The 533,056-nt window shown below is 34.5% G+C and overlaps 6 protein-coding genes and 3 long non-coding RNA genes across 18 annotated transcripts; 5 read left to right on the top strand and 4 right to left on the bottom strand.

Moving 5' to 3' along the window:
• The first annotated feature begins 19,884 nt into the window (after positions 1–19,884).
• Positions 19,885–24,621, top strand: LOC147816057 (uncharacterized). The gene is made up of 3 exons (XR_015431012.1): positions 19,885–19,994; positions 22,864–22,948; positions 24,501–24,621. It is a non-coding gene; the product is annotated as an uncharacterized LOC147816057 (long non-coding RNA).
• Positions 24,622–29,082: 4,461 nt separating this feature from the next.
• LOC147816056 (uncharacterized) lies at positions 29,083–30,687 on the top strand. The gene has a single exon (XM_087156699.1). It carries the CDS (start codon positions 29,083–29,085, stop codon positions 30,685–30,687), a length of 1,605 nt encoding a protein of 534 aa, XP_087012825.1.
• An 8,541-nt stretch (positions 30,688–39,228) lies between these two features.
• Positions 39,229–41,717, top strand: LOC147816055 (uncharacterized). The gene is made up of 2 exons (XR_015431626.1): positions 39,229–39,467; positions 40,975–41,717. It is a non-coding gene; the product is annotated as an uncharacterized LOC147816055 (long non-coding RNA).
• An 18,981-nt stretch (positions 41,718–60,698) lies between these two features.
• Positions 60,699–239,532, bottom strand: Ufl1 (UFM1 specific ligase 1). 4 transcript variants are annotated; one of them, XM_087158057.1, is made up of 18 exons: positions 239,145–239,532; positions 122,507–122,601; positions 95,048–95,193; positions 91,677–91,803; positions 89,611–89,725; positions 87,499–87,629; positions 87,361–87,419; positions 85,183–85,329; positions 83,114–83,283; positions 80,673–80,855; positions 75,389–75,515; positions 71,769–72,021; positions 69,018–69,175; positions 68,121–68,254; positions 66,512–66,592; positions 64,111–64,202; positions 61,762–61,973; positions 60,699–60,945 (listed from the first exon to the last, which is right to left on the bottom strand). In XM_087158057.1, exons 4-18 carry the CDS (start codon positions 91,700–91,702, stop codon positions 60,794–60,796), a joined length of 2,040 nt encoding a protein of 679 aa, XP_087014183.1. In that variant the 5' UTR covers positions 91,703–91,803; positions 95,048–95,193; positions 122,507–122,601; positions 239,145–239,532; the 3' UTR covers positions 60,699–60,793. The 4 variants fall into 4 exon arrangements, with proteins under 4 accessions (XP_087014183.1, XP_087014181.1, XP_087014182.1 ...); XM_087158055.1 differs by lacking the exon at positions 239,145–239,532 and adding an exon at positions 208,418–208,608; XM_087158056.1 differs by lacking the exon at positions 239,145–239,532 and adding an exon at positions 195,668–195,884.
• Positions 135,954–177,298, top strand: LOC107449752 (guanylate kinase). Of its 5 annotated transcripts, none has more exons than XM_016065392.5 (8): positions 135,954–136,120; positions 169,233–169,376; positions 170,135–170,176; positions 171,002–171,098; positions 172,110–172,248; positions 173,100–173,184; positions 174,218–174,303; positions 175,862–177,298. In XM_016065392.5, the coding sequence occupies exons 1-8, from the start codon at positions 136,033–136,035 to the stop codon at positions 175,892–175,894; spliced, it is 714 nt and encodes a 237-aa protein (XP_015920878.1). In that variant the 5' UTR covers positions 135,954–136,032; the 3' UTR covers positions 175,895–177,298. The 5 variants fall into 5 exon arrangements, with proteins under 5 accessions (XP_015920878.1, XP_015920877.2, XP_015920875.1 ...); XM_016065391.5 differs by lacking the exon at positions 135,954–136,120 and adding an exon at positions 155,773–155,907; XM_016065389.5 differs by lacking the exon at positions 135,954–136,120 and adding an exon at positions 165,984–166,369.
• On the top strand, positions 226,629–261,905 carry LOC107449755 (uncharacterized). 3 transcript variants are annotated; one of them, XM_043051738.3, is made up of 6 exons: positions 226,629–226,841; positions 239,016–239,064; positions 240,686–240,810; positions 252,812–253,045; positions 253,995–254,177; positions 260,162–261,905. In XM_043051738.3, the coding sequence occupies exons 2-6, from the start codon at positions 239,022–239,024 to the stop codon at positions 260,786–260,788; spliced, it is 1,212 nt and encodes a 403-aa protein (XP_042907672.2). In that variant the 5' UTR covers positions 226,629–226,841; positions 239,016–239,021; the 3' UTR covers positions 260,789–261,905. The 3 variants fall into 3 exon arrangements, with proteins under 3 accessions (XP_042907672.2, XP_087014184.1, XP_015920885.2); XM_087158058.1 differs by lacking the exons at positions 226,629–226,841; positions 239,016–239,064 and adding an exon at positions 239,915–240,000; XM_016065399.4 differs by lacking the exons at positions 226,629–226,841; positions 239,016–239,064 and adding an exon at positions 240,136–240,268 and having other exon boundaries at positions 260,162–261,209.
• Positions 261,906–263,308: 1,403 nt separating this feature from the next.
• Positions 263,309–314,960, bottom strand: LOC107449754 (mutS protein homolog 4). Its single transcript, XM_071178069.2, has 19 exons — positions 314,236–314,960; positions 313,243–313,333; positions 312,245–312,414; positions 310,310–310,458; positions 309,900–310,090; positions 306,919–307,040; positions 303,842–304,059; positions 299,954–300,148; positions 298,446–298,565; positions 294,725–294,791; positions 290,257–290,435; positions 278,246–278,293; positions 274,703–274,870; positions 273,555–273,627; positions 273,417–273,481; positions 270,933–271,003; positions 267,782–267,882; positions 267,609–267,700; positions 263,309–264,535 (listed from the first exon to the last, which is right to left on the bottom strand). Exons 1-19 carry the CDS (start codon positions 314,267–314,269, stop codon positions 264,356–264,358), a joined length of 2,334 nt encoding a protein of 777 aa, XP_071034170.2. The 5' UTR covers positions 314,270–314,960; the 3' UTR covers positions 263,309–264,355.
• Positions 314,961–319,292: 4,332 nt separating this feature from the next.
• On the bottom strand, positions 319,293–324,332 carry LOC139425057 (uncharacterized). The gene has a single exon (XM_087158053.1). It carries the CDS (start codon positions 323,817–323,819, stop codon positions 323,091–323,093), a length of 729 nt encoding a protein of 242 aa, XP_087014179.1. The 5' UTR covers positions 323,820–324,332; the 3' UTR covers positions 319,293–323,090.
• A 122,680-nt stretch (positions 324,333–447,012) lies between these two features.
• Positions 447,013–452,765, bottom strand: LOC147816054 (uncharacterized). The gene is made up of 2 exons (XR_015431625.1): positions 452,542–452,765; positions 447,013–450,085 (listed from the first exon to the last, which is right to left on the bottom strand). It is a non-coding gene; the product is annotated as an uncharacterized LOC147816054 (long non-coding RNA).
• Between the last annotated feature and the right edge of the window lie 80,291 nt (positions 452,766–533,056).

The following is a 533,056-nucleotide window of genomic DNA, read 5'->3' as shown; positions in this document are numbered from 1 at the left end:
TCCATCTGCATAATTATTTCAAGCATGCATAATATTCGCATTATAATTACTAATATAATTATTATTCATATTATACATCATGTATTAAAAATGCATCTGAAATTATTTTTACTGCTTTCTTAAAACTGACTAATGTACTATTGTGCTATTTATATTTTAAGGCAATTATGTTTGATAGATTATAACTATTAAGTTTACATTACAGATAATTACTATTGTTCTAATTGTTGAGTTGGTTGTTGTTATTCGTCTGAATATTGATGGTACAATTTAGACCGATTTCTTAGCTTAATTAAAACTAAAGTTGTCACTGATAATTGTCTAATCTCAACCTGTGAATTTTTTCTTAATTCACAATATTTGTTGTTCATACTTATAGTGTTTAGTGTGAAAAAAATAAACAGGCCACACAGGTAGATTATTTATCTAATGATCGGATCTTCACATTCTCTGACTCAGTCCTAATGGCTCGAAAGGGTAACCTCAAATATGGCAATCAATTAATGCAGATGACATTTTAAGGTACAAAATCAGACGGATTAAGATATGACTCCCAAACTATTCTGAAGAATTAAAATTTCTGACCCACCAATCAGGGAAAATGGTCCGAATAGTTTGATCTGAATAGTAGTCCAAAATTTGTATCCCTTGATGTTAAGTTTATATTTTGAATATTTCGCCATATCTGAAGAACTTCTTTAGTCTGATTGAAAAAATTTTTGCTTGCAATGATAATTCTATGCAAAAAAAAATAATAACTTGCAGATTTTCTTTTATTTTGTTTAATAATTTTTTCAAAAATTTTGAACTGTAAGGTACACAATTTTATGTATTTTAAAGAATAATTTTGCCATGTAATCATTACATGATTAGTTTGTTTAAATCGATTTGATTTTTTTCAACCAATCAGTTAAAATGCTTTATCAAGTTGCTTGCAATATTTAGTACAGTTATTAAAATAAATTTCCCAATACACCAGTGATTTCACTAGATTTGATGGAATTCCAGATCTTCAGGACTCAGTTATTCTTAATTTCTGTGACCTTTTTTTGTTAAAATAGGTCACTTTTTGAAATTATTTAAACATCTCTACTTTAAAGATATGCATAGAATGTAAAAATTTTGAAAACTATGTGATTTGCAACTAATTCCGTGATAGCTCAACTAAGAATTTTAGCAAGAAGCACTTTGCTAAGCATGATATAAAACTGAATCTGTCCATTGCTTGTATGCAAAATAATTTAAAAATGAGTGTATAATATTTGGTAGCTTCAGCATAACTTAATATGAAAATATTGTATTCACGCAAATTTAATCAAATAGATTATTTTCAATAAAATTTGGTTATCATTTAGATATTTCAAATTAAATATACTACTAATAAACTGCAATAGATTTGAAGTGAAAATTAGAAATTTGACTGTAGCCACTTTACATCTGTTAAACTCTTGAGTTATTTTATTAGATCTGCAGGGAGGGAAAAAAAATTACTTCTATTTTTTTATTTCGTAACTTCATTTATTAGACTTTCTATTTTTCAGTCACTGTACTTTGTGCTAAAAAAAAAAGAAATCATAATTGTTCTCAATTTCTATATTTTTTTCTAGTAGTGAATTGGATAAATTGCAATTTTACAAATTCTGAGTCATAACTATTTATTATTGATAATCATCCTCTTCACATAAACTTATGATTTTCGACAGTGATTGTCAAAACTAAAAGGGGGTTAATGTCAGAACAATTGAGCATCATAGTTGATCACTTGTTATTTTCTATGTATATTTATTTATAATTACTTCACATTCATATTAGCTAATAATTATTTCTTTATATAACATAAAATCATAGAGGTCTGACTCCGTTTTCCATTGTTGTCGGCGCATTTTTATTGGCCGGAAAATCACGTGGTAGGATCCAGTTTTCTCTCATTCATTCCCATATTGTTTTGGTTGTCATCAGCACAAATTTAACAATAGTCGTAAAGGTATTGTTTTCCTTTGAATATTTTTGTATCCCTAATTTAAACTTATTTTCCAGACTGCTACTATTAGCGAGAGTATTAAATTATGGTTATGAACTCATCAAATTTGTTTGAACAATACAATGCTATAAGAATATAAATGTTATTTTAAAAAATGATTACTTCGAAAAATCACTTCTGTTCACCAAGTGTTTATAATACTAATAGATGTCCCGCAGTGGACTGATTGTTAAGACACGGTTCCCAGCAGATCACCGAAGTCAAGCATCACTGGCTGCGGTCAGTGTGCGGGTGGGTGACCACTTGGATCAGTCTGCGTAGGGACCGAGGGTGTGCGGTATTGGTCCCCGTTAAACTGTGCTACCGTAAAGTGCTCGACTTCGCGCAGGTCATCGGGCTACCGAAGCGGGGGTGTCATCCCCTCCGCAGAGGATCAAAATTGCGATGGCATGTCTTCGGATCATCCTCCGGGATGTTTCCCAGACCGTCGCCAATAGCCCATTGTGCAGCTCTAGTGCGACGTAAATTAACAACAACAACAACAATACTAATAGATAGTAATATTTGGACGTGGGAAGTAGAGGCACAAGAGTAAGTAAACAGAATTCCTCTTAGTACATCTACGTTAAGTGAATAATTTTAACTTTAATAGAAAAATTGTTTTCTGTCAAGAAAAGACAATTATTGCGAAGCAATATTGCAAAGAAATAATCGGGGTTGGTGAGCGGCAGCCCAGTTCTTACCTAAAATTTTAGGTTTCTGATATGAGTGTTAAAACTGTAATTAAATCTGGATAAAACAGTCAATTGTCGAATACGTGGCAACTTTAACTTTAGCGTTTTGTCAGTTTTCTCCTCTGTGAATAAACCTTGTCCTCTTTGCTTCAATTTTGATTTTTTTTCTCAGGCATGAAAATTTACTTCATTTCAATGAAGTAAGTTGTCATGCATTTACTCGAAAACATTGTTAAATGCTCTTCTATGGATGTTTAGTTGAAATTTTATAACATTTTTCTATTCCCTTTCAGAGCATATTCTCAGTTAAATAGTTTGAAATGACTTATTTCAAAGTATGCAGGATGATGAACAGAGGTTCTGGATCTATTCATCCTTGTGGTATTCGTGGACAAGAGGGTACGAAAACAAGGTATTTTTCAGTTAGCTTGGCACAATAAATTTAATTATTTTATTTAATTTTTATGTGTTTTTATAAGTTGGAGATCTACATTTTTCAGCAAAAATATTTGTTTATGCAGGTGTAAGTATTTCTTCTTTTTTTGCTGTTTACTTTTATTTTGTGGCTTTTTTTTAAACATGATATTTACTTTGTAAGAGGAAGATATAATAATTTATATTTGTTAAACATTTCTATGTTTAAAATTTTTGTTTTTCTTTTAAATTGTCGTTTTTGACTAAGTATGGTAAAATAATAAACATTTTATTCAAATTATTTGTTGATGAAATTATTTTATTTAAGTCTGTTTATTTTTATAGATTAGTTTTTAGTTTTCGCATACAATTTATTTAATGTTTCTTTTGCTTTTGTTACATTGCTTCAGCCAAAAAGTTTTAAATCTTTTCAAAAATTAATTATCAATTTAATAATTTATGCTAACCATTTTAAAATTTTTATAATATTTTTCTCAGTGTTTTCTGCTTATTAAGTAAATCTATTGTGTATAAAGTGCAAAAGTTTACATGAAATACAAAATATTTTCAAGTCAAAATCTACCATCCTTTTCTTAAAACTCTTAATTTTTGAAGATTGTTGCTAATTGAAGATTATTATGGTCTTTGGTGTGATGTATTCATAACATTTCAATTTTATAGCTGATTTCTTTTAAAGCCAGACAAGAGATTCATCTGACTTTGGACAAAATTTCAAACTTTTTAAACTTTAGAAAAAAATTCCGGAATAAAATAAAAAATCTCTAGTGTCTATTTTTCTAATATTTCTACATTATTTTGTTTTACTTTACTATGTTATCCTATTTAATCATGATAATCTTTAGTTTGTTAGACTGTTAATGTGCACAAATTAAAGATAACTTTAAACCAGCGGGTGACCGAGCTCCGCTCGGAGAAAACTGGTATCGAAGCTAACTCGAAGATTTAAATTTTCAATTGTGATTTATCAAAACAATGCATGCCATAAGAAAATTTGTGAAACCATTGGTGAAAAGATAACCGGTTAAAGTGCACCATTGTAAACTATCTAAACAAAGTTTGGAAAGGGAACTATTCTATACAAAGGTAAAGTTTGAAAAGTCATAGGAAATAAAATGTAATTGATAACAAAAAATTATACAATTAAAGACACTGTTCACAACGAATTCGTAAATTTGCTTCCGTTCATCCGCTTCTTGAAAATTCTTGTCCAGGAAAAGGCGTCGATGAGAGAGGTATTGTCGAGCATAAAAGACGATGTAACCTCCGCAGGAAGACGCGTCATCTTGGTGGTTGTAAGCGTTGCGAGGTTTCACGATGCATCCTTTCAGCTTTTCATTCGTAACAACGGTATTCAAAACGTGTCGCAGTATTTTTCACAAAACAGCATCGATGGGCAGAGGGTTGTCGACTGGATCGCAGACTAATAGTTGACGTTCTCCATAGCTTGCTTCGTAAATTCCTAACATCCAGTACTCGCCTCTATCCATTTGAGCTCTCTTGTGAATGGGAATGAGTAGCACGTCGAATCCTTGTTGAACGCCGTATAGATAGTTGGAAGCCTTGTTCTGGTCGCTGATATCGTTGAGAAGAGCCATTCCTTCATAAGCGCCATCCGCTGTTGTAACGTAGAAGCGTGCGACAAATTCAGGGTGAAGTACGGCAACTTTGACGGTCGGGTAAGCTTGTTCGGCGTAATGGAGAAGCATTCTGACAATGACGGTATCTTCTAGTTGTCCATTTGCGGGTAGAATTGAGTTGATCGCTTGTTGTTCCAAAATTCCGGCTCCTTGAAGAATTTCATGTAGAGGTGCGTTCTGCATGTTGAAAATGTAGCTTGAAATCTGACGAATGTTGAAATGTCGGACTTTGTTGACGGTGATTTTAACTCAAAAGTTAAACTTTTCTCCACTTTGATAAATGTAAACTAATGCGAACCTTGCAATTAAATTATTAATTCCTTCGTATATTATTGGTTTAAGTTGTCGAAAATTAATATTTCAATTGTAAGGTTCGCATTAGCATACATTTATAAGAGTGAAGAAAAGTATCTATAGCCATTATGGCGAACTAATAAAGTTTGAAAATATCCTATCTGTAACTCCGAACTGCTCGACCGTAGCGCTTCAAAACCGGCGCCAATCGATTCCTCGTGGCCAAAAACCCCAGACCCCCAAGTTTACCGGAGTTTATTAATTCTGGGGCGATTTTCGACTTGGCAACCATTCCTCGTATTATAGTATAAGATAAGTATGTAAATAATAAAAATTAGTTTTACATACTTTTTTTTAATTATTTTTGCAGGTGTTGATACTATGTGTATTTTAGCTTTTTTATTCTTTTCCCACTCTTACAACAAGCCTAGTTAGTCACTATAATAAGCTATCTGAGGAAATAGTCACTCCTGGGTCGGGGAAGCCTGTTTCAGATGCCTCAGACTTTTCCGTTGTCTTGCAGAATTTGGTCAGGCATAAATTATAGTATTGTAAGTTTTTAGTGTCACACCAAACGAGAAAACTTTAGTAGACCAATGGGACTACTATTCTTTTAGTGGTCCAAAAACTTAATGTGGTAGATAAACTTGAGGGGAAAAAATAGAACTTTGCATTTGCATAATTTATGTTATGGTACACATGCTATGAAATAAGAGACAGCTGCGTAAAATAAAAAACAGAAATCAGGACACATATAATAATGAAACTTCACTAGAATTCATTTCCATTAATAAATATTATTAAAAAAATTAAAGTTCTCTGTTTTTAGATAAATGCAGTTTTCATTGACTTCTATCGACATTAAAAAATTAAAACCATGCACATCAATAGCATTACACTGCAATGCATCTTATACATAAAACGGAACTTCAGTTTTTTTTTTTTTTTTTTGTTAACAAATACATTGTCCAAAATAGTAAATATCATGTAAAGTAATTTTTATCAACAAACTTAAGAATAATTATTATAAACATTAAATATGCTTTTACCATTGTTATAATATAAGATGTAGTCCCGCAGTGGACTGATCGCTAAGACACGGTTCCCGGCAGATCACCTAAGTCAAGCATCACTGGCTGTGGTCAGTGTGCGGGTGGGTGACCACTTGGATCAGTCTGCTTAGGGACCGAGGGTGTGCGGTATTGGTCCTCGTTAAACTGTGCTACCGTAAAGTGCTCGACTTCGCGCACAGGTCGTCCGGCTACCGAAGCGGGGGTGCCATCCCCTCTGCAGAGGATCAAAATTGTGATGGCATGTCTTCGGATCATCCTCCGGGATGTTTCCCAGACCGTCGCCAATAGCCCATTGTGCAGCTCTAGTGCGACGTAAATTAACAACAACAACAACAATATAAGATGTAAAATCTTTTTTCTTCACTATCCTGTTCCTCGCTATCCCAAACATTTAAAAACTATTACCCCGTAATGATTTAGGAGTACTATTTATTAAAATTCTGTTTTAAAAAAAAGCTATAACATTTATAAATAAATTCAACATACTGAGTAAAATAATAAATTTAACATACTAATGAAAAAGAGGAATGGGTGGAGAGACCTCTCCACAGTAGCCACTTTCCAGAAAAATTTAAAAGCTGGTAGCGGTTGTCATCGAAAAATATTTCTAAATTTATGTGTTACAGCTGACAAATTGTATTCCTAAAACTTCCCTAGAATTAAAGCCTTTAAAATGTACAAGAACATCATGAAGTAGTTGACACCACTTTTAAAATTTTTCTAGATTGTGGCCACCCTGAAACACGCGGGGGAACTTCTATACTTATTTACTTCTATTATATTCGCTGCCGAAGCCTTCAGCTTAGAATAATAAATTTAGAAAAAAAAATTTCAAATGCATGGAATTCAGTACAAAAAAATTTTTTTTCGTTGCCATTTTGTTAATTCTAAACATATTTCATTTCAACAAATTTGTCACCCATGCATATTATTTCAGTGACTTTTGTAGAACGTTTCACGAAGATTGTCGCCATATTGGCGTAAAGCTTATAAATTTTAATCAAACTCGTTGCAGTATCTAGTTCTTGTGATACCGACCCATTTATTCCAGGGTTGGCAAGTTTTTGACACATGACGGTTTTTACCGGTTTATACCATGGTTTTTACCGTCATGTCAAAAAACCCTCTGTAAAAAACATCAAAAACCCATAGTTTTGATAAAACTGTATTTTAATTTGAGTTTAACTGCTTATGATTTAAAATTAATTCATTTTTGGGCAATAAAATTAGAAAAAAAAGTTGTTAAAAAATATTTAAGAACAGATTTTTGCATTTTCCCAGCATGATTATATCAAAACATACTATTTGAAGTAAAATATTAGAATACTAAACAAAATGTTCAACATTTCCAAGCATCATTTTGTTTGGCATATTACATTACTGAAGAATGTCAAGTCATTCCTGACTCAGAGTTTGTTAGTAGTTACAAGTTTTGAAAGTTTTGTTTAGCTTATTTCTAATATATAAGAAATGCCAAATTTTAAATTCTTCTTTTTAGTTCTTGAATTTATTAATAGTTCCAAGTTTTTTTGTTTGTTTGTTTATTTCTAACAATTAAGAAGTGCAAAATTTTGAATCCTTTGCAAATCAAGCTATAATGATAAAAGTTAAGTATCACTATTTTCAATAAGTATGTTACAATATTTCTGTATGAATGTATATCCTTCTATAAGAATACGTGTATATAGTTGCAAAATCAATAGCAATCATTTACAACATTCATTTATAAAGGCAATTAAGTGAAAATATTGTATTGTCCAGTCCACTATATGCCATAAATTAAAGAAAACAGTAGGTTTTTGACGGTTTTCACCACTGTCATGTCAAAAACCAGCTTTTGACTGCAAAAACCCAACCCTGATTTATTCAATTCAAAAAGTTAGCAATTTCAAACAGTTGATAGTTCTCTACATCATGCATCTCAAATTTATTTTAATGCTAATACAATTTTTTATATTTTTAGGATGAAATGGGCATGGTCTTAATAGACTTCATCCTAATGGCTGTGATAACAAATCTCATTTCTTTTTAAAAGTTATGCTGCTGATCCAAAAGTACAATTTTCGTTACTAATATTTCGGGTAAATAAATTTTTTTTTGGGGGGGGGGGATTTTCTTGTTTCTCAAAATCTATTGTATTTATATAACTTTACGTACTGTTTTTTTTATTCATTTTATCATGTTAATAGAAATGTATCTTTTGGATTGCTGATAAATCATTTTTGTGCAATTTTTTTTTCTATTGCAATAGTTATATGAAAAATAGCATTTTACTAATTTATTTAAGGAAATGCTTGCAAAAAACTTAGATCTTGACTAAAAACTGGGTAGCTTTGTAATTAAATAACTATTCAACAGAAGCATATTGTTTAAATGTAATTTTAAAACTGTGTTTATGACAAAAATGCAATAATTTTAGGAGGAAGTTTGGGCTTCATAGCTACTGGTTTGCTTATCTGCAAATGTTCTGAGATTCAAGAGTCATGCAGCGGACTGATCGTCATGATTCGATTCCTAATGGAACACCGAAGTCGAGCATCACTGGCTGATGTCAGTGTGTGGGTGGGTGACCTCTTTCATCAGCCTGCAAAGGGACCGACGGTGCATGGTATCTGTCCCCTCCAAAAACAAAAGTTTTGTTTTATGGCTACCGGGGCCGGTACCCCCTGAAGATGTCGGCTTCGGTGGTCATATTTTTATTTCCTTCGTTTCCCTTATTGCTACTTTTATCCTTTTTGTGAAATTTCTGCTGCTTTTAAGCGCGTTTTTTTTCATAGAAGTTTTAATAATTTAGATTTTTTTAAAAAAATTTCTTTTAGTAATGATGTTAGATCATTTAATTTTGCGGAATAAGTTCATTAAATTTAAAGTTTTGCAAATTATTCATAATTTATAAATAATAACGGTGTGGGAGAGATGTGTAAAATTAAGTGTTTGTGATTAAAAATTTTTTAGTCTATTTTGAAAACTATTGCATGTAGAGAAAGCATCAAAGTAGTAATTTTTTTTTATTTACGGAGAAATGTTTTATCATAAAATTAAACAAAATTATGTAAGCAATTCAAGATTGTTTATTCATGATCATAATAGATTTATTTATTGTATTACAAATTTATAATTGCAGTAACTTTTTTTAATAATGATTGACTATAAAGCATTAGTAATAGATTGTAAATCTGTATCTGTTTAACGATTGACTTTGTGAGTTTGGTAACAGAAATTTTTTTTTCAGATAAATCTGTTACAGCGAATTCTGTTATATAAAATTGTATCTTCAACAAGATAAAATACACTTTAATTGAATAATATTTATAGTAACTTAGCACTAATAATTTAAATAGAAGTACAGACTGAATAAGAATTTCTGTACAAGTGCAACAAAGTAATTAAGGTCTATAATTTTTAAACTAGATGAGAGAAGTCAATGACAATACTTTTTCAATCTAGAAAGTGCTTAATTTTAATCTAAGTACTTTAAAATTATCTGAATCCATTTTTTTTACTTTGCTTTGGCAATTTTGTAAATGAACAAATTTCAATTACATTTCCATTCTTAATAATTATTAGGTAATCATTTGTAATAAATCTTTTTTAAAATAATGAATATAAAAATTTTGTAACAAATATAAGTGCCTAGTACCATTATCCTTAGAACTAAAAAAAATTTATATCCACTTATTATGCTGTATAAATTTAAATTAACAACTACTTTCTAAATTCACCGTTAAAAAAAAGAGAATTTTTTTAACAAACTTTTATTTAAGTTTTATATCAAGTTCACTTACTTAATACTTGGATTCTAAAATTCATTTAAATGGACTATGAAAATCATAATGTGTTTTAACCACCAATATAATGATATAAGTGTTTTTTTTTAATTTAGACTATTACAATTGTTGCAATTGTGTCCAATTTAAGATGCTTAATTTTAACTTACCTGTTTCATAAATCTGAAAGAAAGAAAAAAACTAAAATAAAATATCCTTATCTTTTTCATGGGTGGAGCATAATACAAAATATTATTGATGCCAGGGATACTTTTTTAATGGTGGTATTATTAGTTTGCTACGGGTTTTGTGTTAATAGGCACTGTTATAAAAGGTACCCAAGTTACTCTTATAGAGACCTGATGTAGCTAATGTTTTAATATACTTCTTGTATTATGTGTAAAAGCATAAAAGATCAAAAATGCTTTTAAAAAAGAATTGACCCAATAAATATTTTGCGTTTAAATTTTTTTTATCCATACTTTATATATTGCTGTAGTAATAGGCTGCAAATTAATTATATAATTAGCAATTTTTTTTACATATTATATAAATCACAATCTTGTAAACAGAGCAAGATTAGTTCTGTTGATATTATATTTAATGTTTCTTTGTTCTAATTGTTTTTATATTTCGAATGTTTTAATGTTTCTAAATTTTTTTAAAAATTTGTTGTTGTTCCTTATGGGCCTGTGTGAAGTGTTTTTATACTCCAGTAAATGATGTACACATCAAATGCTGCTGCTAAAAATAATTTAAAAAAATGTTTAAAATTTCGGGTTAGTTTTACTATACAGTTATATAATTAGTTTTACTTTACAATTATATAATTAGTTTTACTTTACAATTATATAGTTAGTTTTACTTAACAGTAGTATGAAATAAATAAAAACCAAAATGTTTACAATTTTTTTAATATTTTATTTTGCCACATTGTCTTTTGCCACAGGATTGTCATTTGACACTGTCATTGATAAGTTAAAACAAACTTAATGTTTCTAAATTTAAAAGGAAATATCATTTTTCAATTAAGTCATTTATAGTGTACCCATTTTTTTTGTAGTATCCCTTAGTCATTATTCGCTACAAAATATGAAATTTTAAATATGTTTTTGGTTTTCATATAACCCATAGTTTTTCTACTTAAAATTTGAATAAATATTCAAATTTTTGCAGCTGAAAGATGGATCCTACTTGCCGTGGTTTAGACTGCCCAAAGTATGAGCGATTTGCTTAAAATAAAGAAAACTAAATTTTCTGTTAGGGAACATTTCAGTCAACTAGCCATTGAAAAAGGCCAGTTAGTGTGAACCGACATTGCTATTTGTATTACGTGCAAGGCTACAGTTTCTTTAAAAGGTGGAAGTACAACAAATTTAACCGTACTCCTTAAGGTTAACCATCCAATGATTTTTTTCACAAACTTCTCTTGATAATCAATGCATGCAGATTGCAGCAATTGCTGAAGAGGAATGTGATGGTCTAGTACCCGTTATTTCTGACTGAAAATGACCTCAAAATCTGGTCATATTGGTGATTTGCCTCTCAAAAAGAAGCATAAAACGATACTTGATTTTCAACCACTTGATAGAAATTCTGTTAAACAGTGCACCGAGTCTGTTGCACAATGCATTGTTGGCAGCTTGCAACCATATAACATTGTTCAATCTCAGTCATTCATAAATTTGATTAAAACCTTAAATCCATGGTATAATATTCCTAACCGAATTATTTTTTTGCAAACAGCAATCCCAAAACTATGCAATGAAACAGTTGATGAGGTAAAAAAAGAATTATCACTCATAGAAGTAAAAGATGTAGCCATAATAACTGATGTTTGGACATCAGTTGCCTATGCCCCTTATATTGCTATCGCTGCACATATCATTGATCTTCAATTGAATTTAAAATCTTTTTGCCTCTCCTGCATTGTTTTTCAAGATGACCTTACTTCTGTAAGTATTGCAGAGACCTTAACAGGGATATTATCTGAATGGAAAATTTTAAGTGCCATAACTTAGCTGTTGTACTACAGATAATGGGGCCAACATACCTAAAGCTATAAAAATTTTAAATGTGCGTCATAGGTCATGTTTTACTCATACAATAAATATAGGATTCAATGAAGCCTTGAAAATACCAGTGCTAAATAAGCTGTGGCAAATCTAAGAAAGCTCAATAGCACATAGCTGGAGCTAAGGATTTTAAAGAAGCATAAGAGTTTCTTCAAATGAAAGTTGCTTCCTTGCCCAGCGCATGCGTAACTAGGTGGTGGAGAATTATGAAGCTTTGTAGATTTTTGGATAACCAATTGCCACTACGCTAGCTCTTTCAAACTCATTCAGATAAAAAGCATCTAATGCTTGATAATAAGGAAGTTAAAGCTGTAGAAGAGTTGTCAACAGTAAATCTACCACAGGAGTTACAACCTTTCTAGCGAACACTGCCCTACTGTGTCATAGATTCTTCCTCTATACTATGCTTAAAGGTCGAGAAATATGATAGCAGTTTGCGGAGACAAATAAAAGTAGAAATTTTGTCATTTCAGATGTATGACGATAATGAGTTAGTGATTTTATTGAGACTTAGCACATTCTTCTATCCACGATTTCGTCTCGGCTATGTGAAAGATGCAGAGGAAGCTTTGGAAAAGATGAGTAGTCTGTATACCTAACTTCCCAGTACCTTCGAGCTGTGAAAGAATAATTTCACTGCCCGAAAAAAGAGTAGAAAAACTCTTAGAAGAAGACGAAGAGACTGAAAGCACAGGTAATTTTCTTCCCTGTAATAAAGTAAAAAAGAACTGAAAAATTATTTATCTATGCCTAAAGTAGGCCTTAATAAAAACCTACTCATCTGGGGAAAGTTCTTGCAGAAAATTATCTGACTATTCATGGGTCAAGTGTTCCTTCCGAACGAATTTTCAGCACTGGAGGGAATGTAAGTTCTTAACACAGAGCATCTTTATAACAAAAAATGCTAGCATTTTTATTCCAATGTTCTATATTATACTATATTTGAATATTCTATATTACATAACAATTAAAATTTCTTTCTTTGAAATTATTTTTTTGTAATATTTGCAATTTAACCTCTCTTTTTTATTTGATGCTTTTAAGAATTTTTTTCTAACTACATTTAGCAACTTTGTTGGTGATTTTCTTATAATGTTTTATAATAATTTGTTATTTTGTACTGTTATTGTGTACAACATAATTTTGTTTACGATACATACAATGTAAATTAAAATTTTATGCCAAATAAAAGAAATATAACCGTACTTAGTTTTTTTCTGTTTCGAAAGTGATCATAAACGGTGATTTTTGTACAGTTTATTTACAAAAAAGTATTTTTAATTATCATTATTTGATAATAAGGTATGTAAAATAACAAGGTACATAGGTAATCATTATAAAATAATGGTTATTTAATAAAATTAACTTTCAATATCTGGTTACAATTATATATTGCTTTTAACATATCCATAGGCATGCACTCTATATTCTTATATAGTATACACTTTCATCTGTCTTTTTCCTTTATTTCAGTCGAAAAAATTACTTGACAATTGATAATTACTATAAAGATTACATTTTGTAGAAAAAAGTGGATATGAGAAGGCCCAGTTTAAATGCATGCTACTAATATGATTTATTTTTAGTAATTAGACAAATTTATAAAGAACCACAAACGCTTTTCATTTTCACATAAGTGTGGCTTTTCACCATATTGGCGTTTGCTACCATTTTTCAGAATAAGCATAGACAGCGCTGGCTTTAGATAGGCTAAATCTGACCTAACAGTTAATGAGAGTAATTGCTACGAACTCACAACAGTTATATAAATAGCATGTTATTCGCAAAAAAAAAACCCAGATTGCATATTTCAACGGAGAATTCGAAAAACAGCCTTAAATGTCCTAATTATAATTACCGGAGAAAAAGATTATTTTTACATGGTGCGTAGCGTCTTCAAAAAGTGCTTTAAGGTGCTTATTTTCGTTTTTTACAAACCCTAAAAGATGCTTTTTTCATGAGGTGTTTTTTTAAAAGTGCTTAATTTTCCCTTTTCGAAAATGATATTTTTTATCTTTACCATGTCCATTTTGTCACAGATTATGCAAAAGCGTGCTTTTCTGATTGTTCACACATCAACGTTTTCACAGTTCATTCAACCACAATCCATTTCCGTAGCGTATGAAAGTGCCAAACATTTTGCATTTTTCATGAAATACTTGAGTCCGCATGTATACGTCTACTGAGCTGGATGTGGTGAGATTATTGCACTCTCATGTGCAACTCTGCTGCATTTTGCAAGATATTTTCAATTTCAGGCTTCATTTTCCACCCTCTGATATTGAGCCGAAAAATCTCTTGATAATTTTATAATGGCTAATATAATAAAAAAAGAGTTTTTTTGTCAGAAACTAGTCATTTTATCATGATCACGTAAAGTTTTTGAAAATTAAAATTAGCATTTTGTTAACATACCTATATAGAGCTTAAAAATATTTTTGAGTGCTTGAAAAGTAATTAAAATGTGCTTATTTTTCGTTGAAAGATTTGGTTACGCACCCTATTTTAGATCTTTCTTGTTTTTAACATTAAACAGTTAAAATTGATAATATTTCAAACTTTCTTTATTTGTCTGAAATATTGAGGGGTATCATTTAAAGATTTCTAATTATTTAGGACGAGCTTTCCAAGGACGTCCATGTCAAAATGCATGATGCAGATTAAATTAATTTTAAACGAATTTCTTCATACATTAGTTTTTATTTCACAATGCAGTTGTTTTAACTGCTTTTGGGCAATATAGGTATTTCATTCTTTCTAGTGTTAAATAAAAACAAAGTTAACAAAAATAAAATTTTGCTGGGATTGCATTTACGGATTTTATAATTTTGTGCAAAAATCTGACAATTCATTAAGAAAATACCCAATGTGACCAAAGTTATAACGAAATACAGTAAAAGTAAAATGAACAGTAAGGGGTTCATACTTTTGACCGTTTTCCTGAGCATATTATTTTCATTCCGAAAGTCATGTACCGTATGGCGCGTATTAGCAAAAAACTAACTTCGGTAATTTAGTATACCGAAGTGAGAACTTTCCGGATCGGTAGAGTTTCCGAAGACTGCAGGGCCCTACCATGAGCTACCGAGAATGGAATGAAGATTCCCGTCTCGAAAGTAAAACTGGGGCAAGTTTGGTGTTCAATACCGTAATAAGACTACTCACTTTGGAATTAGACATTCCGCGATAATTGGTTCTAAGGACGTGGCTAAAATTTAACCTATCATGCAATTTACTTAACATTCTCTTATTAAGTGGAGCTACATTAGCATGAATAAAATTGCTTATGCTATTTAGATAATATTTTTGACTATTTATTTTTTTTTTCGCACTTAAAATAATGTTTTCTTGCTTTCATTAGACTAAAAAAATATTCAATGTGAATACTTTAGACTAAAATTTAATCTATTATATAGATGTATATTTATATACACATACTTTTTTTTATTAAAAATTGTCATATATATATGAATTTATAGAATAAAACCCTTTTTTCAATAATAAATATTTCTGAAACATTCTTTCTATTATTGTAATTATTTTTTTAAAAGTTCATATTTTAAAAACTGCATATATTTTAATGAAGTCAAATGCAAAATTCTGTACCTGTACTGCATATGACTTTAGTAACTACTTCATTTATAACTTAGTTTTATTTGTTACATTATTAAAGTGACTGTTTTTACTGATAGTTTAAATAAATATGTTCGCATGAAATAACATTAATTTACAGATCTATGTAAAAAAAAAAAAAAAAATTCTTGTGATTTGTAAAATCATTATACGCATAAAATACTTATAAAAGTATAGTTCAATGAGCTACTTTCTCAGCTTTTATATTATACATCTTAATGGAAGAAGGAGAATAAAAAATTTTAAAATTAGGAAAGGAAGAAATAAATATTTATTTCCTAAATAGTTTTCGAAACCACTTTATTTTTATTATTTTTCTTGTCATTGTTACTCGCATCTTTTATTGTAAGAAAATGTTTTCTTCTCTGCACCAAATTCTTTTAAATGTGCTGCCATCTGTGAACCGCATTAAGAAGCATCGTTCGGAGTAAAGTGAAATAAAAGACTGTTGAATTAAAAGTTCATTATTAGAGAATTAAAAAAAAATTATATGGGCATTAAAAAGACGATTTGGTCAGGGAATATATCCTGTAACCAGTGGTGTATCTAGCCTATTGAGCCCTTAAAAAAAAATAATACCGCCCTTTATATATTATTAATATTATCCTCACATAGGTTGTCAATATTTAGAATCTATGTATTTATAGTTTCATTTTAATATTTACAAGATTCGCTGCATTATATTTTTCGAACGGTTCGCTTTTATTGACCGTAAAAAAATATGGGTAAATCTATGATCTGTGAAATATAGTCCTAAAAAATTAATCTGTGGCTTGGTTGATCCAATTTTCAAGACTATAATCGGGTAATTGTACTTAAAGAAGAAGATCACAGCTGCCCACATTTGACCTATATCGTCAGTGCCATCTGATCGCTTATAGGCAAAATGGCGGATTAAAGTCGAGTTAAGTTTCTCCTCAAAAGTTAGAATTTTAATTAAAGTGTTGTAAATTACGTGCTATAAACATTAGTACGTGTAAACGAAAAAAATACTTTTAGAGTTAGCTGAGAAATATAAATTATACTTATTCAGGGATCTGTTTAGAAGAAATTTGGGTACGTTAACGGACCCTTCACACAATATCTTTCCATAAAAACGGACCCTTCACAAAATAATTTGTCTTTTAATCGGACCCTTCACAAATTTGTTTATCTTCATTATTGTTTTGTTAATCGAATAAACCCTTCCCGGGGGGGGGGGAGAAACGAACTAAGTTTTGTCTTCCGCAGCCGCTTCTTCCTATATTCGGCCGAAATGAATATTCTGCGTTCAGCAGTATAGGCTAAATACCAAATATTCGTATGTTGCATCTTTAACTTAGTAGCAGTAATTGCTTCTTATTTTTGAAAATTTAATTTTTTTTAATTATAATTTTACTGTGTATAATCTTAAATCTATTTACAATTTAAAAACTCATTGAAAAGGTTTTTACAATAACAGGACCCTGTTTGAAAGAATGTGACGTTTATTTTATGTTCACAAATTACGAGTCATTTTTTCACAATTTTACAAAAACAGGACCTTTCACAAAATGTCTGGACAGACCCCTGTTATTATATGATAATTGTTATTATTTCTATGTTACGGGATATATTTCCTGGTCAATGCGTATTTTTAAAATCCCATTCACATCTTTATTTATTTATTTTTAATCTCTATCGATGAACTTTTAATTCAACAGTTTTTTCACTTAATTCCGAATGATGAATAAATGGCAGCACATTTGAAAGTATTTGTTACAGGGATGTATTCTAAAGAAAGCAATTTATTTACAATAAAAGATGCGAATAAGAATAACGAGAAAAGTAATTAGAACAAAATGGTTTCGAAAAATATATGTGAAATAAATATTTATTTTCTAATCTTATTTATCCATCATTATATATAATATGATTTCACAATCAAGCATAGAACTGCGTAGCGTTGGATTTGAGTAGGTGAATGACCATGTGAAATCGTAGGAAGTGGTCAGTTGTGTAAGCGGACCAATTTGTCGCTGCAAGCGTTAAGGACCCTTTCCGATTGCTTTTTACGATTAAGATTTTTTTTAATTAAGGTAAATGGCCTTTACTCGATATTCCTGCAATTAATGGAGAGCACCAGCCACAGTGTTGATCATCTTCCATATTAGACTGATGATGGATCAGAGTCCCCTTCCCATCAGGCTAACCATAAGATGTTTTCGTAGCTTTCCTCACCATGTAACGCAGATTAGAGTTAGTTCTATCGAAAACTATCTCCAAAGCGCGAATTTAATTTCTCCAATAGTTGATTCGGGAAGTTCGTTGTTTTCTGGATTGGGTTCAAAATTACGGAGACTAACGGAGTTGAACAATGGTAGTCGAAGATTTGGGTCGGCTGTTCAGCGATGGTTATAAAATCTATTCATGAATTCTTAACCACCACTAAGCGGAAAAAAAAATGTTCAAAATTCTCAAATGGAAAATAAATTATGTGTGTTGTGACGGACAGATATGCATTCCTTAGCTTATTTAAAAAAGAAGAAGAAAAAACAAGAACAACAAAGAAACAGATCAATAAAACGCCTTATTACGATCTCTGGTTACCCATTGGTCAAATGCTTTTTCTTTCTGGATTAACTCCGTTAAACATTTCAAATCATGGGTTTCAAAAACTGTCTCCATTGATGTTTGTCGTCGGATTTGATTTTCATATCCTGCCTATATGTACGTGTTTCAAGACGTCACAAAATACTTTTACTTCTTCAGCATTTAAATTGAAATCACCGTCAATCCACACAGTAATTATAAGTTAATAATAAAAAGGATATACAATTACTTTTAATTATAATTATGTAAATACATTAAAAATGGCGGTGAAAATATATTTGAGGGTGCCTCCTTGGCGATTTTTTTTGTTTTGCGCCATTCCTGTTCACGAGAATCACCGTTCAAACAGAAATGACGGCTAAAACATACTGAAATTTTAATAAAACATTGGAAAATTTCAACGAAGCATCGGGAGACCGGGATAGCATGATTGGTAGGTCATTGGGCTCATGTCCAAGAGATCGTGGCTTCGATCCCCTCTGACCGAAGATAATGTAATGGTGATAATGGTGACTGATGCACGTTAAATCTGTCGAGACACAAAGTCCTCCACGTTCCCATAACAAATCATACCTCTGGGGGTACTGATCCAGGAGTTTCCTTGTCTTCTGGATTGTGTTCGAATTGACCAGGCTCCGGAGTTGAACATTAGGAGTCGTAAACCCAAAATTGGGTCAGCTGTTCAACGACGGATATAAGAAATAAAACATCGGGAGCCGCGATGGCTCAGGGGATAGAGCGTCCGCCTTCCAACGAGTGCTGACGTGAAATATCCTCAGTGGTAGACGACAGATCATGGGTTAGAGTCCCCTTGCCGGCAGGATAACAGTGTGAGGTTCTCGTGGTCTTTCTCTCCATGTAACGGAAATGCGGGTTAGCTCCAGCAAAAGTCCCTCACGAAGGCAACTTTCTCTCAATACTTGATCCAGGATATCCCTTGCCTTCTGTATTGGGTTTAAAATTAGAAGACTACGGAGTTGAACATTAGTAGTCGTAAACCCATAAAATTGGGTCGGCTGGTGATAAAAATAAAATAAAAACTCTGATATTGTCATTTTAATATTCAGAGTGTTCTGTAACGTCAATGGGTAAAAAAAAGCAATAATAAAAAGAGAAGATTGTAAAAAAACACAAATTTATAGTGGAAGCTTAGAATCGACGGGCTTGGCTAAATTTCAATTCCTTGGCGTGATAACGTGACTCTCGATGTGAGAACTTTGATACGACCAATTAGTCCTCTTCGTCCTTTTGTAAAGCTGGATGATGGTAGATCATATGTAATCAGAAGTTTTATTTTAAACTAAAATAGTTTCAACTATTGGTTTGCTATTAGCAACCACTAATTGAAAGATTAATAAAAGTTTGTTTAGCTTCAGGATTGGGCATTTCTATAAGCTGTAAATATTTGATAAGAGCCAATTTGGATAACTACAAAACAATATTTGATTCTAACCGTTAACGGAAATGACATCAGTTCTTTATCGAGTTCATCCTTGAAAATTTTTTTAGAAATTCTCCCACTCAAAATGCATTGGTTTAACAAGCAAGAAATCAATTTTAAAACGAATTTTTATTTTCTATCAGCTGAGTTGAATTTAATATATTTGCTATTTAATTCTTAGTTTTCGATCTTTGAAATGTCTGATCCCTTTGATGAAAATCCAGATCCTGGTCAAAATCCAAAGAAACCTGAAAAATCTTCTGATTGAAAAGATCCTCCTATTCCTAGTCAAGATCCTAATAAACCTGATAAGCCTAAAGGAAAACCTGATGAGAAACCACTGTAAATAAAAAGTAAGAATTTCAATATCGATTTTAAGTAAAATGTAGAAAATTGCTTTCCTTTATTCAAATAATAATTCAAAAGATGTAGAATATTTATGAAGACTAGATACTGACATAGAAGCATTTGGCTAAAACCATATCTATCTATTCGAAATAATTCATAATGCATTGGAATTCAAAATCTTTATTTGACTTTAATTGTGTAATGTAGGTAGGACTGGGCGATATAAGAAATTTTATATCGTGATGCATCGTCAGTTTTGCATCGCGATAAAGCGATGTATCGCGATATAGTATTTTTGAAATTCATTTACTTGTAAGGCGCAGAAAGTCGGATTTCTATTCAAACTTAATACTCAGAATTGATTTAAATCAGTTTATGAATTTGATGTATATGTTTTGCTTAAGAAAGATATTAATGTTATATTTTCTAAAAATGATCGCGCAAATAACGAAAGATTTCTTAGTTTAAAAATAATGAAAATATAAATAAAATTTAAATTTATCAATATATTTACCTAACAATATAGAAAGAAAATTTAAAAAATAAGTTTTAAGCATACAAATAATTTTGAACGAAGTGCTAAATAAATAAAACAAAAAAAAACACTTTTAAAACACTATTTTTATCACTATTATTTCACATAAATAATAAAGTTAAATCTAATAATTACCGAATTCTGAACGAAAAAACAAAGTAAGGTTTAATTTCTTAAAAATAAAAACAAAAGAATTATGATATTCGATAATATATTTAACTGACAATATTGAAAGAAGACTAAAAACACGATTATACTCTTTAATAAAACGAAGTGCTAAATGATTTTAAAAAAAGAAGTCGCAATCGCAAACATTGCTAATTTTTTTGAATAAACAATAAGTTGATTGAGTTATGTCCAAATCCAAAAGAGGAAAAATAATTGGTTATAATTTTATTTATGAATATGAAAACAACTAAAGATTTATAAATTTAAAATCAGTAATAAAAACCCATTAAATTATTATTTTATCCAATAAGTTTAATAAATTAAAATAAAGTAAAAAATAGCCTAACAAATTTAATCACTTTTTAATTTCTTTACAGGCACCTTAAATAAGATTTCCGTTTGTAATAAATTCAATAATGTAAAATACTTAAACATATAATATCAAAATTAATTCTCACATTCAAAAATAAAAAAGAAAGTTTGATTTCAAAAAAAAAAATTACCTAATTAAGAAACACTTCTTTATATATTCTTTTCAATAATAGATTACGTTCAGAACAAGGTAACGACGGCGATCACTAAGTCAGTCCCACTGAAAATAATCTACAAGAAACGATATCAAGTTGGGACAAAGAAGTAAAAAAACTAAGAGGTGCGGAAACGAACATGCGAGATCACGATATATGTTCTCAAAACTGATTCTGATTCTACCGCTCATCAATCAAGGCCGTTTCAATATAACGATACGTACATCGTCTTCCCCAGCGCGAGTTGGCATCGAAACGTAAGAGATCCTTGCGTGGGTTGTATCGCTATATCGTTAGTCTTCTTTACTCGACGGCTTAAATCAGATTTCTGATGCATCGCCTGGAACGAAAGTCGCTGTATCGGCCTGCCGATACAGGCGTTAAATCGATGTGTCGCGATAGATCGATTTATAACCCAGTCCTAAATGTAGGTGAAGTCAAAAATGATCTAATAAATATAAAACGTAACATTTTAAATTATTATTTTAAAAAAATATGTATAATTCGTCAACGTTATTTTAATGGTCATTTGCATTCTTAGATATTTCATTTGGCGAAAATACTGAACACTGTATATTTAACGAAAAACAGAACACTAATACTAATCAGAAAGATAAGTCATGAAACATTAGAATCACCGTTATAATCAGGTATATGGCAATGAATTTTAAATTGCTCAGGTGGATAGAGCGCTCGCTTTCCAATGAGGTGAACTGGATTCGAATCCCAACGATGGCCAGTCAATGCGAATTCCACACCCGGCTCGAACCGACCACAGTGCTCACGTGCAATATTCTCAGTGGTAGACTGATTATGGTTTGGAGTCTCCATGCCACCAGGCTAGCCGTGAAAGGTTTTCCTCTCCATGAAACGCAAATGTGGGTTAGTTCCATCAAAAAATCCTCCACGAAGGCTAGTTTTGTCCCAATGCCTGTTCCAGGAGTTCCCTTGTCTTCAAGATTGGGTTTCAAAATTACAAGGCTGCTGTGTTGAGCATTGGTAGTCGTAAACCTAAAACGAAGGTTATAAAATGAAAGGAATTTCAAAGCATGATACAGATTTGGCATACGCTGAAGTTCAGGCAATATTTAAATTTTCAGACTATATCGTAAATAGTAAAACATGCATGAATAAATAAATAAATTTCCGGTGGATGCAAAATGGAATAACGCTATAATAATGGTACTTTTTGATCAGTCAGACGCACGTGAGTTTAACTATTTATTATTATTTTATTTTTATAACGCGAAAGAAAATGGCGATCACCACCGGTTATTATTTTCTTTTTTAAAAATGTATTTCATGAACATTATTGGATTTACGCGGCCATGGATATTTAATTTTGCGAAATGATTTGTGTTTTGTTGAAAATCAAACAAGGTAATTACTGATGTAATAAGTAGAATTGTAGGGATAATTACCTTCATATAATTAACATCTCTGTAGTAAATATTTGCTAGTACTGAATTTTCTCGTAGCATTTAAATTTGTCAAAAATCACAATATGAAAGAAATTTGAAATATGAAAGAAATTTCTAATGAATACATATTACAATAAAGGTCTAAACAATAATTAAAGAAGTATTTTTTAATCTTAAATTCGCCAATTATGACATCAGTAGTAAAATGGGAACGAAATTCCAGGGACAACAAGGTTCTAAATTAGTGGTTCCCAAAAGGTGTTCCGCAAAATTCCAGAGTTCCGTTGAAGGATCACAGTGGTTCCGTGGTAAGTAAGTTTCTTTAAAATCAGTAACAAATTTGAAGTCTGTAATTATATTTATATCAAATTATTTATTATTTTTCATTTAATATCTCGGTTAATCCTATTCAAGTAAAATGGCAGTTAAAAAGATTTCAGTTTTCAAAAAATAACAATAATTGCTCTCGAATTTTCCATCAAACTTTTTTATTACAAAGTAAATAATCATATTCAATCGAAAAGAAGTGTATTTCTCTGATAGCCATTTTAAATGTTGGTAACAGTTCAGTTTCATTTCAATAAAAACCATAGTTTAACTTATTTTATTCATTTTAGTATAGTTTATGCCTACAGTAAATATAAATTCGTAACTAGACAAGAAACGTGGGAATTCAACTATTTGAGATACTTTTACCGTTAACCTTTTACAGTGCAGTGTTGCCAGTCTGGCAACACTTGTTCAAAAAAAAAAAATTTTAATAAATAAATGAATAAAATAACAAAACAAAAATACGATAAACCACTAAAAATTAAAAACTATTTTCTTCTAAACGTCCACCGTTTTTTAGCAACCAATTTTCTTTAAACAGGATAGAACTTAAATATGTTTCTTTACTTAAAAATCACAGTTGCTACCTATTTAAGATTTTCACTCAAAATCTGCTGTGCTGAAAAAGTTAAAACGATGAAAAAATTTATTTAATTCCTCACCTCAAATAGTTTCAAAATTATTGGTTGTCTTTCTTCGGCAAATACATTTACAATTGGGTACTTGCACTTCGAGAAGAAGAAGAAGATCAAATATACCCACACATATGACCTATGACGTCAGCTCCAGCTGATCGTCAATAAACAAAATGGCCTGTCAAAGTTGAGCTAAATTTTTTCACGTAAGTTAGAATGTTAATTAACGATAAGTTAATTACATACAGAACCGTATCGCACATCGAATTAGTTGAAATATAATTCTTTTTCGTTTACTTCTTTGCAACTGTGGTATATTTTTCGCAACTGTGATATATTTTTGTTTTGTGTACCTGGCAACTTCGATGCATATTTTGTCTATGTTCCACATGTCTTTGTGTTAAGTCTCTGTATAAATATATAGTGAAAGAATTGAAATCTTTGAGAAAGAATGTTTGCAAAAAAATTTAGACTGTGTCACTTAAGAGAATTGATACTTGTCGGGCTTGGGTTTGCTTGAAATAGAATGGAAACAACAGTTGCTAACGTAAACAAATGTCACATTTCCACAACCAATCAGGATCGAGGTACCCACGCTACGTCACTTGCAGGTACCCCATTGCATAAAGAACTTTGAAAAAGTAGGTCAATCATTTTGTTCCGTAGACGGAAAAAATGGAGAACCGCTGCTCTCAATAATAATTAAATTATTTATTTATTTATTTTTAAATATTACGTTAACGTTATTTTAATGAATGTGGCGCTTTTTAAAAAAAAAAGAGATGCAAGATAGTGTTTCTGAATTGCAATTTTCAAAAGTTTAACAAAATAGTTGTGTTGTTTTAAACAATCTAATTTTGAAAATATTTTATTAGAATTTTTTTTTACTTAATAGGTATGTGAATAAAATACCTTTCATACTCAAAAAAGAAGAAAGTAGAAGAAAAACAAAGTTAAGAAGTTGTTGGTTGTGAAGAAGACATCATTCTGTTCATTTTAGTTGTCTACATAGTTTAATAAAAATTTATTAAATTTGTTAGTCAACTTTTTCTTATTTGCCAAACATTATCCAAGTTTTAAATTTTTGTTACATTTGCCGAAGATTTTAATTTTATCGTTAAAATGGATACTAAGCATGTGGTTTTAAGTTTTCGTGTCATTATAAGGACATGACATTTTATTAAAGGTTCCACTTGCCAATTCCAGAAACTGCTGTCCACTTCTCAGAGGTACGGATTAATTGAGCTGCAAATGTTTGTTGATATATACTGATATTCGTTAGAAAAAGCACAAATTTATAATTTAAATACATCAAAGCTGAACAGAAATGTAGACAAAGACGGAAGGCCGGGATAGCCTGGTTTGGTAGGGCACTGGACCCATGTCTAAGAGGTCGTGGTTTCGATCTCCACTGGCCGTCTCGCCGTGTTGTAAATGGTGACTGGTGCACGTTAAATATGTCTAGTCACAAAGCCCTCCATGTTCCCATAACAAATCATACCTCTGGGGGTACTGATCCAGGAGTTTAACTGTCTTCTGGATTGTGTTCGAATCGACCAGACTCATTACATTACGAGTCTGAACATTACTGAACATTAGGAGTCGTAAACCCAAAATTGGGTCGGCTGTTTGACGAAGGTTATAAAGTATGAAACAAACACGTAGTTTATTCGCATGCATAAGAATACAAAGGATCAGAATTTCATTAGAAAATGCATCAGACCTAATACTTTTCACTAAACTAATTATGCGACGCAAACAATATTGCACTTTGACTTAAAATAACTCATTTTATGTTATATACGTTAGCTACGTTTAATGCTCGTTGTCGATAGCTAACACTCAGAAAGGCTTTTCAGATAGTTTTGCTATCTGAGTTTGCTCATTTAACCTATCCAGAAATTAAAATAGAATTCTACTTGCCTAAAAATTCAAACTTTAGTATTTAGAAACCAAAGTTCATATTGATAATTCTTTTATTTTCAATTTTTTCCCATTATTCCTCTTTCTCTTTCTTTTTTTTTGAAATTGCCCTTAATTGCATGAATTTTTATTTTTTATAAATAATAGTTGAAATAAACCAGGAAATGGGTATAGTTAATGGCAAAAATGAATAAATAAAAAACATTGATGTACCTTTTCATGAACATTTACTCCATTAATTTCAATAGTCTATTGTACTTATGTTACAATTAAAGTAATAAATCAGGTAATTATTAATACTAAAAGGTCAATTTTAATAATTGTCATGCCTCCATGTTGCGATGGCGCTGTCAGCAAATGTAGATGTTGTAAATAAAGATCGAGAGTTCGCACGTAGCGGCTGGAAAGAAAAGACGTTCTTTTGTTGGTCTAATTATTTACTTGGACAGTAAGATATCAGTGTTGCCAGATTGGGCTACAAGTAGCGGATTGGGCTACTTTTAAAAGTCCCCGCTACTGAAAATTGAATTTTCGCTACTTGCTACTTTTTGGGCTACTTATTATTTTTCGAACGCTACAAATCTTAAATATGCGCTACTTTTTTTCCTTACTGAAATATATATATATATATTTTAATTTTTTCCCTTCCCATTATAAAATGATTCTGAAAGTTTCTTCAGCTTCTTTACCATTTTTAAAAAGGACATTTTTGTTGTTGTTGTTGAAAACGTTCTCGCTTCAGTTTTGGATTCTTCATATGTTTTACTGATGGAGTCTATAATCTTTCTATGTTTATGTTTCAAATCGTAGACTCGGGAAATCGCAAAGAAAGTAGAAATGAACGGAGAGTATGATGGGGAAAATGTTTTTTAACCCCAACTATTATTAATCGTTTATCTTCTGGAGAAAAAAAAATCACGTTACTCGCTTTGAAACTCAGAAAAATTAAATCCAAAGTCATTTTACCTGATGAATGAAAATAGTTGTTGTGAATGACAATGAGTTTCCATAAAATATCGTACTGTTAAATGCTTTTTAGTGAATTCATTTCAGTTTTGTAAATCACGATCTATTCACAGTTGCACGAAAAATAGGAAAATTTTTATATCTCTCTAGAGCAGGGATGGGCAAACTACGGCCCGCGGGCCAACTGTGGCCCTCCGGAAGGTTTTATCCGGCTCGCGGATATAATTTTAATTTGCCGATCAGTGGCAATATACATAAACAATATACATCCATTTTCTTGTCAACTATTTAAAATTATTTCTGTTTTTCCTTTTTTAACAAAGTACTGATGACCTTTTTAGTTTCTCTATTTTTGTTCTACAAAACATAAATTGATGGAAATAGTTAGCACAGACAGCTTCAATTGGTAAAATGTTGAAAGCATAAGTTCTTCATGGAATAGTCTTAGATTGGCTCTAACTAGCGTTTGTCTTTCTCGAGGAATCTAATATAGGTAAATTGTACTTCACACTTGGCAGACTACGCATTTTAAGATCCAACGAGCGGACAATCTAACAATCATCTGAAGCAGTTGTTTCTAAATATGCCAAAGTTTTACAAATCATTACCAAAAGCTAGTTTCCAAAATTTAATATTTCATGCCCAGAAAATCAGCTCTATGTTTGCTTGATCTTATATATGTGAACAAGAGTTTTCAACTTTGAACCTTTCTTAGAAAGAATCATTTCAGAAGTGGACTAACAGAAAAGCATTTAGCCTTGTTCCGTAAAATAGGCACATCTCGCTTCGAACCTTAATATAAGGAACTTTTAAAAACGAAATCGCAATTTCATTCATCTCACTAAATATTTAAATTAAAACTTGTATATCGCTTTTTTTTAAATTTTGAAAGTTTTATTTGTCCCACCAAACATTTTTTTTCTCGATGTTTGGCCCTCGACCAAAAAAGTTTGCACATCCCTGCTCTAGAGCTTAGATTTGCCCGTTGTAAATGATGAAATTATTTTTTTAAAGGAAGCTATAATATGTATTGCTATGGTTACAGTTATTATTTTTCACCTCATTTTGCCAAATATGCAATAAATAAATGAAACAAATAAAAATTAAGTTTTGGATAGTTACCATATTAAAATAAAATTCGTATTACCAAACGCAAATGATAATCAGAATTGGCATCAAGGAGAACGACATGAAGAAATATTTCATAGAAGGCCAAGGCCCACCCAATGATGACGATGAAACGCAAAAGATGGATTTTGTTTTTAAAACAAAAATATATACTATGAAATTTCAAATAATAATTAACTATAACAATGAAATTATGAATAAAAATGACTAAGTTAATTGAAACATAATGCACTTAGGGATCAGGAAAACTGAATAACGACAATTTTTTTAATTCGAAAATGTCAACATTTTAAACCTTTCGAAACATTTATAGTAATTGCAAAATAACTAGGAAAGATAATTACTTTAATTGATAAACACGGTAATGTATATGCTGCGTGTTATAAAAGGAGTTTAGAAAATTATTAAAGCTACTACAGTGAAACTATCGTAAACTGATCAGAAGTGGAACTACAATTTGATGGTTTTATAAGAGAAGTCATCTTATAAAAATGATAATAAATTGTTTTTACCAGTTTTGCACTTGATCATCAAAATCTTAGATAGGTGATTAACTTATAGAGATGGTCAACTTAACAGGTTTCACTGTGCAAGTAAAGTAAGCACAGCAACTAAGGCGAGCTGCGAGAAAAGAAAATATTTACGAGCATTTAGTGCAAATCTATCTTTTTATCATTGTTTTTTTTAACTTTACAACAGATGTTACGGCTACTATAAATGAAAAAAAAATTAGTTAAAAATATTTGTTGCTTCGTAGACGCTTTAAAATACTGTTTCATACGTGGTCCAAATCAAAATATTCATTTGTTCACTAAATTACTATCAAAACTATTCTCAATCGAGTTTGAAACAATTATTGATGCTGTTACAAAGAAAAGCTAAGTCATATTTCTCATCTGCGAGCTGAATGTTTGTACTTTGTATTGTTTCGAACTTCAGAGCAGAAATGATTAAATAAATTATTTTGCTTATCAAAAAAAGATTTTTTGCCTTTTATTTTTAAATACACACAGATGTAGGCCCATGAAGTTGAACTTTTCTGAATTTCTTGTTGGAGATTGGGTCCTAGTTAGGTCTTATTTTTAATTTCCTCGAAACGCGAGATAATTTTTATTAAAAAAAATTAGCTAGTGAGAACATTTTTATGTGCGAGTAATTAAGGTTCTTGAGGTTGGGGAAAGAAGCGAGCTGAGGTCGAAACCTCTTAGTATTCTTATGCAGCTCAAAGACCGCACCAACATTAAAATATCGAAGACAGTTCCGACTGATTTTTACACATAAAAAAGCTGGGGAATCTTCGATTAATTGTAATTTGTGATGCTTTTAGTTTACTATGTGTATTGCTTTAGAGGAGTTAGTTTACTTTGTTAATTAGTGTTTAGTGAAGAGAATTGCTTTCGATGAAAGCGTAGTGATTAGTTGATATTAAAGTGTAGTTCTTTTAATAACTAAATATAAAAATGACACTTAAGTTGAACCTTAAAAAGGATGAGTTAATTACGATTGCAGAAGAATTGGGTTTAATAATTCCCGAAAATGCTAAAATAGTGGATTTAAAGCGCTTAATTGAATCTAGCGATGAATTTAAAAATGATATTGAGTTTTTACATGATCTAATTGAGAATGTTTTGGAAGAAAAAAGGGAAAGGTTAGAAAAAGCAAAACGTGAATCAGAACAGGAAGTAGAGCTAGAAAAGTTAAAATTAGCTCAATTAGAAAAGCAGTTAGAAATTGCGAATATTAGAGGTAACCTAGTTGACACGTCTAAGACTACAGTGACCAGTGAAACGGATTGCGATAATTTAGAAAATTTAATAAAAAGTGTGAGAACATTAACAATTCGAGTGCCGAGTAAGTCGGAAGGGTGGGGCTTTTTTTTTACTTCCTTAGAAAGGGCCTTTAACACAAAAAATATATCCGAGAAATATAAAGCAGAGATTTTACTAAATTTGTTAGAGGAAAAGGCGTCTAATATTTTAACTTATATAACAGAGAAAGATCTAAACAATTATGAGGTGATTAAATCAATTGTTTTGAGAGAATTTGAACCCACCGCGCAGGCAGTATTAGAGAATTTTAGAAGGGCATCAAGAGAAAACGAAACACATATACAATTTGCTTCGCGCTTAACTACGAGTTTCGATTACTATTTAAATTTGAGAGGAGTAAAGGATTTTGAAACTTTAAAGCAATTGATAGTGTCAGACAAACTGTTTCGAACACTAGATCGAGATACAGCCTCACATATTAACGTTAGGCAGGGCGAAAAATGGTTTAAGCCACTTGAGTTAGCTAAAGAATGTGACTTATATTTTACATCTCGAGGAAAAATTATAACTGAAAAGAGAACCGAATTAAGGGCTTATAACAACAATCACAATTCGAATGGAAACACTAAGTATGTTCCGCCACCTTTCAGAAACTCCCCATTTACTAGAGAAAACAAATATTTTCCCTACACACGCGAATGTTATATATGTTCTAGTAACTCACATATGGCTAAGAGTTGCCCAAATAGAAGAAATAAATACTATGAGCAATCAAATAAAGCCGGTAATGATATTCAAAACAAAACACGAAGTAACACACAAACGTCTATAAATAAATCCAGTGATAACACTGCAGTGGTTACAAATGTAAATTCGAAACATTTGCAGAGTTCTAAAACTTTAAATGAAATTAATTTGTACCCTTTACAAAAAGTCTCTATTTCTATTGCAAGTAGACAAATAGACGCAATCATCGATAGCGAGGCTGAGATCTCTATTTTGAATACGACCCTACTTCCGTCTTTAGAAATAGAAGCTAAGGGAAAAATAATTTTACAATCCGCATTTAAAGAACAAGTCGAGGCGAAATTAGCAGTATTGCCAGTTTATTATAAAAACCCTGACGATTGTCTATTTTATAGTTCAAATATTTTGTTTGCTTTAACAGATAAATTAAACATCCCTTGCTTAATTACACCGGACGCTTATAATTCTTTGATTTGTCAAAATGATGATTCAGCTGAAATCGAAAACACTTTAATTTTAGAATTCGTGGGGGCGTGGGGGAAGAAATGAATAAAAGTTCACCAAGGTCAGAGGATTCATTTTCTCAATGGAAAGAAAGTGAAACAGGGTGCGTTGTTTACTTAATGTCGGATACTAATAAATTATGCAGTTCTAGTGATGAATATTCGGAGGCTAATAAATTTCGAGAAATGCAGAAAGATTGTTTAACTTTAAAGAATTCTTTCCAAGATGCTAGTTTGAAAAAGAATAATTTCTTTTTGCGGGATGATTTATTATTTCATAAAGATAAAATTTGTGGCGATACAATATATCAGTTAGTATTACCTAAAATTTATAGGGATAAAGTTCTTCAATTAGCTCATAATGAGAATCATTTAGGAATACGAAAAACTAAAGAACGCATAAAATTATCTTTTTATTGGCCTAATGTTTCAAAAGATGTTGAAAATTATTGTAAAACCTGCAAAAATTGTCAATTAAAGAGCCCGGAGCGAAAATCTGATAAAATTCCTATAACCCCTGTTGTTAGAGCTCCATATCCTTTTCACACGGTAAATATAGATTTAATTGGAGAAATTGTTCCACCCTCGGGTAGAAAACATAAGTATTGTTTATGTTTAATTGATCAAAATTCTAGATGGCCTGAAGTCGTCCCACTAAAAAATTTGTCTGCTAAGACAACATGCGACGCCCTTTTAGAGATATTCATGCGTACCGGAATTCCAGAAGTAATTTGCAGTGACCAGGGTACTAATTTTACGTCGCAATTGACGAAAGAATTTGAAAATAGGTTAGGAGCAAGTCCTCGATTTTCCACTCCATCTTACCCAGCTTCCAATGGTTTAGTAGAAAAATGGAATAGGGTATTTAAACAGATGTTGCACCATGTTATTCGTTCAGATCCTACCGATTGGGATAAACATATTCCATATTTACTTTTTGCGTACCGCGAAGTACCAAATTGTACGACGGGCATATCTCCTTTTAAACTTATGTATGGACGCGAAGCTAGAGGTCCCTTGTCAGTTTTAAAATCTTCTTGGTCGGGTGAGATTCCACTACCCCTAAATCTTAGCAATTCGGCCGTAGATTATTTACAGGAATTAAAAATAAATTTGGAAAAGGCCGCAGATCTCGCTTCTTTGACTACAACTAAGAAACAAAATTCTTATGCCCATTATTTCAATCGAAGTACAAGAATGAAAGAGTTTAAGAAAGGTGAATTAGTCTATTTACTCATTCCGGATTCTTCGAATAAACTATACGCAAGATGGACGGGACCAGGCGAAATAATAGAACGAGTTAATCCTAATTCATATAAGGTTAAATTACCAGATGGCAATGTGCGACATATTCATGCTAACAAAATAAGACATTTTCATGCTAGAGCACAAACTGTGGGTGTTATATTTGAAGACGATGTTGAATTTGGTGAAATTCATCCTACACCGATTATAACACCTTCGTTAAGAAAAGGTGACATTGAGGTAGATGTTAGTCATTTAGAAGAAAGTAAACAAACTGAGTTGCTTGAACTTTTGCACAAGCATGCATCATTATTCTCTGGTAAAGTACAAGTAGCTAATGTAGGTGAACATAAAATTCGATTAATACCAGGTGCTGAGAGGAAGAAACCCTACATTTACAAAATCCCCGAATCTTTAAAGACTGAAGTCGACAAACAAATTTCGGAATTAGAGAATCTAGGTCTTATCGAACACAGCGAAGCAGACATTGCTTACCCAGTTGTCTGCGTGGCCAAGAAGGATGGTAGTATGCGATTATGCATCGATTTCAGACAGTTAAATGCTGTAACAAAACCCTTTGATTACCCAATGGAAAATTCAGCGGACCTCATCAACCAAATTGGGCATGCTAAAATTATATCTTGCCTAGATGTCTTAAAAGGGTACTGGGAAATTCCTTTAGAAGAGGAAAGCCGTGATCTTACTTCATTTAAAACTCATCGAGCCCAATATAAATGGAAGGTAATGCCATTTGGTCTCCGCAACGCAGCAGCTTCTTTTCAGAAAGTGATGAACAGTGCTTTAAGTGAATATCGTGAATTCTGCAAAGCATATCTCGATGATATAGCTATATTTTCTTGTGACTGGGATACGCATCTTAAACAGTTAGATATGGTACTGACCAAATTAACTGATCTAAAATTCACCGTTAATGTCAAGAAATTCATCAATCTTCTACAATCAATTTCTTGCAAGAATCGTTTTCGCAAAAACACAAATCAAGTATCTAGGTCATATTATAGGAGATGGTAGACATGAACCAGATCCTGAAAGCTTCGTGCTATTGAAATTATCGAAACACCTAAAACCAAGTCAGCTTTAAAAAGTGCGTTAGGTCTCTTCAATTATTACAGAAATTATATAAAAAAACTATGCTGAGTAAGCAAAACCATTGACGGATTTAACCAAAAAGAAAGTTCCAGAGCTTATTCCTTGGACTGACGGAGAGGAATTATCATTCCAAAAACTAAAGAAAAAGTTGAGTGAAGCTCCTTCCCTTTATACTCCAGATCCAAAAAAACCTTATGTTATACAGTGTGATGCAAGTTCCTATGGTGTTGGTGCTTGTTTATCCCAAAGAGATGATTACGGTCAACTTTGCCCAATCAGTTTTGCTAGCCAAAAACTGAACAAAGTGCAGCAAAACTGGGCTACTATTGAACGTGAAGCGTATGCTGTAGTATGGTCGATCAAAAAGTTTGAAAATTACGTGTTTGGTGCGAATATTGACATTATAACTGATCATAATCCTCTAATATTTTTACAGAAGTCAGCACCCCAATCTGCTAAGTTGCAACGGTGGGCTTTAGCTCTCCAAAGGTACAATATTCATATCACACACTGCCCAGGTGCTCGATTAAAAAATGCTGATGGTCTATCAAGACTAGTAAGTGATTGAATGTTTGTGTCTTTATTAAAAAAACAAACTAACATATATAATAATCTGTTTTATAACAAGGCTTCTTTTCATCTGTAAATATACATGAGTCAATTGAAATTTAATTTCCATGGTAATATCGAATCTATTGTATTAAGGTTTCTTTTCATCTGTAGTTATATAGAAATATATACCAGTTTTATATAAATTTGATTTGTACATAGTAATTGTATATATGATGTGTTATAACCAAGCAACTATACATCTGTCATATTTCTACTATTTTCATCTGCGTTTTGCATATTTTATGTGTAAGTAATTGTAACAAGTATTCTATTCATCTGTTTTATTTATAATTAAGTGTTAAATATATTTTTATATGTATTATCCTATTGTGTGGATCAGATTTCGCTATACCAGGTGTAGCGCAATCTTGTCGGGGGGGTGTCATGCCTCCATGTTGCGATGGCGCTGTCAGCAAATGTAGATGTTGTAAATAAAGATCGAGAGTTCGCACGTAGCGGCTGGAAAGAAAAGACGTTCTTTTGTTGGTCTAATTATTTACTTGGACAGTATGATATCACAATAATAACAGCTTTTTTTGTCAAAGTGAGAAAAATTATTAATAACCGGTCAAAGTGAGAAAAATCGCAAATTATTCACTTCAACCGGTTATTAATAATAATAATAACCAGTGAAGTTTTTACAATGTTATTAAACGGTTTATATTGCATTGTGACAGGGGTGTGCCTCTTTGTATATTATATGTGTTACGGCTAAAGTGGTAGATACGGTTATTATTAATACTAACCGTACTATTAATAATAACCGCTTCTTTTGGTCAAAGGGAAAAATAGAACGGAGAGATTTCCGTATCGTGATCTGCGGTTGAATAATCGCCTCGTCTTGCCATCTTCTGGGCAGCAGCCAGCGAGAAACTGAAAATAAAATCACAGAAAGGGACCAACTTGACGGGAGTGACTCACGGCCACCCCCGGGCAAACATCTACAAACTTGTTTTTTCTTTTTTGTTTTAAAAGAAATTCTACTTTAAAATCAATTTAGAGATTGTAGTTGGCCTGGCAGATCACAACACGGAAATATCCCCAATAAAAACGCGAAAGAATGACATTGACCTAACTTCATTAGTTATTATTAATAATAGTCCCGCAGTGGACTGATCGTTAAGACACGGTTCCCGGCAGATCACCGAAGTCAAGCATCACTGGCTGCGGTCAGTGTGCGGGTGGGTGACCACTTGGATCAGTCTGCGTAGGGACCGAGGGTGTGCGGTATTGGTCCTCGTTAAACTGTGCTACCGTAAAGTGCTCGACTTCGCGCGCAGGTCTTCGGGCTACCAAAGCGGGGGTGCCATCCCCTCCGCAGGGGATCAAAATTGTGATGGCATGTCTTCGGATCATCCTCCGGGATGTTTCCCAGACCGTCGCCAATAGCCCATTGTGCAGCTCTAGTGCGACGTAAATTAAAAACAACAACAACATTATTAATAATAACCAGTTAATGGGATGAATTCACTTAAATTATTAACTTTAACCAGTTTGTTTGGTTGTTATTAATATTGACCGGTTAGTTATAATAATAACCGACTATTCACATTAATCGTAACACATACACTACCGGTCAAAAGTTTGCGAAAATTTTGAAATCTACGAAAAAATGGTCTAAATTCAAATGTTTATAGAACTGCGAAAAATCAGTCAAATTGCATGCAAATTTGATATGTTCTAAAGTGAATCCTCTACATTTAGTTACATATGATCAAATTGCAATACTTTATTTTTTGCGATCTGAATCCAGCTTTTCATCATGGGTTGTTTCTATGGTGAAAAAAGTTGCTAAGCTTGAACACTTGCCAAACATGCAAAAAAAAAATTTTTGTACTTTCTGTTAATGGAAAATAGTTATTTGAACCGTTCTGTGTAAGCCCTCAAAATTTCAAATCGTTTCGATTTGTTTTGACAAAGTTATAGAATTTTGAAAAACATGTGTACTTTTCTCAATTTTTGAGCATCCCACATATGCAGTCTTTTAGTCTATACTTCTTCTACCAAAGAGCTTTTTAATTTTAATGTTTTCGATATTTTCAAGTAATTAATATTGATTATAAAACAAATACTCTTATTCATTATTGTAACTATTATTGTTTATATTTATTGTTTATATTTATTGCTTATATGTATTAGTTTTGTTGTGATATTTTTACTTTACATTAAATTAAAATAAAAAGTTATAACAATAATTACATAAATAATTCTAAAAAAATAATATCAATAGTATAAAAAATTTGCATTTTTACTAAACTATTTTATTTACAACAAATATTCAACATCAAATATTTAACATATTCTTATTCGTATTTTGTAATTAAATAAATTAACATTTAAATCTTAGATTCCTCGAACCATCCACCTTTTGCTTTTATTATAGCCTTACATATGCGTGGCATTCGATCGAACAAACCATTAATCACTTCAAGTGATATAGAGTTCCATTCCTGTTGTAAAATGTCCCATAACTGATTTCGATTCGAAATATCAGAGTATCGTTTGCAAGAACAAACAAATTTTCAATGAAATGTGACATTTATGAGATATTGTTTTAATTATATTCATAATAAATGCTTTGTAATTGCAATAATGAATAAGAATATTTGTTTTATAATCAATATTAATTAGTTGAAAATATAGAAAACATTAAAATTAAAAAGTTCTTTGGTAGAAGATGTATAGACCAAAAGACTGCATATGTGGAATGCTCAAAAATCGAGAAAAGTACACATGTTTTTCAAAAATCTATAACTTCGTCAAAACAAATCGAAACGATTTGAAATTTTGAGGGCTTACACAGAACGGTTCAAATAACTATTTTCCATTAACAGAAAGTACAAAAAAAATTTTTTGCAAGTTTGGCAGGTGTTCAAACTTAACAACTTTTTTCACCATAGAAACAACCCATGATGAAAAGCTGGATTCAGTTCGCAAAAAATAAAGTATTGCAATTTGATCATATGTAACTAAATGTAGAGGATTCACTTTAGAACATATCAAATTTGCATGCAATTTGACTGATTTTTCGCAATTCTATAAACATTTGAATTTAGACCATTTTTTCGTAGATTTCAAAATTTTCGCAAACTTTTGACAGGTAGTGTATGCTACATATACTAACACGTGTGCTTATTGCAAAGCAGGGCTTGCGGTAACAGATGTGTGGTTCGTTTCGTTTACCTTAATAGACGCTTCCAACTGACTACTTGTTCAGATCCCAAGAACTGACGGACTAAGAAAAATACTTGTAATGCTTCTCTAAAGATCAACAAGCAAACACTTAAATTGAAGCAACCCCTCCTTCATCCCCTCAACAAAACATAAAAACTAGTCTACTATAGATATGATCTCTGACAATTAGTGAGAGACACTGTTCCCAGCAAGTCACCGAAGTCAAGCATCACTGGCTGCGGTCAGTGTGCGGGTGGGTGACCACTTTGATCAGTATTCGTAGTGATCGAGGATGTGCGGTATCGGTCCTCGTTAAACTATTCTACCGTAAAGTGCTCAACTTTGCATACGGGTCGTTGGGCTACCGAAGCGGGGGAGCCATCCCCTCTGCATAGGATCAAAATCGTGATGGCATGTCTTCGGATCATCCTCAGGGATGTTTCCCAGACCATCGCCAATAGTCCATTGTGCAGCTCTAGTGTGACGTAAATGAACTACAACGACAGTTAGTGAGAAGACAGTACATTTCCAGCATAAAACTAATTCAAATTTTATTCTTTCCTAGTGATTTCTTACCTATAATTTGTTCTATATTTAATATAATGTATTTTAATATAATTTAATTCAGTAAATGCTTATAGTAGCATTTTGTTTTTGTTGACATTGAATTTGAAGTGGAATTTACCTCTATGAATCCCTTAGCATGCTGTTCAATTGTAAGCGCTAAACACAATGAGTGAGAGAGGCTTTGAAGGCGGAACCGGTAACTTTCGGGGCCTCCCTAGCCCAGCGGTATCGCGCACCGAACACAGTGTAAAGCGTGGAGGTGACGGGTCCGAATCCCGCCGTAACCCTGCATGCATTCTTTGTGATGTCATCATCTAAATTGTTCTATCTGTCCTTCTACTTGACGTTGGTTTATAAGCCTAAATTGAGAAAACAAGCCTGCATATATATGTATTTTCAATAAAGCAATAAAACCGGTGACTTTCTTTGTCATTTATATCTCCAAGTACTTTTTTTGGTACTTTATTTACGTCGCTGTACAATGGGGTACGGTCTGGGAAACATCCCTGAGGATAATTCAAACGCATGCAATGGCAATTTTTCATCCTCTGCAGAGGTGATCGCTCCTCTTCTTTGGAAGTGCGAGACCTACGCGTGAAGTTGAGTACTTTACTGTAGCACAGTTTAACGAAGACCGATACCGTGCTCCATGGTCCCTACGCAGGCTGATCAAAGTGGTCACTCACTCGCTTACAGACCACAGCCAGTAATGCTAGACTTCAGTGATCTGCTGGGAATCGTATCTTAACGATCAGTCGACTGCGGGACCCAAGTTGCGACAGAGAATGCTGTTGGTTTAAATTGCTCACCACAAAGAACCTTAGTAGTTACAAACTAATATCCTACAAGTTACGTAAAAAATAAAGTTATCTGTAAATTTTGCAGTGCTTGTGAAAGTTCGTCTTCTACAAAACACTTTTAAGCGTGGAGTTTGCGGGTTCTATTCCAATCGTAACCATGCTGTATCTCACATTAGTTTTTCATGTCTACCTGCATTTTGGATAACTTTACTTTCGAAATTAGAGGCACATGGCCTGTTGTTGTTGTAGTTAATTTACGTCGCACTAGAGCTGCACAATGGGCTATTGGCGACGATCTGGGATACATCCCTGAGGATGATCCGAAGACATGCCATCACAATTTTGATCCTGTGCTGAGGCGATGGCACCTCCCGCTTCGGTAGCCCGACGACCTGCAAGCGAAGTCAGACACTTTACGGTAGAATAGTTTAACGAGGACCAATACCGCACACCCGCAGTCCTTACGCAGACTAATCCAAGTGGTCACCCATCAGCACACTGACCGCAGCCAGTGATGCATGACTTCGGTGATCTGCTGGGAACCGAGTCTTAACGATCAGTCCACTGCGGGACTCACATTGCCTGTAATTGCACAAGCCTGTTATTATATCTATGATTGATTTTTCTTCAGTTATACTTTATTGCGTATTCAAATATTTGAGTCCCGCTGTGGATTGTTCGTAAAAATACGGTTCCCAGTATAACGCCGAAGTCAAGCAGCATTGACTGCTGTCAGTAAGAGGGTGGGTGACCACTTTGATCAGTATACGTAGGGATCGAAGATGTGCGGTATCGGTCCTCGTTAAATTGTTCTGCCGTACAGTGAGTCCTCGACTTCGTGCGAGGTTATCGTGCCACCAAAGTGAGAGTGCCATTCTCTGTGCAGAGGATCAAAATTGTGATGGCATGACTTCGGATCATCCTCAGAAATGTTTCAAAGACCATTGTTTATAACGCATGGTAGAGCTCTAGTGTGACGTAAATAATGTACTTACCATATCATCAACTCAACTCAACTGTGGCTGAAATTAATCGTTATCGATATTAAGGGATATAAAATAAGAGGCACGGGTGGTATCGAATGAGCTCTTTCTGTCTCCGAACTGCATTATATGTAAGTGTAGTCTTGTGTGCTTATTGGCAATTTAAATACTGAGCTGGATACCGTACGTGATTTTGTGTCGGATTTTTTCTCGGAAGTTTTGGCCCAAAGAAGCATTTTTGTCCTAAAGATTTTCAAGAAATAAATTTGTTACCGATGATTACTACTTTTCAGAAGGTTGTTTATGGAAGACTTTTCTCTTGATGTTTTTTTAAAGTAAGTTTTCCTAATTTTTATACTTTCTGCATTTAAGTTTTTCGTGATTATTAGTGGCACGGTTGTAATTGTGTGTGCCTATAATTTGTGATTGCTTTTTCAGAAAGATTAGTAATTCTGTATAAATAATTGACCCTCTTGGGTAATTTTTAAAATATTTTGATTCGTATTTTTGATGGGATACTAACTTGCCTAAAATAAAATGAACACATACTAAAAGTAATTTTTAAAGTTTTGTTTTCTCCAATATTGTATTTTCAAAGTTCCGTGATTGTTTAAAACTGAAGATATCCCCTCAATAGTAAGAAATATCTTATATTTATACATTTGTATAAGCATGTATGTATATTTTATACAACTGTAATAACGCTCTATTTTAAACTGAGTTGCATTATTTTTTATACTCTAAATATTTTTAATCCCACTCATTTGAAATTTTTAAGATTAATAGTTTAATAACGGTTGGTGTATACCAGCATTTCCTAAACTAATTTAACTTGCATAAGCTTGAGTTTGGTTAAAGAAGAACAAAATGTCTTCTGTATTCAAAGCACTTTTTGCAATCATGCTAGGTTTTTAGGCCTCTCAGATTTTATGTTTCTCAAACCCCATGCATCTTTGTATCTTTTGTCCCCTTCTTTGACCAGGTAACAGTTTAATTTCGTTATTCAGTTAAGTAGTTTGCTTGCTACGGTTGAGCAAATGGTTTCAACTTTTAGCCGGAAGTGTTTTGCGTCAAACTGTTGTCCAGTACACCAGCTAAAATGTAAAGATGTAATATTGAAACAGATTTTTTTTAGAGGGCCAGTTTAAAATTTGAATTAAAAATTAAATTCCGGGAATTAAACTAAAATGCTTGGCGTTTGATTCTCAGACAAACCATATTTAGATTAATAGAACTTAATTAGTAAAATACCAAAATAAAATCTGATATTAAGTGTTCGTTAAATATTCACCAAAATAATTTTCAGATGCGTGATTGTTATAGCAATATTTGAGAATCTGTTGAAGTAAAAGTACAATTACAAAAGTAAATATTGTGCCTTACGTTTTAAACTTATTTCACCTTTTTAGTTTCTAGTGGTTGAGGGGTAGTTTTTAACGTCTGCTGATTAAATCTGTTCATAACTATCGGGAGGCTAATGAATTCGGCACAATGTCTTTTGGCAAATAGTTCTAACTCAAGTGAACTCTATCGAATATTTGACTGCAATGTTTCCCTGTATACTTGAAAGCCATTTCACTTTCGTAGAGACTTTAAAATTTTTAATAATTGAAATTTCGACTGCGCCATTACTCAGGATTTTCATTTTAACTTTGTCTGCGTTTGTTAGTAAATTTTTGTTTTACTCCAGTGCTTTGGAAAGTAAGCACATAGTGCAGAGGACTTGCGAGTAGGTATGATTATAAAACTTGATTTGATGCACCGATATTGAACACTGCCTCTAACTAATTATTATGTTCATTTTGCCGTGACAGTAAAGACATTTTATATTTTTAACACTAGGCTTTGTACTGGATACTTCAACGTCGTATAGTAACCGTGAGGACCGTATTTGCCAAGAGCTCCAATTCTGACCTATTTTCCATGAGAAACATTTGTGCCAAGATTTCCTCAATTACTAACAGTTGCCAAGATAACCATGTGTGCAAGGATTACTGACCTAGTTGCCAAGATGATCCCAATAAATGACCTAGTTGCCATGAGGACCATGTGTGCCAAGATGACTTACTTAAGTTTCCTAGTTGTCATGACCTAGCTGTAGAGTTAAACCAACTTTATTTCTTCAACTCAAAAGGTTATTTTTATGTTCTCTTCTAATATGAAGATTCCACACTTGTATTTTATGAATATTGTAATTTAGTTTTTCTCCTAAAAATTAAGCTACATACTTTTTAATGGAACTTAAGAAATCTAAATCCATATTTTGAAATACCTTGCATGCAATTTAAGAGTACTCAGTATTAAAGTAAATTTATTTCTAATATTTTCTTAAATACGAAAAATAATTAATCTTATTAATCTAAAGTTTATTCTATTAAAAATTTTATTCATGGATTATTTTAATAGTCAATTATTTATTCATTAAATATCATAAATTAAATTTCAAGTCTTAGAGAACGTGCATCTAATTTGCGTACACTAAGTACTTCATTGATCCTTCTTAGTGTATGTACGTACAATTGCGTGTCAAAACGTTTTATGACAAGCTTATTGTTAGCTATTGCTCGTTATAAATTATGACTTAATGTCTTAAAAATAAACCTAGAATATTTATGAGAATTAACTTTCAACGAATAAAAACTAATTTCGAGTTATTGGTGTTTTGTCTTCAAACTCTTGTCCTGTACAAAAGCTAAAATGTGAAGTTGTAATATTAAAAATTGCTTCTTTGAGAGTGCTAGTTTAAATTTGAAATGAAAATTAAATTACGGGAATTAAACTAAAGTACTTGGCGTTCGATTTTCAAACAAAACATATTTAAATTAAAAAAAACTTAATATAAAATTTTATTATGGTATAATACTAATTAAATATTCTTTTTCAATAAATCTCCGCCAAATTTTCAGATGCGTGATTGTTATCGCAATATTTGAGAATCAGTTTAAGTAAATGTGCTAGTTTCAAAATGATATCTACGATTTAAAATACACGTAATATAAGAGTTTAGGCCAAACTTTAAAACAAATGATTTAATAAGATTTATATCGAATCTAGGAGTGATCGCTCAACTTTGTCGGCTATTAAAATATACTAAATAAACTCTTAAACTTATTTCAATGTAAAATTCAAGAGTACAAGGAAAAACCAGAATAGTTTGTGTATTTAATAATCTTTAAAATTAGAAAGCTGAAAAGTATTTGAGATATCTAGATGCTTGGAAACCAAAGAACTAGAACATTCAATATCGCATATTTAGGGTTACCTAAATAAAACGCATTGTATTAATAAAATACTTTTCAATAAATCCCGCCCCGTCAATAATGTACTGTTATTCAGTACAAATTATAATACTTGAGGTAACACATTCAGTTCCAAATAATAAAAAAAAAATTTATCCGACAATTCAGAATCTATTTGTATAGTTACCGCTTACATTATTTAAAACCCTTAAAGCTTAAGGCTAGCTATCACGTGTCATAGCACTACATTTTAAAATTTCTTTTCGCCTTATTGTGAACCTTAATAAAAACAATAAATGCTGTATATTTGACATGTTAATACTTCACACTAGTCTGTCGTCTTATTTTTATGTACGTATTTATAAATATAAATTCCTCTAAACAAAGAAATTAATAATTTGTCAAGCATTTATGTAGTTTATATGGGCAATAACAATTATACGTATTCTATTAAATTTAAAAAATTAATGTACTCTATATCAAAAGTCTAAGAATGAAACTGTTAAAAAAAATTTTAAAATTAAAACTGAACAATGAAGTTATTGTTCAGAAGTTTAGGCAAAAATTTTCGTATTTTGTCACTCTGAGGAAAAACTGGTAGATTTTGGTAGAGCGAAAATTTTTGAATAATCATCTACAGTTAAAACTGATGTTTTCTCACCTAATATGAATTTAAGAATTTTGGTAGGAACAAATATTTCAACTTAGTCGGGTAATTCCTTAAGATAAACTGGAATTATATTTCTAATTAAATAAGTTCGATGTATTTTTATAAATAGACTTGTAGGTTTATACAAAACTAGTTTCGTTTTTAATCTTATTTCTCAGCAGAGTCTATTTTGTGTAACGAAATTCTTTAAATAGATATGCCTAGATTTGCTTTTCCTCTAAAAAAGTAAACAAATTTGGAAGGTTAAAATTGAAATTTAGTTCCCTTTTTTAAATGTAATTATGCCTGGATGAGCAATTTTAAAGTAGTTCATGTTTAAGGAATTTCGTTATGCATTCATATTATTCACGTTCACGTCATTCATATTCACGTTCACGTCATTCATATTCACGTTCACGTCATTCATATTCACGTTCACGTTCACGTCATTCATATTATTCATTCATCACGTTATTTCATTATTTCACCTAATTCTAGCTAATTACTAACATACGACTAACTATAACATATATTTCAACCATAAAACATTAATTCATGGACTCTGCTGCTAAATAAGTTTAAATAACGGGGCATAATTACGCAGTATAAGTTATTGAAGTTTTTCTTAATTACGAGATAGCATTTCGTATAACTGAAATTGTGCAATAGTAAAATGACGCAGAACATATGTAGAGATTTTTTAAAAGAAAGTGTAAATTTTACTAAAATCCTGTCTTGTTTCAATGCATAAAATTTTTGAAATTTGTGTAAATTAAACAAATTATTTGTAAACGGGATATTATTAGAGAAATCGACAGAGGAGTTTTAAAAACTTGTATCTATTTTAAATTGAGTGAAAATAGTACTTTTTAAACTAAAAACAAATTAAATCTGTAGACATTCTACAATAACTAGTGAATTTTACTAAGACTGAAATGCCTGTACGAGTTATTCTAAAGGAAACTGAAATTAAGAAAATACAAAAACTTATAAAAATTAGACTTGCCAACTTTATTTTTGTAGGTCTCTTCTATTAAACAATAATCTTAAACACCCTGAAACAGTCTCGTATGTTAGTTCGGGCATTTTTTAAATGTTCGCTATTTTAATACCAATAAGAGTGCAGAATATTGTCGACTTGTAATTATCCATCTTCTTTCACTCGACGCTTCTGAATTGTTGAGGTTTCGCGAGATTTTTGGAGAATAAAACAAATCTTAACGTTCACGTTACCGTTTACTTGACACAAATTTTATAATATTCAACGAATCTTTTTAAACTTTTATAGCTATTAAAGGATAATGCTTGTTAGCTGCTAGGCATTAAGCATTGAGGAACTTCATATAAATAGTACATATCCGATAGAAAATTAACTTTCCTAATTTTAGAGTAGCTTAAGTAAAGTGGGTATTGGGGGGAAAAAATAGTTTTCGAAGTAAGCATGGTGGAACTTAGTTAAAAAAATAAATTTAACAAGCATTACAGAACAGATACCCCATAATCTGATTAAAAAAAATCGTTTTCATGATTTCGAAAATAGGTACATAATTCATAACGTCCTTCAAGATCCAAATCAGATTTTAGAATTTACTTTATGACAAAGTTTAAATAAAAGTTTGACAACAAAATTTGAACATTTTAATGTTACATCGAAAGTCTAAATCTGTTCGAAAACGTGAAAGAATGTGCAAAGAGATTTATCCAACCTATCCGAATTTAAAATTTAATAATTATGTTAAAATAAATCTTAAGAAATAAAATAAAATCTTTCAACTTGTATATGTTTCTAGTAAAATGCAAAAGATATTTTTTTGTATATGTGTATTTACCTGCGTGTCTTCAACATTATTATATCCAACGTATTTAGTAGAATTTTTAAATGTTAACTTAAGATTTCAAAAATCTGATTTTGATGCTGTGTAAAGTGAATATATAATGAATCAAATGATTATTTCAATATCTCTCGAACACATATTTTTTAAACTAAGCTAGTTATTGCAAATAAATCGATTTGATAAAAAAAAAACTAGTTACTGTGCGGTGCTAAAAATATAGGTTCTTCGTCAGAGGAGGAAAGTTTCCGTTATAAACATGAATCGACAATTTGAAGAAAAGCCGAAAAAACCCACGAGGTAAAGTATAAACTAATTTTCTAAATCGATTCATTTTTAAATCCTTTTTTTACAGTAAAATTTCCTTATTCTCATGGTATGTTGATTATGCGTTTAATACTTCTATAAGAATAAATGACATAGATAACAATAAGCTTGATTAAAACGAGTGTATAATATGAAATGCAGATTTGCAAATTCCTAAAAATTTCATCTCAAAAGTTTTATTCATTTACTTTTCAACCTAAGCTAAACATTGCTATAAGGCTAGAAATTTTTACACCAATTTAAAATTCAATAATGTTAGAACACCAGGGTTATATTATACAAAATCTTAAAACAGTTCAGATTCCGAAAGTTAATTTAAGTCTAACTTTCTAAGAATTAAAATTTATATGAAATTCTCATCTACTTTTAGGTATTAAACTTTAAAAATAGTACCGCTTAACTCAAAGCAAACAAACATGGTAACGCCATTATTAGAAGAGTGCCATAAAAATTTGATACACCAAAGTAAATCTTGAGATACTATATCGAAATTGCAACTGTATCATTTTATAATTGCAGAGAACCAAATTTAAACGTGATAGCACGTAAATATTAAGACATCGATTATAAGACAGCTGAATGGAGTGCAGCCTAGTAAACGCGGTTATAGTTGATATAGTAGGTCTACGCAATTTGGGGACATCGATCTGCAGCATAAGTGTGAATCTGAAGTTTCGGTATGTTCTAGACTAGAACCCCCTGAATTAAACAGGCCGACTTATCATTCATTTTTGGAGCAAAGAGCTAACATAAGCACATAACATAACTAATACTAACATAACGCTAACTTGCTAACTTGTTTGCTCCAATATTGCTTGATAGGTCAGCTCTGATAGTATAGGAGCCTTATTCTAGACTAGTGTGGAATTTGACGTGGAAGTGGTAGACGGCCGTTCTGCTTTCTCGTCATGCTTCACACTCGTCTAGCCGTTTCAGAACTTCTCGATTCACACATGCACTCTTTTGTAGTGGATCAGTATCCTCTTGCTGTGAAGAGACCTTAAATCTTTAACGGAAGTATCTGTTGATTAAAGAACATGAAACTAGTCATTAATTTTTTAATATGTACTCAGTTTTTACTCTTAATATGATACTGCAATGACTTTTGAGAAAGCGAGTGTTCCCAGTTTTCTTCAATCGCTATATTGATCGTATGTTCGACAAAACTTATCTAATTTTTATTATAAAACCTGTATAAGTAGCACTAAGCCCTCGGGGAAAAATTCCGTTCTTAAAATTCTTGGAATTTTTTTCTTCTAACTATGCCATTTTTTGAAATTGATAAATTAAAAGCTGGGAAAAATTTAAACTAATAACTTGGAACCTCAAGCGAAAATAGCGTCTGTTTTATCTAAAAATGCAGTCCAGAAATTAAACTAAATGCGCAAATCTGCCTTTCATATATAAAAGTTTAAACATTTTTAAATTTATCAAAAACTAATGGAATAGTTTTAGTTGTAGAAGAAAATTTTGAAGTAAAATCTTTAGTGTTAACTTTCCGATTTCTTTTGTGTAATATACTATTTAGAAAGAGATAAAATTAATGTAAATTTAAATGTATATAGGTTAATTTTTTTGATGAATGATACATATTTTTGCAATGAGAATTTTCAATAGAGGATCATAAATATTTCTGACTCTGTATTGTGCAACTGAATAGCAAAGTTGCTGTTTTCATATCTCACTGTTCATTTCATACTTTAAATCCATGTGAATATAAATATTTTGATGTAAATTATGTAAGATATTTCTATTTATGTAAGATGTTCTGTAAATAGGGCAGAAGCTTAATGTTGTTCATGTAAGTTTTTAATGAGACTTTATTGTAAATGTGATTAGAGCTCCATGTAAATTAAGATGTTGTTACTCTCATTTACAAATTAGTTTTAAACATGTAAAGATGCGGTTTTAAATATATGTATTATAAAATGCTCTTTTTAATAAAATTATTTGACAGACATAGTGGCTTTAATTTCTTGATATGCAGAAATTTTTATTTCCCACTGAAATGAGTTATTCAGTTTTAAATTACCCCTTTACAGATAATGAGGATATTGACGCATTTATCCTGATTTTATACAAAATGTGGAATTAGGATGTTAGTTGGACTTTTCTGTAAATACTTATACTTTACGGATAGTTGTTAAAGCAAACGTAAATGTCGTCAGGACTAAATTCAGTTTAACATTAAGACACTGTTTTAAAAGAATTTAATTTTTATACCAGTCAAAATCTGCTCTTTTTTTTATTAAAGGAATATTTTCCTAGCCTAGTTGGGAGATCGAATTCGAGCAAGTCTGTAGACATCGAAAGTAAAATTATCCTTTCTGGCAGGAATGAAAGAGCTTTCTTATCAGATATGAAAACTATTTCTGCAATATCGTTTTCTGAATCGCTCAGGAAAATTAAGTGTGGAGAATTATCCTAAATTTCTTAATATGGTTTACTTCTTCCGAAAGCCGTGTAACTTTGAAAGTGTTAACTCTTTGACGCAGTATTTTTATTAAACATTTCGTACTTTTGTATAAAAGTTGAAACAAATGAAAATATTATATTTAGCATTTTTATTAGTTGTGCCATATTCTATTTTATACTAGTTTTTCCTGGTGTAAAGTTAAAATTCCAACGCAGCTCAGTTCTAAACAATTAAACTTATTTGCAGTTAATTAGGTCTATGAAATATTTATCATTGAAATTTCATTAATTTACAAAATCGATGAATGAATTTTTGATTAAATGAGGAAAAAAATTAAAACTTTTGATATATTTCAGTATATATTTTGGATAATTTTGCAAATTAACTATTAGACTGGTTTTATGATTAAAAATACCAAACTATAATTTTTACTTGTGATTAAAGCGTCAGAAATATATAAAAAGAGAAACTAGTGTCTAATCTGCGTCAAAGGTTAGAGAATTTTTCTCGTTGTGTATTAGTAGGTTAAACTAATTCCGTTATTTTTTCTAACTCTTTCTATTCATTGAAAGCTCCTTTGCACCTAGTTTCCAAATTTAAATATTTTTTTTTTTGCATTTCAAGGTTATTCCAAGTTTCTTAAATTTTAAAGCATTTTTAAAACTTTAAAAAACTTCAAAAAAAAGTTTTGTAACATTCTGTGACTAGGTTCATTAGAACAAAATTTAATGAATTAAATTAAACTGTACAAATCGATGAATGATCGATGAATGAATCGATGATGAAATAGCTTCTTCAGAATTTTCTAAATGCTGAGGTGGAGGTAGACCTTTTCAAAACCATTAAATCTCGATCTTAATTTTCCATTATTACACGAACGTAATATTCCAGCTACATGAATTTGATAAGCAATGCTGGCCATTTTGATAAGCAGTCATTACCAATATATTTTTTCTACTAACAAAAGTGTACACACTTCCAATGAAATGAAATGAATGAAGTTTTCATCCTCGTATAAAAGATAATTCTATTAGACGCAATGGAAGCTATTTGCTGTAGTAAGTTTTTATTAGCTTTCAAAGATTTTGATTATTCTAAAAAACCAGATCCATATAAATGTACTAATTCCTTTCAAATTCTCATTTCCTTAAAGCTAGCAAAAAATTTAACTGAAAATATCCTAGCAATTTATACGAAGATCTTATGACTCTACACTTCTGCGACCAGAGCTTTAAATAACAAAAATTTCGATTTTTACCTAGAAATATGTAGCGATGAAAATCTAATAAATTTGAGTTTAATTTATATTGTTCATATTTAAAGAATATATTTTAGCGAGTCTGAGAAAGCAGGATAAAAAACGATGACTCCAAGATTTTTTTTTAGAACTTAGCTGCTCCGTCCCTTTAAATTGGAGCATTGAATAGTACCTGTTAAACCATCCACTAAAGTTCAAAGTTTCCTCAGTTCTAACCGGATTTTTTTTTAATTACTTCAAAAATAGGGTAATTAAGATATCAGTTTTTAAATGTCAACGAATCATATAATGTGTTTTCCTGACAATGCCTTTATTTCCAGCCAACCCAATGTAAGGGGGTGGTCCATCCCTTTACATATTCCAAGCATATCCTGTTTTTTTTTCCTAGTTGGAGAGGGGCTTCTCCAACTTGGGCTATCTGTTCCTTAAATTAACAAAGGGTTAAGCTATACTTTGAGCTCACAAAGCCTGCATATGCAAAATAAAGATACTTAGCAGCTTTAGTCGAGTAAATTTGAGCTCAGTCAGACGATGTGACTATTCCTGAGTTGATACTCCCCTTTCTATACCATACTAACGAGAGGACTTTTATCCATGACAGATTTAACGTGCATCATGTTGGGCGACTGTAAAGATGAACACCAGTATCGAACCCAAGCTCTCGACTAGCGATGTTCGAACCGACTGCGCCACCGGGGAGTCTGCATCTAAAGGTTTGTGGTTTCTAAATCCTTGTCAAAGTTAAGGTAGGCACTTTATCAGCGTCGCCAATAGCACAATGAGCTAATGGCGACAGTCTCGGGAACATCCCTGAGGATGATCCGAAGACATGCTATCGCAATTTTAATCCTCTGCAGAGGAGATGACCCCACTGCTTTGGTAGCCCGACGACCTGCACCCGAAGTCTAGCACTTTACGGTAGAACAGTTTGATGAAGACCCATACCGCGCACCCTCGGTTCCTACGCAAGCTGATACAAGTGGTTACCCACCCGCTTACTGACTGCAGCCAGTGATGTTTGACTTCGGTGTTCTACTGGGAACCGTGTCTTTGCGATCCACTGCTGGACTTGTCAAAGTTAAAGAACAAGTATTACGAGCTACAAACGTGATTTTATATTTTTTAAAAATGGGAAAAAAATTATAGTTTCCAAAGAGCAAGACCGTTAATTTTTCTTATAGTTTATATTGAATCAGTAGGCATGATCTATAGCACGAATGTATCTGACATTGTGGAAGGGGTCTCCTGTTTCGAATTTAAGTTTTTTCGAGCTTTTTTTAAAATTATTTTTATATACTGTGGAAAAAATTATTTTAGACCTCCCTCCCTTTTTAGATGATTTTTAAGATGCTTTCATGACAGTTCGCATGTAAATAACAGCCTGTATTAGGAAATTATATTTAGAGTTTAAAATATCTCAATATGGGAAAAATTCATTTTTCCCATCAGAATTTTTTTTTTTAAATTATAACAAAGACTAACTATATCAGAAAGGTGAATTTTGTGTTTGAATTTATTTTTACTTAATATTTTTCAAGAAAATTATTTAAGAGAGCTGTTTATTTTCATATAAATTGCATGAAAAACTAATTTTTTTCTTCAAAGTAGCCTCAAATTTTGACCTATATTCGTATGATGTGAGGTTATTTTGTGAGGGGGGTGGATTAACGTTTTTTTATTTTAGAAATTAGTTTATTTCAAACTTTGATGGTATATCATACATTATATGACGTATATATATATTTATTAAGAGAAGTAAATGCAATATAATCTATAATTTAACCATGCAATTCTTAGATGGGATGATTTATGAGATGACCTTAAAATCTAAAATTTTAAATTTTTATTATGTGTAACAGTATGACACTTTTTGATTTTTTGTACATTTAGGACGATGTGGTCTTCCAATTTAGGTGCCAAATTTTTCAAAGTTATTTGATAATCAAGTATAATTTCGAACATATTCTGTGGAAACATACTGAAGTATTTTATGTTACATTTAAAATCAGTTCAGTAAAAAAAAAAAAGATTTTCTGTAAGAAAAGGAATTTATTGGTTACTAATCACAAGATAATTATATAAAGCTAGCTTAGGAATTTTTTTATCCAAAACATTCATGTTTTAAGCAAATCAGAATATAACTCTTGAGTTGTAAGTTTCAACACGCTGTTAAGTTTCTTTGCTGCTATGAAACAAAACAAAAAAATTAAAAACGATTCTAGAAAATTTTTAACAGCCAGGAAAAGTATCGTTTAAGATTATTACACTTACATATTGAAAATAATAAAAATTATACTGTGCGTAAATTAAACTAAAACTACTAACTACGATTTTAAACTTGCAATAACAATAATTTTGTTTCATTGAAATCGTTGATTTCGAATTTAAATAAATTTATTAAAAATTAAATGGTTATGAAAATATAACTTACGTTATGGAAAGAAATTTTTTTGTTGCATTATATTTCATTTTATAACCGTCTTTGAATTGCCGAACCGATTTTGGGTTTACGACTACTAATGTTCAACTCCGTAGCCTTGTCATTTTGAACCAAATCCAGAAGACAAGGGAACTTCTGGATCAAGTGTTGAGAGAAATGCGCCTTCGTGGATGACTTTTTGATACAAGTAGCCCGCAATTGCGTTACATGGAGAGGAAGACCACGAGAACCTCCCACGGTTAGCCTGACGGCAAGGGGACACGAACTTATGATCCGTCCACCAAGGAGGATATTTCACGTTAGCACTGTGGTCGGTGCAAGTCGGATGCGGAATTCGTGTCAACCATCCATCGCCGAGATTCGAACCCGGTTCACCTCATTGGAAGGCGAACACTCTATCCGCTGAGTCATTGCGGCTCTTGTTACATTATGGAAAAAATTTAATATTTAAATTTTCATTTTCATAACAAATAAAAATAGCTTTGAAGAGGTTCAAAAAAAATAAGCAGCTTAAATCTTTTGAACTTTTTTAATAGGATTGGAGGGGGCACGTGCCCCCTATGATTATGCATGTGCACCTATGAGTGCTAAAAATAAAGTTAGACTTCACCTATTCAGGAAGCCCCTTTTAGTTAAAAGTAAAATAAAAAATAAAATGCTAGCACATGTATTTGAAGTTTAATTAAAAATGATCATGTTCTGATACTTACACTACACTTTGTATTCTTTTGTTTCATTAAAATATTTAATAATTTAGGCTTTACTATTTAGAATACTTTTTATATAAAAACCTTTAATTAAACCCTTTTATATAAATACCCGTTTATTTGGCGTTTTCTATAGAAAATAACACAAATATACCAGTATACATTTTGCATTCTATGCCGCCAATGCTTCTGACATTCTTTAGATTTTCGCCAATTATCATTTATTCTCAATCTGTCAGGTAAGGGGCATTTATTCTTTCTCCCGATATCTTTATCGGGAAGTGCCCTATCGACTTCATACATGTACGGGAGAAAGTCACGTGCCGATAAACAAGCGCGATGAATGAAAAGTATTTTATTAACGATTGGAAATTTTAACAAGATAGAGGGAGAGTGTCAATTTACAGTAGGAATTGAAAAAAGAAAAGAAAAAGAAAAAAAATTGAAAAGAGGAGGGGGGGGACGCAGATACAGCGCCTAAAAATATTTAAAAAATAATCGTGTTTTCACATACTAGGGCTCAATCTAAGTTATTCAAGAGAATGATTGTCAGTGTGCGGGTGGGTGACCACTTGGATCAGTCTGCGTAGGGACCGAGGGTGTGCGGTATGGGTCCTCGTTAAACTGTGCTACCGTAAAGTGCTCGACTTCGCGCGCAGGTCGTCGGGCTACCGAAGCGGGGGTGCCATCCCCTCCGCAGAGGATCAAAATTGTGATGGCATGTCTTCGGATCATCCTCCGGGATGTTTCCCAGACCGTCGCCAATAGCCCATTGTGCAGCTCTAGTGCGACGTAAATTAACAACAACACCAACAACAATATCAAGAGAATGATTAATTTGCTTATTAATTTGTCCCGACGATATTTCAAATTACGGAAACCGAAATAATTGATTTCGTAATCTCTACCCTTACCCTGAAGTAGTATTTGTACCCATGATTAATATCAATATTACAATAGAATTTTTATTACTGTGTATAATTGTTAGAAAAAGTCAAATGTGCAAAAACCGATGAGCGTATGATGAGCGTATTTTCGATGCAAAAGTTGTTAAACGGACATTTGACCGGTTATGTTTAGTGTTAAACTGAAGTCTGCCTGCTTAACGAGGACGCTATACCACCCGAGAAAACTTACTTCTTTTAACTACGTTAGTAATTTAAAATACAGAGAAAAAGTAAGTTTAGATAAACCAAAATTAAACTAAGATTTTTCAAATGTTGAAACTTGTAGATTACTCTAATGTAATTGGTATATCTGATCTCGCATTTTTCTATATTTTAAATTACTAATGTAGTTGAAAGAGAATTTATCTTGAACGGTTTCGCACCCGGTATAGCGTCCTCTCACGCACTCTACAATTATGTTAAGTAAAAATCTTCATGAACAAATCAATTTCTATAAAAAAAGATTAAGAATCAAATTTACGCTTTTAGTTTTTTTAGCCCATTTCCATAAAAGCACCAATGAATGCTAATAAAATGAATTTTAAATCGAATATAGCTTTATTTATTTAATACCGAAACTTTTCTTATTTCATCATAAAGCAGGCGTGATGATGCATGGAAAACAACATAACAATTTAACTAATTTATATATATATATATATATATATATATATATATATATATATATATATATATATATATATATATATATATATATATATATATATATATATATATATATATATATAAATTATATAAGACAGACAGATATAATATAAATATAAGACAGACAGACAGACGGACGGACGGACAGATACAGATAGACAGACGGACAGACACAGACAGACAGACGGACAGATACAGACACACAGACGGACAGATACAGACACACAGACGGACAGATACAGAGATAGATATATATAAATTTAAGCCGAATTCTTATTTTTTTCTTAAAGGAGAATGCTTTATTTTTTTCCACGTTGATTTCAACTTCTTTCAATTTTTTTTATTTGCTGGGCGATCAAACAGATTTTGATGTTTTTGTCCCACTTCTCCAGTCATTTCAGATTTTAAAAACGCTTATGTTTTCCGTTAGTTAATTTTATTTCGTGTTCCCTTATGTGTACGCTTTTTTTTACTTCTATTTTCGTTAAGGTTTCTAAAAAGATTTATTTAAGTTCATCGTTATATAATATCTATAATATCTATCGTAAAAAGCTTTCAAAAATTGAAATTTTTCAAGATTGATATTGCTTATCCTTTAATGTTGCTTAGTTAAAATTCCATCATTTACAAAATGCTCAAACTTGAAAAGTGATGCAATACTCGATAAAATCACATCGTTCATATCCCTATAAGTATTCGAAGAATTGTGAAAAGTTTTTAAAAGAAAACAAACAAAAAAATATCGGTTTGGTGGATTTCAATTTAAATATTGAATTTAAAACTAATCCAGCTTAAAAAGATAAAAGGCGTATTTTTTGGAAAGTGTATCATGATGTTTGTAAAGAAATTGTTCCTTTTCCTTTATGTTTAATTTTTTAATAAAACATTTAGTTTTTATTAAAAAACAACTTTAACATTTAATTTAACATGCGATTTTATTAAGTGAAATGAAATTTCAAATCTAAGTGGATGATTGGAAAGAAATGATAGTTAAATACAAATTTTTAAGAATAATGAACTAGGGAATCCATTTATCTGTTCGAAAGTTTGTAGTAACGTTGTCTATGATTAAATATTTTTTTTCAAATCTGGTCAACAAATGCTATTTAATATCCCATAAACAAAGCTGTATTCAATATTTTTTATTTAATTAATACAAATCTGCATGTAAATAAAATCCAAATTTTTTAAAATTTTTTCTGTTATAACATTTTTATTCCACCCTATTCTTAAAAATTTCATGAAAATCATCCTAAGAAGATGTCACAACTCGCTTAAAAGTTTTATTCATTTATTTTTAATTTTATAACCGTCGTTGAACAGCCGATAAAAATTTGGGTTCACGACTATTAATGTACAACTCCTTAGCCTTGTAATCTTGAACCCAATCCAGAAGACAAGAGAACTCCCGGATCGAGTATTCGGAGAAATTTTGCCTTCATGAAGGACATTTTGATGGAACAAATCCACATTTGCGTTACATGGAGAGGAAAATCACGTAAACCACCCACGGTAAGAGCGACCACAAGGGGACTCTAACCCATGATCCGTATACCACTGAGGATATTTTACATCAGCAATGTGGTCGGTGGCAGCCGGGTGTGGAATCCGAATCGACCAGCTATCGGTGAAATTCGAACCCGGTTCACCTCATTGGAAGGCGAACGCTCTATCAACGATGTCAAAGTGTTTTTTTTTTTTTTAAAGAATTACACAAATGTTCAATGGAGATGAGATAGTATGGAGGGCCGGTCACAGTAAAACCTCAAACAAATTCCTAGCAATCCCAGAAGTACAGCAGGACCCGGTATCTTTTTGAAAATACCCCTCGGCATTGTGATACGATCATCAGTATAACAAAATTAGACAACTATGCATTCAAAATAATAGCTTCAAAGTAAAGCGAGAAATTATTTCCTTTTTTTTTTTTTTTTCAATTCTACATTAGTTTACCAGTGGCTGGGATAACCTGGTTGGCAGAGCGCTGGTCTACCATTCGTAAGAACAGGAGTTCGAAACCAACTGTCCGAAGATCTCCCGTGTAGTTAAGTGTGACTGGTGCGCGTTAAATCTGTCAGGTCACAAAGTCCTCTATGTTCCTATAACAAATAATACCTCTGGGGGTGCAGGATTGGAGATTGATCGGTCTCTGGTTCAGGTCAAAATGACTACCATGTAAATGAATGGATGTATGAATGGGTACACCCTATAATGCATGGCTATGGCAGAAGTAGAATTCTTGGCCACAGATGACGTAACTTTAAAACAAGAACAATTGCAATCATTGCCTTAATGGCCTGCGCAATAACATTAGTTCTCCAGTGGCAACGCTGTGACGCAATAGCTTATTTTCGTGAAACTTTAAAGATGATTAGCCACTCAGTGTTTATTCAAAAATAGAAAAGAGTAAAATTTAGTTTAAATATTTGAATTTGTTAAAAACATTTCTGCAGTTACAATCTAGCAAGGTCTTTGGGCGATCCATAATTCAAATATGTCACATTCTTTTTTTTTTCTCAATATTTTTAGCATCCCCCTTTTGTCACAAAGAGTCATACTTCACTGTACTTCTTTTATCACATGCCACTCTATAGGACATTAGCATTCTTCTGAATATATAAAATAAAAAATATATAGTAATGTATGGAGCTTGCAGTTCAGAAAAAAAGTACTACGTTACAGATCGTATTTCAAATTTTATTTTAAAATGCTTTTTTTTTTAATAACATTTCGTGATCGTAGCATTGAAGAATGTAAACGATATCAAATATTTTTTTCTTTTTGCTTGACTCTTCCCCCTCACATGTCACATTTTCAGAAACCCCCTATCCCCTTGTCATATGTCACTTTATATTATGTAAACAAAAATATTGTCTGATGCTCAAAATATTGTCTGAAGTTTTAAAATGATTGAAATTTTAACAGAATTACTTTTAAATTTGAAATTACACCGCCGGACGAGTGGCCATTATTTCTTTATTACAATATTTAAAAATGACTGAAATTTTTACAGAATTACTTTTAAATTTAAAAATACACCGCCGGACGAGTGGCTATAATTTCTTTATTACAATGTTTTAAAATCACTGAAATTTTAACAGAATTACTTTTAAATTTAAAACAACACCGCCGGACGAGTGGCAATAATTTCTTTATTGCAACGTTTTAAAATGACTGATATTTTAACAGAATTACTTTTAGCTTTAAAACTACACCGCTGGGCGAGTGGCCATAATTTCTTTGTTACATTGTCTAAAAATGACTGAAATCTTAACAGAATTACTTTTAAATTTAAAAATACTCCGTTTGACGGGTGGCAACCATTTCTTAATAAAACTATATTAAAATTTTAATAGAACTACTTTCAAATGTTTCTTTGTAATCGTGGTCTTATTGATTTCAGTGCTAAATATTTCCGAAAGTATTTTAGCAATTCCAGTAGTTTGCAAAGTCTCAAAATAGGTATCAGTAGATCATGTAGGCAATCTACACATTATGATTCGTTTAAATTATATGCATCGAGGAATGGTTGACGTTATAAAGAAGAAAAATTTCTTTAAAATAAAACATGATACCAGCCGTATTTGAAAAGATTTTTTTTTACTTTGCACTTTTAGGAAGAGATTTTCCATTAAAATTTGCATAATTTTCTATTTTTAAGAATAAGTGCATACTTAAAGTGTTTATTTTGTGGAAGTCACAGGTATATAAATTTTCTCTATCATACAAAACTTTATACTTTTAATTAAAAAAAAAAAGCAATATGTCTTAAAATTTTGGACCGCTGTTAGAAAGCTACTAGAAAGTTTAATATTTAATAAGTTGTCTTCTTTTACTCATCTAAAATAAATATTCGGACTCCAATTTCATTGAAAAACAAAATTTTTTTGCATAAATAATTACTTTAAATAATTCTATTGTCATAGCAACCTTAATCCAACTGCTTTAATTAGTGAAACGAGACAAATCGTAGCCTATAGCTCACACGCAATTAAATAAATGGAATTTACCTACTTTTATTATAACACCAATCCTTGCTTACATTTAAAAAATCGATAAAAGATATCATTTTTTAAAAATAAAAATAGTAATAAAAATAAAATTAAAATTTTAACTGTGCTGGGACTTAATATTATTAAAAGAACTTTTGCATAATGCTTAAATTATTTATATGAAGCGGTGTTCAAAATCATTATGAATCATCTTTGTTAAGTAAAAATCAAAAGACTACAAAAGGTAAATATAAAGAAAACAAATAAATAAGCAGAACATTGTTTTTATTACGTCTGCAAGGACGCCAATGCTACTAGTATTTGAGGAAAGTCTGCTTTCAGCTCTGCAGAGAAAAAAAGACATAGGTCGACAAACAGCAATTATATCTGGCAAATTTTTTAAATTGTAAGTTAATATTCGCTCGTCGGAAAAAATTTAAACTTAAAAAAAATTGTAGCTATATTGTTTGAATTTTATATTTCAAGCCGATGGACGCACTTTTTTTGTCAAATTGAGAAATTAGCATTTTGCCGAACATAGTTCTTCACTTAAAAAAAAAAAAAGAATCATATAGAGAAATTTTAGAAGTCTATATTTATTTACAATACATATCAACATCCGAGTCCCCTGATTAAAATAATCCTTTTTTTGGTCGTAAAATTAAACTATATAACAATTTTAAAAAAAATAAAATTTTACAATTTAATGGGCGTAACCATTTCGAAGTTTGTATAAAACGGGGTATGATATCTTTAGAAAGAATACGCGGTTGCCAAAAATATGATTTTATTTACAAAACTGAACTATCACGAGGCACAGAAGAGAATATTGAATTTAATATTTAAATTATTCTAAAGTCATCAATCGATGCATACAAAAGTAAAATTCAAAGTAAAATTCACTCTTTTCTAAAATCAAAATGTTCTTTAAACGTTTCGTTATATGCAAGCGAAATTTAAAATCTTTTTATTATCGAATCATTTTTGCGTTATGAGAACGAGACGTGAGGAAAATTCCTGAAAGAGCGGTGAATGCGTAATTTTTTATTACAGAACTAATTTTTAAGCTTGCAATGTATGGTAAATTGCACCACAGAGTACTAAATACATCGATCACAGAAAAAAATGCGATCTTAAATTTACATTAAAAAGTTGTTGTAGTTAATTAACGTCACACTAGAGCTGCACAATGGGCTATTGGCGACGGTCTGGGAAACATCCCTGAGGATGATCCGAAGACATGCCATCACAATTTTGATCCTCTGCAGAGGGGATGGCACTCCCGTTTCGGTAGCGCGGCGACCTGCACGCGAAGTCGAGCACTTTACGGTAGAACAGTTTAACAAGGACCAATACCGAGGCACCCTCGGTCCCTACGCTGACTAATCCGAGTGGTCACCCACCCGCACACTGCCTGCAACCAGTGATGCTTGACTTCGGTGATCTACCTGGAACCTACATTAAAAATAATTTGCATATTATGGTATAATAATCTGTGATTATAACATCTCAAAAACATACTTCAAAAAATGACGCGAGAAAAAAATGATAAAGTATAAAATACGTTTTAATATAAATGTTTTGAATTCATTTGTTTGAGCCCCCAGTCGGAGAAGACTTGACTTCCTGCCAGGCAAAGTCTGGCGTCATTCTTGAATATGTTAACTAAGAAGTGCGAGCCGTGGTGGCTCTCACTTTTTAGGCATTTATATACTACTAGCGTTTAAAGGACAATGAGAGCAGTCACACAAAACATAAACCCAGCCATTGATTCAGTCTGATTTTTTACAGTCTTGATCTACAAGAGCCGCTGTGACTCAAGGAATAGAGCGCTCGCCTCCCAATGAAGTGACCTAGGTTCGATTCCAGCGTCGGCTGGTTGATTCGAATTCTGCTCGCGGCTTGCACCCACCACAATACGGAAGCAAAAGATCACCAATGGCAGACGGATCATGGATTAGAGTTCCCTTGCCTCCAGGCTAACCGAGGGAGGTTTTCGTGGTTTTCCACTGCACGTAACGCAGATGCGGGTTAGTTCCATTAATATTATTTTAAGATCTCTGATTTTTAAGAAAATATTATGCAGATATATATTTGCTTCTTGTTTGTTTAAAATCGAAATATAGTTTGCACGCGAAAGGATTTGTACACTAAAAATTGTTTGATTATTATTCATGATAATTCAATTACCTTACTTGATCTTTTTTTTACATTCACAATGTGATTCTTCATTGTCATCACCCTGATCGTCACAATAGCTGTTACGGATAGCGGCGTAGTTTTGGGGGACGACACCCTCCTCGAAATGAACATTACTTGACTAATGATTTATTGTGTGGTGAGTAGGATGTAGATAAGTTTTCATTATTAATTTAAACATCTATATATATACATTAGAAGGAGGTAACCAATAACCCCCCTTGAACATACATTAAACCTACGTCACTGGTTGCGCTAGTGCTTAACTTTTTAGAGTTAAATGTGAACAATCCATAAACTAGACTTTCTGTTTTTACATATAGCACCTTTTAATTACTTTTCAGGCACTAAAAAATATTTTTAAGCACTAAGCACATAAACAAAATATTTTTTAAAGACTTTACATGATCATGATAATATAACTAGTTTCTGACAAAGAGCTCTTTTTTTTTATTACATTAGCCATCATAAAAGGAAAGAGATTTTTCAGTTCAATATCAGAGGGAGAAAATGAAGTCAGAAATTGCGAATCTCTTGCAAAATGCAGCGGAGTTGCACACAATTCCCACTGAATCCAGGTCAGTATATGCCGATGCGGGATACGCTACGAAACGACAGTAAGCCGAAATGCATTGTGCTTGAATGATTTGTGAAAAATTTGAATAGAACAATGTGAAAGCCACGCTTTTGCATAATACGTGGCGTCATTGTAGAGAAAAAAATCTCATTTCCGAAAAGGGAAAATTAAGCGCTTTTTAAACGAAAATAAGCACCTTTAAGCACTTTTCAAAAACGATACGCACCCTGATAAATTAAAGAAAAGGAATCATCCTTACTTTTTAAAGGTAGTGTTAGTGTCAGATAAATAAATGAAATAATGAACAAATAAAAAGATTGAATATAAATAGATAGCTTTATTAAACAATAAAATAAATAGCTCTATCAAATGAAAACGCCTGGCTATAAAAAATGTATTTATTTTATGTTATTCAATGTACAGAAGGGTCAGTCTCGGATATGGAAGACTTTTTATACGTAACGGCTACCTCTTTGATTTTCGACATTTGCTCAACTAAAGTAGTTTCGATCGTTTTCTTCTCTTCTTCATCGTCACTGGGTGTCAATTTCTTTATGACGAGTTCTGAAATAAGGAAGAAAAAAAAAGATATATAACTAGAGAGAACACTTTCATACACTTTTCTATAATCATAAGTTTTGCTAGAATCATTAGTCATTTACATACCCACAGAGTAATTACTGTATGACAACAAGATTTTTTAAACCAGTAAGTATATTTATTATGTAACAGGGTGCGTAGCCCAATCTTTCAACAAAAAAAAATGAACCTTTTAAGTACTTTTTAAGCACTCAAAAAATATTTTTAAGGACTATACAACACTAACAAAATGCAAAATAATTTTCAAAGACTTCACATGATCACGATCAAATAACTAATTTTTAATTCAAATAATTGTTTTCTTGATTATATTAGCCATTAGAAAATGACCGAGAGATTTTTCGGTTCGATATCTGAAAATGAAGCCTGAAATTGAGAATATCGAGCAAAATGCAGCAGAATTGAAACATATGAGCGCGACAATCTCACGAAACACAGCTCAGTGGACGCACATGCGGACATGCAAGTATTTCATCAAACATGCAAAACGGCCCTTTCATACGCTATGGACCGACGGCACGTTGAAATAGATTGTGGTTGAAGGGATTGGATAAATTTTGAAAAGAACAATTTAAAAAGCACCCTGTTGCAAATCACGCGGCGAAAATCGATAGGGTAAAGAAAAAAAAATCTAGTCTTCAAAAAGGGTAATGTAAGCACTTTTTAAAAACACCGTATGAAAAAAAGCACTTTTTAGCATTTTTTATAAACGCTATGCACCATGTATAAAACAGCAAAGAAATAAGTAGCATTAAATAGTGAAAGGCGGCAGTGTATTACCTTGATAGGTAGCCAGGAGCTCGTAGACTTCGAAAGGCACTTGCCTCTGTAGGTAGACAATGATGTGTGGGACAAACTTCCCAGATGCGTGCAGCATGTTGTGCGTGTGGGTCTGGAAGATGAGAAGGACGGCCACGTGCAGGCACAGGGCCGGTTCACTTGCTTCTGACAATTGGGTGAGGAGAGACTGCCTGTGATTGGCCAACACTAATCTGAAAAATAATTACTTTCTTCATTCCTTATAGTAGAAGATGTTAAGATAAACATTTTACAAAGGATTGGAACCACAATGGCTAACCATCGAGGCGTGATGGCTCGGGGGGATAGAGCGTTCACCTTCCAATGAGGTGAACCGGTTTCAAATTCAAGCGATGGCTGGTCAATACAACGACCACAATGCTGACGTAAAATCAGGGCCGTTTTATCCATTAGGCACTGTAAGCAACTGCCAAGGGGCCCCGTGCTACAGAGAAAAAAATTGACAATGTTTCTTAAACAGTAAAAATTTAATTCGAAATTTCAATGACGATTGTCTTGCTCTGTACGCTATTTTATCGCTATTTGCATCGCCGCTATTTTAGTACATTTCTGAACGCATTCCAAATTAGATATTAATAGTATGGTAGTTAGTTCATATATAACGCAGTAATATAATCGCAAGCAATTTTATCGCGATAATTTTAACGCCGACTAATCAGATGACTATACAGCAAGAGCAGCTTTTTTAACACAACACGCTTGAAAAACGAGCAAAATTCTACGTTGTGAATGCACACTTACTGTTCTGATACCTACCATAGGTACATATATTCTATGGCCAAGCTACCAAAGAGTATGTAAAAATAAGGTTGGCAGTACTGGTTCGTTCGTCGCATGACTGGGGAATTCCCCGATCCGCTAAATACATACATTGTATTGTGTCATAGACAACATTTTTTAAACATTTTTAATGTAATCGTTGAATTTTCACTTCGTGCAATTGAATTTTCACTTCGGCTGAACGTTTCCTTAAATTTCTTCTCACACAGAACCACAAAGGGGAAGAACTAGCCACCGAGAATTGAAATTAATTAAAAACTGTCTTCGTTCAACTATGTCTCACAACCGTTTAAATTCACTGGCCATAATGGCAATTGAAAATGATGTATTGGAAAAGGTTAACTTTCAGGATGTCTTGAACGATTTTGTAACAAAAAAAGTTAGAAGAGTTAATATTTAAGCTTATTGTATGATTTTTTTTAAATGCATATATTAATTACTTATATTCTTTTCGTTTGGTTCAATATTTTTATTGAATAATGTGATAATATACTATATATAATATACTGTGATATATAATAATTAGGAAGTTAGAAGACGGTAGGGGAGGGGGCCCGAGACGAGCATTGCCTAGGGGCCGCGACATACATAAGCCGGCCCTGCGTAAAATATCCTCAGTGGAAGACGGATCGTGGGTTAAAGCCCTCTAGCCACAAGGCTAATGTGGGAGGTTTTTCTCTGCATGTAACGCAAATGTGGGTTAGTACCATCAAAATTTCCACCATGAAGGCAAATTTCTCCCAATACGTGATCCAGGAGTTCCAAATCAGGTTCAAAATTACGAGGCTACAGAGTTGAACATTAGTAGTCATAAACCCAAATATTGGGTTGGCTATTCGACGATGTTTAAAATAAAATAAAATGGCTTACAGTCATTTATTTTATATGGTATATGAAGTGAAAGCATTTCCGACGTTACTAATAATATTCGGTGGAAAGGTTGTAACATAAGTGATGAGCAAAAGGTTAAAATAATAATCGTTTTGTTTCATTGGCAGTTTTTCGTAAAATTATTTAAACTCGTCATAATGTAATCAGTAAAAAATAAGTATATAAATAAAAGGTAAAAATAGTAGGTATGGTTAAATTATGATCATTAATATTATACTAGATGGAAGATAGATATTTATAGATTTCAGATTATTTGAACTAATTTTGAGAATGAATATCTTTTGAAATAGTCTAATAGTTATGAATCTAACACACGTTCTAAATTATCAGAAAGTATAATAAGACACGTAATAAAATTATTTCATAGAAAAATACTGAATTTAAAAAGAAAAAAAAGAAAAAAAAAACCCGAAATCTGTTTGCAATCAAATTATGAAATAGAAAAACAGGTTAAACAAAAATATTAACACAAAACGATAATAGTATTTTTATGAGAAAATAAAAGAAATTGGTTAAAAAGAAAGCAATGTGTTACAAGATCAATGTAAATCATATCAATACTGATAAAAACAATAAAAAGCGGTTGGTTGTCTTCATTTTATTATTCTTGCATACAATAAAAATAACTTCAAAAATTACCTTTCCTTCTTTTTGTCTGGTTTTCTGACAATCATATCACAAATTCCAGCACCTAAAACAGTTTCTACTGCAGGATGAAAGTCCTCCAAATTCTAGAAATGACAACAAACAAGAAATAAAGAAAATTTATTAAGTTAACTTATAAAATGAAGAGAGGAAGTGGTGGGGAAAAAAAACTTAAAATTTATATTTTATCTGCCTACAAAATATTGATTGTAACAGTTTATTTATATGGGCCTCAAAAATTATTTTTAACTTCAAAAAGATTCCACAAACTTGTTTATAAAAATATTTAAATGCAAGCTGTCGATTATAAGCTGGTTAAGATTAAGGCATTTCAGAATGGCTTTGAGTTTCAGTTTCTTCATAAAATTTTCGAAATACATTTCAACTTGCATTTAGACACCATTCTGAACAAGAAACAATTCCAAAATAATTAAGATGACTGAAAATTCAAGAATTTATTTATAGCAAAAACAGAAGATCTGCATTAATTATTTTTTTTTAAAACCAGGGTAGTGTTTTATTGGGTGAGTCGGTTCTTCTACTGGAGTAGTCGGTTTGAAGGTTGGATTATTCCAACACCCAGGTAAGAGCGTTGGTCATACTCCAAAAGGAAAGATAAATTGATCAAGGTATCCTTTATTTTTCACTTTGGCAAAATAAATGCTACGAAAATACATGAACTGGCAGAAGGGTATATCTCCCACGTGGGTCCAGGTTCTCCCTGTTTGCTTCAAGGAGAAGATATTACAATAAGCATTAGAGAGTTATTTAAATTTAATATAAATTTATATTCAAAAGATAATTGCAAATTAATAAAAAGAAAGATGAATACGAGATCCACAATCTGTGAGCGCACAGGGGGAGAGAGGAAAAAAAGGCAGAGCCTTGGTAAGAGCTCTACGGGGTAAACTGGTCTATCTCCAAAAGATAGTGTATAGCGGTTGTGAGAACCTCTACAGTCAACACACTAGGGGGTAAGCCCTTGAGATTTCGCAAACGCCAAAGACAACAAAGAAGTCGCTTCAGTTGGAGACAGCCCAGTAGGCAATTGGCACAACAAACATTATGATGATCACCTCACAGGTAGGAGGAATATATTATATTCTGAACACATGTTTAACTGATAAGTATCTATGAATTTCAACGATAAAATGTCCAACATTTAAACAGTTTAAGAATTACTCAGTTTAAAAGATCAGTGTTGGAAAAAAACATTTCAAGAACCTTGCTTTGTAAGTTACATGATTGTCTTTTTTGTTTCTAGATGTTTAATTATCAACAGGAACTGGCACATATTGATATTAATAAGTTTTTTAAATTAGTTTGACTCAAAGAAATGAAGAGGTAAATTAGGATAGATATGAGAAGTGATTGCCAGAATAAGAAATTGTTTGTTAATTTTTCGAAACTTAATTAGAGATTCGGACATTGAAATAAATATATTGAAAATATTAGGTTTTAAAAAAGAAGAAGCCAATAGCAATAATGACTGGAAAAAAAGATAGAATCATTATGTTACAATATTATCGTATAAAAAAATACTGAAAATCGATAGCAATATTAGCACAAAAAAAATTAAAACATTAAAATGCAGCATGAAGTGATTATTTAAAGGCACACTTCTTATTTTGCGTGTAATAATAATATTGTATTAACATAAAGGAATTTTAAAAACCATATGCAATTAAGATAGAGGTGAATTAGGAAAGATATATCAGGTGATTGTTGGAGTAAGAAATTAGCTACTAATTTTCAGAAACTAAAACTAAATTAGAAATTCGGGCACTGTAATAAATAATATATTAAAAATATTAGGCTTTTAAAATGAAGTGAATAGCAATAATGACTGAAAAAATGATAATATCATTGTATCAAAAATAGAATACTTAAATGATGGGATATAATATGAGGGGATATTGACATGTTACTTTATTGCATGAAAAACAAATTGTTTAACGCCATCAAAAATTAGCTTCATAATATCATATTTTAATAAAATATAAGTTGAATAAAAAAAAACAATTTTCCAAACGCTTGCAATTTCAGAATTACTTTTTACATAATAAATTTTACATTCGTTTTTGTCATGGCAATGGAATAAATTCTGGCCAAAGCCATTCATTTCAGAATTTTTCTTTAATGCTTTGATTTGAAGTTAAGGTGAAATTGCACTATTACAACTCTAGTAGGAAAAAAAAGGTGTTTAAGAGAGGCATAAATACCTTGTTAAAAACATTTAACAAACTTCAAAATAAAATTTTATAAAAAATTTGAATTATAAAAAATTTGTCGGAATATAATTTTTGTTTCGCAGAATTCCAAAAAATTAGCAGAGAAAACACATGTCTGAAATAACTCTAAGACGTTGAACAAATTAAATCAATAACTTACATACCTTTGCATTTAAAGAGTTGTGAAGCTTTATTAGTGGCTGTCGTATGTCTTCAGAAAATTTATTTATAATCTTTAGACGTTGCTAAAAAAAAAAATAATGACATTGTAACAATATAAAAATAATAAATAGTCAGGCAAAATTTTGATAGAAGTAAATGTAAGTTAAGATATTGAAATAAAGGCAATGACATAATTAAAAAATAATTTAAAAGCGTGATATGTACCGAGTTGAAAAATTTATGCAAAATCATGAAATATGATCATTCCTTACCTGCAAGTTGACAAATGTGTCTATATTGAAAAACTTTATTTTTTATTTTATTTTATAACCGTAGTTGAACAGCTCATGCAATTTCGGGTTTACGGTTATTAATGTTCAACTCCGTAGCCTTATAATATTTGAACCAATACAGAAGACAAGGAAACTCCTGGATCAGCACCCACTCAGGCATGGTTTGTTATGGGAACATGCATCAGTCACCATTTGCTACAAGGGGAGTCTTCGGCTGACGGGATAAAACTCACGGCCTTCGGACATGGACCAAGTGCCTTACCAATTAGGCTAACATGGCCCATAAAGCTTAACATAAATATTTAATAAAATAAAAATTTTATGAAAAAGTATTCTGAATTTATTTTTTTTAAGTGTTTAGTTATGCCAAATTAGAATAATTTCAATTAAACAGTGTACATGATTTAAAATTTAGAGAAGTGATTGTAATATTAAAATAAAATTTGGTTTTGAAGATGGTGCACAAAAATTAGAAATTGGCAGAATCCCCGTGGCAGAATTGCAGTGATTGTTGCAACATTGTTGCAGAACGTTAGAGTTCTTGCAAAAAGATTTTCCTCTTGAAAAATAAAAAAATTTAATTTTTTTTCTATAGAAATTGACATGTAATATTTGAATCCTGCATTTAGATAATTAGTTTTTGGTTACTGATATTGATTTTCACATGGTTTTTAAATATCCTGATATATTTCAAACAATATGGAAAATTTAAATCTTGCATTTGAGTACTTATTTTTTAAGGCGTTTTTTTTTTGAGGTTTTGGAAGTTAGCGGTATTAATTTCTCCACAGTTTTTACATCTGATATTATTCATTACAAAACCTAATCACGAATTGAAACATGCATTTGAGGAATCTGATTCCTGTGATTTCGTCATTGATCTTTTTTTCGGCAATTACTACTAAGGAAAATGCAAAGAAGGAAATAATTTGCACATATCTCCCCTCAACAAAATGCAAGAATATCACCCATAATATTAGAACAAAAAATTATTACACATTCAGTAAAAAAAATATATGTATAGTTTTTTTTTTTTTTTTTTTTTTTTGTAAGCACAACACTTTTGTTATTTTAAATCAGCAATATATATATTTGTTATTATTAAAAGTATCTTGCAGAAAGATATTAGTGATAGTTTTGTCACAGATAGCTCGAAAAAATTCTGCCACAGGGGATTTTATTTGGAAATATGTTTTCAAAGTTAAAGCTCAATATGGTTTATAAGATGGTGTTTAAAAACTTAGAATTGATGACTTGGCCGTTAAATGGGTTGAGGAAAATGACTAATAATCTGGATAATAGAGAGTGAATGGAGTACCTCAATAGTGAAAGATGTTTCTGATTGCACAGCTGCCACACCATGTTCCTGGGCAAGGTAATTGACAATCATGTTCACCAGGTCAGAGCAGAGAGTTTTCAAAAGATGTTTTAGGAGCTGTGCACAAACATCTTCTGTGGAAACAATAAAATAATATTTAGCTGCATAAGGGTGTTTTAAAATCAAAGTGTGATTAAAATTAATTTACAGGGTGTGTAGCCAGATTTTTCAACAAAAATTCACACCTTTTAGGTACTTTTTAAATACTCAAAAAATATTTTTAATCACTCCTTCTCCCCCCCCCCTCAAAAAAATCATAATTAGAATCTGCACAGTAATGAAAAAAAAAATTCGATTGTTTAAAGTAACATTTATCAGCATAAAATAAATAAAATTCAAAAAATATTTTCAGTAACTTGACATAATCATGATAAGATAACTAGTTTCTCAAAAACATTGCAAAGAATGTAATTTAGAACAACAATAGACACGGCAAAGAAAAATCTCTTTTTAAAAGATAGAAAATTAAACATTTTTTACTAACCCCGAATAAAAAAAGCACCTTCAAGTACTTTTTAAAAATGTTACGTACCCAGATTTAAACATTTTTTACATCTTCTAACTAAATTATTTTTTGCTAGATGCTTATCTATAAAGAGATGAATTTAACATACACATCAAAATAGTGAGTTGTTAAATTTTACAATTTTAAAAAAAATTTCAAAACTTTTTTTCAAATGTTTTCTTCTACCTTCTCCTACGAAAAAAAGAAAAAAAAATTCCCTTTTTAGCCTTTATTGCAAACCACTGTTGATTAAAATCAAACCACTTTGCAATCATTATTGAGACAGTTATAATGTTTTTGACAAAGACAACTTAAAAAATATTTAGAAATACCTGAAAATAGCTCTGTTGCTTTTTCAAACATTAAAATGTGGCTTAAGAGAGTTGTAAAATTGTTTTGATAGTCAGCATGTTGCTTACGACGGCTGGATCCTGCAGATGTAGATTCAAATAAAGCTTTTGCAACCTCTTGGTACTTCTTTTTAAGAGGTCTGAAATCAATATTAAACTATGTTAAAGATATTTAAAATATATTTGAAAAAAACTAACAATTAAAAAACTGTTAGCATTTATATCTATATTTTGAATGAAAAAAAAGGTTTATTCTCAATCACTGATATATTCTTTATAATGGATATCGGGTAATATAAATGAAACGAATACATTAAAGATAAATAATTTTTTACACATCTATTTTGGCCATACATTTCTTGATAATTTTTTTAGTAATGATTTAAACTATAGATTAAAGAAAAAAAAATTTAAATTTAAAGAAAAAATAAATAAAACCTTTAGTTTCTATAAATTTTATATTTATACTATTTATATTTATATTATTTTTAGGGGGGAAAAAATCTAAAAATCAGGAACAAAGTAACAAATTAAAATACACAAATAATTACCTGAAAAAAAAACATATTAAAATTGATGTATTGTTGTTTTCAATTCAAATCAAAAGTTTTTTTTTAAATGATTAAAAATAAAATAATAAAAGTAGCCAAAGAAAAAAACAAAGAAAATAAAAAAAAGTATTAAACAAAACATAAAAAAGTGACATAAAAAAAAGTATTATACAACATATTGTAAGTATTAAAAAAAGTATTGTACAAAGTATTATACCAATTAAAAAAAATTAATGGCATGCTTATTACCAAAATTAAAAAAAAAACAGTGCACATAAATATATTTTTTTTTATCAAATCTTCTTTTGTTTCATAAAATTCAAATATCCTTATAAGCTAATGAGTTTATTTGGTTTTATCGCCACATTAGAGCTATAATAAATAGTAAGTAGAACTTGAAAAAAATTTAAAAGAGTGTGTAGCAAAATTTTTCATCAAAAAAAGCATCCTTTTGGTACTTGTTTAAGACCTCAAAAAATATTTTTAAACACTTTTTTAAAAATGTATATAACTAAGATATGCACACTAATGATTTTTTTTCTCCACATTTGAAAGTTCTCCACATATATATAAACACATACAAAGATTTCACAACATAACATGATAAAATAACTAGTTTCAACAAAGAACTCAACTCTTACATATATTAGCAACTATAAAATGTAGAATTTCTGCACAATTTTAAGAATGTTCAATAGAGCCACTAATAGCATTTTTAAAATTTATATATTCTATTAATTATATAAAAAAATTAATTTAAAGCTACTGTTAGTTAAAATTTTCAATTTCAAATAAAAATTTTTTATAAATGCATACTCAACAAAGACATTCACAAGATTAATATTACTGATCATACTGAACTGTTAAAGATAAGTAGAAAATTAAATAAATTTATAACACAAAAATGTATGAATGGTTTTGTTTCAAAGTTCTTTACTTGGTACAAAATTTCTTTAATGAAATGATTGAAATTTTTTTCAATAAATTTGAAATGTAAATAGAATGAGGATTGAAGATAGAGAATTTTGTAGGAAGTAAATTATTATATTCACATTATTTAACAAGTAAAACTGAAAAAAAAAATTGAATTTTTATCTTATATTGTTTTTAAATCAAATAATAAAGAGTTTTTTGAATTGATAAATCTGAATAACATAAATTTTTTTCACTGAATTTGCTTTAAGTTTAGGTAAAGAAAAGCGCTTCACATTATACAAATGTCTTAAATCTAAAAATTATTGAGTTTTTTTTTCTTAATAAAATAACTCAAAAACCCTAAAATTTTAATAAAAAATCGAGTAAAATAAGATAACAATAAAAGATTTATGTATTTAAAGCAATAAGTGGTCAGTCCCTCAGGTAAAAATTCACTGCTTTAGACTCAAAAAAATTAGTGAATTATGTCACTAATTTATGTGGCATAATTCCCAACCCCCAAGTCAAGTTCAATTGTGGTACTGATCTATAAATAGAATGATGCGAGAATGTCATCAATTTGCCAGTGAGGAGGACTATGGTGCTTCACCAGCAAAGAAATTTTTAAAAAAATTTTAAAAAATAGAACAATTTTTTTTCATTGTTTGTGATCTATGTCATGATCATCATTGTCTATGATCAGATAAAATTCGTGAGATTTTCGGTTTAATTTCAGGGGGCAAGAGATAAAACCTGAAATCTCTAAAAAAATGTAGAAGTATTGCATGAGAGTGTGCGTGAAACTTTTTCAAGGAATCTAGCTCAGAGTTTGTGCTTGAGGAGCTATGCGTGATACAGCCAACAGGTAAAATGATTGATGTTTTCACATGCCGAAATGTATTGTGGTTAAAATTATTATTAAAATGTTGAATAGAACAGTGAGAAAATTGCACTTTTCACAAAATTGAAGGCAACTATTGGCGTGGTAAAAAAAAATCTCATTTTGAAAAAAGAGAAAATTAAGCACTTTTCATAAACAGCCAATAAAAAAGCACTCTTGAGAGCTTTGATAAAACAAAAAAAAGTACCTTTAAAATTTTTTAAAAACGGTATGTTACCTCTTTTATCCTAAGAGTAAACCATAAGTTTAACTATCACATAAAATGGTAAATTATCTCGTAATTTTGAAGAAATAATGCACTAAAAACTAAGGGTATTATAAAATCAACATTTTTCTGTATGTTAGTCGCATTAGGGTTAGCTTTACCTATGTATTTCAACTGCTATATCTGTGATTAACTCATCCGGGCAGTCACGAAATTGTTCCAAACTCTTGATGTGTTTCTCTACTTCACTCACAGATAAAAATTCCAAGTCCAACTTCTGAGGTTTAGATTGGGACTCAGTTTCTTCATCGCTTCCATAATCATCAGTTTTTTTCTCAGTGAAGTATTTCCGCTTCACGTTCTTAGTTTTCGTCTCCCTTCCTTGACTTCCAGTTCCACTACCTGATTTACCACCTGCTCAAAAAGAAAAAAAAAATCCTTTATCAAAAAAGACGACAAAAAAAACCCACTTAAATCATTATTTAAAATAATAAAGTTAAATAATTTTGGAGAGAGGAGTTATCGACAATGTCAACATTCATCTATGAGAAGCAACCCTGCCAAAGAATCCAGTTAACATATCTAATATACTAGTGAATTGGGATTATATATTTGTAGTGTAGTAAATAGGAATTATATTTTTGTAGTGGTAGAAACACTACAGTACTCCTCCACCAGAATTATACCTGCGATAGAATTCGATGAAGGGATACCACTAGTTGATTCATTGCTGTTTTGTGAGAAGCCTGGAGAGCTGTATTAAGATCACCATACTTTTTGAGTGCTAATCGTGAGAGCTGTATTAAGTTCACGATAGTGGTCACTGCCGAGTTGCTTTTAGCAGTCGAGTGCATATGCTTTACATCGTGTGTTATCGAGACTGAAAAGCAACAGTGTGAGAAGGACAATGTCACAGTCAGAATTCAACTGTTCAATGTGGACCATCCATTGAAGTAGGCACATTCAAATCAAAGTGGGAGTTTCTATTAAGGTAGGCGTGTCTACATCAGGTCCGAAAGTCACCAGTGTGGAACATTTGTTATCGACAATGTCAACCTTAATCTATGAAAAGGTACCCCCCATAGAATCGAGTTAACATGTCTTATATACTAGTGAATTAGGATTATATTTTTGTAGGGGTAGAAACACAACAAGTACAAGTAAATGTTTTTTCCTTTTTTGCAGACAATGCTTGTCAAAACTTAATGGAATACTTCTCACGAGTTATGTTTCGAGACAACTTAACAACTAACTTTAGTTACTGGACAATCACAAATAAGCTGAGCTAAAAAGCGAATAGAAGGGCTAGGTCACTACTTTGAAGAGACTTGTCCCGCTCTGAGCACCTGATATTAGTCATTGAGGTCACGGTGACGCAGTATCAACTTTTTGTTTTAAAAATAAATTGTTTTGCATGTTCATGTAACTACCATTCTTTTTTTTAAACTGATTTCAATACCAAAATATATAGATATCAGAAAATATAAAGATGCCATCAAATGAATTATAAAATGTACTAGAAGAATGCATTTTATAATTCATACGTTCATGGTACAGACGTTCAAACTCAGAACTCTATTGGGCCATTAGAGAGCCTGATGTTGTCAAGTATGTAAAAATCCAAAGAATTAAATGGGCTGGTCACATCATTCGAATGAACAGAGAGCGTTCGACAAACATAATTTTTTCGGCTCAGCCCATCGGATCAAGGCCCAGAGGTCGACCAAAGCTGAGATGGGCCGACTGCGTGGAAAGAGACTTTTCAGTCTTAAAAGTCTCAAACTGGAAGACAAATGCCAGGCGGAGGCAGGCCTGGAGAAAGTTGATTGAGAAGGCCAGGGCCCACCCGGGGCTGTCGTGCCATTGAGGAAGGAAGGAAGGGACTAGAAGAATGCTGTGAATAAAAAAAGGATTATGTTATCTGTCACAGAACTTTTATTAGAAATTCACCATTGAAATCGATACCCTCTGGCAAATTTAAACAGATAAGAAGAAAAAAAATGTACAAGGTCAAGAAAATAAAACCACGAAAATCAAAAGTATTTATGTGCTTTAATTACAACGCCTTTATTTTAAATATTTAGGAGCAAGTGTAATACTTTCATTATTATATGCCCAAAGATTATATTTTTAGTTATTAGCATTTAAGATTGTTGTTTCCTAGTGATAATGTATAAAATATTTGCTATTATGTATCAAAAAATATATTAAAATTAGTCATCTCAATTAATAAACTATTGTCATCGGACAATACGTAACCACAAAACTGTTCATACATGCTTTCTTTCATCTAACAGTAAAAGTTTAAAACCAAAATTAGAAAACAATAATGCTGATGACTATCACTGAGATATTTGACCAACTTTAAAATGTTATTTTTTAATACCATCAGGAATACCAAGAAAATGTATGAATACTATATTTTTGTACAGAAATTATTTGTTAGCAGTGTAAAGTTTGACAGCTATTATCAGAGAAAAGTGTTGAACATTTAACTCAATTCTAACTGAAAGTATAAACAGCAAAGTTTTCATATCCTTTAGTTATGATTTTCGAGATATGTGTGAGGTGTGACGTCATGAGGTGGGGAATTATAGTTTCAGCTTTGAGTAAGGAATGAACCAGCCATTCTCTTCACCCGTGACAAATAAGTGTATCTGCAAAACCAGCCATCACTATTTACAGTTAGGCCATCATACGGAGGAGTATTTTGCAAATTTAGAAGAATATGATATTAAAATATATTTTTTTCTAACAACAAAGTACAATAATTGAAAATTATGTTACTTTTCAATTATAGCACTTTAAAGATTAATACGTCAAGAGAGATATTTACATACTATCTTTTTATGGTTTATTATTTTAACAGAAATGGAATTTAAGGATAAATCCCAACTGCAAATAAATGGGGAAGTAAAAGCAGTCTGGGCACAATTCTTATCACTTTGCCACAATCAAGTTGTCGACCCTTATGCTCCATATCACCCCTGGCCCACAATTGAGCTCTTCATATACAAGTTAAAAATGTAGAGAAAACAAAGAAATAGATAAATATAAGGAGAGAAAAAATTTTCACAAATCTAAAAATTAAAAAAAAAAAAAAAGTAGGAAAATGAAATAAGAAAAAGATATAATCTCGTCATCAGCTCACACGCTTATAACCAAATAAAATAGTGCTTTCGAATATTGTATTAATATAGACGAACTAAAATACATCAATACCATAGAACAGTGTTTCCCAAAGTGTGATACACATACCCCCAGGGGTATGGGAACAGTTTAGCGGAGGTACACATTCTTATGCAAAATATCTTGCAACAAACAAAATTTTCAAACAATTATATTTAAAAACAAAGCTGGCCATGAAAATTTACTATTGGTATTTTTCTATTGGCTATTTTTTGAAGAGTCAACAAATTTAGTTAACTTTTAAATTTTTTGAATATTTTTTTCCATGTTTCCTCTATATTTTTATATTTTAAACTTATTTTATGAGTTCTATGTATGTGCAGCTTATGCGAAGTAAATAAAACACTATTTCTCTCTCTCTCTCTCTCTCTCTCTCTATATATATATATATATATATATATATATATATATATATATATATATATATATATATATACACAACTTTTAACATATATATATATATGTAAATAGATAATAACATATTAAAATTTTTATAGGTTGGTAAAATAGTGCTAAAATAAAATTGCCTGTATTTTATTTCAAAATAAACAAGAAAATGTGAACACAAATAGGAAATGAGAGAATTACTTACCAGATGATCCCTTTTTTTTCTTATCTTCTTTAAATTCTTGCCTTCCTTTTGAAGGTGTTCCTTTTTTTGCTTGAGCACTTTGGACATTTTGAGGAGTAGTAAAAAGATGTGGTTTATTTGCAATGTCCTACAAAACATTTAACATACAGAATAAAAATATAAAAAGGGAAATTACACTTGTGCATCAAAGCAAATTATAAATGAGACAAAAAATAAACTTTCGTAAAACATAAAAATTTTATGAAACATAAGAGCGAGAAATGAATTAAAATTTGATTTTAAAGCAAATAAACTTGTTTAATAATTTAAAAATGAAAATGTTTTGAAATAGTTTGAAGAAAAAAAAGGCTTATTCTCTTATTATGTTTAAATAAAAATAAATAAATATCATAAATGTTAAACAGAATACTATTCATTTATAATTAGAACTTTTTGAAAACATGATAAAAATCTCATTAAAAAACATAAACATAACATATTTAATAAGAATGTTTTGAAAAAAATAATATCGTTAATAAGAGCAAAAAACATATAATAAACACATTTAATATACAGATGAATTTTTCTACTTTTTATTAATTACACCATTTAGTTAATAATATATTTTATAAAAAATAGAAAAATGCATAAGAAAGTTATGAAAAAGAAATCATATAATTTGGCAGGAACAAAACATATTAGAAATTTTCAAAAACATCAAAATTAAAGTGAAAGCATAAAAAATAAAATTTTAAACCACTAAATATAGCAAATTAAAAAAATACCCAAACTGCCTTATGTTTTTAAATCATCAAAATAAAAAATAAAAATAGCAGAAATAAGTTGTTACGATAAAGGCCAAAGTTCTTCATAGACTGTAGAGCCAAGGAGTAAGTAAGTAAGTTGTTTACTGATAAATACAATAAAATATGTGTGTAAATATTTTTTCAATTTGAAAGTGGGAAGAAAAAAAACATTTTTAACAAATTCAGGGGCCTGTCTAGGTTTTTCTGAGAGGTACCTATTTTGTGAAAATTTAGACAACATTTGTGAAAATTAAAAATTATATAAAATCAGCACAGAAATAAGGTACAAATATAAATTTATCGATTCTTATGGCATACAAAAATAAAATTTTAAGAAAAAGTATTTTGTGAAGGTACTACCACTAAACGGTCGTAAATTTGGCCTGGACAGACCCCAGAAATTATATATAAAATTAAAAGCTACTTCTGTTTCAGAGCTTGGTAATATTTTAACTTTAAGAAATATTTAAATAAAAAAGAAAAAAAATCAAAATTACATAGAAATACAACTTGTGAAGTTCTCCAACTGAGCTCGTGCTTTACAAAGCTGTGATTTCTCTATCGAAACTAGAATTTCTATTTTATTAGTTGTTTTTTTACCCATTTACAAACCTCAAAAAAAGGTTGGGATGGTTTAAAACATCATGAAGTGCCTAATAAAACACATATTTATGTGTTTTTTATTTCACATACGATATTTGGCGATGCTCTTTTTTCTGTAATGACTACTGCTATTTTCATAATTCCACAAAATTTTGATTCATTTTCCTAAATCGGGGTGCCCAGCCAAATCTTTCAACAAAAAATAAGCACCGTTTAAGTACTTTTTCAGCACTGAAAAAAATATTTTTAAGCACTATATACATTAACAAAATACAAAATAATTTTCAAAGTCTTTACCATACCCGGTAACAACCCCGGAATTTCCGGAGCATCTCCGGAAATTCCAGTGTACTCCGGGCACTCCGCAAAGATATACATTTTACCTGGAAAATAAACCCAGTAGCTAATTTTCACATTTTTCTTAAGATGACGTCACGTAATCCTATTCCCCGCCCCTTTCACGTCAGCTCCTTCTCCTCCCAATTGAGAACGGTGTTTCTTTTCCCCGCGCTCTTGTGGTATAGTGCTGACGTCACCGAACCTGCAGAGCTAGAACTGGTCGAATGACGTCACCATTACATTAAAACTGTGATGCGAACCTGTCGTGTTTACTTTTTTCTGCTGCCGACGCTAGGCTTAGTTGAAGTTAGTTGCTGTTTGAAGATAAGATCATGGCTTCCAAAAAACATTCACAGATGTATAGAAAAGAATATTCTGTCGAATGGCCAGTTTTTTCTCGCTCAACTAAATCTATGAATCATGTATACTGTAATATTTGCAAATGCGATTTTTCTATCGCTCATGGAGGTCGGAATGACTGTTTACGGCATGTGGAGGGATCGCGCCATCGAGCGAATGGTGCCGCTTCTTCCTCCAGTAAAAGTATTAGAGATATGTTCTCTAGTTCCTCAAAAGAGAGCCAAAGTGTCATTAAAGCAGAAACTCTCTTCACCAATTTCATAGTTCAGCATAATTTACCTCTATCTGTTGCGGACCACGTAGGCCAGTTATTTAAAAGAATGTTCCCGGACTCTAACATAGCGGCCAAATTCAAATGCGCTAGGAAAAAAACGACAGAAATCTGCAAAAGTCTTGCAGAAACTACTCAAAATAATTTGTGCTCCATAATGAGGAATGGAAAGTTTTCTCTAGCGACAGACGGGAGCAATTCGTCTGGCGATAAGCTTTTTCCTCTGGTGGTAACATTCTTTGATGATACCAACGGTAGAATTAAGACTACCCTTTTCTCTCTTCCAAAATTGGATAAGGATGGTACCGGGGAAAACATTTTCATGCTTTCCCCGGTGCAAAAAATACGGATTCAAAAAATAGTGTTCCCTGGGAACACTGCATCGCCTTTTGTGCAGACAATGCTTCAGTTATGCTTGGACAACATAAAGGAGTGGGGTCATTTATAAAGAAAAAGAATCCTAATGTCATCATTCATGGTTGTGCTTGCCACTTAATCCATTTAGCTGCTAAACATGCTACAAAAAAAATCAGTTTTGATGTAGAAAGTTTTTTGATAGATGTGTTCTACTATTTGAAGAAGAGTTCAAAGAGAATCCAGCTTTTAAAATTCTGTGAAGAACTATGTAATCTTGAAAACAGCAAAGTATGGGGCTACAAGGTGGCTATCAATGGGCAAAACCATTGATCGATTTTTAGAGAAATGGGATGCCTTAAAAATCTTTTTTTGTGAGGAAGAGAAGGGCTCTTCGGAAACTTTTAAAAAATTGACGACTATTTTTGAGGATAAATCGACTCGACTCTACCTTTTCTTTTTACAGTCAGTCATCCCATTGTTTGAATCGTGCAATACGATGATGCAGCAGCAAGCTCCATTGATTCATAGATTTCAGAGAGAACTTATGAATTTATTTAGCAATATTTTGTCTCGATTCATAAAACCAGCATGCATAGCAAATGCAAGTTCTGTTTTTGAAGTCAATTTTAATAAATCAAAGAACCAAAAAGATGATTCTGAACTTGTGATAGGTGGCAAGACAAGACAATACATAAAAGATTCAGACCTTTCTTCAGAGGAAATGAGGCAGTTTTATTCGTCAATCAGAAAATTTTATACCGAAGCACTCTTATATTTTAAAAAAATTTCCCCTGACCACTGAAGTTTACAAGCACTGTGAAGTGGCTGATATAACCATTCGACAGGAAGCTAAATTTGCTTCTTTGGACTATTTTTTGTCTCTGTTTTTTGTTTCAGAGGAAAAACGGAGTCAAATTGAGCAAGAGTTTGCTTTATACCAAATGGACTAACTAAATGAAGAGATTTTATCAGCCGAACGATGTGACACAGCTTGGACTCTTATATCGGGTTTAGTGGATATGAATGGTGCAAGGAAATATGAAGCATTGCCATCAATAATGCTGACCATACTCATTTTACCTCACAGCAATGCTGCTTGTGAACGGGTGTTTTCTATAGTTAAAAAAAATTTAACTGATAGTAGGTCCAGCTTGGCTTTGCCAACCTTGGAGGCACTGCTAATAGAGAAGTGCAAAAGTTCCGAAACATGCTGCTATGATGCAGTGTTAACTGAACAAGACTTAATAAAAGCTAAAAAAGCTACTTATGTTTCTTTAACTGGCGAAAAAGTTTAAGACTTTGATATAATTATGTATAATGATAACAATATAACGAGGAAAGTGTTCGTTTTATTAAAATTTATTTTTCATTTGCTTTATAATTATTTTGTCTACAATTCTTTCATAGTAATCTCATTGCATAATGTAAGTTTAAAAAATAATTATACTTTTTTTAAAATCATTAAAAAAGTGAATAATATAGTTAATTTTAATCATGATTTAATAATCTAAGATGGTCTATATATTGTTCAGTAACTAGTATTAATTTTCCATTTTCAATATTTTTCTATTAATTATACCCTTCTAAAGTAATGTATCTTTAAATTTATGCACAAAAATATGAATAAATTTGTTCCGAGTTACACTCCTGAAAAGACTCCCAAAACTCCTGATGTTTTTAATAATATCTCCTGAAATCCTTTTTACAAAGTTACCAGGTCAGCTTTACATGATCATGATATATTAAATAGTAAAAAAAAAAAATTCTATTTCAGTCCTGAAAATTAAACTGTTTTGAAAAACACTCTCATTAGAAACTATTACAAAAGCATCATTGGGCAAACTAAGATTCAGGAAAGCCACTATCAATGAACACTCTTTAGCTACTTTTCATTAAATAATTAAATTTTTTTCTCTCATACAAAACTATAATTAATTAAATTTAATGAATGAGTTAATATTTTGTATTTGAACTGGAATGGATGAATAAAAAGCATGTTATTAACAAAAGAAAATTTGAACAAGACATAGAGAGAGAGTGTCAACTAACAGCAGGAATTGAAAAATAGCTCATAAATTTTTCTTTGAGCACATTATGGTTTGCTCATTACTGAAAGACTTAAGCGCGATTTTCGGAAAGGGATCAGTAATATTTTAAAATAACATTTCTTTCAGTTATTGCATAAAAAATAAGTCATGCTGGTTAATGTAACAAAACTCTACAACTTTGTTATTTTTGGGTGCCATTTACCAACATCGCACTGCAGATTTTAAGAGCTTTTTGGTGTAAATAAGTCGTCATTTACACTCAACTCCAATTTTTAATACCTTCTATAAATTTAAAAAATAACGCGCATAACACAATGTTACCTCCGTAACAGCTAATTCTTGATAATTTCAATTCTTTATTGTTTTTAAAAAAAAATTAATTTCTAAAAGTTTTTAAAAAAGTAAAAATGACACCAAGATTTATTTTCACTAAAATTATTAGAGCAGTTTGAAAATACAACACTTGTAGACGGTGCACTATTACAGATCACGCATGAGATTAAAATGAAGTTGGAACTCACTTCTTTTGCTTTATTTGTCATGAGTGGTTCAAATGACTGTTGACAAGACTTGATGAACTCATCACTCACGACGATTGTATCACAGTAGACATGAACAACGCTCCCCTGCTTTGCAATGGTTTTAGTCACAGTCGCAATTATTCCCTGGATATCCTCTTGAGTGAACACTGATGGTAACAAAGACTGAAACAGGGACTCTTTTTATTTACAGAGTATTTCTTTATGTTTCTAGCACAAACTATTTCTTTTTACTACAGGTACATTATTTCTTTAAATTCAAAAATTTGTTATGTCTGAATTGCTTGAGAGGACACCAATAATATGGAAGAAATATTTCCTCTTAAATTCTCTTTCTTTACTAATTTAAAATTTAAAGGTTAGAAAAAGACAGCTCAGACAAACCTAGAGTATGACGTGAAGTTTGAAACACTGAAAAGAAAATTTGAAAATATACAAATGAAAATAAATAAGATAACTTAGGATTATGCAACGGAGAAGCTCTCATCTAATAATCTGTTTGTTTGCTGAACTTACTCTTTTTTTTTCCTTCTTTTAAAAAAAAAATTAGTAATGATGGAGAAAGAGAGTTTGCAACGAAAATTTTCTTCCCCGGTATGGTGTTTTCTCAAGTAAAAATTAATAGCAATTTTGAAGATTACACAATGCTCTTAAATATTTTTTTCCCTAACAAGTAGGTCGAATACTAAAGGATCTAAAGCAATGATTTTTTTAGATTCAGTAATGATTTGAACCCATAATTATGTTTACACTAAGATTGGCAAGTTTTTGACAATTGATGGTTTGAACCATCATGTCAAAAACCCATTTTTTACACAATTTTTGACAATTGCAAAAATTTAAACTTATAGTGCAAAGATAATTTTTAGCTAATATGAATATGAAGTTTTTATAAATAAACATGCATATAGAATTACAAGTGATCAATTATGTTCTTGAATTATTTTGATATTAAATAATTTTTTGTTTTAAGTATTACTGTCAAAAACCTAAATTTAGGTGTAGAAAAAAATTAAACAATTGTAAATAAAAATGTGTAAAATTTCAAATTTATATGATCCACAAATAAGTTTATTTATTGAAAATAATAATATAATCTTATAAACACTTAACAATTATCCTAATCATTATATGTAATATTGATTTTCATTCACTCCTATTTTCACTCCACCTTTCTCCGAAGAGATTGATTGAAAAAATTGCCCTCATTTATACAAACATTTATATTTTTAGATTGTATTTATATCTTTTATATTGTTTAATGGAATATAAAGTCATGATTTATACAAAATATTCATGTACATGTAAGCAGAGGCACAGAAAATTCTCAAAGCCTAAAATTTTTGGAAAGTAAAGTTATAAAAACAAAGAAAAGAATTAGTTTGATTTTACACAATTCTTGTATAAACGAGGATGTGTGTTAAAAATAATAGAAATAAAAATATCCTTAAACATAATGATTTATTAAATTAAATTTGAATACAATAAATACTTATAAATACACAAGTTGACATATAATACTTTTTTAGGAAGAAAAATTTTGCAAAGTGACACCTTTTTTAATAATAAAATTTTTTGTAGGAAATTGTTTCCCACAAAGCCTCATTTACGCCATCAGATATATTCTTTCCCCCAACGTATAAGTAATAAGAATAATTAAGAATAAAAAAAAATTATAAGTTGTGATCAGATAATTATTACTTATCGAGTTAGGATTCCCACAAAAGGAGGTCAATTATTTAAGGTTCCATAGTCAAAAATAACTTGAGAATATTCGATCTAGACTAGAAAATACAAGTAGACCTTGAAAATTATTGTAAAACAATCTTATGTCATAATTAAGCCCCAAAACTATTTTTTTTCTTTCAAAAAACGAAATGTCTTTCGAATAATTATTAGTCTACAACATTCTTGAATTTAAGTTATCTTTCAAAAATGTAACTATGGAAAAATTTACCGAAATAGGAATATTTAGCCTATCTAGGCTATGCATGAAATAAACTTAATATTTTAAAAGCAATGTTTAGAATGCAAGTAATATTTTGAATCTAAAATTAAATTTTAACAATTATTTGAAAGAAAATCTAATCAGTATTGATAAAAAAAAACTAATATTTAAGATAATTCAGAAATTAAATTGTTTATTTTTATTTATCACAATTGTTTACTTCAAAAATTATTGAAAGACAGTTTAGTTTAATATTTTCAAAAATTTTAGGTAAATTAATTTTTATAAGAAAATTTCCAAACAAAGAGGTTTTAAAAAAAAATTAAATTATGTTACCATAAAGTGAGTTTAAGGGAGAAAACTTTCATTAGAAAAAAGAAAGCAATCATCAAAGCAATGCAATGTATAATTTTGTGAGGAAGTTTAACAGATGAAGAGAGTTTCTATAGTATCGAAGAATAAGTGTAAAACTTACTAGTATATCCACCCATGTTTTTGTGTTGAGGGCTTCATCTATTGCTGCTTCAATTTGAGACAGAATATTCTGGCCAACACAACAAGAATTGAAATATGTCAACTCTTTAAACTTCTTTTTAAGATAGGTTTTAGGATCCATAATTCCAAGCCTGGCAACAGCATCATACTCTGTAAGAACAGAAATGAATCAGATATTTCAAAAAGATACCATCTCTAAACATATTCAAATTGCAGATAACACTTTAAGGACCTGGTGCTCCAAAGTGATTTAGTCTGTTCAACACTGTTTACTCTGGAAAACTGTAGTAGATACTACTGATGACAAAATGTGTCCTGAATTAAAAATCCGACTCTTGCAAATAGGGCTGTCTACGGGTTGAGAAAATTTATTAAATCTAGGTTTCTTTCTAGAAAGTTCTTAATTTATAAAACTCTTGATATATGCTTCTGAAGATTGGATAGTGACAAAACTGGAGGAAAATTGTATCGCACTATTTGAGAGAAAGATTTTGTGGAGCATACTCGGTGCGATAAATGAGAACAATAACTGGAGAAGGAGATATAACTTTGAGCTGCACAAGATTAGCAAACAATCCGATATTATTAAATACATAAAAATAAATGAATTGGATGGCTCACGTGATTCGAATGAGTGATGACAATACAATAAAAAAGATACTGCTCTTTAGACCCACTGGAACAAGAAAGCGGGGAAGGCCGTGGTTGAGATGGGCTGATTCGGTGGAGACTGATTTTTTTGCAATTAATGAAAAGAATTGAAGATCAAAGATAAATCGGAAGTCGGAATCTGAATCCTCAGAGGAAGACATTAGCCCACATTGGGCTGTCTGGGCAACTATGATGATGGTGGTGATTACTAGAGGAGTAGTTGCATGACGACGAAACTCATTAAAAGCCAAAAAGAGATCATGCTTATATTAAGAACATCTGGTTTCAGAAAACCACAAAATCCTGTTTATTATGTTACATAAAAATTTTGTACTTAGAGCTCTTTTTTTCTTCTTTGATTAAATATACTAATAATTATTTATAATAGTAATATTGCACAAATTTGCAACAGCCTCAAAAAATTATAAAGTATTAAATCCATAATTTATCCATCTTATTCCAACTACTCTAATTTTATTAACTAATTAAAAATGTAAGGCCTGAAAGTTTTTGTAGAAATACTTTTGATATTCCTTGAATCGAATTTCTTAATACGAAAAAAGAAATTCAATTCTTGCTAAATAGTTTCTTTTCATTATAGTAGTCCAAATTCAAGAAAAGTGTCAGGGCGTTCTGTTGTTGTATAATTTTTTTAATTATTTAATACACTACTATTTCTATAAGATTAATTTATCATTAATTCATATCGAATCATTAAGAGAATCTTAATATGTTTCTATAAAAATTGATTTTATTCTAGCATGCATCTTTAAGGTCATAATTATAATATTATGTATTTCATACAGTGATTCTGTGGGGCAAAAAACTTATTACAAACAAAACGAAAATCAGTGAACAATGCTTTCCATAGATGCATCACATTTTTTAATGCAGACCAAAACCTAACTTTTAGGGTACAAATTTAAAATATTAATATCTTTTTTTTAAAGATTTACAATGAAAACTAAATATTATATGATTATAAATTTTTTTTATGAAAAAAAGAAAATAAATAAATAAAAATGCAATTAGCAATAATTTGGCAAAGAGATAAAATCAAAATTTTCATATAAATTCAAAATCTGTTGATATTTTCCTAACCTGATACATTCTTCTTTTTCACATGCACACACAGACATACATAATGCCATAATTTAAAATAACAATTGATCCAAAATAACAAAATGATTCAGAATAAATCTCCCATGAAGAGTCAGTTCACTTTGTACAACTAAAGAACATCAAAGATCTATCAATAGATTTGGGCCTCAAATTTTTTATTCATTTTTGTCATTTAAATACAGCATTTTCATACACTGACAAGCAAAAAAAATCATATTTGCTGATTTTTTTAACAATAAAATACCGAAACAAATTGTAAGAAGTTAAGATACTTACCCAAATAACCATTCTGCTTGAAAAAAGAATCAATATACTCGTTTTGGGACTTAGCATAGATGTCTGGCACATAAATAGCCCTTTCTGATCTTCCGCCAGATATGCTGCCAGCTAACCTTCCCTCGTTAATCAAATCTTCAACAACACCTGCAAAGCAAGTATATTTATGCAACTAAATTATGATCAATATCGGTTAATTACAGAAAATTAATAAAAAATATTTATCAAATGATTAAAAAAGCTTTCATTTATGAAATTCTATACAGAATTTGGATGTATTGAACAAAAATATAAGTATTGAGCACAAAAAAGGATAGATGAAACATTTTTCAAGAATATTAGTTTTTAAAGACATGTTGTAAATTGCTGCAAACAGAAAAAAAACTAAGAAAAAAAACGAAAATTAATAAATGTTGCCTCCTTTGGTTGAACCATATTTTTTAGTTATTAATTTGAGTCTAGTTCTTATTTGAACCCCCGTTGCGGAATTGTGGTGACAGAACGTTATCAAGTTCATGCAGAAAGATTTTATCTTTTATTCAGAATTACATCCAAGTGGGGAAAAAAATTCCTAGTGACTTTTCTTATCTCGTTTGAGAATAATGAAAAATAAATGAAGTAAAAAATTTTGTTTTCTGTAGAAATTTTCGTTTTATTTTTTCATGCAGTTATTACTACTGATTTCCTCATAGCTTTTAAAATCCGATATTTTTAATACGATATTATTTATTACAACAACTGAATCTTGAAATGAAAACACGCCCCTTTTTGAAGAGTTCGATTAGCGTGATTGTGGCGTCAACCCTTTTTTTCTTCTTTTTTCGGTAGTTACTACTACGGATTTCACGACTATTTTAATGTGATGATGAATTACAAAAAGCCAGAAAAGGAAATAAGTGTGTTAGCTTCCTACAAAATGCGAGATTATCACCCATAATATTAGAATAAAAAATATATTACGTATTCAATTAAAAAAAATATTTTATTTGATCTGATTTTATTTATTTACTTTTTGAACTTAACGTTTCGGTCACTTTAAATTAGTAACATGTATATTTGTTATTTTTAAGTATCTTGCAGAAAGATATTAGCATTAGAGAGGTATGTTGCAAAGAGGCCAACGATTGACCAAAGATTTTGAAAACAAATTTAACTAGTACTTTAGCCTTAATTGCATACACAGGGTGCATAGCCAAATCTTTCAACAAAAAATACGCACCCTTTTAAGTACTTTTTAGTAACTTAAAAAATATATTTAAGCAGTATACACACTAACAAAATGCAAAATAATTTTCAAAGATTTAACATGATCATGATAAAATAACTAGTTTCAGACAAAGAACTCTTTCTTTTTTTACATTAGCAGGGTCTAGGTTTTTCTAAAAAGTACCTATTTTGTGAAATTTTAGACATAATTTGTGAAAAATTAAAAATTATATTAAAAAATTAAAAATTAAATTAAAAAATTAAAAATTATATTAAAAAATTAAAAATTATACTAAAAAATTAAAAATTATATTAAAAAATCAACACAAAAATATGGATTTATCGTTTCTTAAGGGATACAGAAATAAAATTTTAAGAAAAAGTATTTCCTAAAGTTGAATTTGTGAAACTGCCGTTTTTCCTAAAGTTGAATTTGTGAAGGTACCGCTAAACGGTAGTAAATTCGGCCTTCACACGCCCCTGATTAGCCGCCATAAAAATATAGAAAGATTTTTCGTTTCGGTTTCAGAGGGAGGAAAATGAAGCCGGAAATTTTGAATATCTTGCCAAATGCAGACGAGTTGCACATAACTCCCACTGAATCCAGCTCAGTATATGCACATGCAGATCCACAAGCATTTCATCAAACATGTAAAATGATTGGCGCTTTCATATGCTACAGAACAACAGTACACTGAAATGCATTGTGTGTGAATGATTGGTGAAAACATTGAATTAAAAAAATGTGAAAACCAAGCTTTTGCATAATACGTGGCGAAAATCGACAGGGAAAAGAACAAAATTATCATTTTCGAAAAGGGAAAATTAAGCACTTTTAAAAGCAAGTAATAAAAAAACACCTTTAAGGGGATTTTAAAAAAAGAAAATCGAAGATAAGCAACTTTAAGCACTCTTTAAAAACACTATGCATCCTGATACAAAATAAAATATAAATATGGAGCAAGTACTTACAATAGAATAACTTCTCGGGAAACTTGAAGTGATTGATTATACTAGACAAAGGCATCGGCCTGACAACAAAATATTAAAAAATAATTTCAGCACAAAGTTTTAAAATAGGAAAACAAAACATGATTCAAAAAAAGATACCTGGTGATGGCTGATAAAGCACCTCTTATCCTGGCTGTATGCTGAGAAACATACGAATCTGTGAAAAATGTTCTTGAATCATTGGTGTCAGCCTGACCATGGACTATGGTACCAAGTCTATTATGAATGACCTAAAATAATTACAGAGTTATATTTAAAGATTTATGTCATCAACAAAGTTACTTTTAAAGACAATAAAGTTTCCTTACTGAGATTATTACCCGCAACAATGAATTAGCAAAACTGATAACCTACATATACAAGGTCGCTACTCAAATCTGGAAAAAAAAATTCTTCATGTTTTCCTTGTACGTATTATACACAATGTATTAAAAGGAAAGGTTGCTCTTGTATGAGCTTTATTGGGCTAATTATACTGCTTTTAAAAACTTAAGAGTAAAAAAGGAACATACTTAAATTATATATAGTTAATAGTGTAGTATAGCTGGCATATCTTTCTTAAATATACTTTTGAGTGGTTACCATTTTTTAAAAGACGAAAATAAAAATAACAAAATTTCCTGTATTTCAGCAGTTTGTAAAGAAAAACTCAAAGTTCCTGAGATTTTCCTGTTAATTTTAGTGAACTTTTAAATTTCGGTGAAATTTGGTGATTTTTCTACTTCTTTAAAAGGGACATTGAGACATCTTTGAGACATTTTCTTTTTATTGTGAGAGTTATTTTGAATCTCTTACGCTGGAGAATATAAAGCTTCATTTAAATAAAATTTCTTATCTTTTCTTCATTTAAACTTAACTTCACATTTCTTTAAATAAGTCTGAAAAATTTTTGATTTCTGTTAAAAAATATTATTATAATTTTCTGCTAAAAAAAATTACACTTTATAAAAACACCCTATGAAATAAGCACTTTTAAGGGCTTCTTAAAAACGAAAAAAAAGCACCTTGAAGCACTTTTTAATAACACTATGCTAAATATTAATCAAATTTCGAATTTGAGTTATTACTTCAGGAGGTGCTTGAAAAAGAAAAAATTTTGAGACTTTGTTTCAAAACTTCTTGACTCTTTAAGCACTTTCATTATGCTTTTTCAAATTCGTGACTTTCGTGAAGGCTGGGCACCCTGTTTCACATATTTCTTTAAAATTGGAACTTGGCAGTAAAATGAATAGTGCATATCGTCTAGTTAACCCTGATTGTTAATCGACTGGTCTTTTCCACCTTCAAAAACGAAAGTTTCCTTTTCAACGTAATTGCTGGTTTATCAGTATCTTACCATGTAAACTATGAATATTGCTATTTAGTGTATGGCAAAGTTAATGATTGCCAATAAATATAACAAAGGGTGATAAAAAAAAAACTGTCTGCCAATCACCAGTTTCTCTGTCTAAATTACACCTCTAGCATATTCAATTACTATTATTATTATTTTGGATAAATATTGAATTTCATAAGGAGAGGATATACTTTGTTTTACACAGTAAAGAGACTAAAGTAAAAATCGTGAATGAAGCACAAATAAATGGACATACTGTAGTTTCGGTTCCATGAACAAGATCCTTCTTCAGTGTCTAAACCACCCCCAAAATAAATAATAATTATTATTTGGGGGTGGTTTAATTTAAAAACTAAAGTATTTTTTGAAACTGTAACACGTCTTTTTCTGTCTTGTTATTTGTGCTTTATTCGCATTGTTTTGCACTTTAAAATACAAAATTATTATTAATATTTTTTAATCTGTAATTTACCTTATTTTGCACTTGTTCTTAAAATTTCTCTTCATTTTCTAGAAACGAACCCTGTAATGTTTACTACATTTTGAAAAAAACTTCGAAAGAAATGCCTTAAATTATTAATATCAGCAGTTTTGAATCATTTTAAATTTTTGAAAAAAGGCCAGTGGTTTTTAAAAAATGGCTACAGTTAAAATGCTGCGAAAGGGCCAATGGCAAGAAGCAAAATTTCTTGATTTTATCTTATAAATTTAGTACACAAAAATCTGATCATAAAGAGGAAAGTTATTTAAACTGTAAATACTTTTTTTAAAATTTTGAACACTGTACAATTGTGATGTTTTTTCAATGCCAAATACATTAATTCTAACGAAACTATTAATTGCATTTTCTAGATACATTTAAAAAAGAAATATACCTCTGTCAAGAAGTCTCCAGGCAAATCGTACAATTTAGTAATTTCAGCTATTGTGATCTCCCCCACTTGATGTAGTTTCTCATTTACTTCTTCTGCTAAGTGATCCAGATAGTGACTAAAAAGTTTTGCAAATGTTAGGATTTTGTTGCTCTCTAATAATATTTGTTTCAGCAATCAATAAGTTCAAAAACCATTCATCTCCAACAAAACTAATTTTACAGGAGAGACAAAAGATTGAATAGTTAAGTATAAGCTTGATAAACAGATTTTTTCAAATTTATTTCTTGATTTTAAAATATGGTTAGTTACAGAAAATGCTATTAAAATTCTGAGATAACATCACTAAAATTTTTAATTTAAAAAGTGATTAGAACTTGTTGAAAATATATCCTAAACATTTTTATCAAGCAAAAATATTAATAATTTGTTATTTAGAAATGAAATTAAAAATACTTCATTTAAATCTTAAGACTACATATTCATGGTATTTATATAGATTAAGAAATCTCTTTGATCATGAGTATCTAAATATTTTGGAAATACTCTCTGTGCTGGGCCACTTACAAATTTTTTCATAGAAAAACAAAAATACATTTGCTTTACTTTGTAAAAACGTTTATAATGTCTCCAATTTTTCATGTGGTTTATGGTATTTTTTCTAAAATATGCTTCTTTAGCCTGAAAGTAACCTTTATGAAGATACTTTTTTTTGTACAGGAGTAGATGTTAATTTGCATAAACCACAAATGAAAGGAGAGACTTCACATTTAGGAGTAGTGTTTTTATAAGTAAAATTGCTATAAGGTGACACCTGAAACTGTTGTTTCTTCTGTCTTACTTTACCATAAAGCATATTGATATCACATTTTTTTTGTAACATTCTGGCCAGCAGTTTTTTAAACCAAATAATAATAAAGAAAAAGAGCAAAACATTGCAGAAATATCAAGAAAAAATAGACTTTTATTTTATTATTCCCCGTCTTGAAAATTTCACTGCAATTTTTCATGATTGTGTACACATATTTTGATCAACAATTTATAAATCACTAATTTGACAAAATATTTCCCATTAAATTAAAAAAGCTAATAATAAATTATTAATTTGCATTTTTTTAAAGACTATGCTGTAGTGGTATAATTTCTAAAAAAATTAGAACAAATATTTTTCATTTCGATGAAACTTTATTTTTTTATGTTGAAAAAAAAAATTAAAGAGAGGAAAACTAAGTTGATTGCATATTCTGGAACACATCAACAATTGTGAAATTATTTTTTTAAAAACAGTTGTTTGAATTTTTGGGGCATTTCAAAAATTCTACCTAAAGTGGGAAGAATCTAATGGCTGTTTAAGTAAAAATTAAGATCTAAAGCTTTTTCTTTCAAAAACTATTTATGATTTACATTTCAATGACAGTTGCGGGGAAAGGATCGTTTGACTATGTTAACCTTCATCTACACCAAGAATAAATCGAGTTAGCATGTCATATATACTAGTGAATTGACGTTTAATAATTGTAGTGGTAATTACCCCACAATACTCCCCCCCCCACCAGAATTTTATGAAGGATAGAATTCGATGAACGGATACCACTGGTTACCGTATTTTCAAAAGACCGGGATGGCAGTATTAGTTTCACCGGATTTTGAGCGCTCTTAATGAGAGCAAGCTGCATTGAGTTCACAATTGTGTGTGTGGCCTCTCTCATGTTGCTATCAGCAGTCAAGTGTATGCAGAATCCCATTGTTGAGAAGGAAAAGCCCGAGGAGGAGGGGGACGTAATCACAAGAAGTAAAGTCAACTGTTCGATATGGACCATCCATGGAAGTAGAATCCTTATTCCACCAACGTGAGGAAGATGCTATCGACAATGTCGACCTTCATCTATCAAAAAGTACCCCAAGATTGAATCGAGTTAGCGTGTCATATATTAGTGAATTGATGTTTAATAATCAAAGTGATAGTTGCCCAAGAACAGTAATGCTCTCAACAAACTTAGAGCAATTTTGGTGCATCTAAATCATTAACCCTTAAAAAAATGAATACACACAATATCTAAATAAAATACCTAGTGATGAGTTGTCCCAGCACCATCCATGTATTAGATTCACTGTTGAGGAACTCGTTTGCTTTTGTTTCCACATGGCTGTAATCAACACCAATGATCTGAGCAAGGTCAACCAAGTTGATACGTCCTTAAAACACAAGCATTACTGATTAACACTGATTGTCTCACAACACATGATGAAACAGACAAGTGTTTGTATATTTCAGCTCTGACACAAGCAATTAACTTTCAGACTAAAAAATTTAAATTATAGTTGTTTTTAACAGAGTTGGCAAGGTTTAAGTATATTAATCCATGGTTTAAACCGGCCTGTCCAAAACTGTCTTAAACTGCTCAGAACCATTTTATTCAAACTATGCCAAAATTTAAAAAAAAAAAAAATATTGTGAATATAGAAGGTTCATTTTTGAACAAGAAACAGAATGAAGACAAGTTTTTGTTTCATTAAAAAATATTATTATTGTTAATATTGCATTATTTATCCTTATGCTAAAAAACAAATTTATCAGTATTAAAAGCATATTTATTCATAATTAAAGGATAAGGTGTTCACTTTTGCTGTTCATTGAATTGTGGAGTTTCAAAATTTATAACTCTTTTCCTATTATATTATGCTATTCTCCTCTAATAAGTTAAATCAAATTGTATAAAAGTATCAAATATTTGTTATTAAATGTAATTATGTATACAATGGTTCCACATATAGAATTATTAACTTTTACCAATGTTCAAGGTTTTGGACACTTTAAGGCAGTTTTTGTCAGTTTAGGACAGTAAAACCCATGTGCACTGTCCAAAACCAATTTAGGATGTCCAAAACACCAACCCTGTTAAACATAACACATAGTGGACATATTAAAAAAAAAAAAAAAAAAACTTTTACCCTCATACAAATAAAAGCTGAACCATGCCATAATTCTTTTGACACAATTTTTAGTTCATAAAAGTTTACAATGTTATGAATCATCCGTTTCAAACTGTCTTATATAGTATGAATTTACCCCCCCCCCCAAAATGTAAAGAAATGCACCTAACTCTAAGATCATTAACTTCATCAATATCTCCAAAAGTACAGGTAATAATGTTGTTTGATTTATCAGTTAAAGAAATTATTCAAAATACCCAAGGCTGGTGAACAAATATGCACTTCTAATTTCACAGAGGTAAGCCTATACGCCCCTGTTTAGAAACCAGCCACTTTGTCCCCAATCTAAAAAAGTTCAATTACCCAAAAAAAAGTTGACATATTTTTTTTTCCTAAGTAATTTTAAAGGATCTACGCCAACATCAAAATTTCAGATTTTCTTTAAAAACTAATAAATTCAGCATTTTTTAACACTCAGTTATTTATATATTTCACTAAAAATTATTTTATAATGTTCTAGCAATAATTATGAGCATCAATGAATTATATTGTTTTCGAGTTTCTCTAACAGTATTTACATTCACAGAGTTCTAACTAGGATTAAAAAAGAGGGCACTTTTAGTTTTGAAAGAGCACTCACTTAACACTGTAAAAATTTATATAAATGTGTAACATTATGTAATGACTGAATTTGATCTTCAAGTTTTAAAATTACCCACCTCTACGATATTATATGTATATTTCAAAAAGTAATTTTCACTCATTATCAAAATAAGAGAAAATTTGTAGCTAATAATTAAATAAAATAAAGGCATGTCATCCCACTAAATCACATTCCAAAATAAATTAACACCCCATCTTTACAAATGACTTTTTTATAGCAACAATTACACTGGTATCAGAGATATAGATCAGTATTCCTAAAAGTTTGGTACAATGAAATAATATTTCGTAGTTGTTCACTAAGTTTCATAAAAATCCGCTGACCATAGGTTACAAACTGCACTTTGGTTGGATTGTTTGACTCAAAATGGCCTAGAATAGATGATATGGCTGCCTTCTTGGAGTAGCAAAGTTCCACCGGAGGATTAGGAAGCTTTAAAATCAGTTTAACCAATATTCCCGTTAAACTGTAAAGTAGATATAAAAACCAAACTTAAAATAAATAAAGCAAAGATATTCTAACTTAAATTTCATTTCTTCCTTTATCTGAAAGACATTCTTGGTTTTTATTTTATACACTAGAACTTGATTCAAAACTTTTACTAAATATTTTAGAATGGAGTAATTCTTAAGTCACATCATTTATAAAGCTTCAAACTTTAACTAACTAACTAAACTAATTTAAACTAACCTGTCTATGCATTTGTAAATTTAAATTGCAATATTGTATACAATACAGAATATTCTAACAACTTCAATTTTCTTTTCAGGGAGGCTGTTAAAAAAAGGCGAAACCATAGGCTAATAAAAAAATATTAAATATAATTATATCCTATTTTTAATTCGAACACTAAATGTTAAGATATATTAAGAGGACGCCATACCATGGAAGAAGATTTTAGGTGCAAATTCTCTATCTCATTCATTACTAATTTAAAAGAAAGAAAAAATAAGTTCAAGCAAATCTAGAGAAAGTCATGAAGCTTCAATTGTTGAAAAAAATACTTCAAAATATTAAAATTCAAACAAATTATTAGAAAAGAACTTCTGTGTTGTGTTATCATCTCATAATTTATTTTCATTTGTAAATTTTCTTTCCAGTATTTCAGACTTCGTGGCTTTCTTTAAGTTTGTCTGAACTCACTTTTTTTACACTTTAAATTAATAATGAAAGAAAAAATTTTTCTTTTGTGTTATGGTGTCTTCTTATAACTAGTTCAAAATAACTTTTTGATACAACCGATAGATTCATATATCAGAAGATTTCCATTGGTATCTACACCAAAATAATTGATATGAATTGCCAAAATAAGGACTAACTTGAAAAGTATAGCCAATTCCGGGCAGCATTTCCTTTTTCAACTCTTTGGGAGATATTTCTGTATTGTGATCTGCTACACCAACAACAATTGCTAAATAAACTTTAAATTTGCAAACATATTTTTTTTTAAAAATGTAGAGGCTAGCCTGAGAGCGGTTATAAGTTACTTCCTTTCCGTGATACTTTTTTTCAGTTTCTCATGGCTAGTGCCCAGAAGTCGCCAAGACTTGGTGATTATTTTGTCATAGATAGCAACAAGGAAATATCCCATATTCACCAAATCATATTATCATGCTTTACCAGGAGAGCATTTGCCATTTTACAATGCCTATGCAAAGTATATAACAATTTTCATATTTCTTACTTAGTTTAAAAATGCCTGGCATTGTATACAATGCCTAGATATGTCTTGCTTTGATGTTAAATATTTTTTTTTCTTCTGTACTTAATCCTGAGAAGAGAAATGGTTTTATTGTGTCACAACAGAGAGAAGGAAATAATAATACCATAAATGAACTATACCTCCGTGAACAATGAGTTCATCTTTGATTTCTTTTAGCAATCGAGAAGGAGTCAAATATTCTTTACCATCGGTTGTAAATATAACTTCTATCAACTTCAGTTCAATTAACTTTTTCACAATTTCAATACAGTTTCGTTCTGAGAGTCTGTAAAAGAAATTAAGGATTAATCTTGGTAGTCAGTTAAAAGTTATTTCAACTAAGATGAAAAAACTTTCTAACTCGAGAAGAACTAAGTCGATAAAAAAAGTTATTCCAACTTAATTCTAATTTACATTACAGAATTCATTTGGCAACATTGGCAATATTTGGGAGGGTTGTTAAGTTTGCAATCTATAAATGAGATTTGGAGCTATAAAAAATAAAACTTGGCATAGGCTGTTATATAAGTAGTGCATAGGTGCTCATATAGAAATATTGTGTTTGTGTTTTTCACTTTCTACATTTTATTTTGTTATGTTAAATTTGTTGTTACTAAAAGAGTAACTTCGATGATCTGTTTTAAGCATAAACAGAAAATAAAAGTCTTACTTTATAGTTGAAAATTCCGCGAGATTCAGTGGGTTTTGCTACTTAGCCATTTGCTTTTTTAAATTTAAGACCAGATTTCATGATTGAGCTTGAGATTTGTAAATTTGTGAGTGTGTTATGTTTGTAGTTCATGGGCATTTTTATTAATTCATTTATGATTTATGTCTTTTTTTTCATGATATGTTTATAATTTTCTATGCTTTTGCCTATGCCATTTTATGGTGAGGTATTTTATGTTAAAAATATGTAACTTTCACCATTTTTCATTTTATTTATTCTTTTAAATAAAAGCAATGAAAAGAAAAAGTTTCATTTTTTTGCACCCAGCTAACTGATAAGCACCCTTAGTGACAATTGTAAAAACACCCTTTTAGCACTGGCAACATTTCTAAAAGGACGTTTTGTGTCATTTCAACATTGACAACATTTTTCAAAGTCGTGGATAGCATCTAATGCATTATAAGACTTAATCTAGATTAAAAACCCATTTTTAAGAGAATAGTTAAAGGGTGTTATGATCTGAGACAAAATAACTGCTAAATCTAGGCAACTTCCAGACAGCGGCCAAAGAGAAATTTAAAAAAAATATTGAAACACGCATTTTTAAAAAAAGGATTTGCGAGTATTGATTTGCACTGTTTTGGAGCAGTTGTGGTTGGCAGGATATAGATTCAGGATACATAAAAATCCCCTTTAACCCACTGACGGTTCTGCACGTAATAAGTCGTATTTTAACCTGCAGTCTTCTCCTCATAGCAAAACCGGTTTTTCCATGTTAATAGATAGGGGGATTGTGTACGGGGGAGAAACATTTTCCCAATTTTGCTAAACCGCGAGTGGGTTAAACTCAACAAAGCAAAGAACAGGGATATTTCAGAGCTGCAGTAATTTTAATCAACAGGGCACGAATTGAATCTTAAACTTTCAATCAAAACAAAATAATAGCATGTAGAGGATATGAGACTACCTCTTGAGTGTGTCTGGTTGATTGATTTATTTTAGTTTCTCAACAGACAAAAAGTCTGCTGCAGATCACAATGGAAATCTTCCCTTACATAACATTAATATACTTCAAAGGTTCTGAAAATTACCAGCTAACATATGCATTAATAACAAAACAACACAAGACAAAAAAAATACAGAGGTAAACAATTTTGAAACCTCTAGGAGACATTTTTTGTTGAGATTGGTTTCAATTTATTTTAAGCTGCATACCAGCCTGTTATGGAAACTAGATATCATATAAGTCTTTTTTATGTTTTGTTGGTATTTTAAATAAATCTTTTCTTTTTACAAATATTGTCTCTTCAGTACAGCTTAAATATATTTCAATGGTGGAAGCAATGAGATTCATTTTAGAAATGTTTTATTAAGATTTCAGGTACAGGGTTGCCACAGAAAAAAATAAACAAAATAGTAGCTTTTAGTAGCCTAAAGCATGAAAATCGTAGACAAAAACTAGGAAAATACTTGCCTAAATAAGAACAAAAATTCATCAAAAATATGACTAAACTTTTTGTTAATGACTTAATTGTCATAAACCATGAACCATTCAAGTTGGTGGCAAATTTATATATATAATTACTTTCGACCCCAACGGAATTTATATATATATGAAAAGTGATTACTCAAATTCGAAATTCACGCATCGTAATATCGTCTGAAAGTTTTTTTATTCTAATTTTAATTCATGCGGAATATCAGAGCAATAATCATTGAAAAGGCGATTGAGAAATGAAATAGACTTACAATGGAATCTGTGCAGATTGATCGAATTAAAAAGTGAAAACTCAAATTTGATATTCAAAATTTTCAACATTTAAAAAAAAAAAAAAGTTCAGTGTGTGCAGAAACTATTTTGTGGGTGCAGATTCTCCACTCAATTTATGCTTTTTTTTTAAAAAAAAAAAATTGCTTGGAGTACAAAAAAGTCTCCCAATATTCTCTTCTTTAAAATAGTTGCTTTTTTAGCCTTTTCAGGCAAAAAAAGTTGCCATAGTCACCTCACGCCAAATATAGTTGCATTTTAGTCACCTGTGGCAACCCTGGGTAAGAGTTGGCAATAAATATTATTATAGCTTTCATTGCTCGAGCACACAAGTACGATTTAAGAGAGTTAACAACAAAGTTGAAAGAGTTTGCTACAGAAAATTTAGTTACTGTTGATTTGATAAATTTAATTAGGAAATCTAAGAATTATGATAAAGTGAGGATAAAGGCAAGATGTATCAAATTAAGGAAAAACGAGTTAAAGAGTTACAACCACAAGAGGAAAACAACCAAGACAAGAAGAATTTGAAAAGTGAAAAAGTCAAGACCACTTGGCATTAGAAAAAAAAAAGAGAAAGCACAGCGGCTTAAAGAAAAAAAATGTGAAATAGAAAGTATAAAATTTGAAGAAAATGTGAAATGGAAAGAACCAACTTGAAGTAGAAAGAAAATATCAAATTGAAGAATATGAACAGAAACAAAAATGAAATAATGTGAATAAATTTGCAGGACATATGTACAGAAATAACAATTATGATTTTACAGTATTTATTATTCTATTGAAGATTAAAGTTAAAAATTGGGCATTCTGTTTACATTTTATAATCAATGCAGAAGATTTATGCGAATTGAAGTTTAAGACGAATTAGCATTATCTACCTAAGGAAAGAAGAAATGAAGTGTTCGAATTATTTATTAGAGTATAAGGACATACAGAGAAAATCCTCTTAATTTTTACTTAAATAACATTTCTTTTTTAATTTTCTTTATTATATTAGCTGTTTTAAAGATTGTCTAGTTAATTGTAAACAGTTCTTTTGCCCAATTTCAATCTTATTTTTATTTCCTTAAGTTAAAATTCATTCTTAGAAAAACTCTGCCAATTTATTGTTCAAATTTTAAGTAGAGAAGTTTGAAATGTAAACATTAAAAAAAAAATTTGCCAATTATTGCTTTGTTAAGTTTCATTTAAATGTATTTCTATACAGAAAATTTTAATAATAAAGAATTTTAAAACATTAATGTGTATTTCAGACATTCCTTGCAATATTTTTATAGGAAATTTCTTTTAGATGCATAAAAGTGGTGCTAACTTTTTGTTCTTTGGGTGAAACATAATGCTTACGTAGTATAGATTGAGATGTCTAAAAAGATTTATTCTTTTCTTAAGAATTTGAAATAAATAAAAAATTTCCTCTCGTACGACTTAAAGAAAATTCTTCAAGATTCAAAAAATTACCAGCTAGCATAAGCATTAATGGAAAAACAGTACAATGAGATAAACTAGATAAAAATAAATTACTAAAAAAGAGGCAGACAATTTTGAAACACTTGAAAGTTAGATTTTTTGTTGTTGTTGAGATTGCTTTATTTATATTTTAAGCTGTGTACTTATCTGCTACGAGAATTCAAATTATACAAGTCATCTTATGTTCTAAATAAGTTATTCCTTATACATATTCAGTAATTAGGTAAAGGGCACACACATACTTTAGGTTATTAAATATAAATAATACTTTTGAATAGTAGAACTTAGCTGTGCACGCTGAAAATCAGCTGCTAATCGCTTAACTTCATCCCAATCAGCAGACATGTTTTGTTTTCGTAAACGTCAGCAAGAGATAAATTGTTTCTTAACTGCAGTTTTCAGATATTTTTTTACGATTGAAATATGAAGTTGAAGTATTTGATTGGATTTTAAGGTACCGTTCCCACTGCATTCAATCTATTTGCCTGCTCTACTTCCGTTTAGAAAGCTTACAACTGCTTATTACAGCCTATTTTACGAAACGATATTTTCGAATACTAGATAATTTTGTTTTTAATAAAAGAAGATAAATTATATAATTTCTGAGTTCATATTTGCTGTATTTCATAAGATAGGGATATTGAGTACTTTTGAGGAGTTTTAAGTGAAAATTTGTTTCAGTTATAGTATTGTTAAAAAAAGTGAACAGGTTGCTCTATTTGGAAGGAACTCGCTTTTTCGGCAGTCCCGATTTGGCCTCTTTTTACTTGTTTATTACAGTTTTCTTTTAAATCAGGGGTGGCGAGCCTTTATACATCAACGTGGCATTTTTTCTAAAAAATTGTTTAATGAGGTCATAAACGTGCAGCCAAATAATTTTGACTTCGTGATTATTGTGAAAATAATAATACTAAAAATACTATCAACTCAAAACTCTTTATTTATATTGAAGAAGAAAAGAAACATTTTGCAATGTCTCAGTTATACGCGTAATTCAACGTAAAGTAACATCAGTGTGACTTCTGTTGTTGCAGATTAATAATTATAAATAACTTATATTAGGTTGTAAGATGTTAGTTTAAGCAGGACTGTTAATTTTTGTTTTGCTAGGTATTTATTGTTAGCTTGTTTTTTATGGTTATTAATTGTTCTTGTAGCATTAATTTTCAATTTTTTTATTAATAATGGTTTATTATTTTGTTTGTTTTTTGAGAATTTTAATTTAATTGGGTATAATATAAAAAAATCACAACTTCCACTTCGAAAATTTTAGTAGGAATAACATATACTATCGTGCAATGCTAAATGAATGGAAGATAGTGGTTGTTGTTTAATATTTTACGTGCGCTAATTTAATTTGATTTGAAAACATTGATTTTTTTTTAAAATATGGATTCTATAGAATGATGTCCGTTAAGTTTAATTGGTTTGATGTCTCACGTTGTCAGAAGAGAAAAAAAACTTTTTATTTGATTAATAAACTGTAAATATGTTTACTAAAAACATTAAGTTACTTAGATGAAACAACAAAATCAATTATTACAAAACGAACTTTTCTATTTAATACAATATAATCTGGTGAGCAGCTATTTAAAAGATCGAACATTCCGTTTGTTTATTTGTGGCTTGATGTCAGGCTCGCAGAAAATGCCGTTCACTGGTTAAATTTAGTGGGAATAACACAACCTGTGACGTAGGTGATAGTATACCCAATTGTTACATATGCTTCATAGTGCAATGACTGTGTAATAACAATTCATAGTGCAATAACAATTGTGATCGGTACCGTGCCCAAAATATTTTGTCACCTGCCATTGGTTCGCCATCCCTGTTTTAAATGTATTAAAGGGGTGCTGACTTTTTGTTCTTTGGTTGCAACATAATATTTACGTAGTATTGATTGAGATGTCTAAAAAGATTTGTTCTATTCTCGAGAATAAAAGGATTTGAAATAAAATAAAAATTTCCCCTCGTACCACTTAAGAAAATTCTTCAAGGTTCGAAAAATTACCAGTTAGCATAAGCATTAATAGAAAAACAGTACAATGAGATAAAAATAAATTATTAAAAAATAAATTATTACCATCAATATTATCTTGGTCCATCAATAGAAAACGCTTAAAAGTTTTGACTTAGGTACTTCTGTTTTTGAAATTTTTAAGCTTAACAGAAGCTGAAAAACGGATCTCGATTCTAGCGTACAAATCTACAGAACTTTGTCTTAAGTATGAAATTTAAGTCGATCCGCAGTTCTGCAGTCTAATTTGCAGTTGAATGTCACTCGCTTTTGTGGATTGTCGGGAGAATCGAAAAGTATAATCTTTTATGGTTCAAACACAAGCGTTTATAAGCGTAAGGTAAAAATAAGCTTTGATAAGTATGATTGAAAATTTGATAACTTTTTTTTTTAAAAAAAATAATTCATTCTCACACATGCTTACGCTGGCTTGCGTACTCATTAGGAAGGACGGTTATTCGATATAAAAGCATTGAATGCTGATTTTTGTGTCGTCGAAGATTTTCAGAGATTTCGGGGAACGAATCTGTGTTAATTTCTCTATGAGTAAATTTTGTTTCTTTGCTACCCTGTTAGATTCTCTTGCAAAACTTCATCAAGTTGAATGATACTGGAGGAGTGATTTGATTTAATTAATTTATTATCATGCATCAAATGAAAAGCTATACCTTCCTACATATAGATTACCATATCTTCACTTTATTCGATTTGAACCTTGTCAAATCGAAGAACAGATAGCACAAATTCGATAAAGTTACAATCAGGTCTAGAACGGAATTCGAACCCGTTATCTCGGCGCTTCAAGGTATTTGGCAGGACCATGTATCTTGACTAAAACGATTAGAGAAAAAGCATAGACTTAATGGGAAGGTAATTGAGTATCTGATGTGTAATGAGAAGCTGAAAGCCTAATGTCTCAGTCGGCAAAAGAGAAGGTTTCAAGTTCGTGTCTGAAGTCACTGGGGGACCTCAGCTCTTTAATGGAGTAGAACCAACAGCAACTGCATGAATATAATAATTTCAAGTCGGATAAACAGCAGAAATCAAAATCATCACCTTCTTCGCACCATAAGCATTGAATGAAAGGTAAACCGAAGTAAACCAACAGCAACAGTATATTTTATTTTATATTCGTTGTAGAACACCCGACCCAATTTTGGGTTTACAACTACTAATGTTCAACTCCGTAGTTTTGTAATTTTGAACTAATCAAGAAGTCAAGCAAACTCCTGGATCAGTAAGTACCCTATAGGTATTGATTTGTTATGAGAACATCGAGGACTTTGCGACTCGACAGATTTAACGTGCATCAGTCACCATTTACTACACGGGGAGTCTTCGGTCTGCGGGGATCGAACCCACGAACTCTTGGACATGGGTCTAGTGCCCTACCAACCAGGCTAGCCCGGCAATATATTTTATTTATCATCTTACAATTTCATGCAACACATAATTTCCAAATCTTAACTTGAATATAATGTCCCTGTGGCTTAACATCTGGAAGAGTACACACATGATTAAGCGGGTGGGGAAAGTGGTGCAAAGATCGGGTGATTACTTCCATGTGTCCGATTTAAATTATGGTAATGCAATGCGCGAGAATTCGAATAATCATTGAAGATTAATCGCAGACCGTCACCATTACCACATTCGTGAAGCTCTAGTATGATTTTAACTACCAAACTGCCGTTCTGCTTTCTCGTCATGTTTCACACTCGTCCAGCCGTTTCGAAACTTCTCGATTCACATGTGCGCTTTTGTAGTGGATCAGTATCCTTGTGCTGTGTAGAAACCCTAAATCTTTGTAACGGTAGTATCTTGTTTAAAGCACTTGAAACTAGTTATTCTTTGTTGATATGTACTCGTTCAGCTTTGACTCTTAACAGAATAAATAGATACAACAATAACTTTTCGAACGCAAGATTTGATATCTTCAGACGCTATACTGATCGTGTTGTTAAAAATCAAACTTTATCTATTTTTTGCTCAAAACACTAAGTAGTAGTAAATCTTCAGGATTTTAATATACACCAGCCTAAAGGTGAAAAAAATCCGCTCTTAGAAAAATGTAGCTAATTTTTCATAAATTTACTTTTTTAACTGTGCCCTCTTTTGAAAATTATAAATTAATAGTTTAAATTTTTTACAAGCTTGAACTGAAAGTAAAAGGTAGTGTCAATTTTATGTAAAATTGCAGTCGAAAATTTAATGTAGTGAAAAACTCAATGCGCAAATCTGCCTTTCATAGAAAATTGTTTTAAGCTATATTTTGTAAAATTAAAATCTTAAAATTTTTCAAAAATTAAGTTTCAGGTGCAAATAGAGACTTCTTAATTTTAAAATAAAATCATTTTACAAAAATAAATTTTTTGAAAATTTTTTAAGATACTATTTAAAATGAAAAAATTTAATTTTAATGCATTCAGGTTCAGTTTTTTTGTTCCGATACATATTTTTATAAGGAGAATTTTCAATAGATTATAAATATTTAAGACTCTTGCATATTAAATATCAAAGATATATGATGGCTTATTGTACACTTTAAGAAATCCGTGTTAATATTTCGTTTGATGTGTAAATAAAGCGCAAGTTTAATGTGAAATGTTGTTAAAAACTCCATTGTAAATGTCATTAGAGCTCCATGTAAAATAAGGAAAATATTGTATAAAACTAATTTGTAAATGAGAGTGACATGTAATGCCTAGTTGCAGTTTGAAATATGTGTAATTATAAAATGCCTTAATAAAAATATTTGATCGACAAATTGGTTAGTTTCATTTTTCGTATGCATAAGAATTTTTTTTTCCGAACTAATAAGTTCCGTTTTAAATGTACCACTTTGAAGATATGATCGATATTTATCTTGAGATTTTATTTGAAATTTGTATTAGGGAAATGCTGTGTGTGTTGAACTCATCTCTAAATACTTTACGGATAATTATCAAAGCAAATGTAGATTTCATCAGTACCGAATTTAGTTAAATGTTGAGACACTAGACAAATATTTAGAAACATTTTCATGCCTACACTAGTTTTCTGAGTCTTTGTGAAAAATCGAATTCAAACAAGTAGACATCGACTGTGAAATTCTCCCTACTAACAAGTGCTTTTATCTGATATACATTTGTTTTCCTTCATTAGCCTTGAGAATTGAGACCCAGAATGTGTTCTTAGACGCTCAATTTATATTAAACTGCTGATCCCCCCTTTTGCTGCAGCTCACCGACGCCGATGATTGCCTCGCAATAATTATTTCTTAAAAGAAAAATTTTTCTATTCTAAAGTTAAAATTATTCATTTACTAAAAGTAATTCCGTTTGCTTACGCTTCACTGTGGACCAGAAAACTATGATCTATGGCCAAAAGTAAAAAATTAATTTTTCAACTAAAATATGTGTAGGCAGTTTTAATATTGCCCAAAATAAGTATTCATAATGATTCCAAACATTATAATTTACCTTTTGGACCGACGAGAGTACAATTTAATGAAAAATAGGTAAAAAAAACTGTTTTAACTGCAACTTTTAAATTTTTATTTCAGAAATATATATAGGAATTTCACCTTACTGTTACATTTTTATCAGAGTAATTAATCTGAAATTATAATACAATTTTTCCATTTGTTGGATTAGTTAATACATTTGGACTAAGTGGTCTCGCGACTATTTGAACAATTTACAACAAAGAACAAAATGGAAAGTAGAGAAAACCAACATAAATTTAAATGCGATGGTTTTAATAAAGGAGGATAATCTTCCTGTAAATCAGTGGGTCTTGGGACGAATTTTAAAACTATTTCCTGGAACGGATGGAAAGGTCAGAGTAGCGGAGATTGTTGTTGTTGTTAATTTACGTCGCACTAGAGCTGCACAATGGGCTATTGGCGACGGTCTGGGAAACATCCTGGAGGATGATCCGAAGACATGCCATCACAATTTTGATCCTCTGCGGAGGGGATGGCACCCCCGCTTCGGTAGCCCGACGACCTGCACGCGAAGTCGAGCACTTTACGGTAGCACAGTTTAACGAGGACCAATACCGCACACCCTCGGTCCCTACGCAGACTGATCCAAGTGGTCACCCACCCGCACACTGACCGCAGTCAGTGATGCTTGACTTCGGTGATCTGCTGGGAAGAGTAGCGGAGATAAAAAGAAGCAAGGGAATCATTAAACGTAGTATTAGTAAATTGTGTATTTTGCTATTGGACAATTAAAAAAGATGTATGTTAATTTACTCATTATGTGTACCTATAGCTTTTATTCAATCTTTGGAAATTTTATATTGGAATATGTTTATATACCATTGTTATGCTAATTTGTATGTTTATTGAATATAATTCAGCGGCGGGTGGATGTTCAATATCTCAGAAATATAGCACCAACTTGGCATCTTTGTCTTGGCATCCTCGCCACCGTTTCTTGTAACCCCAAAACAATTGAAAATTAGTTGTTGATCTTATAGCAATAGCGTGCTCGTAGCACCAATCATAATAAAATCTTAGTTTCTTATATCTATTTTAATCATTTGTTATCAGCGAACCAGCATAGAATTCAAATCAATTGGTATCGAGCACAGGTAATTTATAAAATCAAATTTTTGAAATACGACTGAAAATTTTGTATTTGGATTTTATATTTTAGTATAAAGTACCGATTCTTTAGTAACTATTGAATTGTTTTTAGAATTCAAAATATATTTTTCGTTATAATTAGAGAGCTTGAAAATATATATAAGGAATACCAGTGTCCGATCTGCGTCGGTTAAAGTTTTTTTTCTCATTGTGTACTAGTATGTTAACAAACTAAATTCCGCTGTTTTATGTAATTCTTTTTATTTATTGAGAGCTCTTTATCTACCTGGTTACCAAATTTAAAAAATTTCTGTATTGAAAAATAAGACTAATAAAGTTTCTTAAATTTTAGAGCATTTTTAAAACTTTCAAAATGAAAAACATCAACAACAAAAAATGTTTAGTAACATTTTGAGAGTAGGTTCAATAGAACAAAATTTACTGAATAAAATTAACTGTTCAAATGGTTTACCTATAGTTTCTTCAGAATTCTAGTTTTCCAAATGCTGACAAGGTGATTGCATTGACAAGACTGGGGAAAGACCTTGTCAAAACCATTATTAAATCTTAATTTCCCATTATTACACGAACGTAATATTCTAGCTATATAAATTCTCCATTATGCTAAGCAATCTCAATCAAGATAATTTTCTACTGACAAAAGTGAACACATTAACAATGAAGTTTTCTGAACTGTTTTACATCCTCGAAATACAACTCTATTAAAACAGCAAATAGTTCCCATTGCGCTTAAGATTTTATAGCTTTCAAAGCTTTTAATTGTTCTACAAACGCAGATCCTTATCAAAGTACTAATTCCATAATTGAAATTCTTATTTCCTGGCATTTCTGAGGCCAATGGAAAACACACCTCAGTGACCGGCATTAAAAAAAAGAACGATTTATTTTCTGGAATTTTTAATCTAAAAACATTTTCAAAAGGGAACAAAAATTAATGTTTTTGGCTGTATTAAAAAAAAATCCGGCACGTAATTGAAATATTTATTTTCAGAGCGACACATAAACGAATGATAAAGGATCTTTGAAATCCGTGGTATAAATGAAAAGGACGCATAAAAAGAAAAGTGGCGCATAAGCGAGAGGTCACTGTATCAAAGTTTTATCCCACCTATAACAGCATTTTTTAAAAAAATAGTACGTTTTCTTCATTGCTTTTGCACCATGGCCGTCGTTAGAGAGTCCCACTCTATATTTAGACATCTCTAAAAATCAGGGATGGATTACACATTAGGCCAGACTAGGCCATGGCCTGGGGCCCCCAATGATTAGGGGCCCACTTAAAAAAAATTTTTTTGAAAATAAATTTATAAAAATTAAGAAAAACAATGATTTTTTTTAGAAAAAATCAATTTCAAATATTCTAAGTTCTAATTTAACAAAATTTAGTTCTAATTTAACAAAATAGAGTAAAATTTAATTTATTATTATTTATTTTTATTTTAAATTTGCTTTATAAGATACATAAATACTTTTATATTTGAATAAATAAAAAATATACGAGAAAAAAAATTAATCTAATTGTCCCAAAAATTTGTATGGCCTAGGGTCCCGAGTGCGCTTAATCCGCCCTTGCTAAAAATATTCGTCAATATTTCAGACCAATGTAGAATATTTTCGGAAATTATCATCGATTTAAAGTCTTTACTGTTGAACAAATTAAAGACTTTAAAAATTATCATATATATATATATTTCTGAGGGTATTTATCGCATTTAAGATTTTTATTCTCTTATAAGTAAAATTTACAGAACTATCATGATTATTTCGTCCCTCTCGAAAATTCGGCCCCTGTGACGCTCATGTTGTTGCAGATAATGCATAAGGAATGGCCCCTGTAAAGACCAAGCATAGACTTTTCACGAAAAGGCACTTTTTTCCAAACAACATACTTCTGTGCAGTAGCAGATTTTTCCTGAAAAAGACACTTTCACCATATACGATTTTTATCAAATACATTTTTCTCGGGACTTTTCAATGAAGACTTTTTCTCTGAACAAGACACTTTTCAAAAACCTGAGACTTTTCTCTGTCGAGAGGCGTTTTTTCGTTTTAACATGAAAAATGTATTTCTGTAATGAAATATTGCATTATTGTACTTTGTTATGTACAGTGAAACATCCGACCTTGTTGTTATATATTCCTTGTTTTATCGACATTTTAATGGTAAATTCGCTTTGCCAATGATACGTAAAATACACAGAAACATTTTTACCAAATCTAAATAGAAGACTGACTTCGTCAATATTACGTAAAAAATATGCTAAAACATTTTTTCCGAGACAAAATGGTAAATTTATTTTGTCAATATTATGTACACTAAACGAAATCCTTTTGCTAAAATCTAAAATGGTAAAAGGCACATCTACATTGAAATATACGAAAACTTTCGAATCAAAATTTAAATGGTAAATTTGTTTCGTCAATAATACATGAAATACAAAATCTAAATAGTAAAATTTTTTTCGTACATCTTCTGTAAAACATATGAAAATAATCTTACCGAAGGGCAGTTGGTAAAATCTATTCCGTTAATATTACGAAAAATATACCAAATCTTTTTTATCAAATGTCGCAATGTAATAATCATTCACTGTAAAATCATTCGGCCAATGGTGAGCAAAATGTACGTAAACGTATTGACTGTACCAATTTACTAAAAATTAACGCTAATTTACGTATCATGCTACATGAGTAGAATCTTCTAGAACAAGCTCTAGTATTTCAACAACTTGGAATACATCGGATCTAGAATTCTAGAACAAATATTTCACCAGTTTGAAGGTACAAGATGCTACATTCGAAAATTATTATTTAAAACTGAATGTAATAAGATTCACAGGTCAAGGAAATAGTAGTTAATATATATTTTTATAAATTTCTTGTTTCATTGAATTGTGAATCTAAAAATATTATATATTGTATTTTATTATAATATTAGTTTCAATTGTTTTGTAAAATGATTTCTCAAGTTTTAGTGGGAATACTTTAGTACAATATTTACAATTTCTAATAATATGTGTTTTTAAAAAGGTTAATTATGTATTCTGTGTTTTAAAATTTATAAGCAATGGAAATATAAATCATTCAATGTATGAAGTTTGTATTTTATTCTATTATATATCTCGAGCTGATTTCTTAATAATAAAATACACTTACGAAAAAAAACCTTTACGGTTTCTTTAGGTAAGTTTCTTTCGAAAAATCGCCCCCGGGTTTTTTTCGGGTTGGGATTAAAATTCGATAAAATCACTGCAGCAGGTCGAATTCGATAAAATCACTGCAGCAGGTCGAGTGGTGTGATTTAAGATAAATAAACTGCGTGATTGACAAGAAAGCAAAATCTAGTGTTTCTCCATTGGTAAGCAACCAGGTTGAGACAATAAAAGAGAAAAAAAAAAGAATGATTCGTTTGATGACAGCTAGGAAAAGCTGATTTATTAATAGAAAATTATCTCGAAGTTTCTAGATATTTTTTTGCCTGATTTCTGAATCTCTTTTGAAAAGAAAATTTTAATCAATTAATAAATTATTTATGATCTTCCAAGATTTTGAAATTTAAATACATGAGCCTTTTTCGCTACTTTATTTATGTTTCTACGTTGTACTTTCTTTAAATAAATAAATATTTCATTTTAAAACCAATTTCAAACTAATTAATAGAGAATTATTGGGGTAAACATTTTTACACGTTTTATTCAGTGTTCTTCTAGGCTAACTAGTTTAAAGAGACAAGAAAAAAGTCCCAGAAAAAAAATGTAGATTATAATTAAAGAGTGATTATACATAACACATTATAAGCGATCATAATTATAATACACATTCCCAAAAATTTATATGTTTTAAGATATTTCTTTTATCTATAACTGAAGAAATTAGTTAATTCTAAGAGGCATTTTAAAAACATTGAAATATGTGTGCCTAAAAATATTGTAATGATTAAAAAATCGCTTCATTTTGCCAAATATTTTAGCTACGTGGTTTTCTTTAAACAAAAAGGATTTTCACAAATAGTAATCTCCTGATGTTTCGCTAAATTTTGAAACTGATTTTCGCGCATTCGCCTCAAAACGTCGGTGTTCTTTCATTATAATAAGCTGCATTTATCATTAAATACCATTACTATAATTTCCTACATTGCTCATTATATATTTCTTTATTGTCTATTGCACATTATTTATTGCCTATTCCTTTATTCCAATTCCCTTCTGTACCGCCAAACGGTTCATTAAAAAATCTATTCGAGAGAACTTTTGGTACAAGATAAGAGAAGCAAATAAAGACAAGAAATGGATAGAGGAAATCACAAATGTTCCGCAAGGGACAAATATGTTGCTACTTTTCCCCTCGCTACTGGCCACGATTGCCTCTTCAAGTATTTATATCGTATAAAAATTCTTTTAAGTCCCTTTTTTAAACCATCGTTGAATAGCCGACTACTAATGTTCAACTCCATAGCCTTATAATTTAAAACCCAATCCAGAAGACAAGGGAACTCCTGAACCAAGTATTTAGAGAAATTTGCCTTCGTGGAGGACTTCTTGATGGAATTAACCTGCATTTGCCTCACATTGAGAGGGAAACCACGAAAACCTTCCACGGTTAGCCTGACAGCAAGGGGACTCTAACCCATGATCCGTCTACCACTGAGGATATTTTAGGTCATCACTGTGGTCTGTGCGAGCCGGGTGAGTAGTTTGAATCAACCAGCTATCGCTGGGATCGAACCCGGGTCACCTCATTGGGAGGCGTGCTCTCTATCCCCTGAACCACCACGGCTCTCAAGTCCTTTCTTGCAACATTCGGGAAGAAATGGACGCGAGCCATTTGAGTAATTGTCCTGCACTGAACTCGGGACAGAGAAAAATACTGGAGAGCTTTTGAGAACAAGAAAAACGTTATCTCAGTTTCTTGTTCCAATTTTTATGTTTGTTTTGCTGTCAACAGTTGTCTTTTAATCTGCTATTAGAAATTTTAAAAAATCATTTATTTGTTTATTTCCTACAAACTGTTTTATGATTCTCACCATCACAACGAATCTGATACGATAGTCTCTGTTACGAGACTCTATCAGAATGTGCAATATTCTGTCGTTCTTTATTAATAACAAATGTTTAACTAAAATAAAATCATTCTAAGTTCATTTTTACAAAAGAACAAGAAGCAGAACACTTCATTTTAACACAAAAATTTGTTCTAAATTATCACCATAGCAACCTATGATACAAACTCTAACTTACAGCTTACATATACTAAAATAACAAGTAAATCAAAATCTAGCTTACATATACTTAAATAGCAACTAAATAAAATCTAGTACTTTTCACAGACTCCTTTAAAACAGAGTTTGGAAAGTTCGTGAGAAATTTACATGGTGGCTGTGATAAAATGTATTTTATTATATTTATATTCACTACGATATTCAAATTCAAAATATCTTTTAGCAAAATCATAAGTAACGGAATTTTAAGGTTAAAGATAACTTTATAAATATAATAGGGGATTTCGTACTTTTACGTCAGCTTCCACAAGCTCTCGTACACAAAATTTGAAATAACTGCATGCTCACTTTAATTTCAGATGCTGCGTATCTTTACGTTATGTTGGCGCAATTAACGCTACAACGACAAAACTAAAAGCACCTGTTTGTAGCAGTTAAATGTTGTTTTCTCTTTAAGCCTACATTCGAACTAAATACATGAACGTGGAATGTAAAATGTATTGATGGAATTTAGAAATAAATCGTGTTAACTTAGTCCATTTGTAGATGTCCAATGTAGCTTAAAGTCAACTACTTTAAGGTATGGTTATTTGTTCTTCATTCTTCTTCCACAAATTTATCTAATAAGCTTCATTCTTTACCGCTGAATTCATCATAATATCTTCCAAATTTTTCTGCCCAAAGAACCACAGTTTAACGCTTTCGCTTTTCAACTTTAAATTAATTCTAATGGGTTAAATACACCGAAGATTTATTATTATTTTTAGTGAATATATCCTTTTTCTCGTTTTCTTGATGGCACAGGAAAAATACTCAATAATTACCAAGGGGTTAGTAACAAAAATATATTTAAATCGTTAACATGATCAATACCGTTCAATGGTAGACATTACTACTACTACATTACAATGTAGATGTTCTTGCTTTTTACAAAATCTTTTTCTTGCAGTTACGGTTACAATCTAATGATAAACTCCGCCATCTATCGGTGGTTCAACAACAAGTATTTCTACATACGCAGAGCAAAGCATCTTGAGTAATCTGCCACAGTTTTGTAGATGTCCATTGTAAATGTTTGTTTTGATTTTGTGGTCAAAGTTAAATGATATTTCACTATGTTAGCGTTTTTAACTTACGGATTTTCGCAAGATCTCTTATTTCCTCTTTCGTAAGATTGATGTTTTTTCACGGGCACATGGACATTTCACCAGAACTGACGCATGCGCACTGGAATGGTGGGTGTGCAATTACTTAAAACCTCACGTACGAGAGTATACGCAAGCTAACGTAAATTGGTGAAATCTCCCAATTATTCATGTCTTTTACGGACCGAAGTGAACGTGAAGCCTGTCAAAATATTAATCTACCCAGGTGTCTACTGCCACGCAAAATAGTGACCCAAACCCAGAAAGCATGTAACCTTGTGTCGGAATTTTATTTTTATTGTCACGTAAACGTTTGTACTAAAAACCTTTTTTCAAATAAAGTAAAAATATTGCACTTTCAAACCTTTTATCCTAAAATAATTAAAAATTATTTTTGTAACGTTTTTTTTAAGTATTGTCAGTTAAGTAAAATGGACACTTAGATCCATAATGACACTAGAGATAAGATCAAATTGCATTGTCCATTAAAATTTCATGACAAGGTGGATGCATGGTGAGCATACAAGACGTTGCAAAAAGAAACCTTATAATTACCTAGATTTAACATTATTTTCACCTCGAGACTATCTTGATTAAAGGATTTTTTTCACGCTTAAGTCAACCTCGATTTAAGGTTTTTATATAGAGGTTGTTTTGGATAAGGGTAATGTGCGTAGAATAGAGGTCACACATCTCGTTTTAAGGCTAGAAGGCTTACACATAAATCGCATAACAAACCTTTTTAGGTTTACATTAAAAGGTTTTTGTTGGGTGAAAATAATAAACCTTATTTTGCTATCTGGGAAATGGATCCTCGGAATTTCGAAACAAAATAGATACGTAATGCTTATTGATGTATTTTCAGTACTTAATTACATGAGAAGAGGTCAATCAAACGTTGCTTAAAATAAAATAAGCATATTCAATACTTTTATACTTGATATTCCTTCATTTAAAACAAGTACACAAATATTCATTATTATTGTTATGTTCACAAATGACACTCGTAGTTTATGTTAAAAATTTGAAATATTATAACGTAGTGCTGTTGCTATGTTGCATATGTTTATGCAATATTACTTTACACGTGAAGTGCTTAGTGGAGTCAGGTATGTGACTCCACTAAGTAAGTGACATTTTTAGGGGCATGTACCAGAGAAAATAACTTGCATAAATATGGCTATGTTTAAAGTAACAGAATTGTTTTTGCTTTCATCTTAACATAACTAATCCACATTAGTTTGAGTGATTTTCATTTCAACTTAGGCAGTGGCTAATAATAAAAGAGCTTATTATAAATCGGTCGTAAAGTAGTTCGGATGACACTTTTCTTTTTCATATAGTCTCTCTTAAAATTTCTCTTACCCGATTCTTCCACTAAGTTCTTCATGTGGTAGTGAAGTAGGGCACTGGGTGTCAAAATGTTTTAAAATGGACCTCCCATTAAAATGTGTTTCGACAAACTAAGCCTAAAACAGCGAAACGATCCTCAATCATTCTCTAGTTCTTGACCCCTTTTGGGACTTAGGTCATCATCTCCTACATCAGAAACCCACCACACGTTTTTTTAATGAGTAGTCTGCGCAGACTACTTAAAAAGTGAACCAGCTGTGCTCATATTAGTGTGTCTACCACTACAAAAATAAAACTCTAATTCACTACTATATAATACATGTTAACTGGATTCTATCTTGGGGTATCTTTACATAGATGATGGGTTCACATTGTTGATATCTACTCTCCCTACATGGATGAGCTTCGGACGTGATGTGAACAGTGATCTCGACAGTAACTCTCACTTCGATCTGAACGATGGATGGTCCACATTGAACAGTTGACTCGCTACTTGTGACAGCGACATGATCCGCCTCCTCGCATTGTTGCTACTCAGTCTCGATCACACACAACGTCAGCCTGCATACACTCGACTGCTGATGGCAACACAGGAGCGACCACGACCGTGAACCTAATACAACTCTCACGATCAGCAAAAAGTACGGTGATCTTAATACAGCTCTCCCGGCTTCTCACAAAACTACAATGAATAAACTAGTGGTATTCGTTCATCGAATTCTACCACAGCTATAATTCTGGTGGGGGAGTACTGTAGTGTGTCTACCACTACGAAAATAAAAACCCCTATTCACGAGTGTATAAGACATGTTAACTCGATTCTATGATGGGGTACCCTTTCATAGATGAACATTGTCGATATCTACGACATGAACCTAAATTCTTTTTTATAAGTAATTGGGAGAATATTATCTTATATGTTCGAGATTTGTGGTGGTTGACAAGTAAATAAGACCAATCTATCATAAACATAAATTTTAACAAATTTTATTAGGTTTTTTTTTGATACTACGCTCTTAATTTTACTATATTTTCTATTAAATGGCTCTTTTTATAAACTGGTTTATCTTCATAGTGGTCTGATCGGACTACATTTAAGAAACCGTGTGGAGGCTTTCTGTTATAGCAGACTTTGCTTAGCTTAGGCCCACAATTTTTGACACCCCCAAAAGATCTTTTGTTTGATTTCTTTACTTCCAATTTTTTTTTAATCAATCTGCTTGTCCTTGACACTTTAAAAGAATATCAGTTTTTAACCATACGATAACCTCCAGTATCAACATTTAACCTCATGTTTTGTATTGAAGTTAAGACGCACTTTTCTTTTTTTGCACACAAAAGCGAATATATTTTCTGATTGGGGGGTTTCGTATTTTGCGAACTATTCTTACACGTGAACAGGTTGTGATTTTTACTACCACTGATCTTCGCCCTTAAGCAAGGTCAGCAAAGAGAAGCGATTGCGACGTTGGAAGAAAATATTGACTTCGAACAAAAATATAGATTATATAAAAGGGGGCAGCAGCTGTCCCGCCTCCCCTCTAAGTAAACCAGTGTACTAGATTTAATTATTAAATAAAGAAATAGAAAATTAATTTTTATTAAAAAAAAATTAGCTCCCTGAGTTATAGACGTGAGTACCTTTTTATTTTAACAAATTGTTTTATAGAATCGTGAACGGAAAAAAAGCACCATTAAAAAAAATCGAAAAAAAAACCTATTTGTTAGTAATTATATGAATTTAACAACCGGTTCAGTTTGGGTCATATGAATTTATTCAGAATTGAGTTTAATTAAATATTTATTCGAATGAAATTAGACTTTGTTTTAAAAAAATAGATTAATTTAGATATGAAGTTTACGGAAAGTGTAGTGTATCTACCGCTTCAAAAATACAATTCCAATTCACTAGTATATAAGACATGTTCACTCGATTCTGTGTGGCGAGGTACTTTTTCATAGATGAAGATTGACATTGTCTGTAACTACTCCTCGCCCGAAATTGGTGACCCGGATGTGAAGTGAACACGCCTTCTTTGTCAGAAACGCCGTCGTCGATTTGAACACGCCTCACGCTGTTGCTACTCAGTCTCGATCGCACACACCGCCTGCCTGTATACACTCAACTGCTAATGACAACATGAGAGCAACCACAAAAGTGAACTTAATACAGTTCTCACGGTCAACACTCAAAAGTACGGTGATCTAAATACAGCTCCCCCGGCTTCTCACAAAACAATAACTCAACTAGGGGTACTTCATGCATCGAATTCTATCACAGATAAGGTGGGGAAATACTGTAGTGTATCTACCACTACATAAATACAATTCCAATTCCCTAGTATATAAGACATGTTAACTCGATTCTATGATGGGGTACCTTTTCATAGATGAAGGTTGTCAATAGCTACTCTTCGCCCCCACAGAGTGAAACTTCAAATTATTTAACTTCATTTTATTCTCCACTTCATATTAATTTACAAAATGATTACAACTAAGAAGTTTCAATAATTGCACTTATTTTATTGTGATGAATAATATACAAATAATACTTTTTAATGTTTTTTGTTAATATTTCAAAACATAAAATCTCTGAGAGACTATTGATATTTGGTATATTTTCTACAGCATTGTTGCGGTATAGTATATGTAATTGCATTAAAAATGCATAAAGTAATAAAAGTTCCCTTCTGTTAAGGATGGTTGTATTCTTTCTGAACTATCTCCGTGTAAAAGGTTCCAAACAAATCAATTACTTTTGGAAAGAGGCTCTTCATTCCAGAGAACTATATTTAAGAAGCACAGCATATTCTGAACTACAATGGTAGTCGTAAACCAATTTTTGGGACTACCAATGTTCAACTTCGTAGCTTTGTCATTTTGAACTCAATCCAGAAGACAAGGAAACTCCTGGAGAAAGTATTGGATGAACTTTGCCTTCGTGGAGGACTTTTGATTGAACTAATCAGCATTTGCGTTACATGGAGATGAAAACCTCCCACGTTCTGTCGAACGGCAAGCGGACTCTAATCCATGATCCGTCTATCACTGAGGATAGTTTACAGCAACACTGTGGTCGGAGTGAGCGGGATGCGGAATTCGAATCAGCCATCGCTGGGATTCGAACCCGGTTCATCTCATTGGAAGGCGAGTACTCTATCCCCTGAGCCACCACGGCTCAAAGTGAATGTTTGTATATATATATCTGTCTCACTTTAAACTTTGAAATGCAACTATAATGTTAATGTATGAGTCTTAGTGACGCAAGAGACAGAGAGTTCGTTCTCCAATGAGATGAGCCGGGTTCGAATCCCAGCGATGGCTGGTTGATTCGAATTCCGCATCCGGCTCCTCGCACCAACCACAGTGCTGCCGTAAAATATCCTCAGTGGTATACGGATCATAGGTTAGAGTCCCTCAGTCTTCCGGTTAAACGTGGGAAGTTTTCATGGTTTTCCTCACCATACAACGCGAATGCGGGTTAGTTCCATCAAGAACTCCTCCACGAAGGCAAACTTTCTCTCAATTCTTGATCCAGGAGTTCCCTTGTCTTCTGGACCGGGTTCAAAATTACAAGGCTCGTAATTAAACATAAGTTGTCGTCAACCCAAAAATTGGGTCGGCCGTTCAACGATGGTTATAAATAAAATAGCCCCTTGTGGCAGCTATACTGCGACGTACCTACCTTATGTTGAATTTATTTATTATGCATTTTTTAGAAATCTGTATCTTTTTCATTTTTATACAATATTTTATCGACAGATTTTTTTTAAAAATTTTATACTTTCTTTTTTCGCAGGCATTTAACTGAATTATGAAATGTTTATCGGACAGAAATAAAATTAGATGTTTCGAACATCGTCAAAACCCTAAAACGATTTCTAACTCATAACCTCTGTGACCTCTCCACGGAACGCACCGGAATCCTGAAATGTTAGTGAAAGAAGAAAAAGAAGAGCGAGCCTTCTTCGATAATCTTTTTATCATAAGTTGATGGATGTGTGTCAAAAAAACTGTGCGTATTTTTCTTTTTAATTCATCCTCGTGCCTTATCTCTCTTCATAGTCGCATTACCAAAAGGAGAAAGTCAAAAGGCCGCCCTAAAAGCACACGATCTCCTCACGACATAGCTCCATGTATAGTGAGGTATTTGACGGATAATGAGCTAAGGTGGCTCAGGGGATAGAGCGTTCGCCTTCCAATGAGGTGAACCCAGGTTCGAATCCCATCAGCGGCTGGTCGAATCGAATTCCGCATCTGGCTCACACCGACCACTGTGTTGACGTAAAATATCCTCAGTGGTAGACGTCCCATGGGTTAGAGTCCCTTGCAGCCTGGCTAACCGTGGGAGGTTTTTCTCTTCATACAACTCAAATGCGGATTAGTTCAATCAAAAAATCCTCCACGAAGGAAAATTTCTCTCAATACTGGGCCCCGGTGTTCCTTTGTTTTCTGGATTGGGTTCAAAATGACAAGACTACGGAGTTGAACATTGGTAGTCGTAAACTCAAAATTTGGGTCAGCTGTTTAACGACGGTTATATAAATGTCTTCTGGGTTGGGTACCAACTTAATAGGCAACGAAGTTGAATAAAGATAAACTCAGAATTGGGCCAGTTGTTTAACGCCGGTTATAAAATAAAATAAAATTCAAAACTAATAATTGGATGGGTAATATAATTGAGGATCTTTGTGCTACGTATGAATGCAAAACAACGTAAAATAAAGCACAAGTAAAAGTACAGAAATGTACATACCATAGCTTCGGCTCTATTAACAAGAACCACCATCAGTGTCTAAACATAAAATGACAGTAGAAAAGTAACGAGACCAGCACAAGCGTATACTGGACAACCTAAACGGGCCCTTAAATTTTTGTAGAAAAAACATTCCGAAGCCAGGATACAAAACGATTTTCTATCGCCCTATATGGAATAAATTCTAATTAAGTTCGAGTTTTCTTCTGCTAAAACCATTCAACACTGCGACTTTTACATTTGGAAATAATTTCGTATTTTGAAATATTCTAATAATTTAATGTATGATCTTTCTAATCTTTTACTACTGCTTGGAAATCAATGACAACATGAAACATATGTCCAAAGCCAGGATATAAAGCAAGTAACATGAAATATATTTGAAGCTGTATATTAATTATTTCACTCAGTGTACCGAAGAACGTTTCGAAATTTAGATCACCATAACGTTAATTTAACTTATTTCACCCTATCTCTAAAATTATTTAACGAATCTTAAAACTTTTTTGCACGCAATTACATTCTGTTTCGTTATATTCTGTTGTTTGCTGTTCATTTAAAGTGAGGGGAGTGATAACATGAGAGGCCTTTATAGAGGAAATGTCAAATATTATAATAATATAAAACCAATAGAGTCATCGAATCCCTTTTTAGCGAATTACGAGTGACCAAAATAATCATTACGCAATAACGAAAATTAGTTATTAAGATACTACGAATTTTAGCGCTAAGCAAAATTATTTTGCTACATTTGAATTTTTCGTATAAAAAAAATTAATAAACACTTCACAGTTTTGATATATTTGTAGTCTACATTTGGGAAAATATCAATGCAATATTTGAAAAGCTCACAAAAACTATTAAATTAAAACAGACGATGAATTCATTAACACTACTTATCAGACAAATATGTATTCCGTAATTTTTTTTCTGTGCAAATGACTTAGAACCATTAAGTGTTACTAAACTTCTCCAAATTTTGTACATGTTTATACAAAGTATTGGAAAAGTTTTTTTGTGCCGATAAATATATCTTTTCATAACTTCCAAATTGGAAAAAGGAAACTATAAAAGGCACAGAAGCGTTTTATTCAATGCATTGTTTACTTTTGAAGAAAGGTAAAAATCAGGAGAGAATGGTTGCTTATTTTCGTTCAATCGGATTATCCATTTTGTCATATCGCTATTTCAAATACTTTGTCTCAATTAAAATTTGGGGATTCGAAAAAATCTTCGTTACTTTGAAATTTCGCTCGTATGGAATTTTTCTCTAATTGGAAAATTATGTTTCACGTGAGGGAAATTATTTCTCTTCTTGTTCCATCTGAAACGGAAAACATTCTTAGTTTTTAATGGCGAGAAATTTCAGCGATATACGTCGATTGCGAAAGTAATACGTCCCAAAGTTGTGCGTTGAATGACTATTGCTGGATACGGAGCGGTGCTATTGTAGGCCAGGGAAGACCAATCATAAGATTTGGCCCTCCCACGCACAAGAGGTTATAAAAACAGAAACATAGCTCAGACATACACTGGTATGAGGAATTAAGAGAAGTTGCAGACTGGGTCGCTTATCTCTCGAACTTCAGGACCGATATTAATGAAATTTGATGTGTATACATATGTGACATACATATGATACAATACAAAACAAATAACCATTCAACAATTGTAATGCACGCTCATGATCGTGCGTGACACTCGTTTGAGTAGGAAGGTATGAAATTGCCACAGAACAATTCAGACCTACTGCCACAGGAAATGATAAAATAACTTATTTCAAGCATGAAATCAGGTTGCAAGACCTGCATGCCTGTAAGAGGGGACCATACCCCCCATTAACCCTTTTTTTTTTGTTTGTTTATTCTGCAACCGCTGCTTCATACCTCCCGACTCCAAAGAGTCTTACGCACGATCTTGCGTGTGTATTACAATTGTTGAATGGTTATTTGTTTTGTATTGTATCATACGTATGTTACATATCAAATTTCGCTAAAATCGGTTACAGTAGTTCTAGAGATAATAGACCCAGTATGCAAATTCTCTTAATTTCTTACGCCAGTGTACTTTCCTCGCATAATCTGTCACCCGAATTGATATTTCCCAAACCATAAACTTCCATTTGTTTACAAAATACAAGTATTTTCAAGAAAAGATTTTCTTGTAAATTCTGTGAACACTAAATTTAATAACGGAATCTATATTTGTCGTACATTTCGAGATAAAATATTCCAGGAAGGAAGCATATACATTTTTTACAAGTTTGTATGCAATAGCTTTTTTAGTCGGCATCTTCAGAAATAACTCGATCAAAGCGTGGCTAATCTAATTTAAATGCAACCTTCAGTTTAGAGCAAAAATAGCGGAGGGTGATGATGTAATGCATCAACAACTAACACTGTGGCGTCCATCATCAAAATCAGTGTATTTTTTTTCAACTGATAATCAATACTCTTTTCCCCTTTTCTTTTGATGCACTATTTTTATTCAGTTAACTGACCTTAGATCTTTGGATGGGGAAAAGTATTCGTGGACTTTCAACGCTGACCAAAAAGAAATAAATGCAAATTCTAATTTTATATGATAATGAGACGGACGAAAGAACTTTGCTTTCACTGATTTAGTGTTTATAAATTGATCTCTACTCTAAAAAACACTTTATCTCTCTGTAATAATAAGATGAATAAGTATCTCTTATATAACTCCAGGAATTTTCAAAAATTTCACTTCGTCTGTTCAGGAAAAAAGTTAATTTTTGTTGTTGCTTAAATTGTTCCCTCGTGTGCAGTCCTAGTTTTAGGAGCAAAGTACCTAGGTAGCAAAGTAAAGCTTATTTTCACTCAGCAAAAACCTTTTAATATAAACTTAAAAAGGTTTTTTATGCGGTTTGTGTGTAAACCTTCTTATCGAGATCCATGACAATCTGCTCTATTCTGCGCACACTACTCTAATCCAAAACCTTGGAAAACAACCTTCTATATAAAAACCTTAAATTGAGATTGTCTTAGGGTTTTCAAGCGTGAAAAGTCCTTGAATAAAGCTAGTCTTAAGGTGAAAATAATTTTAAATCTAGGTCATTATAAGGCTTCTTTTCGCAAAAGCTTGCATGCTCAGCTAAAATCCACCTTGTCTTGAAATTTCAATGGACAATGCAATTTGATTCGATAGCTAGTGTGACGTCACCTAAAACGTCACGATGGACCTAAGTGACCCTTTTCCCTAAGATACAAAACTTTTTTAAAAAAGCTTTAAAACATAATTTTTTAATCCTTTTAGGATGAAAGGTTTGAAAGTTCAATATTTTTGCTTTATTGAAAAAAGGGTTTTTAGTACAAACATTTTAGTGACAATAATAAGAAAATTCCGACATCAGGTTACCGTAAGGTTACATGCTTTCTGGGTATCAACTACCGAACTAAGCAGTTCGAATTTTAATCCATTGAAACTGTACTCCACCCAATTTATTAAGAAAGTGGATTCGAACTATCTCTATATTCCATACAAATAAAACTGCAACTGAGAACTCAGTTTAAAAAAATTCAACTAATCTGGTGCGTCATTAAAGTGAAGTTTTGACAGCAGAAAACCTCCATTTATTACGTTTACGTGTAATCAATCGGAAAGTAACGAAACTATTTAGGTAAATTTAACGTCCTTTTGGTAAGAATATTTTCAGTAAGAAAAAAAGTGATGAGCCAACAATGAGTCAAATAGTGATCTAGTAAGTTATGGGTCAGTAACGGGTTTTAATAAATGATTAGTACGTTTATTAGTACGCTATTACAGTAATAAGGCTTCAATCGAACTCTTCTCGACCACGAAGGCTTCAATCGAACCATTTATAAAACATGAGAAGAAGAAAGTTGGTCATAGATCCCGAAAAAAGATGTCATCTTAAAGAGCAGCTCATGTAAAAGTCATGTTTAAACTTTGTAGCACGTAACATGCATGTTACGTAACATGCATGCAACTACAAAACACTAAGCTGTAATTTTATTTAAATTTAAAAGAAAATATGTGGCCACTAGATGGCAGTAGTGATTATGTGCATACAGAGATAATTTGGTAACAGCCAAGTAAACCCGATAGGTAAAATGATGCTACAACTGTAAATGAAAGTTCTTGTAAATAAATTATAATATACGTATGATGTAATTATTATCAAACTCTTACTCCCCCCCCCCCCATTCTAGCTACTGGACACCTGACAAAACGGTATAGCGGACAATCATTACATTTCATAGGCTTATAATACTGTTTATATACTTGTATCAGTACATTGATTTTATATTTCATTCCATATTTTAGCTATTCAACAACTGTTTTTGGACTATGCATGGTCTATTTCTGCTAATTGTTAAGGCTCAATATTTTTGAGCTTGTTACGATTTAAGGATCTGGTGAAAATTAGGTGAATCGTACCACTTGCTAATCGTACCACTTGTAGACCTTGCGGAAACAAAAAATTTCCTCTTACTTACTTACAGAAAATAAAAAAATAAAAAGCTGAATAACTGTATTGTCTTATTAAATTATTTCAAACGTAATTGTCAGTGATTTGTAACTAATAAAAAGAGTTGAAAAAATGGTTTGATTTGGGCAACTTACTTCTAATATTGAGTCCTTCAAATTATCTGTACTGTGAGGTATTTATGAACACAGCGAAATTGTGATCAGCGCCATTTTCCAGTTCAAAATGAAAACTATAAAATAAAATATGTTTTATTGAACTTAATGTCTATATTTTTTTTCAACGAATTAAATAGTTGTTAAATAAAAATATTTATACAATTTTGAAATGGTTCTAAACGACTATACAAATTTAAAAAAAAAAAAAGACAGTTTCAGCACAAGTTGATTCAACCCTCAAAGAAAAATTTTGTTATAAGGGAGAAACTGTTTATAACTAAGCCCCTGGTGTGTTTTTTAATGTTTTTGATAATTATTCTCTGTCTGTAATAAATATTACTATTCAAAAGTATATGGCCATAATTACCGCATCTTCTTAAAATTTAAATTCGCATTATTATTTGAGTTTACCGCATTATATAATTTGAGTTCAAAATTCATTTTTGAATTTTTCCATAAAATTAAAAATATAGAAATAATCATTACGAAAGGAATTTTATGCATTTAATCAATGCGATAGAACAGATACCTGAGTAAATATAGTCGTACCGGGCAGTGACACTTTACCTTAAAAAAATCAATGTAGGGTATGCCAGACAAATGTGCACCTGGCAGTGGCACTTGACCTTAAACAAAAAACATTAGTGTAGCTATGCGGAAGAGAAAATGTATACCGGCGATTGGCAATTTACCTCCAAAAACATCAGTGTAGGGTATACCGTTTAAATGTATACCGAGCTTTAAAAAAATATCAGTGTAGGGTATACTGGGCAGTGTAACTTATTAGCATTTAAAAAAACATGAGTGTATCTGCAGGGTATACCTGGGAAATGTATACCAGGCAGGAGCAGTAACTTTTTAAAAACCATCAGTGTCTTAGGCATATACCGGGCAAGCGTAAACCGTCCATATATCGTTCAAGTTCATCAGCATTATTTTATATAATCATCGTTGAAACGCAGACTCAATTTTGGGTTTATGATTGCTAATGTTCAACTCCGCAGCCTTGTCATTTTGAACCCACTCCAGAAGACAAGTAAACTCCTGAATCCAGTATTGGGAGAACTTTTGCCTCCGTGGAGGACTTTTTGATGGAACTAACCAGTATTTGCGTTACATAGTGCGGAAAACCACAAAAACCTTCCACGGTTAGCCTGACGGTTAGGAGATTCTAACTCATGATCCGTCTACCACTGGGAATATCTTACGTCAGCACTGTGATCGGGGCAAACCGGATGCGGAATTCGTATCGACCAGGCTTTCTGGGATTCGACCGCGGTTCCACCTCATTGGATCTGCATTGTTTTGAGAAATTATAGGTATCTGAAAGAGAAAAAAAAGCATTATGCAAATTCCATTTCATGTTGCCAGCAGCATCAATGGAAATTCGCCCAGTAAAGTAACGCTTTTTTTTTAAATAAAAATCGGCGGAAATAATAGCAAAATAATAAAAGCAAGACGAGCAAGTAAAAAATGGAAATCAAAATAACATTAGAAAAATCCTTTTCTCAGTAAGGAGACTACGTTTCCCCAAGTAGTTAGTTAGAAAGCAGGCCCTAGACTTTTTGAAGAGATTTCTCATATTAATTGGTCCTGGAGCTATTGGCGAAACAACATCGAAACTAATATTGAAGCGGTCAATGTTAAAAGGATAATGTGACAAATCTGCATTTTGCAGAAAAACCTACATCAATTCTGGTTTTAATTGCTTCTAAAGGGTTGGATTCTCTTATGAAACATTGCGTTTATCTGTACAAATTCCAACAAAAAAGTTACTTTCGCAAAAAATGTTACACAGCCCCTTTTTAACATTGACCGCTTCAATAAGTTTCCGGATAACGACGAGTCATTCAACCGACGCGTGGAAGTTTATTTTACGATTATTATCAAAAATTGAATCGAATAATAGCTGTTTTTTGGTGACGTCATTCACTTGACCTTGACAGTTTATTTGAGATCTTCTTGTCAAGAATTAAAAAAAAAATATCGTTGTTGTGTTGGGTCTGTGATCGGTGGATGTTTCTGATTCATCCTAAAGATAAACTCTTTTTTTTCTTACGAAGTGTTACGCTGTTAAGTGGTGTTTATCCGGCCGCATTTCGATGTCTTCTCAGTTTAATGCGTTATTTCCGTTCCCGAAACCCTCCACTAAAACTAAAATAAATAAAGTATTATTTAGAACGATGGAATATTTTCTACTGAATGACTTAATGTGTGGAATCAAATTATGAAAGACAATTGTAATACCGATGGGCCTGAAATGTTTTGGGTAATATAAAACTTTTTGTTGTACGTTAAAAGAGATTTTACTTTCTTCTACCTTTGTCATTGTTTCTAAGCGTTTATATGTATGTTTTAAATTATATGATTTTGGAATATAAATAAATATATTTTTGACGTTTGTACTTTGTTTTTATTATATATATATATATATATATATATATATATATATATATATATATATATATATATATATATATATATATATATATATATATATATATATATATATATATTGCACACACACTGGTGTCCAAAAGTTATGTACAATTGGTGTTTATGGAAATATTTTGGCCAGATGTCTGGAAAGTATCCCTGACTGCAGAGGGAATGACTCCCCAGCTTTGGTAGCCAGACGAACTGCACACGAAGTCGAGCCCTTAACGGTAGAACAGTTTAACGAGGTCCAATACCGCAGACTCTCGGTCCTTACGCAGACTGATCCAAGAGATCACCCACCCGCACACTGACCACAGCCAGTGATGCTTGACTTCGGGTTCTACTGAGAACCGCGTCCTTACAATCAGCCCACAGCGGGCTTGAAAAGTACGTACTAAACTTTTTCAATCGTGGTGTTTGACAATGATCGCTGTTCCATTCCTGCAAATACACCTTGTTTGGTTAATTCTTCTTCTTCAGTCAGAATGGTCTATCCTAAAAATAGGAATCAATCAATTTCTTTACAGTACAATTTCTGTAAGGTAAATCGGTGGGGTTTTCCAAACCAGGTATGGGTCTTATATGTAATGGAAAATGGCCCGATTTCTTTAACAGTATTTTGAACAAATACTGTCCATGGCTCTTGGTTTTGAATCCAATGTAACGCACATGATGAATCTATCCGGAAAAATTCTTTTACATTTGTAAGATTCAGAGCGTTTTTAACGGTGAGAGATAATCTAACACCAGTGCTGCAAGCCATACATTCTAATCGTGAAGAGGAGCAATCCTTTACTTTGCAAGAACTAATTCAATTTTCACTCTTGCTCCTAATGTGTACACAACTGATGCATAAGATAAACTAAAGGCATTACAAAATGCATGCAGACTTAATAATGAGAAGTCACCATAAATCTTGGAACTTTGTGAAGTTCAGTTCATAAACGTCTTTACCAGTTCTTTTGGCATTTGAGGTAGTTTTGGAAAAAGAGTTAGGAAACTTCAGAACCGTGGTGGCTCAGGAGATAGAGGGCTAGCCTCCCAATGAGATAAATCCCAGCGATTCGTACCCAGCGTCGGTACGAATTCGTATCCGGCTTGCACTAACCACGGTGATGACGTAAAACGTCCTCAGTGGTAGACGGATCATGGGTTAGAGTCCCCTTGCCGTCAGGCTAACTGTAGAAGGTTTTCGTCTTCATATAACTCAAATGCGGGTTAGTTCCATCAAAAAGTCCTCTACGAAGGCAAATTTCTCCCAACATTTGATCCAGTAGTTCCCTTGTCTTCTGGATTGGGTTCAAAATTACAAAGCTACGGAGTTGAACACTATTAGTCCTAAACCCCAAAAACTTGGGTTAGCTGATCAAGACGGTTATAAAATAAAAATATTTTTTTTTCCTGCATCATACAATTGCGAGATAGAAATGTTGAAAGTATTAGGTACTTAGATATAGATTAGCTAAATGTACGGTAAAAAGATAAATTCTATTCTCAACACAAACGAAAGTGCCTTTTTGTACAAAATGGAAGATGATATTTATCGCAATAATTTATTTTTCTCGTGTCTTGGAACAATTACGATTTATAGGGAAGATGATTTTTTTTAAACTTTTATTCGCGTGCTTATATTCATTAGTAAGTATATAATAAGTGTTTTTTTAATACCCTTTTTGAATTTAATAAATTGGAAAGATTATATTCAGATAACATCCCGCACTTTTACAACTCCTACCCATAAACCACAAAAATGCGATGCTTTTTAAACAGTTTTACACCATTTTACATGTGGTTCCATGATCATTGAAAATTAGTTATCGATATAAGAAAATAACTAAAAAAAAGATTTTTTTCTAATTAAAAACAGAAAATTTTTAGGAACTATAAAAAAATATCAATTTTCCACAGCTTCTAATTTTTGCGTAAAATTCCTCATTTTTTTTTATGAGTTTCATTATCATTTTAGGCAATAAAATATTAAATCATTTTTCGGTTTCACGAGGTTAGGTAATAAATCAGATCTTATATCCAAGAATTCAATTTCAATATCAGTTTTTTTTAGACTATTGAATTCCTCCATTTATTCGAGAACATTTTTAGCACATTTAATAACCAAAATATTTTACTACGCAAAAATAGACAAAATTGAAAAAGAGAGAAATGAAAAAAAATTAAAAGAGCAGTTAAAAATTATATAAAATTATTTAAATTACAATCTAAAATTACGAAAAATAGTTAAATAAAGAGGATATGGGAATACAATAATCATTGGTTGAATTTCTTTAGCCTCTAAGTAATCAAATGAAAACTTCTAAAACAACGTTTGCAGGGTACAAACAATGATTTACAGTCCCTGACGAAATTATAGACGTGCTATAAGATTCTATGTAAAATATTATTTATAAGGTGATACTATACAGTTTCATTGCTTTTACGCGACTGAAACCGGTTTATCCTTGTTTACGTTAGTCTATCGATTTGTTAACATTGTAATGCAATACGTTAAAAATAAATACAAATAGGAAGTATATAAAAAATCTCCCGAATAACAACCATTACACGTATGTTTAATTATGAAAGTATTGACTATGAACTCGTGCAAAACATGTCATTATTAAAACACTACAGTGCGTCTAATAATTTGGTCAAATTATTATAATATACTAATATAATACCTGATATAATAAATATTTTATATTTGTATAATATATCGTCTCATTTATCGAATCGTCAAATTTATATTATATATCGTTTAATTTAACTAATTTATACACGAACGCAAACAAGGTTTTACTCTCGTGAAAACAATAAAGCTGTATAGTATAGGCTGATAATTAATGTTTCACACAGAATCGTATAGTGCGTCTTATAATTTGGCCAGTGTATGTTTAGTCATGAATGATTTTTCTTCAAACCCTTTACCTCAAATAAAGAATCAGTGAGAGGGTACTGAAAATGCAAGAAGTCGTATGTTTTTAAAAATAGACATAGATATATGCGTAGATAAAACTCTACTCAAAGTATTAGAATTCCTTTCAATAATAAAAGTGATTAAAAGAAGTTATTGACAGGGTAAAAAAAAAGGAATAAAGAGAAAAAAAAGAAATCTAAAAATAAAAATCATGCAACAAGAGGAATTGATCTATAAAAGATTGATCATGCTGAGTATGTGATGAAAAGATACTTTTTTTAGATATTCACAAGCAAATAAAAAAAAAATTTAAAAGTCCTACTTAGGCCAATAAAGAAAAAAATTATTTTAGTTACTTTTTATTAAATAATTGCAATTAATTACATTTAATGAATGAATTAAATTTAATGAATGAATTAATATTTGAAAAAACGGTATTCACATCAAGTGTCATCCACTACAAGTTTAAAAAAATATATTAGAACTTAAGTGGGTGAATAAAAAGTATTTTATCAACGATCGAAAATTTGAACAAGATATATATATATATATATATATATATATATATATATATATATATATATATATATATATATATATATATATATATATATATATATATATATATATATATATATATATATATATATATATATATATATATATATATATATATAGGGAGAGTATGAAACTAATAGTAGGAGCTGAAAAAAAAATGCGCGTGGTATCAGAAAACTGTAAAAGCCCCTGAATTAGACAGGCCGACCTATCATTTATTTTTGGAGCAAAGAGCTAACATAAGCACATAACATAACTAACATAACGTTAACTTGCGAACTTGTTTGCTCCAATATTCGCGATCGCAACGAACTATAGGGGGCGTTATCGTATGAGACGAATACCTGCGATTTCGATATGAACAGTCATTCATTTACTCTGGAGACGTCTTTAATGTAGCACGTAGCATTGTAACGTTCCTTCTTTGTTGCGGCTTATTAAATTTAAAAAAGAAAAATGTTTGATATTCATGCAAACGAAAACAAAATGGTATCTCTTTTTTTTTAGAGAAAGGAACACCCAAAACACATAGGAAAAATATTTGTAAATAAACAGAAAAAAATATGTAAATTCTTATAAGAGTTAAAACCTAATGCTTAAGAAATAGTTTTACTAAATTTAATGATATAACATGAAAGGCTTATTTAAACTTTACGTTCCATAGTTCTAAGAATTATATCACTTCAAAAATTAAAATGAACAAAAAGTATACATAAGCCTCATAATTTTATAAAATTTAATTTCGTAAAAAAAGTTTTTTTACAATAATTTTTATCAAAAAATTTTAAGTTTCAATAAAAATCATTATTCAGAAACTAAAACACGTAAAATAAAGAATGCTTACGAAACAAAACAAAAAAAAACAATTCTTCTTTGACGCCATTTTTTAGTGCTACGAAAATTCGTTTTTCGGATTTGTCAAAAACAAAACAAGATGCAATTTTATTTTTTCAGGAGCGAAATATTTTACCAAGAAAACGAAAATGTACCAATTCCTATGATATGAAATTTTATCTTGGTAAACGTACGTTTTGGAAATGTTATTTCATTTGGAATCTTATTTATTAGAGTTAATATGTCGACAGAAATAGAGATTGTTTTGAATCTATGTTAAACTCTATATCGACCCCTTTCCCACCGAAATCCGATTGACTACTTTGATTTTAAATATAGTGTTTCATTTTATGATTTGTTGCAAACATTTTAGGTGTTCATTGGCGGCACTTAAAAACCGCCAAATCTGTAGCTGCTGCGGCGTTAATACATAAGTACCGAATTTTTATTCCATACTTTTCTGAATCATATTGCTTCAAACATTGGAATATGCAAGATGTATACATAAACACATAATGTTATACCATTTAATTTTTCATAAAAAGTATGTTGACAACAATTTTTATCTGAAAATCATAAACTATAAAACGTGAAACAAAGAATTCATAGGATAAAAAAAAAAGATTTTAAAAATTCCTCATATTGAAATAAAAAATCTGGCATATTGTTTCTTTTTTTATTCTTATAGTTCTTAATCAGACGTAAAAAACTATTCTGCAGAGAACTACCATCAAATAAAAAAAAAATTATTTACAAGCAAATTTCTTATTATAAAAAACACTCACCTTCTTTATAAATCCGGAGAATTCCAAATGAAATGTTTCGCATGCAGGCCGTTGGGCTACCGAAGCGGGGGTGCCATCCCCTCTGCAGAGGATCAAAATTGTGATGGCATGTCTTCGGATTATCCTCAGGGATGTTTCCCAGACCGTCGCCAATAGCCCATTGTGCAGCTCTAGTGCGACGTAAATGAACTACAACTACAACAACTAAATGAAATGTTCTTCGTTTGAAGCTTTTATTTTCAAATAATATATACAAAGATTATCGCTTCATTACTTTTAGATAACATACCACACAGCAAAACTTTATAATTGTAAGATCTCGATATGAATTTTAATATGTAGTTCAAAAACAGAATAGCTGAATTCTAGTTGAAATTATTCTTTCAAAACTAAAAAATAGTTACCAAGAAAACGATAAAAAAAATTTATAATCATCACAAATGGCACTATTTCAAGTAATTTGGAGGATTTTTTATTGTTGTTTTCCGAATTATATAGATACAGAAATATATACTATTCTATAACGAAGAAGAATATTCTATTACTACTACAGTTCTGAATTCGCATTTATTCATTGGAATGAAGAAAGCAATGTTGACTTCATTTTGATTTGTGAAGAATTGAAGACAGAAAAAATGTCTTTTACCTTAATACACACATCTGTAACAGTATCCGAAATCGGAAGTCATCGGTTGCAAGTTTGTTGATAATAGAAATTAAAAATTATTGAGGAATTTTTCTTCAAATGTTTGGCGTGTTCTGTTCCTGAAAGATTTACTAATATTCTGGAGATTTTTTTCAAGTTCTTCGGTCTTTTCCTTAGGGAAATTTTGTTTCTTATTCGCTGCGAAAAAATGGCGTCTGATTTTGTCAATGATTTTGATGGAACTAAATGAAATGTTATTAAATTAATGCTTAATGTTTTCAGGCTCCCGCTTGAGGGCGTATTTGAGCGTTGCGATCGCGAACTTTTTTGTTGTTGTTCAAATAGAGGTATAAGTTAGAAATGATCAGTGATGTTTTTGTTTTAAATGAGTGAAAACCAGCATGAAATTTGAAACAATGACTAACGCCATCAGAAAATTCGTTTTTTGCTCATCCTTATTTAATGAATGAATTAATATTTGAGGAAAAAAATGTATTAACATCGAGTGTCATCCACCACAAGTTCAAAAAATGTATTTGAATAAAAAGTATTTTATTAGTATAATTGAACATTTGAACAAGATAAAGCGAGGGTTTTAACTAATAATAGGAATTGAAAAAATAGATAGTCAATGAATCAAAGAAGAATTTAAAAAATGTATAAAAACTGCATACAAACTATTTTCTTTTTAAATATCGGATTTGATCAACCCTTGTAGGAATTAGTTATTTCAGTTTATGCGAAAGAAATTTTATTTAGAAAAAAAAATTATTAACAGAAAAAGTTATAATTATATTAGCATTGCATTATCAGTCGCTGTTTTTTTCATCCGGGTTATCAACATTCGTACTTATCAACTTTGAGTTTAGGAGCTGACAGATCAGAGGAAAAACGGATATAGATTTGCTTACAAAAAGGTATTGAATTTATTTAAAGCAAACGCATTAACGGAAGAAGGAATTAATTAAAGGAAGTCTGAATTTATTCAGAGTTAAAAATATTTTCCAATACGTTGAAAATACTCAATTGAATAGTTATAAATTTATTTCTATATAAATGAAAGAAAAATTTTTAATAATTAATAATTCACCCATTGAAATGTGTCATACTCGGACACAATTTTAAAAGTCTAGGAGCTCCATTACTAAAGGGTAAAAGAAGATTAAATCCAGATTTAATGGATAAAGAATGTCCAAAGCTATTAATAAAGTAGATGCATACGTACCCGATGTTTGTTGTTTAATATTATTTTTTAATAAAATAAAGAATTTAGGAATGATGATTGCTATAAAAAGATGGTCGAAGTATTAGATGCCATTTCTAAATTTTATCATTCTTGACAGAATAGAAAGATGAATAGTTAAACCTATTCTGCAGTGCAATTGAAAAAAACAACTTAAAGTTCATTTTATTGAAAAATGGCACGAAAACCTTTCTAGTTCTATTGCTAATACTATAGTAGTGTGTCTACCACTAAAAAAATACACTTCCAATTCACTAGTATATAAGACATGTTTACTATGTTGGGGTACCTTTTCATAGATGAAGGTTGACATTGTCGATAACTTCAATTCCCACACTATGAACTCTAAAACAGAATTTCAAAAAACTGATAAAACAAAATGAATTTTTTAATTTTTTTTACTGCTATGTGTAGCTTACCATATAAAGATGCTATATATATAAAAATCTCAATTTTGAAATTCTTGTCGCTTACGATGATTTCTCAATTGCACGACAGTATTATCAAAGCTAAGCGGATATTTGCTGTGTGTTTATATGAAACATATTTTCTAAATTGTAAAAATTTCACAAATACTAAAGATGCTCACGAAGCAATTTCTGAAATTGGAAGATCTATAACGAAAGGTATATCTCAAATTTGCGGGTCCAAAATTTTTTTTTTCAGGCAAAAATAAACGGAAAGAATATGATCCTGAAAAAAGTTGTAGTATCATCAATATGTTTCACATATTGATGATCAATGGCGATCAGATTTATAATTCATAAAATCTTTAAGTAGATATAATAATGGAGTTAATTACATTTAAATAGTCATAGATATTTTAAGTTTGTATGTTTGGTGTATTAAAATAAAACAAGTGAGGAAGTAAAAAAATTTTTTAAACAATTCATTTTTAAAAAACGAGTTCCTGAAGAACTACAAATCGACGATTAAGGTTCAGAATTAATTAATAAAGAAACTCAAGCAACATCGAATGGTTTACAACCAAAAATGTTGATATAAATTTCGTTGAAAGATTTAAAGGAACTATCAATACTAAAATAGGGCTGCAAATAATACAAATAAATATTTAGATGCACAAGATAAATTGGTTTATAGCCCTATCATATATTTATAGTCTTATCATACATTTTGGTTTATAATCCTATAATATATTTCTTAAAATGACTTCTTGTGAAACTAGTCATTTAGAGAATGAAAACGTAGTCTATAAAAAATCAATTGTTAAAAGGGAAATGAATACTCAAAATCAAAATTGTGATAGAGTGGTAATTTAAAAAATACAAATGAATTTTCACGAGAAGGTTTCATCCTACGTTTTGCCGAAGAATATTTTATAATATCTGAAGTTTCGAAAACAAATGAAAGAAATTATAGAATTAAAGATTCTGTTATATCATTTAAATACTTTAATATTTTACATAGAATGTTATAGTGTCTCTAATAATTTGGCAAATAACTGCATATATACATATTTATAATATGGTAGCAACTCCGCTTAATATAATTTTACATTATATATCTATAATTTTCGATAGAAATGTTAGGACTTTAGTATATAATTTTGAGAGAAATTTTTGTCGAATTTTATATTTTTCTTCGCAAATTTAAGCAAGATGGGCGACATTCTGCATGAAATGGCCACATTTATCATCTGCGTGCATAATTTGTTTTTCTTCGAGTGTGCGCGTGACTCAATGACGCTTCAATCATCGAAGAGAACTAAAAGCGATGAAAAAGAGGAGAATGGATGATCTTCCAAAGTGCATCATCAGTTAAGCGCTCTCGTTCCATCCAGCTCTTCTTCCTCGTATCCCCACATCTTCTAAACAAAGAGGTTACTTTAAGGACTTTTGTCTTATAGTGTGTGAAAAATCTGGCTATGATGAGATTAAAGAAAAGAACTTTTCAGCACCTTTCAATGCACATTTATCTCGAGTAATATGTTGTGTTCGTAATTTTAGATTTGAATATCTTCATTGCAGATAAAATAGCTCAATTTTGATTTTTAATGGAACGATGAATCAGCAGTTCTATTTCTTTCTTTTTTTTTTAGGGGGAAAAAAGCTTCACTACTATTAAAACTTTTTCTATTCCATAAAATCATTTTAAAAATATCCTAAAAGAAACTTGATTAATTTCAATTGTAATAGAACGATAATTTACGTTAATTTCAAGTGTAATAAAACGATAATTTACGTTAATTTCAATTGTAATAGAACGATAATTTACGTTAATTTCAAGTGTAATAAAACGGTAATTTACGTTAATTTCAATTGTAATAGAACGATAATTTACGTTAATTTCAAGTGTAATAAAACGATAATTAACGTATCAGAAAAAAAGAGAAACTTAAGAAATTTAACTGTTCTGCTGTGTAATTCTGCGCGAAAGATTTGCGATTACGCTGTTTTTCAATTGCGCGGGGGCGTATTAAAAAGACAAAACATAAAATCTCGACATAAGAATTACTACATAAATAATTACTACATAAATAATTACTAGATATTATCAATATAGACTCAGAATTGTGCGACATATTTTCGGGCTAAAGTGATAACCGAAATCTCGAAAGGCTATCTCAATTTCAAACGGCTAGGCGAAGCACTCTCATAGTTTTTTTCCGTGGTGTAAAAATGCTTAATTTTTTGAATTACAAGGACAAAGAAGAATTACATATTTATGATGATATCTTATAAAGAGCCGTGATGGCTCAGGGGATAAAGCGTTCACCTCCCGATGAGCTGAACCAGGTTCGAATACCAGCGATGGCAGTTCGATACGAATTCCTCACCGACCACAGTGCTGACGTAAAATATCCTCAGTGATAGACGGATCATGGGTTAGAGTCCCCTTGCTTTCAGGCTAACCGTGGAAGATTTTCGTAGTTTTCCTCACTATGTAACGCAAATGCGAGTTAGCTCCATCAAAAAGTCCTTCAGGAAAGGCAAATTTTTCCCAATGTTCCAATCCAGTATAGTTCTGGATTGGGTTCAAAATGACGAGGCTACGGTGTTGAACATTAGCAGTCGCAAACTCAAAAAATTGTATCGCCTGTTCAACGACTGCTATAAAATATCTTATAAAGTAAATTAAAATCGGAAAAATCCACATTTTTTTCTAACTGTTGCGTACAGACTTCAACTCACCATCTTAATTACTTTCTTCCCAAAGTCAAATTTCTAAGTTAAAATTTGAGGAACTCATATCGTTAATAAAGGCATTCATATGAATGAAAAAGAGCATCAAATTGAGCTGATATGACAGGATTTTGGCTTAATGCAAATTGGGTTTATGGCCAAGATTCCTACCATGTGCAGCAAGACATTATTTATAGCATTCTTGATATCCGTGTTTCTTTAATCTAAATTTTAAACCTCGTTTGGTTTGATCAATGTAAGTCAAGGTCGCACTGTGATAAATAGCACAGTGATTGTTTATTCTCACATGATCTTTAAATTACATTTTTTCAGCACACTTTTTGTTTTCTGCTTCAAGTCACTTTTGTTTTCCTCATTCACGTCTGGCGAATCTGCAGAATGGGCGCCTATTTTTGAGCTCTCGAAACAAGTCTAATTCAATAATTTCGAAAGCAAATGAATTTATTTATTTTTCAATAACTAAAGAATCAAGTCCAACAAACTTAATTAATAGAAAAGCAATCATTAGCGATGCGCACATTACCTAGGTTAATTGCGCTCGATTTCGCACTTTGTAGGGATATCACCTAGCTAGGTAACGGCTTTCGAACTTTTTATTCATAAATAAACAAACGATATTAACTATCACAAAAGAATATCGAGCACTGACGCACGTATTGAAACTCTTCATTTCTCAACCGATATTTTTTTCTAGATAATCTAATCTTTCTAGAAAATTTCAGTAACGGTAAAATTCTTAATTCTATAGGCACAATCGATTGTGTGAAGAATTCTGGGGAGTGCAAAGGTTTGAATTGCCGTCACGCTTCTTTTTTGAGGTGTGCAACAAGGAACAGGTGTACCTTCCTTTAATCAGTTGCACAGCCTAGGTAAAGGTGTACTCTCTACCCTTCTTTTTTCGAAGATAATCCGAATTGTTTTCGTCATGGCACTTCGGACTATTATCGATAATTTCATTATCCAAGTGAAAAAACTGTTGGAATTACTGAACTATTCTAAGCTTAAATGTCGAAGTAAGTTCTCATTTATCTTTGAATCTGGCCTATGGTGCGTTGAGGGGGGGGGGGACAACAGGTCGACAATTACTGTCCCTGGCCATATTATTAGAAGCACTATAAGATTCTATGCAAAATTAAAACTATCAGGTGATACTATACAGTTGCATTGTTTCTACTGGGATGAAACCTGTTTGCATTTGTTTACATTCGTGTATCCATTGGTTAACATTGTACTGCAATACGTTAAAAATAAATACAAATAGGAAGTATATAAAAATTCCTCTGCATAAAAACCCATTAGGTTTATATTTATATATAAAAGTATTGCCTATAAACTCCTGCATTATTAAGAAACAACAGTGCGCTTAATAATTTGCTCTAATTATTGCAATATAATACCTGATGTAATAAATATTCTATATTTATATAATATATAGTCTAATTTGACCAATCGTCAAATCTATATTATATATCGCCTAATTTAACCCATTGGTACCCAAAAGTGAGCAAGTGCAAACCGGTTTCAGTCACATTAAAAACAATAAAGCTGTATAGTATGACCTGATAAGATTTTACGTATAATCTTTCAGTGCGTCCAATAATTTGGTCAGGAACTGTAGTACACTAATTTTCCCTACTTTACTACTTTAAAGAGGCGTATTTTGCTGAAAAACTGAATTTACTCTTATGCTCAAAATTGTTTTGAAAAAAAATAAGCTTCCATTAAATATAAGGGAATAATTAAAAAATATTTATTCACGTTTACATGTACCAGTTTTGTTATTCACAAACTTTATTTTTTTCGAATTTGTTCATTTAACTTTCAACTTTTTATTCCTTTTTTGACAGCGAATATTTAATTTAAGAATTCCGATATTATCAAATACTTGCAATTTTTGTAATTGTTCATTGCTTTTTTTTTATTTCCTCTAAGAAATTAAGTTCATACATCGAAAATACATTCCTTTACTTTTAAAGAACATCAATGTTTCACACGAGTGTGCATTCGCATGTAAAAGTGAAATCCAAATGATTCATTATCTATTTTTTCATAGCGGCTAATTTAAAAACTAGTTATACATGATTTAAAATATGTAATTTATGCTAACACTCAGCTGCAGCTACAGTGTCATTTTCATTGACGAACCCTCGAAGATTTGTATCTATTAAATTTCGAAAAATGAGTTGCGTTAGAGCATCGTGTCTTTTCTAAATTAACGATAAAAGTAATTGCCAGGAATCGATACAAACTACTCTTTTTCCATATCGTACTCCTCACTATACTACTTTTTAAAAAAAATTAGAACACTGCAAAGTATGAAAAAAAGTAACGACTACAATAGTTTCACTACTTGAAGTAAGCTACTTCCGACCACTGGGTAATATAAAGCTTTTATAACATTATTCATCCAATGGATGAAGAATGACTATTTATATGCTTTTACGAAAATGATTAGTGTTAATGATATGGATCATAAATAGTTCAAGAAATTGCATACAAATTCCTATTAAGTTTTTTAATTGATCTTCTTACAGAAAGTATTCATTATTTTTAAATCAAAAATATCTAAAATTTCATTAAAGGTAACCAAATATCTATAATCAAATAATTTTCTCACACAATTATTAAACTCGATTCTCCAAATCTTAAATAAGAAGATATTTTTATAGTTATTTTTTATTACTATTTTAATAATAGCATTTAAAAAAAATTTAATTTAGTATGATACAAAATTCACCCGACCGGCCTGTGTAGGGGTTAGGGAACTGCCCTTGCATCAGAAAGGTTCTGGGTTCGAATCCCGGATGTTTTTTCCTTCTCTCTGTACTACATGTCCCTACTGTGGGAGCAACGTTGGCCCACCTAATAGGGTGCCCCTGAAAGAGTGGTCAACAAATCTGCCCTTCAGGTGCCTGTGTGATCTAGGTCATTATCCTGGTGGGCATTGGAGGAAAAAAAATTATACAAAATTTTACACCAGTTATAGAATTTTAAATGACGGAAATGTCTAAAACTTGAGCAAAATAATTAAAGAAATTCGAAATGCTACTTTTTAGGTGCTATTAAGTGAGAAAAAAAGTGAAATTAACATTAGGGAGGAGGGGGGACTAAAAGTTTCTCTACTCCCCTGGCTAAACTGTTAGGGAACAATTTATTGGAATTAGCCATAAAGCAGATAACCTCCCTTACATTTTGGGAGTCAAAAAACGTCTAAATATTTTGAGAGTCAAAAATTGGATACACGAATGTAAACAAGTACAAATCGGGTAACAACACTAAAGCTGTATACTATTACCTGATAGTTAAGATTTTACATGGAATCTTACAGTACGTCTAATAATTCAGCCAGAGACTATAATTAATGTGTATGTATAGTGATTGTAATTTTTAATTTCTTTCGGCATATTTTTGATTTTTAACAATTAAGAGTGTTAAAGAAGGGACACGTTTTAAAAGAAGAAAAAAACAGACAGGTCAAAATCTAAGGGAATAAAGTATAATCTGCTTGACATTAAATGAGTCATTGAAGGAGTGAATTAAAATCTCGAATGTTTAATCAGAGAGTATTGACAAATACGCATTTTTGTTGAATCGCCAAAATTTGATTTGATAATAATTCCTTTTTCTTTAAATAAGTGATCTTAAAATGATATAGTGCGTTGAAAACACTTGGGTATTTTTAAACCATTTATTAGCTGAACATGCTAAATATAAATCACTTTTTTTTCTTCTTAAAGTCAGACATAGACTGAACTCGAAGACGAGTACAATGTTTATCATTCAATTTTTGCTATCAGTCTTTAAATAAAAAGATTTTTTAAAAAAAGAGCAACAAAAAACAAGCGTTATTTTCAGTAATCAATCCAATTTAAATTAACTATTTCAGAAAAGTATGGATTAATAAATTTTGTTATTAATTTGTTTTTTCAAAACTTATAGTTTGTGGCAAGATCGTAAACATTTTCTGGCTTTGTATATCGATTTGAACAGTTAAATCGATTTGATTTGTTGCAATACTCAGTGAAACAAGCGTAAAAACAAATAAGTAATCTAAGTCCCCTTGCCGTATGGCTAACCAAGGCAGGTTTTCGCTAGTTTTTCCTCTCCAATTCAGTGCAAAATGTGGGTTAGTTCCATCAAAAAGTCCTCCACAAAGACTAGTTTGCCCTAATACACGGTCCAGGAGCCGTAATGGCTCAGGGTATAGAGCGTTTGCCTTTCAATGAGGTGAATCCCAGCAATGGCTGGTCCATACGAATTCCGCATCCTGCTTGCTCCCACCACAGTGCTGACTTAAAATATCCTTAATGATAGACGGATCAAGGGTTGGAGTCCCCTTGCCTTCAGGCTAACCATGGGAGGTTTTAGCCGTTTTCCTTTCCATGCAACGCAAATGCGAGTTAGTTCCATCAAAAAGTCCTCCACGAAGGCAAATTTCCCCCAATACTTGAACTAAGGAGTTCCCTTGTCTTCTGGATTGTGTTGAAAATGACAAGGAAACAGAATTTAACATTAGTAGTCGTAAACGCAAAAATTGGGTCTGCTGCTTAACAACGGTTATAAAATAAAATTAAAAAATACTTGATCCAGAAGTTCGTTTGTCTTATGGATTGGGTTCAAAAGGACAAGGCTAAGGAGTAAAACATTGGTAATCGTAAATTCAGTGTTGGGTCGGCTGTTGAGCGCCGGTCATAAAATAAATTATTTTATCTAAAATCGAAATTATATAACCTATCAGTAAAAATGTTTGTGATAAAATGAAAAAGTTGAAAGAACATCCACTTATAAAACGCTCTCTTCCAGAAGAAGCGGTACACATCGCAAAGAGATGTCATTTGAAACGAAAGGAGTACTGTTGATTCGAGTACAAGAGCAGTATAATGAGCAAGTTAATTGCTACGAGCATAAAACATTGCTATTTTGATTGACATCTTTATTTGCTTCAAACATTTCCAGCTGTTTCTCGGAATTACTCCTTTAAAAAAAAATTTTTTTTCCTAAAGCAAGTTTTCTGAATTTTCATAGTTTTTTATTTTCTTAATTTCCTATCGAATGAAGGTAATATGGAATATTTTAAAATTATACGATTTCTCATAAGTTGGACTAGGATGTAGATGGTCGAAAAATAATGCAAGAAATCAGAAAAGATCTCTAAGAAGCCTCAAAAAATTTAAGAATAATGCCTTTCAAAATTTTCGAAACCAGATTTTATAAGAGTTTTTTGAAGAAGAAAAAAAGAATTATGAATCGCTAATTGTATTTATAAATTTAATAAAAAACGGATAATAATTAAAATAAATATTTAATGTATGAGTAAAATAATATTCCAAAAATACCTGATAAAAATAATTATTATATTATATGAAATAATATGAAAATTAAAAAAGAATCTAAGCAATGGAAAAATGAATACTGTCATTGGATAAGGGGAAGAATCGAAACAAAAATGCTGTGATATTTATAATTATCATCCTAAACGGCTAAAATGTCGCGATATCACTTCTATCCAATGGGATACCTATACCTGCAAGTGACGTATGCGGGTTATCTCGATCTTGATTGGTTGTTGAAACGTTGAATTTGTTTACGTTAGCAACGATTCTTTCTATTCTATTTCGAGTGAGCTAAACCCGGCAAGGATCAATTCTCTTATATGATACATTCCACATTCTTACAAAAAGATTCTTTCACAATAACAACATACTTTCACATAAACAAACTAATTATGCATTGAAGTTGTCAGGTACTCAAAACAAAAATATATCACGGTTACAAAAAAATACATAAACAAATAATAAATCTGAGTTAAGTAAAAGAGGAGAAAGAATTATCTTTCAACAATATTTGATACGTGATACGGTGCTGCATTTAAATCACTTCACGTTAGTTGACGTTCTAACTTATGTGAAGAAACTTAGCACAACTTTAAGACGCCATTTTGCTTATAAGCGATCTGCTGGCGCTGACGTCATAGGTCACATGACGTCATTGTGGGTATATCAGATCTTCTTGAAGTGCAAGCAGTGTTGCCAGATTGGGCTACAAGTAGCGGATTGGGCTACTTTTAAAAGTCCCCGCTACTGAAAATTGAATTTTCGCTACTTGCTACTTTTTGGGCTACTTATTATTTTTCGAATGCTACAAATCTTAAATATGCGCTACTTCTTTTCCTTACTGAAATATATATATATTTTTTAATTTTTTCCCTTCCCATTATAAAATAATTCTGAAAGTTTGCAGCTTCTTTACCATTTTTAAAAAGGACATTTTTGTTGTTGTTGTTGAAAACGTTCTCGCTTCAGTTTTGGATTCTTGATATGTTTTACTGATGGAGTCTATAATCTTTTCATGTTTATGTTTCAAATCGTAGACTCGGGAAATCGCAAAGATATATATGGAAAAATGCACGGAGAGTATGATGGGGAAAATGTTTTTTAACTCCAGCTATTATTAATCGTTTATCTTCTGGAGAAAAAAAATCACGTTACTCGCTTTGAAGCTCAGAAAAATTAAATCCAAAGTCATTTTACCTGATGAATGAAAATAGTTGTTGTGAATGACAATGAGTTTCCAAAAAATATCGTACTGTTAAATGCTTTTTAGTGAATTCATTTCACTTTTGTAAATCACGTTCTAAATATGTTCTAATGACGTTCTAAAAATGTTCATGTTTCTAAATATGCCAAAGTTTTACAAATCTCTGAGCAATTCTGAATTTCTCTATTTTTGTTCTACAAAACATAAATTGATGGAAATAGTTAGCACAGACAGCTTCAATTGGTAAAATGTTGAAAGCAGAAGTTCTTCATAGAATAGTCTTTGATTGGCTCTAACTAGCGTTTGTCTTTCTCGAGGAATCTAATATAGGTAAAAAGGTAAATTGTACTTCACATTTGGCAGACTACGCATTTTAAGATCCAACGAGCGGACAATCTAACAATCATCTGAAGCAGTTGTTTCTAAATATGCCAAAGTTTTACAAATCTCTGAGCAATTCTGAATTTCTCTATTTTTGTTCTACAAAACATAAATTGATGGAAATAGTTAGCACAGACAGCTTCAATTGGTAAAATGTTGAAAGCAGAAGTTCTTCATAGAATAGTCTTAGATTGGCTCTAACTAGCGTTTGTCTTTCTCGAGGAATCTAATATAGGTAAAAAGGTAAATTGTACTTCACATTTGGCAGACTACGCATTTTAAGATCCAACGAGCGGACAATCTAACAATCATCTGAAGCAGTTGTTTCTAAATATGCCAAAGTTTTACAAATCTCTGAGCAATTCTGAATTTCTCTATTTTTGTTCTACAAAACATAAATTGATGGAAATAGTTAGCACAGACAGCTTCAATTGGTAAAATGTTGAAAGCAGAAGTTCTTCATAGAATAGTCTTTGATTGGCTCTAACTAGCGTTTGTCTTTCTCGAGGAATCTAATATAGGTAAAAAGGTAAATTGTACTTCACATTTGGCAGACTACGCATTTTAAGATCCAACGAGCGGACAATCTAACAATCATCTGAAGCAGTTGTTTCTAAATATGCCAAAGTTTTACAAATCTCTGAGCAATTCTGAATTTCTCTATTTTTGTTCTACAAAACATAAATTGATGGAAATAGTTAGCACAGACAGCTTCAATTGGTAAAATGTTGAAAGCAGAAGTTCTTCATAGAATAGTCTTTGATTGGCTCTAACTAGCGTTTGTCTTTCTCGAGGAATCTAATATAGGTAAAAAGGTAAATTGTACTTCACATTTGGCAGACTACGCATTTTAAAATCCAACGAGCGGACAATCTAACAATCATCTGAAGCAGTTGTTTCTAAATATGCCAAAGTTTTACAAATCTCTGAGCAATTCTGAATTTCTCTATTTTTGTTCTACAAAACATAAATTGATGGAAATAGTTAGCACAGACAGCTTCAATTGGTAAAATGTTGAAAGCAGAAGTTCTTCATAGAATAGTCTTTGATTGGCTCTAACTAGCGTTTGTCTTTCTCGAGGAATCTAATATAGGTAAAAAGGTAAATTGTACATCACATTTGGCAGACTACGCATTTTAAGATCCAACGAGCGGACAATCTAACAATCATCTGAAGCAGTTGTTTCTAAATATGCCAAAGTTTTACAAATCTCTGAGCAATTCTGAATTTCTCTATTTTTGTTCTACAAAACATAAATTGATGGAAATAGTTAGCACAGACAGCTTCAATTGGAAAAATGTTGAAAGCAGAAGTTCTTCATAGAATAGTCTTTGATTGGCTCTAACTAGCGTTTGTCTTTCTCGAGGAATCTAATATAGGTAAAAAGGTAAATTGTACTTCACATTTGGCAGACTACGCATTTTAAGATCCAACGAGCGGACAATCTAACAATCATCTGAAGCAGTTGTTTCTAAATATGCCAAAGTTTTACAAATCTCTGAGCAATTCTGAATTTCTCTATTTTTGTTCTACAAAACATAAATTGATGGAAATAGTTAGCACAGACAGCTTCAATTGGTAAAATGTTGAAAGCAGAAGTTCTTCATAGAATAGTCTTTGATTGGCTCTAACTAGCGTTTGTCTTTCTCGAGGAATCTAATATAGGTAAAAAGGTAAATTGTACTTCACATTTGGCAGACTACGCATTTTAAGATCCAACGAGCGGACAATCTAACAATCATCTGAAGCAGTTGTTTCTAAATATGCCAAAGTTTTACAAATCTCTGAGCAATTCTGAATTTCTCTATTTTTGTTCTACAAAACATAAATTGATGGAAATAGTTAGCACACACAGCTTCAATTGGTAAAATGTTGAAAGCAGAAGTTCTTCATAGAATAGTCTTTGATTGGCTCTAACTAGCGTTTGTCTTTCTCGAGGAATCTAATATAGGTAAAAAGGTAAATTGTACTTCACATTTGGCAGACTACGCATTTTAAGATCCAACGAGCGGACAATCTAACAATCATCTGAAGCAGTTGTTTTTAAATATGCCAAAGTTTTACAAATCTCTGAGCAATTCTGAATTTCTCTATTTTTGTTCTACAAAACATAAATTGATGGAAATAGTTAGCACAGACAGCTTCAATTGGTAAAATGTTGAAAGCAGAAGTTCTTCATAGAATAGTCTTTGATTGGCTCTAACTAGCGTTTGTCTTTCTCGAGGAATCTAATATAGGTAAAAAGGTAAATTGTACTTCACATTTGGCAGACTACGCATTTTAAAATCCAACGAGCGGACAATCTAACAATCATCTGAAGCAGTTGTTTCTAAATATGCCAAAGTTTTACAAATCTCTGAGCAATTCTGAATTTCTCTATTTTTGTTCTACAAAACATAAATTGATGGAAATAGTTAGCACAGACAGCTTCAATTGGTAAAATGTTGAAAGCAGAAGTTCTTCATAGAATAGTCTTTGATTGGCTCTAACTAGCGTTTGTCTTTCTCGAGGAATCTAATATAGGTAAAAAGGTAAATTGTACTTCACATTTGGCAGACTACGCATTTTAAGATCCAACGAGCGGACAATCTAACAATCATCTGAAGCAGTTGTTTCTAAATATGCCAAAGTTTTACAAATCTCTGAGCAATTCTGAATTTCTCTATTTTTGTTCTACAAAACATAAATTGATGGAAATAGTTAGCACAGACAGCTTCAATTGGTAAAATGTTGAAAGCAGAAGTTCTTCATAGAATAGTCTTAGATTGGCTCTAACTAGCGTTTGTCTTTCTCGAGGAATCTAATATAGGTAAATTGTACTTCACATTTGGCAGACTACGCATTTTAAGATCCAACGAGAGGACAATCTAACAATCATCTGAAGCAGTTGTTTCTAAATATGCCAAAGTTTTACAAATCATTACCAAAAGCTAGTTTCCAAAATTTAATATTTCATGCCCAGAAAATCAGCTCTATGTTTGCTTAATCTTATATATGTGAACAAGAGTTTTCAACTTTGAACCTTAGAAACTACAGGACTTTGGACTAACTAATTTGGACTAACAGAAAAGCATTTAGCCTTGTTCCGTAAAATAGACACATCTCGCTTCGAACCTTAATATAAGGAACTTTTAAAAACGAAATCGCAATTTCATTCATCTCACTAAATATTTAAATTAAAACTTGTATATCGCCTTTTTTTTTAAATTTTGAAAGTTTTATTTGTCCCACCAAAAAAATTTTTTTCTCGATTTTTGGCCCTCGACCAAAAAAGTTTGCCCATCCCTGCTCTAGAGCTTAGATTTGCCCGTTTTAAATGATGAAATTATTTTTTTTAAAGGAAGCTATAATATGTATTGCTATGGTTACAGTTATTATTTTTCACCTCATTTTGCCAAATATGCAATAAATAAATGAAACAAATAAAAATTAAGTTTTGGATAGTTATCATATTAAAATAAAATTCGTATTACCAAACGCAAATGATAATCAGAATTGGCATCAAGGAGAACGACATGAAGAAATATTTCATAGAAGGCCAAGGCCCACCCAATGATGACGATGAAACGCAAAAGATGGATTTTGTTTTTAAAACAAAAATATATACTATGAAATTTCAAATAATAATTAACTATAACAATGAAATTATGAATAAAAATGACTAAGTTAATTGAAACATAATGCACTTAGGGATCAGGAAAACTGAATAGCGACAATTTTTTTTAATTCGAAAATGTCAACATTTTGAACCTTTCGAAACATTTATAGTAATTGCAAAATAACTAGGGAAGATAATTACTTTAAATGATAAACACGGTAATGTGTATGCTGCGTGTTATAAAAGGACTTTAGAAAATTATTAAAGCTACTACAGTGAAACTATCGTAAACTGATCAGAAGTGGAACTACAATTTGATGGTTTTATAAGAGAAGTCATCTTATAAAAATGATAATAAATTGTTTTTACCAGTTTTGCACTTGATCATCAAAATCTTAGATAGGTGATAACTTAGAGATGGTCAGCTTAACAGGTTTCACTGTGCAAGTAAAGTAAGCACAGCAACTAAGGCGAGCTGCGAGAAAAGAAAATATTTACGAGCATTTAGTGCAAATCTATCTTTTTATCATCGTTTTTTTTTTTTTAAACTTTACAACAGATGTTACGGCTACTATAAATGAAAAAAAAATTAGTTATTAATAAATTAGTAAAATTAGTTAAAAATATTTATTGCTTCGTAGACGCTTTAAAATACTGTTTCATACGTGGTCCAAATCAAAATATTCATTTGTTCACTAAATTACTATCAAAACTATTCTCAATCGAGTTTGAAACAATTATTGATGCTGTTACAAAGAAAAGCAAAGTCATATTTCTCATCTGCGAGCTGAATGTTTGTACTTTGTATTGTTTCGAACTTCAGAGCAGAAATGATTAAATAAATTATTTTGCTTATCAAAAAAAGATTTTTTGCTTTTTATTTTTAAATACACACAGATGTAGGCCCATGAAGTTGAACTTTTCCGAATTTCTTGTTGGAGATTGGGTCCTAGTTAGGTCTTATTTTTAATTTCCTCGAAACGCGAGATAATTTTTATTAAAAAAAAATTAGCTAGTGAGAACATTTTTATGTGCGAGTAATTAAGGTTTTTGAGGTTGGGGAACGAAGCGAGCTGAGGTCGAAACCTCTTAGTATTCTTATGCAGCTCAAAGACCGCACCAACATTAAAATATCGAAGACAGTTCCGACTGATTTTTACACATAAAAAAGCTGAAAAAAAAACGAGCTAGCCAATGTTATTATAATTTTAGTGTTTTCTGGCAAACGGCGCTGTTTTACAGAAATATTCCAAATAAATTAGTGCAGTAAATATATATATATATATATATATATATATATATATATATATATATATATATATATATATATATATATATATATATATATATATATATATATATATATATATATATATATGATTTATTTTTGGGCTACAAAATGTTCGAATCCGCTACTTTTGGAGCTCCCATTCGCTACTTTTTAATCTTAAGTTCTGGCAACACTGAGTGCAAGTACCCAATTGGAAGAATATGAACGTTAGGAGAAATGGACCACATTATTGCTCTTATTCTAATAGAAATGGGGTATCATCACAATGCAGTGTTCAAAGCAGCTGAAAAATGACAGATAACTTTTAAAACGTCTGTTTATGCAAAAATTAATTTTCTCAATCTTTTTTAGTACTGTAGCGTGTCAACCACTACAAAAATACAATTCCAATTCACTAGTATATAAGATAGATGAAGGTTGACCTTGTTTCGCTCGCCAATCTACCCATCTTTCCATTGTCAACACTACCGGCGCCCATGGGCTCAAGCTCATATGAAAGAGTCAATTGTCCGATTCGCGGACAGGCACTCTGTAAGAAACACCAGTTCAAGTTCAAAATTGACCTTCAGATAGGTCGATAACTTCTCATCCAGACGTGACGCCTATCTTGACAGTAACGCCCACTTAGATCTGACAGCTTCTACTTCAATGGATGGTCCACATTGAACAGTTGACTCGCTACTTGTGACAGCGACGTTACCCACCCCCTCGCACTGTTGCTACTCAGTCTCGATCACGCACAACGTACACACAACGTACAGCTCTCCCTCCTTTTCACATCAACTAGTGGTATCCGTTCATCTAATTCTATCACGGTTATAATTCTGGTGAGGTAGTACTGTTGTGCGTCTAGTACTGCAAAAATACAAGTCCAATTCCCTAGTATATAAGACATGTTAACTCTATTCTATGTTGGGGAAGCTTTTTATAGATGAAGGCTGACAGTGTCGATGATTTCTCACCTTACAGATACAATTAAAATGTTTTTCTGGTATTTTAATAACTAAGTCGAAATATTCCTTTTTAATATTATGACATTTGTTCACAGAAGCAATTTCACTTAAGTGCAATTACAATCTATTAATACCCTTAGAGCAATCTTGGTATCCATTTCACAGCTGTTGTTTAAAATTACAGAAATGACAACAACAAAGAATACGGCATTAAAAATGTGTAATCAACATTATTAATTAGTTAGTTTATCATCAATATTTACAATCTTTTTAATTCATTTTGTCGAATTATGCGCAATACCTTACCTTTAGAATTATTTCCAGAAAGGTATCAGATAGTTATCTAAACAAAAAAAATCTTCCTATCTATAGAATTTAATTAGAGTAAGCATACATAGATTGAAAATTTAAAAATAAATAAACAAAAAACCTAGCATCTTGCAGATGGAAAAAATTCTTCACAAAACATTATTTTTACTTCATCTACAGTGATATATTTTTTCTGCTTCGAATAGCTATTTCAATTTCACCTCTACACTTTTTTTACAGTGCTGACTGAGTTATCTTTGACATTTAAATGCAAAAATAAAAAAGTACAATGAAAAATTTTTAATAAAATCGCTGATTTATAGCCGCTAAAAATGGAATAAGCAAGGGAATAGAAGTATTACACTGTCAAAACATGTTGCATGAGTGAATCATTGTGAAAGTGAAAGGTTACAAAAGATTGCACATGAATGAAGGAAAGTTACAGAATATCAAATGATCATCACTTACCGGTTAACCCATTTAACAAAGAATGAAGCACCAAGGCAGGTATTATGTTCACATGAGATAGTGTACCCTACCGAAGGAATTTATTATAGGTCCCATAGGGGGTACACAGCGTGACCCTAAAGTTTACTATGTATGTATATCTAAAACAGCGTTCTTAGAAGCTTTATTTTGAGGAAATAGGTGTTCTAAAATGCTTTGAAACGGGGACGTTTTAAGTCATTTTTCAATACTAAATCAAGACGCGATATGGAACCTTAATATTGATCCATAATATTTTAATTGCACTACGTATTATATTCACATGGAATAGTATACCCTACCAACTTTACACCAAGGCAGTCATACCAAGGTAAAAAAAGAAATTCAAATTCAGTAAATAATATAATTAGTGCTCTACTTATTTTTATGAGATAAACCATAGATATTCTGTCAACCAAAAAAACAAGGTGGAGCCAGAATAAATACGAACAACTTTTAGACCTGTTCGTGGATTATAAATGAATGTTAGATTTGCATCCATTACGAGTTCAATTTGAACAGAAAAGATTTGAGTGTTCATTACAAATTCGAAATGCATTCAAATTTATCTTTGACACTCGATGGAATTCGCAAACACCTCCAACGATGCTGAATTTTCAATTTAAAATGATGCTCATCAAACTGCAATATGTTTATATTTTGGGTTATTTCGATAAAATCAAAAAAATGTAGCTCATGTTTAATCAAAATGCAAATGTAAGTTAATTTTTATTATATTTGCAATATTTCACTTTCAAGCCCCTTTTTTTAAAGTATAAATATACCGCTTTATAAAATCAGCCGCTATATAAAATCAAGTGCCCTCAAAACAAATGTGATTATATGAGGTACTGTATATGACGTGATACAGGTATCTCAAACCTCAAATTAAGAAATTGATTCCGTTATTATGATACAGATTTAGCAAATTACATATGCAAATAATGGATTCCGCATCCGGCTTGCACGAACTATAGTGCTAAAGTGAAATATCCTCAGCGGTAGACGTATCATAGGTTTGAGTCCCTTGCCCTGAGGCTAACCGTGGAAGGTTCTCGTGGATTTCCTCTCCCTGTAACACAAATGCGAATTAGTTTCATCGAAAAGTCCTAAATGAAGGTAAATTTCTCCCACTACTTGATCTACGAGTTCCCTTGTCCTCTGGATTGGTTTCAAAATAACAAGGTTACACAGTTGAACGTTAGTAGTCATGAACCTAAAAAAATAGGTCGGCTGTTCAACGACAGTTATAAAATAAAACATATAAAATACAAATAATGGAAATATAGTTGCGTGTAATTTATTGAATCGGTAAAGTAAAATCTTTGGCAAATGGCGCCAAAATCAATTCGTAAAGCAAGACAAAAAATAATTTGTCTTTTTTTTTCATATTGTGAAACAGTCTATTGTTTGCTCGATCAAGATGTTGGGCAGATGTTAAATTTAAGCTTTCACTGATAAAAATCGAGATAAAAAAAATTTACTTTTGAAACGGAAATAGATTAAAATATCATTTCCCCACCCACACATTTTTCTTTTTTATCTTAACGCCTCTATCGCGAACCCTATCACCATAAGTTACTTTTATCATCCATAAACGTAAATTTGATTTCGTCAAGTTGAAAAGGAATGTTTGTCCTCAACGAAATTCGCTCGTCAAACGAAATCTTAGTATAATCCTTTAAAGCATATTAATTATACTTTTTTTTTAGTTGGAAGCCAAAACATATTTTTGAGGTCAACTCAAGAAATGAGTCTCCAGATTATGTCACACTTTATAAGAATATGTTACCGTGAATGACCGATATCAAGAGAATGTCGACATTCACCGGTGAATGTCAACAATCACATAGTCGCTTTGGTGAATGTCCGAAATATTTGTTATATCCGATTTGATATTAATTTATTCGTTGATACATTTATATCAGCTGAAGATAGATTAGGAGAAACATCATGGGTCGATGTACCTGTTAAATGCATACTGGGCTGTGGCACTTGACTCTAAAAAAACGTTGATGTATGGCATACCTGAAGTAGTAACTATACTAGTGGCTACTATCCCAGTATACTAGTGGCAGTTAACTAGACGTAGTATATATATTTCGGACTTTTACCAAAGCGACTACGTGATTGTCAACATTCAACAACTACCCATTTCAATCATTCACAGTAACAAAAGCACATCAAACCATGACAAAACATTATTGGAACACTTTTAAGAGGCACTATCGATCCCCAATTCATTTTTATTTGTTTTTTACAACCGTCGTTGAACAGCCGACCCAATTTCTGGGTTTGCGACTACCAATGTTCAACTCCGTAGTCTTGTAGTTTTGAACCCTATCCTATCCAGAAGACAAGGAAACTCCTGAATCAAATATTGGGAGAAATTTGCCGTCCTGGCGGTCTTTATGATGGCACTAAACCGCATTTGCGTTACAATGAGAGGAAGACCACGAGAAACTTCCATGGTTAGCCTCACCGCAAGGCGACTCTAACCCATGATCCATCTACCACTGAGGATATTTTACGTCAGCACTGTGGTCGGTGCAGGCCGGGTGCGGAATTCGAATCGACCAGCTATTGCTGGGATCGAACCTGGGTCACCTTATTGGGAGGTGAGCGCTCTATCCCCTGAGCCGCACGGCTCAATTCATTTTTATTGAAATAATTACCCGATCACACATAGGACTGGGATATTTTAAAGCCGAAGATATTCTGAGCATGGGCTGGGCCGTCAGATTCCCGGCAAACATTTACAATTCTCTACTCCCTCGCTCACTACTTCAGACTCTCAAGTCTAAAAATGAAGTGGTTGTCAAAAAACATAATAAATAATCTGTCCATAAAATGGCCTGAATAAGACTTGTTTGGTCGTCAAGAATAATTATACAGTGGAACCCCGATTTTACGTTGTCCGTTTCGTACGTTATCCCGCTTCTTGCGTCATTTTCTGCTGATCCGAGAAAATTGCCTATACCGATAATGTTAAAAAATCCCGGATTTTGCGTCACCCCTTTTATGAAAATCCCGCTTGATGCGTTTTTCTACCAACAGATCAAATTAATTTTTTTTTTATTCTACAACTCTCACACAAACTTTTTTCTAGTTCTTTGAACAAGAAAAACTTGCTTTTCAGCTGCAAGGAGCAATTCTTGCATTCTTTCTGTTCCATTTGTCAATAGGGGGGTGGGTAACAACAATAAAAACTACAAACCATAAAAACTCTAAAACAATTTTTACTTGCAAATGTAAATCAAGAAGTAAATTTGCAAAAAATTGTTGGTATTGAACGAGTTGTAGATGAAATTATAGTTAAAAACAAAGAAAAAGTGAAGATTACTAATCTTTTCCATTAATTTACCTGGTAGGTGTCAATTTTTAAAAATATACATAGATTTTTCGTAATCCCGATTTTACGTTATTCCGCTTCGACCGTTTTTTATCGCTAGTCCGACCGAAAACGTAAAATCGGGGTTTCACTGTACTTCCTAATAAGCCCTGCACAAAAGGCCACCATTTATAGATTATTTTGCTTTTCTGGGATTCGCGCCATTAACCTTTTGTCACCACTGTTTCTGTTGGCTCTGTTTGGTGAGTATTCATGAAAAATTTCGCTTGAATTGGTTCACTATTTCTGGAGTTATCCTCAATAGTGTGTCTGGTCCTTAGCAATGGTCCACCAGTATGCTTTTTTCTTTTAAATTTAATTATCACCCCCTTGTACATTGTTAAAAATTCCGATCCACGCTGCACCAAAAATTGGTATTCATTTGCTGGCTACATAAAATGGAGCTCAATTTCATCATATTTTCACTAGCTCCAAATATCAGTAGACGGTTGAACCAAAAGTAGGTGTTTTGTAAAGCAGCTATTTTCATTCTTTTCTTTTATAAAAGCAGAGGAAGGTTGCACCATTATTCGATATTTTTAAAGCGCTCAAAGTAGGTTATTTTATGACACTACTGTAAGTAGGTTATTTTATGACATACCTCTAACCATTTTATACCACCCACCAAATTTAAAAAGGAAACATAAAAGAAATGAACTTTACTGGATGCAAATATCTAACTAAGTTGATACTTTAAACAACATGCATCAGTCGTCCAGACTGAGTCGTCAAGAAAACATGGCGTCGCAAACAAAAATCGTTCAGTTTATAGTCAAAGTTTAGTGTCTTTTACTAAATTTCAGTGCAGTCAGTTGCACCATGAAAGTATTTATCGGTCACACCTCACAATGTATGGTGAAACTAAAATAAAATGATGTTTTATTTAACTAAACTCTGAGATAATGAGAAACTTTGCACCAAATACTGGTTAAAGATTTACAGATTTTTTTTACAGTGTAATGTATAATGCATTTTTCTTGAAACCTATTTTTTTAATCGGTTTGACAAGCTTTTACTTAAAGTTTTGAATATTTTTTAATAGGTGCGAATAATTAAATTTGTTTCCTTTTTATTTCTAATGGTAACTCTGAGCATCCAATAAAATACAAAGCAGAAGAGTTGACATCACTATGTATCAGAGCGTTTCTAGACACCCACATCAAAGGAAGAGCAGGGCCATTTGCATTGCCATTTGAACCCAACCCAGAAAACAAGGGAACTCCCGGATTGGAACAAACTGGAAGCTTTTGCAGAGATCTATATTAACAGAAAAACTATAAATTTTCCATAAAAAAAACTAGAGCATATTGCCTTGTGAATAAATTGTGTTAGGAGAAGAAAGGAAAAAGATCAATTCTGTCTAAGAGAAGTGTGAAAAGTTTTAGTTATTACAGAATTATGAGTTTTTGAGAAAATCTTGAGGAAAAAAAAAAAGAATGTTTACAGATTTATCTGTTCAAGAGCAAAATCTGTTTCTGATTCCGGCCAGCCTAATGAGAGAAATTTCCGAAGGTTCTATATTCTAGAGCAGGGGTTTCCAACTGGCGGCCCGGGGACCGCATCCGGCTCGCGAAGGCTTTTTTTGTGGCCCGCGAACTAAAATATATTACTTGTCATTTTTTTATGGACAATTTTCGAATAATATCTATATGGGTTTGAAATACTTTTCTCGTTAATAAAAACCTAATTTCGTTGTTTCTGTAAAAATTAACATACCAACTGTGCAAAAAAATTTATTTCTCAGGTTTTGCATCCAAGAAAATATTTATTCAAATACAAAAATAATTGTGTATGTTGCTCTTTTTTTATTTCATTTTTTTTTTGTATTTTGTGAATATAATTTAGCATGTGTGTATCAGAAATTTTCTCGAAGAAATTCTCCGATTTAACTTTTTGAGACCACTCATTTAGGACGAAAATATTTACACACACATTTGTAAATTTTAAATGTAAATAACTATTCTCTGGTGGTTGCAGCAGATTAACCTCAATTTTCTCATTGAACATTTTGTATGCTACTATGTAAGATTTAACTAACCTTTTAAACTAACCTTTTAACTATTTTACTAACCTTTTTAAAGTTTTATATCTTAACAATTAGATATCTGTTGCACATAAATTATTTAATACATAGGTGCACATTAAAGTTATTGTCGCCCAAATTTTTATTATTTATTTAATATTTTTATTATTTATATTTTAAAAATATTATTAATAACAATTAAATATTTTTAAAAATCTACTTCTTATTTTAATTTGTAATTCAATACTTTTGCTTTGTACAACTTGGTAAAAATCTGACAGTAATATTTAATGTTCCTTCAAACATAAAAGAGTCCTACATAAAATTTTGACAAAGTTGCGGCCCGCCATTTGATTTGTGTTTTTAATTGTGGCCCCCAGCCTCATGTAAGTTGGAAACCCCTGTTCTAGAGTTTTATACCGGTTGACTTAAAACTTAGAAAAAAAATATTCTTAACATAATGTTCTGTTTAATAATTTTTTAAAAAAGAATTCCAAAACTACAAATGGTAAAAACAACCTCCCAACGTTTTTCGTTCATGCTTCAATCTGATTGATCTTACATAAATATGATTTATTCAGTATTTAGATGTACGAGTGTTTTAAATATAAAACTAAATATTTAATGGTTTAAAAAAATCGAACATAGAATTTATAAAATAATTCAAACATTACAATTCTACTCAACTGTTCAAAAAATGGTTATTAATAATAAAAAAGGTACGTAAATTGAACATTTATTTTAAAATAATTTATATAAAATGAAACTCACGAAGTAAAAAAAAATTGAAATCGCATGATTAGAAAAGATTAATTTTCCAGAACCACTATTTTGTAGGAACTTTTTCAGAAATCGGTCGAACTCCATGGGGATTTATATTACGACCTTCATCTATCAAAAGGTACCACACTATACAATAGAATCAAGTTAACATGTCTTATATACTAGAGAATTGGTATTTAATATTTATATAGTGCTAGTAACGCCACATTACTTCCCTTCTAGAATTTTACCTATGATAGAATTCGATGAACGAATACCATTAGTTGATTAATGCTATTTATTTATCTTTTTCGCTCATTATTTTTTATTTATTGGCTGGATAAATACCATTTATTTACTACTGATTTATTTTTTTTGTTCATTATTTTTTTCTTCCTTTATTTATTGGCAGGATTAATGCTATTCATTTATTATTTATATATTTTTTCGCTTATTACCTTTTTTTCTTTATTTATTTTTTGGCGGGAGAATTTTATTTACCTCACTGGATTTTTGAGAGCTATTTTGTGAACAAATCTACTGTTTAACGTGGACTAATTGGGCGAGTCATATCACGTCCGGGTCACCAATATAGGGATTAAATTAAAGACCCTGCTAATCCATCAAAAGGTTACTCAAGTTGGAATCAAGTTAACATGTCTTATATACTAGTGAATTGGCATTTAATATTTATAGTGGTGGTTACACCACAGCACTAATATTCGGGCTTTGCTTAATGATTATCATTGCCCTTGAAACTGTAGAAATAAAAAAAGGAGTTTCAGTGAAATAATATGTGGAATTACTTGAAAAGAAAACTTTTTTTTTTTATCTAAAAAAGCAAATATGTGTCACGCCAAATGTCCTTTTCTGCGAAGTTGTTCTTAAAAAAGAATGAAATATCCGGAAAGAAAGTTATCCTAAAATGTCGTCATAAGTGAATCATAGCTTTAATGATGCTCACTAAAAAGAATATATATGGCCACCTGCACAACACTTTTGACAACCTCACGCGATTTCCATTCGATGTTCTGGAACAGAAGAAAAAGGCAAATAATGTCGATAACGTGTAAGTTTTTACAATTCTTCTCCTATCTTAATTTACACCAAACTATAATTCTTTTTTTTTTTCTCTCTTTTGAAAGAAAATATAAATTTGTCCCTTGGCGGATGTGTTCAAGAAATAACTTTTTTTTGGAAAATACTTATTTTGTATAAGGCAAAATTCACAGTCGCCATTGACTATAAGGCGAACAAAATTTTTTTCTCAAAGATATACTCCATTTACATTTTATAATTACTTTTATACAAATATGGAACACTATTAACATTTTGCAATATTCTGAAAATTACTTTATTTCTTTGTTCCGTCTGTTTTTTCATTTTCTAATTGAACTGCGAAAGCAGTTCCGGGGGTTGGCGAGCGCCAGCGAGCAGGGGGCGAAGCCTCCTAGTTGTTTTAATTTTTACTATATGCAATTCAGTTTGCCGCATATTTTAAAAATGACATCAGTGATAATTTCTAACTTGTAGCTCTATTTGAATAAGTTCATCGCTCATGTTTAAATATTTTATATTCAGATAAATACAATAAAGAACATTTGATAAAAATAGATTTTACAGGTGAGGCTCCCAATTCTAAATCCGTAATTTGATCCAGAATTTCTTACAGTGTAATGCGTGAAAATCCGATCGCTAGATCAAAAGATTTTTAAAGTGGTTTTTATTTTGCGCATTGTTCAACAAAGGAAAAAAATGTAAAGAAAAATATCAAAGGCAAATTTATGAATAATATTATTAAATGCAATTCGTTTTAAATTTTTTAAAAATCATTTCAGGATACTTGAAAAACCTAATTTTTTATTATTATAATATTTCATTAAAAAATCTAGTACATTGAATAAATAACTACAAACTGCAGTTTGAAACTGGCAAAAATACTTAAATTTTGTTTCATTGAAATCGTTGTGTTCGTTGATTTATACACTATGTTGACACTGAAAATAACTATCATTACAATATACATTATATTGCATAAATAACTACAAATTGCATTTTGAAACTAACAAAAATACTTAAATTTTGTTTCATTAAAATTACCAACGTCAAAAAAAAATCATTAAATGATTTTTGAGACATAAAAATGATATTTAAAAAAATTATTTCTTAAATGCATACAGATAAACAATCTAAAGTTCTTTAAGTTCTTAACTATAAAAAAAAACTTTTTAAAGGGTTTAAAAAAATAACTGAAAACTTCTGCGTTTTGGTAAACTAATAAGAGAACGCGCCCTTTTACAATCATGTCATGATTATTAGTAATAATCATGTTTTTGATTATGAGTGGTACACGTTCAAGCTAATCATCCTCATTTAAACGTAAGCAAGCAATCCAAAAATATTTCCAAGATTAGAACCAGTCTTAAGAATCTTTTTAGTTGAGATTAAGTTTAATAGTTTATATTAGTTAGAGATAAAATTATCTTATTCAAAAACTGTTATTTTATTTCGAGTTTCTGGTAAAATATAAAAAATGACCTTGAAATGAATTCCCAAACAACAACTGTTAATCTTTTTCCGATGACGCAGGCATTTTTTAATATTTTATTTTGTATTTCCTTTAGGCAACTCTTTTTAAGAAAGTTTTTGTGAAACTGTTTATTCTCTGGTAACTTCCTAATTTATTTATTTTTTACCTCATTTAAGATTTACGAATTATAAATTTCAATTCGCACTATCTCCTCTCTAATAGTCGTTACATTTTTACACAATCTGTGACATTTTCTTCAATGGTGAGAAAATTTCGTGAGACAAAATGACGCATATCGCAAGAAAAGAACATTCTTTGTTTGTTCTCTTATTATAAAGATTTAGGAGGAAATGAATGATGTAAATATTTCATCATCGAGAATAACATTGAAAGCTTCAGTAGCAATAATTAATCATCGAATAAAAAATGTGAATTGATTCCCATTTGGCTAAATAAAATAAAATAAAAAATCTAGTAAAAATATTTTTAATTTAAGAAACCTTTTAGCAAATCATAATAGTAGAGAAGATAGTGTGAAAAACGGATTGCGGGTTAGAATCTCTTTGCTGTCAGGCTAACCCTGGTGGGTTCTCGTAGTCTGCTTCCTCTCCATGTAACGCAAATGCGGGTTAGCTCCATCAAGAAGTCTTCCACAGATTTCTCCCAATACTTGATCCAGGAGTTTCGTTGTCTTCTGGATCGGGTTCTAAATGACAAGGCTACGGAGTTGAACATTAGTAGTCGTAAACCCATAAAATTGAGTCGGCTGTTCAACGGCGGTTATAAAATGAAAAAAGTATAAAATAATAAAGAAACTTAAGGGCCGGGATAGCCCGGTTGGTAGGGCACTGGGCCAAGGTTGGTAGGTCTGATCTGATCCCGGTCGGTGGAAAACTCTCCGTGTAGTAAATAGTGACTAGTGCGCGTTAAATCTGTCTAGTCACAAAGTCCTCCTTGTTCCCATAATAAATCATACTTTTGTGATCCAATAGGTTCCTTGTCTTCTAAATTGGTTCAAAGAGACTACGGAGTTGAACGTTAGTAGTCGTAAACCGAAAATATAGTCGCCTGCTGTTGTATGCTGTATATATATATATATATATATATATATAAATAATGCCGGACCTCTATTTAACGAAGTCACTAAATCCCGATAATAAATTTTCGTTATTTGGAAAATTCGTTAAAAAGAAAATCAATTTCTGGAAATAATTCAGCAACATAAAACAGGTTTCAAATTCCTAAACACTAGACATAATTAAAATAGCAATTGATACACCTTTATCTTGTAAACTATTATCTACTATCTATTTTATAAATCTTAACGATAAAAGAAATCTGCATGGAAAACAAGAATAGAATAAAACATCATTCAGTGTGACACTATCATGCTGCTTGCATTTTCAGCTAAAAAAAAAAAGCTTAATTTATGTATTAAATTATAGTTGCATTTATTATAAAAGTAATTTTAAACATACATTACCACATGCGTTCTTCAGTTTAATTGCTACAAATAAAATCAGTTAATTAGAAATGAGTTTTTCGTTTGAAATGCAAACAAAAGGGAAAGGGATTTTACTGCTTTCTCTAAAAGTTAAAGGGCTACGAAAAACAAGTCAAAGCCATTTCCCCCATACAATGCGTTAAAAAGTTTGAAATGTTCTGAAATATTTTGGGAAATAAAGAAAGTGGATCTCAATGAAAAATCAGTTAAATAGAAAATTCTCTTCACTATTTGGAAGTTATTTTACGAAGAAATTTCAACAATGTTCTTGGCTCCTCTAAAAAAAAATTAGCAAAATAGAGAAATTCACAAAATGGAAGTACATTAAATAGAAGTGCGACTATATATATCACACTACAGGACACCCTGTTGAAAGTTGCTTCCACCCTCTAGTGCAGTGTTTCCCAAAGTGTGGTACGCGTACCCCCAGGGGTACGGGATCAGTTTAGCGGGGGTACGCGCTCTTATACGAAATATTTTATAACCAACGAAAATTTCAAAAACTTATATTTAAAAACAAAGCTAACCATGCAAATTTATGATTCCATATTTTTTTATTGGCTATTTTTTTGCAGAGTTAACAGTTAGTAATTAGTGGTGTCAACAGCCGGTGGTGATTTTCAACTTTTGTGCAATTTTTTTTTACAGTAAAAAATGCATTCATTTTTTTATTAGTGGTACACAGCGTTACGAAAAATTTATAAAGGGTACACAAAAGTAATAAGTTTGGGAAACACTGCTCTAGTGTATTGAACTCTTTTGAATCAATTCATATGCAGATCTTCTTATCAGTCTAAAAATTAAACCCGGTTTGAATAAGTGCAAAAGTTATTATTAAATTATGAAAAGAAGCAACGCAACTCACTGAATTCAAATCACAACTATAGTTTGAATCAGTTCATATACAGTACCACAACTTCAACTAATCAATTGGAACAATGTAACGAAACAATTTATTTTATTGCTCATTGAAATAACTGACATGAATCAGTGCTAAAATTATGATACGAGTCAACAACTTGCTTTAGTAGTTATCATGATTTATAAATGGAAATGTTTAGCTGAATAAACAATTCTACTCTGCACTAATATGCGTCTCATTTTTAAATTTATTTACGACATGAATTTTTTTTTAAATTAAATTCTTTATCGCTGACTTTGATATTTGTAGTATTTTAAGTATGTGCGAAACTTGGAACAATAGTATTTATCCAAGATAAGATATAATGTTTAAGTGTCTTCCATTTGCAAGTAAAAGAAAAAGCGCCGACCATTATTTACTCTGTTATGTCAACCATAATGTTCTAAAAGTGCCTATTGCTTCAAAGTGTAACAATTATCGGAACTGAAAAATGCCGACAGACAATCAACCAGACTTTTATCGAAAGTGTTGTTCAATGTTCTTTATCTCATCATTCGCGCGGAATCAATTCAAAATTACGCGAGAGCAAGTCCTTCAAAAAAAAGCCGGAACCGTTTTGATAATTTTCAGGGACGTAACCATTACTTTTTTAACACCAAATCATGAGGAAAAGAAATGGCTGAAATCGATTAGAAGAGAAAGCAGAAGACACAACCTTCGAATTTACATAAATAAACAATAATTATTGTTAACAAAAAAATTTTTTTAAAAAAAGGGAATATTTCAGGAATCTTTGGGGGAAAAAAGCAATAATGGTGTTTGTCAAAAATTTTTATGCAAATTATAGCCACTCAAGAAATTTTTAATAATTTGACTAATTTTGACCCCGCGTCTTAAACTGCATTTCGCTTTTATAAGAAAAAATTAGTGGTTTAAAAAGTATATCACTCAATACATTTTGAATAATTTCACTACAAAAGATCTATTTCTACCAATTATTTAACTTTGATACTTTTGCTTGTTTTGAAGCATCTTGACATGCATTCAAATCTTCACTTCAATGTCATCTTTAACATTAGCGTGATAAAGTCGTAACGTAAATTGATAGATCTTTTAAATCATTCAGTCATTTTAGGGACACTTGAAATAAAACATGGAAATGGTCAAATAGATATATATGAGCCGCGATGACTCAGGGGATCTATCCCCTGAGCGTTCGTCTTCCAATGAAGCGAACCGGGTTCGAATCCCAATCGATACGAATTCCGCATCCGGCTTCCACCGATCACAGTGCTGAAGTGAACTATCCTCAGTGGTAGACGGATCATGGGTTAAAGTCCCCTTGCCGTCAGGCTAACCGAGGGAGGTCTTCGTGGTTTTCCTCTCCTTGTAACTCAAATGCGGGTTAGTTTCGTCAAAAAATCCTCCACGAAGGCAAATTTCTCCCAATACTTGATCCAGGAGTTTCCTTGTCTTCGGGATTGAATTCAAAACGACAAGGCTACGGAGTTGAACATTAATAGTCGTAAACCCCCCAAAAATATTGGGTCAGCTGTTCAACGACTGTTATAAAAAAATAGATATATATGCGTTTAGTTTCTTGACCTGATGCATATATAAATATATGTATAGGGTCAAGAAACTAAAAGTACATGTAGTAAACAATTTCGAAAGGTGCATTCAATGACGCCAAATTCGACCTATTGGCAGATATAGATTATTATATTGTATATTGCAAATATGGTTTCTCCGGAGAGAAAAAATACCCCATTTTGACTTGTACCTCTTAACATTTTGATTTACAGTGAGTGCTGTAATCAATGCAATAAGCAATTTCGTTTCAAATATTTTTTTTTTCCTTTTCAAAAGGAAAAAGAGACCAATGTCTTTTTTTCCCCTAAAAAATTATTACCACTTATTACCTTTTGTTTTATTTTATAACCGTCGTTGAACAGCTGACCCAATCTTGGGTTTACGACTACTAATGTTCAACAACGAAGCCTTGTAATTTTAAACCCAATTCAGAAGACAAGGAAACTCCTGGATCAGTACCTCCAGAGGTATGATTTGCTGGGGGGAACATAGAGGACTTTGTGACTCTACAGACTTAACGTGCACCAGTCACCATTAACTACACGGGGGGAGTCTTCGGCCTGTGGGGATCGAACCCAGAACCTCTTTAAAAATATATCTACTAATTTAAATGATAATTCACAAAATAAACTTTGTTTCGCTACTCTAACTATTTTTTTAAATAACACAACCATGTCTCCTGTTTTAACAATGCAACTCTAAATGACAAAAACAAATTTTCACTTTAAACTCATCAGAATTACTTAATATTGTTTATATCTTATGAGATGCAGAAAATTTGAGACTGAAAACTATATTATTTATTTATTTTTATTGAAAAAAAAGTAATCCGTTTGAAAATATCGCCTCACACAATAAGCTGTCGTAAGCAGCTGTAAACTGTCTAACCGGAAGTCGTGAATCTCGGATCTTGTTTTTGTTTAATGTATTGAAAACGCCATCCATACGCAGCACGATAAATCTGTCATGGCTGAAAGTTCTTTCGTCGGTTGTGGAAGTTAGGAGATAGGAGTAACCAGCTCAGGTGATTTTCACGTCGTCTTACCGTGATCAAATTTCGTGGCTTACGTATGGATAGAGCCCTGAGAATTGGATATGTTGCTTCGCCATGGTTGGATAACTTAAGTCCATCAAAAGAGTTTCCAAATAAAATAAAAAATCTTAAGAATAATTTAATTTTAACCAAACTTTTGAAAATACTTTAAATCAAAACTTTAAAAATAAGAGTTCAGTAAAGTTATTTTTAATCTCTCTTAAATGAGAACGATAAAATGAAAGTACATCAAGGATGAGTGTTGCGCCATCTTGCGAGAGGCAGGTGATGCAATCGTTATCGTTCTAAATCTAAAGTGATCACAAAATACACGTAATGAAAATTTTGAAATATGTAATTGATAAGAAAGGAAAACCTGGCAACCATCAGAGGGCATATCTGTCATTCTCTCCCCCCTTGCGAAATTCCCAGAGAGTATATTTCATTGAGTTGTAGTAGTCATTACCAAATACAGGCTACGATATCGGGTGCAGTTGAAAAACGTGAAAGAAAATAGTACGATGTGGAAACAATTACCCATGAAGATAAAAATAAATAAATAAGAGTAACAACTTATATTAGATATTGGTTTATTTTTAAAAAAAATCTCCCTTGACAAATCATTGTTTTGCTTTCGAATTTTTCCTCAAAAAAAGAAAACTCCATAAAATTACGTTTTTTTTTTCCCTTAGTTCTGCTTCCCTTTTCCTTAATGAACTGAAACAAAACTTAATTATATAAATTAAAAGTGATTTTAAAAGCGAGTACGCAGACTGGTATATGCCAAAATTAACTCTCACCGCCTCAGGGCGATTAAGTAATAATAATTTGTTCCTGAATCGCTACTTGAAATTCAGTTTTTTTCCCCGAAAATGCAGACTCAATGCTCAAAAACGCGCAAATTCTCATTATGTTCACTACACCCGGGAACGCAGTTACCATCCCCAAGACGTTCTGGTTATTTTAAGCTACTTTTAAATTTCAGAGAGACTGTTTGCTTAGCAAAAGTGCATTTCGAATTAATTTCATATTACTTTTTCCTTAAATCTATGACCGATAATATTTCAAAGTTATCAGCATTATGATTACAATTATTTCAGATTTATTTTGCCTCCAGAAATGTTACGTTTCTTAACAACTATAAATTTTATGTAGCGTTATTGGTCCAAAAACTCAATCACTAAGTTTCATTTGGGAAAAATGTCATATAAAATACCTAAATTTTACATTAAACTTGTGTTCAGAGGTCGGGAAAATTTTTTATCTTAGAAATGAACGCAGTATTGCTCATGACATTTTGTGAAATGCTTCACAAGTAATGCTTGACTTAATATCTATAATGTTTTAAATAATTCAGAATTTTTAATTTTTGAATAAAAAATGGCCTCATGTTTTGTAAAGTGACCACTCAGAAAAATGCTAAATTTTTCGAATAATAATGAATTTCAGTATATACGAGCCCGAGATAACACGGCCTCATCATAGGAACACTATGGATCACGATCAAAACTTAGGTAGTAAAAGTTTTTCCAAATGGGTCGCCAAAGACGTGAACAAAAATTGTAATTAAAATAAAGCTAATAAATAAACAAGTGTTTCTAAGCAAAGATTAACATTGGAAGGCTCAGGGGATACTGTACTGCATCAAGTTCAATGCATGCCAAAAATATCCAGATCATGGGTCTCCGTACCATCGAAGAAACTGTGGAAGATTCCAGCTGTTTTCTGCTCAGTGTAACGCAGATGTAAGTTAGTTACATTTAAATAGTTCCCCAAAGAAAGTGAGTTTGTCCCCTTTTTTTCAAGGGTGCCTTGAACGTTGCGTTCAAAATTACACAGTAGAGGAAAATAATATAGTTACCAATCTTCTATGTTTAGGCTATTCAGTGATGAAATAAAATAAAATGTATATGGTTGACTAAATGTAAACAATAACAAGCTTCTTAAAACTGGGAAAAAAATTAGAAAACTTCCGGTGTATTCTTCCGCTTATGTTATTTTATTATTTATTATAAAGCCAATTAATCAAAGGCCATCATCTGAATCAAAAAATGATTTTGTACAGAGCACATAAAAAATATTAAATAATTTTAAAAGTTCCTGTTTTTCTTTTTTAATCTATTTATTTTTATTGCATGCAATTATTTTTGGAAAAACGATTCTTATAATTGTAGTTAGTTGCATTTGTGTTCCAATTTGCACAACCTATTAAAAAATGTTGATTCAAAGCAAATCAATATGTATTTCATTTGTGTGGGGCAATTTCAATTTTGGAAGATATAGATATTATCAGATATCTTTATAATATCTCAAAGTTACACTCCTATAGGGAAATATTGATAAAACTGATAAAAAAATATCCATTAATTAGAAGACACTAAACATCAGTCATAGTTTAAGAAACTTTTTGCAATAAGTTACGATTTTCAGTTACGATTAGTGGCGAAATGGATTCTAAAACGGCACTTGTAAGAAGGGTTAAGCAATAAAGTGGCTCAGTTTATGATTTTTTCTGAATCATCTCTAATAGAAGTTCATAAATCTAAAACTGGCAACTAGGCAAATTTGCCTCTACTTACATACATGATTGTTTTTATTATTATTTTTTTTTATGTATATAAAATGAATTTTTTAAAAAATGCAGTTTTTTAGACGAAGTTTTAGATTTGCATAATTTAAAGACAGTTTTAAAAAAGTATTGAATAATTCCTATGAAATCATATTAAGGTTATTTTTCTAATATTGCGTCAAAACATTTTATTAAAAGAGAAAGTTGAGCTGATGCTAGACAATGTGTGTAGCAAAAAGATTTGTTGAAATATTTAAAACTCAAAAATGCGAGCTCCGTAAAGACGAAGACTCGATAGGCCGCTCCAAATATTTTTAACTTTCAAGTTATAAACAATCTATTGACTGAGAACTTTTTTAATAATCCAGTTCAAAGACTTGATTTTAACTCATTGATCTTTATGGGGTAAAAGTTTTGTTTTTAAATATTTTAAGTAATAAAAAAATATAATAGTATTTTTTTAAAAAATAATTAACTGAATTTATGAGAAAATGTAATTTAATTTTTTTTTTCCTTTGTAATTACTAACATTCGATATTGTCAGTTTGCAACGTACATTGATGTGTGTCTGACTACAGGAAAAGCAACATACGTATAAAATTATTTACTTTCAGCCAGTCACAACATATATTATCAATATATTGATAATATTTCTCAGAATGATACCAAACAATATATTGACATTTGAACTTGAAATTCAAGAAAATAAAAAAAGAGCAAAAATAGGGGCGCAAAATTTTAAATGATCATATGCGCACCCCATTCCGTTTTTGTCCCCACTTGGTGATCCCCACTTGATACCGATTTGAACCCAACCAGTCAACACCAGTGATTAAATAAAAGATACAAAATGGGTCAAATGTGTAATTAAATCGTTTGTGTTTATTTTTCATCCATAAATAGTTTTTGATCCCAAATCAGACTAAACCTTATCTTGGCGGGACTTAGACCTTCACTGCCTCTCGCTGGATGCGATTGACAAGTCCCGTGACAAGTAAATGAAAAAAAGGAGGATCTGATACTGTTTGTTTACTTACTTTTTTTTATCTGACTCGCAATCAGATAAAAAACTGTAAGTGTAATGTTGGTGAGAAATTATATCCTTCTGAAGGATGCCCAACCGTGAGAGAACTTTTGGAATCCCCGCCCCCAAAAGAATCATAAATTTAAAAATCGTTTGTCCACGTGAAGCCGGCGTGCTTAGGTCTTTGTGGTCAAGCGTAATCAGTGCTGCCTGCGAGAATAAATATCGGGGGAGAATGACGTTCGGAATAGAGCGTACTTACAAACGAGTTTGCTTACGAAACGATCATTTGGTTCAACGTGGTACATCCGAAAAGATGGCGTCTACTATGCAAGCGATCCCAGTTCACAATAGCGCTAATCTTCACGATTTTCCATGGAATTGTCGTTATCCAAGGAATAGTGATTGGTTCTTTGGTAAGTAAAATAATTTCCCTTGTTTTTAACATTTTTATAGAGATTCTATACATTAATTGCGTTAAAAACAAAGAATAACCGTAAGTTTTTGCCTCGATTTCGTGAGTATACAACAGAGATTTTTTTTCATTTATTTTTCTTACAGTTTTACTGTTTTGAACGTTTTATTTAATAACTTTTCCAACTGTTACCCGTTATTTCAGGTAGAAGTTAAAGTTATGATTCCTTGTATTATCTATTTAACTAAATTGACTTTAATGATCATTTTTAAGCTTATAGCTTACAAAAACGGATAAATATAAGTATTTAATAATCGAATGATTTTAAAACTTAAAGTAAGACAAAAGAGAGCAAAAATTAAAGTGGAGAGCGTTTCAAAAAAATTAATTAAAAAATATTTATTGTCTCAGTCATTGAATAAAAACTTAACTCCTACTATCATAACTAAAAATCTAGAACGTCAACAACCGGACGTATAACTACACTTTTTTTATTTGTGCATGCTTTTGTATAATTTTAATTGCGTCGAAGAAATAAATCGAGTTTTTATTAAATTTACTTTATAAAATATATGATTGTAAACACTTTAACGAAATTAGTTTCTTCCCGTAAATCCTTCATTTCCCTTTTATCAAACTGCGAAAAAAATATTACAAATTCCTTAAAACTTCTCTCTACAAAATATCCCATGGATACAGGAAACTCCTTCATTACAAATCCCTACGAAAATGGAATTGTTGATTTTAAAAAAGGTAGTAAATGGAACAATTGTTGTTTTCAAATCGATATTTGCTGCACTAAATATTTGAAGTCAAAGTAATGCAGTAATTCTTGTAAAAAAAATCACCTAATTCTTCTATAAACACATCATTCATCAAACTATTTTAATATATTTTAAATTTAGTCTTATTTTACTCATGGTGCTATTTTATGCATATATTTTTTATGGTAAGGAATAATCTGAAACTATAATTTGTTAACGTAACAAAAACTTATATGAATACTAATTATAAATTTCACATTGCATATAAAATTAGTATGATAAGAATTCTGAAATTTAATGGTATTTGAAGTGCCAAAAGTAAATGTGTTTCATCTTGAAATCTTTAAACTGAAATTTCAAATTATAAATGGACATTCATTTTATGAGAAATTTAAGTCTGTTATTTTTGGTGAAGAAAGTAAATTTTTTTTTTGGTTGTTCCTTTTCCCAAAAACAGTCTTATTTTCACTTATTTATAAAATTATGAAAAGATTTTTCACAATTCCTTTCATTAAAAAGTTAGAACCAACCCCTGACATTTTAGTTGAAAATATTAAGTTTTTCTATTTGTCTGTAAATTGTACTAAAACACTTATATTTCACAATGAAATAGTTGTAGTTTAATCAAATATCATATCAAAAATTCTGGCAATAAGTGACAGAGGTGTGCAGGATACTAAAATAGTCGTCAACTCAGATATAACTTATAGCCAACCCAGGAGGCATCACTTTATATAAATACTTAAAAATATATATATATTTCTCGTAATGAAAACTTTTTGGTGCTATAATGATTCAAGTTGGAGTGAAAGTACTGGTATGGAAATACAAATGTAAATCAGTGTTCTCCCTAAGCGTTTTCAGTAGGTCGACTTCTCCTTTGTTCCCAAAAAATTTGCCATTTTTATGTAAACAAATTGTCATCCCCTTAAAAACAGGGCCTTTTATTCATATTCCAATTTGAAAAGGATTAATTCACTGTTTAAAAAATAATTACTTACACCTAAGTAAAATTATCTGTGTTTATAAGGCTGATTGCTAATTGCAAATATTTACTTTGGTAAGACTATTCTCCACTGATTAAATATTTACAGGCATCTCTTTTTTTGGGTGGGTGGGTGGGGAGGATATTAATAGATTTTGATTTTTAAAAAAAATGCATTTGTAAATAATTATGATGTAATAAAATTATCATTTTCTCATTATTTTTAGTTTTAAATTATAGAAAGAAGCTTTCAAGTTTTATAAACTTACAAATTTTTCTTTTTGATAATGAGAGAGAATTTTAAATATACAAATGAAATAGAATGATAGGGTAATTTAAAAATTGTTGGGGATTAAGTTCAGTTCTTAGGATGTAGTATTATATATTTACAGGGTTGCCATCCATAGGGAAAACCAGGAAAAAACAGGGAATTTAAAAATCACCTAAAATAACGGAATTTTGTTTCGTTTTAAAAAATGGCGACCACTCAAACCGCAATCTATGAGATATATTTAAAGATGATATTTCAGCTATACTAAACACTAAACTATTTCATTTACTATAGCATTATTTTAGTATGTTCAGCTGTTCCTTTTTTTTTCTTGTAAGTTTTTCCAGCAATCATAACTAATAAATATAGTTAGCCCAATATAGCTCACACAAGAGCACAGTAATTGTGTTTCCTTTTAATATATTGTGTATAATATGTACAGGGAATTGTTAAGTGAGATGTGCCCTTTCAAAACTCAAAGTGCCTTTTTCTGAGAGGAAGCGCCCTTTCACTCTTTTATTCCTAAGGAGAACTCTGTATAAATATTGGTTCTTTTTTATTTAACTAGGTACTAAGCAAAAATATTAATGGTTTCTTTAAAAAGTACTGAGAAAAATTATGTTTTATTATGCGTTTCAACAGATTTTAATTCTGTGAAATAAATGGGTTTTAAGTGTACCAGGTGCAAATAAACAAATGGTTGATACATTGATGACAAAGCTTGGCAATCCAGCTATGAGGCAAGTGAGAAGTAATTTTTAATAACGAATCGCTGTTCAATTTCAGATTTTCAATCTTGCATTTTGTGTCAATAATTATTCTAAAATTGCACTTATTATTTCAGGTAATCTGAAATGGTACACAAAGGAAACAGATTCCTCCCTTCCTCGACCAGTGGTCATCTGCGGACCTTCTGGCAGTGGAAAGTCTACTCTTTTGGGAATGTTGATGGCTGAATACAAAGACTGCATTGAATTTAGCATTTCACGTGAGTGACTTGCTTGCACGTAATTGCAAGAGAAATGTATGTTTGTTATCCTGCATTCTAATGATAAGAGACATCAAAATTTAATAATCAATGATCATACTAAAATGAATCCTCATATCGTTGTTTTTTGTTATTACTAATTCTTCAATATGTGTGGTGTAAATAACCAATAAATAATAACTTAATCACAAATAAATAATTTCGAAAGTTAAGTCATTATTTTTTAATGTGTGGTATAAATTTTGCTCATTTATGAAGGATAGCTTAAATCTAAATTATAATTTTATCATCACGTGATTCATTTAACCATGAATGATCAGTACCATTAATTATCTAACTAATTTACAAATTCAGAAAAAGACAAAATAAGTGAGTAACATTTAAAATAATAAATCAAAATAGATAATCATTAAAATGAAACATTTATCAATTAATAGATTATATTACTAAGTAAATAACTAGAATAGATAATGTTTGCTTTGTATAAACTGCAATAGTACAGCATTTTCAGTAATAGCTTAACTGTAAATAAATAATATCTTAAAAGATACTGTAGCAATTTGAGTTATATAAATAATTAAATAAGAAATAAATCATTATACAATATTAGCTGACCATATAGATAATCTTCCATTATTTGAGAATGCTATAAAATTTAATTTAATCAAAATACTTTACTAATAAATATTCTTTTTAATTAATGAGTTTTGCAAACTCTAGGTTTATAATAGATGAATAATCTAATTTATCTTTTACAGATACTACAAGATCACCAAGACCTGGAGAGAAGCATGGCCAACGTGAGTTTATTAATTTTTAATTTTATTACTTTTGAGTTTATTAATTTAAATTTATTAATTTTAAATTTGGATACTTCTCTAATTAATTGTTGTAAAGTTACATATAGTGTCAATTATACCAGTTTCTATGGTCAGTTTTTCTATCTAAGTCATCTTTTCTATTTAAATGTTTATATTAATAGTTTCATTTTCTTATTGTTATTAAATCTTATTTCATAAAATTTTTGTTTCTAATTTTCAATTATCCCAAAATCCTGAGCATGACGGCTCCTCGTAAAATTGGTTTGTCAATCTCTTTCTTGGCAGTTATTCTTATATTGCCTCAAATTTCACAGTATTTAAGATATCACCTTTTTTTAAAATGCAAAAAAAAAAAAAAAAATATTACCCATATTAGAATATTCTTACACATGATTACATAATTCTTAAAGAAACATTCCGTTATATGTTGGCACCAATTTCGCTTATGTGCTTCAAATTTGTAAAAAATTGGAGAGTACAATTCACTACTAAAAATTTTTTTTTCTATGTTTATAGAAAAAGAAATGAAAGAAAAAATTAATAATTTTGAGTAGAATTGATTTATAAATTTAGTTTTAATTTTTGAGTTACTACTGAATAAATTTTTTTTTCCTAATTTGTAAATATTCATTGTTTATGTATATCGTTTTTGGTAGAGATTTGTATTTTAAATAAGGACATTTTTTTTTTTTTACTATCTAATGTAAGTTATTTAGATTTTTAAATTAAACGTTATCTCATTGCTTAATGTTTATATTAAACACCTATTGCAATGTTGCTGATAAATATTTTTTTTCTTCACAGATTATTATTTTGTTGATAAATCCGAAATTGAAGATGCCATAGCCAGAGGTGGTTTTCTGGAATATACAGAATTTTCGGGCAATTATTATGGAACTTCGTAAGTTACATTTGAAATTTGCCTATATGTATATGTGTGTGTATATAAAAGTTCAAAATGTGGAGAAAACATAGAAAAATTACAGAATAATGAAGGAAAAAAATTATTTCAAAAATCCTCCATCAGCTCACACAATTATATCAGCAAAAAAGGAGTGCTTTCTAATATTGTATCAATATAGCCAAAGCAAAATATATCAATACAATAGTGTGAGGAGCACTCAAAATAGTTTTTTAAGCCAAAATAGAATGGAACACTTTAAGTAATAAATTTAACGTGAAAAAAAAACAAAATAAAATGTAAAGAAAACACAGAACAAAACATAAAACTAAATGTATTAAGCTAGTAGCGAATTCAAATGAACTTACATGGAATGGAAATTTTCAAGAATGATTTAAAATATTTTCGTAATAAGATTGCCAGATTACAAAATATGAAGACAGAAGTGCAAATTTAGGTTATTATATATATATATATATATATATATATATATATATATATATATATATATATATATATATATATATATATATATATATATATATATATATATATATAATTTTTTAAATAACTAATACCTTGATTTAAATTTCATACATTTCATTTTATTGAATATTATGTGCAGTAATTTAAATACACACTTATGATGATTTTTTTTTCTTTTCATATTTATATCTATTTTAATAAACTCGAGAAATTCTAGGGCAATTAATGATGTAACCTAATATGGGGAAATGTAGTTCATTGTTTAATTTTAGATTGAAAAAGTTTTAATTTGCTATGAAAATAGTACATTGGATTAATTGTTTCATTTTTTTATTTTATTGAGTGTTTAATATTAACCAGTTAACTTACTTGCACACTCTTATACTTTTGACTATGTATAGATAATGTTGCTAACAACAATTCAGAATGTCAAAAGACATTTAATGATTTTCCAATTGTTTTCAAATTATTAATAAATGAATGTTTATGTAATGATTTGCTATAAATAAATTTCAACTTTTTTAGAAAAAGTGAGATCAACAGAATTCAGAATAAAGGGAAGTTGTGCTTTTTGGATCTTGAAATTAATGGTGTAAAAAACATAAGGAAGACCAGCCTGAAACCCAGATTCATTTTCATCAAGCCTCCTAGCCTTGAAGTCCTCGTAAGTTTAAACTTATTTTACATTCATAATAATATTTTTAGAAAAATTTCATATAAAATCACCTAAAATAACAGGGGAAATACCGGTAATTTTGTTTCTTATTTTCGTCTTTTAAAAAAAAAAGTGATTACTCAAAGCGTGATATTTCAGCTATACTAAACTATTTCATTTAGTTGAATACTTTTGAGAGTCTATTCATTGTTACTTCAAGCGTTATTCAAATTTAATCGGAAAATGTTAAAAGCACAATTTTTATAATACCTTTTTCTTTCTTCATAATTTTAAAGACAGATTTTCTTAAGTTTAAACAAATTTTGAATTCAAATCATTTTATTATGTGAGAGTTAAAGAAAAGAAGAAAAAAAATTCACTATCTCCTTAATTGAATTTTCAAAGATCTAAATCGTCTAATGATATTTTATTGTTCTGCTATCTTTGATTTCAAAATGGTAGTTACTATCTTGTTCATGTTCTTTAAAATTAGTATTAAATTTTAGAGATGAAAACTCTTAAGATCTTTTTTAGAATGTAAATAAAAAACTGAATTTCTAACATACTAAAAGTTCATACACTTGTTAATGTAAAGGATTAATTAGCAATTTGTGATGGGTTCAAAGAAAACTAGAGAAAAAAAATATTTAAAAATCAAATAAGGACTTTGCTTAGTTTTTTAATGTGTTCATTTTTATGTCACTTTGAAATAAAGTTTTTAATTTTAAATGCCCATTGAAAATGTTAATGAATGATCTGAAAAGCCTCTATATTAAATATAGACCCACATTTAGTTACAAGTTCTAGGAACCTGTAATTTCCAATCACTGGTGTTATTTAAAATGATTGTTTTATTATAGGAAGAGAGATTGAGAGGTAGAAATACAGAAACTGAGGAAAGTCTCCGAAAGCGATTAAACAGGGCTAAAGAAGAGCTTGTTTATGGTAAGTGTACTATCAGATGAAATTCAAAATGTTATATTTAAAAATATCTATGAAATAAACTTGCATTGGGTATTTTAAAAAAATAATAACAAGATTAGTATGGGAATAGGGGTCTGTCCAGGGAAAATGTACTACCGTTTAGCGGCACTTTCTCAAATTCATCTTAAGATAAAACGGTAGTTTCGTAAAATACTTTTCAGAAAGCAAGTTGTGAGATTCTCTGCCTATTAAAATTTTGTATTTGTAACCCTTTAAAAAACTATAAATACGAGAGTTTTTTAAAATGAGACAACAAGGTTCTCTCTTTATTAACTCTACAGGAAGTCAAAATTCGAACATTATCTTTAACATTACTGTAAATTTATTCAAACAAACTTTTTTTTTATGAAAATTTTTTTCCCTTTGAAACCTTTTTCTGTATGACCCAGTCGAAAATGCTCTCATATTGAAAATAACTTTTAGTTCTAGTACTGTTAAATGCAAGTTGAAATTTAACTGGACAATTTTTAAATTTGGATGCAATTTTAAGCTCGAAATTTTACAGTAGCAAAATTATTCTTTAATGTATGGGGGAAAATATATAAAAATTTACCAGTCATGAATGATTTTTATTTGTAGTGACAATATTTGAATTTCTTATTTTACCATATTTTGGTGTTGATTTTTAATGTAACTTTTAATTTTCACAAATTATGTCTACATTTTCACAAAATAGGTACTTCTGAAAAAAACCTAGGCCTCTGGGGAAAATCTTTTTTAAATATTTTAACAAAAATATTTTTACTATTATAATTGTTAGTATTTTAACCTTTTTGGTTTGTATTCATATTCCTAATGCTCTTAAAGAAATTTTCTCCTTTATTTTCAAATTATTTAAATTTGTGAACGGTAGCCTTTTTTCACTTGTTTTCCATCTATCAATTACTATAAAAAAAAAAATTAAAAAAGGAACATTTGACTTTTTTAACTAGCAAATGAATTTTTAATTTTGATGTTGATTATTTGAAATTGAATGTTTTTTGTTTATTTTCAGGAGAGGCACCTGGAAATTTTGATTTTGTGATAGTCAATGATGATGCTGAAAAAGCTTGTGAAGAGCTGAAAAATTATTTGCGTTCAGTAAGTATAGCATACTTGCCAGCTCTCCTGTTTTTTAACAAAAAATCCTGTATTTTACGACCTGTTTACCCGTATATTTTCAAATTTCTCCGTGTTTGTTGAAGAAATTTTAAATAAAAAATTTGGTGATAAAATATCCACTTATGGCAAAAATACTTCTCCTATTCCTCAACAGATAGTGCTATTGCCAATACTGCAGTATGTTGAGAGTTAATAGTTTAAGTCGAGCTGTGGTGGCTCTGGGGATAGAGTGTTCGCCTTCCAATGAGGTAAACCGGGGTCGAATCCCAGCGATGACTGGTCAATACAAATTACATTTTCCTCTTCATGTAACTCAAATGTGGGATAGTTCCATCAAAAAAGTCCTCTACGGAGGCAAATTTCTCCCACTATTTGATCCAGGAGTTCCCTTGTCTTCTGAATTGGGTTCAAAATGACAAGGCTACCGAGTTGAACATTAGTTGTCGTAAATTCGAAATTGTGTCGGCTGTTCGACAACAGTTATGAATGTCAAACATTGGTTTCTCAAATGCAAAATTTACACGTCTTAAAAATTCTAAATATAAAAAACTGGAAATAACCACACAAAAAAACATTTTACAAATAGATAAATAACTGCCAAAAGCAATGGTAATCAAATGATTTACAGTGAAATTGTCATAAATCAAAGAGTAAAAACTTAATTTGAAATTCGGGTATCTTAAGAACATTGTATTAAATATATCTGATTTTAAAAAAGTTTGTGGTAATGGCCAAAAAGCAATATAAAACTAAAAAAAAGCAATCAGAAAATTATGTGGATTTGAGAGAAAATTAGCTTGAATTGAATTGTTCTTTTAAATAAAGTGTAATCTGTATCAAAAAGTATGTGGAGTGGAAATTTTTTATCCAAAGAGCAAATGAGGCAACATTTTCTTCACACACAGTTCAAATTAATCCTACATTGATTTATAAAGTTTTATTTAAATTAGGAGTTTTATTTATTTTTTAATATTGACATATTTCTTTCATCCCGTTATTTAATTTGCGTATTTCTTATATAAAAATGACTTATAACAATTTTACATTTTTTATTTCTGCGGGAAACTCATCAAGTAAATTTTTTTCGCTTACATAATTATTTAAGTCATTTTTTGTTGCATTTTTTCACACCCTTTTTATTTAATAATTCGTTCTATTAAATGTAAACTTATATGCTCAAACATTTTTTTTATTTTCCAAGCACTGTGCTGTTCCAAATATAAAAAATATTTGCTTCAATCTGCTCCAAAAACCAAATTTATTTACTCCAAAATAAATTTTTTTCTGATCCAAAATGCTACCGTACCATCTCTGAAAGTATGTCGTTGAATCAAGCGGCATTTGCGTGTTTCATTAAATTTTTTAAAAAATTAAAAATTGTTAGGTATTTAAATTGCATGTGGAAATAATTTACTTTCTCATACAAAAGAGGCTTGCCTTCTTAAATTTTAATTCAATGAATAGATTTATTATTTAAGTAGTTTATATTTTTCTTTCTGCAATACCATACTGATTTTGTTTTTCAATTTGTTTTCAGGATCTTGAAATGCTGAAGAATCAGAATCAGTAGCTGCATCCAGCATGTTTTTGTATATAGCTGTTAGCATCACCTGTAAATCTCAAAACTACATTGTATCACACTCACGCAGGGCAAATTAGCTTTTAGAGGAATTGTGTTCTCTTTTCATCCTTTATTTATTGTCTTCATTAATTTATTGTTAATTTACCCTCATCTAGTATTTTTCATGATTTGTACTGTGCATTTTACCCCCTTTTCTTTCCCCCCCCTTTACTGCTGTGATGACCATTTGGGAGTAACCAACATTTCTTTGATCATTAAAGATAAATGACATTTTCATTGTTATTCAGTAGCTGTATTTGTTATGTGCTGGCTCACATGCCTTTTTTTTATTTGCTAAGATAGTTTTTTTTTAAAACCATTTTTGTACTATTTGTTTTTTTTTAATTGATTAATTAACTCAATCATTTAATGACACCCAGTTTTTGTGTATATCAAGAAAAGCTTTAATTTTTTTTTATATAAACATTTTGAAATAAAAATATTAAGTGGATGCATCCTCTTTTGGTTAGGAAATAAAGGGATGCTATTTCAATTATTATTTTGTAAGTTTCAAGTTAAGCAAATTATTTAAATTAGAATTTAATTTATCTTAGATACAGAGATAAAATAATCCTTAAATATGCATTTTCTTTTGTATCTAAGAGTTTCATTTAAAAACTGAAAGATCCTGACTTTTCTGTTTATCAGTTTTTTTTCTAAGTTTAAAATAATAATTTTAACAATAAGAAGTGTATAGTAAAAATATTTTTTAAAAAATTACATTACAATTTTGGAATAAAAAATTCTACCGTATTAATTAATGTTTTAAATCTGAAACTTTTTCAAGTTAAATAATATCCTGAATAATCTAGTTCAATAATACCTTTTCAAAATTTATTGATAATCTGAGATAGATTTATTTTAAACCTTTAAATTATCTTATTTCATTTTCCTAGAAAAAGATCTTAACAGTTTAAATGATGCATTTTTAGTTGCCTAATGTTTCAATTTAAATTAATTTGGTTTATTAATTTTTAGTTATTGTTTATATCAGTGATTCTCACTGATGAGACATCAACGTATAACACTTGCGTATGATGTACGCATATTTGTTTGAACTTTTCTTAGATATAAATATTTCATAATATTTTTTTTTTTAATGCAGACAGAGAGCATTTTGTATTGTCAAGTAGAGATGTGTTAAAGAATACATTCTTGAACTCTCTATTTTTTGTTTTGTATGTGTTACTACTTTTAACAAATTAAAAGAAAAGAAAATGACATGCTGTGATGGTATTATTATTGTAACATTGTTGAATGGATTACAGTTTTGCAAGAGCAGAATAACCAGAACTGCAATTATAGTGTAATTGTATACTCATTCGTTAAATAAAGTTACAATTTAAAAACTTAGTTATGTTTTTTCTTGATTTTTAATCATCATTAAATAGAGTTGCCCCACCACAGACAAAACCTGGAAAATACAGGGAGTTTAAAAATCACCTAAAATAACAGGGAATTTTGATTTTTTCTTTACAAATTAGGAAAATACAGGAAATTTTGTTTCTTAATTTCATCTTTTAAAATTTGTGACCACTCAGGCTATGAGATATTTAAGGATGATATTTCAGCTGTACTAAACTATATCATTAACTTATAGCGATATTTAAGCAGGGTTTGTTGATTTAAATCAAATGATTTTTTTGAAAAATATCATTGATTTAAATCAACTGATTTTTTAATATATATATATTGATTTAAAAAGTTAAAAAACAGTGTTTTAAATTATTGATACTTTTATTATTTATTTTCTTAGTTTTAAAATTTATCATTGCTGCATTAATTAATTTTAGCTAATGAAATTGCTTTCTTTCTTGGCAAGTGTTGAATTTCAACACATTTGAAATTACATTTTTAAAAATCTTTTGATTCTTGAGATTGAAAGTACAGATTAAAGTAAACATTTAAGTATTTTTTTCTCATAATATGTTTACAGTATCAGATTTCCTATAAAGAAATTTTGTGAAAAAAAATTTCAATGAGTATATAGATTTAAAAAAAAAATTTTTTTTTAGCTTAACTTATCTATTTTGATATAGGATTAAAAATGAATAATTTGATATAAAAATAAAAAGATTAAATATTGATTTATTTTTTGATGAATGACTACATTTATAAACACAATCTGTTACATTTATTTTGTCATTTTAAAAATCAAGAAGGAAAAAAAAGAAATCAGAATTTTAAATTAATATTATGGTTTAGTAATTCAAACTTTGTTTTAATAGTTAAAGAATTCTTTAAATTCTCTATTTCATTTAGTCTTTAAATTTCAATCATGCATTTGTTTCAAAATGGTTGCTATGTATTATAAAGAAAAATTGTTTTAGGTAGTTAGAGCTTCTAAAATATTCTTATAATATAGTTTTAATATAAATTTAATTTTCATTAAACATTATAAAGTGTTTTTAGTCATCAATCAAAGTTCTTACTGTGTATTTGAATTTAAAAAAAATCACAAACCCTGTATTTAAGTAATATGTTCAGCTGTTCCTTTTTTTCTCTTAAGTTTTCCAATGATTAAAACTAGTATAATAATACAGTCGGACTTCTATCTAACGTACTTCTATATATTGCGATTTTTTTTTCTAAGGAACCAATAACATTTTGGAAATTTCTTCGTAAAATAACTTCCTAATAACGAAGTGAATTTTCTATTTAACAAACTTTTCTTTGAGATCGACTTTCCCCATTTTCCAAAATATTTCAGAATTTTTCAAACTTTAACGCATTTTATGGGGGAAATGAGCTTGAATTGATTTTCGCAGCCACTTAACTTTTAGAGAAAGCAGTAAAATATCTTTCCCTTTTTGTTTGCATTTCAAAGGAAAAAACTCAGACAAAGAGGATTTTCTTATTAACAATTAAGCTTAAGAACGCATGTGGTAATGTACAGTCCGCAAAAAAAAAGATATCACCCTGAATAACTTTCGTTCTAATGATCGGATTTTCACGAACTAAGTGTCAATCTTAATGGTTCCTGGGGGTGACCTCAAATATGCTAATTAATTAGTGCTAACTATTAATTAAGTTACGAAATCAGACACAAAAACGTACTTTCTCCGAATAAACATATATATTTTTTTTACATATTTGGATTTTTAACCTTCAAAACATAGGGGGTAGCCGCAATCTGGGAAATATGGTCCCCATAGTTTGGTCAGGAGAGCGATCCAAAGTTCGTACCCCTTAATGTTAATTTCACTTTTTACGTTTTTAGTCATATTTTTAAAACTAATAAAGCAATTCAAAGAAAATTTCACCCAGTCATAAAACTCATTTACCCAAATATAATTTCATGAAAAAAATAATTTTTAATAATTGTTAATTATCTTTTATTATTTAATTAAATTGAGGATCAAAAATTTTTGAATTATAAGGTATGAATTTTTTTATACCATATTAATCTACATATTTTTCAATTGTAAAATCCAAAGTTTCAACTGTTTTTATTTATTAGAAGCTGAGAAAAATTAAAATTAATTACTTAACAAAAAATAATTTGGCGACAATGAAGAAATGATTAAATGGGGCGATTAATATTAAAATGTGATAAACGTGCGAGGAACTTGACTTCGCGCGCGTAGCATAAAATTTCATTCATATTTTTTTCGCTAATAATCGTTTGCTAATCTTTTCATTTTTATTTTTTTAAGCTATAAAATACGATGTTTCCTTTTTAGTCGTCTAAAAATCTATTTGCAATTTAGTAAAGAAATTTGAATAAAACATTTTATTGAATAAAAAAACATTTTATTCAGCGAATGTGGAGTTTTATAAAAGCATGCTTCTTATAGAATATGATTATACAACAGATTGTGCTTCTTTAATGTGATAATTTTTTATTTTTTTTCCTCAATAACTGATACAATTTCAATAATATACATACGTATGAATAAATTTGGAATAAAATATTCATCAATTTCTTGAATATATATTTTATAAATATTAATAAAAATAACATTTTTAAGCATCTCTCACAACATCGCAAATTTCTCAACATCTTATAGGGTAAACTAACTAGTGAAGGAATACTTAAGCTTAGCTTGCCTTTAAAAAAAATCATGAAAATTTCAAAATTTGTAATTTCAGCTAAATGATGGTGTCGACATATTTGATGCAAATTATGTAAAAAAAATTAGATAACTTACATAATATTGTTTCAAGCTTTTGGTGATTTAAATAATAAGTAGTAAGATAACCAAGTGAAGGAACAGTTCTTACATTGAATAAACACTAAATTGTCCAGTGAATGAACACTTAATTTTGAGAATGTTTGATGCTCGTTAGGAATCCTTAGGTCACACAGATGTCTTTCGCCCTGTAGATACCTGAATTGACGGATGTTAACACAGGCGGGCATTAGGAAAAAAAAATCTTTTAAGTTTTTGTGCCCCCATTTCAGTATCTTAAGGGCCTTACGAGCTCTGTTTAAAAAGAGAGTATCATATCAGATATGTATATATAAGAAAACAAAAAAAAAACAGAGTAGCTGTATTTGATGGTAAATGTAGCTTATCGTAATTGAAGAATATGCTGTGCGACATTTTATTATGAATTTGCGAAAGTAAGATTCAGAATGTATCGAAACATGAGGATGCTATCCAAAGAAAACCATGTCACCTAAATATCTAGCATAATGAAGCGATTTTTTAAACAAGGAATCATACAATATGCAACATATTATTTCAATATCTTATTCTTAAACATAATATATTTCAATGTTTTTAAAATGCCACTAAACATTCAGCAATTCCTTGAGTTACAGAAAAAAGAAATATCGTAAATTATAGAAAACCTTGTGAATGTGCATTAGAATTACTATACAATCTACATTTTATTTTTCAAGCATTTTTTTTTTCTTCAAACTTTAATGCCTTATGTTAATTTGATTTTAGTATGAAATCCTAGAATAAACATAGCAAAAATAACATAATCTAAATAATATCAGATAAAAAGTTCATGTATTTAAATTTTATAAACTTAGAAAATCATAAATAATTTATAAATCGATTCAAATTTTCTTTTCAAAGCAGATTAAAATAATTTTTTTTTTTGCTTTTTGAACATGAATCAACTTAAAAATTGTCTACTGCCTAGAAACTTCGAAATGTTTTCTAGTAACTATTAATTAAATCTTGCTGAGCAATCACAAAACATTATTTCAATCTTCTTACAATCAGAGATTGGTTGCCTAGCAACCTAGTAAAATTAAGCGTTCCTCTTTTGAATATTCAATGGGTTATCTTAAAATATTCATTTGCGCAGGTGACTTTTTTTGGCGGTTTTCTGGACTATCGCCAAAATATAAACCTTTATTGCAACAAAATTTACGGCCCAATTTTTTTTAAATTTTTTTTTAATTACCTAATTCAAGTGTCTAGATTCCAAACATGTAAAAAAATATATATGTTTATTCGGAGAAATTACATTTTTTTGTCTGATTTCGTAACTTAATTAATAGTTAGCACTAATTAATTAGCTTATTTGAGGTCACCCCCAGGAACCATCAAGATTGACACTTAGTTCGTGAAAATCCGATCATTAGAACGAAAGTTATTCAGGGTGATATCTTTTTTTTTTTTGCGGACTGTACGTCTAAAATTACTTTTATAATGAACGCGACTATAATTTTATACATACATTTAGCTTTAGTATTTAGTTGAAAATGTATGTAGCGTGATAGTGTAACAACAGATAATGTTTTGCCCTATTTTCACTTTCGATGCAGATTTCTTTTATGGCTAAGATTTATGAAATAAACAGTAGATTCTAGTTTACAAGATAAAGGCGTATCAATTGCTATTTAAGAATTTCAAAAGGTGATTTTCTATTTAATGAATCTTCCGTATAACAAATTTATCAGGATTCAGCGACTTCGCTAAATAGAGGTCTGACTGTATGTATATAGCTTAAACAAGAGCACAGTAATTGTTGTCTTTCCTCTTAATATATTGTATATAATATGTACAGGGAAATTTTTTTCCCCGATTTGACTGGCAACCCTATTAAGACTGCTTTTTTTCTTCTTTGAAATGTTGTCCTATTGATGAAGATGATTTTAATATTATGAACGCCACAATTTTTTTTTTGTTATAATTTTAATTGTTATAAATCAAAAATTTTTTAATTGTTATAAATCAGGTAGTTAAATTACTTAGATGAAATATTTATTTGGTTTTAATTAAAAAACTAATAATTTAGTTTAAAAAAGCATTTTCCTCACTAGCTAACATACCTAACTTTTCTTCTTAATTTGCAGCGATCGATATTGGATAAAGTTCTTTTTGCCAGAAGTTGAAATTCTGCTCTTTTTTTTTTTATCATTTTTATTATCAGTATTCTTTTATAAAAATTATAGGCAAAAGTATTTTGTTATTAATAGTTAACTCTTGTTAGATTTTTTAATTGTGTAGTTGTAATGTTTTAATCCAAAAGTAACTAATAGGAAAAATAATCTATTTCTTCAAAGTGGGAATTTTTGTTTAGAATAATATAAAATGTCTCTTTGTTGAGAAGGTCTGTGTAATGGACAGTTCTTATGCAAAAAAATTTTGAATTGATAACATGAATTACTTTTCATGTGAAAAAAAATTTTTTTGTCCCCCTTCCAGTTTACATTAACGAGGTTCGATTGTTCTTAGTTTAGATGTGAAAGTATAACAAAAATATAGGTAACAAAAGTGGGGATTTTTTAAATTTAGAGTAGGTAATGACATATTTTTTAGACATGTCTTAACACTAAGCATACCATAACCGGTAAAATGACCGTTTAAGAACTTTTGCATCGAAAATGCGCTTATCGTTTTTGCACATTTGAGTTCACGACTTTTTCCAACAATTATATACAGTTAATATTTTATTATTATTATTTTGTTTGTTTCGAATAATACGCGTCGTATACCTATTTCTACCACAATCGGTCATTTGCCCGGGAGAACAATTTATTGCTTTATAAAGTTATCAGATCAGAAATGACGATGCAATGCGTGTTCAACGTATTGCATTCGATGAGTTGCACATTACTGCAAAGACTGTTGAGTCGTGAGTTCAATCAGAATAAATGTGAATTCAAATTTTATGAAAGTACCTAAAATTTTAGATTGACATTTTTGTGTCAGAAAAAGTGACAAAAACTAAATGATTTGGTAAGTAGCTTATATTTTACTTTGATAGCTTTACTTCATTTCTAACTAACTATTCAATTTTACCCAGAAAAATGTCGAAACAATCAAGACAGTAAACGTTCTTAGACGAAATTAATTTTAATTATAAGAATTATAGAAATGATAATAATTAGTAGAAATATGTTTGCGGAAAATGTACAATAGAAGCACCCTGTATAAGTAGAAAATGCATTGAGTAATGAATTTAAAATTCTTATTCTTCGTGTTTATAATACATAAAAATTGGCAGTATACAATTTTGTTTAATTATAATAAAGTGTTTTTTTAGTTTATTTCCTTCCTAGCATCCATATTTCTTACATTCGATCAGGAAACATAAAGTCCGGTTATTTGACCGACTATGGTAGAAATATGTACATATTAAGTGTTGGTATGTTTAGTGTTAATCACCTTTAATGCAAATTCGCAGACTAACGTTAAAAATTTAAGAGTTTTATTTAATTAATTGCATAACAATAATGTGAAAATACAAAGAATGAAATCAAGAGAATGAAGATCGTATTCTGCGATTATAATCGTCCACTTTACCGAAAAATGGAAAAAGAGTTGAAACAAAATAGTTTCTCGTTTAGAAAATCGTGCAAAAAATTTTATAAAATAATTTCAAAAGTTTAACTTTTGATCTAATGGTTGGATCTTCACGTTTCACTGTGGGTCAAAAAACCATGATCTTTGACCCACAAAATTGAATTTTCAACTAAAATATGTGTAGGCAGTTTTAATATAGCCCAAATTAAGTATTCTTAATCATTCCAAACATTATAATTTACTTTTTAGACCGTCGAGAGTACAATGTAATGAAAAATAAGTTTAAATTTTTTTTTTTAAATGTAACTTTTAAATTTTTATTTCAAATATATATATATAGGAATTTCAACTTACTGTTACATTTTTATCCGAGTAATTAGACTGAAATTATAGTACAATTTTTCAATTTGTTGGATTAGTTAATACTCTTGACAAACTTATAGTTTATATCGTATCATTTGACATTTTACAATGTTTGAATAACATTCGAAACTTAGTTCCAATAAGTTCCACGAGATTATTAGTTAAATTTTTTTTTTGTTATCTTCTTTGATGTTTCTTCTTTCGAAAAAACCTGCCCCATTTTGCCCGTATTGAAAGATGAACTAAATATACTCATGTTTTCGCGTTATTTTGTAATATTACTTCGGAAATATAATTTGCTTTTTATTTTTAATATAAAAGTACGAAAATTATTATATTTTCATTGCTATATTTAATTATATAAACGTACTATATTATTTTTTTTATTTTTGCTCGCCATCCATATTTCAGTCACCATTTTGTTTTTTTCGGTATTTTTAGCGTATTTCAACTATGAATTCAATTTACCTGCACATAAAAGCTCCCAAATTTTGAAACAAATTTGATCGAAATACTAATTTTGGTCACGAAACCTTGGATACTGGCCACACTGTGTGCTCTAAGATTCAATCTTAATGACTCAACGTACTCAAACACGCTAATTAGTAAGTGCAGACGGTATTTTAAGTAAGTTCTATACTTCACTGGAGAGATTGTAATACATTCAGGGGTGATTGTGACACTAAGTGAAAAACCCTGAATATTTTCTGGCAAAAACTCGATATCAATTTATATACCATTCGCATTAAACATATTTTTTTAAACTAACATTTATAATTAAATTAATTACCAATGAACAGTGACTATTTTTAGAAAAAACGTAGCTTTTAAGAATAGTGATATTGGATTTTAATACCGCGTGAACTTGAATTGCGATATTGGATTTTAAAATCGCATGGATAGGAATCGCGATATTGGATTTTAAAAGCGCAACAATACAAAGCACCAAGACCGTAGCCAGGATATTTTTTCTGGGGGGGGGGGATATGGTAAGAAGCAAGGACAGTTTCAGACATGCAAAGTAGGGGGAAAACATTGTAACAAATATTGTTTATTCTGTTGTTTGCAAAAGTTAAACTAGTAATTAAAAAATATTACATAATAATTATTTTTCAATTAATATTACATAATAATTATAATCAATTTGTAAACAAAGTTTACAGAGACATGCAACGGGGAGTTGAAGAAAATTTTTTGATTACTTTCTTAGGACAAACCAGAATATCCCGAAATATGCTTAATAAAGTTAGTTAATAAAAGGTTTGATTCGACAGATTTTGTTTTTCTTTTTACATAGAGGCTCAAAGAAAGACTAAAAAGTTTGAATCCAGAATCTCGGGGGGGGGGATTTGTCCTGACGCCCACCCCCTGGCTACGGGTCTGCAAAGCACGATATTGAATTCTTAGATGGCGTGAATACGAATTGTAATATTAGAACGTGTGAATACGAATCACGATATTGGTTTTAAAAACACGTACATACAAATCGTGATATTTGATTTTTAAATCGCGTGAATACGAATCGCGATGTACGATTTCAAAATCATGTAACTTTTAAATCAGGTAAATACGAAAATCGTTGTTTGATATTAAAATTTTCTTGGATCATTTAATTTTTCTAATTAATATGACAAAGTCTCTTAACTTTTTGATCCTAGAATCTCCAAGCATTTCGTTTAGAAAGCGATAATCAACAGCTATTCAACCATTTATGCTTTATTTTCGTTGAAGTTTAAATTTGAATAACTTGAGTGTTACTCTTAAAATTGTAAAGCCCGCCAGTTTTAGAAACCCTTATTGTTTTCTCATGCAGATGGCTGGAAAATATGACTTAAATTATTGTTCGATTTTTTTTTTTCAATTTTAAAAATATGTCATCTAAAATTTTTTTTTCGAATTTTAGTCTAATATTTAAAGAACACTAACACTTTCTGGTAAAATATCATTTTTATAACACTAAATTATATAGCTCTGTTATAGCAATAAATTAAGATTTTATCCCATTTTGAGTGCGCGAAGGGAGTGGTGGAGTGCTTTAAAAATAATTCACGAACTTTGCCTTTCTAAATAATAATAAAAGTAAAGCGAAACAGCCTGATTTGTTTAGGGAGTCACGGAGATCTATGGTGGTTCAGAATATAGAGCGTTAGCTTTACAATAAGGTGAGCCGGGTTCAATTCCTGGCTTGTCGATACGAATTCCGCACCGGACTATAAGCAATCTCAGCGCTGACGTAAAATATCCTCAGTGGTAGATGGATCATGAGTTAGAGTCCCCTTGCCTAGGGATATTTTCGTGGTTTTTTTCTCTCCATCTAACGCAAATGCTGGTAAGTTCCATCGAAAAGTCCCCCACGAAGGCAAACTTCTCCCGATACTTGATTAAAGAGTTCCTTTGTCTTCTGGATTGGGTTCAAAATGACAAAACTACGGAGTTGAGCATTAGTAGTTGTAAACCCAAAATTGAGTCGGTTGTTCAACAACGGTTACTAGGGGGGCATGGATATGAATGCTCCACAACCCCGCGAGCTAATGTCATGATTGCGCTAGACGTTATAACGTATCTTTACTTCCGAGAAAGGATAGTTCATAATAGTTCTGAGGGTTGGTGACTTTAAGCCCCCACTAAGGATCGAACCCAGTCCTGCACAATATCAGTAATGAAAATCTTTCCATTAAATATTAATATTTAAAGTCCTTAAGCAGATACTGAAAATTTCATCAGGGTATATTCGCGTAAAAAAAAATGCATCAGTGCAGAAAATCATCCTGCAAACGAAAAGTTCGCGTCTGAAAAATTTTCATTATGATTATTCTTTTTAGCATATTTCCCCTGGTCATTTTGGTAATATTTTTTATTTTTATTATCAAAAGTATTTTTTATTTTAAACCTATCTAATCAACAACATCCATAAGACTTTTCATAATTCACTAAAAAAGTTAAATTATATTCTCTACTAAACATTGAAACTTAATGCTATATAGGTTTTTTTCCCTATTTAAAATCGTTTTTAATTAAAGCATTCAGTTTGATTTCATATAATTTAATAAAATATTTCTTCTGTTAGAATTTATTTTAGAATGAACATTGAGAATATTAGATTTTGTGAGTACAAAAAAGAAAAAAAAAATTTTAATACAATTTTACTTGTAAACATATGTAAAACAAATTAGTTTTGTTGTTAAAAAAATTTATTTAACCTATTAATAAAAAAAATTACAACAAGACTTCAGTTAAATGAAACAATTGAGAAGTAAGTCAATAAAAATAAAAAATTTAATTAAACATTATTTTAACAACTGGGGAAAAAAATCGTTATCGTTAAATACAGATTTACACTCATTCTCAGTGGCGTATGGCAAGTGGGGCATTTTGCCATCATTATTCGAAAAAGGGTGCCAAATCGACTCATTGTTTCTATTCATTTTATTATTCTTTTACTTTATCGCTATTTATTTTATTATTATCTAAAATAAAGATTAAAAAATTTTGCTTCTATTCGGTTTTGGCAGTTGGGTAAATTAATTTTAATGTTTCTTAACCGCTTCCTTTCCGAAACATTAAAAAAAAAATACAAAAAATCAACATATTTTTTTATTTCTTTAATAAATGCAAAGAACTAAAACAAATCATAATACGCAAGTTCTAAGTTGATATTTTAATTTTTTAATACGTAAAAAAACATTTAATTTAGCATCTGTTTAATATCCCAAATGATCTCGGGCAAATGAAAAAAGTTAAATATCAATCTTTGTATAGGTTCACATTTTCATAATCTGAAAAATCATCTGCATTACTTTTACTTTCGTTCGCGAACTCCATTTTTTTACTCTTTTTTCTGTATAAATTCATCAGCCATCGTATATAACAATTGCACAAAACACGTCTGCATTCCCACAAACAGCAAAAATTGGTAAACTTCCAATCACAGCAGATTATCATATTTTTTATTTTGCTTTCGGCCGAGTAAAAACGTGATAAAATGAAACGTATTGGCAAATTCTGCTATGCCCGAGTTTATTAGGGATAATAAATAGTTGCAATGCATACATACCCGAGTTAACTCGGCATAATCAAGGAAGCGGTAAACAATAAATAAATAAAAATTTGACCATAAAGCAAACTTTTAAATGTTTTCCTTTAGACTAATCTCTATTTTCTCTTCCAACACCCTATGCTAAAAGCAAACATTTTCCTCCTTGTATGGACTACATATTTTGTGGCAAGAGGAGCCTTTTATAAAAATAACTAGGGGAACGTTAATTGGTTGGAATAGTCTTTGGTGAGGAACAAACACGTGAGTGTTAAGGTCAAAATATTTAAAATTTCAATACAATTTTTACTACGACCATTTATTGATTTAGAGCAATGAGTTATCTTTAAACTTCTTTACCGAAATTATGATTTAACATTTGATAAAAACATAATGAAAGTTTGTTACTGTCAATACCATTTTCTAATTTAATTTACAAAAAAAATGCAGTGAGCATAACTTTAATAAATAGTTTCATTTTCAATAATTTCAAATGAATCAACGGAGCTTATATTTAAATATGAATTTGCGGCGTATAGCAGACATAAGTCATGTACTCATCAAAATTTACAATAAACGTAATGTATGAAAAATTTATAGATTATTTTGAACAGCAAAAGCATGCAACAAAATTCGGGAGTATCGATTTTGTTTAAAAGAAAATAGACGCCGAAAGTCAAGATCAATGCAATAATTTACGAGAACGTTGTTATGTTTGAGATATGTTTTGCCATCATTTCAAGAAAATTGGATTTTTTGTTTTTAAAAAAAAAAAAAAAAAAAACAGATTTGCTGATATTAGCAAATATGTTTTGAAATATGCGCTGCCTATTAGTTGCTGTTTTTAAATACTCCTTTGTATTTAATAGCTACTCAATATTAATACCTTTGTTCTCAATATTACTCAGTTTCAGGCTTCACGATACAATACAAAAGTTTAAACCGTTGTTTTCTTATTTAAAAAGAGAAGGGGAAAAAAAGAACATTTTTCACTCAAAAACGACCTTTTAATATTCGTCTGCAAATCAAAGTACATTGGCCCCCCGGTTAACAGGGAATGAACAAAAAAATAATAGAGGTGGCTGAATTTTAAAAAAAAAAAAAAAATCAACTGAAAAATGCTTATACAGAGATTACATTAAATTAAAGCTCTTTTAAAATCCGTTCTCCTCAAGTTATTTAGATAATTTCATAGATACAATTCGTCGATGAGCAACAAAGAAAATAATATTCGGTTTGGGATCAGCTTATGAGATAATATTCATTAAAAAAAGGGACAGGTTGAGAGTATTTTTTTTTAATTCAAGCTATTTAAAAAAAATTAATTGCTAGTTCATCGAACTTCCCGTAATAAGAATAAGTTGCGAATACGAAATCCGTGTGAAATATATCGTCCACAAAGAAAAATCGTCTGCCTTAAACAAACTCTCGCTCGCAGATGATTAAATGATAAGAAAAATATAAAAAAAACTTCTATTTATCTAATGAACTTATCGTTTTTATTGAAGGCAGATTTCGTGAGACAAACAACTCGATAATAAGAAAAATCGAGAGCAATTAAGTACAAGATAAAAAGCGCCTTTTCAAGTAAGGCGGGGAGGGATCAATGTGGAAACAAAGGTAAAAGCGGAAGTAGCATTGTTTTATTTCTTGTCTCGGAATTTACTATTCGAAAGCTACTTCATTGCAGTGTGTTGTTCTATTCGAAGAACCGAATGACACTTTGCTTATGAATGACATTCAAAAACAATCCTTTCATTTTCAGTAAACCAATGATTGAAAATTGAAGCACCAAGGATGTTCTTTGTGACGAAATGGGCGATCTCTCTGGGTCGCTTTCCGAATTCACGAGTTCATTGAGGTTTTTTAGTTTTAAAATTGGAATAGTTTGTAAATCTTTGTTATTACTAAGTAATTTATTAATAGTTTTTCAATGTCTCGTGATAGGAATTTATTTTATTACCGGTGTTGAATAGCCGACTCACTTTTGAGTTGACTACTATCAGAGTACAACTCCGTAGCCTTGTCATTTTGAACCCAACCCAGAAGACAAGGAAACTACTGCAAACGATTCTTCGTTAAGGACTTTTTGATGCAATAAACTCGCATTTGAGTTAACCACATAAACTTCCCACTGTTAGTCTGACAGTAAGGGGATTCCTTTTATGCAGGGTAACAATTTTACAAAGATTACAACGGAAATTTTTTTAAACCTTTAGCCGTTTGAAGCAGATGGGTGCCCCTTTAATGTGTACTTTTTCTGACCCTAATTACAAGCAAAAATATATTTTGGTACTTTTTAATTATGAAAAACAGTTTAATGGTTACTAAAATTTGTTTGATTATCATAGTTATATCTGTACTAAAATATAAAATCCAAAAAAATAAAAGTAGCTTAAAAATATTTTTTTCATTTATATCCAAAAATTTACCAATAATTAATTTTGTAAATAAGAAAAATAAAATCATAACTGTTTTCTTAGATCTAAATAATTGCAAGTAAGTGCAAATTTGAAAAATTATTGTTTGGAAATTAACCGCATTTGGAAGATTTTACCTCTAATGAAGAAAAATGCCAGTTTCATGCCGTATTTCATAATTATAAATTATTAAAATGCTAAATATAATATTTATAACTTATTTCTTACCATATATAAAATTCTAATGATGGTGTAGCAGTTTTTCATTGTTGTCAATTTATTTTTATTGGCTAGAGATTCACATGGTAGGATCTAGTTTTCCCACATCTTCTTATTGGTTTGGTTGTCATCAGCATAAAATTGATATAAGTCATAAAGTTATTGTTTTCCTATAAATATTATTCGCGATCGCAACGAACTATAGGGGGCGTTGTTGTATGAGACGCTTACCTGCGATTTCCATATGAACCGTCATTCAGTTACTCTGGAGACGTCGTTAATGTAGCGTGTAGCATTGCAACGTTCCTTCTTTAATGTGGCTTATTAAATTTAAAAAAGAAAAATGCTTGATCTTCTTTCTTGTACAACCGAAAACAAAATGGTATTTCTTTTTATTAGAGAAGGAATATCCAAAACACATCGGAAAAATATTTGTACATTAACAGAAAAAAATATGCATATTCTTATAAGAGTTAAAACCTAATGCCCGAGAAATAGTATTACTAAATTTAATGATATAACATGAAAGGCCCATTTAAACTTTACATTCTATAGTTTTAAGAATCATATCAGTTCAAAAATTAAAATGAACAAAAAGTATACATAAACCTCATAATTTTATGAAATTTAATTTTGTAAACAACGTTTTTTGACAACAATTTTTATCAAAAAATTTCAAGTTTCAATAAAAATCATTATTTAGAAACTAAGAAACGTAAAATAAAGAATGCTGACGAAACAAAAAAACAATTCTTTTTTGTCGCCATTTTTAGTGCTACGAATATTCGTCTTTGGGATTTGCCAAAAACAAAACAAGATGCAATTTTATTTTTTCAGGAGGGAAATATTTTACCGAAAAAACGAAAATGTACCAATTCCCACAACATAAAACTTTATCTTGGCAAACGTACGTTTTGGAAATGTTATTTCATTTGGAATCTTATTCATCAGAGTTCATATGGCGATATGATTGTTTTGAATCTATGCTAAACTCTATATCGGCTCATTTTCCACCGAAATCCAATTAACTATTTTGATTTTAAATAAAGTGTTTTATTTTATGAACTGTCGCAAAAATTTTAAGTGTAGATTGGCGGCACTTAAAAACCGCCAAATCTGTAGCGGCGGTGGCGTTAATACGTCGTAAGTACCGAATTTTTATTCCATACTTTTCTGAATCATATTATTTCAAACATTGGAATATACAAGAAGTATACATAAACACATAATGTTATACCATTTAATTTTTCAAAAGTATTTTGGGAACAATTTTTATCAAAAAATTATAAACTAAAAAACGGAAAATAAAGAATTCTTAGGATAAAAAAAACGATTTTAAGAATTATTAACATTGAAATAAAAACTTTCATATTGTTTCTTTTTTTATTATTTTTATAGTTCTTAATCAGACGTAAAAAACCATTCTGTAGAGAACCATCATCAAATGAAAAAAAAATATTTACAAGCAAATTTTTTATTGTAAAAATCATTGCCCTAATTTAAAGGCTAAAATTACCTGTACTGTTATCATAACATTTTTGATTTTGTTTGATTAAACTAAGAGTTTAGGAGGATTTTTTAAAATTATTATTAGAATAATGTAATTCTACGAAACGTATTTTAATTAAAGCCCATACATTAGAGGAGGCTATAATTTATACTGTATACCTATAGTATAAATTACTACAGAGGAGCCTTTATTTAAATCTGTGTCTGATCTTATTAACAGTTTTAGAATTATGATTTTTTTTTTGTTTCCGCTTGGTAAGCAAAAATATTAAATTACAATTGTGAACTCACCGAACTTTTTATAACAATATACTTTTAATTTTAAATGTTATTTAAAAAAAAGATTATAGAGAAATGATTTATGTTCACTAATGGCATCATAATGGAAATATTTGGAAGTGAGAAATGGAGGCAAAGTGTTCTTTTTAGTTAAATAATTTCAGCTTTTTTATGCCAAGAAACAGCAATTATATTGCAAGGCAATCATGGGGGTCGGTGAGTGTCAGCGAACAAGAAATTAGCCCCTTAGTAAAGTATATTTTTAAAATGAAATGATTTTTTATAATGATACTATGTAATATTCAATCAAGTAATTAAACTGACAACTATAACAAATTAAATTACAAAATAACTAACTTGTTACTCCAAAATATGTATATATTTTTTAAATTTGAAGTTTTCTTTTTCTTTTTTTTTTTAATTAAAACACTAACGTATGAGAATTTTTCTGGTTAGAAGTATCGTTTACTGCAACATGAGTTTCGAATTAATTAATCAAAAAATATTTAAAATTGATGAATTTATTAATTTTCCAGTGTGGCTTTGGAGGTTTTTTTTATTTTTTTTTTCCAGTCATGATTACAAAGTCTTTAAATTCTCTGCGACAAAAAGCAAGAACTAATGGTATTTCGTAAGAAGATGCTTTATTTATTTAATTTAAAAAAAAAATAAAAAAAAACTAGGTGACGGGGTGGTTAGCCGGCCTGATTGCGGGTTCGAATCCTGCTAAAGGCATGGATGTTTCTCTCTGTGTGTTGTCCTCCGTTCTGCGTAAATGTTCGAATGTAGGCCACACCCCACGTGTAAAAATATTACTATTCTATTTAAATATCTTTGCAAGCAATATGAACAACAAAAAAGTGACTGAAATTGATTTTTTTTTAAAGTTATAGTAAAAATTATAATTAAAACATTTTTGTTAAAGAGACGTATATGCCTTTGTTTGTCAAATAGGGAGTAGATGCCTTTATTTGATTATATAACTGCATTATATGATTACGAGTTTCACTTCCGAACCCAGAAGACAAGGATGAAGCTTTATGAGAAGCTAGCCTGCACGGAGGACTTTTTTATAAAACTAACCTGCCTTTGCGTTGCATAGAGGAAAATCTGCAAAAACTTCCCACAGTTAGCTCAACGGAAGTATTCTAATCCATGATCCATCAACCATCGAGCTTATTTCACGTTAGCGCTGTGGTTAATTCGGGGCTTTGAAGACCAGTGATCATTGGGATTCGAACTTCAATCCCAAGAGTCCTCAATCCTATGAGCTCGTATTTGTTCACGAATCATAGATCTATTTTAACAAACTTAGAATGGAATTATGGACTGGTCGCCAAGTCCCTGGAGACGGCTCCTGTAAATTATTTTTACTCACAAAATTACAGGTTGATTAAATAGCTTATCTTGAAATCATAGTTTCGTCAAACAAGGGTTTAGTGAAATGTGTTTAAATAAAGCATACAAATAAGTATTTTATGTTTTTGATAGCTACAAAATATTTTATACCTTACTTTCCAGATCTTAAAAAATTATTTCATAAAAAAAAACTGTTTACACTTATTTGTAGTCATTATAAATAATTTCACATCGGTTTACCATATTATTCAATTTATTATATTTAATGGGTGCGTTTCTAAATTGGATATGCTCTCTAACTATTTTAAGACAAGAGTTCACATAGTCATCTTAGTTCGCCAAAATATTAAATTGATCTTTTTAAACTTTTGTCGAAGTGATACTAACACCCCCACATCACAAATAAAAGGTTATTGTAATTTCTTCATAAAAATTCGAAATTATAAAAAAAAAACTTTATGAGAATCCAATGTTTTCTTTTTAAGCCCACTTTTCTTTTCCCTCCTTCTGTATTAGCAGGACACCATACCGGGAAGAGAAGTTTGATCCAAAATTTCTCCAATTGCTAATTTAAAAGAAAGAAAAAGTAACTTCAGGCAAACTTAGAGTAAGTTATGAAGTTTCAATTGCTGAAAAAAAAATACTTCCAAATACTAAAATGCAAACAAATTATTAGAAGAGAACTTCTCCGTGGCGTCATCCTAAGTTATCATTTCATCATTTATTTTCATTTGTATATTTCAAAAATTTTCCTTTCAGTATTTGAAACTTCGTGGCTTTCTCTAGATTTGTCTGAACTATTTTTTTGTATGCTTTACTTTACTTTACTTTGCTTTGCTTTCTTTGCTTCCGGAATGAAAAAGAGAATTTGAGAGAAAAATATTCTTTCGCGGTATAGCGTCCTTTAAAGTTACATGGTGAAGAGAGACACAGATAAAGGCCCGTTCATGCTTCAAGCTATTACAAATGCGATGATACTAATATATAATGGGCTACAAGTAACGAATTGGGTTTCTTTAAAGTACCCGCTACTGAAAAATCGAATTTGGGTTACCTGCTAATTTTTGGGCTACTCATTATTTTTCGAACACTACAAATCTTAAAAATGTGCTACTTTTTTTTCTTATAGAAATATTTTTTTTTAAATTTTTTTCCTTCCCATTATGAAGTCTGCAGTTTCTTTATCTTTTCTAAAAAGGATTTTTTTTTCTTTCGTTGAAAACGCAACCGCTTTAGTTCCGAATTCTTGATTTGTTTTGCTGCGCGGAGTCTATAATCGTTCCATATCTATGTTTCAAATCGTAGTCTCTTGAAATCGCAAAGATATGTAAGGAAAAATGGACGGCGAGTATGATGGGGAAAAAATCTTTAGCTTCAACCATTATTAACCGTTTATCTTCAGGAAAAATAAACCACGTGATCTTTAATCGGAGTTAAAACGAAATATTGAATTTGACGAAATTTTTAACGCAATGTAGTGAAATTTTGCTCATTTTCGCTTTAATTTAGTAGATATATCTACTAAATAAAAAAAATGAGTAAAAAAAAAGTATATATATATATATATATTTTTGGGCGGGGGGGGGGGGAGGGGCTGCAAAATGTTCGAATCCGCTACTTTTGGCGTGCTCCTATTCGCTACTTTTTAATCTAAGTTTCTTTCAATTTTAAGTTCTGGCAACAATGTAACGACTACGAAATGACAAAGAAAGTTATTGCTTAGCGTTCGTGGACGAAAACCTGTAATAAATGTTAATAAAAAAAAATTAAACTTTAGTTGAAAATGCGTGTTTAATATAATTTTAAAAGTATAATCTTGTTTTACCTTTTTTTCTTTCTACAGAGTAATCCAAATTATTTAATCCGTATAATCCATGTGATATGCGATATATTTCATCCAAATCCACACATTCGAATAATTTTCTCTCCTACGCAAAGAAGGGAGAGTGTATAAGCCACAGAAATAAAAGTGAGAAAATATGTTCTACGATAGGAATGAGAGAGAAAAAAGAAAAGACGTAATCAGTCGGTCAGTTTCAAGTGGTCGCCCGATCACATATCTGTCAAAGGTTAAAACACAGTTGGCTGATGCAACAAATGCTTTGCATTGCTCACGTTCTAGAAGCAATATCATTCGAACAGAAATGGAATTTTCGAATTTGTTCTTTTTTTTTTGCGACACACATGATTTATTTGAATTGGATGCATTTCAAAATTCCTTAACTGTATTGATAATTTGATCGATATTTAGAAATCCGTAATTAATTATTTTTTGTATAAAAGATTGTTTCTGAAATTTAATTTCCTCTAAAAGGCAGACCTGTTCAAATGGTATAGAAAGAGCAAGAGAGAAAAACAGCCAGAAAAAAAAAAAAAACAATAGGAAAATCTTTTGGGCGGTGAAGTGCAAGGTAAAAGTCAATTTAACTGAGCCTGACTCAATTTATTTTATTTTATAACCGTAGTTGAACAGCCGACCCAATTTTGGGTTTACGATTACTAAAGTTCAACTTCGTTGCCTTGTCATTTTGAACCCAATCCAGAAGACAAGGGAACTCCTGGATTAAGTATTGGGTGAAATTTTCCTTCATGCAGGACTTTTTGCTGAAATTAACCCGCACTTGTGTTATATGGAGATGCAAACCGCGAGAACTTACCACGGTTAGCCTGGCGGCAAGGGGACTCTAACCCATGATTCGTCTGCAACTGAAGATATTTTACGTCAGCACTGTAGTCTTTGCAAGGCTGATGAAGAATTCTTATTGACCAGACATCGCTGGGATTCAAACCCGGTTCACCTCATTGGAAGGCGAATACGCTTTATGCTCTGAGGTATCACGACTCAGCCTGACTTTATTATTGTAGTAAAATATTTATTAAAATGCTCAGAAACATCATTTAAGAAACTAGCTATCGCTCAATGTTTAACACAAGATACAAATTCCAACCTGTTATTTAATTAGTATATAATTTTTATTTAATAAGTGAGCTTCACAACACTGCTTTATGTGTCAGTTTAGCACTGCTAAATTAGACGGTCTCATTTAAAGAATTTTTTCGTAGAACATTTTTTTTTCGAGGACTTTTTTACGGAGCCTTTTTTAAATAACTTGTCCATCTTTATACCTTGAAGCTGTTCTATGCATGTTTTTGATGAAATATGAATTGCTTTTTTTTTTTAAGTTTTCCTATAAGTATTTCTAGTGTGTTCAATTCAATAATTAGTTGGTTTCAATAATTAACATAGAGGGTTTTTCATAGTTCACATATCAACACATTGACAACATCATATTAGCAAAGTAAAAAATTATTTAAAAAAGAATGAAAAAATTCCTGCAAGCTATCTCCCTTTCTTGCGCTCACAGCGCCCTTTCAGTTAGGGTTTTTAACCAATATGTATGGGTACTTCCGGAAATATGACACCCACATTTGGATATGAAACAAGTTTCCAATAAATCACGCGCAATTATAAAATTTCACAAATTTTTCATATTTACTTTAAAGCTATATGTTCTGTTCTTTGAGTGTTTTGACATAAGAATTTTTCTATAAGTATATTTCCGAATACTTTAATTGAAAGGAAAATATTTGGTTTTTGTTCTGCGTTGAAGATGGAAAAATACATATTTTCCTTGTTAGTCTTTCAAGTTATGCGGGAAAAGAGTAAAAAATCAAAGTTTTAAATTTGATAACTCCGAAATAATTCAAAAGTTTTTTTTTAAGCTTTAGTTATGAGAGTATGTAATTAAAATTGAGATGCTGTTAGTTTTTCTAAATATGCGGAAATAAATTATTTAATGACTACAGAACTAATTAGAAAATTTAATTGAATCTCAGAATTTGTATTTACGAAAATGGACCATGCACAAAATGAACTTTTTCAGTTTTCAGCCTAAATTTAATCAATTAAACGAGGAATTATGAGCCAACTTTTCCTGAAGTATTTAAATTCTAAGCATAATCATTAAGAAACAAATGTCACTTGAATTCGTGGTCGGCGAGGTAGGTATATTATATCTATTTAAGTACAAATACACAAATTAAGTACATATTTATTCATCTATTTAAGTACAAATACATTTTTTAAATTTGTAGTGGGTGACACTTGATGTTTCTTTATTGACCTAAGTAGGAATTGACTTTAAACATTTTTTTTTATTTTTATATTGCTTGATTTCTAAAAAAGAACAATACTCATAAAAAAAAGTTTGAAAAACAAAATCAAATACTATGTCCATTTTCTTAAACACTCATTCTCGTTATTCGAGAATCTGAATGTCCTTTACTCATTCCTCTAGGAATATGATCCATCTCATAAAATTTAATGGTAAAATACTATTAATTTAAAGTTTCTTCCTTTTATAATTAAAGTATTGACTTCATGCAATACTCGTTAATAATACTAACCAAACTGCATTTATCTACTCACTGTTGCACTACTTGAATTTTTTCATAAAAGAAGGGTGAGGACGTTTTTTGAAGATGTGCTAATTGGTATTTCTTAATTTCTGTTAAAAACTGGCTAACTTGTATTCGGAAATAGGAGCTCGATGTGACGAAGTAATTAAACAAATGATCTAAAGGTCTTTTTAATGGCAGGAAGAGATTTCTTGAAGAAAATATAAGAATTGAGAAATGGATGATAAATTTCCAAAACATGTACTGGATCTAGTGAAGTGCCACTACCCGGTATGCCCTACATCAAGGTCTTTTTAACATCCAGTGCCATTTCCCGGTATGCATTTAACCGGCATCTATCCTCAGCAGATATTAAAATATAGAAAACATATAATAATATCAACGACTAAATTAATATCCAATCGGATGCAACCAATATTTCGAACATTCACCAAAGCGACTATGTGATTGTTGACATTCACTGGTGAAAGTCGACATTCTCATGATTTCTGTCATTCACGGTACCAGGTATCTGAAACCCTCAAACACGGAAACGGGTGCTTTAGATTATTACAGCATGTCTAAACTTCTTTTTAATAAAAAATTCGCGAAAACACGACAAAGAATAAAAAGTAAAGGTTTTTTCTCTGTTGCTTGATTACAGGGTAAACTGATAATAATATTTTTTTTCTTCAAAAATCAAAACTTTTTTTTATTCACTAAGTTGGTGGTCCGCACTTTTAGGAACCATTCATTGGCTTAAGTGAATCAAGGTGTCGATCTCTAAGTCTTTCTAACTTTCATAATTAATTTAAGAGAACAATAGAACATTTTTGATAACCTGAAAGCTATGAAAGTTTTAATAAAATTCAGTTTATGAAATGCGTTTAACTTATAATGTAATTAAACAACAATAAAATTAGACACAAAAAAACAAAGAAAAAAAGTCAACAAAGTTTTATTGACATTGCAAAATTATATTCCAATAAATGATTGTGCAGTGTTCTTATACATTGTTATTGTTTCGGCAAGCAAACGATTCTTCATACTGTTTCAGGAGAGACATTAAATTGGAGGAGGGGTTATGAACTTCAACTTTCATTTTTCTTTTTTGAATCTGGACTGAAAAATTCGAAAGTGACGGAGAGAATCGAAATTAGAACCTTTCGTCATGGAACGTGATCGGTTTCTACGATTATGTTGATTCTTTCTCCCTTTCTTTGTTTACTTTCTTTCTCGCATGATGCGGTCATCGGGGTGGTTGAGCAATGGGAGAGAGAACCTCTTTAAGTAATATCCCATTTTATTGTTCTTAATGGTGATCCCGTTATAGTTTTTGATTTTAAGTTACAGTTATGAGGGCAAAATGATGTAAATCGCGTGCATTTCTATTTATCTCTTTTTCATTGCATTTTCGTGAGCTAAGACAAAACATTTTGTTGGCTTCGTCGGAAAAGCCTGCACTAATGAGCTATGGTTTCTTAACTCGTGTTCATTTACTTTTTATATATTTAAATTTCTCCTATTAATTAATTACTACTGTTACAGTTTTCATTTTAAACATAAAAAGTAATGACGCTGTAATACTATGAATATTACATACATTTGAACACACCCTAGGAACAATTTTATCTTGGCCCAAGTTGGGCTCAATTTGGGTCCTACGTGAGCATCAAACTAGGAATCAATATTGGGATGTCTAGATTTTTTAATATTTTTCCCATATTGGGCTAATATCGGCTTATATACGACCAATATAGGGTCTATATTTACTGAATAATGAATCTAAAATATTGGGTGAATCGGACAGTTCTATAGTTTTATTATATCAAGCATTATATTATTACATAGTAATAATGAGATCAAATGATTAGAAGCACTGTAGTGTTTTAATAATGACATAATTTGCACGAGTTCATAGACAATACTTTTATATTTAAACATACATGTGATGGGTTTTTATTCAGGAGATTTTTCACACACTTTCTATTTGTATTTATTTTAAGCATATTGCATTACAATGTCAACCAATTGGATACACTAACGTAAACACGTGCAAATCACGTAAAAACAAGAAAGCTGTATAGTGTCACCTCATAATTAAAATTTTGCAAAGAATCTTACACTGCGCCAAATAATTTCGCCAAAGACTGTATAGAGGGACAATATCCGAAAATAAAGGCTCCGTGAACACTTTCCAGCTCCTTGAACAACTTTGAGCCAAGATTCGTGAATATTATTCCGATGTTGGGCCCAAGTTATATTGCTGTTAGGGTAAATACATAAAACAAAAATAACTAAATTCTCCTATAAGAAAAGCATTCCAGTAAGGGTCAGTTAGGGCAAGAGGTTATAGTTCCACCACTGGTGGCAATGATGATGGAAGTGCGGTCAGCATTGCGTGTTAGCCACCTTTACATCCCAGACAGGCTGTTACTACCGATCTGAAGCTTGGTGAGTTTAAACCCGCCATCGGAAATAAAACCTGCATTTAAATTAAATGAATTTATTTTGTTGTCAAAATTAATTAATTACAGAAATATTTTTTAAAAATCTTAATGTGTTCAGAATTACTCAAAACTCCCGGAAAATATTTTATTACTTTTCTAAGAGTGCTAATTAGTAAGTTATTTTTAATCAAAAACCGCTTATTTTCGTTTCCATTTGAAAGGGGGAGTCACGTGATTTTTCACGAACTGACGTCACCTTTCCCCATCTGCCGTTTATTATCACTGTGCATTGATAGCCATTGCTGTCTAGCTTTCGCTTGAATTTTCGTTGTTAAATCCAATTGTTTTAGTTTGTAAATTTATAAGTCAGAACAGTTTAATAAAAAAAGCTGTAAGAATGATCTACGTACAACTGATATTACTTATTCATATGATGCTTTATAAATACAAAATTATTTTATTCTTTCATTTTTCTTAACTAATTTAATTTTAAAGAATATTTTAGATTTTTTTTTCGAAGATTTTTTTAAAATATGTTATAAGATCCCGTTCTAAGTGAAATATTCATTTCTTAACTTTATTTTAATCGCATTAATCGATATTATTATAGAATTCAATCCTATGCATTTATTTAGTTCTACGATACAAAAACAGGAATTAAAATTTTAAATACATATATAAACAATTTTTATCCATAGCAAAACTCCCTTTCACTCAAAGAATAAAAATGTTTCAAAGATTTAGAATAATAAATATAAAAAGATAGCAACATTACTGTCTATTTAATAAAGAATAATAAAAAGGAGCGATAGAAATAATGTTCATTTTGCAGGAGTTTTCTTTTTTTTTTGTTGTTGTTGTAATTTTTAGTTTTAATATAACAAAAACGTCTAGTTTAGTAATTCACTGAAATTATATACCTAAATTAAACTATACCAAGTGAAATTTCGAGCATAAGTACATAGATTTATGGTGATGATAGACAAATATTTTTCAATGGACTATAGATTCTTGAAAGCGCTCAATTGTTTTTCGGCGATACCATAAGCTGAGCCTGCAACATTTTTCAATTATCTTAATTAAACAAAAATTTCATTAAAAATATTTAATTAGTTTATTTCTCTTTTCAAGTATTTCTCTTTGCGAACACTAACAAATAATTTGCAGTAATAGGTGATAAATTAACAATAATCATACTTTGTAAACGCTATATTACAGAAAGAGAAATTAAACTTTATAAACAAAAATAATCTTGAGCCAAGGTAAAATTCATATTTACTCAAAAATATTTTTAAGAATAGATCTAAACAATACTGAGTATTTAAATACTTAATACTTAGTTTTTTTTTAAAAAAAAAAGACTGTCTTAGTATTTTCATTAAAATAAATCCTTTAGCCCTAGTAAAAGAAAAAACCTTTTGCTCTATGATTCGTTGAAATTATGAGGCAAAAGTAAATTACATCACCTGAATTTTAAACAGGGTGAGTAGCCAAATCTTTCAACAACAAAAAATACCTTTTAAGTGCTTTTTAAGCACTCAAAAAATATTTTTAACCACTATATACATTAACAAAATGCAAAATAATTTTCAAAGACTTTACATGATCATGATAAAATAACTAGTTTCTGACAAAGAACTCTTCTCTTGATTATATTAGCCATTATAAAATGATCAAGAGATTTTTCGGTTCCATATCAGATGTTTTGGAAAATGAAACCTGAAATTGAGAATATCTTGCAAATTGCAGCAGAGTTGCACATGACAGAGCAATAATCTCACCAAACCCAGCTCAGTCGACGCACATGCAGACTCTTGAGTATTTCATCAAAGATGTGATATTGTTGGCGCTATCATACGTTAAGGTACGCCGAAATAGATTGTGGTTGAATGAATTGTGAAATTTTTGAATAGAACAATGTGAAAAGCAATCTTTTACATAATACGCGGTGAAGGGAAAAAAATCTCGTTTTCGAAAAGGGAAAATTTAGCACTTTTTAAAAACACCCCATGAAAAAAGCACTTTTAAGGGCTTTTAAAAAACGAATATCGAAAATAAGCACGGAAAGAAATGATTCATTGTGAAGAGAGAGCGATGATAGAGCTTTCGACTTTCTTTGAGGTGAACCGGGTTCGAATCCCAACGATGGCTGGTCGATACGAATTCCGCATCCGGCTTGCACCGACCACAGTGCTAACGTTAAATATCCTCAAGGGTAGACGGATCAGGGGTTAGAGTCCCCTTGCCGTCAGGTTAATCGTGGGGAGGTTTTCATGATTTTCCTCTCCATGTAACGCAAATGTGGGTATGTGATTCCTCATTTGAGCTTTTAATCACTATGTTCCTAGAGTATGTCTTTTTTTTTGTCATCAGGAGAGACTGATGGCCTTTGCACCATGCGTCATAAATTATTCACCTGGCTTTCAATGTACATACTCACTGTTATGCTTGTACATTTTTACGTTCTTTTGATTATACATTTACTGTTTAAAAAAAAATCTTTTCCTGGAATTTGATACCTTAAGTACTGTTTTGTCAGTTGTGATTATATTCTGAGTTACAAACATCTTACATTTAAACGTGTGTAATTGTTTCTTTTTATTAACTTTTCACCCCCACTGAAGATGCGACATCTGTTCTGATTGATACTGTTTATTTTCTTTGTAATATTTGTTTGTATTTAGTTCATTTCTAAGTAACGCTGTTTTCTGGATTTCATATTTAATATTCTCTCTATTTGTTAAAACTCTAATTTGAAAATTTTGAATATGTTTGCTTATGTGATTGAACTGTTGCGCGCACTTCGAACTATCGGAATGTGTCAGCCGGATGCCCCTTTGAGTGAGGGGGCGGGGTTACTGGGTCGGCTGTTCTAGACGGTTACAAAAAAAAATAGAATTATAAAACTGGGATGAGCTGCATAATCATTTCTTCTGCTATTTTAGTGAAAAATAAACGATCTGTTTTAAAAACATAAAAAAGTAAATATTTTAAAAACATTATGCACACACTCTCAAATGCTTAAATGCAATTCACATATTTTTTTAACTATCCGAAGGACGATCATACCATCGAAATGAAATAAATCAAAGAACATTGAAATAGCGTACTATGGAGGAAGTGTGTTTTCAATCGGCAGGTGTAATCAATCAGGAATCGAGTTTGACCACTGACCAAAGCTTTTTAGGGCAATTTAAATGTTAAATAATTAAATAACCATTTGTGAAAAAAAAATTTCGAATTTTCTATTTTCCCCGTATTTTGCAATTAAAATTACACAGTATACTCTAGATCAGTGTTCCCCAACAGTCTTAGGATCAAATGGTACCGGGCCGCCCATTTCATTGAAACTGAATTTATATTCATAGGTTTATATCCCTAATTAAAAATATCTGCGCTTCACTAAAATTTCATTAATTTTTTTTAAAAAAGAGGCCCCCCGAAGGTAGTGACATAAATTTTTTAATGTTTGTACTGTAGCATTGTCTCCGATAACCCCCAGATGGAACCGTCTCATTGCAAAGAAACAAGCTCAGGGTTCTCATTGATTTAACGTTCTAGTAAGTTAAAATGTTAAATCACTTTATGTTTATTTTCTTGTTGTAACTGTATTTTATTTTGAAGCCATGTTTAAATACAATCAAATTAAAATTAATAAATCAAAACAATCCAAAATATGAACAATCAACGCCCCCCCCCCCCAGAGGGGAGCGGTAAAATTATCAAACGTTGACAGGTTCGTGGTGATAAAAAGGTTGGGGAACACTGCTCTAGATATTTCAAAGTTGAAAGAACGCTAAAAAAGTGTCGAGATAAAGAGTTTTTTAGATCGCAAGTTCAGAACTAAATATGTTCTAAAAATTAGAAAAATATATTCTAAAATATTACTCTAAAAAGTAGAGTCATGAAACTACTGATAAATATGTATGTAATGATAGTTGACTATAAGTCTACACACAAAAATTATAATTATATTTTTAGAAGACAAAAGTAATTATGCATTATATAAAAAAGAATTGGTTTACAATAAACGTACATTGAGATTTTTCTGAAAAAAATGCATTTTCTATTAAGAAAAAATTCCGACATAACAAGGCTTTGAGAAGAAATCCTTCGTCTTAGGAATTCAAAGTAATATTATGGTGGATATATAATGCCAAGGGAAGAAAAATAAATTCTTTTTTTGACGCAACAAGGTTTTCGAGATATCGAGAATATACTGTATAAGTAGATATCTCTTTTCATTCATCTAAATTAAAACGAAAGAACAATTTTACCTTCAAAATGAAAAACGTAAAAAGAATTTTTGCTCATGAGCAAGAATGAATTCAACCTCCCTTTCGACTCTTCCAGTTTTAAGAAGACGCCATACAGCGGGAGAAAATTTTCGGCGCAAATTCTCTTTCTCCTTATTTCTAAATTTAAATTTAAAAGAAGGAGAAAGCAAGTTCAGGCAAACTTTGAGCAAGTCATGGAGTTTGAATTGCCGAAAAAAAATACTTCAAAATACTAAAATACAACTAAATTATTAGAAGAGGACTTCTCAGTTGCGCAATCCTAAGTTATCATCTCATCATTTATTTTCATTTGTATATTTCAAAAATTTTCTTTTCAGTATTTGAAACTTCCATGGCTTTCTCTAGGTTTGACTGAATTCACTTTTTCTTTGCTTTGCTTTCTTTGCTTCAAGAAGGAGAATTTGCGAGGAAAAATTTCTCCAGTTGTATGGCGTCCTCTTAAGTGCCCTGTCAAACTTTTTCAGTACTTAATACATTTCTTGAAGTTGAGAATCTTAACGTAAAAAGGAATGAGAAAATGGCTACAGTTGACAAAATAAATAAATAAATTGCAAAGTTGTTTAAAATCCAAAAAGTTCTCATTTAGAATATTCTCTTCAGAGCATACCGATTAAGTTACCTAGTTTTTAATGAGGATGGAGAAAAAAAATGAGTCAAAGTATTGCACACAGAAATTGAACAATGGATAGAAAATAATGATTTTCACCATCTGAGAAGATTAAAATCGCCCCACGTACTTCAAGTCATTCCTCCACCAATTCGTGCTCAGTGAAAACAATACAGAGAAAGTAAAGAAGTTATGAAAATTCCTCATTATTTTTGTATAGATTAATTAAAGAGCAATAAATTAGTAAATCTATTGTACTAGCTGTTCGACTGGAATTTATTCCTGTTGAACAACACATAGATAAAATCATTTTGATGCACTTAATTATTGAATTCAGAGTCATTGATAAATCTGATTATCAGCATTTGATAGGTTTCTCCCTATGAAGGAAAGTATAAATAAAAAGATGGAATTGCTTATCTATCGTATTATATTTATAAAAAGTTTTAAGATTTATATTAATTGATACTGTTGTTAATATTTTTTATTGAAGCATACTAAGAATTTTTTTAATGAGATTTTTTTTAACAGATCATAGCTACTTTCGTATCTATGATTTCGTAAAAAATAGAGTTCAGTAAGTGAAATTTCTGCTAGCATTTAGACAGAATTGCAGAATAGTGTATGATAACAGCATTTTGTCAAATAAATGTTTTATTCATTTACAACTTCTGTTTTTATTTTCCATTTTTTTCAGTAAGGGATCACTTACTGACTTATTTATCTTCCTCGTGCCTATTTTATTCACCTACGTGCATTCCCGGTAGTCGGGGACCTCCGTGAAGCAGACTCTGGTATTATTTCTTTGTGGTGGCTTCATCATCCCCCATAACCGATAAGTACAAAAGAAATGTAAACTTTTAAAAATTCTCTTTAACAAATAGTTCTCAATTGTAGCATTCTTTTTTTTTTTTACGAATCCAAACAATGCTTCATTGAAATAACTTTTCAAATATTAAAAAACATTATGTACCTAAAACGCTTTTCGAATTTCAAATTGTGGTTTTATCCTTGCGCCATTTTTCTAATTAGAATAGCTGGTTTACGACTTAACAAACACTTTAACCTGACAATCATGAGTAAACCTGACAGCAGTTACAAAAATAGCTTATTATTCTGTTAAAAAAAAAGCGTTATTTCGAATGACGACAGAAGGAATCAACCATAATCATTAAATGAATGCCATTCACGAGATAAAATCACTCCCCCCCTACCCTGGAAAGAGACGTGACATATGTGATGCAATTGGCTCTAGAAACAAAGAGAGCGATTTATTCCATGTCTTAAGTGCATGCAACAGAACATTTTATGCAATGTGGGCCTTCATTATGTGTCGTTCGACATCGCGTAATGAAGTGCTGGGCAAGACAATAGACGGGGTGGGGCACACATTATTCCAATCATTACTGGCCTCTGTCCAGAGAACTTAAGCTTCACATTCGAAGTTTTGTGTATAATCAGTTTTTATATTTTTTTTCTTCAATGCTTCGGATAAATTTTACTTTTATATATATGTGGGAAATAGTGCAGCATAGGAGTAAATGATGACGATAATTTAACAAACATAACAATTTAATAGAAATAAAAAGATACGTAGAAGGATATAGCAGTTAGCATTATTGACATGTCTCGTGAGAGCTGCCTTCTCGCAGTGGTCTCCGGAATGCATGTGTCTAAGAATTAGAGTGTTCTATGGTATAAAGTAAGAGTTAATTATAAATTCGGGAGTTTCCCTTCGGGACTTCCCCTTCTGGTCTGGCTGGCGCCTCTCAATGTCAAGAGGATGATGCAACTTCCTTTAATATTACAAGATGGTGGATGACGCAATGTTCGCAGTTGTTACACTATGGTATTGAAACCTACATATATTTTTCTCTCTATATCATCTTTAAAATACGTTGGTGTTAGAAATTAAGAGAATTTGTAGACTGGGTCGATTATCTCTAAAACTAATCAACCGATTTTAATGAAATTTGATGTGTGCATACGTTGATAGTACAAAATACGTTGATACAATACAAAACAAAGAACCATTCAACAATTGTAATACACAAGCATGATAGTGCGTAACACTTGTTGGTTTCAGTTGCAGTCAAATGGAATTCAAAATGGCTCTTTTTTTTGCCATATATATTTTTGATGAAATATTTTAGTAATACTTTGGATTACAGCTTTTTAAATATAATTCCAACTTGGAGCTTTTTTTTATAAAATAAATTTTGCTTCATTAAAAATGAATTTGATATCTTTAGAATTTCATAATAATGATGCATTATGGTCATTTATTATCGATGAAAAGATTTTCATTTTAATATTTATTTTATTTTAATATTTATTTCATACATTATGCATTATCATTGTGGTTTCACCTCTTTATTGTTATCCTTCTTTTTTCCTCTTCAACTGGTGAGAAATTAATATGTAGGATTGACGATTGTATACAATTAGAAAACATCCTGACTGCAATAAAAATGTGTATAATGTAATTTAAAATTAGGCTTTATCGATTAGATTCTTAGATTCTTTTGTGATAGTTATCACGGTAAAAAGGTTTATCAACAAAGCAATTCACATCTTGTAATCAATGCTCAAACATTAAAGATTTGAATTAAAATGTGTCTTATCACTTGATTCTGCACGTTTCATTCTTAAAATTCAGATCCACGGTTAACAGTTAATCTACCATCTAATTTAAAAAACGCACGCCAATAAGTTTCTTTTCAGAACAGAATTATCGTCTGCCACTTGTAACGCTCAGAAATGATAATGTCGGCCATAAAAGAAAACTATAATCGGAAAACATACAAATGATCTGAGCCTACCTTGATCTGTTATCTGTCGAACAGTCCTCCACAGGGAAATAAAATCTTGTCAATTGAAGAACAAACGAAAGTTTCGATTCAAACAAATAAATTGTTTCAATTTCAAATGAAAGAATGGCAACAGGAAAGACGCATTCAGGAGCTTAAGAAAAGATGATTCAGTCATTGTTTGGCTACAGCAGATTTATTCTAAAGCAATTTTCTGTCCCTTTCTAGAGAAAACCAGCAGTATGACTTCTTTAGTCACAAGATAATCCAATCGCCTGATAAGAAGATAAAAGTTGTTTATTGCAAAACATTATCGATATGTTTTTAGAAACAATATTCAAATCGAAACGTTCACAGAAAATAAACGCGTGGATTTGAAAGCTGTATAAATATTTCACTTTTTTTTAATCATTATTACTACTTTTTTGTATCATTATTACAAATTAATAGACGGTTTATAAGATTCTATGTAAAATCTTAATTATCAGGTGATACTATACAGCATTATTGTTTTTAAGCGGCTGTAACCGGTTAGCACTTATTTACATTCGTGTATCAATTGATTAACATTGTAATGCAATCCGTTAAAAACAAATACAAATAGGAAGTATATAAAAATCTCCTGAATAAAAACCCATTACATGTATGTTTAATTATAAAAGTATTGCACATAAACTCGTACAAAATATGTCATTATTAAAAAACTACAGTGTGTCTAATAATTTGATCTAATTATGACAATATAATAATATAAAACCTGATATAATAAATATTCTATATTTATATAACATACCGTATAATGTATGCAATCGTCGAATTTATATTGAATATCGTCTAATTTGACCAATTGATACACGAAGGTAAACAATTGCAGACCGATTTCAGCCATGTAAAAACAATAAATGGAATCACGTGATAATTAAGATTTTACATTGAATCTTATAGTGCAGGGATGGCGAACCAATGGCACGCGTGCCATTTATGACACCCGACACAATATTTTGGGCACGCCACAGATCACATTTGTTATTACACTATGAATTGTTATTACTCAAATGCTATTACACTATGAAGCATCTGTAACAATTAAATTAGAATTCACAAAAAACACGCAAAATAATAAACAATTATTAATGAAAAAAATTAACAATTAATGCTAAAAAAGCAATTAATAACCATAAAAAACCAGCTAACAATAAATAACTAACAAAATAAATAAACAGTCCTGCTTGAACTAACATCTTACAACCTAATATAAGTTATTGGTCATCTAATCTGCAACAACAAAAGTTACACTGATGTTACTTTAAGTTGAATTACGCGTATAACTGAGACATTACAAAATGTATTTTTTTCAATGTAATTAAAGAGTTTTGAGTTGATAGTATTTAGTATTATTATTTTCCCAATAATCACGAAGGCAAAATTATTTGACGGCACGTCTATGACCTCATTAAACAATTTTTTGAAAAAAATGGCACGTTGGTGTATAAAGGTTCGCCACCCCTGTTATAGTGCGTCTAATAATTTGGCCACTGACTGTATATTAACTTGCTTTTGTGACTATAAGTTTTGGAATCTTGCGATGAAAATTTCGATCACGTCCCGACTAGCTCGGGAAACTAAATCTCTACTAGAGCCAGCCTTTCTTGATGATTATACAATTGCCAATAGGTTCCTAATCAAAATTAGCAAAATTCGCCGTTTTTTTTTTCGCCGCAGGGAATTTATCATCAATCAAAATTCCGATCACTTTCCGATTAACTATAGTTCTCAAATCTCCACTGGAGCTCTGCATCTAAAGACAATACGAATTTTAATTATTTCTTTATTGCTACAAACAAAATTTCGCCTCATTATCACCAAAGGGAATTTATAGCCAATCGTAATTTCGTCATCCTTCTGACTGACTAACTAGAGAGCTCAAATTTTAACAGGTTGCTTCGTGCCGGATGACCCTAGAAGTTTCAATTGTTTCTTGACGAGCAGAATTTAACGCCAATCGAAAATTTGACTATTTTCGAAAACCCACAAACTAACAGACACAAAGCTAAAAATAAGAAAATAATAAAAAGAAATTTAAAAAAAAACTTTCAACTTTTTTTTTTCAGATCTGAGTAAAATGAAATATTTTTTAGTCTGCCTGAAAAATTAAAATTTTATTTAACTATCAGGCTGTGCGTTAAAAATAACATTATGCAAAGAGTATTCTTCCAAATGAAAATAATGCTGAATTAATAATGTACTTCTTGGAGTATTCAGGTGTTTAATGATGTTAATGATTTGTATGTAATGATGTTCAGTAACATTAAAGTTAAATTGAAATCATAACATAATTATATCATTTAACATAGGAATAAATACTATTTAATAACATAGCTTATATGTAATTATAAATGCCTCGTACAAGATAAATTGAATTAAAAACAGAACTTAAGCGTAATTATGTTACGCGTAATTACATGTAAATTTATTTTAATTAATAGCATAATTTTCCACCCTAAAATGTGGAGGGATTGCCTCTCTCTCAGAAAAACATATTTGATTTGATTTTAATGCAAACCTTGTTAGATTTAAGAAGTCACAGATTTCGACGAAAATTAATCATATTAAACTAATTTTTTATGAGAAATAAAGCATGCTCCTTTTTGTTATGTATATATAAATCTACCCTCAGTAAAACATTTAAAAAAGGTTCAACCATGTGAAATTGCTGCAAACAATAAATATGCAGTTAAGTTGAGCCATGTTTCCATTCAATGTATCTGTAATCAAGTTTAAGATAAATTTCATTTGCAAGATAATGTTATTATTTATAATACGAGGATATATGTAGGTATATATATATATATATATATATATATATATATATATATATATATATATATATATATATATATATATATATATATATATATATATATATATATATATATATATATATATATATATATATATATATATATATATAACATAAAAAGCTTCAATTAATCTTTTTATGTCATTTCTTTTAAGACCCTTTGCTTTTTGTGGAAATTGCGCGACCTATTTGATAAGCCAATTACAATTACTAAGTTTTCCCTTGCTCCCTAAACTGAAACATTGTACGGATTTACTTTGCAAGATTTTCCCTAACTTTTATTGAGGAGCACAACGATTTTGTGTCACTCTCTCTCATTTCCATTATAGTATAATGAATGAATAAAATTAATTTGGTCTTTTGAAAATCATGTGTCTGTTTGTTCTGCTCACACCGACTGCTAATGTTATATATATATATATATATATATATATATATATATATATATATATATATATATATATATATATATATATATATATATATATATATATATATATATATATATATATATATATATATATATATATATATATATATATATATATATATATATATATATATATATATATATATATATATATATATATATATATATATATATATATATATATATATATATATATATATATATATATATATATATATATATATATATATATATATATATATATATATATATATATATATATATATATATATATATATATATATGACGCCCGGTGGCTGAGTGGTAGCGCTTCGCGCTGCCGTGCCACAGGTCCTTGGTTCGATCCTTGGGCCGGGCAAGGCCGACTCAGCCTTTCATCCCTTCAGTGGGTCGATAAAATGAGTACCAAGCATGCTTGGGAACTAACACTGGGGGTTCCGCGTTCGGCTGACCACCTGACCGGAACATATGCTCTTGCACCCCAGAGCCCAAGGTCAAGAAAACTGAGATGGGCACAGTCGGCCTTGGCCCTCTTAATGGGCTGTCGCGCCACTGAGTTAGTTTTTTAGTTATATATATATATATATATATATTATGGGAAATCACTGTCAAGATATTCTAAATACTGCATGTTTATTACGAGTTAAATAATATTAAACACCCGCTATTGTAACTAATATAGATATTTTTTTCAGTTAAATACAGTTTTTGCTCTTTAAAGGAGAAAATACTAAAGGAAGAAATTTAAAATTAAAACGTTTTTGGTAACAGTAGAGAAAGGAGAAAAAAGTACATCATTTCATGTGGCTAGAGGTAGTCTACCTCCTTCCAAAAGATAAATCTTTCAGCTATTTTTAAGAAATTATGTCGTTTACTTCAGCACTTTTTGTTGATCTACAATGCTATTACTATTTAAATATATATTCTGACGTCTGAAAAACTTTCTCATTTCATTTTTTCTTGTAAAAACTCAATTTAAAATTCTCAGACAAAAGCAAGTCTATTTCAAATATTAATTAAACTTAAAATCAGCGTTGGGGGTTTTGGACGTCCTAAACTTGTTTTGGATAGGACACATTGGTTTTACTGTCTTAAAGTGTCCAAATCCTTGAACATTGGTAAAAGTTCAAAATTCTACATGCGTCATCATCGCACACATAATAATTGCATTTATTAATAAATATTTGATACTTTTTATACTATTCGTTTTGACTTGTTAAAGGAAAATAATATAATTCAATGGAAGAAGTTTTATAACTTTTGAAGCTCCACAATTCAGGGAACAACAAAAGTGAATACCTTGTCCTTTAAATACGAATATATATGCTTTAAATACTGATAAATTATGTTTTTGCATGAGGATAAATAATGCAATATTAAAAATAATAATAAACTTTCTTAATAAAACAAAAACTTGTCTTCATTTTTCCTGTTCAAAAATTAACCTATTATTTTTCACAATATCTTTTAAATTGTGACATAATTTGAATAAAAGAGTTTCGGACAGTTTTGGACGAACGGGTCTTGGACAGGACGGTTTAAACCCTTGTGGATTAATCCATTCTGTTCTAAACCTTGCCAACTCTGCTTACAATATTTGTTCAAATGAAAGGCAAACGAGATTCACGAAAAGCTCATTATAACAATACCGCCAGCTATCTTAAATCCAGAAACTTTGTCGTTAGAACATACTCTTAATTCAAAGTAAGAGTCGAAGATGTTCAACATAACTTATCACCTCTTTTACAACAATAAAAGGTGACAGATACATTCCTTTACATTCTATTAATCTCGACAACGACTCTCGCTATCGCCATTTTAATTCGATTAAACCATTCCTTTCCGAGAGCATGTTGTCTGACACGCATCCAGCACAATGTCCAAACCGTTCTCTACGCCCCCGATTGTCGGGGACACAGATTATTGTCACCTCGTGGTCACATTGTTTTTTCCGTATAAGAGAAGACTCTTTTTTGTTTCAGACGACGTGACACATTATTAGTTGGCGATTGTTTAAAAGATTTTCTTTTTTTATTATTTATTGGCAGCAACTAGTCTGTGACGCCGTAACGATTCAAATAGGATTATGGAATCCGATCTTTGATGGATGGGGCGAGGCTGCCTAGTTTGACAAAAGGGCTTCACTTTTTTGATTTGATAGATGTCTGTTTTGGTGACAGATTTCCGGACTGTTTATCCCTGTAATTTAAACCTCAGTTCGACCAGTTACATGAGTTTATCTTAAATGTGGAATGAAAAAGGTGTCTTAGGTAGTCTTCTGTTCGTTTCTTAGAGTCATTTAGAATGTTCGCTTTTGTGTTTTGTTGCCCGTGTTCATTTCCATACCTCAAAAATATTCGATGACTTCTGATTCCTTTTCATGCAATCAGTGGTGGTCAAGTATGTGTAAAATGGAAGGGGGGAAAAAACCGCGATATTCACGATATTATGACGCGATTTTCCTAGAACGGGAGTAGACTTTAAATATGGTAACTAATTTGTTCAGGGAATAATTTAAGATACAAAAACAGACATAAAAGTGAACATACTTTGAATAAACCTCCTTTTTTCAATTCCTACTATTAATTCACACCTTCCCTATATATTTGTTCAAATTTTCAATCGTTAATAAAATATTTCTTATTCATCCACTCATGTTCAAATACATTTTTTTTTAAAAACTTTTACTGGATGACACTTAATGTTAATATATTTTTTTTTCTCAAATATTAATTCATTTATTAAATAGGGATGAGCGAAAAATAAAACGGAATTTTCTGATGGGTTAAGCAAGCGTTCGTTATTGTTTTAAATTTTACTCTAAGCGATTCAGTTTTTCACATAATTTAAAGATAATGTCAGTGATAATTTCTAACTCATAGTGATATTTGATAAAAAAAAATTGTTTATCGCTCACATTTAAATGTTTCATTATTTTATATTCGCTGTGTCAGTTAAATTCAATTAAGAGCATGACGTGGTATCACGTGTGGTTTACGTCACCCAATTTATACTTTTATAGTTGTCTGATACCACGCTTCCTTTTTTTTTTTTTTTTTTTTGAAGTTATACTTCTTATGCGACTTCCAACAAGGTTGCGTTAAACGTTTAACGCTAAATTTTTATTGGCCGGTAAATCACGTGGTAGGATCCAGTTTTCCTTCATTCATTTACATATTGTTTTGGTTCTCACTGGCATAAAAATAATAAAAGTCTTAAAAGTATTGTTTTTCTATAAATATTTTTTTAGTTTGTTTTGATACACATATAATTTAATAGGGTAGTATTTTTTATTTTCAAATTTAGTGGATAACAATTGTAAAAAATGAGTGAAAACAATCCTACGGACGGATTTAAGGTTATGTCAAAGTACGTCTTTTGTGAATATCAATTGATTGTTACGTTTTCTCTTTTCTAATAGCCATTTATATTTCACCGAATGCAGCCATGAGGGATATTAAATTATTTATTGCAAAATCTTTATTGCCACTATCCACTGTAGGTTCAGTGAAGAAATTGATTATTGTGAGCGGCCTGTGATCCTTGCTGGAGATCTTAATGTGAATTTCTCGTTACCTGAAGCTGAAACATTATAAACCTTCCTTAAAGACAAATTTGGATTGGAAATGATAAATGGTAGGAATGATCCAACAACCAAAGGAGTAACTACCATTGATACAGTTTTTGCAAGAAATATTGAAAAAATAGAACTCAAACATTTCGTATCTTACTTTAGTTATCATAATCCCATTGTAAATGTTATAGATTTGGATATTTCTCCACTCGAAAATGATAATTAAAAGATGCGATCAATTGTGAATTGTAAGCAATGTTAATAAATTTTGTCTTAAAGAAACAATGTGATTTCACTAAAAATTAATTTCTACCACTTCCTATTTTCATTTCCACATTACGAAGTTTCACTTCTTCCGCGCGGAAAAACTCCACGCACAATTTTTTTTTTTAATACATTATTAAGATTCTTTTTATAAATAAGATTTTTTATTGTAGCATATTTTTTTATATTATAATACTTTTTCACATTTATGTTGCGTATTCCTCTATATCTCTGGAACTATTTCAGAAAATTCTTATTAATATTAGTTTGAAAACAATTGTGAAACTTGCTTAATTCTGAAATAATTTCACGGTGATAATTTAATAGTGATAATTTTTTTATTTTTTATTGTTTTTTTACATCGGACATAATTCACAGCAAAGAATTACATTTTTTTTTATATTAGACTTAGAATTGTTATTCTAAGTTAGCATTTAAATTTCATGGAAATTTATTTATCTATCTTTAATTACTTTATTTACTTATTTTTGAGCTAGAACCAGACTTAATTTATATGACTCCGTTTACTCAGCATATTCATGTTGCGTCATAACGTTCATATTAAAGCTCAATGTTTCGAATGCCAGGAAAAGGTGCTGGCTCAAAACTGAGCTGGGAATTCCCCAATCCTTTTACCGATTTTCAAAAATTATGGAAAGAATAATTTTAGACTACACTTCACAGGAAATAAGTATTTTTTTTTTCTGATTTCCCTCAAACTAAACCTTTTACAAAGATTTTTTTTATAGCTTTTTTTTGTTTCCTTTCTTAAGGGGGGAGAGAGGGAGTGAAATGAACGTGCCTGACTTTTTTTTTCTTATAGATCCATTCAAAATAAATTTTTAATAAAATTTTTTTTTTCTTCTAGAAAATGTAAAGTTTTTTCTCCATTTTTTTTAAAACCTAAAACTTGCACTTACTGAAGCACGTAACTCTATTAAAAGACGATTAAAGGGTTAAACAATGCGTAATTTCAAAACATTTTTAAAAAATATATACGTCAAATTTTCGGTTTTATTAAAATTTTACACGTTCTTTGACGTCATCCTCGAGTATTATTTTTGTTAGAAACAATTTATGTTTCTAACAAAGTTAAATTATCAAAAATGTATTTTATAAATATTTTATATAAATATTTGAATATTATATAAATATTTGAAAGAAGGTTTTATGGCATCAAAAGAGAGTTTTTAGAAAATATGACGTCAGTTCAATCATATCACATCAATTCCAAATGATTCTTGCAATGCAAAAAATTATAAAAGATTCATAAAAAGTTTTCAACGAATAACAACGTCATTCTATAATATTATATATATATTTTTTTTAATATTTTTCATTTTATAACCATTGCTGAACAGCCGACCCAATTTTTCGGTTTACGACTATCAATGTTCAACGCCGCAGCCTTGTCATTTTGAACCCAATCCAGAAGACAAGAAAACTCCTGTATCAAGTAGTGGAAGAAATTTTGCCTTCGTGGATAACTTTTTGATGGAACTAACCCGCATTTACGTTACATGGAGAGGAGCACCACGAAACCCTCCCACGGGTAGCCTGATGGAAAGGGGACTCTAACCCATGATCCGTCCACCACTGAGGATATTTTACGTCAGCATTGTGGTCGGTGCAAGCCGGATGCGGAATTTATATCGATCAGATTCGAACCTGGGTCACCTCATTAAAAGGGGACGCTCTCTCCCCTGAGCAATCATGGCTCATAATATATGATATGCATGACTTATTTTAACACACGTTGATGCTCACTTTTTGGTTCGCGACCAAAAATTCACCGATACATTACTTTTCGTTAGTACAAATCTTCTATGGAAATCTATGGAAAGAATTAATTTTTAATAATAAATTAATGTGATTCATAAGAATCATAGGTTTCCAACCCTTTTCAGCTCACAATTTCCCTTTGCAAATTGAAAATTTTTCAACCTTCCCCTGTATATAAAAGTTCTTTAACAAAAGGTTATCTAACAATTAAAAAAAAATGTGTAGAAAACCGACATTCTGCAAACTATTATTCTTAAAGTTGCATTTTCATTTTCTTCTAAATAGTTTTTTAATTGATCCATAACAAATAATTATTTGTCTTTAAGGAAATTGATTAGACTTAGTTTTATGAACATCGAGAAAAATTTTTTTTTTTTAATTGTAAAATGTGAAGGAACCCGAGATACAATAAATTGCTGTTTTAAAGTTCCATTTTTAATGCGTTTCAAAAATTTTATTAATTGATCCATAAAAAATTATTATTATTATTTGTATTTAAAGTAATTGTCCAAAATATTTCTATTAATATTTTGCTTCATCCTGAAATGACCTTATCAATTAAATAGTTTATGAAGTGATAGGGAGTTAATTCTTCAATTTAAGAACCAATTTATGACGCGTCTATAACACGTAACTTTTTTTATCAGAACTTGTCATTATTTACTGACTTCAATTACTTACAAATTTACAATGAAAAGCAAACGTGACTAATATTTATGTAAATTTTTTCTGAAACCTCTAGCATTAGTTGATAATTGTTTGAATTGTTTACGGTTTTTAAACCAAAAACATTTTTATTGCATTTTAATAATTTTCTACGCAAATTAGTAATCACAATTTCTTCTTTATTTTTTTGAAAAGTAATCTAACGCTATCGCTTAATTGGTGTCTATGAATAAAGGAACCATCAATATTTAATAAAAAATATCTCATAAACCTTCTCTTGTTTATTTTCCTTACAATTTTTCGCCATTTTTCCTTCAGGCATTTAATGACCTTTAGCGCTTAGAAACTGGGAAAGGTGGGGAAAGAATTTTCTCAACATTCAATTAAAACTTCCTCCAATTGTTAAAACAAAATGTCTAACTGTTATGAGAAAAAACACCCAAAGGAATAAAATAGAAACCTTTTCAACTGCGTGCTTTAAAACAGTTCAAATGAGACAATTAAAAGACACGAAAGTTTCAAAATACAAGATTCCGAACGTATTTTAATTCGATATTTTTAAATTATTTCCCGCCTTTAAAAAGAAAACTATTCAAAAGCCCCAGTAGGCCAAGGTCCACCCCTAAAACTTTACGATTATGCTTTAGAAAAAAATAAAAATTAATAAAGAGGTTTGTTTGAAATGATAAAATGTTGTTTTGTAGATAAATATGACAAATGGGTTTTTATTGTGTGGTGCGCCATTAGCATTGTAAACTCACATATCCGGATGGATAATTGAGTATGTGAGATGACCATCATAATTCTATGATATCGTATCTGCGGACAGCTTTGTACAACAGCAACAATAAAGAAAGGTCTTTCACAAAGGGTGAAAGGAGTCTGTAAAATAATTTTTCAATTCATGGTTAAAGTCATGTTGAGATTCTAACTCACTCTGAACCGAAGTAGTTTTTTTAATTCAATTCCTACAGTTAGTTAACACTCTCCCTATTATCTTGTTCAAATTTTCAGTCGTTCATAAAATACTTTTTATTCATCCACTCAACTTCAAACTTGTAGTGGACGACACTTGATGTTAATACATTTTTTTCTTCCAAATATTAATTCATTCCTTAAATTGGGATGAGCGAAAAACGAAATGGAATTTTCTGATGTAACCCATCAGAAAATTCCATTTCGTTTTCGCTTGTCATTGTTTTAAATTTCACTATAAGCGATTCAGTTTTTCACATATTTTAAAAATAACATCCGTGATAATTTCTAACTTTATTTGAACAAAAAAAAAATAGTTTTTGCGCACATTTAAATGCTTAATTATTTTATATTCCCTGCGTGAATGAAAAACATTGCGTGGTATCACGTGGGGTCCACGTCACGCAATTTATATTTTTATAGTTGTCTGATACCACGCGTCTTTTTTTTTTCCAATTCCTACAATTAGTTCACACTCTCCCTATATATATATATATATATATATATATATATATATATATATATATATATATATATATATATATATATATATATATATATATATATATATATATATATATATATATATATATATATATATATATATATATATATATATATATATATATATATATATATATATATATATAACTTGTTCAAATTTTTAATCGTTGATAAAATACAGGGTGTTTATAAAGTCCCGGACCCATTTTGATGTTTAATAACTCATAAAATAATAAAGATAGATTAAAACTAATAACATAAATGGTTAGATAGACTCAAAAAGTTTCAATGAACTTCCACGTGTGCCCCCTTCGTCGCACGGAGAATATCAAGTCGATAGTCAATTTCACGTCAGGTAGCGGCAAGCATGTCGGCATCCACAGAGGCTATTGCGGTTGTAATCCTGACTTTTAGGTCATCAATGTTCGACACGATTCTCCTGTAAACATTGTCCTTTATAAAAAGAAAAAAGTCCAGCGACGTTATATCAAATGATCTGGGTGGCCAAAGAATTGGACCTCCTCGCCCAATTTATCTTCCTGGATAATGGTCATTCAAAGAACTACGAACGATGATACCCCAATGAGGTGGTGCATTATCTTGTTGCAAAAAGACATGTGGCTGAACCTCTTCTAGTTGTGGAAATACGAAGTTTTCCAACATGTCTAAAGTATACGACTGATGAGACCGTCTTTTCTGTAGGCGAGGAGGTCCAATTCCTTGGCCACCTAGATCACCTGATATAACACCGCTGGACCTTTTTCTTTGGGGATTTATAAAGGACAATGTTTACAGGAGGATCGTGTCGAACATTGATGACCTAAAAGCCAGAATTACAACCGCAATAGCCTCTGTGGATGCCGACATGCTTGCCGTCGACTTGATATTCTCCGTGCGACGAAGGGGGCACACGTGGAAGTTCATTGACAAGGAACTTTTGAAACTTTTTGAGTCTATCTAACCATTTATGTTATTAATTTTAATCTATCTTTATTATTATATGAGTTATTAAACATCAAAATGGGTCCGGGACTTTATAAACACCCTGTATTTTTTATTATTCCACTCAAGTTCAAATACATTTTTTGAAACTTGTGATGACACTTCATGTTAATACAGTTATTTTTAATTATTAATTCATTCAATAAATTTAATGAATTAATTTCAGTTTTTTATGGGAGAAAATCTTATTATTATTTTATAAAAAGTAACTAAAATAAAAATTTTCTTTTTTGACCTAGGTAGAAATTCACTTTTAATTTTTTTTTTTTTTTTTTGCATTACTTGTTTTTTTTATAACCGTTATTGAACAGCAAACCAAATTTTGAGTTTACGACTTCCAATGTTCAACTCCACAGACATCCATCCAGAAGACAAAGGAACTCCGGAATCAAGTATTGGAAGATATTTTGCCTAATGGAGCACTTTTTGATGAAACTAATCCGCATTTGCGTTTTATGGAGAGGAAAACCTCTCCATAAAGGCAAGGGGACTCCATGATCCGTCTACCACTGAGGATATTTTACGTAAGCACTGTGGTCGGTTCGGAATTCGAATAGATCAGCCATCGCTGGGATTCGAACCTGGATCACCTCATTGGGAGGCAAGCACTCTATACCCTGAGCCACCACGGTTCATCAAGTATTATCACTTAGTAAATGTTAATTTCAAATTATATTATACGCATTCCAATAACGATATTAGATTTGAAATTACGATTGAAGATATTATTCTCAAATAAAATTAAAAACAGAGATATGTTTAAAATTGCATTTTATATTACAATTTAACAGTTGGAGAAATATATTTTAATAAGTTATTTTCAGAAAATATTAAAATTGGGTAATAAAAAAAAATAATTGCTTTTCTCATACACATACAAATTTATATTTTATCATTAGAGAGATTATTATTATTTTTTTTTTAATATTCATGAACTAAGAAAACTATCACGCATTAAATTAATTAGCATCATTATTTTAATTAACATTGTACGCTAACTAAATAAATTTTTAGCTGTGCTCTTTCTCAATAGGTCAATTAAGCATTAACTCCATTTTCATTTCCTCCATTATAATTAGGCAAATATAGTTGCTATGCAAAATACTCTTATGATTAAGAAGATGTCAATTATGACTTACTCAAACTGTAATAAACTAAATTCAACTTCTTTAGGAGGTATAGGCACTTTGTTTGAACCATCACTTTTATCTATTGCCTACATAATTGCACAAATTGGCCCACTATAAAATTTTAAGCTTTTCATTAATAATCAGACAATCACAGATATAAATTATTTTATCGTTAATGAGATTAATATTTTTGTTAGAGTAAAATCGTTGTCCGTGAGTGTCAATTATATCTCTAACAACCTATTTTTTGTTATTGCTCGATTTGCCTCCTTCTTCCATATCCCCGGTTGAATTCACTGCAGAAATCTGCTCGGAAAATGTTTACTTGAGAAATTCTTCTTTTTTTTCGCTTGTGATAACTCAGCATCAAAAAGTAAATAAATAAATTAAATAAAAAAAAACTACTTTGAATCACTTTTAATCTAATCTTTGAGTAGGTAGCCTCAAATATACAAATTAATTGGTGCTCACGATATTTTAAGTAAAGAAATTAAGCATAAAATTGCGTTTTATTTGAATTTTTATTTCATTTTGTAAATTCTTTAAACCCCGAAAAATAGCAACCATCTGGAAAATAAGTCCCAAATATTTCGTTGAAAGTTCGCTCAATAGTTTTATATTTTACCATATCTCTTAAAAATTTTTCAACATAATTATAAAACTCTTTTAGCCATCAACAATATGAAATAATTATTCTATTTAATAAATAACTGGAGAAGTATCAAAAATTTTACATCCTTTTAAAGAATGTAATTCTACATGGCAAAATACAAAATTTGAATGAAATCGGTCGAATAGTTTTAATTAATCGAATTTTGGATAATTAAAATTCGATTTTATTAACGTATTTCCCAATTCAATACTATCCTCCATACTTCGAGAGTCAAGACTCCAAATTTGTTAGAAAAAAAAGGTATGTTCGTTTTAAGAAAGTACTTTTTTCGTAACTAAAAATATCGTCTGCACTAACTAACAATCATATTTGAGATCACCCCCTCGACTCTGCTAACTAGTTAGTCCAGACGATATTTCAAATTATGAAATCAGACACAAAAACGTACTTTCTTTGAGTAAAACATATTTGGTAAAATATATTATCCAACATATTTGGATTTCCGAAATATGGTTTGGACTCCTTATGTTAATTTTATTTTTTACGCATTTCACCATATGTCGAGAACTTTTTCAGAAAATTGATTTGCTCAACATTATTTTACAATAAACGAATTTTATAACTTCGAGCAAAATATTTTTCCTTGATTATTTACATAGAGTCCTAGTACTTGAAAATCCGATCATTAGATCAAAATTTATCCAGGGTGTACCGTTTTTCTTTCAGCTCCTTTGTTATTTTTTAGAAATTTATTCAGTATTAAATCATAATAAATAAAAATAATATAAGTAAATTATCTCAGTTCTAAGTCAATGGGATCTTATAAAGTTATAAAACTACATTAAAATGATGCAACGAGCATTGAAGTGTGAATATACTCTAGCCATATTAAAGTAGTCGGAATTTTGACTAAAGATTGATTCAATTTGACGCATGTATCAATAAAAAATTATTGAAACAAGTATTGTCATTAGGTATGAAACTTCCGGTTGAACTTTCAGGCTTAAAAAAAAAGAAAAGAAAAGTGATGGAACACGAGGTAATATAATACATACGAATTAAAACATTGTATAGAATCTTTTGTTACTTGCTTCGTATTCAACGAATAAAATATTTCTGCGATAAAAAAGTCCAGAAAATAAAAGTTTTCGAACCAGCTGTTTGATATTTTCAATTGACACGAAATAACAAACTGGTTTTATGCCAAAATCTGAAATTTTAGCTCATTGAGAGTCTTTTAATCCACAATTTTAAAGTTATAAGCATATTAACAATAATTTTTACTAGGTTTATCTCTGTAAATTTGGAACCATGCAATGGACATTTCGGCTACTTTCCGATTAACTAGAGCCCTCAATTCACCATGACAGGCCCAATTTCAAATCGATTCCAGATCACTTCAATGATTGTTATTTGGGTCGGGATAACGTAATTGGTAGAGCGTTGGACCCGCGTTCGTGAGAACGGGAGTTCGAATCCAGCCGGCACAAGGATCCTCGAATAAATGATGACTGGTGCATGTTAAATATATGGGGGTCGCAATGTCCCCCAAGTTTCCATAGCAAATATATACCTCTGGGGGAGTCGCGATGGCTCAAGATATAGAGCATTCGCCTTACAACGAGGTGAACCGGGTTCAAATCCCAGGGCAGGCCTGTCGATACGAATCCGCATCCGACTTGCATCGACCACAGTGCTGTCGTAAAATATCCTCAGTGGTAGACGGATCATGGTTTAGAGTCCTCTTGTCGTCAGGCTAACAGTGGGAGGTTCTCGTGGTCTTCCTCTCTATGTAACGCAAATGCGGGTTAGTTAAATCGAAAAGTCTTCCACGAAGGCAACTATCTCCCACTACTTGAATAGTCGTAAACCCAAAAATTGGATCAGCTGTTCAACAGTGGGTATGAAATAAAATAAAAATACCGCTGGGAGTACTGAGGAGTTCCCTTGTCTTCTGGATAGGATACAAAATGACAAGGAGTCGAACATTGGTAGTTGTAAACTCAAATTTAGGTCCGTTGTTCAACGACGGATATAAAATACAAAATGATCGTTATTTTAACGAGATATAAATTTACATCTATCCGAGTCATTCGACAGAAGAACAATACAAAGAGAATTTTCGGCAAACAAGCATGGTGCAACCTTAATGAAATTGTTCTTACATTTTAGCTATGTTGGATGCAAACTACAATCGTGTCTTATAAGGTGCAAAAAAATTTACTTAATCTTCAATCATCAAACTAAAAAGAACTGCTTTTTTTCAGGTTCAGGATCTGTTTTCGAGCCCTCGAGGACATTTTAGCCACAGACCAACTGACCCCAGTCATGAACCAACAATAGAACATGTCATCTCGATTTTATACTCTTTAACTTTTTGCCTCTTTTATCTACATGTGGTTTTAGACTTTACATCGACTTTTATCCAAACTTTTACTTTTAGCCATTTACACTCAGGACTTTTATCTAAGTGTTTTTGGTTTAGTGATTTTATTTCCATCTTTAATTTCCTTAGTATTATCGTAATTTTAATTTTTGACATTTATACTGGCGCCTATAGCTTCCATTGGTTTTAAATCCTGCTTTTCATTACCATAATTCTCAGCTAATTCACTCGTAACTGATCACCACTGTATTTTTAGTTCACATATTTATTACGAGGGTTGCTATTTATATTTCTGGCCTTGGCAACAGTAAGTGTTGCTAGGCGACCGCAGACGATTTTAATCGAAAGTTTGATATTTTTAAACATAAATTCAGCAGACGATTTACCATTATAGCTTCATTTGTGTTGTTGACAGTAAATTGAAAAGTTCTTCTCTTTTAAAAAATGGAATTGAATCGTGTACATTTTCGTGCCATTATTTTTCATAACTTTCGACGTGGATTGTCAAGACAAGAGTGCTTCGATGAACTTAATTCTTTATTCAGCGATAAAGCGCCATCCTACCGCACTGTAAAAAATTGGTATAACGAATTTAATCGTGGTTGATGTTCGATCCAGGACGAATCCCGTGCAGGTCGTCCAAAATCCGTTGCTGTGCCAGAAAAGATCGATGCTGTGCGTGAACTGATAGAGCAAGATCGTCATGTGACATACCGTGAGATAGAGGCGTCTTTGGACATTAGTATGACTAGCATCAATAAAATATTGCATGAACATTTGAGCGTGGATCCCGCATAATCTGACAAACGCTCAAAAAAACACTCGTGTCGATTGGTGCAAGGAAATGTTGGAAAAATATGTTCAAGGCACATCAAAGGCTGTGTATAACATCTACACAGGTGACGAATCATGGATCTATGCATATGAGCCGGAAACAAAACAGCAATCAACTGTATGAGTCTTCCAAGACGAGGCAAAACCAACAAAAGTTGTTCGAGGAAGAAGCACATCGAAACAAATGATTGCCTGTTTCTTCGGCATTAACGGTCATGTGGCAACAGTGGCGTTAGAGCAACGCAGGACGGTCAATTCTGAATGGTACACGACCATTTGCTTGCCAGAAGTCATCGAAGAAATTCGAAAAAAGCAGAAGAACAGGCGAATCATTCTTCATCATGACAATGCGAGCTCTCACACATCGACTCATACAAAGGCATTTCTGACGGAGCGAAAGATCGAACTGATGGGTCATCCACCGTACAGCCCTGATTTGGCACCCAATGACTTCTTCTTATTCCCACACATCAAAAATAAATTACGTGGACAACGATTTTCGATCCCCGAAGAAGCGGTTGATGCATTCAAAACGCATGTTTTGGAGTTACCTCAATCGGACTGGAAAAAGTGCTTTGAAAATTGGTTCAAACGCATGCAAAAGTGTATTGATCATCATGGAGAATATTTTGAAAAACAATAAAACCAATTTCGATCCAACATGTTTGTTTTTTCATTATTAGGCCAGAAATATAAATAGAAACCCTCGTACATATTGTATTTTTAGTTTACATATTTAATGCAACAATTTAACTTTTAATCTCCGTATACCGCCCTACCTATCTTTCCTGTTGTCAGCCTATAAAGTTGAAAGTTAATTTATAAAAACTTACTAAAATGTCAGTTAGATCTATTCTACTCTGAAATTATTCATCGCAAGTTAAGAACCTAATCGAAGTGACATATTCAATTACATCAAAACCTCCATCGACTTCTTTGCATGAAATTGAGATCATTATTCAATAAACATTCTAGCTCATTGTTACATCTAAATTATTTCATTAAGGGGAGTTGAAAGGATTGCTTTATTTATTTATTGTCCCTCCTCAGTATCTTCTTATCCCATCAATTGATCACTATGAAATAATAATTCCTTCGAAAATATTTGAAAGGGATCAGACGCACAAGAATTCGAACACCGGTGTTTAGAGAGAGAATCGAATTGTCTCTCCCCTTTTTCTTGGTAACCCACTTTCTCTCAGCACCCAAACACCCAATTACAAGAGAGAGAGAAAGGAGTCGTTTGCTCCACCCGCTCCAAGAGTTTTTAAACTGAAAATCGGCTGACCGATTCCTCATTTGGACCGTAAGGATCGAACATAATCCGTGTGTCGTGAATCTCTTTAGTGTCTCTCCCAAAAGAGGATTTTCACTGGATATTTATTTTGTATTATACGCGGCTGTAATCATCCACAGGTGAGGACTGCACTTTCTTTTCATTCATTTAAAATAATGCTTTTTTTAAGGTGTTCATTTTATTATCAGTTAATTCATTTAAAAATAAATTTTGCATAAATAGTTCTTTTTATTCAATTTATAATTCTCAGTTCAAATTATGATTCCTTATTGAATATTTCTTTGGTGATTACTCTGCAGATTATCTATCCAATGGACAGATTTAGAAAGAAATTTTTTTTTTTCGTTTCCTAATCTGTAAATTCTAATATAATAATAAGATTCTTTGTAATAATAAGATTCTTTGTAATAATAAGCTTCTTTGAAAATAAGATTCTTTGTTGGAACAACGGCAATGGTTGCGCACATTTTAAATGTTATTTATTTACTTCTCGTTATCTAAAAAATCAGATTTCTGGAATCAAACATGAGCTGATAGAATCAATCAATTTAAATGAAAGGAATTAAATAGTTTAAAATATTAAAATAATTAAGAAAATATCATTTATTGATTTTTTGATGTCTAAAAATCAAGTTAAAACAATCAAAAATTTAATTAACAGAATGAGAGAAGCAAATTTTTGAATTTTAACGAAAACAAATAATGTGCACATTACCTTAGTAAAATGCGGAAAACTCTTGATTCCGCACTTTAATGGAACGCATCCAATAGCTAGGTAATGTGCACATTAAGGCCTTTAAAGCTTCATCAGTAACATATGTTACGCAAAATAATTTCTAACGTAACCTTGCAAAAAGAGTTGAATTTGTTTCTTTGCCGATGGCAACAGGAGATATACCTTAATTAGATTAAAAAATGGCTGACATTCTTCAATTGAAAGAAAATGGTAATAATAATAAAATGCTTGCGTTGTTAAAATGTTGGAATAATCCATGACATGATTTATGTAAATTGCACGCGAATGACCCTACTTACAGAAGTATATAAAAGCGGAGAAGTAATTCTCTATTTTTATGACGTTTTTAAATTATTCTAACGTTAAATTGATAGTGTTGATTAATACAGATTAGACGTTATATGAACTCATTTTCTCATTTTAAGTACAAATGAAAAAAAAACAACAACATAAAAACATGTTAAGGAAGCATTTCGAAGCAGAAAAATCGTCTTAATCATATTTATTTAATTTCTTAAAAAAGAACTTATATTTTGAAATCATGACGCTAACCTTTTTTTACGAATATCATGCTAATACTAAATTTGTCATCTACAAATCCACAATAGATGGATGTTAAGCATCAGCGTAGAAATTTGTCACTGTCATAGTATGTGTTAGTGTGATTTGTGTTCTTAATTCATTCCGAAAAATGTCTGAAAATGTATGGATAAAGCTTAACTCAGTCGAATTTTAAGTACTCACACCTTTGCACAATTTCGTAAATCAATACTCAATATCATGAAGTTAATTATAAAATCACTTTATAAAGTCCTGACTAGAAGCAGTTATATATTTAAAGAAAAAAACAACCTTAAAATGTTGGATGTAACGAAAGAAAAAATTTAAAAAGATCTGAGATATAAAAATGTATTCTAACAATTGTATTGATGTGGTATTTTAAATTTACATAGTCGTCATTTTGTACAACATTCGTCATTCTCAAAACTGAATTATTCACAAGCAAAACAGAGGTTTTTTTAAAAATAATTTAATAAATAAATTTAAGGAGAATCAGAGTTGCAAGCATCTCATCGGGAAGTTTTTAACTATTATTTAATTATGGACAAAATAAAAGCGTTTATTTAATTTATTTTATATATTTACTATGCGTCAAGAATCAGCATGTTAATACAGTAGGGAACCGATTATCCGGAACGATCGGGACCATCGCTTTTCCGGATAACTGATTTTTCCGGTTTTCTGAATCACTACAAAAAGTTATTGTTAAACCCAACTAAAAAAAAAAAAAAAATATGGAAATAATCTTAAAAAGAAGAAAAAACGATGAAGTAACACACTAATGATTATTTCCAAAGTGATGGTAAGGTAAACATCTTTCAAAAAAGAAAGAAAAATCCTAAAATCTTATGAGGAAAAAAAATTTTTTATATAAAAATGGCGGGAAAATTTCTCGAATTTCGTTCCGGTTTTTTGGCTTTCCGATTTCCGGATGACGGGTTCTGTACTGTATTTGTAAATGAGATATATTTTCTTGATATAAGTTCCTTTTTTAAAAGAAGACAATATGGTATTACAACCAGCATTATTTTATACATATTTACTTTAATTATTGTGCTTTCAGTAACTTAGGATGTATAAGTTTACTTTTACAGTTGTTTCAAAATGCCTGACACTTAGGGTTTAAGCACTGTTACAATTTTCATTCTAAAATTACGGTAAAATAACCGGCATCAATTTGTCCACCCAATTAACCTTAAAATGTATAGGGAAAAACATTTTCTAACCTTTATGGTTTTGAATCCGTTTACTGGTTAAAAGACCATGAATGCAAATCTATGCGGCTAGCATGAAAATACTACTAGACTTTTTTGAGTTCAGCTGCTTAATGTTGCCGCCATGAGTGAGAGTATCGTATTCTTATAGACCAGGGTTGCTGGACACTGGAAATTCTTCATGTGTTGATATATATCATTACCTTCAACACATGAAGAATTTAAAATAATCGTAAATTATCGTGGTTTCAACGCTGGTACTTGAACCACCGTTCGGTAGATCATGAAATTAGCCTTCTCTGCTATAATATGTACACAGCTGCTTCATTAGGAGGGTCTAGTTGTTGGTGCGATTAAATGTTGGTCGTTTAACCGTATTAGGTGAAAGAAGTTAATAAACGGTTTTACTCACAATTAACAGCCATCTTATGTTTGGTTATTTGACCGTTTTATTTGAGTATGGTAAAATATCAATTAAATAATTTGTTAACCATTTTTTTTCCGAAAAATTTCTAAGAGTGTGTCTGAGTATATTGCTTAAACAAGTATACTACTGCTATTGATGAGAGGACGAAACAAGCTCGGGTCTCGAATCGATCCGAAAAGAACTTAGAAATCTGTTGCTTTGAGAGCAATAATAAACACGTTACCACAAAAGCATTCACAAGATGTTGAACTGCTTCTCATTAATTATATTGTCTCTAAAAAATTATACAGTAATGGACGCTTTCAATTAAGCTCAATGCGTGCCTTGAAAGAATATTTGGACCCTTAGACAGTTTTTTATCAGATTATTAATTCTAATTTTTATTAATTTTAAAGTTCAAACTACATAATTAATTAGATTGCCAAAACAAAATGTTCTAAACTGATATAATTTTTGATACAGTTCAGTCCCTGTGCAGCAAATTATGATTTTTCATGGATCTTAGATGCATCATTCCAATCTCTCAAAAAGCGGAACGCCCCTTTTTTTCATTCATTTCAAATATTTTTATTTTCAGTCTTTTCGAAGTGTGAATCATGTAACTTGTTGCATTCGCAACAAAATATTTTTTAAACAAATTTTTTTTTTTTAAAATTCAGTTTAAACCGTTAGTTTTAAATCATGATTCACTTTTATAAAATCAAATCATTGGATAGACTCATTCACACGTAGCCGTAATCTTTTCTTTATTTAAAATAATTCTGCATTATTTAAATAGTTAATCGCATTATTAACCACTGCACACAAAAAAAGGGTTTTTTTTAAAAACATGTTTCACGAATCCTTATTGAATATGTTATTCAAAAAAACATTAAGTAATGTTATTGTTACATTAGATATCGCTTTGAAATGTTAATAATTTTATTACAAGATGAAAAACATAATGATCGAAGAAGATATCAAAGAAAAGTTTTTTAGAAGATTTTTAAGAAAATCAATTTTGATTAGGAACTGAAACTAATACGCGGCATTGTAATCGTAAAGCAGCAAAACTTCGTAAGGTAAAAAAAATGCTGTAACTAAGGTCGATAACTAGACACAGAAAGTGTTTATTATTTGATTGATTTTTAACTTATATCTAAACTTTCGGGTTCAATTATTTTTATACAAAAATAAGAGATAATTCATTTAAGAAATCTGCTAAAAAAGATCATATGTATACTAAAACAACTTAAAAAAATTTACAGAATGTATAAATTTTTTTTAAAGCATGCAATGAATGGCTGTAAACTTCAATTTAATGTATGTATAGAGAGCAAAATAAAAACGGAACAATTTAATGATTTTACATTAAATGATCATATTATTCAAGACCTGATAAATGATACAATGATCATGTTATTCACAGCTTAAGATTCCATGATCATATAATTCACGTGTTAAGATAGAATCTTAATAACTTTAAAATATTTTAACTAATGAGTGGCATATGATATTTTCAATGACGAAATCTGACACAAAAACGAACAATTTCTGAATAAACATACCCTTTTTTGACAGAGTTGGATTTTTTTTATCTGAAAAATATGAATTAGCGGGGAAAGTGCTGTAATGACACAGCAGAGTGGTCAAAAGTTCGTTTCCTGTTCAATTTTAATAATATTGCATTTCCATATTTTTGACATCATTTAAAAGAATCTAAACATTTTTCAACATAACTGCAAAATACGTACGTTTAAATATAATGCAGAAAAAAAAATTCTTTTTTTTATGTATTTATATTTTTTTTTGTTGAATTCAATAATGATCTAAAATATTTGAACTATAAGCTTCATAACTGGAAATATTTGTATAATTTTTTAAGCGCGTTTTTTTAAGAGATGGGATCCAAAATTTGAACCCAATCTGCAAAATAGTTCGTCAGAATAGAAATTTAAAAAAGATTTTAACGTTTTATTCGTTAGAAACTATTCCGCAGATTTCGATCCAATTTTGTATTTTGTCATTTAAAATTACTATAAAATTTACATTTTAGAAACTTTTCTACCATTATCAAAATGAATGCCAAAAACAGCAAATAATTTTTAAAAAGTACAATACTCTAACCTACGCTACGATATAATTCCAGAGATACAGTTCAGTAGATATTTTTAAATTTTGACCTTCTTTTGCTTGAAATATTGGACTTTTATTTTCTAAATTTCCGTCTTTAAAAAAGGTGAATATATTTGGAAAAAACGCATTTTGGTGTATTTGATTTAGTTAGATGGATCGCAAAAATCTGAACATTTAATCATAAGCCATTCAAGGGTTCGGTTATTTACTTTGTGCTCTGAATATTTAATGTTTAAGACTCACCCCCATACTTAGGGAACACAAATTTGTAGAAATTTCTTTTTTAGTTTATTCTGTGTTAGTTACATCGCAGAAAATTATCGGGAACCCATATTTAATAATGATCAGAATGCAAAATAGATTAAAGAACAATAAAAGAGAGACTAGAGAAAAGTAGTCTGATATCGATTTCAAAGTGTTTCTTATTATATAACCATGACAAATATGTTAAAAGACGTAAAAATTCTTAAAAAATACCCCTAAAAATGCAAAAAAAAAAGCCATTAAAACCGGTCAAAAAGTAAAGTTAAATTAAAAAAAATAATGCCCTTAAAACATGTTTTATAATAGTTTTTTCTATGAAAAAAATGAATCAGATATTTTACCTAAAAAATTTATTTATTAGTTTTTAGTTATATAGTTTATAAAGAGGAATTTATTAATTATTAGGTACAGTCATCAAGAACATAAGAGTTGAAATGTATTTTTTTTAATATTCTTCAAATTGAAAGAATGCGTAAATGTCCAAAAGCAAATTCTACTTATAACTTGCAAAACAGCAACACTAGGAAAACAACAGAATTCAATGCAAATTTTTACACTTATTTATAAAGGAATTCACAAGCAAAAGGTGTATAAAGTAATAACAAATATCATTCAAAATTCTTAAAAAATAAACTAAAAAGGTAAAAAATCTTAAAAGTGAAAAAATGACTAAAAGAAAACCTTGAATAATGTCCGATTAAAAAAAAAATAAAAACAAACATGTAGAAAAAAAAAGAATGCATCTATCATCACCATTTTAGTACTGTTTATAATCTATAAACACTATAAAAATATTTACACTTAAAGTAAACGGCATTTAATTTATTCCAAAAATGTGATACATACTGTAGGAGTTTAAATAGCTTAGTAAGAAATTTAAAAATGTCGTTTTTTCAATTATTTTCATTTTCAATTATTTTCATTATGCTCCGCCCCCTGCTCGCTAACGCTCGCCAACCCCCGAGAATTGCTACGCAATCCTATGTGGTTCACGCCGTGAACCATGGCTCGCTGAGCTCGCTCGCCAATGAACACAATGTTCTAGCACAAAGACATAATATATTATCATCAAAGACATAGTATTTTATCATCAAAGACATAGTATTGTACTTATGTAGAAGAATTCTACCAATGTTCTTATTGGCTTTTAAAAAAGTATATTAGCTATTTAGCAAAATAAATTATCAAATATTGCTTCACTAATATTCTGCATTTTAAAGCGTGAAAATTCAATGCATAAATAAACGCGAATATAAAAAAATTCAATGCATTCAATGCAAACACTTAAACGTTTTTTAGACGTTTAGGTAGCTCCCAGTAGAAAAATATCAATTCAAAAGCGGCCTTTTAAAGCATTCTCAATTGAATTAATTAATTAATTCCTAATTGAGTTTAAATTAAATATTGTCATGTTTTTAGTGCATGAATCTGAATTGAACAACCTGATAATGCTCACTCTGGTTATTGTTATCTGGTTGCTCACTACGTGCTCTTGCGCGCCGAATCCAATCAATTTAAATGAAAACTGTTGCCAGCGCGAGAAAAGAAATATCATCGGTTTTATTGATACATACGTACGTATTAGCGTTTTATATAATAAGATAGATAGATAGATGAATGCAAATTATTAGAAGAGAACTTCTCCGTTGCGGAATCCTAAGTTATCATCTCATATAATTTATTCAAAAATTTTCTTTTCAGTATTGAAAACTTCCATGGCTTACTCTAGGTTTGTCTGAACTCATTTTTCCTACTCTTTAAATTAGTATTGAAGGTGAAAGAGAATTTGCGACGAATTTTTTTTTTCCTTCAGTAGTAAGGCGTAAGGAAGCAGGCGCTACAATTCAATCAATCCCATTCTAAAGCCCCAGAGAGCCCCTTATATCTACTATAGAGGAGCCATTCTTTCGAGTGGCCTATTCGCAATGGGATGTGGTATAACTAGTACAACGAATATTAAACAACAATTCACCACGGGGCATCACTTCTTGATCATTTTGCAACAATTATGAAAAATAACAAGCTTTTGTTAAATTTTAATATTTTTAGCTCAAAATATTAGATGCATTTTTAAGGAAAGCTAAGAAACGCATTTCTAAATTTATTTCTAGGACAATCATTAATATCTGAAATAAAATAAAAACTAACTAGTCAAGAATAATTCGGCAACTGGCAAAAAAAAAAACGATAACTCATATTGAAGAATTCTAAAATAGAATTACTTCAAATGAGAAGAAAGTAAAAAGAGAATAAGACAATGTTATGTATTTAATGAGAGGAGCTACTTTAGTATAACTATTGAATTTATTTTTACAAGTGAGAGTTACGGGGAAAAAGGTGTCTTTCACACATTGACCTTTTAAGACAATGACTCTTCCTCACAATTGATTGTTATATTTTATTTTGATTGTTTTTATGCGATTGGCTATCTTTTAAAATATCCAATGAAAGTGTTTTATGCTTTCATGAAATCATCATTACTAGGAAAATGTCCAACTATTTTAAAATTGAATAAAAATGTGATATAATAACCAGGGCTAGATTGTGGATTATAAATGAATTTTTAACGCTTTTTTATGCAGTCTTGGTAGTTTTATTTTCCTTCATCATTATTGCCCATTGGCAAAATGAGTCTTGGTTTGAATTTGATGGCGGTCACAGTTTTCAACTGTAATAGTAAACAGAGCGCATGTGTTGCTATGGCGACCGCTGCTGTTTTTCTTTTTACTTTCACTAGCAGGCATTTTTAATGTATTTACCTGATAATAATTTAAAGTATTTTGATTTTCTTTTTTAGTATTAACGTATAATGACTGGCTTGACGGTGATTTCAATATAAATATATGAATACTAGTATTTTGTGACGTCTTGAAACGCGTACACAGGCAGGATATGAAAACCAATCCGACGACAAACATCAAATGGAGACATTTAAATGCTTCGTGAATGGATAACATAATTTATTTTTTTCTTATTGAGTCGCATAATTAGCATTCCTTAAGTCAAATCTTTTTTTTTCCTCAAGTACTAATGATCATTTTTCAACTCCTTGTAATCGCTCATTTTGTTACGATTAATATATTAACTAAATTTTCTTATTTAAACTACAATAATTGCGTTTTTTTTTTCAAATTGTTCTTTGCTCTTCTGGAAAATATCGATTTTTAAGGAAGGGAGGAAAAAAGTGGAGCCTCCAGGTGCCCAGGGATTATTAATATGAATAAAATTTTATTCTCAAACTAAAATGTTTTCTATTAATGGGCAATAAGGAGACTTCGCACTCTTACACTAGCTTCAGTACGCTCCCATACAGAAGCAACTACGCATGCTCGAGTTTATTTTAGATGTTACGTACCTTTAACGTTATGTTGGCGTGATTTAAGCTACAGGAGGGCTGTTAAATATTATTTTCTGTTTAAGCCTACCTTCGAACTAAAAACATGGGAATTAGAAGAATAAAATACGAATTACAAGAAATTTAGGAATGAATTATTGATAAAATTTAGAAATGAATCGTGTGATCTGACAATCATTGATTCATTCAATAAAAAAATAATTTTATTGGTTTTTGTTTAATATTATGGTTGTCTAACTGCACTTATTCCATAAAAACAAAAACTATTATTTTTGCGCCATTTCAAAATTATAAATCATATATATTTTAACTGTACAATTTAGTTAAACGAAGTTAAATAATTAATAAAATTCTTTTTTAAATATTAATAGTAATAAACTGCAGTCTTTATTGTTGAATGAATCAAAATCTATTAAATTTTTCTGCTCACAGATCCGTAGAGCAAATCACATCGAGTCGTATGCCACATCCATTGTAAATATTTTTCTTGATTTTGTGGTCAAAGTTAAAATGATATTCCACTACGTTAGCGTTTTCTACTTACGGATTTTTTGCAAAATCTCTTATTTTCACTAACGTTAGGTTTAATATTTTTTCATAGGCGCATGCGCAATTACAAATCTTACGCACGGATGCTAACGTAAATTTACGAAATCTCCCTATTAAATTGAAATAGTTTTCGTGCGCGTTATTCTATCCTAGTTTGAATATTGCAATAATTCATCTCTTCAGAATTATGTTATGGAAAAAGTAGTTTCTGAACCATATAAATAATAAATATTTATATCATTCATTTTGTTTCCTTTAATCCAATAAAGTGTTCGCAATAGTTTTGTAGTCAATTAAATTTATGATATAAAATACCTCTTACGTGAGGAGCATGAAACAAGCGGTGCGTGTTCCGTTGACAAACAAAATAAAAAAAAATTTATGTACGCACCGGAAACAATGAGTTTAATTGCTTCATTAATAAACAATTACAATACAATTTAGAAACAATGATTGTATTTATGCGCAATCGAATTTGATCGGTCAACTTTTCATTATCTTTAATCAGTAAATTGTCGATAACTGTGTATGAAATTCATGTAAACGTTTTGGAAGGCAGCTCCTTTAGTTTTCAAAATGTTAATGGCGGTTTTCTTTCTCTTGTTTTATTTAATTGTTTAACAGTTGTTTTTATTTAATTGTTAACAGCGGATTTGGCGAAGGTTTTCTGTATGGAAATTACGTATAGCGTGCTAAATTAAAAACACTGCGCAACAGCTTTTGATCAAAGGAACGGAATTTTAAGCACAAATAACTAATATTCCAATATTTCATCGCATACGTTTCATACATTCTAAGTTGTGAGAAGAGATAAATTTAAATACTTACATTAATTTATGTGATATGAATAATTTGAACGATATTTTAGAAATGAGATCAGAAAAAAAAACTAACTTTCACTTAAGAAACACTCTTTTCCCCCCCCGATAGATTTAGACACTTGACCCTCAAAATATATTTTATTTTATAACCGGCGTTCGACAGCCGAAACATTTTTTGAGTTTATGACTATCATTGTTCAACTCTGCAGCTTTTTAATTTTTGAGCTCAACCCAGAAGACAAGGGAACTCCTGGATCGGGGCAAACTAGCTTTGCGAGGGACTTTTTAATGATACTAACTTCCATTTGCGATACGTAGAGAGGAAAATCATAGAACCCTCCTACGGTTAGCCCGACGAAAAAGTGAGTCTAACTCATTTCATTGAGGATGCCTGTTCTGCGGTCATTGCGAACCGGTAAAAAGAGTTCGCATGGACCACTAATCGCTGGGATTCAAACATGGCTCTATCCCCTGAGTTCAGGTGGTAAATCAGTTATTATTTTGAAAGAATAAATGTAGATTTCAAGATTCTTCCAATCGCTAACAGTTTATTTATAAATGCATAGCCTGAACTATGGACTCTCCAGCACGGGGTGCTGAGGATGTTTACAGCATCTGCAGATTATTTTCGCCTGTTTTCTTTTAATTTTTAAAAAAAGCATTGAGAAAAATTGCTTCCTTATTAAAACATCTCTAAATTTGTTCTTAAAGCTTAAGAAAAACTCTGCAAAGAACAAAAAGTTAAGAATTTGTTTTTCTTCTGTTAACTTGATTGCAGGCTTAATTGTATAGAGATTTATTTAATTTATTTTTCGAATTAATTGCATAAAATTCAACTTAAATTTAGATTTCAGGAAACTCAATTCCCACTCAATTTTCAGGTAAAAAAATTCCCTGGCTTTCCTAGATGTATCAGATAAATTTCAATGAAAATCCAGACCATATTTTATCTGTACCATGCAACCTTTCATCAGAAAACTTAAGAGTTTTATTTTATTTGTAATGCGCAATATTAGATTTTGTGAATAAAAAAAAAATATCATTGAATGAGGATGAGAACATGTCAGTTGGATTATTTAACCCGATTCTCAATTACCCATACTGACAACTCTAAGACCGGTTATTTCCAGGTATAACGTAAGAATTTTCCAGCTTCTTGTAAAAAAAATTACAACTTTCTTTGACTATTACCTGATTTTTGGAGTTAAAATAAAATTCTCTGACAATCATAAGTTCTCCCTGAGCTGTGAGAACCTTGTTTTATATAAATTTTTTCAGAATCATATATTTGCGAATTCTGCAGCTAGTAGGTTAGATAACTTTTTACACTAATAATCTCGAATTATGTTCGCAGAGAATTTCGGATTTATAAATATAGTGCTGCAGATAAATTCTGCAAATCTGTTAACAACTTTAGCAGAAAAAAACATCGTCATGGTCTTTCTTTATATTAAAACTGAAAACATCTTTTAGTCGGGTGTAAAAATGTTTTACTCCGGTAATTTCCTGAAAGCACCCTCCGTCACCGACTTTCACAATTGAAGAAATAAATTTATAGAAAATATTGAAATTGTGCAAAACCATTGTAACAAAAGAGCTCACTCTTAGATGTAAACAACTCATTACAAAATTGTTAAGTAAATATTCATTAACTAGGAAAAGATTTCATCTTTACAGTTAACTGTTCCCCTTGGCTAAGCAAACTTGGTTTTGGAACTCTTAAATCAAAATATAATAACTCAATCATATCAAAAACATTTAAATGTGATAAATTAAGTTTATGATAAATTATAGTTTAGGTAATCGTTATAATATTCACTTTTTAATATTTTTATCATTAGAATTATAAATAATTCTCATAAAATTGTCATTTCTTCTTCTGATCTTAGAACATTGACAATGAAACTTTTAACTAAATGGAGTCGGAGTCGAGAAAATTTTTTTTGCGATAATGATTCCTGCAAAATTTTATTCGATTCCTCAGCCCTGATTTCAGAATCTCTTCTAGAATATTCACAAAATCACAACGCGCGAGAAAAAATATAACTTTCTAAATACTATATCGTTTGCAATCTAACAAATGATTTCTAATGTTGCCATCAGCATACTTTATAAATCGTTTGCGACTTTCAAGGATTTTATCAACCAATGATTTAACTGCTTAGGAACATAATCATTGAATAGAGTTGTTTTTAAATGTGTGCTTATAGTGTACCCTTATTTCATCTCAATTTTTTATTTTTATTTACAGATTGAAATGCGACTATTGTCTTTCACCTTACTGTTACTAGCATCATTAGGTAAGAACTGTTATATTAACTTAATTTTTAAGTAGAACTATTACATTATATTAAAATAAATGCTATCTTTGTTTTCTTACCTTGTTTGTGTGGGTATCTCGATCCGGAATGGTTGTTGAAGCGTGGCATTCGTTTACGTTAGCAACTGTTCTCTCCATTCTGTTTCGAGTACGCCAAGCCCGTCAAGTATCGATTCTCTTAAGTGACACATTCTAAATTCTGTCACAAAGATTTCAATTTATTCACTATCACAAAAACTGAACACAAAGACAGGCACGAAGCTATGTGGAACATGAACAAGCTAATTATGAATCTCAAGTTGCCAGGTACACAAAACAAAAATATATCACGGTTACAATAAAATAAATAAACACATAATAAATATAAGTTTAGTAAAAGAAGTAGATGAGAAAGAATTATATTTCAACAAATTCGATGTGCGATGCGGCTCTATATACTCGTATAATTGGGTATAATATGAAAAAAACACAACTACTTCGATTTAGTAGGAACAACATATGACGCAATGCTAAACGAATGGAATTTAGTTGTTGTTTATTTAGTTATTGTTATTAGTAGTTGTTGTTACTTGTTTTAGTTGTTGTTGTTTATTTAGTTGTATTTAGTTTCAATAACTTTTCTTTATAATGCAATAAAATCTGGCAAGCAGCTATTTAAACGATCGAACACTTCGTTTGTTTATTTGTGGCTTGAAGTTAGGCTCGCAGAAAATGCCGTTCATGGGTTAAATTTAGTAGGAACAACACAACCTGTGACGTAGGCTATATTATACCCAATTAACTTATCGTTAATTAAGATTCTAACTTATGTAAGTAAACTTAACTCAACTGTAATACGTCATCTTGCTGATATAGATTAGCTGGCACTGACGTCATAGGTCACATGTGGCATGTGAGGTCTTTTTCTTCTTAAAATGTAAGTACCCAGTTGTGGACAGTGGGTATTAAAATATTTAAATCTGAAAATAAATTTTGTTTAGACAAATTTGTTTATGATTAGTTACAGTTTTATTAAATTAGCTACGATGTCTGTGTTCTACGTACGTGTCTACGATGTTAGCTCCTATAGTAAAGTTACATCAGATGAGAGAAGATGATATTCTATCAGGAAGTTTGATAAATATGCTGACTTTGCCTTTGGATATAACTTTATCCTCAAGGATGTTGAGAATTTTTAAGCTAAGGTTGGTTTGAATATTAGGGTACGTGTAAATAGCGTCACGTCGATTCAGTATCTTGCTTTTTCTAAAATTCTGAATTCGAAATAGCTATTTAAAAAACATCGCACTCAAATCAAGATCGTTATAAGATAGCCTACAAAATAATGTAGTTTTTCCGACTACTGAATATATATAACTTACTTTATTAAAATAAGCCTATTTTAATTAACTTATTATCATTTCAATAAACCTATCTATGCAATGATTGTAAGGGCAAGAGAAACAGATCTATATGTTCAGATATGGGCCGACATTTAGTCGAAAATTGATCTAAATAAAAGTTAGCTAGAAAATTAAAAAAAAAAAAAAAAATGACGGTGTAACTTGAATGAAATTGAAAAGAAACTGATCTAATGTGATATCCATTTTCTTCCCTATCAGTTTTCTTGGAAGCCTTTGCACAAAATGTTACAAAGCCGGCAACAAAAAGGAAAACTCTCAGGATGGTCAAGAAACTAAAAAAGTCATCAAAAACTACGAAAAAGCCGTCCGAGCAAGAAAAGTCGGTGAGTTTTTTTTTTTTGATCTTTCAGTATTCTATCGAGATGGACGTTCCATTTAAAAAGTTGCACAAACAACACTTTAATTTGAAATGTAAATAGATTATGTAGTTACCTTACGTAGAAACTTATGGTTTATTTTGTTTAACGGCGCCCACTTTTGTCCTTTCTATAAATTCATTTAAAGGAATTCTATTGAATGAACGACTCTTATCAATGTAGTTCAACGAATCCCTGACAATTACCATGCATTGAATTTAAAAAAAAAAATAAAAATAATATAAATAAGTCCGTTAAATCACAATAGCACAGGGAAATGTCGTTTTAACATGCTTGTCATTAAACAATATTAAAATGGCGAAGAATGGAGTGAAATAGCTTTTGACGTCATTCATAAAACTGAATATTTTCAATACTGTAACTTAAAATCATAATGAATATCAAAAAGAAAAAAAAAAGGGGGGGGGAGGGAGTGCTACTGCCTTTTTTTTTCTCTTTGACCTTATAAGTATCAGAGAGTTTGGTCACTGCATGTGGCCAGTCCACCTGCGGAACGAGTTTATGACTCTGAGCAGGCTCCACGCAAAGGTCAGTTTTTTTTTATAATTAATAACTCTTGTTAAAAATCCAACATATTTTTGATATTAAGACTACTAATAACTAGCTTAACCCCTCCCCCGCAGTGGGTCATCCGGGGTCTGCATGCTGATAGCTCGAAGTGCGCGCTGGTCCTCGACAAAGTAATTGACACAAAAGAGGGATAGATAGGCGACGAACAGATGGCAACACAGCAATGTCACAGGAGAATGGAGATCAACATACAGGATTTTGGGCGCTGGGACCCGATTAAGACTAATAATGTTCAACTCCGTAGTCTTATCGTTTTGAACCCAATCCAGGAGACAAAGGAACTCCTGGATCACGTATTGGGAGAAATTTGCCCTCGTGGTGGACGTTTTGATAAAACTAACCAGCATCTGAGTTACATCGAGAGGAAGACCTTGAAAGCCACCCACGGTTAGCCCGACGTTGAACTCGTATCCACTGGGATTCGACTCCGGTTCACCTCATTTGAAGGTGAACGATTTATCCCCATAGACATCACGGATTCGAAATAAGCGGGTGTTAGCCGATTTTCTACCTAAACCCGTCGATCATGAAGTGATTTCGCTAAATTTTAATAACAAAATCGTTCATTTTCAGGGTCTGGTTTGAATAGAAAATATTTAATGCATCATTAATTTTTTATCTTAAGGCTAATTAAATTGTAAAATATGAAAGATTGGTTATGACTTTCTCTTTGTTACGAAAAAATAAATGCGATTTTTATGGCATTTTATATTAATCTTGCGAAATATAACTTCTCACTTTTCGTCAAATTTATTATCTTATAAATTTTTTTGCTCACGAACCAAAATTAATTCAGATAGACGGTTCTTGAAGCTATTCATGTTAGTTTGAAGCACAGAAAAGAATTAAAAATCTAAACATAAGCAAAGTAAAAATACTCGTTTTTAAATGGAACTTATACTGCATTTATCTCAAACACTTTTTAGGACATTTTTGTTTTAAGAGGTCTTCAGTTTCAATCCAATTTAGTTAAAAGTTTAACACTGGTTTTATTTTACAGTATTGGTCAAACTATTGCAACAACCAAAATTAACAGGGGTCTGTCCAGACAATTTGTGAAAGGTCCGTTTTAGTAAAATTGTGAAAAAATTTCTCGTAATTTGTGAATATAAAATAAACGTTAAATCACATTCTTTCAACCAGGGTTCGCTTTTGTGAATTTGTGTAAATAGGGTCCGTTTTTCCAAAAAAAACTTTTTCAAGGAGTTTTTAAATTGTAAATAGATACAAGATTATGCTCAACACTGTAAAATTATAATTAAAAAAATTAAATTTTAAAAAGTAAACAGCAATTGCAGCTAATAAATTAGCGATGCAACATACTAATATTTGGTATTTAGCCTATACTGCTGAACGCAGAATAGTCATTTCGGACGAATAAAGGAAGAAGCGTCTGCCTAAGACAAAATTTAGTTTGTTTACATTTGCCTTTCTCCCCTCCCCCTTCCTGGGAAGGGTTTATTCCATTAACAAAACAATAATCAAGATAAACAAAATTGTGAAGGGTCCGATTAAAAGATAAATTATTTTGTGAAGGGTCCGTTTTAAAGTTAAAATATTTTGTGAAGGGTCAGTTTTTATAAAAAGATATTTTCTGAAGGGTCCGTTAACGGACCTAAATTTCTTCTAAACAGACCCCTGATTAAACATAATTTTTCAGCAAATTGGTTTAAAAAGTTGATTGATTGTTTCAATGTAGTGCAAGGGGGAAATTAATTTTCTACTTATCGTCAAGCAAGTTGAACAAATAGTTAAAATGCCTCGTTTTACGTCATGAAAATGTGTAACAGGGCAGCATCCCTTCCCTATTTTAATGTTTGCCTCGTGCACTCACTTCCGCACAAAACAATGGTCAGGTGATGGAAGGAGTGGACAACAATAGAGATTTGTCTTCAATTTAGCTGTCACGCTTCCGTGATTCCGAAACTTTCGCAAAACGCACGCGACTTCCAATATGACCACATTGTTATAAATTATCTCAAAGATTGTTCCCGGTGAACATGCAAATGATCGGTGATCCAACGATTTTATTTTATTTTATAACCCTCGTTGTACAGCCGACCCAATTTTTATGGGTTTACGACAACCAATGTTCAACTCTGCAGCCTTGTCATTTTGAACCCAATGCAGAAGACAAGGGAACTCCTGGATCGAGTATTGGGTGAAATTTTGCCTTCGCGGAGAACTTTTTGAGATGGAGCTAACCCGCATTTGCGTTACATGGAGAGGAAGACCACGAGAATGACGGCAAGGGGACTCTAACCCATGATCCGTCTACCACTAAGGATATTTCACGTCAGCACTGTGGTGGGTGCAAGCCGGATGCGGAATTCGTATCGACTGGAATTCAAACCCGGTTCGCCTCATTGGAAGGCGAACGCTCTATCCCCTGAGCCATCGCGGCTCGTGATCCTACGATTGTGGGTATAGCTCGTTCACCAGGAGTTGGCACTTGGCTCCGCCTTCATCACGTGGTATGCGACGATACTATTTCGCTATTTTTGGGAGAAGGTTGTGAGCAAACTTGAACAATGTTGCTATTTGGCGATCGTTTGGCAAAAATATTTATTTCGCAAACTTTATGTGCATTTTTTTAACAATAAATATTTCATAAATTTGATTATATTTTGCACCATTTCTTATGATATTTCTTTCTTTTGAGTGAATAGTTTGTCCTTTATGAGCCATTTCGCTGGGAGAACAACAGTTTTTAAATTTAAACTATATTTAATTAGCTAGTGTAACAAAAGGTATAATAGCAGATGATAAAGCAAAGTAATGACTGAAAAATAATTCACTTTTTGTGTTTGGCGCAAATTAAGGGTTGTCTCAATTTCAACAACGGAGATGTTTCTCTTCTAACTCCCGCGCTGAAATGAACTCTGCGTCCCAGGAGGTGGAGCCAAGTCTCAACTTCTGGTGAACGAACTATACTTTATTTACGCCGCACTAGAGCTGCATTATGGGCATTGTTAGGGAAACATCCCTGGGGATAATCCACGGACATGCCAGCACCATGCAGAGAGGATGGCTTCCCTGCTTTGGTTGCCCGACGACCTGCTCACGAAGTCGAGCACTTTACCGTAGAACAATTTAACGACCAATACCGTACACCCTCAGTGCCTACGAAGGCTAATCAAAGGTCCGTCATTTTTTTAATATTTTACTTTATAACCTTCGTCGAACAGCCGACCTAATTTTGGGTTTACGACTACTAATGTTCAACTCTGTAGCCCTGTAATTTTGAACCCAATCCAGAAGACAAGGAAACTTTTAGATCAAGTATTGGGCGAAATTTGACTTCTTGGAGAACTTTTTGATTTAATTCACCCGCATTTACATTACAAGGAGAGGAAGACCACGAGAACCTCCCATGATTAGCATGATGGTAAGGGAACTCTCACCCATGATCCGTCTACCGCTGAGTATATTTCACGTCAGCACTGTGGTCGGGGCAAGCCAAATGCGGAATTCGTATCGACTAGCCATTGCCAAGATTCGAACCCAGTTCTCATCATTGGAAGGCGAACGCTGTATCCCCTGAGCGACTCACTTAATGCATTTTATAAAATTTTTAGCAATCTCAAAACTGTTAAGCTGTAAAACTCCATGAAAAAATTTCTTTCCAATTTTTTTATTTCCCTAAATTCAGCTTTTATATCAGATTTGATATTTTTATTTTAATTTTTAAAGATAATTTTAAAATAGGAAGATCTAGATCAATACCCCTAGAGGTATGATTTGTTATGGGAACATGGAGGACTTAGTCACTAGACAGATTTAATGTGCATCAGACATCATTTGCTACACGGGGAATCTTCGACCGGCGGGGATCAAACCCACTACCTCTTGTACATGGGGTCAGTGCCCTACCGACCTGACCTAAAGGGCAGTCATTGTATGAGTCTTTTATCAGTTTCATTAAATGATACACATAAGGGATTTCTCCAAAATGCGGTGGAGAAATATCATTTAATGTGCATAAATGAAGTTTGATAATATGATTTATTGGTTGATGATAAGCAGACAACCATAGCATAGCAATTGCATGCCACATGTTAATAATTACGTACCGTAGTAATTTAAACTAATTTTCAAGATCCACTAATCATGGATGTTAGAAACAAAACAGATTTTTAAAAAAAATGAAAAATTGACAATGAAAAAATGGTAAAGTAAGTTAGGGTGTACAAGCAAAACAAGAAAAAACAGCGGTAGCCAAAGGAAACGGCGGCTCTGCTATTTTCCCGAGAAAGAGACAAATCAGGACAGATCAAGTTTCCAAGTAGAATAAAGGTTTTGCGTGGAATCGGCGTCACTGACTTTTTAAAAAACCAACATTCATATGAATGTTGAACAAGATTCTAAAGTACTGTAGATAACATAATGTGAAAGAGATATTAAAGAATATTATGACAAGATCGAATTGAGCGTAGAATAAAATGGTAAAAACAATCTTGCAAATATCAAACAAAAATTATAATACTGAAATTTCAGTTTGATCTTCTCAGCGTTATTGAATTTATTTATATAAAAATATAAATTTTTGTTTAGCAATAAACCACGTACTTATTGAGAAAAGTTAATAAATACGAGCAGTCTGAATGTTTCTTTTACCAATTAATCCGCTTTTATGGTTTTCTTCTTTAAAAAATATAAATAATAATATATTTATTTTTTTACCAAAAAAAATTGTCATTTTTTTTTTAAGTGATTAAGTAAGGTTAAGCCGAATGATCATAATATAAGAAGACTGCGTTTGCAATGATGAAATGACACTCGCTTTGAAACCAAACACCTATCTGAATTATCTTCTCAGCAAATAACAGAAAAGGAGGAATGGTTAGCAATGCTGGTTACTTATCTCTATATTTGGCTATAAAGGTAGTTGGAAGAAAATTTTTTTTTCTTAATGTCATAAAATGCTTTTTGAGATGGTATCGAGAATTTTGCGTTTACCTTCGTTTGTTTTAAATTTCGCATTTTCTTGCGGCAAAATTTAAGACAAATTGTCTACACTTAATGACGAAATCCTGTTATTTTAAAAATTAAAAATGGAATAAATATTTCTGACATAGATCATTCAGCTTTCTTTTCTCTATTTTATCACTAGCATTTAACAAGTTGGGAAAAAGTTTAGAATATTTTGAGATAAGTATAATAACTTCTAATAAACAATTCATAACTAAATATTAATAATTTTGAAGTAAAAGCTATTCGTGTAAATAAATATATTTATAATTTTAATTCGCATCTTTTAATTCAGCCACAATTTTCTCATTAAGAAATTCTTCTGCTTTTGAAATTTCATGAAATTTGTTACTTACACACAAAATGCGTTAAATACTATATATTCAGATAGTGATTTTTCTAAACAGTTCATAAATTACAAGTTTAATTAAGTTTAAACCATAAATTATTTGAAATTTCAGTAAATAAATGCATTTCTGTTGCATTACATATTTGTATTTCTTAATTGAGCATTATTTTTTTTAGCACACATTTATTTATTTTGCTTATAAGTGCAGCTAATGAAATTAATCATTTCAATCTGTTACAACATAAACAAAATATGATAAATAATTTTGAGTTATATGTTTAAATAAACTTTTACTACCACTGCATTTCCCTTAGCATTATATATCCACCTAATGTTAATTTGAATTCCTATATCAAAGAATTTCTTCTCAAAACCTTGCTACGTCGAAATTTTTTTAGAAATATAAAATAAATTTTTTCAGAAAAACCACTATGTAAGTTTATTGTAAACCAATTCTTTTTTGTTTAATGTATAATTTTTTTGTTGTCTTACTTTAAAAATAAAATTATCATTGGTGTATTTAGATTTATAGTTAACTGTCATTATACATATTTATTAGTAGTTCTTATGTTTCGTGACTTTACTTTTTAGAGTAATATTTTAGAATATATTTTTCTAATTTTTAGAACACACTTAGTTCTGAACTTAATATATCGAAATTTTTTAAGCCCCCCCCCCTCAACTTTGAGATATAGTATACTGTCCTTGCATAATTCATAGGTTACAAACAACCGTTATATTTGGATTGTATCATTTGTACTGATTTTAGAGATAAAAACTTAGTTTTGTGTTTCATTGTCTGATTATAAATTAAGGAAATTATGGAAAGCTTTTTGGTAGAAATAACATTGTGTGGTTCCGCGAACGGAGTGAAATGTTCAATGAATCACGTGATGGGGTTGCTGGTTTCCGCGTGTAAGAATGCGATATGATCACCCAAAATCAAAAGATTAAACAAGATACGAAAAAAAAACAAGATCCATTTTCAAAGTGTGCTGGCAAATACTTCTAAACGTGGTTCATTAAGGATAAAAACGCAAACATTTTAAAATACGTTTATAAGATTATCCGTCTAAAATAAAGTATATTTATTTAGAAAAAGAACATCTTTTGAGTTTGGATCAGGAATTTCAAGTATCGTTTGCTTTAATAATTTAAAATTGCTCCCCTTAAACCATTACGAATACAGAATATGTCGTTAAAATCTGATCAACCAAACCATTTTTTTTCCTAACCAAGTACCATTTTAATACTTACTACAGAATTATTTTTAAGGGACAGAAAGTTGCTTTTAACATGGATATCCCAAATTGAGCTACTACTGCTTTTGTGTAAGTTTCACCGGTGATCAATGAAACAGTAGTACTGTCAGGTTAAATGTAGAAGATTTTTGTTTCGTTCAAACGATCTTTCACCAACACCGATCTGCTGAGTTATATTGTGATGCGCAGTATTTGTTGAGAGCTTTTGTCAAAGACTATTGCACTCACTTCGTTAATTTTTGTCTTCCTTATGACATTCGGGGCAATAATGGAAGATTAAAAAAGTTTTAAAGCTTCTGCATCGTCTGATCAGCTCAGCATGCTTCCTCACAACTGATCCTCGTTATTATTTGAATGAAACAACAAAAGCTCATCTTTTCTTTCGTCCCGATGTTCCTCGAAAGCAGACGATTCTTTATTATTAAAACGCTCTAATCTGTTGCCAGGAATAGAAGAATCTTTTCATCTAATAGAAATCACGTAACCAAGGATTCAGTTGTATAACCTCAACCATTAGGCATAAACAATTACTGTCCTTTTACGATTCCCCCTGCTCCATCTACAAGATCTGAGCACAATGCAACAAAAGTCTTCGTATCACAAACACGAGTTCTGAGCAAACGATAATCTCGGCGATTATACTTAATTGTTGGCAGTCCCGAACAATGATATACGCGGTCGAGATTAACAAGGCTAAATCCTTCCTCTGTTTTGTTCCGCCATAATGGCCGGAAGGAAGGTATTTTGGTTCTCAAAAAGGAGACGCAATAGTGTCGTGTGTCACTTAAAAGGAAAAGAACTTAGATTTTATTTATTCTTGTCGATAAATATGGAATATTAATACATGATTTACATTAGTATAGTAAAAATGGCATATTTTAGTGATCAGACGATGCAGACGCTCTATACCATTTTTTAATCTTTTAAAAGAAAAAAAAAAACTCTGCCCATGTATATCGATATCGTTAGAAAATATTATTGGAATGGTAAAGAATATAATATAATCGATATTTCTAGATTTACAGCTCTGTAAAATAATTACCCAAAAATGACTAAGAATTTTGCTAAGCTAAAACGATGTCAGAATAGAGGAGGGGGGGGGGGTGGATACTAACTAATTAACTGACTACGATAGTCTTTTTTTTTTTTTTTAAAATCTTTTAATTTTACTATGTTAGTGAACCATAATATTTAAGCGATTTACGCTACTATAATATCTAACAAATAAAATTTAATAAGAAAAACTTAATCACATTTTTTTTTAAAAATTTACAATACTTAAAAACGTTTAAAAATGAATTGTGAATACGTAATGGCATAAATTTGTTCGTTTATTATAATTATCTAAGACTGTTGATTAATATTTATTCCGCATTTTTGATAAATTTTTAAGGACCAAAAACAGTGCTGAAGTGTCATTTGGTATTTTAATTTAAAATAAATATTTAAGTATTCATTTTAATAAATAATTGAAATATTTATAATTATAAACAATTCAAAGTTTTATAAAAAAAAATATTTTCCTCACCAGTGTATTTTTATACTTCATTGGTTAACAAAGAATCGTTGTACATTCTATTATGGGGGATAGGGGCACGTGCAGCGCCGGATTAACCTATAGGCACGTGCCTATGGCCTACGAAAAACTTGGGAGAAAAAAATTTGTTGACAAAAATAATTCAGCTTTAAAAACAAAAAGTGTATTTTGCACAAAATTATGAAGATACAAATAAAAATATAATTTTTTCGGTAATAAATTATTTTACAGAATCTTATGATATAATATATTACTTTTTTGGATTCAACGAAATCTTGTATTATGCTGTCGAATTCCAAACTACGCAAAATGTCGTATTCAATAGACATGAGTGCGAGCGATGCCAAACGATCTTGATTCATTGTTGAATGCAAATAATTTTTTATCAATTTTAATCTGGAGAAAGATCTTTCTCCTTCTGCATTTGCATTCATAATTCCTTCTGCATTCATAATTTCAAAAGATTTACTTTTGACAATGTTAATTTCCTTCACTTAGTTATCATAGTAGTATCATGAAAACTATGAAGCTATTTGTAGTATAAATATTTCTTGTAATTAATCTCACTATCAATTTCAATGTTCTCTTTGCTGATTTGTTGTTGTATTGTTGACGCGAAGTGTTTACATAGTTATCGATCGAACTAATCATAATGGTATTATCGATATCAACTGCAATATCGGCAGTATGTCGGTATTGCAGATAGAGTTTGATAAACAAATTTGTAAATTAAAATCCATATTAATAAAAATGTAAAAAAAATATGCAAGAAAATTTTAGCATATATTTTGAAAAGAGGGGAGGAGTGGGGGAAGGGCCCAAAAACGGCTGTGCCTAGGGCCTACGAAAGGTATAATCCGGCTCTGGGCACGTGTGAACAATTTTTTTTCTAGATTTGTCGAAAAACCCTATTTAACATAAATTTTTACTCGTGAAGTTCATTTTTTTAACAATAATTTAAACGATTATCTGCATTCTGGTTCAAATTTAGAATTGCATTGTTGTGTAGTTTTTCAGTAATAATTCTTTTTCAAAAAATAAAATCTGCTTCATACTCGCCTCCACTAGACGGAGCTGAATTAGACAAGATATGGGGATAGTTAGAACAAACTTGAGAATTTATTACGTCGTCATTTAAATAGGAAGACATTTGTCTTATAAATAAAAAAGTTATTCTAGGTGTCCACTTTAACTCCCTTCCCTCTCCTCTACAATGTCGCTTTTTTCTTTTTTTTCAATTTTCACTTAAATTGACACTTTTATTCAATTCTTACTATCAGATCACACTCTCCCTCTTCTATCTTGTTCAAATTTTCAATCCTTCATAAAATACTTTTCATCGATCTACTCAAATTCTAATAAATTTGATGTTAATACTGTTTTTTTTAAATATGAATCCATTCATTAAATTTAATTAATTAGTTTTAATTTCATATGTGAGAAAAAATTGTAATTATTTAATAATTGTTGTTGTTAATTTACGTCGCACTAGAGCTGCACAATGGGCTATTGGCGACGGTCTGGGAAACATCTCGGAGGATGATCCGAAGACATGCCATCACAATTTTGATCCTCTGCGGATGGGATGGCTCCCCCGCTTCTTCAGCCCGACGACGATATGCGTGCGAAGTCGAGCACTTTACGGTAGCACAATTTAACGAGGACCCATACCGCACACCCTCGGTCCCTACGCAGATTGATCCAAGTGGTCACCCACCCGCACACTGACCGTAGCCAGTGATGCTTGACTTCGGTGATCTGCTGGGAACCGTGTCTTAACGATCAGTCCACTGCGGGACAATTATTTAATAAAAAGTAAATAAAATAAAATTTTTCTTTGTTAACCTAAGTTAGAATTGACTTTAATTTTATATTACTTGTTTTTATACTTTTAATTTACGCATTGTTACATGACACATTTTTTTAAAATTAAACTTACAATTTGAATCGCTTACTGCTTAATTAAATCGAAAATCACATTATTGAAAAAAAGAGTTTTATTGCAAACTCATCAATTATCTTATGAACACTGGGCAAACATTATGCACTTAACGACGTCTCATATACACTAACTATACTACGCTGTTTCTGTCCTTAGCAAATGGTTTTAATCTGAAATATAATTTATTTGAAAAAAAAGTATTCTATTAAAAAAAATATTCTTAAAAAATAAAGCCAAAGTCTTTCCAGATAAAAAAAGCCAGAACTGGTTGAGAAGGAAATTAGATTAAATAATTACTTACTCTGAAGTACATATACCGCTATTTTATTTTATAAAATTAATTAAAGATTGCATGTCATTGTACTCTTTTCAAATAAGAAGAATGAATCATATTCTTTTTCCTTCCCTGATTTTCCTTATCATTCATGAAAAATAGCATTAAAAAAAAAAAGAAAGAGAAATTATGTTTTCTGAAAGGTATGATAACGTAAAAAAATTGTATTGTATTCATTTCAATTCTCTGGAACAGGTGTCACATCAGTGATATATATATATATATATTATTTTTTTAAAATTAATGTGCTCTATTTTAGTTTCAATTTTTTTGAGTGGTCTCTTCACACTACTGTATTGATATGTTTCGCTTTGGCTAAATTGATACAATATTCGGATATACTTTTCCAGCTTTTTAATTTTTTTTAAAATTAAAATTTTTCTCTTTTCATTAATCTACATTATTTTCCATGCCTTTTCAATATATATATATATATATATATATATAACGTCGTTGCCGAGTGGAAGAATTAAAACAGGTCTTAGGCAGGGAAGAAAGGTACAAAATTTATTTATTAGACAGAGATCAGATATAAAAGTGTTCACGAAATGTTGTGCTCCTCATTATTAGTTAGGGAAAATCTTGTAAAGTAAATCCCTTAAATGTTTCATTTCAGGGAATAAGGGAAATCTTAGTAATTGTAATTGGCTTATTAAATAGGTCGCGCGACTCCCACAAAGAGCAAAGGGAAAAATGTCTCGCTTTTAATTAATGCATACTTGAGCCAAAAATAGATTAAAGGACAGATTGTGAATTTAAAAGAGTGAGAAAGCATTTAGTTTTGAATGATAAATTAAGAAAAGAATATTCAGAAAAGGAATAACAGAAAAAAATTAATTGAAGCTTTTTATATCACACACACATACTATAGATATAAACATTCAATTTCACAATGGATTGTCATTAAAAACATATTAAATAGATCATACACATAATTAGTCCGCGAGAAATGAATAGTCGCCCTTTTAATTTTATATTGCAGGAATCGTACCGTGTACCGATCATCATATCTGCTCCACCTCACATCTCCCCCCACGACATTCCAGTAAGCATCGAGCTTCATGACGACGACAGGTACATCAAGTCATCCCCTGATCTTCATCCTATAGAACCCATTCACCTGCGGCCCCTACACCATCATCCCAGATCATCTAAGATGGAAGTCTACCATGGACCAGTTGCTGTACCAGCCGATTATCCCTACGGAAGTGCTGAGGTACTTATTTTACATTTTCTTGAAGAACTTATCCATGCAACTAATTAAGCTTTTTATTCTGGGCAGCGTGTTAAAGTCTTTTCAACCTAAATTTAAGAAATATATCGTATATTTTTTTTAAAAATACTAAGCATAGGCAAAGTTCCAGTTGGGTGTATTACAGATCTAAATTTAGAAAAATGGAACATTACGAATTTATTTGGATCCATTTGTTTACTCTTAAAAAAAAAAGGATTTTTTTAAAGAGTGAAAACTGGAATCAAAGGGTCCATTTTCTTGAGTTGTGTTCATTTTCTTAAACACGTTTTTTGAGTTGCGCCAATTTACTTAACCCCTTGTCTGTGAAATATATTTGAGGGAAATGCGACAAAAATGGAGGAATAATATTCCTATTAAATTTGATCGTTATTACAGTACGTGAGAAATAGATTATTTAAAAAAATAAATAAAATAGCCATTATATTCAATATTTTCACACAAATGAGAAATGTTAATGGATAACAGTAATTTTTGCCTAAATTATAGCAAAATAAATCAAATTACATAATTTTCAGGATAAATATAATAAACTAATACAATAATATAATTATTTATATCAACTGTCACGAATTCCATGTCCCTCCGATTCCTTTAAATTTCCGACACATTCCAAAAATCCGACAAATGGCGCGAATCTGCCGGTCTTTTCGCTGATAAATGACTGAGCTCGTGCTTCACGAAATGGGGTGCTTGCACTTCAAGAAGATCACAGATACCAACACATGGGACCTATGACATGAAAAGTACCTATTTAGGAACAGAACAGTTTAAGGTAGAAGTACCATCTTTGGAAAAAGTATGGTTTATCACTATATTGCCTAAATGTGCTCCAGAATCTTTCTCGCAAGAAACTACGGATATAAATGGGTGCTATTCAAAATTCTGTCATAGTAATGTACTTTATTTACAGCCTCATCACTATTATGAGCCAAAGAACGAATTGCCAGTAGAGGATCATGGAGATTTGTCGGCCATACCAGGAGCTCCCGGACTAGATTATCCCACTTACTCCCATCTTCCAGAGACAGGATTCAAGTGTTTACAGCATACATCCACTCCAGGATTTTATGCTGACGTAGAGACCAAATGTCAAGTAAAGTATACATTATGATAACGACTTTTTTTCTGCAAAACCTTAAGAGTAGTTATTTGGGTATTCTATTTTTCAAGCTCTGAAAGCTTGTTCAAAGAGGATTTACCTTTTGTCAAAAAAATTCTAGAAAAAAAAAAGAGTACCTGAAGATTTTCTTTTGAAAGTTTTCCTAATTTTATTAATGATTGCTGTTGTAGTTCATTTGCGTTGCACTAGAGCTGCACAATGGGCTGTTGGCGATGGGTCTAGGAAACATCCCTGAGGATGATCCGAAGACATGCCATCACAATTTTGATCCTCTGCAGAGGGGATGGCACTCCTGCTTCGGTAGCCCGACGACCTGCACGCGAAGTCGAGCACTTGACTGTAGAACAGTTTAACGCGGATTAATACAGCACACCCTCGGTCCCTACGCAGACTGAATATCCAAGTGGTCACTCACCCATACACTGACTGCAGCCAGAGATGCTTGACTTCGGTGATCTGCTGGGAGCCTTGTCTTAACGACTGTGGGACAATAAATGATTGTAAAAGATATATATTCGAATCAAAGTGCATTGTAATAAGAGCACTACTTTTTATTGCTTAATCATAAAAAATTCCCAATGATGTGAGTTGAATTTGATTTTGCTGGACAATAATAATAATGATTTTTTGAATCCATTTAAAAAATGGGAACAATACAAAGAAAAAAAATTTGCAAATGATAATTTTATTAATTATTTATGTCAAAACATTATACGAAACAAATAAATTTTACTTCATTAGAACAACAAGAAAACTATATTTTATTTTGAGTTTTTAAAATGCATTTTGGTTTAATAAACACTGGTTGGTTTTGTACATTATGGCTTGAGTTAAAACATCTTTTTTTTACTAGTCAATCACTTTTTATTCTATAAAATAAAAGAATTAAAAATGACAATTGTAAAGGTAGAATAAGACAAATTATTTCGGAAGTAAAGGCAGTCGGAGTGCAATGATGACCACATTGTAACCATCATGACTATGGGTAACGAAATTGTGGAAGCTTAACCACTATGGCCCCTCAATGGGCTGCTGTGGGAATATTTTAATTTAAGAATTGTTAATACCATACATATATCAGGGATGAGATTAGCCAAAAAGCAAAAAAGCTGAATTTCCACGATAGTAAATTTTACGCAAGCGTAACCCTTTAATAATAACAGTTTAAGGTAATAAATAATGTGTTGACATACAATTGTGTACTAATCTATCATTATATAAATGATTACATTGATACTTAACATTTTTTAATGAAAATAAAAATTACCACCTGAAAAAATAAATCTGGAAATTATATTTTTCCCCAGTTCACATAAGAGACAATTATTACTTGAAAAACTACCTGGTTTAGCAAATTAAAACTACTGAGAATATACATTAATATTTCATTTCTTTTAATAAATACTGTAATGTGATTTATAGCAAATATATCAGTAATAATCAGTAATCTTTTTCCCCAAAAACAAATTAAATTAAATCTCTTTTTAAGTGATTGCTTTTGTTCGCTATATCTTTTATGTTTTCTACATTTAGTCGTTAGTCCATCTTCAAACATCTTGTGACAAATCCTATTTTTTCTTCTTTGCAAGCACAGAATGTAAGTTTTGAATATATTCCCTTCCAGTTTCTCTGATGTTGTAACACTTACATATACTAATAATCGTCCTTAGAAAAACAGTCACCTTTATAGTAACTAATTTTAAAAAAAATGTACTTCTTACAAGAATCGTGATAGTTGATCTTAAAATTGCGTGAATATAAATAACAATTATGGATTTTGAAATCACGTGAATATGAAACTAGATATACGATTTTGAAAATGAGAAAATACAAACTGGGATATAGAATTTTTAAAACGCGTAAATACAAATCACGATTCATAATTTTTAGATTGCGTAAATACGAATCATGATGCGTAATTTTTAGATTGCATAAATAAGAATTATGATGCATAGCTTTTAGAATGCGTGAATGCGAATCTCAATGCCTTATTTTAAAATCACGTATAAATACGAAAATCAATGTTTGATATTATAAACCGCATGAGCAAATCAACACATTGAATTTTAAACTTGCGAGAATCGCTACACAGGTTTTTAAAAAGGTGTAAATACGAATCACAATATCGTATTCAAATATTAATTCAATTTTCAAATATTAATATATGTCATAATCAATGTCATCAGCATAATACTAAAATTATTAAATAAATTTAATAATTTTAGTTTTATATGATTGTAAATTGTAATTATTTAATCAAAAATAACATATTTACATCAGTGATAATTTCTAACTTATAGCTGTATATGAACAAAAAAATAGTCATCAGCATAATGATAAAAGTTTGGGTTGTCATCAGCATAATATTAGTAAGTTTGGGTTGTCATCAGCATAATATTAATAAGTTTGGGTTGTCGTCAGCATAAAATTAATAAGTTTGGGTTGTCGTCAGCATAAAATTAATAAGTTTGGGTTGTCATCAGCATAAAATTATTTTCGGGTTGTCATCAGCATAATACTAAAAGTTTGGGTTGTCATCAGCATAAAATTAAGTTTGGGTTGTCATCAGCATAATATTAATAAGTTTGGGCTGTCATCAGCATAAAATTAATAAGTTTGGGTTGTCATCAGCATAAAATTATTTTTGGGTTGTCATCAGCATAATACTAAAAGTTTGGGTTGTCATCAGCATAAAAATAAGTTTGGGCTGTCATCAGCATAAAAATTATTTTTGGGTTGTCATCAGCATAAAATTAATAAGTTTGGGTTGTCATCAGCATAATATTAATAAGTCTGGGTTGTCATCAGCATAAAATTTTTTTTGGGTTGTCATCAGCATAATATTAAAAGTTTGGGTTGTCATCAGCATAAAATTAATAAGTTTGGGTTGTCATCAGCATAAAATTAAGTTTGGGTTGTCATCAGCATAATATTAATAAGTTTGGGCTGTCATCAGCATAAAATTAATAAGTTTGGGTTGTCATCAGCATAAAATTATTTTTGGGTTGTCATCAGCATAATACTAAAAGTCTGGGTTGTCATCAGCATAAAATTAAGTCTGGGTTGTCATCAGCATAAATTTTTTTTTTGGGTTGTCATCAGCATAATATTAAAAGTTTGGGTTGTCATTAGCATAAAATTAATAAGTTTGGGTTGTCATCAGCATAAAATTATTTTTGGGTTGTCATCAGGAATTGTTTTTTTAAATTTTATTATGCAAAATTTTATTTAAGCAAAAAGATAAAGTAGTTATTTAAAGAGGTGTCTAATCTTAATTTTTACAATTATTATTGTGTACAATAATTATATTGTGTACTAATCTATTATTATAAAAACGATTACATTGATACTTAACATTTAGTGAAAAAAAAAAATTACCAATTGAAAAAATAAAGCTGGAAATTATATTTTTCCTCAGTTAAACAATAACTATAATGATAAGAAATTATAAAAATAGAGAAGTTAAGCTAAAGAAGTATGAAAATTGTGTTAAAACTCTCTATACTATTTGCATCAAATTTTATTTATTTTACTAGGAGGCTCCGGCCCCTGCTCGCTAACCCCCGAGAATTGCTACGCAATCCTATGTGGTTCACGCTGTGAACCATGGCTCTCTGCGCTCGCTTGCCAATGAACACAATGTTCTAGCACAAAGACATAGTATATTATCATCAAAGACATAGTATTGTACTTATGTAGAAGAATTCTATCAATGTTCTTATTTGCTTTTAAAAAAGTATATTAGCTATTTAGATTGTACATGGTGAAAAAATCAAAACATTAGCTAAATAAGAAACATATTAGCAAAATAAATTATCTGAGATAATAACCCTCAAAAAGTCTTTCATTTTCAAGAACACAAAAATTTGCTTTATCGCCAAATGAAACATTTTTTGGTGATCAGCATTATTGAAATCAATTTCTATATTAATTAACATTTGTGATAAAGTACATAGCATTTTAGAACAAAATAAGGATGTTTTACATACAATAAATTAAAATGCATGGCTGTTAGCATCACCCGAGAAATACCATGTGGAGGTCGCCATGCTGCATTTCTAATCGGGGTGTTTTGATTTTGTCAGTTCCCCTTGCCTACTGCCAATAGAACTTTCAATAAAAAATTTTTCCAAAAAACATTTTTTTCTGCAAAGCTCTAAGAAATTAACACTAAGCATTTAGAATTTCTTTGAAAACACAATTATAGATTTGGCATCTTGGAGCAATTACTGAAAGGCTGTCAAATGACTTAACTCTTGACAGGCCAACATAAAGTTGTCCATGACTAAAAACTTGACTACATCTTTAACAGTTATTATTGCACTTGATCTCTGCAATCTACGCCTTCCATAACATTCCTCAATACTTTCTTTCTATACAAAAATTGCTATTTTAGTTTGAAAAATTACATGACAATCAGCAACTGATAATTGTTTCGTATTTGATAAGAATTTTGCATTTTATAGCATAAATAACAGCAATTATAAATAAAATTTTGATGATGAGTTAATTAACTCTTTTTCCCCCAAATTTTTTTTTAATTAAATCCCTTTTTAAGTGATTGCTTTTGTTTGCTGTATCTTTTATGTTTGTTATATTTAGTCGTTAGTCCATCTTCAAACATCTTGTGACAAATCCTTTTTTCTTCTTCTTTGCAAGCACAGAATGTAAGTTTTGAATATATTCCCTTCCAGTTTCTCTGATGTTGTAACACTTACATATACGAATAATCGTCGAACGAATCGCTACATAGGTTTTTAAAAAGACGTAAATACGAATCACAATATCGGATTTTTAAATCTCGTAAATAAATCGCAACACGCAAATATGAAAAGATATGTTTGATATTAAAATCGTGTGAATAAGAATCGAGATATTAGCAGATTCCAGGCTTGGGACCTCTGAAAGGCTTGTCAGAAGCAGCGTCGTTTGAACTACGAAAATCGGATCCATCTGGAGGGCGGGTAAAAAATTCGGAAAATCTTATCTGCTGCGTGTAAAGGGGAGAAAATAGGTAAAATAAGTAAAAATGAGAAAGGATTGGTAGCTATGTAGTTTGAATTTTCTGTTCCTTTTTGAAAATCGGTGAATTTTCTGAAAAAGCAGAATACTAATTTAAAAAAATGAAATTTTTAGAAAATCTGAATTTTTGATAAAAAAGCTGAAATTTAAGAGATAAAAGTGAAAAAAGCGGAAATCCGCTAAAAAACGGAAAAATCTCATCCCTGATATATATATTTTTTCGATAATATTCACTTATTATTCCTAAAACATATTTTATTATTTATAAACGTGCCCTTCAATGGGGGCCTGTTTTATAACTTACGTAATTATAGTTCACTTTAACCAATGCATAAAATGTTATTACGATTACTTCTTTTTAACAAAAAATATAAATAAATTACAATTTAAGGCTCTAGTCAGACTGCCAGGTGATTATAATTAATTTTGACCAATGCATACAATTTATTAAAATTTGTGAGTTAATGTTATGATAAAAATACTAAAATAAAATTTTTTAGTGTTATTTGTCTCGTTATTCAAAGAAATATAATAAAATTTTATACTATGCACTTGTTTGACATATTATTAGTTTTTGGGTTAATTGACATTTTGTTCAAAAAAATGTATTGAAAATCAAAGAAAAAATTATTTTTATTTTCAAAGATCAAAATAAAATATGAACAATAATAATAAATAACTACACCTCTGACAAACAAATTTAAACTAAAACAGTGATGTTAATTTGTGTGTGTTATTTTCATATTCTGTAGAATTTTTCAAGACCCTTTATTCAAAATTGTACAGTTAATATAGATATAAAAGAAGTTTCAGCATTTTTCTTTAGAAAAAACAAACAATACATTCTTTGTAAGGAATTTAAACCAAGGCCTTAACATTCTTCTTCATTTCAGTATGGCCTTGTTCTTTAGTAAAATTTTTCTTTATTTTTGCAGATGTGGCATTACTGCCAACCAGATGGCCGACACGATCGATTCTTATGTCCGAATGGTACCGTTTTTGATCAACTCACACGAGTCTGCAACTGGTGGTTTAATGTCTACTGTGACAACTCGTTGTCTTACTACGATATTAATTTCGACCTTTACCGTGAATCGCCAAGAATAACACAACCTTCAGAAACTCCGGTTTACTACCACGAGGCCAGACCTTCGCATCCCGAGAACTCCGTGATGATCAGTCCCAATAGCTTTCTCAGGCATGTGGAAGAATTCGAAGCTAAAATAAGACCAGGCGACAGTTACAAAGAATACAGCCCATACGACAGCCACAACGCTCCACTACTGTCTGCGGCAACCCGGCAAGAAAAGCGTTACCCACTCAAGTTGGCACCTTCACCACAGGTCAGGCACGATCCGGACGTGTCTCCGGACTCCAGCAACGCTCGCACCGTGTCGACACCGGTCGAAAAGCCGTCCCGCAAGAGAGGTCAGAAGAAGAGAGTGCCAAAGCGGAAAAAGCAAGTTCATTCTACGCATGTTCCAACCTACAGGGAAGCCAAGGCTACTCCTGCTGCGAGGAGATATCGCTTGGTTCGAAGACGGAAGGTGAACAAAAACTAAGTAGATAGAAAAAATAAAATTGAAACGATCGACAGTCAGTCATTTGTATCTGATATGGGCCAATCCACATGACTTTGACCACCTGGTTACCTTTTTTTTGGAAGTTGTACTATTTTGAAAGAACTTCTTAAGAACATCAGCCATTTTAAAAGATGTGTTCCTGAAGTTTAGTAACTTCATAAGGACCGTTCTCACTGGATGCGATTTTTCTGAATAAGAACCTGATTGTGAGTTTTATGCAGGTAAAAATGAGTCTCCAATGAGGTTCGCATTTGCTCCCAATGAGAATGGCCCTTAAAACTATCTTTCCAGTACAGCAGTCACCATTGAGGTGCTTATTGATGCGATCCAAATGAAATTTAAAAAATTATGTAATTATTACTAGAGCCGGCTTGTATAATATTAGTGGCTAACTCTACAACTAATCAAGTAGCCGTATGATTCGCTAAAAATAATGAAAATTCAGTGGTCTTACTGGCTCTTGAACTTATGATGTAAAATAATTTATTTCTGGAATATATATGATTTCTTCTACATCACATACAAGGGAACTATAAGGCATAAATTGTTATGCAGTTGAATGTTTTTCACAAACAAGATCTATTTTTATACCATAGTTGTAATATATTTGTCATTATTATAGTATATTTATATATTAACTACAGCAATTACATATATTTCTATTTGCGAGTTGTGGTGTTCGAAAAACCATGCATATTCCGAATATACTTTAGAGCCATATTCTTAAAAAACTTACTCAACTTGCGTTTTAGTGATATAATTTATGATCCTATTTCGTTAAAAATTGACAATTGAAAATGACCGTAAATGAAAAGATGTGCTGTCACACACTTTTAAAAATTACCTATCAATGTTTATTAAAGAGATTTTTAATGAACAAAAATTGCTTCATTTTCGGGTTTCTTTTCAAAATGAAAGGCATGGGTTGAATACATATTTATTTAATAATAGTAACATGGTATGTTTATTTTATCAGCTGAAACTATTGTACATAAATAGCTAACATTGTTACTGAAAAAAGGAGCTTTTGTAAATACTTTTTTTTTTCAATTGATCTGTATTGCTTAATAAAGTATACTATTTTGCTATACTATAATAGTTGTTGTTTTATTCTAGTCAAAACTTTAATGTTAAATTTTCTTCCCCCTATCACCAATTAATAAAAACCTTCAACAGAAAACTTCATCAACATTTTCAATCCATTAAAAGCTGATGTTTGACTCCACATAAACTTTTAAGAGATTTAAAGTTTCTGCAAACTTTTCTGTTGGAAAAAGATATAATATGTAATTAATAAAATTTTAAAAAAAAAGATGTTTATTCAATTTTTTGCTATCTATGCAAGAAAAATCAAACAAAATTTAAACAATGACTGTTTGTTTTAATTTCGACTATATTTACTGCAAACTTAAGATGGTTGGTTCAAACTCTATTATAACTAATGATCAAAACGATTTATCATGAAAGTTAAATAAATACTTAAGTTAAGTTTAATAAATACAACAGTAAACTGCAAGTTGTTGAATTTTCCTCACTTAAATTGAAAACATTTTAAAAAATTCTTGTATTTTTTTAATTAAAAAAAAAAATCCAAATGCCAATGTATTGAGGATGCGTAAGTATTTTTATTTATATCAGCTTTATTTGTCAGCAGAGTTGAAAAAACATCAATAAATAAATAAAGTAATAAATGAGATTACAGAAAGCGTAAAAATTTCCCTGACTAAGATCTTTCACTAATTTATGGTGGTTCCTAATTATAATAGCTTTCCATTTACTTAGAATCATTATAAATATGCAATATACATTGTTAAAAAACTCTCTTTTTAGTAACCACATATGTAAAATATATTTATGAAAAACTTTTTCAATTTAAAAAAAAAATCTATTGAAAACAATGTATTACATTTTTTAAATGTAAACATTCAGAAAAATACTGCACAGGGCATGAAATGCTCATATAAGCAATTTATTCTAATCAATAAAATCTCCTGATTTCTCCCATTTTCGTTACCTTTCTGGAATTATGAAAATTTACAAATTAAACTCACGATAAAAATATGTTAAACCACAACTATCACTACATTAGAAAAATATACCAAGATTGTTTGTTTTCGATAAAGATATAACTAATAATAATATAGATAAAATAATAAAATAGAGTTAAATATCTTGGCAACATGAATGCCTAGCTATTATCTACTGAACATTTAATCAACTTAACATGTAACAATGTGTACCTAACATCAAATCTTCTTAAATAACTTTGTAAGAGAATCCAATGATTTGTTTCAATGAGCAAAAGAAAAAAATACTGAGAAAAAATCTTAAACTGAAACTCAGTTTTCAAATTCTAATAATGTAATCAAAATGTCTATAAATATATTCAGGCATTTGTTATTTTTATCATTTAAATTACATTTACTTCTAAGAAATATATTTAAAAACAAATATCTTTTCAAGAGTCAAAATCTGAAAAAAAAAAAAGTCAAAAGTCAATGAGTTCAAATATCTTTTAATCAGTTTTTACATAGTTTATTCATATAAATTCTATTATTTATATATTATATGAAAAATTTAGACATTTAACTGAACTTTTTGCACCTGGAAATAAAAACATGTTTCCCAACAAATATGATTTAATTTAATTTAAAAAAAAAACCAAATTAATTAAAGTGGAAATGATTTAATACTTATTTAATGAAAAGCCAAATAACATTTTTAGAACTACTTTTAATTTTGAACACAGATATTAAAAGCACAGAATTGAAACAATTCTGTAATAAATGCAGTTTAAAATCTAAGTTAACCCTTTGTGGGTAAATTTTGGCTTCCCCTGCATCAAAAAACCGGTTACCTCCATGTTACTCATTCAACGAGACAGTACACGATTGTTACTCAAATCTGGAGAAAAAAAATCACCGTGTTTTCCCTGTACATATTATGCGTGATATATTATGAGGAAACACAACAATTACTGCGCTCGTGTATGAGCAATATTGGGCTAACTATACTAGTTATAATTGCTGAAAAAACTTAAAGAACAGATGAACATACTTAATAATAATGCTATAGTAAATGAACCAGTTTAAAATAGCCGAAATACCCTATAGATCGAACTTTGAATGGTCACTATTTTTCAAAAGACGGAAATGTGAAACAAAATTCCCTGTATTTTCCCAGTTTGCAAGGAAAAACTCAAAATTCCTTGCATTATCCCCGCTATTTTAGACGATTTTTAAACTCCCTGTATTTTCCAGGTTTTCTCTGCAGAGTGGCAACCCTGCAGTAGCAGGGAAATTTCCCTACAATTTTATCCAGCGACTCGATTTATAAAGGGTTAATTAAAAAAAGTAGGTAACATTATTTTTTTTAAACCAGGTATAAAATATTAGAACTTTGAAATACCAAGTTAAGATAAATCTAAAATAAGAACATAAATGTACACAAAAAATAGTTCCTTTTTAAGTGTAGAAATAGTCATTAGGAATAGGAAAACGGACATTATATAGAAAAAAAAAGCTTGTCACAAAGTTATTTGGCATATTAAGGATTTACCACTGCGTCTGACTGTGAGGATGGTGACAAAAATTGAGATTGCAGCGCACGTAGGTGATCTTTCAGCTTGTCTTCTTCCAAATTGCACTCCTGTGCGAGATTGATGAGATGAATCGCTAACTTGATTTCCTCTCGATTTTCCTTACAGGGAAATACTTTTTCATTTTTCTATAAATGATATAATCAATATTATAAAATCTCAAGCAATTATGTTCAAATAAATATGCATAATTTAGCCAGTTTGAGGAAAGTTTTTCTCCTCAGCTGACAAAACTTTTTAGCATTACATATTTCAAAATATTGAAACACTACTGTTAACCGCTTCCCTGATTGTCCCGAGTAAACTTGAGTATTTATTGCACAGCAGAATTCGTCAATACGTTTCATTTTACCACGTTTTTACTCGGCCGAAAGCAAAATAAAAAATATGATAATCTGCTGTGATTGGAAGTTTACCAATTTTTGCTGTTTGTGGGAATGCAGACGTGTTTTGTGCAATTGTATATAAGATGGCTGATGAATTTACACAGAAAAAAGAGTAAAAAAATGGCGTTCGAGAACGAAAGTAAAAGTAATGCAGATGATTTTTCAGATTATGAAAATGTGAACATATACAAAGATTGATATTTAACTTTTTTCATTTGCCCGAGATAATTTGGGATAGTAAACGGATGCTAAATTAAATATTTTTTACACATAAAAAAATTAAAATTTCAACTTAGAACTTGTGTATTATTTTTGTTTTAGTTCTTTGCATTTATTAAAGAAATAAAAAAATAGGTTGAATTTTTGCATTTTTTTTTAAATGGCAAGGGAAGCTGTTAGGAAACATTAAAATTAATTTACCCAACGGTCAAAATCAAATAGAAGCAAAATTTTTTAATCTTTATTATAGATAATAATAAAATGAATAGAAACAATGAGTCGATTTGGCACCCTTTTTCGAATAATGATGGCAAAATGCCCCACTTGCCATACGCCACTGAGAATGAGTGAAAAATTGTATTAAACGATAACGATTTTTTTCCCAGAAAAATAAACACTTAATTGGGTATAATATGAAAAAAACACAACTACTTCCACTTCGAAAATTTTACTAGGAATAACATTTACTTTTTAGTTTAATTAATAAGCTGAGTTATAATATGTTTACTAAATTTATAAACTTAGATAAAACAACAAAATAAATTATTTCAAAAGGAACTAGATAAATACAATTCCAACCTGACGAGTAACGACTTATAACAACACACTTCCTTTAATGTTTACTTGCTGCTAGAAATCAGGTTCGCAGAAAGTGCTGTTTACTAGTTAAATTTAGTAGGAATAACACGACCTGTGACGTAGGCTATAGTATACCCAATTAAAATGATCGCTAATTAATATGATATTTAAATTTGATCTAATATGATTTTAAAAATTTGTTAAAATAATTACTGAGCGCATGTTTTGGATTTTTTGATACAGAAAGTTTGATGTTTCATTAAAACACTTTTAGTTAAGAGATGAAGTATTGATAGTTATTGCTCCATTGTAGAAAAGATTTTTTTTCCAGAAAGTCTTTTAAACTTTGAAAACAAAGATGTAACCAAGTTCTTTCTATTTCAACTATTACTTATATGCCAAAATTTGGTAATTCTCAAAAGACCTTTCTCTGACCAAATTGCAAAAATTTACAAATATGAATTTTTGATGCATTACATATTTCTCAAATTCGTAACTCAAATTCTTTATCGCCTGATCAGAGAACAAATCTGTTTTAGTGAGTGGTGAGAAATATAGTAACTATCAAATCAATATAAACTTATAACTATTTGATGTACTGTAAGGACTTCCCTAAACATGCATATTTAGAATTTAACAAAAATGAAAACAAAAAAGTAAACACATTGCGTGGTAAATTCAACATTTTAGAGAAGAAAAATGAAGGGATATCAATTTGACAAACAACAGTTTAGGAAGATAGATGTAATAAACAAAACATGCTTAATTGTAGGTTGAAAGTATTTCTAATAATCATCTTTCAACTTCTCTCAGAATCAAACCTCTCTTGTTTATTATATCTGGCTTAATGTACTGTGCTTTGCCAGTTTTGCTTAAATGTCAATATAATTATCTACCACCAAAGTGTAAATTTATATTAATTTTTGATAATTATTTTAAAAATGCATATTGAGGGCGTTCTTAACGGAACACTCTGTATACCAGCCTGCAGGTGAAGTAATATAAGCTAGCATAACATAATATTTGTTACGGGTCTGTATCAGTAACACTAATGGCTTATTGGTCAATAATTGTCCAAATATAAACTCCCATCACTTTTGTAATGGGTGGCTATGAGAAAAATTTGAGTGTGTTGGTAGAGCTGAAAGGGGCAGATATAATTGCGGCTCACATACAATAAATAGCATTGACATCAAAGAAATGTGTTCGATAACGACCCAATATCATCGGCTGTTTCTAGACGGACACTTTTTTGCCGCAGCAAGATTTGGCAAACACTATCAGACCGATAAGGAGTACTATCAGCAATTTGATATGGGCCCGCTATCAACCCTTAAATGTGTGTTTGTTGGGACTCTCTCATTATTCAGGGTGCATAGCCAGATTTTCAAACAAAAAATAAGCACCTTTTAGGTATTTTTTGAGCACTTAAAAAATATTTTCAATCACTTTCCAAAAAAAAAAAAAAAAATCATAATTACAATCTGAGCAGCAATAAGAATTATTTTTTTCTATTGTTTAAAGTTCTTAATTTATAATTATAAAATCATTAAAATTCAAAAACTTTACATAATAATGATAAAATAACTAGTTTCTGATAAGTATTGCAGAGAAAATTGCGAAAATCTAGATTTTTTTTTTTTTGCTATTTAGAACGACAAGAAGAGGCAAAGAAAAAATCTCTTTTTAAAAGATAGAAAATTAAGCACTTTTTTCAAACCCTTATTAAAGTAAGCACTTTTAAAAGCTTTTAAAAACGTAAATAAAAAATAAGCACATCTTTAAGCACTTTTTAAAAAAGCTACGCTTATAATTATTTACACCAACACAACTAAGACTATGACAGTAAACACACTAAACACATATAAAAATATAATGCCACAGACATAACAGAATTGTTTTTTTCTCAAGCAAAAGCTGTAGACCCTGTTGCAATTGATGCAGATTGTTTTCATTGTTTTGTTACTTTCTTGTCAGTTTTAAATTGTTTAAATAAACTAAAATAGGGAATACATACATTGGCTTCCACTTCTGGTGATGCTTGTACCAGTTCATGGGCCTCTTTTAAGACACATTCGGGCAATCCAGACAGTTCTGCTAATTTAATTCCTACGAATAAACTTATGTATTAAATCCCAACATATATTCATGTTTGCTCAGGTACAAAAGATAAACAGAAGTCTAATATACCGTAATATTTTTCCTTACAAGAACCAGCGATCAACTTGTAAGTAAAGTTGCAGACACACCCCTCTTCTTCATTTACTACTAAATCAACATTAAAATGGTAGCTAGGAAAAAACAAAAAGTACACAGAATTAAATAATTAAGAACAAAAACTGTTGATTGAAAATTATTTTTATAACAAAAAGGATTATTAGAAGTTTTGTTGGTAAGATTTATGTAAGAAATAAAAATGCCTATTTCTGTTAGTAGGGCAGGAAGTCCAAAATATAAAAACTAAGAACAATTTAAGTATGCTGATTCTCTAATGGGAGCAATTTGTAATATCAACGTGGATTTACAGATACACAATTAGTTATAATTTTAATAGCCACGAAGGCGATAATAATTTTAGTAGCTTGCCACTAAGGGGCAAAAAAACATTTTTTTAAAAAAAAAAAGAACTCAGATCTTTTATTAAATACAAAAAAAGGAGACAAAATAGTCTAAATATGGAAAATTGTTGAGTAGTAGCAAAATAGGGGGATTTTTTTTTTGTGAAAAACAATAGAGTATGATATAGTGATGAGGAGGGAGTAGAGAGAAAAAAACTTTTTATGCATTTCTCTCCCATCGAATGTTTTTATGACATCAAATTAAGGGTAATTGTCTCTATTGGAAGTTTCATTTTGTTACTTTGTTTCATGGTACATAAAATTTCTTCAATTCTTTTTTTTTTTTTTTTTAGATAAATAGTATTTTTTTCATTCTGTTAACTTCAACAAAAATTTGGAAAAATCAAAAACATTTCAGGACATTTATTGAAATGTTTCATATTTAAGGACATTTAAGCCTTTTTTTAAGGAATTTAAGGACAACTTTGATCCCTTGAGTTAGACACAAAAATAAATATTTCCCAAATTAATATCCACCTGTAGAAATGATAAACATATAATTTTACACTTGTAATATAATATATGTGTAATGTATTTTTAAAGACATGTGTATTTAATTAAAGTATATTTGACAGAATATGTTGGTAATTTCTATTGTACTGGGACCCACATGAATGCTTCTGTAACATATTTTGCAAACCTTGGTTTTTTCAAAGGTCCATTGGGTTCCTTCTGTAAGTATCATGCAGTTTAATATTACAAAATAAAATAATTTAACTTTTATAGCATTTAAAGATATAATTTGCTCGATACATCATTTTTTATACACTAATCTGACATTTGTTATATCATATTTTTTTATATATTTGGCAAAATAAAGAGAATTATAATCAATGAAAGAAAGCAAATATAGCCAATTTAATATTTTTTAAAAATAATGTTTTTTTAAAAAAATCTAATTCTATAATTCAAATTTGTTTTGATGTGAATGTAAGCGAAAATTAGTTTCCAGTAAAAAAAATAATTATTTTCAACAAATTATTCATACATGTTACGAGAACTTAAATTTTAATGACTTATAAGTTCATAATAAAATTTAGTTGAAAAATCATATTTTATTCTTCATAAAACATTTTGTTTGTGGCAAATATTTAATAGTTAAAACAGGGTTGTCCAACTGGCGGCCTGCCAACACATATTGTGCGGCCCGCCAACTTCTTATTCCGGCTGATCGGCCTCAATTTTCTCATTAAAATGTAAGTAAATTATTTTATAATCCTTCTGTTCGATTGTTTTATAATTAATAATTCAACTATTAATTGTTATTGTATACGAGGTAAGAGGGTATTGCTCAACTTTTTCAAACTGCGGCTCACCAGGTGATCAGTGACCGGAATTCTGGCACATGGGCTCTTTGCAGTTGGACAACCTTGAGTTAAAACATTTTTTTAACTTGATAATAAAAAAAAAATTGTTTCAGATTAAAAATTTTAGTGTCCCCCTTTATGCACATCATTTTCATGAAGTATTAACAGGAAGATAATTTAAATAAACAGGATTGCTTTAAGTTTTGAACTGCAAGAAGCTACATAAATATCAATGATAGAACTTAGATGGCTGTGGTGTTGTCATAGATGGTATTTTTAGTAGCTGGTCACAGAGAATCATTTACCCCCTTCGAAGCAACATAAATTAATATATTGGTTTGGAATGATAACTAGGGTTTTAGTTTCAAACTAATCATTCATTTATAACTGTCTAGACATTCAAGCATAAAGAATTACAGAAATAGAACCAATGATTATCTGATGAGGTCGATAGTTTTATCTCTCTTTTTTAGTGAAATTAACAGCCTACACATGTTACAAGCACCGAAAATCAGTTAAGGATGTCCCAGAATAAGTTTTTACGACCCTATATGCTCTAAGAATCTGAGGCGTAACTACCACTACAATTACTAAACATCAATTCACTAGTATATGAGGCACGCTAACTCGATTCAATCTTGGGGATACTTTTCAATAGGTGAAGGTTATCATTGTTGACAACACTATCCCCACATTGGTGATCTGGACATGATATGATGAATCTACTATGACGTCTACTTTGAATGGTACAAATTGAAAAGTTGACTCGCAATTTGTGACTGAATCTTCCTCCCACTGTTGCTTCCCAGTCTCATTTGCACAAAATAAGTTCCTGCACACGCTCGACTGCTAATAGCAACACAGGAGAGAGTCTCCACACACATCCGTGAACTTAATACAGCTGTCACCACAAGTACTCAAAACCCAGTCAACTTAACACAGCTCTCCCAGTTTTTTGCAAATGCGGCAACTATCTCCTTTCATCGAATTCCATCCCTGACAAAATTCTGGAGGGGAGTATTGTGGCGTAACTACCGCTACAATTATTAAACACCGATTCATTAGTATATAAAACAAGGTAACTTTATTCTATCTTGCGTTACCTTTTGACAGATGAAGGAGATTATACTATTCCCACAAATGTATAAAAACCGATCACAATTTAAAATTAAAAGAAGTTCATGCTTCCTGTAAAAACTATTTGTGAATTTTAGAGAACCATGTAGTATTAAACTCAACATGATGTTTCATAAAAATTAAACCTTTTGCATTAATATCAAACATCAATAGTTTTTTGTTATAATAACCAAAATATTAGTAATAAAGCACTTCAACAATAATTATGATTACTTATCTAGAAAGATATTGCAAATTAGTTTCAATTATTTTAAAATATAATTATGATATTGTTTTTACTTTTCAATGTTAGGGTACATGTCGGAAAGTTGAGTCAGCTGAGAGAAATGTGTAGAGCAGAACACAAATGCCTAAAATAAAAACTTAAATGAATTTAAATAAGATTAAAAAAAAAAAAAAACATTTGGATGAGGATTAATGAAAATTGCTGATTAAGAATAGAAGACAAGGATGTCATTTTGTACAATAGAAACCTTAATCTTCTAGAAAATAGCGAAAAACTGAAGAAAAAAACACAGAAGGGACTGGAGAAAATAAAAGTAAAAATATTTCCATTTTAATTTAGTTGTACATAGAATTTTTAAATCAATTTATAATTTTTTATTTAAGATTGCACTTAATCTTCCAGAAAACAGCAAAACACTGAAGAGAAAAACACAGAAGGAACTGGAGAAAATAAAAGTAAAAATATTTCGATTTTAATTTACTTGTACATAGAATTTTTAAATCAATATGTATATCATTTTTTATTTAAGATTTGTTTTGTACATTCATAATAAATATTATTTAATTATAAAAATTTGTTATTGTGAACTAAATATGGCTTTTTTAAAGTACATATGTAAAGCATGCAGGGGTGATTGTGAGCCCAAGTCAAAATTCCGGAAAAATTTCAAAAAAAAAAAAAAAAAAAAAACGTTTCAATTGAAAAATTAAAAAATAATTTAAACAAGTTTTTTTTCTTCCCTTTTCTCAGTATTTCTTAGTTTGATTAAAATATATTTAAAATTTTACGCATACCTATACTATTTACACATACCTATGATGACCTGGAGAAGTAATTTTTACAAATATGTCTTTCTTTCTTGAGTTTATGATTATAACAACTATTTACTGATAAAAAATTAATATTAATCATGAATATAAGCTTATTAAGTATCTCTCTGGCTCTCCCTTACAAACAAATAAAATAAACTGTGTTTTTAAGTTCTACCTTTGAAAATTTGATTTCCGGAAACTTCTGTGATCAAGGATTTTTTGAAACGTCTGAACCTTCGATCTCCGGAAACTTCCGGATCATTGTTAGCAAAAATTCCGGAAATCCGGACTTTTTCCGGAGCACAATCAGCCCTGAGCATGAGATTTTTCAATTTAATGTATAAATAAAATTTATTAATGTTATTTTAACAGTTATTTATACAATTATAAAATTAGGTTTCACAATACTAGTTTATACAAAATATTGACAAACTTCAATTATTTGAATGTTTTAAGAAATTCATTAAAAATTTTTTTTGTTGCAATTGTTGCTTTTTAGTTTTGAACTGTTTATAAATGATGAATTAAATAGCTTTGTATAAAAACTACATAAAATTACTTAAAACTAGTTTCAAAAAATCCTCTGAAAGTTCTTTCCGAAAAAGAGTTTCCTTCATATTTCCTACATGATGGGAGAAACCTATTTTTTTTTGGGGGGGGGAGGGGGATGGACTATGGAAGAAACTTGCCATCCCTGATTAGAGAGAATATGATCCAGCAACTGTGATTAATATTTTCAAGATGTTTTAATATATATATATATATAAAAGATTTTACATTTTTAAACATATTCCATGGGCAGATTTAATTTTAGTTAGACTACAAAAAGGAAAAAAAAAATAAATAAAAACAAAAAAAAATCATACATTATATATATTTCTTTACTGCCACATGTATCCTTCTTTAAAACCTTACTTATTCAATTCCTACTAATAGTTCACACCCCCCCTATATCTAGTAGTTATCACCCTCCCTATAATTTTCGATCATGAATAAAATACTTTTTATTCACCCACTCAAGTTCAAATACATTTCTTTTAAACTTGTAGAGGATGACACTTGATCTTAATACAGTTTTTTAATTCATTCATTAAATAGGGATGAGCAAAAAACGAAATGGAATTTTCCGATGGGTAAAGCGTTTTGCTTTAAATTTTACAACAAACAATTCAGTTTTTCACATATTTTAAAGATAACATCAGTGATCATTTCTAACTTATAGATCTATTTGAACAGAAAAATAGTTTACTGTGCACACATAAATATTTAATTATTTTATATTTGCTGTGTCTGATAAATTCTATAACGAACAATACGTGGTGGCATGTGTGGTCCACGTCACCAAATTAATAATTATCTGATACAACACATCTTTTTTTTTCCAATTACTACTATTAGTTCACCCTCTCCCAATATCTTGTTCAAATTTTCAATCGTTCATAAAATGCTTTTTATTCATAAGTTCAAATACATTCATAAGTTCAAATTCATAAGTTCAAATACAAATTTTTGAAACTTGTAGTGGATGATACTTGACGTTAATAAAGCTTTTCTCAAATATGAATTCATTCATTAAATTTAATTAATTAATTTTAGTTTCATGTGGTAGAAACTTTTTTAATTATTTAATAAAAAGTAACTAAAATAAAATTTTAATTTGTTGACTCAAGTAAATATTGACTAATGTATATATATTTTATATTACTTGTAATATTATATAAATACCTTTGTCTTCAGCAGTTCTTCACAAATAGCAAACGCTATAGCATAACCTTCCTCACGCTTAGTACCTAAAATTAATACATGAATTGAAATGATTCTTCACTTTAATGCAAACAAAATCTAGAAGTTTGAGTAACTTACCTTTCCCAGGTTCATCCAAAAGAACTAAGGATTTTTCAGTGGCATTCTTTAAAATGTGACTGGTCTCCTTCATCTTTAGAGAAAGAGACAAGATTAGAGGTTCATATTATTTAATTTTTTGTTATTTTATAACTGTAGTTGAATAGCAAACCCGATTTTTGGGTTTACGTCTACTAATGTTGTATTCCGTAGCCTTGTAATTCGGAGAACCCAATCCAGAAGACAAGGGAACTCCTGGATTGAATATTGAGAGAAATTTGCCCACGGGGAGGAATTTTTTATGGAACTAAATCGCATTTGTGTTACATGGAGAGGAAGCCCACAAAAACCTCCCATGGTTAGCCTGACAGACACAGGACTCTCACCCATGATCCGTTTATCACTGAGGATATTTCAAGCCAGCACCGTGGTCGGAGTGAGCCGGATGCGGAATTCGTATAAACCACCCGTGTCTGGGATTGGAACACGGTTCACCTCATTGGAGGGCAAGGCTCTATCCCCTGAGCCATCGGGACACAAATTAGAGGTTTATGAAGAAATAAAAAAGTGAATCCTAATCAAAAGCAAAACAATTGTGTGCAGTTTAAATTAACAGATTTTATAAATTAATTTTTAAACTGAGCATAATTCTCGAATTTCGAAAATGTTGCTTGTCACGTTAGTTATCGATTAAAAATATTAATATTTCAAAAATGTTAAAATTACTGAAAAAAAGATAACTGCCGAAAAAAGCAATTGAAAATTAACAAAAAGCAAATGTGTGCAGTTTAAATTAACAGATTTTATAAATTAATTTTTAAACTGAGTATAATTCTCGAATTTTGAAAATGTTGCTTGTCACGTTAGTAATCGATTAAAAATATTAATATTTCAAAAATGTTAAAATTACTGAAAAAAAGATAACTGCCGAAAAAAGCAATTGAAAATTAACGTGGATTTACTAGGGAATCACAGTGAATCGAGTGTGAAAAAAACAACATGGAATTAATTATATCAAAATTAGAAAAATTCTCATGGAAACATTCAGGAAAGGACAAGGCTGTCAAAAAAAAAAAAAAAAAAAAAATTATCCATAATCGATATGGATTTGGTACAAATTGAGCATATGAACAAGTACATCAAAAATTGAGTAATAGTATGTTTGTTACCTGGAGCATAAATGTAGAATAATTCTTCTCTATGTCACTGCCTTCACCAAATAGAGTCAAGATTTGATCGGCTATTCGAAAGTTGGCAAATTCAGCAGGAACATAAGAGCCCATTTGAGCCATTATTTGAAGAAGGCACACTTGCTTCAGAAAGGTACTTTTTCCGCTCTGTGCAAGAAAATAAAAATTTATTTAAAACTACTGCTGAAACAATAGATAAAAGGGTATCCTATAATTTTGAAATGAAATTCAAAGATTTTTTACAAAATTTTTGAAAAACTTGGCAAATTTAAGGAGTTTTGAAACAAAAAATGAAAAGAATCATTTAATTGAAGATGAAATAATTAGGTGTGAATTTAACCGACATAATGAATACAGCTTATACTTTCCTTTTTATTCCTTTTTTAAACAATTTTCTCACTAAATATCAAATAGCTTTAAAGTAACGGGAATAAATATAAGCTAAGTTCTCTAAAAATGTTCAAAAAATTTAAGAAACAAACATACTTAGACTTAATTAATTTTTATTAAAGAAAAACCTATTTAATTTGAATCCTATGATTTTTAATTATTTTATTGTCATACTTTATACAATCACTCATCCTAAATTTCAATTGTTAGCTATTTTAAGAAGTGCAACCCGTACATGACAATACATTTACTTTCGTTACTAGTAAAGTAAAAGTACATATTTTTATACTTTATAAAAGTACGTAGTTTTATAGTTTAAAATGTAGTTTGTTACATTTTAAATTAGTACTTTTATTTGCTTTTTCGTTGTTTTATTTTTGAAAAAAAGTAAAAGTACTTGTAACAAGAAAGTTGTAAGCAATCATTACTCTTTTCTGAAATATTTAATGTATTTATATGTTCTTTAGCAACTAACTTCTTTTTCCAAACACAGGGCTGCATAGCCAGATTTTTCAACAAAAAATCAGAACCTTTTAAGTGCTCAAAAATTTTTTCAATCACTTCCCGAAAAAAAAAATCATAATCAGGGTTATTGCAGAAGAAAAAATTATGTTTTTCCATCGCTTAGAGTTCTTAATTTATGATCATAAAATCAATAAACTTCACATAATGATGATAAAATAACTAGTTTCGAATAAACATTGCAGAGAAAATTGTGAAAATCATGAAATTTTTGTAATTTAGAGTGACAATCGGCACGGCAAAGAAAAAATATGTTTTTAAAAGATAGAAAATTAAGCACTTTTTACAAACCCCAAATAAAAAGAGCACCTTTAAAGGCTTTCAAAAAACGCAAATCAAAATGAGCACCTTTAAGCACTTTTTAAAATTGCTATGCACACTGCAACAACTTTTAGAATTGTAATTTCCTAGAAAGTAGAGGGTGGCTGGGGGGAGGGAATGTGAAACAGCTTCACTGACTGAAAAGGGTAGCAATTTCGATAAGGAACCCGGAATTGAAGGGGTTTGGGGTGCATTTCAGTCCAGTGTCCAACTGCCTGAAGACTAATCTTTAGATATGCTTGTTTAATTTCAATTTAATCACTTGTGAAAATCTCTTTGAAAAAATGAATTAGTATTCAGAATAGATTTGATCCCGATCTTAAATTGGCGAGAAAGAGGGCGAAAAACACACACAGGGTTTCAGATCAAATCCGTAAAAAAAATTCCCAGTGTTTTCCCTGTACATATTATACACAATATATTAAGAAGAAACACAAAAAATACTGTGATGATGAATGACCTATATTAGTCTAGCTATACTAGTTTTAATTGCTGGAAAAACAAAGAAATAAGAAACAGCTTAATATACTTAAAACAAATAATACTATAGTAAATGAAATAGTACTGTATACTATAGTAAATATATATAGTAAAATGAAATAAATAGCTGAAACATCATCGTTAAATATTCCACAAATTGCGCTTCGAGTAGTCACCACTCTTAAAAGAATTTTCCCAGTTTGCAAGGAAAACCTCAAAATTTGTTATTTTAGGTGATTTTTATATTCCCTGTATTTTCCAGGTTTTCTCTGTGGAATGGCAACTCTGACACATCCTCCCACAAAAAATGCCGACAACGGTGAGGATACCCAAGAACTGTAATAAATACATAAAAAAAAGAGACTCCTCTGCCTTGCTAGACAACTAATTTAAACCAATCAAACAATTTAAGATAGAAAACACTTCCTCTGTTCTGAAATATAAAAACAATTGCACATTTAAAGAGATGTATGTAGTTTTTGCATTTTAGAAATAAAACAAAAATTGGATTCATTATAAGCAACAAAGACTGTAAGTAATTGTTATCTAAATATTTAAATAAATGCATTGAGTCACACCCAATTTGTTTAAATCTGTAAGATTTGTTACTACCAATGGTATGGCAATCACTCGCTTTTCCTCCTAAACCTAATAAATAAAAAATTGTATTTTGTAATTTTAAAATGTTACTTTTTTAAAATTTTAATGGGTAAAATTATTTTTTAGCGAGAATTGTTTTTACTATTTATTTTGTGCCGAATTTTTATTTATTTATTTTCTTCTTAATTTAATGGCATAAACATCTTATAGATTTGTGTTTCGCAAAATATTAATACAACAGTTAAAATTTTTTTTTTCAATTGCTTATATTATATGCAGTTTAAAGTATTGTAATTTTTTAATTTTTACCAATAAGTTGAAATAATATAAAAAAAACTGAACATCATACTAAAGGCCTTTGCTCTAGTAGAATTGAACAAATTATTGAAATTGTATTTGAAAGTTTTTGATAACAAACATGAAAGTATTTTTTAAAAAGAAAATTACATGACTTTTCAAATATTTTTTTTCTATTTGCAATCTTCCCATAAAAAAAATTCTGAGATTATCCTTGGTTACTAGTACATCATTAGTGTTGCGATTTTAATCATTAAGTTAGCTTAAAAATTCTATCCCATCAAGCAATTATCTTTCTGACAAATCATTTTTAAATATTAGCATTGATAAATATTACAATTGTCGTTGTTCATTGTATTGCTATTGAAATCAAATGCGTAGCTTTGAAAACGACTAATGTTACAATTTCAGATGTTTCAATTTGATATTTCTTGAAAAAATATTTTAATGACATAATAGAAATAAAGTAATGAAGTTTCGTCCCTTAGTGTATAATACATAGCAGTTGTCCTGATAACAGTGCTAAAAAGAAGTTATTTTTGTTCTATTCATAAAAATTAACACAATCATAAACACTGTCACCCTTTTGGCTAAAAATAGACTATTGAGGGAGTGTTTTACTTTATATTTTAAATTTGGGTTTATGAGCTATCACTGATATAAGAATAATGGAAAAATTTATATTTGCTTAATTATCCTATTTCTTTTATAACACGTAATATCATCGATAATTAATCATAAACTTCGATTAAGATTAATGTTTCTACAATATTTTTAACTCAAAGCTTTAAATATAGTGGAGAAATTAATAACAGTAAGATATTAGCAATATTTTCCCAACAGAATACTGAATTTTTTTTTTAACTGAGTAATTACATTTTAACATATGTAGTAAAAAAAAGAGAAAAATACCATATTAGCTCCTGTAAGAATAATGAAGTTCATTTCTTCACACAAGAACTGAAATGAAAGTAAAAGAAATTATCTTATCATCATAATATAATGGGGTATAAAATGATAAGCTCAACTTATTCCAAAGAACTACTATAAACCATTGACTGTGAAAGCATATATATATATATATATACACTACCGGTAAAAAGTTTGCGAAAATTTTGAAATCTACAAAGAAAAGGTCTAAATTTAAATGTTCATTGAACTGCGAAAAATCATTCAAATTGCATGAAAATTTGATATGTTCTAAAGTGAACTCTCTACAGTTAGTTACTTATGATCAAATTGCAATACTTCGTTTTTTGCGAACTGAATCCAGCTTTTCATCATGGGTAGTTTTCATGGTGAAAAAATTTGTTAAGTTTGAACACTTGCCAAACTTGCAAAAAATTTTTTATTGTACTTTCTGTTAATGGAAAATAGTTATTTGAACCGTTCTATGAAAGCCCTCAAAATTTCAGATTGATTTGATTCGTTTTGACGAAGTTATAGAATTTTGAAAAAACATGTATACTTTTCTCGATTTTTGAGCATTCCACATATGCAGTCTTTTGGTCTATACATCTTCTAAAAAAGGACTTTTTAATTTTAATGTTTTCTATATTTTCAAATAATTAATATTTATTATAAAACAAATATTCTTATTCATTATTGTAATTATTAGTGTTTATACTTATTGTTTATATTTATTGCTTATATGTATTAGTTTTGTTGTGATATTTTCACTTTGCATTAAATTAAAATAAAAAGTTATAACAATAATTACATAAATAATTCTAAAAAAATAATAGCAATAGTATAAAAAATTTGCATTTTTACTAAATTATTTTATTTACAACAGGTCAAATATTTAACATATTCTTATTCGTATTTTGTAATTAAATAAATTAACATTTATATCTTTGATTCCTCGAACCATCCCCCTTTTGCTATTATTATAGCCTTACATATGCATGGCATTCGTTCTAACAGACCATTAATCGCTACAAGTGATGTAGAGTTCCATTCCTGTTGTAAAATGTCCCATAACTGCAAGTTATAACTAATCGTTGAAAGAATAAACAAATTTTAGATGAAATGTGACATCTATGAGTTATTGTTTTAATTACAATCATAATAAATTCTTTGTAATAACAATAATTACAATAATGAATAAGAATATTTGTTTTATAATAAATATTAATTACTTGAAAATATAGAAAACATTACATTTAGAAAGTTCTTTGGTAGAAGATGTATAGACCAAAAGACTGCATATGTGGAATGCTCGAAAATCGTGAAAAGTACACATGTTTTTCAAAATTTTATAACTTCGTCAAAACGAATAAAATCAATCTGAAATTTTGAGGACTTACATAGAACGGTTCAAATAACTATTTTCCATTAACAGAAAGTACAAAAATTTTTTTTTGCAAGTTTGGCAAGTGTTCAAACTTAACAAATTTTTTCACCATAAAAACAACCCATGATGAAAAGCTGGATTCAGTTCGCAAAAAACAAAATATTGCAATTGGATCATATGTAACTAGATGTAGAGGGTTCACTTTTGAGCATACCAAATTTTCATGCAATTTGAATGATTTTTCGCAGTTCCATGAACATTTGAATTAAGACCTTTTCTTTGTAGATTTCAAAATTTTCGCAAACTTTTGACCGGTAGTGTGTGTATATATATATATATATATATATATGGATGGATGGATGGTTTGCTGAATGTAAACAATAACAAGATTCCTCAATCTGCAAGAAATTTAGAAAACTTCTGGTGAATACTTTACGAGGTAAAGTGTGTGCAGGTTTGATATTAAAGGAAATTTTATAATTGTGATTTAAGTTTAAATTAACGCATAATTTTACCATTCAGAAGAATTTTTTGTAATTCATAAATTCTAACTGATCGTGAACCTAAAACAAATTTAATAAAATTAATATCACATAGTAAATAAAATGCAAGGTTGTGAGTGCTATCACTTATTTGGCTGCATTTGCGCCATTATTGTATATATTTACGACGTTATTGCTGCATATATATTTATAAAATAGTGCCGTTTGATATTATTTGGGTTGCATTATACCAAGCTTGTGAAATCTTATGAGTTCATTAACTGTCTGTTTTGTTGTAAGTTAAATTAAAAGAGAACATTAGATTGAAAGCACTAAAAGTATAATAATATTGGATGGTGTGATTTTTTAAGTTTAGGCGTAAAAACTAGTAGGAATCCGGAAGTTTTACAACGAATTTTTAACCCTAGCATCATCTGTGATTAGCTTTACACGGTCAACCATCCTTATATGTACATATATATAAATGTACACAATATATATATATATATATATATATATAAATATATAAATAAAACAAAAAATATCGTTTATTAGTATTCACCGGGTTCAAATTATCTGAGTTTCACAAAATGGAAATCAACAAATCGAACTTGCAATTTTAACTTCATGCCTGGAATAGTTTCTGTTATTGAATTTATGACTTTAAAAATAAAATAAATGTGAAGATAATGACTGACAGACACATTCTCATTGAACAGATACACTACGTGGTTATACAGATACAACATGCTAATACAGTATTAAGTAAGAAGTCTAATTTACTCTGCGCTTCATCAAAAGGAATAGATGAGTCAAGTGTTTGTGACAGCAGAGAATTAGATCTTCGTGCATATATTTATTTTTTGAATGGCAATTTTCTGTATCTGTACATTTTGTAGTTTAAAAAATCAAGACTTCTACAACATGCTTTGAAATTTCAATGATTCTATTTTTTAGTTATAAGTGTTCAATAAATAGCCTCCTTGAAAACAAGCACGTGATAAAATCTTGGAAAACGATGAAATGGAGTAGCATTTGCAAGATTTTAAAATTTATCACAAACAACAAAATAAGTTATTACTTTTGCAACCACTTCCAATTGAAATGCTTTATTTTTTACTTTACAAAGATTAATATATTTAAGTTAAAAATCCGCGGTCCCTGCTATAAACGGTTCCTTAGTACTGTTTGCAGATCGTTCTGAGCCTCCGAAATATCTACAACATGCTATAGCCCAGATGGAAACCAAAGACCCTCTCCTAAGCAATTTAAAAATGCGGTTTACTATTCTGTTGCCCCCTCAAATAATTAGTAATTAAATACAGAAAGAGTACTTACTACATCATTTGGAACAAAAGTGGTCCCTATTACTTTTTCAACTACAGGATGTCTTCCATTCTTGATTGCTAAGGTATTGGAGAAGTTAGGGCGAACTGCAAAAGAACATTTAAAAGTTTTTATTTAAACTTAGAATAGGTAATTGATTGGAACATATAAAACTCTTGGCCATTAAAACCTGCACCATAGAATAAAAATCATAGAACTACCATAGAATAAAAACAGCTACTTGTTATGGAAAGGACATGCATCCTTCATCAGGTAAAAAAAAAGTATGAAAACATTTGAAAGTTTTTATTCAAACTAACAATAGGTAATTGATTAGAACATATAAAAGTCTTAATAATTCAAACCAACTCTTCTATCATATTACAAAATGAAAACAGCTAACTGTTATGGAAAGGACATTCTTTATCATCCTTTGCGTCCTTGCAAAGGATGATAAAGAATGAGCAAGAAGAAATTTTAACCAATAAAAGGTAGGAGAAAGGGTAAAAACAAAGACAAAATAGGCAAAGGAAGAAATAGGGGAAAAGGAAATAATTTTATTGAGTCTTCATTTTTATAATTGAGGGAGAACTATTCCCCCCCCTTATTTCAGGCATGATTTTCTCCTTAATTTTTTTATCCTACTTTCTTCTTCTTTTTTGCATTGGTTGAAATTTTTCTTTGCACTTCCCTTATCATCCCCTTTTTTTTTTCTCATTTTAACTACCTAATTAGAGTAGGTCTTTCCAAAATATGCATTTGTCTTAGAACTAAAATGCAGTGCCTTAAAAGGAGGTATAAAATGTTTTAAGCAGGGTTTGTTGACTTAAATCAACTGATTTTTTTTAAATATATATATTAGTTTACACAGTTAAAAAACAGTGTTTTAAATTATTGATACTTTTATTATTTTCTTTTCTTAGTTTTAAAATTTATTTTAAATAATTGCTGTGTTAATTAATTTTAGTTAGCAGAAGTACTTTTTTTTTGGTGTGTGTTAAATTCCAATACATTTGAAATTACATTTTTAAAAATCTTTTGATTCTTGAGATTGAAAGTACAGATTAAAGTACACATTTAAGGCTGTCCTCATGTAGACTTGCATAGCTGTAGAAAGTAATGAATAAACATGAATTTTTTTCCAAAAAAAAAAAAATTCAAATAATGTTAATTAAAAATCTACCTTTTGATTGAAAAAGCATGGAATTAAAATCTACGTCATATTTCATTGGTGGAAAATGTATATTTCCAAAGTTTGAGGTTATATTAAAAAGAAATTACCCTTATAAGCCAAAAATAGGAAGAAAAAAAAAGGCTAATGAATTCAGATATTTTTTTCCTGATATAGTGTCATTCTTCCCTTTCAAACTCTATTTAAAGCAGTAGAGTTATTAATTGGTATTTTTTCTCATAATATGTTTACAGTATCTTTGACATTATCAGATTTTCTATAAAGAAATTTTGAGAAGAAAAAGAAATTCCAATGAGTACATAGATTTTTAAAAGTTTTTTTAAAGTTTACATATCTTATCTATTTTTATATAGGATTAAAAATGAATATTTTAATATAAAAATATATAGATTAAATATTTTTTTCTTTTTTTTTTTTGATGAATGACTACATTTATAAACACAATTTGTTACATTTATTTCGTCATATTAAAAATCAGGAGGAAAAAAAATCACAATTTTAAATTAAAACTATGGTTTGCTAATTGAAACTTTGTTTTAATATTTAAAGAGTCTGCCCAAGGCAAATTTGCTACCGCTTAGTAGCTAGCTTCACAAATTCAATTTCAGTGAAAACGGTAGTTTCACAAAATACTTTTTCTTAAAATTCTATTTTTGTGTCTCATAAGAAACTATAAATCCATATTTTTGTGTTGATTTTTTAGTATTATTTTTAATTTTCACAAATTGTGTCTAAATTTTCACAAAATAAACACCTCTCAGAAAACCTAGGCAGATCCCTGAAGTATTCATTAAATTCTCTATTTCATCTAGTTTTCAAATTTTAATTAGGCATTTGTTTCAAAATGGTTTCTATGCATTCAAAGCTATGTATTATAATGAAAAATTATTTTAGTAAGTTAGAGCTTCTAACATAATGTTTTAATATTAATTAAATTTTAATTAAACACTTATAAAGTTTTTTTAATTATAAATTAAAGTTCTTACAATGTATTTGAATAAAAAACAAAAAAAATCTGATTTAAATAAAATAAATCCGATTTAAACCAAAAAAATCTGATATTTTAAAAACATTTTTTTAAAAAATCATGAATTCTGGTTTTAAGACTATGACTGTTAAATTACACAATTAAATATGTTTCTTTGCTTATATCAAAGATTATATTCCTAGGAGAGTTTATCACTTCTAAAACAATGTATTGAAATTAATGAGTGCTAGCATATGGAATAACTTTTTTATTTTATTATATATATATTTTTTTATTTTAATATATATATCAATTATATAAATTTTTTTTCAATAGAATAAAAGATAAAGTAAAAATTATTTTAAAAGATTAAATTATTACCATGATCAGAAAGAGTGCAAACATGAGCAAGGGACAGAAGGAAATCAATGGATGATACAGCCTCAGTCAAGTTGTATAGACAACCAATGTGATCTCGAATTTCATTTAAAACTTCATTTATGATTCTAAAATAAAATAAATATTCAACTTCAAAAATTAAAATTAGCAAAAATTAAAATTAAAGCAAGAAAGAAATACAGATTCAAAAGCATAATGCCACTTTACTAATCAGTAGAAACAATTTTCAGAAATGAAGTTCATGTATTTGCAAATACTTATTCCTTAACATGAACTTCAAATACATTTGTATGTAGGCAACTATATATTTTTAAAGCAATTGTTAGACTAAGCATGAATTTTTTTATATTAAAGTGTGAAGTGTTTTATACAGAGTTTCCACTCAATTTTTTTTAAAAAAAATCAAGGACTATTCGGTATTACAAATATATGCTAAATTACATATCAATTAGATTTTACAACTACGTCGAGGCAGAAATTGTATATTTTTAAAGCACAATGCTTATTTGACAAAAAAAAAAAAAAAATTATTTATTAAATTTATCATCCAATAATACAAATGGTTGATAGTTACATTGCTGTTTTCAAATCACTTTGAAAAATTCCAATTGACTAAAAATAAAAAAAACTCCAATTGACTTAGGATACTAGCCAACATTTAAAAACTAGCATTAGTGAAACTTTTCTTGAAAAATTTAATGAAGTGAATTAGAATTAATGAAATTGAGTGAATGAATAATGCATATTACAAAGCATAGTAAATAAATGATAAAGTTTGTGTAATTGCACGGTTATTAAAATATAATTACTATTTATTTAATATGTTAGATTAAATTTTAGGTTACAGGAAATGTATATAATTAGATCAAATATCAATATCTATTTAACATATCTGTTTCAATTTTAATAACAAATTATCTATTTTTTTACTTCAGAAAATGAGTAATGTATTTTGAACATATTAAAATCTATTGTAAAACAATATTTTACAGAAAACTAACTAAGACTTACCAAGCTTTATTTTCTTTAAAATATATATATCCATAAAATGAGAAGCGTGATTTTTAAAATTAGGTGAATACGCATAATTTTCATTAAGCAAAATTTTTAAATCGCATTTATACGAATCTAGATATACTATATGTAAATCAAAATTATAAGAAAGGTGAAGTAAGTCTCAAAGATTACGTAAATTACGTATCACGATGTGTGATTTGTAAATTGAAATTGAATTGTGATTTATGTTTCGTAAATCAGATCAATATGAATAGCAAATGATACAAAACGCACGAACTAACAAATCATTATGATGTAAATTGCAATTTGTGAATCGAAAGGTGCTTAATATAGAGCAGCTATGAGTGATTCTTAAATCATTTTGATGAGAATTGCAAGTGATAATTTTCAAATCTCTATTTTGTGAATCACAATGCGTGATTTGTAAACTACTAGAATGAAAATTGCTAGGCATGATTCTAAAATTACTTGAATATGTATCACGTTATATGATTCAGAAATAACTTTAATTGGAATCATGGTGTGTGAATCCTGATGAGTAATTTGCAAATTACTTTAAAGTAATATTCAATATGCGACTCACAAATCACCTTCATTTAAATCGCAATTCATAGAACATTTTATATGAATTCCAAACCATAAATCAAGAATCAATTTAATGTGAATCACAATGTTTATTCATAAAAAATGAAACCTGTAGAACTATAATTTATTTATTAGCAGTAAAAACTAAATGTTAAACATTTGGTTACAAATGATAAAAAATTAATTACCTTTCATGCGTTAATTAAAAGAACAAATAGGATAACAATATTAACCTGGCATAATAACGAAGTTAACACATTGAACATATTTCTAAATCGATTAAACACTATATATCATTCAAAAACTATGACTACAAAACCCTTTTTCACTCAAGCATTAAAAATTGTATCTATCAGAATTTCTATAATTTTCCTTTAAATTTATTTATTATTTTATTACTGCTTTTTTGTAAGAAAGATTAGTATTATTTTTATTTTTAAAAAAATCAAGTACTTTTCAAGTGCCCTATGGCAGAATTCAAGGACTTTTCAGGGCCCTGATTTTATTCAACAAAATTCAAGGACTTTCAAGTACCATGGGAACCCTGTCATATGAAGTGTGAAGTTAACATGAAGTGTTCTACATCATACTCTTAGAAACATGATTTATCAAAAAAGAACACTGATTAAATTGAAGTCAATCACGAGTTTAAAACCAATTACCAAAAATACAATAATTAAATATATTCCTGTAACGGAAACATTTTAATGCTAAAATGAAGGAAAGATTGAAGAGACTTTGATATGTAGTTATATAACTTCATTCAACAATCAAATAAAAAATTAGCAGTTACATTGAGAAATTAATGGAACAGAAATATTTACATCAACTTTTTCTGAAAATAAATAAAAACCATTATACATTTATAAAATAAAGGAAGTTAAAAAGCTAAGGAATACATAATATAATAACTATAAATGGTAGGAAGATATTTTATAAAAATCTATACACTATCATACAAAAATTAAATTTTTTTTTTTTGCATTCTGTGCAGAAACTTTTTTTTTCTTTAAATTCATAAATTTACAAAAATGTGTATTGAAAATGTGTGTAATTATAATATATGTATATTATTTAGATAGTCCAACTTTTAAGTATTTGAAGTCTATAATTATCCTGACATCAGTGTTTCATCTACTTTAAGACTCTGTCCCATATGAATTTTTTCTGTGTGTATCAAATTTTCTTTGAAATTTTTGATTTCCTCAAAATATTTTGAGGAATTGTTACTTTTTTGTTCGTACTTGTACTTTTTACTAGTTACTTTTAAAAATCAAAACTTTTCATTTTTGTTTTAAAGTACTAGTCTTTTTTACTCATTTCTTTTTAAAAGTAACGTTTCCATGAATGTACACAACTAATGCATAAATTAATTTAAACTTACAAGTCACTCATGAGATAAATTTCATGCAAAGATTCCTGAATACGATCTAAAATGTTAAAAAGGTGAGTTAAAATATTATGACAAAATGAATTCGAAAAGAATAATCTTTTAAAAGTAAAAATACATCATCATAAAGGTGTTTGAATACCTCATTACATATTTTCACATTTTAATTAATCTATCCTAAATCTTTTCACAAGATCTTTTTTTAAGTGACACATTTTGTAAATAAAACAATATCATGGCAAAAGTGTTATTATCAGAATAAAATAATAATAAAATAAAAAAGTAAGATAACAAAAGAATGAAGAAATATTAAGAAAAAATCGGAACATAATATTTTGTTCATTTCACATATTTTCCCTGGAAAATTTTGTTTCAATTTTTAATATTTGTATACAAATATTCAGATCAACAATTGACAAATCATCAATCAGTTATGTAAAATTGTTTCACCTAGATGAAAAAGGTAAAGCTAATTAATTTAAATTTTTTACATTAAAAATTCTTTTAGTTACATTTTTTAGAAAGTGGAACATTTAATATAAATACGTTTTAAGCATTTCCATAATTTGTTTCATTATTGTTAATAAAATATGAAAAAGACTGTGTGTGTCTCCGAGTCGGCGGTTTCTTTGTGCAAATGAAGGTCCCTGCTGAATGTGTGGTTTTATCAAGCAACAGAGACTTGGTTTTTGAATACAAACTTTGGCCTTTATACACAGTGTTGATAAAAGGTGCAAACCGAGGATAAAATTAGATTTTGCTAAAAAGTTTTCTGGGACCATTTTAAGACCCCCTGAATCCGAAAATACCAATATCTAACTGAGGATATCCTCGGTTGGAACGAGATTCTCGATTAACGGATGAAATTGTCAGTGTGTGTCTTTGGTTGCCGGAGCTTGGCAACACACAAACACAACTTTTAAACAAATCACTTTCAAAACTTTTAGTTACAATTATTAATTAAAAAATTTTTTAAAAAATGGACAGAAATTTAAATTTATTATTAGAAAAAATGTTTCTTTTAAACAGTTTCATAAAAAATTACAAAATACTAGTAAATTAAAAGGAAATTAACGCAAGTTTTCAAGTGAATCTTGGAATGATAGTAACAGAAATAGGAATAATAATTAATTTGAATGAAACTAGGAAATTATAAATTTATCAATAAAATATCCAAATAATATAAGGATTTAAGAATAATTAAAAGTAAAACAAGAAAAAATTACTAATATCAGTACAATTAATGGGGAGGTAATGCTATTTTTTAAATGATACAAGTAAATACGAATAATTAGAATAAAACAAGGAAAAAGAATGATAAAAAAGGATAATTAAAAAAAAAAAAAAAAAAAAAAACAAGAAAAAAGACAAGGATAACTGAAGTGAAAATAAGGGAAAAAAATTACAAAAGTAAAAATAATGTAAGTTAACATAATGACAAGAATAATTAAAGAAGTAATAGTGAATATAATTAAAGAGAAAACTAAAAAAAGAATATTAAAAGTTTACTGAATAGCTTTGATATTGCTCACCATTCAATTTAATCTGAAAAAAATTAATATAATTTCAATATGTCATTAGCAATATTTCCATGTAAATTCAAAAAAACTTCTTAATAATTAAACGCATATTAATAATATTTATGTGAGTATACATAGTAATACATACATACGTACAACACATAGAAGATTAAATAAGAAATGAAATTACATTGTATCAAAACTATAATTTGTTATGAATAAGTCTACTGAGGAGGATTTAAGTAACAATCAGGAATTTTAAATAACTAGTATTTATTTGGAAAGCAAAAAAACGAGTTATAATGAGTAAAAAAATGAGTCTTATAAGTTTATAAATTTATGTTCACTCACAGAAAAAAGCATTAAATAATGTATGCCCTAAATTTTGTTGCTAAAAACACAGCATATAATACTATTAAACATATGCATAAAACAACATTTTAGTCATGTCTCGTAGTTTCTTCTGAAACTTTTTTAACTATACAATTGATTGATTTTTATTTATTAAGTAGGAAAAATTTGGAATTATATAGGATCTATTTATATTGACCATTTTTAATAACATATGTTAATTGAAAAAAAAAGTAGAGCTGACAAAATATAAAAGGATAAAAAAATAAATATAACTAATATGAGGCAGAATCTAAGCGAAGCCAAGCACAGGGTGCGTAGCCAAATTTTTCAACAAAAAATAAGCCCCTTTTAAGTACTTTCTAAGCACTTAGAAAATATTTCTAAGCCTTATATACATTAAACAAATGCAAAATAACTTTCAAAAACTTTACATGATCACAATAAAAGAACCCCTTTCTTGATCATATTAGTCATTAGAAAAAGATCAAGAGGTTTTTTAGTTTGATATCACAGGGTGGAAAATGAAGCCTGAAATTGAGAATATCTTGCAAAATGCACTTTTTAAAAACACTACACACCATGAAACACTGTGATATAGATTCTCATATTAACAAACTAACATTGAACAGACTTTTGCTTCATGAAATAACAAGGGGGAGAATTACAACGAGATAGAACATTATGAAAATAAAATCTGATGGGGCAGACTTGTAGCGGAATAGAATCTTATCCAGACAAAACAAAAAGTAGGAGAAAATCTTAAGAAAAAATATCAGGGGATAAACTGTAATTTGACACAATGACAAAGGATGGAACCACCACCTCACAAAGTATCATTCTCATGCAGACAAGATGCCATGGAACAGATTTTTTCCAAATAAAATAACAAGAAATAGAATATTAAGTAGACAAAGCATTAAGGGTTGGCAAAATATTTCGCTGGAGAGAAAAAAAAAATCATGTGTGGTAGAATTTAACAGAGAAAAAAAGTATGAAGAGATAGAACTTCAACAGCATCATGAGATGGGATAAAACCTCACACCGATAAATCTCTAAAAGGTTAAGTATTGGGAAACAAAATTTCTTCTGAACAAAATACTAATAGAGTTTTATACAATTAGGATAATGTCAAATAATGGACTGCAGATAATCGAATTTCTTGAGTATTTTAAGCGTTAAAATGATGTATGATACATAATTATTTTTTAAATTCAATTAAGAATCAGGATTGAGTTAGTAATTGATAACTATATTTATATAGTTATCTATAGTTTTAATCTTGAATCAATAATTTTAAAAACAAATCTATAATTTCAATTGTAAATCCATAGTAGTATGCACAAATTCATAATTCTAAAACTTGAAATGCACATAAAAGAAAAAAAAAAATCTTACCAAATCTTCAGTAGTGCATGTAATATAGTTTTTATATTTATTAACTTTCAGGAAAATTGTTGGCAATTCTTTTGAAGCAGGAAAGTTTTTCAGGGGTATTTGAATAAAAAACCCTCTTAGAGAATTGTATCCAACTTGTAAGGGTAGGCTATACTGGGCCTCTAGTTGCTGCACAATATCTGAAAGGAAAGAATTTTACTTCAGTGACAGAATATATCTATCTATCGATATATATATATATATATAGCATAATAAATAAATACATAAAAAACAAAACAAAGAAAATTAAGAAAAACAATTTTTATTTATTGCGCATAAGCTGCAAGTAAATAGAACTCATAAAATAAGTTCAAAATGTAGAGAAAACAAGGGAAAAATTACAGAACAACAAAATTTTTTTGAAAAATTTTTTGTTCTTTTTTTTGGAATCCCCCCCGTCGGTTTCTTGTTATTTTTATTATTATTTTTCTTTTTTTCATTGTTCCGTAATTTTTCCTTTCTTTTCTCCACATTTTGAACTTATATATATATATATGAACCAATGGTGGCTCAGGGGATAGAGTGTTCGCCTCCCAATGAGGTAAACCAGGTTTGAATCCCAGGCATGGCTGGACGATACAAATTCTGCACAGTGATAATGAAAAATATCCTTGGTTGTAGACCAATCATGGATTACAGTCCCCTTACTGTCAGGCTAACTGTGGGAAGTTTTCGTGGTTTTCCTCTCCATGTCATGCAAATGTGAGTTAAGTAAGTCCTCCACAAAGGCAAATTTCTCCCACTGCTTGATCCAGGAGCTCCCTTGTCCTCTATATTGGGTTCAAAATTATAAGGCCTTGGAGTTGAGCATTGTTAGCCCTTAACTCTAAATTGGGTCGGCTGTTCAACGACCGTTATAAATATATATATATATATATATATATATATATATATATATATATAAACGCATACAGGGCTCCAAGAGTTGGAAAAATGTTGGTAGGAAGCAAAAATTTCTGGTAGCCAGTAAAAATATTAGCACCCCCCCCCCATTACTAGTTTTTTTCTTCTTTCCAAATTCAAAATTTTATTAAATGCATTAATGGATAAAAATGAAATCTATATATATATTTCTCTTACATGGCACCAAAAAAAAAAGCCTCATTACAACTCCTTGAATGGCAACGTTAGAAAATCAACCAATGATTGCTGCTAAAAATGTCACATGGCAAATCTAGTTGAGGTGACTCAACATATAGCGCTTTTAAAAACGGAAACAATAACCAGAGTGAGCATTATCAGGTTGTTCAATTCAGATTCATGCACTAAAAACATGATAATATTTAATTTAAACTCAATTAGGAATTAATTAATTGAAGTGAGAATGCTTCAAAAGGCCGCTGTTGAAATGATATTTTTCTACTGGGAGCTACCTAAACGTCTAAGTGTTTGTATTGAATGCATTGAATTTTTTTATATTTCGCGTTTATTTATGCATTGAATTTTCACGCTTTAAAATGCAGAATATTAGTGAAGCTGCTAGGGCTTCTCGGGTAATGCTAACAGCCATGCATTTTAATTTATTGTATGTAAAACATCCTTATTTTGTTCTAAAATGTTATGTACTTTATCACAAATGTTAATTAATATAGAAATTGATTTCAATAATGCTGATCACCAAAAAATATTTCATTTGGCGATAAAATAAATTTTTGTGTTCTTGAAAATGAAAGACTTTTTAAGGGTTATTATCTCACAAGGAAAAGTTAGGGTTTAAAGTTTATATTTTTAAATAATAAAATTTTTTTCTAAAACTTTCAGAATTTCCAGCATTAACTAATTTATTATACACATTTAGTTGAATTTAGGTGAGTAACTGCAATATTTGATAATTTATTTTGCTAACATGTTTCTCATTTAGCTAATGTTTTGATTTTTTCACCATGTACAATCTAAATAGCTAATATACTTTTTTAAAAGCCAATAAGAACATTGATAGAATTCTTCTACATAAGTACAATACTATGTCTTTGATGATAAAATACTATATCTTTGAATAACGCAGAAAATAACGCTTTTAATTAATAATTTTTTTTTTACGTGTTAAATAGTTTTTGCACAAAATGTACCAAATAACAATGACCCAAAACAACCTTAGATAAGTACTGCTTAATATATTTTTATTAAGCAAAAGAAAATAATTCCAGGTGATTAGAAACTAATATATTTTTATATTTATTTTCATTTCAATATAGAGCCCTTTTATACTGTATTTTACACAAACAATGCTCTTTATAAAATTCATTGAAATAATTTTCTTCAAACCAATATCATAAGTCAAATGTTTAAATAATGTTGTTTGTTTCAAATTAGCACTATTATTTTAAAACATATCCAGTATTTGTAAAGGAAAAATTGTCAATTTCTTGTTGCATATTCTATAGAGAAAAAAAAAACTAGATGAAATTCTTTAACTTTTATTCTTTTTTTTTCCTTTCTTAATGGAAATTAAAATATATTAGGAATTCCAATCTAACATGGTTTCCTAGCTTAGATGATTTAATTGGTTTTTTTTTTACATCTGGGCAATTCCATGGCGTCGGAAAAAAATTAATATTAATTTCTTAGAAAAACTATCTTATAAAACAAAAGTTTATGATCATCAAATTTTTACATTAAATATTTAGTATATTACAACCTAACGAAAAACAATTTGTTTTATAAAAACTGATTATTATAAGTTCAAATTAAATGGATTAAATTGTTGCTGTCAGATTTGAATCGCAAGAAAGCAAAAAACGATTACTTATTTACAAATTGTCTAAACTCTGTGAATTTGTTTGTAATTTAAATGAAAACGTCACTGAATTTTGAGACTGACATTTAATTGAAAAATTCTATGGTTTTTTGTGAAATATGATGCATAATCAATTTGAAATTGTTTACTTCAGTGTCAGACGAACATTTCTCAAATTGGATAGAAATTTAAGTTAATGATAACCATTATAATGACTGAAAATTACTTTATGCTAATTTAATCCTAATGACTGAAAATTACTTATGCAATTTTAATCTTAGTGATATAAATATTATTTTTTAATTAAATAGCTTCTATAAATTTAAATTGTCTTCAATTTCCAGTTGGAATGATCAGATTAATATGTTTTATAACAATTTCCATCTCATGAAAGTTAGTTGAAAAATCACTTATTTTAACTATGCAACGTATATTAACAACAATGTAATATATTAACATCAATGTAATATATTAACAATATAAATAAAACTCATATTTAAGCAATATTTTCTTAAATTTAATCATTTTTAATATGGGAAAAAATGTTGAAAAAATTTACTATTTTTATATACAATAAAAAAAATTCTATTGAAAATAAAATTATCACTGTACATTAAAAGGGGGAAATTTTTTTTTTTACTGTATTATTAGCCTATAACAAATTTTTCTGGGCACAGGAAAAATGATAATAATAGCTTTATTTATTGCCTGCATAAAATTGAATAATCTTTTTGCAGCAGACAATATTTATCAATATGACTTTTACTTCTATTTAGCGGCATAGCTAGCATTGAACAAGAAAGAGCATATGTCCGGTTGTAGCATAAAAGATGGGCCAAATTTTCGGAAAAAAATTTAACATGAATTCTAGAATAAATTTGTATCTCTTTTTAAGTCTCTCCAGTTTCATTGACCAATTACAGGCCCAATAAATAACTAATAATTTTTATCCCTTTTACCTAAAAATTGTATAGGATGTGAGTTATTGTTGTAGTTTGCTATGCAAGTAGGTTTAATATTTTTTCACAAAATTGTTTCTTTTTTTTTTATTCAAAAAAATAAATAAATAAACAACTACAGAATGTTCTGAAATTATTTTTTCTCTAAATACATACATTTTTCAAGCTCTAAGCAAAAGGATTGATTTAAAATGTTCTAAATGAAATTAAATTGTTACTAAAAAAATTAAAACTGAGATGCTGACCTCAAATAAATAAATAAAATTAAATTAAAAAAATATATTAAAACTTCATTGATCAATTTTAAGTTATAATATAAATAAAGGTTTTCAAGGTTTTCCAGGTGGGTGGCCACCCTGAATGTACTTGCTACTAAAAATTTATGGCTCGCCAATTTTTACAGACATTTCACGATGGACATCTATATACACATAGTTTTTGTATAAATTAGAAATAATTTTAAAAATATTTAACTAATCTTAAAAATATTTAAAATATTTCATAATAAATAAGGTTATTAAAAAGTGAAGATAAGGGAATATCACTAATGCTCAGTCACTTTATAACAGGCATACACTATAAACTGTAAGCAATCTTTTTCTTTTTCATTTACTTAAAAAAAGTTTAATGATAAATTTCAAATTGTTAGGGATCATTTATCCTTGTAAAGCTGCCAACTGTGTTAAGAGAAATTAATTATAAGTACATAAACAAGTTGAGATTTTTTTTTTACCTGAAACATCATTCACTGATTCGCAATAAGCCCTTCGAGCCACATCAAGTAGGCCATTAATATTAGGCTGGAAAAAGAAGTATGTTTTCAAAATAAATATTTAAAACAAAAATAAATAAATAAGTATTTCAAAATTTGATAAACTTTAATGCAAGGCCGGGGTAGCCTGGTAGGTAGGGCACTGGGCCCATGTCCAAGAGTTCATGGGTTCGATCCCCGCCGGCCGAAGACGTGTAGTAAATGGTGACTGCTGCACGTTAAATCTGTCGAGTCACAAAATCCTCCATGTTCCCATAACAATAAATACCTCTGGGTGCACTGATCCAGAAGTTTCCTTGTCTTCTGGATAGGTTCAAAATTACAAGGCTACGGAGTTGAACATTCGAAGTCGTAAACCCAAAAATTGGATCGGCTGTTCAACGACAGATATAAAATAAAACTATAATGCAAGCCATGGTGGCTCAGAGGATAGAGCACTCACCTCCCAATGAGGTAAACCGAGTTGGAATTCCACACCCAGCTTGCACTGACCACAGTGCTGATATAAAATATCCTCAATGGTAGACATATTTGAGTCCCCTTGCAGTCAGACTAACCGCGGACGGTTTTTCACTCCATGTAGGTTAGTTCAATAAAAAAGTTCTCCACGCAGGCAAATTTCTCCGAATACTTGATCGAAAATTACAAGGATACTGAGTTGAACATTGGTAGTCGTAAACTGAAAATTCGGTCTACTGTTCGACGACGGTTATAAAATTAATATAAAAACTTTAATGCTAGATCTGCAGTAGCGCAGGGAATAGAGTTCTCGCCTCCTGATGAGATGACTTGTATGAGATCATGAAAGAAATTTGTTAAGTCCTTAAGAAACTGAAATGGTGGTAGCAAAATGTATTTGTCAAATGTATTTTTTAACGTTTTCACCACAATGTTTAATTTTATTAACTCCAAATATCTGGTTTCAAAATTTCAATTTTAAAGTTAAACATAACTTCATAATTAGATTATTAATGCAAAGCTTCCCTTACATTCTTAAAGACTACATGAACCCTGTTAAAATATTAAAATACAGATGTTTACTTCTATGAGCAGAAAATTCTTATCAAAATAATGATCAAGATCCAAATGCAACACAGTATAATTGATGATAAAAACTTCATTAGCTTCAAAAATATGATGATGAAAATAAAAGTCTACATACTTTGAATGTTAAAAAAGAGGCACCTATTCTCAAGACTCGATAAGAGTGAATGACTTGCAGCATTAATTTTTGAACTCTCAAAGCAAGTCTACTTTTATGGTTTCCATATTTTTTTAGTGCCGTGGTGGCCTAGGGGATAGAGCTTTCACCTTCTAATGAGGTGAACCAAGTGCAAATCACAGGGATGGCTGGTCAATACGAATTTTGCATCCAGCTTGCACCCACCTCAGTGCAGACATATCCTCATTGTTTGATGGATTATGGGTTAGAATCCTCTTCATGTTTAGTTAGGTTAGAATCTTCTTAGTTTTCCATGTGACACCAGGCTAACCTTGAGCAGTTTTCCTCTTCATGTGGGTTAGTTCTATCAAAAAGTCCTTCACAAAAGGCTGATTTGTCCCTATGCTTGATCTAAGACTACCCTTGTGTTTGAGTTGAACATTGTAGCCTTGTTATTTTGTTCAAAATTGCAAGGCTACGAAGTTGAACATTGATAGTCATAAACTCAAAAATTGGGTCTGCTGTTCAACATTGATAATAAAATAAAATAATAACACTAGTTCTATGATTTATTCAAGTATAGACTGTTTATCAAATACAGAAAAATATAGAATCAGTACGACCTGGTTTAAGATGAAATACATTCAGTTATAAATCATTAGTTCCTCTAATGATTTATTACTGAATGTACTTCTCCTAATTTAAAGAATATTATAACAATTATATAATAATTGTTATAATATTCTTTAAAACAAATTGAATAAATTTTGAATTAATTAACATAAAATTTCAATTTTTATCAATACAAAACCTTTTTTTTTTCTTCTTCATTTTGGTCTCTCTACCTCAGTTTTTTATTAACTTTCTGGAGAATTTGATTACTATAACGATTTAAAATAATGACGACAGAACTTTTATTATGATTTAAGCTAATCAAAAAGAAAATGTTTCTTTCGTTTTTTTTTGTTAAATTTTTCTCTGAAGCACAGATTGAACAAAGCAAAATTGATTTGAGTATTAATTCAAAAACTGATTTGAGTGTTATGTGACATTCCTATTATGTTCCTTTGGATAAGATATGAAGAATTTCTGTTCATATTTAGAATGGGAGAAATAATTTTGATATTTTTTCCTTGTTATGTACTTTTTTACATTTTTGTAGGACTGGGATTCGTTTAAACTGCCATACATTTCAAAATTAAGCCGAACAATGTATCAAGAAATTTCATAGCAGTTAAAGTAAAAATAATTCTCAGATTTTCACTCAAAAAGTCTAGTATCTCTTTAAGGGGTCGCAATACTGGAGGGGAAATTCTTCATTGTAAATTTTCTTTTGTCCCCATAACTAATTTAAAATGTAAAGTGAAGAAAAAGTGAATTTACACAAACTTAGAGTAAGTCATGAAGTTTTCCTAAATATCAAAATGCATACAAATTATTGGAAGAGAACTTCTCCATAGCATAACCCTAAATTATCTTCTAGTGCTTAATTTTTAATTTGATATTTTAAAAATGTCTTACCAGTATTAGAAACTTTATGGTTTACTCTAGGTTTGTCCTGAACTCACTTTTTCCTTACTTTAAATTAGTTATTGAGGAGAAAGAAAATTTGAGAAGTAAAGTTTCTCCCTACAGTATGGCATCCTCTTCACCAGAGTAAGCTCCCAACACCAAAGAAATATGCTGATCAAAAAGCAAACTATAAATTTTTTTACCAATAAAAGCTAAAAAACTTCTTAAGCATAATAGATGGTGGAACAATCAAGCAACTTTAATCATTTTTTAATTGTCCAGTAATTTGTCATAATAGTAAGATAGGAGAGTAAAAGATGATTATTGAAATAGACTGTCTAGTCTCTATCATAAATCCTATTTTATAAGCTAAACTTTCCTTAAATGTTCAAACAATTTATAATTTTCTACATTAAATGAAAAGCAAGAAAGTAGAATAAACAACAAAAACTCACACACTGTTACAGGATTGCACTCACAAAATTTCCCTGTGTTTTCTCTGTACATATTACACACAATATATTAAGAGAAAACACAACAATTTCTGTGTTCTTGTGTGAGCTGTATTGGGCTAAGTATATTTATTAGTTTTATTTGCTGGAAAAACAGCTGAACATACTTAAATAATGCTATAGTAAATGAAACAGTTTAGTATGGCTGAAATATCATCATGGTTAAATATCCCATAGATTACGCTTTGAGTGGTCACCATTTTTTGAAAGACAAAAATAAGAAACAAAATTCCCTGCATTTTCCCTGTTATTTTAAGTGATTTTGAAATTCCCTGTATTTTCCCAGTTTTCCCTGTGTAAGCTCATAAAAAAAGAAACTGTAAGATTTAAATTTTAATGGCCAGTTTCAATTAAGAGTCAATAAAAAAAAAGTAAAATCAGTTTTCTAAAATTGAATCTGTAGTTATAAAACTATTTTTTTTAAAAGTTCTATGTTAAATAAAAAGTTAGAAACATTTGTAAACCAAAAAAAAAAAAAAAAAGTTCAACTATTTACTTTAACAGCAAAACATTTTTGCATGTGCATATTGAGAACACCTTTCTCCCAACGAGCATCTTTGTGGATAACTAAACCAATCTTCAGTTGGAGGTCAGCAAATCTTTCATCAGATAAAGCCTGTAAATGCAGCAGACATTTCGTTAATAATGCATAACATGTTTGATGTATTTGAACTAAGTAAATGAAATGCATAAAATTCAAAATATTTATTAATTTTATAAAAAATTGTTTATACAACAATAATATAAATTGAAGGTTCCATTTCCATCTTAATCAAGAACAATAAAATAAAATAAAAATAACCTTTTATATGTCAAGTTATTTTGACGATTTGGGCACATAATTTGTCAATTTTTCTTATTGCATAAATCAAATATTTAGTACAAAATAAAATATACTTAGAGTTAAAAATTGATATTTTGAATGACATGCATAAAAATTTTACGGTTTTGTAGCCATTGCATATTTGCTTGAGGTGGCTGCCATTCAGCTTGGCAATGGTAAAGTTCACTTATGAGAACTGGAGTCTTATTTTGCAAAAATTTAAAAAAAAATATTAAATTCAATTTTATTTTTTTAAAAAATAAATAATCTATATAATGTTTCAAAGAACTGGGCGCCATTTTGCAACCAAAAAAATGCTCCACACTTTGAACATTAACCCCTGTCCTTTAAAACTTTCAGTAAAATGTTGTAATCTATTGTTCTAAATTACATTGAAATTATCTTTTACCGAGATAGATTCGGGTGTGACAAAGAGATGAAGCCAAAATAAACTTGGATATATATACAGGTATAACAATATGATGCACTAAAATAAAAAACCCCGAGTAATACTCAGACATGACATTTTGGAACACCAGTGCTGTACCCAAGATTATTTCGGACATGACAGTTAAAAGGTTAAATATACGATTTTACGCAATTATTCAAAATTCGACTTCAGAAAAGAAACAATTTTGTTTCTATCTATCTCTGATTTATTAGTAAAACACTAGAACTTATTTCTTGATTGTTTTCATCAAACCTTCAAATATAAAAATGAAATTTCTCTTTCGTTTGAGTTTATTATTATTTCATAAAATATAGTGTATTAATAGATTTTGGTCGTTTTCATTCTTTTGTTTAGAAAGGGGAATATTTTTTTAACTTTTTATTTTCACTTTTATTCAGATTTAACTTTAAGCTTATGACTTATTTACTGTACTAATAATTAAACATAAATTTCTAAAATTATCTTCTGAGAAACATAAAATGTCCAATAAAACAGAAGCAAATCCAGCAATTAGCAAGGAAAACAAGAATCAATTAATAGCAAACAGAATGATTTTCACTCACAAAAACATGCTGAACAGAGAGAACAGGTTGCTTAGTCAAAATTTAGTTACACAAATGCCAGAACTGGAAATTCTGCAACATTAGGTATGAAGTCCTCAGCTACAATAAGACAAATGAAATGATTTTTTTTTTAATGAAGGTAATACTTTCTGGATTAATAAACTTACTTCATAGTAGGTTTGGAATAGAGTATTCTTATAGGAAGAAAGACAATGTGACAAAGGCTTCACAAGTTCCAGAGAGTATTTTAAATTTATGACATTGGCAATTTTTTGTTCACAATTGCGAACATTATCTTCCTTGGAAATTTGTACACACAATGAAAGGAACTGCTCAGTGTCGACAAACTTGCTGATTACAGACTGTAAAAAATAAGGAAGGAAGTCAGAAAAAAATCACATGTAAAACATGGATTGAGGCATCTCTTTAATCAATCTTTTTGCCATGAGGGCAAAAAGGATATTAAAATGCATGCATTTGGAAACATTCTTCAATACAAGATCTCAAAACTTTCTCACTTCAGAGCTCAATCAGAACTTAGCAAGTAGTCCAAATCGGGGAAGACAAAAATTATTTTTAAAATTTGGAGCACCATACCACAAATACTTTTACAATCCCTAAAGCAAAACAAAATTGAGAAAACTTGTTCGTTTTTGGTTCTAATGCATATTTTTATGTTTTAAACTATTTTCATGTAAAGAAGTATTTATAAGATTAATATTGAGATGTTCCCTCTCTCTATATATAGAGCAATTTTTATTGAGTAAGCATAGCTAGTAAGATGGATACACAAAAAAAAAATCCAGTAGATTTTACAAAATAATTTCAAGATTTACTAAATATTTTATACATAGAGAATTTCATAATCATCAAAATAGAAAAACTGCAATATTTTCTAGTGTTATGATAGACATTAAATGAACCTGCAATGTTATGTATTATGTTTACTCATAATTTCGATCAGTAATGGGCATTTAATTCAAAGATAGTTAAAACATTTCTTATTTAATTTAAATAGGGTATTCGGAAAGAAAATAAACTGAACATTTTAGAACAAAAGAAAAGTTATAAACTGATTTTTATAAATGAGACTTGTTTCATTATTTACTAGTAATACAGTCAATCCCCGCTATAGTGAACACGGTTTATAGTGAACTCCCGGATATAGTGAACTCAATGTTTGGCCCCGTGCCTTGCTATACACGTACAATGTTATTTTTTGTGAATATAGTGAACCAAAAAAGTGAGGAAGTTGGATATAATGAACATTTTTTGTCTTCGGCTGATTTTTCTTCTTCATTTTTTTGCAATAATTTTGAAATTTCTACTTCAAAATAAAAACTTATATTGATTTTTCTATAGAGGGGAATGTAGCGATAAGCATTTTTTCTTGCTTGCTTTTTTTATCTCACTTTCCCATCCCTAAACAAACCAAGCAAATGTTTCCAACTCAGGCAGATGATGCACCTGTAAGGTGCCAGTGGGATCAATATGCATTTTCTGTCAGAGGGAATGAGTAATTATTCATTATTGGTCAAAGGATTGGACACTAATATGTGTTGAAAAGGCCCTCATTTCAACTTCTTTTTGCTCTCAGTTCAGTTTAAAAAAATCCTGCAAACAAGTGTCTCAAATTTAACTATGGCGAGCAGTAAACGTAAAACGTTCTCCGTTGATGACAAAATGGACATAATCAGAAAATTTTAAAATGGATGCAATCAAGCTGATATTTGCAGGGAATATAAACCATCCAAATCTGAAGTTTGTAACATATGGAAAACTAGGCAATTAATAATTTCTGCTGATAAAAAAAATGTAGATTAGTTGAGAAAAGCAGATCACAAGGATGTTGAAGAAGCATTACTGAAGTGGTTCACCAATCGAAGAAGCCGCAGTCTTTCAGTATCTAGACAAATGTCGATGAATTTTCTAAGCGATTTTTTGTTACTACTTTTATGTGCTCGAATGGAAGGTTAGACAGGTTTAAAAAGCGAGAAAACAGAAATTCAGAAAAAAATATTTGAGAGTCTGGAAGTGTTTCCATATCTGAAGTTGAGGATTGTCCATCAGCTAAAGATTACTAGTTTTTTTTTTGTCCGCAAGACGAAGAGTAATTAAAAATAACACATTTTTTGTTATTACATAATATTTTTCAGTCATTTATTTGAATACTGTGTAATAAAAGGGAGCAGTTTGGAAACCATTAACTATATTGCCTGCATAACGGATATAGTGAACTCCCGGTTATAGTGAACCAAAATTTCGGTCCCTTGAGGGTTCACTATAGCGGGGTTTGACTGTACTTATTTAAATAGTCAAGCAAACAATAATAATAAGTTCAAAAATTTATTAAGAATGGTTTTATTTGAGGAAATTTACTCAATTTTAGGAATTTGAGGGAACTATTAATTAAAATATAGATGCAAATCCTAAATATTTTGATTAAGGAAACCGATTATTTTAAGAGCTACATTAGTTTTTTTTTTCTTAGAAAATGAAAGGTTCTAAACATGCTCAAATCAGAAATATTAGGACAAAAAGCTAAAAATAAAAGGCAAAATAATTTTTATCAGAAAAATCAGAAATATGAGAAAAACTACAAACTCTGATATACATAAAGCTCTATTATGGTTAAATGAATGAAAAAAGTAGTTTATACTTTATTTATTATTAAACACACAGTGTTAAAACATAATTAAACTACTTTATATGCAACACAAGTTATTTTAGTACATAATGTACATTTTTCAGTTTTTATTAATATAAAATCTATACAATATAATGTCATAGTATTGCTTCAGATTGTAATATATAAAAAGATGAAAAACAAATGAATTAAAAAAAATAAAACAAGAAATAAATATTTCATAAGACTTAATTAATACTATTATTATAAATTGCACACAGCTAATTAATGATATTAATTAAATACTACTCACTTTTTAACATATATACTACTAAAATGAGTTTTAAATATTGAGTGTATATTTTGCCTGTCAAGTGGAGTTGTAATAAAGTATAAACGCATAGTTAAATTATTCGGTTCTTCTTTTTAGCATTATGTTAGCGTATTTAAGGAACAAAAGTGGATATCTTTTAATTTATTGAAAACATGAATTTATAGTTAAATATTGTTGTGAAATACTTTGGAATAGTTCAATTTACTTCAATTAAGGGCTTAAAAATACTATTCAACATACTGTTTTTTAAAAAAAAACTTTGTTTTTTTTTCCAAGTCTGGAAACTTTAACAAAGATTGTCTGGAACAAATATTCTCTTGAAACAGTTTTTTGAAAACAACTGAAAAAAATTGGCTGTAATGGGCATGATTTCTACCAAGACGGTTAGAACAATTTAGTTCTACCTGTTTTTTATTTTCCTTCCAAGCCTGGAAACCTCAGCAAAAATTGTCCAGAACAAATATTCCAGGGTTCCCATTCAATTTCAGAAAAAAAATTCTCTAACTTTTCCAGGTAAATTTCAACAAAAATTTATACCATATTTTCATCAGAAAACTTCCATTCTTTTATTTGAAATGTGAAATTAGATTTTCCATGTAAAAAAAATATTATTAAATGAGGAAGGGAACATTTCAATTTGAATGAAATGTGAAATTTTTACAACAAATAGTTGTAAAAGATGTTAGAATTATTTAACTTGAATATCAATAACTGATTACTGTGACTGACAATTTTAAGATTAGTTATTTTCCAGGGATGGTATAGGAATAATCCAGGTTTTTGTAAAAAAAATTGCAACTTTTCCTGACTATTCCCTGATTTTTGGAGTTAAAATAAAATTTCTCCGACAATTTCAAGTTTTTCCTGATCTCCCTATCCCGTGGAAACCCTGAGATTCTCTTGAAACAGTTTTTTTTTAAACAACTGAAAAAAATTGGCAGTAATGGGAATGATTTCTACTAAGATGGGTAGAACAAGTTGGTACTGCATTTCGTTGAATTCTCTGAATAGGTTTGATGAGAGAATTTATTGACAAATATGCCTCATTTTAGATCTATCCTTGCATTATCACAAAACATAAGACAGAAATCATACCTTTAAGCTGTAAAATAATTCTTCTTCTTGAATTAGTTCAGATATGCATTCCAGACGTGTATTTATGGTGTCAAAATCACAAGGAGGCTGTAAAATATTAGCTCTAAGCATGCGATCACCGCCTGGAGTGAGAGTGTGGTTTAAAACACTATAGAAACAATGTTCCTTTCTTCCCATTTCATTGGTCACCAATTCCAGGCAGCGGGCTGTTGTTGTACCTATTAGAATATCATTAGTTTAAAACAAAATACAACAAATATTTTTACAAATTTTTTAGTTCAAAAACAAATTTAATTTTCTAAGTAGAAAAATATGAGTTTTAATACAAAGAATAAAAAGATTTTGGTCCACTATATAATTATAATTTTAGTATAGACCTTTAACTTTTTAATCGTTTTGCTTTTTTAATTATAGATATTTTATGTTTATTATGCAAGTATATATTTTTTATAACTCAATGCGCATGTACAGGGCGTCCACTATAGTACTTTAATCGCAAGTTATGCATGAAATGAAAATTCCAGAGTCTAATAATTTATAACAAAAAATGTCAAGAATGCATAGAATATAGCAGGTCATAAAAAAAGGAGGATGGAAAGAAGTTACAGAATTCATTCATGGCATGATGAAAACGTATTTGTCTTTATTGATGAGAGTTTGTTTTTTCTTCTTTGTTCTAGAACAATCCCATAACCCTTAAAATGTTGGATTGTGGTCAGTATTGAATGAAGACATATCACATAATAAAAAATATGAGCATATATTTCAAAATGCAACTTATTATAGTATAGAGAGTTTTCTCATAAAGCAGAAACTTCCATCAGTTTACATTAACAAATTTTATGAAGTTAATGTAAAAGAAATCTTTTACATTAACTTCACAGACATTCATTCATTTCATTAGACAGTTCCTTTGCCTAATGACAACATTATACAGTGGAACCTTGGTTTAACAGTGTGCGTGACCTACCCCATTTTCTGCTGGCCCGTAAAAACTGCCTATACCGAAAATTTTACATTTTCCCGGATTTTACATTACCCTTTTTAAGAAAATACCACCTTATACCGTTTTCTAACAGATCAAAATTATTATTTCTTGAAAACTCACACAAAGTTTTTCTGGGTTTTCTATTTCTTTTTCATTATTTTTGAAGAGGTTTGTTTATTAGCTCTTTGACGTACCTTCTATTCTATTTTCTATATTTATTAGCTTTTCTGACATTCTTTCTATTCTATTTATTGTCCTTTTGTCTGTGAGAAAGGAATTCCTCCTTGCGTCAAGATCGGAAAAGTGCCGAAATAGGTAAAGGGCGGGAAGGATGGTTAAAGTAAGCTTAAATTGTAAAATTTGTGAGTAAATTTTTTCCCAGCGAACCTTTGAATCTCAGGATTATCTGAACATTTAAAGAACGTTACATTAAACAATTGGTTAGCATTTCTTTTCTTGATTTCGGTGACCTGAAAAATGCCTCTATAGCATATCATAAATGTTCTGAATTTAACCCTTACAGCACTCCACAGAGCAGTCTAAAATACATTACAAATGGGTATAATAAAACTTCTGGTTGGATAACCAGAACATTAGCCCTTGGAAATATAATTGCATGTGTTAAGATCTTCTAAAGTCGATGACATGTACATAGACTGTAAAGATTCCATTACATTTTAATATCTTCATTACCTGATTTAATGCTTGCTCGTAATGAAAATGAGCAAAAAATATTGGAGGATACACTCACAGCTGATCAATAATTTGAAAGCATAAAGACTCTGAAACATTGGCGAATGTTAACCATAACGCAGATTTGAAAATAATAAGTATTGAGAGGGATATCACTAAAATTGTATTTGAAAAAAAACAAAACAACATTTTTTCTTGTAGTTCATCTCATAAGCATGAATTTTTTAAAAATATACTCAGATCTTTTCTTACCCTAATTTTATGCTTTAGCGTTTCATGCGTTTTTTTTTTTAAACTAATCTGGCGGAAAGCATATAATTGAGGTAACACTGTATAAGGGGATAAACATTATTTCTATCAGCAGAATAGTGCTCTCTTGCAACATAGCAGAGATAATCTGCCGAATATTCTGCCCCCCCCCCCAAAGAAAAATGATTAACCCCCAAGCTCTACGAATTTTAATCCAATAAAGGAAATTATAAAAATTAAGTCACTAGTTGAAAGTACCAGTAACTAGGATATTATTAGTCAGGACAAATTTTCACTAGTGTGTTTACTTGTTTCTGCAAAATTTCATTTTTAAATAAGTGAATTTAAATAAGAAATTACAATACAACTATGCAATGTTGGTAATTGTGATGAATATTCTATTTTACATTAACACTAACAAAAAAAACAAAACTAAAAATAATAACAATAAAAAAACATATCACCCTTTTACGTCAATTGCTGGTTGGGGGATAATTGACAATTATTTCATAATGTCAAATTTTAACAGTGCCGGACCGACAAATATAATAAATATAAACAAAATATGAAAACAAATAAAATGAACAAATTTTAAAAAATGTTGCACTTTTATAAAAAGAGTATGAAATGAAATTTCTATAGATGCTGTGCTAATTCTAAGAATTTGTATGAATAACTTAAGGTTATATGGAATGATATTAATCCACTTTCAACAGTAATTTTATACATAGTTCTGTCGCAAATAAAATCATAATGCTTTTAACCACACCATGCATTTTTTATTTGAAGCTGACAGTCAATGAACATGTTATAAAATATGAAATGTTTACAGTTTTAATGCCTCAAACAATACATAAAACCCAGATTTCTAAAATCAATTCATTACATATAAGTAAATTTTTTAATATAAGTGTGGTCCCCAAGAAAATAATTTATTTTAATTTTTGCTGTTCAAAATTTTTGAACGTTTTAAAATTTTAAATCATTTCACAAAAGGAAAAAAAATGGCTACAGTAAGGTAGGTAAAAGCAGAAACCAATCATTGTAATAGCTTTGCAAAACTGTTGGTTAGAGCTCCAAAATTCTGTAGAACACTTTAAGATCTACAAAGACAATAGAACCAGGTTACAACAAGTAAAATACTTACTTATCATGGTAGTGTCTGCGCTAGTACAGTAAATAATTTTCAAAGAATTCAAAGCGTAAGTCATATTTTGTTTAAATTCAACATATTTTAACAAAGCAGCACTTGCAGCTAAACAATAATACCTATCAGATAAGCAAAAAATGTTTTAATATAAATGCTCATGTAAATTAATAAATGCAGATCTTCAAAAATCACAATATATCATAACTTCTGCTAAAATGAATGGATGGCAAAAACATAGCCACCATGGAATCGTCCATGATGAAATCATAACTGACAAAAATATTGTGAAATACACCAAAATTTTCAATTAGTAGCTAATTAAAATACAAGATGATGTTCTTATTTAGAGATATTTTTTGTTGAAAATACTTTTGCAGTACCCTTAGAAGTAATTATAATATTCTTTACGTCTCATTTTTGTCAGGGATAATTAAAAACAAATGCTGTTTATATTTTAAAGATTCTGCACAAGCTTGAAAAAATATAGTTTTAACCATTAATTTGAAAAATTTAAAATTTGTAAGAAAATGAAAATCAATTTATGTATTCCAATGAAATAAAATGGAATCTAAGTGTTAAATGCTTTCTTTTTCTAGTTAACAAAAGTACTTTTATACAAGAGGCACTTTTATTACAGCACTCATTAAAATTTTATAATACTTTTTTTCCTCCCCTTATTTGGATCTAATAAATATATCTTTGATTCGTATTATACTCAAGTTTATCTTTAATCCTCTGCATGTAGAAAACTGCATCTTGATGCTTTTCTGTATAAAATAATTTTTTTAATGAATAAAATCTAATTCCAGAGGTGATCGATAGTTCACTAGAATTAATTCCAAAGTCTTAAAAAATTTTGTGAATTAGATACAAAAACATTCCCATTTAAAGAAAGCTCGATTGAAATTATTTAAAAAGAAATAATAAAATTAAAGAGAGCAATGTCTTAATTATAGCGTTAAACCTTTCTTTACAAATACTTTAATTAACTGAAGTTGATTCCTGTTTTCTTTTATTCAGTTTTCAATAATAGGCTGTCAAAAATCAACTATGCATAAAGCCTTCAACATGAAACAAAATAAATTTTTAATACTGCATGACAGGGTTTGTTGATTAAAATTATTGATACTTTTATTATTTTCTTTTCTTAGTTTTAAAATTTATTTTAAATAAATTGCTGCATTAATTAATTTTAGTTAAGGAAATTACTTTCTTTCTTGGTGTGTGTTGAATTCCAACACATTTGAAAATACATTTTTTTAAATCTTTTGATTCTTGAGATTGAAAGCACAGATTAAAGTAAACATTTAATGCTGTCTTAATATAGACTTGCATAGCCGTAGAAAGTAATTAATAAACATGAATTTTCGTCACAAAAAAATTACAAATAATGTTAATTAAAATTCTACCTTTTGATTGAAAAAGAATGGAATTAAAATCTACATTGGTGAAAATGTATACTTCTAAAGCTTGAGGTTATCTTAAAAAGGAATTACCCCAATATGGCAAAAATAGGGTTTAAATTCTCTATTTCAATTAGTCTTTAAATTTCAATCCTGCATTTATTTCAAAATGGATGCTATACATTCAAAGCTATGTATTATAATGAAAAATTGTTTTAGGTAGTTAGAGCTTCTTAAATGTTGTTATAATATAGTTTTAATATTAATTTAATTTTGATTAAACATTCATAAATTTTTTTAAAATCATAAATCAAAGTTCTTATAGTGTATTTGAATAAAAAATCTAAAAGATCCGATTTAAAGCAAAAAAATCTGATTTTTTAAATTTTTTTTTAAAAAAATCGAAAAAAATCACAAACCCTGCTGCACGACTATGTAAAATTGATAAATTTGAATGAATAATAATTAAAATTTTTTATTTTAGTAATACTTATTTAAATATTAAAGCAAGCAAGAAATAATATTTACAAAAATCAGGAGAAACTGGCAAAACCATATAAAGTTGGAAAATATGTAACTGGTAGTTTTTAAAGAATGTAATTTTGAATTGAATGTAAGCAGTTGTAATTTTTTGTTTGTTTCATCAGTCTTTTCCTTATTATCAGTCTAGTTTGTTTTAACCATTATAGCAACAATTTCTGCTATACGAAAGCACAATATGTTATACCTGTAAGAAAAATATAATATCATACCGCAAATAAAGGGAAATGAATCGGTAAAAAGTTTCCAAAGGAGTATAAATTAGTGAACTAAATTAAATTGGCTAAAGACTAGGATAAACAAAATGTTAGGTAAGGCAATATTACTAGTATTTTTAAAAATAAACTGCCTTTTCATTTATTTAACAAAATTAAATTCTACATTCCGATTTAATAGAAAATAATTCTTTTTACATTAAAATTTTTATATTAAACTATAAAATTTTATGCATTATTGTAAAACATTAACAACATTTAAACATTGAAAAACAATATTTGTAAGATTGACTGTTTGGTGTAAGATTTGAAAGATAATAAAACAACATTTTCCATCATAAAATGATGGAAAATCTTGTCCTAAGAATTTTTTACATTACATGTTGGTTGACCATCATATCATAAAATATCATCTTCCAAAATGAAATGATGGAAGTTTGTTGGCCCAAGAAAATCCACCACCACATGATGGGAATTGTTAGATGTTGGTTACCATTAAATAGAGTTGAGCCAACAAGAAACCATCAAAATATCTTGATGGTCGAATCACAAATTTCGTCTTGGGTTAATTAAATTAAAATTTTTATTAAAATTAAATTTAAATGCAAGGTAGCACTATCATTCAAAATCTTCTAATTTCAGAATTTGTTGATAGAAACTGATTAAAAAACAAAATTACCTTCATAATCCAAATATTTCAAACAGCCTAAGTATATCCTATCTTTATTACTTCAGATATTGAGGTCAATTGTACTAATTAATAAGTATTATTTTCACAACTTGAAAAAAAATTCATGAAACCAAAAAACAAGTGACTTACTTAGGACTAACTTCAATTTCCACAGCTTTATATTCTGGTGCACAAAGCTCTTGAATGTACTGCAGGCCTCTTGTTTCATTGAAATATTTTCGCTGGACGGTAACGGTTGAGATTTCGGGAAACAGTTCTTGAATTCTACAAATAAGTTTACTTTTCGCCCCCGATTCTAGAATGGTACTTGACAAAATTACCTAAAAATATCAGAAAAGTCAACAAATCACACAAAACTCAAAGACATATTTTTAGCTAAAGAATTTTTACAGTTGAATAAAAAAAATTCTTAGAGAGGGATAAATAGTACTTGCTTTAAGTGATGAAAACTTTTAGTGTTAACTGGAAGAAATAAAAATGTTGATTTCTTAAAAAAAAAAAAATATGAAAGATTTTTTTAAAGAAAAGATCATACAAACCTCTAAAGGATTAAACACATTGAGTTGTACAGCAAGACGAATATAAGCTGGAGTATCAGCAAATTGAGAAAGAATTAAGACTGGATTTTTTACATCAATGCACGCCATTCCAATTTCACCTCTAGCTTTGCCTCTTCCTTCAACAATAGCTAAAAATATTTTCAGATGTATTAGTACAGTAAACAAAGTGATTCTTTAATAAAAATTCATCCCATTTACTTAATAATAATTATAATTGCCATAATAACTTTTATTGCCTGGCATATGTTTACCCAGTATTTAAATAAACTTTTTTTTTTCAAATGGAAAATTTTCTCACATGTGCACTGATTGCTGAATTTTCTTGAAATATGGCTTGGGCTAGGGGTTAGTCACAAGTGTGATTATTCAGTTATTTAAAAATAACTAACGATTGGAGGACTATTAATAATTTTGTAAGATTTATTTAACTTTTGACCCATTAATACAGATATACAGAGAGGGTTATTAATAAAAGGTAGGGTAAAATGAATAATTTATGAAAATGTATCACATTAACCAATAATAATACAACATTATTAATAATCATAAGATGTAATTGGAAATTTATAATATTTGCTGGTTAAAGAGCATTTACACATGAATAATCACCAGCAATTACTAGTGATTCCAATTATTATGTTAATCTTTAATTAAAAGTTATTTTTTTAAGTTCAGTAAAAGTTAACTAGGGGGTTACACCAAAGAAATTTTTTTTTGCTTTTACAGACCCTTCAATCATTGGGTATAAAAGATGAAACAACATTTAGGGATACAGCAGAAGACGCTCTTACAACTAGAGTTTAATAGGAGAAGAAAAGTTTTCTCATTTTATCTATGGTAGTTGCACTTTTATAAACAGTACTGATCTTTCTTTGTGTTGATTATATCTGATATCACATTTTAAGATAGACCGGTTCAGATGACATGCACGGATCACACTTTGCTAAAGCTGTTTTTCTGGTAAAGCACTGATCACTTCGGAGAGCTGGACTGTCTTCTATAGGCTTTTGGAATCACCTGCCTTCTCAAACATTAAAACTGCTTTCCTAATTTGTTTTGAAACTCACTTTACTCATTCATTGAATTTTATATATTTTGGTTTAGCTTTGTATGCTAGTACCATTTGAAAAATGAAGTTCTAAAAATATACAACATACACATTCAGTAAAGTGCCGATCACTGTTCTAGTGGTTACTGTACTGAACTACTGGCCAGTGGTTATGGGTTCAAATCCCACTGTAGGCATGGATGTAACTTTCTCTCTGTCTGTTATTTGTTCTGCGTGAACAAAACCCACCCTATAAACAGGTTTGTGGTTGGATGACACTTCTCCACTCTCGTGGCTTAGCCACAGGTACCAATTGAGTAGCAACTACAGCATTTCTGAGACCAATGGAATAATAACAGTGTATTATTATAATAATAGTGTATTATCATTTCTGAGACCAACAGTGCCCGCTATTTAAAAAAAACAGTTTGCAAAGCCTTTGATTTATATACATAGGTAACAATAAAATAACGGAGATTTTATTAGCGACATTTTTCAGACTATGAGCAAAGTTTTGATACATCATGCATAATCAAGTAAGTCTAAATTAGAAATAATATAAACACATACATTAAGCAAAGTAAAAAATATGTATATAAATCTTAATAAAACGAAGATTTTTTAAACCATAACTTAAAGACACTTAAACTATAAAAACTCAACATAATGCAATACTGGCAATAGCACCATCTGTTGAGGAATAAGAAAAGTATTTTTGCCATTAGCACATATTTTATCACCAATTTAGTAATTTTTTAAAAAATTTCTTCAACACCTACAGAGAAATTCGAGAATACACATGTAAACACAAGATAGTCGTAAAATATAGGAATCTTTGTTAAAAAACAGGAGACTTAGAAGGTTACCTAATATTCTTGTATTCAAACAAGATTGAGGTGTAGTTGATGACTTAGAGACTGAGGTCTCATTTCCTATTGTAATCCTGTTCGGTGGAGGAGTAGCACAGTGCATTTGAATTTGAGTAGAAATTGAGTTGGAGCTTGACGAAGACCACTGTTTAGGATGTGCTCTATAGCTTTTAAATAAATTGACAAAAATTAATTATCAGAGCAAAATTACTAATTATTTATAAGTGATTAATGAGAGAAATACTTTACAGAAATATGCTATAATAACAAGCACAGTCATTATAGCATATTGTAATTGTCTCATAAATGTAATTAATGAGAGAAATACTTTACAGAAATATGATATAATAAAAAGCACAGATGAAGACATTAAATTGCTGTTACAATAACAGGTATCATAATTAAATAAAACAGCTGCATTTATCATAAATAAAGTAACAAAATATTTTTTACAGAGAAAAATTTCTTCTAAAACCTAACTCAAGAAAGGTGAAACTTAAAAGTAAAACTTAACTTAACCAATTGAAACTTAAAGATGCTCTTAGCATCATACAATAGAAAATTCAATGTATAGATTAAAAATGTATACATTAGAACCCTGATTAATGCTAAATAATTTAATCAAGACCTACTTTGAATAATCAAAACATTCAGATTACAGAGGGGATATCATTTAATCTATTTTCCTCAATTAATTCTGAAAATAAAGTTACTTTTTACTAATAATGCTGAATGCATAATATTTGAATTTAATTTTAAAATGGTTATTGAATAAAATTCCTTCCATCAAACAGATATAAAAACATTTCATTTTAAAATTTACTAGCTAAACTAAACTAAATAATAACAAGCCAATTTGAAATGAAATTTGTGGGTTACACAAAAATACTTAAAACAAAAATAATGAGTAAATGCACAAATTCAAGCAACATTGTAAAATAAAATGCAAATATATATATATTCTACAATACAAATTAAACAAGGAAAAAGTTTACTTTCTTCTTGTCTCATCTATTACATTAGGATGCAAAAATTGAAACTCCTTTTCAAAAGGCTTTTCAGAAGATGATCCTGAAGCAGCATGAACTGAATGAAATATAAGAAAATTTTATACTTTTTAGAGAAGGGAGGGAAAAAAAACCTGAAAAGAAGTAGACTATTGCACTATGTAAAACAAATCATGCACTTCATATCACTGAATTCATACATAAACAAACAATATCAAATATTGCTAGAGATTAATAAGTCAGTCATAACATAATATTTACAAATTGGGAAGATTTCTGTATATCATGATCACCAAGCTTTGGCAACTTCCAGGGGCAGTCTGCGAGATATTAAAAAAAATAATAATTCGCTGAAGGGGACCAACTCAAAGAGTATATCTTGTAGCCATCCTCTGGCAAATCTGCAAATGCTTTTTATTTAAATAAAAAAAAAGAAAGATTTTTACACGTTTAAAATCTATAGTTTGCCTTGACTGTAGTTGGCATAACAGATCCCAATATGGATAAGCCCTCAACATATCCTTGTAGAGAAGATTTATATTCCTTCGTTACAGCAAAAACTAATAAAAATTAATGTTTAACAGGAGAATACTCAGCAACATTCCGAGAGGAGTGATTTGGCAAGGACAATGTGCTAAACAAATACTTCATCACAATAAAATTGCACAAGATGAAAAAAAAATCTAGGAATGCAACCTTTTCAGAGGATAAAAAATAATATTTTTAACCGCAATTTTTCCCGGAACAAATAATATACAATTTTCACTCATTCGGAATTGATTATTTCCACCACGATTTAAAGGGGGAGAGGAATCAATAAGTATTTACTCCTGTAGTTGGATATCTTGATATGGGCATAATAAGAGAATAACCCCTAATATTTCTTTAAGTATATTAAATTGAAATAATTAATATAACATACTAAGAACAACAAACAATGTACAAAATAAAAGAACTATTTTCTTAAAGAGAAAAACACACCTCTATCAGAAGAAGATTCAATAAGTTCCGCCATAATTTTTAATTACTTCAAATCTAAAAAACAAATTAAGATAATTTCGAATAGGAACTTCAAAAATTAGATTCAAAATTCGAAATCAACAGAATTTTGAAATTCGTCCATGAAACCAAATTAACAATAATTATAAATCTCTTGCAAATTTTGCTTACAGCTTTTGTAGTAGAGTAAGAAAATATATGCAACTTAAAGGGTCATTCCCACTTTATTTGATTCGTGTGTTAGATTACTTCGCCTGGGTCAAGAATTACTCTTATCGCTTGCGCGATCACAGTCTTTGTGCCAAGAGAATCAAAATCCACAATGTCCAGTAAATCCATTGATAACTTTTGTCAGGCATAGTTTGTAGCACCATCTAAAAAAACCCGACTTAATTTGCACGTAAAATGAAGAAAGGTTATTAATAATTAAACATAATAATTCGACAGACATAATAGTTTGACATACATAAGAGTTCGGCATGTATTTGCTTTTTAAGTAGTGTCCCGTAGTGTACTGATCATAGAAGTAGAACACAGAAGTCAGGCATGACTGGCTTCGGTTAGTACGAGGTTAGGTGAGTACTTTGATCAGCTTGCGTAGGGACCGAGGTTGCACGATATAGGTCCTCATTAAACTGTTAAAGTGCTCGACTCGTTACAATGTTGAAGTGCTACCGTAAAGTACTCGACTTCGTACGTAGGTCTTCAGGCTATCAAAGCTGGGGAGCCTTGCCCTCTACTAAGGATCGAAACTATAAGATGTCTTCGGATCATTGGTGACCGAAATGGGCTACGAAAGGCGTAGAGTAGAACTCTCGCCATTCTTTCAACACTTCGCATGCTTTCATTATGAGCGGGCGGAGAGTCATAGGAGAAGGAAGTACGTTACTTTCTGTCTTAATTTTCAAATAAATTAAAAACTCTTAAATTAGAAAACTATATGGAACTGAAAACTACATTGAACATAGTTCTAAAAAAATAGAAAACGTCGTGGACCCTTTAAAAATTATTTTTGACAAGTAAATATGAATAATGTTAAGAACGGAGGAAATATCGTAGTACATTCCTGGGTGGAGGAATGGTCAAGACATGGAACCGGTCCTCTCTCCAAATGACGTATTCAAGCGTAGCGATCGCGCATCCTCGGGGATGTTCCCCAGACCGTCGCCGATAGTCCATTGTGCAACTTTAGTGAGACTAACCTTTTTGAGTTCCAACCTAAGTGAGAGTACCCTAATATAGTACCTACCTTTTTTAGTAGTAGTAATATATTATTTGCATCACACTCAAGTTTCACAATGGGCTATTTTCAACGGTTTTGGGAACTTCGCTAAGGATGATTTGAAGATATGCTTTCATAATTTTGATTCTCGGCAGAAGGGTGGCCCCTTCGCTTTGGTAGCGTGCAAAGTTGAGATTTTATGATAAAACAGTGTAACGAGGATAAATACCGTACACACTCGGTATTTTTGCAGGCTGATCTCAGTGGTACCCACATGATGCTTGACTTCTACGGCAACGAGTTTTATTTACGATTAATCCACTGTGCGACAATAACTTTTCCATTGAGAAATTTACGATCGTGACTTGGTTCCTCGTCGGAATTTTTTTTAATCTTTAAAAGTAATAAATATTTTTAAGCTAATATTAAAAATATGATATTTCAATTTTTTAAATACATTTTTTAAAATATCCAATATTTTGATTTTTTTTAATAATTAATTTTGAACTAACATTTAAATTAAATTTTTTAAGATACGAGGGTTCGTTGGTCGTGTTAAGATCTTTTTTTCAAATTAAATTTTTTTTTTTAGAAAAAAGAAAGTATTCAGTAATGTAAGAAATTTCGTTAAGTAAATTATGATTACAAAAATTTGTTTGCGTACAGAAGTAGTGTCCCACAAACACATTTGATGGTCTGGTGCTGGTCACTAAGTATTTGTATAAAGTTTCAAAACAAGTATTTGAACTCTTAAGCAATATAATGCATAGTTTATAGAAATTTTTAGATAATAAAAAAAAAAAAAAAAAAAAAAAAAAAAAACGGTTAATTTTATATGTGGAAATAATATTTAGGAATTTAAAATAAAATTATCGTTAGTTTTCCAAAAAATAACAGATTGAGTTTTATATGTCTTAGAATAAATTTTAAAACGAACTTTAATAACTTGACTGTTATAATTTTTTATTGCATGCACAATGTATGTGTACATTGTAAATACATATATTTAAATGCACGCATATATTTATACATTAAATGTAATTACTTTTATGTATACGTTGTATGTACATACGTACATTGTGCATCCAACCATTTTTTGTGCATCCATAGATTACATGTGCGTATGTATTAACAAAGTACTATGTAGTTATATAAGTACGTATGTTGCGTGCTCAAACCATATATCTATGTACATGTAAATGTACATGCATACAGGCATACATTTAATTTACTCAACTGTGTACATATTGTGTACCCCTAAACAACATTCTTACACATTGTATGCAAATACGTACAGTGTATTTACATATGTACATTGTATATATGTGCTATTATCGCAAATTTATACTATGTACTTACGTACATAAATGCATGCATACGTATGGAAATTTTTTTCACGTATGTTCATATATATGTTGTCTATGTATGCAAACATACAAAACATTGCATTCGCATACACGCAAATATACATGCGTACATGTATCATAAATGCATATTTGTGTGTACTAAGCATATACGTATTGTATTATGTACATTTCAATATAATTATGTATATTGTACTTACAAACAACATTTGCGTATTCATTGTATATGCATATATACGAATCACAAATTATACGCACACGCGTGCGTACATTCTATGTACATAAAAATATGCATCCCCATACATACTTACATTATGTATTTGCATATAGTATGCAATTGTAATTACTTGTAATCATGTAATATGATTCCAAGTAATCACAATTACTTGCAATGGTCATACATGTAATTAATCATATATTTTGATTACTTGTAATCATGATTACCCTTAATCGTTTTTGTTGTGCTTCCTTGTAATCGCAAATTACTTGGATTCATGATTACAGTTGTAATCAAAATTTTGATTACAGCTGTAATCAAAAATACAAGTACTTGCGATTACTAGAATCAATATTGTAATCACGATTACAGCAGTAATCAAAATTTTTGAAAGTTGTAATCACGATTACAAGTAATAGATTACTGTAATCGACTATTGTAATCACGATTACAGCTATAATCAAAGTTGCTATCACAATTACAAATAATTGGTTACTGTAATTGTTTGTTGTAATCACGATTACAGTTGCAATCGAAATTAAGTTAACTTGTAATCATGATTACAAGTAATTGTTTACTGTAATCGAAAAATGCAATCGATTACATTTTTTTCCAACTCTGGTATCTGCATCATGGGTGTTAATCAATTTTGTCGATTCCACGTGAAAAATAGGTGACGTCGTCGATTGATGTGTTGAACAAGAATGGCTTACGGAAAGAGCTCGAAATGGTCTCTCTGCAGCGATCAATCTCCAATCCAGTACCCCCAGATGCATTATTTGTTATGGGAACATGGAGGACTTTGTGTCCTAAGAGATACAGCGGGCACCAGTCTCCTTTTACTACATGGATACTTTTGACTGGCTGGATTCGAACTTCCGTTCTTCCTTCCCAATAGGCTATCAACCAGGTAGGCTATCAACTATGTACCAACCAGGCTATCTTGACCCGAAAAATCTGGTGTTTTTTTTTCTCCATAGTCCCGCAGTGGACTGATCGTAAGGACACGACTACCAGTAGAATACCGAAGCCAAGCATCACTGTCTGCAGTCAGTAAGCGGATGGGTGACCACTTTGATCAGCTTGTGTTGGGACCGAGGGTGTGCAGAATCGGTCCTCGTTAAACTGTTCTACCGTAAAGTTCTTGACTTCGCTCGCAGATCGTGCAGGCTGCCAAAGCAGGGAAGCCATCCCCTCTGCAGAGGATCAAAATTGTGATGGCATGTCTTGGGATCATCCTCAGGGATGTCTCCCATACCGTCGCCAATAGCCCATTGTGCAGTTCTAGTGTGAAGTAAATGAAGTGCCTACCTTTTTTTCCTTTTTTTTTTAAATTTCAGATAAAAAATGCCTAATGACATATTTAAAAACTGGCGAAAATTTCCCACAAAATCTATGCCTACATTTTGCCTGTAAGGTAATAAATAAATCATAGAATATCGGAAAAAGTGACTATTTTACTGGACTGATGTCTCTTTCAGTACTTCACAAAATGTAAACCAATCATGAATCAGTTCTTAGTGATTACGTAAAGTAAAATGTAATAAAGTAAAGTCGTTTCACAGAAAATTAAAAAGCATCATCATATTTTTCTTAATAATAATAACATTCTTATTAAATTCTTTAATAATTTTAAATAAGTTAATTCTTATGTAAATTATATTTCAAATTTTAAATTTTATAAATTTTGTTCTTATATTTTTGTTTATATGCTTAAAATGTTATTGGTTACTCTTACGTTAAGTATAAAAAATTATTTTTAACATTAATAGTAGGTAAATACACATTTCCAATTATGGTAAAATATTAAATTAGTACAATCAATAATAAACACAAGTTTTGAGCATATATTTTAAGAGCATTTTTCTAGCATTTTAGTAATCAAAATATAGAGTTGTCTTAAAGCATGCATTGAATAATTTTTATTCAATTTTATCTGCATTATGCGATTTTGAGAGGTTTCTGATGCTCTTTAAATATTAAAATCTCTAATTCAAATTTACCTTTCATAATTGCTGAAACAAATAAATAAAAACTACTTAGGTTAGTTTTACTGCTTGAGATTTTAAAAAGCATACAAATATCACACTGTCATAGTATTTTTGGTAGTTCGAAATTTTTTTTTATGACGTCATCATGATAATCATCATATCATGAATATTTTATAATGCTAAAAAGTTTTATAATTAATATCATCAGTAAAAAGAATTTTTAGAGCACATTCAAAATTTCTAAAATTTATTTTATAGCGAAATGGCATCTAACATGTTTACAAGTTACAATAATTAATTGCACAAATATAATAAGTTACAAGAAAATAAAGGTTTGTATTAAATTAGGAAACATATTTTTAATAGATTTTTTACTTCCATTTCTCAACGAGTTTCTTCAGTTTAGAAATTAAATTCTGATTTTTTAATTTAATGAGAGATAATCTTAAAAGAAAAAAAAATGAAAGGATAATTTTAAGAGAATAAAGATTAGTTCTTCTATAACTTGGTTTTATAAGAATAGAGTCTTTTAAATGAATATGTACATTTAACTGACGTGACATTTGAGATAAGTTATAAATTCTAAAATTAAACTTTATGCATATTTTTTTTAAAATTTAATTTTAGAATAAAAGAGAGCGCAAATATGTTATAAATGAATATGTAAAGTGATTAAAAAAATAATTTCTTTACACCTTCAAGCTTTCCGTTAAGCGATGAAACTTGTTATTTTATTTCTATATTTAGGGGATTTAACTGCTAATAACAATTTCATAACAATACAAACAAAGATTTATCAAAGAAGCAAACAATTTAATAAGAAATAATAATTTATTACAAAAAAAAAACTTAACAACTTTTGAAGCAGATCATATTTTTTTAAATTTCTAAATTAAATTTACCATTCGTGGTAGCTGAGCAGAAACATCTCAATAAAAACTACACTGTATCCATTATGTGAGATTTTAAAATATAAATAACATTTATATACAATTGATATTTAACAATTTATGTACAATACTAATGCACTATTAATTGATTATAGCATTCATATACAATTTATATACAATATAAAAGAAATATATAAAAAAGCATTTTTAATTAAAATGACGAAGATATCATTTCTAGACAAATGTTTCATAAGATAATATTATTAACATTAAATATAATACATTTTATAATATAAAAAATGGTGTAACTAATACGAGGAAGCATTTGAAATAAGTTATAAGTACGTAGATTGAACTTTATACTGGTTTTTTGTTAGGTTTTTATTACGATAGAGAGCACCACGTGGTAAGTTATACAATTGAATTCAATTCAAGTAATCTAAGAGAAACAACAAAATAGTAATATATAAAATAGTAATAAATTTGATAAATATCAATTTCAAACTATTTTTTTTTAATTCCTTGGTAAATATAAGAATTGATCAAGGCAATTCAATTCTTATTTCAATGCTATTAGAGTGATATTAGCGTCATAAGAACTCTTGCATTTGATATGCAGTCGAATCCTTTTTTACCGAATTACTCCAGGCCGAAAAGATCACTACGCAATAACGAAAATTCGTTATTTTAATATTATGAATTTAAGCGCACTCTGCATTTAGGTAAATATCAGTGTAATATTTAAAAACCTCGCAAAAACTATTAAATTAAAACAGACGATGAATTTTTTAACACTACTTTCCTTGGTCAAATTATTAGACTTCCTTTAAGATTCTGTGTGAAATCTTAATAATCAGGTGATACTATACAGCTTTATTGTTTTTACGTCGCTGAAACCGGCTTACACTTGTATAGGTTCGTAAATCAGTTGGTTAACATTGAAATTCAATACGTTGAAAAATAAATACAAATAGGAAGTATATAAAAAATCTCTTGCATAAAAATCCATTATACCTATGTTTAAATATAAAAGTATTGTCTATAAACTCGTGCAAAACATGCAAATATTAAAATTCTACAGTGCTTCAAATAATTTGGTCTAATTACAGTACAGAACCCGTTATCCGGAAATCAGAAAACCGGAAAACCAAAAAACCGGAACGAAATTCGATAAATTTTCCCGCCATTTTTTAAACAAAATTTTTTTTTCCTCATAAGATTTTAAGATTTTTCTTTCTTTTTTGAAAGATGTTCACCTTACCATCATTTTGGAAATAATCATTAGTGTATTACTTCATCGTTTTTTCTTCTTTTTAAGATTATTTCCCCAAAAAAAATTTTTTTTTAGTTGGGTTTAACAATAAAAAAAACTCCTTTTTGTAGCGATTCAGAAAACCGGAAAAATCAGTTATCCGGAATAGCGATGGTCCCGATCGTTCCGGATAATCGGTTCCCTACTGTATTATAATATACTAATATAATTCCTGATATAATAAATATTCCATTTTTAAATACTATATCGTCTAATTTATCGGATGGTGGAATTTATATTACGTATCGTCTAACTTAACCCATTGATACACTCACGTAAACAAGTGCAAACCGGTTTCAGTCGCGTAAAAACAATAAAGCTGTGTAGTATCTCTGATAATTAATATTTTACATAGAATCTTAGAATGCGGCTAATAATTTGGCGTAATAAATTGAACGAGGAAACTATAGAAGCGTTTTATTCAACGCGTTGTTTACTTTTGAAGAAATGTTTCGATCAGAAGAAAATTGTTGCTTATTTTTGTCTTCTTTCCATTTCGTAATATTGCTATTTTAAATATATTGTTTCTAATAAAATTCATTTGTGGATTCGAAAAATATTCGCTACTTCGAAATTTTCGCTATTTCAGATTTCGCTCCTATAAGATTTGACTGCATAAAAGGCAAGATAATGCATTCTATGTATGCAAACTCAATTATAATTATAAATTTAACAAATAAAACATTTCCTATAAAAATTTTGCTTTAAATAACTGAAATAGATATTGACGAACCAACAAATCTCTGTCCGTGATATTTAGATTTTTTGAGTTTCCATTATTATATATAGTTATAAATGTATGCATAAAATCATCATCAAATTCATATTTGTTAGTTACCTATTTCCTTTTACTCATTTGTTGCCTTCTCCTAAATTTAGAGCACTGCTTAAGAGGGAAATAATGTTAGAAGTAACAATTACATTTATAAATAAAAATGGCAATTTTTTAAACGAAAGAACTGCCTTCTTCAAGTTTGAAATAACAGCTTTTGTACAAACTCTCTCTAGTAAAAATAACCAAATACAATGAAATGAATACGTCAAAGATGACGTTGGAGAAAAAATTCGAGTTCTCTTTTCAGTTAGAGTAAGGATTGTTTCAAAGTTCTGCATTGTTTATTTCTGACCGAAGAGCGAAAAAATAAACCATTTCATTCCTCGCTTGTTTCGCGGCAGGGAGGTATAATATATCCTTTCTCACGAAGACGATTTTAATTGTTATAACGTGTATGCAATGCAGGACTCTTTCCCATCAAGAAAATAAAGACGAAAAGTTTATAATTAAAATCAGTAAAAACTTTGTTCAAATTTTAAATACTTTTTTAAAAAGAATAGCCGTAGCTTAAAAATAAATAAATATCAGGGTATTTCGTAAAACTATATCCTAAACACATTTAGAATTCTTGATTCCTCAATGTACATGCTTTTTTGATCAAGTCAAATAATATGAGCTAGTAAAAATAAAACCGTATCAAAATCTTACGAATCATTAAGCCAGGTTTGAAAATATCAAAACATGTTTGGTTTTGATTACCGGTGGAAACAAAAAGAAGTAGAGAGGTAATTATCAGAAACACCTCCACGCTTTATCAGGTAATCAAACTGGTTTTGATATTTTCTCCACTTTTTATGATTTCGATTGGGTTTTTAGTTGCATACTTCAGTTTTGACAAACATTCTGTCAAGGGTGGTCATTACAGAACACCTTGCTTTTGTTATAATTGTCAATGGTGGTCAAGGATATTTTACACTTCCCGAAAAGAAGACTGACAGTCCATGATTTTACTACCTGTTTTTTTTTCCAAGCCTGTGCGTTATTTTGTTTGTAAATCAAAATGATGTTAGGCTGCTGACAGAGGACCGAGATCACTATCACTGCACGAACTTTTCAGACCACACTCTGACCTGGGGGTATTTTTGCCATCCCCCCTCGTGATGGGCTGCAGTTTTCGAGGCGCGTGTGGCTGCAGGGGATGCGATGGTCTTCTTCTCTGACCTATGGACAAACTGCTTCCCAGATCCTGCTGCCTACTTTTAAGTTTATTAAGAACACGCTCTGCCGTCGTCTGCAAGAGAATGGTGAACTCGTCATCTTTGTCTTGGACATTTTGAACACTCTTCCAATTGGTCTGTAGAGGGTACTGCACAGGCGAGGGATGCAAGCTGGAAGCAGGAGATAGGTTGCGACTGATGTACTTGTACTTTGGCATTTCGATGTCATGCAGAAAGACCGGAGGTTTGGTTGTGGGAGTCTCGTGAATTTGCGTGGGGTATTCCCCACTGGAATTTCTCCTGGGAGGCTCTGACGATATCTCGTCCACCTGGACGGTCAAATCATCCGCGGAATGGGAACGGGATAAAAGTCTCGTCTTTGTCCTGGTGGGTTCATCGCTCAACGAAGAGGATTTCAGATTTCTGTATTCCAATTTAACGCCGTCGGAGTTTTCGATTTCAACGTCCGTCTCGAATTCCGTCTCGCTGAGCAAGTCTTCCATATTCGCATCGCCATTTGAGTGCACTATCAAGCTTTCAGTCTCGCTATCTGGAGCTTGCTGACTGAGATTCATCATTAGAAGCCACCAAAACAAAAGCAAGTTCAACTCAGATATGACTTCAGAAATCGGACATCAAATCTTATTGAATAGTATTTTTGTCAAACAATATTTCAAAAGTCAATGTTCACAAACGGGGCAGAACTTTTCAGCGTGAGCAACTGCACAACTGTTTTGCGGGAACTCCAGACACCAAATGAAGTATTTCCAGAAATAAATCTATTTATACGACACTTGGGAGAGCGCGAGATGAAATGCCATTAGTTCAACGTATTCGGTTAGCTGTTCGCTCGAAATGATATAAACTTTTTCAAACAACCTGTTCGTAAAAGGGTGTGTGTGCGAGCGCAGTCTGGGAATGATGACTTCAACCTTGAACTGGCTTTAACGCATAATGGGGAGCATTTCCTGAAAAAGCTAGAAGTCGGGTTCAAGAACTCCCCTGGCAGTCCGTGATAGAAATAGAAAGTTCGTTTATTAGAGTCATTTTATTACCTTTCATTTTTCACTCCCCCCTTTTTTTTTATTGTTTTCGAACGTGAGCGTCTTTTCTGCCTTAGCAACGCGGTACGCCACGTTGCTACGTTGTTTATGATGGAACACAGAACCCTTCTGTCTCCTCACTTTCTTGCAATCGATAAATATTATAGAATTAGAGAGGAATTTGCTGTCTATTAATCGCCTTCATTATTGTGCTGCCATCTATATTTTTTACTACAAATATCGCCAAGAAACTCATTATTATTATTTTTTTCTGTATCCTTTCTTTTGTCAGCAAAAGGTTGATGTGTAGAACTTAAGTGACCAGTATTGATTAGACGATTGATGCTGTAAGGGGTTTCTTAATACCTCGTTTTAAATATTGACGGGCCATTTTGCGTGAGACTAAAATTCGCTTTGAAAACGCGGAATGAAAAAAAAAAATTGTTTAATCATATTTCTAACATAATGATTTTCTTTTCACGCAGATCAATTCAAGATGGGATTCAAGGTCATATGCACATGTCTGAATAAGATTTTCTTTAATGTCAAAATGTGGAATATATTGACAAGAAAAGAATTTGTTATTTAGGTTTCTAGTATACGAGAAGAGGGAAATAAAAAAGTAGATAAATTTACTTTAGGCTAATTATTTCTTAAATTGAACTAAAATAAAAATTAAAATGCACAAATAGCTCATAATATTAGATGACATCTGAAAATCTAACGTTTTTTTACGCAATTTTCGAATATTAGAACGATACAAAATGCCGCCATTCTCTCTACATTACATGACGTTGGATTCCATACTAACTAATATTATCTAGCGTTCGCCGTAACATAATTTTGAATTGGTTTTGATGCTATATATACAGTCCCTGGCCATATTACTAGACTCACTATCAGATTCTACGAAAAATTATAATTATCAGGTGATACTATACAGTTGCATTGCTTTTACTCGGATGAAACCGGTTTGCACTCCTGTATTAATGGGTTAACATTGCAATGCAATACGTTGAAAATAAATACAAATAGGAAGAATATGAAAAATCTCCTGAATAAAAACCCATTACATGTATGTTTAAATGTAAAGAGTATTGCATACAAACTCGTGCAAAACATGTCATTATTAAAAATAATATTCCAATATAATACCTGATATAATAAATATTCCATATTTATATAATATATCGTTTAATTTAAAATGTAGCCAACTTTATAGTATACATCAGGGATGGGCAAACTACGGCCCGCGGGCCAACTGTGACCCGCCGGAAGATTTTATCCGGCCCGCGGATAGAATTCTAACTTGCCGATCCGTGGCGAATATAAACAAGATTTATTATACATCCATTATTTTGTCTACTTTGTTTAAAGTTACTTTTTGATCTTTATTTTTTAACAAAGTACTGATGACCTTGTTACTTTCTCTATTGGTGGAATTGATTGAAATAGTCAATTGGTAAAATTTTCAACGCAGAAGTTCTTTATAGAATAGCCGCAGATAAGCTCCAACGAGCGCTTGTTTTCCTCGAGGATCAGACATATGAAATCTGACATAGGTGAATTGTGTTTCACAAATGGCAGACAGCGCATTTTAAGCTCCAACGAGCTGATTTTTCTGCCGGTGCGAGTTCTAACATTATTTATTGAGTATGTAAAGATTGCACACTATTGTAGCTTCTAAACATGCCGAAGTTTCAGTTTTGAAAAACATAAGCAAAAGTTAGTTTCCAAAATTTAATGTCTCTTGCCCAGAAAATCAGTGCTATGTTCGCTTCATTTTATATATGTGAACAAAATGTTTTCAACTATGAACCTTAGAAGAAATCATTTCAGAAGTAGACTAACATACAAGCATTTGACCTCGTTCTTTAAAATAAGCGCATCCCATTTCGAACCTCATTATAAGGAACTTTTAAAAATGAAATCGCAATTTCATTCATCTCATTAAATATTTAAATAAAATCTTGCATATCGCTTTTTTATTATTTTTATTTTAGAAGTTTTTACTAGGCCCACCAATCTTTTTTTTCTCTCCATTTTTGGCCTTCGACTAAAAAAGTTTGCCCATCCCTGGTATATATCGTCTAATTTAACTAATTGATACACGAACTGAAACAAGTGCAAACCGCGTAAAAACAATAAAGCTGTTTTTGGAATAATCAAGGGGAAGATTTAAATGATAGTTGATATAATTTCATATAATATAATATAAGTTGATATAACATCGACGATATAATTTCGCTTAATTAAAATAATTATGAACTTAATGTATGTATGAAGCAATGTATTTAATAGCGATATTACAAAATGGATAATCCGATGAAACGAAGACGAAAATTCGCAACAATTCTCTCCTAATAGTTCTAAGTCATTTGTACAGAAAAAAAAATCACGGAATATGTTGTTGTTGTAGTTCATTTACGTCGCACTAGAGCTGCACAATGGGCTATTAACGACGTTCTGGGAAACATCCCGGAGGATGATCCGGAGACATGCCATCACCAATTTGATCCTCTGCAGAGGGAATGGCACCCCCGCTTCGGTAGTCCGACGACCTGCTCGCGAAATCGAGCACTTTACGGTAGAACAGTTTAACGAGGACCCATACCGCACACCCTCGGTCCCTACGCAGACTGATCCAAGTGGTCACCCACCCGCACACCGACCGCAGCCAGTGATGCTTGACTTCGGTGATCTGCTGGGAACCGACGTGTCTTAACGATCAGTCCAATGCGCGACTTATATTTCTCTTAATATATATTTGTCTGATAAGTAGTGTTTATAAATTTATAGTCTGTTTTAATTCAACAGTTTTTGTGAGTTTTTTAAATATTGAATTGATAATTTCCGAAATGTGAAGAACAAATATATTAAAACTGTAAAGTATTTATTAATTTTTTTATAGGAAAAAATCCAATGTAACAAAATAATTTTGCTCAGCGCTAAAATTCGTAATATCGAATTTTCGTTATTTAATAGTGATTATTTCTATCCCTCGTAATTCGCTAAGTAGGGATTCGATTGTATTACGAATCTTACGAAACATGAAACAACGGTACATTGAAGAGAAATAATGTTTATGGATGTCGGATAAAAAACAAAGTAAATACGATAGACATTTGTAAAAGTTTAATTTGCAGCCCTTTTCAGTTGCAGCATGCATTCGAAAAATATACAGTCAGTTAATGCAACTTCAGTTGTCGTTAAAGTGAGCATTTTGCTGTAACCTTTATTAAATAGCAAATTAAAAAAAATAGGCAACTATTTTTTATTTAAAATGAAAGGACAGGAATGATGAAACCGAATCGTACTAAGTTTTTGTCCTGAGAAAATGAAATGATTGTTGGTTTTAATAGTCAATACTTAAGATTGATTTTGATAAGTTGTCAAGCGAGGAAATAAGGGAGGCATTTTATTCAGCAAAAAGCGCTTCTTTTTGAAATAGATTTGTGAACAATAGCTGAACATCTTTTCTTTTCTGTTAGTCTCAGCCCATTTATTTATAGAAAAAGGAAGAAGACAATATTTCATTTTTCTTTTTTCAGCCTCATGAATAAGTAAAAATGTTTTTCGTTTTATATTCGAAATTACAGCAGAAAAATATATATCAATAAAAAGAAGAATTTTTTTTATTTTCAATAGCGGAAGGATATTATTTTTTAATATACAGTATACTTTCGATATCTTTGCTAGGTCAAAAAAATATTTATCCTCTTGGTATTATAAATCCACCTAATGTTAATTTGAATTTCTATGTCGAAAAGTTTCTTTTTCGAAATAAATTTTTTTCGAAATAAAATATAAATTTTTTCAGGAAAATCATATTGTAAGCTTATTGCAAAGTGTTTTCTATTTAATGCATCATTACTTTTGACTTACTTTTAAAAATAAAATAAATACATTGTTGTATTTAGACTTATATTGAACTATCATTGCATGCATATTTATCAGTAGTTAGTCTTATGTTTCATGACTCAACTTTTTTAGAGTAAAATTTTAGAATACATTTTTCTACATTTTAGAACATATTTAGACCTGAACTAGCTATTCCGAATTTTTTTTAGCGTCTTTTCAACTTTGAGATATCGAGAGTATATTGTATAATTTTTTTAATCTCTAATATTAACATTTTGTAGGTGACTTGGAAATTTGCTGCATCAGTGGAATATATCAAGCTTTAATTGTATTCTAAAATCGAGTCTTACGAAATAACTCATAAAATTTATGTTTGGACATCTTTTTAAAAGCTTACTTTAAGCCCTTTCAAAAAGTTTCCGCATTTTTCAAAACTCATAAAATTCTTCACGTTGCAGTACTTAGCTCGAAAAATATTTTCATTCCAGAAGCTTAAAAATAAAACATTTCTTTTTTCTAATGGACTCTCTGACGTCACTCTATTACGTCATAAAGCTATCTGTAGGGGTCTTCAGAGGATTACCTAGTAGACGATGAAGCAATTAACAATGAATATTTCATGAAGAGCTCTTGCCAAAAATGGTCATTATATCTTCTCTATTTATAACATTCATTTACATTATGAGTTTCGATTGCTGAAAGTCAATCTTTTGTGCTCACAAATGCATTTTTAAATTACAACGTGTATTTTTATCCTGTTAATTTTCTGATTTTATTGAACACGCAAAAAAAGGAAACATTTTTAGCCTCCGACATTATATTATCAGTTTGGTATAATTCTTTTTTTCCTCTTTCTCTAAAATTTTATTCATACTTTCAAATGATGTACCCAAAATTTTATGAACTGGCAAAATATTTAAGTACACTGCGAATTTACGCGCATCTCATCAAGATCTTTAAAATTATTTTCGTTATACAAAATACTTAGATTACTGCTGACGAAATCAAAATAGATTTTTTTTATACATTTGGCATTTTTGTAAAATGAGCAACTTATTGCAACAACAACAAATTTTTTTTTTCTCATTTGTTTTATTTTTCGAATTTGTTTCACAAGTATTTAGAAATTCTATTTTAGTGTTCATAGCATTAGCAATAAAGAAAGAAGCCACAATACTCGTGAAGTGTTTTTATTCAATTGCAGAGCAATGTAGCTTAAAGCCCAAGATAGTCTAGAGCAGGGGTTTCCAACTTACATGAGGCCGGGGGCCACAATTAAAAACACAAATAAAATGGCGGGCCGTAACTTTATCGAAATTTTATGTAGGACTCTTTTATGTTTGAAGGAACATTAAATATTACTGTCAGATTTTTACCAAGTGGTTACAAAACAAAAGTATTGAATTACAAATTAGAAATAAGAAATAGATTTTTTAAAAATATTTAATTGTTATTAATAATATTTTTAAAAATATTAAATAAATAATAAAAATTCGGGCTACAATAACTTTAATGCTCACCTATGTATTAAATAATTAATGTGCAACAGATATCTAATTGTTAAGATATAAAACTTTAAAAAGGTTGGTATTAAAACTTACATAGTAGCACACAAAATGTTCCATGAGAAAATTGAGGTTTGTCTGCTGCAACCAAAAGATAATAGATATTTACACTTTAAATTTAAAATTTTCAAATGTGTGTGTAAATATCTTCGTCCAAAATAAGTGGTTTCAAAAAGTTAAATCGGATAATTTCTAAGAGAAAATTTCTGATACGCACATGCTAAATTATATTCACCAAATACAAAAAAATGAAATAAAAAAGAGATTTAGATTTGATTAAAAGAGATCACGATTAGTTTTGCATTTGAATAAATATTTTCTTGGATGCAAAACATGAGAAATAACTTTTTTTGCACCGTTGGGTATGTAAAATTTCACAGAAACGAAGAAGTTAGGTTTTTATTAACGAGAAAAGTATTTTAAGCCCATATAGATTTTCTACGAAAATTGTCCGCAAAGAAAGGGCAACTAATATATTCTAGTTCGCGGGCCACAAAAAAAGGCTTCGCGGGCCGGATGAGACCCCCGGGCAGCCAGTTGAAAACCCTTGGTCTAGAGGTAATCCAGGGCTTTAATTTAGCTAACCATGTTGCAATAACGTGATAGACTCGTTTTTAAAATTACGAATAAAAAGTTATAATTATTATTATTTTATCCAATGTGGTGGGTATTAAATCATAAGGAATGAGCTAAATAGTACCACAGTGTTATCTCAAAAAATAAGAATATGGGATAGTACAAAGAAACAACCATACCTATAGATTAGTAAGCTCTATCTCTTATATTTTTGTTTATGTATAAATAAATTCTGATTATATTATTCTGCTTATAAATATATTTTGGTGGTTCTCTATAAATAAATGATTTTTTTCTTTCCTAACTGTAGGTGCTGTTGGCGCAGTCATACACTCTATTAAAAAAAAGCTTCATTAAAAAAATCTAGCTGTTGAGCCACTATTTTGTTTTGCATCACGTTGGAAAAACTATTTTTAATATATTTCTAAGTGTATAAAAAATTACATTTTTTACGAATTTTTGCCTCTTTGAAATGAATTCCTAAATTATGCTTATCCTTTTTTTCTGCTCTCTCTTTTTTCGTTTTTTTTTCTCATCATGATTAAAAGGAAATAAAAGATATCTCACATCATTTACATATTTATATTAAAAATAAAATTCAATATGTACACATAAAATTCGTTTTAATATGCGAATAATTTGTTCCAGTAGTGCAAGAGGTGTATATATATATATATATATATATATATATATATATATATATATATATATATATATATATATATATATGTAGCATAATAAATAAATACAAAAAACGCGAAGAAAATTAAGTAGAACAATAAGTTTTATTTATTACGCATAAGCTGCAAGTAAATAGAACTAATAGAATAAGTTCAAAATGAAGATAAAACAAAGGAAAATTGCAGACTAATGAAAAAAAGGGGAAAAGGAAAATTAATAATAAAAATAAAAATAACAAAAACTGGAAAAAAAAGGATAGAATTCTTTTAAAAAAAGTCCGGAAAATAAAAGATATATATATATATATATATATATATATATATATATATATATATATATATATATATATATATATATACAACATATATATATATATATATATAGTACAGAACACAGGGGTTCGTTTCGTTGGATATGAATGAAATGATCCTCAAGTCTCCCAGTATTTGCAGCTATTTACAAGACTGAAATAATGCGTAGTACAGCAAAACAAAGTCTCAGACGATCCAATGAACTAACTCATAATATACTCGCAGATCAAAACACTAATGTTCTGACACAAAAACACTGATCAAAACACAGACAACTACTATTCTGATGAGACACATTTATTATTTCTACTGGGTTGGCGACGAAGCCAAGGAAGCTTCAGCGTTACTCAAGACGATTATCGTATAACTCAGTAAATATTGGTCCTATCGCTTTGAAACTCGAAATTTCCAAAGCTAACATTTTGTCGCCAAGATTGTCGCTAAATCGATATAAATTGCGAAATTGCAAAAATGAATACCCGATCAAAACTGTGTACTTCATAGTAAATACATTTGACGCTATTTCCTCTCTAAATTACGCCTGAAATGCACGCTTTTTTTGTGCAATTTTTCTTATTAAATTGATCATTTCAGATATTTAGACACGTAAGCAAAGGGTATTTTCAAAACTATACAAATATTTCTGTAATTGGTAGAAGGTATTCGGTAATTGGTAGAAAAATGTTTATGTAATTTACACCGTAAATACGTAATTAAACCAACATTTATTAATCAGAAATAAAATACATAATTTTAAAATAAAAAACCTTCGTCAAGAACCGCAAACTATGAAATAAAACATAATTGCTTTAGTATGATAAGAGAGGAAGCTTTTATATCACACTCGGAGAATGAAAACGGTGCTTAATGTCACAAACTGGTTTCTTCTCTAGGCTTAACCCACCATACCATGTAGGCGGCAAAACGCATTTAAATGATGTGAAAAGATTGTGTCGTTGATGCGTGAAACAACATTCTTACCATCAAACCAGCTGTCTGAATAAAGTCTAATTTGGTCTTAAATTAAAAAAAAAACTTGTAAAAAAAATATACAATTTTTTTTAAGACTTAAGAGTAGACATTAAAAGTTATAAAAATGAGCTTCGCAATAAATCATTTTCTCTCCTATAAATAAATCCATTACTGAACATTTAACCTTTTTGTCTCAAGATGATCTTTTGAAATCTGATTAGGATACTTTTTTAAGAAATTCCGTGACGTCATTATAACTACCATTAAGCAGATTAAAACGCCTTCACCAGCCCTTTTTCTTAAAATAAAAATCAATTTAAATTTCCTTTCGGTTAGTTGACCGAATGCCAAAGTCCATCGCCAAACACGTTCTTTTTTTATCTACTTAGTGAAGTGTATCGCCACGTTTGAACAATTTATAATCCCCCTCAAGCGTTTAATTCCGGGTATCTGCGGTATTTTTACAGCCCTGGTAACACAGGTCACGTGGCTGGAACTGAAATACCGAAGGTGGTCTGCTTTTAATATCTCCCATTATTTCCGGAAATTTTTTTTTGCTATTATTATACACCAGTCATTTACTTTCCTTCATTTTTGAAAGCCCAAGTAAATTAATTTATTTCTAAAAACAATAGAGCTAATTTTATCAGATAAAATTAATCTGTCTATCCGTTTTCGAAAAGGTTTGATTTTGTGAAAACTACAGTACCTGGCAAAATTATTAGACGCACTATATAAAATCTTAATTATCAGTTGATACTATACAGCTTTATTATTTTTACGCGACTGAAACCTTGTTTACATTCGTGTCTCAATGGGTTAAATCAGACAATATATCATATAAATTCAATGATTAGATAAATTAGACTATATATTAAACAAATATAGAATACTAGGAGGCTTCGCCCCCTGCTCGCTGGCGCTCGCCAACCCCCGGAACTGCTTTCGCAGTTCATTTCGGATTGCTTCGCAATCCAATGCTCGTTTTGCTCGCTCATTTTATACGTTCTTAACGTCTAGCTTTTGTATACTTTTCTGAATACTGAAGTTCCGAAAACTTTTTATTGTAGAAAATTCTAAACCTGTACATTTCAGTATTAATTTGAAATTGCAAACAGTTCACATATTTTTCTTAATCACACTATTCTAAATTTCAGTTGTTGAGAAAAGTATCTGTTGTAAGTTTTGTTCTAAAGTCTTTCCCACCAGAGGGATAAAGCCATGTGTTGTAAAACAATATGAAATAGTAGTCTGCCACTGAACGCCGGATGTAAATCATCGGCTTTGATGACGATAATTTTGTATTTTTAATTCTCTGAAGGGCGCCACCCTAATAATATGGAATTTGTAAAATAAATGTATATATTTTTGATTGTTGATGAAGCCCATCATTTTGTGTTTTCATCAGTGTTCAGAAGCAGAACAACTAAAGGTTTTTTGATTTTATCACAAAAATATAAAATGTATAAAAAACAAAGAAAAGAGTAAGAAAATGAGAATAGTCACAGAAAAAGTTAAAATTATAATATAGTATTTGTCAGTTAAAATAAAACTTTTTGTTTAAGCCATTGCTAACAATTCAAATTTCTCCGAGGCAATTCCAAAGTATAAATTAAGGTAGTATTGTTAAGTTGAAACACAATATTTTTAGTTTTGATGTCAACAATACAATTCAATTTTTCACAAAAACGATTGTTTCCATTGTTAAATTCAATGTCCACAACTAAAATTTTTCTGAGGCAACTCTTAACCCCTAAATATTATTTTTTTTTATGTACACATTTCTACATGTCAGTATTCAACCACAAAACAACTTAAAGTCCTCAAATTTAGCATGAAGTTGTAAAATGTAAGGAAAGAGGGTCATAGCAATAATGAAAGTAGAAGTAAAGTTAGTACTGTAAAATTAAAACAATATTTTTAATCAATGAGTCAAGTTCTTCAAGAAGAAGTTGTAGAAGTAGGTTGTTTATTTAAAACTTTTTATAGAATTTCTTTAAAAACACAATTCTTAATTTGGGCATTTGGCGATACAACACTTATAGTATTGAAGGATTTGTTACGTCAAGCGCTCAGGTATCATAATTTTGATCTAGTTGCGCTTCTACGTCATTTTGATTTATGTTGCTAAGTTAACTTTCAAAAAATTCTATGGCTAGCAACAGCATTTTTATTTTTTCAGTTGTTTATTTTTATTTCTTTTAGAAATCTTTCTTTTTTTAGCGAAATGTTTTTTAACCTAACAGAATTCTTTGCCGACTGATATATGAAGAAAATAAAGTAAATATTTAAGTGTTGTGAAAAGAATCTTACTTAGTTGTACAAAGTACTTCAGCCAAAATTTGGGAGCCACGTAAGAGAATTATATATATTAGATCAGAAACACATCATTTAAAGGCAGAATGCTTTGGTGTTTTCAAAACGTAAACAAAACAACGCAAACGTTGCCACCGGCGGAAAAGAAATACAGCCAAAATTTGGGAGCCACGTTAGAGAATTATATATATTAGATTTAATGTATCAGGTACTATGTTATTATATTGTAATAATTATATCAAATTATGAGACGCACTGTAGTTTTTTAATAATAACATGTTTCGCACGCGCTTATGGGCAATACTTTTATACATGCAATGGGTTTTTATTCAGGAACTTTTTTATACTAGTGGGCTGCGCCCCCTGCTCGCTAACGGTCGCCAACCCCCGAAAATTGCTACGCAATCTTATATGGTTTGCTTCGCAAACCAAGCTCGCTTCACTCGCTACTAACTTAGGTACATTGCAAATGCACAAAATTCTGAGAATTCAAAACAATCATTCAAATCCATATAACAACTTTTTTTTAAAAAAAAAAGAAATCACATCTTTTAAGTAAATACTAAGTCATTAAAATAAATTTGAATTCAAATAAATGACATGTAATTCGTTAAACCTATTAGAAATGTGCTACAGTATAAAATCTTAAGATAAAATTTCTAAAACTGATATCTCTTTAAAAGGGTTAAAATTTTGGCTATAATTAAGTCTATTAAAAATTGAAATAAGTGAATTGCAATGGAAAAACCTGCATAAACAAACAAATTCTAGTAAAACAAATAAATTCGTGATATAAATCAAAAATCGTCAAATAAATTCGTAATATATAAATTCGTGAAAAAAGCGCTTTCGACAAAATGCTAAAATAGAGATCTATCGACAAAGACTACACACTTCTGCCTAGCTTATGCTCTCTCTGGTTATTTCAGTTTCAGTTTTTAAAAGCTCTATATGTTGAGCCACTTCAGCTAAATTTGGCATGTGACATTTTTAGCGGCAATCATTGGTCAATTTTCTAGCGTTGCCATTCGGGGAGTTGCAACGAGGCTTTTTTCGTCGCCGTGTAAGAGAAATATATATATAGATACTTCCTATTTGTATTAACGGATTGTATTACAATGTTAACGGATAATTTTAACGGATTGTATTACAATGTTAACCAATTCATACACGAACGTCAGCAAGTGCAAACCGGTTTCATCCGCGTAAAAACAATAAAGCTGTATAGTATCACCTGATAATTAAGATTTTACATACAATCTTATAGGGCGTCTAATAATTTACCCAGGGACTGTATACAATGACGAACCCAAAGAAGTACTTTGATTTAAATTTTAACTAGAGATATCTGCTCTCTGAATTTTATAGTAATAATTTAAAATCACGCAGACTACCGAGGCATTTAAGGCACTAGAAATACAATTTCTGCCGTGAGATAAGATCATTACGATATCATATAATCTGCTATTGCTCGAAAAACTTCAATAATTGGTATGTTTTAAATTTCTGGAAGTCATTGGATCAAAAAGAATAATTATTTTTAGTTTCTATAAAAATAAAGAATGATTCAAAATAAATAACTAACGTATAACTAATTATTCAACACTTATTTTTAAGACTACCTAACAATGTTAAACTCCGTATCTGTAGTTTGAACTCAACCCAGAAGACAAAGAAACTCCTTTATCAAGTATTGGAACAAATTAGCTTTCGTTTAGAATTTTTTCATGGAATCAACCTGCTTATTCGTTAAACGAAAAGAAAATCAAGAGAGATTCCCACGGTTAAAGAGACGGCAAAGGGATTCTAAAGCCAAGAGTCGTCTTAGTCTCAGTATTTCAGCACTGTGGTCCGTGTGAGCCAGCAGTAGAATTTATGTGACAGGGATTCAAACCTGGGAGGCAAATGTTGTATCCCCCTGAGCCACCGCGGCTCAGTGGGTTAGATACACGTTTTGAAATAAATCGGGTTACGTATGGCTAAGTAGAAAAAAAAACTTTCCTGTTTTAAAATGTAAAATTTATACATAGTTTTCTTCACTATTTTATTAGCATCAAATTCGAAGTATAAAAATGCGATTTCAAAAAAAAAAAGTGGATTTTCCAGAAACATTTGACCATTTTGCTTAAATTGCGCATTTTGCAAAGAAAAATTACATACTTTAAAATTATGCTAATTGTATGCCTTACAATTAAAATTTTTTTTGGCAATTACTAAATAAAATTTAAAAAAATATTTACCAAAAATAATTATTGCTTAAAATTATCCTTGGATAAAAGAATTTTATAATTGAGTGGTAAATTCGCTTTAAAAGTTCTCGAGATATAGCAAAATAAGCAAAAAATAAAATTAACGAATCCAAACTTTCGACCGCTCACCTGATCAAACTATTAGGACTCCATTTCCCTATCGGGGATCAGAAATTCGAATCCGTCGAAAAAAGGGAATTCAATTATAGGGCTGTCATAAACATAATTACTTTTACAGTTGAATTCACAAATTATGCTTAGAACAGAACGTGTTTTCAAATAATCCAAATATTGTTTTGCATGAATTAACTTACCAATCGCTAAAGTTTATAACCAATTAATAAATTGTTTTTTTTTTTAAGAATTTGGCACATAATCAACAGACATATTCAACCCATGAGCGAAACTCTTCACTACTTCAGCGGCATCGACAGTTCAATAGAAATGGAAAGAGGACTAAAATTCCGCCGTGTGTTGAAGGACCCAGAATTTCAAACAGCTGAAAGTGTTGGAGATGATAAATGTATTTCACTACTCGATTTTAGAAGAGAGATCGCGGAATCAAAGATGTGTCTCCAAGGCGGTAGAAGGAACGACAGTGGTGATAAGGAAAAATCTTGTCGAGAAATGGAATGGACGCGTTTAAATGATGGATGCCAAGCAGACGGTTGCAAAGATGAAGACATGTTGCAAACACTATCGAATTCAAATCCCTTGTCGGCGCCTCATAAGGAAGGATCAGACGACTCGAACTTATTGCTAGAACGTTCCAATTCAACTGAAACCACAAAGGATGCAATACTGGGTACTCAAATAGTGTGTGGCCACACAGAAGCTGATGAAAAGCTCATGGTGAAAAACTTTCTTCAAACCGAAAGAAATCGGCCAAAAAGAGGGCCGTCGAGACTGAAACAGAGCATGTCTGCCTGCACGATGAGGGACCGGATCTTGAAGAGATTTCCTATTCTGACGTCATTCATCTTAGAAAATATAAACGCGAGTCATCCGAGATTGAAGCTGAGTCATCCCGTCTGCCAAAGAATCGAAATACTTATCCGTGATATTTTGTATCGCATTGGAGAAGAGGCCGAAATTTTAATGACTCTGTCTGAAAACAAGACCGTAACGCCACAAGTCTTAAAATATGCTATCAAGTTTTGTTTGGAAGGTATCAAAAAGGAAGCAGATGTCGCGTCCGGTAAAAAAACGCCTTGGATGTTGTGAATCGCACCCATCTTTGTCGTCCAGTTCCATGCATAAATCAAATAAATTAGTTAATACGAGATTCCCTAACAGATTGGTGTGTAGTCTGAATTTGACATATATATATATATATATATATATGTAATTGTATAGTATAGGCTGATAATTTAGATTTTACATAAAATCTTATAGTGCGTCTAATAGTTTCGTCGGGGATTATCGATATACATATTTATCAAGTTGAAATATGCATATCATATTTTCTAGCATTTAGAAACTAAATTATTATTCTATTTAAAATTCTTCTCTCTGTAAATTAAAATCATTAATATAATAGGCATATTTTTAATACCACAACCTTGAATGGAGTGCAGAATGAAATCTATTTTTTCAAATTCTCTCTACATCTGCGTAATACATTGACACGGAATTCGAAAAGCGTTATAGGGTTGCTTTGAATTCATTAAAATTCGTCATTGCTTCACACGATTTCTTTTCCGACAACATATTTGAATGCGTGAGGCTAAGAAAAAGAGACTTGTCAATAAATAAAATCAAATAATAGCCAACTTACCTTTCCTTGGCGAAAACTGTTCTAACGTATACAATCACATTTTTGATTTCTTGGTGGTGTTTTGTGGGGGAATGCATCCACACCTTCCGGGGCCCTTTTCGAAAATTGTTGTATACTAAAGGGGGAGGAAAAAGAATGTTTCACTTTGAAATAAAATAATGGGCAATTGAAAGTACATCAACTTCAAACAATTATCTCAACCTCAATCAATAAACAACCTCTGACATATTATTATTAGGACTATCATTTGGTTAATTGGAATTGCCGTAAAAGGTACTGTGGTACCTAATGTATACTAGCATACCATGAACAAAACAACAATGTATTCTCTTGATATCTGACAAAATTCGAATTTTTTCTTGACGATTCTCGTACAATTCCGCTAATCTCGATTCCGCTGCTTTGAAACTCAGTTTTCAAAACTATTATTTTGTCGCCAAAACTTTTACCAAGTATCGCGAAGTCAGCAAAAAATGTCACCGAGTCTTCCTAAAGAAATACATTAGGCGTTATTTTTTTTCTCAAATTACGCGACTTTCTAGCACATTTTCTGATTAAACTGCTAATTTAGGATCTGTCTGAGATATTTAGCATCCTAACAAAATCAGACATACATTTAAAAATTTCGTGCATGCAAGAATTTATTTCCGCGAATTAAGAAATATAAAAATAAAAGTTCACCGCGAGAGAATATTACATCACCAATTCAATACTTTCTTGGTTACCGGGGGAAAGTAAAGTGAACAGTTATTATTATTATGGTTATTACTAACTATTTTTAGTTCATTTTCATATCATTTAGGTAGCATTTTTTTTGGCATACTTCTGATGTCAACAAACATCGTTTACGATCAAAAAAAAAAACCCCTTCCTTCTCACTATTTTTATTCCCCTATTTTCATAATGCAATTTGTAGACGATTATCGGCTAAGTTTTATATATCTTATATTTTATATTTATATCCGTCGTTGAACAGCCGAGTCAATTATGGGTTTACGACTGCTAATGTTCGACTCCTTAGCCTCAATTTTGAACCCAATCTAGAAGGTGAGAAAACTCCTGGATCAGTACCCCCAGAGGTACTGATTTGTTATGTGAACATGGAGGAGTTTTCGACTCGACAGATTTAATGTGCATCAGTCACCATTTACTACACTGGGAGCCTTCGACCAGCCAGGGATCGAACCCACGAACTGTTGGACATGGGCCCCGCGCCCTACCAACCGAGTTATCACGGCCCCATTGGCTAAGTTTTATTTTATTTTATAACCGTCACTGAACAGCTGACCCAATTTTTGGGTTAACGACTTCTAATGTTCAACTCCGTAATCTTGTAATTTTAAATCCAATCCAGAAGACAATGGAGCCTACCTGGATCAAGTATTGGGAGAAATGTTATTTGGTGGAGGACTTTTTGATGGAACTAACCCGTATTTGCGATACATGGAGAGGAAAATAACGAGAACCTCCCACGGTTAGCCTGACGCAAAGACAGTCTAACCCATGAACCGTCTACCACTGAGGATACTCCACGTCAGCACTATGATCGGTGCAAACCGGATGCGGATTCGTATTTGCTAGTCATCGCCGGAATCAAACCCGGCTCACCTCATTCACCGGCTAAGTTGTCTTCTTCCTAACAATAGGAATTTACCTTTTATGGACCACACATTTAAGACACATTTTATTTCTCTGTTTGCTAACTTACTATTAAAAATCTACACTCACTGACAAAATATTTAATGACCTCTTTGATATTAATGCTCCGGACATCTGCCTGGCAGAAATACCTTCTTAGTAGTTAGCTTTTGCAAACTTGTTAAATAAAAGTAACATGCGATCTTGTGCCAGATATTTGTATTAACAATGTTCTTTATTCTTTTCAATTAATATAAAAATATTCCGCAAAGGAAAATTAAAAATTCGTGGTTATTGTTAACGATAGCTGGATCAACCAGATTGATTACTCGGAGAAGTTTAATGAGCCCATTGAGCGGTATTCCCTACAGTGGTATTTATTTAAGGTAGAGGGCCGTTGCACGTCATATACTTTCCTGGCAATACAGATCATTTTCAAGACTGAAGAATGCCTGCGTAAGCACTCACCATGCAGTACTATCTTAAAATGTCGGCAATGGTTGGGTTCAATATTCATGAAATGCAGTAAGAAGACTTGAGGTTTCTTACTTCAGACCATCAGTTTTGTGAAAACTACTAAATGTAAAATATACACACATACAAAAAGAGCACTAAAAATATAAAGAAAATAAGAAAAATATGTAATCTCGACTTCAGCTCCCACGATTATATCAGCAAAAAAGTGCTTTCTAATTCATTATATATTAATTAATATTATTATATAATAGTTATTATTAATGTAGCAAAATTATGCATCAATATAGCCATAGCAATATATATCAATACAATAGTGTGAGGAGCACCAAAAAATTTTAAGCGAAAGTAAAACAATACAGTACCCAAAAAATGACCAAAATATCGATATTTTTTTATTGCTCATGGCTTATAATAAAACTTCAAACTATTTCAAGTGCATCATCTCTCTATCTACTTTTTTAAAACGTTATGAATGATTTTAGATTGCCCTAAAACAGAAACTTGATCAACAGACAGACTTTAAAGTGTTTTTTCTCATAGTTGATAATTTTGTGTTTGAATCTTATTTAAATCCCTAAGGAATTTTTTCTATTTAACATGAAGCTGTGAAATAAACTTTTTTATCTTAAGAATAATACACTTATTGAAGCTATGCGTGGAATAAGAATTTTATGAGGTATTAAAATTTTTACATCATTTTATGTATACCTAACAGGAATTTTTAACCTTTTTTTCTACTTTTTTACAAAATAATCTATTAAAAATGTTCTAATTGATATATCAAAAAATGAATGCACAAAATTGTTAAGATGAATATTTTAAGCACTAAGAAATTTTTTTTGAATTTTTAAAATTGATTGAGAATGAATTTTTTCAATTTTTTTAAAACTTTTTGAAAAATTCAACGGTTTAACTGTTTTCTGAAGATAAATTACTGATTATAAGTTAAATGAGCATGTAAAGCATTGGTTCTCAACGGGTGCCATACCACCCCCCTGGGGGCGTTGGGAGTATGCTGAGGGGCGGTGAACTTGTTTTGGGTAGTTGGGGGGCGTTGGATATGTTGTGGGCGGTAGGGGGCGATGAGCATGTTTTGTCATTCAAATTTAAAACTTAGAAATAAAATTATTAAATTAAGATTCATTTAATAAATAAAATTAATCTAAAATTAATAAAGAGAAAAGTCTTGAATTAATAAAATAAATAAAGATTATCCGATACACCATTTGTACCAGCAATAAAATGAACTTATACGGCACCTATTCTCCGATCCGAACCAACACACCTCAGCGCATGAATCTGTACCTTTTGCCTTTGACTTATTCAAGCCATTTGGGGAAAATTGAAGTCATTGCGCTTTCAGTATGAATACCCGTATAATGTTATTTTTTGTGGATATAGTGAACCAAAAAAGTGATGAAGTTGGATATAATGAACTTTTTTCTGACTTCAACTGATTTTTCTTCTTCATTTTTTTGTAATAATTTTGAAATTTCTACTTCAAAATAAGTAAATATACAGATTTCTAAAACCATCTATAGAGGGGATGGTAGCTGAATAATTATTCATTATTGGTCAAAGGGTTGGACACTAATATGTGTTAATAAGGTCCTCATTTCAACTCCTTTTAGCTCTCAGTTCAGTTAAAAAAAGTCTGCAAACAAGTGTACCTGGAAATTCAAAGACAATATTCTTTATTACAAAAAAAGCGTATTTGACCCCTTAATATTGACCTATAATATTCATGATGGACCAGGTATCATATTACTATGTACTAGTGCACCGTAAAAGGGGAAACAATTATAGGCTTAATAGGGCGCCCAGCATGTACTAGGAGAAACATTTATAGGCTCTATAGGTTACTGTGCGTGTATATATAAATGTATAAGAGTGAGATATCTAATATTGAAATGAGGAAGTTCGAAGTCAATATTCTTTGATACAACAAAAGCCTATTTCATCCCTTAATATTGATCCATAATATTCAAATTGGACCCGGTATTATATTACCGGGTACTTATGTAGCCTACTAGGAGAAACATTTATAGGCTTAATAGGGGGCCTACAATATAGTCCTATAGGTTACTGTGTATGTATATATATTAAAAGTGGGTTAAATCGCGTTAAAATGAAGAAACTGAAAGTCAATATTCTTTTATATAACAAGAACCTATATTGCCCCTTAATATTCACCCATATTATTCATATACGAAAGCGTATTATATTACTGGATACTTGTGTACAATACCAGAGGAAATAATTATAGGCTTACCGTCATTCGGGGCTACTTTGCGCAGGATTTCGCAGTTTTTGAACTTTGACATGTAAAAAAACCATGTTAATTCAAACTTTAGTAAAATTTATCGATATGTTGTTGTTGTTGTTGCTAATTCCCATCTGGTCTGACGGGATCAGACCAGATCAATGAATCCGTTGATATTAAGAAAATCCGAAACCAGAATGGGAGAGGAATGAATGTCGTTCCAGTCCAGACCTAAACAGTTCAAGATGTGCTCAGGTGATGCCTGGTGGTTTTGTTGGCATTTAGGGCAAAGAGGAAAGATCTTTTGATTTGCAGAAAATGTGAGACTTTTCAAGTGTCCACTGGCCAGTCGGGATAAGCAGGTGTTGGTTTGCCTGTCACCAGTTTATTATCGATATTATATTCATAACTGGACTAGTAATAATATAAATTTACTCAAAAACAATTTAAATATAATTAAAATAAAATTTAAATAAAGTTGTGTGTTTACAGAGCAGCACTTCATCAGGGGACACACTGTCTGTAAACACACAGGAGCCTTTCTGTTGTTAGTGGCAAAGCCAAAACTAACAGCAAAGCCAAAACTAACAGCAAAGCCAAAACTGTTAGTTTTGGCTTTGCCACTAACAACAGAAAGGCTCCTGTGTGTTTACAGACAGTGTGTCCCCTGATGAAGTGCTGCTCTGTAAACACACAACTTTATTTAAATTTTATTTTAATTATTTTTAAATTATTTTTGAGTAAATTTATATTATTACTAGTTTATATGATTTGAATTTGGTTTTAGCTGACTTGTGCGCTGTTCCAATTTGAATTTGAATTAATGCAGTTATGGTTATTTTTATTTTTCTACCTCCTGTTTAATTAATTTCACTTAAGAATTTGAATTTACGTTTGGATTCATAACTGGACTCAGACGAGTGAATTTGATCAATATTGGCATTATTTGTATGTAATATTTACGAATAATAAGTCAAAACATACCTTGCACAAAGTAGCCCCCCAAATGGGGCTACTTTGTGCAGCGATAGGAATTCAGTTTAATAATCATGTTTTTGGTAAAATATTGATATAAAATTGTTAAAAAATTTAATTGTTGACATTTGTAAAGACAAAAACATCAAGATATGTAAAGATATTAGTTTGAAAATAATTTTCAGCGTTAAAAAACCATTTTTTTTGAAGAATTTTTCTTAAAAAGAATGTTTATTTCAAAACACTTGAGTTTAAACAAAAGGAAACCATATACTTTTTTTAATATTGAAATGGATGATATTTCAAAAATAATATTTATTACATATTCGTTAACATTTATAATATTGATACATTTGAACATAACATGCTTGAATGAACATGTCAGAACTTACTCTTCAGTTTCTGTCAAAATCACCTGATGCCCTATAAAATATATTTTTATGTGTTAAATCGTTTGATTAATTCATTAGAAAACTCTTTGTAGAAGAAAAATAATAGTTTACCAGCACGTTTCATGTGTTTCTTGTGAATTTTATTAGAAATAGTATTTCTGTGGATTTTGTACTTCCGAGAAGCTTCTGCAATCGACATACCACCAGCAACTGCTTGCAAACATTGTTGCAGCTTTTCTGAAGTGTAATCACGGTAGTTTCTCGTTCCAAGTATTTTTTTATAGCGTCTGACCATTTTTCTGTCGAAAAAAAAACGAATGAAACTTTGCACAAAGTAGCCCCAAAGTGCATTTTTTTTCATTTTCCGTTTATTTGTTATTAATTTTCAAATTTTTTTAACGCTAACATGATATAATTGTTTATTAATATATAAATAAAAAATTTTGCACTTACGACAATTGTTTTATCAACGTCTTTGCATTTCACAGCTAAAGTTTCCACGCACATTTTTCGACATCCGACGTCCTCGGAAAGTTGTTGACATTGGATGAACGAAACACACTCTGAGATTGTTTTTAAATTCGAAAAAATGTTTATAGTAATAGAAGAGACTTCTATCTTCAAATTCCACACATTTTTGATATGAAATAAACATAATACTGAATAGCAGCACTTGAAAAATGCCAAATTCGAACTTGCACAAAGTAGCCCCCCCGCTGCACAAAGTATGACGGTATTCGGGGGTATAACATGAATATCAAGTTTAATATGAAGTTCAATAATGTGCATATAGAACAGTGTGTTTATTAGCTTTAAAATGAGGAAATTCGCAGTCAATATTCTGTTTCAACACATAGCCCAAAATCTTAAATTAATATTGACCCATATTACTTATATTGGGCCACGTATTGTATTACGGGGTACTAGTGTACCTAACCAGAAGAAACAATAATAGGCTTATTTGTGGGTACACAATGTGGTCCTATAGTTTACTATGTATGTATAAATATAACAGTGTGTTGAATTGCATTAAAATGAGGAAATTCGAAGTCAATATTCTGTTTTAACACATGACCTTAATATTCACCCATAATATTTATATTGGACCAATAAATATAATCTTATTAGGGGGTACACAATAAGACAATCAAGTTTCATATGTATGTATATAGCTTTGAAAAGAGGAAATGCGAAATCAATATTCTGTTTCAAGACATAGCCTGATATCTTACCTTAATAATGACCCATAATATTTATATTGGACCAAGTATTATATTACCGGATACTAAAGTACCCTACCAGAAAAAATAATTATAGGCAAATTTGGGGGTACACAATGTGGCCCTATAGTTTAATATGCATGTATAAATATAATAGTGTGTTGAATAGCGTTAAAATGAGGAAATTCGAAGTCAATATTCTGTATAAAAATATGGTCCTATATCTCCCTCTAATATTAACCCACAATAGTCAAATTAGACCACGTATTATATTACCAGGTAATAGTGTACCCTATCTGAGGAAATAATTATAGATCTCACAGGAGGTACACAATGTGGCCCTGTAGTTTACTATGTATGTATATCTAAAATAGTCTTCTGAAAAGCTTTAAAATAAGGTGATTCGTCTTCTAAAGAGCTTTAAAAATTCGAAGTCATTTTTCAATATTAACTAACGTAAGGCCCGATATCAGACATTAATATTGATCCATAATGTTTTAATTGGACAACGTATTATATTACCGGGTAATAGTGTATCCTACCAGAGGAAATAATTATAGACCTCATAGGGGGTACACAATGTAGCTGTGTTGTTTACTATGTACGCATATCTAAAATAGTGCGATCTATCGCTTTAAAATGAGTCAATTCGTCTTCCAAAAACATTAAAAACGAAGTAATTTTCTAAAATTAACGCAAGGCTGATATCAGACCTTAATATTGAACCATAATATTTTAATTGGACCACGTATTATATTACCGGGTAATAGTGTACCCAACCAGAGGAAATAATTATAGACCTCGTAGGGGGTACACAATGTAGCCCTGTAGTTTACTATGTTCGCATAACTAAAAGAGAGCTTTCAATTGATTTAACATGAGGAAATTCGTCTTCTAAAAACCTTTCAAACGAGGCGATTCGAAGTCATTTTTCGATATTAACGCAAGTCACGATATCAGACCTTAATATTAAACCTTAATATTTATATTGAACCACGTATTTTAATACCGGGTCATAGCTTCACGTATCACCGTGGATTGGAAGGTAGGCCACCAGACAAGCAAGTTCGTGGCTGAAAGGAAGGTTACTGGGTTCGAATCCCAGGGACGGGCAAATTCTCAAAATTTTTTCTTTTTTTTTGTTGTTTATTTTAAATTATATTATTTTTTTAATGTGCGTTTTGATATTCTGGAGGGTCCTGCATGTAGGAAATAATTTTTTTATTGGGAAATGGGAAAAAACAGGAAAAATCCAGAAAAATCACTTTATTTGCTCTTTTTCGACTTTTTTTGTAACATTTTGGATATTCTAGCAAGCATGGGGTGTTTTCTATGTGTGATATCCAAAGAAAGCCTAATGGAATAATAAAAAAAAGAATAAAGAAATAAAATGGCTCGAGAAAGGTTCAAATTTCGAAACCCCCTAGCTCCCTTTAATATAAAGCTATAATTTTCAAACTCGGACCCTAAGTAGGGGTCTATGGTCCAAACAAGGTTGCCGAAGAGAATTTTTCTAGGCCAATTAGGGGGGTCACAGTGGGCCCCTAAAGGCATATTGCGAAGATGAGAGGAGAGAGCTTTTGAAGCGAAACTGTGGTAGGCTTCACGTATCACCGTGGACTGAAAGGTAGGCCAGCAGACAAGCAAGTTCGCTGCTGGAACGAGGGGTCCTGGGTTCGAATCCCAGTGACATGCAAATTTTCAAATTTTTTTAAAATTTTTTTTATATTTTATTTTAAATTATGCATTTTTTATGTGTTTTTCGATATTCTGGAGGATCCTGCATGTAGAAATAATATTTTTTATTGGGAAAATGGGAAAAACTGGAAAAATCCGGGAAAATCAGTCTATTTCCTTTTTTAGACTTCATTTGTAACATTTTGGATATTCTAGCATGCATGGGGTGTTTTCTGTGTGTGAAATTCAGCAAAGAAAGCGTAATGGAATAATAAAAAAAAAGAATAAAAAAATAAAATGGCATGAGAAAGCTTCAAATTTCAAGACCCCCTAGCTCCCTTTAATATCACGGTATAATTTTCTAACTCAGATCCTAAATAGGGGACTATGGTCTAATCAAGGCTGCTGAAGATAATTTTTATAGACCAATTAGGGGTGTCACATTGGGCCCCTAAAGGTATATTGCGAAGATGAGAGGAAAGAGCTTTTGAACCGAAACTGTGGTAGGCTTTATGTATCACCGAGGACTGGAAGGAAGGCCAACAGACAAGCAAGTTCGCTGCTGGAGGGAGCGGTCCAGGGTTCGAATCCCAGTGACTGCCAAATTTTCAAAAAATTTTAATTTTTTATTTTTTGTTTATTTTAAATTATATATTTTTTATGTGTTTTTCGATATTTTGGAGTGTCCTGCATGTAGGAAATAATTTTTTTATTGGGAAAATGGGAAAAAACTGTAAAAATCCTGGAAAATGTGTTTTTCGATATATTAAAGAATCCCATACATAAAAGAAAAAAGTTTTATCCGAGAAATTTCAAATAATGCTTAAAAACTGGAAAAATTCCGGAAAATTAGTTTTTTTTATATTATATTATTTTTTTAAACTCTTTTTACAATATTTTCACTGTAGTTTAACAGGTGAAATATGTTTTCCTAATTATAAAATCCAGGTTGTCTCAATGTGAAAGAAAGCACAATGGAATAAAAAATAAAATAAAATAAAATGGTAGGAAAAAGGTTCAAATTTCAAACCCACCTACTTCATTATAATATTAAGCTATAATTTTTAAACTCAGACAGAAATTAGGCCTCTATGAGCTGAAATTCTCTAACAAAGCAAATTTTTATTGATCAATTAGGGGCACCGCAATGGCCCCTTAAGTCTTTTGTTTAGCAAACCGGTAGAGAGTACTTGAAGCTATGTTGTAGCGCGATCCTCGTATAAGCGTGGTCCAACGGCCAAGACCATGCGCTAGTGACTTACGCATGGAGTGAGGGGGCTTGGGTTCAAACCCCAGCTGTGGTCCATTTTTAAATTTATTTTTTATTTTTCTACTTTTGTTTATTTTACATTATATTATTTATTCAATATGTTTTTCGATATATTATAGAACCCCATATATAAAAGAGAATTTTTTTATTCGGAAAATTTCAAATAATGCTTAAAAAAATCCCTGGAAAAATCCCTGGACTGATCGTTAAGACACGGTTCTAGCAGGAAAGAATTATTTGCCCATGTGCAAATTGCGTCGATATGCGACTGTTAACGCTATGGATGAAGAAGTTTGTAGACCCGATGGTCAGGGATTTGGTGCTGATCACTTACTAATTTTTAATTTTATTCTTCCTTTATTTATTTTTTAACTTTTTTAACATTTCATTTTTCGATATTTACACGTGAATAAAGTGTTCGATATATAAAAATAATTATTCTTCTTTGGAAAATAGGGAATATTAGCTAAAAAACTGATAAATTTCGACTCCGTAGCTACGCACACAGCTCACTCCGTAACTCCTTTTAATATTAACTTATAATTTTCAAACTCTGCCAGAAATTAGAGTTTTATATACCAAACAATCGTACCAAAGAGAATTTTTATACACTAATTAGGGGGCACATAATGGGCCAAAATAGATTTTGTTTATTAATCGGAAGGACATTCTTTAAGCTATATATTCGTGGAAGCAACGTGCGTGTCGTGTTGTGGTTGTTAGCGCCCCGGGTAAAGAAGTTGTAGATTCGGTGGTCAGGGGATCGGTCTTGGTCACGGAATTACTTTTAATTTTTTTTTCTATTTACTGTATTTTATTTTTTAAAATTTATTTTTCGATATTTCAACGTGATTAAGTGTTATATGTATAAAAATAATTATTTTTCTTTGGGAAAAAGGGAATAATGGCTGAAAAACGGATAAATTTCGACTCCAGAGCTACGCACACGACTCACTCCGTAACTCCCTTTAATATTAACTTAAAAATTTCAAACTCTGCCAGAAATGAGAGTTTTATATACAAAACAATCGTACCAACGAGAATTTTTATACACTAAATAGGGGGCACATAATGAGCCAAAATAGATTTCGTTAATTAACCGGAAGGAAGTTCTTTAAGCTATATATTCGTGAAAGCAACGTGTGAGGCGTGTTGTGGTTGTTAGCGCCATGTGTAAAGAATTTGTAGATTCGGTGTTCAGGGATTCGGTCCTGGTCACGGATTAATTTTTAATTTTTTTTTCTATTTACTGTATTTTATTTTTTTAAATTTATTTTTCAATATTTCAACGTGATTAAAGTGTTATATGTATAAAAATAATTATTTTTCTTTGGGAAAGAGGGAATAATAGCTGAAAAACGGATAAATTTCGACTCCGGAGCTACGCACACGACTTACTCCGTAACTCCCTTTAATATTAACTTATAATTTTCAAACTCTGCCAGAAATTAGAATTTTATATACCAAACAATCGTACCAAAGAGAATTTTTATACACTAATTAGGGGGCACATAAATGGCCAAAATAGATTTTGTTTATTAATCGAAAGGACATTCTTTAAGCTATATATTCGTGGAAGCAACGTGTGTGTCGTGTTGTGGTTGTTAGCGCCCCGGGTAAAGCAGTTGTAGATTCGATGGTCAGGGGTTCGGTCCTGGTCACGGATTAATGTTTAATATTTTCTTCTATTTACTGTATTTTATTTTTTGAAATTTATTTTTCAATATTTCAGCGTGATTACAGTGTTATATGTATAAAAATAATTCTTTTTCTATGGGAAAGAGGGAATAATAGCTGAAAAACGGATAAATTTCGACTCCGGAGCTACGCACACGACTCACTCCGTAACTCCCTTTAATACTAACTTATAATTTTCAAACTCTGCCAGAAATGAGAGTTTTATATACAAAACAATCGTACCAAAGAGAATTTTTATACAATAAATAGGGGGCACATAATGAGCCAAAATAGTTTTCGTTAATTAACCGGAAGGAACTTCTTTAAGCTATATATTCGTAGCAGCAACGTGTGAGTCGTGTTGTGGTTGTTTGCGCCATGTGTAAAGAAGTTGTAGATTCGATGGTCAGGGGTTCGGTCCTGGTCTCGAAATAAATTGTAATTTTTTTTCTATTTACTGTATTTTATTTTTTAAAATTTATTTTTCGATATTTCATCGTGATTACAGTGTTATATGTATAAAAATAATTCTTTTTCTTAGGGAAAGAGGAAATAATATCTGAAAAAAGGATAAATTTCGACTCCGGAGCTACGCACACGACTCACTCCGTAACTCCCTTTAATATTAACTTATAATTTTCAAACTCTGCCAGAAATGAGAGTTTTATATACAAAACAATCGTACCAAAGGGAATATTTATACACTAATTAGGGGGCATATAATAGGCCAAAATAGATTTTGTTTATTAAACGGATGGAAGTTCCTTAAGCTATATATTCGTGGAAACAACATGTGAGTCGTGGTGCTGTGTTGTTAGAGCCATTGGTAAAGAAGTTTGAAGACCCGATGGTCAGGGGGTCGGTGCTGGTCACACATTAATTTTTAATTTTTTTTTTATTTTTATTTTATTTAACTTTTTTTAAATTTATTTTTCGATATTTCAACGTGATTAAAGTGTTATATGTATAAAAATAATTATTTTTCTCTGGGAAAAGGGGAATAATAGCTGGAAAACGGATAAATTTCGACTCCGGAGCTACGCACATGACTCACTCCGTAACTCCGTCTAATATTAATTTATAATTTTAAAACTCTGCCTGAAATGAGAGTTCTATATACCAAACAATCGTACCAAAGGGAATATTTATACACTAACTAGAGGGCACATAATGGGCCGAAATAGATTTTGTAAATTAATCTGAGGAAAGTTCTTTAAGCTATATATTCGTGGAACCTTCGTGTAAGTCGTGGTGTGGTCGTTAGAGTCACGGGTAAAAACGTTTGTAGACCCGTTGGTCAGGGTTTCGGTGCTGGTCACGGATACTAATTTAATTTTTTTTCTATTTACTTAATTTTATTATTTAAAATTTATTTTTCGATATTTCAACGAGAATAAAGTGTTATATAGATAAAAATAATTATTTTTCTTTGGGAAATAGGGAATAATAGCAGAAAAGCGGATAAATTTCGACTCTGGAGCTACGCACATGACTCACTCCGTAACTCCTTTTAATATTAACTTATAATTTTCAAACTCTGCCAGAATTTAGAGTTCTGTATACCAAACAATCGCACCAAAGGGAATATTTGTACACTAATTAGAGGGCACGTAATGGGCCAAAATATATTTTGTTAATTATCCTGAGGAAAGTTCTTTAAGCTATATATTCGTGGAAGCACTGTGTGAGTCGTGGTATGGTTGTTACAGCTACGGATAAAGAAGTTTGTAGACCCGGTGGTCAGGGGTTCGGTGCTGGTCACAGATTATATTTTAATTTTTTTTCTATTTACTTTATTTTATTTTTTAAAATTTATTTTTCGATATTTCAACGTGAATAAAGTGTTATATATATAAATATAATTATTTTTCTTTGGGAAAGAGGGAATAGTAACTGAAAAGCGGATAAATTTCAACTCTGGAGCTACGCACATGACTCACTCCGTAACTCCGTTTAATATTAACTTATAATTTTCAAACTCTGCCTGAAATTAGAGTTCTATATACCAAACAATCGTACCAAAGGGAATATTTATACACTAGCTAGAGGGCACATAATGGGCCAAAATAGATTTTGTTAATTAACCTGAGGAAAGTTCTTTAAGCTATATATTCGTGGAACCTTCGTGTAAGTCGTGGTGTGGTTGTTGGAGTCACGGGTAAAAACGTTTGCAGACCCGTTGGTCAGGGTTTCGGTGCTGGTCACGGATAATATTTTAATTTTTTTTCTATTTACATAATTTTATTATTTAAAATTTATTTTTCGATATTTCAACGAGAATAAAGTGTTATATAGATAAAAAAAAATTATTTTTCTTTGAGAAATAGGGAATAATAGCAGAAAAGCGGATAAATTTCGACTCTGGAGCTACGCACATGACTCACTCCGTAACTCCGTATGATATTAACTTATAATTTTAAAACTCTGCCCGAAATTAAAGTTCTATATACCAAACAATCGTACAAAAGGGAATATTTATACACTAATTAGAGGACACATAATGGGCCAAAATAGATTTTCTTAATTAACCCGAGGAAAGTTCTTTAAGCTATATATTCGTGGAAGCAATGTTTGAGTCGTGGTATGGTTGTTACAGCCACGGATAAAGAACTTTGTAGACCCGGTAGACAGGGGTTCGGTGCTGGTCACGGATAATGTTTTAATTTTTTTTCTATATAATTTATTTTATTTTTTAAAATTTATTTTTCGATATTTCAACGTGAATAAAGTGTTATATATACAAAAAAAATTATTTTTCTTTGGGAAAGAGGGAATAATAGCTGAAAAGCGGATAAATTTTGACTCTGGAGCTACGCACATGACTCACTCCGTAACTCCGTTTAATATTAACTTATAATTTTCAAACTCTGCCAGAAATTAGAGTTCTATATACCAAACAATCGTATAGAAGGGAATATTTATACATTAGCTAGAGGGCACATAATGGGCCGAAATAGATTTTGTTAATTAACCTGAGGAAAGTTCTTTAAGCTATATATTCGTGGAACCTTCGTGTAAGTCGTGGTGTAGTTGTTAGAGTCACGGGTAAAAACGTTTGTAGACCCGGTGGTCAGGGTTTCGGTGCTGGTCACGGATAATACTTTAATTTTTTTTCTATTTATTTAATTTTAATATTTAAAATTTATGTTTCGATATTTCAACGCGAATAAAGTGTTATATATATAAAAATAATTATTTTTCATTGGGAAAGAGGGAATAGTAGCTTAAAATCGGATAAATTTCGACTCTGGAGCTACGCACATGACTCACTCCGTAACTCCGTTTAATATTAACTTATAATTTTTAAACTCTGCCAGAAATTAGAGTTCTATATACCAAACAATCGTACCAAAGGGAATATTTATACATTAATAAGAGAGCACATAATGGGCCAAAATAGATTTTCTTAATTAACCCGAGGAAAGTTCTTTAAGCTATATATTCGTGGTTTGGTTGTTACAGTTACGGATAATGAAGTTTGTAGACCCGGTGGTCAGGGTTTCGGTGCAGGTCACGGATAATATTTTAATTTTTTTTCTATTTACTTAATTTTATTATTTAAAATTTATTTTTCGATATTCCAACGTGAATAAAGTGTTATATATACATAAAAATAATTATTTTTCTTTGGGAAAGAGGGAATAATAGCTGAAAAGCGGATAAATTTCGACTCTGGAGCTACGCACATGACTCACTCCGTAACTCCGTATGATATTAACTTATAATTTTCAAACTCTGCCAGAAATTAGAGTTCTATATACCAAACAATCGTACCAAAGGGAATATTTATACACTAATTCGAGGACACATAATGGGCCAAAATAGATTTTGTTAATTAACCCGAGGAAAGTTCTTTTAGCTATATATTCGTGGAAGCAATGTGTGAGCCGTGGTGTGGTTGTTACAGCCACGGGAAAAGAAGTTTGTAGACCCGGTGGTCAGGGGTTCAGTGTTGGTCACGGATTCTATTTTAATTTTTTTTCTATATACTTTATTTTATTTTTTAAAATTTATTTTTCGATATTTCAACGTGAATAAAGTGTTATATATACAAAAATAATAATTTTTCTTTGGGAAAGAGGGAATAATAGCTGAAAAGCGGATAAATTTCGACTCTGGAACTACGCACATGACTCACTCCGTAACTCCGTTTAATATTAACTTATAATTTTTAAACTCTGCCAGAAATTAGAGTTATATATTTCAAACAATCGTACCAAAGGGAATATTTATACATTAATTAGAGGGCACATAATGGGCCAAAATAGATTTTCTTAATTAACCTGAGAAAAGTTCTTTTAGCTATATATTCGTGGAAGCAATGTGTGAGTCGTGGTTTGGTTGTTACAGCCACGGGTAAAAAAGTTTTTAGACCCGGTGGTCAGGGGTTCGGTGCTGGTCACAGATTATATTTAAATTTTTTTTCTATATACCTTATTATATTTTTTAAATTTATTTTTCGATTTTTCAACGTGAATAAAGTGTTATATATACAAAAATAATAATTTTTCTTTGGGAAAGAGGGAATAATAGCTGAAAAGCGGATAAATTTCGACTCTGGAGCTACGCACATGACTCACTCCGTAACTCTGTTTAATATTAACTTATAATTTTTAAACTCTGCCAGAAATTAGAGTTCTATATACCAAACAATCGTACCAAAGAGAATATTTATACATTAATTAGAGGGCACATAAGGGGCCAAAATAGATTTTCTTAATTAACCTGAGGAAAGTTCTTTAAGCTATATATTCGTGGAAGCAATGTGTGAGTCGTGGTTTGGTTGTTACAGCCACGGATAAAGAAGTTTGTATGCCCGATGGTCATGGGTTCGGTTCTGGTCACGGATTATATTTTAACTCTTTTTCCATTTACTTTATTTTACTTTTTAAAATTTATTTTTCGATATTCCAACGAGAATAAAGTGTTTTATATATAAAAATAATTATTTTTCTTTGGGAAAGAGGGAATAATAGCTGAAAAGCGGATAAATTTCGACTCTGGAGCTACGCACATGACTCACTCCGTAACTCCGTATGATATTAACTTATAATTTTCAAACTCTGCCAGAAATTAGAGTTCTATATACCAAACAATCGTACCAAAGGGAATATTTATACACTAATTCGAGGACACATAATGGGCCAAAATAGATTTTGTTAATTAACCCGAGGAAAGTTCTTTTAGCTATATATTCGTGGAAGCAATGTGTGAGCCGTGGTGTGGTTGTTAGAGCCACGGGTTAAAAAGTTTTTAAGCCCGGTGGTCAGGGGTTCGGTGCTGGTCACGGATTATATTTAAATTTTCTTTCTATTTACTTAATTTTATTATTTAAAATTTATTTTTCGATATTTCAACGTGAATAAAGTGTTGTATATATAAAAATAATTATTTTTCTTTGGGAAAGAGGGAATAATAGCTGAATAGCGGATAAATTTTCACTCTGGAGCTACGCACATGACTCACTCCGTAACTCCGTTTAATATTAACTTATAATTTTTAAACTCTGCCAGAAATTAGAGTTCTATATACCAAACAATCGTACCAAAGAGAATATTTATACTTTAATTAGAGGGCACATAATGGGCCAAAATAGATTTTCTTAATTAACCTGAGGAAAGTTCTTTAAGCTATATGTTCGTGGAAGCAATGTGTGAGTCGTGGTTTGGTTGTTACAGCCACGGAAAAAGAAGTTTGTATGCCCGATGGTCATGGGTTCGGTTCTGGTCACGGATTATATTTTAACTCTTTTTCTATTTACTTTATTTTACTTTTTAAAATTTATTTTTCGATATTCCAACGAGAATAAAGTGTTATATATATAAAAATAATTATTTTTCTTTGGGAAAGAGGGAATAATAGCTGAAAAGCGGATAAATTTCGACTCTGGAGCTACGCACATGACTCACTCCGTAGCTCCGTATGATATTAACTTATAATTTTCAAACTCTGCCAGAAATTAGAGTTCTATATACCAAACAATCGTACCAAAGGGAATATTTATACACTAATTCGAGGACACATAATGGGCCAAAATAGATTTTGTTAATTAACCCGAGGAAAGTTCTTTTAGCTATATATTCGTGGAAGCAATGTGTGAGCCGTGGTGTGGTTGTTAGAGCCACGGGTTAAAAAGTTTTTAAGCCCGGTGGTCAGGGGTTCGGTGCTGGTCACGGATTATATTTAAATTTTTTTTCTATTTACTTAATTTTATTATTTAAAATTTATTTTTCGATATTTCAACGTGAATAAAGTGTTGTATATATAAAATTAATTATTTTTCTTTGGGAAAGAGGGAATAATAGCTGAATAGCGGATAAATTTTGACTCTAGATCTACGCACATGACTCACTCCGTAACTCCGTTTAATATTAACTTATAATTTTTAAACTCTGCCAGAAATTAGAGTTCTATATACCAAACAATCGTACCAAAGGGAATATTTATACATTAATTAGAGGGCACATAATGGGCCAAAATAGATTTTCTTAATTAACCCGAGGAAAGTTCTTTAAGCTATATATTCGTGGAAGCAATGTGTGAGTCGTGGTTTGGTTGTTACAGCCACGGGAAAAGAAGTTTGTAGACCCGGTGGTCAGGGGTTCGGTGCTGGTCACGGATTATATTTTAATTTTTTTTCTATACACTTTATTTTATTTTTTAAAATTTATTTTTCGATATTTCAACGTGAATAAAGTGTTATATATACAAAAATAATTATTTTTCTTTGGGAAAGAGGGAATAATAGCTGAAAAGCGGATAAATTTCGACTCTGGAGCTACGCACATGACTCACTCCGTTTAATATTAACTTATAATTTTTAAACTCTGCCAGAAATTAGAGTTCTATATACCAAACAATCGTACCAAAGAGAATATTTATACATTAATTAGAGGGCACATAAGGGGCCAAAATAGATTTTCTTAATTAACCTGAGGAAAGTTCTTTAAGCTATATATTCGTGGAAGCAATGTGTGAGTCGTGGTTTGGTTGTTACAGCCACGGATAAAGAAGTTTGTATGCCCGATGGTCATGGGTTCGGTTCTGGTCACGGATTATATTTTAACTCTTTTTCCATTTACTTTATTTTACTTTTTAAAATTTATTTTTCGATATTCCAACGAGAATAAAGTGTTTTATATATAAAAATAATTATTTTTCTTTGGGAAAGAGGGAATAATAGCTGAAAAGCGGATAAATTTCGACTCTGGAGCTACGCACATGACTCACTCCGTAACTCCGTATGATATTAACTTATAATTTTCAAACTCTGCCAGAAATTAGAGTTCTATATACCAAACAATCGTACCAAAGGGAATATTTATACACTAATTCGAGGACACATAATGGGCCAAAATAGATTTTGTTAATTAACCCGAGGAAAGTTCTTTTAGCTATATATTCGTGGAAGCAATGTGTGAGCCGTGGTGTGGTTGTTAGAGCCACGGGTTAAAAAGTTTTTAAGCCCGGTGGTCAGGGGTTCGGTGCTGGTCACGGATTATATTTAAATTTTTTTTCTATTTACTTAATTTTATTATTTAAAATTTATTTTTCGATATTTCAACGTGAATAAAGTGTTGTATATATAAAAATAATTATTTTTCTTTGGGAAAGAGGGAATAATAGCTGAATAGCGGATAAATTTTCACTCTGGAGCTACGCACATGACTCACTCCGTAACTCCGTTTAATATTAACTTATAATTTTTAAACTCTGCCAGAAATTAGAGTTCTATATACCAAACAATCGTACCAAAGAGAATATTTATACATTAATTAGAGGGCACATAATGGGCCAAAATAGATTTTCTTAATTAACCTGAGGAAAGTTCTATAAGCTATATGTTCGTGGAAGCAATGTGTGAGTCGTGGTTTGGTTGTTACAGCCACGGAAAAAGAAGTTTGTATGCCCGATGGTCATGGGTTCGGTTCTGGTCACGGATTATATTTTAACTCTTTTTCTATTTACTTTATTTTACTTTTTAAAATTTATTTTTCGATATTCCAACGAGAATAAAGTGTTATATATATAAAAATAATTATTTTTCTTTGGGAAAGAGGGAATAATAGCTGAAAAGCGGATAAATTTCGACTCTGGAGCTACGCACATGACTCACTCCGTAGCTCCGTATGATATTAACTTATAATTTTCAAACTCTGCCAGAAATTAGAGTTCTATATACCAAACAATCGTACCAAAGGGAATATTTATACACTAATTCGAGGACACATAATGGGCCAAAATAGATTTTGTTAATTAACCCGAGGAAAGTTCTTTAAGCTATATATTCGTGGAAGCAATGTGTGAGTCGTGGTTTGGTTGTTACAGCCACGGATAAAGAAGTTTGTATGCCCGATGGTCATGGGTTCGGTTCTGGTCACGGATTATATTTTAACTCTTTTTCCATTTACTTTATTTTACTTTTTAAAATTTATTTTTCGATATTCCAACGAGAATAAAGTGTTTTATATATAAAAATAATTATTTTTCTTTGGGAAAGAGGGAATAATAGCTGAAAAGCGGATAAATTTCGACTCTGGAGCTACGCACATGACTCACTCCGTAACTCCGTATGATATTAACTTATAATTTTCAAACTCTGCCAGAAATTAGAGTTCTATATACCAAACAATCGTACCAAAGGGAATATTTATACACTAATTCGAGGACACATAATGGGCCAAAATAGATTTTGTTAATTAACCCGAGGAAAGTTCTTTTAGCTATATATTCGTGGAAGCAATGTGTGAGCCGTGGTGTGGTTGTTAGAGCCACGGGTTAAAAAGTTTTTAAGCCCGGTGGTCAGGGGTTCGGTGCTGGTCACGGATTATATTTTAACTCTTTTTCCATTTACTTTATTTTACTTTTTAAAATTTATTTTTCGATATTCCAACGAGAATAAAGTGTTTTATATATAAAAATAATTATTTTTCTTTGGGAAAGAGGGAATAATAGCTGAAAAGCGGATAAATTTCGACTCTGGAGCTACGCACATGACTCACTCCGTAGCTCCGTATGATATTAACTTATAATTTTCAAACTCTGCCAGAAATTAGAGTTCTATATACCAAACAATCGTACCAAAGGGAATATTTATACACTAATTCGAGGACACATAATGGGCCAAAATAGATTTTGTTAATTAACCCGAGGAAAGTTCTTTTAGCTATATATTCGTGGAAGCAATGTGTGAGCCGTGGTGTGGTTGTTAGAGCCACGGGTTAAAAAGTTTTTAAGCCCGGTGGTCAGGGGTTCGGTGCTGGTCACGGATTATATTTAAATTTTTTTTCTATTTACTTAATTTTATTATTTAAAATTTATTTTTCGATATTTCAACGTGAATAAAGTGTTGTATATATAAAAATAATTATTTTTCTTTGGGAAAGAGGGAATAATAGCTGAATAGCGGATAAATTTTGACTCTAGATCTACGCACATGACTCACTCCGTAACTCCGTTTAATATTAACTTATAATTTTTAAACTCTGCCAGAAATTAGAGTTCTATATACCAAACAATCGTACCAAAGGGAATATTTATACATTAATTAGAGGGCACATAATGGGCCAAAATAGATTTTCTTAATTAACCCGAGGAAAGTTCTTTAAGCTATATATTCGTGGAAGCAATGTGTGAGTCGTGGTTTGGTTGTTACAGCCACGGGAAAAGAAGTTTGTAGACCCGGTGGTCAGGGGTTCGGTGCTGGTCACGGATTATATTTTAATTTTTTTTCTATACACTTTATTTTATTTTTTAAAATTTATTTTTCGATATTTCAACGTGAATAAAGTGTTATATATACAAAAATAATTATTTTTCTTTGGGAAAGAGGGAATAATAGCTGAAAAGCGGATAAATTTCGACTCTGGAGCTACGCACATGACTCACTCCGTAACTCCGTTTAATATTAACTTATAATTTTTAAACTCTGCCAGAAATTAGAGTTCTATATACCAAACAATCGTACCAAAGAGAATATTTATACATTAATTAGAGGGCACATAAGGGGCCAAAATAGATTTTCTTAATTAACCTGAGGAAAGTTCTTTAAGCTATATATTCGTGGAAGCAATGTGTGAGTCGTGGTTTGGTTGTTACAGCCACGGATAAAGAAGTTTGTATGCCCGATGGTCATGGGTTCGGTTCTGGTCACGGATTATATTTTAACTCTTTTTCCATTTACTTTATTTTACTTTTTAAAATTTATTTTTCGATATTCCAACGAGAATAAAGTGTTTTATATATAAAAATAATTATTTTTCTTTGGGAAAGAGGGAATAATAGCTGAAAAGCGGATAAATTTCGACTCTGGAGCTACGCACATGACTCACTCCGTAACTCCGTATGATATTAACTTATAATTTTCAAACTCTGCCAGAAATTAGAGTTCTATATACCAAACAATCGTACCAAAGGGAATATTTATACACTAATTCGAGGACACATAATGGGCCAAAATAGATTTTGTTAATTAACCCGAGGAAAGTTCTTTTAGCTATATATTCGTGGAAGCAATGTGTGAGCCGTGGTGTGGTTGTTAGAGCCACGGGTTAAAAAGTTTTTAAGCCCGGTGGTCAGGGGTTCGGTGCTGGTCACGGATTATATTTAAATTTTCTTTCTATTTACTTAATTTTATTATTTAAAATTTATTTTTCGATATTTCAACGTGAATAAAGTGTTGTATATATAAAAATAATTATTTTTCTTTGGGAAAGAGGGAATAATAGCTGAATAGCGGATAAATTTTCACTCTGGAGCTACGCACATGACTCACTCCGTAACTCCGTTTAATATTAACTTATAATTTTTAAACTCTGCCAGAAATTAGAGTTCTATATACCAAACAATCGTACCAAAGAGAATATTTATACATTAATTAGAGGGCACATAATGGGCCAAAATAGATTTTCTTAATTAACCTGAGGAAAGTTCTTTAAGCTATATGTTCGTGGAAGCAATGTGTGAGTCGTGGTTTGGTTGTTACAGCCACGGAAAAAGAAGTTTGTATGCCCGATGGTCATGGGTTCGGTTCTGGTCACGGATTATATTTTAACTCTTTTTCTATTTACTTTATTTTACTTTTTAAAATTTATTTTTCGATATTCCAACGAGAATAAAGTGTTATATATATAAAAATAATTATTTTTCTTTGGGAAAGAGGGAATAATAGCTGAAAAGCGGATAAATTTCGACTCTGGAGCTACGCACATGACTCACTCCGTAGCTCCGTATGATATTAACTTATAATTTTCAAACTCTGCCAGAAATTAGAGTTCTATATACCAAACAATCGTACCAAAGGGAATATTTATACACTAATTCGAGGACACATAATGGGCCAAAATAGATTTTGTTAATTAACCCGAGGAAAGTTCTTTTAGCTATATATTCGTGGAAGCAATGTGTGAGCCGTGGTGTGGTTGTTAGAGCCACGGGTTAAAAAGTTTTTAAGCCCGGTGGTCAGGGGTTCGGTGCTGGTCACGGATTATATTTAAATTTTTTTTCTATTTACTTAATTTTATTATTTAAAATTTATTTTTCGATATTTCAACGTGAATAAAGTGTTGTATATATAAAATTAATTATTTTTCTTTGGGAAAGAGGGAATAATAGCTGAATAGCGGATAAATTTTGACTCTAGATCTACGCACATGACTCACTCCGTAACTCCGTTTAATATTAACTTATAATTTTTAAACTCTGCCAGAAATTAGAGTTCTATATACCAAACAATCGTACCAAAGGGAATATTTATACATTAATTAGAGGGCACATAATGGGCCAAAATAGATTTTCTTAATTAACCCGAGGAAAGTTCTTTAAGCTATATATTCGTGGAAGCAATGTGTGAGTCGTGGTTTGGTTGTTACAGCCACGGGAAAAGAAGTTTGTAGACCCGGTGGTCAGGGGTTCGGTGCTGGTCACGGATTATATTTTAATTTTTTTTCTATACACTTTATTTTATTTTTTAAAATTTATTTTTCGATATTTCAACGTGAATAAAGTGTTATATATACAAAAATAATTATTTTTCTTTGGGAAAGAGGGAATAATAGCTGAAAAGCGGATAAATTTCGACTCTGGAGCTACGCACATGACTCACTCCGTAACTCCGTTTAATATTAACTTATAATTTTTAAACTCTGCCAGAAATTAGAGTTCTATATACCAAACAATCGTACCAAAGAGAATATTTATACATTAATTAGAGGGCACATAAGGGGCCAAAATAGATTTTCTTAATTAACCTGAGGAAAGTTCTTTAAGCTATATATTCGTGGAAGCAATGTGTGAGTCGTGGTTTGGTTGTTACAGCCACGGATAAAGAAGTTTGTATGCCCGATGGTCATGGGTTCGGTTCTGGTCACGGATTATATTTTAACTCTTTTTCCATTTACTTTATTTTACTTTTTAAAATTTATTTTTCGATATTCCAACGAGAATAAAGTGTTTTATATATAAAAATAATTATTTTTCTTTGGGAAAGAGGGAATAATAGCTGAAAAGCGGATAAATTTCGACTCTGGAGCTACGCACATGACTCACTCCGTAACTCCGTATGATATTAACTTATAATTTTCAAACTCTGCCAGAAATTAGAGTTCTATATACCAAACAATCGTACCAAAGGGAATATTTATACACTAATTCGAGGACACATAATGGGCCAAAATAGATTTTGTTAATTAACCCGAGGAAAGTTCTTTTAGCTATATATTCGTGGAAGCAATGTGTGAGCCGTGGTGTGGTTGTTAGAGCCACGGGTTAAAAAGTTTTTAAGCCCGGTGGTCAGGGGTTCGGTGCTGGTCACGGATTATATTTAAATTTTTTTTCTATTTACTTAATTTTATTATTTAAAATTTATTTTTCGATATTTCAACGTGAATAAAGTGTTGTATATATAAAAATAATTATTTTTCTTTGGGAAAGAGGGAATAATAGCTGAATAGCGGATAAATTTTCACTCTGGAGCTACGCACATGACTCACTCCGTAACTCCGTTTAATATTAACTTATAATTTTTAAACTCTGCCAGAAATTAGAGTTCTATATACCAAACAATCGTACCAAAGAGAATATTTATACATTAATTAGAGGGCACATAATGGGCCAAAATAGATTTTCTTAATTAACCTGAGGAAAGTTCTATAAGCTATATGTTCGTGGAAGCAATGTGTGAGTCGTGGTTTGGTTGTTACAGCCACGGAAAAAGAAGTTTGTATGCCCGATGGTCATGGGTTCGGTTCTGGTCACGGATTATATTTTAACTCTTTTTCTATTTACTTTATTTTACTTTTTAAAATTTATTTTTCGATATTCCAACGAGAATAAAGTGTTATATATATAAAAATAATTATTTTTCTTTGGGAAAGAGGGAATAATAGCTGAAAAGCGGATAAATTTCGACTCTGGAGCTACGCACATGACTCACTCCGTAGCTCCGTATGATATTAACTTATAATTTTCAAACTCTGCCAGAAATTAGAGTTCTATATACCAAACAATCGTACCAAAGGGAATATTTATACACTAATTCGAGGACACATAATGGGCCAAAATAGATTTTGTTAATTAACCCGAGGAAAGTTCTTTAAGCTATATATTCGTGGAAGCAATGTGTGAGTCGTGGTTTGGTTGTTACAGCCACGGATAAAGAAGTTTGTATGCCCGATGGTCATGGGTTCGGTTCTGGTCACGGATTATATTTTAACTCTTTTTCCATTTACTTTATTTTACTTTTTAAAATTTATTTTTCGATATTCCAACGAGAATAAAGTGTTTTATATATAAAAATAATTATTTTTCTTTGGGAAAGAGGGAATAATAGCTGAAAAGCGGATAAATTTCGACTCTGGAGCTACGCACATGACTCACTCCGTAACTCCGTATGATATTAACTTATAATTTTCAAACTCTGCCAGAAATTAGAGTTCTATATACCAAACAATCGTACCAAAGGGAATATTTATACACTAATTCGAGGACACATAATGGGCCAAAATAGATTTTGTTAATTAACCCGAGGAAAGTTCTTTTAGCTATATATTCGTGGAAGCAATGTGTGAGCCGTGGTGTGGTTGTTAGAGCCACGGGTTAAAAAGTTTTTAAGCCCGGTGGTCAGGGGTTCGGTGCTGGTCACGGATTATATTTTAACTCTTTTTCCATTTACTTTATTTTACTTTTTAAAATTTATTTTTCGATATTCCAACGAGAATAAAGTGTTTTATATATAAAAATAATTATTTTTCTTTGGGAAAGAGGGAATAATAGCTGAAAAGCGGATAAATTTCGACTCTGGAGCTACGCACATGACTCACTCCGTAACTCCGTATGATATTAACTTATAATTTTCAAACTCTGCCAGAAATTAGAGTTCTATATACCAAACAATCGTACCAAAGGGAATATTTATACACTAATTCGAGGACACATAATGGGCCAAAATAGATTTTGTTAATTAACCCGAGGAAAGTTCTTTTAGCTATATATTCGTGGAAGCAATGTGTGAGCCGTGGTGTGGTTGTTAGAGCCACGGGTTAAAAAGTTTTTAAGCCCGGTGGTCAGGGGTTCGGTGCTGGTCACGGATTATATTTAAATTTTTTTTCTATTTACTTAATTTTATTATTTAAAATTTATTTTTCGATATTTCAACGTGAATAAAGTGTTGTATATATAAAAATAATTATTTTTCTTTGGGAAAGAGGGAATAATAGCTGAATAGCGGATAAATTTTCACTCTGGAGCTACGCACATGACTCACTCCGTAACTCCGTTTAATATTAACTTATAATTTTTAAACTCTGCCAGAAATTAGAGTTCTATATACCAAACAATCGTACCAAAGAGAATATTTATACATTAATTAGAGGGCACATAATGGGCCAAAATAGATTTTCTTAATTAACCTGAGGAAAGTTCTATAAGCTATATGTTCGTGGAAGCAATGTGTGAGTCGTGGTTTGGTTGTTACAGCCACGGAAAAAGAAGTTTGTATGCCCGATGGTCATGGGTTCGGTTCTGGTCACGGATTATATTTTAACTCTTTTTCTATTTACTTTATTTTACTTTTTAAAATTTATTTTTCGATATTCCAACGAGAATAAAGTGTTATATATATAAAAATAATTATTTTTCTTTGGGAAAGAGGGAATAATAGCTGAAAAGCGGATAAATTTCGACTCTGGAGCTACGCACATGACTCACTCCGTAGCTCCGTATGATATTAACTTATAATTTTCAAACTCTGCCAGAAATTAGAGTTCTATATACCAAACAATCGTACCAAAGGGAATATTTATACACTAATTCGAGGACACATAATGGGCCAAAATAGATTTTGTTAATTAACCCGAGGAAAGTTCTTTTAGCTATATATTCGTGGAAGCAATGTGTGAGCCGTGGTGTGGTTGTTAGAGCCACGGGTTAAAAAGTTTTTAAGCCCGGTGGTCAGGGGTTCGGTGCTGGTCACGGATTATATTTAAATTTTTTTTCTATTTACTTAATTTTATTATTTAAAATTTATTTTTCGATATTTCAACGTGAATAAAGTGTTGTATATATAAAAATAATTATTTTTCTTTGGGAAAGAGGGAATAATAGCTGAATAGCGGATAAATTTTGACTCTAGAGCTACGCACATGACTCACTCCGTAACTCCGTTTAATATTAACTTATAATTTTTAAACTCTGCCAGAAATTAGAGTTCTATATACCAAACAATCGTACCAAAGGGAATATTTATACATTAATTAGAGGGCACATAATGGGCCAAAATAGATTTTCTTAATTAACCCGAGGAAAGTTCTTTAAGCTATATATTCGTGGAGGCAATGTGTGAGTCGTGGTTTGGTTGTTACAGCCACGGGAAAAGAAGTTTGTAGACCCGGTGGTCAGGGGTTCGGTGCTGGTCACGGATTATATTTTAATTTTTTTTCTATACACTTTATTTTATTTTTTAAAATTTATTTTTCGATATTTCAACGTGAATAAAGTGTTATATATACAAAAATAATTATTTTTCTTTGGGAAAGAGGGAATAATAGCTGAAAAGCGGATAAATTTCGACTCTGGAGCTACGCACATGACTCACTCCGTAACTCCGTTTAATATTAACTTATAATTTTTAAACTCTGCCAGAAATTAGAGTTCTATATACCAAACAATCGTACCATAGTGAATATTTATACATTAATTAGAGGGCACATAATGGGCCAAAATAGATTTTCTTAATTAACCTGAGGAAAGTTCTTTAAGCTATATATTCGTGGAAGCAATGTGTGAGTCGTGGTTTGGTTGTTACAGCCACGGATAAAGAAGTTTGTATACCCGGTGGTCATGGGTTCGGAGCTGGTCACGGATTATATTTTAACTTTTTTTCTATTTACTTTATTTTACTTTTTAAAATTTATTTTTTGATATTCCAACGAGAATAAAGTGTTATATATATAAAAATAATTATTTTTCATTGGGAAAGAGGGAATAATAGCTGAAAAGCGGATAAATTTCGACTCTGGAGCTACGCACATGACTCACTCCGTAACTCCGTATGATATTAACTTATAATTTTCAAGCTCTGCCAGAAATTAGAGTTCTATATACCAAACAATCGTACCAAAGGGAATATTTATACACTAATTAGAGGGCACATAAAGGGCCAAAATAGATTTTGTTAATTAACCCGAGGAAAGTTGTTTAAGCTATATATTCGTGGAACCTTCGTGTAAGTCGTGGTGTGGTTCTTAGAGGCACGGGTAAGAACGTTTGTAGACCCGGTGGTCAGGGTTTCGGTGCAGGTCACGGATAATATTTTAATTTTTTTTCTATATATTTTATTTTATTTTTTAAAATTTATTTTTCGATATTTCAACGTGAATAAAGTGTTATATATACAAAAAAAAATTATTTTTCTTTGGGAAAGAGGGAATAATAGCTGAAAAGCGGATAAATTTCGACACTGGAGCTACGCACTTGACTCACTCCGTAACTCCGTTTAATATTAACTTATAATTTTCAAACTCTGCCCGAAATTAAAGTTCTATATACCAAACAATCGTACAAAAGGGAATATTTATACACTAATTAGAGGACACATAATGGGCCAAAATAGATTTTGTTAATTAACCCGAGGAAAGTTCTTTAAGCTATATATTCGTGGAAGCAATGTGTGAGCCGTGGTGTGGTTGTTACAGCCACGGATAAAGAAGTTTGTTGACCCGGTGGTCAGGGGTTCGGTGCTGGTCACGGATTATGTTTTAATTTTTTTTCTATATACTTTATTTTATTTTTTAAAATTTATTTTTCGATAATTCAACGTGAATAAAGTGTTATATATACAAAAAAAAATTATTTTTCTTTGGGAAAGAGGGAATAATAGCTGAAAAGCGGATAAATTTCGACACTGGAGCTACGCACATGACTCACTCCGTAACTCCGATTAATATTAACTTATAATTTTCAAACTCTGCCAGAAATTAAAGTTCTATATACCAAACAATCGTACAAAAGGGAATATTTATACACTAATTAGAGGACACATAATGGGCCAAAATAGATTTTGTTAATTAACCCGAGGAAAGTTCTTTAAGTTATATATTCGTGGAAGCAATGTGTGAGCCGTGGTGTGGTTGTTAGAGCCACGGGTTAAAAAGTTTTTAGACCCGGTGGTCAGGGGTTCGGTGCTGGTCACGGATTATATTTTAATTTTTTTTCTATTTACTTAATTTTATTTTTTAAAATTTATTTTTCGATATTTCAACGTGAATAAAGTGTTATATATACAAAAAAAAAATTATTTTTCTTTGGGAAAGAGGGAATAATAGCTGAAAAGCGGATAAATTTCGACACTGGAGCTACGCACTTGACTCACTCTGTAACTCCGTTTAATATTAACTTATAATTTTCAAACTCTGCCCGAAATTAAAGTTCTATATACCAAACAATCGTACAAAAGGGAATATTTATACACTAATTAGAGGACACATAATGGGCCAAAATAGATTTTGTTAATTAACCCGAGGAAAGTTCTTTAAGCTATATATTCGTGGAAGCAATGTGTGAGCCGTGGTGTGGTTGTTACAGCCACGGATAAAGAAGGTTGTTGACCCGGTGGTCAGGGGTTCGGTGCTGGTCACGGATTATGTTTTAATTTTTTTTCTATATACTTTATTTTATTTTTTAAAATTTATTTTTCGATAATTCAACGTGAATAAAGTGTTATATATACAAAAAAAAATTATTTTTCTTTGGGAAAGAGGGAATAATAGCTGAAAAGCGGATAAATTTCGACACTGGAGCTACGCACATGACTCACTCCGTAACTCCGATTAATATTAACTTATAATTTTCAAACTCTGCCAGAAATTAAAGTTCTATATACCAAACAATCGTACAAAAGGGAATATTTATACACTAATTAGAGGACACATAATGGGCCAAAATAGATTTTGTTATTTAACCCGAGGAAAGTTCTTTAAGTTATATATTCGTGGAAGCAATGTGTGAGCCGTGGTGTGGTTGTTAGAGCCACGGGTTAAAAAGTTTTTAGACCCGGTGGTCAGGGGTTCGGTGCTGGTCACGGATTATATTTTAATTTTTTTTCTATTTACTTAATTTTATTATTTAAAATTTATTTTTCGATATTTCAACGTGAATAAAGTGTTGTATATATAAAAATAATTATTTTTCTTTGGGAAAGAGGGAATAATAGCTGAAAAGCGGATAAATTTTGACTCTGGAGCTACGCACATGACTCACTCCGTAACTCCGTTTAATATTAACTTATAAATTTCAAACTCTGCCAGAAATTAGAGTTCTATATACCAAACAATCGTACCAACGGGAATATTTATACACTAGCTAGAGGGCACATATTGGCCCGAAATAGATTTTGTTAATTAACCTGAGGAAAGTTCTTTAAGCTATATATTCGTGGAACCTTCGTGTAAGTCGTGGTGTAGTTGTTAGAGTCACGGGTAAAAACGTTTGTAGACCCGGTGGTTAGGGTTTCGGTGCTGGTCACGGATAATACTTTAATTTTTTTTCTATTTACTTAATTTCAATATTTAAAATTTATTTTTCGATATTTCAACGCGAATAAAGTGTTATATATATAAAAAGAATTATTTTTCATTGGGAAAGAGGGAATAATAGCTTAAAAGCGGATAAATTTCGACTCTGGAGCTACGCACATGACTCACTCCGTAACTCCGTTTAATATTAACTTATAATTTTCAAACTCTGCGAGAAATTAGAGTTCTATATACCAAACAATCTTACCAAAGGGAATATTTATACAATAATTAGAGGGCACATAATGGGCCAAAAAAGATTTTCTTAATTAACCTGAGGAAAGTTCTTTAAGCTATATATTCGTGGAAGCAATGTGTGAGTCGTGGTATGGTTGTTACAGCCACGGATAAAGAAGTTTGTAGACCCGGTGGTCAGGGGTTCGGTGCTGGTCACGGATTATGTTTTAATTTTTTTTCTATATACTTTATTTCATTTTTTAAAATTTATTTTTCGATATTTCAACGTGAATAAAGTGTTATATATACAAAAAAAATTATCTTTCTTTGGGAAAGAGGGAATAATAGCTGAAAAGCAGATAAATTTCGACTCTGGAGCTACGCACATGACTCACTCCGTAACTCCGTTTAATATTAACTTATAATTTTCAATCTCTGCCCGAAATTAAAGTTCTATATACCAAACAATCGTACAAAAGGGAATATTTATACACTAATTAGAGGACACATAATGGGCCAAAATAGATTTTTTTAATTAACCCGAGGAAAGTTCTTTAAGCTATATATTCGTGGAAGCAATGTGTGAGCCGTGGTGTGGTTGTCAGAGGCACGGGTTAAAAAGTTTTTAGACCCGGTGGTCAGGGGTTCGGTGCTGGTCACGGATTATATTTAAATTTTTTTTCTATTTACTTTATTTTATTTTTTAAAATTTATTTTTCGATATTTCAACGTGAATAAAGTGTTATATATACAAAAATAATTATTTTTCTTGGGGAAAGAGGGAATAATAGCAGTAAAGCGGATAAATTTCGACTCTGGAGCTACGCACATGACTCACTCCGTAACTCCGTTTAGTATTAACTTATAATTTTCAAACTCTGCCAGAAATTAGAGTTCTATATACCAAACAATCGTACCAAAGGGAATATTTATACATTAATTAGAGGGCACATAATGGGCCAAAATAGATTTTCTTAATTAACCTGAGGAAAGTTCTTTAAGCTATATATTCGTGGAACCTTCGTGTAAGTCGTGGTGTGGTTGTTACAGCCACGGATAAAGAAGTTTGTATACCCGGTGGTCATGGGTTCGGTGCTGGTCACGGATAATATTTTAATTTTTTTTCTATTTACTTAATTTTATTATTTAAAATTTATTTTTCGATATTTCAACGTGAATAAAGTGTTATATATATAAAAATAATTATTTTTCTTTGGGAAAGAGGGAATAGTAACTGAAAAGCGGATAAATTTCAACTCTGGAGCTACGCACATGACTCACTCCGTAACTCCGTTTAATATTAACTTATAATTTTCAAACTCTGCCCGAAATTAAAGTTCTATATACCAAACAATCGTACAAAAGGGAATATTTATACACTAATTAGAGGACACATAATGGGCCAAAATAGATTTTGTTAATTAACCCGAGGAAAGTTCTTTAAGCTATATATTCGTGGAAGCAATGTGTGGGCCGTGGTGTGGTTGTTACAGCCACGGATAAAGAAGTTTGTTGACTCGGTGGTCAGGGGTTCGGTGCTGGTCACGGATTATGTTTTAATTTTTTTTCTATATACTTTATTTTATTTTTTAAAATTTATTTTTCGATATTTCAACGTGAATAAAGTGTTATATACACAAAAAAAAATTTTTTTTCTTTGGGAAAAAGGGAATAATAGCTGAAAAGCGGATAAATTTCGACACTGGAGCTACGCACATGACTCACTCCGTAACTCCGTTTAATATTAACTTATAATTTTCAAACTCTGCCAGAAATTAAAGTTCTATATACCAAACAATCGTACAAAAGGGAATATTTATACACTAATTAGAGGACACATAATGGGCCGAAATAGATTTTGTTAATTAACCTGAGGAAAGTTCTTTAAGCTATATATTCGTGGAACCTTCGTGTAAGTCGTGGTGTAGTTGTTAGAGTCAAGGGTAAAAACGTTTGTAGACCCGGTGGTTAGGGTTTCGGTGCTGGTTACGGATAATACTTTAATTTTTTTTTCTATTTACTTAATTTCAATATTTAAAATTTATTTTTCGATATTTCAACGCGAATAAAGTGTTATATATATAAAAATAATTATTTTTCATTGGGAAAGAGGGAATAATAGCTTAAAAGCGGATAAATTTCGACTCTGGAGCTACGCACATGACTCACTCCGTAACTCCGTTTAATATTAACTTATAATTTTCAAACTCTGCGAGAAATTAGAGTTCTATATACCAAACAATCTTACCAAAGGGAATATTTATACAATAATTAGAGGGCACATAATGGGCCAAAAAAGATTTTCTTAATTAACCTGAGGAAAGTTCTTTAAGCTATATATTCGTGGAAGCAATGTGTGAATCGTGGTATGGTTGTTACAGCCACGGATAAAGAAGTTTGTAGACCCGGTGGTCAGGGGTTCGGTGCTGGTCACGGATTATGTTTTAATTTTTTTTCTATATACTTTATTTCATTTTTTAAAATTTATTTTTCGATATTTCAACGTGAATAAAGTGTTATATATACAAAAAAAATTATTTTTCTTTGGAAAAGAGGGAATAATAGCTGAAAAGCAGATAAATTTCGACTCTGGAGCTACGCACATGACTCACTCCGTAACTCCGTTTAATATTAACTTATAATTTTCAAACTCTGCCCGAAATTAAAGTTCTATATACCAAACAATCGTACAAAAGGGAATATTTATACACTAATTAGAGGGCACATAATGGGCCAAAATATATTTTGTTAATTAACCTGAGGAAAGTTCTTTAAGCTATATATTCGTGGAACCTTCGTGTAAGTCGTGGTGTGGTTGTTAGAGTCACGGGTAAAAACGTTTGTATACCCGGTGGTCATGAGTTCGGTGCTGGGCACGGATTATATTTTAACTTTTTTTCTATTTACTTTATTTTACTTTTTAAAATTTATTTTTCGATATTCCAACGAGAATAAAGTGTTATATATATAAAAATAATTATTTTTCTCTGGGAAAGAGGGAATAATTGCTGAAAAGCGGATAAATTTCGACTCTGGAGCTACGCACATGACTCACTCCGTAACTCCGTATGATATTAACTTATACTTTTACAACTCTGCCCGAAATTAGAGTTCTATATACAAAACAATCGTACCAAAGGGAATATTTATACATTAATTAGAGGGCACATAATGGGCCAAAATAGATTTTCTTAATTAACCTGAGGAAAGTTCTTTAAGCTATATATTCGTGTAAGCAATGTGTGAGTCGTGGTTTGTTTGTTACAGCCACGGGTAAAGAAGTTTGTAGACCCGGTGGTCAGGGGTTCGGTGCTGGTCACGGATTATATTTTAATTTTTTTTCTATATACTTTATTTTTTTTTTAAAAATTTATTTTTCGATATTTCAACGTGAATAAAGTGTTATATATATAAAAATAATTATTTTTCTTTGGGAAATAGGGACTAATAGCTAAAAAGCGGATAAATTTCGACTCTGGAGCTACGCACATGACTCACTCCGTAACTCCGTTTAATATTAACTTATAAATTTCAAACTCTGCCAGAAATTAGAGTTCTATATACCAAACAATCGTACCAACGGGAATATTTATACACTAATTAGGGGGCATATAATAGGCCAAAATAGATTTTGTTTATTAAACGGATGGAAGTTCCTTAAGCTATATATTCGTGGAAGCAACACATGTGAGTCGTGGTGCTGTGTTGTTAGAGCCATAGGTAAAGAAGTTTGAAGACCCGATGGTCAGGGGGTCGGTGCTGGTCACACATTAATTTTTAATTTTTTTTTTATTTTTATTTTATTTAACTTTTTTTAAATTTATTTTTCGATATTTCAACGTGATTAAAGTGTTATATGTATAAAAATAATTATTATTCTTTGGGAAATAGGGAATAATAGCAGAAAAGCGGATAAATTTCGACTCTGGAGCTACGCACATGACTCACTCCGTAACTCCTTTTAATATTAACTTATAATTTTCAAACTCTGCCGGAAATTAGAGTTCTATATACCAAACAATCGCACCAAAGAGAATATTTATACATTAATTAGAGGGCACATAATGGGCCAAAAGAGATTTATTTAATTAACCTGAGGAAAGTTCTTTAAGCTATATATTCGTGGAAGCAATGTTTGAGTCGTGGTATGGTTGTTACAGCCACGGATAAAGAAGTTTGTAGGCCCGGTGGTCAGGGGTTCGGTGCTGGTCACGGATTATGTTTTAATTTTTTTTCTATATAATTTATTTTATTTTTTAAAATTTATTTTTCGATATTTCAATGTGAATAAAGTGTTATATATACAAAAAAAATTATTTTTCTTTGGGAAAGAGGGAATAATAGCTGAAAAGCGGATAAATTTTGACTCTGGAGCTACGCACATGACTCACTCCGTAACTCCGTTTAATATTAACTTATAATTTTCAAACTCTGCCAGAAATTAGAGTTCTATATACCAAACAATCGTATAGAAGGGAATATTTATACATTAGCTAGAGGGCACATAATGGGCCGAAATAGATTTTGTTAATTAACCTGAGGAAAGTTCTTTAAGCTATATATTCGTGGAACCTTCGTGTAAGTCGTGGTGTAGTTGTTAGAGTCACGGGTAAAAACGTTTGTAGACCCGGTGGTCAGGGTTTCGGTGCTGGTCACGGATAATACTTTAATTTTTTTTCTATTTATTTAATTTTAATATTTAAAATTTATGTTTCGATATTTCAACGCGAATAAAGTGTTATATATATAAAAATAATTATTTTTCATTGGGAAAGAGGGAATAGTAGCTTAAAACCGGATAAATTTCGACTCTGGAGCTACGCACATGACTCACTCCGTAACTCCGTTTAATATTAACTTATAATTTTCAAACTCTGCCTGAAATTAGAGTTCTATATACCAAACAATCGTACCAAAGGGAATATTTATACACTAGCTAGAGGGCACATAATGGGCCGAAATAGATTTTGTTAATTAACCTGAGGAAAGTTCTTTAAGCTATATATTCGTGGAACCTTCGTGTAAGTCGTGGTGTGGTCGTTGGAGTCACGGGTAAAAACGTTTGCAGACCCGTTGGTCAGGGTTTCGGTGCTGGTCACGGATAATATTTTAATTTTTTTTCTATTTACATAATTTTATTATTTAAAATTTATTTTTCGATATTTCAACGAGAATAAAGTGTTATATATACAAAAATAATAATTTTTCTTTGGGAAAGAGGGAATAATAGCTGAAAAGCGGATAAATTTCGACTCTGGAGCTACGCACATGACTCACTCCGTAACTCCGTTTAATATTAACTTATAATTTTTAAACTCTGCCAGAAATTAGAGTTCTATATACCAAACAATCGTACCAAAGGGAATATTTATACATTAATTAGAGGGCACATAATGGGCCAAAATAGATTTTCTTAATTAACCTGAGGAAAGTTCTTTTAGCTATATATTCGTGGAAGCAATGTGTGAGTCGTGGTTTGGTTGTTACAGCCACGGGTAAAAAAGTTTTTAGACCCGGTGGTCAGGGGTTCGGTGCTGGTCACGGATTATATTTAAATTTTTTTTCTATATACCTTATTATATTTTTTAAATTTATTTTTCGATTTTTCAACGTGAATAAAGTGTTATATATACAAAAATAATAATTTTTCTTTGGGAAAGAGGGAATAATAGCTGAAAAGCGGATAAATTTCGACTCTGGAGCTACGCACATGACTCACTCCGTAACTCCGTTTAATATTAACTTATAATTTTTAAACTCTGCCAGAAATTAGAGTTCTATATACCAAACAATCGTACCAAAGAGAATATTTATACATTAATTAGAGGGCACATAATGGGCCAAAATAGATTTTCTTAATTAACCTGAGGAAAGTTCTTTAAGCTATATATTCGTGGAAGCAATGTGTGAGTCATGGTTTGGTTGTTACAGCCACGGATAAAGAAGTTTGTATGCCCGATGGTCATGGGTTCGGTTCTGGTCACGGATTATATTTTAACTCTTTTTCTATTTACTTTATTTTACTTTTTAAAATTTATTTTTCGATATTCCAACGAGAATAAAGTGTTATATATATAAAAATAATTATTTTTCTTTGGGAAAGAGGGAATAATAGCTGAAAAGCGGATAAATTTCGACTCTGGAGCTACGCACATGACTCACTCCGTAACTCCGTATGATATTAACTTATAATTTTCAAACTCTGCCAGAAATTAGAGTTCTATATACCAAACAATCGTACCAAAGGGAATATTTATACACTAATTCGAGGACACATAATGGGCCAAAATAGATTTTGTTAATTAACCCAAGGAAAGTTCTTTTAGCTATATATTCGTGGAAGCAATGTGTGAGCCGTGGTGTGGTTGTTAGAGCCAAGGGTTAAAAAGTTTTTAAGCCCGGTGGTCAGGGGTTCGGTGCTGGTCACGGATTATATTTAAATTTTTTTTCTATTTACTTAATTTTATTATTTAAAATTTATTTTTCGATATTTCATCGTGAATAAAGTGTTGTATATATAAAAATAATTATTTTTCTTTGGGAAAGAGGGAATAATAGCTGAATAGCGGATAAATTTTGACTCTGGAGCTACGCACATGACTCACTCCGTAACTCCGTTTAATATTAACTTATAATTTTTAAACTCTGAAAGAAATTAGAGTTCTATATGCCAAACAATCGTACCAAAGAGAATATTTATACATTAATTAGAGGGCACATAATGGGCCAAAATAGATTTTCTTAATTAACCTGAGGAAAGTTCTTTAAGCTATATATTCGTGGAAGCAATGTGTGAGTCGTGGTTTGGTTGTTACAGCCACGGATAAAGAAGTTTGTATGCCCGATGGTCATGGGTTCGGTTCTGGTCACGGATTATATTTTAACTCTTTTTCTATTTACTTTATTTTACTTTTTAAAATTTATTTTTCGATATTCCAACGAGAATAAAGTGTTATATATATAAAAATAATTATTTTTCTTTGGGAAAGAGTTAATAATAGCTGAAAAGCGGATAAATTTCGACTCTGGAGCTACGCACATGACTCACTCCGTAACTCCGTATGATATTAACTTATAATTTTCAAACTCTGCCAGAAATTAGAGTTCTATATACCAAACAATCGTACCAAAGGGAATATTTATACACTAATTCGAGGACACATAATGGGCCAAAATAGATTTTGTTAATTAACCCGAGGAAAGTTCTTTTTGCTATATATTCGTGGAAGCAATGTGTGAGCCGTGGTGTGGTTGTTAGAGCCACGGGTTAAAAAGTTTTTAAGCCCGGTGGTCAGGGGTTCGGTGCTGGTCACGGATTATATTTAAATTTTTTTTCTATTTACTTAATTTTATTATTTAAAATTTATTTTTCGATATTTCAACGTGAATAAAGTGTTGTATATATAAAAATAATTATTTTTCTTTGGGAAAGAGGGAATAATAGCTGAATAGCGGATAAATTTTGACTCTGGAGCTACGCACATGACTCACTCCGTAACTCCGTTTAATATTAACTTATAATTTTTAAACTCTGCCAGAAATTAGAGTTCTATATACCAAACAATCGTACCAAAGGGAATATTTATACATTAATTAGAGGGCACATAATGGGCCAAAATAGATTTTCTTAATTAACCCGAGGAAAGTTCTTTAAGCTATATATTCGTGGAAGCAATGTGTGAGTCGTGGTTTGGTTGTTACAGCCACGGGAAAAGAAGTTTGTAGACCCGGTGGTCAGGGGTTCGGTGCTGGTCACGGATTATATTTTAATTTTTTTTCTATACACTTTATTTTATTTTTTAAAATTTATTTTTCGATATTTCAACGTGAATAAAGTGTTATATATACAAAAATAATTATTTTTCTTTGGGAAAGAGGGAATAATAGCTGAAAAGCGGATAAATTTCGACTCTGGAGCTACGCACATGACTCACTCCGTAACTCCGTTTAATATTAACTTATAATTTTTAAACTCTGCCAGAAATTAGAGTTCTATATACCAAACAATCGTACCAAAGTGAATATTTATACATTAATTAGAGGGCACATAATGGGCCAAAATAGATTTTCTTAATTAACCTGAGGAAAGTTCTTTAAGCTATATATTCGTGGAAGCAATGTGTGAGCCGTGGTTTGGTTGTTACAGCCACGGATAAAGAAGTTTGTATACCCGGTGGTCATGGGTTCGGTGCTGGTCACGGATAATATTTTAATTTTTTTTCTATTTACTTAATTTTATTATTGAAAATTTATTTTTCGATATTTCAACGTGAATAAAGTGTTATATATATAAAAATAATTATTTTTCTTTGGGAAAGAGGGAATAATAGCTGAAAAGCGGATAAATTTCGACTCTGGAGCTACGCACATGACTCACTCCGTAACTCCGTATGATATTAACTTATAATTTTCAAACTCTGCCCGAAATTAAAGTTCTATATACCAAACAATCGTACAAAAGGGAATATTTATACACTAATTAGAGGACACATAATGGGCCAAAATAGATTTTGTTAATTAACCCGAGGAAAGTTCTTTAAGCTATATATTCGTGGAAGCAATGTGTGAGCCGAGGTGTGGTTGTTACAGCCACGGATAAAGAAGTTTGTTGACCCGGTGGTCAGGGGTTCGGTGCTGGTTACGGATTATGTTTTAATTTTTTTTCTATATACTTTATTTTATTTTTTAAAATTTATTTTTCGATATTTCAACGTGAATAAAGTGTTATATATACAAAAAAAAATTATTTTTCTTTGGGAAGGAGGGAATAATAGCTGAAAAGCGGATAAATTTCGACTCTGGAGCTACGCACATGACTCACTCCGTAACTCCGTTTAATATTAACTTATAATTTTCAAACTCTGCGAGAAATTAGAGTTCTATATACCAAACAATCTTAATAAAGGGAATATTTATACAATAATTTGAGGGCACATAATGGGCCAAAAAAGATTTTCTTAATTAACCTGAGGAAAGTTTTTTAAGCTATATATTCGTTGAAGCAATGTGTGAGTCGTGGTATGGTTGTTACAGCCACGGATAAAGAAGTTTGTAGATCCGGTGGTCAGGGGTTCGGTGCTGGTCACGGATTATGCTTTAATTTTTTTTCTATATACTTTATTTCATTTTTTAAAGTTTATTTTTCGATATTTCAACGTGAATATAGTGTTATATATACAAAAAAAATTATTTTTCTTTTGGAAAGAGGGAATAATAGCTGAAAAGCGGATAAATTTCGACTCTGGAGCTACGCACATGACTCACTCCGTAACTCCGTTTAATATTAACTTATAATTTTCAAACTCTGCCAGAAATTAGAGTTCTATATACCAAACAATCGTACCAAAGGGAATATTTATACATTAATTAGAGGGCACATAATGGGCCAAAATAGATTTTCGTAATTAACCTGAGGAAAGTTCTTTAAGCTATATATTCGTGGAAGCAATGTGTGAGTTGTGGTTTGGTTGTTACAGCCACGGATAAAGAAGTTTGTATACCCGGTGGTCATGGGTTCGGTGCTGGTCACGGATTATATTTCAACTTTTTTTCTATTTACTTTATTTTACTTTTTAAAATTTATTTTTCGATATTCCAACGAGAATAAAGTGTTATATATATAAAAATAATTATTTTTCATTGGGAAATAGGGAATAATAGCTGAAAAGCGGATAAATTTCGACTCTGGAGCTACTCACATGACTCACTCCGTAACTCCGTATGATATTAACTTATAATTTTCAAACTCTGCCAGAAATTAGAGTTCTATATACCAAACAATCGTACAAAAGGGAATATTTATACACTAATTAGAGGACACATAATGGGCCAAAATAGATTTTGTTAATTAACCCGAGGAAAGTTCTTTAAGCTATATATTCGTGGAAGCAATGTGTGAGCCGTGGTGTGGTTGTCAGAGCCACGGGTTAAAAAGTTTTTAGACCCGGTGGTCAGGGGTTCGGTGCAGGTCACGGATAATATTTTAATTTTTTTTCTATTTACTTAATTTTATTATTTAAAATTTATTTTTCGATATTTCAACGTGAATAAAGTGTTATATATATAAAAATAATTATTTTTCTTTGGGAAAGAGGGAATAATAGCTGAAAAGCGGATAAATTTCGACTCTGGAGCTACGCACATGACTCACTCCGTAACTCCGTATGATATTAACTTATAATTTTAAAACTCTGCCCGAAATTAAAGTTCTATATACCAAACAATCGTACAAAAGGGAATATTTATACACTAATTAGAGGACACATAATGGGCCAAAATAGATTTTGTTAATTAACCTGAGGAAAGTTTTTTAAGCTATATATTCGTTGAAGCAATGTGTGAGTCGTGGTATGGTTGTTACAGCCACGGATAAAGAAGTTTGTAGATCCGGTGGTCAGGGGTTCGGTGCTGGTCACGGATTATGCTTTAATTTTTTTTCTATATACTTTATTTCATTTTTTAAAGTTTATTTTTCGATATTTCAACGTGAATATAGTGTTATATATACAAAAAAAATTATTTTTCTTTTGGAAAGAGGGAATAATAGCTGAAAAGCGGATAAATTTCGACTCTGGAGCTACGCACATGACTCACTCCGTAACTCCGTTTAATATTAACTTATAATTTTCAAACTCTGCCAGAAATTAGAGTTCTATATACCAAACAATCGTACCAAAGGGAATATTTATACATTAATTAGAGGGCACATAATGGGCCAAAATAGATTTTCGTAATTAACCTGAGGAAAGTTCTTTAAGCTATATATTCGTGGAAGCAATGTGTGAGTTGTGGTTTGGTTGTTACAGCCACGGATAAAGAAGTTTGTATACCCGGTGGTCATGGGTTCGGTGCTGGTCACGGATTATATTTCAACTTTTTTTCTATTTACTTTATTTTACTTTTTAAAATTTATTTTTCGATATTCCAACGAGAATAAAGTGTTATATATATAAAAATAATTATTTTTCATTAGGAAATAGGGAATAATAGCTGAAAAGCGGATAAATTTCGACTCTGGAGCTACTCACATGACTCACTCCGTAACTCCGTATGATATTAACTTATAATTTTCAAACTCTGCCAGAAATTAGAGTTCTATATACCAAACAATCGTACAAAAGGGAATATTTATACACTAATTAGAGGACACATAATGGGCCAAAATAGATTTTGTTAATTAACCCGAGGAAAGTTCTTTAAGCTATATATTCGTGGAAGCAATGTGTGAGCCGTGGTGTGGTTGTCAGAGCCACGGGTTAAAAAGTTTTTAGACCCGGTGGTCAGGGGTTCGGTGCAGGTCACGGATAATATTTTAATTTTTTTTCTATTTACTTAATTTTATTATTTAAAATTTATTTTTCGATATTTCAACGTGAATAAAGTGTTATATATATAAAAATAATTATTTTTCTTTGGGAAAGAGGGAATAATAGCTGAAAAGCGGATAAATTTCGACTCTGGAGCTACGCACATGACTCACTCCGTAACTCCGTATGATATTAACTTATAATTTTAAAACTCTGCCCGAAATTAAAGTTCTATATACCAAACAATCGTACAAAAGGGAATATTTATACACTAATTAGAGGACACATAATGGGCCAAAATAGATTTTGTTAATTAACCCGAGGAAAGTTCTTTAAGCTATATATTCGTGGAAGCAATGTGTGAGCCGTGGTGTGGTTGTTACAGCCACGGATAAAGAAGTTTGTTGACCCGGTGGTCAGGGGTTCGGTGCTGGTCACGGATTATGTTTTAATTTTTTTTCTATATACTTTATTTTATTTTTTAAAATTTATTTTTCGATATTTCAACGTGAATAAAGTGTTATCTATACAAAAAAAAATTATTTTTCTTTGGGAAAGAGGGAATAATAGCTGAAAAGCGGATAAATTTCGACACTGGAGCTACGCACATGACTCACTCCGTAACTCCGTTTAATATTAACTTATAATTTTCAAACTCTGCCAGAAATTAAAGTTCTATATACCAAACAATCGTACAAAAGGGAATATTTATACACTAATTAGAGGACACATAATGGGCCAAAATAGATTTTGTTAATTAACCCGAGGAAAGTTCTTTAAGTTATATATTCGTGGAAGCAATGTGTGAGCCGTGATGTGGTTGTTAGAGCCACGGGTTAAAAAGTTTTTAGACCCGGTGGTCAGGGGTTCGGTGCTGGTCACGGATTATATTTTAATTTTTTTTCTATTTACTTAATTTTATTATTTAAAATTTATTTTTCGATATTTCAACGTGAATAAAGTGTTGTATATATAAAAATAATTATTTTTCTTTGGGAAAGAGGGAATAATAGCTGAAAAGCGGATAAATTTTGACTCTGGAGCTACGCACATGACTCACTCCGTAACTCCGTTTAATATTAACTTATAAATTTCAAACTCTGCCAGAAATTAGAGTTCTATATACCAAACAATCGTACCAACGGGAATATTTATACACTAGCTAGAGGGCACATATTGGCCCGAAATAGATTTTGTTAATTAACCTGAGGAAAGTTCTTTAAGCTATATATTCGTGGAACCTTCGTGTAAGTCGTGGTGTAGTTGTTAGAGTCACGGGTAAAAACGTTTGTAGACCCGGTGGTTAGGGTTTCGGTGCTGGTCACGGATAATACTTTAATTTTTTTTCTATTTACTTAATTTCAATATTTAAAATTTATTTTTCGATATTTCAACGTGAATAAAGTGTTGTATATATAAAAATAATTATTTTTCTTTGGGAAAGAGGGAATAATAGCTGAATAGCGGATAAATTTTGACTCTGGAGCTACGCACATGACTCACTCCGTAACTCCGTTTAATATTAACTTATAATTTTTAAACTCTGCCAGAAATTAGAGTTCTATATACCAAACAATCGTACCAAAGGGAATATTTATACATTAATTAGAGGGCACATAATGGGCCAAAATAGATTTTCTTAATTAACCCGAGGAAAGTTCTTTAAGCTATATATTCGTGGAAGCAATGCGTGAGTCGTGGTTTGGTTGTTACAGCCACGGGAAAAGAAGTTTGTAGACCCGGTGGTCAGGGGTTCGGTGCTGGTCACGGATTATATTTTAATTTTTTTTCTATACACTTTATTTTATTTTTTAAAATTTATTTTTCGATATTTCAACGTGAATAAAGTGTTATATATACAAAAATAATTATTTTTCTTTGGGAAAGAGGGAATAATAGCTGAAAAGCGGATAAATTTCGACTCTGGAGCTACGCACATGACTCACTCCGTAACTCCGTTTAATATTAACTTATAATTTTTAAACTCTGCCAGAAATTAGAGTTCTATATACCAAACAATCGTACCAAAGTGAATATTTATACATTAATTAGAGGGCACATAATGGGCCAAAATAGATTTTCTTAATTAACCTGAGGAAAGTTCTTTAAGCTATATATTCGTGGAAGCAATGTGTGAGTCGTGGTTTGGTTGTTACAGCCACGGATAAAGAAGTTTGTATACCCGGTGGTCATGGGTTCGGTGCTGGTCACGGATAATATTTTATTTTTTTTTCTATTTACTTAATTTTATTATTGAAAATTTATTTTTCGATATTTCAACGTGAATAAAGTGTTATATATATAAAAATAATTATTTTTCTTTGGGAAAGAGGGAATAATAGCTGAAAAGCGGATAAATTTCGACTCTGGAGCTACGCACATGACTCACTCCGTAACTCCGTATGATATTAACTTATAATTTTCAAACTCTGCCCGAAATTAAAGTTCTATATACCAAACAATCGTACAAAAGGGAATATTTATACACTAATTAGAGGACACATAATGGGCCAAAATAGATTTTGTTAATTAACCCGAGGAAAGTTCTTTAAGCTATATATTCGTGGAAGCAATGTGTGAGCCGAGGTGTGGTTGTTACAGCCACGGATAAAGAAGTTTGTTGACCCGGTGGTCAGGGGTTCGGTGCTGGTTACGGATTATGTTTTAATTTTTTTTCTATATACTTTATTTTATTTTTTAAAATTTATTTTTCGATATTTCAACGTGAATAAAGTGTTATATATACAAAAAAAATTATTTTTCTTTGGGAAAGAGGGAATAATAGCTGAAAAGCGGATAAATTTCGACTCTGGAGCTACGCACATGACTCACTCCGTAACTCCGTTTAATATTAACTTATAATTTTCAAACTCTGCGAGAAATTAGAGTTCTATATACCAAACAATCTTAATAAAGGGGATATTTATACAATAATTTGAGGGCACATAATGGGCCAAAAAAGATTTTCTTAATTAACCTGAGGAAAGTTTTTTAAGCTATATATTCGTTGAAGCAATGTGTGAGTCGTGGTATGGTTGTTACAGCCACGGATAAAGAAGTTTGTAGATCCGGTGGTCAGGGGTTCGGTGCTGGTCACGGATTATGCTTTAATTTTTTTTCTATATACTTTATTTCATTTTTTAAAGTTTATTTTTCGATATTTCAACGTGAATATAGTGTTATATATACAAAAAAAATTATTTTTCTTTTGGAAAGAGGGAATAATAGCTGAAAAGCAGATAAATTTCGACTCTGGAGCTACGCACATGACTCACTCCGTAACTCCGTTTAATATTAACTTATAATTTTCAAACTCTGCCAGAAATTAGAGTTCTATATACCAAACAATCGTACAAAAGGGAATATTTATACACTAATTAGAGGACACATAATGGGCCAAAATAGATTTTGTTAATTAACCCGAGGAAAGTTCTTTAAGCTATATATTCGTGGAAGCAATGTGTGAGCCGTGGTGTGGTTGTCAGAGCCACGGGTTAAAAAGTTTTTAGACCCGGTGGTCAGGGGTTCGGTGCAGGTCACGGATAATATTTTAATTTTTTTTCTATTTACTTAATTTTATTATTTAAAATTTATTTTTCGATATTTCAACGTGAATAAAGTGTTATATATATAAAAATAATTATTTTTCTTTGGGAAAGAGGGAATAATAGCTGAAAAGCGGATAAATTTCGACTCTGGAGCTACGCACATGACTCACTCCGTAACTCCGTTTGATATTAACTTATAATTTTCAAACTCTGCCCGAAATTAAATTTCTATATACCAAACAATCGTACAAAAGGGAATATTTATACACTAATTAGAGGACACATAATGGGCCAAAATAGATTTTGTTAATTAACCCGAGGAAAGTTCTTTAAGCTATATATTCGTGGAAGCAATGTGTGAGCCGTGGTGTGGTTGTTACAGCCACGGATAAAGAAGTTTGTTGACCCGGTGGTCAGGGGTTCGGTGCTGGTCACGGATTATGTTTTAAATTTTTTTCTATATACTTTATTTTATTTTTTAAAATTTATTTTTCGATATTTCAACGTGAATAAAGTGTTATCTATACAAAAAAAATTATTTTTCTTTGGGAAAGAGGGAATAATAGCTGAAAAGCGGATAAATTTCGACACTGGAGCTACGCACATGACTCACTCCGTAACTCCGTTTAATATTAACTTATAATTTACAAACTCTGCCAGAAATTAAAGTTCTATATACCAAACAATCGTACAAAAGGGAATATTTATACACTAATTAGAGGACACATAATGGGCCAAAATAGATTTTGTTAATTAACCCGAGGAAAGTTCTTTAAGTTATATATTCGTGGAAGCAATGTGTGAGCCGTGATGTGGTTGTTAGAGCCACGGGTTAAAAAGATTTTAGACCCGGTGGTCAGGGGTTCGGTGCTGGTCACGGATTATATTTTAATTTTTTTTCTATTTACTTAATTTTATTATTTAAAATTTATTTTTCGATATTTCAACGTGAATAAAGTGTTGTATATATAAAAATAATTATTTTTCTTTGGGAAAGAGGGAATAATAGCTGAAAAGCGGATAAATTTTGACTCTGGAGCTACGCACATGACTCACTCCGAAACTCCGTTTAATATTAACTTATAAATTTCAAACTCTGCCAGAAATTAGAGTTCTATATACCAAACAAACGTACCAACGGGAATATTTATACACTAGCTAGAGGGCACATATTGGCCCGAAATAGATTTTGTTAATTAACCTGAGGAAAGTTCTTTAAGCTATATATTCGTGGAACCTTCGTGTAAGTCGTGGTGTAGTTGTTAGAGTCACGGGTAAAAACGTTTGTAGACCCGGTGGTTAGGGTTTCGGTGCTGGTCACGGATAATACTTTAATTTTTTTTCTATTTACTTAATTTCAATATTTAAAATTTATTTTTCGATATTTCAACGCGAATAAAGTGTTATATATATATAAAAAGAATTATTTTTCATTGGGAAAGAGGGAATAATAGCTTAAAAGCGGATAAATTTCGACTCTGGAGCTACGCACATGACTCACTCCGTAACTCCGTTTAATATTAACTTATAATTTTCAAACACTGCGAGAAATTAGAGTTCTATATACCAAACAATCTTACCAAAGGGAATATTTATACAATAATTAGAGGGCACATAATGGGCCAAAAAAGATTTTCTTAATTAACCTGAGGAAAGTTCTTTAAGCTATATATTCGTGGAAGCAATGTGTGAGTCGTGGTATGGTTGTTACAGCCACGGATAAAGAAGTTTGTAGACCCGGTGGTCAGGGGTTCGGTGCTGGTCACGGATTATGTTTTAATTTTTTTTCTATATACTTTATTTCATTTTTTAAAATTTATTTTTCGATATTTCAACGTGAATAAAGTGTTATATATACAAAAAAAATTATCTTTCTTTGGGAAAGAGGGAATAATAGCTGAAAAGCGGATAAATTTCGACTCTGGAGCTACGCACATGACTCACTCCGTAACTCCGTTTAATATTAACTTATAATTTTCAAACTCTGCGAGAAATTAGAGTTCTATATACCAAACAATCTTAATAAAGGGAATATTTATACAATAATTTGAGGGCACATAATGGGCCAAAAAAGATTTTCTTAATTAACCTGAGGAAAGTTTTTTAAGCTATATATTCGTTGAAGCAATGTGTGAGTCGTGGTATGGTTGTTACAGCCACGGATAAAGAAGTTTGTTGACCCGGTGGTCATGGGTTCGGTACTGGTCACGGATTATATTTTAACTTTTTTTCTATTTACTTTATTTTACTTTTTAAAATTTATTTTTCGATATTCCAACGAGAATAAAGTGTTATATATATAAAAATAATTATTTTTCATTGGGAAAGAGGGAATAATAGCTGAAAAGCGGATAAATTTCGACTCTGGAGCTACGCACATGACTCACTCCGTAACTCCGTTTAATATTAACTTATAATTTTCAAACTCTGCCAGAAATTAAAGTTCTATATACCAAACAATCGTACAAAAGGGAATATTTATACACTAATTAGAGGACACATAATGGGCCAAAATAGATTTTGTTAATTAACCCGAGGAAAGTTCTTTAAGCTATATATTCGTGGAAGCAATGTGTGAGCCGAGGTGTGGTTGTTACAGCCACGGATAAAGAAGTTTGTTGACCTGGTGGTCAGGGGTTCGGTGCTGGTTACGGATTATGTTTTAATTTTTTTTCTATATACTTTATTTTATTTTTTAAAATTTATTTTTCGATATTTCAACGTGAATAAAGTGTTATATATACAAAAAAAATTATTTTTCTTTGGGAAAGAGGGAATAATAGCTGAAAAGCGGATAAATTTCGACTCTGGAGCTACGCACATGACTCACTCCGTAACTCCGTTTAATATTAACTTATAATTTTCAAACTCTGCGAGAAATTAGAGTTCTATATACCAAACAATCTTAATAAAGGGAATATTTATACAATAATTTGAGGGCACATAATGGGCCAAAAAAGATTTTCTTAATTAACCTGAGGAAAGTTTTTTAAGCTATATATTCGTTGAAGCAATGTGTGAGTCGTGGTATGGTTGTTACAGCCACGGATAAAGAAGTTTGTAGATCCGGTGGTCAGGGGTTCGGTGCTGGTCACGGATTATGCTTTAATTTTTTTTCTATATACTTTATTTCATTTTTTAAAGTTTATTTTTCGATATTTCAACGTGAATATAGTGTTATATATACAAAAAAAATTATTTTTCTTTTGGAAAGAGGGAATAATAGCTGAAAAGCAGATAAATTTCGACTCTGGAGCTACGCACATGACTCACTCCGTAACTCCGTTTAATATTAACTTATAATTTTCAAACTCTGCCAGAAATTAGAGTTCTATATACCAAACAATCGTACCAAAGGGAATATTTATACATTAATTAGAGGGCACATAATAGGCCAAAATAGATTTTCTTAATTAACCTGAGGAAAGTTCTTTAAGCTATATATTCGTGGAAGCAATGTGTGAGTTGTGGTTTGGTTGTTACAGCCACGGATAAAGAAGTTTGTATACCCGGTGGTCATGGGTTCGGTGCTGGTCACGGATTATATTTTAACTTTTTTTCTATTTACTTTATTTTACTTTTTAAAATTTATTTTTCGATATTTCAACGTGAATAAAGTGTTATATATACAAAAAAAAAATTATTTTTCTTTGGGAAAAAGGGAATAATAGCTGAAAAGCGGATAAATTTCGACTCTGGAGCTACGCACATGACTCACTCCGTAACTCCGTATGATATTAACTTATAATTTTCAAACTCTGCCAGAAATTAGAGTTCTATATACCAAACAATCGTACAAAAGGGAATATTTATACACTAATTAGAGGACACATAATGGGCCAAAATAGATTTTGTTAATTAACCCGAGGAAAGTTCTTTAAGCTATATATTCGTGGAAGCAATGTGTGAGCCGTGGTGTGGTTGTCAGAGCCACGGGTTAAAAAGTTTTTAGACCCGGTGGTCAGGGGTTCGGTGCAGGTCACGGATAATATTTTAATTTTTTTTCTATTTATTTAATTTTATTATTTAAAATTTATTTTTCGATATTTCAACGTGAATAAAGTGTTATACATAAAAAAATAATTATTTTTCTTTGGGAAAGAGGGAATAATAGCTGAAAAGCGGATAAATTTCGACTCTGGAGCTACGCACATGACTCACTCCGTAACTCCGTATGATATTAACTTATAATTTTCAAACTCTGCCCGAAATTAAAGTTCTATATACCAAACAATCGTACAAAAGGGAATATTTATACACTAATTAGAGGACACATAATGGGCCAAAATAGATTTTGTTAATTAACCCGAGGAAAGTTCTTTAAGCTATATATTCGTGGAAGCAATGTGTGAGCCGTGGTGTGGTTGTTACAGCCACGGATAAAGAAGTTTGTTGACCCGGTGGTCAGGGGTTCGGTGCTGGTCACGGATTATGTTTTAATTTTTTTTCTATATACTTTATTTTATTTTTTAAAATTTATTTTTCGATATTTCAACGTGAATAAAGTGTTATATATACAAAAAAAAATTATTTTTCTTTGGGAAAGAGGGAATAATAGCTGAAAAGCGGATAAATTTCGACACTGGAGCTACGCACATGACTCACTCCGTAACTCCGTTTAATATTAACTTATAATTTTCAAACTCTGCCAGAAATTAAAGTTCTATATACCAAACAATCGTACAAAAGGGAATATTTATACACTAATTAGAGGACACATAATGGGCCAAAATAGATTTTGTTAATTAACCCGAGGAAAGTTCTTTAAGTTATATATTCGTGGAAGCAATGTGTGAGCCGTGATGTGGTTGTTAGAGCCACGGGTTAAAAAGTTTTTAGACCCGGTGGTCAGGGGTTCGGTGCTGGTCACGGATTATATTTTAATTGTTTTTCTATTTACTTAATTTTATTATTTAAAATTTATTTTTCGATATTTCAACGTGAATAAAGTGTTGTATATATAAAAATAATTATTTTTCTTTGGGAAAGAGGGAATAATAGCTGAAAAGCGGATAAATTTTGACTCTGGAGCTACGCACATGACTCACTCCGTAACTCCGTTTAATATTAACTTATAAATTTCAAACTCTGCCAGAAATTAGAGTTCTATATACCAAACAATCGTACCAACGGGAATACTTATACACTAGCTAGAGGGCACATATTGGCCCGAAATAGATTTTGTTAATTAACCTGAGGAAAGTTCTTTAAGCTATATATTCGTGGAACCTTCGTGTAAGTCGTGGTGTAGTTGTTAGAGTCACGGGTAAAAACGTTTGTAGACCCGGTGGTTAGGGTTTCGGTGCTGGTCACGGATAATACTTTAATTTTTTTTCTATTTACTTAATTTCAATATTTAAAATTTATTTTTCGATATTTCAACGCGAATAAAGTGTTATATATATAAAAAAAGAATTATTTTTCATTGGGAAAGAGGGAATAATAGCATAAAAGCGGATAAATTTCGACTCTGGAGCTACGCACATGACTCACTCCGTAACTCCGTTTAATATTAACTTATAATTTTCAAACTCTGCGAGAAATTAGAGTTCTATATACCAAACAATCTTACCAAAGGGAATATTTATACAATAATTAGAGGGCACATAATGGGCCAAAAAAGATTTTCTTAATTAACCTGAGGAAAGTTCTTTAAGCTATATATTCGTGGAAGCAATGTGTGAGTCGTGGTATGGTTGTTACAGCCACGGATAAAGAAGTTTGTAGACCCGGTGGTCAGGGGTTCGGTGCTGGTCACGGATTATGTTTTAATTTTTTTTCTATTTACTTAATTTTATTATTTAAAATTTATTTTTCGATATTTCAACGTGAATAAAGTGTTGTATATATAAAAATAATTATTTTTCTTTGGGAAAGAGGGAATAATAGCTGAAAAGCGGATAAATTTTGACTCTGGAGCTACGCACATGACTCACTCCGTAACTCCGTTTAATATTAACTTATAATTTTCAAACTCTGCCAGAAATTAAAGTTCTATATACCAAACAATCGTACAAAAGGGAATATTTATACACTAATTTGAAGGCACATAATGGGCCAAAATAGATTTTGTTAATTGACCTGAGGAAAGTTCTTTAAGCTATATATTCGTGGAAGCAATGTGTGATTCGTGGTTTGGTTGTTACAGCCACGGGTAAAGAAGTTTGTAGACCCGGTGGTCAGAGGTTCGGTGCTGGTCACGAATTATATTTAATTTTTTTTCTATATACTTAATTTTATTTTTTAAAATTTATTTTTCGATATTTCAACGTGAATAAAGTGCTATATATACAAAAATAATTATTTTTCTTTGGGATAGAGGGAATAATAGCTGAAAAGCGGATAAATTTTGAATCTGGAGCTACGCTCATGACTCACTCCGTAACTCCGTTTAATATTAACTTATAATTTTTAAACTCTGCCAGAAATTAGAGTTCTATTTACCAAACAATCGTACCAAAGGGAATATTTATACACTAATTAGAGGGCACATAATGGGCCAAAATAGATTTTGTTAATTAACCCGAGGAAAGTTCTTTAAGCTATATATTCCTTAAAGTAACGTGTAAGTCGTGGTGTGGTTGTCAGAGCCACGGGTTAAAAAGTTTTTAGACCCGGTGGTCAGGGGTTCGGTGCTGGTCACGGATTATATTTTAATTTTTTTTTCTATTTTCTTTATTTTTTTTTAAAAATTTATTTTTCGATATTTCGACGTGAATAAAGTGTTATATAGATAAAAATAATTATTTTTCTTTGGGAGCGAGGGAATAATAGCTGAAAAGCGGATAAATTTTGACTCTGGAGCTACGCACATGACTCACTCCGTAACTCCGTATGATATTAACTTATAATTTTCAAACTCTGCCCGAAATTAAAGTTCTATATACCAAACAATCGTACAAAAGGGAATATTTATACACTAATTAGAGGACACATAATGGGCCAAAATAGATTTTGTTAATTAACCCGAGGAAAGTTCTTTAAGTTATATATTCGTGGAAGCAATGTGTGAGCCGTGGTGTGGTTGTTAGAGCCACGGGTTCAAAAGTTTTTAGACCCGGTGGTCAGGGGTTCGGTGCTGGTCACGGATTATATTTTAATTTTTTTTCTATTTACTTAATTTTATTATTTAAAATTTGTTTTTCGATATTTCAACGTGAATAAAGTGTTGTATATATAAAAATAATTATTTTTCTTTGGGAAAGAGGGAATAATAGCTGAAAAGCGGATAAATTTTGACTCTGGAGCTACGCACATGACTCACTCCGTAACTCCGTTTAATATTAACTTATAAATTTCAAACTCTGCCAGAAATTAGAGTTCTATATACCAAACAATCGTACCAACGGGAATATTTATACACTAGCTAGAGGGCACATATTGGCCCGAAATAGATTTTGTTAATTAACCTGAGGAAAGTTCTTTAAGCTATATATTCGTCAAAGCAACGTGTAAGTCGTGGTGTGGTTGTTAAAGCCACGGGTAAAAAAGTTTTTAGACCCGGTGGTCAGGGGTTTGGTGCTGGTCACGGATTATATTTAAGTTTTTTTTTCTATTTACTTTTCTTTTTTTAAAATTTATTTTTCGATATTTCGACGTGAATGAAGTGTTATATAGATAAAAATAATTATTTTTCTTTGGGAGCGAGGGAATAATAGCTGAAAAGCGGATAAATTTTGACTCTGGAGCTACGCACATGACTCACTCTGTAACTCCGTTTAATATTAGCTTATTATTTTCAAACTCTGCCAGAAATTAGAGTTCTATATACCAAACAATCGTACCAAAGGGAATATTTATACATTAATTAGAGGGCACATAATGGGCCAAAAAAATTTTCTTAATTAACCTGAGGAAAGTTCTTTAAGCTATATATTCGTGGAACCTTCGTGTAAGTCGTGGTGTGGTTGTTAGAGTCACTTGTAAAAATGTTTTTAGACCCGGTGGTCAGGGTTTCGGTGCTGGTCCCGGATTATATTTTTTTTCTATTTACTTTATTTTATTTTTTAAAATTTATTTTTCGATATTTCAACGTGAATAAAGTATTATATATATAAAAATAATTATTTTTCTTTGGGAAAGAGGGAATAATAGCTTAAAAGCGGATAAATTTCGACTCTGGAGCTACGCACATGACTCTCTCCGTAACTCCGTTTAATATTTACTTATAATTTTATAACTCTGCAAGAAATTAAAGCTCTAAAAAAAGTTCTTAAAAAAAGTTAAAGTTCTGAAAAGAAATGCAGTTAAATGCAGGGTGTTTTTAAAGTCCCGGGCCCATTTTGATGTTTAATAACTCATAAAATAATAAACACAGATTACAATTAACATAAATGTTTAGATCGACTCAAAAAGTTTCGTGACCCTTGTCAATGAACTTCCACGTGTGCCCCCTGCGTCACACGGAGAATATCAAGTCTATAGTCAATTTCACGCGGTGAGCACGTCTGCATCCACAGAGGCTATTGCGGTTGTAATTCTGAGGCGAGGAGGTCCAATTCCTTGACCTCCCAGATCACCTGATATAACTTTGCTGGACTTTTTTCTTTGGGGATTTATAAAGGACAATGTTTACAGGAGGATCGTGTCGAACATTGATGACCTAAAAGCCAGAATTACAACTGCAATAGCCTCTGTGGATGCCGACAGGCTTGCCGCTACCTGGCGTGAAATTGACTATCGGCTTTATATTCTCCGTGCGACGAAGGGGGCACACGTGGAAGTTCATTGACTAGGGTCATGAAACTTTTTGAGTCTATCTAACAATTTATGTTAACAATTTATGTTAACAATTATGTATCTAACAATTATTATCAACACCCTGCATTTAACTGCATTTTTTTTCAAAGTTGTTTTTTTAGTCTAATATTCCAAAACAAATTAAAAGAAATGATTATTCAATCGAAAAAAATTGTCTGATTTTTTTAAAAAGTCACTGAAGTCAATAACAGCGTGATTTTTGGATCAAGATCTGATGGGTAGTAAATACTGCGGCTGTATTTTATTAGGTTCTGTTGCAAATGTATGCAACTAAATATATTGCTCAAAATGAAAAATACCCTTTACCCTGTTTTGCGATAATTTCTTAAGGAGTCTAAGACTTAAAAATACAATTTAATACTAATAAAGCGTTTATAAGAATCATATCACGCTTGAAAACAAAATCTGTAGCTGAAGTTGACCTTTCCACACGCTACACTGGGGGCCAGAAGACCATGATCTTTGGCCATAAAATCTAAATTACATTTTCAACCAAAATATGTGTAGGCAATTTTAATATCACCCAAATGAAGTATTCATAACCATTCCAAACATTGTAATTTAATTTTTGGACCAACAAGAGTACAATGTAGTGAAAAATATGTTTAAAAAATATTTTTAGATGTAACTTTTAAATTTATATTTCAGAAATATATATATAGGAATTTCACCCTTACTGTTACATTTTTATCAGAGTAATGAGTTCGAAATGATAGTACAATTTTTCAATGTGTTGGATTAGTTAATACTCTTGACACACTTATAGTTTATATCTTATCATTTGACATTTTACAATGATTGAATGACTTTCGAAATTTATCTCCAAAAAGTTCCACGAGGTAATGAACTAAATTTTTTTTTGTTTTCTTTGATGTTTCTTCTTTCGAAAAAACCTGTCCTATTTTGCCCGTATTGCAAGGATGGACTCAATATACCGAAAAACAAAAAAAAAATTTCTTCTTGTTTTCGCATTATTTTATAATGAATTCGCGTTATTGTGTAATATTACTTCGGAAATATAATTTTTTTTTCATTTTCAGTATAAAAGTATTACATTTTCATTGCTATATTTAATTATTTAAACGTATTATAATATTTTTTTTATTTATGCTCACCATATTTCAGCCGCCATTTTGTTTTGTTTCTTGGATAATTTTAGTGTATTTCAAAATTTAACTCTGAATTCAATTTACCTGCACATAAAAACCCCTAAATAAAAAAACCCTAAATAAGAAACCCCAAATTTTGAAGCAAATTTTATCGAAATACTAATTTTATCCACGAAAACCTGGGTTGCTGGCCCACTGTGCACTACAGGCAGAGTTTGTCGTCTTACTGTAGCCAAACAGAATTTATCGTCAAATCTATGACCACTCACCAATTAACTGGAGTTCTAATCTTATGCGGTGCTTGAAGAATTATTATTAGTAGAATTTACGCTTTTACCGTATGTTATCGCAAATTATCATTTTTAAGAATGAGTCATAATTGTGACTCTCTCCCACGGAAAAGCTCGAATTTCCGACTCATTAGAGTACTCAAATAGGAGGCTAAAGCTACAACTCTTTCTGATGTTACACAAGCAAATTTTATACTACTTTCGGATATCTAGACACAAACATTTCAAAGAAAAAAAAGAATAGAGTAAAACTACGTTTTCCAAGTAAAGTAATAATTTTATATTTTGTAAACTAAAATTACCCCCACATCTTCATATTTAGTTTCACTTTGAAAAACTTCTTCTGAACTTCTCATTTTTAAGTTCTTCTAAAGCAGTGATTCTCAACCACTGTGCCGCGGCACTTTTGGGTGCCGCCAAATTCTTAAAATGTGCCGTCAAATATTAGAAATGAAAATTCTAGTGCTTTTCTTTATTATGAGAAAAATTTAAATTAAAGATTTGTTGTTGTTAATTTACGTCGCACTAGAGCTGCACAATGGGCTATTGGTGACGGCCTGGGAAACATCCCCGAGGATGATCCGAAGACATGCCATCACAATTTTAATCCTCTACAAAGGGGATGGCACCCCTGCTTCGGTAGCCCGACGACCTGCACGCGAAGTCGAGCACTTTACGGTAAAACAGTTTAACGAGGACCCATACCGCACACCATCGGTCCCTACGCAGGCTGATCCAAGTGGTCACCCACCCGCACACTGACCGCAGCCAGTGATGCTTGACTTCGGTGATCTGCCGGAAACCGTGTCCTAACGATCAGTCCACTGCGGGACTTAAAGAAAAGTGTATGCATATATATATCTATATATATAAAAATCTCTTGTCACAGTTTTAGTGGTTAAACTCCTCCTAAACGGCTGGATCGATTTTGATGAAATTTTATATGTATATTCAGTAGGTATGAGAATAGGTTTATAACTAATTTTTTTTTCATTTTTTGGACAGATTTAACGTATATTTTAAATATATCTTTATTTAATCATATTCCAATCCAAACTAGACATAGAAACCGGATAAATCAAAAAGTAATATTCACGCACGTTGCAACAATTCACTTTAAACTCTAATACTTATGCTCGCCCTTAAAAGAAGAGCATCAAATATATTTGCAAGTATGTGAATAAAGGCAGTGATATGGCAGTATTTCGAGTTGAAAATACCAATGTGACCGCTTTTCCAGTGAATAACAACGACGAAATAACGCTCTACCAAATTGGCCGGTACATCAGCTCCAATGAAGCTGTTTGTCGCAACTTTGGATTCCCTATTCATGATCCTACCGTTAGTCGTTTAGCCGTCCATCTTGAAAACGGTCAGCGCGTATATTTCACGAACGAGACAGTGATTGACAGAGCTATAAATCCACCAAGAACTACACTCACCGAATTTTTTAGAATTGTGTAATCGTGCGGATGCGTTTGATGCCTTTGCGCAGACATTACTCTGTTCAGAAGTACCACACTATTTCACATGGGCTCAAACGGAAAGAAATGGACTTCCCGCAAGCAAGGCACACCGATGAAGGCCGTTGTCCCGGTTTATTCAAATCAAACGCCTTGGGGAGAGCATTTACAGTCAATCCAAGGCAGACTTAGTGCTTTTATCTTCGAATGTTGTTGGTTAATGTCACCGGCTCATTGTCATTTCAAGATATACGTAAAGTCGATGGACATCAGCATCCAACGTATAAAGACGCATGCCTTGCACTCGGCTTGCTGGAAGACGACAACCAGGTAGAATTTTATTTCTTTATTTCAATTAGTAGCAAAATGTATGCTTTCTATATATTCCTTGCATTTATGAACTTAATTTATTATCTTTTTGATCCACTACTATTTTTAAAAAAATTAAGCATATATATTAATATGTAATACTATTGTAGAAGTACGCATAAGCTTGATTTAAATACAGCGAATATTTCTGTCTAAAATTATAATTTAAATTCCGCTTAACTACCGCAGGGTAAAATCATCCTCAAAAGGATTAAAAGTTGGCAGGTTTGCAATAAGCAGTATCTCACTTCTCACGCAGTTTTCGGAAAAATTTCGGCCATTATTATTGTTTGTACATCGAACGCCGTTGTGACGTTTGCAATTATCATTTCCGTGTAATTATTATTAATTTGCAGTGCTGTAAATATTAATAATAATTATTAATATTAAGAGTATTTCTACTGTATTATTCTGAAGGAAAAATATTGTGAAAGGTAGGTTAAGTAATAAAAGATAAATAAACACATTACTACTATGCTGTTTTTCATCATACGTTTACAAATATCATTTTACTATTTAAGTGTTATTCTCAAGTAAATTTTTATTAATTTATTAATCTGCAGAGCTGTCATTATTCATTCCTATTTTATAAATAATTGATACAATTATTGATTTTAAGAGAAATTCTGCTCTGTTATTTCAAAAGAGAAATATCATGAAAAGTATGTTAAATTAAAAAAGTGTGTGTGTACTTATGTATATGCGTTAGAAGTTATACTTTTTTGGAGTATGGAAAAAAATTTAAAGTAATAAAAATGCTGTAATGATCAAATATAAATATTAAAATCAATCAAAAAGGTATTATTTAAGTAAAAATATATATTTTTAATTAATTTCATTCTATGGCAAACTTTATCCTGTCGTTTTCTGCGCGCGCAGCTCACAAAGTTTACTCTCATCCAAACGCTCCAAAAGAATTATAACTTAAATAAAATATAAATAAATACATAATACTTTTTTTCATCATTAAGTAATTTAATTTTTTTTTAACAGCAAACAATGCCAAAACGACGTAGAGGGGCTTCTTTGGGCCGTAAAACATGTCAAGCTACATTCATGCAGAATGCAAGAGCCGAAAGAAACGCAGAACAAATCCAGCAAGACAATACTGATGCACGTAAGAGCATGGCACGATTGCATCAAGTAGAATCAGAAGATGCACGAGCTGACCGAAATGAAGAAAGAAGATTGGAACAAAGACGATCGCGCCGACTCACATTTAACAGACTAAGAGTAAATGAACAACAACGCCAACAGGCACATCGATCTTTTAACTCTCAGTCTTTCCTGCGCCTAGCATTCGAGTATGAGCCTAATGTTGAATATTATGCTCATTCAAAAGTCATAATTGGTGCTATGGACAAGGAATGTCTGCATTGCAATGCTCTTAAGTTCAAAAATGAGCCAGCCGGGATGTGTTGCTCATCAGGAAAGGTATAACTACATGTAATTGATACACCACCTGAACCATTAAAGGGTTTACTGTTTGGCACGAATCCAGATTCAAATGTGTTCCTGAAATCAATTCGGACATTCAATTCCTGTTTCCAAATGACATCATTCGGAGCAACAGAAATAGTTAAAAATAATACGGTATATGGTCAACAATTCAATTCAACATTTAAAGTCAAAGGTCAAATTTATCACAAAGTGGGCTCATTGCTGCCAATGCCAAACGAAGTGCATAAATTTTTACAAATCTATTTCATGGGCGGCAAAGATGCGCGCGTAGACGCACGTTGTGAATACAATCACCTCAAAATTTTTTGCCAAACGCATCGTTGGTGAGCTGGACGCTCTATTGAATGAGCACAATGAATTATTGAAAATATTCAAATCACACTTGCCTAAATTACAAAGTGATCATCACGCTATTGTCATCAGCCCTGATAAAACACCTGTTGGAGAGCATATTCGTAGATTCAATGCACCTGTTGTTGACGACGTTGCTGGAATCATGGTTGGCGATCGAACAACTGCACGACAAATCGTGATTCGTAGAAGAAATAATAATCTCCAGTTCATTGCTGAAACACACCGTTCATATGACGCTCTCCAATATCCGCTAATTTTTTGGAAGGGACAAGATGGATATTGCGTAAATATTAAACAACGTGATCCCGCAACAGGTACTTCATTCATTGTGGACTTGAACATTACTCATTTAACAAAGAGCTAAATTAATTTCAATTTATCAAACTAAACTAATGTTAATTAATTTCAATTATATTTATTAATGATTTATAATTATTCAAGAATTATTTATAATTGTATTTTTATTATTTATTTATAATTATATTTTTATTATTTATTTATAATTATATTTATTAGTATATATTATTACAGGAGCCGAAACAAACAAGAATGTTAGTGCGAAGGATTATTATGCGTATCAGTTGATGAATAGACTCGGTCAGGACAACATCATTCTACGATATCGTGAGCTTTGTCAACAATTCATGGTCGACATGTACGTGAAGATAGAGAGTGAACGACTACGATACTTGCGATATAATCAACAACAGCTGCGTGCTGAAGAATACATTCACTTGCGAGACGCTATTGTCAGCAGCGCCGATGCCGCCGAAATTGGTAACTCGGTCATTCTACCATCATCGTATATAGGCAGTCCACGTCATATGCAAGAATATATCCAGGATGCTCTGGCTTACGTGCACGAGTACGGACGACCGTGTTTGTTTATCACGTTCACGTGTAATCCTAAATGGCCAGAGATTACATCATTGCTTTTTCCCGGCCAAAATGCAATACATCGTCATGACATTACAGCACGTGTATTCAGACAAAAGTTAAAGTCTTTAATAAGTTTCATTACGAAATTACAATTATTTGGTCCTACACGTTGCTGGATGTATTCGGTTGAATGGCAAAAGAGGTGATTACCTCATGCGCACATTTTGATTTGGTTAATCAACAAAATACGTCCTGAAGAAATCGATAGTGTAATTTCTCCGGAAATTCCAAATCCGTCTACTGATCAATTGCTGTTTGATATTGTTACAGTTAACATGATTCATGGCCCATGCGGCAATTTTAATCGTTTATCGCAGTGTATGGCAAATGGAAAATGTACCAAAGGGTTTCCTAAAAATTTCACTAACGATACGATCACAAATGTTGACGGATATCCAATATATCGTCGAAGAAATTCCGATAATGGCGGACAATCGTTTATTAAAAATATCAGCAACATCGACATTGACATTGACAATCGTTGGGTGGTGCCTTATTCACCTCTACTGAGCAAAACATTCCAAGCTCATATTAATGTAGAGTTTTGTAGTTCAGTGAAGAGCATCAAATATATTTGCAAGTATGTGAATAAAGGCAGTGATATGGCAGTATTTCGAGTTGAAAATACCAATGTGACTGCCCCTCCAGTGAATAACAACGATGAAATAACGCTGTACCAAATTGGCCGGTACATCAGCTCCAATGAAGCAGTTTGGCGTATCTTTGGTTTCCCAATTCATGAACGGGATCCAACCGTTATTCATTTAGTCGTCCATCTTGAAAACGGTCAGCGCGTATATTTCACGAACGAGACAGCGATTGACAGAGCTATAAATCCACCAAAAACTACACTCACCGAATTTTTTGAATTGTGCTGATTGTGAATTTTTTGAATCGTGCTGATGCTTTTTGTGCTTTTGCACGGACATTACTTTACTCAGAAGTACCACACTATTTCATATGGTCTCAAACAAAAAAAAAAAGGATACCCCGCAAGCAAGGCACACCGGTTGAAGCATGTCCCGGTTTATTCAAATCAAACGCCTTGGGGAGAGTATTTACAGTCAATCCAAGGCAGACTGAGTGCTTTTATCTTCGACTGTTGTTGGTTAATGTCACCGGCTCATTGTCATTTCGCGATATACGTAAAGTCGATGGGCATCAGCATCCAACGTATAAAGATGCATGCCTTGCACTCTGCTTGCTGGAAGATGACAACCAGTGGGGATGTATGCTTGCTGAAGCAGCATTGAACTGTACTGCTAAGCAAATTCGTGTACTATTCGCTATAGTATTAACTACATGTTTCCCGGGCAGAATAGAAACTTTATGGGATAATCACAAAGATTCGATGACTGATGATATACTGTATCACCATCGCACACGTTGTAACGATCTAACGATAGCATTCAGCGATGCTATGTACAATGAAGCACTGATTGCTATTGAGGATCTTTGCATTACTATTGCCAACTTGCCTCTCAGTCATTTCGGTATGCTTTCGCCAAATCGAAGTGCATCTGATTTTTTAAACAATGGCATGAATCGTGAACTTCATTACAATACAGTAGAAATGGCAGCTATTGTGACTCGCAATGTTCCACTGATGAATGAGGAACAAAGGAACATATATGACCGCATTATGCTCGCAGTTTCGGCAGGTCAAGGTGGATTTTTTTTTTGGAAACACCAGGTGGAACTGGCAAAACTTTTATTATTTCGCTAATTCTCGCTGAAATACGATCAAATAATGGCATCGCGTTGGCCGTTGCATCATCTGGCATTGCGGCAACTTTATTGGATGGAGGCAGAACAGCTCATTCAGTATTTAAGCTGCCACTAAATATTCAAAACAACCCGGACGCAGCATGCAGCATAAAAAAGCAATCGTCTATGGCCACAGTGTTGAAACACTGTAAAATTATCATCTGGGATGAATGCACAATGGCACACAAACATTCGCTTGAGGCGTTGAATAGGACATTGAAAGATATAAAGAACAATGACAAATTATTTGGCGGCACTCTGCTATTCCTTTCAGGTGATTTCAGGCAAACACTTCCCGTCATTCCGCGTTCAACGTACGCTGATGAGATCAATGCTTGCTTGAAATCATCTCCACTGTGGTATAATGTTGAAAAAGTTCAACTAACAGTAAATATGCGAGTCCAAATGCTTCAGGATCCATCTGCTGAAACATTCTCAAAACAATTGCTAGATATCGGTGATGGAAAAGTTACCAAGGATGATACAGGATGCATAAAATTACCGTAGGATTTCTGCACAATCATTGATTCAAAAGATGCTCTCATTAACCTTATATTTCCCGATTTACACACGCAATACATTAATCATGAGTGGCTTGCAGAAAGGGCGATTTTAGCAGCAAAAAATGTGGACGTCAACGAATTGAATCTGAAAATACAACAGTTATTGCCAGGTAACATGGTGACATACAAATCCGTTGATGCAGTTTGCGATCCTATGGAAGCTGCATATTTTACAACAGAGTTTTTAAATTCATTGGATTTACCAGGCATGCCACCGCATAATTTAGTACTTAAAGTTGGATCTCCTGTTATTTTGCTTCGTAATTTGAACCCACCACAGCTGTGCAACGGCACGCGATTGGTCGTTAAAAAATTAATGAACAACGTTATCGAAGTCATTATTTTAAATGGAAAATTCCGGGGTGAAAGTGTATTACTTCCACGAATCCCTATTATACCCACAGATGTGCCAATTCAATTTAAACGCATTCAATTCCCCATTAGATTGGCATTTGCAATGACTTTTAATAAATCTCAAGGCCAAACAATTTTTTTTTTGTGGCTTAGATTTGAGCACACCATGTTTTTCACACGGACAATTATACGTGGCATGCTCTCGAGTGGGTAAACAATCCAGTTTATTTGTGTTAGCAAAAGACGGAATGACAAAAAATATTGTACACTCCATTGCACTAAGAGATTAATATTGTTTACTAATATTTTCAGAATTAGTTGTATATATAATTTATAAAAAAAAGTTACAATAAATTTAAAAAATTATTATTTGGTGTGTTGTTATTTTCACCTTCCGTCATCGTTCACAGCGCTCCATGCCACTGCCACTCACATACCACATACGCACACACTTACAATAAATAAGATATATTTTCATACTCTAGAAATAAATCATATGGCAAAACAACGTTTGCCGGGTCAGCTAGTATATATATATATATATATATATATATATATATATATATATATATATATATATATATATATATATATATATATATATATATATATATATATATATATATATATATATATATATATATATATATATATATATATACTTTTTATAATTTTTCCACGCTTTAACAGCGTGAACATCTTTGTCGGCGATTGTATTGTCGCTGACAATCTTAAAATAAGATGGAAGTGTTTAAATTGTATATGACACAAAATTTCAAAAAATGTTGTAAGAGCTAATCGTTAAAGCAATTAATCTATGCAATTAATAAACAAATTAGCAAAGGATAGCTAAAGAAACAAATATGTAAAAAAACAAAAACAAATTAACAATGGATTAATAACAAAAATTAAGCTAACAATTAATAATTAGCAAAAAAGCTAGTTAACAAGCAATCACAAAAAATAACAGTTAATGCAAAAAAAACTAACAGTTAATAACTATAGAAAACAAAATAACAATTAATAACTAGCAAAAAAATAAACTGTTACTAACTCATAAAAATTGATCGAAAGAAATAATTAATCCCTCAATAAATATGCTTTTGTAGTACATATTACTTTATTTCACATTCTAAATCATTTAACACAGTGTAAAATAGGTAATTAAACAACTTTTAATCTAATTTTTTTCATTGTGTGCCGTCATATTTCGAAATTGTTAAAAGTGCGTCGCAACAAAAAAAAAAAAAGATTGAGAATCTCTGTGTGAAAGCATTAAGTTTTAAACCTTTTTTTTTTATCTTAATTTATAATTTAAAACAATTTAAGTCCAATTTTATGAACTTTGAAACTACATTTTTAATCATAAGAGATTTTTATATTTCTAAATAACATACAAAAATTATGATTGCTTGTTATTAATTGCTTATTATCGATTAATGTCAAATAATTGATTGTCGTCAATTAGTTTATAATCATTCGAATGTATTTAACTTCCATAATCATACTTCATTATTAACAGTAATTATTAATGATTAAAAATTTGAGCAGGATACAGGGAGAAAGACAACTAATAGTAGGAATTGAAAAAGAGAATTTAACACACACTTATTATTATCCAGGAAAATTTGACTTTTTCTTCAAAAAAATTTATATCCAATATTTTTTTCTTTGTATAAAAAGCTTTATTGTGATATTTCTGAAAATTCCCTTTTTCATGCTTCCTTTATTTTTACTACGTTTATATCAACTTGCCTTCGTGCATGTCTGTTCGGGTAAAATTTTGTAATCGATTTTTAAACTAACTTTCCGACTAGCTACAGACTTCAAATTTGACACAGAATTGGATGACAATGCATGAAAATGAAAAGAAAAAAGACATACAAAGTAAAATAAAATTAAAATTAAAGAAAAATTAATATTATCGCGATTGTCTTTTGTTGTCGATTCGATTATTTCAAATGAGTGTCACATGTCTGTTGAAAAGTTTTGTGTACAGTGAGTGAAAAAAATTGAGATTTTGGAAGTGAGTACAAAAAAAAAAATCAAAATAAAAAGTAATATTTTTAAAAACCTCGTTTTTGTAGTAGAGAATAATAATTAAAAAACAAAAATTTGAAAAACGAAAAACGTGGTGTGCATGAAATACATAACAGTACACGAAATACATACACATTTTCTTACTCATACACATGCACAGCAACATTCACATTCACATATACATTCTCATACACATGCATATACACAAACATATTCCACATTCAGATACAATAACAAGATATACATACACATATTCACATGAGCACACGTACACACACTAATATAACGTTACTGTTATACATTTCACGCACCCCACGTTTTTCGTTTTTCAAATTTTTGTTTAATTATTATTCACCACTACAAAAACGTGGTTTTTAAAAATATTACCTCTTATTTTATTTTTTTGAGGAAAAAGAGGGTGATTTGAAGGGTAGAATTAAATTTCCTGAAGACATGAAAGTGAGGCATCGTTTTCATGTATTTTTTTCCCAAGCTAATATGAATAAAACTATTGAACAATCTCGAGACGATCGGACTTACAGTTTCGAAATTATAAGCATTTTGTGTATAAACAGTACAATTTTGTACCTTATATCTAAACAAATGAAGCGTAGTTGTCCATGTATTTTTTTTTTTTTACTCTGAATCGAATGAAATTGAACAAAATTCAATAGAACAAATAGTTCAAAAGCTAAAAAAAATGTTTTTATTAAAAAAAGTACTTTTTTCGCACGCATTTATCCACACAAACGGATACATTCCTGTGGGGCGGTGTTATGGACAATGTCATCCTTCATCTATGAAAAGGTACCCCACCTTAGCCACTTAGAACGGAAATCACTAATTGATTCATTGCTGTTTTGTGATAAGTCGAGAGAGCTGTATTAAGATCACCGTACTTTTGCTGATCGTGAGAGCTGTATTAAGATCACAGTCGTTGTTGCTCCTGCGTTGCCATTAGCAGTCGAGTGTATGCAGGCTGACGTTGTGTGTGATCGAGACGAGACTGAGTAGCAACAGTGCCGAGGAGGTGGATAATGTCGCAGTCACAAGTAGCAAGTCAACTGTTCAATGTGGACCATCCATCGAAGTAGGCGTGTTCAGATCGAAGTGCGCATTACTGCCAAGGTAGGCGTGTTCACATCACGTCCGGGTCAGCAATGTGGGGTGGTGCTATGGACAATGTCAACTTTCATCTATGAAAAGGTACCCCATCATAGAATCGAGTTAACATGTCTTATATACTAGGGAATTGGAATTATATTTTTGTAGTGGTGGAAACGCTACAATTCCTAACGAGGGACACGCAAGGTAAGTTTATCGATGTCATTTTTGTTATACTGAAGTGAATGACACAAAACAGGAATCGATAAGATAAGAAGTTATAAGAGTTTTTCTTACGAAAAGTACATTTTTGTACATTGCTATACAGACAAGTAAGGTATAGCTTCCTGTATACTTTTCTCACTTAATTAAATGATACCAAACATAAATCAAAAGTGAGAATTTTTCCTTTTTTTGCAATATGTACTAGATTATTTAGCTTAAAAATATTTCAAAAACATTTTGTTATTTCTATCAGGTAGAAAGGGTGACGAGATAGTCTTGGAACTTTATTCGTTCAGCAGGGTCACACACTACTTACGAGTTTTTTTTAATTATTTTATTTTATTTATTTATTTTTGAGGCGTTTGTTGTTGCAAACGGGCCTTTTCATAGGATACCTCTGCCTAAAACAGGCATACGTCAACAACAGCACGAATGAACTATTTTTTAGCGATATTTGTTCATCAATATCTTAACAACTCTGTTTCGCTTAAAAATCAAACCATTTTTTTTCCAACCTGCTATCATTCGATAAGTTCTCGAGCTTACTCATATTTGATCATTTCTCGATGGAACACTCTTTTGAACCAATACTAGAGTCAACTATTATTTCAAATTTTACGAATCCATTATTTACTGTTCAATATTCGAACTCGCTATAATTTGAACACTTTTCGAACAGACACTCTTTTGTTCAATACTCGAACCTACTGTTTTTATTAGTACTTGTATCCGCTAACGTTTGATTAGTATCTGAATCCACTATATTTTCATGTTTACTTGAAAAGATAGTAATTAATCTACCATAATTTGATCGATTTTACTATTTTGTAGTAGTATATTTTTACCACTATTTCTGTATATTTTTTCCACTACTATACCGCTATCGCTTGATCAGTGACCAAGACCACTGTCTTTTTATCATCAATCGAACCCATTATAATTTGATCAGTTTTGCAAACCGCATACTTTGCTGATGAGTGTTCAAACGTGCGATGCTTGTTGCCACTTATGATTGTGTCAGTTCTCAAACCCACTCTCTTTTTATCGGTACTCGAACCCACTCATTTTTTATTCAAACTCAAATCGGCCATCATTTGATAAGTACTTGAACCTACTATCAATTGATCATAATTCGAATCCCCTATCTTTATTGTTATAGTTGTAGTTAATTTACGTCGCACTAGAGCTGTACAATGGGCTATTGGCGACGGTCTGGGAAGCATCCCTAAAGATGATCCGAATTGACAATTTTGATCCTCTGTAGAGAGGATGTCCCCCCCCCCGATTCGGTAACCTGCACGCGAAGTCAAGCACTTTAAGGTAGAACGGGTAAACGAGAACCCACGCCGCACACCCTCGATCCCTACGCAGACGGATCCAAGTGGGTCACCCACCCGCACACTGACCCCAGCCAGTAATGCTTGACTTTGGTTATCTGCTGGGAACCGTTTCTTAACGATCAGTCCACTGCGGGACTCCCCTATCTTTAAATCGGTTCTTAAACAAACACTATTATTTGATCACCCACCCTCGTCTTTTGAATGCTGGTACACACTATTATTTTATCGATAATTAAACTCGGTATCATTTGATCAGTTTCTAGATACGTCCCGCAGTGGACTGATCGTTAAGACACGGTTTCCATCAGAACACCGAAGTCAAGCATCACAGGCTGCGGTCAGTGTGCGGGTGGGTGACCCACTTGGATCAGCCTGCGTAGGGACCGAGGGTGTGCGGTATTGGTCCTTGTTAAACTGTGCTACCGTAAAGTGTTCGACTTCACGTGCAGGTCGTTGGGCTACCGAAGCGGGGGTGCCATCCCCTCTGCAGAGGATCAAAATTGTGATGTCATGTCTTCGGATCATCCTCAGGGATGTTTCCCAGACCGTCGCCAATAGCCCATTGTGCAGCTCTAGTGCGACGTAAATGAATAACAACAACAACAGTTTCCAGATACACCAATACCGAAACCCGTGACGTCATTATAAGTACTTGAACCAACTATCACTTCGATTATTTCTCGATTCACAATTTTTTATCGATATTTGTTCCCATATCAATTCCTAAATAATTCTATTTTTTTAAAAAATATATCTTTTTTATAAGTTACGTTAGTGTAGGGCAGGGATGGCGAACCAATGGCTCGCGACGCAATACTTTGGGCACGCCACCGATCACAAAGTTCACTATGAAGCATATCAACAATTAAATTAAAATTCGCAAAAAATTAACAAAAAAGGAACTATTAATGCCAAAACAGCAATTAATAACCATAAAAAAAACAAGCTAACAATAAGTAACTAGCAAAAAAATTAACAGTTCTGCTTAAACTAACATCTTATAACCCTAATATAATGTCATCTAATCTGCAACAACAGAAGTCACACTGATGTTACTTTAAGTTGAATTACGCGTATAACTGAGATATTGTAAACTGTATTTTTTTTTGTAGTAAAGAAAGAGTTTTGAGTTGATAGTATCTAGTATTATTATTTACCCAATAATCACAAAGTCAAAACTATTTGTCAGCACGACCTCATAAAATTTTTTTTTAGAAAAAATAGCATGTTGGTGCATAAAGGTTCGCCGACCCTGGTATAGGGTGTACATGCCGGTATTTTTCGTATTCATTTTTAAGAATGAATTTTAGAGCGTCGCTAATTGTTCAATAGTGTACTTCTAAGGTAGATAGGTACTTTAATTACGTCGCACTAAAGCTGCACAATGGGCTATATGGTGACGGTCTGGGAAGCATCCCTGAAGATGATCCGAAGACATGCCATCGCAATTTTGATCCTCTGCAGAGGGGATGTCCACCCCCCCCCCTATTCGGTAGCCCGGCGACCTGCATGCGAAGTCAAGCACTTTACGGTAATACAGTTTAACGAGGACCAATACATCGGTTCTTACGCAAGCTGATCAAAGTGGTCACCCACCCGCACACTGACTGCAGACCGTGATGCTTGATTTCGGTGTTCTACTGAGAACCGTGTCCAATGTGGGGCAGTGTAGTTCTTAAAAAAACGATTGCACTAGTGTCCAAACCTAGAAATTCTCTTGCACTTGGCCGCTGAGTCAAAAACTTTTAACCTAACTCATTTTTTTTATTTGGGACATACATAAGCCTTGTGTTTAGAAAGTCCCTGTCAAACTAAAATGTGGGCAACAAAAGTTACAGATGAACATCGCAATGGAGAGCATGAAAAACATCGAATATTTTGATTAGATTCATTTCCGAGATACTTTATATTTTAAAATTATAGCAAAGGTTCATCTAATCACAAAACTGCTGCTGGTGCTCGTATTTATTTTAAAGTAGCTCTAGAGTTGCACACTTGACGTCGATCTGGGAAACATGGAGAGTCTTTGCTCGGCGGGGATCCAACTCACCACCTCTCAGACATATGCCCAACGCCCTACCAGCCATGCTATCCCGGCCCCCTAACCACATAAAATCTTTTTATTTACTTATTCACGTGTGTGTGTGCCAGATCAGGGGTTTGTTTAGAAGAAATTTGAGTCCGTTAACTGACCCTTCACAAAATATCTTTTCATAAAAACGGACCCTTCACAAAATATCTTTTCATAAAAACGAACCCTTCACAAAATAATTTATCTTTTAATCGGACCCATCACAAATTTGTTTATCTTCATTATTGTTTTGTGAATCGAATAAACCCTTCCCGGGGGGAGGCGACAGATGTAAACGAACTAAGTTTTGTCTTCGGCAGAAAGACTTCTTCCTTTATTCGTCCGAAATAAATATTCTGCGTTCAGCACTATAGGTTAAATACTAAATATTTGTATGTTGCTTCTTTAATTGAGTAGCAGCAATAGCTGTTTATTTTCGGAAATTTAATTTTTTTAATAATTGTAATTTTACAGTGTTGAGCATAATCTTGTATCTCCTCACCATTTAAATACTCCTTGAAAAAGTTATTTTGCATCAACAGGACCCTATTTGCACAAATTCACAATAGCTGGACCCTGGTTGAAAGAATGTGACTTAACGTTCATTTTGTATTCACACATTACGAGCCATTTCTTTCACAATTTCACAAAAGCAGGACTTTTTTCAAAATGTCCCTGTAGATGCAATGACCTGCCTAAAATAGAAGAGGAAGGGTACGAGAAAAACACAGAGATAATGTCACAACAGGATTCGAACTCAGATCATTTAGTGGGGGGATTCTACCCCTCAACCAAGACGGCGATTTGCTTTATTGAGATTACATACATTGTTGTTGTTGTTAATTTACGTCGCACTAGAGCTGCACAATGGGCTATAGGCGACGGTCTGGGAAACATCCCGGAGGATGATCCGAAGACATGCCATCACAATTTTGATCCTCTAAGGAGGGGATGGCACCCCCGCTTCGGTAGCCCGACGACCTGCGCGCGAAGTCGAGCACTTTACGGTAGCACAGTTTAACGAGGATCAATACCGCACACCCTCGGTCCCTACGCAGACTGATCAAAGTGGTCACCCACCCGCACACTGACCGCAGCCAGTGATGCTTGACTTCGGTGATCTGCTGGGAACGATCAGTCTACTGCGGGACGAAAATTTATGTAATTGGAATAACCAATGTTTGTGTATTTGGATATGAACAAAAATCGGCTGATCGAAGCGTTCTTACGTGTAGTTAGCGTTCAATAAAAGTGCATCGTTTCTCGTTTTTTTCTTTCTGTTAATATTTTAGTGCGTTATCTGGAACTTGTGTCATGTTTTTAGATACGTGGTATAGGATTTTATTCACTGGTAAGTCTACTTTCTCTTGGTTCTTGAGAATCGTCATAAATTTCTTTTAAAAATGTCATATCCCTTTTATTTTTGAATTTTCGTTTCGGTCGATTTCTTAAATTTTTGAATTAACTTTTATGCTAAAGACGTTTTAAAAATATGTGAAATCTGTCTGTTAAAAGTAGACGTTTTATTAGAATGTTTAAACATTCGAAATTTTACTTATTTTATCTTAATTGTATTATTTTATCTTATTCTGTTAATTCATTTTATATTTTCTATACACAAACTTGAAAATTTAATTGATGACGTTCGTTTGGTAGGTTTTAACTTTAAGTTTCAATGATTTCTACTTGTTCGCGTTCATCGTGAAAAAAAAAATTTACAATTAACAAGTTTCATCTGTTTAAACTATAATAATTTAATATAACTCTAGAATTTCTCAAATCTGAAAGATGTGCTTATTTTATTACTTTATTAAAATGTTTTGAAACTTCGTGATTTTAATCTGAAAATTAAAATTTTTTTTCGATATTATGTTTGAAAATGAGTATCGTTCAGAACCAAATTAAAAGCAATTTAAAAATCTGGAAAATGAATAATTAAGTTTTAAAATGGTTGCTCGATTTTTTTTCAAAAAATCATTTCAGACTATTTAGTAAATTTCCGAATTTTATTGATTACAACGCGAGTAGATGTTAACATAATTTCAACAGGAATTGATTATTTCGAAATAGGTATTATAGGTTAATTGATTACTTTTAAAACATTGCATAAATTGTATATGTAAATGAACAGTACAAATAAGTACATTGTATGAACATATTGTATATATACTTGAGTACGTGTTTTGCTTGTGCAGATATACGTAAGCATTTGTTTGTACGTATGTATATTTTTAAATGCATACATATACATTTTATGTGTATACGTACATTATGTACATACGTACACTGTATGTGCATCCGTGCACAACACGCATGTTTGCCTCCATATTTCATGTGCATACCTTCATACTAACATTGTGTGACCTACTTTTGTATGCATGCACAGTTGAACAAAGAATGTACGTAAGTACGGATATACCATGTACTATAGACTATGTGCGGATATACAATGTATGTAGGCATTCAACTTTTACTTATTCATGCAAGTAATTAATATACAGTGCTCGCTCGTGTATATACATATAAGCATAAACATACAGCGTAAAGAAGTGCTCGTGTATGTCTAACAAGTTTATGTAGTCGCGCTGAAACTATTTTTGCAATTCGTTAGATTATGATTGCTGGTAAAAGTGACTGTTTATAATAGTACAGATTGATTACATTCATTATTTAAAATAAGATTTCAGTCACTTGTAACAATTTGCCAGTTATAGCATCTTGTTGTGATTACAGATAATTATAATAACTTTTTATCTGAAATCGTTACTTGTAACTTATAAAATAATTACAAGTAGTATATTACCATGCATGTTTTATTTATAGTTGTCACAATCTTAGTCAATTAGAATATTCCGTGCCAATATTTGTTGAGCAGTGAAATTATTCAGTTATTCTTGACTTATGAATAACGAGGAATGAATGATTTATTCTTTATTCAAAATATTTTTGACTAATGAATAAATCTTTATTCCTAAATAATAAAGATTTTGAATAATTATTAATCATTATTTATTCATTATTCTGAATGACAAATTCCCATCTCTGTTTTAAACTTTAATGATTATTCTTGGTAGATTTTCAGAAGAGTTTCCAAAATTGTAAACAGTGTATAATTAATTTAGATTAAGTTTTCTATACTGAGAACATTATTAACATTATTAATTTCGACAGGATCCATTCACTGGAGGAATGACTAAATTTGGAGCAACCTAATCCCGTTCCGGTTAGAACTGATGGTACCGCTTCAAATTGGAGCTTTGCTTAAATACAGGTCGTGTTTTACTTATTCATTAAACATTTTTTTTTCTATTTAAATTTTAGCGATATATTAAACTATCCAAATGCGAATGGTTTTTACATGACAGTGCCTTTAAAATTGGTTTTTTACACGACAGTGCCTTTAAAATTGGTTTTTTACACGACAGTGCCTTTAAAATTGGTTTTTATTACACGACAGTGCCTTTAAAATTGGTTTTTATTACATGACAGTGCCTTTAAAATTGGTTTTTATTACACGACAGTGCCTTTAAAATTGGTTTTTATTACATGACAGTGCCTTTAAAATTGGTTTTTATTACATGACAGTGCCTTTAAAATTGGTTTTTATTACATGACAGTGCCTTTAAAATTGGTTTTTATTACATGACAGTGCCTTTAAAATTGGTTTTTATTACATGACAGTGCCTTTAAAATTGGTTTTTATTACATGACAGTGCCTTTAAAATTGGTTTTTATTACATGACAGTGCCTTTAAAATTGGTTTTTATTACATGACAGTGCCTTTAAAATTGGTTTTTATTACATGACAGTGCCTTTAAAATTGGTTTTTATTACATGACAGTGCCTTTAAAATTGGTTTTTTTTTACATGACAGTGCCTTTAAAATTGGTTTTTTTACATGACAGTGCCTTTAAAATTGGTTTTTTTTACATGACAGTGCCTTTAAAATTGTTTTTTTTTACATGACAGTGCCTTTAAAATTGTTTTTTTTTACATGACAGTGCCTTTAAAATTGTTTTTTTTTACATGGCAGTGCCTTTAAAATTGTTTTTTTTTACATGGCAGTGCCTTTAAAATTGGTTTTTATTACATGGCAGTGCCTTTAAAATTGGTTTTTATTACATGGCAGTGCCTTTAAAATTGGTTTTTATTACATGGCAGTGCCTTTAAAATTGGTTTTTATTACATGGCAGTGCCTTTAAAATTGGTTTTTATTACATGGCAGTGCCTTTAAAATTGGTTTTTATTACATGGCAGTGCCTTTAAAATTGGTTTTTATTACATGGCAGTGCCTTTAAAATTGGTTTTTATTACATGGCAGTGCCTTTAAAATTGGTTTTTATTACATGGCAGTGCCTTTAAAATTGGTTTTTATTACATGGCAGTGCCTTTAAAATTGGTTTTTATTACATGGCAGTGCCTTTAAAATTGGTTTTTATTACATGGCAGTGCCTTTAAAATTGGTTTTTATTACATGGCAGTGCCTTTAAAATTGGTTTTTATTACATGGCAGTGCCTTTAAAATTGGTTTTTATTACATGGCAGTGCCTTTAAAATTGGTTTTTATTACATGGCAGTGCCTTTAAAATTGGTTTTTATTACATGGCAGTGCCTTTAAAATTGGTTTTTATTACATGGCAGTGCCTTTAAAATTGGTTTTTATTACATGACAGTGCCTTTAAAATTGTTTTTTTTTACATGACAGTGCCTTTAAAATTGTTTTTTTTTACATGACAGTGCCTTTAAAATTGTTTTTTTTTACATGACAGTGCCTTTAAAATTGGTTTTTATTACATGACAGTGCCTTTAAAATTGGTTTTTATTACATGACAGTGCCTTTAAAATTGTTTTTTTTACATGACAGTGCCTTTAAAATTGTTTTTTTTTACATGACAGTGCCTTTAAAATTGTTTTTTTTTACATGACAGTGCCTTTAAAATTGTTTTTTATTACATGACAGTGCCTTTAAAATTATATTTGCGCAACTGACTTTCATATATTAGTCAATTTTTCTCAACCATAATGCCGATTTTGATTTATATTAAATAATAAAATTTTAAGAAGATGAAATCTCAAATACTTTATTTGTGGGCTAAGCGAGCGTATAGCTAATTTTGTCTTTTTGATTAGATTTTAAATTTCTTTTCACTACTGAGGTTAGCTCTTTATAATCTAACCCAGGGGTCTCCAACCTTTTCGTTCCTAAGAGCAATTACCAGAATATCGGTCGAATGGCGGGCACCATTTATTTTTTTAAGATAAATTAATAGTTGATAGATATAGGTAATAATACACACTACAAATAATGCACAAAAAATTTAATTTTAAAAATTAATTTAACTTAGGAATATAATTAGTATTTATATTCTTGTGTAAAATAAATGATTACAAAATTGCTTTTTCAAACCATACGAATTATAAAAATTATTTATAAAACATATAAAATACAGTTAATGTGATCTTTGGCATTTGCATTTCACTGGCCAGCGCTTCATAATTGAGAGAATATGGTGAAATTCTTGCTCGCAAGCAATCGTCAAGGTGTTCATCTGTTAGTCGGGATCTATATTTTGATTTTATGATACAAAGCAATGATTCGCATAAGTATGTGGAACCCAAAAACTTCTTTATTTTATATGCTGCTCCTTTTAAGAATGAAATTTATTTCTGACTACTATATTCCAGAATTTCTCACCTGATATAATAGTTTTGAGGAAAATGTCATTCTGAAGATCCAAAATTTCTATCTCCACTTCTTCTCGCCTTACTTAAAGAAATTCTGAAATGTATGTTGCTCTGACGGTTACGTTTATTTGATGGGTAAAAGGATTTACAAAATATGTGATCAAATATCTCGATGATATTAAATTGTTGATAGCGCTTTTCAAATTGATCATGTCTGAAAAATGCACAAGAAACTTCATTTTCAAATGTGATATCCACGAAACTAGCTTAGCTCTGAACGAATTTATAGCCCCTATCATTCTTGCTATATGTTTGTCTATTCCCTGCAGCTCCAAGTTTTAATTATTTAATTTTTCCGTTATGTCTGTTATGAAAGACAAATCTGTTAGCCAAAGAGGGTCTCTTAGATCTAAAAATACTTGATTTTTGGCTGCAAGAAAATTTTTTATTTCTTCAATTAAATGTAGAAATCTATCAAGTACTTTACCTTTACTGAGCTAGTGAACTTATGTATTTGCATAGCATTTTATAGGGAAATAGAAAACTGAAATATTTTATCGTTGGGCACAAGCAGCGGGCTCACCTAGACCGATCGACGGGCGCCATGGTGCCCGCGGGCATAGGGTTGGGGACCGCTGCAACCTTTTATAGGACTTTTTATATAGTAACTTTATTAAATAATTTTCCAGATTGAGATTAATTTATAAAATTTAGCGTAATACTTAAATTATTTTGATTGTTAAACAATTTCCTGTGTGAAAGGTGTCCTTAAAAAATATTTACTGTGAAGATTTGACCTTAGTTTATAAATATTTAAATTCTATGTTCATGTACAAATAAACTAGATGGGTAAGGTCCAAATGAATACGTAAATGGGTGTGGAATTGGTGATTTCTATTGGAGGGGGCTTCGAGAGTGCATTTACCGATTGTTTTCATTGTTGTGCTAAAAATATCAGAAAACTGAAAAATTAAATTTTCTAACTTCTGTTTCGCGTGCAAAGGAACACCTGACCAATCGAAATGCTCTAAGTTCGTGTCTTCGCAATTCGCGTAAGTCTTCATTTGATTTAATATCTATATTTGGCTCAATATGAGCTATTTTACTGTGTTTAAATGTAATTTGTTATTTGAAATATTGACACCCAAGGAAATAGTTTTGTTTTTGCTCACGGTAGATATAGAATGATTCATTTCAATATTGTGTTGGGAATTAATGGGTTGTACTAATACATTACTCCCTGCAGAAATAGAATTGCTAATTTTTACTTCAACTATTGAACTTTGGGGTGAAATTTTGATTTTTCCGAGAGTTTACCACAGTGATTTACATTTTTGTTATTAGTTACTTCATTTTGATATTTCATAATCAAGGTTTTGCCTCCTGAAAAAGATACTGATCTTTAAAATTTATGGTGCAATTAAAAGATTTCAAAAAATCAAAACCTAAGATGAAGTCGTAATCTTGGCTAAGACTGCCCTGGGTTATTAAGACTTTGTTTTCTATTGAGAATGTCGTTGAACTTGTGTTAATCTCCTCACCAGATAGCTTTAAGATTTTCATGAATGGTTCAGACTGAGCTGTATCCATATGTTTAGATGAAATTTGTTCCGTGAATTACGAATTGGTGAGTTTCGTAATCCAAAATAGTTGATTTGATACTCTAATTAAAAAACTTCGAACTAATTTACCAGGGTTCTGCTTACAGTTAGAAAACTGTTGCTGTCTATGACCTAGGGTAGTTTTAGTTTCAAAATAGTACTTAAATTTTTACTATCGATTCAAAATTTTTTTCGTTTATAAGCTCCGGATCTCCGATAAGGAATTGAAGAGCGCACCTTTTAAGTTTCGATTTAAATAACGCAATTCTGCGTCATTCCATTCAGTAATTTCGCTTATTTCTTTTAGATTGTTAAAAAAGTAATTAACATTTGATAAAATTTCCCCATCAAAAATATTAACCAAGTTTTGATACCCCGCGATTTTATTTGGATACAAGTCCATTTTTTTTCGAGCAGTTATTTGTTGTACGAACTAATTATGATTTTCTCTTAACATATTACAACATAGAATAATAAAATAGAACCTCAATTAAACTATGCAAACTATATTGCATTCCAAACAGTAATGATGATAAAATATTGTAGATGTAATGAATAAAGCATAGATAGTACCATAGAAAGAAACAATGAAAGTATTCAAAATATACTAACCGAAGGGATCAGATGACAAAGTTATAAATTGTTTCAAATTAGTTTTAAAATCATGGCGCACTATACAATTAAGTTACGGCGCTGACAGAATTTTTTTCAGATTGTTTAAGTAAAATCCGCATTTATTAAGGCACCAAGTGAGGCGCTTTTAAGCCGCATCGTATAGTTATTGTAATTAAATAAAAAAAAAATAGTGCGTGGAGTCCCTCCGCGTAGAAGAAGTTAAACTTCGCAACCTACGACGTTAATTGTAGAAGAATCAGCAGTCGTAGAAGGATCACTAGTTCTATTCAACGACACTTTTTCCTGCTCCGCTCCCTTCCGTGCTCTGTAAGCACGGTAATATTGTGCATTTCTCCCTCGTGAACCTCTTGAACCAGTGCTTGTGGTTGCCTCATCGTCTCGCCCTGGAAAGTGTATTAATAATGTATGTGAATGCGTCATAATGTAATTTCAGACAAGAAACAATCAATTGATATTCACAAGCGACGTACCTTGACATAACCTTAAATCCGTCGCATTGTCCATGGGATTGTTTTCACTCATTTTTTACAATTGTTACCCACTAAATTTGAAAATAAAAAATACTACCCTATTAAATTATATGTGTATCAAAACAAACTAAAAAAATATATGTAGAAAAACAATACTTTTATGCTAGTGAGAACCAAAACAATATGGAAATGAATGAGGGAAAACTGGATCGTACCACGTGATTTCCCGGCCAATAAAAATGTAGCGTTAAACGTTTAACGCAACCTTGTTGGAAGTCTCATAAGAAGTATAACTTCAATAAAGGAAACTTACTCGTCTTAAATTTAAACAAATATTTTATTTATAACAAATCCATTATAGCATTAGCATATGCAATTAAACAAACTTAGCATTATAACAAATCCATTTTAGCATTTACAATTAAACCAACTTAGCATTATAACATTAGTGCTTACATTCTCTTATAATAGATGGAGATATTTACAAAGTTTATTCATGGTGATTTACTTTCGGTATCAGCCGAGAATAAACTCACTTTCATTGTTTTCGGCTTATATTGTATTTTTTTACGTGATAAAAAGTTACAAATTTCAGGAAGTCCAAATATTGTTGTTTTCGAATTAGTTTCTTGATAAGGGTGACATTGTAAGATTTTAACCTAATTGTTTATTTGAATGACTCTATCCGGATTTAAGATACTATTTGCCGATGGAGATTTCCCACGGTAGTTTTATTTAATCGAAGATGTTCTAAAAATCTAATTTTAGCACTTTCTCTTGACTTTTAATTTTGAGCGATAAGTGTCACATAAAAGGTTGAAGCGGAATCCAAAAATTATGATAAATACGGCTAACCCACGCACTGGGTGTCAGTTTAGTTCACTTCAGTTATATTACACTAAAAAAATACATTACAAACACTTCTCTTTTTCATTTAAAGACTAAATTAAGGAGAAAATCAAAAAGTGACTCAATGAATTTGTTTCTTAAATTTAATTTCTTAGATTTTATAAACTTTATGCCGCATAATATATATTAAAACCATGAGTACAAACTTCAAAGTGGTACAGAAGTGGATCAAAGATTTAAGTTGAACATTAAAATATGTTAAATACTTAGATTTGTATAACTTATTAATTTGAGGAGAATTCTTTATTCATAAAGCCAAATTGATTTAAATAAAGTTTAGAGAATACAAAAGCGAAATATATCAATTTAACATTTATAGTTTTCCACGAATTTGTTTTAAGTTTCAAAATCCTTTTCATATGGCTGAATATTAATGCAGTTTTACTTCCTCTTTCAAAAAGAAAAGTTAAATCTCAGGTTTCGACGGATTTCACTGTTATTTTGAAATTAGTCTGGAGATAACATTCTAAGGATTACATATTTTTGGGCGATAGTTCTTTTTAAGTTTTTTTTCTAAATTTTGAAATCAGAGTTAGCTTCGATATAAGATAAATATTTCTGATGTTTCATCAGTTTTATAAGCGTAACCTTTATGCAGAGAAAATTCTCTTAAATTCGGAATTTTCAATATAAGACTAAGCTGCAATCTACTATTCGCATCTAATTAAAACTTAAAATGATTTTAGAAATAAAAGGCTTCTGTATTTCTTTATAACCAAAACTGGCCTCTAAGGTAACGCAATCAGTTCTACTCTCCGTTACCATTGTTAAGGCAAATATACTATTCCCACGGCTATGTATTTAAATTTCCAGCTGAAAAGTATAGCGGAAGGAAAAAAACGAAATTTCCAAAAAGACATTATACACTATGAGCGTTCAGTGGTACGTTTTCATCAGTTATAAAGAAATTATCCAAAAACAATTTTAGGAATAAGAGTATCTCGACAATTAGAGGTATAGGCGTGAAATTGAAAGTTCCAGAATGGTTGGGCGTGCCCGAACTGGTAGCGGTAGACGGCCGTTCTGCTCCCTTTTCGAACTCGTCCAATCTTTCTGAAAAGTTTCGATTTTCACCTTGATGTAGAATAAGGTAGTAAGGGCTAGAGTTACTTTTAGACTGGGTGGACCTGGACTGCGATGCTAGGTCGCATGTTCGTGACCTGAAGTCTCTGAAGAAATCTAGCGCTTACAGATTAACATGTTTTCTTCAAATTAGCTAAGAATTCTCTAAATATTATAGTTGAATAAGTGAAACATTTAAAAGCACTGGAGTGGTCTAGAGTAAGGTCCTGGACTGTGACTGTAGCTCGCCAGTGCGTGCCCTGAAAAAGACCCTAGTGCTTTAAATGTTTTTGTACAACTTGAACGTTCATAGTGTTGAGAGCGTTACATTTAGATATCGACACCATTTTAAAGGCTATTAAATTTTAAAGTACTATAATTCGCTTAAAAAGAGTATCAAAGGTTTGTTTAATCGAAATTCAGGGCTTTCATTCAGTTTTAAATGTTCAAAATATTTATATTTGAATAATTTATTTATATTCCCCAAATTCGAATGAGAAAGTTTTAAAAATTAAGTAATATTCACGATGAAAAGCTGTAGAAATATATGTCAAAAGCAGACATTTTGAATTTTAATTGCAAAATTTTAATTTTAATAAATATTACTTTAACAGAGATAATATTAAGCATGTGTAGGATAATTTGTTATTAACAGACATTCAGTTACAATGTTTGAAGTCCATGAACTTATATACTTAATCTTTGAGAAAACGGGATAAACTTATTATATCCTGTAGTATAAGTTTTAATATTACAACTTTTACTACAATATATAAACTTTTACAGCAGGATAAACTTGTAATATTAATATAATATGCGTTAATTTCATCAATAAATGTTTCGGCTCTGAGTAAAATTAAAATTCTAGTCAACTTTTAATTTGAAATTGGAATAACTAATACGTGTTCACTTCATCTTTTGTAACATAACACATTGAACATGCACATCCCGCAATCGGCTGTAAACTGATTCGCCATTACAAAGCCAATGTGACTGATCCACTCCACACGCGCATCATAGATTCATTTGATTAGCCACTAGAAGATAGGCGGGGAACCACGCATTTGGCTGTAGGGTTATTGATGTGGGTGAAAAAATATCTGTGGCCAACTAATCGATAGTAACTTTTTGTTTTCTCCCCAATACAGTTAGCCTTTCGTGTTCTGAAACCCTGATGGATGTTACAGTAGGATTAACAAACTAGATTAACCATTACAGCAATTTTGTCAAATAACTCTTCAATATTGGCCCAAAATTTATCAATAAAATCAATTTCTGTAAACTTTACCTAAAACTAGAAAGCCGCGGTCACCAGGGGCAGCAACCGGACGATAAGTTAAGGACTGAAATATTTTTAATGCAGTGACCACTTCCGAATCTCCAAGTAAGAGCTGAAAGAATTAACCAATGAGTGTTGGACTTTTCTATAGGGGGTGGGCCAGTTTTCTAAGTCTTCGTATTTCCCAGCGAAAAACGAACGGCTTTTTTGCGCTTTCCACGTTTCTTAATGCTTTTTTAATTACATTTTATTTCTCTATTGGTAGGGGGACTTGGAAGACTGTGGAACTCTAGTTCTAATCTCAACGAAATGAGCGCTACTTTAATTTCAGTTCCAGCACTAGCTCAAATGACTAATATCAAGCTTAATTACTTTCCTTCATTAATAGGCTTAATCTAACTAATAACTAATATCAAGCTTAATTACTTTCCTTCATTAATAAGTCAATCTAATGAGTTTACAACATATCTTGATATAGTCTTAATTCAACAACTTTTAACTTTTATATTATGTGTCTACTAATTCATTCCCTTTGAGCTAGTCTGGACAGTTTTTAGTGGGTCTGTAGGATTGGGCATTGAATGCACGGGGACTACCCACTTTACTTCAGGTTGGTTCCCCTGCCTGGGATTTGTTTGTTACGTAGGATACACATGGGTGAAAGCCCTTATATAGCAAGACGGAAAGGAGAAAAACCTGGTACGTAAAACATTTCATTCCAGCATTTTTTTCGAAAAAAATGAAATATCTGTATTTATTAAGATTTCTTTTACAATTCTGGCATATATATAAAACTGCTTCTTTTCCAAGATAAAGTAGATATTGTTGAAAAATTTAAAAAAAGAATAAGTAAACTCCTCCCCAAAACTAGCTATAACTGAAATGGTTTTACTACCAGCTTTTCCTCTTTTCCGTCTCGCTTTCACCCCTGAGGATACATCAAAAAGCTGCTAAAGCCGTATTTATCAAAAGCTTGCCATTACCCGCTTAGAGGGTCGACTATTATGTTTTTACAATTAAATCCTTTGTGAAAAATTGTGACATATTAATACTTAAACATTTAATTGCATATTTAGGTTTGAAACTTGTAACTAAATTTAATAATTTTATAACGTTTGAATAAAATTCTTTGTAACGAAGCGCATGGAACGTAGAATAATTTTTGTAAAGGAACAAAACTGTTCTAACTGAAACTAAAATTACCAACATAAGCATTGCTGAAAAATATTAAATTCTTATGATATCATTTTACTATAAACTTTAAATTTTTTGTATTAGTCTCAAATCTTTAAGTGGATATTGTAAACATTAAATCAGAAATTATTTTCCCTAGATACTATTGTTTGCTCAAACAATATCGAAGATGTAACAAAGTGTTTAAAATTATCAATGTTTTCTTGCTAGTGTTGTATGTGAAGTCAGTGTAGAAACTTTAAATTCTATTCAAATTTCACGAAAATAATTGCAACCTTCTCTCAAACTGGTTCCTAAAACATTTCTTAAGACAAACTTTGAACATTCAAAATGTTTAAAATAGAAGAAATTATTACAGGAATATCAATCACTCGCAGCAATTTTACATTACGCTGGCTTTTAGGACACTAGAATTTTACAAATCAAAATTTTAATTTCGTTAAAGCACTGATATCTATAGTTCCATAACAGATGACGATGCAATTAAGTTTCTTTATCTAATATGAAACAAAATTAATCAACCTATATTAGCGAAAGAATAATCTTTAATTTGCATTTTTACTAAGTTTCTAAAATAGCTAGAGAACAGGAACTAACTACATCACATTTCGCTTGATGTCAATAGTTTCAAAAGGACTACTACAATCAAAATTGTCAGTTTTTGTCACTGAATTATCGTCCATTTTAGTTTTGACTACATTGCGAACACCTAGAGTGTTCAAATTTCAACTGGAGCTCTGTGTCTTAAAAAAGCTGACCCTCCTTTAAAAGCTTTCTAAGTGAGCATTTGGAAACTCGCACCTTAAATTTTCCAAAAAGTTAATTCAGTTTAATAATCACTTCAAATCTAAATAAACTAATGAAAATAATTTTGTTCATCCACAATTGAAGTTCAGGGACGCTCACCGGCGAACGACAGATCTAGAATTCTGCTGTATTTAATTTTAAATATTTTTACAGGATAATTTTGGGGTAAGCACACTAAGATTAACTCTGCTTCATTTTTGACAATTTATAACCAGAGCCTTGGTGACTTAGGGGATAGTACGGTCGCCTCCTAATGAGGTGACCCGGGTTCGATCCCAACGATAGCTGGCTGCTTCGAGATCCGCACCCGGTTCGCACCGACCCAGGATTGACGTAACATATCTTCAGGGATAGACGGATCATGGGTTAGTTCTCCTTCCGTAAGGCTAACCATGGAAGGATTTAGTGATCTTCCTCTCCGTGTAACTCAAATGCAGGTTACTTCCATGAAAGTCCTGCAGGAAGGCAAATTTCTCCCAATACTTGATCCGGGTGTTCCCTTGTCTTCTGGATTGGGTTCTAAATGAAAAGTCAAAGGAGCTGAACATGAGTAGCCGTAAATCCTAAAATTGATGTGTCATTCAATAATATTACTTATACCCATTGAAATGAACCATCACTTGCCTCCCTCTATCAGTAATTTAATGAAAGTAAATCAGTAAAATATAAATTAATGTTTGAGCTTGCAAATTTTATTCCTTATTGGTTACTTTCAGTAGCGCATGAATCTTTCTTTGTTCTCCGATACAGAAAGAAAATATACAGTGGTTTAGATTGAAAATTTTTAATTGCCTAAAATCTTGGTTTAGAAGCTATTAAATGTCTCCTTTAAAAAATAAACTTAATGAACTATTAATGAGCTTGATTGCATGAGCCGCTTTAACACCACTTTATATAACGTCTGTATTTTTGCTACTGAAAACAAATTTTGGAATATTAAAAATATTTCCTGTCTATTGTTTGCATTAGAGTATGATATAGCTAGAATCTGCTTTCTTCTATGCTGCTAAACTTCTACGAAAAGAAATGTATTTCTTTTAAAAATGTATTTTTAGTTGTGTAATAGGTATAATATCAATTTTCAAATCTGTCAATTATATTTATTTGTATAATATCTTTCAACTTCTACCCTGTTAAGTAAAATTCTAATTTTTTAGTGTGTACTATTTTGTACGCTTTATAAAACCTTTTTTTTTAGGAATTGTGATTATGTATTCTTAAATGTTTAAATTGTACAGTAAAGTTAAGTTTATTGATTTTGTGTATCATAGCTATTATGAATCTGTATTACTGAACTAACCAGCTGGTGTGATCTACTTTAGATCAAAAGCAGTTGTAACGGAACTTTTTTAGTGTCTTGCACTTAGAAAAGATCAAACATTCCCACTCATGTGATGACAGCGCCATCATACCGTCAGTAAATAAAATGGCGTTTCAAAGTTTAGCTAAATTTTCCACATAAGTTAAAATGTTAAGCAACGTCAGCTTAATTGAATACAGCGCTGTATCGCACATTGCACTTGATTTATAATATTTATCATTTGTTTATGTATTTTATTGTAATAAGTGACAAATATTGGGAAATTTTATTCACCAGCGTTCAGAAAAGGTTCAGAAACATGGGCAGCGTTAAAATTGCTTGACAATATTATAGCTATTTTTGGGAATTGTTTTGATAATTCTAGGTGCAGTCTATATCAATGGTACAAGGAAAAACATACAATGAGCTGTACATGCTATATGGAACTATATTCTACTGCATAAAATTTTCAGGAGACAGTTGCCGATCGGGCGAATATTCCTTAGCATTCAAAATCTTGAAGCCGATTAGAACTGTAATAAGATGCAGGCTTAAATCAAGATGGGTACACTGGATTTCAAAGTGCTTATAAGAATCTTTTACCCTGGCAAAAAAGTAGATTCTAAATGAAAGATTCTTAAATAAGATTTCCACGAAGAGCTGTAGAGCAAAATTTTACTGACTATTAACGTGAAACTAAAGCTCTTAATTTTCGTTGAGAGTTTAATTATTTGTTTGAATGAAAAATTTTAGTTTGCTTCAAATCCCCATAAATTGTTCTTATTACTTTATCTGAGTCACTAAAAGTCCCTTTTATTTGACCAAAATGCATGAAATTTTTGTTAGTATATGGCTAATTTATAAAATTTAATTTTTAATGTTAACCCATAACCATTAACCTATAGTCATTTAGTCATCAAAATCGTTTAGTTCTGTGAGAAAAAGAAATTAAGTAAGACGCGCAAAACCTAATTTTTATTTTAACATTAGTAAAGAACGAAAAATACTGTAGAAATATATATTACAAATTTTAAAACATAACTTACATGTTTAATATGTTAAAAGCCATTTGCTTGTAATGATATTAATCAAGGTGATACAAATTTTCCAGCTTTTAACTAGATGTACTTTCTAATAGTCTGTATCAGCTTTAATTTTGGTAGATTTTACGAAATTATTTCAGCACCTTTTTCAAAATGATCCTAAACAATATGAATGATTAAATTTCATTAAATATCAATTTATTCTTTTTTCCCCATTCGTTTCACTCAGCAATGAAAACTTAACTGAAAAACTCTTCTGTATTTGACAAGCATTCAAATGTGAGTGACAATGTAGAAATTTAAAATCAACAGTTCCAGCACAGCATTTTTCTCGCTTTACAATAAAATGTGTGTTTTATTTAACTTGAATACTGCAAATATTGAATCTGTTAAAAAATTCAAACTTTTACCAATCAATAATTTTTGAAAAGAAAATATTTATCTGTACAGTCACCCATATGCTTTCTTTAGTAAAGCTTTAAACTATTCCGACTCGACGCTTTTGACTATAGTTTAGACGCTTTCAAGTCCAAATAAATCTTTACACCAATACTTATTTATATGTATATTTTGGAAGCTTTTAACGATGAAATGAAAAAAAAATATTTGAACATCTGTAACTGTACGAACTCTAATCTTTAATGTGTAACATTAAATTTATATTGATATACTGTGGTATGAAAGTATAAACGTATTACAGCAAGTATACTCTTATTGTTCAAGAACATACTGTTGTTGTTGACGTATGCCATTAAGGCAGAGGGGGTGTGATTGTTCTTGTTTTCCAGTACAGTATTTCAAACTGTATTTCATATAATTGATTTCAAATACTTGTTTTTTCGAATTTACTGGATTGTTTAATTTATCCCTTGTTTTGTGCCTAGGTACTGTGTTTGTTTTTTGTATTTTTCAGGATTGTCTGTATTCTTGATTTGCGGCAGATGTGCAAGTTTTGAGGTGCCATGGCCACATAGGATGAAAAGTTTTGAGGAATAATCAAATGATTTGAAGGGGGAATGACTGAATAGACGAAAAACCGCTTCCAGCACAAAGAACTTGCCAATTGTTTTGCTAGCTTTGTAGGTGAGCACATTGAACTATTATTATTATTTGTTTATGTATTTTATTGTAACAAGTGATCTATTTTTCGCATACCTTTCAACTTTGATAGATAATTTATGTTCTACATGGCTTCGTGCCTGTCTTTGTATTGAGTAAGAAATATAAGGAGTAAAAGAATCTTTGTGAAGGATTATGGAATGTGTAAGTTGATATTTGTCAGGCTTGGCCTACCCTAAATAGAATGGAAAGAACTGTTACTAACTCAAACAAAGCCACGTTTTTACAACCAATCAGACTAGAGATACACACACACTACGTCACTTGCAGATATCCTGTTCTGAACTAATCAGTTTTAAATACGTTACGATAAAACTAAAAAACTTGAAAAAGTAAATCCATAACTTTTTCTTGGAATTTTTTGTTAAACTTGGTTAATTCGTCAGACAAATATTAAGATTTATTATTTTTCTAATAAGTATGAAAGCCTCAAAAGAAACTAATACCTATTTCTAACTTCATTTTTAAATGTAATTTAGCATTCTCCTTTTTGAAGCTACTAGTAACGATAAACTTGCCTATTTTACTATCTTTAAAAAATTATATAAATCTAACTCTTTATTTGATTCGTCGATTAAAATAAGTCTAGAATGCTTTTATTTGTTATGTATGAGACCTATAATCGGATAGTCTAGATCTAAAGGTTATTTCTATTCTCCATGAACTGAGCGATCTAATTAACATTGTTTTATTGCAAAGTTGTGCTATTTTACTTCTGAAGTTTTGAGCTACGTATAGTTTAATTTTTCTTAAAATACGTTTAAGCTCACTATTCTGACTGATTTCTGAATAACCACTAATATACACTTTTTCATTTCTCCAATTCTATAGTTTGGAATTTAGTCTTCTCTTCGAAAGAGGACATAAGTGAAATTCGGCAACACTCATTATTTCATGACTCAGAAGTCCTTTCAGAGTCTAGACATTTAGAATCTTTTATATTTTATACTACCCTCTTCCCAGCCAGGATGTCCCAGATGTTAGATGTCCCAGATGTTATTTAAAATGTGGGTCTAGTCTGTTTAAATTGTGTTCAGCAAATTTGCTGCCGTTTACGTTAATGCGGCTCCTCCTCTAACTTTTGCTCCCCTGTACAACTCATAGTTTCCCTAACTCCAGTTACCGTTTTTTCAGAAAGCGCACAGAATGCATCTCAAAACTTCTCTCTCAGATGGCTATTCTTTTTTCATGGGATCATGACATAGCTCAGGTATCTGAGCCATGCGTGTGAGCACACGTCTTTTTTATATTTAAATTTGTTTCTTTTTACTCGTTTCGATCATATAGAACTTCTAAATTCATTAAGACAACTATTAGAAACAACGTCTTGTTTTATCCCCTTTTTTTATGGGAAAAATTCGTATTAGTCACACTGGCAGTAAATAGTCTAAGATCTTGCCTACATCTGTTTATTAAATAACGGAAGGGGTCATTAATAACGACGTGAAAATGACAAAATTTATCTTTTAATCATAGATGATGTTTACAACTATGAACGTCTGCAAGGAATCTTTAGTCATACGCTTTTGTTGGATATTTACGAAAAGAATTGGCAAATATATTGTCATTGCCTAAGAGAAACGTTTTCTGAAACGGAGAACTTCGTTGGACTGGACTGAACAAGTGTGAAATTCGAATTGGAGCAGAACGGCCGTCTAGCACTCCCCTCTTCGAGGTTCACACTTGTTAGCCGTTTGGGAACTTTTCCGTTTTTCAGACTACGGTGCCGTAAGGGCCGGGGTGCTATAAGAACTGGGGGGTCCTGGATTGTGATGATAGATCGCATATCCGTGACCTGAACACTCTGAAGTACCCTTGCGCTTACAGCGAAATCTAACGGTTAAATTAGCAACTAAATTTTTCCTCTCGCTCGTTAAATTAACATTTAAAGGCTGAGGTGGTCTAGAGTAAGGGCCTGGACTGTAACTAAAGGTTGCAGGTCCGTGCCCTGAAAAACCACCCAGCTCTTTACTAGCATTGTAACTTAGTACAGACGTTCATATTGAATTCACGAATTTCAACATCTGCGATATTTTCCAGCTAGATAAATTCGGGTTAAGATTTGTTAAGGAATAAAATGGGACAGTTTTGAACATTTTAACTTTAGTCGTTGAAAGTCAATTAAACTTTAATTACAACTAACAATTTTGGATATCAAAAGTTGACTTGAAAATTCAACTTAATATTAGAATGAAATGCTTGGGACAAATATTGGTAAATTTCATTCATCTGCGTTCAAAAAAGGTTCAGAGATCAGGGCAATGTTAAAATTGCTTGACAGAATAATAGCTATTTTTGGGAATTGTTTTGATATTTCTAGATGCAATCTATATCAATGGTTCAAGGAAACACTTACAATGTGCTGTACATGCAGTATAGGACTATATTCTACTGCATAAAATTTTCTGGAGACAGTTGATAATTGGGCCAATAGTCCTTAGCATTCAAAATCTTGAAGCAGATTAGAACTGTAAAAAGGAGCAGGCTTAAATTAAGATGTGAACACAGTACTGAGGTTTACAGTACTGAGAAAAATTTTACTAACTATTCGCGTGAAACTAAAGCTCTTAATTTTCGCTGAGAAGTTAAATTATTTGTTTGAATGAAAAATTTTAGTTTGCTTCAAATTCCCATAAATTGGTCTTACTACTTTATCTGAGTCTTTAAAAGTCCCTTTTATTTGATCAAAATGTGTGAAATGTTTGTTAGTATATGACTAATTTGTAAAATTTAATTTTTAATGTTGACCCATAACCATTAACTTATAGTCCTTCAGTCATAAAAAAAGCTCAGTTCTGTGAGAAAAAGAAATTAAGTAAATAATAGCATAACCTAACCTAATCCAAAAAGCATAACCTAATCTTCATTTTAACATTAGTAAAGGTAGGAAAACACTGTAGAAATATAATATTAATTTTGAAATGACTTACATGTTTAATATGCTAAAGGCAATTTGCTTGTAATGATATTAATCAAAGTGATACAAATTTTCTATCTTTTAACTAAATGTAATTCCTAATACTCTGTATCAGCTTTAATTTTAGTAGATTTTACGAAATTATTTTGGCACCTTTTTTTAAAATGATCTAAGCAACTTGAATAATCACTTATCAGTTTTTCTCGCGTCACAATAAAATGTGCTTTATCTATCTTGAATACTGTTAACATCGAAAGCACCTGAAACTGGTATAAAATTCAAACTTTTAACACTCAATAAATTTAGAAAATAAAATATTTATCTTTACAGTTACAGTATATTTGGAAGCTTTTAATACATGAAATGAAAAAAAAATGTTTGAACATTTGTAACTGTACGAACTCTAATCTTTAATGCGTAACATTACATTTATATTGATATACTGGGATATGAAAGTATAAACGTATTACAGTCAGTATACTCTTATTGTTCAAGAACATACTGTTGTTGACGTATGCCATTAAGGCAGAGGGGGTGTGATTGTTCTTGTTTTCCAGTACAGTATTTCAAACTGTATTTCATATAATTGATTTCAAATACTTGTTTTTTCGAATTTACTGGATTGTTTAATTTATCCCTTGTTTTGTGCCTAGGTACTGTTTTTGTCCTTTGTATTTTTCAGGATTGTCTGTATTCTTGATTTGCGGCAGAAGTGAAAGTTTTGAGGTGCCATGGCCACATAGGATGAAAGGTTTTGAGGAAGATTCAAATGATTTGAAGGGAAAACGACTGAATGGAAGGAAAAACGCTTCCAGCGCAGAGAACTTGTCAATTGTTTTGCTAGCCTAGTAGGTGAGACGATGAACTTCATTATTCTATTATTCTTCGACGTTCTTTTTTAAGCACAATTGAAAGTCCAGCAGTCACTGAATGTTCGTTAGATTATACGTTGTTTACATCCAAATGAAACGGCTGTGAATGAGACTAAGTAATAAGACACTTACTCACCTCCCAATGAGATGAGGTGTTTCAAATCTCACCGACAACTGGTTGTTACGAGTTCTGCCAGATTGCACAGACCACAGTGCTAACGTTAAATATCCTCAGTGATAGACGGAGTGTGAGCATACCGTCGAGCTAACCGTGGAAGGTTTTCCTGGTTTTCCTCTCCATGTAACGCAAATGCGGGTTAGTTTAATATAAGTCCTCCAGGAAGGCAAGAAAATATGAAAGCTCTTTAAAAAAGTGTTTAGATCACGTCAATTCTTATATGTAACGATAAAGTTATGAAATAATTCTGAGGACTTTAGAAATTTAGAGACTAGTAATAAACTCAGAAATGTCTATTGTTTACCGCTGGTTCTACCTCTTTACGATGTTATCAATTTTGTATATTGTTGTCATACTGACTATAGTTAATTCTTGTTAAAGGAGCATAATTCAATAAAGAATTAAAAAAAGAGTCACTCTATTAAATACAATCCGAAATATTTCAAATTTTTGCATTGACAGGGCCAAGTCAATTTTTAAGGAACAATATATTTAAATTAAAGAATAGCAATAATTTTGATTGCTGTAAGAATTGAAGACTGGAACAGTAAAAGGGCTCGGTGGCAGACAGCAGACTAATGGTCGAAGTTTAAAAACGTGGTGTTTGCTTAGTAAGAAATTGCAAAATTAGGAAAAAAAATAACGCGTGAATTTTTGCTAGAAAACTAGTTAACCCAAATTGTAAGAATTGTTTTATATTTGCAAGAAGCTTTGAAAAAAAATTTTAAAGGACTATTTGAGAATTTAATTATTTTGGAAAGGGGTCAACTTCACTTTGGATCCATTGGAGAAAACCTCGTTTCAAAATAATTTAATTTTTGAAATTATATAATTAAATGCGTCATGTAATATTAAAATAAACTTTATTAAAAACTTTTTAAATGAAAAATTTAAATTTTCACTGAATTTCAAGTAATTAATAAATATGTTGATTTTTCATATCTAGGCTTAATTTTCTTATGATGAAAATTCTATTTCCAAATGCTATAAAAAGCTTTTGCGTTACGTTAGTTTTATTTAATTTTCTTGTATTAAGTTTATCTGGGTATAAACTGCTTATAGGGGATAAACTTTTTAACATCTATTCGGAATGATAGAATTAAGACTCTAATTTCTTCAAGGTTTTTACTTCAATATGTTTTTTTAAATATATTTAACTATTTCATGGAAATCCTAACTTGTGAGAAAATAGGAAATTCTAAAATTAATTCTAAATTAAATTATACTCTTCGATTGGTTCTTACAAACTGTAGGACATAAAATTTCTATTTTGCAATAGAACTTCAAATCATAAATATTAGTTTTATTAATAGTACACATATCTGAGAGTTAAAATTTTTTACATCGCCTTCGTTTAAATTTCATTATAGATATATCAGCTAATCTAATTTTTTTTCTCGCTGAATTTGTTTTAAATGACATATTTATATAATTGATCATCTGCAAGTTCTATAGAAAAAAATTTTGTGCCCCTCTTGAGTAAATTCTAAAATGTTATATTATTCCCACACTTAGAATTGTAAGGAAGGACATGCTGAAGCTAGTTGCAAATTTAAACCGGGTATTATATTAAACTAGTAAACAAAATATAACTGATAGTAAACAAAATAGAACGTCACCAAAGCTTTTAACTGTTCCAGTCTCTTGTTTTATGCAAAGAATTTTTTTAAGTTTAAATTTTATTTACTGTAACAAATTGGTCAATTTTCTTCAAATTTAAATATTAACTACCATTAAATTTTACACTTGTATAAAACTAGAACTATCGTGACTCTTGTTTTGATCCTAATTATGTTGAAAAGTAGAAAAGTTGTAGTAGTTAAAATGTGGTTCTTTTTAATAGTTTATTTAAAGTTTTTCCATTCAATTTTAAGTTAACTGCATTTAGATATATATGATTGTATTAAATTTTTGATAGATTGTTTGTATATGTTGTACGAGATGTGTTATAAAATACATGAAATTTAAATTTCATTTGTTTTTGTAATATATTAGATCTAAATAAATGTGTTGTAATTTTAACTTTTGGTCTTTTTTGCGTTTTTATCTCTCTTAGATTATGTTGGAAAATTTTAATACCCTTAATTAAACTTCGACAATTTTAGTTTTTAAGATTAAAATGGTTTTCATGTTGACAAGACTTCAAAACTAGCTTTCGTATCTAAAATCTTTCTGCAATATCGAAGCAGTACTGTTGTACGATATCAACCTTTTTAAGTAACTCTTGTTTCAATGATCAGAATTGTTGTTGTAGTTGTAGTTCATTTACGTCGCACTAGAGCTGCACAATGGGCTATTGGCGACGGTCTGGGAAACATCCCTGGGGATGATCCGCAGACATGCCATCACAATTTTGATCCTTTGCAGAGGGAATGGTACCCCCGCTTCGGTAGTCCGACGACCTGCACGCAAAGTCGAGCACTTTACGGTAGAACAGTTTAACGAGGACCCATACCGCACACCCTCGGTCTCTACGCAGACTGATCAAAGTGGTCACCCACCCGCACACTGATCACAGCCAGTGATTCTTGACTTCGGTGAATCAGAATTCCAATCTTAATTTTTCAAAAGAGTGACCTCAACTATTGTTAGCTTTTTGTCATAATTAATTTAAATGATCGGCACCTAGTTAGTGAAAATCCTGATCATTAGAACAACTTATTCAGGGCTACATCTTTATTTTGCTCTCTGCTTACACCTTTTTTTTCTTCCTTGTGAGAAATTGATCATATTGTCAAACTATAATAGCTTTCATTCACTACCCTTTTTAATTAGACACGAGCAACAACGCAATTAAGCCCAATTTAAATTTCCAAAAGTGTTTATTCCAATGTTATCTCTTGTGGACTAAAAACTGATTAGTGAGGTATTTGTTGTTGTTGTTGTTTCTTGTTCTCTAATTGTCTGACGAAGTCATACAAGATCCAGTAGGTTGTTGACCCTCAAAAAGTCAATTACAAGAAGTGGAGAAGCATATAAGTCCTCCTTGGAAAGGCCCAAGCAGTCGAGGATATGTTCGGCTGAGGCCTGGTGGGCTTCACATTTGGAGCAGACAGCATAGGTTTTTCTTTAAAGTACAAGAGACTATTCGTGTGTCCACTTGCCAATCTGGAAATAGCCGTTTGAGATGCTCTATCACCTATATGAACAAGTGAAGAGCCCGGTTCCTTGGCCGCATGCCAATGATCCTCCACTTTTTTGATAGATTGCTTTTGATTTTGGACTGATACTCTGAAAAGTTAAGAGCTGAGGACGAAGATGTTAAATGGCCCTCCTTGGCCAAGCGATCCGCTTGCTCATTTCCAAAGAGCCAGTGAGGTATGTATATTCTAACTTTAGTGTCACAGTGATGTGTGACGTTTTTTTCTAATTCTTTTAATTTAATCCCTTTTTAGTTTAATGTTGGTTGTTTGATGTCACAGTGTTGTGTGACAATTTTTTTTTATGTCCGGAATTTAATTTTAATTTAATTTTAATTCAATCTTTCATTGTTTATAAATTTTGCACTTTTCCTTTTTATTTCTCTTCATTTTTTTCTCTGTGAAGAGAATTGAAAATGTCTCTTTTTACTCTTAAGTTAGCAACACATTTTGTGTTTTTCTCCTTTTCACCTTTTACAATTCAAGGTCGTCTGACCCCACTGTCCTTCAAGGACAAATTCTCTTCCCTCACATTCTATTTACGTCACCACTTAAATTCTTTTCCCATCACTTTCAAGTAACCTTCAATTTTTTTTTGCACGTAGTGACTCTACCGCTCGGTTTTTCTAGATTTTTCCAGAATTTTTAGCGTGTTCACGCCTTTCTTGTATGTGTGGGAGTACTATTTTGCACTGATTGGTGGTGACCTAATCGTGTAGTAATCCCCCCATCCAATCACAGTCGTTTCTCTCTCCTGCTTTTCAACTCGTATTTTCCCGCGCTTAAGTGACGCCAGTATTATCATTAACGTTTTTGGTACTGAAGAGTACACACTTCTCTCGGGGATTGCGGTGCGGTTGGTAAGCTGACCTTCTTGGTCAGCGAGCCATGCCAAACCACCCCAAAGCTACATTTTTTTTCTAATTTATCTTTTTATATCAATTTTGTGTTTGGCCAATTACTGCCCATTTATTATTTAACTACACCCCTCCCCACTCAGGGGATTCGATTGTCCTCTGTAGAAAAATATTTTAAAATAAATTTTGATGTGAACCAGAATACCTTGTATGTTTTTGTGATGTACAGTATATCCTCGACGCCTTCTTGTTTGTTCATCGAGGTGAGTAACTCATTTTTCTTTTTTTGTATTTGTTTGACTAGAGGATAGTTACAACTCATTTATTGTTGTGTATAAATTTCATAGATGTTATTCAGTCGTCCCCTAACTTTATCTTGACCACGAGCCCTTGCTGTTGGGTTAAATTCACGTGGCACTTAAGCAATTGTCCTCCCACTACTTTCGATCACTTTCGGCCTTTTCTTTACATCAATTTAGGATACTCCAAATTTATCATCAAAATTTGTTATTTAATTAATCTTTCGTTTTTCTTTAATTATCTTAAACTTGATCGACTGGATACATCTATCAAATTTTACAACCCATTCTCTGTATATAATATATTATAATCACCTAATCTACTACGGTACCTCTCTCTTTCTAAATTTATAATTACCTTAATTTTCGGCACACAAATAAATAAATCATACTGCAAAATAAATTTTAAAATTGGTACATATGGTGCCGTTTTATTGTACCGCTTTGCGCTGTTTAGCCAATTTCGGCTATAAATTTTTGTTAACTAAGAATATTATGAATAATTTTTTTTGTGATTAAGAAATTTTTTTGTTGTAACTGGTTTTGAATACAACGAATTCTTCATTTTAAATGTTGCTCTTGTATTACTGATGCTAAATGTGCCAATCAGTGATTTTTTTTAAAATTTGTAATTACTTGTCATGAATTAATAAGTTACATTTTCACTCATTGATATTATTTTTTTTTCAAATATGATTAACAATTGGGTCTTTCCACGCACTTGTGAAATTGACTCTCGCGTAAGCAAGCAATCAATCTTAGAATTATTCCGAAATTGTGATCATTTCACTTATCTAACTGTAACCGCTTTATATGGCTAAACAATGATCTAATTCAAGCAGTAAATTGTGTAATAATTTAATGTATATTTAATTAATTTGTTAGATTTTGAGTTCAACATAATGATAGAAACAGTCTAATCCCTTTATGAATAAGTATATTTCTTTATTTGTTTCCTTTTTATGAGCCCGTTTGTAAACAACCTTTTTTTTATATAACAATGATCTGATGATAATTTTTTTCTTTCCCCTATAATCTGTCATGCTGTAGTGATTATTAACTTTTATTAAATTGTTTTTAAACTGTTATTTAGTACGAGTTTACCAAGTAGATGAATTTAGTGAAATTTTTTTTTGTTTTTTTTGTTGTGTACTGATCACACACGACCTGAGGAGACGTCTTCAGTAAATTCAAAAAAAAAAATTTTTTTAAACTTTGTGCATCTTTTTGGATTCCGAACTAAAAATTTTTTTTCATTTCTTTTCATCTGCAAAGTCAGGTGTGAACTTAAGTTTTTAAAATTGATTAGTAATGGACTAATTAAGTTTCATAATTTAACCTACCTTTAATTAATCACAAATTTAAGTTTTGATTTACTTCAATTGAGTTTAAATTATGTATGACAACCATACATGCAGCTATTTATTAGTAAGGATAATGATTTATGATTGAGTGATTTAGGTAATTTTTTCTTTTATTTTGTAAATGTGACCTGTAGATTGTTGACATAACAAATTCATCAAAAATTAATGTTTTGTTATTTAAACTAAGATTTATTTTTTTTTACATGCTATAGGATGGGTATGCCATCTCTTTGTAGTTTTTTTTTTTTCAATTATAAGGTGTTTTATTTCTTAAAAATTAACTACTTATTATATTTCGAACCTTTAAGGTTATTCTCTTGATATGTGAATATTTTCATTGGTTTTGTTTTGACAAGTTAATGGTTGTTTTTTTTATGTTCGTTAATGCTATTAATAACACTTACATAATTCTTGATTTGAAATTTATGTTACTGGTCAATTAATTGATTCTTTTCAAAACATTAGATGATATAACTAAATTAATTATTTTATGTTGATTAGTACAATTGTTCTTTGTTGCAAAGTGATGCAACCACTCCTAATCATACACTTTTAGCAATCATGCTGAAAATTATTTCATAATTTGGGTAAATAAAACTGATATATATATATATAAAAAAAAAAAAAAAAAAAAAAATCCTTTTTTTGGTAATAACATACAATTATTGTTTTGGTGTTGTTCATTTGATATTGTTTCCTATGTCAATGTTAACAAAAGGGTAATGTGAATCGCATTACTTAATTTTATATTTAACCAAGTATATTTTATTTTTATCTTTTGAAATTGTTTTCTTTGGTCTAAATTAACATTATTTGCTTTATTACAACTTCTGTTTCAAGCTCACATTTACAATTTAAAAATAAGTAAATATTGTAAATTAAATTTTTTTTTTGTGCATTACTTCACTGTTCCACAAACTGTATTTGAGGGGTTATCTAGAATGTTTGACTTGATTTTTTATTTCCACAAATTTTGTATTCAGATAAGATGTTATTTTGATTTTGATGAGTTTATTCCGAGAGAGTCGGGATGTGAATAATGTGTGATTCACTTCAGAAAGTGAAGGAATAAGTTATGAGTGCCAGCCCATGTGACCGAGTATGGGAGATTTTGAATCATGCCCCTGGTTCGTCCTGGTCAGTTTTTGTATGGGTGGTATACACATGATATGAGTTATATACTGGGAGAGTAGTCCTGGTAATTATGAGTTATGATAGCCTAGGGCAAAAGTACCTGGCAATTTGGAGTTATGTTCTGGGAAAAGTTCCTGGAAGGGATCATGTCTTGTTTTTAGATGTGATAGTAGTATGATGTATATGATAAGAATTGATTTTGTAGAAAAATTGATTGATTTTTTTAGTGGAAAAATTTACTCCTGGCACGGAGATGCCAGAATTTATGAGATTGTGGAATTATGCATATGAAATGCAAATGTTTTTTCCCAAAAAAAAACCCCCATAATTTGTTGTATATCAGGTGGACAGACAGTATTTTATTCTAACACATGAAGAATTAATACTAATGAAATTGAGCTTTTCTTTTTATGTAAACAAAAAGACAAAATGACATAATTTTTGTTGTTCATCACTGTAAACAGTGAATTCTTATTATTTTTTTTACCTTTATGGTTATGCACATTTAATTATATCTGTTTGATATATTTTTTTTGTTTCTACAGTGAGCAAATTTTTGACCAAAGAAATTTTATTTGTTTTTGTGTGTTTGTGATGCTTGCATTGTTGTTTGAATTTATCATGATAATGTGTTTTTATTAATTTTTCCTTATAAGTGGACTTTAACCCTAAATTAAACTCATTGCTCATGTTTTTTTTTTATTAAATAAGCTTGGTTTACACACAAGCCTGTTTTGTTTTGCTTTTCTACTGCAAGTTTTGTTGTAATTTTTTTTTGAACTAATTTAAACAATTTTTTTTAGTGATTCTTTTTAGTAATTTAAATTATTTGCTTCCTCGCTTATTTAATCGATTTTTTATGACTATTAAATTGTTTTCTGGACTTGCCACTAAGGGAAGAATCCTTACTGTTGACTAGTTGATGTTATCATGCTGGTCGTGATGGCAAATCCTGGTCAGGTTTTCAACACTGTCTTGAGTCTGGTTCTATCCTATTACTGCTAGGTCTGGATGATGACCCTTCATCCTTGTCCCTTTAGGAATTGTGCATTCCTGCCCAATACTTTTGATAACAATTACTTTTTTGTCTAAATTCTACTCTCCTTACCTTGTTTAAGCCACCTTTTGGTGAATGTTTCCCACACAAGTATGTTCTAAACAGTAAATTTTTTTACTTTTATGAGCAATAATTTTTTTGCTAATACTTAGGCATTGCCTATTTTCTACCACTTTGTCCACATGCTTTTTTAAGTTACATTTTTTTCCTATCTCTAAGTTAACTAATTTCAATTTAGTTTAATTAATAATTTTTTTATGCACATTTTCTGATAATCAAACTAGCATCACACTTGTGTATATGTTCATGTTTGTTAGGTATTTTACAAAAAAATTTTTTTTCTCGTTCACATTGTTATATTTTGTGTGTGTTTCTGTGTGCGTAACTAAACTCTGGTCAAATGAGAGTTACTCACCCAGAAGCACCGATGATGTTCCTTTTCTTGTCGAGCATAATCTGTCCGAAGTTTGAACTTTCAGATGCCACGAGATGATTTGCTGATTCCTTCAAATGACAACTGGTGTTAAATCAAGTACTTGCCATCATTAGTACTGACTGAGATGTTATCCAGTACCCATTAATGAACCATCGCCAGGAACTGTGTGGTGACAACCATTGCAATCCAAATGCTCCGTGACGATAACTCTGGTGCATACGAATAATTGGTAACTTTTTTTTTTCCCACAGAACACTCCATTGGATGAACAAATTTTTTTTTCAACTTCATTACAGTGTATCACCTAATCAAGTTCTTGACATTATGAATTCTCCTCTTGTTTACTTATGGTATAAATTAATTTAATGTGTATCATTGTCATAAATATCATGTATGAATTACTGCTTTGTATGTCATAGATGTATGTAACACCTGAGTGGAGATGGGTGGTTGCCTTCTGCCTAACCCCCTTCAATTTTTTTTTTACTTGCCGTTTCAAAAAAAAAAATTTTTTTTTTCAATCATTTGCCTAGTCTGTTCAAAAATTTTGCGACTGGTCCCAAAATTTTTTTGGGTCAGTTGGGGTGATGTCACAGTGATGTGTGACGTTTTTTTCTAATTCTTTTAATTTAATCCCTTTTTAGTTTAATGTTGGTTGTTTGATGTCACAGTGTTGTGTGACAATTTTTTTTTATGTCCGGAATTTAATTTTAATTTAATTTTAATTCAATCTTTCATTGTTTATAAATTTTGCACTTTTCCTTTTTATTTCTCTTCATTTTTTTCTCTGTGAAGAGAATTGAAAATGTCTCTTTTTACTCTTAAGTTAGCAACACATTTTGTGTTTTTCTCCTTTTCACCTTTTACAATTCAAGGTCGTCTGACCCCACTGTCCTTCAAGGACAAATTCTCTTCCCTCACATTCTATTTACGTCACCACTTAAATTCTTTTCCCATCACTTTCAAGTAACCTTCAATTTTTTTTTGCACGTAGTGACTCTACCGCTCGGTTTTTCTAGATTTTTCCAGAATTTTTAGCGTGTTCACGCCTTTCTTGTATGTGTGGGAGTACTATTTTGCACTGATTGGTGGTGACCTAATCGTGTAGTAATCCCCCCATCCAATCACAGTCGTTTCTCTCTCCTGCTTTTCAACTCGTATTTTCCCGCGCTTAAGTGACGCCAGTATTATCATTAACGTTTTTGGTACTGAAGAGTACACACTTCTCTCGGGGATTGCGGTGCGGTTGGTAAGCTGACCTTCTTGGTCAGCGAGCCATGCCAAACCACCCCAAAGCTACATTTTTTTTCTAATTTATCTTTTTATATCAATTTTGTGTTTGGCCAATTACTGCCCATTTATTATTTAACTACACCCCTCCCCACTCAGGGGATTCGATTGTCCTCTGTAGAAAAATATTTTAAAATAAATTTTGATGTGAACCAGAATACCTTGTATGTTTTTGTGATGTACAGTATATCCTCGACGCCTTCTTGTTTGTTCATCGAGGTGAGTAACTCATTTTTCTTTTTTTGTATTTGTTTGACTAGAGGATAGTTACAACTCATTTATTGTTGTGTATAAATTTCATAGATGTTATTCAGTCGTCCCCTAACTTTATCTTGACCACGAGCCCTTGCTGTTGGGTTAAATTCACGTGGCACTTAAGCAATTGTCCTCCCACTACTTTCGATCACTTTCGGCCTTTTCTTTACATCAATTTAGGATACTCCAAATTTATCATCAAAATTTGTTATTTAATTAATCTTTCGTTTTTCTTTAATTATCTTAAACTTGATCGACTGGATACATCTATCAAATTTTACAACCCATTCTCTGTATATAATATATTATAATCACCTAATCTACTACGGTACCTCTCTCTTTCTAAATTTATAATTACCTTAATTTTCGGCACACAAATAAATAAATCATACTGCAAAATAAATTTTAAAATTGGTACATTTAGTTTTGCTAAACTTTCATTAATAATGTAGTTTAATTTTAGAGTTGGAAATTCTTAAAGCAAAAAACATCTTGAGCGAAGGTGCCCAGCAGGTAATTTATATCCATAATTTGTTCTCCAAAGTCTTATTTTAAGCAAATTTCAGAGTTCAATTTATTACCGAATTATAGGTGAATTATATTCAAGCGCCATTGTTTATGCCTTAAGATTCTTCTTCCCTCTGAATTTCAGGTTAAAATGTTTTATTTTTGAACTATCAATGTTCTTTAAGTGCCTACGTTTCGATTTCATTCAGAAAGCATAAGGGTATATTCTTAGTATATCAGCATGAGGGCCTGGTTTAGTAATAATTCGAGTTTTTCGATTAAGCTCTTTGGAGCTGTAACGAGAACTTCGCAGTGATGACAGGCAATATGAATGATTTGTAGGGTATTTACCAGTGTGGTACGGGAACATCCCCAAAGACAAGCCTTTGAGAATGTGCAGACGTTTTTCAATCACACTTTCAATATGCAGTTTCCAGCTTAACTTATTGTCGAAGACCACTCCTAAATAGGTAAATTTATCCGTATGTAACAATTCTTGGTCCTTGTAAATCAGCTTCGGTCGCATATTTTGTTGCATTAATGAAAATGCTTGCACAGCAGACTTACTTAGGTTTACCTTCATGTTATTCTCTTTACTCCTTTAAAATAAGGGCTCTGTATAAAAGTTTTTCCGTATCTTGTTTAGCACTTTGTTTTGAAACTTGGATCCACATAACTGCCAGCAAGGCCAGAATCAGATCGTTTATATAAACATTAAAGAGGGAACTCACTGCGCCTTGGGGGCAATCCATTCTGAAGGATATAGCTCTTGGAGATTGATCGCCCGCAGCGAACTTTGCAACTTCTCTGGCTTAAGAATGAAGAAAACCAGTTCAATATCTTGCCCTGCACTCCCATTTCCTGGAGTTTTTGGATAATTTTTTCTCACCACACGGAGTCGTATGCTGATTTAAAATCAATGTAGATTGCTATGATTAATTTTCAAGGGAATCTTTAACCATTTGACTCAGATGAGCCACCTGATCGGCAGTGGATTTGTTCTTATGGAAGCCAGCTGATTCATATCTAAGCAGGTCATTGGTTTCAAGAAACCAATTCAATCTGTTGTCGACCATACGCTCCATTAATTTGGTCATAGTGCTGGTTAGGGAAATCGGCCCGTAACTTTCGGTACTAGAGGCATCCTTGTCTTTTTTTTCCAGGATAAAAGCAATTGTAGTTCCCCTCCAAATAGCAGATACCATTCCCGAGATACAGTTAAAAATCTCAAGAAGAGCAGACTTTGCGTTTGGACCAATATGTTTGAGAAATTCGGCATGAATTTTGGTCCTGTTCTGGAGATTTTTTGATTTTTAAAATATTCAGGCAAGAGGTGAGTTCTTCTTCAGAGATGGGCAAATCAAAAATGTTCTCTGAATCTGTCAGACCATTGGTCTGAGGTACACGAGGTTTGCAGATGTTTCTTTTGATGTTTTTCTAGCATAGTCTCCTTTTTACTATTACGAATTTGATGGGCAGTACCAATTTTGATGGGTGATAAATTTATAGCAGTAGATATTGTTAATAGTTAAGTATTGTATATTTAATCACTTTATCTTTTAGAATTCCGACTGAAAAGACATCACCAGGAAAGTTACATCTTCTAATTACCTAACCATCCCAAAGTCCGGAACTTTACTCCGTGATTACGCTTAGTGTTTAAAAAAATGAGTATGTATTTCTTGTTTAACACTAAACATACCAATACTAAATGCATACCTATATCTACCATAGCCGATCAAATGACCAGACTTTGTTTCTTGATTGAATGTACGATGTATGGATATTAGGAAGGAAATAAACTGAAAAAAAACTTTATAATAATTGAACAAAATTGCATATTGCCAATTTTTATGTATTATAAAACACAAAAAATAAGAAATCATTGCTTAACAAATTTTTTAGATAAAAAGGGTGTTTCCATTATGCATTTTCCGCAAACATATTTCTTATTATTATTTCTACAATTCTTATTATAATTCCAAATATAATTCGCATAATTATTCTTATAATTAATATTTCTTCTTAGAACTTGTGCTGTCTTGTTTCGACATTTTTCTGGGTAAAAACTAACAGTTAGTTAGAAAAGAAGTAAAGCTATCAAAATAAAACATAAGCTACTTACCAAAACATTTAGTTTTTGTCACTTTTTTTCCCTTACAAAAATTTTAGGTACTTTCTTGAAATTTGAATTCAGTTATTCTGATTGAACTAAAAGTCTTTGCAGAAATGTGCAACTAATGTAATGCAATAAGCTGAACACGCATTGCGACGTCATTATTTGATCCGATCACCTTACGAAGCAATAAATTGTTCTCCGATGGCAGGTTGCGGTAGAAATAGTTATACGACTAGTATTGCTCGAAACAAAATATTTATAAAAGATTATTAACTGGGTATAACAGTTAGAAAAGTTGCGAAAACGGTAAGATGTTAAGCGCATTTTCGATGCCAAAGTTCTTAAACTGTCTTTTGACAGATTATGGTACGCTTTGTGTCAATTGTTAACACTAGGTTTACGGGACACGTCATTTTGTCGGATTTCGACTTTTGTAAGGAAAATTATAAATCCCGTTCGAATTTTTATTTTATCTCTTGTAATGACTTTTAACCATTGATCGAAGTAAATATATATTAAATGCTATTTACCTCAAAAGAGTTGAAATATTGAAATTCTCTATGTGGTATACCTATTTCTACGGATATGCGTCCATTTGACGCTATCATAATTTAGACAAAAGTTTAAGTAAACAAGCAATTATCACATCAATAATAAATAGGAATGTACCGACAATACTTCGATTCGTTATCTCAAATAAAACAAGTGATAAACAACTGTTGCTGATAAGCAATAATAGAAAGAACAAACGCAGAATGTCAATTCATGTCAGAGTGTCAGATTTTGAAGGTTGCTTAGTTCGAGTATTGAAACATAAAATACTAGAATATGTCATAAATATATATCTCATATCTTCATTTTTTTTCTTATAGTATACATATACATTGGTTTCTAAGTGCAGAGATGCCAACTGCTCCGGACACTCCAAAATAATTAAAAAAAATGGTAAATAACAAGAAAGTAAATTTTGAAATATGAAGTGGTGAATTATATAGGCATACGAATTATTTAGAAATAGTGGTGGATAAAAATCTACTAAATTGAATTTATTAAATTAAGAATCACAATTTTTTTATTCGTCAAATTGGCGCGTGTCCGTAGAGATAGGTGTATAAGAAACGTCCGTAAACCTAGTGTTAAATTTCAACACTGAAAAATAAACTTGAGCTGCTCTCCTTTTTCTTACATTTGAGCTGTCCATCATAAAAGCTAGACATTTAAAATTCTGTGCACGGCACTCGCACCATCTCTGCTGATCTTTATGGAAAACTGCCTGAATGTGAATAACCCTAGTTACCCCCGTTTGACTATGTTTTAGTTTCACAGTCACTCATTTGTTTTAAAAGTAGGGGAAAAGCATTATTTTCAGACCAAAATATTTCTTAAACAAGAACAGCTGTAACGAGAAGTGATTTGAACAGTCCTACACAAGATCTTCCTCTCCAGTCCTTACAGGATTTTTTCGGGAAATTTCCGTCCTCCAGGTTAATTTATTACATTGTGGGTCGCGACCCCAATGAAGGGTGCCAAAAATTTTAGAAATTTTTATGCTTAGCATAACTTTATCTAATACTTTTGCAAAATATATTTGATTTGAAGCTAACTTATTTTTATTGTGTAATGCTAAGTTTGTTACTCATATTTAAATCTTCGCATTGGTTTAGGTCTTAAAACTAAAAATCAAAGTGATCTAAAACTGTAGTTATGCTACTATAAAAGTGAAACATTTTCACTCGTACGTGAGTTGCGCAATGTTTAAGGGGGAGGGTCTGAATTTTGGTGCCCCCACACCACAAATTTAAGATACCCTGCTCTAAATGAAACTCATGGTCATAAGTAAGGCCTGGATTTTGATGACATTTGCATTTTTTTTGAATTTTTTGCATTTTTGGACATTCTTTGTCCTTTAGAGCATTTTTCGAGATTTATAGGGCATTTTCTTTAAAATTTTAAAGCATTTTTTAAATTTTTTGTTAAATTTTTCTAATTTTTATTATTTTTGATAATTTTTTATTATTACACTGACTTCCAAACAATGAAGAAAATTTCGAGGATATTAACAGGTGAAGCAACATCTTTTCAAATTGAAGAAGAATTGTCAGTAAGTGTTACCGTCCTTTTCAAGTACGCACCAATAACATCAGTAGACGTTGAAAGAAGCTTCTCCTGGTATAAAAATTTGCTTTCAGACAAGAGACGCTCGTTTACATTTCAAATTATCAAAAAACATTTAATAATCCAATGCAATTCTGATATTTAGTAATATTATGTTACTAATATTTTGGTGTTATATCCATCAAAGTTTCTATACAAAAGAAAAATATTTTGGTGTCAATATATTTTCCTTTTTTTGTTATTTTGGGATATAAAACATATTTGTCAAACTTTAATGAACGTAGAACAAGTATTGCATTGCTTTATATTTTTTGAAACGACTCATAATAATTTTAAAGAGTAAAACATTGTTTTAGTTCAATATTTTTACTTCTATTTAAGTCATGTCATAAGGCATTTTTAGCGCAATTTTCGCATTTTAAGGGCATTTTTTGCACTTTTTAAGGGCATTAATTGAGATTTTTTAGGTCCTCAAAATCCGGGCTCTAGTCATAAGATTATTTAAGTGCTAAACATTAAGATGATTTTCATAAAAGGTGTTAATTTTACTTAAAAAACTGAAATTTATTTTATTTAGCAATATATTTGTTCCTAATGTTTTTTATTTTATTTCAGGCATTGAAAAGTGTCAACGTTGTCCGAGTAGAACCGTCAGTCTCAATGCAGTCCATTCAAGATGACCCTAGTGACGTTGCCATCCTATTTATCCTCTCCCGATTGTGCGGGTAATCATACTTAAAGGATCATTTCTTAGATTCGTAAAAGTTCAGTTTTTGTAAGATTTCCTCTCATTTTTTAAATTTAATCTTGGCTCTGTTTTATTTAATAACCGACAAACAGCCAACCTTATTCTGGGTTTGCGACTCTCCATGATAGTCTTGCAATTTTTAACCCAACCCAGAAGACAAGGGAACTCCTGGATTAAGCATTAGGACGAACTAGCCTTTGTGAAAGGAATTTTGATGGAACTAATCCACATTTGCGGGAAAAACCTTCTACGCTTAGCCCAACGGTAAAGGAATTCTAACCAATGATCAGTCAGTCTACAATTGAAGATATTTTACGCCTGCACTGTGGTTGGTGAAGCTAATAATAATCTGCTTCTAGACTAAAATATTCAGTTATGAGCTTAAGACATCGAAAATTCTAAAGACCTGGTTTTAACGATTCCTGGTTACAGCCAGATTTCTTAAATAAGTATTAAAATACTGAAAGTTCTAGAATCTGAGCCGGAATGTGCGTTACTAGAACAATGAAATCCTTTAAAATCTGTGTCATCACAATTTAGCGTTTAGGCTCTTGGCACTCTTTTATGCCGGTTTTTTAAGTCGCTTACACGTTCGAATCATGTTGCGAGAAGAGATTCACAGGAAGCTGCTTGTGAAGTATGGGGAGGTTTGCTCAAACAGCAGAAAAAAGCGTGCACACCTGGATCGAAAGTTTCAAAACTCCTGGTGGGACAGGAAGGGGGAGTTGTAGACGGCCGTTGTGTTTCCTCACTCTTTCAGCAGTTTCGGGACTCTTCAGTTCATTCGTGCAAGCTTCTGCCGTGGAACAGTGTCCTTCTGAAAATACTTGCAATATCTTCGCATTAGTGCAGAATTAGAGGAGCTGTAATTATTCATAGATATTTTGCATCGTTGGCCTGTTTAAAGAAAAACCCGGAAGTTAATCGTAGATAAACTTATCGATTAATTCCAGAGTGAGATTCTCTGTTTGGTTTTAAACCGTATCAAATTCAAGGACTTTTCATGTCGCAAATGCTTCAAAGTATGAGAGGAAAAGATTTTACGTATATTAAGAGGATAAGTTAACCATTGGTGAAGATTATAATATTTTCATAAAATCGAAGAGTAAAATTACTTGATAGCGATTTCCTAACTTTTCGAAATATTTAAGAGCCAGTTTAAAGTAATTCTATTTTTCTGAAATTGAAAAATAACTTAGATTCTATTGTAATAAAATTTTATATTATAACATTTTGTTTCAAAGAAAACGGTTCCCTCTTAATAAATAAACCCTACACTCTAAAAACTGTACCGCTGATTTCAGAGGCACATTTGGATCGTTTGTGCCTCTGAATTTAAAGGGCACAACGTGCCTTTAAAAATGAAAGGCACAATGTACCTCTGATTTCAGAGGCACATTTGGATCGTTTGTGCCTCTGAATTTTAAGGGCACAACGTGCCTTTAAAAATGAAAGGCACAATGTACCTCTGATTTCAGAGGCACATTTGGATCGTTTGTGCCTCTGAATTTTAAGGGCACAACGTACCTTTAAAAATGAAAGGCACAATGAACCTCTGATTTCAGAGGCAAAATCAGATGTACCTCTTAGCTTGAAAGGTACATTGTACCTTAGATTTTGCTTTTATGAACCACTCATTGAAATAAGCATTTAGTGGTGCCAAAACCTGTTATTTACCAGATTTGAACACATTTTTTTTTTTTTTTACCCATTTGTAATTTGCTTGCACTTCATATAAAAAGGGGTTTACACTATTACCAATATATTAATTATAATAATTCTTAATGAAAAATATTTCTGAATTCTTTGAATATTGGCCACTTGAGGTGATCATCTCAAGGGATTCCATCTAAGGCTTTTTCATAGGCAATTATAAAATATGTAAATTTACACAATTTCTTTAATTATGTAGCGTTTAATGATACTTCCAACAATTACAATGATGTTTTTCTAATCAGATATAGGTATAAAAAAATAATATTTATTTCTGTTTATTCCAAGTCAATAATTCATGGATTTTTTTTCCAAAAAGTATCCTCAAAATGGAAATTTCTTATAAATTTAGATATTTTTTAAATATTTAGAGATTTAATAAAAAAGCTTTATAAGAATCAAAATTAAACACTAAATATCATGAAATCTAATATCTTTTATTTTCACACATAAAGAACAATATTACATAATTTAGTAACAGTTGCACACAAATATGGAAAAACATAGAACTTTCACAATATTTTAAAATTATAGATGTAGATTTTGAACAATTTTTATGTTTTATAACAACAAATATGTTTAATCAAATGACTTTACAAGTGTAAAATCAAAGATTTCTTTCTATTGAAATGAATTTTTTTTTTTAAAGCCGGATTTTGGCGAAGCATATTAACCCATTAGGTGCCATCATTCCCATTTTGGGAACATTAGCTTTCAATTTTTTTAGAACTAACTGTACTTAATATTATTTAATTGACAATTTTTTTTTTGAAAGCTTGTTTCAGAATTTTTATTTTTTATAGTATTTTAAAAATCGTGAAATTCCGCATTTTTATCCCCAATCATTAAACATGCATTTGTTTTATAAATATTATTAAAATAAAAATTATTTTAACTTAAACTTGATTACAACAATCTAATGTACAAAATAAAACTAATCCATAGAGAAAATGTACAATGACTAGTTTACAATTGAAGAAAAAAGACCTTGTTCCCTTTTGGGGGAAAGTATTGGCGAAAGCTGTTTTCAAACGAAAAACAAGATGCAGATTATTTTAGCAGAAAAAATATTTTTTCATGACAATAATACATGCACTAATTTAATAACGCAGAACATAGCGTCGATTCAGGTTTATCTTTATATTACTACACTAATCTAATAAGTTGCCAAAAATAAACCTCAATCTATGTTTATTTCCTCCCAGGGTTGGGTTTTTGACGTCAAAAAGTGGTTTTTGACATGACAAGGGTATAATACTGGTTTAAACCGTCAAAAATGTAAGAAACTGAAGTTTGCCAAGAAAATATATAAACTTCAAAACTACCAACAGTTGCCATGCATTATATTGAAATTTAATTATACTATAGGTAATCAGCAGGTTTTAAAATATTTTTTAATTAAAATTAAGGTAAAATAACAGATTTAAAATCTCAGAAATTTATATTCAAATGCATGTGCACAAAAATTGTTGAAATATTTATATTTAAAAAAAAAAAATTTTTTTTTGATACTTAAGAAAATTAAAAGTTTATTACTATGCATTTTTGACATATAAACTTATAACTAATATTTATAAGGAACTTACAAGTTATGTTATATAAATACAAACTTGATACAAGTGTATAAAAATTTTTTTTTAATGTTTTACCAAATATCTTTATTATCCAGTATGTTAATTTGAATTTAAAAGTAGTTATATTTATGAATAATGATAAATATAATTCATATTGTTTATTATATTTATTTATAATTATTGCACTTATCATTTTAAAACAATTTTTATCTCTTAATTTTTTTCTCTCCACTTGTATTAAGAACACAAATAATGCATATCTTGAAAGCAAGAAGTAATTATTCAACAGCTGAATATTTAGATATTCAACAAAACTATATCGTATTCAGCAAAATGAAATTCACAAGTATAAACTAAATTTTCAGCATAGTAAATGAATAGGCTGAATATACTGTAAATCGACACTAACTACTCTGTGTATTTAACAGAAAGCACTTAAATTTGTATTGTCTTATGTTAAAAAGATTATTAAGAAGATTTAAAAGAATATTAAAAAGATTTTTCTTTAAAAGAAGAGGTCTAATGTACAAAACTGCTAATGTTTATCTTTAAAAATGTCTAATTTTTAGTATAATCTATACTATACACTAAATTTGGTTATAAATAAATTTCTTAATAATATCACTGCAAATTTTCAATAACACATGAAAATGAATACATAATATTACAAAAGATGTAAGTTTTCAAAAGTACAAGATTTTGGTTACTATTCAAAATATAAGTGTTTCTTCAAAATTTTAAATTATTTTTTCTAGAACATTTAGAAACACTATCATTTATAAAAAATATATAAATTTTATGTATTAATTAAATTTCACATATGAATATAGGTTTTTGACATTTTCGACAGTGAGGTTTTTGACGTGACGGTTTAAACTGTCAATAACTGTCACATGTCAAAAACCTGCCAACCCTGTTTCCTCCCCTCAAACACGATAAAACATCTGCATTTTGCAATCTCTCCTCCATTCATTGCACGTTTACTCCTCCCCAACAGCAAAATTACTCTAAATTTCTATTTGCATTTTTATAAAATAATTAATTTATAATAAATTTGTATTATGTTTAAAAGTTTCCTACAGAAAAAATCTATCATAAAAAATTTCTAACATTTTCCTTTGGCTAAGAATTTTAAAATCTGGCAAATAATTTGAAATACTTAGTATAGGCTATGTATATATATATATAGTAATATCATAATTAAAGGTCAATAAAGAAAAAGTGCAGGTAAAAAAAGAAAACACAACACCGGATGCAAAATTATAATGGTAAACATACTTAATACAATGAGTAATTTAACCAGTGAGAATAGCCTAAACCAAATTTACAAAAATTATAGTTTAAAATAAAACAAAATTAAAAAAAATTAGCACTATAATGAGAAAATAAAATATCATAGTAAAAGGTGATAACATATAGATAAATTTGCTTTACAGAGCGGAACAACTGTAAGTCAATTTTACTTGGAGATAGTAAGATTCGTTTAATGCAGACTCTTATAAAAAAAAGTCCACATGTTTCGCAGAGAACTTTTATTAAAACATTTTCCAAATTTTGAAAAAAATCAAATGACACACATTTTTCTTTCTTTTAGTTTTCACTAGTTATTAATACAGAATCACAATAATTCGGAGAAATAGCAACGGACATTTAAAGGTTGTATCCGGAAGAAAAAATGCTCAAGTTAAACACTTTGCCGGGGGAGGTACATGGGCAAAGCATTTGCAGAGGAGGCCTGATCAAATCCTTCCCACAGCATCCACATTATTTATAGTTTAGCATTGACCACAGTGCTGATGTGAAATATCCTCAGAGGTAGTTGGATCATGGGTTTGAGTCCCCTGGACGCCAGACTAACTGTAGCAGGCTTAGTGGTTTTCCTCTCCATGTAAGTGTTTTATCATGCACTCAGCTCGGCTAGAACATTTAAAACAGGACTTATCAATGTAAGAGTATTTTATTTGAATAAGTAGTTAAAAGTTTCTATCACAATGTACACAAATAGATTCATGAAGATTTTATTACATTAAGAATAGGTTTAGCTAAAATAATTTTTATATATAATATTATTGAACTAATTTAACACGTTGAATGCCATAGGGGTCACCGGTGACTGGCGTTGAGTTTTTTCGTAGCGTCACTGGGGTCACCGATGAACGGCGAAACCTAGAAGATTATTCGAAACACATAATACGAACAAATTTTTAATGCTCTAATTTTTTTTTATATCATTATTATTACTAAAATGGTTTATATACTGAAAAAATCATTTTGGCCAGACGGGCAAGCCATGTAAAATTAGTGTGGCATTCAACATGTTAAAGGAAAAAAAAGTGTAAATCTATCTAAGCTTAAATACATAAGAAAGTGCAAGGATTGTTTTTAACACAAAACAAAATTGGAGTCAACAAAGAAAATTCAAATGTAAATCGAAAAGTAATTATTTATAAAAATAATTATTATTTATAAAAATATTTAATATTTAAAAAATTTTTTTTGCATTTACTGGAACACAGTCAAGACAGAAAGTAACAGCAAAAAAAAACTATTAATCATTTATTTATACTAATAATATAAATTTAGATTACACAAACATTAAATTGCCTTTCAGAGAGCAAAAAAAAAATAATAAATTTCACTGTATCAAGTTTATACACATATCAATCCTTACAATCAATATATTTTCTTTCGAAATATTGTTATCAAAATTGCTTCGCTTCATATTTTTTTTACTACAGTTCAGGAAAAGCATTAGTTATAGATTAATAAAAGTTTTTTGATAATGTTATTCTAAGTAACACAGGTAAGGTAGCAATAACAATAAAAAAAATAAAAGTTTCTTAAAAATTATTATCACTGATGCTGAATTAGAAAGTTTTATTAGGTAGCTTTTCGTAGCAAGAAAACATGGAGTATAAAGTGTTGAGCATTGAATATGAAGTACCAAATATTTTTTTAATAAATTATTTAGTATATATCGATAAAGCATTAAGAATTTATCTTGGAAAATGCCAGTGACACAACAGCGATTCTGCATATCTAATCCATTTGTGATCCAATGAATGTTATGCAAATAATTTTTTTATTTTTTATATATAGTTATTGATATCAAAATTATGTAAATTAAACTGCTCTAGTTAATAATACTTTAATATTTTTTAAAAAGTTCAAGCTGTTAAGTACTTGGCATTATATTATTTTAAACAAAGAGCAAGGTACTCATCACCGCCCATCACTCAACCATGACCAAAAATCCTATTTCTAGGGCTTTACTTTTTAACGGCCATGGTTAAAATGCCATGTAATTTTGATACTGGTCAGATAAAGTGGACTCCGCTTGAGCTAGCTCGTTTGAATCTTCTGCATGATAACCAATGAGAGAACTTTCAGTTGTGGCAGAATTTATATGCAAAGTATACACGCCAGTTGTTTTATACATTGCCAGGATCTAACTCATTACCCTAGTTCTCTAATAAGCAGTGTGAAAGATAATTTAACCAGCTGTGCCACAAGAGCACCCTGGAGCAAGCTATTAATCCTTTTTAAAAATCAAATAAATTGAATTTCAATTTGAAATGTTAAAATTTTTAAAAGGAGTTTCACAGTCGTAAATAATTATATATCCCATGTTATCTATTTTGAGTCATAAATTCAAAACTAAAATTTGAAATTACACACTGAAAGCTGTGATGTTAGAATAAAACATTTTTAAACATTACTTTTTCTAAAAAAATAATAACTAATTAAAAACTTATAAATCATTAGAAGATTGCCTTTTTCTCCCATGCTTACACCATATTTAAAATATAAATAAAGCATAATCTTATTTTTTTCTTCAGGTTTATATCAACTGTAAGTTTAATAACAGTTTGAAATAATTATAATTAGATATCAATGTCAATTGTTTTCTAAAATAGCTAATGATTGAAAGTATACTTTTCATAATTATAATAAAAATTCGAAAACATTCTTCGTTGTTTTTTAAATTATTCAATCATTCTGTGAGAGAATTTCTGTGATAGCTCTCGAATGTAAACTAAGATAAACAAAAAAGCAAATTGGTATTTCAAATAATGATTTCTTATTCATAGCAATCGCCACATTGAAAACCTCATACAAAATTATAATCAAACACTACAGAACAAATATAGGGCACTTTAAAAACATTCCTCTTAATATTATAATAATAAAACATAAATAATACAACTACAACAGAAATGTAAACATAACTAGGGTTAGCTCTCTCGCTTAAACATTTTTATAAGATTTGTAGCATTAATAATTCACTAATAAAAATTGAAATGTATTAATAAAAAAGATGCCGTCGTTACTTAGGAATTAATATAAAAATAAGATATAAGTATTAAACTTACCAAATTCAAGCATTTTTATAACATCAATAGAACACATTTGCAGAAAACTTCTTCCATCGGTAGCGTGGATGCGAGGGGACAGAAAACGTATTTCGTCATAAAATTTTTCACTGATGTGCGCATGCGCTTGTTCTCCGTTACATGATCGTACCGAAGAAAAAGAAATGAAGCGAATTTCAGAGGCACGAAAGTCTTTTCGTACCGCGCATTGACTGGCGTTTGCTTTGGTGCCTGCAATTCATTGTGGTGCCTCTCATTTTTAAAGGCACATTAGTTATGTGCCTCTTACGCAAGAAAATACACGGTACATTTAGCCTGTGCCTCTGAAATCAGAGGTACAGTTTTTAGAGTGTATCATTACGATGACTGCATTTTCGTGAACTAGTTTCCCAGAAACTGTTCTAGAGTACTAGTAGGGTTAGTTATTAATGTCTTTTCGGAATAAATTTTAATCCGTGAGGAATCCGACGTAACGTTATTTTATTAACCAGTGTGAAGTTTATAATATATTAATCCAATTTGGTCCCGCAGTGGACTGATCGTTAAGACACGGTTCCCAGCAGATCACCGAAGTCAAGCATCACTGGCTGCGGTCAGTGTGCGGGTGGGTAACCACTTGGATCAGTCTGCGTAGGGACCGAGGGTGTGCGGTATGGGTCCTCGTTAAACTGTGCTACCGTAAAGTGCTCGACTTCGCGCGCAGGTCGTCGGGCTACCGAAGCAGGGATGCCATCCCCTCAGCAGAGGATCAAAATTGTGATGGCATGTCTTCGGATCATCCTCCGGGATGTTTCCCACACCGTCGCCCATAGCCCATTGTGCAGCTCTAGTGCGACGTAAATCAACAACAGCAATTAATCCAATTTGTCTTTAAGAGATTAAAGCGAACTATATTAAAACTACCTAAAGTTGTCGGCTTTTCTAATAGGTATAGATTAAACAACAAATTTAGGGCTGACATCTTAAGATAGCCAAAGGGACAGACCAATCGTTTCATAGATCCTATTATTCAGCCTGGATGAGGTGGGACATATCAAAGTCCCCTTTGGACAATCATTAACCAAATCTTCATCCCTCTGAGTTGAAAATCTTGGGGTCGAGATTTTAAACTTAATGCAAATAAAATTTTTAAAAGGCAATCAAGATTTCAATCTAATATTGTATTTAAATATAAATACATGATATTTAGATACTGCTATACCGATATTTATTTGATAGAAATTTAAGGAGCAGTACTGTAGGATGAGAATTACGTATAAGAGCGCGTGAGGTAAATTCTGTAATCTCCTTAGTTTTCAGAAACTCCCATTAAATATTTTATATTTTTTTGAAATAACATATTATACATTTATAAGTGCTTATAGACAGTTCTGCATAAAATTCTAATAAATTGGGGAAGAAACCTGCTTGGATGACCGCTCCTGTAATAGGTAAATTGTATATTTCAATTAATTATACTTAAATTGTACCTTAATCAGTATTTTAATAGTGTTGTTATTGTTGTTGTTTATTTACATTATACTAGAGCTGCGCAATGGGCTATTGGCGATGGTCTGGGAAACATCCCGGAGGATGATCCGAAGACATATGCCATCACAATTTTGATCCTCTGCGGAGGGGATGGTACCCCCGATTTGGTAGCCCGACGGCCTGCGCGCGAAGTCGAGCACTTTACGGTAGCACAGTTTAACGAGGACCCATACCGCACATCCTCGGTCCCTACGCAGACTGATCCAAGTGGTCACCCACCCGCACACTGACCGTAGCCAGTGATGCTTGACTTCGGTGATCTGCATTTTAATAGTGATGATGGTATAATAGTGAGTAACTTGATATTTAAACTTCAATTAACCTAATAATTTAGGTAATTATACTTTAAAAATGCGTAACTAGTTTAATGCAGGAAAAATTTTAAAGCGAAACTTTCAATAATTTCTTTACTTTTAAGCAAATGAAAAACTCTGCAGGGGGAAATCCTAAATTTTGAATTAGAAAAGTATTGAACATTGCCGAGAGTTTCCATCCTTCCACTTAAAGTAAGAATAGGTTTAATTTAGAAAGATAAACTGTTCCTTAAAAAAAAAAAAAAGATAATTTTGCATAGGGTTGCAAGAAAATGATCAAAACTAAATTTATGAAATATATTAAAGTTCATATATTATCGACCTTTACAAAAATAGATTATACACAATGAAGTTAAAATGTGCAGATTACTTCGAAATAAACAGCTTTAAAATAAACAGCTGCACTTCTGAGTAAATTTAGGTAATTAAACTGAAAGAATTTTACTTTTTTTTTTATATTTAAACTACGTAAAATTCCTTATCCATTTAATTTTTAATGTTTCTGCAATACACTGAAATTTAATGAAGCTTCTATCTGCTATAGAAGCTGCTCGCATGTATGAACCGGAAGTTTTGTTATTGCTGGGAGAATGCGAGGCAAGAATAGGAAGTGGTAGACGACCCGTTCTGCTTCCTATTTCGCACTCTTTCAGCAGAACTTCTCGATTCATGCATGGAAGCTTCTGTGGTAGATCAGCATATACTGTGTAGAAAGATTCCGTTAAATCTCAGTGTCATTAGTAACTCGTAGTTTTAAACGAAACCTATTAAATTTGATATAATTTAAGTCTATTAAATAACATGTTACTTAAACTTTATAATCTTGGGTTTTATTTCAATAATTTAAGATAATTTAAAGCAAAATTAAATAGCAAATTAGTTGGAAAATAGTGAGTCTAGTCCTATCTAGTGTTAATCGCAGGAGCTGCTTTGGGTTAAACAATATACTCATACATAAAGAGTTCTATTAAGGAACAGTATTATTTGATATAAAAATTAAGATTTATTAAAACTGTCTGGAATTGAGAATTTAAATTTTTACATTTTAAAATTGTTTGGAAGCTGTTTAATTGATTCGTTTATTACGAAAATTGTGAATTATATTAGTTTACTGAGACTTTGCTTCCATACTCACTGTTTTGTTGAATTACCAATTTTGAAATGAACTGTGTATACTTCTGCTATTGTCAAACCTCCAAACCTAAAAACAAGGTTTTCAAGAAGCATGTAAACAGATTTATGATTTGAATAATTAAAGTAATAGAATTTTTAAATAATACAGATATGGCTAATAAAATTAACATACTTTCAACTGCTGTAGTTCGCTGTAATAAATAACTGCTGTAACTGCTGTAATAAATTGTTGTAGAAATTTTTGGAATATGTGTTGTAATCGTACGAAATTATTTTAAATAAACGTTAAACTATCTCTTGTACAAATGCATTGTTTTATTAAATGTCAAACTGCTCTTGTAAATATCTTGAATAAATTTGTAATTTTGAATTATTTTTAGTGTTCATTGCTCAATATAACTTCTCACCAGATTTGGCTTCTTTTGGGGGACAAACAAACATTACGTAAGCGTGTTTTGGATTCTCCTCTCTTGTCAGAAAAAGAATCGCACTAACCAAAGAAACTCTTAATGAAAAAGCAAGGCTTCTTTTTTTAAAAAAACAACAACTTAAAATTGAAATATTTCGGTAAAAATCAGTTTAAAATAAATGTGGAAGTTTGCAAAAGCGTTCAACTCTTTACAAATTCTCTAGTCCAATATTCTTTAGGAATTTCGTGTTTACCTTCATTCTCTTCAATTCTGAAACTCTTAGTAGCTTTATCCAATTCTTTAAATTGGAAGTAAAGTTAATTTAAGAAATAGTTTAAAGTGCAAATTTTTCAGTTTTTTTTTTTTTAAGAAGTTTTGAAAATGTCGTTTGAATGTGTAACGTAAGCGTTGCTCATAATTCTCACTCTTGTCAGCATAAATAATCTCAAACCTCTCCTATTTTGCTTTTGTAATATGTGTACGATCCCTTATCCATTCGAATACTCTTTCAATACAGCCGTCCAAAAAAGTTTAAAAAACTAACCTTGTATTCATTCTTTACAGCAAATACTAAAAGGCTTTGTTTTGGCATAACGTGCGTTTTTTTTTGGACCTTTTGACAAATTCCGCATTATGGCGGATGCATACTCTAAAATGCATTCGAGTCTTGTGCGCTATCTATTTCTGGAAATATTGACAAATGCGAAAATAAGAAACCAGTTAAATTGAAAAAAAAATCTATGAATATTAATATTACAATGTATCGCAATACGCATCAAATAAGCGAATATCACTGATAACAGTAGATATAGATTAAGAAAATGTCACCATTGTAGCTGTAATTATCGAAAGTTTTTAATATTGCGATCTCTTTAGATAATTTAAATCTCTATTAAACACAATGAAAGTAATTGAATACGATGTTCTGAGTTGAGAAATTTTATTCGTGGTAAATAACCATTTTAAAATACCTGTGGGAAGAGGAGTATTCGACCATGTCAACCTTCATCTATTGAAAGGTACCCCGACATACAATCGAGTTAACATGTCTTATATACTAGTGAATTGTAGTTGTAATTTTGTATTGGTAGATACGCTACAGTACTCCCCCACTAGAATTATTGATAGAATTCGATGAACGAATACCACTAGTTGATTCATTGCTGTTTTTGTGAGAAGCCGGGAGAGCTGTATTAAGATCACCGTATTTATTGAGTGCTGAATGAGAGAAGTGTATTAACTTCACGGTTGTAGTCGCTCCTGTGTTACAGTTAGCAGTCGAGTGTATGCAAGCCGACGCTGTGCGTGATCGAGACGAGACTGAGTAGCAACAGTGCGAGGAGGTGGATAATGTCGCAGTCACAAGTAGCAAGTCAACTGTTCAATGTGGATCATCCATCGAAGTAGGCGTTACTGCCAAGGTAGGCGTGTTCACATCACGTCCGGGTCACCAATGTGGGGAGAGGAGTAATCGACCATGTCAACCTTCATCTATGAAAAGGTACCCCGACATAGAGTCGAGTTAACATGTCTTATATACTAGTGAATTGTAGTTCTAATTTTGCAGTGGTAGATACGCTACATACCAATATAAAAATAATTAAATTGGTAAAATTGCTCAATATTTTTTGACATCGTGATATTGAAATTCAAATCTTTTAGGTAAAAGGAATTGTTGGCACACTGTTCGTATAACCGATAAATACCCTAAAAGGTATTAAATTTGTTTATCATTAGTTCCAATTTAAAATTTTATTTAAGTCTTAACCCTTTACGTAGATGTTCACCGGTGTTCCTTATTTCTTTTCTAACAACTCTTAATTAAAAGTTAAAATATATTTCGGTTATAAAATGCCTAGCAATCACTAAGAAATTGTGTTAGATTATCGGAACTTGTGTAAAAATAAAATCTAAGAAAAGAAGTTGGAAAAAAATTTTTTCAAAATTTTTTAATTTATTTTGTAAATAAATTTTAATGATTGTTTCTTGTAGATCTAAAGTGCCAAGTTGAAAAACTGTTTAGAAATGAGACGTGTTTAGAAGAGTTTTTAAGTTACTTTAAAAGCAAAAATGGATGCCAGTTTCCAATGCTGTAATTCCTGACCGAAAATAATTAAAATGCTTAAATATATTTTTTCACTCATTTCGACCTAAATTAATACAAAATACTGAAGTGTGAAATGCTTAATGAAAGTTTTGCGTCAAAGGGTTAATATCACAATTAAATTTTCTTCAGCCGAGTGGCCTGTGTAGGGGGCAGGGAACTGTCCTTGCATCAGAAAGGTTCTGGGTTCGAATCCCGGGCAAGACATGGATGTTCTCTCCTTCTCTATACTATCTGTCCTCACTGTGGGAGTGATGTTGGCCCACTTAATAGGGTGTCCCTGAAAGAGAGGCCAATAAAATCGCCCTGTAAATGCCTGAATTAAGAAAAAAACATTTTTTTTTCTTCAAAAATAGACGCGCAATAAAAGTGTATTGTCATGAGAAAAATAAAACGCTAACTGAATAGTATTTCTGTTACCGCGAAAGTGTAGAAATCACATATTCTACAGCTTATCTAGCTCTCATCAACTCCGTTAAAGTGTCAAAAATCTCAAATCTGAAAAATACATAGATAATCTGTAAGTTACCTACTATGCACTTAAAAGTAAAATCATAAAAAGTTAAAAAAAAAATTTAAAAAATTTTCTGAAATACATTGTTTTTTTGTTTTTTTTAAATATTTATCTTTTAAATATTTATTATTCTCATAATTATTAGTTTATAATATAGAAAAAGCTCTCAAGTTTAACAATTAATTTTTTGTGTGAAAAAAGTGTGCACAATGATTTTCTTTTAGCGTGTCTTTTTTTTTTTCTTCCCTGAACTAAAAATTTTTCTTTCATTTTGATAATGAGTCTGAACTACTTCTTGAAATACGCATGTAAAATAGTATAAGATGGTAATTCAAAAGTCATTGAGAATCAAATTCAGCTATTACATAATAGTACACATTTTGTTAAATATTTACGGTGTTAAATATGAGCCCTTTCAAAACTCATATACATAACAATATTGACTACAAGTTAAAGCTTGAATAATTTACTTGTGAGAAACAGAATTTTTATAAGTCTGGACAGCAGTTTTATTATTCTGCTTTTAAGTAGAATAGTAGCGCAGTAAGTCTCGCAGTGGACTGATCGTTAAAACACGGTTCCCAGCAGATCACCGAAGTCAAGCATCACTGGCTGCGTTCAGTGTGCGGGTGGGTGACCACTTGGATCAGCCTGCGTAGGGACCGATGGTGTGCGGTATGGGTCCTCGTTAAACTGTTTTACCGTAAAGTGCTCGACTTCGCGTGCAGGTCGTCGGGCTGCCGATGCGGGGTGCCATCCCTCTGCAGAGGATCAAAATCGTGATGGCATGTCTTCGGATCATCCTCAGGGATGTTTCCCAGACCGTCGCCAATAGCCCATTGTGCAGCTCTAGTGCGACGTAAATGAACTGCAACAACAAGTAGCGCAGTACAGGAAAAACTATTATATATGTTTACCTAGTTTAAAAATACATAAAGTGGAAACATAGATTATGCACAGCACATCTTCCAGACTAAAGGGTTAAACTGTGTAAAAAATATTTTTCTTTGCAGAAAACAAATTAAATGAAAAAATTACTTAAAAATATTTTCTTATTTCATTTACTAATAATTTATTCAAATATGTATTAGATAGCTATATATATTTGTATATATATAGCTACATGCATATTTAGTATTATGTATATTTAGAAAATTGTTAATTGAATTGAATTCAATAAAAAATAATTAGATTTAGGGTTTTTAATTACCACTGTAAATAGGTCAATGACCTCTAGCAAACCTCAATAGACTAAAGGGATGCTCCTGGATGCGTATTGGATTGCTGGCCCTCAAGTATTGATTACCCTCTCCTGGAGAATGTCGGGCTCTCCCTACGACCCATCTTTGACTGGGTAGTATACTGCTAGACAGCAATAGACTAGCATTGTTGGGAGTCCCGCAGTGGACTGATCGTTAAGACACGGTTCCCAGCAGATCACCGAAATCTAGCATCACTGGCTGGGTGATCCACTTGGATCCGTCTGTGTAGGGATCGAGGGTATGCGGTATGGGTCCTCGCTAAACTGTTCTACCGTAAAGTGCTCGACTTCAAGTGCAGGTCGTCGGGCTACCGAAGCGGGGGTGCCATCCCTCCGCAGAGGATCAAAATTGTGATCGCATGTCTTCGGATCATCCTCCGGGATGTTTCCCAGAACGTCGCCACTAGCCCATTGTGCAGCCCTAGAGCGACGAAAATTAACAACAACAGCATTGTTGGGTGGACAGGAGGCCAGCCATTCACAGTTGAAAGTGAGCCAGCATTGATCCGTCGCTTTAGCTGCTGGCATCCAGCAGTTTTGTGGTGCTGTACCTAAAGATTTGTTCTTGCTGGCTAGAAACGAGACTATTCCTCTGATTGGTTGTTGGACTTAAAGGAAAGATTTGTTTCACGGTTATCATTTTTACTTTTAAGCACAGAGGTTACAAGCGATCCTCTTCATCCTTCCTACTTCTTTTGGAGGGAAAATTTGTTTTCCCTCCAACTTAGTGTCTTAAATTGATGTTAGTATAGGAGAGTTTGATTTGGATATATGAAATTATTGGTGTGAGTGGTTGTGCGGTGTTTATAAAAAAATAGACTTTCGGAATCTGGGACTTCACTAAATTTGAAAAGGAAAAAAACTTTATAATAAATGCGCAGTAGATACAATTGGAAATGGAGCTCGCTTATGTGTGGTAAATACTCATTTATTTATAACTTATTAGACTTATTTATTTTATATATGTAGTATATAAACGATACTAAGTTATTAGAATTCGTTTTTAAATGATTGTTTTCGTCTATTTTTTTTTTTTAAATAAGTGAATAACTTTCAGGGTTACTTAAGTTGTACAGTTTTAACTATATACCAAATATAGGAATTTCTTTTGAAAATTGGTTTTATTAAGTATATATTTAAAATATGACTTTTAAAGAACATTTATTAATTTATTTAACAATTTTATGTGTTTATCTATAAGAGACCAATAAACAAAGGCAAGAGATTGGTAGAGTAAGTATTTGCCAAACTTATTTCAGAATTAACAAGTTTTGTATTCACTTTTAAGTTGTTTTTTTTTCTTCTTTTTTTTTGTTAAAAACAAATATTTAGATAATTTTTACTGTATTCCCTTTTATTTCACTGAAATCAAGTAGTTAGTTTCTTAATCCTGTTTCATTTAAGTTTATTTTTTAGGTATTTATGGGATTAAATCGCCTTAAGTTTAAAAGGTTTGCTTACATTTATCAAAAGAAATCTATTTAATATGGGATCTTCCATATATATTTGGATTTTATTTTATATATGTAGTTTATAAACGATATTAAGTTGTTTGAATTCATTTTTAAATTACTGTTTTCGTCTATTTTTTTTTTTTTAAATAAGTGAATAACTTTCAGGGATACTTAAGTTGTACAGTTTTAACTATATACCAAATATAGGAATTTCTTTTGAAAATTGCTTTTATTAAGTATATATTTAAAATATGACTTTTAAAGAATATTTATTAATTTATTTAACAATTTTATGTGTTTATCTACAAAAGAACAAAAAACAAAGGAAAGAGATTGGTTGAGTAAGTATTTGCCAAACTTATTTCAGAATAGCCAAGTTTTGTATTCACTTTTAAGTTTTTTTTTTTTTTTTTGTTAAAAGCAAATATTTAGATGTTTTTTACTGTATTCCCTTTTATTTCACTGAAATCAAGTAGTTAGTTTCTTAATCCTGTTTCGTTTAAGTTTATTTTTTAGTTATTTATGGTAATAAATCGCCGTAAGTTGAAACGGTTGGCTTACATTTATCAAAAGAAATCTATTTAATATGGGATCTTCCATATATATTTGGATTTTATTTTATATATGTAGTTTATAAACGATATTAAGTTGTTTGAATTCATTTTTAAATTATTGTTTTCGTCTATTTTTTTTTTTTAAATAAGTGAATAACTTTCAGGGATACTTAAGTTGTACAGTTTTAACTACATACCAATTTCTTTTGAAAATTGGATTTATTAAGTATATATTTAAAATATGACTTTTAAAGAACATTTATTAATTTATTTAACAATTTTTTGTGCTTATCTACAAAAGACCAATAAACAAAGGCAAGAGATTGGTTGAGTAAGTATTTGCCAAACTTATTTCAGAATTGCCAAGTTTTGTATTCACTTTTAAAAATTTGTTTTTGTTAAAACAAATATTTAGATGTTTTTTACTGTATTCCCTTTTATTTCACTGAAATCGAGTAGTCAGTTTCTTAATCCTGTTTCGTTTAAGTTTATTTTTTAGTTATTCATGGTAATAAATTGCCTTAAGTTTAAACGGTTGGCTTGCATTTATCAAAAAAATCTATTTAATATGGGAACTTCCATATATTTTTGGATTTTTTTTATATATGTAGTTTATAAACGATATTAAGTTGTTTGAATTCATTTTTAAATGATTGTTTTCGTCTATTTTGTTTTTTTTTTTAAATAAGTGAATAACTTTCAGGGATACTTAAGTTGTACAGTTTTAACTATATACCGAATATAGGAATTTCTTTGAAAATTGGTTTTATTAAGTATATATATAAAATATGACTTTTAAAGAACATTTATTAATTTATTTAACAATTTTATGTGTTTATCTACAAAAGACCAATAAACAAAGGCAAGAGATTAGTTGAGTAGGTATTTGCCAAACTTATTTCAGAATTGCCAAGTTTTGTATTCACTTTTAAGTTTTTTTTTGTTGTTAAAAACAAATATTTAGATGTTTCTTACTGTATTCCCTTTTATTTCACTGAAATCAAGTTGTCAGTTTCTTAATCCTGTTTCGTTTCAGTTTATTTTTTAGTTATTTATGGTAATAAATCGCCGTAAGTTTAAACGGTTGGCTTACATTTATCAAAAGAAATCTATTTAATATGGGATCTTCCATATATTTTTGGATTTTATTTTATATATGTAGTTTATAAACGATATTAAGTTGTTTGAATTCATTTTTAAGTGATTGTTTTTGTCTATTTTGTTTTTTTTTAAATAAGTGAATAACTTTCAGGGATACTTAAGTTGTACAGTTTTAACTACATACCAAATATAGGAATATCTTTTGAAAATTGGTTTTATTAAGTATATATATAAAATATGACTTTTAAAGAACATTTATTAATTTATTTAACAATTTTATGTGTTTATCTACAAAAGACCAATAAACAAAGGCAAGAGATTAGTTGAGTAAGTATTTGCCAAACTTATTTCAGAATTGCCAAGTTTTGTATTCACTTTTAAGTTTTTTTTGTTGTTGTTAAAAACAAATATTTAGATGTTTCTTACTGTATTCCCTTTTATTTCACTGAAATCAAGTTGTCAGTTTCTTAATCCTGTTTCGTTTCAGTTTATTTTTTAGTTATTTATGGTAATAAATCGCCGTAAGTTTAAACGGTTGGCTTACATTTATCAAAAGAAATCTATTTAATATGGGATCTTCCATATATTTTTGGATTTTATTTTATATATGTAGTTTATAAACGATATTAAGTTGTTTGAATTCATTTTTAAATGATTGTTTTCGTTTATTTTGTTTTTTTTTAAATAAGTGAATAACTTTCTGGGATACTTAAGTTGTACAGTTTTAACTACATACCAAATATAGGAATTTCTTTTGAAAATTGGTTTTATTAAGTGTATATTTAAAATATGACTTTTAAAGAACATTTATTAATTTATTTAACAATTTTATGTCTTTATCTACAAAAGACCAATAAACAAAGGCAAGAGATTGGTTGAGTAAGTATTTGCCAAACTTATTTCAGAATTGCCAAGTTTTGTATTCACTTTTAAGTTTTTTTTTTTTGATAAAAACAAATTTTTAGATAATTTTTACTGTATTCCCTTTTATTTCACTGAAATCAAGTTGTCAGTTTCTTAATCCTGTTTCGTTTCAGTTTATTTTTTAGTTATTTATGGTAATAAATCGCCGTAAGTTTAAACGGTAGGCTTACATTTATCAAAAGAAATCTATTTAATATGGGATCTTCCATATATTTTTGGATTTTATTTTATATATGTAGTTTATAAACGATATTAAGATGTTTGAATTCATTTTTAAATGATTGTTTTCGTCAATTTTGTTTTTTTTTAAATAAGTGAATAACTTTCAGGGATACTTAAGTTGTACAGTTTTAACTACATACCAATTTCTTTTGAAAATTGGTTTTATTAAGTATATATATAAAATATGACTTTTAAAGAACATTTATTAATTTATTTAACAATTTTATGTGTTTATCTACAAAAGACCAATAAACAAAGGCAAGAGATTAGTTGAGTAAGTATTTGCCAAACTTATTTCAGAATTGCCAAGTTTTGTATTCACTTTTAAGTTTTTTTTGTTGTTGTTAAAAACAAATATTTAGATGTTTCTTACTGTATTCCCTTTTATTTCACTGAAATCAAGTTGTCAGTTTCTTAATCCTGTTTCGTTTCAGTTTATTTTTTAGTTATTTATGGTAATAAATCGCCGTAAGTTTAAACGGTTGGCTTACATTTATCAAAAGAAATCTATTTAATATGGGATCTTACATATATTTTTGGATTTTATTTTATATATGTAGTGTATAAACGATATTAAGTTGTTTGAATTCATTTTTAAATGATTGTTTTCGTCTATTTTTTTTTTTTTTTTTTTAAATAAGTGAATAACTTTCAGGGATACTTAAGTTGTACAGTTTTAACTACATACCAATTTCTTTTGAAAATTGGTTCTATTAAGTATATATATAAAATATGACTTTTAAAGAACATTAATTAATTTATTTAACAATTTAATGTGTTTATCTACAAAAGACCAATAAACAAAGGCAAGAGATTAGTTGAGTAAGTATATGCCAAACTTATTTCAGAATTGCCAAGTTTTGTATTCACTTTTAAGTTTTTTTTGTTGTTGTTAAAAACAAATATTTAGATGTTTCTTACTGTATTCCCTTTTATTTCACTGAAATCAAGTTGTCAGTTTCTTAATCCTGTTTCGTTTCAGTTTATTTTTTAGTTATTTATGGTAATAAATCGCCGTAAGTTTAAACGGTTGGCTTACATTTATCAAAAGAAATCTATTTAATATGGGATCTTCCATATATTTTTGGATTTTATTTTATATATGTAGTTTATAAACGATATTAAGTTGTTTGAATTCATTTTTAAATGATTGTTTTCGTCTATTTTGTTTTTTTTAAATAAGTGAATAACTTTCAGGGATACTTAAGTTGTACAGTTTTAACTACATACCAATTTCTTTTGAAAATTGGTTTTATTAAGTATATATATAAAATATGACTTTTAAAGAACATTTATTAATTTATTTAACAATTTTATGTGTTTATCTACAAAAGACCAATAAACAAAGGCAAGAGATTTGTTGAGTAAGTATTTGCCAAACTTATTTCAGAATTGCCAAGTTTTGTATTCACTTTTAAGTTTTTTTTGTTGTTGTTAAAAACAAATATTTAGATGTTTCTTACTGTATTCCCTTTTATTTCACTGAAATCAAGTTGTCAGTTTCTTATTCCTGTTTCGTTTCAGTTTATTTTTTAGTTATTTATGGTAATAAATTGCCGTAAGTTTAAACGGTTGGCTTACATTTATCAAAAGAAATCTATTTAATATGGGATCTTCCATATATTTTTGGATTTTATTTTATATATGTAGTTTATAAACGATATTAAGTTGTTTGAATTCATTTTTAAATGAATGTTTTCGTCTGTTTTTTTTTTTTTAAATAAGTGAATAACTTTCAGGGATACTTAAGTTGTACAGTTTTAACTACATACCAATTTCTTTTGAAAATTGGTTCTATTAAGTATATATATAAAATATGACTTTTAAAGAACATTTATTAATTTATTTAACAATTTTATGTGTTTATCTACAAAAGACCAATAAACAAAGGCAAGAGATTAGTTGAGTAAGTATTTGCCAAACTTATTTCAGAATTGCCAAGTTTTGTATTCACTTTTAAGTTTTTTTTGTTGTTGTTAAAAACAAATATTTAGATGTTTCTTACTGTATTCCCTTTTATTTCACTGAAATCAAGTTATCAGTTTCTTAATCCTGTTTCGTTTCAGTTTATTTTTTAGTTATTTATGGTAATAAATCGCCGTAAGTTTAAACGGTTGGCTTACATTTATCAAAAGAAATCTATTTAATATGGGATCTTCCATATATTTTTGGATTTTATTTTATATATGTAGTTTATAAACGATATTAAGTTGTTTGAATTCATTTTTAAATGATTGTTTTCGTCTATTTTGTTTTTTTTTAAATAAGTGAATAACTTTCAGGGATACTTAAGTTGTACAGTTTTAACTACATACCAATTTCTTTTGAAAATTGGTTTTATTAAGTATATATATAAAATATGACTTTTAAAGAACATTTATTAATTTATTTAACAATTTTATGTGTTTATCTACAAAAGACCAATAAACAAAGGCAAGAAATTAGTTGAGTAAGTATTTGCCAAACTTATTTCAGAATTGCCAAGTTTTGTATTCACTTTTAAGTTTTTTTTGTTGTTGTTAAAAACAAATATTTAGATGTTTCTTACTGTATTCCCTTTTATTTCACTGAAATCAAGTTGTCAGTTTCTTAATCCTGTTTCGTTTCAGTTTATTTTTTAGTTATTTATGGTAATAAATCGCCGTAAGTTTAAACGGTTGGCTTACATTTATCAAAAGAAATCTATTTATTATGGGATCTTCCATATATTTTTGGATTTTATTTTATATATGTAGTTTATAAACGATATTAAGTTGTTTGAATTCATTTTTAAATGATTGTTTTCGTCTATTTTGTTTTTTTTAAATAAGTGAATAACTTTCAGGGATACTTAAGTTGTACAGTTTTAACTACATACCAATTTCTTTTGAAAATTGGTTTTATTAAGTATATATATAAAATATGACTTTTAAAGAACATTTATTAATTTATTTAACAATTTTATGTGTTTATCTACAAAAGACCAATAAACAAAGGCAAGAGATTAGTTGAGTAAGTATTTGCCAAACTTATTTCAGAATTGCCAAGTTTTGTATTCACTTTTAAGTTTTTTTTGTTGTTGTTAAAAACAAATATTTAGATGTTTCTTACTGTATTCCCTTTTATTTCACTGAAATCAAGTTGTCAGTTTCTTAATCCTGTTTCGTTTCAGTTTATTTTTTAGTTATTTATGGTAATAAATCGCCGTAAGTTTAAACGGTTGGCTTACATTTATCAAAAGAAATCTATTTAATATGGGATCTTCCATATATTTTTGGATTTTATTTTATATATGTAGTTTATAAACGATATTAAGTTGTTTGAATTCATTTTTAAATGATTGTTTTCGTCTATTTTGTTTTTTTTTTAAATAAGTGAATAACTTTCAGGGATACTTAAGTTGTACAGTTTTAACTACATACTAATTTCTTTTGAAAATTGGTTCTATTAAGTATATATATAAAATATGACTTTTAAAGAACATTTATTAATTTATTTAACAATTTTATGTGTTTATCTACAAAAGACCAATAAACAAAGGCAAGAGATTAGTTGAGTAAGTATTTGCCAAACTTATTTCAGAATTGCCAAGTTTTGTATTCACTTTTAAGTTTTTTTTGTTGTTGTTAAAAACAAATATTTAGATGTTTCTTACTGTATTCCCTTTTATTTCACTGAAATCAAGTTGTCAGTTTCTTAATCCTGTTTCGTTTCAGTTTATTTTTTAGTTATTTATGGTAATAAATCGCCGTAAGTTTAAACGGTTGGCTTACATTTATCAAAAGAAATCTATTTATTATGGGATCTTCCATATATTTTTGGATTTTATTTTATATATGTAGTTTATAAACGATATTAAGTTGTTTGAATTCATTTTTAAATGATTGTTTTCGTCTATTTTGTTTTTTTTAAATAAGTGAATAACTTTCAGGGATACTTAAGTTGTACAGTTTTAACTACATACCAATTTCTTTTGAAAATTGGTTTTATTAAGTATATATATAAAATATGACTTTTAAAGAACATTTATTAATTTATTTAACAATTTTATGTGTTTATCTACAAAAGACCAATAAACAAAGGCAAGAGATTAGTTGAGTAAGTATTTGCCAAACTTATTTCAGAATTGCCAAGTTTTGTATTCACTTTTAAGTTTTTTTTGTTGTTGTTAAAAACAAATATTTAGATGTTTCTTACTGTATTCCCTTTTATTTCACTGAAATCAAGTTGTCAGTTTCTTAATCCTGTTTCGTTTCAGTTTATTTTTTAGTTATTTATGGTAATAAATCGCCGTAAGTTTAAACGGTTGGCTTACATTTATCAAAAGAAATCTATTTAATATGGGATCTTCCATATATTTTTGGATTTTATTTTATATATGTAGTTTATAAACGATATTAAGTTGTTTGAATTCATTTTTAAATGATTGTTTTCGTCTATTTTGTTTTTTTTTTAAATAAGTGAATAACTTTCAGGGATACTTAAGTTGTACAGTTTTAACTACATACCAATTTCTTTTGAAAATTGGTTTTATTAAGTATATATATAAAATATGACTTTTAAAGAACATTTATTAATTTATTTAACAATTTTATGTGTTTATCTACAAAAGACCAATAAACAAAGGCAAGAGATAAGTTGAGTAAGTATTTGCCAAACTTATTTCAGAATTGCCAAGTTTTGTATTCACTTTTAAGTTTTTTTTGTTGTTGTTAAAAACAAATATTTAGATGTTTCTTACTGTATTCCCTTTTATTTCACTGAAATCAAGTTGTCAGTTTCTTAATCCTGTTTCGTTTCAGTTTATTTTTTAGTTATTTATGGTAATAAATCGCCGTAAGTTTAAACGGTTGGCTTACATTTATCAAAAGAAATCTATTTAATATGGGATCTTCCATATATTTTTGGATTTTATTTTATATATGTAGTTTATAAACGATATTAAGTTGTTTGAATTCATTTTTAAATGATTGTTTTCGTCTATTTTGTTTTTTTTTTAAATAAGTGAATAACTTTCAGGGATACTTAAGTTGTACAGTTTTAACTACATACTAATTTCTTTTGAAAATTGGTTCTATTAAGTATATATATAAAATATGACTTTTAAAGAACATTTATTAATTTATTTAACAATTTTATGTGTTTATCTACAAAAGACCAATAAACAAAGGCAAGAGATTAGTTGAGTAAGTATTTGCCAAACTTATTTCAGAATTGCCAAGTTTTGTATTCACTTTTAAGTTTTTTTTGTTGTTGTTAAAAACAAATATTTAGATGTTTCTTACTGTATTCCCTTTTATTTCACTGAAATCAAGTTGTCAGTTTCTTAATCCTGTTTCGTTTCAGTTTATTTTTTAGTTATTTATGGTAATAAATCGCCGTAAGTTTAAACGGTTGGCTTACATTTATCAAAAGAAATCTATTTAATATGGGATCTTCCATATATTTTTGGATTTTATTTTATATATGTAGTTTATAAACGATATTAAGTTGTTTGAATTCATTTTTAAATGATTGTTTTCGTCTATTTTGTTTTTTTTTTAAATAAGTGAATAACTTTCAGGGATACTTAAGTTGTACAGTTTTAACTACATACCAATTTCTTTTGAAAATTGGTTTTATTAAGTATATATATAAAATATGACTTTTAAAGAACATTTATTAATTTATTTAACAATTTTATGTGTTTATCTACAAAAGACCAATAAACAAAGGCAAGAGATAAGTTGAGTAAGTATTTGCCAAACTTATTTCAGAATTGCCAAGTTTTGTATTCACTTTTAAGTTTTTTTTGTTGTTGTTAAAAACAAATATTTAGATGTTTCTTACTGTATTCCCTTTTATTTCACTGAAATCAAGTTGTCAGTTTCTTAATCCTGTTTCGTTTCAGTTTATTTTTTAGTTATTTATGGTAATAAATCGCCGTAAGTTTAAACGGTTGGCTTACATTTATCAAAAGAAATCTATTTAATATGGGATCTTCCATATATTTTTGGATTTTATTTTATATATGTAGTTTATAAACGATATTAAGTTGTTTGAATTCATTTTTAAATGATTGTTTTCGTCTATTTTGTTTTTTTTAAATAAGTGAATAACTTTCAGGGATACTTAAGGTGTACAGTTTTAACTACATACCAGTTTCTTTTGAAAATTGGTTTTATTAAGTATATATATAAAATATGACTTTTAAAGAACATTTATTAATTTATTTAACAATTTTATGTGTTTATCTACAAAAGACCAATAAACAAAGGCAAGAGATTAGTTGAGTAAGTATTTGCCAAACTTATTTCAGAATTGCCAAGTTTTGTATTCACTTTTAAGTTTTTTTTGTTGTTGTTAAAAACAAATATTTAGATGTTTCTTACTGTATTCCCTTTTATTTCACTGAAATCAAGTTGTCAGTTTCTTAATCCTGTTTCGTTTCAGTTTATTTTTTAGTTATTTATGGTAATAAATCGCCGTAAGTTTAAACGGTTGGCTTACATTTATCAAAAGAAATCTATTTAATATGGGATCTTCCATATATTTTTGGATTTTATTTTATATATGTAGTTTATAAACGATATTAAGTTGTTTGAATTCATTTTTAAATGATTGTTTTCGTCTGTTTTTTTTTTTTAAATAAGTGAATAACTTTCAGGGATACTTAAGTTGTACAGTTTTAACTACATACCAATTTCTTTTGAAAATTGGTTCTATTAAGTATATATATAAAATATGACTTTTAAAGAACATTTATTAATTTATTTAACAATTTTATGTGTTTATCTACAAAAGACCAATAAACAAAGGCAAGAGATTAGTTGAGTAAGTATTTGCCAAACTTATTTCAGAATTGCCAAGTTTTGTATTCACTTTTAAGTTTTTTTTGTTGTTTTTAAAAACAAATATTTAGATGTTTCTTACTGTATTCCCTTTTATTTCACTGAAATCAAGTTATCAGTTTCTTAATCCTGTTTCGTTTCAGTTTATTTTTTAGTTATTTATGGTAATAAATCGCCGTAAGTTTAAACGGTTGGCTTACATTTATCAAAAGAAATCTATTTAATATGGGATCTTCCATATATTTTTGGATTTTATTTTATATATGTAGTTTATAAACGATATTAAGTTGTTTGAATTCATTTTTAAATGATTGTTTTCGTCTATTTTGTTTTTTTTTAAATAAGTGAATAACTTTCAGGGATACTTAAGTTGTACAGTTTTAACTACATACCAATTTCTTTTGAAAATTGGTTTTATTAAGTATATATATAAAATATGACTTTTAAAGAACATTTATTAATTTATTTAACAATTTTATGTGTTTATCTACAAAAGACCAATAAACAAAGGCAAGAAATTAGTTGAGTAAGTATTTGCCAAACTTATTTCAGAATTGCCAAGTTTTGTATTCACTTTTAAGTTTTTTTTGTTGTTGTTAAAAACAAATATTTAGATGTTTCTTACTGTATTCCCTTTTATTTCACTGAAATCAAGTTGTCAGTTTCTTAATCCTGTTTCGTTTCAGTTTATTTTTTAGTTATTTATGGTAATAAATCGCCGTAAGTTTAAACGGTTGGCTTACATTTATCAAAAGAAATCTATTTATTATGGGATCTTCCATATATTTTTGGATTTTATTTTATATATGTAGTTTATAAACGATATTAAGTTGTTTGAATTCATTTTTAAATGATTGTTTTCGTCTATTTTGTTTTTTTTTAAATAAGTGAATAACTTTCAGGGATACTTAAGTTGTACAGTTTTAACTACATACCAATTTCTTTTGAAAATTGGTTTTATTAAGTATATATATAAAATATGACTTTTAAAGAACATTTATTAATTTATTTAACAATTTTATGTGTTTATCTACAAAAGACCAATAAACAAAGGCAAGAGATAAGTTGAGTAAGTATTTGCCAAACTTATTTCAGAATTGCCAAGTTTTGTATTCACTTTTAAGTTTTTTTTGTTGTTGTTAAAAACAAATATTTAGATGTTTCTTACTGTATTCCCTTTTATTTCACTGAAATCAAGTTGTCAGTTTCTTAATCCTGTTTCGTTTCAGTTTATTTTTTAGTTATTTATGGTAATAAATCGCCGTAAGTTTAAACGGTTGGCTTACATTTATCAAAAGAAATCTATTTAATATGGGATCTTCCATATATTTTTGGATTTTATTTTATATATGTAGTTTATAAACGATATTAAGTTGTTTGAATTCATTTTTAAATGATTGTTTTCGTCTATTTTGTTTTTTTTAAATAAGTGAATAACTTTCAGGGATACTTAAGGTGTACAGTTTTAACTACATACCAGTTTCTTTTGAAAATTGGTTTTATTAAGTATATATATAAAATATGACTTTTAAAGAACATTTATTAATTTATTTAACAATTTTATGTGTTTATCTACAAAAGACCAATAAACAAAGGCAAGAGATTAGTTGAGTAAGTATTTGCCAAACTTATTTCAGAATTGCCAAGTTTTGTATTCACTTTTAAGTTTTTTTTGTTGTTGTTAAAAACAAATATTTAGATGTTTCTTACTGTATTCCCTTTTATTTCACTGAAATCAAGTTGTCAGTTTCTTAATCCTGTTTCGTTTCAGTTTATTTTTTAGTTATTTATGGTAATAAATCGCCGTAAGTTTAAACGGTTGGCTTACATTTATCAAAAGAAATGTATTTAATATGGGATCTTCCATATATTTTTGGATTTTATTTTATATATGTAGTTTATAAACGATATTAAGTTGTTTGAATTCATTTTTAAATGATTGTTTTCGTCTATTTTGTTTTTTTTAAATAAGTGAATAACTTTCAGGGATACTTAAGTTGTACAGTTTTAACTACATACCAGTTTCTTTTGAAAATTGGTTTTATTAAGTATATATATAAAATATGACTTTTAAAGAACATTTATTAATTTATTTAACAATTTTATGTGTTTATCTACAAAAGACCAATAAACAAAGGCAAGAGATTAGTTGAGTAAGTATTTGCCAAACTTATTTCAGAATTGCCAAGTTTTGTATTCACTTTTAAGTTTTTTTTGTTGTTGTTAAAAACAAATATTTAGATGTTTCTTACTGTATTCCCTTTTATTTCACTGAAATCAAGTTGTCAGTTTCTTAATCCTGTTTCGTTTCAGTTTATTTTTTAGTTATTTATGGTAATAAATCGCCGTAAGTTTAAACGGTTGGCTTACATTTATCAAAAGAAATCTATTTAATATGGGATCTTCCATATATTTTTGGATTTTATTTTATATATGTAGTTTATAAACGATATTAAGTTGTTTGAATTCATTTTTAAATGATTGTTTTCGTCTATTTTGTTTTTTTTTAAATAAGTGAATAACTTTCAGGGATACTTAAGTTGTACAGTTTTAACTACATACCAAATATAGGAATTTCTTTTGAAAATTGGTTTTATTAAGTGTATATTTAAAATATGACTTTTAAAGAACATTTATTAATTTATTTAACAATTTTATGTGTTTATCTGCAAAAGACCAATAAACAAAGGCAAGAGATAGGTTGAGTAAGTATTTGCCAAACTTATTTCAGAATTGCCAAATTTTGTATTCACTTTTAGGTTTTTTTTTCTTGTTAAAAACAAATATTTAGATGTTTTTTACTGTATTCCCTTTTATTTCACTGAAATCAAGTTGTCAGTTCCTTAATCCTGTTTCATTTAAGTTTATTTTTTAGTTATTTATGGTAATAAATCGCCGTAAGTTTAAACGGTTGGCTTACCGCTTCCCGGTGAGAGATGGCAGTGCGGGAGTGAGCTGAGGATTCGGTCGCGTCTCGAAGAGAGATGGTAGTAGGGGAGCGAGCCGGAGAAAGGTGTCAGCGTGGGAGCGAGCCGAGGAGTCGGTCGCGTCCCGGAGAGAGATGGCAGTGCGGGAGCGAGCCGAGGAGTAGGTCGCGTCCCGGAGAGAGATGGCAGTGCGGGAGCGAGCCGAGGATTCGGTCGCGTCCCGGAGAGAGATGGCAGTGCGGGAGCGAGCCGAGGATTCAGTCGCATCCCGGAGAAAGAAAGTATTAGGGGAGGGAGAGGAGGTATCATTTGTATCCGAAAGTGAGAAGGCAGTGCGGGAGCGAGCCGAGGAGTCGGTCGCATCCCGGTGAGAGATGGCAGTGCGGGAGCGAGCCGAGGATTCGGTCGCGTCCCGGAGAGAGAAAGTATTAGGGGAGGGAGAGGAGGTATCATTTGTATCCGAAAGTGAGAAGGCAGTGCGGGAGCGAGCCGAGGTGTCGGTCGCGTCCCGGAGAGAGATAGCAGTGCGGGAGCGAGCCGAGGAGCCGGTCGCGTCCCGGAGAGAGAAAATAGTGCGGGAGCAAGACGAGGAGTCGGTCGCGTCCCGGAGAGAGATGGTAGTAGGGGAGAGAGCCGAGGAGTCGGTCGCGTCCGGGAGAGAGATAATAGTGCGGGAGCGAGCCGAGGAGTCGGTCGCGTCCCGGGTAGAGATGGCAGTGTGGGAGCGAGCCGAGGTGTCGGTCGCGTCCCAGAGAGAGATGGTAGTAGGGGAGCGAGCCGAGGAGTCGGTCGCGTCCCGGAGAGAGAGGGCAGTGCGGGTGCCAGCCGAGGAGTCGGTCGCGTCCCGGAGAGAGATGGTAGTAGGGGAGCGAGCCGAGGAGTCGGTCGCGTCCCGGAGAGAGAGGGCAGTGCGGGAGCGAGCCGAGGAGTCGGTCGCGTCCCGGAGAGAGATGGCAGTGCGGGAGCGAGCCGAGGAGTCGGTCGCGTCTAGGAGAGAGATGGCAGTGTGGGAGCGAGCCGAGGAGTCGGTCGCATCCCGGAGAGAGATGGCAGTGCGGGAGCGAGCCGAGGAGTCAGTCGAGTCCCGGAGAAGGATGGCAGTGCGGGAGCGAGCCAAGGAGTCGGTCGCGTCCCGGAGAGAGATAATAGTGCGGGAGCGAGCCGAGGAGTCGGTCGCGTCCCGGAGAGAGATAATAGTGCGGGAGCGAGCCGAGGAGTCGGTCGCGTCCCGGGTAGAGATGGCAGTGTGGGAGCGAGCCGAGGTGTCGGTCGCGTCCCAGAGAGAGATGGTAGTAGGGGAGCGAGCCGAGGAGTCGGTCGCGTCCCGGAGAGAGAGGGCAGTGCGGGTGCCAGCCGAGGAGTCGGTCGCGTCCCGGAGAGAGATGGTAGTAGGGGAGCGAGCCGAGGAGTCGGTCGCGTCCCGGAGAGAGAGGGCAGTGCGGGAGCGAGCCGAGGAGTCGGTCGCGTCCCGGAGAGAGATGGCAGTGCGGGAGCGAGCCGAGGAGTCGGTCGCGTCTAGGAGAGAGATGGCAGTGTGGGAGCGAGCCGAGGAGTCGGTCGCATCCCGGAGAGAGATGGCAGTGCGGGAGCGAGCCGAGGAGTCAGTCGAGTCCCGGAGAAGGATGGCAGTGCGGGAGCGAGCCAAGGAGTCGGTCGCGTCCCGGAGAGAGATAATAGTGCGGGAGCGAGCCGAGGATTCGGTCGCGTCCCGGAGAGAGATGGCAGTGCGGGAGCGAGCCGAGGATTCGGTCGCGTCCCGGAGAGAGATGGCAGTGCGGGAGCGAGCCGAGGAGTCGGTCGCGTCCCGGAGAGAGATAATAGTGCGGGAGCGAGCCGAGGAGTCGGTCGCGTCCCGGGTAGAGATCGCAGTGTGGGAGCGAGCCGAGGAGTCGGTCGCGTCCCAGAGAGATGGTAGTAGGGGAGCGAGCCGAGGAGTCGGTCGCGTCCCGGAGAGAGATGGTAGTGCGGGAGCGAGCCAAGGAGTCGGTCGCGTCCCGGAGAGAGATGGCAGTGCGGGAGCGAGCCGAGGATTCGGTCGCGTCCCGGAGAGAGAAAGTATTAGGGGAGGGAGAGGAGGTATCATTTGTATCCGAAAGTGAGAAGGCAGTGCGGGAGCGAGCCGAGGAGTCGGTCGCATCCCGGTGAGAGATGGCAGTGCGGGAGCGAGCCGAGGATTCGGTCGCGTCCCGGAGAGAGATGGCAGTGCGGGAGCGAGCCGAGGAGTCGGTCGCGTCCCGGAGAGAGATGGTAGTAGGGGAGCGAGCCGAGGAGTCAGTCGAGCCCCGGAAAGGGATGGCAGTGCGGGAGCGAGCCGAGGAGTCATTCGCGTCCCGAAGAGAGAGGGCAGTGCGGGAGCGAGCCGAGGAGTCGGTCGCGTATCGGAGAGAGATGGTAGTAGGGGAGCGAGCCGAGGAGTCAGTCGAGCCCCGGAGAGAGATGGTAGTAGGGGAGCGAGCCGAGGAGTCGGTCGCGTCCCGGAGAGAGATGGTAGTAGGGGAGCGAGCCGAGGAGTCATTCGCGTCCCGAAGAGAGAGGGCAGTGCGGGAGCGAGCCGAGGAGTCGGTCGCGTATCGGAGAGAGATGGTAGTAGGGGAGCGAGCCGAGGAGTCAGTCGAGCCCCGGAGAGAGATGGCAGTGCGGGAGCGAGCCGAGGAGTCGGTCGCGTCCCGGAGAGAGATGGTAGTAGGGGAGCGAGCCGAGGAGTCAGTCGAGCCCCGGAAAGGGATGGCAGTGCGGGAGCGAGCCGAGGAGTCATTCGCGTCCCGAAGAGAGAGGGCAGTGCGGGAGCGAGCCGAGGATTCGGTCGCGTCCCGGAGAGAGAAAGTATTAGGGGAGGGAGAGGAGGTATCATTTGTATCCGAAAGTGAGAAGGCAGTGCGGGAGCGAGCCGAGGAGTCGGTCGCATCCCGGTGAGAGATGGCAGTGCGGGAGCGAGCCGAGGAGTCGGTCGCGTATCGGAGAGAGATGGTAGTAGGGGAGCGAGCCGAGGAGTCAGTCGAGCCCCGGAGAGAGATGGCAGTGCGGGAGCGAGCCGAGGAGTCGGTCGCGTCCCGGAGAGAGATGGTAGTAGGGGAGCGAGCCGAGGAGTCAGTCGAGCCCCGGAAAGGGATGGCAGTGCGGGAGCGAGCCGAGGAGTCATTCGCGTCCCGAAGAGAGAGGGCAGTGCGGGAGCGAGCCGAGGATTCGGTCGCGTCCCGGAGAGAGAAAGTATTAGGGGAGGGAGAGGAGGTATCATTTGTATCCGAAAGTGAGAAGGCAGTGCGGGAGCGAGCCGAGGAGTCGGTCGCATCCCGGCGAGTGATGGCAGTACGGGAGCGAGCCGAGGATTCGGTCGCGTCCCGGAGAGAGATGGTAGTAGGGGAGCGAGCCGAGGAGTCAGTCGAGCCCCGGAAAGGGATGGCAGTGCGGGAGCGAGCCGAGGAGTCGGTCGCGTCCCGGAGAGAGATGGTAGTAGGGGAGCGAGCCGAGGAGTCAGTCGAGCCCCGGAAAGGGATGGCAGTGCGGGAGCGAGCCGAGGAGTCATTCGCGTCCCGGAGAGAGATGGCAGTGCGGGAGCGAGCCGAGGATTCAGTCGCATCCCGGAGAGAGAAAGTATTAGGGGAGGGAGAGGAGGTATCATTTGTATCCGAAAGTGAGAAGGCAGTGCGGGAGCGAGCCGAGGAGTCGGTCGCATCCCGGTGAGAGATGGCAGTGCGGGAGCGAGCCGAGGATTCGGTCGCGTCCAGGAGAGAGATGGCAGTGCGGGAGCGAGCCGAGGATTCGGTCGCGTCCCGGAGAGAGATAATAGTGCGGGAGCGAGCCGAGGAGTCGGTCGCATCCCGGTGAGAGATGGCAGTGTGGGAGCGAGCCGAGGATTCGGTCGCGTCCCGGAGAGAGATGGCAGTGCGGGAGCGAGCCGAGGAGTCGGTCGCGTCCCGGAGAGAGATAATAGTGCGGGAGCGAGCCGAGGAGTCGGTCGCGTCCCGGGTAGAGATCGCAGTGTGGGAGCGAGCCGAGGAGTCGGTCGCGTCCCAGAGAGATGGTAGTAGGGGAGCGAGCCGAGGAGTCGGTCGCGTCCCGGAGAGAGATGGCAGTGCGGGAGCGAGCCAAGGAGTCGGTCGCGTCCCGGAGAGAGATGGCAGTGCGGGAGCGAGCCGAGGATTCGGTCGCGTCCCGGAGAGAGAAAGTATTAGGGGAGGGAGAGGAGGTATCATTTGTATCCGAAAGTGAGAAGGCAGTGCGGGAGCGAGCCGAGGAGTCGGTCGCATCCCGGTGAGAGATGGCAGTGCGGGAGCGAGCCGAGGATTCGGTCGCGTCCAGGAGAGAGATGGCAGTGCGGGAGCGAGCCGAGGATTCGGTCGCGTCCCGGAGAGAGAAAGTATTAGGGGAGGGAGAGGAGGTATCATTTGTATCCGAAAGTGAGAAGGCAGTGCGGGAGCGAGCCGAGGAGTCGGTCGCGTCTAGGAGAGAGATGGCAGTGTGGGAGCGAGCCGAGGAGTCGGTCGCATTCCGGAGAGAGATGGCAGTGCGGGAGCGAGCCGAGGAGTCAGTCGAGTCCCGGAGAGGGATGGCAGTGCGGGAAAGAGCCAAGGAGTCGGTCGCGTCCCGGAGAGAGATAATAGTGTGGGAACGAGCCGAGGATTCGGTCGCGTCCCGGAGAGAGATGGCAGTGCGGGAGCGAGCCGAGGAGTCGGTCGCGTCCCGGAGAGAGACAATAGTGCGGGAGCGAGCCGAGGAGTCGGTCGCGTCCCGGGTAGAGATCGCAGTGTGGGAGCGAGCCGAGGAGTCGGTCGCTCCCACACTGCGTCCCGGAGAGAGAGGGCAGTGCGGGTGCCAGCCGAGGAGTCGGTCGCGTCCCGGAGAGAGATGGTAGTAGGGGAGCTAGCCGAGGAGTCGGTCGCGTCCCGGAGAGAGATGGTAGTAGGGGAGCGAGCCGAGGAGTCGGTCGCGTCCCGGAGAGAGAGGGCAGTGCGGGAGCGAGCCGAGGAGTCGGTCGCGTCCCGGAGAGAGATGGTAGTAGGGGAGCGAGCCGAGGAGTCGGTCGCGTCCCGGAGAGAGATGGTAGTAGGGGAGCGAGCCGAGGAGTCGGTCGCGTCCCGGAGAGAGAGGGCAGTGCGGGAGCGAGCCGAGGAGTCGGTCGCGTCCCGGAGAGAGATGGCAGTGCGGGAGCGAGCCGAGGAGTCGGTCGCGTCCCGGAGAGAGATGGCAGTGCGGGAGCGAGCCGAGGATTCGGTCGCGTCCCGGAGTGAGAAAGTATTAGGGGAGGGAGAGGAGGTATCATTTGTATCCGAAAGTGAAAAGGTAGTGCGGGAGCGAGCCGAGGAGTCGGTCGCATCCCGGTGAGACATGGCAGTGCGGGAGCGAGCCAAGGAGTCGGTCGCGTCCCGGAGAGAGATGGCAGTGCGGGAGCGTGCCGAGGATTCGGTCGCGTCCCGGAGAGAGAAAGTATTAGGGGAGGGAGAGGAGGTATCATTTGTATCCGAAAGTAAGAAGGCAGTGCGGGAGCGAGCCGAGGAGTCGGTCGCATCCCGGTGAGAGATGGCAGTGCGGGAGCGAGCCGAGGATTCGGTCGCGTCCCGGAGAGAGATGGCAGTGCGGGAGCGAGCTGAGGAGTCGGTCGCGTCCCGGAGAGAGATGGTAGTAGGGGAGTGAGCCGAGGAGTCGGTCGCGCCCCGGAGAGAGAGAGCAGTGCGGGAGCGAGCCGAGGAGTCGGTCGCGTCCCGGAGAGAGATGGCAGTGCGGGAGCCAGCCGAGGAGTCAGTCGAGTCCCGGAGAGGGATGGCAGTGCGGGAGCGAGCCGAGGAGTCGGTCGCGTCCCGGAGAGAGATAATAGTGCGGGAGCGAGCCGAGGAGTCGGTCGCGTCCCGGGTAGAGATGGCAGTGTGGGAGCGAGCCGAGGAGTCGGTCGCGTCCCAGAGAGGGATGGCAGTGCGGGAGCGAGCCGAGGCTTCGGTCGCGTCCCGGAGAGAGATAATAGTGCGGGAGCGAGCCGAGGAGTCGGTCGCGTCCCGGGTAGAGATGGCAGTGTGGGAGCGAGCCGAGGAGTCGGTCACGTCCCGGAGAGAGATGGTAGTAGGGGAGCGAGCCGAGGAGTCGGTCGCGTCCCGGAGAGAGATGGCAGTGCGGGAGCGAGCCGTGGAGTCAGTCGCGTCCCGGAGAGAGATGGTAGTAGGGGAGCGAGCCGAGGAGTCGGTCGCGTCCCGGAGAGAGAGGGCAGTGCGGGAGCGAGCCGAGGAGTCGGTCGCGTCCCGGAGAGAGATGGCAGTGCGGGAGCGAGCCGAGGAGTCGGTCGCGTCCCGGAGAGAGATGGCAGTGCGGGAGCGAGCCGAGGAGTCGGTCGCGTCCCGGAGAGAGATGGCAGTGCGGGAGCGAGCCGAGGATTCAGTCGCGTCCTGGAGAGAGAAAGTATTAGGGGAGGGAGAGGAGGTATAATTTGTATCCGAAAGTGAGAAGGCAGTGCGGGAGCGAGCCGAGGAGTCGGTCGCATCCCGGTGAGAGATGGCAGTGCGGGAGCGAGCCGAGGATTCGGTCGCGTCCCGGAGAGAGTTGGCAGTGCGGGAGTAAGCCGAGGAGTCGGTCGCGTCCCGGAGAGAGATGGTAGTAGGGGAGCGAGCCGAGGAGTCGGTCGCGTCCCGGAGAGAGATGGCAGTGCGGGAGCAAGCCGAGGAGTCAGTCGAGTCCCGGAGAGGGACGGCAGTGCGGGAGCGAGCCGAGGAGTCGGTCGCGTCCCGGAGAGAGAGGGCAGTGCGGGAGCGAGCCGAGGAGTCGGTCGCGTCCCAGAGAGAGAAAGTATTAGGGGAGGGAGAGGAGGTATCATTTATATCCGAAAGTGAGAAGGCAGTGCGGGAGCGAGCCGAGGAGTCGGTCGCATCCCGGTGAGAGATGGCAGTGCGGGAGCGAGCCGAGGATTCGGTCGCGTCCCGGAGAGAGATGGCAGTGCGGGAGCGAGCTGAGGTGTCAGTCGAGCAACGGAAAGGGATGGCAGTGCGGGAGCGAGCCGAGGTGTCGGGCGGATCCCGGAGAGAGAGGGCAGTGCGGAAGCGAGCTGAGGAGTCGGTCGCGTCCCGGAGAGAGATGGCAGTGCGGGAGCGCGCCGAGGATTCGGTCGCGTCCCGGAGAGAGAAAGTATTAGGGGAGGGAGAGGAGGTATCATTTGTATCCGAAAGTGAGAAGGCAGTGCGGGAGCGAGCCGAGGAGTCGGTCGCATCCCGGTGAGAGATGGCAGTGCGGGAGCGAGCCGAGGAGTCGGTCGCGTCCCGGAGAGAGATGGCAGTGCGGGAGCGAGCCGAGGAGTCGGTCGCGTCTAGGAGAGAGATGGCAGTGTGGGAGCGAGCCGAGGAGTCGGTCGCATCCCGGAGAGAGATGGCAGTGCGGGAGCGAGCCGAGGAGTCAGTCGAGTCCCGGAGAAGGATGGCAGTGCGGGAGCGAGCCAAGGAGTCGGTCGCGTCCCGGAGAGAGATAATAGTGCGGGAGCGAGCCGAGGATTCGGTCGCGTCTCGGAGAGAGATGGCAGTGCGGGAGCGAGCCGAGGAGTCGGTCGCGTCCCGGAGAGAGATAATAGTGCGGGAGCGAGCCGAGGAGTCGGTCGCGTCCCGGGTAGAGATCGCAGTGTGGGAGCGAGCCGAGGAGTCGGTCGCGTCCCAGAGAGATGGTAGTAGGGGAGCGAGCCGAGGAGTCGGTCGCGTCCCGGAGAGAGAGGGCAGTGCGGGAGCGAGCCGAGGAGTCGGTCGCGTCCCGGAGAGAGATGGCAGTGCGGGAGCGAGCCGAGGAGTCGGTCGCGTCCCGGAGAGAGATGGTAGTAGGGGAGCGAGCAGAGGAGTCGGTCGCGTCCCGGAGAGAGAGGGCAGTGTGGGAGCGAGCCGAGGAGTCGGTCGTGTCCCGGAGAGAGATGGCAGTGCGGGAGCGAGCCGAGGAGTCGGTCGCGTCCCGGAGAGAGATGGCAGTGCGGGAGCGAGCCGAGGATTCGGTCGCGTCCCGGAGTGAGAAAGTATTAGGGGAGGGAGAGGAGGTATCATTTGTATCCGAAAGTGAGAAGGTAGTGCGGGAGCGAGCCGAGGAGTCGGTCGCATCCCGGTGAGACATGGCAGTGCGGGAGCGAGCCAAGGAGTCGGTCGCGTCCCGGAGAGAGATGGCAGTGCGGGAGCGTGCCGAGGATTCGGTCGCGTCCCGGAGAGAGAAAGTATTAGGGGAGGGAGAGGAGGTATCATTTGTATCCGAAAGTGAGAAGGCAGTGCGGGAGCGAGCCGAGGAGTCGGTCGCATCCCGGTGAGAGATGGCAGTGCGGGAGCGAGCCGAGGATTCGGTCGCGTCCCGGAGAGAGATGGCAGTGCGGGAGCGAACTGAGGAGTCGGTCGCGTCCCGGAGAGAGATGGTAGTAGGGGAGTGAGCCGAGGAGTCGGTCGCGCCCCGGAGAGAGAGAGCAGTGCGGGAGCGAGCCGAGGAGTCGGTCGCGTCCCGGAGAGAGATGGCAGTGCGGGAGAAAGCCGAGGAGTCAGTCGAGTCCCGGAGAGGGATGGCAGTGCGGGAGCGAGCCGAGGAGTCGGTCGCGTCCCGGAGAGAGATAATAGTGCGGGAGCGAGCCGAGGAGTCGGTCGCGTCCCGGGTAGAGATGGCAGTGTGGGAGCGAGCCGAGGAGTCGGTCGCGTCCCAGAGAGGGATGGCAGTGCGGGAGCGAGCCGAGGAGTCGGTCGCGTCCCGGAGAGAGATAATAGTGCGGGAGCGAGCCGAGGAGTCGGTCGCGTCCCGGGTAGAGATGGCAGTGTGGGAGCGAGCCGAGGAGTCGGTCACGTCCCGGAGAGAGATGGTAGTAGGGGAGCGAGCCGAGGAGTCGGTCGCGTCCCGGAGAGAGATGGCAGTGCGGGAGCGAGCCGTGGAGTCAGTCGCGTCCCGGAGAGAGATGGTAGTAGGGGAGCGAGCCGAGGAGTCGGTCGCGTCCCGGAGAGAGATGGCAGTGCGGGAGCGAGCCGAGGAGTCGGTCGCGTCCCGGGTAGAGATCGCAGTGTGGGAGCGAGCCGAGGAGTCGGTCGCGTCCCAGAGAGATGGTAGTAGGGGAGCGAGCCGAGGAGTCGGTCGCGTCCCGGAGAGAGAGGGCAGTGCGGGAGCGAGCCGAGGAGTCGGTCGCGTCCCGGAGAGAGATGGCAGTGCGGGAGCGAGCCGAGGAGTCGGTCGCGTCCCGGAGAGAGATGGTAGTAGGGGAGCGAGCCGAGGAGTCGGTCGCGTCCCGGAGAGAGAGGGCAGTGCGGGAGCGAGCCGAGGAGTCGGTCGCGTCCCGGAGAGAGATGGCAGTGCGGGAGCGAGCCGAGGAGTCGGTCGCGTCCCGGAGAGAGATGGCAGTGCGGGAGCGAGCCGAGGATTCGGTCGCGTCCCGGAGTGAGAAAGTATTAGGGGAGGGAGAGGAGGTATCATTTGTATCCGAAAGTGAAAAGGTAGTGCGGGAGCGAGCCGAGGAGTCGGTCGCATCCCGGTGAGACATGGCAGTGCGGGAGCGAGCCAAGGAGTCGGTCGCGTCCCGGAGAGAGATGGCAGTGCGGGAGCGTGCCGAGGATTCGGTCGCGTCCCGGAGAGAGAAAGTATTAGGGGAGGGAGAGGAGGTATCATTTGTATCCGAAAGTAAGAAGGCAGTGCGGGAGCGAGCCGAGGAGTCGGTCGCATCCCGGTGAGAGATGGCAGTGCGGGAGCGAGCCGAGGATTCGGTCGCGTCCCGGAGAGAGATGGCAGTGCGGGAGCGAGCTGAGGAGTCGGTCGCGTCCCGGAGAGAGATGGTAGTAGGGGAGTGAGCCGAGGAGTCGGTCGCGCCCCGGAGAGAGAGAGCAGTGCGGGAGCGAGCCGAGGAGTCGGTCGCGTCCCGGAGAGAGATGGCAGTGCGGGAGCCAGCCGAGGAGTCAGTCGAGTCCCGGAGAGGGATGGCAGTGCGGGAGCGAGCCGAGGAGTCGGTCGCGTCCCGGAGAGAGATAATAGTGCGGGAGCGAGCCGAGGAGTCGGTCGCGTCCCGGGTAGAGATGGCAGTGTGGGAGCGAGCCGAGGAGTCGGTCGCGTCCCAGAGAGGGATGGCAGTGCGGGAGCGAGCCGAGGCTTCGGTCGCGTCCCGGAGAGAGATAATAGTGCGGGAGCGAGCCGAGGAGTCGGTCGCGTCCCGGGTAGAGATGGCAGTGTGGGAGCGAGCCGAGGAGTCGGTCACGTCCCGGAGAGAGATGGTAGTAGGGGAGCGAGCCGAGGAGTCGGTCGCGTCCCGGAGAGAGATGGCAGTGCGGGAGCGAGCCGTGGAGTCAGTCGCGTCCCGGAGAGAGATGGTAGTAGGGGAGCGAGCCGAGGAGTCGGTCGCGTCCCGGAGAGAGAGGGCAGTGCGGGAGCGAGCCGAGGAGTCGGTCGCGTCCCGGAGAGAGATGGCAGTGCGGGAGCGAGCCGAGGAGTCGGTCGCGTCCCGGAGAGAGATGGCAGTGCGGGAGCGAGCCGAGGAGTCGGTCGCGTCCCGGAGAGAGATGGCAGTGCGGGAGCGAGCCGAGGATTCAGTCGCGTCCTGGAGAGAGAAAGTATTAGGGGAGGGAGAGGAGGTATAATTTGTATCCGAAAGTGAGAAGGCAGTGCGGGAGCGAGCCGAGGAGTCGGTCGCATCCCGGTGAGAGATGGCAGTGCGGGAGCGAGCCGAGGATTCGGTCGCGTCCCGGAGAGAGTTGGCAGTGCGGGAGTAAGCCGAGGAGTCGGTCGCGTCCCGGAGAGAGATGGTAGTAGGGGAGCGAGCCGAGGAGTCGGTCGCGTCCCGGAGAGAGATGGCAGTGCGGGAGCAAGCCGAGGAGTCAGTCGAGTCCCGGAGAGGGACGGCAGTGCGGGAGCGAGCCGAGGAGTCGGTCGCGTCCCGGAGAGAGAGGGCAGTGCGGGAGCGAGCCGAGGAGTCGGTCGCGTCCCAGAGAGAGAAAGTATTAGGGGAGGGAGAGGAGGTATCATTTATATCCGAAAGTGAGAAGGCAGTGCGGGAGCGAGCCGAGGAGTCGGTCGCATCCCGGTGAGAGATGGCAGTGCGGGAGCGAGCCGAGGATTCGGTCGCGTCCCGGAGAGAGATGGCAGTGCGGGAGCGAGCTGAGGTGTCAGTCGAGCAACGGAAAGGGATGGCAGTGCGGGAGCGAGCCGAGGTGTCGGGCGGATCCCGGAGAGAGAGGGCAGTGCGGAAGCGAGCTGAGGAGTCGGTCGCGTCCCGGAGAGAGATGGCAGTGCGGGAGCGCGCCGAGGATTCGGTCGCGTCCCGGAGAGAGAAAGTATTAGGGGAGGGAGAGGAGGTATCATTTGTATCCGAAAGTGAGAAGGCAGTGCGGGAGCGAGCCGAGGAGTCGGTCGCATCCCGGTGAGAGATGGCAGTGCGGGAGCGAGCCGAGGAGTCGGTCGCGTCCCGGAGAGAGATGGCAGTGCGGGAGCGAGCCGAGGAGTCGGTCGCGTCTAGGAGAGAGATGGCAGTGTGGGAGCGAGCCGAGGAGTCGGTCGCATCCCGGAGAGAGATGGCAATGCGGGAGCGAGCCGAGGAGTCAGTCGAGTCCCGGAGAAGGATGGCAGTGCGGGAGCGAGCCAAGGAGTCGGTCGCGTCCCGGAGAGAGATAATAGTGCGGGAGCGAGCCGAGGATTCGGTCGCGTCTCGGAGAGAGATGGCAGTGCGGGAGCGAGCCGAGGAGTCGGTCGCGTCCCGGAGAGAGATAATAGTGCGGGAGCGAGCCGAGGAGTCGGTCGCGTCCCGGGTAGAGATCGCAGTGTGGGAGCGAGCCGAGGAGTCGGTCGCGTCCCAGAGAGATGGTAGTAGGGGAGCGAGCCGAGGAGTCGGTCGCGTCCCGGAGAGAGAGGGCAGTGCGGGAGCGAGCCGAGGAGTCGGTCGCGTCCCGGAGAGAGATGGCAGTGCGGGAGCGAGCCGAGGAGTCGGTCGCGTCCCGGAGAGAGATGGTAGTAGGGGAGCGAGCCGAGGAGTCGGTCGCGTCCCGGAGAGAGAGGGCAGTGTGGGAGCGAGCCGAGGAGTCGGTCGTGTCCCGGAGAGAGATGGCAGTGCGGGAGCGAGCCGAGGAGTCGGTCGCGTCCCGGAGAGAGATGGCAGTGCGGGAGCGAGCCGAGGATTCGGTCGCGTCCCGGAGTGAGAAAGTATTAGGGGAGGGAGAGGAGGTATCATTTGTATCCGAAGGTGAGAAGGTAGTGCGGGAGCGAGCCGAGGAGTCGGTCGCATCCCGGTGAGACATGGCAGTGCGGGAGCGAGCCAAGGAGTCGGTCGCGTCCCGGAGAGAGATGGCAGTGCGGGAGCGTGCCGAGGATTCGGTCGCGTCCCGGAGAGAGAAAGTATTAGGGGAGGGAGAGGAGGTATCATTTGTATCCGAAAGTGAGAAGGCAGTGCGGGAGCGAGCCGAGGAGTCGGTCGCATCCCGGTGAGAGATGGCAGTGCGGGAGCGAGCCGAGGATTCGGTCGCGTCCCGGAGAGAGATGGCAGTGCGGGAGCGAACTGAGGAGTCGGTCGCGTCCCGGAGAGAGATGGTAGTAGGGGAGTGAGCCGAGGAGTCGGTCGCGCCCCGGAGAGAGAGAGCAGTGCGGGAGCGAGCCGAGGAGTCGGTCGCGTCCCGGAGAGAGATGGCAGTGCGGGAGCCAGCCGAGGAGTCAGTCGAGTCCCGGAGAGGGATGGCAGTGCGGGAGCGAGCCGAGGAGTCGGTCGCGTCCCGGAGAGAGATAATAGTGCGGGAGCGAGCCGAGGAGTCGGTCGCGTCCCGGGTAGAGATGGCAGTGTGGGAGCGAGCCGAGGAGTCGGTCACGTCCCGGAGAGAGATGGTAGTAGGGGAGCGAGCCGAGGAGTCGGTCGCGTCCCGGAGAGAGATGGCAGTGCGGGAGCGAGCCGTGGAGTCAGTCGCGTCCCGGAGAGAGATGGTAGTAGGGGAGCGAGCCGAGGAGTCGGTCGCGTCCCGGAGAGAGAGGGCAGTGCGGGAGCGAGCCGAGGAGTCGGTCGCGTCCCGGAGAGAGATGGCAGTGCGGGAGCGAGCCGAGGAGTCGGTCGCGTCCCGGAGAGAGATGGCAGTGCGGGAGCGAGCCGAGGAGTCGGTCGCGTCCCGGAGAGAGATGGCAGTGCGGGAGCGAGCCGAGGATTCAGTCGCGTCCTGGAGAGAGAAAGTATTAGGGGAGGGAGAGGAGGTATAATTTGTATCCGAAAGTGAGAAGGCAGTGCGGGAGCGAGCCGAGGAGTCGGTCGCATCCCGGTGAGAGATGGCAGTGCGGGAGCGAGCCGAGGATTCGGTCGCGTCCCGGAGAGAGTTGGCAGTGCGGGAGTAAGCCGAGGAGTCGGTCGCGTCCCGGAGAGAGATGGTAGTAGGGGAGCGAGCCGAGGAGTCGGTCGCGTCCCGGAGAGAGATGGCAGTGCGGGAGCAAGCCGAGGAGTCAGTCGAGTCCCGGAGAGGGACGGCAGTGCGGGAGCGAGCCGAGGAGTCGGTCGCGTCCCGGAGAGAGAGGGCAGTGCGGGAGCGAGCCGAGGAGTCGGTCGCGTCCCAGAGAGAGAAAGTATTAGGGGAGGGAGAGGAGGTATCATTTATATCCGAAAGTGAGAAGGCAGTGCGGGAGCGAGCCGAGGAGTCGGTCGCATCCCGGTGAGAGATGGCAGTGCGGGAGCGAGCCGAGGATTCGGTCGCGTCCCGGAGAGAGATGGCAGTGCGGGAGCGAGCTGAGGTGTCAGTCGAGCAACGGAAAGGGATGGCAGTGCGGGAGCGAGCCGAGGTGTCGGGCGGATCCCGGAGAGAGAGGGCAGTGCGGGAGCGAGCCGAGGAGTCGGTCGCGTCCCGGAGAGAGATGGCAGTGCGGGAGCGAGCCGAGGATTCGGTCGCGTCCCGGAGTGAGAAAGTATTAGGGGAGGGAGAGGAGGTATCATTTGTATCCGAAGGTGAGAAGGTAGTGCGGGAGCGAGCCGAGGAGTCGGTCGCATCCCGGTGAGACATGGCAGTGCGGGAGCGAGCCAAGGAGTCGGTCGCGTCCCGGAGAGAGATGGCAGTGCGGGAGCGTGCCGAGGATTCGGTCGCGTCCCGGAGAGAGAAAGTATTAGGGGAGGGAGAGGAGGTATCATTTGTATCCGAAAGTGAGAAGGCAGTGCGGGAGCGAGCCGAGGAGTCGGTCGCATCCCGGTGAGAGATGGCAGTGCGGGAGCGAGCCGAGGATTCGGTCGCGTCCCGGAGAGAGATGGCAGTGCGGGAGCGAACTGAGGAGTCGGTCGCGTCCCGGAGAGAGATGGTAGTAGGGGAGTGAGCCGAGGAGTCGGTCGCGCCCCGGAGAGAGAGAGCAGTGCGGGAGCGAGCCGAGGAGTCGGTCGCGTCCCGGAGAGAGATGGCAGTGCGGAAGCGAGCCGTGGAGTCAGTCGCGTCCCGGAGAGAGATGGTAGTAGGGGAGCGAGCCGAGGAGTCGGTCGCGTCCCGGAGAGAGAGGGCAGTGCGGGAGCGAGCCGAGGAGTCGGTCGCGTCCCGGAGAGAGATGGCAGTGCGGGAGCGAGCCGAGGAGTCGGTCGCGTCCCGGAGAGAGATGGCAGTGCGGGAGCGAGCCGAGGAGTCGGTCGCGTCCCGGAGAGAGATGGCAGTGCGGGAGCGAGCCGAGGAGTCGGTCGCGTCCCGGAGAGAGATGGCAGTGCGGGAGCGAGCCGAGGAGTCGGTCGCGTCCTGGAGAGAGAAAGTATTAGGGGAGGGAGAGGAGGTATAATTTGTATCCGAAAGTGAGAAGGCAGTGCGGGAGCGAGCCGAGGAGTCGGTCGCATCCCGGTGAGAGATGGCAGTGCGGGAGCGAGCCGAGGATTCGGTCGCGTCCCGGAGAGAGTTGGCAGTGCGGGAGTAAGCCGAGGAGTCGGTCGCGTCCCGGAGAGAGATGGTAGTAGGGGAGCGAGCCGAGGAGTCGGTCGCGTCCCGGAGAGAGATGGCAGTGCGGGAGCAAGCCGAGGAGTCAGTCGAGTCCTGGAGAGGGACGGCAGTGCGGGAGCGAGCCGAGGAGTCGGTCGCGTCCCGGAGAGAGAGGGCAGTACGGGAGCGAGCCGAGGAGTCGGTCGCGTCCCAGAGAGAGAAAGTATTAGGGGAGGGAGAGGAGGTATCATTTATATCCGAAAGTGAGAAGGCAGTGCGGGAGCGAGCCGAGGAGTCGGTCGCATCCCGGTGAGAGATGGCAGTGCGGGAGCGACCCGAGGATTCGGTCGCGTCCCGGAGAGAGAAAGTATTAGGGGAGGGAGGGGGGTGTCATTTGTATCCGAAAGTGAGAAGGCAGTGCGGGAGCGAGCCGAGGAGTCGGTCGCGTCCCGGAGAGAGATGGTAGTAGGGGAGCGAGCCGAGGAGTCGGTCGCGTCCCGGAGAGAGTGGGCAGTGCGGGAGCGAGCCGAGGAGTCGGTCGCGTCCCGGAGAGAGATGGCAGTGCGGGAGCGAGCCGAGGAATCGGTCGCGTCCCGGAGAGAGATGGTAGTAGGGGAGCGAGTCGTGGAGTCGGTCGCGTCCCGGAGAGAGATGGCAGTACGGGAGTGAGCCGAGGAGTCGGTTGCATCCCAGTGAGAGATGGCAGTGCGGGAGCGAGCCCAGGATTCGGGCGCGTCCCGGAGAGAGATGGCAGTGCGGGAGCAAGCCGAGGAGACAGTCGAGCCCCGGAAAGGGATGGCAGTGCGGGAGCGAGCCGAGGAGTCCGTCGCGTCCCGGAGAGAGATGGCAGTGCGGGAACGAGCCGAGGATTCGGTCGCGTCCCGGAGAGAGATGGCAGTGCGGGAGCGAGCCGAGGAGTCGGTCGCGTCCCGGAGAGAGATGGTAGTAGGGGAGCGAGCAGAGGAGTCGGTCGCATCCCGGTGAGAGATGGTAGTGCGGGAGCGAGCCGAGGATTCGGTCGCGTCCCGGAGAGAGATGGCAGTGCGGGAGCGAGCCGAGGAGTCGGTCGCGTCCCGGAGAGAGAAAGTATTAGGGGAGTGAGAGGAGGTATCATTTGTATCCGAAAGTGAGAAGGCAGTGCAGGAGCGAGCCGAGGAGTCGGTCGCATCCCGGTGAGAGATGGCAGTGCGGGAGCAACCCGAGGATTCGGTCGCGTCCCGGAGAGAGAAAGTATTAGGGGAGGGAGGGGGGTGTAATTTGTATCCGAAAGTGATAAGGCAGTGCGGGAGCGAGCCGAGGAGTCGGTCGCGTCCCGGAGAGAGATGGTAGTAGGGGAGCGAGCCGAGGAGTCGGTCGCGTCCCGGAGAGAGAGGGCAGTGCGGGAGCGAGCCGAGGAGTCGGTCGCGTCCCGGAGAGAGATGGCAGTGCGGGAGCGAGCCGAGGAGTCGGTCGCGTCCCGGAGAGAGATGGCAGTGCGGGAGCGAGCCGAGGAGTCGGTCGCGCCCCGGAGATAGATAATAGTGCGGGAGCGAGCCGAGGAGTCGGTCGCGTCCCGGAGAGAGATGGCAGTGCGGGAGCCAGCCGAGGAGTCAGTCGAGTCCCGGAGAGGGATGGCAGTGCGGGAGCGAGCCGAGGAGTCGGTCGCCTCCCGGAGAGAGATAATAGTGCGGGAGCGAGCCGAGGAGTCGGTCGCGTCCCGGGTAGAGAGGGCAGTGCGGGAGCGAGCCGAGGAGTCGGTCGCGTCCCGGAGAGAGATGGCAGTGCTGGAGCGAGCCGAGGATTCGGTCGCGTCCCGGAGAGAGATGGCAGTGCGGGAGCGAGCTGAGGAGTCGGTCGCGTCCCGGAGAGAGATGGTAGTAGGGGAGCGAGCCGAGGCGTCGGTCGCGCCCCGGAGAGAGAGGGCAGTGCGGGAGCGAGCCGAGGAGTCGGTCGCATCCCAGTGAGAGATGGCAGTGCGGGAGCGAGCCCAGGATTCGGTCGCGTCCCGGAGAGAGATGGCAGTGCGGGAGCAAGCCGAGGAGACAGTCAAGCCCCGGAAAGGGATGGCAGTGCGGGAGCGAGCCGAGGATTCGGTCGCGTCCCGGAGAGAGATGGCAGTGCGGGAGCTAGCCGAGGAGTCGGTCGCGTCCCGGAGAGAGATGGTAGTAGGGGAGCGAGCCGAGGAGTCGGTCGCATCCCGGTGAGAGATGGTAGTGCGGGAGCGAGCCGAGGATTCGGTCGCGTCCCGGAGAGAGATGGCAGTGCGGGAGCGAGCCGAGGAGTCGGTCGCGTCCCGGAGAGAGAAAGTATTAGGGGAGTGAGAGGAGGTATCATTTGTATCCGAAAGTGAGAAGGCAGTGCAGGAGCGAGCCGAGGAGTCGGTCGCATCCCGGTGAGAGATGGCAGTGCGGGAGCAACCCGAGGATTCGGTCGCGTCCCGGAGAGAGAAAGTATTAGGGGAGGGAGGGGGGTGTAATTTGTATCCGAAAGTGATAAGGCAGTGCGGGAGCGAGCCGAGGAGTCGGTCGCGTCCCGGAGAGAGATGGTAGTAGGGGAGCGAGCCGAGGAGTCGGTCGCGTCCCGGAGAGAGAGGGCAGTGCGGGAGCGAGCCGAGGAGTCGGTCGCGTCCCGGAGAGAGATGGCAGTGCGGGAGCGAGCCGAGGAGTCGGTCGCGTCCCGGAGAGAGATGGCAGTGCGGGAGCGAGCCGAGGAGTCGGTCGCGCCCCGGAGATAGATAATAGTGCGGGAGCGAGCCGAGGAGTCGGTCGCGTCCCGGAGAGAGATGGCAGTGCGGGAGCCAGCCGAGGAGTCAGTCGAGTCCCGGAGAGGGATGGCAGTGCGGGAGCGAGCCGAGGAGTCGGTCGCCTCCCGGAGAGAGATAATAGTGCGGGAGCGAGCCGAGGAGTCGGTCGCGTCCCGGGTAGAGAGGGCAGTGCGGGAGCGAGCCGAGGAGTCGGTCGCGTCCCGGAGAGAGATGGCAGTGCTGGAGCGAGCCGAGGATTCGGTCGCGTCCCGGAGAGAGATGGCAGTGCGGGAGCGAGCTGAGGAGTCGGTCGCGTCCCGGAGAGAGATGGTAGTAGGGGAGCGAGCCGAGGCGTCGGTCGCGCCCCGGAGAGAGAGGGCAGTGCGGGAGCGAGCCGAGGAGTCGGTCGCATCCCAGTGAGAGATGGCAGTGCGGGAGCGAGCCCAGGATTCGGTCGCGTCCCGGAGAGAGATGGCAGTGCGGGAGCAAGCCGAGGAGACAGTCAAGCCCCGGAAAGGGATGGCAGTGCGGGAGCGAGCCGAGGATTCGGTCGCGTCCCGGAGAGAGATGGCAGTGCGGGAGCTAGCCGAGGAGTCGGTCGCGTCCCGGAGAGAGATGGTAGTAGGGGAGCGAGCCGAGGAGTCGGTCGCATCCCGGTGAGAGATGGTAGTGCGGGAGCGAGCCGAGGATTCGGTCGCGTCCCGGAGAGAGATGGCAGTGCGGGAGCGAGCCGAGGAGTCGGTCGCGTCCCGGAGAGAGAAAGTATTAGGGGAGGGAGAGGAGGTATCATTTGTATCCGAAAGTGAGAAGGCAGTGCGGGAGCGAGCCGAGGAGTCGGTCGCATCCCGGTGAGAGATGGCAGTGCGGGAGCAACCCGAGGATTCGGTCGCGTCCCGGAGAGAGAAAGTATTAGGGGAGGGAGGTGTCATTTGTATCCGAAAGTGAGAAGGCAGTGCGGGAGCGAGCCGAGGAGTCGGTCGCGTCCCGGAGAGAGATGGTAGGAGGGGAGCGAGCCGAGGAGTCGGTCGCGTCCCGGAGAGAGAGGGCAGTGCGGGAGCGAGCCGAGGAGTCGGTCGCGTCCCGGAGAGAGAGGGCAGTGCGGGAGCGAGCCGAGGAGTCGGTCGCGTCCCGGAGAGAGATGGCAGTGCGGGAGCGAGCCGAGGAGTCGGTCGCGTATCGGAGAGAGATGGCAGTGCGGGAGCGAGCCGAGGAGTCGGTCGCGTCCCGGAGAGAGAAAGTATTAGGGGAGGGAGGGGGTGTCATTTGTATCCGAAAGTGAGAAGGCAGTGCGGGAGCGAGACGAGGAGTCGGTCGCGTCCCGGAGAGAGATGGTAGTAGGGGAGCGAGCCGAGGAGTCGGTCGCGTCCCGGAGAGAGAGGGCAGTGCGGGAGCGAGCCGAGGAGTCGGTCGTGTCCCGGAGAGAGATGGCAGTGCGGGAGCAAGCCGAGGAGTCAGTCGAGTCCCGGAGAGGGATGGCAGTGCGGGAGCGAGCCGAGGAGTCGGTCGAACCCGGAGAGAGAAAGTATTAGAGGAGGGAGAGGAGGGCAGTGCGGGAGCGAGCCGAGGAGTCGGTCGCGTCCCGGAGAGGGATGGCAGTGCGGGTGCCAGCCGAGGAGTCGGTCGCGTCCCGGAGAGAGATGGCAGTAGGGGAGCTAGCCGAGGAGTCGGTCGCGTCCCGGAGAGAGATGGTAGTAGGGGTGCGAGCCGAGGAGTCGGTTGCGTCCCGGAGAGAGATGGCAGTGCGGGAGCAAGCCGAGGAGTCAGTCGAGTCCCGGAGAGGGATGGCAGTGCGGGAGCGAGCCGAGGAGTCGGTCGAACCCGGAGAGAGAAAGTATTAGGGGAGGGAGAGGAGGTATCATTTGTATCCGAAAGTGAGAAGGCAGTGCGGGAGCGAGCCAAGGAGTCGGTCGCGTCCCGGAGAGAGATGGCAATGCGGGAGCAAGCCGAGGAGTCAGTCGAGTCCCGGAGAGGGATGGCAGTGCGGGAGCGAGCCGAGGAGTCGGTCGCGTCCCGGAGAGAGAAAGTATTAGGGGAGGGAGAGGAGGTATCATTTGTATCCGAAAGTGAGAAGGCAGTGCGGGAGCGAGCCGAGGAGTCGGTCGCTTCCCGGAGAGAGATAATAGTGCGGGAGCGAGCCGAGGAGTCGGTCGCGTCCCGGAGAGAGATGGCAGTGCGGGAGCAAGCCGAGGAGTCGGTCGCGTCCCGGAGAGAGATGGCAGTGTGGGAGCGAGCCGAGGAGTCGGTCGCGTCCCGGGTGGAGATCGCAGTGTGGGAGCGAGTCGAGGAGTCGGTCGCGTCCCAGAGAGAGATGGTAGTAGGGGAGCGAGCCGAGTAGTCGGTCGCGTCCCAGAGAGAGATGGTAGTAGGGGAGCGAGCCGAGGAGTCGGTCGCGTCCCGGAGGAGATGGCAGTGCGGGAGCAAGCCGAGGAGTCAGTCGAGTCACGGAGAGAGAAAGTATTAGGGGAGGGAGAGGAGGTATGATTTGTATCCGAAAGTGAGAAGGCAGTGCGGGAGCGAGCCGAGGAGTCGGTCGCATCCCGGTGAGAGAGGGCAGTGCAGGTGCGAGCCGAGGAGTCGGTCGCGTCCCGAAGAGAGATGGTAGTAGGGGAGCGAGCCGAGGAGTCGGTCGCATACCGGTGAGAGATGGTAGTGCGGGAGCGAGCCGAGGATTCGGTCGCGTCCCGGAGTGAGATGGCAGTGCGGGAGCGAGCCGAGGAGTCGGTCGCGTCCCGGAGAGAGATGGTAGTAGGGGAGCGAGCCGAGGAGTCGGTCGCGTCCCGGAGAGAGATGGCAGTGCGGGAGCAAGCCGAGGAGTCAGTCGAGTCCCGGAGAGGGATGGCAGTGCGGGAGCGAGCCGAGGAGTCGGTCGCGTCCCGGAGAGAGAGGGCAGTGCGGGAGCAAGCCGAGGAGTCAGTCGAGTCCCGGAGAGGGATGGCAGTGCGGGAGCGAGCCGAGGAGTCGGTCGCGTCCCGGAGAGAGAAAGTATTAGGGGAGGGAGAGGAGGTATCATTTGTATCCGAAAGTGAGAAGGCAGTGCGGGAGCGAGCCGAGGAGTCGGTCGCGTCCCGGAGAGAGATGGCAGTGCGGGAGCAAGCCGAGGACTCAGTCGAGTCCCGGAGAGGGAAGGCAGTGCGGGAGCGAGCCGAGGAGTCGGTCGCGTCCCGGAGAGAGAAAGTATTAGGGGAGGGAGAGGAGGTATCATTTGTATCCGAAAGTGAGACGGCAGTGCGGGAGCGAGCCGAGGAGTCGGTCGCGTCCCGGAGAGAGATAATAGTGCGGGAGCGAGCCGAGGAGTCGGTCGCGTCCCGGAGAGAGATGGCAGTGCGGGAGCGAGCCGAGGAGTCGGTCGCGTCCCGGCCAGAGATGGCAGTGCGGGAGCAAGCCGAGGAGTCAGAGGAGTCCCGGAGAGGGATGGCAGTGCGGGAGCGAGCCGAGGAGTCGGTCGAACCCGGAGAGAGAAAGTATTAGGGGAGGGAGAGGAGGTATCATTTGTATCCGAAAGTGAGAAGGCAGAGCGGGAGCGAGCCGAGGAGTCGGTCGCGTCCCGGAGAGAGATAATAGTGCGGGAGCGAGCCGAGGATTCGGTCGCGTCCCGGAGAGAGATGGCAGTGCGGGAGCGAGCCGAGGAGTCGGTCGCGTCCCGGAGAGAGATGGCAGTGCGGGAGCCAGCCGAGGAGTCAGTCGAGTCCCGGAGAGGGATGGCAGTGCGGGAGCGAGCCGAGGAGTCGGTCGCCTCCCGGAGAGAGATAATAGTGCGGGAGCGAGCCGAGGAGTCGGTCGCGTCCCGGGTAGAGAGGGCAGTGCGGGAGCGAGCCGAGGAGTCGGTCGCGTCCCGGAGAGAGATGGCAGTGCTGGAGCGAGCCGAGGATTCGGTCGCGTCCCGGAGAGAGATGGCAGTGCGGGAGCGAGCTGAGGAGTCGGTCGCGTCCCGGAGAGAGATGGTAGTAGGGGAGCGAGCCGAGGCGTCGGTCGCGCCCCGGAGAGAGAGGGCAGTGCGGGAGCGAGCCTAGGAGTCGGTCGCATCCCAGTGAGAGATGGCAGTGCGGGAGCGAGCCCAGGATTCGGTCGCGTCCCGGAGAGAGATGGCAGTGCGGGAGCAAGCCGAGGAGACAGTCGAGCCCCGGAAAGGGATGGCAGTGCGGGAGCGAGCCGAGGATTCGGTCGCGTCCCGGAGAGAGATGGCAGTGCGGGAGCGAGCCGAGGAGTCGGTCGCGTCCCGGAGAGAGATGGTAGTAGGGGAGCGAGCCGAGGAGTCGGTCGCATCCCGGTGAGAGATGGTAGTGCGGGAGCGAGCCGAGGAGTCGGTCGCGTCCCGGAGAGAGATGGCAGTGCGGGAGCGAGCCGAGGAGTCGGTCGCGTCCCGGAGAGAGAAAGTATTAGGGGAGGGAGAGGAGGTATCATTTGTATCCGAAAGTGAGAAGGCAGTGCGGGAGCGAGCCGAGGAGTCGGTCGCATCCCGGTGAGAGATGGCAGTGCGGGAGCAACCCGAGGATTCGGTCGCGTCCCGGAGAGAGAAAGTATTAGGGGAGGGAGGTGTCATTTGTATCCGAAAGTGAGAAGGCAGTGCGGGAGCGAGCCGAGGAGTCGGTCGCGTCCCGGAGAGAGATGGTAGGAGGGGAGCGAGCCGAGGAGTCGGTCGCGTCCCGGAGAGAGATGGTAGGAGGGGAGCGAGCCGAGGAGTCGGTCGCGTCCCGGAGAGAGAGGGCAGTGCGGGAGCGAGCCGAGGAGTCGGTCGCGTCCCGGAGAGAGAGGGCAGTGCGGGAGCGAGCCGAGGAGTCGGTCGCGTCCCGGAGAGAGATGGCAGTGCGGGAGCGAGCCGAGGAGTCGGTCGCGTATCGGAGAGAAATGGCAGTGCGGGAGCGAGCCGAGGAGTCGGTCGCGTCCCGGAGAGAGAAAGTATTAGGGGAGGGAGGGGGTGTCATTTGTATCCGAAAGTGAGAAGGCAGTGCGGGAGCGAGACGAGGAGTCGGTCGCGTCCCGGAGAGAGATGGTAGTAGGGGAGCGAGCCGAGGAGTCGGTCGCGTCCCGGAGAGAGAGGGCAGTGCGGGAGCGAGCCGAGGAGTCGGTCGTGTCCCGGAGAGAGATGGCAGTGCGGGAGCAAGCCGAGGAGTCAGTCGAGTCCCGGAGAGGGATGGCAGTGCGGGAGCGAGCCGAGGAGTCGGTCGAACCCGGAGAGAGAAAGTATTAGGGGAGGGAGAGGAGGGCAGTGCGGGAGCGAGTCGAGGAGTCGGTCGCGTCCCGGAGAGGGATGACAGTGCGGGTGCCAGCCGAGGAGTCGGTCGCGTCCCGGAGAGAGATGGCAGTAGGGGAGCTAGCCGAGGAGTCGGTCGCGTCCCGGAGAGAGATGGTAGTAGGGGTGCGAGCCGAGGAGTCGGTTGCGTCCCGGAGAGAGATGGCAGTGCGGGAGCAAGCCGAGGAGTAAGTCGAGTCCCGGAGAGGGATGGCAGTGCGGGAGCGAGCCGAGGAGTCGGTCGAACCCGGAGAGAGAAAGTATTAGGGGAGGGAGAGGAGGTATCATTTGTATCCGAAAGTGAGAAGGCAGTGCGGGAGCGAGCCGAGGAGTCGGTCGCGTCCCGGAGAGAGATGGCAATGCGGGAGCAAGCCGAGGAGTCAGTCGAGTCCCGGAGAGGGATGGCAGTGCGGGAGCGAGCCGAAGAGTCGGTCGCGTCCCGGAGAGAGAAAGTATTAGGGGAGGGAGAGGAGGTATCATTTGTATCCGAAAGTGAGAAGGCAGTGCGGGAGCGAGCCGAGGAGTCGGTCGCTTCCCGGAGAGAGATAATAGTGCGGGAGCGAGCCGAGGAGTCGGTCGCGTCCCGGAGAGAGATGGCAGTGCGGGAGCAAGCCGAGGAGTCGGTCGCGTCCCGGAGAGAGATGGCAGTGTGGGAGCGAGCCGAGGAGTCGGTCGCGTCCCGGGTGGAGATCGCAGTGTGGGAGCGAGTCGAGGAGTCGGTCGCGTCCCAGAGAGAGATGGTAGTAGGGGAGCGAGCCGAGTAGTCGGTCGCGTCCCAGAGAGAGATGGTAGTAGGGGAGCGAGCCGAGGAGTCGGTCGCGTCCCGGAGAGAGATGGCAGTGCGGGAGCAAGCCGAGGAGTCAGTCGAGTCACGGAGAGAGAAAATATTAGGGGAGGGAGAGGAGGTATGATTTGTATCCGAAAGTGAGAAGGCAGTGCGGGAGCGAGCCGAGGAGTCGGTCGCATCCCGGTGAGAGAGGGCAGTGCAGGTGCGAGCCGAGGAGTCGGTCGCGTCCCGAAGAGAGATGGTAGTAGGGGAGCGAGCCGAGGAGTCGGTCGCATACCGGTGAGAGATGGTAGTGCGGGAGCGAGCCGAGGATTCGGTCGCGTCCCGGAGTGAGATGGCAGTGCGGGAGCGAGCCGAGGAGTCGGTCGCGTCCCGGAGAGAGATGGTAGTAGGGGAGCGAGCCGAGGAGTCGGTCGCGTCCCGGAGAGAGATGGCAGTGCGGGAGCAAGCCGAGGAGTCAGTCGAGTCCCGGAGAGGGATGGCAGTGCGGGAGCGAGCCGAGGAGTCGGTCGAACCCGGAGAGAGAAAGTATTAGGGGAGGGAGAGGAGGTATCATTTGTATCCGAAAGTGAGAAGGCAGTGCGGGAGCGAGCCGAGGAGTCGGTCGCGTCCCGGAGAGAGATGGCAATGCGGGTGCAAGCCGAGGAGTCAGTCGAGTCCCGGAGAGTGATGGCAGTGCGGGAGCGAGCCGAGGAGTCGGTCGCGTCCCGGAGAGAGAAAGTATTAGGGGAGGGAGAGGAGGTATCATTTGTATCCGAAAGTGAGAAGGCAGTGCGGGAGCGAGCCGAGGAGTCGGTCGCTTCCCGGAGAGAGATAATAGTGCGGGAGCGAGCCGAGGAGTCGGTCGCGTCCCGGAGAGAGATGGCAGTGCGGGAGCGAGCCGAGGAGTCGGTCGCGTCCCGGGTAGAGATCGCAGTGTGGGAGCGAGCCGAGGAGTCGGTCGCGTCCCAGAGAGAGATGGTAGTAGGGGAGCGAGCCGAGGAGTCGGTCGCGTCCCGGAGAGAGATGGCAGTGCGGGAGAGAGCCAAGGAGTCGGTCGCGTCCCGGAGAGAGATGGCAGTGCGGGAGCGAGCCGAGGAGTCGGTCGAACCCGGAGAGAGAAAGTATTAGGGGAGGGAGAGGAGGTATCATTTGTATCCGAAAGTGAGAAGGCAGTGCGGGAGCGAGCCGAGGAGTCGGTCGCGTCCCGGAGAGAGATGGCAGTGTGGGAGCGAGCCGAGGAGTCGGTCGCGTCCCGGGTAGAGATCGCAGTGTGGGAGCGAGCCGAGGAGTCGGTCGCGTCCCAGAGATAGATGGTAGTAAGGGAGCGAGCCGAGGAGTCGGTCGCGTCCCGGAGAGAGATGGCAGTGCGGGAGAGAGCCAAGGAGTCGGTCGCGTCCCGGAGAGAGATGGCAGTGCGGGAGAGAGCCGAGGATTCGGTCGCGTCCCGGAGAGAGAAAGTATTAGGGGAGGGAGAGGAGGTATGATTTGTATCCGAAAGTGAGAAGGCAGTGCGGGAGCGAGCCGAGGAGTCGGTCGCATCCCGGTGAGAGAGGGCAGTGCGGGAGCGAGCCGAGGAGTCGGTCGCGTCCCGGAGAGAGATGGTAGTAGGGGAGCGAGCCGAGGAGTCGGTCGCATACCGGTGACAGATGGTAGTGCGGGAGCGAGTCGAGGATTCGGTCGCGTCCCGGAGAGAGATGGCAGTGCGGGAGCGAGCCGAGGAGTCGGTCGCGTCCCGGAGAGAGATGGTAGTAGGGGAGCGAGCCGAGGAGTCGGTCGCGTCCCGGAGAGAGATGGCAGTGCGGGAGCAAGACGAGGAGTCAGTCGAGTCCCGGAGAGAGAGGGCAGTGCGGGAGCGAGCCGAGGAGTCGGTCGCGTCCCGGAGAGAGAAAGTATTAGGGGAGGGAGAGGAGGTATCATTTGTATCCGAAAGTGAGAAGGCAGTGCGGGAGCGAGCCGTGGAGTCGGTCGCATCCCGGAGAGAGATGACAGTGCGGGAGCGAGCCGAGGAGTCGGTCGCGTATCGGAGAGAGATGGCAGTGCGGGAGCGAGCCGAGGAGTCGGTCGCGTCCCGGAGAGAGAAAGTATTAGGGGAGGGAGGGGGTGTCATTTGTATCCGAAAGTGAGAAGGCAGTGCGGGAGCGAGCCGAGGAGTCAGTCGAGTCCCGGAGAGGGATGGCAGTGCGGGAGCGAGCCGAGGAGTCGGTCGAACCCGTAGAGAGAAAGTATTAGAGGAGGGAGAGGAGGGCAGTGCGGGAGCGAGCCGAGGAGTCGGTCGCGTCCCGGAGAGGGATGGCAGTGCGGGTGCCAGCCGAGGAGTCGGTCGCGTCCCGGAGAGAGATGGCAGTAGGGGAGCTAGCCGAGGAGTCGGTCGCGTCCCGGAGAGAGATGGTAGTAGGGGTGCGAGCCGAGGAGTCGGTTGCGTCCCGGAGAGAGATGGCAGTGCGGGAGCAAGCCGAGGAGTCAGTCGAGTCCCGGAGAGGGATGGCAGTGCGGGAGCGAGCCGAGGAGTCGGTCGAACCCGGAGAGAGAAAGTATTAGGGGAGGGAGAGGAGGTATCATTTGTATCCGAAAGTGAGAAGGCAGTGCGGGAGCGAGCCGAGGAGTCGGTCGCGTCCCGGAGAGAGATGGCAATGCGGGAGCAAGCCGAGGAGTAAGTCGAGTCCCGGAGAGGGATGGCAGTGCGGGAGCGAGCCGAGGAGTCGGTCGCGTCCCGGAGAGAGAAAGTATTAGGGGAGGGAGAGGAGGTATCATTTGTATCCGAAAGTGAGAAGGCAGTGCGGGAGCGAGCCGAGGAGTCGGTCGCTTCCCGGAGAGAGATAATAGTGCGGGAGCGAGCCGAGGAGTCGGTCGCGTCCCGGAGAGAGATGGCAGTGCGGGAGCAAGCCGAGGAGTCGGTCGCGTCCCGGAGAGAGATGGCAGTGTGGGAGCGAGCCGAGGAGTCGGTCGCGTCCCGGGTGGAGATCGCAGTGTGGGAGCGAGTCGAGGAGTCGGTCGCGTCCCAGAGAGAGATGGTAGTAGGGGAGCGAGCCGAGTAGTCGGTCGCGTCCCAGAGAGAGATGGTAGTAGGGGAGCGAGCCGAGGAGTCGGTCGCGTCCCGGAGGAGATGGCAGTGCGGGAGCAAGCCGAGGAGTCAGTCGAGTCACGGAGAGAGAAAGTATTAGGGGAGGGAGAGGAGGTATGATTTGTATCCGAAAGTGAGAAGGCAGTGCGGGAGCGAGCCGAGGAGTCGGTCGCATCCCGGTGAGAGAGGGCAGTGCAGGTGCGAGCCGAGGAGTCGGTCGCGTCCCGAAGAGAGATGGTAGTAGGGGAGCGAGCCGAGGAGTCGGTCGCATACCGGTGAGAGATGGTAGTGCGGGAGCGAGCCGAGGATTCGGTCGCGTCCCGGAGTGAGATGGCAGTGCGGGAGCGAGCCGAGGAGTCGGTCGCGTCCCGGAGAGAGATGGTAGTAGGGGAGCGAGCCGAGGAGTCGGTCGCGTCCCGGAGAGAGATGGCAGTGCGGGAGCAAGCCGAGGAGTCAGTCGAGTCCCGGAGAGGGATGGCAGTGCGGGAGCGAGCCGAGGAGTCGGTCGCGTCCCGGAGAGAGAGGGCAGTGCGGGAGCAAGCCGAGGAGTCAGTCGAGTCCCGGAGAGGGATGGCAGTGCGGGAGCGAGCCGAGGAGTCGGTCGCGTCCCGGAGAGAGAAAGTATTAGGGGAGGGAGAGGAGGTATCATTTGTATCCGAAAGTGAGAAGGCAGTGCGGGAGCGAGCCGAGGAGTCGGTCGCGTCCCGGAGAGAGATGGCAGTGCGGGAGCAAGCCGAGGACTCAGTCGAGTCCCGGAGAGGGAAGGCAGTGCGGGAGCGAGCCGAGGAGTCGGTCGCGTCCCGGAGAGAGAAAGTATTAGGGGAGGGAGAGGAGGTATCATTTGTATCCGAAAGTGAGACGGCAGTGCGGGAGCGAGCCGAGGAGTCGGTCGCGTCCCGGAGAGAGATAATAGTGCGGGAGCGAGCCGAGGAGTCGGTCGCGTCCCGGAGAGAGATGGCAGTGCGGGAGCGAGCCGAGGAGTCGGTCGCGTCCCGGCCAGAGATGGCAGTGCGGGAGCAAGCCGAGGAGTCAGAGGAGTCCCGGAGAGGGATGGCAGTGCGGGAGCGAGCCGAGGAGTCGGTCGAACCCGGAGAGAGAAAGTATTAGGGGAGGGAGAGGAGGTATCATTTGTATCCGAAAGTGAGAAGGCAGAGCGGGAGCGAGCCGAGGAGTCGGTCGCGTCCCGGAGAGAGATAATAGTGCGGGAGCGAGCCGAGGATTCGGTCGCGTCCCGGAGAGAGATGGCAGTGCGGGAGCGAGCCGAGGAGTCGGTCGCGTCCCGGAGAGAGATGGCAGTGCGGGAGCCAGCCGAGGAGTCAGTCGAGTCCCGGAGAGGGATGGCAGTGCGGGAGCGAGCCGAGGAGTCGGTCGCCTCCCGGAGAGAGATAATAGTGCGGGAGCGAGCCGAGGAGTCGGTCGCGTCCCGGGTAGAGAGGGCAGTGCGGGAGCGAGCCGAGGAGTCGGTCGCGTCCTGGAGAGAGATGGCAGTGCTGGAGCGAGCCGAGGATTCGGTCGCGTCCCGGAGAGAGATGGCAGTGCGGGAGCGAGCTGAGGAGTCGGTCGCGTCCCGGAGAGAGATGGTAGTAGGGGAGCGAGCCGAGGCGTCGGTCGCGCCCCGGAGAGAGAGGGCAGTGCGGGAGCGAGCCGAGGAGTCGGTCGCATCCCAGTGAGAGATGGCAGTGCGGGAGCGAGCCCAGGATTCGGTCGCGTCCCGGAGAGAGATGGCAGTGCGGGAGCAAGCCGAGGAGACAGTCGAGCCCCGGAAAGGGATGGCAGTGCGGGAGCGAGCCGAGGATTCGGTCGCGTCCCGGAGAGAGATGGCAGTGCGGGAGCGAGCCGAGGAGTCGGTCGCGTCCCGGAGAGAGATGGTAGTAGGGGAGCGAGCCGAGGAGTCGGTCGCATCCCGGTGAGAGATGGTAGTGCGGGAGCGAGCCGAGGAGTCGGTCGCGTCCCGGAGAGAGATGGCAGTGCGGGAGCGAGCCGAGGAGTCGGTCGCGTCCCGGAGAGAGAAAGTATTAGGGGAGGGAGAGGAGGTATCATTTGTATCCGAAAGTGAGAAGGCAGTGCGGGAGCGAGCCGAGGAGTCGGTCGCATCCCGGTGAGAGATGGCAGTGCGGGAGCAACCCGAGGATTCGGTCGCGTCCCGGAGAGAGAAAGTATTAGGGGAGGGAGGTGTCATTTGTATCCGAAAGTGAGAAGGCAGTGCGGGAGCGAGCCGAGGAGTCGGTCGCGTCCCGGAGAGAGATGGTAGGAGGGGAGCGAGCCGAGGAGTCGGTCGCGTCCCGGAGAGAGAGGGCAGTGCGGGAGCGAGCCGAGGAGTCGGTCGCGTCCCGGAGAGAGAGGGCAGTGCGGGAGCGAGCCGAGGAGTCGGTCGCGTCCCGGAGAGAGATGGCAGTGCGGGAGCGAGCCGAGGAGTCGGTCGCGTATCGGAGAGAGATGGCAGTGCGGGAGCGAGCCGAGGAGTCGGTCGCGTCCCGGAGAGAGAAAGTATTAGGGGAGGGAGGGGGTGTCATTTGTATCCGAAAGTGAGAAGGCAGTGCGGGAGCGAGACGAGGAGTCGGTCGCGTCCCGGAGAGAGATGGTAGTAGGGGAGCGAGCCGAGGAGTCGGTCGCGTCCCGGAGAGAGAGGGCAGTGCGGGAGCGAGCCGAGGAGTCGGTCGTGTCCCGGAGAGAGATGGCAGTGCGGGAGCAAGCCGAGGAGTCAGTCGAGTCCCGGAGAGGGATGGCAGTGCGGGAGCGAGCCGAGGAGTCGGTCGAACCCGGAGAGAGAAAGTATTAGGGGAGGGAGAGGAGGGCAGTGCGGGAGCGAGTCGAGGAGTCGGTCGCGTCCCGGAGAGGGATGACAGTGCGGGTGCCAGCCGAGGAGTCGGTCGCGTCCCGGAGAGAGATGGCAGTAGGGGAGCTAGCCGAGGAGTCGGTCGCGTCCCGGAGAGAGATGGTAGTAGGGGTGCGAGCCGAGGAGTCGGTTGCGTCCCGGAGAGAGATGGCAGTGCGGGAGCAAGCCGAGGAGTAAGTCGAGTCCCGGAGAGGGATGGCAGTGCGGGAGCGAGCCGAGGAGTCGGTCGAACCCGGAGAGAGAAAGTATTAGGGGAGGGAGAGGAGGTATCATTTGTATCCGAAAGTGAGAAGGCAGTGCGGGAGCGAGCCGAGGAGTCGGTCGCGTCCCGGAGAGAGATGGCAATGCGGGAGCAAGCCGAGGAGTCAGTCGAGTCCCGGAGAGGGATGGCAGTGCGGGAGCGAGCCGAAGAGTCGGTCGCGTCCCGGAGAGAGAAAGTATTAGGGGAGGGAGAGGAGGTATCATTTGTATCCGAAAGTGAGAAGGCAGTGCGGGAGCGAGCCGAGGAGTCGGTCGCTTCCCGGAGAGAGATAATAGTGCGGGAGCGAGCCGAGGAGTCGGTCGCGTCCCGGAGAGAGATGGCAGTGCGGGAGCAAGCCGAGGAGTCGGTCGCGTCCCGGAGAGAGATGGCAGTGTGGGAGCGAGCCGAGGAGTCGGTCGCGTCCCGGGTGGAGATCGCAGTGTGGGAGCGAGTCGAGGAGTCGGTCGCGTCCCAGAGAGAGATGGTAGTAGGGGAGCGAGCCGAGTAGTCGGTCGCGTCCCAGAGAGAGATGGTAGTAGGGGAGCGAGCCGAGGAGTCGGTCGCGTCCCGGAGAGAGATGGCAGTGCGGGAGCAAGCCGAGGAGTCAGTCGAGTCACGGAGAGAGAAAATATTAGGGGAGGGAGAGGAGGTATGATTTGTATCCGAAAGTGAGAAGGCAGTGCGGGAGCGAGCCGAGGAGTCGGTCGCATCCCGGTGAGAGAGGGCAGTGCAGGTGCGAGCCGAGGAGTCGGTCGCGTCCCGAAGAGAGATGGTAGTAGGGGAGCGAGCCGAGGAGTCGGTCGCATACCGGTGAGAGATGGTAGTGCGGGAGCGAGCCGAGGATTCGGTCGCGTCCCGGAGTGAGATGGCAGTGCGGGAGCGAGCCGAGGAGTCGGTCGCGTCCCGGAGAGAGATGGTAGTAGGGGAGCGAGCCGAGGAGTCGGTCGCGTCCCGGAGAGAGATGGCAGTGCGGGAGCAAGCCGAGGAGTCAGTCGAGTCCCGGAGAGGGATGGCAGTGCGGGAGCGAGCCGAGGAGTCGGTCGAACCCGGAGAGAGAAAGTATTAGGGGAGGGAGAGGAGGTATCATTTGTATCCGAAAGTGAGAAGGCAGTGCGGGAGCGAGCCGAGGAGTCGGTCGCGTCCCGGAGAGAGATGGCAATGCGGGTGCAAGCCGAGGAGTCAGTCGAGTCCCGGAGAGTGATGGCAGTGCGGGAGCGAGCCGAGGAGTCGGTCGCGTCCCGGAGAGAGAAAGTATTAGGGGAGGGAGAGGAGGTATCATTTGTATCCGAAAGTGAGAAGGCAGTGCGGGAGCGAGCCGAGGAGTCGGTCGCTTCCCGGAGAGAGATAATAGTGCGGGAGCGAGCCGAGGAGTCGGTCGCGTCCCGGAGAGAGATGGCAGTGCGGGAGCGAGCCGAGGAGTCGGTCGCGTCCCGGGTAGAGATCGCAGTGTGGGAGCGAGCCGAGGAGTCGGTCGCGTCCCAGAGAGAGATGGTAGTAGGGGAGCGAGCCGAGGAGTCGGTCGCGTCCCGGAGAGAGATGGCAGTGCGGGAGAGAGCCAAGGAGTCGGTCGCGTCCCGGAGAGAGATGGCAGTGCGGGAGCGAGCCGAGGAGTCGGTCGAACCCGGAGAGAGAAAGTATTAGGGGAGGGAGAGGAGGTATCATTTGTATCCGAAAGTGAGAAGGCAGTGCGGGAGCGAGCCGAGGAGTCGGTCGCGTCCCGGAGAGAGATGGCAGTGTGGGAGCGAGCCGAGGAGTCGGTCGCGTCCCGGGTAGAGATCGCAGTGTGGGAGCGAGCCGAGGAGTCGGTCGCGTCCCAGAGATAGATGGTAGTAAGGGAGCGAGCCGAGGAGTCGGTCGCGTCCCGGAGAGAGATGGCAGTGCGGGAGAGAGCCAAGGAGTCGGTCGCGTCCCGGAGAGAGATGGCAGTGCGGGAGAGAGCCGAGGATTCGGTCGCGTCCCGGAGAGAGAAAGTATTAGGGGAGGGAGAGGAGGTATGATTTGTATCCGAAAGTGAGAAGGCAGTGCGGGAGCGAGCCGAGGAGTCGGTCGCATCCCGGTGAGAGAGGGCAGTGCGGGAGCGAGCCGAGGAGTCGGTCGCGTCCCGGAGAGAGATGGTAGTAGGGGAGCGAGCCGAGGAGTCGGTCGCATACCGGTGAGAGATGGTAGTGCGGGAGCGAGCCGAGGATTCGGTCGCGTCCCGGAGAGAGATGGCAGTGCGGGAGCGAGCCGAGGAGTCGGTCGCGTCCCGGAGAGAGATGGTAGTAGGGGAGCGAGCCGAGGAGTCGGTCGCGTCCCGGAGAGAGATGGCAGTGCGGGAGCAAGACGAGGAGTCAGTCGAGTCCCGGAGAGAGAGGGCAGTGCGGGAGCGAGCCGAGGAGTCGGTCGCGTCCCGGAGAGAGAAAGTATTAGGGGAGGGAGAGGAGGTATCATTTGTATCCGAAAGTGAGAAGGCAGTGCGGGAGCGAGCCGTGGAGTCGGTCGCATCCCGGAGAGAGATGACAGTGCGGGAGCGAGCCGAGGAGTCGGTCGCGTATCGGAGAGAGATGGCAGTGCGGGAGCGAGCCGAGGAGTCGGTCGCGTCCCGGAGAGAGAAAGTATTAGGGGAGGGAGGGGGTGTCATTTGTATCCGAAAGTGAGAAGGCAGTGCGGGAGCGAGCCGAGGAGTCGGTCGCGTCCCGGAGAGAGATGGCAGTGCGGGAGCGAGCCGAGGAGTCGGTCGCGTCCCGGAGAGAGAGGGCAGTGCGGGAGCGAGCCGAGGAGTCGGTTGCGTCCCGGCGAGAGATGGTAGTAGGGAAGCGAGACGAGGAGTCGGTCGCGTCCCGGAGAGAGATGGCAGTAGGGGAGCTAGCCGAGGAGTCGGTCGCATACCGGTGAGAGATGGCAGTGCGGGAGCGAGCCGAGGATTCGGTCGCGTCCCGGAGAGAGATGGCAGTGCGGGAGCGAGCCGAGGAGTCGGTCGCGTCCCGGAGAGAGATGGTAGTAGGGGAGCGAGCCGAGGAGTCGTACGCGTCCCGGAGAGAGATGGCAGTGCGGGAGCAAGCCGAGGAGTCAGTCGAGTCCCGGAGAGGGATGGCAGTGCGGGAGCGAGCCGAGGAGTCGGTCGCGTCCCGGAGAGAGAGGGCAGTGCGGGAGCGAGCCGAGGAGTCGGTTGCGTCCCGGAGAGAGATGGTAGTAGGGGAGCGAGCCGAGGAGTCGGTCGCGTCCCGGAGAGAGATGGCAGTAGGGGAGCTAGCCGAGGAGTCGGTCGCGTCCCGGAGAGAGCGGGCAGTGCGGGAGCGAGCCGAGGAGTCGGTCGCGTCCCGGAGAGAGATGGCAGTGCGGGAGCTAGCCGAGGAGTCGGTCGCGTCCCGGAGAGAGATGGTAGTAGGGGAGCGAGCCGAGGAGTCGGTCGCGTCTCGGAGAGAGATGGCAGTGCGGGAGCGAGCCGAGGAGTCGGTCGCGTCCCGGAGAGAGATGGCAGTGCGGGAGCAAGCCGAGGAGTCAGTCGAGTCCCGGAGAGGGATGGCAGTGCGGGAGCGAGCCGAGGAGTCGGTCGAACCCGGAGAGAGAAAGTATTAGGGGAGGGAGAGGAGGTATCATTTGTATCCGAAAGTGAGAAGGCAGTGCGGGAGCGAGCCGAGGAGTCGGTCGCGTCCCGGAGAGAGATGGCAATGCGGGTGCAAGCCGAGGAGTCAGTCGAGTCCCGGAGAGGGATGGCAGTGCGGGAGCGAGCCGAGGAGTCGGTCGCGTCCCGGAGAGAGAAAGTATTAGGGGAGGGAGAGGAGGTATCATTTGAATCCGAAAGTGAGAAGGCAGTGCGGGAGCGAGCCGAGGAGTCGGTCGCTTCCCGGAGAGAGATAATAGTGCGGGAGCGAGCCGAGGAGTCGGTCGCGTCCCGGAGAGAGATGGCAGTGCGGGAGCGAGCCGAGGAGTAGGTCGCGTCCAGGAGAGAGATGGCAGTGTGGGAGCGAGCCGAGGAGTCGGTCGCGTCCCGGGTAGAGATCGCAGTGTGGGAGCGAGCCGAGGAGTCGGTCGCGTCCCAGAGAGAGATGGTAGTAGGGGAGCGAGCCGAGGAGTCGGTCGCGTCCCGGAGAGAGATGGCAGTGCGGGAGAGAGCCAAGGAGTCGGTCGCGTCCCGGAGAGAGATGGCAGTGCGGGAGCGAGCCGAGGAGTCGGTCGAACCCGGAGAGAGAAAGTATTAGGGGAGGGAGAGGAGGTATCATTTGTATCCGAAAGTGAGAAGGCAGTGCGGGAGCGAGCCGAGGAGTCGGTCGCGTCCCGGAGAGAGATGGCAGTGTGGGAGCGAGCCGAGGAGTCGGTCGCGTCCCGGGTAGAGATCGCAGTGTGGGAGCGAGCCGAGGAGTCGGTCGCGTCCCAGAGATAGATGGTAGTAAGGGAGCGAGCCGAGGAGTCGGTCGCGTCCCGGAGAGAGATGGCAGTGCGGGAGAGAGCCAAGGAGTCGGTCGCGTCCCGGAGAGAGATGGCAGTGCGGGAGAGAGCCGAGGATTCGGTCGCGTCCCGGAGAGAGAAAGTATTAGGGGAGGGAGAGGAGGTATGATTTGTATCCGAAAGTGAGAAGGCAGTGCGGGAGCGAGCCGAGGAGTCGGTCGCATCCCGGTGAGAGAGGGCAGTGCGGGAGCGAGCCGAGGAGTCGGTCGCGTCCCGGAGAGAGATGGTAGTAGGGGAGCGAGCCGAGGAGTCGGTCGCATACCGGTGAGAGATGGTAGTGCGGGAGCGAGCCGAGGATTCGGTCGCGTCCCGGAGAGAGATGGCAGTGCGGGAGCTAGCCGAGGAGTCGGTCGCGTCCCGGAGAGAGATGGTAGTAGGGGAGCGAGCCGAGGAGTCGGTCGCGTCCCGGAGAGAGATGGCAGTGCGGGAGCAAGACGAGGAGTCAGTCGAGTCCCGGAGAGAGAGGGCAGTGCGGGAGCGAGCCGAGGAGTCGGTCGCGTCCCGGAGATAGAAAGTATTAGGGGAGGGAGAGGAGGTATCATTTGTATCCGAAAGTGAGAAGGCAGTGCGGGAGCGAGCCGTGGAGTCGGTCGCATCCCGGAGAGAGATGGCAGTGCGGGAGCGAGCCGAGGAGTCGGTCGCGTATCGGAGAGAGATGGCAGTGCGGGAGCGAGCCGAGGAGTCGGTCGCGTATCGGAGAGAGATGGCAGTGCGGGAGCGAGCCGAGGAGTCGGTCGCGTTCCGGAGAGAGAAAGTATTAGGGGAGGGAGGGGGTGTCATTTGTATCCGAAAGTGAGAAGGCAGTGCGGGAGCGAGCCGAGGAGTCGGTCGCGTCCCGGAGAGAGATGGCAGTGCGGGAGCGAGCCGAGGAGTCGGTCGCGTCCCGGAGAGAGAGGGCAGTGCGGGAGCGAGCCGAGGAGTCGGTTGCGTCCCGGCGAGAGATGGTAGTAGGGGAGCGAGCCGAGGAGTCGGTCGCGTCCCGGAGAGAGATGGCAGTAGGGGAGCTAGCCGAGGAGTCGGTCGCATACCGGTGAGAGATGGCAGTGCGGGAGCGAGCCGAGGATTCGGTCGCGTCCCGGAGAGAGATGGCAGTGCGGGAGCGAGCCGAGGAGTCGGTCGCGTCCCGGAGAGAGATGGTAGTAGGGGAGCGAGCCGAGGAGTCGGTCGCGTCCCGGTGAGAGATGGCAGTGCGGGAGCGATCCGAGGAGTCGGTCGCGTCCCGGTGAGAGATCGCAGTGTGGGAGCGAGCCGAGGAGTCGGTCGCGTCCCGGGTAGAGATCGCAGTGTGGGAGCGAGCCGAGGAGTCGGTCGCGTCCCAGAGAGAGATGGTAGTAGGGGAGCGAGCCGAGGATTCGGTCGCGTCCCGGAGAGAGAAAGTATTAGGGGAGGGAGAGGAGGTATGATTTGTATCCGAAAGTGAGAAGGCAGTGCGGGAGCGAGCCGAGCAGTCGGTCGCATCCCGGTGAGAGATGGCGGTGCGGGAGCGAGCCGAGGAGTCAGTCGCGTTCCGGAGAGAGATGGCAGAGCGGGAGCGAGCCGAGGAGTCGGTCGCGTCCCGGAGAGAGATGGTAGTAGGGGAGCGAGCCGAGGAGTCGGTCGCGTCCCGGTGAGAGATGGCAGTGCGGGAGCGAGCCGAGGATTCGGTCGCGTCCCGGAGAGAGAAAGTATTAGGGGAGGGAGAGGAGGTATCATTTGTATCCGAAAGTGAGAAGGCAGTGCGGGAGCGAGCCGAGGAGTCGGTCGCATACCGGTGAGAGATGGCAGTGCGGGAGCGAGCCGAGGAGTCAGTCGAGTCCCGGAGAGGGATGGCAGTGCGGGAGCGAGCCGAGGAGTCGGTCGCGTCCCGGAGAGAGAAAGTATTAGGGGAGGGAGAGGAGGTATCATTTGTATCCGAAAGTGAGAAGGCAGTAAGGGAGCGAGCCGAGGAGTCGGTCGCATCCCGGTGAGAGATGGCAGTGCGGGAGCGAGCCGAGGATTCGGTCGCGTCCCGGAGAGAGATGGCAGTGCGGGAGCGAGCTGAGGAGTCAGTCGAGCCCCGGAAAGGGATGGCAGTGCGGGAGCGAGCTGAGAGGTCAGCCGAGCCCCGGAAAGGGATGGCAGTGCGGGAGCGAGCCGAGGAGTCGGGCGCGTATCGGAGAGAGATGGTAGTAGGGGAGCGAGCCGAGGAGTCGGTCGCGTCCCAGAGAGAGATGGCAGTGCGGGAGCGAGCCGAGGATTCGGTCGCGTCCCGGAGAGAGAAAGTATTAGGGGTGGGAGAGGAGGTATCATTTGTATCCGAAAGTGAGAAGGCAGTGCGGGAGCGAGCCGAGGAGTCAGTCGCATCCCGGTGAGAGATGGCAGTGCGGGAGCGAGCTGAGGAGTCAGTCGAGCCCCGGAAAGGTATGGCAGTGCGGGAGCGAGCCGAGGAGTCAGTCGAGTCCCGGAGAGGGATGGCAGTGCGGGAGCGAGCCGAGGAGTCGGTCGAACCCGGAGAGAGAAAGTATTAGGGGAGGGAGAGGAGGTATCATTTGTATCCGAAAGTGAGAAGGCAGTGCGGGAGCGAGCCGAGGAGTCGGTCGCGTCCCGGAGAGAGATGGCAATGCGGGTGCAAGCCGAGGAGTCAGTCGAGTCCCGGAGAGGGATGGCAGTGCGGGAGCGAGCCGAGGAGTCGGTCGCGTCCCGGAGAGAGAAAGTATTAGGGGAGGGAGAGGAGGTATCATTTGTATCCGAAAGTGAGAAGGCAGTGCGGGAGCGAGCCGAGGAGTCGGTCGCTTCCCGGAGAGAGATAATAGTGCGGGAGCGAGCCGAGGAGTCGGTCGCGTCCCGGAGAGAGATGGCAGTGCGGGAGCGAGCCGAGGAGTAGGTCGCGTCCAGGAGAGAGATGGCAGTGTGGGACCGAGCCGAGGAGTCGGTCGCGTCCCGGGTAGAGATCGCAGTGTGGGAGCGAGCCGAGGAGTCGGTCGCGTCCCAGAGAGAGATGGTAGTAGGGGAGCGAGCCGAGGAGTCGGTCGCGTCCCGGAGAGAGATGGCAGTGCGGGAGAGAGCCAAGGAGTCGGTCGCGTCCCGGAGAGAGATGGCAGTGCGGGAGCGAGCCGAGGAGTCGGTCGAACCCGGAGAGAGAAAGTATTAGGGGAGGGAGAGGAGGTATCATTTGTATCCGAAAGTGAGAAGGCAGTGCGGGAGCGAGCCGAGGAGTCGGTCGCGTCCCGGAGAGAGATGGCAGTGTGGGAGCGAGCCGAGGAGTCGGTCGCGTCCCGGGTAGAGATCGCAGTGTGGGAGCGAGCCGAGGAGTCGGTCGCGTCCCAGAGATAGATGGTAGTAAGGGAGCGAGCCGAGGAGTCGGTCGCGTCCCGGAGAGAGATGGCAGTGCGGGAGAGAGCCAAGGAGTCGGTCGCGTCCCGGAGAGAGATGGCAGTGCGGGAGAGAGCCGAGGATTCGGTCGCGTCCCGGAGAGAGAAAGTATTAGGGGAGGGAGAGGAGGTATGATTTGTATCCGAAAGTGAGAAGGCAGTGCGGGAGCGAGCCGAGGAGTCGGTCGCATCCCGGTGAGAGAGGGCAGTGCGGGAGCGAGCCGAGGAGTCGGTCGCGTCCCGGAGAGAGATGGTAGTAGGGGAGCGAGCCGAGGAGTCGGTCGCATACCGGTGAGAAATGGTAGTGCGGGAGCGAGCCGAGGATTCGGTCGCGTCCCGGAGAGAGATGGCAGTGCGGGAGCTAGCCGAGGAGTCGGTCGCGTCCCGGAGAGAGATGGTAGTAGGGGAGCGAGCCGAGGAGTCGGTCGCGTCCCGGAGAGAGATGGCAGTGCGGGAGCAAGACGAGGAGTCAGTCGAGTCCCGGAGAGAGAGGGCAGTGCGGGAGCGAGCCGAGGAGTCGGTCGCGTCCCGGAGAGAGAAAGTATTAGGGGAGGGAGAGGAGGTATCATTTGTATCCGAAAGTGAGAAGGCAGTGCGGGAGCGAGCCGTGGAGTCGGTCGCATCCCGGAGAGAGATGGCAGTGCGGGAGCGAGCCGAGGAGTCGGTCGCGTATCGGAGAGAGATGGCAGTGCGGGAGCGAGCCGAGGAGTCGGTCGCGTATCGGAGAGAGATGGCAGTGCGGGAGCGAGCCGAGGAGTCGGTCGCGTCCCGGAGAGAGAAAGTATTAGGGGAGGGAGGGGGTGTCATTTGTATCCGAAAGTGAGAAGGCAGTGCGGGAGCGAGCCGAGGAGTCGGTCGCGTCCCGGAGAGAGATGGCAGTGCGGGAGCGAGCCGAGGAGTCGGTCGCGTCCCGGAGAGAGAGGGCAGTGCGGGAGCGAGCCGAGGAGTCGGTTGCGTCCCGGCGAGAGATGGTAGTAGGGGAGCGAGCCGAGGAGTCGGTCGCGTCCCGGAGAGAGATGGCAGTAGGGGAGCTAGCCGAGGAGTCGGTCGCATACCGGTGAGAGATGGCAGTGCGGGAGCGAGCCGAGGATTCGGTCGCGTCCCGGAGAGAGATGGCAGTGCGGGAGCGAGCCGAGGAGTCGGTCGCGTCCCGGAGAGAGATGGTAGTAGGGGAGCGAGCCGAGGAGTCGTACGCGTCCCGGAGAGAGATGGCAGTGCGGGAGCAAGCCGAGGAGTCAGTCGAGTCCCGGAGAGGGATGGCAGTGCGGGAGCGAGCCGAGGAGTCGGTCGCGTCCCGGAGAGAGAGGGCAGTGCGGGAGCGAGCCGAGGAGTCGGTTGCGTCCCGGAGAGAGATGGTAGTAGGGGAGCGAGCCGAGGAGTCGGTCGCGTCCCGGAGAGAGATGGCAGTAGGGGAGCTAGCCGAGGAGTCGGTCGCGTCCCGGAGAGAGCGGGCAGTGCGGGAGCGAGCCGAGGAGTCGGTCGCGTCCCGGAGAGAGATGGCAGTGCGGGAGCGATCCGAGGAGTCGGTCGCGTCCCGGTGAGAGATCGCAGTGTGGGAGCGAGCCGAGGAGTCGGTCGCGTCCCGGGTAGAGATCGCAGTGTGGGAGCGAGCCGAGGAGTCGGTCGCGTCCCAGAGAGAGATGGTAGTAGGGGAGCGAGCCGAGGATTCGGTCGCGTCCCGGAGAGAGAAAGTATTAGGGGAGGGAGAGGAGGTATGATTTGTATCCGAAAGTGAGAAGGCAGTGCGGGAGCGAGCCGAGCAGTCGGTCGCATCCCGGTGAGAGATGGCGGTGCGGGAGCGAGCCGAGGAGTCAGTCGCGTTCCGGAGAGAGATGGCAGAGCGGGAGCGAGCCGAGGAGTCGGTCGCGTCCCGGAGAGAGATGGTAGTAGGGGAGCGAGCCGAGGAGTCGGTCGCGTCCCGGTGAGAGATGGCAGTGCGGGAGCGAGCCGAGGATTCGGTCGCGTCCCGGAGAGAGAAAGTATTAGGGGAGGGAGAGGAGGTATCATTTGTATCCGAAAGTGAGAAGGCAGTGCGGGAGCGAGCCGAGGAGTCGGTCGCATACCGGTGAGAGATGGCAGTGCGGGAGCGAGCCGAGGAGTCAGTCGAGTCCCGGAGAGGGATGGCAGTGCGGGAGCGAGCCGAGGAGTCGGTCGCGTCCCGGAGAGAGAAAGTATTAGGGGAGGGAGAGGAGGTATCATTTGTATCCGAAAGTGAGAAGGCAGTAAGGGAGCGAGCCGAGGAGTCGGTCGCATCCCGGTGAGAGATGGCAGTGCGGGAGCGAGCCGAGGATTCGGTCGCGTCCCGGAGAGAGATGGCAGTGCGGGAGCGAGCTGAGGAGTCAGTCGAGCCCCGGAAAGGGATGGCAGTGCGGGAGCGAGCTGAGAGGTCAGCCGAGCCCCGGAAAGGGATGGCAGTGCGGGAGCGAGCCGAGGAGTCGGGCGCGTATCGGAGAGAGATGGTAGTAGGGGAGCGAGCCGAGGAGTCGGTCGCGTCCCAGAGAGAGATGGCAGTGCGGGAGCGAGCCGAGGATTCGGTCGCGTCCCGGAGAGAGAAAGTATTAGGGGTGGGAGAGGAGGTATCATTTGTATCCGAAAGTGAGAAGGCAGTGCGGGAGCGAGCCGAGGAGTCGGTCGCATCCCGGTGAGAGATGGCAGTGCGGGAGCGAGCTGAGGAGTCAGTCGAGCCCCGGAAAGGTATGGCAGTGCGGGAGCGAGCCGAGGAGTCGGGCGCGTCCCGGAGAGAGAGGGCAGTGCGGGAGCGAGCCGAGGAGTCGGTCGCGTATCGGAGAGAGATGGTAGTAGGGGAGCGTGCCGAGGAGTCGGTCGCGTCCCAGAGAGAGATGGCAGAGCGGGAGCGAGCCGAGGATTCGGTCGCGTCCCGGAGAGAGAAAGTATTAGGGGAGGGAGAGGAGGTATCATTTGTATCCGAAAGTGAGAAGGCAGTGCGGGAGCGAGCGGAGGAGTCGGTCGCATCCCGGAGAGAGATGGAAGTGCGGGAGCGAGCTGAGGAGTCAGTCGAGCCCCGGAAAGGGATGGCAGTGCGGGAGCGAGCCGAGAAGTCGGGCGCGTCCCGGAGAGAGAGGGCAGTGCGGGAGCGAGCCGAGGAGTCGGTCGCGTATCGGAGAGAGATGGTAGTAGGGGAGCGAGCCGAGGAGTCGGTCGCGTCCCAGAGAGAGATGGCAGTGCGGGAGCGAGCCGAGGATTCGGTCGCGTCCCGGAGAGAGAAAGTATTAGGGGAGGGAGAGGAGGTTTCATTTGTATCCGAAAGTGAGAAGGCAGTGCGGGAGCGAGCCGAGGAGTCGGTCGCATCCCGGTGAGAGATGGCAGTGCGGGAGCGAGCCGAGAATTCGGTCGCGTCCCGGAGAGAGAAAGTATTAGGGGAGGGAGGGGGGTGTCATTTGTATCCGAAAGTGAGAAGGCAGTGCGGGAGCGAGCCGAGGTGTCGGTCGCGTCCCGGAGAGAGATGGCAGTGTGGGAGCGAGCCGAGGAGTCGGTCGCGTCCCGGAGAGAGATAATAGTGCGGGAGTCGGTCGCGTCCCGAAGAGAGATGGTAGTAGGGGAGCGAGCCGAGGAGTCGGTCGCATACCGGTGAGAGATGGTAGTGCGGGAGCGAGCCGAGGATTCGGTCGCGTCCCGGAGTGAGATGGCAGTGCGGGAGCGAGCCGAGGAGTCGGTCGCGTCCCGGAGAGAGATGGTAGTAGGGGAGCGAGCCGAGGAGTCGGTCGCGTCCCGGAGAGAGATGGCAGTGCGGGAGCAAGCCGAGGAGTCAGTCGAGTCCCGGAGAGGGATGGCAGTGCGGGAGCGAGCCGAGGAGTCGGTCGAACCCGGAGAGAGAAAGTATTAGGGGAGGGAGAGGAGGTATCATTTGTATCCGAAAGTGAGAAGGCAGTGCGGGAGCGAGCCGAGGAGTCGGTCGCGTCCCGGAGAGTGATGGCAGTGCGGGAGCGAGCCGAGGAGTCGGTCGCGTCCCGGAGAGAGAAAGTATTAGGGGAGGGAGAGGAGGTATCATTTGTATCCGAAAGTGAGAAGGCAGTGCGGGAGCGAGCCGAGGAGTCGGTCGCTTCCCGGAGAGAGATAATAGTGCGGGAGCGAGCCGAGGAGTCGGTCGCGTCCCGGAGAGAGATGGCAGTGCGGGAGCGAGCCGAGGAGTCGGTCGCGTCCCGGGTAGAGATCGCAGTGTGGGAGCGAGCCGAGGAGTCGGTCGCGTCCCAGAGAGAGATGGTAGTAGGGGAGCGAGCCGAGGAGTCGGTCGCGTCCCGGAGAGAGATGGCAGTGCGGGAGAGAGCCAAGGAGTCGGTCGCGTCCCGGAGAGAGATGGCAGTGCGGGAGCGAGCCGAGGAGTCGGTCGAACCCGGAGAGAGAAAGTATTAGGGGAGGGAGAGGAGGTATCATTTGTATCCGAAAGTGAGAAGGCAGTGCGGGAGCGAGCCGAGGAGTCGGTCGCGTCCCGGAGAGAGATGGCAGTGTGGGAGCGAGCCGAGGAGTCGGTCGCGTCCCGGGTAGAGATCGCAGTGTGGGAGCGAGCCGAGGAGTCGGTCGCGTCCCAGAGATAGATGGTAGTAAGGGAGCGAGCCGAGGAGTCGGTCGCGTCCCGGAGAGAGATGGCAGTGCGGGAGAGAGCCAAGGAGTCGGTCGCGTCCCGGAGAGAGATGGCAGTGCGGGAGAGAGCCGAGGATTCGGTCGCGTCCCGGAGAGAGAAAGTATTAGGGGAGGGAGAGGAGGTATGATTTGTATCCGAAAGTGAGAAGGCAGTGCGGGAGCGAGCCGAGGAGTCGGTCGCATCCCGGTGAGAGAGGGCAGTGCGGGAGCGAGCCGAGGAGTCGGTCGCGTCCCGGAGAGAGATGGTAGTAGGGGAGCGAGCCGAGGAGTCGGTCGCATACCGGTGAGAGATGGTAGTGCGGGAGCGAGCCGAGGATTCGGTCGCGTCCCGGAGAGAGATGGCAGTGCGGGAGCGAGCCGAGGAGTCGGTCGCGTCCCGGAGAGAGATGGTAGTAGGGGAGCGAGCCGAGGAGTCGGTCGCGTCCCGGAGAGAGATGGCAGTGCGGGAGCAAGACGAGGAGTCAGTCGAGTCCCGGAGAGAGAGGGCAGTGCGGGAGCGAGCCGAGGAGTCGGTCGCGTCCCGGAGAGAGAAAGTATTAGGGGAGGGAGAGGAGGTATCATTTGTATCCGAAAGTGAGAAGGCAGTGCGGGAGCGAGCCGTGGAGTCGGTCGCATCCCGGAGAGAGATGACAGTGCGGGAGCGAGCCGAGGAGTCGGTCGCGTATCGGAGAGAGATGGCAGTGCGGGAGCGAGCCGAGGAGTCGGTCGCGTCCCGGAGAGAGAAAGTATTAGGGGAGGGAGGGGGTGTCATTTGTATCCGAAAGTGAGAAGGCAGTGCGGGAGCGAGCCGAGGAGTCGGTCGCGTCCCGGAGAGAGATGGCAGTGCGGGAGCGAGCCGAGGAGTCGGTCGCGTCCCGGAGAGAGAGGGCAGTGCGGGAGCGAGCCGAGGAGTCGGTTGCGTCCCGGCGAGAGATGGTAGTAGGGAAGCGAGACGAGGAGTCGGTCGCGTCCCGGAGAGAGATGGCAGTAGGGGAGCTAGCCGAGGAGTCGGTCGCATACCGGTGAGAGATGGCAGTGCGGGAGCGAGCCGAGGATTCGGTCGCGTCCCGGAGAGAGATGGCAGTGCGGGAGCGAGCCGAGGAGTCGGTCGCGTCCCGGAGAGAGATGGTAGTAGGGGAGCGAGCCGAGGAGTCGTACGCGTCCCGGAGAGAGATGGCAGTGCGGGAGCAAGCCGAGGAGTCAGTCGAGTCCCGGAGAGGGATGGCAGTGCGGGAGCGAGCCGAGGAGTCGGTCGCGTCCCGGAGAGAGAGGGCAGTGCGGGAGCGAGCCGAGGAGTCGGTTGCGTCCCGGAGAGAGATGGTAGTAGGGGAGCGAGCCGAGGAGTCGGTCGCGTCCCGGAGAGAGATGGCAGTAGGGGAGCTAGCCGAGGAGTCGGTCGCGTCCCGGAGAGAGCGGGCAGTGCGGGAGCGAGCCGAGGAGTCGGTCGCGTCCCGGAGAGAGATGGCAGTGCGGGAGCTAGCCGAGGAGTCGGTCGCGTCCCGGAGAGAGATGGTAGTAGGGGAGCGAGCCGAGGAGTCGGTCGCGTCTCGGAGAGAGATGGCAGTGCGGGAGCGAGCCGAGGAGTCGGTCGCGTCCCGGAGAGAGATGGCAGTGCGGGAGCAAGCCGAGGAGTCAGTCGAGTCCCGGAGAGGGATGGCAGTGCGGGAGCGAGCCGAGGAGTCGGTCGAACCCGGAGAGAGAAAGTATTAGGGGAGGGAGAGGAGGTATCATTTGTATCCGAAAGTGAGAAGGCAGTGCGGGAGCGAGCCGAGGAGTCGGTCGCGTCCCGGAGAGAGATGGCAATGCGGGTGCAAGCCGAGGAGTCAGTCGAGTCCCGGAGAGGGATGGCAGTGCGGGAGCGAGCCGAGGAGTCGGTCGCGTCCCGGAGAGAGAAAGTATTAGGGGAGGGAGAGGAGGTATCATTTGTATCCAAAAGTGAGAAGGCAGTGCGGGAGCGAGCCGAGGAGTCGGTCGCTTCCCGGAGAGAGATAATAGTGCGGGAGCGAGCCGAGGAGTCGGTCGCGTCCCGGAGAGAGATGGCAGTGCGGGAGCGAGCCGAGGAGTAGGTCGCGTCCAGGAGAGAGATGGCAGTGTGGGAGCGAGCCGAGGAGTCGGTCGCGTCCCGGGTAGAGATCGCAGTGTGGGAGCGAGCCGAGGAGTCGGTCGCGTCCCAGAGAGAGATGGTAGTAGGGGAGCGAGCCGAGGAGTCGGTCGCGTCCCGGAGAGAGATGGCAGTGCGGGAGAGAGCCAAGGAGTCGGTCGCGTCCCGGAGAGAGATGGCAGTGCGGGAGCGAGCCGAGGAGTCGGTCGAACCCGGAGAGAGAAAGTATTAGGGGAGGGAGAGGAGGTATCATTTGTATCCGAAAGTGAGAAGGCAGTGCGGGAGCGAGCCGAGGAGTCGGTCGCGTCCCGGAGAGAGATGGCAGTGTGGGAGCGAGCCGAGGAGTCGGTCGCGTCCCGGGTAGAGATCGCAGTGTGGGAGCGAGCCGAGGAGTCGGTCGCGTCCCAGAGATAGATGGTAGTAAGGGAGCGAGCCGAGGAGTCGGTCGCGTCCCGGAGAGAGATGGCAGTGCGGGAGAGAGCCAAGGAGTCGGTCGCGTCCCGGAGAGAGATGGCAGTGCGGGAGAGAGCCGAGGATTCGGTCGCGTCCCGGAGAGAGAAAGTATTAGGGGAGGGAGAGGAGGTATGATTTGTATCCGAAAGTGAGAAGGCAGTGCGGGAGCGAGCCGAGGAGTCGGTCGCATCCCGGTGAGAGAGGGCAGTGCGGGAGCGAGCCGAGGAGTCGGTCGCGTCCCGGAGAGAGATGGTAGTAGGGGAGCGAGCCGAGGAGTCGGTCGCATACCGGTGAGAGATGGTAGTGCGGGAGCGAGCCGAGGATTCGGTCGCGTCCCGGAGAGAGATGGCAGTGCGGGAGCTAGCCGAGGAGTCGGTCGCGTCCCGGAGAGAGATGGTAGTAGGGGAGCGAGCCGAGGAGTCGGTCGCGTCCCGGAGAGAGATGGCAGTGCGGGAGCAAGACGAGGAGTCAGTCGAGTCCCGGAGAGAGAGGGCAGTGCGGGAGCGAGCCGAGGAGTCGGTCGCGTCCCGGAGATAGAAAGTATTAGGGGAGGGAGAGGAGGTATCATTTGTATCCGAAAGTGAGAAGGCAGTGCGGGAGCGAGCCGTGGAGTCGGTCGCATCCCGGAGAGAGATGGCAGTGCGGGAGCGAGCCGAGGAGTCGGTCGCGTATCGGAGAGAGATGGCAGTGCGGGAGCGAGCCGAGGAGTCGGTCGCGTATCGGAGAGAGATGGCAGTGCGGGAGCGAGCCGAGGAGTCGGTCGCGTTCCGGAGAGAGAAAGTATTAGGGGAGGGAGGGGGTGTCATTTGTATCCGAAAGTGAGAAGGCAGTGCGGGAGCGAGCCGAGGAGTCGGTCGCGTCCCGGAGAGAGATGGCAGTGCGGGAGCGAGCCGAGGAGTCGGTCGCGTCCCGGAGAGAGAGGGCAGTGCGGGAGCGAGCCGAGGAGTCGGTTGCGTCCCGGCGAGAGATGGTAGTAGGGGAGCGAGCCGAGGAGTCGGTCGCGTCCCGGAGAGAGATGGCAGTAGGGGAGCTAGCCGAGGAGTCGGTCGCATACCGGTGAGAGATGGCAGTGCGGGAGCGAGCCGAGGATTCGGTCGCGTCCCGGAGAGAGATGGCAGTGCGGGAGCGAGCCGAGGAGTCGGTCGCGTCCCGGAGAGAGATGGTAGTAGGGGAGCGAGCCGAGGAGTCGGTCGCGTCCCGGAGAGAGATGGCAGTGCGGGAGCGATCCGAGGAGTCGGTCGCGTCCCGGTGAGAGATCGCAGTGTGGGAGCGAGCCGAGGAGTCGGTCGCGTCCCGGGTAGAGATCGCAGTGTGGGAGCGAGCCGAGGAGTCGGTCGCGTCCCAGAGAGAGATGGTAGTAGGGGAGCGAGCCGAGGATTCGGTCGCGTCCCGGAGAGAGAAAGTATTAGGGGAGGGAGAGGAGGTATGATTTGTATCCGAAAGTGAGAAGGCAGTGCGGGAGCGAGCCGAGCAGTCGGTCGCATCCCGGTGAGAGATGGCGGTGCGGGAGCGAGCCGAGGAGTCAGTCGCGTTCCGGAGAGAGATGGCAGAGCGGGAGCGAGCCGAGGAGTCGGTCGCGTCCCGGAGAGAGATGGTAGTAGGGGAGCGAGCCGAGGAGTCGGTCGCGTCCCGGTGAGAGATGGCAGTGCGGGAGCGAGCCGAGGATTCGGTCGCGTCCCGGAGAGAGAAAGTATTAGGGGAGGGAGAGGAGGTATCATTTGTATCCGAAAGTGAGAAGGCAGTGCGGGAGCGAGCCGAGGAGTCGGTCGCATACCGGTGAGAGATGGCAGTGCGGGAGCGAGCCGAGGAGTCAGTCGAGTCCCGGAGAGGGATGGCAGTGCGGGAGCGAGCCGAGGAGTCGGTCGCGTCCCGGAGAGAGAAAGTATTAGGGGAGGGAGAGGAGGTATCATTTGTATCCGAAAGTGAGAAGGCAGTAAGGGAGCGAGCCGAGGAGTCGGTCGCATCCCGGTGAGAGATGGCAGTGCGGGAGCGAGCCGAGGATTCGGTCGCGTCCCGGAGAGAGATGGCAGTGCGGGAGCGAGCTGAGGAGTCAGTCGAGCCCCGGAAAGGGATGGCAGTGCGGGAGCGAGCTGAGAGGTCAGCCGAGCCCCGGAAAGGGATGGCAGTGCGGGAGCGAGCCGAGGAGTCGGGCGCGTATCGGAGAGAGATGGTAGTAGGGGAGCGAGCCGAGGAGTCGGTCGCGTCCCAGAGAGAGATGGCAGTCGGGAGCGAGCCGAGGATTCGGTCGCGTCCCGGAGAGAGAAAGTATTAGGGGTGGGAGAGGAGGTATCATTTGTATCCGAAAGTGAGAAGGCAGTGCGGGAGCGAGCCGAGGAGTCAGTCGCATCCCGGTGAGAGATGGCAGTGCGGGAGCGAGCTGAGGAGTCAGTCGAGCCCCGGAAAGGTATGGCAGTGCGGGAGCGAGCCGAGGAGTCAGTCGAGTCCCGGAGAGGGATGGCAGTGCGGGAGCGAGCCGAGGAGTCGGTCGAACCCGGAGAGAGAAAGTATTAGGGGAGGGAGAGGAGGTATCATTTGTATCCGAAAGTGAGAAGGCAGTGCGGGAGCGAGCCGAGGAGTCGGTCGCGTCCCGGAGAGAGATGGCAATGCGGGTGCAAGCCGAGGAGTCAGTCGAGTCCCGGAGAGGGATGGCAGTGCGGGAGCGAGCCGAGGAGTCGGTCGCGTCCCGGAGAGAGAAAGTATTAGGGGAGGGAGAGGAGGTATCATTTGTATCCGAAAGTGAGAAGGCAGTGCGGGAGCGAGCCGAGGAGTCGGTCGCTTCCCGGAGAGAGATAATAGTGCGGGAGCGAGCCGAGGAGTCGGTCGCGTCCCGGAGAGAGATGGCAGTGCGGGAGCGAGCCGAGGAGTAGGTCGCGTCCAGGAGAGAGATGGCAGTGTGGGACCGAGCCGAGGAGTCGGTCGCGTCCCGGGTAGAGATCGCAGTGTGGGAGCGAGCCGAGGAGTCGGTCGCGTCCCAGAGAGAGATGGTAGTAGGGGAGCGAGCCGAGGAGTCGGTCGCGTCCCGGAGAGAGATGGCAGTGCGGGAGAGAGCCAAGGAGTCGGTCGCGTCCCGGAGAGAGATGGCAGTGCGGGAGCGAGCCGAGGAGTCGGTCGAACCCGGAGAGAGAAAGTATTAGGGGAGGGAGAGGAGGTATCATTTGTATCCGAAAGTGAGAAGGCAGTGCGGGAGCGAGCCGAGGAGTCGGTCGCGTCCCGGAGAGAGATGGCAGTGTGGGAGCGAGCCGAGGAGTCGGTCGCGTCCCGGGTAGAGATCGCAGTGTGGGAGCGAGCCGAGGAGTCGGTCGCGTCCCAGAGATAGATGGTAGTAAGGGAGCGAGCCGAGGAGTCGGTCGCGTCCCGGAGAGAGATGGCAGTGCGGGAGAGAGCCAAGGAGTCGGTCGCGTCCCGGAGAGAGATGGCAGTGCGGGAGAGAGCCGAGGATTCGGTCGCGTCCCGGAGAGAGAAAGTATTAGGGGAGGGAGAGGAGGTATGATTTGTATCCGAAAGTGAGAAGGCAGTGCGGGAGCGAGCCGAGGAGTCGGTCGCATCCCGGTGAGAGAGGGCAGTGCGGGAGCGAGCCGAGGAGTCGGTCGCGTCCCGGAGAGAGATGGTAGTAGGGGAGCGAGCCGAGGAGTCGGTCGCATACCGGTGAGAAATGGTAGTGCGGGAGCGAGCCGAGGATTCGGTCGCGTCCCGGAGAGAGATGGCAGTGCGGGAGCTAGCCGAGGAGTCGGTCGCGTCCCGGAGAGAGATGGTAGTAGGGGAGCGAGCCGAGGAGTCGGTCGCGTCCCGGAGAGAGATGGCAGTGCGGGAGCAAGACGAGGAGTCAGTCGAGTCCCGGAGAGAGAGGGCAGTGCGGGAGCGAGCCGAGGAGTCGGTCGCGTCCCGGAGAGAGAAAGTATTAGGGGAGGGAGAGGAGGTATCATTTGTATCCGAAAGTGAGAAGGCAGTGCGGGAGCGAGCCGTGGAGTCGGTCGCATCCCGGAGAGAGATGGCAGTGCGGGAGCGAGCCGAGGAGTCGGTCGCGTATCGGAGAGAGATGGCAGTGCGGGAGCGAGCCGAGGAGTCGGTCGCGTCCCGGAGAGAGAAAGTATTAGGGGAGGGAGGGGGTGTCATTTGTATCCGAAAGTGAGAAGGCAGTGCGGGAGCGAGCCGAGGAGTCGGTCGCGTCCCGGAGAGAGATGGCAGTGCGGGAGCGAGCCGAGGAGTCGGTCGCGTCCCGGAGAGAGAGGGCAGTGCGGGAGCGAGCCGAGGAGTCGGTTGCGTCCCGGCGAGAGATGGTAGTAGGGGAGCGAGCCGAGGAGTCGGTCGCGTCCCGGAGAGAGATGGCAGTAGGGGAGCTAGCCGAGGAGTCGGTCGCATACCGGTGAGAGATGGCAGTGCGGGAGCGAGCCGAGGATTCGGTCGCGTCCCGGAGAGAGATGGCAGTGCGGGAGCGAGCCGAGGAGTCGGTCGCGTCCCGGAGAGAGATGGTAGTAGGGGAGCGAGCCGAGGAGTCGTACGCGTCCCGGAGAGAGATGGCAGTGCGGGAGCAAGCCGAGGAGTCAGTCGAGTCCCGGAGAGGGATGGCAGTGCGGGAGCGAGCCGAGGAGTCGGTCGCGTCAAGGAGAGAGAGGGCAGGGCGGGAGCGAGCCGAGGAGTCGGTTGCGTCCCGGAGAGAGATGGTAGTAGGGGAGCGAGCCGAGGAGTCGGTCGCGTCCCGGAGAGAGATGGCAGTAGGGGAGCTAGCCGAGGAGTCGGTCGCGTCCCGGAGAGAGCGGGCAGTGCGGGAGCGAGCCGAGGAGTCGGTCGCGTCCCGGAGAGAGATGGCAGTGCGGGAGCGATCCGAGGAGTCGGTCGCGTCCCGGTGAGAGATCGCAGTGTGGGAGCGAGCCGAGGAGTCGGTCGCGTCCCGGGTAGAGATCGCAGTGTGGGAGCGAGCCGAGGAGTCGGTCGCGTCCCAGAGAGAGATGGTAGTAGGGGAGCGAGCCGAGGATTCGGTCGCGTCCCGGAGAGAGAAAGTATTAGGGGAGGGAGAGGAGGTATGATTTGTATCCGAAAGTGAGAAGGCAGTGCGGGAGCGAGCCGAGCAGTCGGTCGCATCCCGGTGAGAGATGGCGGTGCGGGAGCGAGCCGAGGAGTCAGTCGCGTTCCGGAGAGAGATGGCAGAGCGGGAGCGAGCCGAGGAGTCGGTCGCGTCCCGGAGAGAGATGGTAGTAGGGGAGCGAGCCGAGGAGTCGGTCGCGTCCCGGTGAGAGATGGCAGTGCGGGAGCGAGCCGAGGATTCGGTCGCGTCCCGGAGAGAGAAAGTATTAGGGGAGGGAGAGGAGGTATCATTTGTATCCGAAAGTGAGAAGGCAGTGCGGGAGCGAGCCGAGGAGTCGGTCGCATACCGGTGAGAGATGGCAGTGCGGGAGCGAGCCGAGGAGTCAGTCGAGTCCCGGAGAGGGATGGCAGTGCGGGAGCGAGCCGAGGAGTCGGTCGCGTCCCGGAGAGAGAAAGTATTAGGGGAGGGAGAGGAGGTATCATTTGTATCCGAAAGTGAGAAGGCAGTAAGGGAGCGAGCCGAGGAGTCGGTCGCATCCCGGTGAGAGATGGCAGTGCGGGAGCGAGCCGAGGATTCGGTCGCGTCCCGGAGAGAGATGGCAGTGCGGGAGCGAGCTGAGGAGTCAGTCGAGCCCCGGAAAGGGATGGCAGTGCGGGAGCGAGCTGAGAGGTCAGCCGAGCCCCGGAAAGGGATGGCAGTGCGGGAGCGAGCCGAGGAGTCGGGCGCGTATCGGAGAGAGATGGTAGTAGGGGAGCGAGCCGAGGAGTCGGTCGCGTCCCAGAGAGAGATGGCAGTGCGGGAGCGAGCCGAGGATTCGGTCGCGTCCCGGTGAGAGAAAGTATTAGGGGTGGGAGAGGAGGTATCATTTGTATCCGAAAGTGAGAAGGCAGTGCGGGAGCGAGCCGAGGAGTCGGTCGCATCCCGGTGAGAGATGGCAGTGCGGGAGCGAGCTGAGGAGTCAGTCGAGCCCCGGAAAGGTATGGCAGTGCGGGAGCGAGCCGAGGAGTCGGGCGCGTCCCGGAGAGAGAGGGCAGTGCGGGAGCGAGCCGAGGAGTCGGTCGCGTATCGGAGAGAGATGGTAGTAGGGGAGCGTGCCGAGGAGTCGGTCGCGTCCCAGAGAGAGATGGCAGAGCGGGAGCGAGCCGAGGATTCGGTCGCGTCCCGGAGAGAGAAAGTATTAGGGGAGGGAGAGGAGGTATCATTTGTATCCGAAAGTGAGAAGGCAGTGCGGGAGCGAGCGGAGGAGTCGGTCGCATCCCGGAGAGAGATGGAAGTGCGGGAGCGAGCTGAGGAGTCAGTCGAGCCCCGGAAAGGGATGGCAGTGCGGGAGCGAGCCGAGAAGTCGGGCGCGTCCCGGAGAGAGAGGGCAGTGCGGGAGCGAGCCGAGGAGTCGGTCGCGTATCGGAGAGAGATGGTAGTAGGGGAGCGAGCCGAGGAGTCGGTCGCGTCCCAGAGAGAGATGGCAGTGCGGGAGCGAGCCGAGGATTCGGTCGCGTCCCGGAGAGAGAAAGTATTAGGGGAGGGAGAGGAGGTTTCATTTGTATCCGAAAGTGAGAAGGCAGTGCGGGAGCGAGCCGAGGAGTCGGTCGCATCCCGGTGAGAGATGGCAGTGCGGGAGCGAGCCGAGAATTCGGTCGCGTCCCGGAGAGAGAAAGTATTAGGGGAGGGAGGGGGGTGTCATTTGTATCCGAAAGTGAGAAGGCAGTGCGGGAGCGAGCCGAGGTGTCGGTCGCGTCCCGGAGAGAGATGGCAGTGTGGGAGCGAGCCGAGGAGTCGGTCGCGTCCCGGAGAGAGATAATAGTGCGGGAGCGAGCCGAGTTGTCGGTCGCGTCCCGGAGGGAGATGGTAGTAGGGGAGCGAGCCGAGGAGTCGGTCGCGTCCTTGAGAGAAATGGCAGTGAGGGAGCGAGCCGAGGAGTCGGTCGCGTCCCGGAGAGAGATAATATTGCGGGAGCAAGCCGAAGATTCGGTCGCGTCCCGGAGAGAGAAAGTATTAGGGGAGGGAGAGGAGGTATCATTTGTATCCGAAAGTGAGAAGGCAGAGCGGGAGCGAGCCGAGGAGTCGGTCGCGTCCCGGAGAGAGATAATAGTGCGGGAGCGAGCCGAGGATTCGGTCGCGTCCCGGAGAGAGATGGCAGTGCGGGAGCGAGCCGAGGAGTCGGTCGCGTCCCGGAGAGAGATAATAGTGCGGGAGCGAACCGAGGAGTCGGTCGCGTCCCGGTGAGAGATGGCAGTGCGGGAGCGAGCCGAGGATTCGATCGCGTCCCGGAGAGAGATGGCAGTGCGGGAGCGAGCTGAGGAGTCAGTCGAGCCCCGGAAAGGGATGGCAGTGCGGGAGCGAGCCGAGGAGTCGGTCGCGTCCCGGAGAGAGAGGGCAGTGCGGGAGCGAGCCGAGGAGTCGGTCGCGTATCGGAGAGAGATGGCAGTGCGGGAGCGAGCCGAGGAGTCGGTCGCGTCCCGGAGAGAGAGGGCAGTGCGGGAGCGAGCCGAGGAGTCGGGCGCGTATCGGAGAGAGATGGCAGTGCGGGAGCGAGCCGAGGAGTCGGTCGCGTATCGGAGAGAGATGGCAGTGCGGGAGCGAGCCGAGGAGTCGGTCGCGTCCCGGAGAGAGAAAGTATTAGGGGAGGGAGGGGGTGTCATTTGTATCCGAAAGTGAGAAGGCAGTGCGGGAGCGAGCCGAGGAGTCGGTCGCGTCCCGGAGAGAGATGGCAGTGCGGGAGCGAGCCGAGGAGTCGGTAGCGTCCCGGAGAGAGGTGGTAGTAGGGGAGCGAGCCGAGGAGTCGGTCGCATCCCGGTGAGAGATGGTAGTGCGGGAGCGAGCCGAGGATTCGGTCGCGTCCCGGAGAGAGATGGCAGTGCGGGAGCGAGCCGAGGAGTCGGTCGCGTCCCGGAGAGAGATGGTAGTAGGGGAGCGAGCCGAGGAGTCGGTCGCGTCCCGGAGAGAGATGGTAGTGCGGGAGAGAGCCAAGGAGTCGGTCGCGTCCCGGAGAGAGATGGCAGTGCGGGAGCGAGCCGAGGAGTCGGTCGAACCCGGAGAGAGAAAGTATTAGGGGAGGGAGAGGAGGTATCATTTGTATCCGAAAGTGAGAAGGCAGTGCGGGAGCGAGCCGAGGAGTCGGTCGCGTCCCGGAGAGAGATGGCAGTGTGGGAGCGAGCCGAGGAGTCGGTCGCGTCCCGGGTAGAGATCGCAGTGTGGGAGCGAGCCGAGGAGTCGGTCGCGTCCCAGAGATAGATGGTAGTAAGGGAGCGAGCCGAGGAGTCGGTCGCGTCCCGGAGAGAGATGGCAGTGCGGGAGAGAGCCAAGGAGTCGGTCGCGTCCCGGAGAGAGATGGCAGTGCGGGAGAGAGCCGAGGATTCGGTCGCGTCCCGGAGAGAGAAAGTATTAGGGGAGGGAGAGGAGGTATGATTTGTATCCGAAAGTGAGAAGGCAGTGCGGGAGCGAGCCGAGGAGTCGGTCGCATCCCGGTGAGAGAGGGCAGTGCGGGAGCGAGCCGAGGAGTCGGTCGCGTCCCGGAGAGAGATGGTAGTAGGGGAGCGAGCCGAGGAGTCGGTCGCATACCGGTGAGAGATGGTAGTGCGGGAGCGAGCCGAGGATTCGGTCGCGTCCCGGAGAGAGATGGCAGTGCGGGAGCGAGCCGAGGAGTCGGTCGCGTCCCGGAGAGAGATGGTAGTAGGGGAGCGAGCCGAGGAGTCGGTCGCGTCCCGGAGAGAGATGGCAGTGCGGGAGCAAGACGAGGAGTCAGTCGAGTCCCGGAGAGAGAGGGCAGTGCGGGAGCGAGCCGAGGAGTCGGTCGCGTCCCGGAGAGAGAAAGTATTAGGGGAGGGAGAGGAGGTATCATTTGTATCCGAAAGTGAGAAGGCAGTGCGGGAGCGAGCCGTGGAGTCGGTCGCATCCCGGAGAGAGATGGCAGTGCGGGAGCGAGCCGAGGAGTCGGTCGCGTATCGGAGAGAGATGGCAGTGCGGGAGCGAGCCGAGGAGTCGGTCGCGTCCCGGAGAGAGAAAGTATTAGGGGAGGGAGGGGGTGTCATTTGTATCCGAAAGTGAGAAGGCAGTGCGGGAGCGAGCCGAGGAGTCGGTCGCGTCCCGGAGAGAGATGGCAGTGCGGGAGCGAGCCGAGGAGTCGGTCGCGTCCCGGAGAGAGAGGGCAGTGCGGGAGCGAGCCGAGGAGTCGGTTGCGTCCCGGCGAGAGATGGTAGTAGGGAAGCGAGCCGAGGAGTCGGTCGCGTCCCGGAGAGAGATGGCAGTAGGGGAGCTAGCCGAGGAGTCGGTCGCATACCGGTGAGAGATGGCAGTGCGGGAGCGAGCCGAGGATTCGGTCGCGTCCCGGAGAGAGATGGCAGTGCGGGAGCGAGCCGAGGAGTCGGTCGCGTCCCGGAGAGAGATGGTAGTAGGGGAGCGAGCCGAGGAGTCGTACGCGTCCCGGAGAGAGATGGCAGTTCGGGAGCAAGCCGAGGAGTCAGTCGAGTCCCGGAGAGGGATGGCAGTGCGGGAGCGAGCCGAGGAGTCGGTCGCGTCCCGGAGAGAGAGGGCAGTGCGGGAGCGAGCCGAGGAGTCGGTTGCGTCCCGGAGAGAGATGGTAGTAGGGGAGCGAGCCGAGGAGTCGGTCGCGTCCCGGAGAGAGATGGCAGTAGGGGAGCTAGCCGAGGAGTCGGTCGCGTCCCGGAGAGAGCGGGCAGTGCGGGAGCGAGCCGAGGAGTCGGTCGCGTCCCGGAGAGAGATGGCAGTGCGGGAGCTAGCCGAGGAGTCGGTCGCGTCCCGGAGAGAGATGGTAGTAGGGGAGCGAGCCGAGGAGTCGGTCGCGTCCCGGAGAGAGATGGCAGTGCGGGAGCGAGCCGAGGAGTCGGTCGCGTCCCGGAGAGAGATGGCAGTGCGGGAGCAAGCCGAGGAGTCAGTCGAGTCCCGGAGAGGGATGGCAGTGCGGGAGCGAGCCGAGGAGTCGGTCGAACCCGGAGAGAGAAAGTATTAGGGGAGGGAGAGGAGGTATCATTTGTATCCGAAAGTGAGAAGGCAGTGCGGGAGCGAGCCGAGGAGTCGGTCGCGTCCCGGAGAGAGATGGCAATGCGGGTGCAAGCCGAGGAGTCAGTCGAGTCCCGGAGAGGGATGGCAGTGCGGGAGCGAGCCGAGGAGTCGGTCGCGTCCCGGAGAGAGAAAGTATTAGGGGAGGGAGAGGAGGTATCATTTGTATCCGAAAGTGAGAAGGCAGTGCGGGAGCGAGCCGAGGATTCGATCGCGTCCCGGAGAGAGATGGCAGTGCGGGAGCGAGCTGAGGAGTCAGTCGAGCCCCGGAAAGGGATGGCAGTGCGGGAGCGAGCCGAGGAGTCGGTCGCGTCCCGGAGAGAGAGGGCAGTGCGGGAGCGAGCCGAGGAGTCGGTCGCGTATCGGAGAGAGATGGCAGTGCGGGAGCGAGCCGAGGAGTCGGTCGCGTCCCGGAGAGAGAGGGCAGTGCGGGAGCGAGCCGAGGAGTCGGGCGCGTATCGGAGAGAGATGGCAGTGCGGGAGCGAGCCGAGGAGTCGGTCGCGTATCGGAGAGAGATGGCAGTGCGGGAGCGAGCCGAGGAGTCGGTCGCGTCCCGGAGAGAGAAAGTATTAGGGGAGGGAGGGGGTGTCATTTGTATCCGAAAGTGAGAAGGCAGTGCGGGAGCGAGCCGAGGAGTCGGTCGCGTCCCGGAGAGAGATGGCAGTGCGGGAGCGAGCCGAGGAGTCGGTAGCGTCCCGGAGAGAGGTGGTAGTAGGGGAGCGAGCCGAGGAGTCGGTCGCATCCCGGTGAGAGATGGTAGTGCGGGAGCGAGCCAAGGAGTCGGTCGCGTCCCGGAGAGAGATGGCAGTGCGGGAGCGAGCCGAGGAGTCGGTCGAACCCGGAGAGAGAAAGTATTAGGGGAGGGAGAGGAGGTATCATTTGTATCCGAAAGTGAGAAGGCAGTGCGGGAGCGAGCCGAGGAGTCGGTCGCGTCCCGGAGAGAGATGGCAGTGTGGGAGCGAGCCGAGGAGTCGGTCGCGTCCCGGGTAGAGATCGCAGTGTGGGAGCGAGCCGAGGAGTCGGTCGCGTCCCAGAGATAGATGGTAGTAAGGGAGCGAGCCGAGGAGTCGGTCGCGTCCCGGAGAGAGATGGCAGTGCGGGAGAGAGCCAAGGAGTCGGTCGCGTCCCGGAGAGAGATGGCAGTGCGGGAGAGAGCCGAGGATTCGGTCGCGTCCCGGAGAGAGAAAGTATTAGGGGAGGGAGAGGAGGTATGATTTGTATCCGAAAGTGAGAAGGCAGTGCGGGAGCGAGCCGAGGAGTCGGTCGCATCCCGGTGAGAGAGGGCAGTGCGGGAGCGAGCCGAGGAGTCGGTCGCGTCCCGGAGAGAGATGGTAGTAGGGGAGCGAGCCGAGGAGTCGGTCGCATACCGGTGAGAGATGGTAGTGCGGGAGCGAGCCGAGGATTCGGTCGCGTCCCGGAGAGAGATGGCAGTGCGGGAGCGAGCCGAGGAGTCGGTCGCGTCCCGGAGAGAGATGGTAGTAGGGGAGCGAGCCGAGGAGTCGGTCGCGTCCCGGAGAGAGATGGCAGTGCGGGAGCAAGACGAGGAGTCAGTCGAGTCCCGGAGAGAGAGGGCAGTGCGGGAGCGAGCCGAGGAGTCGGTCGCGTCCCGGAGAGAGAAAGTATTAGGGGAGGGAGAGGAGGTATCATTTGTATCCGAAAGTGAGAAGGCAGTGCGGGAGCGAGCCGTGGAGTCGGTCGCATCCCGGAGAGAGATGGCAGTGCGGGAGCGAGCCGAGGAGTCGGTCGCGTATCGGAGAGAGATGGCAGTGCGGGAGCGAGCCGAGGAGTCGGTCGCGTCCCGGAGAGAGAAAGTATTAGGGGAGGGAGGGGGTGTCATTTGTATCCGAAAGTGAGAAGGCAGTGCGGGAGCGAGCCGAGGAGTCGGTCGCGTCCCGGAGAGAGATGGCAGTGCGGGAGCGAGCCGAGGAGTCGGTCGCGTCCCGGAGAGAGAGGGCAGTGCGGGAGCGAGCCGAGGAGTCGGTTGCGTCCCGGCGAGAGATGGTAGTAGGGAAGCGAGCCGAGGAGTCGGTCGCGTCCCGGAGAGAGATGGCAGTAGGGGAGCTAGCCGAGGAGTCGGTCGCATACCGGTGAGAGATGGCAGTGCGGGAGCGAGCCGAGGATTCGGTCGCGTCCCGGAGAGAGATGGCAGTGCGGGAGCGAGCCGAGGAGTCGGTCGCGTCCCGGAGAGAGATGGTAGTAGGGGAGCGAGCCGAGGAGTCGTACGCGTCCCGGAGAGAGATGGCAGTTCGGGAGCAAGCCGAGGAGTCAGTCGAGTCCCGGAGAGGGATGGCAGTGCGGGAGCGAGCCGAGGAGTCGGTCGCGTCCCGGAGAGAGAGGGCAGTGCGGGAGCGAGCCGAGGAGTCGGTTGCGTCCCGGAGAGAGATGGTAGTAGGGGAGCGAGCCGAGGAGTCGGTCGCGTCCCGGAGAGAGATGGCAGTAGGGGAGCTAGCCGAGGAGTCGGTCGCGTCCCGGAGAGAGCGGGCAGTGCGGGAGCGAGCCGAGGAGTCGGTCGCGTCCCGGAGAGAGATGGCAGTGCGGGAGCTAGCCGAGGAGTCGGTCGCGTCCCGGAGAGAGATGGTAGTAGGGGAGCGAGCCGAGGAGTCGGTCGCGTCCCGGAGAGAGATGGCAGTGCGGGAGCGAGCCGAGGAGTCGGTCGCGTCCCGGAGAGAGATGGCAGTGCGGGAGCAAGCCGAGGAGTCAGTCGAGTCCCGGAGAGGGATGGCAGTGCGGGAGCGAGCCGAGGAGTCGGTCGAACCCGGAGAGAGAAAGTATTAGGGGAGGGAGAGGAGGTATCATTTGTATCCGAAAGTGAGAAGGCAGTGCGGGAGCGAGCCGAGGAGTCGGTCGCGTCCCGGAGAGAGATGGCAATGCGGGTGCAAGCCGAGGAGTCAGTCGAGTCCCGGAGAGGGATGGCAGTGCGGGAGCGAGCCGAGGAGTCGGTCGCGTCCCGGAGAGAGAAAGTATTAGGGGAGGGAGAGGAGGTATCATTTGTATCCGAAAGTGAGAAGGCAGTGCGGGAGCGAGCCGAGGAGTCGGTCGCTTCCCGGAGAGAGATAATAGTGCGGGAGCGAGCCGAGGAGTCGGTCGCGTCCCGGAGAGAGATGGCAGTGCGGGAGCGAGCCGAGGAGTAGGTCGCGTCCAGGAGAGAGATGGCAGTGTGGGAGCGAGCCGAGGAGTCGGTCGCGTCCCGGGTAGAGATCGCAGTGTGGGAGCGAGCCGAGGAGTCGGTCGCGTCCCAGAGAGAGATGGTAGTAGGGGAGCGAGCCGAGGAGTCGGTCGCGTCCCGGAGAGAGATGGCAGTGCGGGAGAGAGCCAAGGAGTCGGTCGCGTCCCGGAGAGAGATGGCAGTGCGGGAGCGAGCCGAGGAGTCGGTCGAACCCGGAGAGAGAAAGTATTAGGGGAGGGAGAGGAGGTATCATTTGTATCCGAAAGTGAGAAGGCAGTGCGGGAGCGAGCCGAGGAGTCGGTCGCGTCCCGGAGAGAGATGGCAGTGTGGGAGCGAGCCGAGGAGTCGGTCGCGTCCCGGGTAGAGATCGCAGTGTGGGAGCGAGCCGAGGAGTCGGTCGCGTCCCAGAGATAGATGGTAGTAAGGGAGCGAGCCGAGGAGTCGGTCGCGTCCCGGAGAGAGATGGCAGTGCGGGAGAGAGCCAAGGAGTCGGTCGCGTCCCGGAGAGAGATGGCAGTGCGGGAGAGAGCCGATGATTCGGTCGCGTCCCGGAGAGAGAAAGTATTAGGGGAGGGAGAGGAGGTATGATTTGTATCCGAAAGTGAGAAGGCAGTGCGGGAGCGAGCCGAGGAGTCGGTCGCATCCCGGTGAGAGAGGGCAGTGCGGGAGCGAGCCGAGGAGTCGGTCGCGTCCCGGAGAGAGATGGTAGTAGGGGAGCGAGCCGAGGAGTCGGTCGCATACCGGTGAGAGATGGTAGTGCGGGAGCGAGCCGAGGATTCGGTCGCGTCCCGGAGAGAGATGGCAGTGCGGGAGCGAGCCGAGGAGTCGGTCGCGTCCCGGAGAGAGATGGTAGTAGGGGAGCGAGCCGAGGAGTCGGTCGCGTCCCGGAGAGAGATGGCAGTGCGGGAGCAAGACGAGGAGTCAGTCGAGTCCCGGAGAGAGAGGGCAGTGCGGGAGCGAGCCGAGGAGTCGGTCGCGTCCCGGAGAGAGAAAGTATTAGGGGAGGGAGAGGAGGTATCATTTGTATCCGAAAGTGAGAAGGCAGTGCGGGAGCGAGCCGTGGAGTCGGTCGCATCCCGGAGAGAGATGGCAGTGCGGGAGCGAGCCGAGGAGTCGGTCGCGTATCGGAGAGAGATGGCAGTGCGGGAGCGAGCCGAGGAGTCGGTCGCGTATCGGAGAGAGATGGCAGTGCGGGAGCGAGCCGAGGAGTCGGTCGCGTCCCGGAGAGAGAAAGTATTAGGGGAGGGAGGGGGTGTCATTTGTATCCGAAAGTGAGAAGGCAGTGCGGGAGCGAGCCGAGGAGTCGGTCGCGTCCCGGAGAGAGATGGCAGTGCGGGAGCGAGCCGAGGAGTCGGTCGCGTCCCGGAGAGAGAGGGCAGTGCGGGAGCGAGCCGAGGAGTCGGTTGCGTCCCGGCGAGAGATGGTAGTAGGGGAGCGAGCCGAGGAGTCGGTCGCGTCCCGGAGAGAGATGGCAGTAGGGGAGCTAGCCGAGGAGTCGGTCGCATACC

The sequence above is a fragment of the Parasteatoda tepidariorum genome, chromosome 2 (genome assembly GCF_982258835.1).
Source record: "Parasteatoda tepidariorum strain Cologne lab strain chromosome 2, Ptep-v5.0, whole genome shotgun sequence".
Taxonomy (NCBI): domain Eukaryota; kingdom Metazoa; phylum Arthropoda; class Arachnida; order Araneae; family Theridiidae; genus Parasteatoda; species Parasteatoda tepidariorum.
The sequence above is the reverse complement of the archived record's forward strand: the minus strand, read 5'-3'. Positions and strand labels throughout refer to the sequence as shown.

Coding starts and splice junctions, on each gene's coding strand:
- LOC147816056 (XM_087156699.1), top strand. CDS start 29,083: ATGACACTTAAGTTGAACCTTAAAAAGGATGAGTTAATTACGATTGCA.
- Ufl1 (XM_087158054.1), bottom strand. CDS start 99,160: ATGTCTGCTGATTGGGATGAAGTTAAGCGATTAGCAGCTGATTTTCAG. Junction 85,330..87,360: donor TCCCGAGAAGTTATTCTATT/GTAAGTACTTGC, acceptor CTTGCTTTGCAG/GTGTTGTTGAAGATTTGATT. Junction 66,593..68,120: donor AAACATCTTTCACTATTGAG/GTACTCCATTCA, acceptor TTTTTTTTTTAG/CAACGTCTAAAGATTATAAA.
- LOC107449752 (XM_016065389.5), top strand. CDS start 166,042: ATGCCCAACCGTGAGAGAACTTTTGGAATCCCCGCCCCCAAAAGAATC. Junction 170,177..171,001: donor TGGAGAGAAGCATGGCCAAC/GTGAGTTTATTA, acceptor TTTTCTTCACAG/ATTATTATTTTGTTGATAAA. Junction 172,249..173,099: donor CTCCTAGCCTTGAAGTCCTC/GTAAGTTTAAAC, acceptor GTTTTATTATAG/GAAGAGAGATTGAGAGGTAG.
- LOC107449755 (XM_043051738.3), top strand. CDS start 239,022: ATGCGACTATTGTCTTTCACCTTACTGTTACTAGCATCATTAG. Junction 239,065..240,685: donor ACTGTTACTAGCATCATTAG/GTAAGAACTGTT, acceptor CTTCCCTATCAG/TTTTCTTGGAAGCCTTTGCA. Junction 254,178..260,161: donor ACGTAGAGACCAAATGTCAA/GTAAAGTATACA, acceptor TTATTTTTGCAG/ATGTGGCATTACTGCCAACC.
- LOC107449754 (XM_071178069.2), bottom strand. CDS start 314,269: ATGGCGGAACTTATTGAATCTTCTTCTGATAGAG. Junction 294,792..298,445: donor AAAAATGTTTTGCTGTTAAA/GTAAATAGTTGA, acceptor TTCTTTTTCCAG/CCTAATATTAATGGCCTACT. Junction 273,482..273,554: donor TTTGGATGAACCTGGGAAAG/GTAAGTTACTCA, acceptor TATTAATTTTAG/GTACTAAGCGTGAGGAAGGT.
- LOC139425057 (XM_087158053.1), bottom strand. CDS start 323,819: ATGATGAATCTCAGTCAGCAAGCTCCAGATAGCGAGACTGAAAGCTTG.